At 43.6% G+C, this 562,626-nt stretch overlaps 1 protein-coding gene across 3 annotated transcripts; it reads right to left on the minus strand.

Annotated features, from left to right (window-relative positions):
- Window positions 1-18,952: 18,952 nt before the first annotated feature.
- Window positions 18,953-395,052, minus strand: LOC124802489 (carotenoid isomerooxygenase). 3 transcript variants are annotated; one of them, XM_047263302.1, is made up of 12 exons: window positions 263,951-264,060; window positions 230,725-230,898; window positions 164,466-164,592; window positions 106,914-107,025; window positions 87,474-87,620; window positions 80,746-80,890; window positions 80,139-80,295; window positions 55,453-55,664; window positions 48,380-48,556; window positions 39,007-39,327; window positions 26,428-26,526; window positions 18,953-19,194 (listed from the first exon to the last, which is right to left on the minus strand). In XM_047263302.1, the coding sequence occupies exons 1-12, from the start codon at window positions 263,996-263,998 to the stop codon at window positions 19,018-19,020; spliced, it is 1,896 nt and encodes a 631-aa protein (XP_047119258.1). In that variant the 5' UTR covers window positions 263,999-264,060; the 3' UTR covers window positions 18,953-19,017. The 3 variants fall into 3 exon arrangements, with proteins under 3 accessions (XP_047119258.1, XP_047119259.1, XP_047119260.1); XM_047263303.1 differs by lacking the exons at window positions 230,725-230,898; window positions 263,951-264,060 and adding an exon at window positions 394,896-395,052; XM_047263304.1 differs by lacking the exon at window positions 230,725-230,898 and having other exon boundaries at window positions 263,951-264,093.
- Between the last annotated feature and the right edge of the window lie 167,574 nt (window positions 395,053-562,626).

The following is a 562,626-nucleotide window of genomic DNA, read 5'->3' on the forward strand; positions in this document are numbered from 1 at the left end:
TAGGTTTTCCGTGATTTCCCTAAATCGCTCCAGGAAAATGCCGGGATGGTTCCTTTCAAAGGGCATGGCCAGCTTCCTTCCCCATCCTTCCCTAATCCGATGAGACTGATTACCTTGCTGTCTGGTCTCCTTCCCCAAATAACCCAACCCTGGATGCATCGTCCAGAACAGTGGCAACTTAATGTGGCTGAGGTTACTACCTTGTGATGTTCCTGGTAAGTTTCTCAGCAGTCAGTGGAATAGAAGAACTTGCTTCTGGATTCTATGTAGTTGTTGAGACTGCTGTGGCTCTTGTTACTTGATTGTGGAGATGAGGTTATTCATTGTAGCAGCTCAGATGGTGTCCACTGTTTGTGTGGTTACCACTATAGAATTTTATGGTAGCTAGGAATGTGAGAGGTATTCCTGAGTGAAATCCACACTGATCCAGGAACACATGTTTGTTTTCCATATAAAAACATCTTTTACAAAGAACAGATTGCACAGACAAAGCACGCAAAGAGAGAGAGAGAGAGAGAGAGAGAGAGAGAGAGAGAGAGAGAGAGAGAGAGAGAGAGAGAGAGAGAGAGACTTAAACACACGGATTAAGTTATCTTTTCCTTGAGTCACAGATCAGGTAACTAAGAGGATGACACACATAACTTTAATTAATGTACAGTATATTGATTATAAATAAAATGTGCATACGAAATTTGATGGAAACATTTAATAAAAGATTGTATTTTATTGTATTTATTGGTCCTGTTGTCTATAAAGCAGCTTATGCATGAGACACTGGAAAAGTCAAGTTATAAGTTTACAGCTGAAAGTCATTTTTAGGCAGACTTATTTAAGGTTACAGTAATAGACTTTATACACAAGTATTTATATAACACACTTCATAAATTCAAATATTCTCTCAATAGAGTAAAACCAGTGATGCTGTAGATCTGACTTTAGAGATTTTAAAAAGTAATAGCTTTTATGTTTTCAAGAAGTTTGAAAGCTTAACCCCCATGTGAAAAATACCTTTCTGGCACAGAGCTATACTGATTTGGATTATATGTAAGCTTCTGTTTTTGTCTGGTAAAGTGATCATGTACATCACAATTTTTTTTGCAGTCTGCAGTCCTTATCTATTACATTTATTTTAAGGAATAAAAGGGTTTCCATAATGTGTACACATGGTAATGGAGGAATACCAGATTTCTTAAACAGAGGTTTACAAGAGTCTCTAGGCTTGCACATGAACATGATTCTAACAGCCCTTTTTTTGTGGTTTAAATGTGATATTAGCTGTTTTAGAGTTTCCCCAGAAAGTGACCCCTTATCTAAGATGAGAATGAAAGTAGGCACGAGATGCATTCATTACTGTTTTCTCACTACAGCATGATTTTCGTGAGCAAAGAAGGTAACATGCATTGAGATATTCAATATGCTTATTCCATTTTATATTGCTCTGCAGCCAAAGTCCTAAGAATTTGGTTTCAGTACTGTTACCAACTAGTTCACCATTGACAGAGAGCAATGGGACAAACATGTCTTTATTAGGAGTGTTGTGGAATGTTAGTGCAAGATATTTCTGTGCCCAGCTAAGTTTGTGACCATGTTTACTGACCTTACTGACTGCTGTAGCTGTTCATTGCTGTCTCCTTTTAGTATAGTTGTAAAGTCATTTGCAAATATTGTTGTTTTATGTGCATCAACCTGTTCATTGATTCTGTTACATGTTCATCATGTCAAATAAAAATGAAGACCCTGTTCTAGGTGCCTGCCCCCAAACAGGAAGTACAGGAGTTTCACACGTAATTATAGCTGAGTTACAGTACAATGCTTTTGTGTACAGTAAAAAAATAAAATGCAAACAATAAGCAATACTTTTATACATCATGTACATTGTAGTCATGAAGTCAATCCACAATGTAGACCGACGTCTATGTGCTACAAACAGTCATAGTCAGGGTAAAAAAAACGAAAAAACACAGTGTGTAAGCAATACATTGTAAGTCTATTATTGCTATGTGAATAACATAATGTATATCTGTAATTCAGTGCAAAGTAGATGTCAATAAATCATGTATAACATACTCACAATATCAATGTAATGTGTAGACTGAGGTCTACGTATTAAGTATACAAAAGTAAAGTATAAAAAAAAAGATACCTATCACCATACAAAACATTATGTATGGCCCTCACTCAGTTAATCCTAAGCCATGAAATAAATAGAATTACAACATGTTCATTGTCATACCTAGATAGCCTACAATGAAATGCTTGTTGGGTAGGAAGGTTATATTCTGCATGACCAAGGTAGAAGTAGCCGGAAATTGAATTAAATATGGACTGACAGAAATGAAAGTTATCATAAACAATTGATAATGAGGTTGCATCAAAGATAGACAGGGTGTCTCAATTTTGTGTTGGGAATTGCCCAAATAATATAGCACGTAATGTATGACTGTAAAACAATATTAAATGGGATAAAATATTCAAAACTTATGGAAATAAGAAATGTTGCTGGAGGATTAAAGTGGACATTGTCGAATGTCTATAGAAAACGCTAATATAATTGTTGAACTCTTGTTGTTTGAATATTGATATCAAAATTACAGCACAGTGGTGAATGCCTTGCCATTAGCAATTATGTATCATGTTATTATTAGAGAAAATACTGTTGATTTCTGCCTGTATTCTTGTTGGATTATATATTTCCTAAACTAAAAACTAAACTCTGTCTGAACAAGTCTCGAAAGATGCTAATGGTACTGAGAAACCACTGCATCATCGTCAGCCTATAGGCTTCACTGGATGCAGATATGGAGGGGCACGAGGACAGCACATCGCTCTCCTAGCCATTGTCAGTTTTCGTCACCAGAGCCAATACTTGTCAGTCAAGTAGCTCATCAATTTGCCTCACAAGGGCTCACAAGCGCTTGCCAGCAGTGCTTGGTAGACTGGACGATCACCCATCCAAGTGCTGGCCAAGTCCAACAATACTTAACTTCGATGCTCTTGCAGGAGCCAGTGTTGCCACTGCATCAAGGCTGTTGGCATTATTTTTATATTTGCACAGTCAAATGATGTTGACAGAGAAATGCTTTTCAGGAACATATATTTTACTTTGTTTAGTGTGTTCCCATCACTGTAAAAAGGCATACTACACCAAGGTATATAGCACAGAACATCTAGCATAGAGTACAATAAGCAAAGAGATCTGTATACGTAAACTCACCTTCTACATAAATATTTTATTCACCAAGTCACAATACCACATCTTGAACAAATATTTTTATGTGCTCACAGTAGTCTTGAAGGCTACACCATCTCAAAACACTTTCCTTGGAACATTAAGTCATTAAACCAGACAGTTTTATTAATTTCTGTAATTTTTCTTCACTTAGAGGCTTGGTCAATAAGTCTGTAAGCGTTTCCTTTGTACACAAATAGTTTATAATAATACCCTTCTGTTTGAGGTGGTATCTAATAAAATAGTGCCTAATATCAATATGCTTGGATTGCAGACTTGTTATTTGATTCTGAGCTAACTTCATTGCTCCTTTGTTGTTGCAAAACATGTTGATCAGCTCAGTGATTGTATGTGGCTCAATTGCACCTATTAAGAGTCCTTAACCATAGCACATCTTGTGTGATAAAAGACAATGCACATACTCAGCCCCAACAGTACTCAAAGCCACTGTTCTCTGTTTCTTGCAAGACCAAGACATTAATCCTCCCATCAACCTTAAACAATTACCTGGAATAGAATGTCAGTTATACAGCTCATTTCCACAGTCTGCATCCCTATAACATTCCACATTGCAGTTTCTTGTCTTACAATAACTAAGTTGGAATAAACATTTCCTTTCAAATATCTGAATATTCTTTTAACTGTGACCCATTGCTTAATTCTAGGGTCTTTGCAACATTTTCACATAGTGTTAGTTGCAAGGCAATATTTGGCCTGGAAGTTTGAGCTAAATATAAAAAGACTTCCCACTGCCTCCAAATAAGGTACTTTCTTTTTACACTTTTCTTCCGCTAACAAAAATTTCGCTTCCTGCTCCATATGTGTGAAAACTGGCTTGCAATTATTCATGCCAAATTTTGCTAGTATTCTCATTGTGAACATTGATTGGTCAATTGACTAGAGATGGGCCAAATGGTTATTCTGGAGTAACTGTTATCATGGTTCCAGTTACTTTTTATAACCATCATTTTTAACAGTTATAAATAACTGTCAAGTTATTTTTCACTACCGAGTACTCTGACAGGGTTACAGTTAAATAACAATGTAGGTGGAATCTGTCAGTTTAGTTATCAGTATAACTGTGAGTAGTGCAAAATGGCAGGAATGTCATATGAATAATGTCATAACCTTAGATAATTAACTGTGAGTACATTTCAGTTGATGTCTGAATGATTATTAGTGTTTCATATTGTATGTATAAAGGTTATCAGTCGCTATTAGAAATATTATCCTCGCAGCTGCGGAACTTTGTCACAGCACTGTTTAAGTGAATTGTTAACAACATGCATTTTTAAGTATGAAGTAATATGTAAGCTGAATACTGTAGGTTAAATTCAAAGCTTAATTTCTTGTGCTGTTCACTTAATGGAATAAGTGTATGACCTTGTAATACAACACAAAAATATATATAATGTGACAGATTCATTTACTCCTGTACAAGATAGTCCTATTGGGGAAAGTGAGAGTATGCTAATCCAAGTTTTTTGCGAGGTTTGGAAAACTGCTCGATTTCTCCAGCTACAGCATGTGTATGACATATGAAGACATGCAGATCGAAAAGATTGAGAGTGCCAAATTTCTGAGATTACGACTCGATAATAAATTCAGTTGAGAAGGGCATATCGCAGAATTTCTGAAGTGCCTAAACAAGTCTGTATTTGCAGTGAGAATGATGTAAGATGTAGGAGACATAAATATAAAAAAGCTTACATACTTCCATTCTACACTCCTGGAAATTGAAATAAGAACACCGTGAATTCATTGTCCCAGGAAGGGGAAACTTTATTGACACATTCCTGGGGTCAGATTCATCACATGATCACACTGACAGAACCACAGGCACATAGACACAGGCAACAGAGCATGCACAATGTCGGCACTAGTACAGTGTATATCCACCTTTCGCAGCAATGCAGGCTGCTATTCTCCCATGGAGACGATCGTAGAGATGCTGGATGTAGTCCTGTGGAACGGCTTGCCATGCCATTTCCACCTGGCGCCTCAGTTGGACCAGCTTTCGTGCTGGACGTGCAGACCGCGTGAGACGACGCTTCATCCAGTCCCAAACATGCCCAATGGGGGACAGATCCGGAGATCTTGTTGGCCAGGGTAGTTGACTTACACCTTCTAGAGCACGTTGGGTGGCACGGGATACATGCAGACGTGCATTGTCCTGTTGGAACAGCAAGTTCCCTTGCCGGTCTAGGAATCGTAGAACGATGGGTTCGATGACGGTTTGGATGTACCGTGCACTATTCAGTGTCCCCTCGACGAACACCAGTGGTGTACGGCCAGTGTAGGAGATCGCTCCCCACACCATGATGCCGGGTGTTGGCCCTGTGTGCCTCGGTCGTATGCAGTCCTGATTGTGGCGCTCACCTGCACGGCGCCAAACACGCATACGACCATCATTGGCACCAAGGCAGAAGCGACTCTCATCGCTGAAGACGACACGTCTCCATTCGTCCCTCCATTCACGCCTGTCGCGACACCACTGGAGGCGGGCTGCACGATGTTGGGGCGTGAGCGGAAGACGGCCTAACGGTGTGCGGGACCATAGCCCAGCTTCATGGAGACGGTTGCGAATGGTCCTTGCCGATACCCCAGGAGCAACAGTGTCCCTAATTTGCTGGGAAGTGGCGGTGCGGTCCCCTACGGCACTGCGTAGGATCCTACGGTCTTGGAGTGCATCCGTGCGTCGCTGCGGTCCGGTCCCAGGTCGACGGGCACGTGCACCTTCCGCCGACCACTGGCGACAACATCGATGTACTGTGGAGACCTCACGCCCCATGTGTTGAGCAATTCGGCGGTACGTCCACCTGGCCTCCCGCATGCCCACTATACGCCCTCGCTCAAAGTCCGTCAACTGCACATACGGTTCACGTCCACGCTGTCGCGGCATGCTACCAGTGTTAAAGACTGCGATGGAGCTCCGTATGCCACGGCAAACTGGCTGACACTGACGGCGGCGGTGCACAAATGCTGCGCAGCTAGCGCCATTCGACGGCCAACACCGCGGTTTCTGGTGTGTCCGCTGTGCCGTGCGTGTGATCATTGCTTGTACAGCCCTCTCGCAGTGTCCGGAGCAAGTATGGTGGGTCAGACACACCGGTGTCAATGTGTTCTTTTTTCCATTTCCAGGAGTGTATTATGTCATAAGGGATCATATTGTGGGGTAACTCATCAAATCGAGCAAAAATCTTTAGCATGTAAAAGCGTGTAGTAAAAATCATTTCAGTATAAATTCAAGAACATCATGGAGAAACCTGTTCAAGGAACTTAGTATGCTAACGACTGCTTCCTAGTATATTTAGTCCTTAATGAAATTTGCTGCAAGTATTTACAACAAATAGCTCTATACATAATTTCAATACTAGGAGTAAGAACAACAATCTACATAAAGACTAAAATCACTTACCTTGGTCCAAAAAGGGGTCCAATATTCAGGAACACATATTTTCAATGAATTGCCAGTAGGTACTGAGGCGTTCAGACAGTTCTTTTTCCCTCATGCAATCCGCAAGTGGAACACAGGGGGGGAAATACAACTTTGGCTCGAACTGTGCCCTTGGCCTCACACTACTTCATGGCTAGTGGAGTATACAGTGTAGTCCGTTGATTGTGACTGGGCCAAATATCTCATGAAATAAGCATCAAACGAAAAAACTTCAAAGAACAAAACTTGTCCGTTGATTGTGACTGGGCCAAATATCTCATGAAATAAGCATCAAACGAAAAAACTACAAAGAACGAAACTTGTCCGTTGATTGTGACTGGGCCAAATATCTCATGAAATAAGCATCAAACGAAAAAACTACAAAGAACGAAACTTGTCCAGCTTGAAGGGGGATACCAGATGGTGCTATGGATGGCCCACTAGATGGTGCTGCCATAGGTCAAATGGATATCAACTGCATTTTTTAAAATAGGAACCCCCATTTTTTATTACATATTCATGTACAACAAAGTAATATGAATGTTTTAGTTGGACCACTTTTTTCGCTTTTTGATAGATAGCGCTGTAATAGTCACAGACATATGGTTCACAATTTTAGACATTCAGTTAAATTAAAATACATAATGTAGGTACTTTTGAACATTTTATTTTGGTTGTTCTAATGTGATACGTGTACCTTTGTGAACTCATCATTTCTGAGAATGCACGCTGTTACAGCGTGATTACCTGTAAATACAACATTAATGCAATAAATGCTCAAAATGATGTCCGTCAAATTCAATGCATTTGGCAATACGTGTAATGACATTCCTCTCAACAGTGAATAGTTCGCCTTCCATAATGTTTGCAATTGCATTGACCATGCACTGATGCATGTTGTCAGGCGTTGTCGGTGGACAACGATGGCAAATATCCTTCAACTTTCCGCACAGAAAGAAATCCAGGGATGTCAGATCCGGTGAACGTGCGGACCATGATATGGTGCTTCGATGAATAATCCACCTGTCATGAAATATGCTATTCAATACCGCTTCAACTGCACGCGAGCTATGTGCCGGACATCCATCATGTTGGAAGTACATCGCCATTCTGTCACCCAGTGAAACATCTTGTAGTAACACCGGTAGAACATTACGTAGAAAATCAGCATACATTGCACCATTTAGATTGCCATAGATAAAATGGGGGCCAATTATCCTCCCTCCCATAATGCCGCACCATACATTAACCTGCCAAGGTCGCTGATGTTCCACTTGTCACAGCCATCGTGGATTTTCTGTTGCCCAATAGTGTATATTATGCTGGTTTACTTTACCACTGTTGGTGAATGACAATTTGTTGCTAAATAGAACACATTCAAACAATCTGTCATCATCCCATGATTTCTCTTGTGCCCAGTGGCAGAACTGTACACGACGTTCAAAGTCATCCCCATGCAATTCCTGGTGCACATAAATATGGTCCGGGTGCAATCGATGTTGATGCAGCATTCTCAGCACCGATGTTTTTTGAGATTCCCAATTCTCATGCAATTTGTCTGCTACTGATGTGCGGATTAGCCATGAAAGCAGCTAAAATACCTACTTGGGCATCATCATTTGTTGCAGGTCATGGTTGATGTTTCACATGTGACTGAACACTTCCTGTTTTCTTAAATAACGTAACTATCAGTGAACAGTCTGGACACTTGGATGTTGTTGTCCAGGACACCAAGCAGCATACATAGCACATGCCCATTGGGCATTTTGATCACAATAGCCATACGTCAACACGATATTGACCTTTTCCGCAGTTGGTTAACGGTCCATTTTAACATGGGTAATGTATCACAAAGCAAATACCGTCCGCTCTGGTGGAATGTTACATGATACCATGTACTTATACGTTTGTGACTATTGCAGCACCATCTATCACGAAGTGAAAAATGTGGTCCAACTAAAACATTCATATTTCTTTATGTACTACATGAATATGTAACAAAAAATGGGGGTTCCTATTTTTAAAAAATGCAGTTGATATCTGTTTGACCTATGGCAGTGCCATCTAGCTGTCTAACCATAGTGCCACCTGGTTTCCCCCTTCAAGCTAGACGAGTTTCGTTCTTTGTAGTTTTTTCATTTCATGCTTATTTCGTGAGCTATTTGGCCCAGTCGCTATCAATGGACCACCCTGTATATGTAGATGTAGCTCAGCAACCATTAAAAACTTGGTTTCAGATAAAGCATGGTTGACAGAGAGCTTGAAAGACTTTTGATAGGCAACTCCTTCTACTCTATAGATGAATATCTTAATAGGGTCTCTTTCACCAGCTTAAGTAAAAATTCTGTTATATTTCAGTTTTGACAGCATTTGGTCACAACAGTCACGATCAGGTATTCTGTGTATCATAAATTTATTTAAAGTGCATAACTATGTTTTATTCTGGCAGTGTATTAATTCTGTAAATATTTGCAGCTCCAGTTTACTGTAATATATTCACATATTTTGACAATATCCTGACAAGTGATGAAGATAATAAGTATTATATTCAAATGATTTATGTTGTACTTTCTGACATATCATTTGTCATCCCTATACCTGATGGCCAGTAGCTATTTCCGTAGCAGTATGAAAATATTTGTTCACTCCAGTAACTATCCTCTCTGGAAGTATCACTGGGGTCTACGACCTATAATTGGAGTCAGGAACACAGTTACTCAGTAACCATCTTCCAGGTTACCTGTAGTGGTAGCCTGTTAACTGCCAGAGGACGAGAACTGTGAGCAAATAATGTTAACTGCCAGAGAAAAATACCGATCTCTGACAGCTATTTCCATAGTTGCTCAGATTCCTTATGGTAACTCTATTTGTACTACCTGTCCATATTAAAGTGACAAATAAGGTGGTGGCTCAAGGGAATAACTGTGCATGTGAATGCCTGTACTGCAGCTCTATCAGCCACCGCTCTGACATTAACTTTATTTAACTGTTTGTGCTGAAGGCAGCGAAGGCTCATGAAATAGTACACAGATCTATCAACAGATGGCACACAGTCTCACAGTTATTTCCATAACCTATAGAACACCCTCCAAATGGTCTAACCCTTTCCTTCATAGCCAGATTCCCGATGAGTTGACATGAAAGCATAGTACAATCTTCAGTCAACAAATGGTGCAAGGCACTGTTAGCAGTTATTGAAATAACTGACAGTATGAGATGAGCAGTTATCACAGTAACCGCTACTTCTCAGTAACCAGTTATTTCTATCAGTTACGTTATTTTCTGCCACCTCTACAATTGACAATTCTTCTCTGTTGTCACTCCTTATGATCTTCATACCAAGATAATGTTTCACTTCACCTGAATCATGCATGTCAAATTCAGATTTAAGTTGTTGCTTGAAATTATTCATTGAACTTTCACTTTTTGTCGGAATAAAAATATTGTCAACTTATATAGCCAAAATTATAGTTTCTTAATCAATTCTTCTGTTATATATATATAGGTACCAGGATCAGCTGTTGACTGACTCATGTTCATCCTTGTTAATGCTTTACGTAACCACTGATTCCAACAGTACCCACTCTTTTAAGCCCTTACATGCTCCTCCTCAGATGCCAAATTTTGCTCTTCTCTTGAGGAGTTCTCTTTTCTTCCTCTCATGAAATCACAAAAATTTCTTCCTCCAATTCTCCATTCAGATGTGCAGTCTTCATGTCCATATGGTGGTTTAATAAATTTTATTTCACAGCAAGGGAAGGAGATCTCTTAAAGAAGCATATTTCACTACAGGTGAGAATGTTTCTTCATAGTCTAGCTTTAAAGTTTGGTTTTGCATCTTCTGGGTTTTTAATACTAAAGACCCAACTCAATCATAAGGTCCATTTCACACTGGGACACTGGTGACAGTCACCAGCAATGGTCACTGACAGAGAGAGATTTGTTTGAACTGGAGCATTCACACTGGGACACTATGCTACCTCACCAAGCCACTGTGACCCAGCAGTGACTCATCCTCGCCACATGGGATGGACAAGGTTACTGTGTTTACAGCACTCACCACCAAACATGCATTAGTTTGAACGGGAGTGTTCACACTGGAACACAGGTCACAGACACAGAGCTGCTGATTTGCCACTCAACAGGCAGTCATTTCTGAGACAGGGATGTGAAACTTTCATTGTACATTATACTGTACACATTGTAGCCATGAGTTTATGTTTGATTAAAAAAAAGATTTTATAATTGAAGTAGAAAGTTGTCCTGCTATTTGGGATGTGAAAAGCAATTACTATAGCAATGCAGTGATGAAAATGAATGTGGGGCAAGAAATTATAACAAATTTTGCGCCTGATTTCAATGATACGAGCATATGAGAAAATCAAAATTGGTAAGTTGTATGTTCTTTTTTCAAATTAAATACCTTATTTTTTGTACCATAAAGGGCTAGTAAAATTTTGTTGTTAACCCTGTACGAGTCCATTTCAGTAACTAATCAGTTGGCAATATCTGCAGTGTTGGACGCCAGTGATACAAGAGTGTTTACCACAGTCACTGGTGACCATCACTGGCAACTGTCACCAGTGTCTCAGTGTGAAACAGGCCTAATGGTTCCTTTCCTTGTGGCAAATCAACCCAGTCATAAGTATCATTCTTGGAAAAAGACTAATTCCTTTTGTATAGCTTTCTTTCAATTATTTGCATTCAGGCTGGCCAAGGCTTCTCCAGCTGTGCGAGGTTTGTTGTTGAATGTTTGAGCAGCTGTATTTATCTCATAATCTGGATACAACTTAGATTTTATTGTATGTAATGAACACTGTGAATTTACATCTTGTACTGCTGGAGTTTCATTGATCTCATTATCCATTTTGTCTTCAATATACATATCTGACTGTTCATGAACAACTTCTTCTGGTTTTTTAGTTTCTAAATTTACTGATGCCTTTGCATGTTCCTGGATATCTTCTTCAGGATTAATATCTACACACACCTTTTCACCATTTGTTTTGTTTTCACCATATTCCAAAAATATTACATCTCTACTAGTTACTACACTTTCGTTTTTAGGAATTATGAATCTGTCCACTTTTAGCAGAACTACAGTGAATTGTATTTTGATGTTGAATTCCAAATTCACTAAGTTGTTGCCTTAACTGTTTATTGACATATTCAGTACTATTGTCTGATTTGACAACTGTCATCTTCTTACTCATCTGTCTTTCAATCATGGCATAAGAACTGACAAATACACTCACTTTGTCCTTTGTTCTAAGGAAATAAATGTGGTTATTTCTTGAAAACAACATCCAAGGTAAGGAAATAACAACTGCCTCCTATAGATTCTTCTTTCACAAGTCCGCAAAGATCTGTATGTATCATTTCTGTACCATTTAAACCATATATTAGCTTGTTACCCATATTCATTATGTCGCTCACTGAAAGCAAATTTGTAACAACATTCTTCATATAAAATACATTATGTGCTGTAACATCCTGTGATTCTCCTTTAACATTCAAATTGAAGTATTTATCTTTCTAACCAGTTCACATTGTAATTGAGAACTATCCACTGTTGAAACATCAATGTTTGTTTTTGGAGAAACACCAATGTTTGTTTTTGGAGAAACATCATATAAAACTGACTGGTCTTTGGTAATATGCATAGAAGCTCCAGAATCCAGGAACCAACCTGTACTCTTGCATTCAGCTTTTCCATAAGAGTATCATGAAGTAAGTGCCTTACCTTTACTGTTTGGATTGTGTGTCTTCCTCTCTGGACCTTCTGAAACTTGACTTTTTATCTTGTGTACTTGTTTTTTCTTTGCACTGTGATGCACAATGTCCCATGCCTTGGCATTTATAACATTGAACACATTTCTTCTTTTTGCAGAAAGGGTAGGATATTCTTGTACATTTTTAACATCTTGTAAGATCTTGACTTTAACACTGTCACCAGTAATTGGTATCCCTGAACTCTCTAAGCCCATTATCAAAGGGGAGTACCTATAATGTAATCCATCTAATAACCCATTCTTGAGCACTGTCGAATGTGATATTCCTTAGACAATTCAAAGTGGATATGATTTTGTTTACATAGTCTTCAACATTTTTGCATTCATCAAAATGGTGATAAGCTCTCTTAGCAAACCCAATTTCGTAGTTAAAGCTCCATCTTCAAAAACTCTTCCTAGAATGTCCCATACTTTCTTTCCCATGCTGGCCTTTTTATATCAACATGATTTACAGAATCAACTAGAAGAATTAATGTGCATTTTGCCTTATGATATTTCTGCTGGAAATCTGAATCCATGGGTTTCAAGCTTCCATCAATGACATCCCAAAGATCATCCAGCTGTAGATAAGCTTGTACTGCAAACTTCCATGTTGCATAATTCTCTCAACCCATGACCTTCTCAGTCTGTGGTGTGTGGACAGATGCCATTTGTGCAGTTACAGTATAATTACTGTAAATTATAAACTGCTCACAAACAATATTACGTTTTCCACCATTCACTAGTCAAACTTATTCTTTTCGATCTTTCTGGGCCAATAACCTGTTGGATTATACACTTGTACAATAAAATAATGTTGACAGAGGAACACTATTTAGGAACATATATTTTATTTTATTTAATGTGTTCTCGGTGCTATACAAAGACGTACTACTGCAAGGCATATAGTGCAGAACAGCTAGCTGAGATATCAAAGAATACATACGACAAGCAAAGCGATCTGAATATGTAAACTCACTGCCTACATAGATATTTTGTTCACCAAATCCCTTCAATTCTCCTACGCTTTCTTGTTTGTAGCATTAAGCATCTATGCCCAGATGACTTGTGTGGCATTGCATATTTAGTCTGTGGGTCATTGATAGTGTTATGAATAAATTTCAGGAACAGCATTAAGTACCAGTAACTGAATATAATTACTTCTGTATAACTTACAAGTAAGCAGCATGCAACAGGAAAGTTATCTGGAAGTATGTTTTGTGTTCCATAATGAACTGGCATTCGGAGTGACATCTCACGACAATGATGGGAACATGTTGTGATGTAAGTGATACGTTTACAAAAAACATAAATACTGTGTGAAAATCAAGGGGGTATGTGTGTGCATGAGCGATTTAAAATGTATCAGGGGCTGGCTGATGTGGCAAATATAAAAGAAAAAATAATAAAAAACTTTCTCTTGTTACAACACTCCTCTTGTGAAGTGCAGTATGCACTGTGCTGCATTGTTAAGACTCACTGCTGTAATTCTTTGTTGTGTGCTCTTTATATCAGACTTCTTTGACTTGCCATGCAAAGAATCATGTCCATATCTAGATGTGATTCAAGGATGGCAGAAAGCTGGAAGTTGAGTCATCTACTATGCTGCTGAAAGCACATACTGAATGTAAACTAATCAGAGTTGCTGAAGTAGTTTGTTGGAAAATGTTTTGCTTGTAGCATAAAAAATTAAACATACATTTTGGATTTGCATGTTTCTTCTTTACACAGTTGTTCCCAAACAATTACAGAGAAACTGTTCATTTTAAGTAGCTGATTATTTCAAATTTTAAGTCTCACATCACAGCCGAATGCTGAGGTGGTTCTCTTTTCATTATTGGTCATGTTTATTACAATACTTCAGATTTGAGTAACTTACATCCCATTGTTTGCAGAATTTGCAATTAATTAAGAGTGCAAATTGTAGTTGCTAATCCAAGGGAAGAAGAAATTGGCAGTCTGAAATTGTCATTTTTTGAAGTTTGTATCTCCACATCATTGAAGGTAAATGCTAAGTTAAAAGGCAGAGTGCAGAAAAGTGACCCATCCAGGATTCAATCCTACAACCTTTCAGTGCCACTCACTCACTCTACTGCTAGACCATAATGCCAAAGGCAAATTAGATCCTGCTTGCTGCTTTCTTGAATTATGACAGGTGTTCGCTATGTGGCAGTGGCACCGTTTTCACAACTTAACTTTAATTCATCATAATTCAAGCAGTTTTGTGTAAAATCTTCATAAATTACATAGAAAACCCATCATTGTGCATCAGTATACCTACTGGTCAAAACTCTATCAAAATCCATACAGCACTTCATATTGCATATACAGACACTTGTGAACAAGCTACTCCAATTGGCATACATAGAAACATGGAGATACAGCAAGACATGTATACAATATAATAGCATACAACAGACTGTCAACATCAAAGACATTTTCCTGGTGGGAGCTCAAGCACTGACCAAAGAGTCCCTATTATCTCATGCATCTGTTAAATATGGTGAGGTCCAACAAGTGTATTGTAAATGGGCTTCTGTTACAGATGTAGATAATTATTTTCTTTGAAAAATAATAATAATACTCAGCAAATTATATGCTACCAGTAGGAGAAAAACAGCAATTATTTATTATAGCCAAGAAAATGGCAGTTTTTCCCTTCTTCAGAATATTGGGTTTCCTTATAATTTACTTGGTTAAATATAACTGGTAATAAAACAAATAGCACAGTTTGTTGTAACACTGTGTATAGATTAAGGTCCTACAAGCACTTGTGCTTTATAATATACACCTTGACCTGGGAAGGTTAACTTCTTGTTAGGACCTACAGAACATGATGTATAATGAATGAATAACATAAAATCAAACCATGAAAAATCCAAGGTGGAATAATGACAGTATCAATCATGAAAAGGACATGTTTGGTCAGAGACAGGCACAACAGAAAGCCAGCTAAACAAGGTAGTTTTCATCCAAAAGACCTTCTTCTGAATTAAACAACATACACACACACACACACACATTCAGATAAACCCAACTCACATACACATGACCACTGTTTGTTTCTGGCTGCCAAGGCCAGACTTTCTGTGGTCATGTGTGCAAGAGTTGCAGTTGTGCGAATGTGTGTGTGCGAATGTGTGTGTGTGTGTGTGTGTGTGTGTGTGTGTGTGTGTGTGTGTGTAAGTTTCCTAATTCAGAAGAAGACCTTTTTACTGAAAGCTATCTAACTTACAGGTCTTTTTTCATTGTTGCCGGTTGCAACCCAACATCTCTGCTATATGGTGAGTAGCAATCTATCTTTTTCATAATATTGCCAATGAATGTGATAAGTTACAATGGTGTGTATTGTAGTAGTAGAAACAATTTGAATCAACTGTGCGTGAATTTTCTATATTAACATTGATGAGGAAACAAACGTATTAAAAATTTATGTACATTTATAAATGTTTTCAATAATGGAAAGGTAACGGGTCAGAATGAGCCAGTAAGGTGAAAAATGTTGGTAGGTGCAGCCACAACTAACTTCTGCCATCGAATATATGTAGTGCTACACAGGCATACTTTGCAGGCACAAAGATAAATACTGGTGCCAAAACCTCTGCGTCAGTAAGCAAATAAAAAAAAAAAAAAAAAGGTGGAAGACGAGCTTTTTTTCTCCGCCCCGAGTTTTGACCACTGCATTTTCATACATTATCCAATGAAGTAAATACAAATTAAGTATTGTTCATCTTCGAATTTAGCAGCATTTCGATGTACTACGAAAATCCGACTGGCAAGACTGTTTGGGATGTTTGTCAATATGGCCAACTCTATGTTCTGAATTTTTTCTTATCTATGAGAAGAGATGGTTGCTAATAGGAACTTTTATGAATTGTGAATCACATGCAATATTCTCTTCACCATAAGAATAATACAAATATAAACATTTTGCCATGTATTCTTCCATGTTTTCTGTTATCTCATTTAAAACCTGTCTGCCTAATAAACTACGAAACTAGAGTGAGACAACAGCAAACGCGGAAGGATATACATATCATGTCATGTTTATATTCATATTATTCTTGTGCCTAATAGTGATACAGCCAGAAATGAAGCACGGCAATTGACTAGATTTTTAAATCTAAGATGACTCTAATTTCTGTGCAGAATGTAATGTACTAAAGAGGCGTCTGCAAAGATTTTCAAACGGAGAAAAATTTTCGCTAAACTCTCGTTCAGAACATCTTCTATCATACGCATTCTATTATTTGGTTCTTGTTGATCATTATCAAAGAAAGCAGCAGTGTAAGTAACAACAAATAGCAGTCTCTTGCCATTGTTTCGCTAATGAGATGATTCCTCTCTCTCTCTCTCTCTCTCTCTCTCTCTTTTTTAATTTTTTTTTTTTTTTTTTTTTGTAAGCGGCGGTAGCATGCACAAAAGTAAGCCATGCCGTGAGCGGCGACAGGCCGCAAACACAGAATGCAGCAAACAATGCATGACACAGTATAGTAATACAATTTTAGCTTAGAGTGACGTAAACACCTATAACAAAGAGAACGGCACTTTATCATATCAAAGAAAAATAAGCAATCAATTCAAACCAGACGAAGCATGTGAAAAAGGAAGGGTACCCGAATAAATACGGACGGAGTGCCTGACGCATAGCAATGGCTTAACTGCCAAGCTTACGACTCGAACCAAACTACTGTAGCTGTATAGTCATTCATTCGACCTAAATTGTGTCTCATATTACAATAGACCAACATTGTTTCGATTTGGAGGTGCGGCCTAAAACTTTTCCCTCCCCTTGAATTTCGAGCCTCAAATTTCAGGTGCGGCTTAGATTCGGGAAATTTTTTTTCCTCGATTTCGAGTCTAATTTTTCAGGTGCGGCTTAGATTCGAGTAAATACGTATAGTAACAGCTCTCCACTACTGGCTGTTGGCGATTTCATGAAGGAGGTGGTGGGTGGAGCTTTCACTATGAAGCCATGAGTTAGTGAACTGCCATTTATTTTACTTCTGTGATTGTATTCATTCCTTGATAACCTACAATATGTAATACTCTTCATTTACAGAGTAAAAAATGGTCCATGAGGCTGAAACCAGTCACAGTGTCAAATGTGTACAACTCACATGTGATTGAGACTGTTTTATTGAAATAAATTTTACTAAAATCTATTTTTCACATTAAAAATTTCTCTTCTTCAGAAATGCTTTTCTTGCCATTGCCAGTATACATTTTATACCCTCTTTACTTTTAACTGCCCAAAGAGCAAAACTCATTTACTGCTTTTCATGTGTCATTTTCAAATCTTATTTGCTCAGCTTCACTTGCTTTAATTTGTCTAGGTACATTCCATTAACCCTGCTTTGCTTTTGTTGATCATCTTATACCCTCTTTTCAAGTGTGAACAGATTAGATGTAGTCATAATTTTTTGTACATACACAGTAGCTACATTTCTGATTGATGGTGTGTAAACTGACTTGTTCTACACCTCTGAAGCCTTTGCTTCATGAAGAGAGTTATGGAATGTGATGCATGTGTAAATAAATGAATGAACAAATGCTGTTTTTAGTAACTCCACCCAAAATGGAAACTGAAAACACAGATGTGTTGACAAGTGTAAGTTTCTAGCGAGAAAGCAGCTGATTTCACTGACCCATCATGTGAACCTCCTCAGCAGGCAAATATAAAGCTGCCAGTCAAATGGTTAACTCTTAATTCCTATTATCTGACTTTGCCTCTACAGACATCACTGTTGTTTACCTCGACCAGTTTATACTTGAGTTGTATGGTGCTTCAGCTGAATGTGTGGTTCCCACCACTACAAGACTTAGGTGGAACTTGACACAATATGAGGGTCGGTCAGAAAATAATGCCTCCCTTTTTTTCTCTTTTATTTAGTTGGTAATATATTAATAATTAATTTGGTGCACTTCTGTGAACCTTTTTCTGCAGCTCATTTCTTTGACAATAGAAAAGTAAAATACACCACAATGTTTTCATTTTTGTTTGGAATGTATAAGCAATGCAGAATATCATGACAATTTAGTGAAAGACTCAGCTGTCAATTGTAAATAAGAAGTTTTAAGATGTTTAGTAGCATATTACACGTTTGTCACATTAATGTCACCACCCTCCATATTTGATGTCAATGTTCGATAACCACTCACAGATGGCAGGTGGCTACACTAGCAGTAAAGAGCATATAAAGCATGTTTGGAGGACATAGGAAACAGTGCTGTCATTGTCATAATGTGGAAACAGAGTGATTTATCTGACATTCAAAAGAGCATCATTAAATTTCAGGCCAAGGGTGAAAGTATTTTTGAAACAGCTAACTTTGTCATCTGTTCACCTGCTGCCATGGTTGAGTATACTGTGCATGGAAAAATTGTGCTATCTAAAACTGGCACCGAGGCAACTGGACAATCTTGTCATTTTAAAAAACACAATGGATCAACACAAGTGGTCACACAATGAGACCGGACAATGCATTACACTGTTGGCTTTAAAGGGAAAAAAGCTCAAATATTATAACATTTATTTTTAATGTTTATTTGTAGAAAACAGAACAGGTACAAATAAGACTTCATGTCACTGTATCAGTAAACCAGCCATGCAGACTTTTGGGCACAGGTCCTGGTGTTTCAAAAACTGCTCGCCCAACTTCCTTCCAGGATTTGGCATCTAATACAAGTAAGCCAGCTTTATTCTCCTCTCCTTTTCCCCAAATGATAGCAGATAATACTACACCATCATCTTCCTCCTGGAAACAGTGACAGATAACATGGAATTAAACATTAAAACTCTCAAAGTGTGTTTTCATTGCAACTGAAGAAGTCTTTTTTTTCACTTTCCAAGTTTTACAAAAGAAAGAAATAATTTGCAACAAAGATGTTTGGTACTTCAGCCAGCATGTTTTATATACTGCTCATTACTTTGTATTTGAATCTATAATCATGTAACACTAACAATTTGGTTTCTGAGCTGGTGAAGTTTGACTCTTCCTAATTAGCATAACATTTGCTTCCTAAATGAAACCTATGTTAAGGTGGCTAAGACACAAAACTTCACACTGAGCTGTAATTTTGACAGATTAAACGTTAGTATTGGAGCAGAAGCTTGTTTTACAGTAGGAATAAACTAACTTTGTATTACTGTAATTTTGCTGCTGTAGTGTACTAAGATTTAAATGGCACATTTAGTCATGTTGAGCAGCTTGTGAGGTGCTAGAAATTGAGTGGCGTGACTTGCAGGGTGCCCATAATTGAAATTCCAATTTCAAAACGCTGTAGAATGAGAACCACTGGGTCAGAATAACATCAAATTTGAACAGCATGTATTGATGATAGGGGAAACATCATGGAACAAAAAAAAAAAATTTAACAAAAATTTTACCAACAGATCGGCACTGTAAGCATCAGGATATGCACACCAACAGACATGAGGCACAAGACTGTTCCTCAGTCTGTGTCTGAGACACCCAACATGATCTCTCCTTGAAGGAAGTGCTTTTCTGGTTAAACACTTTTACAAGAATGGTGACTGTACACCAGTAGCCCAGCAGAAATAGTGGATACTCAGGAGTATGAAAAATGGCATCAGTCCAATGTCTGGTAAGGGTCTCGAGAAAATGATTACAAATTTTGAAAGTAAGGTTCTTTAGAAGTGCAATGTGGCAGAGGGACTAAAGCAGTTGATCCAACATTTGTTGAGTATGTGGCCACAGCACTGCAGGTGAGGTCAAGTGGTGGTGTGCAAAAATATGGCACGTGGGAAATTGTCTGTACAATGGAGACAAGCTTGTGAGCACAGTGCATAAAATCTTTTGAAACATCCCACATTGCTATCCTTACAAAATCACCCATGTTCATGAGTTGCTTCCTGCTGACCTACCAGCAAGACAAACATTCAGTCTGGAATTTCTTGCTCACATGGAATTGGACATTGAATGGCCAAGGAGCATTCTGTGGACAGAAGAAACCCACTTCCATCTCCAAGGACATGTCAGTACACAGAATTGAAGAATAAGGGCAACAGAAAATCTGCACACACTTCTAGCGGTACCACTTCACTCTGCAAAGGTGACAGTGTGGTGCGAGTTGACAGCATTGCTTATCATTGGGCCATGTTTTTTTGAGGAGATGAGTCCTGTGGGTCCTGTTATCTGTACCATCATTGGTAACCACTATGGGAATCTTTTTTGCACCGTCATTCCAACCCTTCAGCAACATGGATGTGTGTGTAAGAGCATTTTTATGCAAGATGGCACTCCTCCACACAATGCACAGATAGTGAAGCAGCTGCTCCAGAGGCATTTTGGAAATCTCTAAAATTAACATCCAATATTCCCCTACAACCTGGCTGTCTAGGGCACCCAATTTTAATTCACATGACTTCTGTCTGTCAGGTTATCTGAAATATGTTGAGTTCAGTGCTTCAATTACATAAACAGCTGAACTGGAGACATGCATTGCACTATACACTCTGAACATGACCCCTGAGACACTGAAATCTGTTGTGGAACATGTTGTTTCCTGATTTCAACTTTTGACAGAAAACAGTAGACAGAATGTTGAATGTGTCTTGTACCAGTCTCACGACAATTAAAAACTGATGTTATTTTACCTATTATGCAGTTTTTCAACCTCTGAAAATTAAAAACCAATGTCATTTTACTTTTGATGCAGTTTTTGGGTCCAGGATAATTGAAAAACCAATGTCAATTTACTTCTTAAGCAATTTTTAGCCTTGGACAATTTTGCAGTCATGCACATTGAATAGTACAGATAGTGTAGTGTGCAACTCAAACCATAGTCATCATAGTTCAGTTCATTTGTAGCTGACCCTATTTATGTTAAAACACTTGTAGCACCATCAGTTGATAAAATTCTTGTTAAATTTCTGTTTTGTTTCATGACATTTTCCCCTGCATTAACAACATGCTGTTCAGATTTGACATCATTCTGAGTAGTGGGTCACTTTCTATAGCATTTTGAAACTGGGACTTTAATTATGGACATCCTACACAAGGCAAAGTGACATAGTAAGAAAAGTGTACTTGAGGATTTGGAGTTGATCATGCAGATATAGTCTGTTGCTAGATTTTGCTGAAAAACAGAGACACGGAAAGAGAATACCGAGGACTTACCATTTACCATAAATGACAATCAACAAGTTATCCTCAAAAATTGTGCTACCTTTGTATAGGACATGAGTACGTAAGTCAATGATAAAAAAGTCAACCATTAGGTCTACAATATTTTCAGTAATGCTTGCTTTTTCATTGTGAGAAGAGTGATGAAGTTTACAACATAATGCTACAAAGGAAACATCTGACAGTGTTTTATTGGACACAATCATTTTACACACTGAAATAGATCACACACAGGCCATAGTTTCAGCAGGATTACAAGTAAAGCAAACTTCATTAAAAGCCTTTAGTAATGTTTCCAAAACATAAGGAATTTTCTTTGTAGTCCAGAGAAAGATAGTCAAGAGTAGGTACTCAAAATAAGCACTGATGCTTGTCTTTCGTGGTGTGATGAAGGCCAACAATTGTGTCAGGGCTTACAGTTGCAACAAAAGTTACAATGTCTTGACAGGTGGTGTCTCAGGGTTGGACAGGATGACAGATGAATGGAAAAATGTAATTTTCACAAAAGAATGACGACTGTCTTTTTTTAGCCATCATCAAAGAAACTTCTACACCTCTGTGCAGTACTTCCTCAGATGTGGAGTGAACTCCCATTAGAGTACTAGAAGCATTTTGTAGAGAGCATGCCAACTTCTGCCGAACATATGTGACACTTAGTGGTAATCATATCCCATATTTGCTGTTTTGATATTGCAAAGAGATTTTTCTACCTTGCTATTTTGTAGTATATCCTTTAATTTCTGAACTTTCAAAACACATGTTTAGGGCATTGGTTTATGCCAGATGCCACTTTACCATGCTTAACCTCCTTTTGCAACGCTTTCAGTCCACTGTTCAAGAAATATTCTTCCATTTCTTGATTTGCCTCACTTCTGGGCACTTGTGCAGATGATATTATCATAATCAGAACAATGAGATCTGGGTCAGTAGCTTCATGGAAGTATGGTCAGTTTTCATCTCAGATCATTCCCCAAGTCAATGATTTCTCATCATCAGGTATTAAACTCTCACTTTTCTTGCTTCTTTACTTAAAATTACAATCATCATCTTGACAGGTGAATAGCTATCTACTCACCATCCCAACGATTTAATTTATATCAGATACCACATTTAGCATGCCAGACAAAATATTGGTCACTCACCTAAAACAGCACAATGATTACAGAATGAGATTTTCACTCTGCAGCGGAGTGTGCACTGATATGAAACTTCCTGGCAGATTAAAACTGTGTGCCCGACCAAGTTCGACTCTCTGTCGGGCACACAGTTTTAATCTGCCAAGAAGTTTCAGTACAATGATTGCTCTGGAGATCTCTAAATTGTGTAGAATTGGTACCAAGCAGTCATGTGGGCCTCCACAAGTTGCTTAAGTAATGGCAATGAATCAATGTGTAAATTTTAGTTAGTTGTGTGGAATCAGCATTGAAAGATTGGTTGATGTGGAGATGTGAAAAAATGACAAAAAGGAGCTATCACATCCGGATGTGCCCATAATTGCACCACAAATGATTTTGCCCTATTTGTTCTTGTGACAATGCAGACTGTCCAATTTGTCTACAAGGAATAGTGTATCACTTGCAGTCATCTAATAAAACAAAAGAACTGTGGTAGAAAAATATCCTACACGACAGGAACCAATCAAAGAGAATAAGTTTTGAATGTGACAGGAACTGGTGTTGTCTATAAATGCAGATCCACCTCAACCAGTCTCTAAGAAATTGTTATGAAAGGAACTGCATGCAATAGACATTTCAGGTTTACCTATCAAAAGGCCATTGCTCACTGTTGCACATTAACTTGCATATCTTCAGTGTGCCAAAGAACACAAAAACATGACACTAGCAGACTGGAAACATGTTGTGTAGTCGTGCAAGTCAAAATTTTGCCTCTTTTCAAATGATGCAGGGCTCCGAGTGCAGTGACAGACCAATGAGGAATTTAACCTGCAGTATGCCAAGGATGTAGCTGAGTTTTGGGATCTTTTTTTTTTTATATATATTCAGTTTGAGCCCTCTCTTTCAGCTTGCCATGAATATGAAGCAAGATGTATATCAACATCCTTGACCAAGTGTTGTCCTTTCTTCTATGTCATCATAATGAGTTTACTGTCATGCAGCCCTCCATGAGTGACTTAAGTAATTACTGTAAAGCGATTTGTATATGCTAGTCAGTTGTATGGAATCAGTGCAGAAAGACTGGTTTCAATTTCAGTTTCAATTTGTTGCTCATAACTCATAATTTCACATGCATGTGCATTTTCAAAAAGTATAAAGTTTTTAGAATTACAATTTTTTTAGTTTGCATTATTTCTTATTACATTTTAATTAATGACAAAGTTATAAGGGCATTTTTGGATAATCCACTGCTTGACCCCCTTTTTAAAAGTATTCCCTGTCAATTTCTTAATTTCATTTGGGAACAAGTTATTAAAAACAGCTCCTTTGACATAGGGGCTTTTTGCTGTTAAAGTTAATCTTCTGTTAACCATATGAAAATCTTTTCTATGCCTTGTTTCATAGTTGTTGATATCCATGTTTCTTTTTGTAATCTTAGTGTCTTCTTTCACTAGTATTGTAGTTTCTAGTATATACATGGCATAAACTGTGAGAATATTGTGTCTAATGAATATGGGTTTGCAAGAAGTCCTTGTTTTACTTTTCTGAGATCCTCAAGGCTCACTTCTGCAGTATGAAAACTCTTTTCAGATCAGTTTGGCATGTCCCACCCCACTGTACTATTCCATAAGAAAATAATGGATACACTAATCCATAGCATACAATCCTTAGGGTTTCAGAATTAAGATATGAAGATAATCTTCTTAATACATGTAGACTGGGTGTTATTTTTTCACAGACATAATCAGCTTGCTACTGCCATGAAAGTCAATCATCTATGCATAAATCGAAGAATTTACAATCTGTTCATGTTTTTGGTAGAATTTTGTCAATCATGGTATTTTGTCTGTTTGGACCACTTGGTTTAAAATGAATAATATTAATTTTTTCTATGTTTACTTTCAGGTTCCCCCTTTCAAAGTGAGCTCTTGACTTTTCAATAAAGTTATGTATCTCTTCAACTAGGCTGGGCTCATTGCATGCATAGCAGACACCAGATGTATCATCTGCATACATAGTGATGAATTGATTATTGTCAAGAGAACTCGGGAAATCATTTACATAGCATATAAATAGGACTGAACCTAAAATAGAGCCCTGAGGATCACCAAAATGTATATTTCTTATACTTGACTTTCTCCTCTCCAGTATTTCTTCATTAGAGTACATAATCTCCATGCACTGTTGTCTACCCTTTAAATATGTTTCTAGCATTGCATGAGTTTTCCAATGACACCACTCCTTGCAGTTTTTGAGGTCAATGGGTCTGTAGTTTTGTACAAGTTTTGTTTCCCCTTTTTTGTGCATTGGTTTCACTACAGATAGTTTCAACTTGTCAGGGAACACACTGCCTTCAAGAACACAGTTTATTAGATGAACTAGTGGTTTCATTAGTTCATGTTTACATTTCTTCAAATGATATGGAGAAATTACATCTAATCCTACTGATTTCTTGTTTCTGAGGTTATCAATAAGCTGCAGAATGTCATATGTGCTTACTGCAGGTAGTGTTGGTTGATATGGAGATGTGAAAGAATGACAAACATGTTGATCCTGAAAAGTTATTTTTTTTCTGGTGAAGCATGGCTGCATTTAATGGAATACATAAACTCAGAGTCAACAGTGAATTTCTGAACATCCTCATCAGCTAAATCAAGAGCTTCTGTGTGATGTGAAAACAGGAGTGTGGTGTGCAGTCAGTGAAACACAAATTATTGGAGCAATCTCGTTCCACCGAATTGTAACTTCTCATAGTTTTGGGCACAATATATTGCAGTCTTTTTTCACAGAATTAACAATTAATGAAAAGACATAGAATTATTTCATGCAGGAAAATGTAAGAGCACACACTGCCATTGTAGTATGATAGTATAACAAGGTGTTTTTGATGGGATAGTTGATAGGCCTCCTCATTTCCCAGGTCTAAATCCAAGTGATTATACAAACAGTTGATGATTAGAAGACAGTTTTTGGCTTGTGGTTTCAATAATTTCGACTGTTGACTTTTGATGACTGTAGGCAATGTGTACAGGTGTCAGTCTATTCTTGTCACAGAGAGACATAATTTTTATTACCTACTGTAAATGGTTCAAATGGCTCTGAGCACTATGGGACTCAACTTCTGAGGTCATTAGTCCCCTAGAACTTAGAACTAGTTAAACCTAACTAACCTAAGGACATCACAAACATCCATGCCCGAGGCAGGATTCGAACCTGCGACCGTAGCGGTCTTGTGGTTCCAGACTGCAGTGCCTTTAACCGCACGGCCACTTCGGCTGGCCCTACTGTAAATGAAGGTAAGCTTAGTTTAGTCACATTATATCTTAGTTTATCCTGAACTCAGGGAAGATGTGCAGAGCCAAAGGAATTAGTTGGTGAACAACCCATGCAAGCTGAGGGCATGTACTTTGGTTCTATTTGCAACACCCTGTATATGCATAATCCGTGATGAATTTCTTACTCAATGAAACTCCCAGCTGAAATGCCATTTACAGTCCATATATGTAGAGAATTTAGCACACAGCTACCAATAGTAAATTTAATCATCTCTGATATGTCAAAGTTGTATAAGCACTGCACATTTGTGCCAGTCTACAGCTCAGTTAATTTAAAATTTTTCAGTAAAAAAGGAGATTAATGTAAGAAAACTACTTTTAGATTTTCATTGACAGGGCACCTAATATTGATAAAATAATCATTTATTCTGTCATAATAGTCTTGTACTTACTGTCCCATTTGGATCCCGAACAAATATTGGTTCACTTGGAAAAACATTTTTCTCAAACCAGATTTGTGTCTGACGTGTCTCTGCATCAGTCTTAATTAGCTGTAAGTAATATAATAAAACATCTGTCAGTAAAATTCATGCAGCTGAAAGACAATGTCATATGTGATAATGAATTAAAATAGTTTTATATATAAAGGTAATGTGTAAAAAACTCAATATCTAATGTCATCTGCTGGACGAAATGTGTGTAGACCTGAAATCCAACTCTCCTGAATGATATTAAAAATGTGCATACATACTTGATACATTTCTGCCCACTGTTACAAAATAAGTAAGTTGTCACAAAGATATTTTGAACTGCAAAGATGACCTCTGGAGGCAGTACAGCTACACTGTATAGACAATATCCACATTAATACATAGCCTAGTGAATATGAAATGTTTGTGAAAACTAAAGACACTAACAAGTCATCAGGAACCATTTTAAAACTAACAAGAAAAGTTGGTGAAGGATATAAATCAATTAACAATAACTCCTCCCCCCTGCCCCACACCTCAAACTGTCAGGGGTTAACTGAATGGTGACATGGTAAAAAAATTCATATTAAAGCCACAAAAATTTTCCATATTTATCTCTACTTACAGTATCTGTAATTTATTTTTATTTGTTTGTAATTGCATAACAAGTGCCTGTGTAAGATTAAGCATCAAACTGTTTGCTGTGAATCATCTCTAAACCTATTCCATTATTATCCTGGCTGTATCTGGTATGAAGATGATTGGGTTTCTTATCAGCTTACTTAAATCATTAGCAAACATCACTGATATACCAGCCAAGTCAACTATAAAGGTCATGAATAGAAATAGATTAAGCTCCAAAATTTGCAAGACATCATATTCAAAGTTTCTTCGCTCATAATGTATTCTTATTCTTGTAATATTGTTGTTAAATTGGCACTCAGTTTTCTGTTAAGCAAGAGTAATGTTGTACTCTTTTAGCTTCCCCAGCAGAATTTGGCAAGATCATAAAAGTTGCCCATGATCTATTTGTCTTGTTTAGGTCTGCCAGTACTACATTTGTGATATCATATATTGATTTCTCCATACAAGTGCTCTGTGCTACTGTTACAATGTCATTCTCAGAAAAATAGTTTAGTATTCTGTTACAAACTACATTCTCAAATAGTTTTGATAACATGAGGAGGGAGATGGGCTTCCAATTAAATGAGACTTGTATTTCTCCACTTTTACTCAGTGACTGATTACAAAGGTAACTCAAGGATGGCACTACCAAGTCAACAAAAAAATTTATTACTTTTTTTGAAAACTCATCATAACCAGAAAAATTACTACTTTTTAGTGACCTAATGATTACTGCCAATCTTTTAGTGATTGTTTTCTAAATAAAAACTGCCTTTTTTTGCTTCAGTGTATTTTATTTCTTCCAGATGTGTTTCACCTTTTACTTTAACACCTCATAAGTGGAATCTAGAGTGATATAGTTTTCTATATTAGGAAATAGATTTTTATGTAAATAAAGGATTACTTACAATACTTCGAGTTTTTTGGTTAGCATATGTGTTTACTCTCATCTGATCAACCAAAAACACAAACTGTAAGTAATCACTTATTTACATAAAAAACAATATGTAAACTGTTTTATAATCTACATATATTGCAAATTAAAACAAAACTGTATCATTCTAATTTCCACTGATGATGGCTTAAAGTTAAAGGAGAAACACATCTGGAAGAAATAAAATTCTCTGCTGCAAGAAAAAGCATTTTTTTTTCACAAACTGAGTACTTCTGTGCTTGCTGCAAATAATGCTCACACAAACAAACTTGTTTCAGTAACTGGTTTAGCAAATGTGATATCTCCTGGTCGAGTATGAAAATATCTGTGTAAGTGAGTCTACAGGGTTTCCATAGTCTACAGGGTCTGCTTTCGATGGACAGTTTTTTGTCCCTGTTTTTTCAGCTACTGCAAGAACAAATTCATTGAGAATGTAGTTGCCACTGGTTTCAACTGAACATCATCTGTTTCTCAGCTGAGTCTGCTTAGGGAATAATGGCCAGGAAATGGGTTTTTCATATTCTGAATTCTTATTCACACAGGACTATAGAACACTGCTTACAGTGTTACTTGATGCTACTGAATTGCAACAAATGTAGTTGCACTAGCTGGTGGATGTAATATGCTACAGGCTGCATTGGTGGCATGCATTCTATTATGCTAACTTCCATATTCCTTATATTGCAATGGGCTCTTGAAAAATGTTGTTGGTGTGCCATTGACAAAATTAATATTTTTAGACCAACGATATTATAGATAGGCAGAATGGAAAGACCGTTACACACTAAGCCACACACCTGGTGTGTCTGTCTGTCCTTTTTTCCCCCTAAGGTAAGTCTTTCCGCTCCCGGGATTGGAATGACTCCTTACCCTCTCCCTTAAAACCCACATCCTTTTGTCTTTCCCTCTCCTTCCCTCTTTCCTGATGAGGCAACAGTTTGTTGCGAAAGCTTGAATTTTGTGTGTATGTTTGTGTGTCTGTCGACCTGCCAGCACTTTCATTTGGTAAGTCACATCATCTTTGTTTTTAGATATATTTTTCCTACGTGGAATGTTTCCCTCTTTTATAACCATATCATTAATTTGAACCCAACAATTACGTTTGTTATTGTCGCTGTTGCATTTCGAAATCTTTCCTGTCGTCTTATTTTCTCTTTCTGTTTTTACCAGTAGTCTCACTTTGTATTCACCTTCCCCTTTTTACCGTAATTCAATTTTATCCCGCTTATATATACTCAATAATACGTAACCCACTTCCAAACCATAACCAAAAAAATTTTTATTTTCCGCTTTCAACACTACCGCTGCTATAAAATCCACGGTTTCTAGTTCAATAACAGCTGCTTTCACGTATTAAACAACCATTTCGGCTAGTTCTAATAACTTTCACTTTATTTCCACTTCCGTTTTTTGCACATCACTGATCATTTTTAGCCGCTCCCCACAGGTTTTAACGTCATTATTTCTTCGTCAGACAATTGTTAGCCACATTTTCGAAATCTTTTACCATAACACCACTCCTTTTAATGCATTTACACGTTTTTTCGAAATTTTCCCGAAATTCTCCGTCCTTTAACGTGTTTCAGCGGCAACACAACCACCTAACCTTCATGCACATCGCTGTCTACCGACCCAAGTTCACCACAGGATCAACTTAACCAACACTTTTTCGCCTTTTTTCATACCAGATCTCCAGTTACTTTCTAGTTCACCCTTATCTCTACCCATATATTTTTATCTTTCATTTTCATTTCAACCTCATGTACAAAACGTCTTTCCCTCTCCTTCCCTCTTTCCTGATGAGGCAACAGTTTGTTGCAAAACCTTGAATTTTGTGTGTATGTTTGTGTGCCTGTCGACCTGCCAGCACTTTCATTTGGTAAGTCACATCATCTTTGTTTTTAGATATATTTTTCCTACGTGGAATATATATATATATATATATATATTCACACAAGAAAGCACACATGACTGCCATCTTCATTCGCTGCAGTCTGAAGACAGTTTTGGCTGAAAGCTCAGTGTGCAAGAGTCTTTTTGTTGTGCCTATCTGCAACTCAATGTGTCATCCTTATGGTGAGTAGCAATCTATCCTTTTCATAATATAGTTGATATTCCAACCTGTACTTTCCATTGTCTGATATTTTTAGACCAATCACACATCAGTGTGTTCTACGAGGGATATCCTGAAAGTAAGTCTCATTATCAGAAACTTTATTAACAAAAACGAAAACACCATGACATCACGACTACACACCTTGCACCATGGTTTGATATAGTTACTATCAACACTGATACATTTGTTGTAGCATACTATCAGTTTGAAGAAACCACTCTGCTGAAACTTGATGCCTTGCAATGCAAAGAAACGTTACACAGTTTGCTCCATGTCAGCATTGGTTTGGAAGTGACGTCCTGAGAGCATGGCTTTCAATGGAGCAGGTGAAAGGCTGATTGGGCAAGACTGAGATTGTAGGCCAGGTGATCCAGTCTTATTTGAAGCAACAAATTTGATCCTGTGCAAGCCTTGCTGTGTGTGCTTTGGCATTGTCATCCAAGAGCACAATACCTTCACTCGTGATTCCTGGTCTCTTTCACTGAAAGGCAGACCTAAGCTTAGTACAGGCATCACAGTTGCATGCAACATTGATGGTCCCTGGCTGGAGGAAATCGAGGAGAATCACACACTTTGGATCCCAGAACATTGCAGGCAAAACATTTCCTGTGGAGGGTGACAATCTGTAGTTTTTCCTCATTGGTGAATCAGGATGCTTCCTTGTCACTGAGGCTGAGGCAGCCTTGGATTCTGCTCCCATGTCTCATCACCTGTTATGATTCTGAACAGGAACTCATTTACCTATCCTGTGTACCACATCAAGTGATTGAGGCCGATTGCCATCCTTGCACTCTTGTGACCCGGGGTCAGATGTTTTGGCACCCATCAGGTTCCAGTAAACCAACATGTCATGGAGCATGTGATGGGCCTGAGGATGGCCATTGCACAGTTTTGATGTTTCTTCTGACACCATTATGCCCCTATCTGTGAACACCTAGTCCTGTGCTCTACCAATGTTGTTTTAAATCATGGATCTGGAGGGGTGCCCACTTCAACCTTCATCCTCCACACTCTGCCTTTCATCTCTAAACATGTGACACCAGTTAAACCTACCATTTGATGAGACATGACCTTATCTCTACATATAAAAGGTAGTCTGAACAGAAATAGCTGTGTTAGAAAGGTTTTAATGAAGGAAACTCCAGATACTATATTTAAGCAGGGCAATGCTCAGCTACATGTGGTGAGAAATGACCAAGCCTTTTTCAGTGAATGGCTGTTACCACTGCTTGTGGCACCAGCATTTTCACCTAATACAGGATGAAAATTAATAGAACTGACAAACAGCAGGACAGTTTCCAGACTGGAAATGGAGGAAAAAAGGTCCTATGAATATTTGTCTGGAGATTTATCATTGCCACAGTAGATGGCACCAACAAATAACAGTTCCTCTAACCATATGCTGTGTGTTCTTTGTGCTTTGTAGGCTTTGTGATTGAAGCAGTGTATTGTAAGTAGCAGAATGGTCCAGTATTCACTTCAGGAGCAAGCTGAGATGGTGTTTGTGCACACCCAAGCAGATGGAAACAGTCGAGAGGCAGCATGGCTATACCAAAATAAGTACTGTCACAGCCACCAGCCACTTTATACAACATTTATGCCCTTTTTGGGCATTTGTGTGATCATGGATCCTTCCAGGCAGATGAATGTGCAGGAAAGTGGCAAGCTGTGTGCACACCAGATATGTAGGACTGTGTTTGGAAAGATATTGAGAAGAACCCTAGTGCAAGCTCCAAATCTGGTGTACACGCAGTCTGCTGCCTCCCTGCATGTCTGTCTGTCTGAAAGGACCCATGACCACAAAAATGCCCAAAAAGGGCTTGAAATATTGTGTGATGTGGTTCTTGTCTGTGAGGGTACATTTTTGGTATAAGCATTTAGCTGTTCTGCCTCTTGAGCATTTCTGTCTGCTTGGCCGTACACAAACATCACCACAGCTTGTTCCCAACATGAATACTGGACCATTCAGCTGCTTACAGTATGCTGTGTCACTCATGCAGGCTGCAACACACAGGGAACACACTGCACATGGTCAGAGGAATGGTCATTCACCATGCCATCTACCATGGCAATGATGCATTTCGAGACACATCTTCGTATAAGTTCATAGGACCTTTTTGCATTTGTTTACATTCAGGAAACCATCCCTGCAGTTTGTGAAGTTTGTTAATGTTCACCCTGTATGTTTCTCATTAAACATGTTTAGCTAGCAACTTGCTACACACAGTCATTCAGAGAGATATTCCAAGAAAATACCGAGGGCATCTTTACTTCTAGTCATTATAGTCAAAGGCTCTAACTAAAGTGTGTGATGCCTTCACACCATACTGGATTTTCAAAGACAAAATTATTGTCTACATCTGCAATTATAATCCCTCCATTACCAGATTAATTATTCCTTGATGTCTCAGAATGTGTTCTAACAGATAATTGCTTTTTTTGTCAAATTTTGCCACATTTCTTTTTTCATCAGTTTGATTCAGTACCTCCTCATTAGTCACTCAATCTACTCATCTAATTTTCAGAATTCTTCTGTAGCACCACATTTCCAAAGCTTTCATTCTTTTGTTTTCTGAATTGCTTATTGTCCACATACAAGACTACATGCCAGACACGAATCTTCAAAAAAGACTTCCAAACACTTATGAGGGCATGCTGAAAAGTAATGCCTCTGAATTTTTCACACTGTTCTCAATATCAGTTGAGATGTTACATGTCATGTATATAATCCAGTCAACTTTCCCTCTTTGCAGATGAAAGACGCAAACATCTGCTACTAGAGGGCTCTGAACTGGAGCGTGTAACGTTACCGTGTTGATGCGTGAGAAACAGCATGCTGTAATCAGGTTTCCAACAACAGAATAAGTCATTCACACATGGAGAATCCTCTTATTCAGTGTAACAGTGCCAGACCACACAAGAGTGCTGCGACATCTACAACAACCCAATGCCTTGGGTTCACTGTCATTGAACATCCCCTATACAGTCCTAACTTGACCCACCCAATTTTCACATGTTTCCAAACACCCTTACCTTAAGGACTTCACTTTGGTAGTGATGAAGCAGTACAAGCAGAAATGAGGATGTGGCTCTGTCAACCAAGTGAAACATTCTACAATAATGGTATCAACAAACTAGTCTCTTGTTCGGAGAAACATATTTGTCACAAGGGTAACTATGTTGACAAATAAGTATCTGAACATGAAGAGCAAAGATGTAGAATATTAATAAAATTCGTATTATTTGAAAAACTTTAAGAATTTTCACATAAAATGTTTAAAGGTATTACTTTTCAGCATGCCCTTGTAAATTTATATTAGATGTTAACAATTTCCTGTTTTTGAAAAATGATTTTTTGCTTTACCCAGTCAGCATTTTATATCCTCTCTGCTTCAGCCCTCATCAGTTATTTTGCTACTCATGTAGCTAAACTCACCTACACTTTCAGTGTATCATTTCCCAATCTAATTCTATCAGCATCACCTGATTTAATTTGTTCTACATTCCATTACCCTCATTGTTGATTTTCATTTTATAATCACTTTTGAAGATACTGCGTTAGTGTAATGGTTAAAGTGAATGGCTGCTAAGTGAAAGGTTCTGAGTTCAATCCTCGTTCAGAGCTTAATATTTACCTGACACGTTCCACATCATTATGAAGTGTTGTATTCATGATCTATGGAACAAGTATTAATCTAATCTAATCTAATCTGTTCAACTACTCTTTGAAGTCCTTTGGTGAAGGGTAAATGGAATGTAGATTAAAAACTTTGATGGTATGCAGAGCCAAGGAATAACAACAAATAATTTTCCTCCTTATCTATGAATCGGAATGGAATTCTGTACTGTGGTGGGAAGGTCTGCAACAAGCTTCCATCTAACATAAGCAATTGGGAATCCCTGCCAATTCCAAAGAATATTAAAACCATGCCTCATTAGTCATTTCTAAATTGAGTAATTGAAAAATTTTGTTAGCTGCCAAGTAGTAATGCACAGTAAATAAGACTCAATATTTACAGATTTAAGAAAGTATTTCCTTTGAAAAATGATATTGTAATCCAGTAAATATTAAGCTCCTAATAATGATAAATAATGATTGTATAGTAGAACAGAGAAGGTGAATGCTTTCTTTAACATAACACCTTTTTTTTCTAATATACTTGTTTAAATTTAGGTAGCATAAATGTAAATAAGTACCCATGGTCTAGGGGTAGCGGCTTTGATTCATAATCAAAAATGTCTTCGGTCCTGGGTTCAATCTCCGCCACTGCCTAAATTTTGATAAATAATCAGCATTGGCGGCCGAAGACTTCCGGCATAAGAAGTCAGCCTCATTCTGCCAACGGCCTTGTCAAAGAGGGCAGAGGAGCAGATAGAGGTTCAGGGCACTCTCTTGTCCTAGGGGTGGGAAATTGCCCCTAAAGGCAGAAGAATCAGCAATGATCAACGACATGAGGATGCAGAAGGCAATGGAAACCACTGCATTAAAGACACGTAACGTGTATCCACAGGACATGTGGCCTGTAATTGAAGAAGTGTCATGATGATATCTCCATTGGCAAAAGATTACGGAATAGTCCCCCATTCGGATCTCCAGGAGGGGACTGCCAAGGGGGAGGTTACCATGAGAGAAAGATTGAATAATCAACGAAAGGATAACGTTCTACGAGTCGGGGCGTGGAATGTCAGAAGCTTGAACATGATAGGGAAACTAGAAAATCTGAAAAGGGAAATGCAAAGGCTCAATCTAGATATAGTAGGGGTCAGTGAAGTGGAAGGAAGACAAGGATTTCTGGTCAGATGAGTATCAGGTAATATCAACAGCAGCAGAAAATGGTATAACAGGTGTAGAATTCATTATGAATAGGAAGGTAGGGCAGAGGGTGTGTTACTGTGAACAGTTCAGTGACCGGGTTGTTCTGATCAGAATCGACAGCAGACCAACACCGACAACGATAGTTCAGGTATACATGCCGACGCCGCAAGCTGAAGATGAACAGATAGAGAAAGTGTATGAGGATATTGAAAGGGTAATGCAGTATGTAAAGGGGAACGAAAATCTAATAGTCATGGGCGACTGGAATGCAGTTGTAGGAGAAGGAGGAAAAGGTTAGAGGAGAATATGGGCTTGGGCCAAGGAATGAAAGAGGAGAAAGACTAATTGAGTTCTGTAACAAGTTTCAGCTAGTAATAGCGAATACCCTGTTTAAGAATCACAAGAGGAGGAGGTATACCTGGAAAAGGCCGGGAGATATGGGAAGATTTCAATTAGATTACATCATGGTCAGACAGAGATTCCGAAATCAGATACTGGATTGTAAGGCATACCCAGGAGCAGATATAGACTCACATCACAATATAGTAGTGATGAAGAGTAGGCTGAAGTTCAAGACATTAGTCAGGAAGAATCAATACGCAAAGAAGTGGGATACGGAAGTACTAAGGAATGACGAGATATGTTTGAAGTTCTCTAACACTATAGATACAGCAATAAGGAATAGCGCAGTAGGCAGTACAGTTGAAGAGGAATGGACATCTCTAAAAAGGGCCATCACAGAAATTGTGAAGGAAAACATAGATACAAAGAAGGTAGCTGCAAAGAAACCATGGGTAACAGAAGAAATACTTCAGTTGATTGATGAAAGGAGGAAGTACAAACATGTTCCAGGAAAATCAGGAATACAGAAATACAAGTCGCTGAGGAATGAAATAAATAGGAAGTGCAGGGAAGCTAAGACGAAATGGCTGCAGGAAAAATGTGAAGACATTGAAAAAGATATGATTGTCGGAAGGACAGACACAGCATACAGGAAAGTCAAAACAACCTTTGGTGACATTAAAAGCAATGGTGGTAACATTAAGAGTGCAATGGGAATTCCACTGTTAAATGCAGAGGAGAGAGCAGATTGGTGGAAAGAATACATTGAAAGCCTCTATGAGGGTGAAGATTTGTCTGATGTGATAGACGAAGAAACAGGAGTCGATTTAGAAGAGATAGCGGATCCAGTATTAGAATCGGAATTTAAAAGAGCTTTGGAGGACTTACGGTCAAATAAGGCAGAAGGGATAGATAACATTCCATCAGAATTTCTAAAATCATTGGGGGAAGTGGCAACAAAACTACTATTCATGTTGGTGTGTAGAATATATGAGTCTGGTGACATACCATCTGACTTTTGGAAAAGCATCATCCACAAAATTCCGAAGACGGCAAGAGCTGGTAAGTGCGAGAATTATCGCACAATCAGCTTAACAGCTCATGCATTGAAGCTGCTTACAAGAATAATATACAGAAGAATGGAAAAGAAAATTGAGAACTGCGCTAGGTAACGATCAGTTTGGCTTTAGGAAAAGTAAAGGGACGAAAGAGGCAATTCTGACGTTACGGCTAATAATGGAAGCAAGGCTAAAGAGAAATCAAGACACTTTCATAGGATTTGTCAACCTGGAAAAAGCATTCGACAATATAAAATGGTGCAAGCTGTTCGAGATTCTAAAAATAGTAGCGGTAAGCTATAGGGAGAGACGGATCATATACAATATGTACAACAACCAAGAGGGAATAATAAGAGTGGACGATCAAGAACGAAGTGCTCGTATTAAGAAGGGTGTAATACAAGGCTGTAGTCTTTCGCCCCTACTCTTCAATCTGTACATCGAGGAAGCAATGATGGAAATAAAAGAAAGGTTCAGGAGTGGAATTAAAATACAAGGTGGAAGGATATCAATGATACAATTCGCTGATGACATTGCTATCCTGAGTGAAAGTGAAGAAGAATTAAATGATCTGCTGAACAGAATGAACAGTCTAATGAGTACACAATATGGTCTGAGAGTAAATCGGAGAAAGACGAAGGTAATGAGAAGTAGTAGAAATGGGAACAGCGAGAAACTTAACATCAGGATTGATGGTCACGAAATCAATGAAGTTAAGGAATTCTGCTACCTAGGCAGTAAAATAACCAATGACGGACGGAGCAAGGAGGACATCAAAAGCAGACTCGCTATGGCAAAAAAGGCATTTCTGGCCAAGAGAAGTCTACTAATATCAAATACTGGCCTTAATTTGAGGAAGAAATTTCTGAGGACATATGTCTGGAGTACAGCATTGTATGGTAGTGAAACATGGACTATGGGAAAACCGGAACAGAAGAGAATCGAAGCATTTGAGATGTGGTGCTATAGACGAATGTTGAAAATTAGGTGGATTGATAAGGTAAGGAATGAGGAGGTTCTATGCAGAATCAGAGAGGAAAGGAATATGTGGAAAACACTGATAAGGATAAGGGACAGGATGATAGGACATCTGCTAAGACATGAGGGAATGACTTCCATGGTACAGAAGACAGAGGAAGGCAGAGATTGGAATAAGTCAAGCAAATAATTGAGGACGTAGGTTGCAAGTGCTTCTCTGAGATGAAGAGGTTAGCACAGGAAAGGAATTCGTGGCGGGTCTCATCAAATCAGTCAGTAGACTGATGGGGGAAAAAAAAAAAATGTAAATAGCACTAAGCAATATAGTGCCACCAATAGTGATGAAGCATACTACCCCAGCATGAGAGAAACAAGACTACTTAATGTGGAAGAAGACATATAAAATGGCTCAAACCATGCTCTCAGGGACCTACACAAACAAGATATCCCTGTTTTTGTCATGCTAAATAATTTGATATTGAATGTTACGTATGTCTAGTTCTGATCTTCACTATGCATGACAAAAATGTGAAGGTATATCTTACCACCATTAGAAAGACTGTCCTTTGAAGCAGTTATATGCACGGAAAATTTGGCTGCTAAGTAGTATTACATGATTTAGGAATATGGGTTCAGTCTTAGAGCAGTTACATAAATGTGTTCCTGTGAGGTTGCTATTACTGGTATTACGGTGTTTCTTCTTTCATTGATATGTCTCAAACTACTGCCTGGATCCCCTCCATTTGTTTTCTCACAAAAATTTTATTCAACAATAATCAGTCACTATAATACAACTGTGCCCTAATCATCACTTAAAAATTCTGCAAACCTGTCACCTTTTATTGTCATGGTTGCTACCAAGTGTGACTAGTACACATGAAGGGCCATGCTATGACTCACTAATACTATAATTTGATGCACTCACTGAATAATGCTGTCACAATCAGGAATAACTGTCATAGTGTTTGCTTGCCAGAGGAGTGCATATAATGGAAAGCAATGTGACCCACATAAATTATTACCATGATACACATACAGGTGCAAATGATGCCATGTCTACAAAATCAGCATATAGAAAACAATATTCATTCAGTAATTATCACGTTCTATAGACCATATGATGAAGGAGAACTGTCATGGATGGGGAACAAGTAAAGGTATAGATTAATAAAAGACAATATGGAGTTTAGAATGTAGACTTCAGTGTGAAGTATATTTCCTCGACATCTTTGCATTAACCCCCCCCCCATTATGCAATGCAATGTTGCTACCAAAGATATTTTCTTCATGTGGGAACACTTTTTCACACACAAATTAGTAAAGATAATCTTTGAAATGGTCCTGAACAGAATGGTTCAATTAATAGATAAACTTGATGGCACAAAACTAAAATTATCATAGTATGTAAAGAAAAGCACCCCCTTTATGGAAAGCAACATATTACTGCACTTGTTACTTATCCCAAATACCAAGATAATGTTCCAGTTTTTCTGCTGTTAACCATTGTTCCAGTGCAAAATGGCTGACAATAATGATACATGATCTATCACTAAACACTCTCTTATCAATAATTACAACTGTTGAGAAATTTACTTTTACTAGTACGTCTCCCTGTTTTGTTAAGAGATTATTTTATACCTCCATCAGAAAAAAGAAAGAACATTAATTTTATTTGCAATTTAAAATAACTTACACAGCCTGGGTTTTCTATGTCAACATCAGCTGATATTGCATAGAAATATCTGTAGGGCTTTCCCAAACAGTCAGCGATATTGATTTGAGGTGTCTCACATCCAAGATTGCACAGAAGTTCCGGTTTCACTAATATGTTTCCACATGGTAATTTGAAAGCAAATGCTCTGCTGCCTTTGAGTTTCACTAAGTTTTCTTCATTCTTGTTGTCATTTATGTCTTGAATTTCATTATCACATTTTTCTGTACTTCCCAAAGGAAGAACAAATCTTAGAGGACGGCTTCTGAACATTTGTGCATAATTTGGATTATCGTGACAGTTCTAGAAAAGAAGGAAACAATGCATTAGATATTGTTATTATCTATGACACTGTTAGTTTGAATTCAGATCTAGAAACATAAGGCTACTGCCAACAGTTTTTAGTGCCAAATTTAGACTAAAATAATAAATTTTCTACTAACAGATATTTGCATTTATTATGCTTATCTTATAATACTCAATAATATTATCCTACTGAATGTTTGTATTTAAGTTAACAAAAAAGTATGTCATTTAAAACTAATATTTTTAGATTTAATTTCTGTTCAGGAGCATCATAAAGACATTTTGTTAGTAGAAAAAATACCACTTGCTTTCATTCAGTATTATTGCAAAAAAAATAACATGTTGCTGTTATGGTTTGGGTGGCTGTTTGGGGTAGAAGACCAGACAGCGAGGTCATCAGTCTCATCGGATTAAGGAAGGACGGGCAAGGGAGTCAGCCATGCCCTTTCAAAGGAACCATCCTGGCATTTGCCTGGAACGATTTAGGGAAATCACGGAAAACCTAAATCAGGATGGCCGGACGTGGGATGTTGATGTTGTACTATTTGCAGTATGTTACTCTACAACTATATTTACGTCTACATACATATTCTGCAAACCACCATATGGTGCATGGAAGAGGCTACCTTGAACCACTACTAGTCATTCCCTTTCCTGTTCCACTTGCAAATGTAGTGAAGGGAAATCTACTATCTGTATGCCTCCAAACAAGCTCTGATTTCTTTTATCTTTTCTTCTCTGTCCTTATGCAAAATGTACATTGGTAGCAGTAGAATCATTCTATAGACAACCACAAATGTCAGTTATCTAAGTTTTCTCAATAATATTTCATGAAAAGAATGTCATATCGCCTTCCCTCCAGGGATTCCCAATTGAGTTCATGAAGCATATCCGTAATACTCATTTGCTGATCAAACCTGCCAGTAACAAATCTAGCAGCACTCTTCTGAATTGAATTGCATTAATGTCTTCCTTTAATCTGATCTGCTGGGAATCCCTAATGCTCAAGTAGCACTCAGTAATGGGCCACACTAGTGTTTTATATGCAATCTCCTTTATAGGTTGTTATAGGTAAGCTACATTTTCCCAAAATTCTCCCAATAAACCAAAATTAATCATTTGCCTTCCCTACCACCAACCTTAGGTGCTTGTTCAATTTCATATTGCTTTGCATTGCTAAGCATAGATATTTAATCACAATTGCTGTATTCAAACATTACAGGACTCTTTTTCATAGTCATCCACATCAACTTACATCTTTCTGCATTTAAAGCTGGCTGTCATTCATCAAACGAAATAGGCAAAATTTCTAAGACATCCTGTATTCTCCTACTATCACACAATACTGACACTTTCCCATACACTACAGCACTGTCAATGAACAGTTGCAGATTGCTGCTCACTCCTATTAGACATCCCTGGGGTATTCTTGACAGTATCCTTCTCTCATGATTTAGGACAACATATTGGGTTCTATTACTTAAGAAGTCTTTGAGCCATTCACATATCTAGGAACCTATTCTGTATGCTCAGACTTTTGTTAACAGTCTGTAATAGAGCACTGTGTCAAACACTTTCTGGAAATTTAGGAATATGGAATGTTAGGGATGTTTATTTCCATGTCCTGCATACAGGAGTCTGTGACAGTCACATGATAGTACATTTGTATTATCCACCTGCATGAATGAGTTTTTTAAATGTGGCCTTAGGTACCTTACTATGAATGCCAGACATAATGTTTTGTTATTTTTACAAGATTTAAATATTCTAAAAACTTGAATATGAGACCAATTGAGCTTTCTGTTTTAATATGAAACACTCACTGAAGTGAGAATTCATTGATAAATCAAACTGAAAGTACAACATATTCAGCAAAAACATTCACAGACAAATAAGGTGATTCCACATTCAAGTAGCCAGCATGTGTCCAATATCATAAGTGCTCCAATATGTGTGTGCACTAGGGCAAGAAATTTAATGAAAAGAAGCAAATATATTTCATGATTAGCACTGGGGAAACATTTTCATTACTAGTGCTGGCCCCAGTACTGCTAAGAATTTAGCAGCCCATGTGAATAAAGCAGATCCATTTGAGAGAAGGTTGCAAAAGGGAATATATCATTGCACAATAGTTCATATCCACTTTATGGAATGACAATTTGCTATTATTTTTGCTTATAAATATCATATCCCTAAGAAATAAAACTGATGAACTGAGTATCCTGTACAGAAAGAAGTAAAAGTTATGTTGTATATGAATGGAAATTCATTAAGTGAAGACCTCTTAGACTTTTCTGTACCATGGGGCTTCATACAACTGAAAGTTTCTATAAACAAAAAGCAAGGAGGTACATAAATTAATTTAGTGGGAGCTCAGAACTACAGTACGGTGTCTTTTGTGTTGCTGATTGCTCCATAGAAAATGTGTAAATCTTAAGTTTCTTGCAGTGTATTGAATGTACGAGTAATTTGTGGGAATGCAGCCTGGTTATGTTTTCGACACCTGAACATACTGTCATTTTCAATCACAAATTATCAGAGAGATACCTGTGTATCGCAACTTAAATCGTCAATATATGGGTTTACATCAACCAGGAACAAAAGATATTGTGTGCAGAAATACAGCCCATTGTAAAAGTTACTCCAAAACCAATGCATGTGTGGCCCCACCTGCTCTACAGAGGATTACAATCTTGTTTATATTTCTTTACAACAAATACAAAAGTTATGAAGCATGAAACTAGAAAGCAAATGCAGGTCAGAAATCAGATTAGTTAGATGTAAGGCAAAAATGATTATAATAGCAACTCCTGCAATAAATGCAAAATTGCATGAAGCCTAGTGAACACTGAATTGAATGGATTTAAGGACTCAAAAAAATGTTTCTTGGATGAAATGAATTCAGTATCCATTTTGATAATGCTTGAGACATGATCTACTATAGTTCATAATAATGTGGAACAAGTCATTTTACAAATTAATTTGTACACCCAGTTATAGTCTGAACATTTCTATTTTTTTTTACAAAAAGAAAAAAAATACACAAATGTGAGTTAGTAATTCCTACCCACCATCACTTTTTGTGCTAATGATAACCTTAATGTGGAGTAATGAATGTCATTTTTCCTCCTACTATTTTAATTATGTACCTTATCATTCCTTTTGAACGTTCATGAAGGATGAACTGAACATTTGAGCAGGATAAATTTACATATAGTCTTGTGTGTAAATGTAGCTGTCCTTCACAAAAGGGAGGAAAGAAAAATAAATGTCTATATTAATGTTAAAATTCTTTGTACCAATTAGGCCGAATTTGTGTTATCGATTTTTTTGACTTGTCTCCTGTACACTAATCATATGATTAGAAATTGTATGTTATGAGATGAATAAAACACTATTCACTATACTATTCACTGTAGTGGATTACTTACAACGAAGTTCATGAGAGAATAAATATACTGTGGAGCAGTAGTCAAAATGCCCAACTCCTTAAACAGCTGTCTACAAGATAAATGGTGGGTGAGGACCACATATTATTCTTACAGCAGGTTTTTGCACAGTGAAGACCTTATTTCTTAAAGATTAGTTACCCCAGTACATATTCCACATGAACTTATTGAATAAAAATGTGCAACATATGTCAGCTTACTTATTTGTTTCTCCCCAAGATTTGCAATGATTCTAAGTGTAAATGTGCCTGAACTGACTTGTTTCAGGAGTCCCAAAACACATTTTTTCCAATTTAAATTATCATCAATATGGATCTCCAAGAATTTTGAAGTTTCCACCCCCTTTATCATTTCCTCACCATGTGTTATTCTGATCATTGCTGTAGTACAATTAGATGTGTATCTCCAAATTTGTTGTGTCTTTTTAAAATTGATGGTGAGACCATTCACAGAAAAGAACTTTTAAGAACTTTATTTACTATTTCTTCTAGTTCTGTATGTATTTGTTGTGCAGAGTAGGTGGTCGAGTCTCAGACACCATAAAACAAAAACATTTACAAGTGGAACAGGAAAGGGAATGACTAGTAGTGGTTTTGCAGTATGTTACTCTGTAACTATATTTACGTCTACATACTTATTCTGCAAACCACCATATGGTGCATGGAAGAGGCTACCTTGAACCACTGTAGAGAAGGAAAAACTACTATCTGTATGCCTCCAAACAAGCTCCGATTTCTTTTACAATACTAGTGTCATCTGCAAAAATAACTAATTCTGCTTGTTGTATACTAGACAGAAGGTAGTTTTATATATGCGGAACAGTAGTAGACCTAAGATTGAACCATGGGTAATACTATACATCATTTCTTTCCAAACAGAATTATGTCTCTGGACTACATTGCTTGAATTACTAAATACAACTTTCTGCATTCTTTTGGTTAGATACAGCTTTATCCATTGGTTGGTTATACCATCAATCTTTTAAAACTTCAATTTATCTAGGAGAACATTGTGATTCACACAGTCAAATATCTTAGAGAGGTCACAGAAAATACCAACCGGTGATATTTTATTATTTAATGCTTGTAAAATTTGGTGAGTGAGTGTGTAAATGGCATTCTCAGTAGAGTAACACTTCTGAAACCCAAATTGTGATTTTCTAAGGATCCTATTGTTGCTACGGTGAGATACTATTGTACAACACATCACCTTCTCAAAAATTTTGGAAAATGATGTCAGTAGTGAAACAGGTTGGTATTTATTGACATATCTCTTGTCACTTTTCTTAAAGAGGGGTTTAACAATGGCATATTTCAGTCCCTCTGAAAAAAGCCTTGAGTTATGGTAGAGATGCAGTACATATTTCAGATAAGACCGTGCTTATTACGTGGGAACAAATTTTTAGCTCTCTACTGGAAACACCATCAAATTCAGATGAGCTTTTATTTTTGAGAGAATGTAGAATTTTCTTAATTTCAGAAGGAGAAGTTGGTGATGTGTTCATATGATTGAATTTGTGAAAGTTACATTGTCAACATACTGCTGTGATTTTGCTTTCGAACTGTTTGTTCCTATGCTTTCTAGTACATTTGAGAAATGATTATTAAGTGCATTTGCTACCTGTGACTCATCACTTCCATTCAGTTCAATAGTGACATTGTTGTGCTCTATGGCTGGTTGTCCTCTCTCTCATTTCACTACATTCTATACAGCCTTAAGTCTATTGACATCTTGGGTTGTCAGGTGTTCTGCCGGATATCAGCGTCGTACTTGCACGATATTTTGGTCACGTAGCTCGAGACCTTCATCAGGTGCGACCTGAGACTGCTCCTCGAGTGGACCTGGTCCAGTATTTATGCCTATGGCCTTCCCCCTCCACCAACGGCTGCAGGTGCTTCCTCTGTGGTCCGCGCCCATTCCCTGTGACCTGCTGGAGCGTTGCTGCTCCGTTTTCCGTCCGCTGCGGTTCTAGGTGTTCCCTCTGTGGTCCGCGCCCACCAAACCCGCTCCTGGGGGTTTCATCTACGGTCTGGGGTACCAGGCGTTCCCCCTGTGGTCCGCGCCCGCTCACCACGACCTGTTGGAGCGTTGCCGCTCCGTTTTTCGTCTGCTGCGGCTCTGGATGCTCCCTCTCCGATCCGCGCCCACCAGTCCCACTTCTGGGTGTTCGATCTTCGGTCTGGTGCTCCTGGCAGTCCGTCAGGGGCTCGTTTACCATCTCCATGTCTCTGGTTCTTCTGTTTGTGTAGTGTTGCAGCTGGCCCCGTTGCTCCTTTAACAATTCCAGAGCCAGATCCCAGGCTCTGCTTAGCTGGTACCCTGTGTCACGATTCATAAGATCGTCAGCCATTTTAATCTCAATCGATTCTCTTATAACACTGTCCCAAAATCTGGGTGTTTGTGCTAGAATCTTGGTATCCTCATACTTCATGGCATGATCTAGTTCTAGACAGTGTCAGCAATGGCTGACTTAGTCACCTGTCTTAATCTAGTGTGCCTCTGATGTTCTTTGCACCTGATCTCCACAGTTCTTGTCGTCTGGCCAATGTAGGAAATGCCACATTGACAAGGTATATTGTAAATCCCTGGTTTTCATAACTCCAGGTCATCTTTGACACTCCCCAGCAGTCCCCCGATCTTGTTGGATGGACAGAAAACACACTTTATATTGTGTTTACGCAGGATCCTACTGATTCTGGCAGAAATAGAGCCAGCATAGGGCAGATATGCCACCTTCCTTGCTTCATCTTGGTCTTCTTCAGGAACCTGTGGTATAGTGGCTGGTCGGAGTGCCCTCTCAATTTGTCTGTCCATGTATCCATTCTTGGAGAAAACTGTTTTGAGACGTTCTATCTCTATGGGTAGATTCTCTTAGTCTGATAGGGCACGTGCTCTGTGGACCAAAGTCTTCAGAACCCCATTCTTCTGTGCAGGGTGGTGACAACTGCTGGCCTGCAGATATAAATCAGTGTGTGTAGGTTTTCGGTACACACTGTGGCCAATAAATGTGATAAATAATAGGAAATTTAATAGCGCATCCACTGTGTGTAATGTATTTTTAATAGTGTCCCTTTTCTGTCATGTTTAAAAATAACAGTGGTTACATCTCTACCATAGGATGACAGATCATGCTCACTTATTTCCTTAATGTCTGTCTTATCAGAACAAATAGCATATACCCTGCAGCTTCCAATCCATAATCATTTATTTGTAAACAGTGGTCACAGAAACTCAATAAAGACTCATACTTGATTTAAAGCAGTTAAAAATATCTTTTCCTCCACATTATCTTCATCTGCCTTTGCATACCATTCTTCACACCTTCAGTGAAACCACTCACTTTGACAACCATAGAATTATATTACACAAAGTTTTACTGTTGAAGCTGCAAAGTGTCTGATTAAACCTAATCTGAGCAGCAGAAATCAAATAGTGCCTTTTAATACCAACACATCCATCATTCTGAGTGTCACAGGTGGTTGTATGCTATGACCTTTGCTTTTATGTAAATAGTCTGTCCAGTACTAAGTCATTTAAGCCCATTTGTTGTGCAGAGTAGGTGGTCAAGTCTCAGACACCAGAAAACAAAAACATTTAAGAATTCCTTAGCATCCAACACAGGTTGTCTCGATTTAAGAACACCTAAGTTCCTTGTACAGGTTTTCCCATACATTTGGGATCAAAATCATACTTGTGACACAGAATCCTAAACTTAATATTTTGAGATTAGAAATCAATGGTCAGAAACAAAAAATTCAGCTGTTAAGAGGCTTTGAAAGAGCAATGTGCATGAAGTTTGTACTTCGTAAACAACATATTTCATAAGAAACAACTGCCTGCTGCTTTAGTGTTAGTGACAATACTGAATAAATAATGTGTAGTCATCTTAAATGTGTCCATGGTAGAGTTTACCAATGTTTACAGCCAATAACTGGTTCTCAAAGATGGAGCATTACTTCCGTGATTGAGAATGCCACTGTGTACAGTTGCTGAATAGTTGTTAAAGATGGAGCAATATTCCTTAAAGGAACATGGAGATGTACATTTAATATATGGCGCAGCAGTATGAAGTACGAGAGAGAGAGAGAGAGAGAGAGAGAGAGAGAGAGAGAGAGAGAGAGAGAGAGAGAGTGTGTGTGTGTGTGTGTGTGTGTGTGTGTTTTGTACATTTTCAACTAAGGCCTTGGCAGCCAAAAGCTCACTTTCTGCCAGTCTTTTTTTAGTTGTTCCTATCCGCTACTCTGCATCTCTGCTAAATGGCGAGTAGCAACTACCCTTTTCATAAATATTGTATCAATGAGGATAAACAATTTTTGAAAATGTGATGTAACTGGGTAGATAAAAAAAAACTACTAGCCTTCCAGCAGCAGGAGAATACACACACAAAAGTTAAGGAAATTTGAAAGCTTTTGGAGTCAGTGCCTCCTTCATCTGGGATAAGAGTTGAAGGGGAAGGAAGAGGGGTGAAGAAAAAGGACTAGCAAAATTTATGAAATGGGGACAGTTTGGAAAAGTTGCCCAAAAGTGGGAGACTTACCAGCATGGTTTCTTCAGAAAGGTCACAGTCAACCACCTGCCCTGTCCTCATAAAATACACTTATAAATTCTATGTATGTTTATATTTTGAACTACCTTCTCATGCTGTCTGATAAGTCTCCCCTGACCTGGGGTTCTGGGTGATGTTTCCAAACTCTCCCAATTTCCTAAATCTCACCAGTCCCTTTCCTTCACCCTTATTCCTTCCCCTTCAACACTTCTGCCAAAAGGAGTCACTGGCTCCAAAAATTTGCAGATTTTCTTAACATTCACATGTGTGTGTTCCCCTGCTACTGCTTGGTGAGTAGATTTTTTATCTGTCCCATTAATATTACTGATACATTTCTTAATGGTTGTACTGTGCTGTGGTTTATATCATGTATTTACTTTAATGATTATCATATATATTTTGTGTAACCAATTTATATTAGTAAAATGTGGAATGTTCTTGTTGGAGTAGAGTGGAAGGAGCAAAGGTTATACTTTAACATATATTTAAAGCACTGAGCAGTTGACAGATACATAAATAAAATTATAATTGTCATTAAGCCTTCAGACAATGTCCTCCTTCACAACTAACAGAGTAACAAGATAGATAGAGCAATTTGATTAGAGGAGATTCAGAGTAGAGGAAATTATTGTACTTATCATCAGCTTTTATTATTATCAGTGTTCTGGAATTTTCATCTTGACCATTAGTACAATGTTCCATCCAATTTATTTCTTATGCCTTGTGTGTTCCCCAATTCAGAGTTGTTTACAAAAATGTTTCCTTCTTTTCAGCACTTTTCTTTCTCTTGTATCTTACATTTTTTTTTTCTGATGCGTAGTGTATTGTAATTAAGTTAGTTTTTTTTATTGGCATGCTGCAGTTGCACTTCCCTCATTTCCTCAGCAGCTGCCAAGTATATGATCCTTCAATGCTGCATATATTCTTATTATTCATATTTCACTTACATTTTAAATTTATTGCACAAGATTTCTGTTAAATCATGTGCTGCCAATAACATCAATTCAAAGAAATACAAGATCTGAAAATAATAATTTACAAAAACATTTCTTACCTCCATAGCTTCAACGTACATACAGTTCAACACTTCTGCATCTTTGTAACAACAAACATCCAGGACTAGATGGTCATCAGACTCATAAGCATTAATTGTATGGAGGTAGAAGAATGTTTCAGCCACAAACGTATGTGCCAGTGTACCGTCTTTTCTGTTCATAAGATATATGTTAGTCTGCAACAAAGAAATGTGAATGTTGAGATGCTGCATCATGAATTACAAAGAGAAAGTGTAAACACCATAAAATGCAACAAATTTTAGATATATAAGACTGTATGGATGCATTCCAGACATTATATTCTTACAATGCCCTCTCTAATGAGCCCACCATCAATGTTAAATCCTAATCATTTTCCTTCTGTTACAAACTTTTCACAACTTGCATATCAAAGTAACTAAAATGTCTTTTTTATGTTGGATATGAATATTCATTCATTTGTTGTGTTCTGTATCTCTAAGTAAGAAGAAGAACTTTCAGGGATGCAAGTATACATTTATACATTTAAGACAAACACATCATAGAAACTTAAGTGGTATGCTATATTAACAACAAATCATCACTATACTGCTTAATGCTGTCACACTTATGCAACGTGAATTTAACTCAGTAAGAAAACTGCTGCTACCTCAGTTTTACTATATAGCTGATGTCGTTTATATGTTACTAGCAGCTTAATATTTGCTTGGTTACAATGTTTTTTTCTTTTTCTTTTTTTTTTAAAAAAAAGAATATTTTTTTACATCCATAAATAGTGAGTCCTATTTATAGTATGTTACTACTTGTTATACAGTGCCATGACAAACATCGTTAATCACCATGTAGCTAAGAGAACTCTTCAGTCCCTGAATCCAGATATTCACATAATTTGTAGAAAGAGTGACTAATATGTTATATTTTTATGTTTATTTTGAACTGGTAGAAATTCCCATTTTCTTGCTTTATATCAAACAAAAGCCTAGTGAATATCTTATCACCATTCTGAACTGTAGGCAAGGAGGCAAAATCTACACGAAAATCATTCTTGTGTCTTGTATTGTGACTATAAATGCAGTTCAGCTGAAACTGATTTTTATTATCGGTAACAAAAATGATGTAGTAGTATATGTACTGGGAAGTGAGAGCAAGAATTCCAAGAGCCTTAAAACAGCTTCTGCAAGACATACTACACAATGTTCTTACTGATCACTTCTGGTGAACAAACACTTTATTTGCTTTAGGTGCACCACCCTAGAAGATAATTCCATAAGACAACAGAAAGTAAAAAATTACAAAATAAACCATAATTTTTTCCTTTAGGTCAGCATAAAGAGAGCTATTTCTAAAGACATAACTGAGTTGAGATGCTTGATTAGTTTATCCAGGTATTGATTTCATTTTCACGTGTTATCCAACTGTATCCAAAGAAATAATGTTTGTTGCACTTCATTGAGTGTACACCTCAGTGCGACACAAGTCATGGGACAGCAATCTGCATATATACGGATGGTGGTAGTACCATGTACACTAGGTATAAAAGGGCAATGTTGTGGAAAAGCTGTCATTTGTACTCAGATGAAATGATTTCCAAGGTGATTATGGCTGCACGACAGGAATTAACAGACTTTGAATGCACAGTGGGAGGTGGAGAAAGATGCATGGGACATTCCATTTCAGAAATCATTAGAGAATTCAATATTCTGAGATCCACAGTGTCAAGAGTGCTGAGAATACTGAATGTCTGGCATTACCTCTCACCAGAGACAACATAGCGGCCGACTTTCATCTTCACTTAATGACCAACAGCAGTGGCCTTTGCATAGAGTTGTCAGTGCTACCAATCAACACTGCACAAAATAACCACTGGAATCAATGTGGGATGTACAACATATGCCTCTAGTATGTCAGTGTGTCGAAATTTGGCATTAGTGGGCTATGTCAGCAGACAAATGACGTGAGTGCCTTTGATAACAGCACATCACCTGCAGTGCCCCTCCTGGGCTTGTCACCACAAAGGTTGGACTACAGACAACTGGAAATCATGGCCTGGTCAGATTAGTCCCGATTTCAATTGGTAAGATTTGGTGGTAGAGTTACAGCATAGTGCAGACCCCTTGAAGCCATAGACCCTAGTTGTCAACAATTCACTATGTAAGCTGGTGGTGGCTCCATGATGGTGTGGGCTGTGTTTACATGGAATGGACTAGGTTCTCTCATCCAACTGAAGTAATCATTGACTGGAAATGCTAATGTTTGGCCATTTGGAGGCTATTTATGGCCATTCACGGACTTCATATTCCCAAACAATGATAGAATTTTTAAGGACGATAGAGCAGCATGTCACTGGGCCACAACTGTTCCCAATTCATCTGAACATTCTGGGAAATTCAAGTGAATAATTTTGCTACGCTGATTGCCTGAAGTGTATCCCATCAAACATTTATGGGACATTATTGAGAGGTCAATTCAGGCTCAAAATCCTGCACTGGCAACGCCTTCACAATTATGGATGGCTATAGCTGCAATGTGGTCCAATATTCCTGCAGGGGACTTCCAATAACTTGTTGGGTCCATCCCATGTTGAGCTACTGTACTATGCCAGGCAAAAGGAGGCTGGACATGATATTAGGAAGAATCCCATGACTTGTCACTTCAGTGTATAACCATTAATGTCTATTCTTGGTGCTAAAAGGTCATTACTGCTTTTTTGAAATTACATAATACAAGTCTGTGAGGCTAAGACTTAATATGTTAGCCATGAACCACTTGTAGACCTGTTCAGCTATCATCAGAGCTGTGTCTGCTAGGGCTGAGTTTGGATCTTTGATTAGTATGCTTGTGTCACCAGCATATACTAAAGTTTTTGAATGAGAAACAGAACTTTATGTGCATTGGATGCTAAAGAGGCATGGGGATTAAAGTTAGAGAGTAGAATGATGGTTGCTTCCAACAGTGCCACAAGACTCCCTTTCTTGCAAGGTAGAAATTGACAGATGACACCTTCTGAGGCACGAAAAGAATGACTGACACACTTTATGTTATGTTAAATTAAACACAGGTAACTGATCATATGTATGCTGCAACTGATGAAAGTGTTCATCACATTTCTGGAAAATAACCGACATTGACTTATTTTCAGTGTGAAAGCTAAAAATCAGTGTAATGGAAAGCCCTGTACTTAAATACAGAAAGGCAAATGGAAGAAAATAATCACACCATTAGGGAAAATGAGAGAAAATGAATAATGCACTAGAAGCTGAAAATAGGTGACTGCAAGAGATATTTAAATGTCATTATGTTGAGACTCCAATACATTTATTCTCTCTGACAGACTGTCGAGCCATGTCCATGAACAGTGCAAGAAGTCTGGATTTCACATGTGAGAGAGCTTTAAGGGAACTGCTATGGGCTTTCCATCAAAACACTACGAATAATGCCTCTCTGTCTTGTGGATTCTTGTGCATACATCCATATAAGATGAATTTGTTATTTATATTGTCAAGAAAATGTCTAATGCATTAAACTTTATGTTCGTAAAAAGTAAGTTCATGCTTGCCAAAAAATGAGTAAAGTTAAATATCAATGCTGGTCTACCAGGAGGCTATAATTAAAGTGCAGGTACTCACAGAGGTCCAGCGTGAGCAGTAATTACCATATGGTAGCAAAACCTGGTAGGTATTCTAATGTATCAATGTGGAACCAATTTATGCTTGCAAAAAATTGGTTCCAATTTTGGCCACAAGGTGAAAATCTGGTTCTGTGAATGCGAAAAGGATGAATAGAAATGTTTCCATAGAAAATGGATTAGGAACTGCATGTGGGTAGGAAAGGTCAAACAAGTGAAAAAGGCAAAATGTTGATTTTATTATTAACTGCTGCTTACACAATTTGTTCAATATGAGCACTGCAGATGTTGATGAGAGACTGTACTGTGCCAGATTTGCACATAGTGGCCAAAATAGGAACTAATTTTTCCCAGTGTTTATTGTTGCTGCATTAACACATCAACATATCTACCAAGTTTCGCTGCCATACAATAATTACAGCCCACACTGGACCTCTGTGAGATGCTGCACTTTAATTACAACCATCTGGTCTATTATGGAGACCATAAATCTACTCAGTTAATATCTGCTTAGTTACACAAAATAAATTAAGAAACAGAAGTGTCATTTTACTAAAAACATATTGATATAACTCAAATATAATATTCACTTAAGTTATGGTGTTCACATGCTGATAAGCGAAAAGAATCAATCTCAAATATTCTTTTACAGAATCTTATTTGCTGTGAAATATTTATATTTTACACTAGCCATGAAAAATTACCTTTTAAGGATGTTGCTATTGTAAATTGCTATTCAGGCTACAATAATGAGAAAAAATGATTTAAAAATAAGCCTACTGTAACATAAGAAATAGACACAAATGAAAATAAATAAATGTAAAAATGTTAGCAGAAATGAATGAAGTTTTAGTTTGATTTCTCATTTGAATTAGATAATCAGATGAACAACATTATCTCAGTTGAAGGAGGATGGAGGAGGGAGCTGGCAGGATGTGACTTACGCTTTTTAAGGAACTATCTTATGAGACAGTCCCTTCACTTTCACTTTCACTAGTTGGGCAAGCATTTGAAATATGCTAGGGGCATAAATAAACTATAAAATAGGATGTTTCAACAAGAATTATCAGCTACACCTTGATACCATTCATGTGTTAAGAAGTAAGCATATACAGTGCCTCAGGGCAAATTCCAATCGCTAGAGTTCTGAAGGACTTTGAAAGGTGGCCAAAAACATCTGTATGCTGAAACAGCCACTGAAGTGATGGTATTTTAGTGAAAAGCACACTCTATGCTCTATGTTACCAGTACAGACCTTCAGTCAGTGTCTGATTATCCTCACTGACAGCCTGGTGCCTGTCGTATGGACACAAAAATCTGAACAGTGGTTAGACATCAGCTCATCTCACTGATGCTCTCCTGTTTATAGCACAGGGCTTAAAGTTATGGGGCTGAACTACATAGTGGTAGAATGTTTACAGTAAAGTCTGTTATATGAACCACAGGGCAAGAAAACAGACTGAAGAGATGTATAGTATTTGACGAGTATGACACAAAGTTCATGAGCATATCAAAAAGTTCGTTCAGATAAACCAGAGAGAGTAGTTAGTACAGAACTGACAAAATATTTCTTGATCAGTATGGGTCTGTCTATACAGGATGGTAAGAAACCATGTGAAAGGTTTGTAAGGGTGTCACAGGGTAGGTCCTGCTCAGAAATAATTGTTTAAAAACAGTTTGATACGTTGTGCTGTTTCTGAATTAATTTGCATTGAAGTTAGCTGATCAAGCTATTATGTATACAAATTTAAGTGACCCACCAGAGACAGAACATGAAAATCAATACAATTTTTCACTGGTATGGCTTACGTGTAATGAAATAAGGAAATGGCAATTATCAAGATAAAGATCACTATCAGGGAAACTAAAGGACAGAGGGCTGGTTAGTATTTACATTCAAGAGGTGCAGTTTCCCATGACAGAATGTAGTACTCCTAGCTACTGAACAACAATTTTCTACTTCAAGGAGAAAATATGACAGGGCTTGGGAGGGTTGGTAGGAGGAATGGGACAAAAAACTCAGATCCTTGGCTAATGGGAACACACATGATAGATGATGGGTTCTTTCTAATATTAGGAGTCCTGTGTCACATTTTAAGTGCTCCTAAATGTAATAATGGGCCAAACTTTCTAGCCGTTTATTATTTTAAAAATTTGATAAATTGAATGTTCCTTTGCACACAGTAGCAAAAGATACAAAAAAGTATCAATTGAATATTATTTTTAAAAATGTGTTCATAATGTTGTCAATTGTATTATATCAGGATGTTCTGGCAAGTATCCTGGTCCACTATGAAGAACTGTTCCAACAAAAGATGATTGTTATAAAGGAAGAAGATAGAATAGTGTGTAAGGTGGGATTAGAGATAATTCATACTACTTATTTTGGTGCAGACGCTATGGGAGGGCCGAGGTATGTTGGCAGAGAATGTGCAGCATCTACTAGTTGGGTGTGCGTGTTTACACTTTGGTGCATCCAACTGAAGGTGTCATGGGCTGCCCAGAATACACAGCCTAACAAAAATCCTGATATCATCGAGACAATTGAATTATCTTTCAATAGACCATTGACTGTCTGTATGACCTTTAAGTGAGACATGTTTTAATGACAGATGTGTATTATCATTGATAAAGCCTATTTCAGGTACTGTAATATATATTAATGGGAAGTAATGAACTTTAAAATATGGAAGAGTCAAAACAAGAGTTCATTCAAAGTCATTTCATAGCATGCAGTAGAAGTTGCAGTCTTTCATTTAGCTTTCCCTGCTAAATGGAAAGAAGTCCAGAAGAGTTGGATGTTCAAGCATAGTAGTGGGACAGCGGATCCAGATCACCTGAATGAAGTAGAAAGGCAATAATTAATCAAGAAGAGACATTTGAGGCAACAGATGGCAATCTAGAATGGTGTTCAAGGCATAGTCAAGCTATATAAACTACACCCACAGCTTTTACGAAAGACGTTCACAAATTTTACACTGAACAATGTTTTGGAAGCAGACAAAGTTTGATGGTTCCTGGACATCAAGAAAATCCTCTTTGAGTGACCTATGAAAAGAATGGTGTACAGGCAGATTAATCCAGTTCCTATTGCCATACTATTGATTTCTCTCAATGAAATTACAAATTATTTTTTTATAAAACAAGAAACAAAGTTAAAAAAAATTATGGTGAAAAGTTAAAGATCAAATGCCACACCACTCAACACTTTCATGGAAAATTTAGTGGAAGAAAAATGAGTGAGCTCCAAAGTTTTATGCTAAGCAGACTTTCTAGTTTCTATTGAGACTTACCAAAGCACTCATATATTTTGTACCTGTTTCTGATCTTGCTACAAAAATTTCAAATAACTTTATTGTTCTTCTGCCATCATATGTACTTCTTTTCATATTGGAACTATTGGGCACAATAGAAAGACACACTTGTTCTCACAAACATCTGTAGACTACACTTAAAAATGTACTGTACCTTTTCATCTGGATACCACTGAAGAGCTCCTATCATTGCTTCATTCTTGAAGTGGCACTTCAGAAATGAAGGCACTGAAAGTGATAATGGTTGTTCCAGGATGACAAAATAGTTATCAGTCACAGAAAATGAGTGCATATAGGACGGATGTAACCTCCATCTTGAAGGAATAGTTCCAACAATTGTAGCCTGTTCAAATGAGTTCACACATTCTGAAATATAATTTTTTTGTCATTATTTACATTTAGGTATTTTATTTCTAGAGAATTATCTACACAAATAGAAGATAAGCAAGACATTCGTTGAATGTAATGTATGTCAGTATATTCATTTTTTGCAAAATGTCTTATTAACAATAAAGATTAATTCAGGATGAACAGTGATTTGTACAACTATAGTTCACGACACAATAATAATTTCTGTGCCTAGGATTAGCATAAATTTTTGATCTAACACACTTTAACAAGCTTACAGCACTTATTGGTAATCCCTGCAATTTCAAGAGCTTGCTTACAATATTTGTTATTAACTGCTGTTGCAGATTATATGACTATATAGATACAAGGATTCCAACATCTATCCACATCCAAACTCCTGCTAGCAGCATCAAGAGAAATATGTTTATTATAACCTATGATATGTTCTTTTATAATGTACGAGGTATGTCCACGAAGTAAGTTCCTTTTGGTTACATAAAACAAAAGCATACAAATACAGAAAAAACATATATTGTACAAAAATCTACAACTGTTAAACTACTTTTCTACATTGTTGTTGTTGTTGTGGTCTTCAGTCCAGAGACTGGTTTGAAGCAGCTCTCCATGCTACTCTATCCTGTGCAAGTTTCTTCATCTCCCAGTATCTACTGCAACCTACATCCTTCTGAATCTGTTTAGTGTATTCATCTCCTGGTCTCCCTCTACGATTCTGAACCTCCACACTGCCCTCCAATACTAAATTGGTGATCCCTTGATGCCTCAGAATCATCATCATCATCATCAGTTATCTGCTATATTAGCAGGTCCTTTGCCTCTCCATTTTCTGCGATCCATTGCTTCCTTCTTAAGGCTGCTGTATGTTGTACCGTCCATCATGTCATCCAGTATCTGGAATTTCTTCCTTCCTCGCTTTCTTTTCCCTTCTACATAACCTTCTAAAACTGTTTTTATCAGTCCGTCATTCTTTCTTAATATATGCCCAATCCAATTTCTTTTTCTTCTCTTTATTACATCTAGTAACTGCCTTTTCTCTCCCACTCTTCTCAGTACCTCTTCATTTTTTACTCTGTCCATCCAACTTATTCCTTCCATCTTCCGCCATGTCCAGATCTCAAAAGCCTCCAGCCTTTCTCTGTCTTTTTTCCTCATAGTCCATGTTTCAGCGCCATATAGAAGAACACTCCATACAAGACATTTTATGAGTCTCTTTCTGAGTTCTCTGTCCATACCGCTGCAGAAGATTCTCCTTTTCTTATAAAACGCCTCTTTTGCCATTGCTATCCTTGTTTGAATTTCTGTGGTGCACTTCCAGTCGGTGTCTATCCTGCTTCCAAGATACTTAAAATTTTGCACCTGTTCTAGTTTTTCTCCATTCAGCACAATTTTTAGTTCCTTATTTCCTCCTATTGCCAATACTTTTGTTTTATTTGTGTTAATTTTCATTCCATATTTTTTTCTGTTAGTTGCAATGGTGTCCACCAAATCCTGTAATTCTTTTTCCCCTGTGGCTAGAAGGACCATGTCATCAGCAAATCTCAAGCACCCTACTCTTCTTCCTCCAATTTCTACTCTTTTGTCATCTAATGAGCATTGGTCAATCACATTTTCCAAGTACAGGTTGAAAACAGTAGGTGATAAACAGCATCCTTGTCTTACTCCTTTCCCTAGTCTGATCCAGTTCGTACTTTCTCCTCTCACTTTAACTGAAACTTTTTGATTAAGGTACAATGAGTTTATAAGTCTTCTGGTTTTCCAGTCCACTCTCTTTTCCCTCATAATAGTCGCCAGCTTGTCCCAAACCACATTGTCAAATGCCTTTTCTAAATCGATGAAGCACATATATAGGTCTCTTCCTTTTTCAATAAACCTTTCTCCTAAGATTCGTAGGAGCCCTATTGCATCTCTGGTGCCCGTATTCCGTCTAAAGCCAAACTGCTCCTCGCCGAGATTCTCCTCTATTACTTTTTCAAATCTTTTATTAATTATTCTTAACATCACTTTGGCTGCATGTGAAATGAGGCTGATTGTCCTGTGCTCGCTGCATTTCTTGGTTCCTTGTTTTTTCGGCAATGGAATCATTACTGTTGTCAAAAAGTCCTCAGGCCATTCACCACTGTCATATTTTATTACATAACCTCAATATTTCTCTTATTCCATTGTGGTTCAAGCATTTTAGTATTTCTCCCGGTATTGTATCTGTACCTACTGCTTTGCCATTTTTCATTGCAGCATAGCAGACTTTACTTCTTCCATTATGATGGTCGGTCCTTTCTCTTCATCACTTACACTGTTGTGTGATTCAAGTTCCAGAGTTTCTGGTTTGCTGTTTGTGTCATATAGCTCTTTTATATATTCTTCCCATCTCTGGAGGACATCGTCACGATCTTTATACACTACCTCTTCGTCTTTACTCAAAGTTTCCATAGTAGCACTTCCTGCTCTGTTTTCTTCCCATGTCATAGTCTTTACTCTGTTGTATAGTAAGTCGTATCTTCCTTTCCTGTCCAGTTCTTCAATTTCATCACATTCCTCTTTTAGCCATTTTTTCCTAGCCTCCTCTGTTTCTCTTCGCAGTTCGTTATTTAACCTTCAGTATATCTTTCTTGCATCTTCAGTGTTCTTGTTTTTCAATTTTCTTCTCTCCTCCATCTTGGAAATCATTTCTTGTGTGACCCATGGTTTTTTTGACCTTTTCCCTTTTACATATCCTATATTTTGCTGTCCTGCTTTAATGATTCCTTCTTTCAGCATATTCCAGTACTCGTTGGCATTATCAGGTGCTTCTTTGTCTCGTAATGTGTTTAGAAAGTCCCGAGACAGCATTTCTGTAATTTGTTCTTTGTTGGACCTTATCTTCTCAGAATATGCCCTACCAATACCTCCTCTTTGGTTATGTGATCTACCCATCTGATCTTCAGCATTCTTCTGTAGCACCACATTTTGAAAGCTTCTATTCTCTTCTTGTCCAAACTATTTATCATCCACATTTAACTTCCATACATGGCTACACTTCATATAAATACTTTCAGAAACGACTTCCTGACACTTAAATCTATACCCAATGTTAACAAATTTCTCTTCTTCAGAAACGCTTTCCTTGCCATTGCCAGTCTACATTTTATATCCTCTCTACTTCAACCATCATCAGTCATTTTGCTCCCCAAATAGAAAATCTCATTTACTACTTTAAGAATCTCATTTCCTAATCTAATTCCTGCAGCATCACCAGACTTAATTTGACTACATTCCAGTATCCTCGATTTGCTTTTGTTGATGTTCATCTTATATCATCCTTTCAAGACACTGTCCATTCCATTCAGTTGATCTTCCAGGTCCTTTGATGTCTCTGACAGAATTACAATGTTATCAGCAAACCTCAAAGTTTTTATTTCTTCTCCATGTATTTTCATTCCTACTCTGAATTTTTCTTTATAGCTTACAAAATTTTGTAGGTACTTTTCATATCGTGGCCCAAGTTTTTGTATGCCTTCTTCATAGAAGGTTGCTGCCTGTGTATTCAACCATGTGGTAACATGTTCTTTATGCTCATCATTATCATTGAAGTATTGACCACCAATGACAGATTAGGTGTAAGAAGTTGCTAGAAGCGAGGTCCGGGCAGTACAGAGGATGATCAAACGCGTTTCAGAGTTGTTTGGTCACATTTGCCATGTGAGGTTGGGCATTATCACGGAAAAAAACAACACCTTTTGACAGTAATCCTCAGTGCTTGTTCTGTATTGTGTGGAGCAATTTCTTAATTGTCTCGCAGTTACCATGTGCATTGATTGATTGGCCTCGTGGTAAGGAATCACTCAGCATATTGCCTTTTCTGTGCCAAAAAATGGTGCACATGATTTTTCAAGGTGTCAACATTTGCTTAGGCTTAACCTTCATTAGGGATAAAGTGTGCCTCCATTCCACTGATTGCTGTTTTGTTTCAGGGGTGTCATACAATATCCAAATTTCATCTCCCATGAGTATCTGAGAAAGAAAACCATTGCGTTGTTCATTGTAGCATGTCAAAAACTGAAGTGCATTGCCCATCTGTTGTTTTTTATGTTGTTCAGTAAGAATTTTGGGTACCCAACATGAGCAAGGTTTTGAAATTTCAGTTTTTCCGTAACAATTTCATGAATTAGTGATCATGGGATTTGCGGAACTTCCATAACAAGGGAACTTAGTGTTATTCTTAATCTTCTCTTCAACTGTGTGAACCAGTTCTTCAGTAACCACAGACAGGCATCCATTTAGTTCTTCATCATGCACATGATCACATCCTTCATTGAACAGTCTGACTCATCTTGTAACCATTGAAATCACTCATAGCATTTTGTCCGTAAACCTCACAGATTTGCCAATGAATTTCCTTTCGTTTAGCTTTCTTTGCATTTAGAAAATGAATCACAGATCTGATTACACAGGCAGTGGCATTTTCAATTATGGCTGACATTATAAAGAAGCACTACAAAGCACACATTGGCAGCAGCAATCTGAAAATGGTGTACATGTCTTCTCGTTGAGTCAGAGTAACTGCGGCGCATACTTGGAACTGCGATCATAGTGCTGCCATGGATATAAATAGAAAAGGAACTTACTTTGTGGATGACCCTCATGCCTTGATTTCTTGATAGTTATCAGAATTTACATGCAAATGTTAATCAGCGATAGTAGGTAAACACAGATAGATTAATGGACAAGTCTGGAACTTTTATTGTAGAGTGCATTTCATACTAACATTTGTATTTTCTTTTACAGTTAATGTGATCATGAATTTAATTATCTTCTTTTGTTTTTGTGTTTGTCCAGTCATGTAGAAAGGTCTGCCATGTGCTTTCAATTGTTCTCTTTTTGTATGGACACACACACACACACACACACACACACACACACACACACACACACACACACGCCTGAAGTCTCAGGCAACTGAAACCAAAATGTGAGCGGCAGCACCAGTGCATGATGGGAGTGGCGACTGGGTGGGAGTAAGGAGGGGGCTGGGGCAGGAAGGGGGAGGGATAGTATGGTGGGGGGGGGGGGCAGCAGACAGTAAAGTGCTGCAGGTTAGACGGAGGGCAGGGGAGAGGTGGGGAAGGGAGGGGGGAGGGGGGGGGAGGGGAGGGGGGGAAGTAGCAGAAAAGGAGAAAAATAAAAAGACTGGGTGTGATGGTGGAATGATGGCTGTGTAGTGCTGGAATGGGAACAGGGAAGGGGTGGATGGGTAAGGACAGTGATTAACTAAGATTGAGGCCAGGATGGTTACAGGATCATAGGATGTATTGCGGGGAAAGTTCCCAGCTGCACAATTCAGATGGTGTTGGTGGGAAGGATCCATATGGCACGGCTGTGAGGCAGTCATTGAAATGAAGGATATCATTTCCAGAATGTTCAAGAAGAATATCATGTTTGGCAGCATGTTCAGCAACAGGGTGGTACACTTGTTTCTTGGCCACTTTTGCCAGTAGCCATTCATGCAGACAGACAGCTTCTTGGTTGTCATGCCTACATAGAATGTAGCACAGTGGTTGCAGTTTAGCTTGTAAATTACCTGACTAGTTTCACAGGTAGTCCTTCCTTTGATGGGATAGGTGATGTTAATGACTCGACTGGAGTAGGTGGTGGTGGTAGGATGTATGGGACAGGTCTTGCATCTATTCCACCATCACACCCAGTCTTTTTATTTCTCTCCTTTTCCGTTACTTCCACCCCCTTCCTCTCTCCACCTCTCCCCTGCCCTCCGTCTAACCTGCAGCACTTCACTGTCCACCATCCCTACCATACTTGTTGATGAAGGCCTTAATGGCCGAAAGCTTTAATTGTGAGAGTCCTTTTGTTGTACCTATCTGCAACGCAGCAACTCTGCTATATGGTGAGTAGCAACTTTCTTTTTCATAATATTGTTACATTTCATCCTGGATTTTCCATTGTTTGATTTATTGTATAGCCATTAAATCATATTTTGCACATGGCACACGCTGAATATGGCAGTTTAATGGCACTTCCTGGCAGACTGAAAATGTGTTCCAAACCGAGACTCAAAATCAGAACCTTTGCCATTGTGGGCAAACATTCACCAGCCGAGCTATCTGGGCATGACTTCAGAATTTCCCTCACAGCTCCACTTCCAGCATTACCTCCCTCCTGCCTCCCAGACTTCACAGAAGCTCTCCTGCATACCTTGCAGGTGCAGTGCTCCTGGAAAAAAGAGCTCTCTCTCAACTGTAGAGTGTAAGATATACTCTGGAAACAATTGCCTAAGCTGTGGATAAGTTAATTCTCTGCAATATCCTTTCTTTCAGGAGCATTAGTCATGCAAGGTATCTAGGAGAACTGCTGAGAAATTTAGAAATTATGATAAGGGATATTAGTGGATGGGAGGAGGGGTGGTGTGTCATGCTTGCATGGCTCAGTCATTAGAGCACTTGACTGTTTGTTTGTTTGTTTGGTGGGGTTTAAGGGGGCTCAACTACTGAGGTCATTAGCGCCCAGTCACAGTTGTTAGAGCACATGGAATCTAGTAAAACTCAAGGGGAGGGGGGGGACACCAGAAAGTCCTGACAAAAATGCAGATGTTATATGTCTTTGGACAAGCCAGTCAAAGTTATAAAATGCAGAACATGAGCAGCTGCTCGAGCGTCATCAGCTAAAATATTCGGTAAAGTAGATGGCAGGGACAGTACAACACGAGATTGACTGAAGCGGGGACACAACAATAAAACATGACGCACTGTTAATGCTTGACCACAAGGGCACTGCGGGGCTGGGTCACCGGAGAGCAGGTAGCAGTGGCTAACCGGCTATGCCCAATCCGCAACCTGGTCAGAAGGACCTCTTCTCGCCGAGATGGTCGGGAGGAGGTTGTCCAAGCAGTTGGGAGTGGTTTTACTGCCCGGAGCTTGTTTCCTTGGAGGGATGACCAAGCATCCCACCACAACGACACAAGCCTCTTACAAACAACCCCACAAACGTCAGATGACAGGACACGATGGGAGGCTGGCCGAGGCAGGAGGACTGCAGCCTTGGCTGCAGCATCTGCAGCCTCATTCCCAGGCACTCCTACATGTCCGGGAACCCACAGAAAGCTGACAGGAGAACCATCATCAGCGAAAGAATGGAGGGACTGCTGGATCCGTTGAACCAAGGGATGGACCGGATAGGGAGCTCCAAGGCTCTGAAGAGCACTGAGTGAGTCAGAGCAGAGTACATACGATGAATGGCGGTGGCGGTGGGCATACTGAACAGCCTGATGGAGAGCAAAAAGCTCGGCCGTAAAGCTGGAACATTGGTCAAGGAGCCGGTATTTAAAGGTGGCGGCCCCGACGACAAAGGCACAGCCGACACCATCGTCAGTTTTGGAGCCATCGGTGTAAATAAAGGTGTGACCGGCAAGTCGAGCACGAAGTTCGACAAACCATGAGCAATACACTGCAGCCGGAGTACCCTCCTTCGGGAGTGAGCTGAGGTCGAGATAAATATGAACCGGAGCCTGGAGCCAAGGTGGTGTCGGGTTCTCACCCTCTCTGAAGGTGGTAGGGAGGGCAAAATCCAATTGTCGAAGCAGGCGACGGAAGCGGACTCCGGGGGGCAGCAGGGCAGACACTTACAACCCGTAATGACGGTCGAGAGAATCGGCGAAGAAGGACTGATAAGTACTTCGCGCCGGTAGGTCAATGGTAATTCGGCAGCTTCAGCATAAGGACTCTTGACAGGACTAGTGTAGAAGGCTCCGGTCGCAAGACGTAACCCCCGATGGTGGATGGAGTTGAGACGGCGTAAGAGGGATGGCCGAGCAGACGAGTAGACGAAGCTCCCATAATCCAGCTTCGATCGGACTGTGGACCGATACAAGCGAAGCAGGACAGTGCGATCTGCTCCCCAAGATGAACCACTAAGAACTCTGAGGACATTAAGGGAACGTGTACAATGGGCAGCCAAATAAGAGACATGCGGAGACCAACAAAGTTTCCTGTCCAATGTGAGCCCTAGAAACTTAGTTGTTTCCACGAATGGGAGAACAACGGGACCGAGATGTAAGGATGGCGGAAGGAACGCTTTATATCGCCAAAAGTTGATACAAACCGTCTTCTCTTCAGAGAACCGGAAGCCATTTGCCACGCTCCATGAGTAGAGGCTGTCTAGACAATGCTGAAGGCAGCGCTCCAGGAGGCATGTTCTCTGGGCACTGCAGTAGATCGCGAAGTCATCGACAAAGAGAGAGCGAGGCATTAGGTGGAATGCAATCCATAATTGGATTGATCGCGATGGCAAAAAGGGCTACACTCAAGACGGAGCCCTGAGGCACTCCGTTCTCCTGGAGGAAGACGTCGGACAATACGGAACCCACACATACCCTAAACTTTGGATCCATTAAAAAGGAATCAATAAAAAGGGGCAGGCGACCGCAGGTATCATAAGCCTTCTCCAAATAGAAGAACACGGCTACCGTTTGGCGCCTTCGCAAAAAGTTGTTCATGATGAATGACGACAAGGTCACAAGGTGGTCAACAGCAGAGCGGCGGCGACGAAAGCCGCATTGAACATTGGTAAGTAGCCGTCGAGATTCAAGAATCCAGACTAACCGAGCATTAACCATGCGCTCCATCACCTTACAGACACAGCTTGTAAGAGAAATGGGGTGGTAACTAGAAGGAAGGTGTCCATCCTTCCCGGGTTTGTGTATAGGAACAACGACGGCATCATGCCAACGCATGGGGACCTGACCTTCGGTCCAGACGCGATTGTAGGTACGAAGAAGGAAGCTTTTGCCCGCCGGAGAAAGGTGTGCCAGCATCTGAATGTGAATGGCATCTGGCCCCGGGGCAGAGGACCGGGACAGTGCAAGCGCACGTTCGAGTTCCCGCATAGTAAAGGGGGCATTGTAAGTTTCCAGATTCAGCGAGTGGAAGGAAGGTCGCCGAGCCTCTTTGCCTCTTTCCTGGGAAGGCAGGCAGGGTGGTAATGGGCGGAGCTTGAAACCTCCGTGAAAAACCGGCCGAAGGCGTTGGAGACAGCCACCGGATCAACGAGGACCTTATTACCTGAGGTCAGACCAGGTACAGAGGAGTGGGCCTTAATGCCCGACAGCCGGCGCAGGCTACCTCAAACGACAGAAGAGGGAGTAAAACTGTTAAAGGAGCTGGTGAAAGAGGCCCAACAAGCTTTTTTGCTGTCTTTGATGACTCTACGGCATTGCGCTCGGAGCCGTTTGCATCCAATACAATTCGCCAACATAGGATGGCGGCAAAAGGTGCGTAAAGCACGTCGTCGAGCATGGATTGCGTCTCTACAAGCCTCATGCCACCAGAGGACGGAAACGAGATGTGAAGAAGAGGTAGTACGAGGAATGGAACGTTCAGCAGCATTGATGATAACAGCCGTGAGGTATTCAACCTGACTGTCACAACTGAGAAAATCATGGTCCGGAAAGGTCGCCAGGGAGGAGTAAAGTCCCCAGTCAGCTTTCGGTATGTTCCAGCTCGAAGGACGTGGGGATGGGGTGTGGTGCAGGAGACAAACGACACAGGGGAAGTGGTCGCTCGAATAGGTGTCAGAAAGGACATACCACTCGAACCGACGGGCAAGAGTGGTAGAACAGATCGAGAGGTCCAAGTGGGAGTAGGTAGGAGTAGAGTCCGAGAGGAAAGTCGGGGCGCCAGTATTGAGACAGACAAGATTGAGATGGTTGAAGACATCCGCCAAGAGTGAGCCTCTTTGACAGGATGCAGGAGAGCCCCAAAGGGGATGATGGGCATTGAAGTCGTCAAACAATAAAAACGGCGGAGGAAGCTGAACAATCAGGTGCATCATGTCAGCCCGACTAACTGCGGATGACGATGGAGTGTAGATGGTACAAACTGAAAAAGTAAAAGCATAAAGAGTAATACAGACAGCTATTGCTTGGAGTGGGGTGGTCAATGGGATGGGATGGTAATAGACATCGTCCCGAATGAGCAACATGACCCCACCATGAGCTAGGATACCGTCCACAGGGGTGAGGTCATACCGCTCCGAGGTATAGTGGGTAAAGGCAATACGATCAGTCGGGCGCAACTTGGTTTCCTGGAGACCGAGGACGAGCGGACAGTGCAGGCGGAGGAGCAATTGTAATTCCTCCCGATTAGATCGAATACCTCTTATGTTCCAATGTAACAAGGCCATCGCCAGTCAAAAAAGAGGGGGAACGAGACGGGTGAAGAGCTGGTCACCTCGACGGCCGCAGAGGGCCAGGTTTCGAGGGAACAACGCTACAACTGGCGGGAGGCGGATCCTGTTCCATCGAGTCGTCGCCAGCTGCGGCCGCTGTCCCGGGTTGCGTAGGAGGGGCAGCATCATTTGCCGACGAGAGGCCAGCTGAGTGCCTGGCAGCAGAGCGTCCCGGCGAAAGTGAGGACGGCCGGGAGCAGCGACTCACAGATGGAGCGTCGGACGAAACGCGCCGAGGTGGAGAGGGGGATAAAGATTTCTTCTTGGAGGCCTTCTTGGAAGTCCAAGGAGGCACAGGGATGGTGGGCGGGACCCGAAGAAGGTCCTCATGCACGGGGTCCGTTTTGGAACGCCGGACCTCGGAAGCCGGGGTCCAGAATGTTTCCTCGATGGACACCTGAGAAGAGGATCGCTTCTCAGGCGGTGGAGGGGGAGGAGGAGGAGGAAGGGTGGCCCCTGGGGCAGAGGGGGTGGGGGCCACGGGGGAGGAGGATTTGGAAGGGAGGGATTTGGGAGGCGGAGGCAGAGCCCCCTGATGGGCAGAGGAGGCGGAGGGGGGACAGGATAGGGGTGAGGATACAGCGGAAGGAGTGGACACAACTGAGGCAAACGAAGTGGTCAGTGACACAGGACGAAGGCAGTCATACTTCTTCCTGGCCTCAGAATAAGAGAGCCGATCCAAAGTTTTGATTTCTTGTATCTTCTTCTCCTTCTGATAGGCGGGGCAGTCTGAGGATCTAGGCGAGTGGACGCCAGGACAATTAATGCACCGAGGTGGTGGGGTGCATGTATGTTCCTCACGAAGAGGACGTCCACAATTGCCACAAAGGGGCTCAGCCTCACACCGGGACGACATGTGCCCAAAGCGCAAACACCTAAAACAGCGCATAGGAGGCGGGACGTCGCACCGGTAGCACATCACCTTTACCTTCTCCGGGAGAACGTCCCCCTCGAAGGCGAGGATAAAGGCCCCGGTGTCGATGCGACGGTCTTTGGGGCCGCGCTGGACTCGCCGGACGAAATGCACGCCGCGACGCTCCAGGTTGGCCCTGAGCTCCTCATCAAATTGTAGCAGGAGGTCACGATGAAAAATAACCCCCTGCGTCCTATTTAGTGCCAGATGTGGGACAATGGATACTGGGATGTCCCCTAGGCGGTCGCACGCCTGGAGTGCCGCCGACTGTGTGGCAGAGGTGGTCTTCATAAGAACGGACCCTGATCGCATCTTGCTGAGAGCCTCGATTTCCCCGAAGACGTCCTCAATGTGAGGAACAAAGAACATGGGCTTGGAGGTGGCGAACGTCCCCCCCATCGGTTCGAGAACAGACCAAATAGCGGGGGAAGTACTTCGCCCCAAGCCGGCGGGCCTGTCCCTCCTCCCATGGAGTGGCCAAGGGGGAAAGGGCAGGAGAACCAGAACTAGAAACAGTACCTTTTCTTTTGAAAGACTCGGCCGCAGAGCGACCTGATACGTGTTGACGTTTCATCTGCGAAACGTCCGCCCCGATACCACCCACTCCGACCAGGGGCTCTCCCCACGGGCGCCACCCAGCCGCAGCAAGGGCCACCTGGCAGGATGACCATTGCCGGGAGTCCTGATGCCCCAAGGAGACGGGCATCTACTCCTTGGCCAACGTGGGGAGGGTGCAGCTCAGGTATCGGCAGTACGATCCCTGTGTTGTCAGGGGGCTACAACCTAGAGGGTACATGACGACCCCACCACAACGGGCTGGCTACCGTGCTGGATTTCTGGTGCCATGGAAAGTCCATCATGATCGCTGGTGCAGATGGAGATGCACTATGGGCGTAACTTGGACAACCCATCAGGCGTTTAGGCCCAATTTGAGGAATAGTGGGTATGGTTACAATGCCGGTGCAATGCTGAGTGCCAAGGTCTTAGTGCACTTAGGACCAGTGGTACACCATGTAAGGTGTCCTTCCCCAAAAGGCTCGTACTTCTGTAGAATTTTGAAATATGGAGGTCAAACCCCAAGGGGGACCATCACATAGAAGGCCGAAACGGTTGAAACTCCTTTTAGTCGCCTCTTACGACAGGCAGGAATACCTCGGGCCTATTCTTACCTCGGACCCGCAGGGGGGGTAATGTGCATGATGGAGGTAATGATCAGATAAATAATGACAAAGACAGTGATAGCACAGCTCAGCAACAGCTGGCTAATGGTATGCTGTAAAAAGCAATGGTATTATACCTCTTAACTGATGCCGATTGCTACCAATCAGAATTAGGGAGGCCATGCACCAAGTTATACACTAAAGCACCAAAGAAACTGGTATAGGCATGCATATTCAAATACAGAGATATGTAAACAGGCAGAATAGTGCACTATGGTTGGCAACCCTCATATAAGACAACAAGTGTCTGGTGCTGTTTTTGGATTGGTTACTGCTACTACAATGGCAGGTTATCAAGATGTAAATGAGTTTGAACATGGTGTTATCATCAGCATATGAGCAATGGGACATTTCTGACATTTTGATGAAGTGGGGATTTTCCCATATGACCATTTCACAAGTGTACTGTGAATATCAGGGATCTGGTAAAACATCATCAAATCTCTGATAATTCTGCAGCCAGAAAAGGATCCTGTAAGAATGGGACCGATGACAACTGAAGAGAATCATTCAACGTGATGGAAGTGCAACCCTTCCACAATTTGCTGCGGAGTTCAATGGGGGGGGGGGGGGGGGGCATCAACAAGTGCCAGTGTGCGAACCCATTCAACAAAATCTCATCGATATGGGCTTTCGGAGCCGAAGGCCCACTCGAGTACACTTGATGACCGCACAACAAAAAGCTTTACACCTTGTCTGGGCCCATCAACACTGACATTGAATTGTTGATGACTGGAAACATGTTGCCTGGTCAGACGAGTCTTGTTTCAGATTGTATCAAGCAGATAGATGTGTGTGGGTTTGGAGACATCCTCATGAATCCATGAACCCTGCATGTCAGCAGGGCACTTTTCAAGCTGGTGGAGATTCTGTAATGATGTAGGGTGTGTGCAGTTGGAGTGATATGGGACCCCTGGTATGTCTAGATATGACTGACATGTGACATGTACATAAGCATCCTGTCTGAATATCTGCATCTATTGATGTCAATTGTGCATTCCGATGGACTTGGGCAATTCCAGCAGGACAATGCAACACCTCATATGTCCAGAATTGCTACAGAGTGGCTCCAGAAACTCTCTTCCGAGTTTAAACATTTCCGCTGGCCACCAAACACCCCTGACATGAACATTATTGAGCATATCTGGGATGCCTTGCAACGTACTGTTCAGAAAAGATCTCCACCCCCTCCCACTAATGTGGATTTATGGACAGCCCTGCAGGATTCATGGTGTCATTTCCTTCCAGCACTACTTCAAACATTAGTCAAGTCCATGCCACATTGTGTTGTTGCACTTCTGCATGCTCAGGAGGGCCCTACACAATATTAGGCAGGTGTACCAGTTTCTTCAATTCATCAGTGTAGTTTCCACGTAGTACGTAAACATTATGATAGGAAATAATATACATGGATTTATTTATTAGGTATTTAATATTCACTTATGCACCCAAATACATCGTGAAAGTAGCACCTGTGCTCATTGTTTCAGAGACTGTTCATTTGGTTTGGAGCACATTATTTGGTGCATGTATAAAGGGGCATTGAAAAAGAAACGAGCCAGAGTCTGGAATGCACAAACCGGTGACAGAAGGGTAATACCGTGGCATGTGTAACTACGTGTGGTTCTGATTGGAGCTTGGAAGTTCACAGTCCGTCACTAGAGGGCACATCACATGACTATACAGCACGCATCAATCATCCAACGCTGCCAGTTGCATTGCAGACTGGCATGGAGGCATCAAAAGAAGGGCAAAGAGGTGTTGTTCGTTTTCTGACAGTGGAAGGAGTAGGAGGAATGGACAATCATCAACAAATGTCACAAGTGTACGGCAAACACTGCACATCCCTTGCAAGTGTCAAGGCATGGCACAAGTGCTTCAGGGAAGAATGGGTGTTGTTAGCCGATGATGCACAGTCTGGAGCACCACACTGCATTACTGATGACATCGTACAGCTGGTGGATTCACTCATTACGCAGGACTGCCAAGTGACAGTGAAAGCCACAGTCACCATGGTTGGATTGAGCATCAGAAGTGTTCACACCATCATGAAGGTATGACTGCACATGTGCATAGAGTGTGCCCAATGGGTGCCCCAAGGTCTTCAACCACACCAGGAAGCATGTTGAATGGCTCACTGTCTTGTTCATCTGCAGTGCTATGCTCAGGAAGGGAGTGTTCCTGGCATGAGTGGTGGCTAGAGATGAGTCATGGTGTCATCACTTCGAAACAGAATCAAAACGACAGTCTCCAGTGGAAGCATCCAGGTACCCACCACCAAAAAAAGCCAAGGCCATCCACAAGAGTGCAGGAAAGGTTATGCTGATGTTCTTCTTTGACCAAGATGGCCCCCTTCTGATTCACTTCCTGGAGCACAGGACAACAGTGAATGCCCAGCATTACTCTCAAACCTTGACCACCCTTCAAGTGATCAAATCAAAACAACCAGGTAATATCATCCATGGTTTCATTCTGCTCAATGACAATGCAAAGCCTCATATGGCCAACACAGTCATGGTACTCCTGAAGAAATTGAAATGGGAGATTATCGGCCACCTCCATACGGTCAGGACCTCTCTCCTTGTGATTACGCCATTTTTGGCCCCTTAAAAAGGCTCCAAGGGGCAAATGATTCACCTCGGATGATGACATCCAGTTGTACATGTGGAACTGGTTAACAGTGCAGCCCTGGGAATTTTATGAGACAGTCATTCACCTCCTTGTGTCACAGTTGGACAAGTGTCTCAACAGCCAGGGTCAATACTTCTAACATACAGGTACTGGTTTCTATAATTATGCCTCTAACTCATTTCTCTTTGAACACCCCTTATACACTCCTGGAAATGGAAAAAAGAACACATTGACACCGGTGTGTCAGACCCACCATACTTGCTCCGGACACTGCGAGAGGGCTGTACAAGCAATGATCACACGCACGGCACAGCGGACACACCAGGAACCGCGGTGTTGGCCGTCGAATGGCGCTAGCTGCGCAGCATTTGTGCACCGCCGCCGTCAGTGTCAGCCAGTTTGCCGTGGCATACGGAGCTCCATCGCAGTCTTTAACACTGGTAGCATGCCGCGACAGCGTGGACGTGAACCGTATGTGCAGTTGACGGACTTTGAGCGAGGGCGTATAGTGGGCATGCGGGAGGCCGGGTGGGCGTACCGCCAAATTGCTCAACACGTGGGGCGTGAGGTATCCACAGTACATCGATGTTGTCGCCAGTGGTCGGCGGAAGGTGCACGTTCCCGTCGACCTGGGACCGGACCGCAGCGACGCACGGATGCACGCCAAGACCGTAGGATCCTACGCAGTGCCGTAGGGGACCGCACCGCCACTTCCCAGCAAATTAGGGACACTGTTGCTCCTGGGGTATCGGCGAGGACCATTCGCAACCGTCTCCATGAAGCTGGGCTACGGTCCCGCACACCGTTAGACCGTCTTCCGCTCACGCCCCAACATCGTGCAGCCCGCCTCCAGTGGTGTCGCGACAGGCGTGAATGGAGGGACGAATGGAGACGTGTCGTCTTCAGCGATGAGAGTCGCTTCTGCCTTGGTGCCAATGATGGTCGTATGCGTGTTTGGCGCCGTGCAGGTGAGCGCCACAATCAGGACTGCATACGACCGAGGCACACAGGGCCAACACCCGGCATCATGGTGTGGGGAGCGATCTCCTACACTGGCCGTACACCACTGGTGATCGTCGAGGGGACTCTGAATAGTGTACGGTACATCCAAACCGTCATCGAATCCATCGTTCTACCATTCCTAGACCGGCAAGGGAACTTGCTGTTCCAACAGGACAATGCACGTCCACATGTATCCCGTGCCACCCAACGTGCTCTAGAAGGTGTAAGTCAACTACCCTGGCCAGCAAGATCTCCGGATCTGTCCCCCATTGAGCATGTTCGGGACTGGATGAAGCGTCGTCTCACGCGGTCTGCACGTCCAGCACGAACGCTGGTGCAACTGAGGCGCCAGGTGGAAATGGCATGGCAAGCCGTTCCACAGGACTACATCCAGCATCTCTACGATCGTCTCCATGGGAGAATAGCAGCCTGCATTGCTGCGAAAGGTGGATATACACTGTACTAGTGCCGACATTGTGCATGCTCTGTTGCCTGTGTCTATGTGCCTGTGGTTCTGTCATTGTGATCATGTGATGTATCTGACCACAGGAATGTGTCAATAAAGTTTCCCCTTCCTGGGACAATGAATTCACGGTGTTCTTATTTCAATTTCCAGGAGTGTATTTTTGCAGAACTCAAGGATCCAAAAGTATGTTTGTAGAATGGGAAAAGGAATTCAATGTGATGGGATTTAGTAGGCTTATGAGAATTGCAGCTTAAAAGTTCATACAAAACAGAATTGAATTCAGAGCATATGTTTTATCAGAAAGTAGAGAACACGGGGGATATTCAGGTACCGGTCTTATTGTAAATAAGAGAAATAAAAACATTGTTACAGGTATTGAAAGAATCTTGAAAAAAAGTACCAGGATTTGATTTCAAAATAAATGAAAAATATTTTATGTAAATCATTAAATTATGTACACTGACTTATTCACATTTTGACAAGGAGGTAAAAGAGCTCTACTAGTGCTCTATGAAAAAGACTGATAAATGACAGCAAATCCAACTAAAATATGAAAACTGAAATTCTGTATGTGAAAATAGGACTAAAACTTTACTGAGAAGCTTAGGGTATGAAACAAGAAGTGACAAAAATCCTATGTTACTAGAATTTGTTGAGAAGAACAGCGTGTTCATCCTTAAACCCATTCTTCCCAAGGAAAATAAACTGAAAATTGACTTGGGAAGTATCAGATTAAATTAAAAATGAAATACGTAACCCAAAATTTAACAACTGCTAAGCAAATTGTAAATGATATGAGAGACCTAAATCACTTTAAAATTTGGTAATAACATACATTGGAAACAATGAAAGTATGAAGTAGACAAACCAAGAACAGATTTTGTTTAGATGCTGCAGGTCATCAAAATAACAGATGACACAGGAGCCATCTGTGGTATCACGTATTGATACCACCCCACAGATGTCAATGTTGGTAACAGAATTGCAAGTTTCCATTACACACAGATAGTGGTCATGCAGGATCTAACAGATCCAATGGTATGTGTCCACTGAGCCATGCGTCTAGTGGCTCAGCACCACGCTCTCTGCCACTGCAATATAGGATGGCTGGTGGCAGCCACTCATCCCACTTGCAATTGGAGCCTCATCGCTATGACACAATCATTCGTGCTTAGTACAGTAAACCTCTTCCTGGTTGACACTGTGGTAGCTGGACTCTATTTCTAGCTGCATTATTTGTAATGAGTCTTCATAGGCTTGGAGAAATACAAGTTAAGTACATCTTGTGGTTAGAGTGTTAATGTGTTCACTAATCATTTCCGTATCTGTTCAGCTTTCCTGTGACAACAATTGCTGCACCACTCTGTAACCCACATCTCCTTAACATTATGTATGAAGTCATATGCAACAAACATGATGATGAGAAATACTACCTAGATGTGGCAGTCATCTTGTTTGATTCTTCCTGTAATCTTTTTTGTTGTTGCTGTTGTTGTTGTTGTTGTTGTTGTTGTTTGTCTTTTTTCCCAGTATTTGGCTTGCTTGTGCTGTTTATATTCTAGGTTCCTTAGTTGCTGCTTTTGCAGCCCCTTTAGCTTTCTCTGTTCATTGCTTCATAGATTATGGCTACTAAACCACAATCGTGTGCTGCAGCAGCTGCAGCTGACCTAACGCAGTTTATTCAGTTTCAGAGTCAACAACTGCCACAACTACTTGAAGTGATAAATCAATCCATCATGGTGCAGATGACTTCACACAAGACACCGGACCCAGATGCAATACCACCACCTGCACCTGTGCTGTAATTTCGTGAGTTTGACAAGGCAAAGGAAGACTGGACAGAGTACCTTACAAAGTTCAATGTGCATGTTGCAGCACTTCACATATAAGTACTGACGAACATTCTTATTTATTGGCCATGGCAGGAGTGACTATTTACAGGTTGTGCTCCACTAAATCCTGCCCTGAATTAGTACCATACAAGGACCTATTGCAGGTGCTTACAAAGTATTATGAGGGCAGAGTACAAGTGGCAGCTGCCCATTACAAATTCTTTAGATTGCACAAGCAACAAGAACAGACATACCGTCAGTGGGTGACTGAATTGCAAGGCCTTACTAGAGAGTATAGATTCAAATGTGACTGCAGCAAATATTACAGAGATACAATGATTTGTGATGTCATCATGCACAATGTAGCTAACTCTTGAATTCGAGAACAGGTTCTTAATACGCAGACACTTCCTTGCAAAAGGTACTGCAGGTTCTTGACTATCGAGATTCCAGTGAAAGCACAGCAAACACTTTTGAGGTAGCACCAGTTTGTTCTGCAGATAGCCACGGCAAACAGGCCTCACACCTGGCTTGCAAACAGTGTTGCCTGGTTGGCCACAGCAACAGCACTTGTGTAAACATGTGTCACACACAGCACAAGATATGAAGTCATGTCCTTGCTGTAATATGTTACATGACCAGCAATCGTGCCCTTCACATGAAGTAATTTGATTTTCTTGTGGCAAACAGGGACATCTACAGTCAGTGTGGGACATGTACAGTCAGACAGTCGGTGTGCTTACAAAAGCGTAAGGACCCCCCTAGAAAAGCTCGCAACTCGTCCACATGAGGACAACGAATTTTCTGTCTCTTACTACTGCTGGACAATCAGTCAATTTTCAGCTTGACACTGGAGCTCCACTGGGTTTACTCAGTTATAGCACTTGTGAACTGCTCGATGAGCCTAAATTGTGCAGTCATGCCATACGCTGACAATTTATAAAAGTCGTGACATTTCTGTCTTAAGGCACCGGTAGCCTTCCTCGAACTTCCTGAAATTTGACAAAGACAGTAATATTTACAGTGCTTCCCTCCCTTTTGATTTGTCTGAGTTAAGCATTCAGGATAATTTACTTTCTGTTTCTTTCTTTGATCCTCAGGAGAGTGGTGCTCAGTTATATGCTGAATTTCAGGATTTGTTTTCTGAGTTTTTAGGCAAAGCCAATAATTTTGTTTTTCATGTCACAATAAAGCACATTCCACAGTCAGGCTCGACGCTCCCTCAGTCCCTTTTCAGGAACAGGTGGCTCAGGAACTTGCTACTTTTCTAAACAGTGGGGTCACAGCACACATTATTGCCAGTCAGTGGGTGTCCCCTCCTGTTATAAAGCAGCTCTCCAGCAGACTCCAGTTGTGTGGCTGATGTTAAGAAAACTGTAAATCTTCAAAAAGTCCCTGATGTTTATCCCTTGCTGTGCCCAGAGGGACTGATAAATAAAGTAGGTGTCAGTTATTACTTTTACAAAACTGCTTTGCATGATGCTTACTTGCAGTTCTCTCTGGATGGGTGGTTGAAAGAGGTCTTTGTCATTAACACTCATCTGAGTCTCTTCAAATTTTTGATATTGCTGTTTGGCAGTGCTTCCACATCCACGACATTTCAGTGATTTCTGGAGCAGCTGACTACTAAAGTTTCTTTTTGCTTGAATTATTTAGATGACACTGTCACCTCACATTGCATTCCTGAAGAACACATTAGCAGCCTTTGTTGTCTGTTTCTAGTGTTGTCCACAGCTGGTCTCAAATGTAACAGAAATGAATGTGTTTTTTCCAGACTGAGCTTGAGTATTTAGGACATGTTACTAACAGCCAACATTTTCACCCAGTGCAGTCACTATTGCATGCTATCTGTGACCTTCCACATGCAATATGTGAAAATTACAGTTTGTTTTATGGGTGCTCACATATTTCATACAGTTTATTCCTAATGCTCCACAAACTGCGGCTCCCTTGCATTGCTTGCACAGGAAGAATGTTCATTTTGTTTGGTTGCAAGAGTGTCAATCTGCTTTCCAGACACTAAAAGATGCTTTGCTTAGTGATCGATGCCTTGTTCATTTTGATTCTCTTACAGCATTAGTGCAGTTTTGTCACATTAATTTGGTGCTGTTGGTAGGCTGATTACCTTCGCTTTGAAGTTGTTGAACAAAGCTTAATGTAATTATTGGCAAATTGAAAAAGAGGCTCTCATCATTTGTCCATGGTGTCACTAAGTTTCATCAATATCTTTTTGGCAGAAAATTTCACTTGGTTACTGACCATAAATCTCTACAATCTTTGTTTGACCATTCTCAGTCAGCCCCAACTCACACAGTGCAGAAGCTGTAATGGTGAGCTGTTCTTTTGTCATTACCAATATGAGATTGTGTATCAGCTCACTTCTAAGCATGCCAAGGCAGATGCTCTTTCTTGTGTCCCTGTTGGCCCGGACTCCACTCTTGATGAGTCCTCTGTTTCTTGTTGCAACACTGATGCATGACACACAATTGTTTTGCGTAGCTTTCTGCCCAATCACTGGAAAATTGCCCAGGCCACAGCAACAGATCCTGATTTGCAGATTCCATTGCACTATATCCATGCTTTTTGGCTATGTTCAGCCAGACAGATTCGTAGTTCTGTGGTTCACCAATATTTTGCCCCTTTATAAGCTTTACAGTTCAAGTTGTTAATTTGCTTTGCACTGATAATGGCTACTCACTTGTTCTGGTTCCCCAGGCTCTCCACCCTGATATGCTTCATTTGTTATACCAAGGTCACTGGGGCATAGTTCTCACCAAGCAGTTGGTGTGACATCATTGCACTTAGCACAGTCTTGATGCACAAATTGAACAGTTAACTTCTCAGTGCCAAGACAGTGATGACATCAGCCAGCTCTGTCTTAGCAGTTCTTTGCATGCCCAAAACATCAAGTGCCTTGGCAATGTTTGCACTTTGATTTCATGGGCCTATATTGGAATAAACATTGACTCACATCATTGCCACTTTTACTAAATTTCTCTTTGTGGTTCCTATGCACTCTGCTGTGACTTGTTCCACAATCCAGGCCTTGTCATCAATCTTTTTCTTAGAGGGATTGCCTGCAGTGATTGTGACTGACAACAGACCTCAATTTGTTGCCACCAAATTGGCTGCTTCTGGCATCAAGCATATCACAAATGTACAACTCCACCCACAATTCAACGATAAAGCTGGACACCTTTTATGAACATTTAAGCAACAGATGGACAGACTTTATGTTTCCACACATGGGGTCAAGCTCTGTTGCTCTTCTTGTTTTCCTACCACTCCCAGCCAAGAGATAGATCATCACCAGTGGAGTTGTTACATGGATGGCACCATTGCACCTTGCTTCAATTCCTGCACCCACCTTGGTGGGTGGAACCCAGAATATCAAACTAATGATTCAGTCTTTTACAGATTGTGTGGCAGAGTGAGGTGCTGGGGGCACGGCACCATTGTACGATGTATTGGATGTTCTATGTTTCTCCTGCAAGGACTGGCAGGATTAGTGACACAGCAACAGACTCAAATTCATCCATGTGAATTGTGCGATCCTGCCACAGGCCTTACGCTTTCAGATTCTGTGCCTGCCTCGACACAGCAGCCCTAGTTGCATCTGGTGCCCATGGTCCCCAAGCAGTTGGTGCCAGAATCAAAACCGATGGAAGTCAACAACCTTTCACAAGTACCGCCATAACCACAGCCACCATTGTCTGTGAATGGGCCACTCTTCATGATGCTGTCCCATGTGCTGACTTCAGTCCCTCTGCAGTCACCAAGATGCTTCTGTCTTTGTTTGCTGCATTATCTCTGGAAGTGGGATCATGTCTTCTGCCTTGTTTTTTGGCTGTTGTTGCCAGTCCTCAGTGTCAGTTTGCATCTCCACATTGTCACCTGTACCCAGCCCTCCCTCCCATCATCATTCACTCAACTGCACCACACAACAACATAACAGAATTGCAAGTTTCTGTTCCACGCCGATAGCAGTCATACAGGGCCTAGAGGACCCAGTGGTTTGCACCTGCTGGGCCACATTTCCAGCAGCTCAGCACCATGACTGCCCTCTGCCACTGTGATATAGGACAGATGGTGGTAGCCACTCATCCCACTTGCACTTGTTGCACTTGGAGCCTCATCACTACGACAATACTTTGTGGTTAATACAGCGAGCCTCTTCTCTGTTGACACTGTGATAGCTGGACTCTATTTCTTGGTGCATTATTTGTAATGAGTCTTTGTTAATTTGGAGAAACACAAGATAAGTAAATATTCTGTTGACTGTGTTAGCTTTTTCACTAATCATTTTGGCTCCTGTCCAGCTTTCCTAAGACAACAGTTGCTGCACTACTCTGTAGCCCATCTCCTTACCATTGTGTATAAATTTGTACACAACACTATCAACAGAGAGAAAACTGTAAAACCATTATTGTACTTATTTAAATGTTTTATAGTTCAAGGAATGAATTGGAAACATAGATAGTTAATCATGAAAATAGTGATATTCTGGAGGTAACGGCAGATGTGATGTATAAAGCCATTCTATGTATAAGTAAATGAAAGGCACTTGCAAAAGCACACCTCATATCTAAGCTTTGGGGGGCAATTGATATTGATTTTGCAGTGAATGGTGGAAAATGGTACTGGGTACAGTTGCTGCTAGTCAGAATCTGTACATGTTCCAGTTTTCTTCAAAATGATACTGAATTCAAAATGTTCAAATATGTATGAATTCCTAAGGGACTTAACTGCTGAGCTCGTCGGTCCCTAGATTTACACACTACTTAAACTAACTTATGCTAATAACAACACACACACCCATGCCTGAGGGGCACACACCCTGAGCCTGACCGACAACAATGGCCAAAAAACTGGGCAGAGGGTATGCACGCACATCCAGATACAATGTAGCACTGCCGGCGGGAGGGGCAGTGCAATTTGTGACATGATGCCTCAAACCACACAGCCACTCCACGTGGCTTGAATTCATATGTCTTGTCTGTGTGGTGTGACAGGATGCAAGTTCAAATTGTGGAAATCCTTAGTCTTGGTATTTCCGGGGTCGGTAGAAGGTGTTGAGAGTTCAGTAGAAATGATTAATGCTGGACACAAAGTAGTAAAAAAGAACCTTAAAAACTGTTGCAGAATGCCTAGGAAGGAGGCTAATTCTCCACAATTGGAACAATGCTGTAATTATTACACTGTAAATGAAAGGAGACAGTCAGGGTACAAACACTACAAACCTATTCCCCTCCTCTCCATAACACATAAGGTATTCATGAAAATTGCCAGCAACTGCATAAAAAATCAGTAAATTCTATCAGGCAAAGGAACATACTTTCTTTAGAAGTAGATATAGCACAATGGACTGTTTGAAAGTTGTAATAAAAGTATAGAATGGAACAATCAGAATGATTTTCCACTTTATTTGGAATTTGTATGTTTTGAGAATGCTTTTAACTCAGTCACAACAAAATCTACACTGACTGGCTTAAAAAAAGGGCATTGACATACATAAACTCAGGAAAATATGCCATTGCTTCCACTTTAAGACTTCATCAGAATGGTGAAAAATTTGGAATTGAGAGGTGGATCAGGCAAGACAGTCTTAAAAGAAGTTTTCTGATACTTAATCTGGAAGAACAGAGAAGAAATGTGTGTTAACTGAACAGGCCTGAATGACTTGTTTCATTTCTGTCATTGTATGGAAAAGACAGAGCTCAACAAGAAATGATGGTACTTTTTTATGTAGCCTACAGCTCAATTTTTGATCTGAAAAGTAACAGATAAAACAGGGACTTTGTGTAATTTAATGATGAAACAAATTCATGTACAATATGCTCAATTAACAGTGAGAAGAGATGTGAAATGAATGGAGGTGATTTAATGTTGAAAGAGCAGGTTGCCGCTCATTGTGTGATTCTGCAATCTACTAGAATGCTTTGATATCAAATCCATAATGTTTATAAAAAAGTATAGTGGTCTGTTGTAACAAGTTACAGTCGCTAAAAGTTTTCTCAAAGGCTTTATGAATATACAGTCTTCTAGTAATAGATTAAGAAAACATTTAATTTTTATGGTTATTTCTTGTTTCCAGGATACATAAATGAACTGAACACATATACTTACCACATATAAACACAGTAATGTTATCCACTAACAAGTTCTATATCACACTATGATTTCAAGATTTATGCTTACTTTTATCTTCAGTAGCACAAGGAGGTGGAAATTTCATTACACAGTAATGAGGACCCGATGCAGTAAGTGTCATTCCAATATTGTATACTGTGCCATCATTCATAACCAAAGGGTGAGATGTATGGTTCACAATGCTAAGATAATTTGCTACATTAACCTGTAGACAAATGTACACAGTCATTATAATTGTGAATATGTAGTTGAGTAATCACAAACATTTGAAAAATCTTCACCATAACTTCATTAATAACTAAGATTCAACAAGTGGAGAATTTGTCTTCAGGCTACAAGCACACAATGAGGATATACACTTGCAAGTGGTTTCATCTTATATAATTCAGAATTATTCCAGATGTGGTGCAGCCTTGCTTTTGGTACCTTGCACCATTTAATCTCCTTTCTTTCACTGGTTACCTTTTCTTAACAATTTTTAGTCTACATGAATGACCCACTAGTTCAAAAAAATTGATATTTAATAACCGACTTTTGCATTTGTGATTTAGTGGTTGCTACTCATATTTTTCCCCTTGTCCTTTCTCTCTCATTTAATGTTCACTGTTCAGAAAGCCAGATCCAACACTAAACTGGAAATGCACAAGTATGTTACCCTGTCCATGGTATCCAGTGTTGCAGGATCAATGCGATGTATGACAGGTGATTCCGTGAATGTGTAGAACTCATCTCCAAAAGGATAGACAGAGATCATGGCATTATCAGTCAGTGTTTCGCCAGGATTGAATACTGCTGCTACTCTGAAAATAGATAATAAAACATATGTACTAGTTAGTTCCTTATTTACATTATATATTAAAACCCTACCTACATTATATACAGACTAAAAGCAGTTCTTGAACTGATGCCTTCAATGAAAGCAAGAAAATCTCTTTGGTCTGATCCATGATAAAGTAATTTTGCACTTCCATACTGTTCACTACTCAAGTTTTGTTTAACGAGTCATTCAGTTTTTTCAGTGAGAAACGATTTCTCTGAGAGGATATAGCCTTCCTTTAATACGGTCTTGGAAAGGGTGGAGGGGAGCTTAGTTGAGTGATGTGAATGTTAATTACAATGTCGCCTTCAGTCTGTACTCTAACGCAATTTATGCCTTTATTGAAGAGGAAATACTGGATGTTATGCACCTAATTAAATTGACAAAAGTACATTTATTTCAATATTTTTGTATAATTAAACTTCCTGATGACTCATGTGAAGACTTCACATGGTAATGCCACTAAAAGTTATACAGTACTGTGCCAGCTATGCTAACAGTAAAAGACAGTTTTAAAAAACTGATGTACATGAACATCACACAGGAAATTTAGAAGTAAATGAAACCACTCACAAAAAGGTAGAAGCAATGAGCTGTTGACAGGCACACAAAAGTAAATGAAAACTTGCTAGCTTTTTGATGAATCCTTTAACCAGATAGAAAGTACACACACACACACACCTCTTTATACATTGTGTGACAGCTGAACCCACAATGCCAGGATTGCGGTTCGGAGGTTGAGTGGGGGTGAGGGATGGTATCAGGAGGAGAGGGAGTCGGGGAGAAATGGAAGGAGGAGTTTGGGAGGGGTAGCTGGTGGCTCAGAGGGAGGCAGCAGATGTAGGGAATAGGGATGTGGAGGGAAAGGCAGCAGGAGCATGTGATGGGAATGTGACACACAGACACCAGAACCAGTGAGTTCATTCAGTGAACAGTCACAAAGATGTGAAGGTGTACATTGGAAGGGGGTGACAGGAAAGAGGAAGTGGAGACTCGTGTAGAGGTGTGGGTGCACTGAGAGATTGAGCCAGGATCGCAGGAGGAAAGGTTGGGCTGTGAGGATACCTCCCATCTGCAGGATTAAGAAAATCTGGTGCTACAGGGAAGGATGCAGGGGGCATGGGTTCTGAAGCAGCAGCTGTTGTGCTCAGCTGAGAGCCCTACCACTGGTCCTTCACTCTTGTTATCCTCCTGGACTCAATCCCACAGTAGGCACACTTCTACCCAACAGTCTCCCATTCATCTTTCTTGATACCTCCTTCCAATCCATGTTTCCATATCATCATTATAGTATGCTCCATGAACTAACCAGCTCTGGTGTTGTGTGTCACATCCCTATCCCGTGGACCTGCTGCCTCTCCCACTGGCATTCGTATCTCAGACACCTTTTGGCTCCCTCTAAGCTGCCAGATACACCTACCCAACCCCACAGAGGGGGGAGAGGGAGAGGGAGAGAGGGAGAGAGAGGGAGAGAGAGAGAGAGAGAGAGAGAGAGAGGGAGGGAGAGAGAGAGAGAGAGAGGGAGAGAGAGAGGGAGAGAGAGGGAGGGAGAGGGAGAGAGAGGGAGGGAGAGAGGGGGAGAGAGGGGGAGAGAGAGGGGGAGAGAGAGGGAGAGAGAGAGAGGAGAGGGGGAGGGGGAGAGAGGGGGGGAGAGAGGGGGGGAGAGAGAGAGGGGGGAGAGAGAGGGGGGAGAGAGAGGGGGGGGAGAGGGGGAGAGAGAGGGGGGGAGAGGGGGGAGAGGGGGGAGAGGGGGGAGAGGGGGGAGAGGGGGGAGAGGGGGGAGAGGGGGGAGAGGGGGGAGAGGGGGGAGAGGGGGGAGAGGGGGGAGAGGGGGGAGAGGGGGGGAGAGGGGGGGAGAGGGGGGGAGAGGGGGGGAGAGGGGGGGAGAGGGGGGGGAGATTGGGGAGATTGGGGGAGATTGGGGGAGAGGGGGGGAGAGGAGGGGGAGAGGAGGGGGAGAGGAGGGGGAGAGGAGGGGGAGAGGAGGGGGAGAGGAGGGGGGGAGAGGAGGGGGGGAGAGGAGGGGGGGAGAGGAGGGGAGAGAGGGGGAGAGGGGGGAGAGGGGGGAGGGGGGGAGGGGGGGGAGAGGAGGGGGAGAGGAGAGGGGAGAGGAGGGGGGGAGAGGAGGGGGAGAGGGGAGAGGGGGGAGAGGGGGGAGAGGGGGGAGAGGGGGAGAGGGGGAGAGGGGGGAGAGGGGGGAGAGGGAGAGGGAGAGGGAGAGGGAGAGGGAGAAAAGAGTGCATGCTTTTGTGTGTGTGTGTGTGTGTGTGTGTGTGTGTGTGTGTGTGTGTGTGTGTGTGTGTGTGTGAGGTCATTAAAGAAAAGCTAGCAAGTTTTCATTCTTTTTGGTTGTGTGCCTGTCAACAACTCTACATTTCTACTATTTGCTGAGTAGTCTCCTTGACTCCTGAGTTATTTACATTCTAACAGAACTTTCCTCGCCATATTTGAGCAAACAAAAGATTTTTACAAAAATAGTGGATGCTGAAGTATTATTGCCCAACATTCAGAGCAATATTCTGCATTCTAAAGCCAATGTTTTGGCCTTCTTCATCAGGCAGAAGACATACAGTTGATAATTTACATAAATTAATGACTATTTTAGAACTAATTGAATGTGGTGGCACAGTAGTTGAGAATTATATTCAGACGGAGAAAGAATCAGATCCCTGTCAAGCCACTCACTTTTTGTGGAGAATATAAAATAACAATTAGGAGCCTGCTAACATGTTCTGTTCAGAAAAAATCTGTCACAGGTCACTTTTTCAAAAGCTTTTGAGAAGAATGAAAGAACAAAATGAGTCTGTAATTAGAGATGGTTTGCTTTCCTTCAGTTTTATTAATGAATGTTACCACAGAAAATAAATTCTGTCAGGAAATATGCTCCGAGTCACTGATTGATTACAATGGTTGTTAAAGTATAGTCCTATCAAATCAGCACAATATTTTAATATTCTGCTAGAAAAATCGTCATAGCCAACAGTTACTACTCTTTAGTGGCCTGATGTACACTGCTGGCCACCGTAAATGCAACACCAAGAAAGACAAGAGGTAGCACAACAAAATTTATTTTGTAGATAACATGTTGACCAAGTATCAAATGATTACGTTTACAGACGTCTGTGACATGTGGTTCCTGCCAGAATCAGTAGCCAGAGTAGCCGCCATTGTTGGAGATCACCACTGCCACACGTCTTGGCATTGAGTCAAAGAGACGTTGGATGTGTTCCTGGGGTACAGCAGCCCAAGCAGCTTCCACACGTTGCCAAAGATCATCTGGTGTGGCAGCTAGGGATGTAATCTGGGTCACTCGTTGAGCAACCATGGACCACATGTTTTCTATCGGCGAAAGATCCGGAGAGCGAGCCGGCCAGGGAAGCACTTCAATCTGGTTATTGACGAAGAACCTTTGGACAATGCGTGCCACGTGTGGTCGCGCATTATCCTGTTGAAATACGGCTGTGGCCGAGCCCTGAAGGTAAGGAAGGACAACTGGCTCCAGCACCTCGGATATGTAGCGCCGACTATTTAAAGTACCGGCAATGCGTACTAGAGGCGTGCGAGAGTAATATCCAATACCGCCCCATACCATAATACCCGGTGCAAGACCAGTGTGGCGGTGCATAATGCAGCTTCCAGCATCCTCTCTCCACGGTGTCTCCACACTGGAATTCGACCATCGTGGTGCTGCAGACAGAAGCGTGCCTCGTCAGTAAAGACAACGTCATTCCATTCTGCCGTCCACATCCGTCTGTCATCACACCATTGGCGACGGAGATGTCTGTGGTTCTGCGTCAATGGTAGACGAAGCAATGGACGTCTTGCGGACAGACCACTCTGCTGTAAATGGCGTCGAATGGTACACGAAGACACTGGATGATGCATTACAGACGCAATGTGCTGTACTATGGTTCGGGATGCCTCTGAGCGATCCGTCACTGCCATGCGCACACTTTGCCTATCAGCTCGTGCAGTGGTGCACCGAGGTGAATGCGATCGACCACGTCGGTCCGTCGTACCCTCCTGCACCCAACGGTCACATATCCGCATTACAGTTGTTTGGTTTCGTCCAACATGACTAGCGATTTCTCTGTATGATAATCCACAATCTCGGTAAGCCACTATCCTTCATCTGTCGAACTCGGATACTTGATCAAACGATGTTCGCTGTTGTCTACGAGGCATAACTGATCGTCTTGTGAAACAACCACAAGGTAAACACACGTGCCGAACGTACACTCGTCGAAATCGCCAAGCCTTAAATGGCGCTATGAGGTGGCGCCACAGGCGCGCGTGATGTGCGTCTGCGCTGAAATTCTAATCAGTTGCATATCTCATCACTGCAAACCCACGGTGTAAATTTCACGTGATTTGGATGCTTCCTTCAGGGTGTTGCATTTACGGTGGCCAGCAGTGTATTTTGTAAGCTCTTTAGGGGTTGTATTACTGAAACTGTGCTGTATAAACACACTCGGCACTCTTGACATGTCAAACTACAATAGAATACAATAATCTCCTTTATATTTATCAGGAGGTCAATAGAAATTATCATCAAAACTCAAATTTTTATACTAATTTCATGCAGCAATAATACATATTTTGTGCAACAATGTTAATGCCAGAAATGCCTTTCTCAAGAAATTAATGCATGTGTATTCTGTTTTTTTATGAGCCAGTGCAATTTTTCTGCCTCAGTTTTGGTCACATACTGTATATGACACAAACTCCTGTACCAGATGGAAGTTGTGTATGGTTGTGGAATGCACTACTCCTTTAAATTTTTCCATCAGTAGAAATCTAAAGAATTCAGGTCAGGTGAGCAGAGAGGCCATAACAGTGGACCTCTTTGATCAATCCGTTACTCATCAATCAACTGTACTAGCTGTTGTTCTACAAGGCATAGATAATGGGGTGGTGCTCCATCATGCATAAATGACTATCCATTGTCTTTTCAAAAGGTTTACATCACCCAACAATATGGGTAAATTTTTGGTGCCTGTTAATAATCATGGTCAAGTATATGGCCTTGAAATAAAATATGAATTGTGAACTGCAGATCTTTAGCGCTCCGTTCTAAAATCCATTAGCAGAACTATAATCTCACAATGTAGTCTCATAACCTGATATGGGTAAAGTCACCAGTCCTGCAGAATTGACCATGCAAGAGCATAGCTTATGGCTTTATGCCTTCAGCAACTGCATTGTTTCAATATCATCTTCCATTAATCATGACACTCGCTCCTTCAAATCTAGCATGCAAATGGTGCAAGGTCTACCATGATCCTTTCTTTTTGCTATGAATGCCTCATGTCTGAAAGTCATTGAAACAACATGCTGCACATTTTGGAACGCTGTCTTCAGGACATGATTTGGTGTACATGATACATATCTACTGATTCACACTGTTTGCTGAACCATAGCACAAGACCATGTCTGCTGAAATTTCACACATACTCAGAACACTACATGTAGAAGAGCTGATGTAGGAAACAGTTGTATGGAGCACATCTGACAACAGCACACAGTCAGAGGAGTAAGAACAAAGACAGACACAACCAATAAGAAATTAGCAGTGAATGTCAGGTGGAAGACAGCAAACACTGTTCTTGAAACAAATGAAATGGCCCATATCTCAACAAGGATTTGTTTATAGGACTTTTCTTCTAAGTTTGACAGAATAATTGGGGATACTTTTTTAAATCATATTGCATGGGGATTTTATGAAATCAGAATATTTTCAACTAGTTTCTTTCTCTATTGACACCATAGCTATATATAGGTCATCAGAGAACAAATTATCTTCTGTCTCCTTTGTAGAATCATACTGTAATCTGCCCAGAAGATCTACAGTACCCTGTAAAACATAATGGTGGTGCAGAAACTTTGAACACTGTCCTAGTTGTATTCCCTGTGTTAAATTATTACTCAGTCTTCTTCAAACAGCCAACACAGAACAAAATCAAGGATTGTCTTATCGTTTAGCTGTGGATATCTAATTTTTATGTGGCACAAATAAAATGTACAATTAATGTCTAATTTGAGAATTAATTATGTAATACGTACAACAGCTGTAAATCAACAGACAGTATGTTTCTACAGACTTGCAAGCATTCCTGAAGGATATTGTAATGTAATATATAGACACTATGTAAACACAGACATTATGTAAATTATTAGTACTCTAAAAGACAGTATATTAGCAATAGTATGCTTTTATACTCCATTTAGTTAGTTACTGTATTAGGAATGGACTGTGAGGTATGAACTGTAGATAGTTCTACAGCTATTTGTGACATTTTACCCAATATTTGCTTATGGTAAAGCTTTGTGAAATATTTTTAGTTCGCCATGCTTTGGATGATGTGTTATAATGAACATTTCACAACTAATTAGAAGAGCACCTGCCTCGCAAATCCGAGGAGAGTAAGGGTATACCACAAGACATGGTAAGGTACAGAGACGGTGTTTGTACCAACCCTCATGCTGGCAATATCTATATTTTTTTCTAATAATAAATAGAATTTTCCCATATTATTTAGTCCTGAGGTACTATGGCTTTAACATACCTTTGGAAGATGGTCTGGCATGGGTCAGGTACAGCAGGAGTTCCAAACTCACTGACAACAATCCTCTGTGCTGCCAAGTTGCGTTTGTAAGTTTTTGACTTGAGGAACCGACACTGGTATGTCACCTGTCCATTGCTGATGGCATACCTGAAAACCAATTTCTAAGTGACAGTCAAGTCTGCAGTGGTGAGAAATGTCAGTCACCGGTCTCAAAGATACGTTGATATGAGTGATAAAAATTTGAGTATTTTTTATTTCAAAATTTTTGAGTTCTACTTGTAGCATGGCCTTTTGTGCCAGTAGTAAATTGGGTAATGCCACAGAGAGTTGTAATTTATGACTTCAATAAATTTCATAAGTTTCTGAGTGGAATAAAGTAAAATTCATTTGATTTTGGCTGAGTGTACACTGCATAGTACATCAGTGATAGTTGTTTCAAATGAGCACAACCTAATTATTAGGAGTAAGAATTAGCTAGTTGGTGGTATCAGTAAGTAAAATGTTGGCCACTTTTCTGCCAGTATTATTAAATTGCAGTGATAAACTCAATGATAAATTCTCAGGCTGGAACTGACCCAGTATTCATGTCACATCTGCTAGATTCTATTTCCTCGTGCAGTTTGCTAGAAAATAGCAAACATTGTGTACCACCCACTCAACGAGTCTGCATTGAAGCTGATAACTGCTGTAGTTGTACTTCTAGCCCAATTCAGATAGAACAAGTGATTATTAAATAACATCCAGTGGTGCACCAGTTCCAGTGGCATCAGCGATATTTACCAAGAGTCTCATCTGTATATACCATAGCACAAAATTTGTGTATGACACTTTTTTAGCTTTTTAGCTTCTGTGTGTAAGTAACTGGGACACATTTAGTGCTCTACACTTATTTTGCTTTGCAAGAGCTAGGTTCACATAGATTTCATGAAGAGGGAGTGTTGCCCTTGTGGGATCTCGATAGGGTACTAGTTGACTGGTTTCCATAAACAGCTAGAAGCTGTGATAACAACTGTTGACTGCCTTCATAAGGCCACTGCATATTGTATCACTGGTGGACTGGCAGGATGGAAGTTTGTCCTCACAAACATTTCATGTAACTTTAGTTTTTATTGCCAGTGTGGACTCTGTGAAATTCCAGTTTAAAGCCAAGCAGTCGCCTGATGTTGGGTGATGGCTCACATCTAGGTCTTGAGCTGTTTCACATGGAAAGTTGATGTAATAATGGCTGAAAGGCTTTCCCCAGTATAATGATGAATAATTCTGAGCCCTTGCCCTCCGCTGATAATGAGACAGAGCCAGTGAGCCTTACCTCTCCTGATTGAGCTGCAATCTCTCTCTTGTTGAGATGCAGCAGCCACATAAGGAAAGGATGGCCTCTTTAGGGAAACAGCATCATGGGAGCTGAATAAGTCAAACATGCACTCAGTTTGTATCATGAGATGATTCATCTGCCAATGTGAAAACCGCTAAGAAAATGACTGCAATGAGCTGGAGATCAACACTCATAGGAAACAATGACATCAATCACCTGGGCTATGTGATCATTTTTGATTTCAATTGGGAGAGTGACGAAAGTAAGAAAGTCAGATTTTCAGATTCCAGTGTCAAATGTTCTCTGAGTTTTTGTACTCTGATAAATGCTGCCATGTTTCATCAGAAAAAAGAGCATTTGAAGATCAACCTTGCAACACCAAGTCTTTGTGTTATTCCTAATCTTCAATTGTTTACTGTTTCACATGTGTTTTATGTACATTATGTCATTATTTATGTTTATTTATGATGCTGTACTGAACGTGGACCATTTCTGTACATAAAATGTAATCTTGAAAATTCTATATGATTATTGGTCCACGTATACATTCAATAGAACTGCAACAACAAGGTAGGTAAAACTGGAGGGTATTTCCTCTGTGTTGAGCAATGGAAAATGTGGAAAGAAAGTGTGCAGTAATCATGACAACTAAGGACAAAGCTACCATTCAGAAGTCACTTGGATTGTATATGAGGCTAAAATCTATACCGTGACACTGCATTGAAAAATTACCTTAGATGATTATTGTCTATGCTTACAATGCTCCACAGGAGCTGTTCTTTAGAAGAAGAGTCAAGTGTGACCTTTATAAGTGTTGAGGCTGAAACTACACAGTATTTAATGACATTGATAAAGAGCTTCACATCGCTGCCTCCAAGCAATTGCAATGCTTTCCTTGGGACTGTAATTCACATGGGCCAATATTTGTTGTGTGTTCTTTTAATTTATTTAACTGCAGAACAATATAAAGTGTATGGATGTTTTAAAATGTTTGTATAATATTTTTTGTTAAAATAAACATTCCTATTACAGTATTTATGGCTCCTTTCCTAATCATGTCATAAATTGTTACACAGTACAATGTTCATGAATATTAAGTTACTATCTATAGTTTCAGTATTCATTTACAGTGTAATAGCTATTATTTAGTGAATATTTTTTAGCCTTTGGTGTAAGGTGTGGTATTCATTTACATCTTTTATTTCTTGGACAGTCTATTGTACAATTTTATTCCGTGGTATAATGCAATATTTTGACTCTTTTGGCTTGTTTCTTCTGTTTTGATTCAAATGGTGCTTGGATTTGGTTCCATCGCCACATATTGTGCTGTTTGTGGTGTACAGATTCACGTGGAATTGTCAAAATTTCTAGCTTTTTGAGTAATTTTTTTCAGTGTGGCCTGTTACTACTATTTGTTACTATTCATGTATTCATACAGCTCTTTTCTGTATCTTGAAAACCGTTTGTTGTTCCCAGCACTTATTCCCCAAAACATTATCCCATCAGTGAAGATTCAATGCGTATATCCAAAGTAGGTTACTTTGAGGCATGAAATATTGCACACTGGTGCGAGGATTCACAGAGCGTAACATGCTGAGGTTAACCTTTTTGCCAAAATTCTCACATGTTCTCTCCTTTTCAATTGCCAATCTACATTCATCCCCAAGAATTTGGTATCAGTTACACAATATAGTACATCATTGTTTACTTTCAGTTTAGGATCATTGCGTTTTTTAATTAGTTGGAAGTTAGTACAATTTGTCTTTCAGATTTAAAGTTACTCTATTGCTTAATGACTAGTTGATGACAGTATGATGTAATTGGATAGATAAAAAAATCTACTCACCAAGCAATGGCAGGAGAACACACATACAAAACTCTTTCGGAGCCAGTGGCTCCTTCTTCCAGCATGGTTGAAGGGAAAGGAAGAGGGGTGACAGAAAACGACTGGAAAGTTTAGGAAAAGGGTCAGAGTTCAGAAAAGTCATGCAGAAGCCTGGGTCAGGGGAGACTTAATGGACGGGATGAGAAGGAAAGACTCCAGTTCTTTTCCTTCAACCCTCTTCATTCCCCTTCAACCCTTCTCCTGGAAGAAGGAGGCACTGGCTCCGAAAACTTCCATGTGTAAAATCTTTTTATATGTGTGTTTTCCTGCCGCTGCTTGGTGAGTAGAATTTTTATCAGACCAATTACATTAATGAATAGTTGGGAACATTTCTGAGAGCTTCATTGGACTTTTGTGATAGCTTTGTTGATTTTTTGCTGTAATAGCTACTGTGCTGTCATCAGCAAATAGTATTTCTCTCCATACTAGACACTCTTTGGGAAATTATTTGTACATGTAAGAGGATTGGGCCCAATACACTCCCCTGAGGAATGACAATATTAATATATTTTTGATCTGGTGTTTTACTACTAGTCTTTTAGAAATATGTGAGATTTCAACTCTTTGCATCCAGTTTTCTGACTATGACTTGAACCAGTTCTTTGAAATACCCCTGATTCACAATAGTTGTAATTTGTGTAATAAAACTCTGTGGTCAACTGTTCAAATGCCTTTGATAGATCCAAAAAAAAATGACTGTTGCATTCTCGCCCTTGTCCAGTGCTTCGAGTACTACTTTAGTAAACTGTACGTACTATCTGACTGTGTACCTCTTGTGGGTCTGAAATTGAATTGTTCATCACAGAGAATGTTGTGTTTATTCAGGTATTCCGTTAGTGGGTAAGTATTTTTTCATTGCGATTTATATTGTTCTGGAAATGCAATATAATAAATAAATTGTTCTGTAGTTTTCTACATTTTCTGCATCACCCTTATTTTCAGTATTGGTAGGCGTATTACTTTTGCTTGTTTCACATATCCAGGAAATCAGCCAGGTCTGAAGATCCATTATTATTGTTAATGGAGTATTTATGTTGGTTGCACATTTCTTAAGGACCCTGACTGGGATCTCAATCCTGTGAATTTTTTATTATTTATTGGTGTATTGCCTGTTCACCTCTTTCTCTGTTGTTGGAGAGATCACCACTCAGTGTGGTGGCTCTTCGTGGTCGTGTAAAACATATGTCTGGAAATTTCTCTTGCAATTTCTTGGCACTGCCACCTCTTTGTCAACAGCGTTTAATTTATGCATGCAGACTGTTATTGCAACAACTCATGATGCCTCTACGGGAGGTTTCTGGCCCAAATCCTAAACTTTACCTCGATGTCACAATTTCTGTAACGAGAAAACCGTCTTGTTTTCCGGACAAAAACTCTCTCAATTTTGTGTTATCTTGAAAAACTACTGACCAGTACCTTGACGACACCGTTTGGTGAAAACAAGCATTGTTCTGACAGTATTATTCAATATAAATTAATTTTTAGTAATATTTGACTGCTTGCAAAGTGTGGCAGTCGTGTGTTTTACAAAAACTTTGGACTCCAGCTACCAGAGTCGTTTTGGTGAGAAATACATTCGGAAAAGACCATCCTTATATGGTCCTAATTAGCGTGAAAAGCTTAGAAGGTGTTGCAATTTGCGAACAACACAAAGTTTCGTTAAAACAAAACAAAACAAAAAATATTTGCAGGCCATACAGTGTATGCGAGCGACGCAATGGGTGCTAAGCTAGTGAGGTTATACGAAGAAAGTAGGGCTGCAGATTTGACATACTTGGTCAGTATGTTACATGGCGCTTCCCTCACAACCATATGGAATATTTTCATAAATAAATAAATAAAAAGTGAGGGAGTTAACTGGTGTCTCACAGTAAATACATACCAGTAATCAAAATCAAAGTTGGTTCAATAGGTTTCTCAAAAAGTATCTAACACATACATTTAATTAATAATTGAAATTTTGAGTTTAATTGTTGCAGTTTCTTTTCTCATTAAGAAGTATGTACGAATGGGACCGGGGACCATAATTTTACCATAGTTACAGATTTGTATGACCTGGCAGAAACAACTTATAACAATCCCCATTGTTTTGTACGGTACACTGATTATGTTTTGTTTTGGATAAGAGTAATAAAACTTCGGTCCGATTGCCTAACTTAATCATTTGTAACACGATCACCCTCAAACTTTTGTAAAATATCAGCTCGCGCGACTCTTAAAATACAGAGTGTAAATAAGAAGGTGTGTTATAATTTCTCCGTCATGCACAATCTACTACAGCCAGTTGCGGTATTGATGCTGAGCAACAGTAACTGAACTGATTGGTGGGTACACTACCTACACGCGCAAACAATGTTGACACTCGGCGCGGTGGATGACGGGAGCGACAGTAAACGCATAACCCATTTATAGTCGCTCCCATCAGCCACCGCGCTGTGTCAACTTTGTTAGCGCGAAAAACACATTGCACTCGTAATTTGAGTTTATGCACAGCTCTGTGAGGTACCAATATATTCTTGAGCAACGCTTGCGTTTTTCCTACAGGTACATGTGTTGTTCGTTGCTACAAACATTAAAAGATTCAATTGTTGTGTCATAAATTGACGTTGAACACAAACCTATAAATATGAAGTGAAAATTTAAAAAAAATGACATACCGGTAACCCTTGAAAAATTAAGTAAAGTGCGGTACCTGTATACAAAATTAAATTTATATTTCTGTTACCAGATTATTCAGGATTTTAATACTTGTTTGTATAAGGCGGCAGTGCTGGCACTACAATCTGCGCGTCATGCTTACACGAAAGCAGACAAAAGGCTTCTTCTAACCGTAGGCCTACCGGTAGGGGTTGTTGGTGACTCCCGAGATGGGCCAGCAACTGCCTCTTCACTCATTTTGATAATGTTTAGCAGAACTGCACAATAAAATCACGCAGAACAGTACAGCGCAAAACAATAACGAAGCAGACGACAATGGCTACCTTGTGCAACACAGTCAGCTATGTAATGTTGGCAGCAGTCTAAACTACGTCCCTACCGAAGCCTCCCGACGTTTACCGACTTCTACCGATTCAGGACTAGGGAGAGGTCTGCCATCTAAAAGTTTACACAGACACACTGTACCACACTGCCTCTGTGCTTGGAGATGAGTGCTACAATGCGGCTTTTGCTGTTAAAAAGATGCCAGATACATGCGGATGAGCTATATTTGTCTCGAAAAGAACGTGGCAAGTACTGCACACTCTGTCCTCAGTTATTGGAATTACCGGTAAAGTTTTACACATGAATGAGATGAAGAGAGAAACGTTATGCTACATACTCGAGATGATTCGTAGCGACCTTGAAAACCAAAATTACACAAATTGTTTTGCTGAATTTATTTGAAGTTGTGCACACAAGGGTCAGTTAACCTTCTGTTTCTGTCATTCAGCGAACTTGTGAAAGACAAACATGAGGAGGTGAGGGTATCATCTGGAGTGCCCCAGGGAAGTGTGGTAGGCCCGCTGTTCTTTTCTATCTACATAAATGATCTTTTGGGTAGGGTGGATAGCAATGTACGGCTGTTTGCTGATGATGCTGTGGTGTACGGGAAGGTGTCGTCGTTGAGTGACTGTAGGAGGATACAAGATGACTTGGACAGGATTTGTGATTGGTGTAAAGAATGGCAGCTAACTCTAAATATAGATAAATGTAAATTAATGCAGATGAATAGGATGAAAAATCCCGTAATGTTTGAATACTCCATTAGTAGTGTAGCGCTTGACACAGTCACGTCGATTAAATATTTGGGCGTAACATTGCAGAGCGATAAGAAGTGGGACAAGCATGTAATGGCAGTTGTGGGGAAGGCAGATAGTCGTCTTCGGTTCATTGGTAGAGTTTTGGGAAGATGTGGTTCATCTGTAAAGGAGACCGCTTATAAAACACTAATACGACCTATTCTTGAGTACTGTTCGAGCGTTTGGGATCCCTATCAGGTCGAATTGAGGGAGGACATAGAAGCAATTCAGAGGCGGGCTGCTAGATTTGTTACTGGTAGGTTTGATCATCACGCGAGTGTTACGGAAATGCTTCAGGAACTCGGGTGGGAGTCTCTGGAGGAAAGGAGGCGTTCTTTTCGTGAATCGCTACTGAGGAAATTTAGAGAACCAGCATTTGAGGCTGACTGCAGTACAATTTTACTGCCGCCAACTTACATTTCACGGACAGACCACAAAGATAAGAGAGATTAGGGTTCGTACAGAGGCATATAGGCAGTCATTTTTCCCTCGTTCTGTTTGGGAGTGGAACAGGGAGAGAAGATGCTAGTTGTGGTACGAGATACCCTCCGCCATGCACCGTATGGTGGACTGCGGAGTATGGAGATGTAGATGTAGATGTAGATGTAGACTGTGACCGCAGCCTAAGAAGGATATACACGCTGAGCGTCCTCTCGGAAATGTTCACCTTTCTAGAGAATGAAAAAAATAACCCTCAGTTCCCATGTTATTATGTGGGAGCATCTTCCTGAACTTTAGTGTTTGGCGCAACGAAACAGTTGCACGGTATAAATGCTCAAGAAAGGCTTACACCTTCAAAACTCAGATCATCGTTAGAAAATGTCAGGCATTAATTTAAAGCTTTTTATTGTTTATATTTCTTTTCCTTTGCTGAAGGGATGTTCATTTATACTGTGTGGATGTTAACTGTGCTTGTTCGTAGTTGTAGGTTGGTGTCATTGGAACTGTTGCCAGCCTTTGCATGGGTGGTGCTAATTGAATAATTGTTGTAAGACAGCCATCATTAATTACAGCATCGTTACAGTATCATTAATTGATTTCATGATCACTACTACAAACAAGCACCACGTTTGAGAATGAGAATCTTTATAATGCGCTTTCACGATCAGCTGGTCTGTAGGGCGTAAAAGAGTTGTCGGCTGCATCTCTCATGTCGGCAGTATCTCTCAATTTTTCCATAGTCAAAAATGAGTTGTAAGTGAGCAGTGAGGCATGAAAGCGGTTTACTTAGTTTTTTGTGCATTGTGAAATATGAAAGCATAGTGGGTAGAGGGGAAAAATGACCATTAATCGTGTTTTTTGGACCTTATAAACGACTGAAAGCGAGAGAATTGAAAAATATACCACCTACGATCAAATACCACAAGTAAACGGCGAGTCAAACTCAAATATCTCCATTACAGATCCCAGCAGTTGTACTGATGGAGAAAATGCCGGAAAATTACGTCGAAAAAGGGAGAAATTGACAATTCCCTAAAGTATAAGATTTTATTGGATCCATGTCAAACTGACAAAAATTATAATTCCAAGAATGATGTGGATGACATAAAGAGAACATTTCGATTTATCTTGCTGTCGTTATAAACATAATTGGTTTATTCTAAAGTTTTGTAAGTTTTGTATGCTTCTTCAGTTACATACAACACACGGCAGATACCAGGGCGCATTAACAAGCCGACCATTCACCGGTTTCAAAAAGTCACACGCATTTGAAAAATGCATATGAATTCCGAATGTCCGAAATATGTAGTTGAAAAGTGAAGTAATTTTGTTATTATTATGACAAACAAAACCAAGAGTGTAGAAGAAATCGCCAATGACAATCTTGCGAAATTAGTATAAAGTAATCGCACTAAGTTAAAATTAGCTGTTTCTCGAGTGTTGTTTTGCGCATTGCATGACTTCACTTTAAGGGGAAAAACGGATTCAAATACTGTTTTTGATGAGTTAGTGCAGTTTGTAGTACAGTCTAAGTTGAAGAAACGTTGTGGAAACATTTTTGAAGTGCCCTTAATAATGCCTCCTATAGTTCTCAGAGAACCAAAATGACTTACAGTATAAAACATACTGTACAGTTTTATGTTTTATCCTACAGGTTGTGCGTGAGCGGGAACACGATATCAGTTTCCACATTAATCGATTTGAAAATCGACGTTGCAGCATGTGGTAGTGGTTCAAAAGAGTAAAAATAGGAAATGCCTATTGTAACCTATTTAATGGAAGGAAAACAATTAATTGAGAGAATAAGGTTTCAGATAGATTATGTAATGGTAAGACAGAGATTTAGGAACCAGATTTCAAATTGTAAGACATTTCGAGGGGCAGATGTGGACTCTGACCACAATCTATTGGTTATGAACTGTAGATTAAAACTGAAGAAACTGCAAAAAGGTGGAAATTTAAGGAGATGGGACCTGGAAGGACAGGAAGCACAAAATGGCTAAGCAGGGATGGCTAGAGGACAAATGTAAGGATGTAGAGGCTTATCTCATGAGGGGTAAGATAGATACTGCCTACAGGAAAATTAAAGGGACCTTTGGAGAAAAGAGAACCACTTGCATGACTGTCAAGAGCTCAGATGGAAACCCAGTTCTAAGCAAAGCAGGGAAGCAGAAAGGTGGAAGGTGTATATAGAGGGTGTATACAAGGGCAATGTTCTTGAGGACAATATCATGGAAATGGAAGAGGAGGTAGATGAAATGGGAGATATGATACTGCGTGAAGAGTTTGACAGAGCACTGAAAGACCTAAGTCGAAACAAGGCCCCGAGAGTAGACAACATTCCGTTAGAACTACTGACAGCCTTGGGAGAGCCAGGCCTGACAAAACTCTACCATCTGGTGAGCAAGATGTATGAGACAGGCGAAATTCCCCTCAGACTTCAAGAAGAATATAGTAATTCCAATCCCAAAGAAAGCAGGTGTTGACACATGCGAAAATTATCGAACTATCAGTTTAATAAGTCACAGCTGCAAAATACTAACGCGAATTCTTTACAGACGAATGGAAAAACTGGTAGAAGGCTTTTAATGATTTCCATTCCAAATCCTGTATCATTTCTGTGACACTCTGTCCCATATTTCGCGATAATACAAAACGTGCTGTTGAACTTTTTCGATGTATTCCTTCAGTCCTATCTGGTACGGATCACACACTGCGCAGCAGTGTTCTGAAAGAAGACGGACAAGGGTAGTGTAGGCAGTCTCCTCAGCAGGACTGTTACATTTTCTGTGTCCTGCCAATAACACGCAGTCAAAGTGGAATAGAGTAATATACGCATCTGAGTAAAGCCACTTCTTCATTTCCACATTCAAGCCGTCCTATATTAATCGCCCACTAATTACATTATTGAACAACGATGATGGTATGTCAATGTCACAACCTGCTTTTAGCAATCGTACTATGATACAGGCTTGTACTTCGGAGCAGAAAGTTGATTATGTAGCACAGAATGAAGTCTGGTGATGAAATGACGATCGTGTTGTGGTATTTCACATTGCAGTCTTGCAAAATCAACAGCGCTTCTCATTTTGTAGTTATGTTGCCTAAAAAAATACATGTCAAGGCGTTGGCGATATTTTTGCTGTCCTCCCTGTGTTTTTGACCTATTATGTCGATATTCTGTATCTTCACTTTACTAATAGTCTTACCGAATGTCCTCTCTTAGACCTTGAATAGGTAATCATTCAAATACTCCTCGAGGTTAAGACGCGCAGTTTTGCGTGCGCTTATCTCATGCCATTCTTTCCGGGGTTAACCATTTGTATTCATGCGATTTTCGACTTTCGGGGTCGCGCACTTGGCCTGTTACGAGGGGTAATCAATAAGTAATTCAACACATTTCTTTTCTCGGCCAATTTCGATTGAAAAAAATGCGGAATTTGTCGTGGTACATCTTGGAATGTTCTCGCTTCGGACCCTACAGTTTCATGAAGTTCCGACAGGTGACAGCGCTATAGATAGCCTTCAAAATGGCGTCTGTGACTAGGTGCGTTCCAAACACATAGCTACCATTTTCTTTTGGCGGAACATCAGAGCATCGCAGATATTCATAGGCGCTTGCAGAATGTATACGGAGACCTGACAGTGGACAAATGCGGAGTGAGTCTTTGGGCGAGGCGTGTGCCATCATCGCGACAATGTCGCGCAAACCTGACCACTCTCCCATATGCTGGCCAGCCACACACAGATGTGACTCCTGCAATGTTAAAACTTTTGACGCTCTCATTCGAGGTGATCAACGGATCACAGTCAAAAACCACGCTGAACAACTGGACGTCTGTCTTGATAGTGCTTCGACACACTCGTCCACGAGGTGGGGCACTCTAAGGCTGCGTTCACACTGCCGGCCGGGCCGGGCCGGGCTGACGCGTACTGGCTCGGCTCGTGCCTAGCCAGCTCAGGCCGACGTGTGGTGCATTCACACTGCGCGCCGCGCCGAGCCGGGACGGCGAAATGGGGGAAAATCCACTTCTCCGATTTTCATGTTCTAAAAATTCTTAGCGGTATATAAGACTGCGCCACATCGTTTTATGAACTCGTTTTTTCCTTAAAAGCGTTACTTACGTCGTGAAAAAAGAAAAAGTCTACTTTTCGTTTCGCGTGATTTCTTAGTTTCGTAACGATTCCCAACCGATTTTGAAGAAAGTATGCGGCTAAAAAATCTGATTTTTGTACACGTGCTAGTGTAACATCTTAGCTTCGTATTGAATGATTTATCTTTTCATATTTCTTAACAGTCATTGTGAAATGATGCTATTTGTCAACGTTGTGCACTTGATTTACAAATCTTGTAGTGAAAAAGTTATGTAGCGGGTAGCTTACTGTTAGATCCGTTTTAGACCATACATTGTTGCGAATGAAATGTAGCTAAAAGTACCAAAAAGTTTTTGAAATGATAATGACACTGATATCTGTCTCTGGTCAGAAGTAATGAGAGATATTCAGTGGCGTCAGTGCCGCGTTCGCAAGCCACGGAGTTCGAGCGGTTACAGCTTGGTTTAATGTAGTCATATAATGCAGGACAGAAAAAAACTAATTACCAGTGATCAGTGGTGTAAAACTAATCACAAAAACAAACTGGAGATTTGTGATATGTTTACTGCAGAAACTGAAGCGCAATTCTGTAGTCTCGTTGTCTACTTTGACAGAAAAAATAATGGAGAGTTAATGAAACTACTGTACATCGACATAGATGTGCGTTTATTGTTCTTCATTGTTTTTTTTTCTTCCTTGGCGGGCTGCGCTGCACTGTCAAGGTAATCCCCACTCTTTGGCTAAATGGATGTCAGCTGCCGGAGACCTAATAAATAAATTTTAAAAAATCCCCACCCTTCGACAGTTGACAAGCAAGTCAGTAGAAAACGCAGCTGCAGCCAACAGCTGCTCGCCTTTAGCTAGTCTGTGCTGTCGTGTAGAACAATGTCTTCACTCTTTTATTTGTATTGTTTTGAATCTGCTGTAACTCGTCGAGTTTTGAAGTACAGAAGAACTAGGAGGTTATGGATTCATCCCATAAATAGCGACAGACATTTAGGAGAGTTTTTTTCTTTACATGAAGAACTTAAGAACTATCCTGAAAAATTGTATTCATATTACAGAATGAATCATAATACATTTTAGTATGTGCTGCAGAACATTCAAGACAAAATTTCGAAACAGAACACAAATTTGAATGTAAATACGGTAGATTAAATAAATGAAATAAAAGTAATTTCTCATGTATCATTATAACAAACGTAATTTCTCCTCACTGATTGTGAAATGTGAGGTAACATCTTAAAATAAAGGACGTGTGCAGTCACACTTGTGATGAAAGCAGAAGGGAGACGTGTGATGCGTATACTGCAGGAGCAGTAGTGCTGCGCCACAGGCTCGCGCCTGCGGTCGGCTCGCGCCGGCAATATTAAACACTCGAGATGTCGCCGGCTCGGCTCCGGGAGGCGTACGCCGTGTCGGCGCGGCCCGGCCGCCAGTGTGAACATCGCAATTCAAAACCATGTGTTTGATATCAAAGCGGGCGGCGGCCCGGCCAGGCTCGGCTCGGCCCGGCCGGCAGTGTAAACGCAGCCTAAGATGTGTGCTGGCTGGCTTCCTCGGCACATGGCTGCGTTCACACTGCCGCCGCCCGCTTTGTTATCAAACACATGGTTTTGAATCGCGGTGTTCACACTGGCGGCCGGGCCGCGCCGACACGGCGTGAGCCTCCCGGAGCCGAGCCGGCGACATCCCGAGTGTTTAATATTGCCGGCGCGAGCCTGTGGAGCAGCACTACAGCTTCTACAGTACACGCATCACTCGTCTCCCTTCTGCTTTCATCACAAGTGTGACTGCACAAGTCTTTTATATTAAGATGTTACCTCACATTTCACAATCAGTGAGGAAAAATTACGTTTATTATGATGATACATGCGAAATTACTTTTATTTCATTTATTTAAGCTACCGTATTTACATGCATTTACAACAATAGCTTGCCGCCACTGAATAGTTCGCATTTACTTGTAAACGGAGGCAGATATGAGTGTCACTGAGGGACGGAAATGTGTCCCTACCAGATGACAATGAATTTTACAACAATAAATAATTAAAGAGACATGGCCATACTATATTCCTTCAATTAAAATAATGATATCGAAATGCGAAGACCTGACAGACAGTTACAGAGAATGACTTTTATAACTTGGCAAAATGTCATGTGATCCAGGGAATACAATTCCACTCGAGCTTTGTTCTGTCATATGATTTTCCTAAGTTCCAAGAGCTATGCACAGTTCCTTATCAGTGGAAATAGAACCACTGAGTCAAAGGGCATCATGTCAAAACTCTTCGCCTATCAATCTGCCTATCTTACAAGGTAATGAAAAGAATTCTGTGAGGTCATCAGTGGCTCCACATGATGAACCATCACCACGCCAAGCGCTGCATCATGAAGAAAAAAGAATAAAAGTTGGAAAATTCTGAAGGAGTATTTCTGCGATACTTCGTTGAAGGCACAGCAAGACATTACCCAAAATGACGAAGCTAATTACCCACTAATGATTCTCAGGAGTCCTATAAACTCTCTTCCCCTCAGAGGTAAGCGTTAGTGAAATTTAAAATACAATAGCATGACTACAATTAATTAAGTTGTACTGCAAACCAAAAAGTGTGTACTAACGTATCTTACCTTATCGTTATACACAAGTTTTCTTCTGCTGTTATACTTCTGCGAAAATTTGTTTTCTGTTTCGAAATTTTGTCTTGAATGTTCTGCAGCACATACTGCAATGTATTATGATTCATTCTGTAATATGAATAAAATTTTTCAGGATAGTTTTTAAGTTCTTCATGTAAAGAAAAAACTCTCCTAAATGTCTGTCGCTATTTATGGGATGAATCCATAACCTACTAGTTCTTCTGTACTTCAAAACTCGAAGAGTTACTGCAGAGTCAAAACAATACCAATAAAAGAGTGATGACATTGTTCTACCGACGGCACAGACTAGCTAAAGGCGAGCAACTGTTGACTGGAGATGCGTTTTCCACTGACTTGCTTGTCAGCTTTCGAAGGGTGGGGATTTTTTTTTAATTTATTTATTTGGCCTCCGGACAACTAAGAGCCATTTAGCCAAAGAGTGGGGATTACCTTGACAGCGCAGCGCAGCCCGCCAAGGAAGGAAAAAAAAAAAAAAACAATGAACAATGAAACGCACATCTGCGTCGATCTACAGTAATTTCATTAACTCTCCATTATTTTTTCTGTAAAAGTAGACAACGAGACTACAGAATTGCGCTTCAGTTTCTGCAGTAAACGTATCACAAACCTCCAGTTTGTTTTTGTGATTAGTTTTACACCAAATTTTATCAGACCTATGTCATTGACACTTCTACCTGTACATGTACTAAGCCAAGCTGTAACCGCGCGAACTCCGTGGCTTGCGGGCGCGGCACTGACCCCACTGAATAGCTCTCATTACTTGTGACCAGAGACAGATATCAGTATCATTATCACTTCAAAAACTTTTTGGTACTTTTAGCTACATTTCATTCGCAACAATGTATGGTCTAAAACGGATCTAACAGCAAGCTACCCGCTACATAACTTTTTCACTACAAGATTTGTAAATCAAGTGCACAACGTTGACAAATAGCATCATTTCACAATGACTGTTAAGAAATATGGAAAGATAAATGATTCAATACGAAGCTAAGGTGTTACACTACCACGTATACAAAAATCAGATTTTTTAGCCGCATACTTTCTTCAAAATCGGTTGGGAAGCGTCACGAAACTAAGAAATCACGCGAAACGAAAAGTAGACTCTTTTTTCACGACGTAAGTAATGCTTTTAAGGAAAAAATAAGTTCATAAAACGTTGTGGCGAAGTCTCACATACCGCTAAGAATTTTTAAAACATGAAAATCGGAGAAGTGGATTTTCCCCCATTTCGCCGTCCCGGCTCGGCGCGGCGCGCAATGTGAATGCACCACACGTCGGCCTGAGCTGGCCAGGCACGAGCCGAGACAGTACGCGTCATCCCGGCCCGGCCCGGCCGGCAGTGTGAACGCAGCCTGGGTAAACCATAAAGAGCTGTGAAGAACCATTTGTGCAGGTTTGCTTGTGCGTTACCAAGCTGATCGTGACAACTTTTTTATCGAATATAGTAACAGGCGATGAAACATGAATTCATCACTTCGAACCCGAAACAAGACAGCAGTCCATGGAGTGGCGCCACACCAAATCTCCTCAGAAGAAAAAGTTCAAAGCCGCACCCTGACCCGGTGAAGTCATGGCTTCCGTCTTCTGGTTCTCTGAAGGGGCTGTTCTGTTTGATGCCCTCTCTCGTAGTGCAACGATCCACTCTGACGTGTATTGTGCTACCCTCAGGAAACTGTACAGGGTGAAAAGTACTTAAACCGACAAACTCTGGGAGGTTGTAGGGGACATCAAAACAAATAGTTTTACCTAATGTCATTTTTTCCTATGAGGAGTATTTAAACCGGTAGATGAAGATTTCTCTGGCGGCAAATTAATTAAACCAGCAAACACTTTCTCATTTTCTTATGACCAAGAGAGAACACATTAACACAACCCAATTTCAATTACAGTAGATTTTCAAAAATTCCTCCTTTGACACGTAAACAAAGGTTACACCGTCGGATCATGTTCTGTCTGACACGGGCAAAAACTCCAGGAGTATCCTGAATTGTTCCCGCTGCTGCTACTATCCGGGCTATCACATCCTCTTGTGATGCAACAGGAGTTGCGTAAACAAGGTTGCGCATCTCTCCCCACACAAAAAAAATTCGTGAGGGGACATATCTGAGGATCGAGCAGGCCATGGTACAGGACCATCTCTGCCAATCCACGTTTCTGGGAACCGTCGGTCCAGGAATCGACGCACACGACAACTGAAATGTGCCGACGCCTCGTCATGTTGGAACCACAAGCGTTGTCGTATAGGGAGCGGGACGTCTTTCAGCAATCCTGGCAATGCTCTGGCGAGAAAATTGTATTAGTGCCTGCCATTTAATGGCCTAGGTAGCAGATACGGCCCAATTGAACAGTCCCCAATAACACCGACCCACACATTAACGAAGAACCGCACTTGATGAGCGCTAGTAACTGTGGCATGTGAGTTATCGTCGTTCCAAACATGCGAATAGTGCATGTTGAAGACTCCATCACGCCCGAACGTTGCTTCATCGGTAAACAACACAGAGGATGGAAATGTAGAATGCATTTAACACTCTTCCAGGTACCTCTGCGAAAACTGTGCTCTGGGTGGATAATCAACTGGTTCCAGGTTGTGGACACGCTGTAAGTGAAATCGACGTAACAACTGCTCTCGAAGGACTGTTCTTACATTCGTCTGATTCGTCCCCATGTTACGTGCAATTGCACGAGTGCTGATTGAAGGATCCCGCTCCACATGCTGCAAGACAGCTTCTTCAAATTGCAGCGTTCTTACGGTGCGACGGCGCCCCTGTCCAGGTAATCTGCTAAATGACCCGGTCTCACGGAGACGTTGGTACACAGCAGCAAAGGTCGTATGATGCGGGATACGGCAATTAGGATATTGTTGTTGATAAACCCACTGTGCAGCTCCGTCCGTTGTGGTGTGCTACGTAGTAGGCACCAACCATATTAGTGTACTGACTCTGGTGTATCGTTCCATCAGTAAACTACTACATTGGTGGACAGCAGTTGCCTACAACTGAATACGCCCTCTAACGACTGAAGAGCGTAATACGGCCTCCACCGGTTTAAATAATCCTCATAGGAAAGAATGACATTAGGGAAAAATATTTGCTTTAATGCCCCTACAACCTCCCAGCGTTTGTCGGTTTAAATACTTCTCACCCTGTATAAACGACTTCAGTGTGTTCTTCGTCAGAAGAATGTAGAGGAACTTCTCCTTCTCCATGACAATGGAAGGCCTCACACAGCGCTGCGTATCCGAGAGCATCTCAGAAAACTTAATTGGACGGTTTTTCTTCATCTACCCAACAGCTCAGATATCGAACCTTCCAACTTCCATCTGTCCCGCCCAGTGAAGAATGCGTTCCGCGGGCAGCAGTACTCGGATGACGGGGAGGTAACTGATGCAGCAAAATGTTTGCTCCGACGTCAAGCAGTAGAGTGGTACCATGCGGGCATACAGGCCTACCAGTAAGGCAGCGAAAGGCCATCGCGTTGAATGGAGATTATGTAGAAAAATTTGGTTTTGTAGCCAAAAGAGTGGGGAATCCCCGGGAGTCCCGAATAAAACTAACCTGCTCTCAGAAAAAAAAATGTGTTGCGTTAGCAATGGATAGTTGATAGAGTGTGTAGTGTTGAAAGTGCCGTGTGTACCTGAATGCATGCCTCTTCCTGCTTGTGAGGCAGGGAGGTACATTCATGCTCATCAATTAAGGATAATGCTGATACATGGTGAAACAACGCTCTCGTGGGCGGTTTGCGGATTTAAATCACCTCGGTCGTCGCACGGTGGCGCTGGCAGCAGTCCGCATAGGCGGAGGTGCGTTGGTGCATGTCAGAGTACGGCGCTGCGAATAAGTGTGCAGACGTTTTCAGTCGCGCTAATGGAGACTGTGTGTTGAAAATGGCTAAAAGAACACACAGTGATGACGTTATTAGGGGTGGAATACTATGGTGACTTTATCGGCTGAGGGTGCAGCTTTGAACTTTTTCTTCTGAGGAGATTTGGTGTGGCGCCACTCCATGGACTGCTGTCTTGTTTCCGGTTCGAAGTGATGAATTTATGTTTCTGGAGGCTGGTCAAACACAGCAGGTCGCAGCATGGGCCCTCCGTGTGCCACAAAGTGTGATCTCAAGATCATGGCTACTATTCCAGCAGACAGGAAACGTGTCCAGGCGCTACAGTACGGGATGTCCACATTGTAGAACACCACAAGAAGACCGATATCTCACCATCAGTGCCCGCAGACGAATACGGAGTACTGCAGGTAGCCTCGCTCGGGACCTTACCGCAGCCACTGGAATAGTTGTCTCCAGACACAAAGTCTACAGACGACTGAACAGACATGGTCTATTCGCCCGGAGACCTGCAAGGTGGATTCCACTGAATCCTGGTCACAGGAGAGCCCGTAAAGCCTAGTGTCAAGAACACAGTACATTGTCTTTGGAACAGTGGTCCCAGGTTATGTTCATGGACGAGTGATTCTCGCCGGGTTTTCATCTCGTGTGAACCAGGAACCAGATACCAACCCCTTAATGGGCTTGAAAGGGACCTGTATGGAAGTCATAGTTTTATGGTGTGGGGTGGGATTATGATTAGTGCACGCACACCCCTGCCTGTCTTTGACAGAGGAACTGTAACAGGTCAGGTGTATCAGGACGTCATTTTGCTCCAGTATGTCCGCCTTTTCAGAGGTACAGTGGTCCCACCTTCCTCCTGGTGGATGATAACGCCCCACCGAGCTGCCATCGTGGAGGAGTACCTTGAAACAGAAGATATCAGGCGAATGGAGTGACCTGCCTGTTCTCTAGATCTAAACCCCATCGAGCACGTCTGGGATGCTCTCGGTCGACTTATTGCTGCACGTCTTCAAACTCCTAGGACACTTTAGGAGCTCCGACAGGCACTGGTGCAAGAATGGGAGGCTATACCCCAGCAGCCGCTCCACCACCTGATCCAGAGTATGCCAACCCGTTGTGCGGCCTGTGTACGTGTGCATGGTGATCATATCCCATATTGATGTCGTGATACATGCGCAGGAAACAGTAGCGTTTTGTATCACATGTGTTTTGGGACGGTTTTCTCAACTTATCACCAATACCGTGGACTTACAGGTCTGTGTCGTGTGTGTTCCCTATGTGCCTACGCTATTAGCGCCAGTTTTGTGTAGTGCCACGTTGTGTGGCACAACATTCTGCAATTATCCTTCATTTATGAGCATGAATGTAGTAGATGTGGTGATAACTTGCAGCGAGACGCAGACGTTACGCTAGCGACGCACCTGTGCAGGAGCGCTGCGGAGTCGAACAGGTGTTTGTAGCGCATCTCGCCCACGTGTAGCTTGCCGGGACCATTGCGAAGCAGCGTGCCCTTCACCCAGTGCGGGATGGTTCCTGTAACAAGCGAGCGCACGTCAGCAAAACGTCACACACAGCGCCAATTGCCGGCTCCTGTCTACATCATCTCCCGCTGGTGATCCTGTACAAGGCAACTCAGAGACAGCATGCTAGTCAGACCAAGTTTCAGAGATAAAATTCACTGACCGTAGGCGAAAATGTTCAGTTCAAAAATGTTCAAATGTGTGTGAAATCTTATGGGAGTTAACTGCTAAGGCCAGCAGCCCTAAGCTTACACACTACTTAACCTAAATTATCCTAAGGACAAACACACACAGCCATGCCCGAGGGAGGACTCTTAACCTTCGCCGGGACCAGGCGCACAGTTCATGACTGCAGCGCCCCAGACCGCTCGGCTAATCCCACGCGGCAAATCTTCAGTATATTCAGTTGTATAATTTGTAGGGTTGTGTGCGCGACATCATCCAGCGCCTGTCGACAGCCACACCAGACCGATCCGAAGAGAGGATCGCCGCGTTGGGACATGACTGAAAACACATTTACACGCGATGTGACAAGAATCGCTCGCAGGTCAAGGTTTTGAACCAGATGCGGTGCGGATACAAGGTTCGGTTCTTGAGGGGGTGGGGGGGATCACGGAGAGGGGGGCGGGGCAGGCAGGGCACAGTTTCCCAGTTTGTTATTGTCTTTCCCCCTAACCCCTTCCAAATATAACCTGCGTCACACTCACTTTTAATACGCCAGAAGTGTTCTCGATTTAAATAATAATAAAAGTGAAAAATTTTGTGTCTAAAATGTACAATGGAAAGTCCAGAACGTAATAACGAAAATATTATGAAAATGATAGATTACTACTCACCATATAGAGGATACATTGAGTCACAGACAGGTACCGTCACACAAACACACACAAACAAACACACACAAACAAACACACAAAAAAACACACAAAAAAACACACAAAAAAACACACAAAAAAACACACAAAAAACACACAAAAAACACACAAAAAAACACACAAAAAACACACAAAAAAACACACAAAAAAACACACAAAAAAACACACAAAAAAACACACAAAAAAACACACAAAAAACACACAAAAACACACAAAAACACACAAAAAAACACACAAAAAAACACACAAAAAACACACAAAAAAACACACACACACACACAAAAAAACACACACACACACACAAAAAAAACACACACACACACACACACACACACACACACACACACACACAAAAACACACACACACGACGACTCACTGACCGCTGAGGCCAGACGGCGTAAAAAAAACTTAGTGATTATGTCTGTGAGCGATCTCAAAAAAAGGTTCAAATGGCTCTGAGCACTATGGGACTTAACTTCTGAGGTCATCAGTCCCCTAGAACTTAGAACTACTTAAACCTAACTAACCTAAGGACATCACACACATCCATGCCCGTGGCAGGATTCGAACCTGCGACCATAACGGTCGCGCAGTTCCAGACTGTAGCGCCTAGAAGCACTCCGGCCGGCGAACGTTCTCTTTTTCTTTTTTTTAAATTTAAATTTCAGTTTCGAGTCGTGCCATTCAGCCATCTCCAGTAATAATGGAAATATTGCGTATTGAAGACGACTTTATTATCAGTTACAACGATACGAACGTAAGAGCAACACTACACCCACTCCGTGATCAGGAAAAATCTCGGAGTCGGCTACCGAGGCGGATGTGTGTATGTGTATGTGTATGTGTGTGTGTGTGTGTGTGTATGAAAAGCCCTTTTGGCCAAAAGCTCAAACGTATAGCAGTCTTTATGTTGTGCCTGTCTGCGACTCAGCGTCTCCACTATATGGTGAGTAGCAATCTATGCTTTTCATAACACTGTCTATAAAACGTTGTTTACATCAGCGTTTAGAACATCGTTTTAGCATAGCTTCTCAAAAACTGCGATGTGGAGAGATATTGCAGTTGAAAAGCTTTCGTTGCAAAATTTGAGAAGAAGGTGCAGCTGATCTAAGGAAATTTCATTTCGCTACTAAAAGTGGCTGAAGGTCATGGAACACTTCTAGTACAGCTGTCATACAAATTCATTTCGGATGTTTCCAAATGTTGTGTTATAAGAACACGAATTTGCGGTAGGTCAAGTAATTTTTACTGAGTGCTGTGCTATGCTTCACAGTGACAGAATTACATGACAGTATTTTCAACATTTTCTGCAAGTCCCTGTACACAATTCCTCCACGGTAGAAATCCACTCTTTGGCCACGCAGCCACTCAAAAACCGCTATGTGAACGTCCTCATGGTTGAAATATCTCTTCCTCCCTCCCCACCCTCAGAAGTTCTTTCAATTTGTCAACAAGACAGAAATCGCATGGTGCATGATGTTTCTTCCTTCCCGATCTGCTTCATCCACGTCTGTGTAGCCTTGGTCAAATTGTTGGCACCATTTCACTACAGTTGAACGCGGCATGCCATTTGGTTCATATACCGCCAAAATTTCTCGGCAATTAATTTGGAAATTTGTGGTAAGGTCTTATGGGACCAAACTGCTGAGTTCATCGGTCCCTAAGCTTACACACTACTTAATCTAACTTAAAGTAACTTACGCTAAGGACAACACACACACACACACCCATGCCCGAGGGAGGACTCGAACCCCCGACGGGGAGAACCGCGCGGACCGCGTGACAAGACGCCCCAGACCGCGCGGCTACCCCGCACGGCTCACAGTAAGTCTGTGTACAATTTAGACGTTATGTGCGCAACAATCGCACTACCCGCGTACTTCGACTTCGTTTCCCATTGCCACGCCACTTCAGTTACACGCTGTGATGCATCGTGTGCCCTTCTGAAGAGGACGTGATTCAGATTTATTATTTAAAGTTGAAAAAAATTGAAAATGGAAAGGAAGTTCCGGGTGCACCTAACAATGCTATAAATACCAAACGTGGTTCAGCTGTGGTTTCTCGTGAGCTCTGCCAATACTATCATAAATTCCATTAATTCTATAGAATATGTTCAGACACTTTCCACGTTTTGGAGCAACTGACAAAGCAGGACAAACATTTACGACTTGCTACTTGTACTGTTGAGAAAGTAATAATTACAATAAGGTAAACTGGTGAAAGTGTTTGGCTGACGTTAAAAATGCTGCAAGGAAAGTTTGGTTTTAGACTCCCAGCGTCTTTTCATTTCATTAAGTGTTTTCATTCCGAGCTTCGGCGTGGGTCCGCGGCACAAAAAAAAGAGAAACACGAGAGGGCTCTGCATTCCGCGCAGCAGGCTGAACTAGCCTCGCGCGTGGCGCCTAGCTTCCAACATCGTCGTGGACAACTTCCAACATATCTCACGTATTTTCTCGAGAATTGAAAGAGTCTCTCTCCTTCCATCGTTAAAAACAATTTCAATTGCCAACTATATTACGTATGCAGTAATGTAGGACCTAAAACGCACGAAACGTAAATTGGCTAGCAACTGCGAACGTTACAAAACAAACGCAGTGTTTTGCTTTATAATAGTGTCACAATAACTATGGGAAATAACGAGAAGAAAACTAGTTTATTATTAAGCTGTGATGTCAGGCTATAAGACGCAAAAAATTGTAATTAGTATTATGTTTTAGCCGAAAAGTTCGCTCAAAATCGAATAAGAAAGAATGCATAGTGGAGCATACATGCGAGTCCACAAAGCAGCGGTTTTTAATTTTTTGCGCGGAAAGTTTTACTGAGAAACTAATTACCGATACGGTTATGTTACCTCTCACACGACAGTGTAATGGCGCCATTTTTGAACATGACAATCCCCTCCACACATAGTATGTGTCTCTATGAACTGTGTGGCCAGCAAGATTCCCAGATCTACACTACTGGCCATTAAAATTGCTACACCAAGGAGATGACGTGCTACAGACGCGAAATTTAACCGAATAGGAAGAAGATGCTGTGATGTGCAAATTATTAGCTTTTCAGAGCATTCACACAAGGTTGGGCGCCGGTGGCTACACCTACAACATGCTGACATGAGGAAATTTTGCAACCGATTTCTCATACACAAACAGCAGTTGACCGGCGTTGCCTGGTGAAACGTTGTTGTAATGCCTCGTGCAAGGAGGAGAAACGCGTACCATCACATTTCCGACTTTGATAAAGGTCCGATTGTAGCCTATCGCGATTGCGGTTTATCGTACCGCGACACTGGTGCTCGCGTTGGTCGAGATCCAATGACTGTTAGCAGAATATGGAATCGGCGGGTTCAGGAGGTTAATACGGAACGCCGTGCTGGATCCCAACGGCCTCGTATCACTAGCAGTCGAGATGACAGGCATCTTATCCGCATGGCTCTAACGGATCGTGCAGCCACGTCTCGATCCCTGAGTCAACACATGGGGACGTTTGCAAGACAACAACTATCTGCACGAACAGTTCGACGACGTTTGCAGCAGCATGGACTATCAGCTCGGAGACCGTGGCTGCGGTTACCCTTGACGCTGCATCACAGACAGGAGCGACTGCGATGGTGTACTCAACGACGAACCTGGGTGCACGAATGGCAAAACTTAATTTTTTCGGATTAATCCAGGTTCTGTTTACAGCATCATGATGGTCGCATCCGTGTTTGGCGACATTGCGGTGAACGCACATTGGAAGCGTGTATTCGTCATAGCCATACTGGCGTATCACCTGGCATGATGGTATGGGGTGCCATTGGTTAGACGTCTCGGTCACCTCTTGTTCGCATTGACGGCACTTTGAACAGTGGACGTTACATTTCAGATGTGTTACGACCCATGGCTCTACCCTTCATTCGATCCCTGCGAGACCCTACATTTCAGCAGGATAATGCAGAACCGCATGTTGCAGGTCCTGTACGGGTCTTTCCCGATACAGAAAATGTTCGACTGCTGCCCTGGCCAGCACATTCTCCAGATATGTCACCAATTGAAAAGTCTGGTTAATGGTGGCGGAGCAACTGGCTCTTCAGAATACGCTAGTCACTACTATTGATAAACCGTGGTATCGTGTTGTAGCTGCATGCGCAGCTGTACCTGTACACGTCATCCAAGCTCTGTTCGACTCAATGCCGAGACATATGAAGGCCGTTATTACGGCCGGAGGTGGTGGTTCTGGGTACTGATTTCTCAGGATCTATGCACCCAAATTGCGTGAAAATGTAATCACATGTCAGTTCTAGTATAATATATTTGTCCAATGAATACCCGTTAATCATCTGCATTTCTTGTTGGTGTAGCAATTTTAATGGCCAGTAGAGTATGACTTGTAATACTCTCCGCAATAGATATCTGAAAGTGTGGGTGGCGGCACGGAGAGAACTGCCGCTGAGTTCCGTCATTACCAGGCAACTCAGTTACCCGTTCCAGCTCTCCATCTTTAAATTTATAATCACCAAATCACTTTCGCTACCTCTATTTACGCCACCTGAGCATATGATTGTTTTATCTGTTTCGTCGTCGAAGGGGATTTGCTGCATGTTTTCTCATTCAATTTTTTAAACGTGTTTGCACAACGGAATCCAATCTTCTTCAGTCATTAAGTTTATCCTCGCACAAATGCAAGTTTGATCAGCGTAAACAACGTCTCTGTTTTCCTACCTATTTTTTTTTAAAATTGCTTCAAATACGCAATTCTTTTTTCACTGACGTCGCTTCTCCATAACAATATGAGCCTGATTGATTTTTTTGCCGCAGCGAAAGCCTAATTTCTTTAATAAGCACCTTACACCAGTGTCGCTGGCGTGGAGCGCACCTGAACAGATATTGAAGACAGAATAAAAAACGTTGAGAGGCATTATTTTTCAGCACACCCTCATACGTCTTCCGTTTAACACCTAGTCTCCATTCTAGAAGAGTTGTTACTACTATGAGAGCTTCTCTAGTTCCCTTCCCTGACTTGAAACCAAACTAATCCTGAGAGAGATGTTATTAAAGTTTTTTAATCCTGTTCTTGGTTACACTGAGCATTATTTTCGACGCACGCGACAGCAGTGTTAGTTTTAAATAGTTTAGACATTCAGTGACATTTCCTTTCTTCGGTGTCTATGTGTGACAAAGTTTCTACTATTTACTGTACCATAAAATACAGGGTGACACACGGGAGGCGGACGGTTTTTAATGAAATAATACTCAGCCAACTTTAAAATTAACGCATGTTTATTTACACAAAATCAAAGCTCATTATTTGCCATTTTAGTTAACAAAGTTGTTTGTGAAAAATAATGTCGTCAAGGCGAAGTCCATTATTTCGAATGCGCGACTCAAGTCTCTTCGCAAAATCCTCCATCACACGGACTAAAATCTCTGCAGGGATGGCAGCAATTTCTTGAATGATTGCATTCTTCAACTCATCCAAATTTCGTGGTTTGTGGTTATAGACACAGTTCTTAAGGTACCCCCACAGAAAAAAGTCACATACTGACAAGTCGGGAGACCTGGGAGGCCAAGGAACATTGGCAAAGCGTGAGATTATCCGGCCAGGAAACATGCGTCTAAGAACTGTCATTGAAGTGTTTGCGGTGTGCGATGTTGCCCTATCCTGCTGGAACCAAACGCGTTTTAAAGGGATTCGTAGTTTTCTTAATTCTGATTTCAAGAATGTTTCAAGCATACGAAGCACAGTAACTGTGGCCCCGTTCTCTTCAAAAAAATAACGTCTAATAATGCCAACAGAGCCAAGAGCATACAAGACTGTTACTTTTTCTGAGGGTAGAGGACGCTGGTGGATAAGGTGTGGATGCTCTGGAGCCCAGTAACGTAGGTTTTGCTTGTTCACGGTCCCATTTAAATGAAAATGAGCTTCATCGCTCATCAATAAAATTTCATTTTCATTCGACCCCAAAATCACTTGCATTCTGTAAGCGAAGTCTTCTCGTACAGCAATATCAGTTTCCTTAAGTTGTTGGGCAATGAACATTTCGTAGGTATGGAATTTTTAATTCTTTATGCAAAATTTGTCTAACCAATTCACGATTGATTCGTAACTCACTAGCATGACGTCTAGCTGACCGTCCTGGGCTTCTGACTGCCGCTTTCCTTACCCTTTCAACGTTTTCTGGTGTCGTTACTCTGCGTTGCGGGCCAAGATGCTTCTTACCCAGTATGTTTCCAGTTGATCTGAAGTTTTCCACCCATCTGAGGATTGTGTTACGGCTCGGAACAGCTCCATGTCGACTGACATTAAACCGCGCACGAAACAATCGCTGCGTAGCAATTATAGACTCACCACTTTTCACGAAACTGTCAGACAAACACTCGGCGTTGCAAGTCCCACTGCTCCATAGTGACTGAGTAAATGAAATGGCGTCTAGTGTGGATCAGAATTATCCCCACCATGACCACCTCCCACCACCGTGCCCTCAGTACTACGCAGTTCAAAACCGTCCGTCTCCCGTGTGTCACCCTGCACTCGCCGCTTTGCGTGATACCATTTGCCAAAAATCTCTTTTCGACTTCGAACGTCGTGTCTTCTCACTCCATATTGTGCATGGTGCGACAGTCTTTTCGCTGCTGATGACTGAACTTCCGACGTCACACTGGGTAAAGCGGGGCCCCTGCAGTGGGCTTGTGACGTCACACTAGTAGGCTTGTCCACCACACGTCGGGAAGGCTCGACTCCGTGCACGGCCCACGAGAAATCACTATTAATTGAAAAGGTAGAGATTTAAGGTCTTCATTTTGTCCTGTGCTGTCGAGAGCTTGCATGCATGTAAATCCGCAGCCAAGAATTATTAAACCCTCCTGAAATTGTTTATCGCTCCCCGGCAGAGACGGCTGCTGACACCTACAGTGTCACGTGCCGTGACGTAAGCGCCACGGCCGGTGTACACAGGCGGGACTTGGCTTTGGGTTTGTCTCGAAATAAAACTTGCCACGCCCGCTGCTACAGCAAGCAGATAGCCGCGTCGAAGGCGCCAGTTGTCTAGCAGACACAACGCAGCTACTAATACGTGTGTCTTGAAACTTGCTGCCTGGTTGCCGTGGGCTGAGAAGACGTTTCAAAACACCTTCGAAAGAGGACGCTGTGCGATAAGCAGTTGTTTTTTAATCATCTGTTCGTGAATGCAAATATCGTAGATTCCAGCGATCACATTGCAATGCCCTCAGATGTGTCTGAAATTACCATAGAGTAAATATCTCTGGAGTGAGCATTCACATGCGCAGAACAGATTTTGTGTTGTCAACATGCGTTGCCGGCCAGGTCACGTGTTCTCGGGACGTCGTGTGTTTGTCCGTACAACGCCCTGTGTATTTAGAATGTCACTACATCCCTAGTACAGACGGATTCTTTTCGTACGTATCGTGGATTATTTATATATGTTGCGCAGACATTTTAACAGTATCCATTTGATACCGGGAAAACCAGCTACGTAACTTTTAAGGGCAAGTGATATTACATCCAGCTTCTTTGCGATAGGTGTCACAGTTCAGATGCACTCTATTTTTGGTAGTTTTCTGTATAATACGGCACTTTATAGTATTACAGAGCCTGATGTACATTTTTGCAGTGATAGTCTTACAAAACGACTTGACAGTACGCTAGTACTTTTGCAAGTGTCCGAAAAACACCATTAGCGGTTACATCCCTGCTAATTCGTCCTTTTTTCTGCTATTTCTGCGTATTTATTTCCTCGTTTTTGCGACCTGAAGCACAATTTTTCTTACTGATGACACTGAGTATTTATTTAATACATTTTACGTTCTCTCTCCCAGTTTATTAAATTAGACTGAGTAATCTATATACACAATCGACAAGTCACTGATAAATTCATGGAGGATTGTATTTGCTGAAACAACTAACCATCCCCTTTCCTGTTCCACTAGCAAATTTACGAGAGGAAGCGATTGTTTGTAAGCTTTTGTACGAGCCGTAACATCTATTATATAGTCATAAAATCGTAGAAAAATAGGTCTACAGACTCAAGCCTTAATTATAATGCGTCTCGAAATTTTTAAACATATACAGTGTCTCTTACAAATATGATAACTATAATTAGAGCTACATGGTATGTACCCATGAAAAGTTACTATCCATCCTTTCACATATTTTTCTTTGCATTCGTAGAAACAACAGGAATTCACCATCGCTATTACACTATCAACAAAAGGTGAAACACAACAAAAACTCTTGATATTATAAACTTCAAACGCTGCGGAAAGCACACACGCACAGCGAAGTCCCGAAAACACGTGACAATCCTAATTAAATGTTGACAACATGCGCAGAACGCAATGATCACTCCAGAGATATTTACTCTATGGAAATTACGCGCAGTCTTGTTGTGTAACATCACGTCTTTCAGTGCCAGTGTTGTGCCACAGGAGTGACGTATGCGCGTGTTGAGGTTTCGCGTCGGCCCTGGGCGCGGTCTTTCAACCGCCTCGCTGACTCACCGCGGTCTTGTCAGAGCGGGTCCTTGGACGCAGCAGACCTCCGGATAACTGGTAAAGAACCAGAAAAAAAGCACAAGATACGGAAATACGCACCAGAGATGCGGCAGTGCAGTCTCGGTGAACAACGCACGAAAGCAAGTAGACACACAAATTCGGTGAGCTCCGTTTGGAGCAGGTCGGTATTATCTTCTGTAAACCACTGTGAAGTGCGTGTCAGAGGGTACTTTTAGTGGCCCATACATCAGGATTTCTTCTCCTTCGGTTCGCGGCTAGAGCATGGGAAGCATGGCTGCTGTGACCTGTTACTTGCCTAATTTTATCAACACGATGTACATGTAGAGAGCTGTAAAATGTTCGTAGTTTCTGCCCTGAAACATGGTTCTTTAAGAGCTAGCGCAGAAGTCGAACACACTCAGGATAGAGGTACATCAGGCAGCTCCGATACTGATGGAGACAATCGATTCAGTCGGTAGTATGGAAATAATTTACTGATTTGGTTGAAGCTTCACGCATCGGTTGAATAAATTCGTTCATTCTTCTGAGTGAAACCAAGAGAACAACCTAATGAAAAAAAATATATATTTCAGTCAGCAATTGTTGTTGTTGTGGTCTTCAGTCCTCAGACTGATTTGATGCAGCTCTCCATGCTACTCTATCCTGTGCAAGCTGCTTCATCTCCCAGTACCTACTGCAACCTACATCCCTCTGAATCTGCTTAGTGTATTCATCTCTTGGTCGCCCTCTACGATTTTTACCCTCCACGCTGCCCTCCAATACTGAATTGGTGATCCATTGATGCCTCAGAACATGTCCTACCAACCGATCCCTTCTTCTAGTTAAGTTGTGCCACAAATTCCTCTTCTCGCCAATTCTGTTCAATAACTCCTCATTAGTTATGTGATCTACCCATCTAATCTTCAGCATTCTTCTGTAGCACCACATTTCGAAAGCTTCTATTCTCTTCTTGTCCAAACTATTTATTGTCCATGTTTCACTTCCATACATGGCTACACTCCATACAAATACTTTCAGAGAAGGCTTCCTGAGACTTAAATCTATACTCGACGTTAACAAATTTCTCTTCTACAGAAACGCTGTTCTTGCCATTGCCAGTCTACATTTTATATCCTCCCTACTTCGACCATCATCAGTTATTTTGCTCCCCAAATAGCAAAACTCCTTTACTACTTTAAGTGTCTCGTTTCCTAATCTAATTCCTTCAGCATCACCCGACATAATTCGACTACATTCCATTATCCACATTTTGCTTTTGTTGATGTTCATCTTATATCCTCCTTTCAAGACACTGTCCATTCCGTTCAACGGCTCTTCCAAGTCCTTTGCTGTCTCTGACAGAATTACAATGTCATCGGCGAACCTCAAAGTTTTTATTTCTTCTCCATGCATTTTGATACCTACTCCGCATTTTTCTTTTGTTTCCCTCACTGCTTGCTCAATATACAGATTGAATAACATCGGGGACAGGCTACAACCCTGTCTCACTCCCTTCCCAACCGTTGCTTCCCTTTCATGCCCCTCGACTCTTATAACTGCCCTCTGGTTTCTCTACAATTTATAAATAGCCTTTCGCTCCCTGTATTTTACCCCTGCCACCTTCAGAATTTGAAAGAGTTTTCCAGTCAACATTGTCAAAAGCTTTCTCCAAGTCTACAAATGCTAGAAACGTAGGTTTGCCTTTCCTTAATCTATCTTCTAAGATAAGTCGTAGGGTCAGTGTTTCCTGTCTGTATGTGTGCATGTGTGCATGTAGAGAGATCTAAAATGTTCGTGGTTTCTGCCCTGAAACATGGTTCTTTAAGCGCTAGCGCAAAAGTCGAACACACACAGGATAGAGGTACATCACGCAGCTCCGATACTGATGGAGACAATCGATTCAGTCGGTAGTATGGAAATAATTTACTGATTTGGTTGAAGCTTCACGCATCGGTTGAATAAATTCGTTCATTCTTCTGAGTGAAACCAATGTTATGAGAACAAACGAATGAAAAAAAATCGATTGAGTCAGCAGTAGTTTCATGTATTCGTTGCGTTGTTATGCAGTCATTTCTTTCGGCTGAAACCAGTGTGCAGGAACAATCGAATGACAAGAATCGATATAGGCCGTTGTATTTTTGCGTACAGACTAAACCATTCATTCTTTCTTTTTAAATGAAGCCACTCTGTAGTTTTTCTGTCTGTTGGAGCATGCATTTGTTCTTTCAACTGAAACTGCTCTTCAGCGTTTGATGACTGAGGGATCCATTCGTCGTTCAGAGTGAAACCAGTCTGCAGTGCTGCCACTGGTTGAACTAAAGCAATAGTTTACACTGGCAAGTTGCGCATAAAAGTTCCTTTAGCGTTACTTCAAGAAGAAAGGAATGCTGCCAACGTTTGGCAACAGTTTGTGTTATGTTTTGCCGAAAAGGTAATTAAAAATCGTTAGAATGTAGCCCTGAAACACTTATTCAGTCGTTTATCTGTGTGAAAGGAAAATATTTTGTGCAGAAAATTACGCCACTGGCTACGTACGTGCAAATCACATCCATACAAACAAAGCTGTCTACATTTCACAACCTGCGAGGAGTAGCCGACATAATGTAAGAATAAGTAGTGTTCACGTTCATACCTTCGTACTTCACTTTCACAATTAAATCTCTCTGCAGCCAATACTGTATACAGTCTGTAATAAGTTCGTACCCCTGTGGAACGCTAGGAGCGGCAAATGGACTCAACTGACAGTTGATCGTCTTCGTGTTGTCAAGTCATTAGTGACTGAACTCTGTTATCAAATGGTTCAAATGGCTCTGAGCACTATGGGACTCAACATCTGAGGTCATCAGTCCCCTAGAACTTAGAACTACTTAAACCTAACTAACCTAAGGACATCATACACATCCATGCCCGAGGCAGGATTCGAACCTGCGACCGTAGGTCCCGGACTGAAGTGCCTAGAACCGCACGGCCACCACGGCCAGCGAACTCTGTTATCGCTCGTTATCATTGTTATTGTCATTCTGGTATTTGCTGTTTATAAATAGCTTTTAGTTCAGTTTTTCTTCCGTGTTTAGGAATAGTGCGTCTGGACAATAGTGAACTTCGTGTCTGGATCAAGATGCTTGCTTGGGATTAGGAAAAATCGTACGACTGTATAAAAAAATGTTTCTCCAGATAAATTCAATGCGATATATGGTATATACTAGGATGATTCATATTCTGTAAGAATATTAATTGCCGGCCGCGGTGGCCGTGCGGTTCTAGGCGCTGCAGTCCGGAACCGCGGGACTGCTACGGTCGCAGGTTCGAATCCTGCCTCGGGCATGGATATGTGTGATGTCCTTAAGTTAGTTAGGTTTAAGTAGTTCTAAGTTCTAGGGGACTGATGACCTAAGCTGTTAAGTCCCATAGTGCTCAGAGCTATTTTAAGAATATTAAAGTAATTCAATGAAAATCAACAAATGAAAGCAATATATTTCGCGAAAGTGTATTTTCAACTTTTGGCAGTATATGTTTTTAGCTCAAGTGATTAAGTCACCAAACAAAAAACAATGTCTCCTATATGCTTTCTGATCGCACACCTGACATTTACCGAAAGAGAACTATCGGCGGTTTATGCAACCTACAGCAAGAGAGAGAGAGAGAGAGAGAGAGAGAGAGAGAGAGAGAGAGAGAGAGAGAGAGAGAGAGAGAGAGTCAATAAATCCAAATCACAGACTTAAAATTTCGTGCATTTAAACGTAAATTTATAATGTGGCATCAGTTGTTAGAATTTTAAAACCAACCAAATATCGAAACACGTGTAAGCAGATATAAATCCTCGAGCAATCATGGAAGCAACGCATTAGGTTCGCTTCAGTATCAGCATGTGGACAATATTTGAAGCTTTTTAAATCCTATACAGACACACCACTATTGTCTTTGGCAATTCTCAACGACGAGAACATAACGCCTTTAATAATTAATCGAGGCTTTAGATTATGTTTCTGCCTTCCCCCATTATTATTCATCCTATATAGCCAACATGGTCAAACAATGGAAACTATATCTGCAACAGTTATTTACATTCAGTAACATGAAGCTATAGATGTATCGCTCTTTCCTGATGGTCAGATTGTTATTCCCTCCTCCGAAGATAATTTACGGAAAGTAGAGCATCTACTGCATACCATAGCTAAAACGTACACTGCGAATTTTCAGATTATAAATCAAAGTTACGGCCTTTAAAGAAAAACAAATTGCAAGATCAAAAATATACCTAAGGTTTACCTAACTCTCGCCGGCCGGGGTGGCCGAGCGGTTCTAGGCGCTACAGTTTGGAACCGCGCGACCGCTTCGGTCGCAGGTTCGAATCCTACCTCGGGCGTGAATGTGTGTGACGTCCTTATGTTAGTGAGGTTTAAGTAGTTCTAAGTTCTAGAGGATTGATGGCCTCAGAAGTAAAGTCCCATAGTGCTCAGAGCCATTTGAATCATTTGAACCTAACTCTAAAAAATATCAAACTTTAGGTACGTTGGTTTCAATATCGCGACCGAAAGATCTAGAGGAAGTTAGCTTACTTCTCTTGGATGTGGGACACCGTCGGATGAACCTGACGAAAACCTGTCGCATTAGAAACGCAGCTTATACTCTACAAGACATTGCCACTCCCAACTCTTCCGTACGCCAGTAAAACAGGGATCCCTAACGTCAACAACAGTAGCTGAAGCAAACCCAGAGAGATTAAGTTTATGAGAGGACCAAAAAGTTGCAGCAGACTGAATTACATGCGCAATGAAGACACAAGAAATGGTGTTAAAGAGTTTTTCAATAACCGAAAAAATCGAGAAGTACATACAACATGGGCTTAACCGTGTGCTTCGAATTGGCAATGGACGGTTACAAGAACAAGCTGTTGAACGTCGATCCATAGGCAAAAGAAACTTACGTAAATGAAGAGCAACGATTAGATGGGCTGGCCGGCTAATTTGTGAATTTTAGATGAAACCAATATTTTTTTTTAAAAAAGAAAGAGGAAGTATTTGGAGATGAGGTGAGTGATATGATACTACGAGATTAATTTGACAGAGCACTGAAAGACTAAAATCGAAACAAGTCACCCAGAGTAGACCATTTTCCCTAAGAATTTATTAGATGCTTGGATGAACCAGTCATCTCAAAAGTACATGATACGTGACAAAGGCAAAATACGTTGTTACTTGAACAAGATTGTAACAGTACCATTTCCAAACAAGGCAGCCGCTGCCAGGGCTGACTATTACCGAACCATTAGTTTAATTAGCCATGGTTGCAAAATATTGACACAAATATTTAAATAAAAGCGTCATAGAATCGACCTTCTGGAGATCAGTTTAGGTTCCGGAAAGTTAAATCGTATGGCATTGTTGACTGCGCGACCATAAGGGATAGTTTCAGCCATCTAGTCGGCAGAGACAGCAAAGGACTCGGAAGAGCCGTTGAACGGAATGGACAGTTTCTTGAAAGGATGGTATGAGATGAACATAAACAAAAGCAAAACGAAGATAATGGAATGTAGTCGAATTAAGTCGGGTGAAGCTGAGGGAATTAGATTAGGAAATGAGACACTTAAAGTAGTAAATGAGTTTTTCTATTTGGGAAGCAAAATAACTGATGATGGTCGAAGTAGAGAGGATATAAAATGTAGACTGGCAACGGCAAGGAAAGCGTTTCTGATGAAGAGAAATTTGTTAATTTCGAATATTGATTTAAGTGTCAGGAAGCAGTTTCTGAAAGTATTTGTATGTAGTGTAGCCATGTATGGAAGTGAAACATGGACGATAAATACACTCCTGGAAATGGAAAAAAGAACACATTGACACCGGTGTGTCAGACCCACCATACTTGCTCCGGACACTGCGAGAGGGCTGTACAAGCAATGATCACACGCACGGCACAGCGGACACACCAGGAACCGCGGTGTTGGCCGTCGAATGGCGCTAGCTGCGCAGCATTTGTGCACCGCCGCCGTCAGTGTCAGCCAGTTTGCCGTGGCATACGGAGCTCCATCGCAGTCTTTAACACTGGTAGCATGCCGCGACAGCGTGGACGTGAACCGTATGTGCAGTTGACGGACTTTGAGCGAGGGCGTATAGTGGGCATGCGGGAGGCCGGGTGGACGTACCGCCGAATTGCTCAACACGTGGGGCGTGAGGTCTCCACAGTACATCGATGTTGTCGCCAGTGGTCGGCGGAAGGTGCACGTGCCCGTCGACCTGGGACCGGACCGCAGCGACACAAGGATGCACGCCAAGACCGTAGGATCCTACGCAGTGCCGTAGGGGACCGCACCGCCACTTCCCAGCAAATTAGGGACACTGTTGCGCCTGGGGTATCGGCGAAGACCATTCGCAACCGTCTCCATGAAGTTGGGCTACGGTCCCGCACACCGTTAGGCCGTCTTCCGCTCACGCCCCAACATCGTGCAGCCCGCCTCCAGTGGTGTCGCGACAGGCGTGAATGGACGGACGAATGGAGACGTGTCGTCTTCAGCGATGAGAGTCGCTTCTGCCTTGGTGCCAATGATGGTCGTATGCGTGTTTGGCGCCGTGCAGGTGAGCGCCACGATCAGGACTGCATACGACCGAGGCACACAGGGCCAACACCCGGCATCATGGTGTGGGGAGCGATCTCCTACACTGGCCGTACACCACTGGTCATCGTCAAGGGGGCACTGAATAGTGCACGGTACATCCAAACCGTCATCGAACCCATCGTTCTACCATTCCTAGACCGGCAAGGGAACTTGCTGTTCCAACAGGACAATGCACGTCCGCATGTATCCCGTGCCACCCAACGTGCTCTAGAAGGTGTAAGTCAACTGCCCTGGCCAGCAAGATCTCCGGATCTGTCCCCCATTGAGCATGTTTGGGACTGGATGAAGCGTCGTCTCACGCGGTCTGCACGTCCAGCACGAACGCTGGTCCAGCTGAGGCGCCAGGTGGAAATGGCATGGCAAGCCGTTCCACAGGACTACATCCAGCATCTCTACGATCGTCTCCATGGGAGAATAGCAGCCTGCATTGCTGCGAAAGGTGGATATACACTGTAGTAGTGACGACATTGTGCATGCTCTGTTGCCTGTGTCTATGTGCCTGTGGTTCTGTCAGTGTGATCATGTGATGTATCTGACCCCAGGAATGTGTCAATAAAGTTTCCCCTTCCTGGGACAATGAATTCACGGTGTTCTTATTTCAATTTCCAGGAGTGTAGATTAGACAAGAAGAGACTAGAAGCTTTCGAAATGTGGTGCTACAGAAGAATGCTGAAGATTAGATGGGTAGATCACATAACTAATTAGGAGGTATTGAATAGAATTGGGGAGAAGAGAAGTTTGTGGCACAACTTGACTAGAAGAAGGGATCGGTTGGCAGAACATGTTTTGAGGCATCAAGGGATCACAAATTTAGCACTGGAGGGCAGCTTGGCGGGTAAAAACCGTAGAGGGAAACCAAGAGATGAATACACTAAGCAGATTCAGAAGGATGTAGGCTGCAGTAGATACTGGGAGATGAAGAAGCTTGCACAGGATAGAGTAGCATGGAGAGCTGCATCAAACCAGTCTCAGGACTGAAGACCACAACAACAATAACAACAACAGTCGGCTCCACACTCTATGACCTCCTTTCCTTGTTGATATGCGTTGTATGTGTTGAGTGTAGGTGGTTGTAATTTGTGTATTGATTGTAAGAAGTTGTAATGAATGTGTGTGTAGTTCGTTGTTATCTTTGTGCTGTTCACATAGTGGGCACGACGATGAATTGTCGCATCTCCCCTGACCGTCAGAGTCCACAAATCAGAATATACGTAACTGAGCCTTTGTGGTCGGCTTTGGAGAGATCGGTGGGTGATTGCTATCCACCTCCATCAACGTTGCTCGAACGTGTCACTATTTTGCAGGAAAAATGGTACAAGATTTCTTTGAAAACAGGCAGGACTTGTATTTATCCGTTCCGAGACGACTGGTAGCTTTTTTGAATGTCATCAGCTTTCATACGCCGTATTAGGCACGGTAATGTGTCTTTGGTGTTTCCATATTTTTGTGCAACTCCTGTACCTGCTGTAGTACGTCGTGTGGGCACAATGCGAGACTGTTTGTGAGAACGGCAGCACAGTTATTGAGGCTCCAGACGGGTTTGGCTGACATCTGGCGTAGGCGACCTTGGCATATTACGCCGTCTTTCGTCAGCCTTGGAAGACGGCAAAAAAAAAAGCGGAATGCAGGGCGTTAACCCTGGAAGGCCGAAGTCTCTTAGTAAAAACTGGAAGAGTACTGGTTCGGAGGGTGATTTGAACTTTCGTCGTCAATCATAGTGGGACCCCTGTTTAATGTGAGATCGGTAATGCAATGTAACGTCAAGAACAGTGCTGACATTGATAAACTACTTGATGTAACATAATTCAGTTACAGATATTGTTTTCAATGTTTCTTTTCCTACAGGTTGTTGCCTTTATCGACAAATATTTGCATAGTTAGCTGGGAATTCCCTGTAATCTCTACATATAAAACGCAATGTCCTGACTGATTGATTGGCTGACTGTAACATCATCGCCCAGCCAAAACTGCTATGGGTAGAAACTTGAAATTTGGAGAAGGCTTGGAACTTATACTGCAGGCGTCGTTAGGGAAGGGATTTTTCGAAATTCCAACCTTAAGGAGGTGAAATAGGCCATAAACGGTTTTTTGAAGCTAGACCTACAAAAATTAGTAATTCGTTTCTCGGTCAGAAATAAAGAGATACGTGTTTCAGCATTTTTGGAAATCTAACCCTATGGTTGTGAAATAGTGGGTGAAAGATTTTTTGAGAATATACCATTATTAAAGATCTACTAAAATATCTTGAAAGCTACATCTATGAACATTGGTATTTGAGTTCTCGGTTACAAATAAAAAACATACACGTTTCGGTGTTGTTAGTAACTGATCCCCTAAGCAGGTGAAATAGAGGATGAGAGTTTTTGTGAAAATATTTCATTATGAAAGCATTTTTAAAGTTAAATCTGTGAAAATTTAAATTTGGCTTCTCAGTTACAAATAAAAAAGAGACGTTGCGCTGTTTTTGGAAATTCCATCCCTATGGAGGTGAAACGAGGATGAAAATTTTTATGGGAATATTTCACTCCGCAAGCATTTTTGTAGCTAAATTTATCAAAATTTGTATTTGAATTTTCTGTTAGAAGTAAAACAGACGTATATCACTGTTTTGGAAATTTAACCCCTAAGGTGTTGAAACAGAGGTTGAGATTTTTTGTGACAATATTTTTGTTATGAAAGCATTCCTTAAGATAAATCTACGAAAATTTAAATTTGGCTTCTCAGTTGGAAATTAAAAAAAGGTGCTTCACTGTTTTTGGAAATTCAGCTCCTAAGGGGGTGAAATAGGATTGAACTGGTTCATCGCCGCCCAGCCCCAACCGCTAAGGATGGAAACTTGAAGTTTGGAGAGGGTGTCGATCTCATATTGTAGGCGTCGTTTAAGTATGGATTATCCGAAATTCCACTCCTAAGGGGGTGAAATAGGGGGTTAATTGTTTTTTTTTTTTAAATATGGCGCTATTAAGGTAATTTTGACGCTAGAACTACGAAAACTGGTATTTGGTTTCTCAATCAGAAAATAAATATGTTTCACTACTTTTGGAAATTCACCTACTATTTTACCACCTTAGTGGTTGAAAGTTCTTATTTAAAATAAATAATTACTAAAGGACTACTAGAGGATTTTTAAGGCTACACATATGACAACTGGTGTTTGACTCCTCTGTTAGAAATTTAAAAAAAGGTATTTCAGTGTTTCTGGAAATTAGACAGCAAAGGGAGTGCAATAGGGGATGAAAATTTTTGAGAAAATGTTTTGTTACATTAAAAAAAATTTTAGAGGTAAATTTATGAAAATTGGTGTTTTACTCCTCGGTTAGATACAAAGAAATATTTGTTAGGGGATAAAAGTTGCTATGAAGATATCTCCACAAGAACACGAAAGGCACAATTAACAATAACTTTGAACCCCAGCAACCAGAATCGCCTTTTGATCATACGTACTTTCGGAAAAGACCATGCCTAAATGGCTGTAATTAGTTGAAAATCTTATAAGATGTTGCAGCTGTAATTAGCTGAATTTGTGCACAACAGAAAAATTGGATTAAATAAAAACAAAAAACAGAAATCCCTGCAAGCCATACGTACAGTCTACGCGAGTGGTCGCTAAGCTAGTCTTGTTGAACTAGCCAGTTGCGAGATGGACTCGCACAGTGAGAGTTCCATACAAACTTAATTATGCGTGTAGACAGTTAAAAATTTCGTGAATCGAGTATCTGGACGATTTTTGCATGTTATAGACACTAATACTGGCAAGTTATCGGTCCAGGGATTCCAACATTTACGAGACTGTTTTAATTTCAAGTCCGAAGTCCGATGGCAAATGACAAAAGAAATATTTTTCCGGGTGATATAATTACAAATTAACAATTTTCTAGTTATTTTCTTTAACTGTAGTTCTAAACCTTTCTTCTTGCCAAATTCCATGATTCTGCTTCAAGGGGAACTATCCTTTAGGTTTTAATGAGTGAGATGGCGAATATCAAACTACGTGACATAAATGGCCGCATCTTTTGACTCTGTTGACTTAGACGCTAGCGTTTGTTATACCTCCAAGGAACCATATACCTTAATGTGTGACATAAATCTCTAATGTTTCAAATGGCTCTGAGCACTATGGGAATCGACATCTGAGGTCATCAGTCCCCTAGAACTTAGAACTACTTAAACATAACTAACCTAAGGACATCACACACATCCATGCCCGAGGCACAATTCGAACCTGCGACCGTAGTGGTCGCGCGGTTCCAGACTGAAGCGCCTACCACCGCTCGGCCACCACGGCCGGCTCATAAATTTCAATTTGGTACGTCAACCTATTGCTGAGAAAAAGGGTTTTGGACAGACAACAGACAGACAACAACGTGGTTCTATAGGGGTTCCGTTTGTACCCACTGAGGCATGGAACCCTAAAAAGACAACTGCGATGAATAGGTCATTGGAGATGAAACATACGCTCGGATCGGGAAAGCATGAGGAACGGAGACAGTCATTTTCAGAGAAAGCATCCTAACATCTCCCATACGCGATTTAGGAAAACCACGGCTGATGAACAACTGAACAGTGGTCATACCGAACTCAGTTCCAAAGTCTTAATCGCTGCACGTTCTTCCCAGGTAAAGACTGGTTAAGGGGCAGATGATAGGCGGTGAAGGGGGGAAGAGAAACCACTTCACAGCCGCTGGAGAATTCTGCTGGAAAGGTCTACAGGTTTTGTCCGCTAGCCACAGATACCTCACATTAAGGATCCTCTTAAAAGGGCGCAGTGGTTGCTCTGGAGCGCTGTAGATGGTGTAGGACTGGTACTTAGCGATCACGTTACTGTCCGCCGTTTATGTAAGACATGGCAGTGTAGTTGTGTGTATGTGCCTCTATGGAATCAGCGCAGTGGATCGACGTGGAGACGTGACAAATGGCAGAAGGGAGCTATTGTATTTGGACGTGCCCCAGGACCGCACCGTGAATGATGTCTGATTAGTTGGTGTGACAACGCAGGTTGTCGAACGTGTCTCAAGAAATGGTGTACCACTTGCAGTCATGTAGTCCGGCTTAAGGACAGTGGAAATTTGAGGGGCAATCAAGTGAAAACCGAGCACCCAGCCGGCCGGAGTGGCCGAGCGGTTCTATGCGCTACAGTCTGGAACCGCGCGACCGCTACGGTCGCAGGTTCGAACCTGCCTCGGGCATGGATGTGTGTGATGTCCTTAGGTTAGTTAGGTTTAAGTAGTTCTAAGTTCTAGGGGACTAATGACCTCAGCAGTTAAGTCCCATAGTGTTCAGAGCCATTTTGAACGGAGCACCTGCCACAATCGGGAAAATGGAGTGGTTCCGTTCAAAAGTAATCACCACACGCGTTAAGACATTTATCCCACTGCGAGACGAGGCGATCAATTCCTGTGTCGCAGAACGCGACTGGCCTCTGACAGATGCACAGCTGCATCCATTCTTGCACTACTTCGTCCACGTCTTTGTCTTTCTCCAGGTCGCCAGAGGTGTGAAAACCACACTGTGTACAGAGGATGTTGCAGTGTTTCCGAACCAAATTTCTGAAGCGTAGCCTTCGTCCAATTGGCAGTGTGGGGCGGATGTTATTGTGCAACAGGATGCTTCCACCCAGGCAACAGTGGAAACATCCCAAATAGTTCAAATCGCTCTGAGCACTATGGGACTTAACATCTGAGGTCATCAGTCCCCTAGAACTTAGAACTACTTAAACCTAACTAACTTAAGAACATCACACACATCCATGCCCGAGGAAGGATTCGAACCTGCGACCGTAGTGGTCTTGCAGTTCCAGACTGAAGCGCCTAGAACCGCTCGGCCACACCGGCCGGCGGAAACATCCCACATCTCACCCCCACCCCTCACCCCCTGCGAAATCCTCAGCTCTTCACACAAGTTCCGGTATCAGTATGATGACCTCCTTCGACTGTTGAGACCCTCTGCTTGTCGAATACCTCGACATTCTTTGAGAATGGCATCCCAAAATTTACCGGTGTTAGACAGGACTTGTGCTAATTCATATTATGTCCATTTTCAGTGCACAATTATGCTACTGCAGAGATGCTGGACTGCGTATTCTGTACATCGATTTTCGATCGTGCGGCTCGTCTGTTCAATCTAAATTTTTCCGCGTTCACACCTCCGCTCGGGGGATACACACCCCGCTTTTTTGAGACCTAGGACGTTTATGGTGTTTTCGCTGAAGTGTGCCAGTTTTTGACGATGCATTATGGAGCAGTCTTTTTATTGTCTTCTTACGAGTTTCCGGCCTCCGTCTCGTTCTTGCGGCTCTTGTGTAGCAAGGGCGTCAGAATATGTCGGTTGTTGTATCCAGTCTAGTGAAAGACGGATTCCAGATGCTGCAGCTCTGCTGTCAGACTTTGTTCGAAAGAATAAGCGCCACCTTACTAAACAGAAGAGGCGTACATCACGTACCCTACATGCAGACGTTAAAGTACACACTTGTGCCAGTGTGGTTGCCTAGTTCCTTGGGGCGCCTGATCCGACTTTCTTGCTGCCACTAGGCTGTATGCGGAACCCGTTCATGGCGGGCGTTATCTCGTTGCCTGGACGTGCTCTAATAGTACTGACGTGAGCGTCTGCTATAGGCCCAGAGGATAAAAAAAATAGTCATTTCCAGGAGGCATCACGTTAATACCTCTACATCTACTTAAATACTCAGCGAGCCATCATACGGTGCGTGGCGGAGGGTACCCTGCACAACTACTAGCCATTTCCTTTCTGTTCCACTCGCAAATAGAATGAGGAAAAAATCACTGTCTATATGAGCCAGAATTTCTCGTATCTTATCTCCGTGGTCTTTACATGAAGCCTGTGTTGGTGGCAGCAGAAACGTTCTACAGGCAGCTTCAAATGCCGGTTCTCTAAATTTCCTCAACAGTGTTTCTCGGAAAGAATGTCACCTTCCCTCCAGGGATTCCCATTTGAGTTCCCCAAGCATCTCCTTAATACATGCGTGTTGAGTCATCAATTTTGCCAGCCGGAGTGGCCGTGCGGTTCTAGGCGCTACAGCCTGGAACCGCGCGACCGCTACGGTCGCAGGTTCGAATCCTGCCTCGGGCATGGATGTGTGGGGTGTCCTTAGGTTACTTAGGTTTAAGTAGTTCTAGGGGACTGATGACCACAGCAGTTAAGTCCCATAGTGCTCAGAGCCATTTGAACCATCATCATTTTTCTGACTGGTTTCATATGGCCCGCCACGAATCCTCTCCTGTGCTAATCTCTTCATCTCAGAATTGCACTTGCAACATATGTCCTCAATTATTTGCTGGATGTATTCTAATCTCTGTCTTCCTCCACAGTTTTTGCCCTCTACAGCTCCCTCTAGTACCATGGAAGTCATTCTCTGATAACAGATGTCCTGTCATGAAACTTCCTGGCAGATTAGAACTGTGTGCCGGACCGAGACGCGAACTCGGGACCTTTGCCTTTCGCGGGCAAGTGCTCTACCATCTGAGCAACGCAAGCACAACTCACGACCCGTCCTCACAGATCTACTTCCGCCAGTATCTCGTCTCCTATCTTCCAAATTTCACAGAAGCACTCCTACGAACCATGCAGAACTAGAACTCCTGGAAGAAAGGATACTGCGGAGACCTGGCTTAGCCACAGCCTGGGGGATGTTTCCAGAATGAAATTTTCACTCTGCAGTGGTGTTTCTTCCAGGAAGTTTGACACCAGCGCACACTCCGTTGCAGAGTGAAAATTTCTCTCAAGATGTCCTATCAACCTGTCACTTCTGCTTGAGGTGTTTCCCACATATTGATTTCCTCTCAGATTCTTCGCAGAGCCTTCTCATTCCTTACCTTACCAGTCCACCCAATTTTCAACATTCGTCTGTAGCACCACATCTCAAAAGCTTTGATTCTCTGCTGTCCCGGCTTTCCCACAGTCTATGTTTCACTACCATACAATTCTGCGCTCGAAACGTACATTGTCAAAAATTTCTTCCTCAAATTAAAGCCTATGTTTGATACTAGCAAACTTCTCTTGGCCAGGAATGCCCTTTTTGCCTGTGTTAGTCTGATTTTGATGTCCTCCTTGCTCCGTCCGTCATGGTTTACTTTGCTGCCTAGGTAGCAAAATTCCTTAACTTCATCTACATTGTGACCATCAATCCTGTTGTTAAGCTTCTCGTTGTTCTCATTTCTGCTATTTCTCATTACTTTCGTCTTTCTTCGATTTACTCTCTATCCATGGTCTGTACTCATTAGACTGTTCGTTCTATTCATCTCCTGTAATTCTTCTTCACTTTCATGCAGGATAGCAATGTCATCGACGAATCATATCACTGATATCCTTTCATCCTGAATTTTAATTCCATTCCTGAACATTTCTTTACTTCCATTACTGCTTCATTGATGTATAGATTGAACAGTGGGGGCGAAATTCTATATCTCTGTCTTACACCCTTTTTAATCCGAGTATTTCGTTCTTGGTCGTCCACTTTTATTATTCCTCTTGGCTGTTGTGCATTTTGTGTGTTAGTTGTCTCTCCCTATAGCTTATTCCTATTTTTCTCCGAAATTCTAAAATTTTGCACCATTTTCATCGCTTTTTCCAGGTCGACAAATCCTATGAACGTGTCTTGATTTTTCTTTTGTTTGGCCTCCATTATCAATCGCAACGTCAGAACTGCCTCTATGGTGCCTTTACCTTTCCTAAAGCCAAACTGATCGTCATCTAACACATACTCAGTTTTCTTTTCCATTCTTCAGTATACTATTCTTGTCAGTTATTTCGATGCATGATCCGTTAAGCTGATAGTACGATAATTCTCGCACCTGTCAGTCCTTGCAGCCTTCGGAATTTTATGGATGATATTTTTCCGAAAGTCAGATGGTATGTCGTCAGACTCATACATTCTACACACCAACGTGAATAGTAGTTTTGTTACCATTTCCTCCAATGATTTTAGAAATTCTGGTGAAATGTTCTCTATTCCGTCTGCTTATTTGATTATAAGTCTTCCACAGCTCTTATAAATTCTGATTCTAATATTGGATCCCCTATCTCTTCTATATTGACACCGGTTTCCTCTTCTATCACATCAGACACATCTTCTTCCACATAGACGCCTCCACTGTAGCCCTTCCACCTATCAGCTGTCTCCTTTACCTTTCACAGTGGCATTTCCGTTGCGTTCTTAATATTACCACCCTTGCTTTTAATTTCACCGGACGTTATTATGACTCTCGTATATGCTGAGTCAGTCATTCCGACAATCATTTCTTTTTCGATGTCTTCACATTTTTCATGCAGCCATTTCGTTTTAGCTTCGCTGCACTTCCTATTTATTTCATTACTCAGCGACTTACATTTCTGTATTGTTGAATTTCGTTGAAAATTTTTGTACTTCCTTCTTTCATCCAGTCCGTAGCTCGTGATCTTGCGGTAGCGTTCTCGCTTCCTGCGCACGGGGTCCCGGGTTCGGTTCCCGACGGGGTCAGGGATTTTCCCTGCCTCGAGATGACTGGGTGTTGTGTTGTATTCATCATAATCATTCATCCCCACTACGGTCGGAGGAAGGTAATGGCAAACCACCTCCGCTACGACCTTGCCTAGTCGGCTGTGCGGGTCCCCCGCATCGTTCCCTAAGCTCCTCGGAATATGGGACCTCATCATACTCTTTCATCCATGAACTGAAGTATTTCTTCTGTTATCCATGGCTTACAGTTACTTTCTTTGTACCCATGTTTTTCTTCTCGACTTCTGTGATTGCTCTTTTTAGCGATGTCCATTCCTCTTCAACTCTAGGGTCTACTGAGATATTTCTTACTGCTGCATCTACAGACTTAGAGGACTTGAAGAGCATGTCGTCATTCCTCAGTACTTCCGTATCCCACTTTTTTGCAAATTGATTCTTCCCGATTAATCTCTTGAACTTCAGCCTACTCTTCATTACTTCTACATTGTGATCTGAGTCTGTACCTGCTCCTGGGTACGCCTTACAATCCAGTATATGATTTCGGAATCTCGGTCTGAGCATGACGTAATCTAACGGAAACTGTATCACCCGGCCTTTTCCAAGTATACCTCCTCCTCTTGTGATTCTTGAACAGAGTATTCGCTATCACTAGCTGAAATTTATAACAGACCTCAATTAGTCTTTCTCCTTTCTCATTCATTGTCCCAAGCCCATATTGTCTTGTAAGCTTTCCTTCTACTCCTTCCCCTACAATAGCATTCCAATCTCCCTTGACTATTAGATTTTCATCTCCCTTTACATACTATATTACACTCTCAATATCCTCATATATTTTCCGTATCTCTTCATCTTGAGCTTGCGACGTCGGGATGTATACCTGAACTATGTTGTTGTTTTGCTGTCGATTGTGATAAGAGCAACGTTTTCGACTGAACTGTTCACAGACACACATTCTCTGCCCTCCCTTCCTATTCATAACAAATCCTACTCCCGGCTTACCTTTTTATGCTGCTGTTAATATTACCCTAGACTCATCCGACCAGAATTCCTTGTCTTCTTTCCATTTCACTTCACTGACCCTTACCATATCTAGTTAGAGCCTTTGCATTTCCATTTTCAGATTTTCTAGCTTCCCTACCGCGTTCAGGGTTCTGGCATTCCACCCCCATCTCGTAGAACATTATCCTTTCGTTGGTTATTCAGTCTGGTTCTCCTGGTCAACTCCCCCTTGGCAGTCCTCTCCCGGAGATCCGAATGGGGAACCATTCCGGAATCTTTTGCCGATGGAGAGATCATCATGACACTTTTTCAGCTACGGGCCACATATCCTGTGGATACAAGTTATGTGTCTTTGATGTAGTGTTTTCCATTGGCTTCTGCATCCTGATACCGTTGATAAATGCTGATTCTTCCGCCTTTAGTGGCAGTTTCTCACCCCAAGGACAAGAGAGTGCCCTGAACCACTGTCCGCTCCTTCGCACTCTTTGACAAGGCCGTTGGTAGAATCAGGGTGACTTATTATACCGGAAGTATTCGGCCGCCAATGCTGCTTACTAAACAAAATTTACGCGGTGGCGGTTTTCGAGTCCGGGACCGAGGAAGTTTTGATTACTAATCAAAGACACTACCTCTAGGCCATGAACCTACTAGTAACGAATCTAGCCCGCCCCGCCCGCCCGCCCCCCCTCTGAACTGCTTTAATGTCTTCCTTTAATCCGGCCTGGTGCTGATCCCTGCTCCCAAACACTCTAGCACTGCTGTAGAGTAGGTCGTACTAGCTTCTTACATGCAGTCTCCTTTACAGATGAACTGTGCTTTCCTAAAATTCTCTCAATAAACTGACGTCTTTGTAATATAACACCCAGATATTTAAACGACGTGACTGTGTTAAAGGACACTGTGGGTTTCTTTCTTCTATTCATCCGCATTAACTTTCATTTTTCCACATTTAGAGCTAACTGCCATTCATCACACCGGCTAGAAATTAGTCAAGCCAGTCTTGTATCCTCCTATAGTCACTCTGTCACGACTCCTTCCCGTACACCACAGCATCATCGTCAGCAAACAACCACCACCCTGTCTACAGAAAATAACAGTGGTTGTATTACACCTCCCCGGAGCACTCCAGACTATACCCTTGTCACTGATGAACACTCACCATCTAGGATAATATCCACTCACATATCTGGAATCTAATCCATATTCTCGGACCTTCGTTAACAGCCTGCAGAGGGGCACCGCGTCAAATGCTTTTCGGATACCTAGAAATGTGGAATCTGGCTGTTTACCTCTAGCCTAGATAATGACTTCCGTTCAGCGGGGAAGAGAGTCGACATATTTCCTTAGGGACACCATGTCCGGCAAAAGCCACTCGTTGATGATTACATCCCGTAGACCGGTGTGGGAAAACAGTGGTCTGCGGGCCGCTAATGGTATTGTGCGACCGCCAAGACAGTCAGAATTTTTATTTAATAATTTATACCTTTTCTGAGGTGCGAAGTTAACTAACGCTTGCAATCATTTTAAAAAGTGCGGCCCTCCGCTAACCTCTGCTTCCACAAAGTTGTCCCCGAGCCAAAACTATTGCTGATCCCTGACGTAGAACCAATGAAGCGCAGGGATGTTGACTGAAACCTCTCACCCACTGATCCAAACACTCCTAGACATTTTTCCGTGGGATTAAAACGATGATTTGGTGGATGAGTCGAGGTGTGACTTGTGTCTGAATGTTCATCAAAACAAGAACGTCTGCGTGCAGTCAAGTGAAGGTGGCACCCTGAAAATATAGAAGATTGGTTGTTTGGTTGGTTGGTTGGTGAAAGAGACCAGACAGCGTGGTCATCGGTCTCATCGAATTAGGGGAGGATGGGGAAGGAAGTCGGCCGTGCCCTTTCAGAGGAACCATCCCGGCATTTGCCTGGAGCGATTTAGGGAAATCACGGAAAACCTAAATCAGGATGGCCGGACGCGGGATTGAACCGTCGTCCTCCCGAATGCGAGTCCAGTGTCTAACCACTGCGCCACCTCGCTCGGTGAAAATATAGAAGAGATGGCAATATTTGGTCACCGATAACGTTGAAACAAACATCCCATTTCATGTTTATGGTAACCTGAATGAATGAGATCAAGACATTGTATGAGGTGGGGTGGTTGTGGTTATAGTAGTGCTTACCACTGAGATGAAAAATTAAGGTCCCTGTGATCGGAAAACGAAGTGAAGCTCTCTACGCAATCATGCGAATTTAGTTTTGAAAGATAATGAAACAAATCGCGCAAAGGATAAAGTCTTATTATGTCCGAATTTAACATAAGTAGGTCCACCTTTTAAAGTTAATTGTCATGCATGAAATAGACAGATGAACCACCACACCACACCATCTTTTAGTTAAGGAAGGCATCCAGGTATCGAATGAAAATACACGGTTAAAAAACGTGCTATTTATTTCCCTTAACATGCATTCAGATGGAGGATAACAATGAATGCAAAGAGACATGTTTAATTGCGATCTTACTGCCAATTTTAGTATTGCGTAATAAATATTGCCAATGGTCAAGCGAAGAGCACATCAGAAAGTGCTAATGAAAACTGAACTCGAAAGAACAAACACCGCTCACAGATGAAAAGTGCATCCTGCAAATCAAACAGCTAAGTGTGCTCAATAGTTACCGAAACTACTAACTCCGCAACGTTTACTAAACATCACGCCCCCTGAACTATTCAATTGAAAAGCAAAACAACAAATAAGCACCCATTACTCGGCTGCGTGCACGCTAACTGTGAGCGGCAGTTAGTAACGTACTGGTCCCATCTTCGCGTGTGTGGCCTGCGAAGATTCCAGCAAGATCGTCGTTCGTGGAAATTCAAAATTCTCTCTCGAGTTTTGGAAAGACTCCATGTCATCCACCAACAACGGTAATGATTCCGAGCGGCGTCTAGTCTCTAGCCATGTTTTGCTGCGATTGCGATCACCGGCCTAATGAAATTTCGAAATTTCGACAAATTTCCAACAAGAGTGAGACTTTTGTCTATTTTGTGGGTGGGCGCTCGGGCAAAAACTAACCCGCTTTCTAGAAAACTAACCGGCTTTCTAGCCACATTCCAGAGCAGCCTTCGAGATGCTGTGTGTCATGCGGTTCCTATGGAAAACTTCTAATCGCCGTTTTCTTTAAGTAAAGGAGACATTCCTCCGTGTAGGTATCGCACCCTTGCATCACTGCTTTCTTGCCTAACGGCGCGTTAACTCCCTTCATGATAACATGGCCAGCCTCGAGTCGAGAAACCAACGAGAGTGGCGTCTGTAACATCTACATCTATACTCCGCAAGCCACCCGACGGTGTGAGGCGGAGGGGTCCTTGAGTACCTCTATCGGTTTTCCCTTCTATTCCAGTCTCGTATTGTTCGTGGGAAGAAAGATTGTCGGTATGCCTCTGTGTGGGCTCTAACCTCTCTGATTTTATCCTCATGGTCTCTTCGCGAGATATACGTAGGAGGTAGCAATATACTGTTTGACTCCTCGGTGAAGGTATATGCTCGAAACTTCAACAAAAGCCCTTACCGAGCTACTGAGCCTCTCTCCTGCAGAGTCTTCCACTGGAGTTTATCATCTCCGTAACGCTTTCGCGATTACTAAATGATCCTGTAACGAAGCGCGCTACTCTCCGTTGGATCTTCTCTATCTCTTGTATCAACCCTATCTGGTACGGATCCCACACCGGTGAGCACTATTCTGTGGGCAAACAAGTGTACTGTAATCTACTTCCTTTGTTTTCGGACTGCATTTCCTTAGGATTCTTCCAATGAATCTCAGTCTGGCATCTGCTTTACCAGCAATTAATTTTATATGGTCATTCCATTTTAGATCACTCCTAATGCCTACTCCCAGATAATTTATGGAACTAACTGCTTCCAGTTGCTGACCTGCTATATTGTAGCTAATGATAAACGATCTTTCTTTCTATGTATTCGCAGCACATTACGCTTGTCTACACTGAGATTCAATTGCCATTCCCTGCACAATGCGTCAATTCGTTGCAGATCCTCCTGCATTTCGGTACAATTTTCCATTGTTACAGCCTCTCGATATACTACAGCATCATCCACAAAAAGCCTCAGTGACCATCTGATGTCATCCACAAGGTCATTTACGTATATTGTGAATAGCATCGGTCCTATGACACTCCCCTGCGGCACACCTGAAATCACTCTTACTTCGGAAGACTTCTCTCCATTGAGAATGACATGCTGCGTTCTGTTATCTAGGAACTCTTCAATCCAATCACACAATTGGTCTGACAGTCCATATGCTCTTACTTTGTTCATTAAACGACTGTGGGGAACTGTATCTAACGCCTTGCGGAAATCAAGAAACACGGCATCTACCTGGGGAACCGTGTCTATGGCCCTCTGAGTCTCATGGATGATTAGCGCAAGCTGGGTTTTATCGTCTTTTTCGAAACCCATGCTGATTCCCACAGAGTAGAAGACTACTTAAATCTATACGTTTATGATTGCATCTTTCCGCCGTCTCTTTCTGTTAGGCTACTGCGCCGAATAAACGAAAAAATACGGCTTTTCACAGGCTGAACTGAACAGCCAACGCAGCCCCTAACTTGACTGTATGCAATATGTGGAATTACATATACATTTTGCAAACAGTAATAAGAGTGATGAAAACAACACGCCAGTTACCCATTCAGCACGTTAAGGGAGTTTTCTGGTCTAGAAGTTTCAAAAGTGGCTTTTTATTGCATATTTCTAATCCATATATTATGGAGAACATGTGGGCAAAACTGTCTTGCCCATAATTTACATATAGTCGAAATACACGATCATAGGACCGGCAGTCCCGCGTCATCGAGCGCGTGCGGCCTGTGCTCTGAAGGAATCAGACCTGTATTCGAAGACCTATCGAATGACATTTATTGCAAAGATGTGTTGGCGCAAACAGTAAAAACTATAACGAGCCGATAAATTCCCTGATTTGGAGGCTTTCCCCAGAACCCAGATATTCCGGAAAAGAAGTAGTCGAAATTGCAAACAGTTTGACCACAGTTACCTTCAACGACGGCTTCGCTGGGCTCGCACAGAGAATGAATGTCAACTTGGCTGCACGAGTTCGAATTTTGCAGAAGGCGCAACGCGGACAGCCTTGCTCGCTCAGAGCATCGCGCATCTACGGCCGGTAAAGAAGATCTGCAGCCCGGGAGGAAGCGGTGCACACGAACGAGATTTACGCGGTCGAGAAGCGACGAAAACGCTTTCTAAAACTTCAAACGCGATTTCCTAAAAGTCACATTTTTTGGCTGTGTGTTTGAATTGCCGAAAAACTACTCGGCCGATTTTGATGCCGCTTAGCTATTTTGGTAGAGTACTGAACTGGCTCTCGTCGGAACCTCTAAAAATTAACCAATTTTCAAAGTATCGATTTTTTGTTACATTTGAATGCCCAAACAAAATCGATTTACCTTAGTTTTTTTTTTCAAACAGTAGCCATTTTGTAAAAAAGTCTTCACTTTTCAGAGGTTCTGATCATAGCTACAATCATATATTTTAATAATTTTTTGATCATGTCTGTTTCAGACCTCCCAGTTACCTGAACCATATCCGCCCACCTACCGGTTCAAAAATGGCTCTAAGCACTATGGGACTTAACATCTTAGGTCGTCAGTCCCCTAGAACTTAGAACTACTTAAACCTAACTAACCTAAGGACATCACACACATCCATGCCCGAGGCAGGATTCGAACCTGCGACCGTAGCAGTCCCGCGGTTCCGAACTGCAGCGCCTAGAACCGCTCGGCCACCGCGGCCGGCCCACCTACCGGTGCACGACGTGCATTACCATCTTCGGCGCCTATAATTTTTGGCCAAAACGTTTTTAATACAGGTGAAAGATGGACGAATAAAGGATATAAGCATTGTTTGACGTATCTTTTGATTTCACCTCAAAAAAAGTTGAAACCCTTAATAGACCCGGGGAGTACTATTAGAACATAAAAATATGAATAAAATACGTAGGATGGCGTGACATGAATAACTAAGCCACTTTACAATGGTACGAGAAACACACCTAAATCATCCTAGTTCCACTTCCGTTTTGAGCACACCCTCCACATACAGCGGGTTGAAAGACATATTGAGCCATCGGAGCATTCGACACTTTGCATAATTTGAAAGAAGACAGGCCGACCGGTGTGGCCGAGTGCTTCTTGGCGCTTCAGTCTGGAACCGCGCGACCGCAACGGTCGCAGATTCGAATCCTGGCTCGGGCATGGATGTGTGTGATGTCTTTATGTTAGTTAGGTTTAAGTAGTTCTAAGTTCTAGGGGACCGATTACCTCAGAAGCCAAGCTCCATAGTGCTCAGAGCAATTTGAACCATTTTTTTTAATTGAAAGCTATCAAAATCGCCATTCGTTGGGCCACGCTTAACGCCTCTAGTAAGATCCTGCCCAATTTCTGTGTTCTCTGGCCCACTGAAGAAGTGCTGATTCAAACACCGCTGTGAGCAGTGCCCTTGTTTGAGGTACCTGACCCCATATGTCCATTGCGTGCGGTTCCCTTCGCAGTGTTTGCTCGGAAAGTGGGATGGATCTGCATTAAGCGGCAACAGCAACTCCTGTCATGTTTGGAATTAGTCATCAGTAGGATGGCTGTTTATAAATTAGCTGTACAAAAGTAACCTTTAATTGCGCAAAAGGTAAATAACTAAAAGAAATGTTTGGTACAACTCTGAGAGCGGTATATCTTCAAGTTTTATTTACAAACGTGCAGTGTGGCTATCTTTTGCAACATGACAAATGTCTCGTCTCTAATCAGTTTCCTGCCACATCCTATGAAACAAACCTTGATGTATCGTGGATACTGCTTGTGTTGTCCACTGTTGCAGCTCGCCGACCTTTCCCGGAAGCAGAGGAACAAGCACTCTCTCTTTAATGTAACCCCAGATACAGAAGTCCATTGCGGTTAAATCAGGCGGTAGTGGTGGCAGGGATATTGTCCCACCACGTCCAATCCAAGTTGGCACATTCCTACAGAACTAAGCGACAACCTCACGATGGTAATGTGGTGGTGCGCCATATTGTTGGAAAGCAAATTCTGTAGCCATATGCTATTGTAACTGAGGCATTATATGATGTTCAAGCACATCCAGGTACAATGTGGCAGTTACAGCGGGCTTCGCAAAAAAGAAAGGACTGTAAATCTTATAGTGCAAAAATCATTTACCTTAGGTCAGTCCCATACATATTCGATTAAGTGACGTGACTTCTGGTTCAAAATGTTTCAGTTTTCTCTAAGAACTATGGGACTTAACATACGAGGTCATCAGTCCCCTGGACTTAGAAACTACTTAGACCTAACTAACCTAAGGACATCACACACATACATGCCCGAGGCTGGATTCGAACCTGCGACTGTAGCAGGCGCGCGGCTCCGGACAGAAGCGCCTAGAACCGCTCGGCCACAGCGGCCGGCCGTGACTTCTGCTCACCTCATATCCGCACATTATTCCGATTCACTTTGTGTATGGAGAGTGGCTTCATCTCTGAACACAATTTTATTAAGAAAATCCTCTTCAGTCTGCATTTTGTCAGACATTTCTGTACAAATCTCAGCTCGCTTTTCTTTGTGACTTTCTCTTTCCAATTTGTAGGACTTGAATGGCAGGTGTTTCTGTAGCACTAGGCACATTCAATTCTAAGCTGGAATGTCTTGATTTACTCGGACAAGTAAGACTTCCGAACCCGTTCAATTGCTGCGAGAAAGACTGCTAACCGACACTGCTCTAATGCGGCGTCCTATGTGATACACAGCCAGTTGCGGTGAAGGGATTCTACCAATTAATAATAGTTTATCTTTCAGGTTGTGGCCAGCGATATTTATTCCTGAATTGTAACAGCAGATTAGGATTCATGAACCATAAACAACAATGCGCAGACTCTGCACCGTTGTACGGCTTCATGATGGAATAACTCATTCGCGCATGCCACCTAGGGGGAACGTTGAGAACTAACAGTGTTACGCCGGATTAAAACATGAAGATCTACTGCAGTCAGTGCCGTACAAAACATTTCTACAAGTTATTTACCCTTTTCACAATTAAAGGATACTTTTGTACAACAAATCTACACTACTGGCCATTAAAATTGCTACACCACGAAGATGACGTGCTACAGACGCGAAAGTTAACCGACAGGAAGGCGATGTTGTGATATGCAAATGATTAGCTTTTCAGAGCATTCACACAAGGTTGGCGCCGGTGGCGACACCTACAACGTGCTGACATGAGGAAAGTTTCCAACCGATTTCTCATACACAAACAGCAGTTGACCGCGGTTGCCTGGTGAAACGTTGTTGTGATGCCTCGTGTAAGAAGGAGAAATGCGTACCATCACGTTTCCGACTTTGATAATGGTCGGATTGTAGCCTATCGCGATTGCGGTTTATCGTATCGCGACGTTGCTGCTCGCGTTGGTCGAGATCCAGTGACTATTAGCAGAATATGGAATCGATGGGTTCAGGAGGGTAATACGGAACGCCGTGCTGGATCCCAACGGCATCGTATCACTAGCAGTCGAGATGACAGGCATCTTATCTGCATGGCTGTACCGGATCGTGCAGCCACGTCTCGATCGATACCTGAATCAACAGATGGTGACGTTTGCAAGACAACAACCATCTGCACGAACAGTTCGACGACGTTTGCAGCAGCATGGACTATCAGCTCGGAGACCACGGCTGCGGTTACCCTTGACGCTGCATCACAGACAGGAGCGCCTGCGATGGTGTACTCAACGACGAACCTGGGTGCACGAATGGCAAAACATTTTTTCAGATGAATCCGGGTTCTGTTTACAGCATCATGATGGTCGCCTCCGTGCTTGGCGACATCGCGGTGAAAGCACATTGGGAGCGTGTATTCGTTATAACCATACTGGCGTATCACCCGGCGTGATGGTTGGCATGCCATTGGTCACACGTCTCGGTCACCTCTTGTTCGCATTGACGGCACTTTGAAAAGTGGACTTACATTTCAGATGTGTTACGACCCGTGGCTCTACCCTTCATTCTATCCCTGCGAAACCCTACATTTCAGCAGGATAATGCACGGCCGCATGTTGCAGGTCCTGTACGTGCCTTTCTGGATACAGAAAATGTTCGACTGCTGCCATAGCCATCACATTCTCCAGATCTCTCACCAATTGAAAACGTCTGGTCAATGGTGGCCGAGCAACTGGCTCGTCACAATACGCCAGTCACTACTCTTAATGAACTGTGGTACCGTGTTGAAGCTGCGTGGGCAGCTGTACCTGTACACGCCATCCAAGCTCTGTTTGACTCAATGCCCAGGCGTATCAAGGCCGTTATTACGGCCAGAGGTGGTTGATCTGGGTACTGATTTCTCAGGATCTATGCACCCAAATTGCGTGAAAATGTAATCACATGTCAGTTCTAGTATAATATATCTGTCGAATGAATACCCGTTTATTATCTGCATTACTTCTTGGTGTAGCAATTTTAATGGCCAGTGGTGTATAAAGACTCCTAATATAAGGCGTGTTACATGGATGCATGTGATACGCCATTCCCTGTGTGTACACATTGGACATCCGCGTTCATGCACCAGATAATCTGGCAACTTCATTCACACTATGGTCATGGGTACATCCAAACCCACGTAGCTTCTTTCTGCCATTCTGTCGCGTCTCTCGGCCCATCCTACTGCGTTTATTCCTTTGTAAACCCACGTCGCCAGTTTTTGTAAAGGCCTCGTCGCTATTGCTGTGGAGGCAGAGTTTCCACTGTTGTCACGGTAGACCGAGTTTGTGAGTTCGTGGAACAGCTTCTTGTGCAGTACACCGCTAAGACAATTTCTCACTGCCACTATTACACAGCTATGCCCCAAGATCAGGTAACAGGCTAGGAGCATGAAGGTTCTACAACACTCCAACAAATCAGTAACAAATTAGTTAAAAAGGTTTTCTTATCTTTGTGACTTGTTGAATAATGAAGTCTGCAACACTGCATGTAATAAACACAAAAAGGCCCTCATTGGCTAATAAGGGGAGGCTGCCAATTGTGAAATTCAGATTCGATTCATACTGCGCATAATAAAAGCTCATGGCCAGAGGTGTAATGTGGCAAAGCTCCAAGATGCACTTCTCAGCCGTTGTCGAGAAAATCGACAGTTAAAAGAAACCGTTGCGGTGAAATACTCTCTACGATTAATGATAAATGAATTGTTTATGCATGTTGGTGAAGGCGGATCGCTCTCCAATTGTACCGCCTCCATTTTTCCGTTTGTTTAACAGGGTGTACCAAAGCTGTCCCGTCCGCACTGATTTTCGACGATGTTATAAGTTGCGCTAGGGACCGCATCTACCTTCTTTCGAAGTTAGCAGGCAACTACGCTGTTATGCGGCGGCTCGTTTCGGCCCATTCAACATCTGTCCTTCAAGTGTAACGAGCGAGTAACGGAGTTTATATTTCATACCTGCCACAGCAAGTTTGTGTTCGTGGGGTCTCTATTCTAATTCGAACGTTTGACTTACGCTATACGTATTCGTTTCTACGTCTTCCGTTAACTATACGTGGTTAACATTATGAAGACAATTAATAACATTTGTGAAATACAACTTTGTTTGCGGAAAACATAATGATGTTCGAAGTCGCCAGTTTTTCCACGACAAACGACTTTCAACAACTTATTATATGCATAATTGTTGCAACTGATTGCCGGGAATTATATATATATATATATATATATATATATATATATATATATATATATATATATATATATGAATCACAAAAAACAAATACTAAAAAAAGTTGCATGGAGCGAGATTCGATCCGGCGACCTTCGGATTACGAACCCGAGCGCTTACCGCTGCACAAAATTACTAATCGTAGAGAGTATTTCACCTCAACGGTTTCTTTTAACTGTCTATTTTCTCGACAACGGCTGAGAAGTGCATCTTGGTGCTTTGCCACATTACATCTCTGGCCATGAGCTTTTATTATGCGCAGTATGAATCTAATCTGAATTTCACAATTGGCGGCCTCCCCTTGTAAGTGAAAATAATCGTTTGTAAACTTCACAGTACATAGCAACTGCAATTTACAACAACTGTCTGTTCACTTCTAAGAGTTCACTATACGACGTTTCCTGTCTAAGTCAGCCCTGGACGATAATCTATAACCAAGTGGGCGAGAGTTGCTCTTCTTTCTTACGAGCCGGCTGCTGTCCATTGTCGTCCGGTCGCTGGCGGTTGTACACGGCCGGCAATTGGCCGAAGTGAAGTCGATATCTTCATCCTTAGCGCCTGGTGGAAATCGCGCAAGTGGCGAGTCTCTATGGCATTGGCGCCAGCTCGCATCTTTGCACCAGTGGTGTTTTTGCTCTGGCTGTGTCTTGTTCGGATGAGACAGCAGATTCCATAAAACTGACTTCCACATAGACACCAGTTCACTACCACAACTTGCGTCAGCAGTCGAGTGTGACCTGCCCGATTAGTACCAGTCGTACACCACCTACAGCGCTCCAGATCGGTGTTCTCTTCTAAGTAATTACCAGAAATTTCTTCGGTTTGTGAGCTTATTAAGATTAGGACTACCGCTGATATCGACCGTCAAGCGCAGTAGACAGTTGCATTTCAAGCAAACAGAAGTAGCACACGTTGAGTATGATGTACGTCGGCGCTAGACGAAGCAGTGTTGCGATGTATGTAATAGGTTTTCAGAAACGCATAACAGTGCTGTATTGCAGTTCTTATTTGATACAATAGGTTCAGGTCCTCGCCCGTAATCAACGTAACTATATCAACGTAAAGCAAATAAAACGTAATGCAGAAATAACGAACAGCAAGACCACATACAACCAGCTAATCATGCTCTATCACTTACGAAAGAAAACACTGAAGACTTCACGTGTTATATATAAGTCCACTATTAATTGGAATAATAGTATTCTGTCATACATAATCCCATATTTATCCAGGTAACTGTATCAACGTAAAGCAAACACAATGTAGAAATACTGAATAGCAATACTACATACAACCAGCTAATCATGTTGTGCTGCTAACGAAAGGAAACAACAAAGAGTTCACACGTTATATGTAATTCCGAATTTAATCGGAATAATGTTATTGTGTCATACGTAATGCCAAATTTATGTGGCATTATATATGACGTGTGGAGTCTATTGTTTTCTTTTGTAAGTAACACGAAATGATTATCTAGTTGTTTGTGGTCTTGCTATTCGTTATTTATATGTTCTGTGTGATGGCCGAGGATCATAACCTGTTGTAATAAATAAGAAGTACGACAAAACTGTTTTATGTTTTTCAATATGTACGCCTGCCGTTGATTGCCGCCTAAAAACAAAGTAGATAATAGGGGTTCTCAACTGTGTGTAAGCAGTTGCACAGGTAGTGGGTCTCTCAATAATATGTAGGAAAGGATTCATCCATTTTACAGACATCACTTCACAATACGTATACAAATAATTTTGCTCACTGGCTGATGTTCGCTAGGTAATTGTTGCCACAGTCTGTGGAAAGTCCTCAATTTTCCCCATGCATCCCTTTTACGGATGAAACGTTTCTTACACGTGAAAGAATGTACAACAGTCCCACTTGGACACATGGAAACCCCCACGTCACCCATGTCTAAGATCACCAATTATGATTCCAGGTAAATGTTCGCTTAGATGTTGTCGATCACTGATTGAGCCGTACGTGGTAACAGTACACCCGAGTTGGTACATCTACCAAAAGACCCTGGTACATTTTTGTTAATTCTTTGAGGCCATATTGTTGAACGTTTAACAAATCTCCAGAGCCTTATAGAATCCCTGACAGATTCTGTGCCGAATTTTCATTTGAATTAATTCCTGTTTTAACCACGATATGCTATAGGTCCCCCGAAGAGAAAAAACTGTAGCCAGTATTTGGAACAAACCATAGGTCACAGCCATTTACAAAAGGGATCTATGAAACTAACGTCTAGTTTCAGTGAAGTCCATCTGTTGCAGAATCTTAAAACACAACAACAACCTCCGCTCCAACCACTCATTCTTTAAATAATCTACCTGTTTTAAGAAAAGCTCCTGAACTATGCGTCGTACAGTAACATATTATTGCAGGTACGTTGAGCGGTATATTTGCATACTAAACGGAAAATGTGTTGCAAATTGAGTTAGTAGTAAAGGGTAATAAATTAAAACATGATGTCTGATGCTGAAGTTTTAATGCGGGAACAGCGAAAATGTGATTGCGACAAAAATTTTTGCCCATTTATTATTTTTGTTGTGGCTGTCAGCGATAAAAAGTTTCATAAAATTTTGAAATTATGTGCAAAGTTTGTTGGAAGTTGCAAAGTGCTCTCATTTTCAAGTACTGGATGAATATAGTCTGGGTTGTTTCCGCGCTGTGAGTTATTGCTACCTCAAGACGTACACAGCTCCCAATTTTCATACTTGCCTTAGCATGTTAAATGTTTATCGTAAGATTATACTTCATAATTAGTGGATTATGACAGAATTTTAAATTTTTAAATTCGGTCCATAATTAAATAAAATGCTGGCAGTCTAATTTTTGTTACTCCTGGAAGCCATTAGATAGACAACCCGCAACTGGGATCACGTGACCTGATCGTTTTATCCATATGGTAAGATGAACGAATCTGCATAATTTAAGGAAGAAAGTAACTTCTGCATGATGTGTCACTGCCGAATAAGATAATGTAGATTCCGAGCAAAAATTTCGAACAGACTGACCTCATCCGTGGCAACTTGAGTGGATTCCGAAAATATTGGTCGTTGTTGTTGTTGTTGTTGTGGTCTTCAGTCCTCAGACTGGTTTGATGCAGCTCTCCATGCCACTCTATCCTGTGCAAGCTTCTTCATCTCCCAGTACTTACTGCAGCCTACATCCTTCTGAACCTGCTTAATGTATTCATCTCTTGGTCTCCCTCTACGATTTTTACCCTCCACGCTGCACTCCAATGCTAAATTTGTGATCCTCTGATGCCTCAGAACATGTCCTACCAACCTGTCCCTTCTTCTTGTCAAGTTGTGCCACAAACTCCTCTTATCCCCTATTCTATTCAATACCTCCTCATTAGTTATGTGATCTACCCACCTAATCTTCAGCATTCTTCTGTAGCATCACATTTCAAAAGCTTCTATTCTCTTTTTGTCCAAACTATTTATCGTCCATGTTTCACTTCCATACATGGCTACACTCCATACAAATAGTTTCAGAAACGACTTCCTGACACTTAAATCTATACTCGATGTTAACAAATTTCTCTTCTTCAGAAACGCTTTCCTTGCCGTTGCCAGTCTACATTTTATATCCTCTCTGCTTCGACCATCATCAGTTATTTTGCTCCCCAAATAGCAAAACCCCTTTACTACTTTAAGTGTCTCATTTCCTAATCTAATTCCCTCAGCATCGCCCGATTTAATTCAACTACATTCCATTATCCTCGTTTTGCTTTTGTTGATGTTCATCTTATATCCTACTTTCAAGACACTATCCATTCCGTTCAACTGCTCTACTATGTCCTTTGGTGTCTCTGACAGAATTACGATGTCATCGGCGAACCTCAAAGTTTTTATTTCTTCTCCATGGATTTTAATACCTACTCCGAATTTTTCTTTTGTTTCCTTTACTGCTTGCTCAATATACAGATTGAATAACATCGGGGAGAGGCTACAACCCTGTCTCACTCCCTTCCCAACCACTGCTTCTCGACTCTCATAACTGCCATCTGGTTTCTGTACAAATTGTAAATAGCCTTTCGCTCCCTGTATGCGAAACTCAATTCGAGTTCGTCAGCACGACCACCTGAAAGAAATGGATCAAGACAGTCACATGGACGCTGTATTTCCTAATCTTCAAGAAAGTATTTGACTCAGTACCGCGCCAAAGCTTTTTAATGTAAGTACGATTATGTGGTATCAAACAAAACATGTGACTGAATTGAGGATTTCTCGGCAAGGAGGACGCGGAGCACGTCCGAGGTCGATAGCTAATAGTGCGCTGCGCCAGTTGTTGACCAATTGTTTACTAGTTTTTATGTTGAAAATGCTTCCTCTCGCAGTCAGTTATATACGTAGAATATTTTAAATCTTATATTTCTGTGTAACATATGCGCAGTAGGTTATAATTGTTTTCTGGGACAAAGACTAGTCTTTTACATAATTATACTTAAGCAGATTCCTTTTCTAAATTCTGGGCAAGGCTTTGTGGAGGCCAGTGTATGATATCTGGCAAATGCGGAGAGTGCACAACCGGGAGTCACCCTGCTTCACTGCCAGCCTGCTGGGACATTTAGCTGAAATGGACCACGACTCCACAGTGAGCCCGGATGCTAGAGAGTCCGCTCCGATCCTTGGGTGTACAGAACGAAAAGCAGAAAAAAATTGAGTGTTACCATCCTCATACTATTACACAGTTAACTGTAGCTTTTTACACTGCAAGCCCCTTCCCGAGAATGTTCACTTCTTGTATTACTGTGTGACTTATTCTGTTATGTATAGTCCTTTATAGAAATTTATTTGATTTTGTAATTTAGATTCCTAGTATTTTACTATCCCCCGTTTTCTTTGTTGTTACGCGGATCGTCTGGTGATGACTCGGTAATATGTTGGAACCGGTAATGTGTGTAACCTGCAGCTGAAATATATAATAAAAATAATTATTATTACGCATATTGTAATGTTATCTAACTGATGATGTTTGGTTAGATGTAAGAGAGGTTCTGAAGCCCCTCATCATGCCAGGTGAAATAAATGCATAAATCTGACTGACATCTGAGGCGCAAATCTTGGTAGATGGAGCATTAGGATCCATACTTAGTTATGGTCAATATAATTTTAACGGTATTGGCTCAGAACAATGTAAAATTAATTTTCGTTCGCAGAACATCCCGTGACAGATCACAATAGACCTAATAAGATTCTCTGGCATCAAAAAAATTGTTTAATTTTCGACGCACGTCATTGCCTTGTACGGGGGACGATACTTTGCACAAGCTTTCATCATCGACAACTGAATGAATGTAACAGCTTTCTTCGGACTGGGTGACTGAGGTTTAGCATTACACCATCCTTCTTCCTCTTCCTAAGACATCACGGAACAACTGTACTTAGGAAGTAAGCATGTAAGGCGGCAGAATAAATGGGCAGATTCGCACCTTACACGGGACCTTTACACATCGCAACGAGAAGGTGAAGATGACACCTAACGTAATTCGGCGGTTATGAGAACATTTGTCTATCAGTATGTAATGCAAAAAGGGATGACAGGCAATCGACGGTAATTAACACTCCATTCCTATACAATGCATGCCTTTGAGTGGAAGGAAGGAAGAGTAAATGCAAGTCACTTTTAGTTTTGAAAAGCCAGCCCCACAATGGCGTAGCGAAGCCGCGCTGCGGGAGTTACGACGGAAACCACTTAAAGGGGTGGCAGGAGGATGGTGAGCGACCCCAGGGCAGGTGATTCAGGCTGGAGGACCGCGTGTAGTGGCACCACAACGAACACAGAAAAAGCTTTAGAAAGCTGCGTTTCAGAATTCCAACGGGATACGAACAAAAGCAAGTGACGATTTTCGTCCAGCAAGTGCGACACACGAAAGATCAAAGTGCTTCAGGCGTATAGAACAGGCACAAAACGTAAGACTGGCGGAAACGCACTGGGAAGGAGAAAAATACTGAATTTTCGACGCAGTTTGATAGAAGGGACATTGCGATAGGTAGAGAGAGTTTCTACAAAATATGAGGAATGCTCCTATCGGTCGAAAAAAGCCGTGATGTGAAAAAGGAACCCAAGTGGAGGGAGGCAGTTCTGCCGTAAGTAGGACAAGAGAGAAATTTTTCGGGGGACTCTTCTCTGACCTGGCGTCAAGTGCAGAATGGAGTGCTTAACGCTTCGTATGACGCAGAGAAGAAATTTGTGTGGACACTGCATTCACAGTGGCTGCACTCCAGCCAGAAATTAGCTGTAGCAACGTTTAGCTCCAACTGTGGAGAAACGAACCAGCCAAATTAGTTAATTGTTCTTGCAAGAACTGAGAGGGCACTATAATATGCACGCTGCTCCAACCATGTGCGTGTATATCGCCACATAATAAGACTAGGGCTGAGTACATGTTTTGTCGCATATCGAGAAACATAGGGAAAGTTTCTGCTGGGAAGTTCAGCAAAGTCCAGATTAGTCTTATAGGAATTTCAGTAGGAGAGAGCGGACTTTTAGACAGCAGCACGTCGCAGCTTAAGGTAAATACCGCGCGTGCAGAGGTGTAAGCTTTGCTGGTTCACCAGCTTGCATCCACTGTAAACTCGAGTGGCCTTCGGCAATCTTGCGCTTAAATTTGTCACTTGACTAACCATCCACCGTAGACTTGATTGTCATCCTAAATAGTACTGAACTTTGAACCAGAATCGGACGTTTTTCCTAGTACTGACCAACATCATAACGTATGTGTAGGAGCAATTTTGTAAAGAAACTTCCAATTAAACTTTCATAATATTGTGCTTAGGATTAATGTGCTTTCAGAGAGTTAATATTTAACATTGTTGTGTGTAAACTTATTTCACTTTTTGATGTTGGCAAGATGCATTATCCATTGCGCTGTTTTTATGTTGGCGAGTTGAAAACTGTAACAGCTGTAATTTTGTGAGAAATATTGCGACATTAAACTTGTCATTTCACCTTACACAGTTGTTCTCGATTCTAGAAAACCTTACAAGCATAAGACTTTCCTTTGTGTTAACACCCGTCTTCCAAAGGGGAGTCCCATCCTCACCTTCCATTAGCTCCTCACGTGTCTTGACGAGGTTCGATGAACCCGTTCAATTCCTCCAAACAAGGAAAACTCTTAGGAAGGTCAAGAGTATCGAAGCCGGGTCCTTCGTGTCCTGACCAAACACGTTAAATGCTCAGCGATGGATTCTTGGTGAACTGTGCATTAACACTACCGTCACATAAGGAAGCCAAATTCTGCTGAATATGACTCATTACAACCACTACGGACGTCAGTAACGCGTTTAGCCTCATTGCTCGTAACAAACTGATTTCTTAGGTTTCTCTTAAACCTTACATATTGCTTCTTACTTATTAATCTCTTTTACTTAAATTGCATTATAGTATGTAACTAGTACTGTGACTGTGGCCTGCAAGCACGTGACTGATCGATAACCAGTGGCTCCGAAGACCTGAGAAATTCACCTGCGCTTCTGTAATTTGAAAGTTTACTTTCCTGCGACCTACAATGTACCTGCAGTTAGCCTTTACATCCAAACCATGGCGCAGCTTGGCATTTTTTCATACATAAAGTAATGCCAGAAGTTAACTTACCACGATAAGCATTACGACCAACGGCAGATAGAAACTTACACCATCTGACATGTTGTTTGACACAGCACAACCCTAACTAAATCATAAAATCGGCAGAATTCCGCCGAATGTTTAGTAAATGGAGCAGAGGAAGAAACGAAAGCCATCTGATGGCAAGGTGGAAATAGTCATCTGCTGAAAGCCGTACAAACAGTTACGGTTTATGAATTGGACTCTTGGGTGTACCTTCTTATATGATCCAACTTGGCAAAAGCACCCAGACACCTATTACTGGTCATTAAGATGGAGTGTATCCACACTTCGCCTTTTTGACGACCTGAACTCTGCTCATGACACTTTCAGTCAGGTTTCTATATGTCCGTGGAGTGATCAGGTCGGGCTCTGGGTATGCCAGTCAATTTCAAGAACTTTACTGGCCACAGACCACAGTCTCGCAGATACTGGTTTATGACAGGGTGCTTGTCACGCTGATTCAGTCTACGTCGCCGACCTATTTCTCTACTGTAAGCAGTAAACATTGCATTAAAATGTGTTCACATCCTTCCGGACCATTCCATGACTAAGGAAAACACCAGGATACCGGAACACCACCTCCTCTGTACTTTTTTGTTCTCCACATAACAGCAGGTAACATTCTCTAGGCATTCGCCAAACCGAAATCCTTCCAACGGACTGCCACAGGGTATAGTGTGACTCATCCCTCGAAAAACCTTTTTTTCTGTCATTCACTGTCCAGTTGAGTCACTCTTTACATCACCTCAAGCGTCACGCATCACTGACTACAGAAATATGTGGTTTGTGAGGAGGTCCTCCAGCTCTGTAGCCCATTCTCTTTCATTTCCTACACACAGGCTTTGTGCTAAGTGGACTGCTGGTAGCACTTTGAAACTCACCGGTGATTCCTTGGGCTGATTTCATGCAGTTTTTTTTTTTTTTCAGTCACCTTCTGCAATACTCGTCTGCCCCTGCCTGCCTGGTCTTGCTTTATCTGTGGTTGTTCCTTTGCGTTTTCACTTCGCAGTTACATCACCAACAGTCGACTTGAGCTGGTTGAAATGTCACTGAGGGAATCGCTATTCAGGTGACATGGAATGACTACTCCACATTCGAAGTCACTGATCTCTCCTGCTGTTACTTCTTCTACTGACAAGACAATTATTCTCGCCTTCTTTTATACTGGTGGGTCCACTTCACTTGGCTTCTGGAGGTCAGTTCCACTTTCCATAGAGGTGTCGGCATACTTTTAATCACATTGTGCAATTACTGCAACACGATAATTATTTATGCAATCCAAATGGAGAATTATAGTTGAAGGAACATGTAAGAGATGTTAGACTCAGAAATCTGTTGCAAACTGCAGCATTCCATTGCTCTGAGATTCGTTTAGTTAATAAAATATGAGCCTACACAATAGAGTAAATTTGTGACTGGGTTCAGAATTTCCTTACAGGTAGAACTCAACACATCGTTTATTTACACATTCTAGGTAGCCATGGCTTATCCTTTCTTCTGAATCTTCATGAAGAATATTTTGCGGAAACTCCCGTCTTCCAAGATGACAGCCGGCCGGGGTGGCCGAGCGGTTCTAGGCGCTATAGTCTGGAACCGCGCGACTGCTACGGTCGCAGGTTCGAATCCTGCTTCGGGGATGGATGTGTGTGATGTCCTTAGGTTAGTTAGGTTTAATTAGTTTTAAGTTCTAGGGGACTGATGACCTCAGATGTTGAGTCCCATAGTGCTCAGAGCCATTTGAACCATTTTTTTCTAAGATGACAACAGCCGTGTTCACAGGTGTTACGAAAACTCAGACACTTTTTCGCATCTTGATTGGCTAGCTAAATCAGCTGATGCTAATCCCACAAAAAATTTATGGAAGTATTTGGAACAGACGGTGAAGCCTAGTAACCGAAATTGGCACAATTTGGTAACTTTACGAGATCTAATCATCAGTGTGGAGTCTCAGCCGGATATTACATACCTGAAAAAAAATTGTGGACTCTCTTCTTCCGCTAACTGAGTCTATTAACACTGCCAGCGGCGGTGTTACGTAAAACGTAGAGTCGTCAAAATGGTTCAAATGGCTCTAAGTACTATGGGACTTAACATCTGAGGTCATCAGTCCGCTAGACTTGCTGCACCACGTTTCGAAAGCTTCTATTCTCTTCTTATCTAAACTATTTATCGTCCATGTTTCACTTCCATACATAGCTACACTCCATACATATACTTTCAGAAACGATTTGCTGACACTTAAATCTATACTCGATGTTAACAAATTTTTTCTTCTTCAGAAACGCTTTCCTTGATATTGCCATTCTACATTTTATATCCTCTCTGCTTCGACCATCATCAGTTATTTTGCTCCCCAAATAGCAAAATTTGTTTACTACTTTAAGTGTCTCATTTCCTAATCTAATTCCCTCAGCATCACCCGATTTAATTCGACTACATTCCATTATCCTCGTTTTGCTTTTGTTGATGTTCATCTTATACCCTCCTTTCAAGACAATGTCCATTCCGTTCAGCTGCTCTTCGAAGTCCTTTGCTGTCTCTGACAGAATTACAATGTCATCGGCGAACCTCAAAGTTTTTATTTCTTCTCCATGGATTTTAATACCTACTCCGCACTTTTCTTTTGTTTCCTTTATTGCTTGCTCAATATACAGATTGAATAACATCGGGGATAGACTACAATCCTGTCTCACTCCCTTCCCAACCACTCTCATAACTGCCATCTGGTTTCTGTACAAATTGTAAATAGCCTTTCGCTCCCTGTATTTTACCCCTCTCACCTTCAGCATTTGAAAGAGAGTATTCCAGTCAACATTGTCAAAAGCATTCTCTAAGTCTACAAATGCTAGAAACGTAGGTTTGGCCTTTCCTTATTCTTTCTTCTAAGATAAGTCGTAGGGTCAGTATTACCTCATTTGTTCCAACATTTCTACGGAATCCAAACTGATCTTCCCCGAGGTCGGCTTCTACTAGTTTTTCCATTCGTCTGTAAAGACGCTAGACTTAGAACTATTTAAACCCAACTGACCTAAGGACATCACACACATCCATGCCCGAGGCAGGATTCGAACCTGCGGCCGTAGCACCAGCGCGGTTCCGGACTGAAGCGCCTAGAACCGGTCGGCCACAACGTAGAGTCGTCCAAAATCCGCTTCAGTATTCTGTCAGCGGACTTCGTTTGAGCTTCTCGAAATTACAACATTGCTATTCCCAAGTATACATTCTCTCAGGGTATATGTCATTAATAAAATGGATTCATTCAGGATGCAGCATTCAGTAAGAAGACTTCACTTAGATAAGATGTGATCTATAAAATGGTTCAAATGGCTCTGAGCACTATGGGATTTAACTTCTGAGGTCATCAGTCCCCTAGAACATAGAACTACTTAAACCTAACTAACCTAAGGACATCACACACGCCCATGCCCGAGGCAGGATTCGAACCTGTGACCTCAGCGGTCGCGCGGTCCAGACTAAAGCGCCTAGAACCGCTCGGCCACTCCGGCCGGCTGTGGTCTATAGAAAGGTGCGAAATATTATGCTGGTGGGTAAACAGGCATGGAAAGACGCGAAAGTAATCGCCATAACTGGTAAGACATTTATTCCACTGCGAGACAAGACAAGCAGCGCCCTCATTGAAAAAAATTGTTCGCGGTTGCCCACGGAACCATAATTCGTCTGACGCAAATCGACGGCAACGAATGTCTTTCTTTAGGGCTCAAGAAATATGGAAACTGCAAGGGGAGAGCTCGAGACTGTACGGAGGATGTATAAGTGGTTCCCGGAGAAACTTCTGCAGCGTACTCGAAACAGCCTTTGCAGCACGTTGATCCGATGTCTCCCCACACGATTTCCCTATTTCTGGAGCCCTGAAGAGACATTGGTGGCCGTCAATTTGCTTTGGTCGAAGAAGTGCACGCCCGGGTAAAATCATGCAAATCCACTTAGAGTTACGACGACTACTTTGGGAATAATAGTTTACTTACTTTTTTCCATCGGTTTTCAGTGCACTGTCCCTTGGATTAAAACAAGCCTCTATCGCATGTTAAAAGTGAGTGTAACCGCAAGTTCAATGAGAGGGAGAGGAAAGGGGCAAAACGAACTGAGATTTCCCTCAGAACTCGACCCTGGATATGCGCCCATTACTGGTAGGCTGCGAAAAAAATAAATACATGCATATAACGTAAGGCAAACATGTAATAACTAATAAAGGCTGACACTAGAACTTCTACGCCTCGTCCTGGTTGTATTTCTACTAAGCTGTGGACGGAAAAACCAAACTATGCTACGAGGACAGCCGGTCGGCTGCCATAATTAATAATGGCATGCAGGCAGAGGCAGTTCCGTGTACGTGTTACTGGGCGATCTGCAACATCATATGGAAATTGCCGAGCTCTATACTACCTAGCAATAGTACCTCAAACTGTCAGTGGAGGCTGCAAAGGATGATAAATTATACTCTAAACCGGTATGGCTTGGAAAATAGTTGTCGAACAGATTACCTAGCAAATGGCGCACCAGCATTCCACACAGCAGCGCATTTGCATGTGTGTAAGACACGCGAGAAGCTGCAACACAGCACAGCACTTGAAAACATCTTAACAGAAAATTAACGTCGCAATGAAATTACCTCGAGTAGAAGCAGATATTTTCAGCATTACGAAAATTCTGTTGTTATCACATTCTCTCGTTTGACTCACCCACTTCATAGCCATGATAGCATAGAAGGCAGCAGTAGGTTTAACAAGTTCGTGGTCACCACAATAACTGAGAGAAAAAGTGTAATCCATGCCGTAGAACAGACCAGTGGGCCCTGAACTGTATGGTTTAAAAAGGGTCATTTTTCCTCCTGGGTCAGTGGCGTGACAAGGGTACTGCAGCTGGATCGCGTGCCGTGTGGGCACCATTTCTATAGGGGTCCAATTTTGTGACATTCGGAAAAAAGTGAAGAAGAGCAAAAGAAAAGTGCAAAATTGAAGGCGAAGAAGGATAGGGGAAAAGTAGTAGTAGTGGTAGTAGTAGTTCAAGAAGGGAAAGATTCGGAAGGACTAATAGGGGGAATGTCTGGAAAAGAATGAAAGGAAATCATGAGATTTCGATTAGTCTGTATTGAGTAACAGCTGCATAAGACTACATCTCTCCCTCCAAACAAAGAAGAAGCCGTTTTCCAAGCTTATACATACCAAATGCCGATATTTTAGTACTCAACGAAAAAGGTTCACTCCGTCCGAACAGGTTTCGGAAGGCCCAATGAAACCGACCGACCGGCCGCCGTGTCATCCTCAGCCCACAGACGTCACTGGATGCGAATATGGAGGGGTCATGTGGTTAGCACACCGCTCTCCCGACCGTATGTCAGTTTACGAGACGGGAGTCGCTCTCTCTCTCTCTCAATTAAGTAACTCCTCACTTTGGCTCAGAAGGGCTGACAGCACCCCTCTTGTCAACAGCGCTCGGCAGACAGGACGGTTACCAATGCAAGTGCTAGCCCAGCCCGATAGCACTTTGCCGTTGGGGGGAAAAAATAGTTCACAGCTCTGCAGAAACTAAGGGCGAGATAGATTAAGTAATGTACCACATTAACGATTTGGTGGATACCGATGAAAATGAGGGTGTATGATGCAAGAGGTCTCCAAGTTGTGCACAGAAAACTGGACGTCACACGATGTGAGGAGAGCGTGGCTATAACGTCAGATGGGGCTAGCGCCGCAACACGACGAAGTTGAAGAAAAGGGAAAACACTGTGTGCCAATCAGCGAGTAGGTTTGCTGCGCTGTGGTGGTGTTCATTACAACGTGGGCCGGAAACAACATTGTATGATTCAACACGGGAAAGAATCGTCGGGAAACTGGAAGAACAGTTAAGTGTAACGAGCATGTCCCAAGAGTTTGATATTGCTCACAGCATTGTTTCAAATGCATGGGAGCGTTCCGAACCACAGGCGCTGCTACACGAAGGAGAGGAGGTTGTCCACCACGGTTAACTACATCAGCAAATGCCGCTACATTGTGCAAAAGGCCACAAGAACTCGCGTCAAACAGCAGGTGCAATTGTAACCACATTTAACAGGACCGCAAAGCACGCAAACTCACGTGCCACAGTGGGACGGCGACTTCACGAGTGTTCGCTTTGCCTGACGACCTGTACATTGTGTCCAGTTCACACCGGCACATCGGCCGTACCGTCTGTAACGGTACTGTGAGAATAGGGGCTGGAGCAAGGAGGAGTGGGGTTGCGTTCTCTTCTCGGATGAGAGCAGATTGTCTCTGAATACTCTCATATGGCGAGAGCTGGGAAGACGTTATGCAACCTGGATCATTGTCGAACATGATCGTTTTAGTGGTCCAGGTGTTATGGTGTCGGTCGACAACGAAACAAACATGCGAAAATTCCCCAAGATTGGCGATATTTTACAGAAGCTTGAAATTTAGCACGGACTTCAATGCTAGATGCTTATAACAGTTTCCACAACGAAACTTGGTCTCGAAACCTGGCAGTAAATCCAAAGAGATTCTGGTCGTATGTGAAGTATGTTAGCGGCAAGAAACAATCAATGCCTTCTCTGCGCGATAGCAATGGAGATACTATCAAAGACAGTGCTGCCAAAGCAGAGTTACTAAACAGAGCCTTCCGAAATACCTTCACAGAAGAAGACGAAGTAAATATTCCAGAATTGGAATCGAGAACAGCTGCCAACATGAGTAACGTAGAAGTAAATATCCTCTGAGTAGTGAAGCAACTTAAATCACTTAATAAAAGCAAGTCTTCTGCTCCAGACTGTATACCAATTAGGTTCCTTTCCGAGTACGCTGATGCATTAGCTCCATACTTAACAATCATATACAAACGTTCACTCGACGAAAGATCAGTACCCAAAGACTGGAAAGTTGCACCGGTCACACCAATATTTAAAAAAAAATGCTCAAATGTGTGTGAAATCTTATGGGACTTAACTGCTAAGGTCGTCAGTCCCTAAGCTTACACACCACTTAACCTAAATCATCCTAAGGACAAAAACACACACCCATGCCCGAGGGAGGACTCGAACCTCCGCGGGGACCAGCCGCACAGTCCATGACTGCAGAGCCTTAGACCGCTCGACTAATCCCGCGCGGCATACACAAATATTCAAGAACGGTAGTAGGAGTAATCCACTAAATAATAGGCCCATATCTTTAACGTCGATATGCAGCAGGATTTTGGAACATATATTGTGTTCGAACATTATGAATTACCTCAAAGAAAACGGTCTATTGACACAGTCAACATGGGTTTAGAAAACATCGTTCCTGTGAAACACAACTAGTTCTTTATTTACATGAAGTGTTGAGTGCTACTGACAAGTGATTTCAGATCTATTCCGTATTTCTGGATTTCCGGAAGGCTTTTCACACGGTACCACACAAGCGGCTCGTAGCGAAATTGCGTGCTTGTGGAATATCGTCTCAGTTATGTGACTGGATTTGTGATTTCCTGTCAGAGAGATCACAGTTCGTAGTAATTGACGGAAAGTCATAGAGTAAAACAGAAGTGATTCTGGCGTTCCCAAAGGTAGTGTTATAGGCCATTTGCTGTTCCTTATCTATATAAATGATCTGGGAGACAATCTGAGCAGCCGTCTTCGGTTGTTTGCAGATGACGCTGTCGTTTATCGACTAACAAAGTCATCAGAAGATCAAATCAAACTGCAAAACGATTTAGAAAAGATATCTGAATGGTGCGAAAAGTGGCAGTTGACCTTAAATAACGAGAAGTGTAAGGTCATTCATATGAGTGATATTGGAAACGAGGATTGGTTTGGTCCGGCCGTTGCCCCTACTTAAATCACATCGAGCATGTGTTTGATGCGTTTGGGAGACATTTTGCATCACGTCCAGACGACCTTGTTTCCAGCATGGAAACCTGATGCAAAGCATGCACTGCCGCCCATGGTAATCACATGTTTAAGAACGACGTCCCGCTTTTTGCGATAGCCAGGGCCATCATAAATCGCGATGACTTCAGTGTAATTATTGTCTTTGAATAAGTCATATCTGTTCGTTTCATTGCGTAGTTCTTCTGGTACTATACTGCAGCAGGTTTTTCTATGTATGGTCCAAGTTTCATCGAGCTATCTTACTTGGAAGTGACATTTCATACGAAAGTTACTTCGGTCCTTAAGTTTTGAACGCCACTTTTTTTAGTGAGTTTAACAGTTTTCGAGACATGACTACTTTTGAAGTTGTTTCGCGGATGAGAAAATTTCTGACGGTTGAAATAAATGAACATAATTCCGGTCCTAATTAAAATTAAGAACGGATTTTGAACATAGAGACCTGCACTACATACGAGTTTCAGACTTTCTATGTAACTTTTTTGTAGGAGAGAGAGACTTCAAAGCGACCTCTTCTACCACATTGGGGAACAGAACGCTGTGATGGCTGCAGACAATAGACTACTTGTCGCGAGAACATCGCAAGTTCGGACCTTAAAGGGAGTTTTACTATCTTTTGGTTCAAAAAATCGTTTTTCTTAAATTGCATTTTTGGATCCATAAAAGTGTTTAGAATCCACACCTGAAACAGTTTTTCCGAATACGGAACGGAAATGTTTGTTATTCGCGTTTGAACAAAAAAAAGCACGTGGCTGAAATCGGCCTTTTTCACGCACCAGTTTTTTTCTTTCGGAGGACGAGTTATTGTACCGGTGCTTGGGAGGAAACACAAAATTCAAATGAAAGTTTGAACGCGTGTGTTTGGAAGTTAGCCCCCCAAGCATTTGCACTCTGGTGCGAAGACTGTGGAGTTTGCGACTTTCCTGGCAGTGAGCAGCTTCAATGAAAGGTATTCAGCAACTCTGAAGACCATGACAACGATGGACGTCACCCTGGGACTATTCGACGCAGTTCGCCAAGCATTCGGACGACCACCGGATTCAAGCGTCCGAAAACCGCTTGTCACCGGTTGTACGAGCGGCTCTGGAGCAGTGCAGATCGAACAGAATGGCCTCTATGAGGAAGAGGGCGGACTAGTTTATGGACCTGGAATAGCAGACTGAACGTACTTTGCATAATATTGCATTTATATGTAGTCAAAACCTCAAACGCGTATTTCTCGAAATGACTTTTTTATCGCGCAATATGGTAACTTCAAATCAACTGAACCGATTGGCATGATTATTTCCGACGAAGATTACTAAATCGTCTAGGAGTTTTACCACTTTTATTCCGATCCATCAACTACAAATATTTTTACTTGACCAACGAAGTCGAAAAATCGATGAAAACAAAACCTGTTCAAATGGCCGCCATTTTGTTTCCTATGGTCCAAACAACTTAAGCGAGGTACAACTCCTAAAGAATCTTATATACTTCGCTAACGTCAACTATATTTTGATTTTAGACCAGCCGGTTTACCTGTGACATACCGTGCGTGGAGGTCTACATCGAAATTTTATTTCGTTTCGACGGTACTTCCGCCTTTGCTCTTCGACATTTCAAATCGAAAAAAATCCAATATGTAGAGGAAATATCAATAAACATTTTGACTAAATTTGACATTGATATCCATAACACATCCCGTGAAAAAAATTCTCAAAGAACATGCTTTTTTCGGGCCAAAGATAGTAAACCTCCCCTTAGACATCAGATGCTAACTGATGTAAATCAGACTATAGTTTGAATGGGACGGTAGACTGCGACGCACTTTACGCGGCAAAATTGGTTACATCGCTTCAATGAGAGACGTGAAGCACAAAGTGAAATACGAACACAACAGAGGAACAGTTTGTATTTACAGAAGAGGTCTGAAGAGAAAAGCAGAAAGAAGTAGGGCATGGTGAGCAACGCTGTGGACACATTCCTTCGGGCAGAACGCGTAATACTAGGGCTGTTTACAAAGAAACTTACGTTTGTATGCAGCATGCGTAATAGTAGATAGTGGCGCCGCTCTCGCGGTGGAATGCATCTTGAACTAGTACGCCGTGAACAGTGGAGAATCAGGACGTGTTTGTTCCTCTCCGAGCCACGTGTTTTCAGAATGTTTGCTGCAGTCACAAGTCCTGTCAGTTGTCAGGTAAGTTCTATAGAAAAATTTCTCACAGCAAAAAAACTGTAAAGCCAGTGAAATCTTTTGCGAATTTTGTGAAAGTTATGGACCGAAGCGAACCACCACAGCATGAATAGACGTGGCTTGGGTAGTTGAAACCACTACTCAATTTTGACGTCCTGGGTTGGTGAACCTCTAAGCTCGTAGCGATCGGACAGCTCCACACACGCTCCGACACTGAGCAGGGGCTGCCAGCGGCCCCAGCCGACTGCATCGCGCGGAGATAACTTCCCTCGTCCGCAACAACCGACCGACTCCAGCAGAATGCCGACAACATCTAAAATCGTCGTCATTGGAAATAACGCCAACTGCACACAACCTGCCGAACACTTGCACTAAGACTTGAATGATACACAACAATGACTAAGCACGCACTAAGACAAATCGGGAGTCGATGCGCGCGCGCACACACACACACACACACACACACACACACACACACACACACACACGACTCAAACGATCGGAGAGCCAAAACACGTCGCCCGGTAGGACGACCGACCGACGATCCACCAAGACTGTGGCCCGGCTCAAGTACTGCGTGGAGGCAATGGTCGGGCGAGCCATGTCGACGCAGACCTCACTGCTGCTCCAACCCGACTGAACGAGTGCCGCATTGCAACTCCCCGACTGGCAGGTCCGGACTGCGATCCAGACGCGTTCCAACTGCCTGGCAGCCTGAACTCGCAACCCGAACTGCGACCAACTCACAATGAGCGGGAAGGAATAGCAGTCCAGCAAAGATACTACGAGAGGGGATATATCGATATGCGCTGCTAGCGCCGCTTACGATTAAGCGCAGCAGCAATTCAGTGACAGTAGTAATTTAAATTAACGTAGTGAGGTGGAAGTACGTTAAAAACAGGATGTAAAATACATGGTGGCGGGCACATGAGCCACGCACGGCAGAAACCACCACTTGCGTGCAGGTAGAAACTGCTGCATCAGTGAAGACCAAGGCGCGCCATTCCGTCTTCCAAGTGATGCTCTGACGGGACCAGTCGAGTCGTGCTCATCGATGCTGTGTAGTGAGTAAAAGACAGACTAGATGTGTGTGCGCGTCTTGGCTCCTAAGCTCTATTATCTGTCCTGTGGTAGCCATATGTCACTACTGGCTGTACAATGCGACGATCCTGGTGGGCGTCTGTGCTGTTTGGGCGTCCAGAACCTCGTCTACAGGAGTGAGAATGTTCACGTGACCGCTGGTACCAGCACCATTGCACAACTGACGCAGCCCGTCCAAATTGTGTGGCAGTTTCCGAAAAGGACCATCCCGCCACTCGGAAGGCTACAATTTGCCCCCTTTCAAACTCGCTCAGTTGGCTGTAGGAAGCATAAATACCTCTCTGTGGCATGGTTGCCTACTTGCTTCTCATGTTTCCTCAACGTTGAGCTTTCTGCCTGTGATCGTTCCCTATTAGAGGATAGACATGGATGGCGCACTGGTAGCTACGCCACCACATTATCTGTTGGTGGACGACATTGAAACCATTACCATTGCTGTGGCCTTCTCTACTAGACATCATGGCGCCTAGAGTATCAGCAACCAAATTGACAGCCTGCAGCCGCTGGTTGCCCGCTTCGCAGGCACACCGAAGCACTACACAACCGACAGGCAATATTGATGAACGGCCACAACAACAACAACAACAGAGCAAAGACACCAGCGGCCACCAGGGGCCACTACCAGCCCACATAAACGTAAGGAAGAGGTCGCTGCAGATCCCGGAACTATTTTCACACGTCAAACATCGTGATGGAAAATGGTTCCGAGGTACTCATCCGCTGAAGTGCTTTAAAGGCCGGCGCTCGGCCGCACATCGGCATTCCTCGCCCTCGCTCCTACCCTCCAACGGTCCCAACGCCTTCTCCAGAATCACTTTGACCTTTTTGCTGAATGGTGCAACCAATGGCTCCTGAAAATCAATCCTTCCAAGACCCAGGCAATCATCGTAGGTCGTACCACTCGCTCCTTCCGGCTCCTGGATTTCTCCTTTACTGTCTGCGCCCGTCCTGTCCGCTTCACCCCCACCTCACCTACCTTGGTCTCACCATTGACCGTCACCTCACCTGGATCCCTCATCTCCGCTCCATCGAATCCAAAGCCCACAACCGCCTCCGACTCCTCAAACTCCTCTCTGGCCGGACATGGGGGTTGCACCCCTCTACCATCCTCCACACATACAAATCCTTAATCCGTCCCATCCTCTGGGACTTGAGGTCATCAGTCCCCTAAGAACTATTTAAACCTAACTAACAAAAGGACATCACAAACACCCATTCCCGAGGCAGGATTCGAACCTGCGACCGTAACAGCAGCGCGGTTCCGGACTGAAGCGCCTGCAACCGCTCAGTCACAGCGGCCGGCGCAAATTGCGTCATCGCATCAAAATCAACGTCGTCTTTCCAGGTGTACTAATTTTTTCCGGTTGTGTATGTACTTTCAGAGTATTGTAAAACAAATTCTGCAACTTCATTCTGAATTTTTTTTAGTAAACGGAAGTTACTTCAGTGAATGGGTAAGGACAGTAGCGTGGTGCGTCCGCTCACCTGTGACGGTGCCCTCCAGGGGCTGCTCGACCTCGTGCGTGCAGGACCTCAGCCACACTGACGTGTCGCAGTTGGGGTACAGCCGTTCCCCAGGCTTGGTCTTCTCCGCAGGATCGGGCTCGCCCACCTGAAAAAGCACGCAAAGCCTCGGCTAATCATTCTTAGATCAGGAGAAGCAAAGCAGCATAGTATCACCAGGCACCCACTCTCTACGCTTACAGTTCAGATACGATCTCAATCACGGCAGTAGAGCCCTCTCGGCGCCGAAGTAAGTCATCGAGCCTCTGTATTCAGACAAGTGTTTATGGGGCCCGTGAAATCAAGTCAGCTCTCTCCGGAAAACACAAATACAAACACGAAGCAATAAGATCACCGTATGGCGCTTCGTTATGCGGGGGACGAAATCAAGTATGGACCAATCTCAGACGGACGATGTTTGGTACTGAAAGTTGACCTTATATGTAAATTAAAGTGACAAAATGTGTGTGAATTCCTAAGGGACCAAACTGCTGAGGTCATAAAAAATGGCTCAAATGGCTCCAAGCACTATGGGACAACATTTCGGGTCATCAGTCCCCTGGACTTAGAACTACCGGGTGAACAAAAGGTCGGTATAAATTTGAAAACTGAATAAATCACGGAATAATGTAGATACAGAGGTACAAATTGACACACATGCTTGGAATGACATGGGGTTTTATTAGAACAAAAAAAAAGTACAAACGTTAAAAAAATGTCCGACAGATGGCGCTTCATCTGATCAGAATAGCAATAATTTGCATAACAAAGACAAAGCAACGATGATGTTCTTTACAGGAAATGCTCAACATGTGCACCTACATTCGTCAACAATAGCTGTAGTCGAGGAATAATATTGTGAACAGCACTGTAAAGCATGTCCAGAGTTATGGTGAGGCATTGGCGTCGGACGTTATCTTTCAGCATCCGTAGAGATGTCGGTCGATCACGATACACTTGCGACTTCAGGTAAACCCAAAGCCAATAATCGCACGAACTGAGGTCTGGGGACCTCGGAGGCCAAGCATGACGAAAGTGGCGGCTGAGCACACGATCATCACCAAACAACGCGCGCAAGAGATCTTTCACGCGTCTAGCAATATGGGGTGGAGCCAGCAGGTGTTTATTAGACAGGCTGGGGATGATGCGATTCTGTAACATATCGGCGTACCTCCCACCCGTCACGGTAGCAGTTTTGCTGTCCAGCGCCATCTGTCGGACATCTTGTGAACTTTTTTGTTCTAATAAAATCCCATGTCATTCCAAGCATGTGTGTCAATTTTTACCTCTCTATCTACATTATTCCGTGGTTTATTAAGTTTTCAAATTTATACTGACTTTTTGATCACTCTGTACTTAAACCTAACCTAAGGATGTCACACACATCCATGCCCGAGGCACGATTCAAGCCTGCGACCGTAGCAGCAGGCCAATACCAATGGTCACAGGTTTGTCTGACTTGCCGAAATGGGTCACGGAAATGTTGAAAACCCTAAATTGGCAGTGTCTTGAAGGTAGACGTTAACTATCCCCAGAAAGCCTGCTCACAAAGATCAAGAGCTAGTATTAACCACCGAGACGACAGCAATTAATGCAGTAGGAAGAAGTTCATTCAGACTTTACGTTCAGTACGCGCTTGTACTGCACTTGCCAGACGGCCGGTGACTTCATCCTTTTCTTTCCCGAATGTAAACACACTGACCGGTTCGTCAGCTGGCACTGCCTTTTAATACTCGACAAACAAACTGTATTCCTGCCCGTAACACGAGCGAGGTGTGGCCACTTGACAACGTGTAGTCTCGTCCTTATAAAAAGTGGTACCTCGCCGTATGTCGTAGCATTTCACGGTACAGGTGTAGAACGCTACCACTAATCCTGATCCGTTTGCACGGAACACTGGATGAATTCTTTAGATAGAAGCAGCCAAATCCTCTTCACTTCTTTTACTGGTTTCAGGTAAAGCCCATTTAACCAAACGCGATATTAAATTATGTGTTGAGCCTGAACTGGTCTGCAGTGAATATTTACATGAGTTTATGAGGACCTTTGTCTAATTGCACCATTACCATTATGATTATTAGTATCATTATTTGACCAATTCGCGGGTATGTGAAACAACTTCTTCGTGATACCATATTCTTTTCCTTTTTTTTTTTGGCTTCCCAATACTTGTTAATTCTTGCTCTCTGATGTTATCTTCTTTCTTCTGTCCATGTTCCTCCTCTCTTCTGTTGTGTTTTCTTCTTAAAACCCTTCACTTTTTGTACGTCTTCTCTGAATTCCTGACTGTTTTCTACCTGCTATTTCCAACTATTCAAGATTTTTGTTAACTTCTATAAATCATGAAATTTGCGATTTTGAATTACTGTCCAAAAAGATGAACATTATAGCCGAAACATTCGTCCCTAGAGAATCGATAACTGTACTGATATTTAACACAATTATCATTTATTCTTCAGTCTGAGTTGCACATTTTTCAGTATTACGTCATATGTTTCGAGCTCTGTGGATCATCTTCAGACCTCAGTAATCGCGTTAGCAACCCGTCTTGTCTGTGTCAGAATCTCGCACCAGAGTATTGTGTCAGTCCCAAACAACTGAAAATTATTCAAGCATGACCCAAGCACTCTCTTCTGAAGACAAACTTGAGTTCCCCAGTACTGTGCTAATGATTAGTGGTCTATCATTTGCTTTCATCCACAACTGTACCTATGACGCTACTTTTCATAATTCAACACGTTGTTACCGCCAAATACTTGTATGACGTGACAGTTTATTGTTGTGATTTAGCCAGCCGGAGTGGCCGTGCGGTTCTAGGCGCTACAGCCTGGAACCGCGTGACCGCTACGGTGGCAGGTTCGAAATCTGCCTCGCGCATGGATGTGTGTGATGTACTTAGGTTAGTTAGGTTTAAGTAGTTCTAAGTTCTAGTGGACTGATGACCACAGCAGTTAAGTCCCATAGTGCTCAGAGCCATTTGAACCATTTTGTTGTGATTTATTAATCCTTTGATTACCACCGGGAGGTATGTGGCCCGTGATAGCTTCTCTGATAATCAGTTGCAATTTGCTGCCTGTTATTGCTATCTATCGATGTCCCACAGGTAAAGCCTATTGATGGTTAGCAGAGCTTTTATAATTACAGATTGCACCTGTAGTTGTGCTGTCCTCAAGTTTCATTGTTAACCCTCGTCTGCGTGTTGCCACATCGAATTAGTTCGCACCAGCAGATAGGCAACCCAATTAGCAGAGCCGCAATGCGAGATGCCTTCGCGCCTTCTGCCTGTTATTGCTATCTATCGATGTCCCACAGGTAAAGCCTATTGATGGTTAGCAGAGCTTTTATAATTACAGATTGCACCTGTAGTTGTGCTGTCCTCAAGTTTCATTGTTAACCCTCGTCTGCGTGTTGCCACATCGAATTAGTTCGCACCAGCAGATAGGCAACCCAATTAGCAGAGCCGCAATGCGAGATGCCTTCGCGCCTTCACGGACACATTGTGGCAGCGACTTGCAACTACGAATTGACCACATCACAAACTAAGCCCATGCCAATCCACTGTAGATTAAGTTACACACTTGGTGAGATGCTCTGTCCTGTGATATGTTTCTGTTTTGAGTATGTTTTTGCTTAGTCATCTTGTGGAAATGGTTCAAATGGGTCTAGGCACTATGCGTCTTAACATCTGAAGTCCTCAGTTCCCTAGACTTAGAACTACTTAAACCTAACTAACCTAAGGACATCACACACATCCATGCCCGAGGCAGGATTTGAACCTGCGACCGTAGCAGCCGCGTGCTTCCGGACTGAGGCAAAATGTGTTCAAATTTGTACGAAATCTTATGGGACTTTACTGCTAAGGTCATCAGTCCCTACGCTTAACGCTACTTAACGTAAATTATCCTAAAGACAAACACACACACCCCTGCCCGAGGGAGGACTCGAACCTCCGCCGGGACCAGCCGCACAGTGACTAAAGCACATAGAACCGCTCAACCACAACGGCCTGCTTCGTATTCTCCAACAATGCAAGTATTTATGAATAATCCTGTATGTCCTATCCCAAACACAACACCCCCCCCCCCCCTCCCCCAACCACCAACCACCTCAGTAAACTAAAGGGCTGGAAATACACTACTGGCGATTAAAGACGTGCTACAGACGCGAAATTTAACCGACAGGAAAAAGATGCTGTGATATGTAAATGATTAGCTTTTCAGAGCATTCACATAAGGTTGGCGCCGGTGGCGACACCTAGAACGTGCTGACATGAGGAAAGTTTCCAACCAATTTCTCATACACAAACAGCAGTTGACCGCGGTTGCCTGGTGAAACGGTTTTGTGATGCCTCGTGTAAGGAGGAGAAATACGTACCATCACGTTTCCGACATTGATAAAGGTCGGACTGGAGCCTATCGCGATTGCGGTTTAACGTATCGCGACGTTGCTGCTCGCGTTGTTCGAGATCCAATGACTGTCAGCAGAATATGGAATCGGTGGATTCAGGAGGGTAATACGTAACGACGTGCTGGATCCCAACGGCCTCGCATCACTAGCAGTCGAGATGACAGGCATCTTATCCAAATGGCTGTAACGGATCGTGCAGCCACGTCTGATCTCTGAGTTAACAGATGGGGACGCTTGCAAGACGACAACCATCTGCACGAACAGTTCGACGACGTTTGCAGCAGCATGGACTATCAGCTCGGAGACCATGGCCGCGGTTACCCTTGACGCTGCATCACAGACAGGAGCGCCTGCGATGGTGTACTCAACGACGAACCTGTTGCACGAATGGCAAAACGTCATGTTTTCGGATGAATCCAGGTTCTGTTTACAGCACCATGATGAACGCATCCGTGTTTGGCGACATCGCGGTGAACGCTCATTGGAAGCGTGTATTCGTCGTCGCCATACTGGCGTATCACCCGGCGTGATGGTATGGGGTGCCATTGGTTACACGTCTCTGTCACCTCTTGTTCGCATTGACGGCACTTTGAACAGTGGACGTTACATTTCAGATGTGTTACGACCCGTTGCTCTACCCTTCATTCGATCCGTGCGAAACCCTACATTTCAGCAGGATAATGCACGACCGCATGCTGCATGTCCTGTACGGGCCTGTCTGGATACAGAAAATGTTTGACTGCTGCCCTGGCCAGCACATTCTCCAGATCTCTCACCAATTGAAAACGTCTGCTCAATGGTGGCCGAGCAACTGACTCGTCACAATACGCCAGTCACTACTCTTGATGAACTGTGGTATCGTATTGAAGCTGCATGAGTAGCTGTACCTGTACACGCCATCCAAGCTCTGTTTGATTCAATGCCCAGGCGTATCAAGACCGTTATTATGGCCAGAGGTGGTTGTTCTGGGTACTGATTTCTCAGGATCTATGCACCCAAATTGCGTGAAAATATAATCTTGTATCAGTTCTAGTATAATATATTTGTTCAATGAATACCCGTTTAACATCTGCATTTCTTCTTGGTGTAGCAATTTTAATGCCCAGTAGTGTATTTTTTCGTATTGTTACTTCTGCCTTAAACAACAATTAAATAACTGTAATTAACTTTTTTGAATTAAAATTGGTGGACAGGGGGTTATTTCAATAGTCAATGGAAACAAAGCTTTCACGTTTCGTGAGGTGTACTATATGTATTTCCCTACATTAGGAGCTAATTTGCAATCTCAGCACTAGGCTGATAGTTTATCAGATGACGCGCCGTTTGACATTACTTAACGGTAACCGGGAAACACGAAAGTAATGGAACAGTCCTGCGAAAGACCCATTGTGATTCGACCGTCTGTGTGTAACAGACGATATTCAAAGCTGGGGTGGAAGTTCAGGTTCGCACAGCTGGAGCGCAGTCTGCCTTCGCCGCAGACGCGCTGCACTGCGAGTCCAGTCCAGAAGTCCCGCAGCCTGTGATGCAATATCAGTCATTGGCTCGCAGCCACGTGCCGGACGTTGCAGATCTCAAGGCTGTGAGCGCGCAACGACGCTACGTCGACTCCAGGTACCCTGGACTGTGGCCAAATCTTTGCGCTCAGTGCTTACAGACCTGTCCTCAGGCGAACTCTAAGAACAAGAGAAACATTCAAAACACAACTGACGGTTTAATAGGGCTGATATGCTAGCAGATGGTGAATTTGTTGTCGTGGCCTTAAGTCCGGAGATGATGGGATGCAACTCAGCAAGCTAGTCTGTCGTCTTCAGCCTCTTCATAGCTACACTGTACTGAAACCCACAACCAACATAGTTACCAACCGTGCACAGGTAGGGTAACGACTCCAGCGAGCGATCAAGTTGTGTAAATTGCCCTGAAGATGACCCCATCGCGGGTTGAAACCGGTTAGCGGCAAAATAATGCCATTGTGACTGTCATTTTGAATAACTGATTATAAGTAAACTAAGCGCTGTTATATCCAGACAACTACGCTGTCTAAAAATTTATCAAACCCACAAGCCTAAAAAAGGCTGCTTACTATATTGAAATTTTTATCTCCTTCTACAACTTTTATCTCCACCTTCCCTCCATTACGAAATTCACGACTCCTTGACATCACAGGACGTGATCTATCAATTGATCACTTCGTTTAGTCAAGTTGTGTTCTAAAGTTATTTTCTCTCCAGTTCCTTCAGTACCTCTTCATCAATTATTCTAAATACCCATTTAATCTTCAGTATTCTACTGTAGCACCATAAGTCAAAATCTTCTGATCTCTTCTTGTCTGAACAGTTTATTGTCACTTCCATAAAAGGCTACACTACAGACATAAGCAGTAAATGAAGCAGGCAAAAAGGAATACAAATGTCACAAAAATGAGATCTACAGGAAGTGCGAAATGGCTAAGCAGGCATGGCTAGAGGACAAATGTAAGGATGTAGAGGCTTATCTCACTAGGGGTAAGATAGATACCGCCTACAGGAAAATTAAAGAGACCTTTGGAGAAAAGAGAACCACTTGCATGAATATCAAGAGCTCAGATGGAAACCCAGTACTAAGCAAAGCAGGGAAAGCAGAAAGGTGGAAGGAGTATGTAGAGGGTCTATACAAGGGCGATGTACTTGAGGGCAATGTTATAGAAATGGAAGAGGATGTAGATGAAGATGAAATGGGAAATATGATACTGCGTGAAGAGTTTGACAGAGCACTGAAAGACCTAAGTCGAAAAAAGGCCCCGGGAGTACACAAAATTCCATTGGAACTACTGATGGCCTTGGGAGAGCCAGTCCTGACAAAACTCTATCATCTGGTGAGCAAAGTGTATGAGGCAGGCAAAATACCCTCAGACTTCAAGAAGAATATAATAATTCCAATCCCAAAGAAAGCAGGTGTTGACAGATGTGAAAATTACCGAACTATCAGTTTTAATAAGTCACAGCTGCAAAATACTAACGCGAATTCTTTACAGACGAATGGAAAAACTGGTAGAAGCCGACCTCGAGGAAGATCAGTTTAGATTCCGTAGAAATGTTGGAACACGTGAGGCAATACTGACCATACGACTTATCTTAGAAGAGAGATTAAGGAAAGGCAAACCTACGTTTCTAGCATCTGTAGACTTAGAGAAAGCTTTTGACAATGTTGACTGGAATACTCTCTTTCAAACTCTAAAGGTAGCAGGGGTAAAATACAGGGAGCGAAAGGCTATTTACAATTTGTACAGAAACCAGATGGCAGTTATAAAGAGGCCAGGGGCATGAAAGGGAAGCAGTGGTTGGAAAGGAAGTGAGACACAGTTGTAGCCTATCTCCGAAGTTATTCAATCTGTATATTGAGCAAGCAGTAAAGGAAACAAAAGAAAAATTCAGAGTAGGAATTAAAATCCATGTAAAAGAAATAAAAACTTTGAGGTTCGCCGATGATATCTTAATTCTGTCAGAGACAGCAAAGGACCTGGAAGAGCAGCTGAACGGAATTAACAGTGTCTTGCAAGGAGGATATAATATGAACACCATCAACAAAAGCAAAACGAGGATAATGGAATGTAGTCGAATTAAATCGGGTGATGCTGCGGGAATTAGATTAGGAAATGAGACGCTTGAAGTAGTAAATGAGACGCTTGAAGTAGTAAATGAATTTTGCTATTTGGGGAGCAAAATAACTGATGATGGTCGAAGCAGAGAGGATATAAAATGTAGACTGGCAATGGCAAGGAAAGCGTTTCTGAAGAAGAGAAATTTGTTAACATCGAGTATAGATTTAAGTGTCAGAAAGTCGTTTCTGAAAGTTTTTTTATGGAATGTAGCCATGTATGGAAGAGAAACATGGACGATGAATTGTTTGGACAAGAAGAGAATAGATACGTTCAAAATATGGTGGTACAGAAGAATGCTGAAGATTATAGGGTAGATCACATAACTAATGGGGATGTATTTAATAGAATTGAAGAGAAGAGAAATTTGTGGCACAACTTGACTAGAAGAATGGATCGGTTGGTAAGGCATATTCTGAGGCATCAAGGGATCACCAATTTAGTATTGGAGGTCAGCGTGGACGGTAAAAATTGTAAAGGGAGACCAAGAGAATAATACACTAAACGGATTCAGAAAGATATACGTTGCAGTAGGTACTTGGAGATGAAGAAGTTGCACAGGATAGAGTAGCATGGAGAGCTGCATCAAACCAGTCTCTTGACTGAAGACCACAACAGCAACAATCGCTCCATTGCGAAATTCTTGATTCTCTGACACCACAGGACGTGATGTATCTACTGATCCCTCCGATTAGTCAAGCTGCGCTCTAAAGTTCTTTTCTATCCAGTTCCATACAGTACCTCTTCGTCATTTATTCTACACACCCATTTAATTTTCGGTATTATTCTGTGTGTCAAAATCTACTGATCTCTTCTTGTCTGAACAGTTTATTGTCACTTCCATAAAAGGTTACACTATAGACATATCCTTTCAGAAAAGACTTTCTATAACTTAAAATTATATAAGATGTTCAAATGTTTCTCCTTTTCGGAAACATTTTTCTTGCTACTCCAAGTCTACAGAATCTGATAGCATCTACACTTCGGTCATCGTCAGTTGTTTTGCCACCCAGAAAGCAAATCTCATCTGCTATTTTTTATGTCTCATTTTGTAATCTCATTCCCTCAACACCACCCGACTCAATTTACTACACTATTTTCCTTGTTTAACTTTTATTCGAGTTGTTCATTTAATCTGGTTTCAAGACATTATGTATTCTGTTCGACTGATCTTCCAAATCCTCTGTCGTCTCTGAATATATTGTCATCAGAAAACCTCCAAGTTTTTATTTCTTCTGCCTGCACTTTAATTCTATCCCAAAATTTCTCTATGGTTTCTTTCATAACCCGCCCAATGTACAGACTGAATAACATCACGGGCAGGCTACGACCCTTCAAAAGTGCCGCTTCCTTTTCGCATACTTCGACTCTCAGAAATGCAGTCTGGATTTTGTGTAAGTTCTAAATAATCTTTCGCTCCTGTCTTTACCATGTTATCTTCAGAACTTCAAAAAGCGTATTCCAGTCTACCACTGTCAAAAGCTTTCTGCAAATCAACTACTTCTATAAACTTAGATTTAACTTTCTTCAGTCTACCTGCAAAGAACAGATTTTTCCGGAATCCAAACTAATCTTCACTGAGTTCGGCTTCTACTAGAATTTTCATCCTTCCGTAAATAATTCGTGTTAGTATTTTGCAATCGTTTCTTATTATGCTGATGGATCTTTAATATACACATCTGTCACCAAAAGTCTTCTTTGGGATTAGGATTATTACGTTCATTCTCAGTTCCAAGGTATTTTCGTGGATCCCAAATATATCGTGGAACACGTTTTTCATGTCTGGTTCTTCGAAGGATCTCAATATTTCTGAGTCGTCTACTTCAGAGGCCTTCTGCCAACATAGGTCTTTCAGTGCTTTGCCGAGTTCTTGTTGGGGTATCACATCTCCCATTACATCTTTCTCTACTACCTCTTCCCTTCCCATAACATTGTTTTCAATCTTTTTTCTCTTGTGTTCCATCTTTCGGCCTTCCGTTACATGGATGGTAGGCTACTGGTTTACCATCCGCTCTCTTGATATTTGTACAGCTGTTTCTCTCTTCTCTAAAGGTGTCCTTAATTTTCCTTCATGTAACATAAATCTTTCCCCTAGCCATATTTGCGTCTACAATTTTCCATTTCTCCTATACCAATTACTGCTTTACAAACTTTCACTTCTTGCCAGCCTCATGTCTGCTTTATTCGCTGCATTTTTATGTTTTCTCCATGAATTTACCCGGCATAAAACTGCCCGCTAGTTAGAATGCGTCCTACTGGCCGTGCGACGAGTAGTGCATAACTCTCGTTATTTTTGTCGCGCCGGTCAGATGGTCAGTTTGTAGCTTGTTGCTGCATGATTGCAAGTGCAAACCTGCAGTCAGGAAGAGCTGCAGTTGCACGTTGCGCTCGGTGTTACCTCGTAATAACAGTATGAAAAGGAGGGGAGGAGGAGATTAGTGTTTAACGTCCTGTCGACAACGAGGTCATTAGAGACGGAGCGCAAGCTCGGATGAGGGAAGGATGGGGAAGGAAATCGGCCGTGCCCTTTCAAAGGAACCATCCCGGCATTTGCCTGAAGCGATTTAGGGAGATCACGGAAAACCTAAATCAGGATGGCCGGAGACGGGATTGAACCATCGTCCTCCCGAATGCGAGTCCAGTGTGCTAACCACTGCGCCACCTCGCTCGGTGTCAGTATGAAAAAAATCGAGCGGAAAACAGCAGACCATGTGAAGGAGAAATGAATGACACTGACGACAGAGGAAGTGGGAGAGGACGCTAAAGGATGAATAAGTCACTGAGGTGGAATCCATGTTGAGGAAAGTGGTTTTATTTATTTGCGAGGGTCGCTCGGTAAGTAATATAACATTTTTTCTGAAAGCAGGTAGGTTTTTTATCAGGATTCCGACACTGTAGTATTTTCCACTCCTTTGGCTACAAAATACTATTTTTCAACATAATCGGCCATCAATGCGACGACATTACGCCACCTTACTAGGGAGACCTGTCTGCCTGCATGGTATCACTCTCATGGTCGACGTCGGGGCCAAAGTCGTGTTACATCAATAACTTCCATATCATCCATGGCCTGGATCCTTCATTGGGCCAAAAAGATGGAAGTCGGGCTGTAGGTTGGATGAGGAAGAACAGTCCAATGAAATTTTGTGAGCTGGTCTCGTGTGCGTAAACCTGTATGCGGGCTTGCTTTGCAATGTGGAAGGAGAAGTTCGTTTGCGTTTATGTGGCGACGACATGCGGAAATCGTTTCTTCAGTTTCCTGAGGGGAACACAGTACACTTCGGAGTTGATCGTTCCATCATGAGGGAGGCCATCAAACTGAAAACCCCATTCACAGTTCCATGACTTTACCGTCTTGGGGTGCGCTTTGAGCTTTTTCTTCGGATGAGAGTTGATGTGGCGCCACTCCATAGATTGCTGTTTTGTTTCCGTTTCGAAGAGATGAACCCATGCTCGACAAAAAATTGTCACGATCGGCCTCGTAACGCGCAAGCAATTCCTCACAAACTGTCCTTCGTTGCTCTATATGTTAAGTGACGAGGAACCTAGCGGGGGGGGGGGGGGGACACCTTTGAATATCCTGACTGGTGGACAAGTGTGTCAGCACTACCAACAGAAACGTCCAGTTGAGCAGAGAGGCGTTTGACTGTGATCGATCGATCATATCGAATGAGAGTGTCCACACGCTCCAACATCGCAGGAGTCACAGTTGTGTGCGGTCGACCAGCACACGAGAGGTCCGGGAGGTTTGCGTGTCCTGGTTGCGATGATGACAGACGCCTCGTCCGACGACTCACCGCTCTTTTGCTCACTGCCACGTCTCCATAGACGTTCTGCAAGCGCCTTTCAATATCTGCGATGCTCTGTTTTGCTGCCAAAAGAAACTCAATGACAGCTCTCTGGTTTGAACGCACCTCCGTTACAGACGCCATTTTGTAAGCTACGTATAGCGCTGCCACCTATCGGAACTTCATGAAACTATAGGGTTGAATGTTCCACGACGTCCCACAACAAATTCCACATTTTTTTTCCAACCGCAATAGGCAGGTGATGCCACGCCATTACATTTCGTGAAGCGCATAATTTTGGATTTCAATACATAGTAATTGCAAGTGTTTGCACGATGCTGATATTTTGTCAAGACCTACGCTGATGCCACTGCAGTTGTTACCAGATAGAATTCCTCTCTTTCTCGGGCATAAACACCGTAACCGGTTCCTCATGTGACCTCGCCTGTAAGGAGTGGACCCACGGCCTTTGCAGCAGCAAAGCTTGGTCACGTGACGACGTACAGCCGAGATCATAAACTATGTGATACCCGACATTATTTGACAACACAAGTACAGCAAGCTCTACGGCACACAAAATGTCACCACAGAGATGTGCTTTGGCTTACTGTTAAAACTAATTTATGATAAGAAAAACAATTAGGTAGTCTATTGCTGATAAACATTCATATTTCTTTACATACTACACGCATATGTAATAAAAAATGTGGGTTTCTATTTTAAAAAAACGCAGTTGATATCCGTTTGACCTATGGCAGCGCCATCTAGCGGGTCAACCACAGCGCCATCTGGTTTCCCCCTTCAAGCTAGACAAGTTTCGTTCTTTGTAGTTTTTTCGTTTGACGCTTATTCCTGAGATACTTGGCCCGGTCACGATCAATGTATATATATAATTTCTCGCAAGTAATAAGTTTGTAAATAAATCTTTTCCGTACGTTTTCTAATAAGATTCAAAACAATTATTTTTCACAATACATAAATACATTCCACATTTTACGCACATATGTCTTATCTTGGAATTGCAGCCATGTTTACTGCACTCCGAGGCATTCCTTGCGACAAGAAATTTTGGTAGTTGGTCGACATTTTGAAATCTGATTTCTGAAATTGGTTACGATGCTACACAGCTCTGCTTGACTTTTCATTTACATTTTCTACATCGTCTACATCTTTGCCGTAAGAGAAATTCACTGTAGAATGACGTACGCTGCGCCCAGCTAACAGCACGCCATGTTATCGTTCTTATTGTTTAACAGTCAGTTTCATCAACCTCAGCAGGACAGTCTTCAGAGAAAAAACGAGAATTCCTCATCTTCCCAATCAGATAACTGACGTATTACTGCCCTTAAAAAGAGCTTAATTGCTTCATTAGTTAATGTTTCACGCATTGCTATAGAGTGTAGAAATATTTCAGTATTCCATTGTCGATGACCAAACTGAGATTAGCAGATATGAATTATGACCTGGTGTCCACATACACGGCCTTTCAGAAAATGGATTATTTCATAATAACGCACAAAATTTATACAAATCTGAACTAATTATCATCATCTAGAACAGTTATCGAACGTTAGTAAAAAACACAGATCCTCAGTCTAACATTTAGACAAAATAATTATTTACACACCTTTTGGATTTTTAGAAGTAATCATTATCTGCACACGATGAGTTGTAAAGTAGCAGACGAATCGTGAAATTTTAACTCGTTGATCGTACCTTTCAAGGTGCTGCGCCCTGGTGTTAAAACTAAGAACTAGTAGGTTCACGCTTGCGGGGGAAAAATACGTCTGTTTACTGACAAGGGGAGGCCGCCAATTGTGAAATTCAGATTCGATTCATACTGCGCATAATAAAAGCTCATGACCAGAGGTGTAATGTGGCAAAGCACCAAGATGCACTTCTCAGCCTTTTAGGAACCGTTCCGGTGAAATACTCTTGATGATTAGTAATTTTCTACAGCGTCGTGGGGCAGCGGTAAGCGCTCGGGTTCGTAATCCGAAGGTCGCCGGATCGAATCTCGCGCCATGCAAATTTTTTTTATTATTAGTTTTTTGTAATTCAAATATATATATATATATATATATATATATATATATATATATATATATATATATATATATATATATATATACTATTAATGAATTGCTTATGCATGTTGGTGAAGGCGGATCGCTCTCCAATTGTACCGCCTCAATTTTTCAGTTTTTTTGAACAGGGTGTACCAAAGCTCTCCCGTCCGCACTGATTTTCGACAATGTTATAAGTTGCGCTAGGGACCGCATCTACCTTCTTTCGAAGTTAGCAGGCAACTACACTGTTATGCGGCGGCTCGTTTCGGCCCATTCAACATCTGTCATTCAAGTGTAACGAGCGAGTAACGGAGTTTATATTTCATACCTGCCACAGCAAATTTGTGTTCGTGGGGTCTCTATTCTAATTCGAACGTTTGACTTACGCTCTACGTATTCGTTTCGGAATATCGTTTCTACGTCTTCCGTTAACTATGCGTGGTTAACATTATGAAGACAATTAATAACATTTGTGAAATACAACTTTGTTTGCGGAAAACATAATGATGTTCTAAGTCGCCAGTTTTTCCACGACAAACGACTTTCAACAACTTATTATATGCATAATTGTTGCAACTGATTGCCGGGAAATATATATATATATTTGAATTATAAAAAACAAATACTAAAAAAAAGGTTGCATAGCGCGAGATTCGATCCGGCGACCTTCGGATTACGAACTAGAGCGCTTACCGCTGCGCCACGACGCTGTAGAGAATTATTAATCGTAGAGTGTATTCCACTGCAACGGTTTCTTTTAACTGTCGATTTTCTCGACAACGGCTGAGAAGTGCATCTTAGTGCTTTGCCACATTACACCTCTGGCCATGAGCTTTTATTATGCGCAGTATGAATCAAATCTGAATTTCGTAATTGGCGGCCTCCCCTTGTGAGTACAAAAATGGCGAACGGAGTTCTACATTTGCGACCCGAGGGAACGAAGAGGTTAATGAGTAGATTAGGACAGTATTTTGAACTTTTACATTAGATCAATAAGTATACGAAAAAATACTGAATATCAAATTTTTGTTGCCTCTGGAAGACATTAGACACGCAACCTGTAACTGTGAACCGGTGACCGTTTTAGCCGTTAATAATGTAGATTCGTACATTGGAAATGGAAACGGGGTTATCTATCGGATACCGGCTGTTTTTGATGTATTTTCCCGGACACAATATACACCGAGATAAGGCTTAAATTCACAAGAAAACTATTATATTTATTATTATTAGTTGTAGTAATAGGAGAAGTAGTAGTAAGTATATCGGTAAAACATATGATAATGACAGTGAATGCGCCTCAAAGAACATTTGTTCGGAGGTTTCCAGTGAATCTCATTAGCGTCGAAGGGAAAAATTTATATAAGACGTTTTCTATTCTTATAGCAACTTGACGGCCACTTCTAACGTCATTTGTCCGACCAATGCGTCACGGCACTGCACTCGTAACTGTACCGGGGAGTAACTGGTTTGCATCTCACTTTCTCTGTTTTTCACTTGCGCAGACACGACTAAGCTGTGACCCTGGCTGGAAGAACAGTTCGTTTCATCCGCTTACCCAGCTGCGAACCAGCGCCATGCCACACACGGGGACTTCGACGCAAATCGTGTATTGAATTGACGTACCTGAGCGCAAGAGTGCATTATTTTTGCGACAATAACGCAGGCAGCAAATCACAACAGATGAGGTCGTACACACAGCCGTTTTCTTTGTTCAAATGGCTCTGAGCACTATGGGACTTAACATCTTTGGTCATCAGTCCCCTAGAACTTAGAACTACTTAAACCTAACTAACCTAAGGACATCACCCACATCCATGCCCGAGGCAGGACTCGAACCTGCGACCGTAGCAGTCCGGCGGTTCCGGACTGAGCGCCTAGAACCGCCAGACCACCGCGGCCGGCGGTTTCTTTGTATAAAATGAGTTACTAAAAGGGGAGAGTGTTGCATTAAGAGGATAGAGTAGCTAGGAACACGCGATGTTCTCTGGTCGGTATTTCAGATTGATCAAATGAATCAAATGAAGAAATGCTCACTAGAGACCGCGATAAGCCGTTTCTGCCATTGTCTACAGTTTTTGTTGTCGTTAGACATGAGGTCGTGTTTTAAACATTTAAGTTCTGCACAATATAGGGCTACAATGAACGACTCATTCGTTTTCAAAGCTGTATTTTTTCCTGAAGTATTACGTATACAAATATGACTGATGCCTGAATAGAAACGCAAACGCACGAACTTTGCATTTTGCACTCTACCACCGTTCTATGAGCGCCCCTCTGGTCACACGACAGACGTCCAAACAGTAGTCGAGTTCGTCCAACATCCTGTAAATGTGAATGAATTTTCTCAAGCTGTGAGGCGAGAAGGAGCCATATGTTTTACTTGGTAAGAACTTTCTACAGCAAAGGTAGCATAAATATTTATTTATTTATTTATATTACATTTTATCTACAAGACACCTTGGCGTTAGGTTCTACCTGAGTATGAACTCATTTTACACTGAAGAGCCGAAGAAACTGGTACAGACGCTAAATACCGTGCAGGACCCCGGCGAGATCGCAGCAGTGCTGCAACACCAAGTGACATGGAGTCCAATGTCTGAAGCAGTGCTGCAGGGAGCTGACCTTCAGGGCTGTCCTGCTGGAATTGCCCAAGTCCGTCGGAACGCACAATGGACATGAATGGATGCACACGCCCCACACCAGTGCAGAGTCCCCACCAGCTTGAATAGTCCCCTGCTGACATGCAGGGTCCATGTGTTCATGAGGTTGTCGCCATACCCGTACACGTCCATCCACTCGATACAATTTGAAACGCAACTCGTCCGTACAGGCAATATGTTTCAAGTCATGAACAGTCCAACGTCGGTGTTGACGGGATGAAATGATGATGATGATGATGATTATGACAACACAACACCCAGTCCCTGAGCGGAGAAAATCTCCGACCCAGCCGGGAATCGAACCCGGGACTTTAGGATTGACATTCCGTCACGCTGACCACTCAGCTACCGGGGCCGGACATTGTAGCAGTGTTGATGCGTTCTATGAGTAAATCGTATGGCAGTGAGGAACTCAAAGACGGTCCTTAATATATCACGAGTGAAAACAATCACAAGGAGTTAAGTTAGGTCAGGCGACCTGTAACCCCATCCAGCGATGCAGAAGTTCTTGGCTTAGGTAGTGACTAAAATCGATGCTCCAATAAAGGGACAGCCGCGTTTATGGAAGATGAAATTCTCGGAATCAGCAGTCAGTTGTGCAAAACAACCGCAGCTGCAACGTTCGTGTAAGAGGCCCCGTCACAGTTTTCTCACAGAAGGAAAACGGCCCATATAGCTTCGCCTGTGACGCTGCACAGAAAACATTAACCTTCGGCGAATCTCGTTCACGCGCCACAATTTCACGGGGATTTTCAGTGCCCCACGTTCTCATATTTTGGGGATCATTGGAAGATCGCTTCGTCGCATGAACCAACACATAAAAACTTTTTCCTAGTTTTGCAGCCATTTTGTCAAGGCACTGCAAACCGTAACGCCAACCGGTGGGCGTAATGCAAACTTGGTGAGTTTACGGTTCTGTTTCTGCATTTATCATACTTGTATCTGTAACATCAAGGAATATATAAAACTTTGACACAAAATCTTTTATACCAGGCCTGTATATTAAATCTATTTGGAATATATTGTTAATTCTTCAGTTACAGAATTTTATGCCGACGAGGTAAATACGAAAAGTGCCATCATCCGATTTGCCATTAATATCGCTAAGTGGACGAGGGGCTGAAATAAGTGAACACGTGTCCTAGGCTTATTCGAAGATACTCTGTTTCTTAGAAAACGACGGTCAAGGTTTCCGCGGCACTTTGTATGTCTTTTAGCTGAGGAGGGGGGGGAGGGGGGGCTGGATTTGAACCGGACCGGTGGCACAGAAGCTAACGTCACAGTTTCGTACTTTTGTGCCCCGTATGGCAAACCTGATCTTTTTTAAAATTTTGTGTTATTTCATTTATGTACCTACGTTCGTAGAGGTTAACCACACAAACGTTTCATATGAAATTGGGAGACAAAAGAGCGTTATATTAACTGTGAAATTACAACTAGGTTTCACAATAAGTGTCATACGTTTATTATATAAGTGTGTATGGTATTTTCAGGTGAAACAATCTTTTTTAAATTCCCACACTCTTATTTCGTACTTATATCAATTCTTATATTAATTCTTACATTTTATACGTCTGTTTATTCTTCAGGAAAATTTAGTGCATACCCTTGGATGAAATTGGTCGTAGGAACATTCTAAACAGAAATTGCGAACTCTATGAAGCATCGCGGGAAGGTAGGTTTACCACAATGACATATCTTCGTATGAATCTCACTTGGGAAATACATTTCGTTAACACTGGTGAAGAATTGACGTATTGGCAATAACTTCGCAGCAAACCACGCATAAAGAATCGTTTTTCCGAAAATTAGCGCTTGCAATTATAAATCGAAACACATTACAGGAAAAGAATGGAAATGAGCGTTTGGCGTCATTGGCCGGGAGGCCCCTTGCGGGGCAGGTCCGGCCACCTTTGTGCAGGTCTTATTACGTTCGACGCCACATTGGGCGACCTGCGCGCCAGATGAGGATGAAATGGCGATGAAGACAACACAAGTCCCTGAACGGAGAAAATCTCCGACCCAGCCGGGAATCCAACCCGGGCCCGCAGCACGGCAATCCGTCACGCTGACCACTCAGCTATTGGGGCGGACACATTACAGGAATTTCACCGAAAATAGTTTCAAATAATTTTTCTCGTTCTTTTACCGTTTTCTTAAATTCTTTCGCCAGGCAGACAATTAGTAGAAGAATAAGGACAACGTTATTTCAACATCCGTTGGAAATCATTCGTTTAATAATCTTCTATGGACGTACAAAACAAAAATAAAACCAATAGTCGGGTTTCGAACGTGGGGTGCAAATCTGCTACGTTAACCATTGTGCCAAGGCATCGGCCGAACTTATAATGCGCTATAAGGTACATATTGTACCTCGGAAACTTGGACTGACGTTATCTCAGAAACGGTCGAGTGTCTATGGATAAACCGAGAAGTGTGTTCGCTTGTTTTGACCCTTCATTCACTGAACGAAGATTATGGTTCATAATATGGTTCAAATGGCTCTGAACACTATAGGACTTAACATCTGAGTTCATCAGTCCCCTAGAACTTAGAACTACTCAAATCCAACTAACCTAAGGACATCACACATATCCATGCCCGAGGCAGGATTCGAACCTGTTACCGTAGCAGTCACGCGGTTCCAGACTGAAGCGCCTAGAACCGCTCGGCCACAGCGGCCTGCGAAGATTCTGGGAAACTGTCTTGTGGCACTTGATGTGTTCTCCTCATGAGTAAAACGCTATATAACTTTAAAAACTGTTTATATAACGTGTGGAAGATTAAGGTATATTTCATCGGCCGTGCACCATCTTTTACCTTGAAACAAAAGAAGTTCTCTTACCATGGAACACGTAATACTAGCAAATGAACTGAGTTCCTTTAACTTCTTAACAATTTTACCTGTCTTGAAAAAAGTTTGCGTTGGTTTCCAATAGGTTCTATTTCAAAATGTATTTAACTTGTAACTGGTTTTTGATAATACTTCTGCTTAATTTAATTTGATTTACTGATTATTCCCGTGTAGCAGAGTAATAATGTACTTACACTATTAATACAGTACTCACAAGATCTTCTCGACAGCAACGCTTTTAGGTTTCAATCGGATATTCCTTCCTAGGTACATGACCATATTGTACCTCGGAACACGTTTTGACATGTGGGAAAAAACTTAATTTTCCAGAGTCATTTTTGTAATTTCGGAAAAAGACTGCATTATATAAAAAGCGAATGCCATCATTTAAAAATAGTTTAAGAAAACACATGAAACTTCCATTATAGGGCTGACTACAGGGTAAATTCTGAAAAGTGCATCAAGCTACAACACTGTCCCCTACGGTCAACGCCGACCATTTCTCAGTCGAATAAAAGTAGGCGATAACAATGGACGTGACACTGAACTTATGCCAAAGAGATGCCACATACATCCGTAGATTAGTCAAATTTCACCCGTATACTGCGCGACATAAGAGTCGACAGCGTGGGAAGAATTTCTTCAAATGGCTCTGAGCACTATGGGACTTAACATCTGAGGTCATCAGTCCCCTAGAACTTATAGAACTACTTAAACCTAACTAACCTAAGGACATAACACACGTCCATGCCCGAGGCAGGATTCAAACCTGCGACCTGCCTAGAACCGCTCGACTACTCCAGCCGGCTAGAATTTCTTCGCCTTAACGTTTCGGGAAACAAATCGTAAAGTAGAATTTCAGTGGTATTGGAAAATCAGTGCGCAGTTGTCTGGGCCGGTAAGAGAAACGAGAATTTTAACCTCGCCACAAGGTGAACAACTATCCACTCGACTGCGCGATGTCAGTCGCAAATCCAGTTACAAAAGCAATGACAACAGGTTAAGCACGTACTTCTATTATTGGATACGTTACTGGCAACCCAGTTAACATAAGAAGTACGTAAAATTACGTCAGTGATTGATAATTAGTAGTTTCAAGAGTACGTTCACAAACGCGAGCCCAGCAACACCGAACTAAAGACAACCCGCAATGAAGATACCTGGAACGTCGATTGGAATATTACTGCAGACGACACGGTAATTCCGGCTACAGAACTTTATTTTAGAATGTTCCACACTTCCCAGACGAAATTATTAGATTTGTGTGTGAAACAGAGACTAGATAAATTCATGTCCTTCCCCGACGCTCTTTTCGTTTGAGAGATCGTGAATTTATCAATACATTGTACATATCAGATGCTTCACCTAACGCAAAGCAGTGGGAATCTGTGACTGAATACCTCCAGTTAATGAAACATGCAGACGCCTAGAAAAGGACCAATTACGCACGTACACCAGGCAAAGGTCATTTTTAGGGTTCCGTAGGTCAATCGGTAAAAACGGAAACCTTGTAGGATCACTTCGTATTCCGTGCATCCGTCTGTCTGCCTGTCCAACTGTTAAAAACCCATTTTCTCAGGAACGGTTAGCCGTATAGAGTTGAAATTTATGTCACATACTAAGATCTATGGTTCCTTTGCGGTGTAAAAAAATTGATGCTTCTAAATCAACGCAATCGAAAGATACAATCACTTATGTCAGATATTTCGATACTCAGAAGAAAGTCACTCATCAGAAACTAGAGGGTACTTCCCGTTGATCCACAAAATCATAAAATTTGGCAAGAAGCAAGGTTTCACCGTACAGGTAAAGGAAAAAATCTGAGAAGTGTAACTTCGTAATTATAACATAAGAATTTCTTTTGCCTAATGTTGTCCGACTGTCTTTTGCCCCTCTTTGTCAAAAAACGGGTGGATGTAGCAAGTTCCACTATATGTCACATACTAAGGTCTATTGTCCTTTAGCGTTGTTTGAAAGTTAAGCTGTTAAGCTTCCTCGTCAATGCAGTCAAAAGATACTGCTGTTTATGTAAGATATTTCGATACTCGCAAACTCACTCATTAAAACTCTTACGGTACTTCCCGTTGACCTATGATTACGAAATTTGGGAAGAAGCAAGTTTTCGTAATACAAGCAAAGAAAAAAATGCAAACATTGTTAACTTGTATTTATATCACATAATTTATTTTCATTCTCGAAAGTTTTGGAATTCCTGGCACCAATATCTCACCAGTATCGATATGAATAACAAACAAAAATCGTCGAGACTCTCGATTCCCGGGATGAATGGACTGTTTGCATACAAAACTTTGTACGAAATCCTCGGTGCGCGAATCCTAGTCGCACTTGTCTGTATTATTTTTTTTTTTTTTACTGTGAACCTTCGCCCCTTCTAATTAATTGTTAGCGGTGTGCGAGTAGTGGACGTTATTTAGGCTACAACAGGAATAGAATCGATTCCGCAAATGATATTCACACTGTGGTCGATGTTTTTTTATGGGCTGAACATAACAGCAGATAATTATTGTCAGCTTTTCTTAATTATGCATTTCAGTCTCAAGTAATATGAGTGGTATCATTATAGTTTTCGATCAGATTATCTGTCAAGAAAAGGATACATAAATTAATAACATTCGGTCTTCAGCTACAAATGTTTACTTTCTGATTACTGCACAACGTGCATCGGAGCCACAACTCCGTTTTCAAGGAGTGCGTAGGCCTAATAGGCGTTACATCTGCTTCAGTTTTTCACACAAAATAACAGAACGACGTAGATGTTAGATTTAACGGGAATACCGTACCTTAAGCGCTGTTAACGAGAGAGTGCTAGAGAAATGAGAGAAACAAAGTTACGTAACTTTATTTCTCTCATTTAACTGTGTCGTGCTGTTTCTGTTACGTGACAAACTGAAGCAGATGTAACGCCCATTACGTCTACACAGTCCTTGAAAATGGAGTTGTAGCTCCGCAACGCTTGGGACAGTAATCAGAAAATAAAAATTCTGACTGAAGACAGAATATATTTGCAAGCTACTCCAGACACATCAACCCCAACATGTATAACAATGTCTTGATCACTTACCTCTTTATTTTGATCAACTTATATGGCCACAAGACGGATTAAGATCTAACGTATTTATTGAATCAGGACGGGAATGCAGACAGCTCTTTGCGTTACACTATATGTTATGGCTGTACTTGACAATATCCAACCTGCGCCATCCCGAAATCTAATATTTCCATCTGGACCAATTATTAATTCCGTAGGAGCTGTGAAAAGTTAGCACAATAACAATGATTCTCATTCTACATGTAAGCAGGTAACGGCTTAGCACTTCATTACTGCAAAATGGTTTTTGCTCTTACCGAGGCACTACACTGATGTACAGTAGCTAAGACCGGAAAACGAGAAAAAATTGACAGAGGAAGGTGACCAGTCGTGAGACATACGTCACTATTTACCCTCAAAAATCGACTTGTATTTGTATACAAAATTCGCAATGAATCACATACTTACTTTCTCAGGTATGTTTGCACCTTCATAGTGACCTGCATGTACTCTCGTTACTGATGTTTTCAACTAAGTTTACAAACCCGTTCATGGAGCCAGTTTCGCAGGATGGAATTCACGGACAGTTTGAAGCAGGTCAGAATCAGGCAACGACCTCGGCAGCATTTAATGTGCCTCAAAAAGCCGTTTCACGAGTTTTGAGGTATTTCCGAGCAGCAAGAAAAGTTTGTGTGTTTCACCCGTGGATGAACATTAAGTAACCATTTCCAAACACGTCTGATGTCTAGCCTTAAATACACAGTAAAATATGTAAGACTATTTATTGTATATAGAACATGCAGCTGCCTCAGCAGTTACAGTGTGTAGGCTGCTTCAAACCCACCTCTAATTACAATGTCCAGCAAGAGATCAGTCTAGACTCAGTATGAGATTGCTAGCAATAGGTCAGATAGCCTCAACCTCATTATAAGATTAGCTGTGATAGTGAGAGGTTATGCAGAATAGACCCAGGAAGAAGCTAAATATGGAGGCAAGTTGGACATCAGGTAGCCTACACTGTTGGTGTATGGTAGGTCATACAGGCCAGACCTAGGATGAATTTAAAGATAATAGCTACCGAGAGGTTAGGCAGCCTCAAACTCAGGACGGAGGTAAGTAAAGAGGCAACTGAAAGATCAGATAGTCTAGTACGATGATGGCACTAAATATGTGGCTAGCGAGAGATCAGGTAATTCCACGGTAGACCATACGTAACAGCTGGCGACCTCCGATGCCATTAAGTGCCATTAACAGCGAAAATACTTTCGGAACTTTCTGTGCTTTTACGCTGCTATTTAAAACTAAGCCCTTGGATCCAGCTTAGGCAGGGCCAATAATGACGACACAACTCACAAAATTTAAATCGCTACATGATTATTGAGATGCTGCAGCAGGAGGAGGAGTAAATGCACTGCAGTGTTAAATCCTCCTGCTCCCATCTTACGCCAATCCGGAACAGTTTTTAAAAGCAGGTGGCCTTCTTTGAACTGAGAAATGTTCCACGGCACAATTGTTGTTCAAACAGCGTTAGGAAGTTTTCCTATCCGAAACGACCAACTTCCGCAGGGGCGTCGTTAATAAATCGATTGTACGATACAGCAACGCGTCGCAACTATATTCCGGTGAGAACCTTTACTTTCTCAGTTCTGTTCTAGAAAGTCATAGTAAATTCTTCGCTGTTTGAAGAAAAATGAATGACACTGGGACGTAGCTTTCTTGTAGAGGTGGTACGTACTTTTTGAAGTAAAACGCGAACCATCCGTATACTCGTATTACCAAGATAATCATCTTGGGCTAAGCTCTCGTTGCTGTTACGATAGCCTCGCGTAGTTTTCAAGGGCGACACGTGATCAGCGCCTCGTTTCTTACAACCGGAGTGTGAGTCATGTTTCGTGGTATGTACTTACTGAACTACGAGAGGAGAACCAGGAGAGAAGCATGTCGTGCTACCGTGCAGGTACTCAGCGTCGGGTGCTCGTCAGCGGATTGCAATACAAGTAAGCACCCTGCACTGAAATCTGATAGTGCCTCATGCTCACGTTACATCTGGTGCTCCAGCAGAGAAAGACAAACAAAGCGATACAAAAATACCCTGTGACGATATGACCTCGTCATCTGACTCGACAACGGATGCAAAATTTCCGACCGAGAGACAAATATTAATTACAAGTAGCACGGAGGCTTTTAAACATTCTTCCCGCTCTGCATTCGTAAATGGATCGAGAAAAAATCCCTCTGCCATACTGATCACAGTGGTTTGCAGAGTACACATGTGGATGTACTCCAGTGCGGCTCAGTTAGTGCTGACGTCGCAAGAGTTATACAGAAATTCTGAGGACTTTCAAACGGGGTGATACCTCTGGACTATTCCATTGTTAATTTTCCTCTGTGTAAGCTTCCAGAGTCACAAATCAAAGTAGCATGTACATTTTTTTTTTTTAATTCACATTTCCTCTGCTTTAGATTACACCAGTAACGCCCATCCCCAATTTTTTAAAAGAATCGATCTCCCAAATAGAACACCGCTACAAACGTGTGCTTACCTAGCAAATGAGTCAATGTTTTAAATATTTGACGTTAGGTATGTAAAATCTTGGTGCTTATGGCGTCATATCTCCTGACGTGTTGTACGATGCTACACTTTTGCAGGTACGTTCAGTCGTGTGTGTGAATACCTCCTGCAAAATGTATTGCAAACAGAGTTGGTAGTGAAGAAGTAATAAATTAGAATGTCATACCTTACGCTGAAGATTTAGTGCATGAACAGCGAAAAGCGATCAGCTTTTCCCTCTTCATTATTTTGTAGGACAGAGGATTGGGTGTCAATGAGAAAAAGTTTCGAGAGGTTTAAAATTATGTCTTAAGTTTGTTGGATGTTACTAAAAGTTCCCATTCTCAAATAATGGATAAATACAGTCTGTAATTTGCGTGCCTTGAATTATGCTGTGTGAAGACACAAACTATGATAATTGACTTTTCTGTTAAACCTTTTGTAAGGTGTATGCTTCGCCGGCGATGGGCGAGGCATGACAGAATCTCTGACCAGAGATTAGTTTATTGTTAGTTGTTGCTTGTCGCGAGTCGACAGTTGTAGTCAGTCGGATACAGTAGTAGTCGGTCGGCTTTAGTAGCGAGTGGACAGTAGTAGTCTGCGGGAGTCGGCATGCGTCGGCTGTGTGCTCTGCTCGCGACTCTGGTCAGGATTCTGGAGGATGAGTATTGTTGTAGAAGGTAAAGAAGCAACATTGCGCATATTTAATAATGTATGTTAATTGTAATTAATTTGTCCAACAAAATTGCCCCAATAATAATTTTTTTTTAAAGTAGCTCTTTTAAAGAAAAACATTCATTTCAATTTAAAGAACATTTCCAATGGATCGTCACTCCTTTCAAGAATCCATATATATATATTATATATTATATATATATATATACCAGCTCTTTTAAAGAAAAGTGTTCATTTCAATTTAAAGAATTTTTCCAATGCATTATCATTGCTTCCAAGAATCCAAAAAAAATATATAGGCCAGCACTGCACGAAGCTGTGACGAAGAATGTATAATTAAGAGCAGACATAATTGCAGTTGTTATTGAGGTAACAATTTCTGCTTTTTTTATTCAGAATACAGCGCCGAAGGCCAGCGCTACTGTCCTTATTAAATTTACCAGATATTATTATTTCTGTTGGGAGGTTACATTTAGTTCATGGTTCATTATTTTATTAATATTATTGTGTGGTTCATGGTCAATTATCATTCATTAATTTTTGTGTGGGGAGGTTACGCTTGGCTCCATTTCCATTATTATTTAACGTATTTGCGGGGAGGTTACACTTTCACGTAAGATAATACGTCCGCGCGGCTACCCCCGTCGGAAGTTCGAGTCCTCCATCGGGCATGGGTGTGTGTGTTGTCCTTAGCTAAGTAGTGCTAAGCTTAGGAACCGATGACCTCAGCAGTTTCGTCCCATAAGACCTTACCACAAATTTCCAAATTAAGATAATACGTCTCAATGAACAGATAGTGAAAGCAATTCAGATTTTTTAATTTGGCCAAAAATGAGACGGCTTGCAAAAAAACTGAAGCTTCTAGAAGACTTGTCAGATGTCAATGTAACTTCGTACATGTACACACTATCGTCAGATATGTAAATGATTATACACGTGCTATTCTGTGACAGAACGGCCACCAGAGTGCATTAGTGGTGTTCAGTGTTGCTTCGAGGCCTGTTAGGATACATAAGGGGCGCGAAAAGCGTCACAAGTTAAGTGATCATTGAGAAGGGGCCTCTTTGTGGGTTTCCATTTGGCCGGTTGGTTGGATCTTGCAGTATCCAGATATGTGGGACATTCGAAAGTGAAAGTGGCCCCATGTTGGACTGCAGCTACTCTGGTCGTCAAAGTTCCACTCGACAACGTCTATCCACCACAAGGAAGGAGTGCCGTATTCCGCAAAACGCGCATCTTAAACCCTTCACAGCTGCTCCTGCGATCCGAGAACAGGTAATGGACTCCTGGAATCATTCGTGTCATCCCACACCATCAGCAGTAACCGTACTTGGGAATTACAGTCCCATGTGAAGGCTGCTGTTAACACCACAACACAAAAGGTTGCGTTTGGGCTGGTGCCGTGACTGGGGAGCGAGGACTGCAAATGAACCCCGTCGTATTGCATTCAGGGATGAAATACGGTTCTGCACTAACCCGGATGTATATCGTCGGCGAATACAGCGGCGATCTCTGGAGGTATTCCATTCTTCCAATGTTTTGGAGTAGCACATTGGTAAGGTGAGCTATCGGTTGTGATTTCAGCTCACCGGTGGTACTTATTGAGGGAACTCTAGCGGCGGAACCATACGTCCCGAATGCCCTGCGTCGTCATGTGTTATCCCTCGCCGGCCGCAGTGGCCGATCGGTTCTAAGCGCTTTAGTCTGGACCCGCGCGACTGCTACGGTCGCAGGTTCGAATCCTGCCTCGGGCAGGGTTAGTTAGGTTTAAGTAGTTCCAAGTTCTAGGGGACTGATGACCTCAGATGTTAAGTCCCATAGTGCTCAGAGCCATTTTGAACCATTTTCCAACAGAACAATGCTCGTTACCACATTAGACCTGTCTCTATGAACTGCCTGTGTCATATTGAGGTATTCTCATGGGCAGTAAGATCCCCCCGATCTGTCGCCGACAAAACACGTGTGAGACGAGCTCGGACATTAACTCCTTCCTAGTGCCTACGCCCCGGTTATCAAGGACCATTTACAACTGCTGTGGGCCATGTTGCCTCAGGAGAAGATACAACGGCTGTATGATACTCTTGCCAACCGATCACTGCATGCGTCCAAGTGAGAGCTGGTGCAACGCCATACAGTAAGTCCTTAGTAAATTTGCCTCAATTTTGTGATCTCATTAATAACATCAACCGTGACGTTTAATTTCCTTTCCTCTTTCCCTTATGGGTGCTTCGTTTTCTTGGCCAGGTAGTGTATCTATTTCTAACTGGCTGGAAAAGCGGATTTAACAAACTCGAAGATGCAAAAGTATAACACATTCATTAGCAGGATGTTTTTTGTTGCTGTCGTGCACAGATCGACACTCCACCTCCTAACTTTTATTTCTACTCCTCTTCGTCTGTGTCACGAAAGCTGATGTATGACAAGTATCTATCGACAAATATTCCTGTGAAATTTAAATACTGCTGTTAACATGTGTCTGATTGAAGCGGGCCTCCATATCTCGTATGCTCCTTGCTACCAGGCAACTGATCGTCCTGGAATGGTCTCCAGATCTGAACTTGAGCGTGAGAAGAATATCCAGTTTGTTTATACAGATGCCACTCGCTTTTTATTAGCAGATACGAGAAACTGTACAATTTTCTTTACTTTTTTTTTGGTCATCAGTCTACTGACTGGTTTGATGCGGCCCGCCACGAATTCCTTTCCTGTGCTAACCTCTTCATCTCAGAGTAGCACTTGCAACCTACGTCCTCAATTATTTGCTTGACGTATTCCAATCTCTGTCTTCCTCTACAGTTTTTGCCCTCTACAGCTCCCTCTAGTACCAAGGAAGTCATTCCCTCATGTCTTAGCAGATGTCCTATCATCCTGTCCCTTCTCCTTATCAGTGTTTTCCACATATTCCTTTCCTCTCTGATTCTGCGTAGAACCTCCTCATTCCTTACCTTATCAGTCTACCTAATTTTCAACATTCGTCTGTAGCACCACATCTCAAATTCTTCGATTCTCTTCTGTTCCGGTTTTCCCACAGTCCATGTTTCACTACCATACAATGCTGTACTCCAGACGTACACCCTCAGAAATTTCTTCCTCAAATTAAGGCCGGTATTTCATATTAGTAGACTTCTCTTGGCCAGAAATGCCTTTTTTGCCACAGCGAGTCTCCTTTTGATGTCCTCCTTGCTCCGTCCGTCATTGGTTATTTTACTGCCTAGGTAGCAGAATTCCTTAACTTCATTGACTTCGTGACCATCAATCCTGATGTTAAGTTTCCCGCTGTTCTCATTTCTACTACTTCTCATTACCTTCGTCTTTCTCCGATTCACTCTCAAACCATACTGTGTACTCATTAGACTGTTCATTCCGTTCAGCAGATCATTTAATTCTTCCTCACTTTCACTCAGTATAGCAATGTCATCAGCGAATCGTCTCATTGATATCCTTTCACCTTGTATTTTTATTCCACTCCTGAACCTTTCTTTTATTTCCATCATTGCTTCCTCGATGTACAGATTGAAGAGTAGAGGCGAAAGGCTACAGCCTTGTCTTACACCCTTCTTAAAACGAGCACTTCGTTCTTGATCGTCCACTCTTATTATTCCCTCTTGGTTGTTGTACATATTGTATATGGCCCGTCTCTCCCTATAGCTTACCCCTACTTTATGAATCACGAATAATCTCCAATCTGCACACTTTCATAAAAACAAAACAATGAACTGCGTATTTGCGTAATTACTATCAAATTGTTCTCAGTTACATGTCCACATAGCCAAAAATTGCTAAAATCTTAACTGACACCGAGCGCAGTCTGTTGACTTAAGAGACTGCCAAACTACCTCTGATCTTACAGCCAAACCACTTCGCCCGCCCGCGATGCGAACATCATCGAAATGCTTCGTCTGCCTTTTTGTTTAGCATCTGTTTATTATTCGACTGGTTATTAATACTTGTGAAATATTGGAATGGTAGCACGGTACTGAGAGATGCTGTTTAGTTGTTCTCATATTAATAACAGAAGATTATCATTTTGGCGCTCTATTTCGGAACGCAGCAGCCAATCGCGGAGAAATACCACAATCTAGGCGGTCTTTTCGCGACACCTGTACCGAGCAAACCATCCGTTATCGGTACCTCACACCACATTACGTCATCTTCCCACTGATGGCTTCTCAACTGTTCTAAGAAGAGCTTCTTATAGCCGAATATGATGGCTGTAAAACCACAAATATTACACAGTATCCAAGATATTGAGGACCAGCTACAACAATTCTGGGCCAGTTTCCCTCAGGAGAGGAGGCAACGGCTTTGTCATACTCTTCCCAACCGAATCAGTACATGCATCTAGGTGAGAGGTGGTGCAACGTCATACAACAAGTCTTTTATAAATTTGACTCGATTTTTTATTTTCAGTAATAACATCGAAAATCATATCCTCTCAAACCTTGAAGTTTAATTACGTTTTCTCTTCCCCTTGCAGGTGCCTCATTTTGCTGGTCAGGTGGTGTAGTATCTTCCTTGAGTATTTTATAAAACGAGGGCTATATCGGTTTTGTGAAGACGGCTCTCCGCTTCTCCCAACATCTGGTAGTGTCTCTCTCTGCAGTATGTTTAACTTTTATGTCATTCTCTCGCGCTGACTAAACAAACCCTTGATGAATCACGAAACTCATCTCTGAACATGTTTTAAAATTTTTTTCTGTTAATTCAAGCATAGAGACGAATAATGCTCAAGCGTTTTTGTAAGCCACTTGTATGTGTATAGTTTAGGCTTCCTAGGGTTCATTCTATGTATCTGAGTACCGCATCTGCCTTCTTCAAGGCTATACTTACGTCGTCATTCCACCTAAATCGCTATGGGGAGAAACTCATAGGTATTTGAAGGACGTGACTGATTTTAGTGGATAATCGCCAGTCGAGTAGAGAAACGATATTGGATCTTTTCGACTATCCATACATATTACACTAAATTTACTTGTGCCAGCTACTAGGTCCATACTTCCCACCAGGCTCTGACAAGAAAAAGTCTTTCGACATTAATTCATAACGAGTTTCTAACAGTGTCACCTACATGTACAGAAACGTTTCTTACATACTTCCTTCACTGTGTTGTGATTTTAATGGACAGTAGTGTTCATGAAACGGTTCTCCTAGCTCCTTTCACAAGTGACAATTTTTCTGGGAAGAAATCTTCAACTCATTCACAACGATGTTCCTATTTTCTTCAAATGGCTCTGAGCGCTATGGGACTCGACTTCTGAGGTCATCAGTCCCCTAGAACTTAGAACTAATTAAACCTAATTAACCTAAGGACATCACACACATCCATGCCCGAAGCAGGATTCGAACCTGCGACCGCAGTGGGTCGCGCGGTTCCAGACTGTAGCGCCTAGAACCGCTCGGCCATCTCGGCCGGCTCCGATTTTCTGAAGCTTGGAACCATATGGAATGACTTCCGAAAATCAAGTATCACGGAATCGTCTTAGTGGAACATTCTCTTAGTTTCTAGATCAAGACCGAAGAAATTGAATTGAGTATTGAGTATTGAGTTTCAGACGACTTCTGCTTTCGGAATGCACATTGATTGTCATAGAGGAGATTTACGGTTTCGAAACCAGTAATAATAATACTGCATTCTGTGATTCAAAATATTCGATGCTAGATGGGAAAGCCTTTTCGACGACTTTTGCACCTCGATTGCACATTTTCCCGGTCGCTCGGAAAAGAATTAAGCTGCTAGGAGAGCAAGTTCTATCGTAGGATCTGTATTACACTCCTGGAAATGGAAAAAAGAACACATTGACACCGGTGTGTCAGACCCACCATACTTGCTCCGGACACTGCGAGAGGGCTGTACAAGCAATGATCACACGCACGGCACAGCGGACACACCAGGAACCGCGGTGTTGGCCGTCGAATGGCGCTAGCTGCGCAGCATTTGTGCACCGCCGCCGTCAGTGTCAGCCAGTTTGCCGTGGCATACGGACCTCCATCGCAGTCTTTAACACTGGTAGCATGCCGCGACAGCGTGGACGTGAACCGTATGTGCAGTTGACGGACTCTGAGCGAGGGCGTATAGTGGGCATGCGGGAGGCTGGGTGGACGTACCGCCGAATTGCTCAACACGTGGGGCGTGAGGTCTCCACAGTACATCGATGTTGTCGCCAGTGGTCGGCGGAAGGTGCACGTGCCCGTCGACCTGGTACCGGACCGCAGCGACGCACGGATGCACGCCAAGACCGTAGGATCCTACGCAGTGCCGTAGGGGAGCGCACCGCCACTTCCCAGCAAATTAGGGACACTGTTGCTCCTGGGGTATCGGCGAGGACCATTCGCAACCGTCTCCATGAAGCTGGGCTACGGTCCCGCACACCGTTAGGCCGTCTTCCGCTCACGCCCCAACATCGTGCAGCCCGCCTCCAGTGGTGTCGCGACAGGCGTGAATGGAGGGACGAATGGAGACGTGTCGTCTTCAGCGATGAGAGTCGCTTCTGCCTTGGTGACAATGATGGTCGTATGCGTGTTTGGCGCCGTGCAGGTGAGCGCCACAATCAGGACTGCATACGACCGAGGCACACAGGGCAAACACCCGGCATCATGGTGTGGGGAGCGATCTCCTACACTGGCCGTACACCACTGGTGATCGTCGAGGGGACACTGAATAGTGCACGGTACATCCAAACCGTCATCGAACCCATCGTTCTACCATTCCTAGACCGGCAAGGGAACTTGCTGTTCCAACAGGCAATGCACGTCCGCATGTATCCCGTGCCACCCAACGTGCTCTAGAAGGTGTAAGTCAACTACCCTGGCCAGCAAGATCTCCGGATCTGTCCCCCATTGAGCATGTTTGGGACTGGATGAAGCGTCGTCTCACGCGGTCTGCACGTCCAGCACGAACGCTGGTCCAACTGAGGCGCCAGGTGGAAATGGCATGGCAAGCCGTTCCACAGGACTACATCCAGCATCTCTACGATCGGCTCCATGGGAGAATAGCAGCCTGCATTGCTGCGAAAGGTGGATATACACTGTACTAGTGCCGACATTGTGCATGCTCTGTTGCCTGTGTCTATGTGCCTGTGGTTCTGTCAGTGTGATCATGTGATGTATCTGACCCCAGGAAAGTGTCAATAAAGTTTCCCCTTCCTGGGACAATGAATTCACGGTGTTCTTATTTCAATTTCCAGGAGTGTATATGGTCCCAGTTGAAGATTGCCTATCTAATAGCTCGAGGAGCAACAAAAATTTAATTTTCAGTATTTCACACAATTATAGACCGATGTAAAAATTTAAAATGCTTTCATAATTCACTTATTAAGAAGAATAAACTTATGCAAGCTACGAAATAATCGCGAATAAAAAAGTGATTCAGAAAGTGTAGAAACAATTTTTCGTTTCCGTCTATGATCGCAAAACGTTTTGATCCTCAGACTACCTGTTTTGGTCAGCGATGTTCACCTTCAGCTCTGCAGCAAAACATGGGAAAAACTAAAACAACTAGTGGACAGTTCACATCTTAAAGCAATAAAATATGCCAGGTCAAATTTAATACTTATATACAAGTGGAAAAAACGCTCTTAAAATATGGCGAGGCATACCAGTTTTAAAACAAGTCCTAACGCAAGAAGCCAAATTGGCACCGTCAAAAAATATACACAAATTCAGCTTAGCGTCGTCTCACTTACGTAAACTATAAAATCGCTTACTACATTTTCGCTGTTCCAACAGTAAAACTTCAGCATCAGGAATGACGTTTCAATTTATTATTTCTTCATTACCAACTTTATTCGCAACGCATTTTGCAGACAGTATCCACTTATACCCGTGAATGCACTTGCAAAATTATATCACTGCACGGCACGTAGTTCTAGGGATATAGTGTTGCAATTTTTATGGCCAGCAGCGCGTGAGTGTAGGACACAGATCTGGTTTGAGCAGACACGACTTGATACGTTGCGGATGACAGACAGTGTGCAACAAGAAGAAAATAAACGGCCCGGCGTCTGGATAGGCATTTCGCGTGTTGTTGTTGAAACTTCGGTATGCTGACCCTCAAACTACAAGACGCAGAAAGGACAAATCTAACAAAAGAGAAAATTTTCAGTAGACACAAAAAACTTCACAGACTGTTAGAAAAACCAAGTTTGCACTTGAAACTTTTCAACAGATTTGCAATCACGTTTTGTCACAACAGTGGAAGCGAAACTACAACATGTGGCATAATTGGCAATTATTCTGCATTATGTACATATTGAACATACGCTCTTTTGAGAAGTAGAGTTTTACAATCACTGGAATTCTAAAAATTATAATGAAATAAACAATAAATTACCAGAAAAAACTTAATATTATGTCCCATTTTAGAATTAGGAAATGAACAAAACTAATAAGAGTCTTCAGAAAAACATACGAGTAGAGAAATAATAGGCGGCTTTTATTTTCATTCATTGTCTCCTTCTCCTGTGTAAGTTGCGGGGCATATGAAAAGTGTCCTATGAAACTCACTGTATTGTTCAGGAATATGTTTTTCAAGTTTCCGCTGATCCTTCACTTTCTATGTAATAACTGGAACACTACCAGAGGAGTATGCTGTCGCATCAGATAGAGTGGGAGGTGTACTGTGGCATTTTGAAGACAATTTATGCTTGGTCTGTCCATCAACATACTAAAAAGCAACAAAATTCCATTTCATATCTAAGTTAGGGTATATTCACTATGCTTCAACTTGTACAACTGAAAAGTAAATACATTTTCCTTAGTAATACCTCTTCCTGCTGTCTCATCTGACAGGCACATTTTTATAGTGCCTTGGCCGTTGTTTGTTCAGAGCCAGAATATGATCCCAATTCATCACTTTTATAGAGAAAAATTCACACACACTGCTCTTTTTTTTGTAATCTCACAGTACTTTTCCACTGTATATGTCCTGTCACTACCTTATGAGTTGTTTATTCGCCCTGAAGTCGCTGTCCCAGGGTAGAATGGAATGTTCTCGAACAGGGCAATAGAGGGCTACAATTTTTAACAAATAATTATCAACCATATTGTAAAGGAATTATATAAATTTTTTTATGAATATATAGACACTAGTTCAACTACCAGAGATCAATGCGTAAAGCATTTGCTGAACAAAAGAAGCTTTACGCTCTTCGCTTATTAGTTTTAGAATAAGCTACCTTTCGCTGTTATCCCGTCCAAGTGTTAAGACGTGTTGTGCCATTTTTTACTGATAAAAACTGGGTTAAATAATGAGTTATTATGAAGCTGAGCGATTTCGTCTTTTGTGATACCATGAGTCCCAACTCCTGAAATTTTGGAAAATTATTATTATTTTAATTTTATGCAGAGAATTTAGATGGAGGCGAAGATCTTCACGTCAACGCTGTTCTACAATAGAGGTACGTGAATGTGTTCATCTTTTTCCTTTCGTGGCCGCTACCGTCAATTTCAGTATATTTGCCGCGACATTCAGAACCTACAGTCTTTCTTTTCATTTAATTTCGAAGGCCACGCATTTTCGTTCTAAGATGAAAAAATGCATTTCACTGTAATTCTTTTTATTCGGGCCACAGGGGATGATTGTACTCAAAATGTACGTGCCTCTATCCCGTTTGTATGTTCGCATACATTTGAGTGTGTACAAGCGTAACTGTATTTAAGACTTATTTCCTACACAGTATTAACGCTTATTTATTTTTTGACCACTCATTCTCGAATGTACGTGCCCTCTTATTTGATGTAGTCAGTCGGCCGTATACTTTAATAACATTATTTGTAATATTCAGTGGCTTAGTTTCCACAATTGATCTTTGCCTGTGTTGCAACAGCGCTTCACGCGAAATATTTATTACGCGACGTCCACAATAACTTTTACTTCAAAATTTCGACGACCGACGGAATAAAGATTTTTCTAACAATAACAATAGCGAAACAGAACAATAGCAAAACATAATAATATAAGAGAACGCATTACAATATTAAGCAGATAACGAATTAGAGTATAATTTCTATTTTTGGCCAGTACACACGTCGCGGAACAATATTAGATGCTGCACTCTTTATTGTTTAATTGAACGTAGTCCAACAAAAATCTACAAACCACATCAGGATTCACTTGGCAATTACTTCATGGTAAACATACAGCAAGGACAGTGGGGAAAAACAGACATACATACTTTCGAGCCTACGACAACAAAACACCGACATTGAAGCTTTGCAGAAAGGCAACAGGTGTGTTAGATGTGTCCATCCTACATTTTTCAAGACAGTCAACAGCCGGGGAAGTCATGTTCCAGTGAGTTTGTATGTGATTCTTCCGCACGGTGCATAGAGTAACACTTCGGCTATCGCCTGATCCAAAGAAACGATAATTTCTAGTTTTGTTAGATATGCTGTTTCTGCTTCTTGCAGTTCCCAGTTTATTTGCTTCATGAATCGAACTCTGAATACATATGTTGTGTTTACGACGATTTTAGCTTGGCTCTTTGCTACATGATTGAGCTCAAATCACTAGCACTCGTAAAGTTCGCTCCCTATTTTCGGTGATCGATTTTTTCGAGGATTTTGTTTTCTGCACGGTACATGACGTGCGCAATTTGTGTCACACTACAGCACAAAACAAAGTGTTCAATCCAGTCGCACTTTCTTTCCGATATTCTGTATGAAAGTTTTTTTTATTATTAGATGACGGCTCTCAAATGAATCGAAATCAACGGAAACAGCCTCGTCGTTAAGTGTAAGATCGCTCATGTCAGTTGCTTATGACATTTTAGGCAGACGGAGTTGACCAAATAACTTCAGTGCACGCGTGATGTATCATGTATTGCGAGTTAGCGTGACCTCTACGTGATATGGGGGCGATCAGTCTGAATCTATACTCCGCAAGCCGCCTTCCGGTGTGTGGCGGAGGGAATTTCGTGCACCTCTGTCCCTTTCCCCGTTTCCTGTACCAGACGTGAATGGTCCGCTCGAAGAACGATTACTGTAAATCTGTCTGTCGGCTCGAATCTCTCCAGTTTTATCTTCACGGTTTTTTCGCCAGATATACGTAGGAGGAAGAAAAAAAAAGTTCAAATGTGTGTGAAATCTTATGGGACTTAACTGCTAAGGTCATCAGTCCCTAAGCTTACATTCTACTTAACCTAAATTATCCCGCGCGACCGCTACGGTCGCAGGTTCCAATCCTGCTTCGGGCATGGACGTGTGTGATGTCCTTAGGTTAGTTAGGTTTAAGTAGTTCTAAGTTCTAGGGGACTGATGACCTCAGATGTTAAGTCCCATAGTGCTCAGAGCGATTTGAACCTAAATTATCCTAAGGACAAACACACACACCCATGCCCCAGGGAGGACTCTAACCTCCCGCCGGGATCAGCCGCACAGTCCATGACTGCAGCGCCCCAGACCGCTCGGCTGATCCCGCGCGGCGAGGAAGCAATATATTTGTTGATACTTCTAGGGAAGTACGCTCTCAGAACTTCAAGCCACTCCGTGATGCAGAATGCCATTCTTGAGCGTCTCCCACTGGAGTTTCTTACTAAACGAACCTGAACGAAACCGTGCAGCTCTTCTGTGACCAATACCTGACCGCTACATTGATTTCGAAGAGGGAACAAGCTACTACAGCAGGGAGCGCATGTGTGGAAGTCTTTTGATGGAGCTACCGGAGTAATGTACCTCCGTATTACGAAAACTGCCGCAGTCAAGTGCAGCTGAAGCATCGCTAGGCGCTCGTTAAGTGGAGTGAATCAGCGCCCTGAGCTCGTCCAAGTCGTCAAGTGACGTCCGACGAGTGCGAGTTGAAGATTGGAGACCAAGCACGCAGAGAAAAAGAGAGAAAGAAAAAAAAAAAGCACTGCACAGATGGCAAACCCGGCAGCCTGCCAAGTGGACAGCAGCTGGTTCCGGGAACTGACGGACTTGCCCGCACCACTTCAGCACAGCTCTAAACACCTGCCGATTGCCTGGCAGTTTCCAGTTTCTGAAGCCAGCAATACGTTTCCAAGTGACAACATTTTATCTTCAAGTACAGGCTCGGATTCTTTGTTGGTCCTGCTGTTTTTCTGCATATCTGGCAGTGATTGGTGCATTTCAAAAATGCCAAGTTTTGCCGTGGTTCAGAGCCGACTTTATTCTGTAAGTCCCTCTAGCTGACTGGATGAGTCGGTTCAAGAGTTACACTACTGGCCATTAAAATTGCAACACCAGGAAGAAATGCAGATGATAAACGTGTATTCATTGGACCAATATACTATACTAGAACTGACATGTGATTACATTTTCACGTAATTTGGGTGCATGGATCATGGGAAATCAGTACCGAGAACAACCACATCGCCGGCCGAGATGGCCTAGCGGTTCTAGGCGCTTCAGTCCGGAACCACGCAACTGCTACGGTCGCAGGTTCGAATCCTGCCTCAGGAATGGATGTCTGATGTCCTTAGGTTAGTTAGGTTTAAGTAGTTCTAAGTTCTAGGAGACTGATGACCCCAGATGTTAAGTCCCATAGTGCTCAGAGCCATTTGAACAATTTGAAAAACCACATGTGGCCGTAATAACGGCCTTGATACGCCTGGGCATTGAGTCAAACAGAGCTTGGATGGCGTGTACAGGTACAGCTGCCAATGCAACTTCAACACGATACCACAGTTCATAAAAAGTGGTGACTGGCGTATTGTGACGAGCCAGTTGTTCGCCCACCATTGACCAGACGTTTTCAGTTGGTGAGAGATCTGGAGAATGTGCTGGCCAGGGCAGCAGTCGAACATTTTCTGTATCCAGAAAGGCCCGTACAGGACCTGCAACATGCAGTCGTGCATTATCCTGCTGAAATGTAGGGTTTCGCAGGGGTGGACTGAAGAGTAGAGCCACGGGTCGTAACACATCTGAAATGTAACGTCCACTGTTCAAAGTGCCGTCAATGCGAACAAGAGATGACCGAGACGTGTACCCAATCAAACCGGGTGATACTCCAGTATGGCGATGGCTATTACACGCTTCCGATTTCCGTTCACCGCAATGTCGCCAAACACGGATGCGACCATCATGATGCTGTAAACAGAACCTGGATTCACTGGAAAAAGTGACGATTTGCCATTCGTGCACCCAGGTTCGTCGTTGAGTACACCATCGCAGGCACTCCTGTCTGTGATGCAGCGTCAAGGGTAACCGCAGCCGTGGACTCCGAGCTGATAATCCATGCTGCTGCAAACGTCGTCGAACTGTTCGTGCAAATGGTTGTTGTCTTGCAAACGTCGCCATCTGTTGACTCAGGGAACGAGACGTGGCTGCACGATCCGTTACGCCCATGTGGATAAGATGCCTGTCATCTCGACTGCTAGTGATACGAGGCCGTTGGGATCCAGCACGGCATTCCGTATTACCCTCCTGAAACCACCGATTCCTTATTCTGCTAGCAGTCATTGGATCTCGACCAACGCGAGCAACAATCTCGCGATACGATAAACCGCAATCGCGATAGGCTACAATCCGACTTTTATCAAAGTCGGAAACGTGATGGTACGCATTTCTCCGCCTTACACGAGGCATTACAACAACGTTTGAGCAGGCAATGCCGGTCAACTAATGCTCTGAAAAGCTAATCATGTGCATATTACAGCGGCATCATCTTCCTTGTCGGTTTAATTTCGCGTCTGTAGCACGTCATCTTCGTGGTGTAGCAATTTTAATGGCCAGTAGTGTAGATGGAGGCAAGGAAGTACCGCCTCTAACTGGTCACACCAAATAAAGCACTGTGAGGTTCAAAAAAACCTTTCGGGTTAACAACAGCTCGACATTTAGCCTTAATTAATGTCATGTGTTGCTATATCATCGTCTTTACTGGAATGTCTTAATTATCAGTCATTGTAAATCCACTGCTGGTAGGACGGATCTGTATTGTCCTCAAGCTGGGATGACGTTCCACCACGGCGGCAGCAAAAGCGCGATACCCGGACTGAGTGATACAGCAGGGAGTCAGGGCTTAACTGCCCGGCGGCGTTGATGTCAGCAGAGACTGAACGCAAGCCTTGACTGGGCGAGGATGTGGAAGGAAGCCAAGTACGGCCTTGTTCAAGGAGCCTTCTTGATATTCCTCTGACGCAAAAGTCCAAATGTGGAGACCCTTCCAGGACGATCATTTGACCGGTAGCAAGGAGCATACGAGATATGGAGACCCAGTTCAATCAGACAAAACAAAAAAAGAAATCGTCGGCTCCCAGTTTCTCCCATACATTCATTCATGTTTCTCTCCCTGCCAGTGCTACCATTACTACTGATAATCCTACCATTTACTACGTCATTTATGTACTGCACCAAACCTACCCTAGTTTGGGTAGAGAGCAACACTGACTACTCCGCAACTATCAGTTGACGATCTCGGCCGCATTTCAAGTTCCATGTTTATCTCAGCCCTGTGCATGTGTACGCTGGAGTCTTCGGCGGCTTCACAACGTGCTTTCTCCATGCTGTATCGCTCGAAACAGATGGAGCCCTCGTTTTGTAAAGTACTCAAGAAACATAATACACCGCCTGGCCAACAAAATGAGGCCCCTGTACGGGAAAGAGGAAACGAAATTAAACTTCACGGTTTGAGAGGGAATGTTGGTTTGAGAGGGGATGTTATTACTGAAAATAAAAAATTGAGTCAAATTTACAAAAGAATTATTGTATGACTATGCACCACCACTCACCTGGATGCATGTACTGAATCGGATGGGAAGAGTATTATAAAGCCGTTGCATCCTCTCGTGAGGGAAACTGGCCCAGAACTGTTGTAGCTGGTCCTCAATATCTTGGATACTGTGTAATATTTCTGGTTTTACAGCCGTCATATTCGGCTATAAGAATCTCTTCTTAGAACTGTTCAGAGTCCAGCAGTGGGAAGATGACGTAGTGTGGTGTGAGGTACCGATAACGGATGGTTTGCTCGGTACAGGTGTCGCGAAAAGACCTCCTAAATTGTGGTCCTTCTCCGCGATTGGCTGCTGCGTTCCGAAATAGAGCGCCAAAATGATAATTTTCTGTTATTAATATGCGAACAACTAAACAGCATCTCTACAATTCCAAAATTTCACAAGTATTAATAACCAGCAGAATAATAAACAGGTGCTAAACAAAAAGGCAGACGAAGCACTTGCTCGCATCGCGGACGGTCGAAGTTGTTGTTGGTGGGGTTTAAGAGCGCTCAACTACTGAGGTCATTAGCGCCCAGTCACCGTTGTTAGAGCACATGGAATCTAGTAAAACTCAAGGGGAGGGGGGAACACCAGAAAGACCTGACAGAGATGCAGATAAAAGAAGTAAAAAGTTAGATGTCTTTGGACAAGCCAGTTAAAGTTATAAAACGCAGAACACGAGCAGCTGCTCGAGCGTCATCAGCTAAAATATCCGGTAAAGTAGATGGCAGGGACAGGACAACACGAGATTGACTAAAGCGGGGACACGACAATAAAACATGGCGCACTGTTAATGCCTGACCACAAGGGCACTGCGGGGCTGGGTCACCGGAGAGCAGGTAGCGGTGGCTAAACCGGCAATGCCCAATCCGCAACCTGGTCAGAAGGACCTCCTCGCGCCGAGATTGTCGGGAGGAGGTTGCCCGGAGCTTGTTTCCTTTGAGGGATGACCAAGCATCCCACCACAACGACACAAGCCTCTTACAAACAACCCCACGAACGTCAGATGACGGGACACAATGGGAGGCTGGCCGAGGCAGGAGGACTGCAGCCTTGGCTGCAGCATCCGCAGCCTCATTCCCAGGCACTCCTACATGTCCGGGAACCCACAGAAAGCTGACAGGAGAACCATTATCAGCGAAAGAATGGAGCGACTGCTGTATCCGTTGAATCAAGGGATGGACCGGATAGTGAGCTCCAAGGCTCTGAAGAGCACTGTGTGAGTCAGAGTACATACGATGAATGGCGGTGGCGGCGGGCATACTGAACGGCCTGACGGTCGAAGTGGTTTGGCTTTAAGATTAGAGGTAGATCGGCAGTCTCTGAAGTCAACAGACTGCGCACGGTTTCAGTTAAGATTTTAGCAATTTCTGGTTATGTGGACATGTAACTGAAACAATTTGATAGTAATTACGCAAATGCGCAGTTCATTGTTTTCTTTTTATGAAAGTGTATAGATCGGAGATTATTTGTGATTCATAAAGTAGAGAAAATTGTACAGTTTCTCGTATCTGCTAACAAAAAGCGAGTGGCATCCGTATAAACAAAGTAACTGGATATTCTTCTCACGCTCAAGTTCAGATCTGGAGACCCTTCCAGGACGATCAGTTGCCTGGCAGCAAGGAGCATACGAGATATGGAGGCCCGGTTCAATCAGACACATGTTAACAGCAGTATTTAAATTTCACAGGAATATTTGTCGATAGATACATGTCAAACATCAGCTTTCGTGACACAGACGAAGAGGAGTAGAAATAAAAGTTAGGAGGTGGAGTGTCGATCTGTGCACGACAGCAACAAAAAACATCCTGCTAATGAATGTGTTATACTTTTGCATGTTTCGAGTTTGTTAAATCCGCTTTTCCAGCCAGTTAGAAAGAGATTTGTAAACGAGGGCTTGTTAGGGATGGCCAGATTTGAAGCCATAAACAGCAATCCTGGCCCCGCGCAACTCGTTATTTTTTAAGTAGGCGCAATTCCGTTAACCGTGAAAGCCTTTCTAACGGCCAGCAGAGATCCTTGGCCGAACGTGCGTCGAGCTTCAACCGCGAGGTTACTGATTTGAAGTCTTAACGAACTCGGTAGCCAAGACGAATAAAACCACCGCCATAAACTTACTGGTGCCTTTGCGGCACGGTTAACGGTGTGAAACTCGTGCCACACGGTCATGTGATTCCTCACCGCTGACGTAAGCCATGGCAGTGAAGTGATGTTTATATGTCAGTCGGTTCTATGTACTCAGCGCAGTAAGATCGGTCGATATGAATACGTGACGCAATGACAGAAAGCAGCTGTTCTGTTTGTACGTGCCTACGTGCACAATGTGAATAAATTTGTACTACATATTGGCCTGTTAACGCTGACCGTCCAACTTGTAGACAAGAAGTGCTGTACCACTGGCAACCACAAACACGGCGTGAAAACAGTGGTTATAAAAATAACCTAACAGGGATTGAAGGCGAGTGCAAAGCCTTATCAATGACATCCAATTTTAAACTCGACAGGAAGTGCTGTTGTCAGTGAATGTACACTACGTACTCAGAAGTATTTGGACACCCCCAAAAACATACGTTTTTCAAATTAGGTGCATTGTGCTGCCACCTACTGCCAGGTACTCCATATCAGCGACCGCAGTAGTCACTAGAAATCGTGAGATAGCTGAATGAGGCGCTCCGCGGAACTCAATGACTTCGAACGTGATCAGTCGATTGGGTGTCATTTGTGTCATACGTCTGTACGTGAGATTTCCACACTCCTAAACATCCCTAGGTCCACTGTTTCCGGTGTGATAATGAAGTGGAAACGTGAAGGGACACGTACAGCACAAAAGTGTACAGGCCGACCTCGTCTGTTGACTGACAGAGAACGCCGACAGCTGAAGAGGGTCGTAATGTGTAAGAGGCAGACATCTATTCAGACCATCACACTGGAATCCAAACTGCGTCAGGATCCACTGCGAGTACTATGACAGTTAGGCGGGAGGCGAGAAAACTTGGATTTCATGGTAGAGCTGCTGCTCATAAGCCACACATCACCCCGGTAAACGCCAAACGACGCCTCGCTTGGTGTAGGGAGCGTAAACATTGGACGATTGAACAGTGGAAAAACCTTGTTTGGAGTAGGTATGGCGAATGCCCGGTGAACGTCATCTGCCAACGTGTGTAGTGGCAACAGTAAAATTCGGTGGCGGTGGTATTATCGCGTGGTCGTGTTTTTCGTGGAGGGGGTTTGCACCCCTTGTTGTTTTGCCTGGCACTATCACAGCACAGGCCTACATTACTGTTTAAAGCACCTTCTTGCTTCCCACTGTTGAAGAGCAATTCGGGGATGGCGATTGCGTCTTTCAACACGATCGAGCACCTGTTCATAATGCACGGCTTGTGGCGGAGTTGTTACACGACAATAACATCCCTGTAATGGACTGGCCTGCACAGAGTCCTGATCTGAATCCTATAGAACACCTCTGGGATGTTTTGGAACGCCGACTTCGTGCCAAGCCTCACCGGCCTTCATCGATACCTCTCCTCAGTGCAGTACCCCGTGAAGAAAGGGCTGCCATTCCCCAAGAAACCTTCCAGCACCTGATTGAACATATGCCTGTGAGAGTGGAAGCTGTCATCAAGGCTTATGGTGGGCCAACAGCATATTGAATTCCAGCATTATCGATGGAGGGCGCCACGAACTTGTAAGTCATTTTCAGCGAGGTGTGCGGATACTTTTGATCACATAGTGTAGGTCCGTCTTAACCAGCTTCTGAGCGAACGGTGCGAAGGAAACTGCACGCAATAGAGATTCTGACAAGGATATCGCATGGCAATCAGATTTTTGTAATTTTTTGTGCTTATGATACGTGAAATTTGAAACTCAAATACCAATATTCCAAAGCAGTTCGATGCAACTCTCAAATATTCTCGAGGAAATCAACATTGGAGTTTTCCCCGTGTCTGTAATACCCCAAAATATTTTTCGTTGGGCAGCATGGCACGGTGGTAGAATGTTTGCCTGCTATGGCGGGGGCCTGTGTTCAATTCCCAGCTGACAGACATTTTTAAACAAAGGTGTATGTTCTACGTTTATTTCTCTGAAGCGTGAAGTACATAAAAATGGGAAAAATTAAGTAGCTCTCGGGACTGGCAATCGCTGATTAAAGTCTCATTTCAGTCATTTTTTTCGTTCTTTTATCTTTCATTTCGAATACCTACTACATTTAAATATAATACTCATGACTTAAATGCTAATTAACACATACATAATTTCCATTTTAATGAAAAGTGCAATTTCTCTTATTTCTAATTACATATCACACATAGTTTTCATTGCAAATATAAATTCATAGTTACCGATCTCTCATAAAAGAGTTTTAATATAGTTTAAATTTTAAAAAAATGTTTTTTGATCTTTATGTACTTCACGCTTCACAGAAATGATCGTGGAAGATAAACGTTTATTTAAAAAGTTAGCACGATCTGGAATCGAACCCAAAAAATGGTTCAAATGGCTCTGAGCACTATGGGACTTAACTTCTAAGGTCATCAGTCCCCTAGAACTTAGAACTACTTAAACCTAACCAACCTAAGGACATCACAAACATCCATGCCCGAGGCAGGATTCGAACCTGCGATCGTAGCGGTCGCGCGGTTCCAGACTGTAGCGCCTTTAACCGCTTGGCCACGACGGACGGCGAATCGAACCCAGGATCTCGACGTGCTAGGTCCGCAGTCTACCACAGTGCCATGCATCCCGTTGAGAAATTATCTAGATGTAGGATAATAAAGATGCTCCGAAGACTTCAAACTCGAATTTTTTAGAGAATTCTTTAGAGTTCATGGAACTGCTTTGGTAAACTAATACTTAAGTTCTGAACTTCAAGTTCCACACAAACATTTACAGAAATCCGATTGCTGCGTAGTCTCCTTGTTAGTTAGATTCCTCGCAAAATGCCTTTGCTCTCAATGGTGCATAAAGCTTCAAATCGTCAGTGGGCCAAGTACACAGAATGTAGGCGGTAGCTGACCGAAGGCGTATAGTGTGGTCCGACGAGTGACAATTTTACCTCTCTTAAAATTATAGAAGGCATCTGTAAGACCGACGACCAATGGAGCCTTTAACCCCAATATAGGAAGGATTCTGCGTTATTTTAGAGCAGGACATTTATTTCAACGTTTTCCTTCTAGATCTTCATGATGAGTATCCTGTGGATATTCCTGTCTTCTGTGATTACAATAGCTGTGTTCCCAAGGTTGCACGCCTAGTGTTCCTGGTTTGGTGATCTCTCAGGAGCCCCACGGCACCTAGACTGACCCACTAAATCACTCGATCTTCTTCCTGTAGAAACAAAGTAAAATGTAGCAATCATCCCCGCTAGTTTCTAACTCTTCAGTTTCTAACGAGAGGCGTCAACGGGACACGGCGTACCTGAAGAAACTTGTAGACTCTCTTCTTCGCCGAATTAAGTGTATCATGAAGGCTAAAAGTAGAACGTATTGGCATGATGACTCCTGGATTATCAGTTTTTTGTCTGCTATACTCATAAGGTATGCGCAATTGAATGGGAGACAGTCACTGTAGCGTCGTTGTATGCAATTCCAGTGGGTGAATGTTTTCGCCGAGAGATGGCGTGGTGATACTCCCAGTTGCGCAAGCGGAATTAACGGATTCGCAGCAATTTCCTCATATTTGGAGAGTTGTTCCTCAGTTTGTTGCATGATGGCTTCCTCCCGATCAGCGTAGAGAGCTGTTCTCCAATTCCTTAAAAAAATGGTTCAAATGGCTCTGAGCACTATGGGACTTAACTTCTGAGGTAATCAGTCCCCTAGAACTTAGACCGTAGCGGTCGCGCGGTTCCAGACTGCAGCGCCTAGAACCGCTTAGCCTCTCCGGCCGGCCCTCCAATTTCTTCGCGCAGTACGGGACCATGCTTCACAAATTTATCGCAGGATGAAAAAGGTGTACGGAGAGCAGAGTCTCATACGATGCACACTATTCTGGTGGTATTAGCGTTATGAGGCGTGACATGTAAACATCACCGTCATGCCACGACCTGGACAGGTACACGTTGTCATCACCAATGCAACGATTTCGGCTGTGGAGGAGCTCTTGCTGACGAATCGTGGATGAGCACACACGAAATTGCTATTGATAAGCAAAGGAACTGTAAATCACATAACCCTTGTGAAGCTTCGTTATCACAAAGTTTTGGCCAGCCCACGCATGTTTCAGAGAGTCAGAAAATGGCGAGAATGGGGGCGTGCCTGGCCCACGTGTTAGACACGTGGAGCGAAGAACGGATTTGATTGCTCAGATTATGGCATCTGATGAAACGTGGTGTCATCGCTTCCACCCTGCCTCCAAACGGAATAACATGGCGTGGCGGCATACTTACACCCCTTAGCCAAAAACAGGCTGCACTGCCCCGAAGGCTGAAAAAGTGATGCTTGTTTCTTTTTCGAGGAAGATGGACCTCTACTTATCGACTGGCTACCGCAGGATCCAAAAGTTAACGCTAAGCAGGATTGCAATACGTTGCTGAGGCCCAAATAGGTCATCAAGAGCAACCGCAGAGGCAAGCTCTCGAAAGGGATACTGCCTTTCCAGAACAATGGTAGGCCGTATATGGGCAAGAATACCTTCTAGTTCCTTCAAAACTTTCGATGGGAGGTCTTGGGACATTCTTTCTAGACCCTCGATATGTCCCCATATCAATCGCACATCACTGGCCCTTCAAATAATCTCTAAAATATCAGAGATTCACCTGTGACAAGAAAGTGCAGACATCGTGGTAAACTCGATCCGTCAGTAACCCAGGAATTTCTACCCGTCCCCAAGCGCTGGGATCGATGTACACTACTGGCCATTAAAATTGCAACACCACGAAGATGACGTGCTACAGACGCGAAATTTAACCGACAGGAAGATGATGCTGCTGTGATATGCACATGATTAGCTTTTCAGAGCATTCACACGAGGTTGGCGCCAGTGGCGATACCTACAACGTGCTGACATGAGGAAAGTTTCCAACCGATTTCTCATACCAAAACAGCAGTTGACCGGCATTGCCTGGTCAAACGTTGTTGTAATGCCTCGTGTAACGAGGACAAATGCGTACCATCACGTTTCCGACTTTCATAAAGGTCGGATTGTAGCCTATCGCGATTGCGGTTTATCATATCGCTACGTTGCTGCTCGCGTTGGTCGAGATCCAATGACAGTTAGCAGAATATGGAATCGGTGGTTTCAGGTGGGTAATACGGAACGCCGTGCTGGATCCCAACGGCCTCGCATCACTAGCAGTCGAGATGACAGGCATCTTATCCGCATGGCTGTAACGGGTGTTTGCGGTTACCCTTGACGCTGCATCACAGACAGGAGCGTCTGCGGTGGTGTACTCAACGACGAACCTGGGTGCACGAATGGCAAAACGTCATTTTTTCGGATGAATCCAGGTTCTGTTTACAGCATCATGTTGGTAGCATCCGTGTTTGGCGACATCGCGGTGAACGCAGATTGCAAACGTGTATTCGTCATCGCCGTACTGGCGTATCACCCGGCGTGACCGTACGGGGTGCCATTGGTTACACGTCACTGTCACCTCTTGTTCGCATTGACGGCACTTTGAACAGTGGACGTTACATTTCAGATGTGTTACGACCCGTGGCTCTACCCTTCATTCGATCCCTGCGAAACCTTACATTTCAGCAGGATAATGCACGACAGCGTGTTGCAGGTCCTGTACGGGCCTTTCTGGATACAGAATATGATCGACTGCTGCCCTGGCCAGCACATTCTTCAGATTTCTCAGGATCTATGCACCCAAATTGTGTGAAAATGTAATGACATGTAAGTTCTAGTATAATATATTTGCCCAATGAATACGCGTTTATGATCTGCGTTTCTTCTTGGTGTAGCAATTTCAGTGGCCAGTAGTGTATCAACTTCAACGGCAATTGAAATTAAGTGACAAATCACAATCGACATTTGTAAATAGAATAAATAGTAAGAGAGCCTAAATATGCTGGTAGGAAACACATTTTATTAAAATCGTGCAGTTAAAACATTATCTCTTTTCTTAAACGCGTTTGATGATGTGTAATGCGAATAGATGCAGCATGTTTGATGAAAGACGTACAATATTACTCGTATCTATATGATAAACGTAATTAAAGTCTCAACTACTCAAGAATGACTGCAGATATTAACCATCTACTGTCCATGCAGCTGATGTATCTCTATCTTAGATTCTTACCCTCCTCTATTGCAGATTAACTTATCTGAATGTGTTTTCAGCTACAAACTGTGTATTGTTTACCATATGGAGGTTAAAAATAACCCAGTAAACTGAAAAGTTGCTCCGCGCATCTTCCGTTTAAACCTAACAATTTCTTCCCAGTATGACTGGCATAGAATTGATCGCTATTAAAAAATTCAAGTCAATGCCAGGTTTTACTTACGTCTTACAACTTATTTATCTGTACCTTTTAAACCGTTCTTTTTTCCTTTCCAAAAGTGCTTCAACAAAAACCAGAAAAATCGCAAGACATTAATATTATATGCTCGCAAGATTTATGTAATTTGTGAGCCGCCAGTCTCCCCTCCATACATCAGGCTGACGTGCAGTATTTATCACTGCGTTTGTAAACTCTCATCTCATGACTGGAACCGCTTCCTTGCCAGACCAGTTTTTGTCTGAAAGTGTAGCTTGCAGTCAAAACCAGGTCACTCACGCAACTGCATCCGGTCGTTTTACTCACGCGTCTGCGTATCGCAATAACGCTTCCGGCCAAGAGAGACAAACTGTGGGAACGCACCAGCACGATCCGCCACAACTAATCGCTACCGTGTGTCCTCCTTCGGGAGTCTTACAGCATGCATTCGATATATTTCTTTTCATATGGATGAGATCTACACCTATATTATTTCCAGATACACATTTGTACCTTTACATTTTGATACACCCACGGAACGAACCCAAAAACCAAAAGTTAGTTAATGCAGAGTAATGAAATTTCAGGAATACATGTCTAAATACTAACGCGAATTCTTTACAGACGAATGGGAAAACTGGTAGAAGCCGACCTCGGGACAGATCAGTTTGGATTCCGTAGAAATACTGGAACACGTGAGGCAATACTGACCCTACGACTTATCTTAGAAGTTAGATTAAGAAAAGACAAACCTACGTTTCTAGCATTTGTAGACTTAGAGAAAGCTTTTGACAATGCTGACTGGAATACTCTCTTTCAAATTCTGAAGGTGGCAGGGGTAAAATACAGGGAGCGAAAGGCTATTTACAATTTGTAGAGAAAACAGATGGCAGTTATAAGAGTCGAGGGGCATGAAAGGGAAGCAGCGGTTGGGAAGGGAGTGAGACAGGGTTGTAGCCTCTCCCCGATGCTATTCAATCTGTATATTGAGCAAGCAGTAAAGGAAACAGAAGAAAAATTCGGAGTAGGTATTAAAATCCATGGAGAAGAAATAAAAACTTTGAGGTTCGCCGACGACATTGTAATTCTGTCAGAGAGAGCAAAGGAATTGCAAGAGCAGTTGAACGGAATGGACAGTGTCTTAAAAAGGAGGGTACAAGATGAACATCAACAAAAGTAGAACGAGGATAATGGAATGCAGTCGAATTAAGTCGGCTGATGCTGAGGGAATTAGATTACGAAATGAGACCCTCAAAGCAGTAAAGGAGTTTTGCTATTTGGGGAGCAAAATAACTGATGACGGTCGAAGTAGAGAGGATATAAAATGTAGACTGGCAATGGCAAGGAAAGCGTTTCTGAAGAAGAGAAATTTGTTAACATCGCGTATATATTTGAGTGTCAGGAAGTCGTTTCTGATAGTATTTGTATGGAGTGTAGTCCTGTATGGAGGTGAAACATGGACGATAAATAGTTTGGACAAGAAGAGAATAGAAGCTTTCGAAAAGTGGTGCTACAGAAGAATGCTGAAGATTAGATGGGTAGATCACATAACTAATGAGGAGGTATTGAATAGAATTGGGAAGAAGATGAGTTTGTGGCACAACTTGACTAGAAGAAGGGATCGGTTCGTAGGACATGTTCTGAGGCATCAAGGGATCACCAATTTAGCATTGGAGGGCAGCGTGGAGGGTAAAAATCGTAGAGGGAGACCAAGAGATGAATACACTAAGCAGATTCAGAAGGATGTAGGCTGCAGTACGTACTGGGAGATGAAGCAGCTTGCAGAGGATATAGTAGTACGGAAAGCTGCATCAAACCAGTCTCAGGACTGAAGACCAGAACAACAACAACATTTGTCTAAGTAGCATATTCAAGTGATTTACCTTGGAAGATCAAAGGTTAATGTAAGCGCGATATAAGCCACTGCAAATGTTAAATGTTGGTATATTAATAACCGCTGTAACCGCCAGATTGTTGAATACAAGGATGCATTGTGTGGTACAGGTGCCAGATGTCGGTCTGTGGGATGGAGTTCCATGCCCGTTGCACTTGGTTGGGCAGTACAGGGAAGGTTAATGCCAGTTGATGCTTGATTTGTCGTCCGATGATGTCTCGTACGTGGTCGATTAGAGACAGATCTGGTGATCGAACAGGCCAATGCAACATGTCGACATTCTGTAGAGCCTGTTGGGTTACATGGGCGAACGTTATCTACATCTACACCTACATTTATGCTCCGCAAGCCACCCAACGGTGTGTGACGGAGGGCACTTTACGTGCCACTGTCATTACCTCCCTTTCCTGATCCAATCACATACGGTTCGCGGGAAGAACGACTGTCTGAAAGCCTCCGTGCGCGCTCTAATCTCTCTAATCTCTCTAATTTTACATTCGTGATCTCCTCGGGAGGTATAAGTAGGGGGAAGAAATATATTCGATACCTCATCCAGAAACGCACCCTCTCGAAACCTGGCGAGCAAGCTACACCGCGATGCAGAGCGCCTCTCTTGCAGAGTCTGCCACTTGAGTTTATTAAACATCTCCGTAACGCTATCACGGTTACCAAATAACCCTGTGACGAAACGCGCCGCTCTTCCTCGGATCTTCTCTATCTCCTCCGTCAGACCGATCTGGTACGGACCCCACACTGATGAGCAATACTCAAGTATAGGTCGAACGAGTGTTTTGTAAGCCACCTCCTTTGTTGATGGACTACATTTTCTAAGCAGTCCCCCAATGAATCTCAACCTGGTACCCGCCTTACCAACAATTAATTTTATATGATCATTCCACTTCAAATCGTTCCGCACGCATACTCCCAGATATTTTACAGAAGTAACTGCTACCAGTGTTTGTTCCGCTATCCTATAGTCATACAATAAAGGATCATTCTTTCCATGTATTCGCAATACATTACATTCGTCTATGTTAAGGGCCAGTTGCCACTCCCTGCACCAAGTGCCTATGCGCTGCAGATCTTCCTGCATTTCGCTGCAATTTTCTAATGCTGCAACTTCTCTCTATACTACAGCATCATCCGCGAAAAGCCGCATGGAACTTCCGACACTATCCACTAGGTCATTTATATATATTGTGAAAATCAACGGTCCTATAACACTCCCCTGTGGCACGCCAGAGGTTACTTTAACGTCTGTAGACGTCTCTCCATTGAGAACAACATGCTGTGTTCTGTTTGCTTAAAAAACTCTTCAATCCAGCCACACAGCTGACCTGATATTACGTAGCCTCTTACTTTATCAGACGAAAGTGCGGAACTGTACCGGACGCATTCCGGAAGTCAAGGAAAATGACATCTACCTGGGAGCCTGTATCTAATATTTTCTGGGTCTCATGAACAAATAAAGCGAGTTGGATCTCACACGATCGCTGTTTCCGGAATCCATGTCGATTCATACAGAGCAGATTCTGGGTTTCCAGAAATGACATGATACTCGAGCAAAAAACACGTTCTAAAATTCTAAAACAGGTCGATGTCAGAGGGCAGCATAATATCAGACTGACGTACAGTTTTGCAGTCAGAGTGCGTGGGATAACCACGAGAGTGCTCCTACTGTCATAAGAAATCGCACCCCAGACCATAACTATATGTGTAGGTCTTGCTTGTCAAGGCCGTAGACGGGCTGGTTGCAGACACTCCTAACCAACGCACGGCAATCACTGGTACCGAGGCAGAACCGGCTTTCATCAGAAAACACAACCGACCTCCGCTCTGCCCTCCAATCGGTTCTCGCTTGACGGCGCTGAAGACGTAAACGGCGGTAGTTTGAGGTCAATGGAATGCACGCTACAGGGCGCCTGGCTTGCAGCTGTCCTCAAAGTAACAGATTTGTAACAGTTCGTCGTTTATTTGTGGTGCCAACTGCTGCTCAAATTGTTGCTGTAGATGCAGTACGATGCACCATAGCCACACGCCGAACACGATTATCTTACCTCTCAGTAGTGACACGTGGCCGTCCGGTGCCCGGTCACCTTGTGGCCATACCTTCCCGTGACCACTGCTACCAGGAATCACGTAAAGTGGCTGCATTCCTGCAAAGTTTTTCTGCAGTATCGCGGAAGAAACATCCAGCTTCTCGTAGCCCTATTACACCACCTTGTTCAAACTCAGCGAGTCTACATCTACATCCATACTCCGCAAGCCACCTGACGGTGTATGGCGAAGGGTACTTTGAGTACCTCTGTGGGATCTCCCTTCTTTTCCAGTTTCCTATTGTTCGTGGAAAGAAAGATTGTCGGTATGCCTCTGTGTGGGCTCTAATCTCTCTGATTTTATCCTCATGGTCTCTTCGCGAGATATACGTAGGAGGAAGCAATATACTGCTTGACTCCTCGGTGAAGGTATGTTCTCGAAACTTGAACAAAAGTCCGTACCGAGCTACTGAGCCTCTCTCTTGCAGAGTCTTCCACTGGAGTTTATCATCTCAGTAACGCCTTCACGATTGCTAAATGATCCTGTAACGAAGAGCGCTGCTATCCGTTGGATCTTCTCAATCTCTTCTGTCAACCCTATCTGGTACGGATCCCACACCAGTGAGCAGTATTCAAGCAGTGGGAGAACAAGTGTACTGTAACCTACTTCGTTTGATTTCGGATTGCATGTCCTTAGGATTCTTCCACTGAAACTCAGTCTGGCATCTGCTTTACCGACGATCAATTTTATGTGGTCATTCCATTTTAAATCACTCCGAATGCCTACTCACAGATAATTTATGGAAATAACTGCTTCAGTTGCTGACCTGTTATATTGTAGCTAAATGATAAAGGATCTTTCTATGTATTCGCAGCACATTAAACGTGTCTACATTGAGATTCAATTGCCATTCCCTGCACCATGCGTCATTTCGTTCCACATCATCCTGCATTTCAGTACAATTTTCCATTGTTACGACCTCTCGATATGCCACAGCATCATCCGCAAATAGCCTCAGTGAACTTTGGACGTTATCCACAAGGTCATTTATATATTTTGTGAATAGAAACGGTCCTACGACACTCCCCTGCGGCATACGTGAAATCACTCTTACTTCGGAAGACTTCTCTCCATTGAGAATGGCATGCTGCGTTCTGTTATCTAGGAACTCTTCAATCCAATCACACAATTGGTCTGATAGTCCATATGCTCTTACTTTGTTCATTAAACGACTGTGGGGAACTGTATCAAACGCCTTGCGGAAGTCAAGAAACACGGCATCTACCTGGGAACCCGTGTCTATGGCCCTCTGAGTCTCGTCGACGAATAGCACGAGCTGGGTTTCACACGATCGGCTTTTTCGAAACCCATGCTGATTCCTACAGAGTAGATTTCTAGTCTCCAGAAAAGTCATTATACTCTAACATAATAGGTGTTCCAAAATTCTACAACTGATCGACGTAAGACATATAGGTCTATAGTTCTGCACATATGTTCGACATCCCTTCTTAAAAACGAGGATGACCTGAGCCCTTTTCCAATCCTTTGGAACGCTACGCTCTTCTAGAGACCTACGGTACACCGCTGCAAGAAGGGGGTCAAGTTCTTCGCGTACGCTGTGTAAAATCTAACTGGTATCCCATCAGGTCCAGGGGCCTTTCCTCTGTTGAGCGATTTTAATTGTTTTTCTGTCACTCTGTCATCTATTTCGATATCTACCATAATGGCGTCTTTGGAGTCTTTGGAGTCTTAAGGGATTCTTGACTAACCTCAACTCACTACGTCCGGTCTCAAAGGTAACTAACGTGCACGGCCGTTACAGCGCCTTCTTTAGCAAACCTGATTTACATCCCCATAATGGTGCTATTAGCGCCACTCTTAAGCGACTGGCACGAAATCTCCTTCTTGGTGTTGGGATTTTTTCCCATCAGTGTATTTGCAATACGACAACACATTTAAATTCTCTCTTGCGTCTCTGAAGTAAAGATCAGACCTTGAACGTCACAGAATTCGGTGAACTTCGGCGTAGTGGTTCTGGGCCCATTCGAAGAATACGAATGCTTCTGTGACTCCGTTTGAGAAATAATCCCGGTCAAAAGTCTTCCCGCAGGATTCTTTTCGAACCTGGCAGTGACGTTAGAACACTAGGAAACAAGGAACTTTTATCTGTACATTTCAAGCCAGAATTCTAATAGTTTGGGAGAAATCGAAAAATTTGTGATTAGATCAGTTGCAAATATACTTGAGGAGGAAAGTTTTTCGCAACATGGGCAGTTTCACATAACACAACGCTTCCTCGCGGGTTCCAACCGCAATTCTTCAAAAACATATGTTTTTATTCTAAGTACAATAGATTCACTGAGCGAACAAAAGTGCTAGTCATTTGTTGCTGGAACCTCAATCTCAATATCTCTCTCTCTCTCTCTCTCTCTCTCTCTCTCTCTCTCTCTCTCTCTATTCTCGAAGACTGACTTATTTTCTTCCTGTCGAAGAAAAATTGCGCAAGTACATTGGATGGCTCAGGAATGGCAGACATTTGGTGACAGTAGGATGTCTGTGACAGTTGTTTTGTTATAGATAGGAGTAAGATGACGACAAGTGTATCTGGATGGTTCATTTCGAAAAGTGCTACCCACTACAGCAAGGTGTGCCGTTTCGAACCCAGATCTAGGTCATAGTTTTCTATATATGTGGTGCCTGTTCTTTCGGACATGTGCGAAAGAACAGACACCATTTTGATCCAGCAGCCACCATGAAGTAACACACAAAGAAATAAGACATTGTTTGTGAGTCGGCATTGATATAAATCAATGGGGAAAGGTGAAAATTCGTGCTGGACTGGGATTCGCACCCAGCTCTCCTGTATACGAGGCATGTGTTCTGACCACAAAACCAGCCGAACACAATGGTCAGCGCGTCTGCACGGACTACCTTAAAATGCCTCCCGCCAGAACAAAATTCTCAACTCATCCACATACTATTAACGTACTGCCGCAGCCCGTTATTCTCATCACTCACGGCATTTCTCAGATTCCTGTAAGAATTCGGGCCTGTTGTGCATCCGCACTGAAGAGATCGTTGGCCGTCCTCGCCTTAATTACATATACGTGGTGCCTGATCTTTCAGTTGGGAATATGGGTCTGACAGGAGGTGTGCCAGGGGAATCAGTGCAGTGGCGATGGCCACGGCGTCTGGATGGCTTACTAGTCAGAACATCCGCCTAGTAAGCAGGTGACCCGGGTTCGAATCCCGGTCCGACACAAATTTTGGACTTTCCCCTGTTGATTTAACCCACTGCCCACTCGCAGCCAATGTCTGTAATTCTTTGTTGTGTTACACAGTTTTCTCTTACATGAATATACTATGTCAGAAATAGTTTTCCGTAGACACAGACAATAATGATTTCTGTTTAATCACTCGACGCTAAAACTGTTACGTTCATTTATTTTAATACTGTAGTTATATCTCGACGATGGTATATATCTAGGCATTCCTTACACCACCGTAGCCCATAGTTCTTGGAGTTTTATTCAGCGAGGTTCTGTGTACCGCCCTCTGGCAGTAGAAGATCAGATGTAATATCCATCTTGGTCGAAGACTGTTTTGGAATCGTCTATGGCTGGCCGCTGTGGCCGAGCGGTTCTAGGCGCTTAAGTCCGGAACCGCGCTGCTGCTACGGTCGCAGGTTCGAATCCTGTATCGGGCATGGATGTGTGTGATGTCCTTAGGTTAGTTAGGTATAAGTAGTTCTAAGTTCTAGGGGACTGATGACCTCAGATGTAAAGTCCCGTAGTGCTTAGAGCCATTTGAACCATTTGATCGTCTATGCTACTCGATTCAGGCAACCTTGGTCCATTGCATTCACCATACACAACAAATAACTGACAACTAGTTTCTTGTCCTCCAACCTCTTAACTGGTTCAATTGGCTCTGAGCACTATGCGACTTAACTTCTGATGTCATCAGTCGCCTAGAACTTAGAGCTAATTAAACCTAACTAACCTAAGGACAGTACACACATCCATGCTCGAGGCAGGATTCGAACCTGCGACCGTAGCGGTCGCTCGGCTCCAGACTGTAGCGCCTAGAACCTCACGGCCACTCCGTCCGGCTCTTAACTAGTCAAAAGGTGAGACACACTTATGGTGAGCTTCATTCGGTTGAATTTACGAAACTTGATAAATGCAGTTGACATTTGACATCATTATTCTATATAGCCAACTGTAGACTCACCCTGATTACAAGCGATCTTCATAACGAGATGAACTATACAGAAACCCCACAAAGGTTACTGTGAATTGACATTTCTTGGTTTACGCATAGAAGACAGCAACAGAAAGTGTGTTTAACCGCACACGTAAATGTCCCATGGAAATTCTGTAGCAGTTTTTGTGCAGTTTTTTGTCAGCGCGATAAGCTTTTAAAAGTTGTCAGAAGAAAAGAGGGAAAATGAACATAGAGCGACAGAATGCAGTTATCAGACTGGACTCTAACGATAAATGGCAGCTTTTCGTTATCAGTGATGTTACCACATTTGGTTTCATTGGATGAAATGTGTAGTTACACATTACACAGTGAAGCAGTGCACATAAGTAGACAGTGGACAATGCTGTTTCCAGTCAACTTTACTTTGAAATGTTTTGTCTGGTGTTTTCAGTGCTCTACATTCTGCAAAGAAAAGCATTTTTACCCTATGCGATAGCTGCTTTATCATGCAGACTAGAATACAGAGGAATTTACTTCGCCGGCCTCTGTGACCGACCGGTTCTAGGCTCTTTAGTCCGGAACCGCGCTGCTGCTGCGCTCGCAGGTTCGAATCCTGCCTCGCTCATCAATGTATGCGATGTCCTTAGGTTTGTTAGGTTTAAGTAGTTCTAAGTCTAGGGGACTGATGACCTCAGATGTTAAGTCCCATATTGCTAAGAGCCATTTGAACCATTTGAATTTACATCGAAGGGTTCAAAAATGGTTCAAATGGCTCTGAGCACTATGGGACTCAACTGCTGAGGTCACCAGTCCCCTAGAACTTAGAACTAGTTAAACCTAACTAACCTAAAGACAGCACACACATCCATGCCCAAGGCAGGATTCGAACCTGCGACCGTAGCGGTCCCGCGGTTCCAGACTGCAGCGCCAGAACCGCGCGGCCACTTCGGCCGGCACATCGAAGGGAGATTAGTGTTTATCGTCAGGTCGACGATACAATCATTACAGATGGAACACAAACAATATTTCGGCAAAGCACAAAAAACGTAAATCTGGATATGCTGAACGGATATAAACTTGAATACAAGTACAGTGATTTAACCGAAGCCCCGCATCGCTCGATAACTTCCTTTGAATCTTTCTTGTCCTCATAATACAAGCCACACTTTCCTTTGAGACTAACAAAACCTTTAGAAATGTCTTTCGTTTCCAGTACACTTAAGTTAAATGAAAAACGGCACATTATTTTGCAAAAGTGTAGAGTGATTAATGATCGGAACAGTCACTGACAGATGCTGAACTTACAATGCATTAACATCAGACGGTTCGAAATCATCTTCATTAGTACCTGAATCACAGAGAGAAACCCAAGCTCGCAGATAATTGTGGTATGATGACGTGCCAAAGAATGATCGAGATCCTCTACCGCTTTTTCTGTTGAAAAGATAGGCCTACGGAATTTGTTGTGGGACACCGTGGAATATTGCCGCTTCAGTCCCTACAGTTTCATGAAGTTCCGATAGGTGGCGGTGCTACACGTAGCCTTTAAAATGACGTCTGTAATGGAGATGCGTTGCAAGCAGAGAGGTGTCATTGTGTTCCTTTTGTCGTAAAACCAGAGCATCGCAGATATTCATAGGCGCTTGCAGAATGTCTACGGATATCTGGCAGCGAACAAACGCATGATGAGTCGCTGGGCGAGGCATTTTCATCATTGCACCAAGGTCGCGCAAACATGTGGTCTCCCACGTGGAGGCCGGCCGCATGCAGCTGTGAAATCTGCCATATTGGAACGTGCGGACACTCTCATTCGAGGTGATCGAGGGATCACAATCAAACACCTCGCTGTGCAATTGGACGTTTCGGTTGAAAGTGCTGACACACTCACGAGCTGCGGTACTCAGTGGTGTGTGTCCGTTGGGTTACCTCGTCGATTAACAGAAGAACATAAGTAGCTTCCAGGTGTTTGACACAATGAAGAATGCACTCCGCGGAAGGCAGTACGTGGCTGATGAGGTGATTATTGATGCAGCAAGAAGTTGGTTCCGATGTCGGCCAGTAGAGTGGTACCATGCAGGAACATAGGCCCTCCCAGTAAGGTGGCGAAAGAACAGAGATTATGACGAAAAATAGGGTTTTTTAGCCAAAAGAGTGGGGAATAACGGAATCCTGGATGCTATCAGGAAAAAAATGAATTGCATTACTCACTGAAGGCCCTCGTGAACACCCAGTGGCCTCTGTCGAGTAGTGGCTAAGCTTGCCTACTCTCCCACGAAACATCCAGCAGCATATTTACATACGTAGTAGCAGATTTTCATTTGAGTACAGACGTTCGCAAGGCCCAGCTTTGAGAGACAGGAAAGCGAACTTGCCTGCGCCCTTTGCGTGACGTACCATCCTGCAAACACAGGAAGGCTGGTCACGGAACACGAGCACGTGCTGGAGCGTGGTCGCCACATCCGGTCTGGCTGTACTGACCGAAAGTATTTGGATGGACTGTAGCTACCAGTCGCAACTGCTCCACACACGTTACAATCATCAGTAACTAACAGGATGAGGCAGCTTCGGCTCCAGCTTTCTGGTACGAATCTTACACTGGCTTGGATCATGCTTTCCGTCCGATAACCGGTTTTCGTACCGACTGCCATCACTTATTGGCAACAGATAAGAAGTATTCGGAAGATCTTAAATATACTGAAGAATGATGCTTCGTTTTGAAATGTAAGTTGCACAGTATACCTTCTTAGATGTCCACGGAAGAACGGAAGGATGGGTAGAAGTGGACCTTGGGCAAGATCAATTTGGGTTTTGGGGAATGTAGGAACGCGTGAGACAATACTAATAGCATCTTAGAAGATATACTGAAGAATGGAAAACCTGAAACTTCCTGGCAGATTAAAACTGTGTGCCAGACCGAGACTGGAACTCGGGACCTTTGCCTAGGTCCCGAGGTCCCGAGGTCGAGTCTCGGTCCGGCACACTCTTTTAATCTGCCAGGAAGTTTCATATCAGCGCACACTCCATTGCAGAGTGAAAATCTCATTCTGGTAACATCCCCCAGGCTGTGTCTAAGCCACGTCTCCGCAATATCCTTTCTTTCAGGAGTGCTAGTTCTGCAATGTTCGCAGGAGAGCTTCTGTTAAGTTTGGAAGGTAGGAGACGAGATACTGGCAGAAGTAAAGCTGTGAGTACCGGGCGTGAGTCGTGCTTCGGTAGCTCAGATGGTAGAGCACTAGTCCGCGAAAGGCAAAGGTCCCGAGTTCGAGTCTCGGTCCGGCACACCGTTTCAATCTGCCAGGAAGTTTCATATCAGCGCACACTCCGCTGCAGAGTGAAAATCTCATCTTGGAAATGGAAAACCTGTATGTATAGCATTTGGAAATTTAGAGAAATCTTTTGAGGATGTTGACTGGAAAACACTCTTTGAAATTCTGAAGGTAGCAGGGATAAAATACAGGAAACAAAAGGTCGTCTACAGCTTGTACAGTAATCAGGGTGCCAACAGAGTCGAGGGACATTGAAAGGGGAGGCAGTAGCTGCAAGGGAAGTGAGGCAAGGTTGTAACTTATCCCCCCCCCCCCCCCATGTTATTCAATCTACGTAATGAGCAATCAGTAAAGAAAACCAAGGAGAAATTTTGAAAGGAGAGATAAAATTAACGAAGAAGAAATGAAAACTTTGCAGTTTGCCTATGACAATGTAATTCTGTCAGAGAAGGCAAAGGATTTGGAAGATCAGTCGAATGGAGTGGACAGCGTCTTGAAAAAGAGGATAGACGATAAACCTTAACAACAGAAAAACGCAGGTAACGCTGTGAATTACAGTTATGCCTGATGCTGAGGGACGTAGATTAGGAAATGAGGCACTAAATGTAGTTGATTATTTTCGCTGTCGGGACAGAAAAATAACTGACAATGGCCGGTGTAGTGAAGATATATGGCGTGGACAGGCAAAACCAGAGAAGCATTCCTCAAAAAAGAAACGGCAACGACATATTTTTAGTTCTTTGGGCGTTCACTTGTCTTCCTCTCTACCGAGAAATTGGTTGACAAACATAAATTTAAATGTTATCAAGTCTTTCCTGGAGGTACTTGTCTTGTACAAAAAGAAAACAGTTTAAATAGGAAGAGTTACTGGAACGTGGCGCTATAGAAGAATGCTGCAGAAGATCAGAGGGGGGGGGGGGGGGCAGATCGGATGAGTAATGAAGACAGATCCGTTTGTGTTCACCGGCTAATTGAATTACACGCTTCTCTGTCGAGCTAAGCCATTCGCAATAAGCTGTCGTTCCATGAGGCGTAATTATCCGAATAATACTGTGGGAAAAGATTCCAGAGTCATACTTAGTACTGTATACGAGTGTATGTCTAGGACTCCTATAATTTACGTGCTCAAAATGAAACAAAATGTAAAGGAAATTATTCTTTCATTGTTACTTCTCTGTGTGAACCTATCAACCCAGAGTTTTATGTTCCAAGATTAATTTGCTGCATATCCGCGGAAGCAAGGAAATGCTGTTTCATATTTCAAAGTTCTTTCCATGCAGGTAGCGAATAAGTAAATACCAAGAGAGATCATAAGAAATCGGCGAAAACAAAACACGGTGGCCTTCACGTCACATACGGTAGAAAAACCGGACAAGTGCGTGTAGGACTCGCATTCTGAGGCTTCCGTACAGACTTAATTATGTATATAGATGCTAATAGTAACAATTTCGTGTGGCCCAATAGCCTGGTACAAGTCTTTCTGCTGGACGCCACTTCGGTGACTTGCGTGACCATGACCTGCCCCAGTTATCCAACTGGAGAAAGGGGTCTCACAGTTTAAGACTGAATTCGAACGCCGGCCGTTGTGGCCGAGCGGTTCTAGGCGCTTCAGTCTGGAACCGCCCGGCCGCTACGGTCGCAGGTTCGAATCCTGCATCGGGCATGGCTGTGTGATGTCCTTAGGTTAGTTAGGTTTAAGTAGTTCTAAGTTGTAGGGGACTGATGACTTCAGATGTTAAGTCCCATAGTGCTCAGAGCCATTTGAACCATTTTTGATTTGGAATTCGAACCATGTGTTGGTTTTGGCGGCTTCACATTGTTGACAGTTAAAATGAAGACTGAAAAACCAGTGGTCCGACAGTGATTCAATCAGGCGACCTCTTGGTTTCAAAGCGCGCTCTTCACCGCTGGACCACCAATCTCGACATGTACATACATAGTTCATCTACAGCTTTTAATTAGTGAATTTGCGAGCGTCAAAGTATATGACACGTTTGGCCGTATCTTTGGAGCGCATTCACATAGAAGCCTAAATTATTTCTACCGCCAAAGGACAGTAGATCTTTGTATTTGACGAAAACTTTAGCATTATCGGTTCCTGAGAAAAAGGGGTATTAAAAGCCGGACGACGGACAACAAAATGATCCTATAAGATTTTTTTTTTACCGGTTTAGGTTCAGAACCCTAAAATTGGGCGTAACTGAGGCAGTCACGATCAGGGAGACGGGATGGAATAAATTACTTACTGGCATTGTAATGCAAGGAGCTGTCGAATCGAAATAAATGAGTTCGATTTATCACTGGGACGGATTTTCCCCCCCCCCCCCCCCCCATTCCCCAGGTACAAATAACTGCACAGATATTCGGGTTCACCATGGGACTCACGAAAGAACTTTAAATATGTAAACTGCTCTTCAGTCATACATCCATTCATGTATCGTTTTCTACAAATCCCGTCGAGAATAAGAAAAATGGTTCAAATGGCTCTGAGCACTATGGGACTTTACATCTGAGTTCATCAGTTCCCTAAAACTTAAAACTACTTTAACCTAACTAACCTAAGGACATCACACACATCCATGCCCGAGGGAGGATTCGAGACTGAAGCGCCTAGAACCGCTCGGCCACACCGGCCGAGCGAGAATAAGAGTCTTAAGGGATATGGAAAACGAAGTTATAAATTAACAGCAGAAGCAGCCTCTGCAAAGTATGCTAACAACAAATTATGACTAGCTCCGATTTATTCTAACTGATAACTTAAGGAATTACCAAAAGCAATTGCTTTAAAAAATCCACTGCTCCTACACAACTGCTGTTTATAACTACCGCTTTGTACTAGGCAGTCATACAGCTTGATACGCTACAGAGAACGCTATAACTTGTCATTTTACTGGAAACCTGGGGATCTGCGTGCAGTAGGTATGGGGGGGAGGAGGGGGGGGGGTGTGGATACGTGAAGCAAATAAGAAAAATGGAAATGCCGTGTTGCAAGGCCTCCCGTCGGGTAAACCGTTCGCCTCGTGCAAGTCTTTCAAGTTGACGCCACTTCGGCGACTTGCGTGTCGATGGGGATGAAATGGCGATGATAAGGACAACACAACACCCAGTCCCTGAACGGAGAAAATCTCCGACCCAGCCGGGAATCGAACCCGGGCCGTTAGGTATGACATTCCGTCGCGCTGACCACCCAGCCACCAGATACGTGAAGCAAATCATATTGTAGTTTCGGGGAAGGGGGAGAAATGGAAGAAACGAAGTAGAATTTCTTAGAAAATAGAATCCGAAACTATTAAACCCTATGTTTATTAATCACCAAACATTACTAACGCTTGCACTTCATAACAGGTACCGTGCCTAATACTTATAACGTACTTAATTTCGCTGTCAGGTACGTAATGTTCAGACACATGTGACTGCTTTGTATACTTACGTTTGTAGTTTTTTTTTACATTGGCTGGTAACATGAGAATAAAAATCATGTACTGAAGGTACTGGAGGCTTTCAGATCCAATACCGTCTGGCATTTTTGATTGCAAGTAGAATCGCGGCGAAGGCGAAGTAGCTTCGAGATTTCACGAGGAATGACTGACTACAGCTGCTACTACCCTTGTTTTGTGTTCTTCAAAACTGACTCTTAATGTACTCTGTGTGGCGGGCCAGAAGTGGGTTTGCTTTACGGGGCTCGTATTTTTTTTCTGGTGAGTAGGGGTGGGGTGAGGACAGCTGCTCTTCCCCATCCCCCGCTAGGTATGCCCGTGGTTTTGGACATGCCCGTGACGTAAAAAAGCGAACACGTGTCTCGTCTTATCCGTAGACACTCAGCCGTTTCTCAGAAATAGACGGCCGAAGTGTTCGATGTATTTCACATGCGTTTTAGCGCTCGTTAATCTTAGCCTCTCACATTTACGCCCCCTGTTTGAAACTCAATTTATTTTTATTTATTTGTTTCATTTATATAACAATGTCCGTAGAAGGTTACTACACGAATGTTCCTTACCAAGCAAGAGGATACAAGGGCATTAAATTAACTGTAAAATTATAAATGGCTTTCACAATCATGTCATATATTTACTATATAATATATGCGTCTATGGTATTTTCAGGGGTTACAACCATTTTAAATTCTCATATTCTTATGTTTCAATGTAACATCAATTCTTGTATTTTATCCTTATGTTTATTCTTCGGAAAGATTTGACGCATTCCTAATAATATCAGTCGTAGAAACATTCGATACAGACACCACGAGCATCGCGCGAATGCAGTTTTGCCACAATGACATTTCTTGGTGTGAATCTCACTCGGGAAAGAAACATCATTTACATCAGTGAAGATTTCATGCGTTGGCAATAATTTCACGGCAAACGATGCATAACGGATCACTTTTCCGAAAACTGGTGCTTACAGTTGATTACGAATCAAGCTACACTACAGGAATTTCACCCAACACATTTTATTAAGTTTTTTATTATTTTTAATTGATTCATCTGAAAAACAATTAACAGACGAATAAGGAAACGTCATATCAATCTACTGTGGAAAAAATTTGTATAGTCATCTTCTACAGACATCGGTATTTAAATGAAAAACAAAAATAAAAATAATAGCTTTCGAACACAGGGCCCAAAATTAACTGCTAACCACCGTGCCACCATTTCGTCTGATAATGCCGCGCGGTAAAAGACATTAAGTACCTGGAAAGCACCTCGTAAACTTCGATCATCGTTTTTTTTCGGAAATGGTCGAGTGTCTACGGATAAACCGAGACACTTGTTCGCTTATTCTGACCCCTCTTCCACCATGTGAAGTTTCTGGGAAATCAGATTATGGCAGTAGTTGTGTTCTCCTCGTGAGTGGTGTGGAGGCAAGGAAAAAATGGGTAATTCGTGTCTAAGCAGGTGAATTGACCATGACAAACAGTAGAGTATGTGCCGACCTTAACAGTAATCGAATGAAGCACTGTCCTCAAAGAAACACAGCTCCGAAGCAAAAGAACAGAGATTTAAATAACCAGTGACGGTAACGCACTAATAGATGTAAACCAGTAGAGTTGTGGCGATTCGCGAATGAGTCGTTCATTTGAACGACTCTAAATAAAGAATCGTAAGAATCGAATCGTGATACGGACGAATCGTAGTTCAAAAGAATCGTAAGAACGATTGCGTGTTTCCAAGTAGTGACGATTCCAAGTTCCAACGATTCATCGATTCTTAGTACGCTATGCTTCGAACGCAACTTCCCAATCATGCCGAGTCGTACCGAATGATTACGACCGCCAGATGGCAGTCAAGTGGAGGATGCGTGTGAACAAAGGAATCAATTTTGCACCACTTTTCGGACAGATCGACTCCTCTTTCCTGGCATACTGAAATAAAACAATAGATACAATCAAATCAAACGGTACCTCTCATCAATTAAGGCATTACACTTGTAAATCGAGAATCACACTTGTAACGTAATATGCATGTTTACTCATAAATAAACTACTTCTGGCATATCTTATCATGACACAGTTCGATTCTAACCCCATTGAAAATTTCAGACATGTCCTGCCATCTGTGAGTAGATTTAGAACTTTTTGCATTCCGTAAGAATCGTGCCATCGCAGACTATATTTAGAATGAATTGTGAAAGAATCGTAGGAATCGATTCGCAATGTGAGATTGAATCGTAGGAATCGAATCGGGAAAAAGAATCGTGTTGCCCAACTCTATGAACCAGAGGACAGAAAAGGTGAACTGCAGACTCTGGCGCGTGGCATCCTACTGCGCATGCGCGTCACGTGGTGACGCTAAACACGGGCTCAGAGCCCGCCAAGGCTGATGACCGTGTTACTACATAGCCGAGTCGTAACCGCCAACCTACCAGAACACAAGCTGCTTATCTGGCGGACTTCAGTGTCTCTGCAGCTGTTAATGCAGTGTCAGGTGCACTACGCAGCTAAGACGCTGAGCGGGGCTTGACAATCAACAGTAGCACTTGCTCTAGCTGACGAAACTCGTCTACCAAACTCGCTTCAGCTTCATAAGGGAAGTCAGGCGCTTCTGGGTATGTACCTGTATTAAACTGTGGATCGTAGATGAAGCACGTAGCGGGCCTCTTGGGAAACCCCCAGCATCGCCGCCGACACTGCCGAACAGTCGCGCCAGAAAGGTTGCTGCTGTGCTAACAAAACGGAGCGGCGTATTCCGCCGTTGCAGTGACTGCGAAAACCAACGCGCAATTGAGCCCTGCGAACAAGACCAGAATGTCTCTGCCTTTACAAACGGAATGCCGTTTACGTCACATACTTTGATTCTGAAATTTGAAATTTAAAATTTATAATTAAAGGACAAAAATATTACTACAATCCTCTCATTTGAAAATTCAACACAAATTACACGAAGTGAAGAGCCACCCACAGTGACAACTTAAGGCACCTGGCACATCTGTTTTCTGAAAGTTTCTTTGTTGCTTCCATTTACGACAACTTATTTCGGAACCTATAAGCTTTGATAGCCGAATTATCAGTCCACATAATGAAGATGTAACTACGACAGTAAAAATAATTTCGACTCATATTGGTCTTACCAATACGCCATGCACCATTCATTCATGAATGGGCCAGGAAAAAGGGTAAGTCATTGTGATGCGAGATGTATCTCCGTTCTTCACCGAAAAGTGTTTAGCAAAGTACTAATGTAGATTAAAAATAATAGGCACAGTCTGGCAAATCCTCCATGTTTTATCATTCCTTTAGGCTTCCACGGCAGTGAGTATTAAGAAATTAAAAAAAAATTAATTTAGAAACTTTAGAGATGTGGACACAGAGAGGAACAACAAATTTTTATTTATAGGGAAAAGTCAGTTAGCAATAACTTAAAGCGATAAGGACTTCGCCTAATCCCATAGCAAAGACAAACACCAAATCAAGCGTTTCTCCATAACAACCTCCAGAAAAACATAGTCGAAGGACTGATTGCAGACTATAAAATCAAAATAAAAACATCAATTTACAAATGTGTCGGCAGTAGTATTAACTGCAGCAGCTACATTCGACAGAAATAAGAAAAACCACAGGAGAATCGTGATCTGTGACTAACATTTCCTCAGCGACGTGGAAAATCAACCTGCTAAAGTGCGCGTCATATATCTTGGCGGCCGAGTTTAGGTTCGTTCTGCGCATCTGACGTCACAAAACACAGTCAGCCAATGAACAGAGAACGACGTTGCCACATCTCGACTGCAGTGCAGAGCACGGACGAATGTCTTCAGTTTTTGAAACGTTCAGTCATAAATAAAGTAATAGAACAAAAGCAATGTCTTGATAGCAGACTTTCTTTTATAGAAAGTTTGGAAAAAGCATTCTTTATACCAATTGCTTCATATTCTATTAATTAAACCAAACAAGCAATAAGACTCCTAATTCAGGCGATAGCAAGGAAAGGTGTTTGTTTCAATCTCACGAACTGCTTTTTCGCAATAAACAACAGCGGTAATTGTTTATTTCCTATCGTACTTCGACGAAGCATGAGTAATTCATAGTCATACCAACAATGTTTATAAGTAGTTGTGTGAGGTGTTAGAGTCCTTATGGAGTTACACTGTCTGACGGTTAAGTGTTAGGCTGCCAAGTGAAAGGTTGTGAGTTCAAACCTTGTGTGGCGCTTAAAATTTTCTTAATTTTAAAACAATATTGGAGTGCCTTACTTCACGAATTTTATTCGTTTGAATGAAATTTCTAGTGCTTTGCCTCTTCATTAACTTTTTCGCTGCTGCAGACACGTGCTCCTCGCATTCCGCGCTGTGCGCGATTTTGTCATCACTGCACTTCTCGCCTGTGCAGACACATGGTGTTCCCACTGCTTTGACACACTTATCATTCGATTTCCAAAAACTATTTGGCCAAAAAATTTGATTTTTACACGTCTTCTTGACTGATACCTTCCCCCCATAAATGACTTAATTTTGTTTTGATGTGCAGCATTAAATGTAGTAAACCATTGCACGAAATTTTGAAGAGTTTGCAGAGGTAAAAGTCCATAGCGTATACTTTCCGTATGGTCGATTTTAGTTGCCACAATGTTGAGAATGAAATGTGGACAAGATACCTAAATTTCATATAATATTTACTGTATAACAATATCTCATTTAATTTAAGTACCACATAGGTGTCGTATGTAATATTGAGAAATATTCCGTCTTTCGCGACTGTAATAGAAGTTTTATTTACACACGGCGCGTTTGGCTTTATTTTAAAGCACTTCCATCGGTGAAAGGTATGGCACATACACAATGGTATTCATGTTCTATTTCTTGTATTTGTTCCACAGTCGCAGTTTTACCAATGGTATTGAAATACATCCCTCTTCTGCAACTGTAATAAGCGACTTATTTAGACCAGACGCGTTTCTCTCTTTTGAAGCATCATGTATTTTGTGTCCTCCATTGCCAAGTCACCTTTCGTAGTTTTGTGCTGCGGTAGCACAATATTCAACGTTTGTGTTGGCTCATCAGTGTTTTAGCAAATAAATGCTGTTTGTATGTGCCACACACAAAATTGTATTTGTCATAGCTCTGAGCACTTCACTGACAGACGGTATATTCAAGTCCTAATGTTTTTGTAAGTCCACAGTTTTGTTTAATGTATTTTGTCTACTTCCTTTTGATTGATTGAAGTGCTTTAAAATAAAGCCAAACGTGCCCAGTGTAAGTAAAACTTTTGTTACAGTCGCGAAAGGTAGAATATTTCTCAATATTACATACGACACTTATGTGGTACTTAAATTAAATGAAATATATAGGTATCTTGTCCACATTTCATTCTCAACATTGTGGCAACTAAAATCGACCATCCGGAAAGTATACTCTATGGATTTTTACCTCTGCAAACTCTTCAAAATTTCGTGCAATGGTTTACTATATTTAATGCTGCATAATAACTGCGTTGAACATCGAAACAAAATAAATTCATTTATGGGGGGAAGGTATCAGTCAAGAAGATAGGTAAAAATCTAATTTTTGAGCCAAATAGTTTTTGTGGAATCGAATGATAAAGAGTGTCAAAGCAGTCGGAACACAATGTGTCTGCACAGGCGAGCAGTGCAGTGACAAAATCGCTCACAGCGCGGAATGCAGGGAGCACGTCTTTGTAGCAGCGAAAGGGTTAATGCGGCCGTGGTGGCTTTACTTCACGAACTGCGCGCTCCCCCCTAAACGTAAGCTTGCGAACTATGCTATACTATGGCGCTGCTTCTATTGGCGCGTGCGTCGTGTGCAACTGGCAACGCAGCAATCTCCCGCGTCTAGGCGGGCATGCGCGAGCCGCCAAGATAAATGAATTGAACTATAGTAGTATTACGTCCTCAGCTTTTTCTAAAATTATCAGCCAATCTCAGAAGTGGACAAAGCAGAAGACTTTACACATTGAGGAAAGGGTGCGAATATGAACCCTCTTTATTTGTTTTAACTTTAAGGTTCAAATGGCTCTGAGCACTATGGGACTCAACTGCTGTGGTCATCAGTCCCATAGAACTTAGAACTACTTAAACCTAACTAACCTAAGGACATCACACACATCCATGCCCGAGGCAGGATTCGAACCTGCGACCGTAGCAGTCGCACGGTTCCGGACTGCGCGCCTAGAACCGCGAGACCACCGCGGCCGGCTAACTTTAAGGGTACAGTCTTTTGAAAAAATGCTAAAGATTTGACCTTCATTAACAACAGCAGCAAAGTAATGATCAGTATCAATCACTTCTATTCTATACCAAGATCGACAAGAAACTCGTAAAAAAGCAATGAAAAGAATGGGCTTTAAATATGGGTCCTCTCTAAAAAGTTTAAAAGTCTTTTAAAATGACGTAATAAAACTGGATAAAAAAATTCAAAACGGTAAACTAATCAACAAAAAACACCTTTTGTATTGAAGCATATTAAATTAAAGTGAAATAAAATTATATTTACAGAAATCGCAAAATTAAATGCTCTTTCAGTCCTTGACATACAACGCATTAAACCCACACTTCCCCGCAAGTACTGGGAAAGAACATTTCAGCACAAAAGAGAGTGTGTGTGTGTGTGTGTGTGTGTGTGTGTGTGTGTGTGTGTGTGTGTGTGAACACATGCAGTGAAGGGACGAAGACGGACAGCGAACAAGGAGAACGGCCAAAAGACACAGACCTGACGCAGCTACAAATCCTCACATACAGACCTCAGCACAAAACAGGCAGATTGTTATGTTCAAGTCTTTTGTATCCTCATCGTTGATATCCGATTCATTATCGGTGTCCACGAGGAGAGAGGCGCAAGAGGCTGATGAATCAGATCATTTCGTGGCTTTAATTTTCTTTTTCTGAAGGCCTTAAGTCTTCTTTCACCTGCCTCTCAACTGGCCTGCAAGCCCAGACTCAAAGACTTCTTCTTGACAGCATTTGTCCAACTGATACTTGTCCCAGCACTTCCGATTTCGCGTCGCCGAGTCATGGCTCTCTTCTTTAATTTGGGACCAGGGGATAATAGACTGAAGCGCCAAATAAACTGATACAGGCATGCGTATTCAAATATAGAGATAGGTAAACAGGCAGAATACGGCGCTGGGGTCGGTAACACCTACACAAGACAACAAGTGTCTGGCGCAGTTGTTAGATCGGTTACTGCTGCTACAATGGCAGGTTATGAAGATTTAAGTGAGTTTGAACATGGTGTTATAGCCGGCGCACGAGCGATGCGACACAGCATCGCCGAGGCAGCGATGAAGTGGGGATTTCTCTTACGACCATTTCACGAGTGAATCGTGAATATCAACAATCCAGTAAAACATCAAATCTCCGACATTGCTGCTGCCGGAAAAAGATCCAGCAAGAACGGGACCGACGACGACTGAAGAGAATCATTCAACGTGAGAGAAGTTCATACCTCCCGCAAACTGGTACAGATTTCATTGCTGAGCAATCAGGTCAGCGTGCGAAACATTTAACGAAACATGATCGATATGGGCTTTCTGAGCCAAAGGCCCACTCTTGTACTCTTGATGACTGCACGACACGAAGCTTTACGCCTCGCCTGGGCCCGTCAACACCGACGTTGGACTGTCGACGACTGGAAACAAGTTGCCTGGTCGGACGAGTCTCGTTCAAATTGTATCGAGCGGATGGACGTTTACGGGTGTAGAGACAACCTCATGAATCTATGGACCCTGCATGTCTGCAGGGGCCTGTTCAAGCTGGTGGAGGCGCTGTAATGGTATAGGGCATGTGCAGCTGGAGTGATATGGGATCCGTGATACGCCTAGATACGACTCACAGGTGATACGTACGTAAGCATCCTGTCTGATCGCCTGCATCCATTCATGTCCATTCCGCTATCTGGCGAACTTGGGCAATTACAGCAGCACCCAACACGTCCAGAAATTCTACATATTGGCCCTGGGAACTGCCTTCTGTGTTTAAACACTTCCGCTGGCCACCGAGCTCCGCAGACATGAATAGTATTGAACATATCTGGGATGCCTTGCAAAGTGTTATTCAGAAGAGATCTCAACTCCCTCGTACTCTTACGGATTCATGGTGTCAGTTCCCGCCGCACTACTTCACACATTAGTCGAGTTCTTGCGTCGTCGTGTTGCGGCACTTCTGTATGCTCTAAACGATATTAGGATGGTGCACCAGTTTCTTTGGCTCTTCAGTGTAAGTCAAACGGAGAAACTACATTTGAAACAGACGGGAATATTGCGGTGTTTAAATGGGCGCTAATATTTGCACCAAGCCCACCTAAGCAGGATGGATGCTATCATATGGAACCTAAGGGACTGAGTGACTAAAGACATGTTTCTAAAAGTAGGTTAGGATCCTATTTTTAGAAAAACACCATGAAATTACTTTAAGTTCCCATATTTAAGGACCCTACAGAAGCATCGGCAGACCGACCAACGAAATAGACGTGTATAGGCGTTTTGACCGACCAACGAACTTTCCTTGTCGAAAATCGAGCCTGTAGGACGACCCGATAGCCGAATCCCGCACCACTTCACTCAACAAATTGTGCCGTGTGTAGCGTTGACATGCCAACTGGCTGACAAGAATTCGTTTTTTGTCACTGCGCGCGGGATTATGGCTGTTCTAAAGTATGTGACAGTGTGCGAGGCAGACATAACTTGGAGGACAAATTTAAAGACTGCAGATGTTTGTTGGACACGTCGTACAGGGAGAATAGCAATACAGATGGAAGAAATGAAGCATTTTTTTCATTATTTGTAACGAATGCATAATGGCTTCGTGAGAGACGTAAAAGTTTTTAGGTTTTATTTCCGATACTTTCCGGAAATGAAACTAACAACCAAAATATCGACACACGATGGACGTTAATTCGTAAAACATACTTGCTTCATTTTTAGAAGTGTTAAAAAAGTCCAGCCTATATCCAAGTCCTCTGCTGTGAAAAGCAAGGTGTGGGATTCTTTTTGTAGTTCTTACAGTTGTTAACTGCTTCATTTCTTATGTATCTGTTGTATTTATTAGATGATGTGCGCTATCAACCTGTATAGTCTTTCTCCTTCGAATTAAATGAGATTCGCGAACTTACAGGTCATATTTTATGCTACATATGTAAACAGATTAATAACGTTTACATGAACGTCCTTTGTTTTATTTACTTCTTTACTATGATGCATTTCTTCAGTCAACTATAAATCACTTTGCAAGTTTCGGGAATCATTTTAGGTTCTAATTGTGGGGACACAACACCACTGAATTTGAGGCCACTGGCTGGAAATCACAATGTAACTTATTGTCCCAGCTCACAGCCTCTCTCATAACTGTATTATTTTCTTTAAGAATATTTTTGACGATGTTCAGCAGCTCCTAAATGCACGATTCATCCATTCTTAGAAAATTACGAAAATCATCGGCTCTCAGCTCCTTAAGTAACAGAACGTGGGTAAAGTTCTTTCCGTGCATTAGCCACTTCTTGGCCCACAGCTTTCTTTCGTTTTTTTTTTTGGCCTTGTTACCTCTAAAATAGCCAAGGCAAACACCCATTTTTGTTTCTGTATGAAAGCAAGCGAGAGGTAGTACACTTATGCCCATAAATTAAGGATAATTGCAGAATGAGGTGCTACACAAGATGGCACTATACAAAACTGGCGCTAATAGCATAGGCACATAGGGAACACACACGACACAGATTTGTAAGTCCACGGTATTGGTGATAAGTTGAGAAAACCGTCCCGAAACACATGTGCTACAAAACGCCAGTTTCCTACGCATGTACCCCGACATCAATAAGGGATATGATCACCATGCACATGTACACTGGCCGCACAACTGGTTGGCATACTCTGGATCAGGTGGTCGAGCAGCTGCTGGGGTATAGCCTCCCATTCTTGCTCCAGTGCCTGTCGGAGCTCCTGAAGTGTCCTAGGGGTTTGAAGACGTGCAGCGATACGTCGACCGAGAGCATCTCAGATGTGGTCGATGGGGTTTAGGTCTGGAGAACAGGCAGGCCACGCCATTCGCCTGATATCTTCTGTTTCAATGTACTCCTCCACGATGGAAGCTCGGTGGAGCCGTGCGTTATCATCCTCAGGAGGAAGGTGGGACCCATTGCACCCCTGAAAAGGCGGGCATACTGCTGCAAAATGACGTCCCGATACACCTGACCTGTTACAGTTCCTCTGTCAAAGACATGCAGGGGTGTACGTGCAACAATCATAATCCCACCCCACACCATCAAACCACGACCTCCATACAGGTCCCCTTTCAAGAACATTAGGGGGTTGGTATCTGGTATCTGGTTCCTGGTCCACGCCAGATGAAAACCCGGCGAGAATCACTGTTCAGACTACACCTGGATTCGTCCGTGAACATAACCTGGGACCACTGGTCCAATGACCATGTACTGTGTTCTTGACACCTGGCTTTACGGGCTCTCCTGTGACCAGAGGTCAGTGGAATGCACCTTGCACGTCTCTGGGAGAATAAACCATGTCTGTTCAGTCGTCTGTAGACTGTGCGTCTGGAGACAACTGTTCCACTGTCTGCGGTAAGGCCCGAGCAAGGCTACCTGCAGTACTACGTGGCCATCTGAGGGCACTAATTGTGAGAAGTCGGACTTCTTGTGGTGTTGTACACTGTGGACGTCCCGTACTGTAGCGCTTGGACACGTTTCCTGTTGGAATCGTTGCTATAATCGTGAGATCACACTTTGTGGCACACGGAGGACCCGTGCTACGAACTGCTGTGTTTGACCAGCCTCCAGCTGCCCTAGTATTCCATCCCTCATAACGTCATCAATATGTGTACTTTGAGCCATTTTCAACACACAGTCACCATTAGCACGTCTAAAAACGTCTGCACACTTACTCGCTGCACCGTACTCTGACATGCACGAACACACCTCTGCGTATGTGGACTGATCCCAGCGCCACCGTGCGACGATCTCAGGTCAAATGCACCGCATGGTCATACCCCGAGATGATTTATACCCGCAAACCGCCCACCAGAGCGTTGTTTCACCATGTATGAGCATTACCCTTAATTTATGAGCATGAGTGTAGAACGTAAACTCAATGAACTTAAGTGAAACAAATCGCTGAGAGTAGTCGGTCGAGACGTGTGTAGGTTCCCACGAAATTGGTCGGTTGGTCGGTCGGCCGATAAATTGGTGGGTGCGTAGGGACCTTTTTACAACTGCGTCCGTTTTTACACCTTCTCTTCTAAACGGTGGTTACTTTGTACAAGGTTACAAATAGTTTATTCGTGTTAAGGCTGCCAGTAAAAGCTGAAATAACGCATGTGCGTGTGCCTCTGCAGTTCCACTGCGGACTGAGAATTTAAGACACTAATGTGTGGTAGCCTCACACTAACCAGACTCATTGCTACAAACGATGAAGCGCGGGCAAACCAAGATCGACGCAAAACTGATATTCGAAAACTTAGTAGAACGCGAGTCAAAAAAGTTTCAAATCGAAGTCCAGGACAAGCAAGCGATTTTCGTCTTAGCTGTGGTTACCGTGACGAAGTACAGCCTGCTCGATCCGCTTGCCTGTCCGGCTCTTTGTCTGCGGTTGAAGGCTAATGTTCTCCGCGCCTCCTAGGCTTGCAACCGCAGGGGGCGGAACTGTAAGCCGCATTACGCGTGCCGAGCGCTGGACCGAGACGGTGCGTTCGGGCGAGTGGTCGGCTTTCACAGGCTGCGGTCGCAGTACTACCGCCATCGGAGCACTCCGTCAACGGTCGACATCGGCCGATCTTTTCAAGTCACTAAGCCAGTACGCGCACAGTCTCGGTGCAACTGATCTCAGCGGCCGAACGAACATACTTCTGTCTTCGGTCGGCGGAACCCAATCAGTTTATTTACTTCAATCGAACTGGGCGTTGTTCCCACACGCAAAACATGGACTGTGCGAAAATTTTAAGTTTAGTACAAGAAAGAAGAAGGTTGTCGTTTTTTAATTAACTAAGAAATATATGTGCACCGTAATTAAATTAAAATTATTCGGGGGCCGTTGTGGCCGAGCGGTTCTAGGCGCTACAGTCAGGAACCGCGCGACCGCTACGGTCGCAGGTTCGAATCCAGCCTCGGGCATGGATGTGTGTGAAGTCCTTAGGTTAGTTAGGTTTAAGTAGTTCTAAGTCTAGCATATCTGAGATTACACAAGAATAGTGGTTAGAAACACAACAATGTCGAGGAAGTGTATTTAGTATTACGGTGACAATGTTTTCACAGTTATTTAGTTACATGTTCCATCGATCGTCTGAACGATTCTTTTATCGAAATGATGTGGAACGATCCAGTTTACTGGACATGAATACACTACTGGCCATTAAAATTGCTACACCACGAAGACGCGACATTTAACCGACAGGAAGAAGATGCTGTGATATGCAAAAGATCAGCTTTTCTTAGCATTCACACAAGGTTGGCGCCGTTGGCGACACCTATAACGTGCTGACACGAAGAAAGTTTCCAACCGATATGTCATATACAAACAGCAGTTGACCGGCGTTTCCCGGTGAAACATTGTTGTGATGCCTTGTGTAAGGAGTAGAAATGCTTACCATCACGTTTCCGACTTTGATAAAGGTCGGATTGTAGCCTATCGCGATTGAGGTTTATCGTATCGCGACATTGCTGCTCGCGTTGGTCGAGATCCAATGACTGTTAGCAGAATATGTAATCGGTGGTTTCAGGAGGGTAATACGGAACGCCATGCTGGATCCCAACAGCATCGTATCATCTACATCTACATCTACATCTATACTCCGCGAGCCACCTTACGGTGTGTGGCGGAGGGTACTTATTGTACCACTATCTGATCCCCCCTTCCCTGTTCCATTCACGAATTGTGCGTGGGAAGAACGACTGCTTGTAAGTCTCCGTATTTGCTCTAATTTCTCGGATCTTTTCGTTGTGATCATTACGCGAGATATATGTGGGCGGTAGTAATATGTTGCCCATCTCTTCCCGGAATGTGCTCTCTCGTAATTTCGATAATAAACCTCTCCGTATTGCGTAACGCCTTTCTTGAAGTGTCCGCCACTGGAGCTTGTTCAGCATCTCCGTAACGCTCTCGCGCTGACTAAATGTCCCCATGACGAATCGCGCTGCTTTTCGCTGGATCATGTCTATCTCTTCTATTAATCCAACCTGGTAAGGGTCCCATACTGATGAGCAATACTCAAGAATCGGACGAACAAGCGTTTTGTAAGCTACTTCTTTCGTCGATGAGTCACATTTTCTTAGAATTCTTCCTATGAATCTCAACCTGGCGCCTGCTTTTCCCACTATTTGTTTTATGTGATCATTCCACTTCAGATCGCTCCGGATAGTAACTCCTAAGTATTTTACGGTCGTTACCGCTTCCAATGATTTACCACCTATGGCATAATCGTACTGGAATGGATTTCTGCCCCTATGTATGTGCATTATATTACATTTATCTACGTTTAGGGAAAGCTGCCAGCTGTCGCACCATGCATTAATCCTCTGCAGGTCCTCCTGGAGTACGTACGAGTCTTCTGATGTTGCTACTTTCTTGTAGACAACCGTGTCATCTGCAAATAGCCTCACGGAGCTACCGATGTTGTCAACTAAGTCATTTATGTATATTGTAAACAATAATGGTCCTATCACGCTTCCCTGCGGTACTCCCGAAATTACCTCTACATCTGCAGATTTTGAACCGTTAAGAATGACATGTTGTGTTCTTTCTTCTAGGAAATCCTGAATCCAATCACAAACCTGGTCCGATATTCCGTAAGCTCGTATTTTTTTCACTAAACGTAAGTGCGGAACCGTATCAAATGCCTTCCTGAAGTCCAGGAATACGGCATCAATCTGCTCGCCAGTGTCTACGGCACTGTGAATTTCTTGGGCAAATAGGGCGAGCTGAGTTTCACATGATCTCTGTTTGCGGAATCCATGTTGGTTATGATGAAGGAGATTTGTATTATCTAAGAACGTCATAATACGAGAACACAAAACATGTTCCATTATTCTACAACAGATTGACGTAAGCGAAATAGGCCTATAATTATTCGCATCTGATTTATGACCCTTCTTGAAAGTGGGAACGACCTGCGCTTTCTTCCAGTCGCTAGGTACTTTACGTTCTTCCAGCGATCTACGATAAATTGCTGATAGAAAGGGGGCAAGTTCTTTAGCATAATCACTGTAGAATCTTAAGGGTATCTCGTCTGGTCCGGATGCTTTTCCGCTACTAAGTGATAGCAGTTGTTTTTCAATTCCGATATCGTTTATTTCAATATTTTCCATTTTGGCGTCCGTGCGACGGCTGAAGTCAGGGACCGTGTTACGATTTTCCGCAGTGAAACAGTTTCGGAACACTGAATTCAGTATTTCTGCCTTTCTTCGGTCGTCCTCTGTTTCGGTGCCATCGTGGTCAACGAGTGACTGAATAGGGGATTTAGATCCGCTTACCGATTTTACATATGACCAAAACTTTTTAGGGTTCTTGTTTAGATTGTTTGCCAATGTTTTATGTTCGAATTCGTTGAATGCTTCTCTCATTGCTCTCTTTACGCTCTTTTTCGCTTCGTTCAGCTTTTCCTTATCAGCTATGATTCGACTACTCTTAAACCTATGATGAAGCTTTCTTTGTTTCCGTAGTACCTTTCGTACATGATTGTTATACCACGGTGGATCTTTCCCGTCGCTTTGGACCTTAGTCGGTACGAACTTATCTAAGGCGTACTGGACGATGTTTCTGAATTTTTTCCATTTTTGTTCCACATCCTCTTCCTCAGAAATGAACGTTTGATGGTGGTCACTCAGATATTCTGCGATTTGTGCCCTATCACTCTTGTTAAGCAAATATATTTTCTTTCCTTTCTTGGCATTTCTTATTACACTTGTAGTCATTGATGCAACCACTGACTTATGATCACTGATACCCTCTTCTACATTCACGGAGTCGAAAAGTTCCGGTCTATTTGTTGCTATGAGGTCTAAAACGTTAGCTTCACGAGTTGGTTCTCTAACTATCTGCTCGAAGTAATTCTCGGACAAGGCAGTCAGGATAATGTCACAAGAGTCTCTGTCCCTGGCTCCAGTTCTGATTGTGTGACTATCCCATTCTATACCTGGTAGATTGAAGTCTCTCCCTATTACAATAGTATGATCACGAAACTTCTTCACGACGTTCTGCAGGTTCTCTCTGAGGCGCTCAACTACTACGGTTGCTGATGCAGGTGGTCTATAGAAGCATCCGACTATCATATCTGACCCACCTTTGATACTTAACTTAACCCAGATTATTTCACATTCGCATTCGCTAATAACTTCACTGGATATTATTGAATTCTTTACTGCTATAAATACTCCTCCACCATTGGCGTTTATCCTATCCTTGCGGTATATATTCCATTCTGTGTCTAGGATTTCGTTACTGTTCACTTCCGGTTTTAACCAACTTCCGTTCCTAATACTATATGCGCACTATTTCCTTCAATAAGAGATACTAATTCAGGAACCTTGCCCTGGATACTCCTGCAGTTTACCAATATTACGTTAACTTTTCCTGTTTTTGGTCTCTGAGGACGGACGTTCTTTATCAACGATGATAATGTCCTCTCTGGTAAGCCGTCAGGTATTTTATCGTTTCGCCCAAGGGGGGGTCCCTCTAACCTAAAAAACCCCCGTGTGCACGCCACACGTACTCTGCTACCCTAGTAGCTGCTTCCGGTGTGTAGTGCACGCCTGACCTGTCTAGGGGGGCCCTACAGTTCTCCACCCAATAACGGAGGTCGATGAATTTGCAACCATTATAGTCGCAGAGTCGTCTGAGCCTCTGGTTTAGACCCTCCACACGGCTCCAAACCAGAGGACCGCGATCGACTCTGGGCACTATGCTGCAGATATTAAGCTCAGCTTGCACTCCGCGTGCGATGCTGGTTGTCTTCACCAAATCAGCCAGCCGCCGGAAGGAACCAAGGATGGCCTCAGAACCCAAGCGGCAGGCGTCATTCGTTCCGACATGTGCTACTATCTGCAGCCGGTCACACCCAGTGCGTTCAATAGCTGCCGGAAGGGCCTCCTCCACATTACGGACGAGACCCCCCGGCAAGCACACCGAGTGCACACTGGCATTCTTCCCCGACCTACCCGCTATTTTCCTGAGGGGCTCCATAACCCGCCTAACGTTGGAGCTCCCTATAACTAATAGGCCCGCCCTCTGTGACTGTCGGGACCTTGCCGGAGAATCGGCCACTGGCCCAACAGGCGAGGCATCCTGTGGTGGCTCGGAAACGATGTCATCACCACTAGGAAGCACCCCGTACCTGTTGGAAAGGGGTAAGGCAGCTGCCACGCGGCCAGATCCCACCTTCGCCTTTCGGCCAGGCACGCGCGAGCCCACCACTGTCCGCCATTCACCCTGGAGTGATGGCTGACCGGTAAGATGCTCACTGCCGGAAGACGCAGCGACATCAGGGGTTCCATTTGATTCCAAGGCCACCGAAGTACGCATAGGTCTCACCACAGTTGCCCCAACGCCACTACGAGCCGACGCCTGCGCCTCGAGCTCGATGAGCCTAACAGACAAAGCCTCCACCTGCCCCCGAAGAGTGGCCAATTCTCCTTGCGTCCGCCCACAACAACCACAGTCCCTACACATGACTATGTTTACCCTACAAGCGAACGGTGTACTCGCCTTATTAGCAGCAGGAAATCGAAGTGCTCTCTCACTGACGGTCTAACCGACACTGAGCTGTTCTAACCAAACAAACAAAAGCCTGTACGATACAAGGGTCGATAGCAACGGCGATACTGTACACTACACTGTTATTAAAATAAACGGTTGTGTCTAGTAGGCACTCAAACACGCAAGAAATTACAAAAATAAAATAGTAACTACCCAGATAACTGAAAATAAGTTGTACCTGTTTGAAGCTCGCAAAAATGTGTAACAAGCGAACGGTGTACTCGCCTTATTAGCAGCAGGAAACCGAAGTGCTCTCTCACTGACGGTCTAACCGACAGCAGTCGATGTGACAGGCATCTTATCCGCATGGCTATAACAGATCGTACAACCACGTCTAGATCCCTGAGTCAACAGATGGGGACGTTTGCAAGACAACAACCATCTGCACGAACAGTTCGACGTCGTTTGCAGCAGCATGGACTATCAGCTCTCTGAGACCGTGGCTGCGGTTACCCTTGACGCTGCATCAGAAACAGGAGCGCCTGCGGTGGTTTACTCAACGACGAACCTAGGTGCACGAATGGCAAAACGTCATTTTTTCGGATGAATCCAGGTTCTGTTTACAGCATCATGATGGTCGCATCCGTGTTTGGCAACATCGCGGTGAACGCACATTGGAAGCGTGTACTCGTCATCCCCATACTCGCATATCACCTGGCGTGATGGTATGGGCTGCCATTGGTTACACATCTCGGTCACCTCTTGTTCGCATTGACGGCACTTTCAACAGTGGACAGTACATTGCAGATGTGTTACGACCCGTGGCTCTACCCTTCATTCGATCCCGGCGAAACCCTACATTTCAGCAGGATAATGCACGACCGCATGTTGAAGGTCCTGTACGAGCCTATCTGGATACAGATGATGTTCGACTGCTGCCCTGGCCAGCACAGTCTCTAGATCTCTCACCAATTGATAACGTCTGGTCAATAGTGGCTGAGCAACTGGCTCGTCACAATACGCCAGTCACTGCTCTTGATGAACTATGGTATCGTGTAGAAGCTGCATGGGCAGCTGTACCTGTACACGCCATCCAAGCTCTGTTTGACTCAATACCCAGGCGTATCAAGGCAGTTATTACGGCCAGAAGTGGTTGTTGTGGGTACTGATTTCTCAGTATCTATGCACCCAAATTGCGTGAAAATGTAATCGTATGTCAGTTCTAGTATTATACACTCCTGGAAATTGAAATAAGAACACCGTTAATTCATTGACCCAGGAAGGGGAAACTTTATTGACACATTCCTGGGGTCAGATACATCACATGATCACACTGACAGAACCACGGGCACATAGACACAGGCAACAGAGCATGCACAATGTCGGCACTAGTACAGTGTATATCCACCTTTCGCAGCAATGCAGGCTGCTATTCTCCCATGGAGACGATCGTAGAGATGCTGGATGTAGTCCTGTGGAACGGCTTGCCATGCCATTTCCACCTGGCGCCTCAGTTGGACCAGTGTTCGTGCTGGACGTGCAGACCGCGTGAGACGACGCTTCATCCAGTCCCAAACATGCTCAATGGGGGACAGATCCGGAGATCTTGCTGGCCAGGGTAGTTGACTTACACCTTCTAGAGCACGTTGGGTGGCACGGGATACATGCGGACGTGCATTGTCCTGTTGGAACAGCAAGTTCCCTTGCCGGTCTAGGAATGGTAAAACGATGGGTTCGATGACGGTTTGGATGTACCGTGCACTATTCAGTGTCCCCTCGACGATCACCAGTGGTGTACGGCCAGTGTAGGAGATCGCTCCCCACACCATGATGCCGGGTGTTGGCCCTGTGTGCCTCGGTCGTATGCAGTCCTGATTGTGGCGCTCACCTGCACGGCGCCAAACACGCATACGACCATCATTGGCACCAAGGCAGAAGCGACTCTCATCGCTGAAGACGACACGTCTCCATTCGTCCCTCCATTCACGCCTGTCGCGACACCACTGGAGGCGGGCTGCACGATGTTGGGGCGTGAGCGGAAGACGGCCTAACGGTGTGCGGGACCGTAGCCCAGCTTCATGAAGACGGTTGCGAATGGTCCTCGCCGATACCCCAGGAGCAACAGTGTCCCTAATTTGCCGGGAAGTGGCGGTGCGGTCCCCTACGGCACTGCGTAGGATCCTACGGTCTTGGCGTGCATCCTTGCGTCGCTGGGGTCCGGTCCCAGGTCGACGGGCACGTGCACCTTCCGCCGACCACGGGCGACAACATCGATGTACTGTGGAGACCTCACGCCCCACGTGTTGAGCAATTCGGCGGTACGTCCACCCGGCCTCCCGCATGCCCACTATACGCCCTCGCTCAAAGTCCGTCAACTGCACATACGGTTCACGTCCACGCTGTCGCGGCATGCTACCAGTGTTAAAGACTGCGATGGAGCTCCGTATGCCACGGCAAACTGGCTGACACTGACGGCGGCGGTGCACAAATGCTGCGCAGCTAGCGCCATTCGACGGCCAACACCGCAGTTCCTGGTGTGTCCGCTGTGCCGTGCGTGTGATCATTGCTTGTACAGCCCTCTCGCAGTGTCCGGAGCAAGTATGGTGGGTCTGACACACCGGTGTCAATGTGTTCTTTTTTCCATTTCCAGGAGTGTATGTTTGTCCAATGAATATCCGTTTATCATCTACATCTCTTCATTAACGAACACGTTATTTTTTCGTCCAACTGATGCCGCTGCACTTAAAGACATAGGGTATTTTTTTATTTTTTTTTTACAGCGTACTAGTATTTAAATAGGAGTTATCCAGGAGAAATTTTAGGTTAGATTCCAACTTCGCTTTGCCACCTGTCAGACATTTTATGTTATTGGGCAAAAGACCGAAAATTTTTGTTGCTGCATATTGAACTTCTCTCTGAGTCACCGACAGCTTCAGTAATAGGTAATAAATCTCATTTTTTCCTCCGGTGTTGTTACTACTGTTCTTAAATTGTGATGAATTATTTATGATTAATTTCATTAGCGAATTCTGACGGTGCAGTTAAAATACCTAGCCCCTGGAAGGAGTACCTACACGAATACCACGTACTACTCTTACTGCTTGCTTCTGGGCAATCTTTCTAAATAGTGGGTTACCCCATGAAATTATCCCAAAAGACATTAATGAGTGGAAATGTGCAAGGTATTTCAATAGGTTAATTCGTTTGTTTCTAGCATTTTTCACGAAGAGAAAAAGTAACTACACTTAATTGTTTCAGAAACTCCGTAAAATGCTTCCTCTAGTTCATCTTTTCATCAACTTGTAAACCCAAAAATTTGGAGCATTCTACCCTATTTACTGGCTCTGTTCATGTCCTGCTTCAGTTATCGGTATGACTATTTGTTGTACGTAACTGAATATAGTGTTTTTTATCAAAATTAAGGGAGTGCCCAGATTCAGAAAACCACTTAATAGTTCTTCGAAAAACATAATTAAACATCTCTTCCTTTTTTCTCCTCTGATGTGATTTATAATAAAACTAATATCGTCTGCGAAACGTACCAATTCTACTTGTTGAATGTTAAGTGGAAAGTCATTCACATGTATATGGAATAGAAGTGGACCCAAAATTAAACCATTTGGGTCTCCCTTTGGGATTTCTCATCAGTCGCCAAAATTTTCTACACACTTGCGCAAAGAGACCGCACGTTTTTAACATCACTTCACGCGTGCACAGCCAAACGGGCTGGTAGACAGTGTAGTGTAAGTCAGAGCGCCGCCGATTCGAACGTGAGGCCTCAGAAACACTTTTCTGTCGTGAGTATACGGAGACGAATGCGCCTAGCACGCCCGCTCGGTGTGCAATATAGATGTTGCGGCAGTTTCCGAGTCTTCCAGCCAGATTCCCTTCATCGAACCCTATTAAATCTCAGCACACTGCAGCTCTGACAAACAAGTGAAACAAAAAGACCATAGAGAGCAGAAAAGGCAAAAACAACATCAGCTTCAAGGCAGCGCAGTACACTTGTTTAGCAGCTCGCTGTCACTGGTGAAAACAGTTGTTGAGATATTGCTGCGGGCTTTAACGAGCTCGGAAGACAAAAAAGACCACGTGCGGCAGTTGAAACTAGGCATAGAGCCTGTGTAGAGAACAAAACAACGAAGTAAATTCTCGTATTTCAGGCAAGGGTTAAAGTGTACACAAGACTACCAGCACGACGTACTAACATCAACAACGAAAGTAAAAATCCACTTACGGGATGTACTGTATAAACGGAGAGTATATAAGGTAATTAATTCTGGAAGCAAGATTAAGCAGAGACATTTATCGTCACAGATTACCATTTAAAAACGGTTTGAAAGTGGAGAAATAAATTATGCACGAATCGCTTATCCGTTTAACGGCAGTTGCAGGATTTATAAACATATTTATATCTGACGACGAACAGCAGTTTCAGATATTGAAATTTATTCCTGAAATTTAACGTAACTGTTATAGATATAGATTCAGTATCTAAAACGCCATATGAAAATTTATGCCGGATCGGGTCTCGAGCGGGGATTTCCGCTTGTCACGAAAGGTCGGCTTACCACTTAGGTTACCAAAGCGCGCTCCCTGGACCAACTCAAACTGATATGCGTCTCACACCATTTGGGTTCGAGTCCTTCTGCGGCGCAAATTTTCATACGTCGCTTTAGGTAGCACACCTCTACCTATTACAGTTAAGCTGAATTTCAGGCTGTATGAAAGTCAGTAAAGTTGAGGATATAGAGCAGAAATAAAGAAATGTTTGATGTCTATAATGGATCAGTTTGATGCAGCGCAGAAAAGTCAGTGCAAGAGAGAAATTTAAATTGGACACTAATCAGTCAGGAGTAAGCATCGGTGCAAAATAAGTCTACACAAAGTAACTACCGTCGTGTAACTCGCTATGAGGCTGTGATGGAGATAGATGGAATAAGCGTTTTAGAAATCCTCAAGCAGACTTAAGTTAACTGGAAAGACAATAGAGGAGTCTACGTATGAAACATCACAAAAATAAAAGGACAGAAAACGAGATGATAGAACAAATTAAAATTGGCTGAGGGGGTTAGACAAGGCTGTTGTATTTCACCTACTCTGTTTAATATCTATTTAGACAATTTAATGACAAACCGCTTCTAAGAAAAGGCAGGTGACAGTAGGGAGGGGGATAATCAAATGTGCAAGATTCGCTGAGGACATGATAATACTTAGTGGAAATGAAAGACGTTTAACGTAAGTTAAAGTACAGAACACCTACTGACTCCCTCTGTCGTGTGGCGGCTCGCCATCTGCTGAAAATCTTTTTGTGTGATGCCATTGAGGCGACTTTTGCGCGTCAGTGATGATGACAGCACAACGCCCAGTATGTCCGAGCAAATAAAATCTCCGATCTGGTTAGGACTCGAACCCTGGCCCCTTCGATTGGCATTCAAACACGCTGCCACCACAGTTACCGAGGCGTACTACACAAAGCGTGAGGACGGTGGAATGAAGATACAAGCGGAAATGACCAAGACTACCAAGAAACAAAATAGTGAAAATTTGTGATATATTATCGAAACAAGTAATTAACTTCAGGTACCTAGAAAAGAAATGACCGGAAACGTGAAATGTAATCGATAATTAAAAACAACAGTTTTTCGGGTTCGAGGCAGGTGCAGCACAAATGTTCACAGTCGCCGTTATATTTACTGCAGTGCCTATATGCAGCTGAGATCTGAAAATTTCTCTTTCGTTCTACGAGGGTAATTTGTAAACTAATAACCAATTTGTAACGGAAACTTTATTTATAAACATAAATTGTATCACAAACTACAATACGCATATTTTTTTCATTTTTGAACATAGTAACCATGAACATCTAAACATTTGTCAAGTCGAGGCACCAGCTTTCGGATCGCAGTATCAAAGAACTCTGTCGCCTGACCGTTAAACCAGTTAGTAACAGTTTCTTTCAACGTGTCATCATTTTCCAAGCGCTTTCCACCATAAATTCATTCAGTTTTGGAAACGGATGAATGTGTCATGGTGCTTAAATCAGGGCTGTATGGTGGGTGATCGATGATCCAGTAATTGCCAATGAGACTTGTCCAGTTGCATCTTCGTTGTTGCCGTAACGTGAGGCCGGGCTAGAGAGCTGTCCCCGCCGGCGATTTGGAAAAGAGCGCCTAAGGTTTAATAATATCTCACAGTACTTCTCAGCATTAACTGTCATTCCTCTAGGCAAAAAGTCTAACAGGAAAGTATCTTTCTGGTCCCAAAACCCCGTGGCCATGATTTTCTGTGATGCACGTTTTTATTTGAATTTTCGTGGTTTCGTCGGGGAGATTGAATCATACCACCCCCTGGATTGACGTTTATTCTTTGGAGAGTATTGCGCAATCCATGTTTCGTCATTTGTCACAATGTGATTCGAGAACTCGTCACCATACTTGTGATAACGACAAATTCACATTTTTTGGTGATTTTTTAAATATATTCGCAAATGTATTGGGATACTGGCATATTATGTATATCTCTCTTTGAAATTGACAATAATTTTCATTTTGGTTTGCTCTTCGAGGTTTTATTTTATAAGAAACTAAACTGATATATTGCATTCCTGAAATTTTTCCAACTTTCAAGATCGGCTTATTCATTGTGCGTTTAAAGCAAGACGAGAACTTTCCTTTATCTTGCTGTTCTGTGAACACATTGCAAATTTGGTGTCGAATTGAATTTGCTTCGGTATGTCAGAAAATTTGTACTCATCTGGGCTGCAGGAGTAGGACTGGCTATTGTACATAATACTAAAATGTAGATTTTCACGGCCGGAAATATGATGTCCATTATAATTATCCGGGCTGTTATGCCGTGGTCGGTTGATGAATTCTCTGTCAATTCCCAACGTTTCGTCTCAGACTGCGGGAGACATCTTCAAGGGGGTCCGTAGCTCGATGGAAGGTGCAACACACCCACTGGCTAACTACTGACTGCCGCTAAATTCCGTGTCCGCGCGTTCCCGCGCCACGCCTGTTGACTCAGGGATCGAGACGTGGCTGCACGATCCGTTACAGCCATGCGAATAAGATGCCTGTCATCTCGACTGCTAGTAATACGAGGCCGTTGGGATCCAGCACGGCGTTCCGTATTAACCTCCTGAGCCCACCGATTCCATATTCTGCTAACACTCATTGGATCTCGACCAATGCGAGCAGCAATGTCGCGATACGATAAACCGCAATCGGATAGGCTACAATCCGACCTTTATCAAAGTCGGAAACGTGATGGTAGGCATTTCTCCTCCTTACACGAGGCATCACAACAACGTTTCACCAGGCAACGCCGGTCAACTGCTGTTTGTGTATGAGAAATCGGTTGGAAACTTTGCTCATGTCAGCACTTTGTAGGTGTCGCCACCGGCGCCAACCTTGTGTGAATGCTCTGAAAAGCTAATCATTTCCGTATCACAGCATCTTCTTCCTGTCGGTTAAATTTTGCTTCTGTAGCACGTCATCTTAGTGGTGTAGCAATTTTAATGGTCAGTAGAGTAAAATATCCTCCCCTGTACGGGAATTACGTGATGCGTGGAGCAGTACAGGTGTTGTGATGTTTGGATCTGGCCCGGAGTCGCGCACAAACAGTCAACTCGGTTAACGCGAGCGCTCACGTAAAGCGGGAAATCCGGGTTCGTATACCGGTCCGGCACAGGTTTTCCTTGTCGTCATTCCCTTATGCACCTGATGGTTATTCGTATTCCTAACTGCATACATGTCCGAAGCAACACTGCATCGTTGTTCTTACCAACACAGTCCATATCGTATCATGTAGTTTTGTAGACATAGGCGTCACTACCATTAAGTTCTCAACCAAATACCCACCAACCATATCAGAATCCAGCGTTGGCAAACGGAATATGAGAGACAGAAACTTGCCGGTTTCATTTCTGGAATAATAGTCATGTCCAAGTCCGAATGTTTGTATCTATCGCTGCCAGCTGTGTGTTGTTGCATAAAATTTACATCCTTGGATTGTTACATTAGTCCAAATTTCACTTCGTGATTTGTTAATGCTTTTTTCTAAGTCTGAAAACATAGTTGACCTAGGTTATCGCATTTATCAACAACTGTTTATTACATGTCTGCTAAGATGAAGTTTTCTTATCGTTCAAAAAATAAAGAAACCATTGGAACGTATTGTCCACTAACAATACATTGGATTGTAAACTGCTGACGAAATACCTTTGCGCAATACCTGAAAGTCCAATCAAGATATATTGTGTGATAGTGACAAACTATTTTCAGGTTTCGAGGTTTGTAAAATGTTAAAATAATTTTGTCCGCATCATTATGTAACAACATATCCACATACACTCTAGTTTTCACGCGTAATCCATTCAGAACAACAAGAACCTCTGGAATAGTAGTAGATTATTTGGGCAGAATTTTCCGTCTAGCTTTGTAAACGGATTTACGTAAGCTGTCTATCATGTTTAATGGTTATGTGTGTTCTCTTTTCAGTTGACTATAGGTTAGTTTTGATGGTCTCTCACGTTTATCTTCTGTAGCATTCCTCTTCAGATCACGAACTATTTTGTACCCCTAAATTTTTTCACCACGTATTTCTGCGTGGTTGTGGACGTCTTGGCTCTTAATGTTACATTTTCCTTCAGATACTATTCGCTTTAATGGCTATTGTGTCGGACAACTCGTTATGTATGAAATTATCTGCCGTAAACAGTCACTCCGAAGGGGCTCTGAGAGCGCGGGGTTACTATAGGTTCGTTCGAGTAACGGCTGCAACCATTGGAATCACGCGGATGCGTTCAACGGAAACATTCTCCCATTTCCAGTAGTTTGCGACTGCATCTACCTTTTATAATGTGGGATATTCTATCATCGCACCAAAGTTGATATTGCTGTGTCGTCCGAACAAGGCACATCCATTTCAAAAGCAAAGATGCGAGCCATAGACACTCGCCGCATGCTCGAGTTCCACCAGCGCCACGGGCGGCGCTGAGGATGAAGATATCGACTTCGCTTTGGTCAATTGTTGGCCCAGTAAAAACCGCCAATGACCGGACCACAACGGACAGAAGCATACTCGCAAGATAGAAGAGCAGCTCTCGCCCACTTGTTTATAGATCACCATCCAGGGGTGACTTACACAGGGAACATCATTTAGTGAACTCTCAGAAGTGAACAGACAGTTGTAAATTGCACTTCCTATGCACTGTGAAGTTTACCTAAGATTATTTGCACTTAGCAATTGAGGGCCTTTTTGTGTTGTTTTACATGCAATGTTGCGGACTTCATTATTCGACAAGTCACAAAGATAAGAAAACGTTTTGAACTCTATTGTGTAACCTCGTTACTAATTTGTTGGAGTGTTGTAGAACCTTCGTGCTCGTATCCTGTTACCTAATCCTGGGGCACAGATGTGTAATAGTGGCAGGGAGAAATTGTCTTAGAGGTGTACTGCACCAGAAGCCGTTTCACCAACTCACAAACTATGCCTACCGTAACAACAGTGGCAACTCGGCCTCCACAGCAGTAGCGACGAGGCCTTTACACAACTGGCGACGACTGTTTACAAAATATATCGTCCTTCAAGATGTTCTAATCTTTTTTTTCTGGCAGTGTAAATGCTTCGTACGCAGCCAGGGAATGTATGGTGGAAAACTGGAAGGACTGGAAAATCTAACTTGGAGTGATGAACCATCCTAATGGACGTACGACATTGGTGTCATCGTTATATATCTGAAGCGTTTGAGAAGGCTTGTACAAAGGTGAAATATTATGAATGCAATCGGAAGAGGTGTCGCAGTAATTACATCTGAAAATACTGCAATTTTGATGGCTCTTCGAATAGCCGTAGGTGAAAGACAACAGACGTGAAACATATAACATATAGAAACCAAAACGTATCTCTGTACTCACGCAAACTTCGTTAAACCGGGTGTTCCTAGGAGCATGAATTTTACGGCGCGAGAACAGGACAGGGCGTTTTGCGTCGGAAAGGACGCAAGACTTAAATACGTTGCGCATTTGAAATCCACACGTGCTACCAGCTGCAGAAGTATGGAACCGGAATTTGACTGCAATAATTACACGTATGTGGTTTGAAACTGATAAACAATATTATTCAAAATAATCTCCGTCGCTATTTATACATTTCTCGCACCTCTTCGGCGGTCTATGAATGACACGCAAAAAAAAAAAAAAAAATAAATAAATAAATAAATAAAAATAAAAGAAATTCATTCAGCAAAATGGAAAGGATATTCTTAATGAAGCGATCACCAGCAACAGCAGCAAGCAGTGACATTGAAACGCGAGATGTAACGTGGTTGCACCATCTTGTTTAAAATAACCGTTCGGTATTTCACTTAACACAAGTTCTCCTATGAATGGGTACAGAATATCACTGCAGTATCGTTTTGCGTTTATTGTTTCGTTGAAAAATATGGGGCCCACAATCCGACGTCTAGAAATTGCAATCCAAACTCCTATTTTCACAGAATGAAGTGGTTCCTCATGAATACACAATGGATTTGCAGTACTCCACATACGAGAATTTTGCGAGTTCATGTACCTGGATAAATGAAACCACGCCTCGTCAGTTAATAATTTCACAGGGACTGGCCTGCTCGATCGCCTGACCTAACACCACCTGAATTTTTTTTCTGGGGTGCAGCGAAAGCAACTGTCTATGAAAACCGTCCAAAATCCATTGATAAATTGAGAACTGCAATATCCACTTCCACTGCTTCTGTTACGGAAGAAATGTTACAGTTTGTGTTTGGAAACGTGATTAGGAGAATTGAATTGTGTATTCAATAACAGAGGGGACACTTTCAAAATTTAATGTGAAAATTTGCAAGTAAAAATGAATATTCAATAAATTAATAACTTGTATTTCACTGAGTTTCATTTCGGTATATTCACTACGGCATACGCCACGCGCGGCTAACAATCATACGGCACTGTAGAGAGACTTTTTGAACACGCCGTATAATGGTTGATTAAGAAGCGGATTATATGCTCCAGAACTCTGCGAAACGCAGAAAAACAACCAGCAAAATGTTTTTCACATTGTTTCACTTAACAGTTCATCTCCCTCGGCATTGGAACGCACTTGTAGCTTTCTAGCGTACTTTGTAACAGCCTTAGCTGACTTGACAGCAATTGAGTTACTAGCATGCTGCGTACAACGCATTAGACTGGCCCAGTATCAGCTAGCCTGTCACGTGGGACCTAAAGCAACGGCGCACTACGTACTGCGCTCTGTCGGGAAACACCTTCCCTGTGTTGTCACTGCCGAGGGGTCGACGCACTATGCCGGGAGTATTACGTACTTCTGGAGTCAGTGTAGACGGAAAACTGTTTACCATATTGGTACCCAATTTTATAGCTATGATCTTCAGACTGCGTTCTCATGATTTACGCTGTGCTAGTGTCATGGATTGCGTTACGCGCCGGTACTGGTAGAGCTGAAACACAAACATCAGTGTGCATTACCGTTGCAGTCAGTCAAAATGGGCCCGCACAAGGTGAGCAGGGCTTTACTCGGAAGGGTGTTTAAACAGTTCTGCTGCAACTGCAACGCATTAAAAGAACAGGGAGAGATCCTCTTTCCGCTCCGGTGTTGAGGACCGTGATTCGAAAGTTCGAATTAACTGGCGATCTGGGAATTGCTCATGGAAAAGGCTGACGACCAATTGCGTCACTAATTGTTGAAATTACTGTAGCCGTGATTGAGAGTGCTGGACACGGTGTGTGATCTTAAGGCAGTGCACGAGCTGTGTCACAACAGCTAAACATTCCGTGGTTCACCGTTCGCAAAGTACATCTACATCTACATTTATACTCCGCAAGCCACCCAACGGTGTGTGGCGGAGGGCATTTTACGTGCCACTGTCATTACCCCCCTTTCCTGTTCCAGTCGCGTATGGTTCGCGAGAAGAACGACTGTCTGAAAGCGTCCCTGCGCGCTCTAATCTCTCTAATTTTACATTCGTGATCTCCTCGGGAGGTATAAGTAGGGGGAAGCAATATATTCGATACCTCATCCAGAAACGCACCCTCTCGAAACCTGGCGAGCAAGCTACACCGCGATGCAGAGCGCCTCTCTTGCAGAGTCTGCCACTTGAGTTTGTTAAACATCTCCGTAACGCTATCACGGTTACCAAATAACCCTGTGACGAAACGCGCCGCTCTTCTTTGGATCTTCTCCATCTCCTCCGTCAACCCGATCTGGTACGGATCCCACACTGATGAGCAATACTCAAGTATAGGTCGAACGAGTGTTTTGTAAGCCACCTCTTTTGTTGATGGACTACATTTTCTAAGGACTCTCCCAATGAATCTCAACCTGGTACTCGCCTTACCAACAATTAATTTTATATGATCATTGCACTTCAAATCATTCCGCACGGATATTCCCAGATATTTTACAGAAGTAACTGCTACCAGTATTTGGTCCGCTATCATATAATCATACAATAAAGGATCCTTCTTTCTATGTATTCGCAATACATTACATTTGTCTATGTTAAGGGTCAGTTGCCACTCCCTGCACCAAGTGCCTATCCGCTGCAGATCTTCCTGCATTTCGCTACAATTTTCTAATGCAACTTCTCTGCATACTACAGCATCATCCGCGAAAAGCCGCATCGGACTTCCGACACTATCTACTAGGTCATTTATATATATTGTGAAAGGCAATGGTCCCATAACACTCCCCTGTGGCACGCCAGAGGTTACTTTAACGTCTGTAGACATCTCTCCATTGATAACAACATGCTGTGATCTGGTTGCTAAAAACTCTTCAATCCAGCCACACAGCTGGTCTGATATTCCGTAGGCTCTTACTTTGTTTATCAGGCGACAGTGCGGAACTGTATCGAACGCCTGGGAGCCTGTATCTAATATTTTCTGGGTCTCATGAACAAATAAAGCCAGTTGGGTCTCACAGGATCGCTGTTTCCGGAATCCATGTTGATTCCTACATAGTAGATTCTGGGTTTCCAAAAACGACATGATACTCGAGCAAAAACATGTTCTAAAATTCTACAACAGATCGACGTCAGAGACATAGGTCTATAGTTTTGCGCATCTGCTCGACGACCCTTCTTGAACACTGGGACTACCTGTGCTCTTTTCCAATCATTTGGAAGTACTGCGAACAATTGTGAAATTGCACCCTTACGGATGGAACGCAGATGGTCGTGACCCTGGACACCGTTTGTAACCAGAAACGTAACGCAATTAAAAAATGTCACCCTCACATGTGGAAATGAAAATGTGTTTCTCTCAACGATTCATTCGTTATTTCTCTTCCGATCACTAATTTTTTGTGTGGGTCCTCTCAAGCAGCGAAAGTTTAATTATAACCTGAAGGACAATCAAACAAAAATAAGAGATGGTAAAATAGTCTATACTACTGAGTGAAAGTGAAAATCTGCAATAGCTGTTTATTGTGTTTTCACACTAAGATGACCGGTTTCATACCCTGGATCTGTATCTTCGAGTCACATAAAACTAATACTTCATATGTCACGATTTCCAAGGTGCATTTGCGCATAGAAACATGTCACTCTCGGTAAAATCTTGGGTGCAGCCTGCACTTCTGTTTGACGCCTGCCAATATATTTCAGGGCCGGCCGGTGTGGCCGAGCTGTTCTAGGTGCTCCAGTCTGGAACCACGCGACCGCTACGGTCGCAGGTTCGAATCCTGTCTCGGGCATGGATGTGTGTGATGTCCTTAGGTTAGCTAGGTTTAAGTAGTTCTAAGTTCTAGGGGACTGATGACCTCAGATGTTGAGTCCCATAGTGCTCAGAGCCAGCCAATATATTTCAGTATGTAGACGACTCCCAAGGATTGTGTGTCTTTTCGTTCTTTGTTTCCCCGCGGATTTTGACAATTGTTTCACTCTATCATACGTGAAATGTCATGTGTTGTCCGGGATCATCTTTTGACTGTATTTTGGGAAATGTGTTACTGACCATGCATGGTTCGGATCGGATGCCTATCTGCCGTTTCATGCTTGGGTAGCTCAGTCTGTAGAGCACTTGCCGGCGAAAGGCAAACGTCCGGAGTTCGAGTCGCGGTCCGGCATACAGTTTTAATGTGTCAGGAACTTTTATATCAGCACATACTCCGCTGTTAAGTGAAAATGCAGTTCTGCAAGCTACGAAGAGTCACTAACAATTGGCACAGGTCGCTTGTTGTGTACCAAATGATTAGACCAGCGGGAGACCAGGACGAAAATATCTTGTTGTGGGGTCAGAAATCAGATTTTAGATTTAGTTCTGTTTTGTGTCGACGTGCCTTGACCAGTGTTACAATGGCCACTCACTGCGAAGTAATTCCGGGAGCAGTTCAAATATGCCCATCTACTACTGCCTTGAAGTCGCTTAATTGTACTCAAAATGCTTTACGCTTATAAATTTCATTAGATGCGCAAATAGATAAAAAATTCAGTGAGTGATAAATCTGTTAAATGTGGTGTACGTTCGACAATTCGTACATCAAATCCTTCAGTTTTCAGATTGGCAAATCGGTTATATTGTCTTTTGGCGCGACGTGTCTCACGTACTGTTCCATTCATTTCGTCCAGAAAACTTTTATTGTATTCTCTAGTTATTCACTTACCCTTTGACAGGTAACCAAGAAAAAGAATTCGTTTTACAGTCGTAGAAAAAAATTGAGAACAGCGTTTCCTGCAGGACTACTACTTGCTTTGCTTTGATTGTTGTTTCTTTCCAGGTTGAAGTTGTAGACTCCCTGTTGAAAATCGGCGGAAATACACTGCCGGAAAAAATAGTATATCCTTTTAGAGGTTTTCCAATACACTGAAGATTTATTGTAGCGGCGGCCCATGTGAATTACATGAAATGATTTGAAATGCCGCGCCAACAAAACTGTTTTGTAGATAAAGTAGACGCCTGATTTCTGTCGTCGTGTGACGTGAAACTACATATCGAAAACAAAATGTCAGTGAGATAAACGCCATCTCTGTACAAAACAGAGACCATTTCAACCTTATTCATAATTACTACTTAATATCTCGCGAACAGAGAAGCGTCAGTGGTGACCACGAGGTGTCTGCTTGAAATACTGGACTGAAAACACCTCGACAGCCATACAAAAGCAGACACTGTCACTCTCTGTGGTAGTCGACCTATACTGCTCTAATAAATGCAACCCAAAGAAAGAAACACTCCATTATGGCACTCATCGTCACACACTAGCTCCTAGTTATGATTATAAAGACTAAATTCTTACAGTTGGCAATAAAGGAACAAAGAAAGTATGCTCTGTTAATGCCTAGGGTTTTTATTAATTGTGCTGTATTTGGTATATGAAAAATTATGACGTTCATAATCGCCACGAATGTAATACCACCTAGAGGCTTACTTCACTTCACACCACCACTATGTAAAATTAGTTTGCACCTGCTTGCCATCACTGAATGTTGACTTGATACTTCGTATCCACATTGGACAGATCTGTCTGGGTTAAGAAATTCTGCTACTTGGGCAGCAAAATAACCAATGATGGACGGAGCAAGGACGACATCAAAAGCAGGTTAGCGCAGACAAAAAGGGCATTTCTCGCCAAGAGAAGTCTACTACTATCAAATACCGGCCTTAATTTGAGAAAGAAATTTTTGAGAATGTACGTCTGGAGCACAGCGTTGTATGGTAGTGAAACATGGACAGTGGGAAAACCGGGACAGAAGAAAATCGAAGCGTTTGAGCTGTGGTGCTACAGGCGCATGTTGAAAATTAGATGGACTGACAAAGTAAGTAATGAGGAGGTTCTGCGCAGAATCGGGGAGGAAAGGAATATGTGGAAAACACTGACAAGGAGAAGGGACAGGATGATAGGACATCTGTTAAGACATCAGGGTATGACTTCCATGGTACTAGAGGGAACTGTAGAGGGCAGAAACTGTAGAGGAAGACAGAAAATGGAATACGTGCAGCAAATAACTGAGGACGTAGGTTGCAAGCGCTACACTTGAGATGAAGAGGTTGTTACAGGAGAGAAATTCGTGGCGGGCCGCATCAAACAAGTCAGAAGACTGATGACCCAAAAAAGAAAAACACTCTTGGTATGACTGGGGACAATTTGGCCCTATAAGCAGTTCGGAAATATGAATCACTTGTTTTCAAAAACATTATTTTTAAAATATATGAGTTTCTCCCTCTGAGTCAATTGCATCCAATAATGTTTTGTTCATTTTTATATTTGCGACACATTAAAGTTTATTCATGGTTTTTGTGCTGAGTACCATTGAGATTAATAAATCGTCCGCGTACTTCTTGAATGCAACATTTACGAAAATAAAATGATAAATGTTATGTTGAACAGCTCTTTATGAAACACTTACAACAATGAAAATATTATTTCCCGTTTATTTTTGTACCTATTATTATGGTTTCTTCTCTCAGCTGTTGTTGTATCCTTCCTAGAACAAGTGGGGTCAATACGGCGCCATAATACATTGAAAGATATTATATCCCTTGTTTTGAAAGCTATTTTTTCAAAATATGTGAATTTCTCTGTCTGAGTCAATTGTACCCAATGACATTTTCTTCAGTTTTATATTCACAGCACATTAAAATTCATTCATGGTTTTTCGCACTGAGTACCACTAAGGTCTACATGACCTCAATCTAAATTTATTTTTATTTGTTGAATGTAATATTTATGAAAATAGAATCATTACTGTAACACTGAACCACTGTAACGTTAGTTCATTAAAATACTGCCAATATATCCGCTGTTAATTACTTGGAGTCTATATGACTTCAACAGTACTCAGTGAGAGAAAAAAAAGACCTGAGGTAGGAGGGTTAAATAACCAAACATTTTGCAGTGAATTCGGAGAAGTGTTCACTGCAGTAGTGTTACACGCCAGGTTTCACTCGTTAACAAAACGGTTAAAAAGGTTGCAGAATGAATATCTTTTCGTATTTGAGACGAGAGAGGTGCGGCACGTGGGGCTTGGATCACAACGGCTTTTACATAGCCCGTAGTTACCTGCCTCTTGACTTGAAGGTGGAGATTGTGGACTGCCGGTTCGTTTTTCGATCGCGTACATCACGAAGCCAATTTACACCCTAGCCAACTGTAAACGTCACGGTCGTTGTTAGAGGCTCTTATTGGACGTATGAGAAACCTTTCCAACATCGCGCCTATCACGGGATCCAGAGTCGTGAAAGCTGACTACACGATGGGGACATTACGTGTTCGCTGAGACAGAAAAGCGACAAAAATGAGTCCGAGCTATCCTGATGACTAGTATTGGAAGACGCATCTAGCAGAACGGGGGATTAGGACCACTGTACTTCGCAATACTAGTCCAGTGTCTTGATGGCTGCATCCAGCGCACCTTTTGAAACATTAATAAAGGTAGATCTAAGAACTACTGATACCCTTAGGAGAGCTAGACATGACAAAACTGTTCCATGTGGTGAGCAAGAAATATGAGACAGGCGAAATAACCTCAGACTTCAAGGAGAATATAATAGTTCCAATTCCAAAGGAAGCATGTACTGGCAGGTGAGAGAATTACCAAGCCATCAGTTTAATAAGTAACAATTTGCAAAATACTACCACTAATACTATACAGACGAATGGGAGAGCTAGTAGAAGTCGACCTCTGGGAAGATCAGTTTGGATTCTGTAGGAACACGCGAGGCAATACTGACCATACGACTTGTCTTAGCAGACAGGTTAAGGAAAGGAAAATGTACTCATAGCATTTGTATACTTGGGGAAAGTTTTTGACAATGTTGACTGGAATACTCTCTTGAAATTCTGAAGGTGGCAGGGGTAAAGCGTAGGGAGCGAAAGAGTATTTACAATTTGTATAGGAACCAGATGGCAGATATTAGAGTCAAGGGATACGACAGGGAAGTAGTGGTTGAGGAGGGAGTGAGATAGGATTGTAGGCTATCCCCGATGTTAACAATCTGTACATTGAGCAAGCAGTGAAGGAAACAAAAGAAAAATTCGGAGTAGGTATTAAAATCCACGGAGAAGAAATAAAAATTTGAGGTTTGCCGTTGACATTGTAATTCTGTCAGAGGCAGCAAAGGACTTGGAAGAGCAGCTGAATGGAATGGATAGTGTCTTGAAAGAAGGATATAAGATGAATATCAACGAAAGCAAAACGAGGTAGTCGAATTACATCAGGTGATGCTGAGGGAATTACATTAGGAAATGAGACACTTGAAGTAGTAGGTGAGTTTCGCTACTTGGGCAGCAAAATGTAATGGATAATGGTAGAAGTAGAGAGGATATAAAATGTAGACTGGCGATGGCAAGGAAAGCGTTTCTGTAGGAGAAATTTGTTAACATCGAGTATAGATTTAAGTGTCCGACAGTCTTTTCTGAAAGTAGTAGTTTGGGCTCAAATGGTTCAAATGGCTCTGAGCACTGTGGGACTTAACTTCTGAGGTCATCAGTCCCCTAGAACTTAGAACTACTTAAACCTAACTAACCTAAGGACATCACACACATCCAAGCCCGAGGCAGGATTCGAACCTGCGACCGTAGCTGTGGCGCGTTTCCAGACTGAAGCGCCTAGAACCGCTCGACCACACCGGCCGGCAGTTGTTTGGGGCCTAGCCATTTATGGAAGTGAAATGTGGTGCTACAGAAGAAAGCTGAGGACTAGATGGGCATATCATGTAACTATTAAGGAGATACAGAACAGAATTGGGGAGAAGAGGAATTTGTAGCCCAACTTGACTAGAAGAAGGGATTGGCTGGTAGCACACGTTCTGAGGAATGAAGGGATCACCAATTTAGTACTGGAGGGAAGCGTGGAGGTTAAAAATCATAGAGGGAGACAAAGAGGTGGATACACTAAGATGTTTTAGAAGGGTGTAGGTTGCGCTAGTTATTTGGAGATGAAGAGGCTTTCATAGGATAGAGTAGCACGGAGGGCTGCATCAAACCAGTCTGTGGACTGAAAACGACAACGGCAGCAATAAATTATATGTTAAAGAAAATATCACTCTTCGGTACCATTAAGACTTGTATCAGATAATTCTATTGAAATATCCAGCCCCGTGGCTGTCGCATCACAGCCCCGGCGTTGTAGCATTCTGCTGTTAGCGGTAGCAGGTGGTACTCACGTTAGCAGGTGGGCGCGCCCACCCCAAAGCTAGCAGCCAGTCCCCCATGGCGGTCACAAGCTGACAACTGCGCGGTGCTGGTCTGACGGAGGCGAAGACCACACTGAGAGGCGCTGTGCCGCGCGTAGAAAGAGCAGCGAATAGGTCGTGCGAAACCGGGGGGCCTTGAGACTGCCGCGGCCGCTCCCGTAGTCTGCTCGTGGTCCGACCGCAGGCGGTAGATAGAGACAGATGCCAGCGCCGTCTCCTATGCGCGCTGGCTCGAGAGCTCTGTACCGGGTAACACAGTCCCGCTAGTCCTACAGCAGAGTGCTCGCTGCAAGTATTTGGAACCGCTGTGGGAACTTGCTTTTCAGCACTTCTCCTCTAGCTCTCTAACGGAGCAGGTGTTACGCGGGAAACGGTGGGAGTGGAGTGGAAACTGGCTGGGGTTCGGTGAGCGTAAATCTATAGCAGTGTTTAAGTATACACTACTGACCATTAAAATTGCTACACTACGAAGATGACGTGTTACAGACGCGAAATTTAACCGACAGGAAGAAGATGCTGTGATACGCAAATGATAAGCTTCTCACAGCATTCACACAAGGTTGGCGCCGGCGGAGACACCTACAACGTGCTGACATGAGGAAAGTTTCCAACCGATCTCTCATACACAAACAGCAGTTGACCGGCGTTGCCTGGTGAAACGTTGTTGTGATGCCTCGTGTAAGGAGGAGAAATGCGTACCACCACGTTTCCGACTTTGATAAAGGTCGGATTGTAGCCTATCGCGATTTCGGTTTATCGTATCGCGACATTGCTGCTCGCGTTGCTCGAAATCCAAAGACTGTTAGCAAAATATGGAATCGGTGGGTTCAGGAGGGTAATGCGTAACGCTGTGCTGGATCCCGACGGCCTCGTATCACTAGCAGTCGAGATGACAGGCATCTTATCCGCATGGCTGTAACGGATCGTGCAGCCACGTCTCGATCCCTGAGTCAACAGATGGGGACTTTTGCAAGACAACAACCATTTTCACGAACAGTTCGACGACGTTTGCTGCAGCATGGACTATCAGCTCGGAGACCGTGGGTGCGGTTAACCTTGACGCTCCATCACAGACAGGAGCGCCTGCGATGGTGTACTCAACGACGAACCCGGGTGCACGAATGGCAAAACGTCATTTCTTCGGATGAATATAGGTTCTGTTTACAGCATCTTGTTGGTCGCATCGGTGTTTGGAGACAGCCCGGTGAACGCACATTGGAAGCGTTTATTCGTCATCGCCATACTGGCGTATCACCCCGCATGATGGTATGGGGTGCCATTGGTTACACGTCTCTGTCACCTCTTGTTCGCATTGATGGCACTTTGAACAGTGGACGTTACATTTCAGATGTGTTACGACACGTGGCTCAACCCTTCATTCGAACCCTGCGAAACCCTACATTTCTGCAGGATAATGCACTACCGCATGTTGTACCTCCTTTATGGGCCTTTCTGGATACAGAAAATGTTCGACTGCTGCCCTGTCCAGCACATTCTCCATATCTCTCACCAATTGAAAAGGTCTGGTCAATGGTGGCCGAGCAACTGGCTCGTCACATTGCGCCAGTCACTACTCTTGATGCATTGTGGTATCGTGTTGAAGCTGCATGGTCAGCTATACCTGTACACGCCATCCAAGCTCTGTTTCACTCAATGCCCAGCCTTATCAAGGCCTTTATTACGGCCAGGGGTGGTGGTTCTGGGTACTGATTTCTCAGGATCTACGCACCCAAATTGCGTGAAAATGTAATCACATGTCGGTTCTAGTATAATATATTTCTTCAATGAATACCCGTTTATCATCTTCATTTCTTCTTTGTGTAGCAATTTTAATGGCCCGTAGTGTATTTATTAACCAGTTTCAGTAACGCCTAGTGCATTCACGAGATGACACAAGTAAGGCATTCAGCGCTCATCTACATCTACATCGATATCGATATTCTGCCTGGCAGAGGGTTCATTGAACCACCTTTACAATAATTTTCTTTTGTTACACTGTCGAACTGCAGACGGAGAAAACTAAGAACTATATTTTTACGTCCGAGCAATGATTTCCCTTATTTTATTATGACGATTGCTACTTGCCAGTAATACCGGGATGAGAGACCTGTGGGACCAGAGCTGTTAATTTATTGAAAATCCTGAAGAACATCAGTATAACTGCGATACTGGGTCCGTTCGGTTGTTTCAGGGAGGCGACCAAACAGCTAGGTCATCCGTCTCATCGGATTAGGGAAGGAAGTCGACCGTGCCCTTTCAAAGGAACCATCCCGACGTTTGCCTTGAGCGATTTTGGTGAACTCAAAGAAAACCTAAATCAGGATGGCTGGGCGCGGGATTGAACCGTCGTCCTCCGCGAGTCCAGTGTGCTAGCCACTGCGCCACCTCGCTCGGTAACTGTGATACTGCTGGCACAGAACTCGGCAGGAAACTGTGGTTCAAATTGAACAGAGCTCGCACTGGGCATGGACGATGCGCAGACTATCTTTACAAATGGGCTGCTAAAGCGTCTCCAGTTTTTGACTGTGCGGCTCCGAACCAGACAATCGCACACATAGGAGATGAATATCGCTTGCGTTCCTACCTGGGGACTTGGAGCGGCCTCATCAAAGCTGGATATACGGCTCTTATATGGATCTGGATCCAAGATATTGTCATTTAATTAATTTTATATGTAGTTTTCTATTTTCGTGTTCCTTTTATATATAGTATTACTAATGTTATATGCTTGCAATATTAAGCTGCATGTGAGCCATACGAATAAATAAATAACAAAAATAAAAATAAAATAAATAATTATGGTGATCGTTTCTTCCTAATTTTTTTTTTTTTTTTTTTTTTTTTTTTGTGGTTTTAGGGCGCACAACTTCAATGGTCATTAGCGCCCTGACTACTCTAAGAATGCACCGCGAGGCACAAGTTGACCACAACAACTAAAAGGGAAAACACGATAAAAGACAGACTGACAGGCATAGGATTAAAAAACAGCATCATCAAATGTCCTTAGCGAGGTGTGTCAAATTGATAAAACGAAGAACACGAGCAGCTGCTCGTGGGTCATCCGCTAAAATGGCATCTGAAGTATTTGGCAGGTTAAGATCGAGGCGCAGTGTGTTAAGATCTGGACAGGACATTAAAATGTGTCTAACCGTCAGCAAGTGCCCACATGGGCAGAACGGCGCCGGCGCAGCCGTCAGCAGATGGCGATGGCTGAACCGGCAGTGTCCAATTCTTAACCGGGCTAAAACGACCTCCTCCCGCCGAGAAGGGCGTGAGGACGTCGTCCAAGCCACGGGAAGAGGTTTTAAGGCCCGAAGCTTGTTGTCGGTAAGTGCAGCCCAATCGGCATGCCACAGAGATAAGATGCGCCGACAAATCACCCTGCTAAAATCGGACGAAGGGACGCAACAAGAAGCTGTCCGAGGCTGGAGGACCGCAGCCTTGGCCGCGGCATCTGCAGCTTCGTTCCCAGGGATACCGACATGGCCAGGAACCCACATAAAGCTAACTGGAGAACCGACGTCCACCAGCTGCTGAAGAGAGCGTTGGATCCGGTGTACGAAAGGGTGAACCGGGTACGGATCACTGAGGCTCTGGATGGCGCTCAGGGAATCTGAGCAGATGACATAAGCAGAATGTCGGTGGCGGCAGATGTAAAGAACAGCCTGGTAGAGGGCAAAGAGCTCAGCTGTGAAGACAGAACAATGGCCATGGAGCCGGTATTTGAAACTTTGTGCCTCGACAATAAAGGAACACCCGACCCCGTCATTGGTCTTAGAGCCATCTGTATAAATGAAAGTCATGTCGATGAACTTCGAACGAAGTTCCAAAAAACGGGAGTGGTAGACCGAACCGGGGGTTGACCTCTTTTGGGAGCGAGCTGAGGTCAAGGTGAACGCGGACCTGAGCCTGGAGCCAAGGTGGCGTGCGGCTCTCGCCCACTCGAAAGGTTGCAGGGAGTGAAAAATGAGGGTGTTGAAGGAGGCGACGAAAGCGAACTCCAGGGGGTAGCAGGGCAGAGACATACAACCCGTATTGACGGTCAAGAGAGTCGTCAAAAAAGGAACGATAAGACGGATGGTCGGGCATTGACAGTAGCCGACAGGCATACCGACAAAGCAGTATATCGCGCCGGTAGGTGAGTGGCAATTCGCCAGCGTCAGCATGAAGACTCTCTACGGGACTGGTATAAAATGCTCCGATCGCAAGTCGTAAACCCCGATGTTGTATGGAGTTGAGGCGGCGTAAGATGGATGGCCGTGCAGAGGAGTATACGAAGCTCCCATAATCCAGCTTGGAGCGGACGATCGACCGATATAGACGAAGTAGGACGGTTCGATCCGCTCCCCACGACATACCACTGAGAACACGGAGGACATTTAAAGAACGGGTACAACGGGCGGCCAAATATGACACATGTGGAGACCAGCTAAGTTTCCTGTCAAATGTAAGGCCTAAAAATTTGGTTGTCTCCACGATTGGGAGAGCAACGGGACCGAGTCGTAAGGACGGTGGGAGAAACTCTTTGTAGCGCCAGAAGTTAATACAGACCGTCTTCTCGGCAGAAAAACGGAAGCCATTGGCGACACTCCAGGAGTAAAGACGGTCAAGAGAACGCTGAAGACAGTGCTCCAGGACACGTGTACACTGCGCGCTGCAATAGATGGTAAAATCGTCCACGAAAAGGGAGCCTGATACATCAGCTGGGAGGCAATCCATTATTGGATTGATCGCGATGGCGAAGAGAGCGACGCTCAAAACTGAGCCCTGTGGCACCCCATTCTCCTGGCGAAAGGTGTCGGACAGGACAGAACCCACACGTACCCTGAACTGTCGATCCATTAAAAAGGAACGAATAAAAAGAGGGAGGCGACCGCGAAGGCCCCATGTATGCATGGTGCGGAGAATACCCGCCTTCCAACAGATGTCGTAAGCCTTCTCCAAATCAAAGAACACAGCCGCGGTCGGGCGCTTCCGCAAGAAGTTATTCATAATGAAGGTCGACAAGGTAACCAGATGGTCAACAGCAGAGCGGCGCCTACGAAATCCACATTGTACATTGGTAAGTAGGCGTCGAGACTCGAGCAGCCAAACCAATCGAGAGTTAACCATTCGCTCCATCACTTTACAGACACAGCTGGTAAGCGAGATAGGTCGATAACTGGAAGGCAAGTGCTTGTCCTTCCCCGGCTTAGGAATCGGGACAACAATAGACTCGCGCCAGCATGCGGGAACATGTCCCTCAATCCAGATGCGATTGTATGTACGAAGAAGAAAACCTTTACCCGCAGGAGAAAGGTTCTTCAGCATCTGAATATGAATAGAATCTGGCCCTGGAGCAGAGGACCGTGATCGGCCAAGTGCGTTTTCGAGTTCCCGCATGGTGAATGGGGCATTATAACTTTCACAATTCGAGGAGCGGAAGTTAGGTGGCCTAGCCTCCTCTGCCTGTTTGCGGGGGAGGAAGGCAGGGTGGTAATGAGCGGAGCTCGAAACCTCTGCGAAAAAGCGGCCGAAGGCATCGGAGACAGCCTCAGGGGCCACAAGGACGTCATTCGCGACCTTCAAGCCAGAAACTGGTGAGTGGACCTTAGTGCCAGATAGCCGGCGCAGGCTACCCCAGACAACAGAAGAAGGAGTAAAACTGTTGAAGGTGCTTGTGAAAGCAGCCCAGCTGGCTTTCTTGCTTTCTTTGATAATACGACGACACTGAGCACGTAATCGTTTATAATTGATACACTCCTGGAAATTGAAATAAGAACACCGTGAATTCATTGTCCCAGGAAGGGGAAACTTTATTGACACATTTCTGGGGTGAGATACATCACATGATCACACTGACAGAACCACAGGCACATAGACACAGGCAACAGAGCATGCACAATTCGGCACTAGTACAGTGTATATCCACCTTTCGCAGCAATGCAGGCTGCTATTCTCCCATGGAGACGATCGTAGAGATGCTGGATGTAGTCCTGTGGAACGGCTTGCCATGCCATTTCCACCTGGCGCCTCAGTTGGACCAGCGTTCGTGCTGGACGTGCAGACCGCGTGAGACGACGCTTCATCCAGTCCCAAACATGCTCAATGGGGGACAGATCCGGAGATCTTGCTGGCCAGGGTAGTTGACTTACACCTTCTAGAGCACGTTGGGTGGCACGGGATACATGCGGACGTGCATTGTCCTGTTGGAACAGCAAGTTCCCTTGCCGGTCTAGGAATGGTAGAACGATGGGTTCGATGACGGTGTGGATGTACCGTGCACTATTCAGTGTCCCCTCGACGATCACCAGTGGTGTACGGCCAGTGTAGGAGATCGCTCCCCACACCATGATGCCGGGTGTTGGCCCTGTGTGCCTCGGTCGTATGCATTCCTGATTGTGGCGCTCACCTTCACGGCGCCAAACACGCATACGACCATCATTGGCACCAAGGCAGAAGCGACTCTCATCGCTGAAGACGACACGTCTCCATTCGTCCCTCCATTCACGCCTGTCGCGACACCACTGGAGGCGGGCTGCACGATGTTGGGGCGTGAGCGGAAGACGGCCTAACGGTGTGCGGGACCGTAGCCCAGCTTCATGGAGACGGTTGCGAATGGTCCTCGCCGATACCCCAGGAGCAACAGTGTCCCTAATTTGCTGGGAAGTGGCGGTGCGGTCCCCTACGGCACTGCGTAGGATCCTACGGTCTTGGCGTGCATCCGTGCGTCGCTGCGGTCCGGTCCCAGGTCGACGGGCACGTGCACCTTCCGCCGACCACTGGCGACAACATCGATGTACTGTGGAGACCTCACGCCCCACGTGTTGAGCAATTCGGCGGTACGTCCACCCGGCCTCCCGCATGCCCACTATACGCCCTCGCTCAAAGTCCGTCAGCTGCACATACGGTTCACGTCCACGCTGTCGCGGCATGCTACCAGTGTTAAAGACTGCGATGGAGCTCCGTATGCCACGGCAAACTGGCTGACACTGACGGCGGCGGTGCACAAATGCTGCGCAGCTAGCGCCATTCGACGGCCAACACCGCGGTTCCTGGTGTGCCCGCTGTGCCATGCGTGTGATCATTGCTTGTACAGCCCTCTCGCAGTGTCCGGAGCAAGTATGGTGGGTCTGACACACCGGTGTCAATGTGTTCTTTTTTCCATTTCCAGGAGTGTACAATTCGCCACTGTAGGGTGGCGTTTAAATGTGCGTAAAGCACGTCGGCGAGCACGTAAAGCGTCTCTACATGCTGCGGTCCACCAGGGGACCGGTACGCGACGTGGAGAAGAAGGAGGGTGAGGGATGGAATATTCGGCAGCAGCGAGAATGACTTCCGTGAGGTGTGCGACCTGACGATCGCAGCTTGTAAAGGTTTGATCCTGAAAGGTCGCCCTGGAAGAGAAGAGCCCCCAGTCTGCCTTGGAGATGGTCCAATTAAAGAAGCACGGAGAGGGGGTATGCTGCAGGAGATGGATAACACACGGGAAGTGGTCGCTCGAATATTTATCAGAAAGTGCATACCACTCAAACCGGCGTGCAAGTTGGGGAGTACATATAGAGAGGTCTAAATGGGAATAGGTGTGAGATGTGTCCGAAAGAAAAGTAGGGGCGCCAGTATTGAGGCAGACAAGATCGAGCTGGTTGAAAAGGTCGGCTAACAAGGAGCCCCTCGGGCAGGATGCTGGAGAGCCCCAAAGGGGATGGTGGGCATTGAAGTCTCCAGTTAACAAAAATGGTGCAGGTAGCTGAGCAATAAGGTGCATCACGTCTGCCCTGGTAACGGCAGATGACGATGGAGTGTAAACGGTACAAAAGGAAAACGTAAAAGTGGGGAGAGTAATGCGGATGGCAACTGCCTGCAGGCCGGTGTGCAACGTGATGGGATCGTAGTAAATATCATCCCGGACCAGCAACATAACCCCTCCATGAGCTGGGATACCTACCACAGGGGGTAGGTCAAAACGCACAGAGGTGTAGTGTGCCAAGGCAATTTGATCGCATGGGCGTAGCTTCGTTTCCTGGAGGGCTACGACGAGCGGACGGTGCAAGCGGAGCAGCAACTTCAAGTCCTCTCGGTTGGAGCGAATGCTGCGAATATTCCAGTGAATAAGTGCAATCGTAAGAAAAGAAAGATGAGAGAAGTGGTCACCTCGAAGGCCGCTTAGGGCCTGGCTTCGAGCGAGCACTGCCGCCGCTATCAGTAGGCGGACAGTCATCGTCCATTTGGTCTATAGGATCATCGGCCATCTCGGGAGGATGGCCGGGAGGGGGAGCTTCCTCCGCCAGTGAACGGCCAGATGTTCGGCTACCAGCCGTGCGGCCAGGCGAAACGGATGACGGCCTGGGGCGGCAACCGCTGGGTGGCGCAGGAGAAGAAATGCGCCGTGGCGGAGAAGGAGAACTGTGCTTCCTATGCGCCTTTTTGGAAGGACGTGTAGTGGAAGGACCGGTCGAAGGCTGGGAGGTCGAGGTACGGAGGAAGTCTGCACGGGATGGTTCCTTCTTGAAGGCCCGTGCATCTGACTTCGATGTCTTCGTCTTAGCAGAAGCTGAGGAAGGTGCTCGTGTCTGTGGGGTGATGGGGGGAAGAGGAGACGTCGACCGCGCGATCTTAGCACTGGCCGAACGGACGACCGTGGTGCTGAAGGTCAGATCGCATGTCTGGGTTGCTACCTCCCGGGTAGTCCGAGGAGAGGCGAGGACAGTACTGTATTTCCCCGCTGGGAGCAGCGTGGGCTTCCTACTAGCCAATAGCTTGCGAGCAGCCGAGGTGGACACTTTCTCTTTGACCCGAATTTCTTGGATACAGCGTTCTTCCTTATAGACAGGACAGTCGCGGGAGGATGCGGCATGGTCACCCTGACAGTTCACACAACGAGGAGACGGAGGTGGACAGTCACCCCCATGGGCATCCCTGCCACAAGTGACACATTTAGCCGCATTGGAACAAGACTGTCGAGTGTGATTGAAACGCTGACACTGGTAGCAGCGCGTAGGTGTCGGGACATAGGGGGGAACAGAAATAACCTCGTAGCCCGCCTTGATGCGCGATGGCAGCTTAACACTATCGAAGGTCAAGAAAATTGTCCGGGTCGGTACAAGGTCATTGTTGACCTTTTTCATGACCCTATGGACAGCCGTCACGCCCTGCTCAGCGAGGAATGATTGAAGCTCCTCGTCAGTCAATCCGTCGAGGGAGCTAGTATAGACTACACCACGAGACGAATTCAAAGTTCGGTGGGCCTCCACCCGGACAGGGAACGTGTACAGGAGGGTGGCCCGAAGCAGTTTTTGTGCCTGAAAGGCACTCTCAGTTTCTAGTAATAAGGTGCCGTTACGCAACCTGGTACAAGATTTGACAGATCCGGCTATGGCATCTACGCCCTTCTGAATAACGAAAGGGTTGACAGAGGAAAAATCCTTTCCGTCCTCAGATCGAGAAACTACGAGGAACTGTGGGGCAGGCGGTAGTACTTTTGTCACTGTTGGCTGGTCACGTTTCCGTTTTTGGGTCGAAGTCGAAAGAGATAGAGTAGAATCCATTGCGGAGGAATCCCCCATGATTGCCAGCGTCTCCGATGGCGCGCTCCTTCCTTGTGGGGACCCTCTCAGAGGGCACTCCCGCCTTAGGTGAATGTTTACACCTCAGGTCACACCTCCCGAGAAACAGACGGAGGGACCAATCGGCATGGTCAGAAGGTATCAGCTCAGGCAATCACCCCTCCCCGGGCCTGGCCTTTACCAGGGGGTACGCGCGTGCCTTACATGTCTACCCAGGGCGGGGACTTACGCGTTACCCCGTCACCGGCTACGCGTGCGAGCGCGTGGGTCGGCCTTCAGGCACGCACAGGGAGGAAGGAAGAAGAGGAAAAAGAAGAGAGAGAGGGAGAAAGAGGACAGACTGTCTCAAACGCCGAGGCGGAGACCAGAGAAGGCAAGGAGAAGAAGGCAACGAGAAAGCAAGGAGAAGAAGGCAATGAGAAGAAGGCAATGAGAAGGCAAGGAGAAAAAGGCAATGACAAGGCAAGGAGAAAAAGGCAATGAGAAGGCTAGGAGAAAAAGGCAATGAGAAGGCTAGGAGAAAAAGGCAATGAGAAGGCAAGGAGAAGTCAAGGGAAAGAGTAAGGAAGACAGTGAGGTAGAGAAGAGCAAAGAAAGGAACCAACAAAAGGAAGGAAGAAACGAGAAGTGAAAAACCAAAAAGACCACGATGATAGGTCGTGGAACCGTCCGTCTCCGGACGCAGGCGCTAACTACCCCCGTGAGGGGGATGGACTCCTTTTAGTCGCCTCTTACGACAGGCAGGAATACCGCGGGCCTATTCTAATCCCCGGACCCGCAGGGGGAGTTTCTTCCTATGTTGGTCGGCGCCAATAAAATATTCCGCATTGCGAGTAGAAGTTGTGATTGAAACATCTTAAGAAGATTCCACCGCAACGAAGAACGTCTGTTTTAATGGTGTCCATCCCACGTCCCGTATCATGTCTGTAACACTCTCTCCCCTATTTCGCGATACTACGAAACGTGCTGGTTTTCTTTGAACTTCCTAGATGTACTCCGTTAATCCTGTCTGGTAAGGATCCCACACCGTGCAGCAGTACTCCAAAAGAGGACGGACATACGTAGTGTATGCAGTCTCTTTTGTAGATCTGTTGCATTTTCTAAGTGTCCTCCCAATGAAACGCAGTCTTTGGTTTGCCTTCCCCACAACATTTTCTTCGTGTTCTTTCCAATTCAAATTTTTCTTAATTGTAATTCCTATATATTTAGTTAAATTTATGGGCTTTACATTTGACTGCTTTATCGTGTAACCGAAGTTTAACGGATTCCTTTTAATACTCATGTGGATGACCTCACACTTTTCATTATTTAGGGTCAGTTGCCAATTTTCGCACCATTCAGACATCCTTTCTAAATCGTTTTACAATTTGTTTTGATCTTCTGATGATTTTACTAGACGACAAACGAGAGCATTATCTGCAAACAATCAAAGACGACTGCTCAGATTGTCTCCTAAATCGTTTATATACATAAGGAACGGCAGTGGGCCTATAATACTACTTTGGCGAATGCCGGAAATCACTTCTGTTTTACTCGATGACTTTCCGTCAATTACTACGAATTATGACCTCTCTGACGGGAAATCACGAATCCAGTCACATAACTGAGACGATATTCCATAAGCACGCAAGTTCACTACAAGCCGCTTGTGTGGTACAGTGTCAAAAGCCTTTTGGAAATATAGAAATGCGGAATCAATTTGAAATCCCTTATCAACAGCCCTCAACACTTACTGCGTGTAAAGAGCTAGTTATGTTTCACAAAAACTATGTTTTCTAAATCTGTGCTGACTTTGTGCCAGTAGACCGTTCACTTCGAGGAAATTCATAATGTTCGAACACAACATATGTTCCAAAATCCTGCTGCATATCGACGTTAATGATATGGCCCTTCAATGTAGTGGATTACTCCTAGTACCTTTCTCGAATACTGAATGTACCAAAAGACAAGACTTAATGTCTAGTACAGAGAACACATGATAAAATAATGTGCCCCCTGAATTCCACCAACTTTACAATACAGTCAAGCATTTACGAGCTAACTACGTTTCCAAGAAACTCAGACACCACAATTCAGTAGTAAGGCCCTCCACGTTACACACCTCTGAATGTCTCTTAATCAATAGGAAGAATCCAATCAGGAAACTAGAGCTCAAGGAATGTCCTGAGGAGGATGGCGCCTACAGGATCGTACACAAAAGTGAACTGACCGTTTCTGAGAAGCCATAATCATCGAGGAAAAGGCGAGTGGCCCTCTATGGACTTGACCCGCATGAACCCCTACAGAATCACGAACAGCACATAACACCATGTTACAAAACCTTCAAAGAACAGCGTGTACTGTGACGAGCACTTGGGTGGTCGCGCAATACCAGACGCAAAGAGTGAATAGAGAAGCGACTAATGAAAATGAACTCAGGTGACATATTCGAGACGCTACAGTGTGGAACCGCGCGACCGCTACGGTCGCAGGTTCGAATCCGGCCCCGGGCATGGATGTGTGTGATGTCCTTAGGTTAGTTAGGTTTAAGTAGTTTTAAGTTCTAGGGGCATGATGACCACAGCAGTTAAGTCCAATCACCAAACTCACTATTCCTTCATGCCTCAGGAAGTTTCCTTCCACCATTCGTAAGATGTGCCACAACTTGTACCATAAATTTGCTTGCTCCTCAGTTATCTATTTAGTTATCCAGTCTTACCATCTAACCCGTCCGCCCCTGGTAGCTGAGTGGTCAGCGCGACGGAATGTCATACCTAACGGCCCGGGTTCGATTCCTGGCTGGGTCGGAGATTTCCTCCGCTCAGGGACTGGGTGTTTTGTTGTCCTTATCAACAACAAGTTGCCGACGTGGCGTCAACTTGAAAGACTTGCACCAGGCGAACGGTCTGCCCGACGGGAGGCCCTAGCCACACGGTATCATCATCACTACCTCACCTTTAGCATATTTCAGTAGCACCACATTTCAATAGACTATCTTTTTCTGGTCTGTATCGCATTTTGTCCAAGTCCTTTACAGTTACATGACCAACGTAGAGAAGATGTGACATATGTCGAGTCAGTCCTCAGCAAACTGGCGATAGATGTCAATTCTATGGCCGTCAATAAATAAATCAAGCTCACCGACCTCTCTCTACAATCGGTTGTTTACTGTGTAATGATCTACGTAACTTTAGCACCGAGTATTCAGATAAAAATTGGCTATTATTACTGACATGAATAACAGCCCAACCAGGCATTCATTATCATGAACAGTTTCCAAGAAGCTATGTTCATTACATTCTTACGAACACATTTGCGAGGATTTCATATTGGGTGAGATGCTGTGTTTGATTGAGAGAGAGGAATCCCAAAACATTTCAGCGTGCCAGACCGAAGTGGTAAGCCCGTAAACATGGCAGGCAAGCACAAGTATCTTGTTACAAGTTGTTATCTTTTACATACATAGCATTCAACCACTAAAGATGTTCATTGTGAACTGCCAGCAAACATCGGACATGTGAAGTAGATTCGTATTATTTGTCCTGTATATACTGTGCGTATACACAGGGTGATTCAGCTGTTTCTACCTATGGGTTTTATGCAATGCGCAACACCATCAAATACCACACACATGATTTTCATATTTTCTCACTCGCTACGTGCAAACTATTAGTCCCACAGTCTCCCGCGGGAGCTTAGAGTCCTTCCTCGGGCAAAGCTGTGTGTGTTGTTCTTAGTGTAAGTTAGTTTAAAGTAGTGTGTAAGTCTAGAGACCAATGACCTCAGCAGTTTGGTCCCTTAAGCATTCCACCAGTCACCGCATCGCTAAGTGCCCAGTTATACAGTACTTTTTCTACCTACACCGAGTAGCTTAACGAGGTGACGACGAGGCCATTACTGCTACTAAGGCAGCCGTTATCAGGAACTTCAGCAGCAACTGGAGAATCATCATACGGGTGTTTTTAGACATTATGAACAGTCCCATGGTAAAAAATAATAGGACCTTGCCGTAGGAAATTTAATGTAGTTAAATTTTGTACTGGTGCGTTTTCGCTAGAGGCCACAGTTATCGAATTATTCAAGAAAAATGTACAAAAGTGACCTTCAAACGCTTTTGGTTGAATAACTCAGATACCATAGTCCCCCTACGGAAAAGTAGCCCAGTACATCCTACAAAAAAGTCTTGTTTATTTTTTCTGTATGACTAACAGTTTGAGCATAGCGAGAGAGAGGATATTGAAATCTTAAACGTGGTTTTTGAAAGCGTTGAGGGTTGCATAAATTCCCTTGGTAGTGGCAGCTGAATCACCAAATATCTCACGAAATAATCATGCGAAAAAACTACAAAGAACGAAACTCGTCTAACTTGAGGGGGGAAACCAGATGGCGCTATGGTTGGCCCGCTAGATGACACTGCCATAGGTAAAACGGATATCAACTGCGTTTCTTAAATAGGAACCCCCATTTTTATTACATATCCGTGTAGTGCGTAAAGAAATGTGAATGTTTTAGTTGGACCACTTTTTTCGCTTTGTGACAGATGGCACTGTAATAGTCACAAACGTATAAGTACGTGGTACACTCCGCCAGTGCGGACGGTATTTGCTTCGTGATACATTACCCGTGTTAAAATGGACCGTTTACCAATTGCGGAAAAGGTCGATATCGTGTTGATGTATAGCTATTGTGATCAAAATACCCAATGGGCGTGTGCTATGTATGCTGCTCGGTATCCTGGACGACATCATCCAAGTGTCCGGACCGTTCGCCGGATAGTTACGTTATTTAAGGAAACAGGAAGCGTTCAGCCACATGTGAAACGTCAACCACGACCTGCAACAAATGATGATGCCCAAGTAGGTGCTTTAGCTGCTGTCGCGGCTAATCCGCACATCAGTAGCAGACAAATTACGCGAGAATGGGGAATCTCAGAAACGTGGGTGTTGAGAATGCTACAACAACATCGATTGCACCCGTACGATATTTTTATGCACCAAGAATTGCATGGCGACGACTTTGAACGTCGTGTACTGTTCTGCCACTGGACACAAGAGAAATTGCGGGACGATGACAGATTTTTTGCACGCGTTCTGTTTAGCGACGAAGCGTCATTCACCATCAGCGGTAACATAAACCGGCATAATATGCACTATTGGGCAACGGAAAATCCACGATGGATGCGAGAAGTGAAACATCAGCGACCTTAGCGGGTTAATGTATGGTGCGGCATTATGGGAAGAAGGATAATCGCCCCCATTTTATCAATGGCAATCTAAATGGTGCAATGTATGCTGATTTCCTACGTAATGTTCTACCGATGTTACTACAAGATGTTTCACTGCATGACGGAATGGCGATGTACTTCCAACATGATGGATGTCCGGCACATAGCTCGCGTGCGGCTGAAGCGGTACTGAATAGCATATTTCATGACACGTGGATTGGCCCGCACGTTCACCGGATCTGACGTCCCCGGACTTCTTTCTGTGGGGAATGTTGAAAGACATTTGCTATCGTGATTCACCGACAACGCCTGACAAAATGCGTTAGCGCATTGTCAATGCATGTGCGAACATTACGGAAGGCGAACTACTCGCTGTTGAGAGAAATTCCAAATGCATTGAGGTTGACGGACATCATTTTGTGCATTTATTGCATTAATGTGGTATTTACAGGTAATCACGGTGTAACAGCATGCGTTCTCAGAAATGATAAGTTCACAAAGGTACATGTATCACATTGGAACAACCGAAATAAAACGCTCAAACGTACCTACCTTCTGTATTTTAATTACAAAATCTACCTGTTACCAAGTCTTCGTCTAAAATTGTGAGCCATGTGTGTGACTATTACAGCGCCATCTATCACAAAGCGAAAAAAGTGGTCCAACAAAAACATTCATATTTATTTACGTACTACAAGAATATCTAATAAAAAATGAGGGTTCCTATTTTAAAAAAACGCAGTTGATATCCGTTTTACCTATGGCAGTGTCATCTAGCGGGCCAACCATAGCGCCATCTGGTTTCCCCTTCGCGCTAGACAAGTTTCGTTTTTTGTAGTTTTTTCGTTTGACACTTATTTCGTGAGATATTTGGCCCGGTCACTATCAATGGACCACCTCGTATAGGCGTTGCCGACCGCAGCGCCGTATTCTGCCTGTTTACATATTCTGTATTTCAATACGCATACCTACACCAGCTTCTTTGGCGCAGTAGTGTATGAAGGCGTTACGATGTGCACTGTGCGCAATAAGGCGATCCTGCCTTGTGGTGGTCAGAAGTGATAAACTGGAACGTTGGCAACACATTGCCGAAACTAATGCGCTCTGGGACCGTTATAGCTGTTGTAGAAAATTGCACCTTTCACAGCGTCTAAATATTTTATAAAAGAAAACATGGTCCGTTATAGTCTGTAAAGGAAACATTCTTTATTTAAATCCTGCAAATAGCTAATAAAGACCGTAAGTCATTTACAAGCACATTTGTGACGTCACGTATAACGTATTGTAACCATCAGATACTTTTACTTTACACATACAAAGACAGACATATTCCATAATAACATTAGGACTGCACACAAATAAACGTTACAACTTCACACGTTATATGTTCGTACCTCTGCTCTAAGTACAGTTACGAAGAATGATGTAATAATTCCAATTCCACAGAAAGCAGGTACTTACATGTGAGAATATGACCAGAGTGTCAGTTTAACAAGTCATGGTTACAAAATACTAGCACGAATTATTTAGAGAAGAATGGATAAATTGGTAAAAGCCGACCTCGGGGGTGATCGGTTTGGGTTGCGGAGAAATGTCGGGACACGCAAGTCAATACTGATAGTATGAATTACCTTACAATATTGGCTAAGGAAAGGCAAATATACATTTATAGCATTTTTAGACGTAGAGAAAGCGTTTAACAATGCTGACTAGAATACAGACTTTGAAATATTGAAAGTAGCGCGGTTTAATATACGGGAGTAAAAGGCTGTTTACAACTCGTACACAAACCAGACGGCAGTTATAAGAGTAGTGGGTCATAAAAAGGAAGCGATGGTTGACAAAGGAGTGGGACAGGGCTGTAGCATATCCCAATGTTATTCAATCCGTACATTGAGCAAGCAGTGAAGGAAACAAGGGAAAATTTAGAGTAGGAATAAAAGTTCAGGGAGAAGAACCAGAAAATTTGAGATATGCCGATTACATTGTAATTTTGTCAGAGATAGCAAAGAACTTGGAAGAGCAGTTGAACGTACGGACAACGTCTCGAAAAGAGGACAGAATAAGAACATCAATAAAAACAAAACAAGTATAATGGAATGCAGTCGATGCTGAGGGAATTGGGATAGGTGACGATACAGTAAAAGTAATAGATGAGTTTTGCTATTTGGGCTGAAAAATAAATTATGACGGCCGGAGAGAATGTAAAATGCAGACTGTCAACGGCAAGAAAAGCGTTTCAGAAGAAGAGAAATTTGTTAATATCTAATATAGATTTACATGGTAGGAAGTATTTTCTGAACATATTTGTCCGGAGTGCAGCCTTGTATGGAATTGGAAAGTAGACGATAAAGAGTTACGACAAGAAGAGAATAGAAGCTTTTGAAATGTGGTGCTACAAAAGAATGCTGATGATTAGGTGAATAGAACATATAACCAATGAGGAGGTACTGAATATGATTGGGGAGGAAACAAATTTACGTTATAAAAGAAGGGACTGGACACCCTAGACATCAAGGGATCATCAGTTTATTGTTGGCGGAAGTGTGGGGGTAAAAACTGCAGAGAGAGACCAAGAGACGAATACAGTCTTCTGACTGAAGACCGCAACAACAACAACTACTACTACTACTTTACGTGACGGGTCTTCAATGACTGAGCTTGTGGTATCAATGACCTTTCCTGTCACATAGCAGAGAGGGCTGATGGGCTCTGAAATACCAGTCGCTTACTACTGCTACAGTCGTCTACCCATATTCTAAGTTTGGATTTATTTTTGCCATTCTTTCGGAGAGTTGCTATCTGACTCAGCCACCACTGATTGTAACGGGACACAGCCTGCTGTAAGTAGGCGAGCAAATAGTTAACAGAGGTTTTAGAAGACTTCCGACAAACTGGAGAAAGTGACGGTGGTCCGTTATAAGTTGGAAGCATGAAAAGCAGGTGGTGTTTGTGAGGCTTGATTTGGAACATACCTACGTTCCCTCACTTGATGTACAGCGTGAGTGGTATCGTGTAGCCCCTGGGTGGGTTCCACTCAGATCTTCCGAGACGCGCACACAAACGTAGAAGGATAAATCAAAAAATCTTTTCCTTCAGGCTGTTCGTAAACAGTTTCAGCTGTCTCTGAACTTACAAGTAGATGTGTGCGAAGGGAACAGCAAGAACGTTGTTTTAATGAGTTTACATTCGTCTCTTAAACTATGCCTGTAGAGTTCTGAATCCAAATCACTTCGACACTAACTACTGTAAGACATCAACATGGCATCCATGACACCCAGCTGTGACGGTGTCTTTACGCTCCATGATACATACAACATTTAAAGTTGGTTGGTTGGTTTGGGGAAGGAGACCAGACAGCGTGGTCATCGGTCTCATCGGATTAGGGAAGGATGGGGAAGGAAGTCGGCCGTGCCCTTTCAGAGGAACCATCCCGGAATTTGCCTGGAGTGATTTAGGGACATCACGGAAAACCTAAATCAGGATGGCCGGACGCGGGATTGAACCGTCGTCCTCCCGAATGCGAGTCCAGTGTCTAACCACTGCGCCACCCCGCTCGGTAACATTTAAAGTTCCGTAAAAACAAGTAGGAGGGGACTTCAAAGAGTAAATTACACATTATTATGGCAGGCCAAGTAACTTCTGTTTAATGCTGCACTACTTTTCAAAGTGACACAGATATATAAAACGCTGTTTTTCAACATCATTATCAAGTCACTGTAAATAATGGTCGGAACACTGTACAAGTGATTCAGTTCCTCGATGGTAGAAATCCTCTCATTGGTTACGGAGCCACTGGATAATCGCTGTGTGGGCGTTCTGACATTGCTGCGAGCCAGTTCCTCGATTGCCTGAACAGTGTCGTCGGGACGCATGTCGACGGCCTAGCTTCGTGATCGTCATCACTCACCTCTGTGTGGCCTTGGTCAAATGGTTGGCGGTGAATCTGAGGCAAATTTAGAAATTTTGTCCACAAGACTTGTACTGTCCCTCGTACTTTAACTTTGGAGGACGTTTCCACTAGGGCTGCCGATAAAATATTGATATATCGAATTTTCCAGAAAATATCGATATATATATATATCAGTCACAAATACTTCCAAGATAATTCGATATAAAAACGGTCACATCGAGTGCTGATATTTTTATTTTATATTATATACTTTTTTTTTACAGTTTTCGGGAAATATTTGAAGCTATTCTTTTGAAATTGTAATAGGACATAATTTTACTTTCTCTGTGTGAAGGAGTCTTACTACGTTTAGAGATTTCATTATGTCCAATCCTCCTCTTTGACAGTGTGAAGCAATTATAGGTGGCACACAGAACAAGTCCGATTGCACTGGGAGGCGAAGGTGTGAATGTAATAAGATTTCCGATGTGAAGACACAGCACACCAATTGCTTTAAAAAATTATTTGTAACGCAACTTGTGTGCGTTTTCTTCACATCGAAATTCTTCAAAAGCAGTTGCTGAAAATGAAGAACAAAAATGTAAATGAAAGATTGGTCGTTGCTGTGGGCGGAGACGCGAGAGAGGAAATGCTGACGTAATCGGCGCTCGCCACTGCCAACAGGAACTGCAACATTTAGCTCCATCACGCAATTTTGACCCTACAACTGCTAGGTCGTCGGCGTAGGCAGAAATGAAAAAACAAGGAAGTCTACATGAAGTGTCCCGAGCAAATCCGATATGCGAGGAAACCGAACGATGGACCCATCGGACACCTTTTATTGTGCCACTTACATATACACTCCTGGAAATTGAAATAAGAACACCGTCAATTCATTGTCCCAGGAAGGGGAAACTTTATTGACACATTCCTGGGGTCAGATACATCACATGATCACACTGACAGAACCACAGGCACATAGACACAGGCAACAGAGCATGCACAATGTCGGCACTAGTACAGTGTATATCCATCTTTCGCAGCAATGCAGGCTGCTATTCTTCCATGGAGACGATCGTAGAGATGCTGGATGTAGACCTGTGGAACGGCTTGCCATGCCATTTCCACCTGGCGCCTCAGTTGGACCAGCGTTCGTGCTGGACGTGCAGACCGCGTGAGACGACGCTTCATCCAGTCCCAAACATGCTCAATGGGGGACAGATCCGGAGACCTTGCTGGCCAGAGTAGTTGACTTACACCTTCTACAGCACATTGGGTGGCACGGGATACATGCGGACGTGCATTGTCCTGTTGAAACAGCAAGTTCCCTTGCCGGTCTAGGAATGGTAGAACGATGGGTTCGATGACGGTTTGGATGTACCGTGCACTATTCAGTGTCCCCTCGACGATCACCAGTGGTGTACGGCCAGTGTAGGAGATCGCTCCCCACACCATGATGCCGGGTGTTGGCCCTGTGTGCCTCGGTCGTATGCAGTCCTGATTGTGGCGCTCACCTTCACGGCGCCAAACACGCATACGACCGTCATTGGCACCAAGGCAGAAGCGACTCTCATCGCTGAAGACGACACGTCTCCATTCGTCCCTCCATTCACGCCTGTCGCGACACCACTGGAGGCGGGCTGCACGATGTTGGGGCGTGAGCGGAAGACGGCCTAACGGTGTGCGGGACCGTAGCCCAGCTTCATGGAGATGGTTGCGAATGGTCCTCGCCGATACCCCAGGAGCAACAGTGTCCCTAATTTGCTGGGAAGTGGCGGTGCCGTCCCCTACGGCACTGCGTAGGATCCTACGGTCTTGGCGTGCATCCGTGCGTCGCTGCGGTCCGGTCCCAGGTCGACGGGCACGTGCACCTTCCGCCGACCACTGGCGACAACATCGATGTACTGTGGAGACCTCACGCCCCACGTGTTGAGCAATTCGGCGGTACGTCCACCCGGCCTCCCGCATGCCCACTATACGCCCTCGCTCAAAGTCCGTCAACTGCACATACGGTTCACGTCCACGCTGTCGCGGCATGCTACCAGTGTTAAAGACTGCGATGGAGCTCCGTATGCCACGGCAAACTGGCTGACACTGACGGCGGCGGTGCACAAATGCTGCGCAGCTAGCGCCATTCGACGGTCAACACCGCGGTTCCTGGTGTGTCCGCTGTGCCGTGCGTGTGATCATTGCTTGTACAGCCCTCTCGCAGTGTCCGGAGCAAGTATGGTGGGTCTGACACACCGGTGTCAATGTGTTCTTTTTTCCATTTCCAGGAGTGTAGTTACCATTCTTAGCAAACTGATTATCGCGAAGCTTGAACGTGCATCGTTTTCCTTTCAATTCTTGCTCGAAGTGGTATAGGTAGCCTGCTACCTTGTTGATATACAGAATATCTACAAATAAATCAAAACTTATCTATACAGCTCTAAAACTGGCAGTGTCTTTACAACGTACAGCTGATATTTTTATAGGCAGATGCGTCGATATTTTTTCCGCCAATACATCTATATATCGACATATCGAGAGCCAATAAAGACATTTTTTAAACATCGATATATCGGATTCACGATATTTTTAAAAATATCGACAGTCTTAGTTTTACAGTTTCCGCGCCATTTTATCCGCAAGCTGTTATCCGTAACGCAGCAGAACTGTATCTGGGGGAAACCCAGAACGTGTATTCTTTTCTGACAATCTGCAGTGGTCACAGTGTCGGACGACACGAAAAAATTATATCTCTCTGTAGTCCCCTTGTAGAGAGAGAGAGAGAGAGAGAGAGAGAGAGAGAGAGAGAGAGAGAGAGAGAGAGAGAGAGAGAGGGGGGGGGGGGGGGGAGGGGGAGGAAGATAGAAAATCACTCATATGATGCAGAATGCGAATTCTTATATTCTGTAAAGAAAAGCAGAAAGATGACCCTACTGAATATACTGGAATTCAACAAACAGGTGACACAGATTGCCAGCTTAGTATTACATGACCAAACTTAATTTTCTTTTTTCCCTCTGTTAAATTAAGTTTAATGATCATGGAATGAAGGCTTTCGAAACCGGAAACCTTTCGGGATGTGAGGTCGTGGTCCAATAAACTCTTATGTTCCTGACGTTTCGTCCAGGACTGCGGTGGATATCCTCAGAGGCGCTCCGCCGTTGAGTCTTGCCGACCGGTCGGACGTCCGAGAGCGACAAATACTGTAGAAAACAGGGCGTGGTCAAAGTAACACGTGATGAGCGGAGTTAATCCTTGTCAGAGATAAAACTTAAGTATCGATTGTCGTCTTGTCAAAAATAAAACTGTCTAGCGATTCCACAGAGCTACTGTCCATATATCGCTAAGTTTCAATGCTTCCTCTTTCCTATTAAAATTATCGTGATGCTTATAAATTCCAATGGCTTCTCTGCAGTGGCCGAGCGGTGCTAGGCGCTACAGTCTGGAACCGCGCGACCGTTACGGTCGCAAGTTCGAACCCTGCCTCGGGCATGGATGTGTGTGATGTCCTTAGGTTAGTTAGGTTTAAGTAGTTATAAACTCTAGGGGACTGATGACCTCAAAAGTTAAGTCCCATAGTGCTCAGAGCCATTCGAACCAGCTTCTCTACATAGTCGTGGATAATAATGCGACGTTGTAGATAAAATTTCTGCTCCAGAAAACTTGACTTCGTGTTTACCTGACAGAAGAGCACGCTCTCGTACAGTGAGGAAACCAGGAAGAGAAGTTCACCAGCAGCTAAATTAAGTTTTAGTTGCAAATACTAGATAGTAATTGTAACATCAACTTCTGTTTTTCACCACTTACTAAATGTTACTCCACATAAAAACTTTTTTCTTTTTTTAGTTAATGTAACCAATTCTGTGGGACAAAAAAAACTTTTAGTACTTTCCTACGTAAACATGCTGCCTGTCATAATTACTGTATGCTCTGTGTAAAGAATATCTGTGTAAGTCTCAAGTAACTTTATCTGTATGTTCGACATTTAACTGTCACCTGAAGACAGGTTTCACCCACTATTTTACCTCCATAGGGTTAAATTCCCAAAAAATGCTCAAACATGTAGATCTTTATTTCTGACCGAGAAGCCAAATGCCAACTTTCGCAGATTTAGCTTCAAAATTGCCTTGATAGCGATCTTTTTCCCAGAGGACACGTCTCGCTTAACGAATGTCACGGATGTGAACTGAAGAAATCGTAATGTCCGATCCAGATGTCTTACACCAATACTTCCATAAATGGAGGTTACAACCCATCTCCATGAAACCAAAGTTGCATGTTTTCATCTGTTCAATAGATTGAGCACAGAGCCCTTGATGTCTGTTTTGAGAAAGACAAACATCGTCGTAACATACGAGGGTTGTTTTTTAAGTAAGGGCTGTTCGCGCGTATAGTCCCGTAGTTCGCGCGGACGCCGCAACAAACCACCGCGCCACTCTCCGGCATCCTTCCCGTTCACACTGATGCAAGTTGAAGCTCTGTAGCTGACGTGTATGCATCGCTGTGCTACTTTATAATGTTTACGATTATTGAATCGCCCGCCGCGTGTGAGATACGGTCAGTGATACGTTTTTTGACCGCGAGAAGCCTATCAGCTGCAGAAATTGATCGTCAGTTAACAGAAGTTAATGGCTTGAATGCAATGAGTGAAGGTAAAGTGCGTCAATGGGTTAGAGAGTTTAAAAATGGCCGTCAAAACGTCCATGACGAAGAACGCTCAGGCCGGCCCTCTGTGATCACTGATGATTTGGTGGCTGCAGTCGAAACAAAGATTCGTGAGGACAGAAGATTCACAATTTCCACTCTTTCTTTGGAATTTCCACAAGTTTCAAGATCGGTTTTGTACAAAATTATGTCTGAAAACCTAAACTTTAAGAAACTGTGTTCTCGGTTGGTACCCAGACTCCTCACAGAGGACCACAAAGGGAAGAGATTTGCCATTTCATTGGACTTTTTGATTTGTTACGAGGAAGAAAGGTATGACATGTTCAGTCAAATTGTCACTGGAGATGAAACATGGGTATCCCATATCACTCCCGAAAGCAAGTGACAATCGATGGAATGGCGACACACAACCTCACCTGTCAAGGTCAAAGCCAAACAGACGCTGTCAAAGCGCAAGATTATGGCAACTGTGTTCTGGGACCGCCGCGGTGTTTTGCTAGTGGACTTTATGCCACGAGGAACGACAATCAACTCAGATGCCTACTGTGCAACTCTAAAGAAGCTCCGCAGAGCAATTCAAAACAAAAGGCGCGGCATGCTGACAAAAGGAGTTTTGCTCCTGCACGGTAACGCTAGGCCTCACACCTCTCAAAAAACTCGGGATTTGATTGATTCTTTTGGCTGGGAAGTTTTGGACCATGCACCATACAGCCCCGACCTTGCTCCCAGCGATTTTCACCTTTTCCAGTACCTGAAACACCATCTTGGCGGGCAGCGCTTCAATGACGACAATGAAGTGAAAGCGGCCGTGAACTCTTGGCTGTCGGAGCAGGCGGCCGAATTCTTTGAAGAGGGAATTAAAAACTTCGTTCTACGGTATGACAAGTGCTTAAATAAACAAGGCAACTATGCAGAAAAATAGGTAAAAGTGTGTAGAACCAGAAAATAAAAGTTTTTTACGAAAGTATTTGTAAATTTTTTTATAAATAAAACGGCCCATACTTAAAAAAACAACCCTCGTACATACAAACTGCCTTTGGATCACCTTAGAGAGGTCACTTTCTTTTAAAGAGTGCTTGAGGCGAACATCTGCTAAGCTCTAGACCATAGATAACACTGTCATAAGAACTCTGGAGCAGTAGTTACGGATCATCAGCAGACCGGCACCTGCATTGGTGTACTCAACATCAGAGTACTGTGCGTCTGTCTGGCTTACTAGTCCACGTGTGCACGTTGTTCGTGAGTCACTTCGATCAATTCCCACACTGGTTATCTGTCTTGAGTCTCATTCCACCTCCTGACATCGGCCGGAATATCAGAAGACTGTTTATAGCTCCGAAGTTCCAATACTAAATGATACATTCTCCATGGAGCGAGAAAGATTGAGATCAAGACGTCCAGCCAAACTGTAGCTGAAGATGAATTCCATGGCGTCGATGAATGTAAACGCTGCTAGCAACAAAATACCCTCGCAAATGCCTGAAACTATCCTACATCCGGGAGAAACCCCTTGATTCGACAAGCCGCAGGCAATTTGGAATACTCCGAATCTCATCAGAACGAGCCATTGAAGATGTGTAGACACCCTCCATAAGTGAGGAGATCTGAATCACCATTTAGTGACTGTGGTGCTCAACGACAGACAGTTGCTCACGTTGTATTAACACATACAGCACGTGCCTGCAACCGTCCTTTCGAAGAATTACCGACAGTTACGAGTAGAATAATGAACTATATAAAAGATCTTGATATTCGCCCACAACTATTATATCACACTACTGGCCATTAAAATTGCTACACCACGAAGATGATGTGCTACAGACGCGAAATTTAACCGACAGGAAGAAGATGCTGTGATATGCAAATTGATTAGCTTTTCAGAGCATTCACACAAGGTTGGCGCCGGTGGCGACACCAACAACGTGCTGACATGAGGAAAGTTTCCAACCGATTTCTCATACAGAAACAGCAGTTGACCGCCGTTGCCTGGTGAAACGTTGTTGTGATGCCTCGTGTAACGAGGAGAAATGCGTACCACCACGTTTCCGACTTTGATAAAGGTCGGATTGCAGCCTATCATGATTTCGGTTTATCGTATCGCGACACTGCTGCTCGGGTTGGTCGAGATCCAATGACTGTTAGCAGAACATGGAATCGGTGGGTTCAGGAGGGTAACACGGAACGCCGTGCTGGATCCCAACGGCCTCGTATGATTAGCAGTCGAGATGACAGGAATCTTATCCGCATGGCTGTAAAGGATCGTGCAGCCACATCTCGATCCCTGAATCAACAAATGGGGACGTCTGCAATGCGACAACCATCTGCAAGAACAGTTCGACGTTTGCAGCAGCATGGACTATCAGCTCGGAGACCATGGCTGCGGTTACCCTTGACGCTGCATCACAGACAGGAGCGCCTGCGATCGTGTACTCCACGACGAACCCGGGTGCACGAATGGCAAAACGTCATCTTTTCGGATGAATCCAGGTTCTGTTTACAGCATCATGATGGTCGCATCCTTGTTTAGCGACATCGCGGTGAACGCACATTGAAAGCGTGTATTCGTCATCGCCATACTGGCGTATCACCCGGCGTGATGGTATGGGGTGCCATTGGTTACACGTCTCGGTCACCTCTTGTTCGTATTGACGGCACTTTCAACAGTGGACGTTACATTTCAGATGTGTTACGACCCGTGGCGCTACCCTTCATTCGATTCCTGCGAAACCCTACATTTGAGCAGGATAATGCACCACCGCACGTTACAGGTCCCGTACGGGCCTTTCTGGATACAGAAAATGTTCGACTGCTGCCGTGGCCAGCACATTCTCCAGATCTCTCACTAATTGCAAAAGTCTGGTCAGTGGTGGCCGAGCAACTGGCTCGTCACAATACGCCAGTCACTACTCTTGATGAACTGTGGTACCGTGTTGAATCTGCATGGGCAGCTGTACCTGTACACGCCATCCAAGCTATGCTTGACTCAATACCCAGGCGTACCAAGGCCGTTATTACGGCCAGAGGTGGTTGTTCTGGGTACTGATTCCTCAGGATCTATGCACCCAAATTGCGTGAAAATGTAATCACGTATCAGTTCTAGTATAATATATTTGTCCAATGAATACCAGTTAATCATCTGCATTTCTTCTTGGTGTAGCAATTTTAATGGCCAGTAGTGTATGTTGGATAGCTATGTCGATGTTTTGTACGTAGTAGTTCAGCAATCTTTGTCCTAGGAGTAATGGTCGTAATATTCAGTGATATGACAGCAACAATCATTTGACGCAAAAAATTTAATCTGGACATATGAATTATGCCGAGTGTTTTTCGAGACAGAACACATTTTATGTATGCTGTTATTTATTTTCTGTATTATCCAATATCTTGTCAGATTTACACATGTACAACAGTTAGTAAACATTATAACATGCGTTTTACAAAGTATCAATCGAAGAGACACATTTTTAACACATTCTCCTCTATGGATTATCGTCCACGTCAGATTGCAGCTGTGTTCACAGTAAATGTTTGAATATCGCACAGTCAAATTCAGTTCATCTGTACACTGTAGGGAGAACGCGTTGTGTTGCTTGCCCTTTGAGTTTCTCTGCACGTTCCTTAATGAGGGCAGCAGTGTCCATGATGTGACCATGCAGTTCACCTTGCATATTCTCCTTTCGTTTGTACACCGCAGACTTCATCCAGCTAAATAAACAAAAATCAAACGGAGTAAGATTTTGCGGCGTTGGTGCCCAGTTGATTGCACTACCACGGCCAGTCTAGCGATTAGGGTAAGTGCGGTTGAGATGTTCCCCCACACGTCTGGTAAAATGTGGATGGGCTCAGCCACGCTGGAAGTACATTGCAGTCCGCCGTGACCAAAGGAACGAGCTCAAGGTGTTCAACTGACGGATTTTCCAAAAAAGTGGAAGTGATCATGTCCCATCACTGGCTCTTCAAAAAAGACTGGACCTATCAACAAGTTACCGATCATGCTGTACCAACATTGATCGAAAAACGAAACTTGAAATAGGGTTTCACAGTAACGTGCGGAGTTTCCTGCGGCCGTCGATGATTTTTATCTGTTTTGTTGTTTCCATTGCCTGTTACCGTGGCTTCATCAGTAAATAGTATTAATGGAAGCAAATGAAAACTCTCATTTGAGCAGTGACAAAATTCAAGTCCTGTGGCGTTGTCACCAATGTGAACACGGTGTATGTGGAGGGACATAAATTTTCCTCGTGTGATGTTCGCCATAGACGCGTTGCTCGGACACACACGAGCAGCAACTCGCCGTGTGCTGGAAGTAGGACTGCGCTGTACCATTTCAACAATAAGTTGCTGTTCCCGTACAGGCTGTTGAACTACGCCTTCAGAAGAAAAATGGGAACTGTTAAGAATAGCTGTTGAACAAAATGTGCTGAAAACGCTGATAAACACTTTACGATCAGGAATTAGACGTGTCGGAAAGTGTCGGCGGTATTCTTTGACAGCAGCAGGAGCACTACCGTCGCAGAAGCCGTAAACAAACTATATGTGCAAATCCTTCATTAGTGTAGATGTGTGGCATTTTAGACAGCGCGTGTACAAACACAATTAACCTATGCTTCTGTCGGATACAGTCTCAGTCACTCACAACACACCACCGACAACTGTGCTTTCACCGGACAAGTTTAATGGCAGAAAGACATTCCTAGCAAAGAGGCTAAAAGCAACGAGGTAGTCTGGGCTGTAATAAAACGTCAAATAGGTATGGTGAGTAAGACATGCACGCCACTAGCCCAAAAACAAATGTACAATAAAAGTGTTCTATCTCGGAAACCACTCGGGGTAGGGTATACGTTCATATAAAGTTTTCTGCTTTAAATGAGCGTTCCCAAGACATCCCTGAATATCTACCATTCCTCCCTGGGACAACCTACATGTGTAGCTAGGCTTGTGACACACTCTGAATATATGCCATACGATAAATAAATAATCAATAAATATACCTATCAGACGAGTTCCACATTCTCGACGATCTCGCCAGTACAGTTTCCATCCCGTGAGGACGTACAGCTGTTGACATTTTTTCGTATCACATGGAACGCGAGTACCGCCACTGGGAAACACTACAAGGTTTCTATCCCTTCAGTAATAGGCTACCTCACCCAGTCCAAAGGTCCTCGCTTTGCTCGTTTTCCTAACCATGCGCTCATTCATTGGCTCTCCTCAATTAAGCCTACACCTACATTAAGATATGCAAACATCTGCATACATACTCCGCAAACCACTGAAGTGAATGGCAGACGGCATCGTGAAATGGCGTGAATAGAAGCAGCAATTGACTTAAAAATTTAAAAAAATTGATTATTTTAAAACGGAAAATCAAACCAACATCATATGGAGTTGTGGGTCTTGTTCCAAAAACTAAACGTGTAATTAGTTTGGGACTTGCTCATGACTTTATAACATAATAAGATAAAAACTTGGTGTTTCTATTCACCCTGCAGGGAGGGATGAATAGAAATAGTAGTACTGTCCACAATATTTTTCTCCATTTATTGCCCTTTGGAGTGAATTGGGACATGACAAAATGTGTTTCGATTATAAGAGAGTAAGAAACGAAATTTAACTGGTTGAAAAAGTTTTATTCGGTACAAAATTAAAAATATTGCATGAATTGCGATATTTTCCTCTGTTTTCAAAATAAACGGTGTTATATCTCTAATTACGTTATTGTAACATTAAGTTGATGAACTCAGGTTATTCCTATTTAAGTCGCTGACATCATCTTTAAAAATGATCATGTCGTTGAATCTAAAACTCGTAGGTACCACCACAGCAACGGAGAGCATTCCAACAACAACTTATTGACGAAAAAAATGACTCCTAATCTGTTAAAATAATAGTGTTTAACCGGCCTCGATTTTTTGGAAAAAAGTAAAAACTTTTCATTCTAAATACAAAAAGTTATATGCGTACAATCTCGATGACTGCTTACTTTTTTCATAAACTTTACTTACAGCATAATCTTCTGGGTTAAGAACAATGCCAGGTGATTTTTGTTTTTAGTCAAATTCTTGGTCTTCTTCTGAAGAAACATTGACGATTACGCTTTTTACTCACCCCAAAAATTCCGTAAATCTAACCCTCCATTTCCACATAGCCGGAACACTAGCCAGATTAACCTTTACACCTACATTAAAACTGAACTGTTAATTAATGAAATGGAAATGTTTCCATGCCCTTAAATTGAAACACCATCATTTAGTATGGCACCCTACTCACAGATGAAGTTCGAAGTAAGTAAACTAAGCACCACATCCAATATTTGTCATAGGGTATACAAAACATCAACTGGCATTGTCGGCAACATTAAAATTCATAATTTCTCTGTCAGACCGGTTCAGTACCAACCCACACAAACAAATCTTCGAATTTTATTCCCATTTGTCGTCCAACGCGACTGCATAGAACTTCTTTGGAAGTTCCGTTTCTATTCACCCCATTGTTTCTATTCACCCTATCTTGTGGTACATATAAGGGCTTCTTTTCGTTCCAATCGCGTGTGGAGCACGAGCAAAATGACTGCTCAAATGTCTATTTGTGCCCTGTAATTAGTCTAATTTTGTTGTCGTGGGAGCGATACTCAAGGGAGTGAAGAATATGGCCGGCCGGTGTGGCCGAGCGGTTCTAGGCGCTTCAGTCTGGAACCGCGCGACCGCTACGATCGCACGTTTGAATCCTGCCTCGGGCATGGATGTGTGTAATGTCCTCAGGTTAGTTAGGTTTAAGTAGTTCTAAGTTCTAGGGGACTGATGACCTCAGATGTTAAGTCCCATAGTGCTCAGAGCCATTTGAACCATTTGAAGAATATGTCTAGACCATAACATTGTTTCTTAAAATTCTGAAGGCGACTTTTGCGAGATAAGTAGCGTTTATCTTGAAGCGAGAGCCAATCCATGTTTAACAGCCTTCCTGCAACGCTCACTAGTGAGACAAGAAAGCTGTGACCACTGGCGCCCCATTCTTTGTATGCATTCTATATCCCGTGTTAGCCCTATTTGATGCGGGTCCTACAAGCTTTGAGTAATATACTAAGATAGGACCCGAAAGCACTTTTCGAGCAGTCTCCTTTGTAGAGCGACTACATTTTGGCAGTAAAATACCAATGAACCGAAGTCTGCCACCTGTATTTATCTGCGATGGAGCCTATACGATCATTGCATTTCATATCCCTATAAGTTCTTAGATCAAGTTATTTGTATGATTTGGTTGCTTCCAACTGTAGGGCATTGATGTTTTAGTCAGATGATGCTAGATTTTCTGAAGTTTTACATTTTTATATAAAAGTAGTTGCCATCTTTACAGTACCTTCAACCACTTTAAAATCTTATCCTGATCTGAATGGATATTTTTGCAACGCTTGTTCATATATTTCTACATTATACATCACTATATCATCTGTGGTTGCTGTCACCATTGACTGCCAGGCCATTAATACAAATATGAACAACAGGGGTCCCAACTCACTTCCCTGGAGCACGTCTGAAGTTACTTCTATTTCTGTTGATGAATCTCCACCCAAGATAATAGGCTGCGTTCTCCCTGCCAACAAACACGCAGTATTGTTGATGCCTTACATAAGCGTAATTTTGTTATTAAACATCATGTGGTATCGTTTCCGAAGTCAAGAAATACTGTACCTACCTGGTTGCACTGGTCAATGGCTTTCATGATGTTATATCAGAAAAGCACATTTTAAAAGTAAATACCAGCTGCTTTCATGTTCCGAAATTGAAAAAGCGAACCGCTGCGTCAGCTGACAGCGATGCACGAGTCCAAAGTTATGCAATTTATTACGCGACCGTGCTGTCGTCGGCAGGCGCAGCTAACGCACTCTTAACTGAGCCGAAACCGGTCGCGTGAGTAAAACTGCAGCATAACTGTTCGATTCCAATAAAAATGCTGACTTGATTGTTTCGCGGTTTCACTAAACTGCGAAGGCAATGGCTGGGATGGGTTGTTTGAAGGAGACTCGGCCATATTCCGTGCCCGTCCTTGTCCATTCATAACCCAGTGATCTGTCTCCAATGAACTTTTCGTCGAAAAGTTGTTAAATCATTATCTTCTTCAGCAACTTCTGAATTAGTATGCAGGAAATAAAGAGCAGCTTTTGCTTTTGTGGACAGTAAAGTATCACGAGTAAAGTGGCCCTCTTAAATCATTCTAGACAAAAAGCATGATGCATCCCAAACAAGTTGATATCTTTTCTAACGTTCATTCTTTTGAAAATTTCTCTTGCTCATTTTAAAGAACCTCTGAATATGAAGCTTAAAGACCAACGTATTTTTTTATGTTGTAAAAATGGTATTTGAGTATTTCGCTTTTGTCACAGTGTACTCTTCGAACAAACAAGAAAAATGGGTGATGGGTTGTAGAGGTTATGTTTAACAAACAAAAACACGATAGCATGCCGATTCGTACATTATTGGTTCAAAAGGCTCTGAGCACTATGGGACTTAACATCTGAGGTCATCAGTCCCCTAGAACTTAGAACTACTTAAACCTAACTAACCTAAGGACATCACACACATCCATGCCCTAGGCAGGATTCGAACCTGCGACCGTAGCGGTCGCGCGGTTCCAAACTGTAGCGCCTAGAACCGCTCGGCCACCACGGCCGGCAATCCGTACCAGATACGGTTGATAGAAGAGATAAAGAAGATCCAACGGAGAGCAGCGCGTTTCGTTACAGGATCATTTAGTAATCGCGAAAGTATTACGGAGATGATAGACAAACTCCAGTGGAAGACTCTGCAAGAGAGACGCTGAGTAGCTCGGTACGGGCTTTAGTTGAAGTTTCGAGAAGATGTCTTCAGCGAGGAGTCAAGCAGTATATTGCCCCCTCCTACGTATATCTCGCGGAGAGACCATGAGGGTAAAATCGGAGAGATTAGAGCCCACACAGAGGAATACCGACAATCTTTCTATCCACGAACAATACGAGACTGTAATACAAGGGAGAACCGATAGATGTACTCAAAGTACACACACCGTCAGGTAGCTTGCGGAGTATGGATGTAAATGTAGATTTAGATAAGAAGAGTAGTCGTAAAAATACGCTAACTGTCATGGACCAAAGACGAGACTCACGCCTTGTCAATGACAATCGGTTTCCAATCCGACAGGAATGGCGACTGTCAGTGAATTCAGGTCGATCTCAGCCACTGTGGTGGGAACTGCATACAGTGGACTTTTGTAGTCCAATACGTCACGGAAGGGGCGTTCACAATGGTACATATAGCTACATGTTTTCAGTGGACCGGACGACACAACAGCTGGAAAGTACCTGACGAGAGTCGTGTAGTTTGGCGCGGCGAGCGCGAGTCACGGTTTTAACTATTTCCGAATGATGCAATGCTTCTAGTGTACCGGCGATCCAATTAAGTGTTTAAGAGGAGCGTGTTGAGAGTGTAATTAAGTATGGAAGTAGTTCCACGATGTTATGGTAGTGGTTTTCATAACATTACTTGGTTCCACTCATTGATGTTACTGTGAACATGATTCAACATGTTTATTTCAGCGTTTTCTTTTACCAGATGTACCCTACCTTTTACATCTTCAAGGTGAGTATCAGTGGACACTCGTGTCTTCCAAGATGACAGCAACCGTGTTCACAGAGCTGCGCACATACGAGCACGTTCCTCGTTTGACGAACACACACAGTTGTCATACGACAAGTAGTCTGACCCCCTTTACCATGCGATGTTAATCCCGTAGCACCTATCTGAGACTATATGGAACAGGGTGTCAAACGTACTAATCAACATCCTCGAAATTTGCCAGTTATACGGGATATAGTCTGTACTAATAATAAATCTGTAAACCTATCTTGTCTGTCTTTGAATACGCTAATCTCCAAAACTAGTAAACTACTAGACTAATTTTCATGGAGTTTTCGCAGGTAACTTGAGAATTGTTTGGCGCAACATACTGGTTCTAGTTGACTGAAATCGGATCATGTACAAAAAAGATATCGTGTTTTAGAGTTTTACTGAAACTTTGTTCTGTCTGTCTGAACTCGCTGACCTCCAAAATTACTAGACGGATTTTTTTAGGGGTTTCCACTGGTAACTTCAACGTAGCTAGGGGCACCATATAGACTATATTTCACGAAAAAAAGATATTCATAGATATTATAAAAATGAACGTGTGTATGTTTGACACCTCCTCCGAAACCATTGCACCGATTTCAATCAAACTTGGTGCACATATTAGTCCCTGTTTGAAAATAATCGCTGTATGGGTAAAACCACGTACCTTACAAAGGGGTGAGGTACGGGATGATAAATATGTGTAGGACATGGCGCGCGAATTCTTAGAATTTATCCAGTATTTGAGAACGAGAGCACTTAGTGCCTTGCAACAAACTTTACACGTAGTTTCAAACCTCAAAGACAATTTTTCTTGAATGAAATTATCAGTCTGCAGTGCAGTGTGCGCTGATATGAAACTTCCTGGCAGATTAAAACTGTATGGCGGGCCGAGACTCGAACTCGGCAACTTTGCCTTTCGCGGGTAAGTGTTCTACCAACTGAGCAACCCAAGCACGACTCACGACCCGTCCCCACAGCTTCACTTCCGCAGTACCTCGTCTTCTACCTCTAAAACTACACAGAAGCTCTCCTGCGAACCTTGCAAGACTAACACTTCTGCAAGACAGGATATTACGGAGACATGGCCTTGTCACATCCTGGAGGATGTTTCCAGAATGAGATTTTCACTCTGCAGCGGAATGTGCACTGATATGGAACTTCCTGGCTGATTAAAACTGTGTGCCGGACCGAGACTCGAACTCTGGACCTTCGTCTTTCGAGGGCAAGTGCCCTAGAGCAGGAACTCTCTTGCCCGAGGCAGAACCCGCGACCGTAGCAGGAGCGCGGTTCCGGATTGAGGCGCCTAGAACCGCTCGGCCATAGGCCAGCTTGAATTTTGTCCCACTAGAATTCGTTAAAATGCAGAGACAAGAGAACAGGGGGCTAAATTTTACTATTTATCGGAGCTGATTAAACAAACATCTATCGTTTCTGTAGCCTTTTGTGTATGCTCCGTTTTCTAACATGTCTGCAAGGGATTCAAAAAAAAAAATGACCGATATAGTCAAATGGGATGAGGAAGGAACATGAAGTGAATCAGCGACCTCAGAATCTGACCAGGATGTTGTGAAGTAATGGCCTCGACGGGTTCTGAAACCTGCTCCTCTCCTTGCTTACAGCTGCCGTACGGCAGTTGTAAGCAGTCTGGCCACGACGACGGCAACGGCCCAAGCAAGCAAGATGTTAAGAGCCGGCTTCTGGCATATATACGTACCAACGTGGTGAAAGAGCGACAGGCAATCAAGGTTCCTCCCACTCTCATCGCAAACAACGCTGCCTGATTTTCTCCACAAACGCAATGTTTTATTTCTAAAATTTGAAAACACAAACATAACAGAAAAAAGTGATGTATTTATTTCATGGAGTGTCTCACGTGATGTACACCTGCTATAGTACAGTTAGCCATAGAGGTTCTCTGACAGCTGGCAGGGCTGTTATGAGAATTCAATTGCAAATTCAGACGGCTTCAGGCGAAACGATAGCCTTCTACAGAGCTGTGACAATACTGCCATGTTGCCAAAGGGAATAATACAAAATCGAGCTATTTGATTGGTTCTGGAAGGTGCTCGAAGCAGTCGTGTCATGCCCACTCACTGCAACTGTTAAGGGTCTTCTTTCGCTGTCACTTATCGCCTAGTAAAGTCACCAGACGATCAAAACCCACTGAAAAACGTTATACATAAAATACCTGTATGGTGCGAAAATTGGCAGTTGAGTCTAAGTAATGGAAGGTGTGACGTCATCCACGTCTAAAAGGAGTCCGTTAAACTTCGGTTTCACGATAAATCAATCAAATCTAAAGGTCGTAAATTCAATTAGATACCTAGAAATTACAATTACGAACAATTTAAATTGCAAAGAATACCTAGAAAATGTTGTGGGTAGGAGAGCCAAAGGCTGCGTTTTATTGGCAGAACACTTAGAATATGCAACAGATCTACTAAAGAGACTGCCTACACTAGGCTTGTCCGTCCCGTTTTGGAGTACTGCTGCGCAGTGTGGGATCCTTACCAAATAGGATTAACGGAGTACATCGAGGAAGATCAAAGAAGGGTAACACGATTTGTATCATAGAAAAATAGGGGACAGAGTCTCACAGAAATGATACAGAATTTGGGGTGGACATCATTTCTCAGGAAATTTCAATCACCAACTTTGTCCTTCGAATGCAAAAATATATTTCTGATGCCGACCTACATAGGGAGAAACTATCATCATTATAAAATAAGGGAAATCAGAGCTCTCTGGGAAACATATAGATGTTCGTTTTTCTGCACGCTGTTTGAGAGTGGAATAATAGACAATTATTGTGAAGGTGGTTCGATGGACCCTCTGCCAATCACTTAAGTGTGATTTCAAATTCAAATGGTTCTGAGCACTATGCGACTTAACTTCTGTGGTCATCAGTCGCCTAGAACTGAGAACTAATTAAACCTAACTAACCTAAGGACATCACACACATCCATGCCCGAGGCAGGATTCGAACCTGCGACCGTAGCGGTCGCTCGGTTCCAGACTGTAGCGCCTAGAACCGCACGGCCACTCCGGCCGGCCAAGTGTGATTTCCTTAGTAGCCATGTAGATATAGACGTAGACTGCATTATATCTCCCTCGGCAGCTGCTGCAAGACGATTCGGCGTGTGTTCCCCGAGTTGTGATATAAAGTAAGGCGCAAACCAACTGAATTAAGATTGAAACTTCCTGGCAGATTAAAACTGTGTGCCCGACCGAGACTCGAACTCGGGACCTTTGCCTTTCGCGGGCAAGTGAAAGGCAAAGGTCCCGAGTTCGAGTCTCTGTCGATCACACAGTTTTAATCTGCCAGGAAGTTTCATATCAGCGCACACTCTGCTGCAGAGTGAAAACCTCATTCTGAATTAAGATTATCTTTATTTACAGCAAGGGCACAAAATTATGTCTCTCTTCGGCACATTGTGGAGACATTGTCAAACATTCTTAGAATGACTGTTGGTGAACTCGATACCACGAGCTGTATACTATCTTCCAACTCTTCGAGTGTACGGGGATTTTTTGTGTACCCCTTATCTATTGAAATCCTCCAAAGATAAAAATCACATGAATTAAGACTTGGGAAACGAAGAGGACAATCACATGTCCTAAATATACCTGAATTTCGTTCTTGGGATACTGTTTGTTATATCCGCGGACGGGTCGCACGCCGGCCGAGTGGCCGAGCGGTTCTAGGCGCTACAGTCTGGAACCGAGCGTCCGCTACGGTCGCAGGTTCGAATCCTGCCTCGGGCATGGATGTGTGTGATGCCCTTAGGTTAGTTAGGTTTAATTAGTTCTAAGTTCTAGGCGACTGATGACCTCAGAAGTTAAGTCGCATAGTGCTCAGAGCCATTTGAACCATTTTGAACGGGTCGCACGCGGCGCGTCCGAAAGAATCAAGTGGTCGTAGAAATCGTTTATCTCATAAACGGCTCAAGATATCGAAACGACATTTTTTTCGAAATGACAGCAGGCAGAAAGGACTATTTTATCTTAAGATTAACATCCGATACGTTTTTGTCAAACGCAAGAGCAGAGCGAAAACAAGAATCCCTACAAATTACACAATGAAGGTTTGTCCGAGTTTCCATAGCCAAATAAAGAGAGAGAGAAACAGGCAAACAGGGTATCTAAGTGACCAGCGTGGGGTATAGTTTTGCATGAAAATATTTAATTGCTTGAAAGCAGTCAGAGTAATAAAGGAAAACTTAATTACTGAGTTGACGAAAAATTCAAATATTTCACGAAAAGCTGCTGCAAGCTATTTAAACAGTCAAAAAGTTCATCTATTCAAGGCCTACCTGTTTTGCACATAAAAAGATACATTGGCGCGATATTTACGATTAATGTTAAAAAGGATTCCTTCGAATCAATTAAACTTAGGATTTTGGAAAACAGAAGACGTTAGGAAGGCAATGAGATGTCAATAAAATCATGCTTTCTGAATAAAACTTGAAAATAAAAAAATGAAAGAAATCTGTCAAGTATTTTGTGAAATGATTTGTGTAAAAGAAATAAATAGAACAGAGAAACATTCGACGTTGGTTTGAATGATGCTCGAAATCGTGAACAGAAAATGAGGTGCATCAAATCTTTCTCTAATATTTTTTATGTCATACTTGTAGGCAAATCATTTCACAAAACGTTTGACTTTCTTTTCAAAGATTTTGTATGCTTTACTTGTATAGACTGTTTAGATTAACTCAAATATTAGTATAATTTCATGGTTCTTCATTGAATTTCATTGGAAATTTAATATGTGTAATACATTGGGACAAGTGTGTATACCCTTAAAGATCAAGTATTTTGGCACGATCTTAAAAATATACTTAGCGATGTAGTAAAAACAGTATACATAAAACTTAGTATACACAATTGTAGCTGAGTAAATTAAATAAGAAGTAGCCGGGACCGACCGCAAGCCTTTTTGTCGACCACAATTTCTAGCCGCGTACGCTAGTTATACCACACTTAACTCTAGGGTGCTGATGTCATTCTTTAGTATCTAAGGTAGTCATTCTTCCGCATTTATTGGCTGTTAAAAGTTCTTGATCATGTAAAATACAATCGTCTTTAATTTATTGATGAGATAGTCGAATGCATCTCTGCACATTCTCGTGTATTCGTAGAATTTATCTGGTGATCTTCGTAGTTGATGACACAAATTATGAAATTCTCCATGTAGATTCCTCCCTTTGTAAATTTCATGCCCAGTATTCCTTATCGCTTTATTTTTTTAAGTAAAGCTAATTTTGTAGCCTTACTCTGAGCTACAGCAGTCTACAGTTTAGGGGCGCCGTTTTTTATAGCAACAGCTGGTCGGCTTTAAGGGGGGTAGGACGCCAAACGGGCCGACTTGGAGCAGGAGAGGCACCACAGGACATTTTAATTTCCACTGTCTATAATTTTACAAATAAATTCATTAAATTTTGTCAGCAACACCAGGAAGGATTCAGGATTCACACTCATTGCAGTGGAAGTTCTAAAACATAACAAAATAATTTTTTATGTGCTAAATTTCATCATTTTTTTCACTTACTAATGGCTGCATTTGTTGCTATAGGTACACTTTTCTTGATAAGTTAGAGAGATTCTTTGATGAATTTTGTACAGCATACACACCATACTCACAGGTGTATGAAACTCTAGAATTTAATTTATGAAAAAACGAATGCACTGCTATATTTTAAACTTAATGTTTAGAAAAAACACAAAATTTATAGTTAATTGCCTCAATTTTTACCACAGTTTTCAATAAATTTGGAAAATTCTAGAGTTTCATAAACCTTTAGGTATGGTTTGTATGTTGTACAAAATTCATCGAAGAATCTCTCTTCCTTATCAAGAAAAGTGTACCTATAGCAACAAATACTGCCATTAGTAAGTGAAAAAAATGATGAAATTTCACATGCAAAAAAAAATCATTTCGTTATGTTTTCGAACTTCCACTCCTATGAGTGTGAATTCTGAATCCTTCCTGGTCATGCTGACAAAGTTTTATGAATTTATTTGTAAAAGTATAGACAGCTGAAATTAAAATGTCCTGTGGTGCCTCTCCTGCTCCAAGTCGGCCCGTTTGAAGTCCTACCCCCCTTAAGCAGCCATCTTGTAGCGGGAGGTGGTCGCTCGCACGTAGGACAGCCGAGCTTTTCGCACGATGCTGTCTTGTTGCTGGAGTTTCGCGTATGCAGACGTCGGTCGCTTCTGACGCTGACGTAGGACACGGCCTAAGTTTCTGCCAATAAATCGCAGTCCATGGTTTGCTTTTCTCACAACACTATTTACGTGATCATTTCAGATTAAGTTATTCGTAATTGTAATCCCGATATATTTAGCTGAATTTACAGCCTTTAGATTTGTGTGATTTATTATGTAACCAAAATTTAAGTGAGTTCTTGTAGTACTCATGTGGATAACTTCACACTTATTATTTAGATTCAGTTTCCATTTTCTGCACGATACAGGTATCTTGTCTAAACCGTTTTGCAATTGGTTTTGATCATCTCATGACATTACAAAATGGCGAAGGATTGCATCATCTGCAAACAATCTAAGAGGGTTGGTCATACTGCCTGTTGTGTCGTTTACACTATGTGATCAACAGTATATGGACACCCCCAAAAACATAGTTTTTCACATTAGGTGCATTGTGCTGCCAGGTACTCCATATTAGCGACCTCAGTAGTCATTAGACATCATGAGGGAACAGAACTCACGGATTTCGAACACGGTCAGGTGACTGGGTGTTACTCGTCTCATACGTCTGTATGCGAGATTTGCACACTCGCAAACATCCCTAGGTCCACTGTTTCCGATGTGGTAGTGAAGTGGAAACGTGAAGGGACACGTACAGCACAAAAGCGTACAGGCGGCCTCGTCTGTTGACTGTCAGAGGCCGCCGACAGTTTAAGAGGGTCGTAATGTGTAATAGGCAGACATCTACCCAGACCATCACACAGGAATTCCAAACTGCAACAGGATCCATGGTCGAGCGGCTGCTCACAAGCCACACATCACGCCGGTAAATGCCAAAAGATACCTCTCTTGGTGTACGGAGCGTAAATATTGGACGATTGAACAGTGGAAAAACGTTGTTTGGAGTGACGAATCCGAAGGCAGGGTGTGGGTATGGCGAATCCTCGGTGAATGTCATCTGCCAGCGTGAGTAGCGCCAACAGTGAATTTCGGAGGCGGTGGTGTTATGGTGTGGTCGTATTTTTCATGGAGGGGCCTTGTATCCCTTGTTGTTTTGCGTGGCACTATCACAGCACAGGCCTACATTGATGTTTTAATCAACTTTTTGCTTCCCACTGTTGAAGAGCAATTCGGGAATGGGGAGTGCATCTTTCAACACGACCGAGCACCTGTTCATAATGCACGGCCTGTTGCGGAGTGGTTACAGCCAATACCATGCCTGTAATTGACTGGTATGTACGTAGTCCTGACCTGAATCCTACAGAACACCTTTGGGATGTTTTGGAACGCCGACTTTGCGCCAGGTCTCACCGACTGACATCGATACTTCTCAGTGCAGCATTCCGTGAAGACTGGGCTGCCATTCCCCAAGAAACCATCGAACACCTGGCTGAACGTATGCCTGCGAGAGTGGAAGCTGTCACCAAGGCTACGAGTGGACCAACACCATACTGAATTCCAGCATTACCGATGGAGGGCGCCGCGAACTTTTAAGTCATATTAAGCCAGGTGACCGGGTACTTTTGATCACATAGTGTATGTAGATCACTTCCTTGGGGAACACCAGATAATACTTCTGTTTTACTCGATGACTTTTCGTCAGTTTCAGAATGAGATTTTCACTCTGCAGCGGAGTGTGCGCTGATATGAAACTTCCAGGCAGATTAAAACTTTGTGCCGGACCGAGACTCGAACTCGGGACCTTTACCTTTCGCGGACAAGTGATCTACCAGCTGAACTACCCAAGCTCGACTCATGCCCCCTCCACACAGCTTTTGGAAGTTAGGAGACGAGGTACTGGGAGAAGTAAAGCTGTGAGGTGGGGGCGTGAGTCGTGCTTGGGTAGCTCAGCTGGTTCTGGCATAGTAGCTCAGCGTGTTCGGTCAGATGGTTTCGCTACCCTCTGTAATAAAAAAAACTGAGTGAAAGGATAATCAAACAACCTGAACGGCTGTCATCGGACGTCCGCCACGAACAAATTCAACTAATGTAGGACAAAATGAGATAAAAAAAGCTGGTAGAGCACTTGCCCGCGAAAGGCAAAAGTCTCGAGTTCGAGTCTCGGTCCGACACACAGTTTTAATCTGCCTGGAAGTTTCCGTCAGTTACTACTAACTGTGTCCTTTCTGACAGGGACTCACAAATATAGTCGCATAACTGAGGCGATACTCCACCGGCAAGCAGTTTAATTAGAAATCGCTTGTGAGGAACGATGTCAAACACCTTCAAAAACTATAGAATCAATTTGGAAATTTGTGGTAGGGTCTTATTGGACCAAACCGCTGAGGTCATCGGTCTCTAACCTTACACACTACTTAAACTAACTTACGCTAAGGAGCACACACACACACACACACACACACACACACACACACACATACCCGAGGGACGACTCCGACGCCCCAGACCTCGCGGCTGCCATGCGCGCCGAATCAATATGACGTCCCCTGTTCATAGCACCCATTACTTCGTGAGAATAAAGAGCTAGTTGTGTTTCACAAGAACGATATTTTCAGAATACGTGCTGACTATTTGTCAATAAAACCGTTTTCTTCGTTGTAATTGATAATGTTCCAACACAGTAAATTTTGCAAAATTCTACTGCAAATCGACATGGGTATATGATTCAGCGGATTACTCCTATTTCCTTTCTTGGGTATTGGTGTGCCTTGTGCAACGTTCCAGTCTTTACGTATGGACCTTAGACGAGTGTTTGGTTGTATATGATTGCTAAGTGCGAGGCTATTGTATCAGCATACACTAAAGGGAACCTGACTGGTATACAATCTGGACCGAAGCCCTCGCGTTTATTAATGATGTTAGGTGCTTCGCTACATCGAGGATATCTACTAAGTTAATCACGTTGGCAGTTGTTCTAGATTCGAATTCTCGAATATTTACACCGTCTTCTTTGGAGAAGGTGTTTCGGAAAACCTTGTTTAGTAACTCTGCTTTAGTGGCACTGTCATCACTAACTTCGCCATTGTTATCGTGCAGTGAAGTTGTTGACTGCATCTTCCCGTTGGTGTACTTTACATACGAGCAGTATTTGTTTAGGTTTTCTGCCTGATTTCGAGACAGAGTTACGTTGGGGAAATTACACTACTGGTCATTGAAATTGCTACACCAAGAAGAAATGCAGATGACAAACGGGTATTCACTGGACATATATATTATACTAGAACTGACATGTGATTACATTTTCACTCAATTTGGGTGCATAGATTCTGAGAAATCAGTACCCAGAACAACCACCGCTGGCCGTAATAACGGCCTTGATACGCCTGGGCATGGAGTCGAACAGAGCTTGGATGGCGTGTACAAGTACAGCTGCCCATGCAGCCTCAACAAGATACCACAGTTCATCAAGAGTAGTGACAGGCGTATTGTGACGAGCCAGTTGCTCGGCCACCATTAACCAGGCGTTTTCAGGTGGTGAGTCAGTTGGTGAGAGATCTGGAGAATGTGCTGGCCAGGGCAGCAGCCGAACATTTTCTGTATCCAGAAAGGCCCGTACATGACCTGCAACGTGCGGTCGTGCATTATCCTGCTGAAATGTAGGGTTTCGCAGGGATCGAATGAAGGGTAGACCCACGGGTCGTAACACATCTGAAATGTAACATCCACTATTCAAAGTGCCGTCAGTGCGAACAAGAGGTGACCGAGACGTGTAACCAGTGGCACCCCATACCATCACGCCGGGTGATACGCCAGTATGGCGATGACGAACACACGCTTCCAATGTGCGTTCACCGCGACGTCGCGAAAAACGGGTGCGACCATCATGATGCCGTAAACAGAAACTGGATCACATCCGAAAAAATGACGTTTTGCCATTCGTGCACCCAGGTTCGTCATTGAGTACACCATCGGAGGCGCTCCTGTCTGTGATGCAGTGTCAAGGGTAACCGCAACCGCGGTATCCGAGAGCTGATAATCCATGCTGCTGCAAACGTCGTCGAACTATTCGTGCAGATGTTTGTCGTCTTGCAAACGTCCCCATCTGTTGACTCAGGGATCGTGACGTGGCTACACGATCCGTTACAGCCATGCGGATAAGATGCCTGTCATCTCGAGTGCTAGTGATACGAGGCCGTTGGGATCCAGCGCGGCGTTCCGTATTACCCTCCTGAACCTACCGATTCCATATTCTGCTAACAGTCATTGGATCTCGACCAACGCGAGCAGCAATGTCACGATACGATAACCCGCTACCGCGAGAGGCTACAATCCGACCTTTATCAAAGTCGGAAACGTGATGGTACGCATTTCTCTTCGTTACACAAGGCATCACAACAACGTTTGACCAGGCAACGCCGGTCAACTGCTGTTTGTGTAAGAGAAATCGGTTGGAAACTTTCCTCATGTCAGCACGTTGTAGGTGTCGCCACCGGCGCGAACCTTGTGTGAATGCTCTGAAAAGCTAATCATTTGCATATCACAGCATCTTCTTCCTGTCGGTTAAATTTCGCGTCTGTAGCACGTCATTTTCGTGGTGTAGCAATTTTAATGGCCAGTAGTGTATTAAAAGCATCTGGCAGGGAAGTTCGCCCTAAATTTCGAGGTTCTGTAAGACTTTGCTAATCTTGAGACTTGAGTACTTTCCAGCGCTGCGTGGCTGAAGAAGGCTAGAGCAGTGTGCACGGCACGTCAGCGTACGACTCAGAGCAGGTTGAGAGAGAACACGACCTAAGGCAAGCGGCGCCGCGCTGGCCGTGTAGCCGGCGGGAACACAGCGCAGGGTCGCTCCCGCAGCCTGGGCCAAGGCCAGCCTGCTGAGCGGGTAGCACCGGGCACGGCCAGGACCGCCCAGCGGACGACGAACCGGCGCCGCCCAAAACACCTGCCAGCGCCATTCAGCCAAACGCTTGGAAACCTGGTTCGCCAGGAGGAATAATTTTCCAAATCAAACTATGCTTTGCTACCTCTCCTCGCTTTCCTTCTTTTTTTCCCCCCCTTCATCTACATCTACATACATATTCCGCAATCCACCATACTGTGCGTGGCGGAGGGCACTTCGCACCACAACTAGCATTTTCTCTCCCTGTTCCCCTCCAAACAGAACGAGGGAAAAACGACTGCCTATATGCCTCTCTACGAGCCCTAATCTCTCTTATCTTTGTGGTCTTTCCGCGAAATGTAAGTTGGCGGCAGTAAAATTGTACTGCCGTCAGCCTCAAATGCTGGTTCTCTAAAATTCCTCACAAGGGAACCTCCCCATCGCACCCCCCTCAGATTTAGTTATAATTTGGCACAGTGGATAAGCCTTGAAAAACTGAACACAGATCAATCGAGAAAACAGGAAGAAGTTGTGTGAAAAAATAAGCAAAATATACAAACTGAGTAGTTTATGGGCAACGTAGGCAACATCACGGATGATGTGAGCACAAGAGCGCCGTGGTCCCGTGGTTAGCGTGAGCAGCTGCGGAGCGTCAGGTCCTTGGTTCAAGTCTTCCCTCAAGCGAAAAGTTTACTTACTTTATTTTGCAAAGTTATGATCTGTCCGTTCGTTCATTGACGTCTCTGTTCACTATAATAAGTTTAGTGTCTGTGTTTTGCGACCGCACCGCAAAACCGTGCGATTAGTAGACGAAAGGACGTGCCTCTCCAATGGGGACCGAAAACATTTGATCCAGGAAAACAGGTCTGATACATTCTATAAGACACTGGTGAAGGCGCCGGATTTAGGTTTTCTTGTGGATGTGATAACTCCCAAAAAAGTGATGAAAACGTAACAGTATGTCACATAAACTGCAACAAATGAATGCAGCAGTTTCACTGTCACACAGTTTTCTCTGTGCTCTGTGAAAACATATGTTTTTAACGTTTTCAAATTTTTCCGTGTGTAGACCGCCCAAGCAAGCCTGTCTGAACACGCCCAAGCAAGCCTGTCTGAACACGCCCAAGCAAGCCTGTCTGAACACGCCCAAGCAAGCCTGTCTGAACACGCCCAAGCAAGCCTGTCTGAACACGCCCAAGCAAGTCTGAACACGTCCAAGCAGGTCTGAATTGCTTCTATGTCCTCCCTCAATACGACCCGATAGGGATCCCAAACGCTCGAGCAGTACTCAAGAATAGGTCGTATTAGTGTTTTATAAGCGGCCTCCTTTACAGTTGAACCACATCTTCCCAAAATTCTAGCAATGAACCGAAGCCGACGATCCGCCTTCCCCACAAGTGAAATTACATGCTTGTCCCACTTCATATCGCTCTGCAGTGTTACGCCCAAATATTTAATCGACGTGACTGTGTCAAGCGCTACACTACTAATGGAGCATTCAAACATTACAGGATTCTTTTCCCTATTCATCTTCATTAATTTCCATTTACCTATATTTAGAATTAGCTGCCATTCTTTACACCAATCACAAATCCTGTCCAAGTCATCTTGTATCCTCCTACAGTCACTCAACGACGACACCTTTCCGTACACAACAGCATCATCAGCAAACAGCCGCACATTGCTATCCACCCTATCCAGAAGATCATTTATGTAGATAGGAAACAACAGCGGACCTACCACACTTCCCTGTGGCACTGCAGATGATGCCCTCACCTCCGATGAACACTCACCATCGAGGATAACGTACTGGGTTCTATTACTTAAGAAATCTTCAAAGCCACTCACATACTTGGGAACCAATCCCATATGCTCGTACCTTAGGAGTCTGCGGTGGGGTACCGAGTCAAACGCTTTCCGGAAGTCAAGGAATATGGCATCCGTCTGATACCCTTCATCTATGGTTCGCAAGATATCATGTGAAAAAAGGGCGAGTTGCGTTTCGCAGGAGCAATGCTTTCTAAAGCCGTGCTGATGCATGGACAGCAACTACTTCTGGTAAAACCTGTCACATCGATGCATTCATTGTGACCACAACGGTGATGGAATAGAGGATGACACAGGAAAGGCCGACATACTAGCCGTCTTCTTCGGAAACTGTTCCACAGAAGAATCACACAAACGACCAAACGGCTGATTTGAAAATAAGTGACCATGGGATAGTATAACAACTGGAAACACTCAGCACAGGTAAGGCTACTGGACCTGGTGGGATAGCAATAATGGTTCAAATGGCTCTGAGCACTATGGGAATCGACATCTGAGGTCATAAGTCCCCTGGAACTTAGAACTACTTAAACCTAACTAACCTAAGGACATCACACACATCCATGTCCGAGGCAGGATTCGAACCTGCGACCGTAGCGGTCGCACGGTTCCAGACTGTAGCGCCTAGAACAGTTCGGCCACACCGGCCGGCGTGGGATAGCAATACGATTCTGTATAGAGTACGAGATCTGTTCAAAACATTCCCGAACATTCGCAGTTTCGCGCCAATGGTTTGTTGGAGCGAAATGCGATTGGCAAGCCCGCAAACACCTGTGTCTAATGCATAACTGACGGAAGTTTCATTGTTGTATTTCTATTAGTTATTGTTCAGTGCTGTGATGAGTAGAAGTTATGTCGCACAGTTTGCCAATTTCGAGATGGCCGAGTTAGAGGAGCAATGCGTCTGCGTTAAATTTTGTGTGGAACCCAAGAAAACCTTTACAGAGACACAGCAAAGGATGCAGGAAGGCTATGGCGACGAGTGCTTAAGCATTAGTCGGTGTTACGAATGGTACATACGGTTAAAAATGGTGGGACGGAAATTATAGATGACCCTCATTCAGGGCAGGCAACGACCTTGCCGCAGTGAATCCACCGGTTCTCGTGAGCGCACCGAAGTTAAGCGCTGTCGGTCGTGGCCGGCACTTGGATGGGTGACCATACAGACCGTCATGCGCTGTTGCCATTTTTCGGGGTGCACTCAGCCTCGTGATGCCAATTGAGGAGCTACTTGACCGAACAGTAATGGCTCCGGTCACAGAAAGCCATCATAACGACCGGGAGAGTGGTGTGCTGACCCCATGCCCCTCCTATCGGCATCCTCAACTGAGGATGACACGGCGGTCGGATGCTCCCGATGGGCCACTTGTGGCCTGACGACGGAGTGCTCATTCAGGGCGCCCATCGACGCCTACCGACGACGCTCATGTCAGGAGCGTCAGCGAAACTGTGCGTGCCAATCGAAGACTGTCCGAGATATTGCAGAACATGTAACATTTCAGTTGGATCTTGTCATGAAATCCTGACACGGCATCTTGAAATGCGTCGTGTTGCCTCCAAGTTCGTCCCACGGCTTGTTAGCCAAGATCAGAAAGTTCTTCGCCTTGCAACCTATCAAGAATTTTTGATCGCGCAGATGAGAACGAGATTTTCCTTAAGAAAATCATAACTGGTGATGGGACATGGGTCTACAGTTATGGTGTTTAGACCAAGGTTCAATCTTCACAGTGTGTCGGGAAAGGTTCTCCAATATCAAAAAAAGCTCGCCAGATCAGGTCAAATGTCAAAGCCATGCTGGTAATTTTCTTTGACTCTGAAGGATTAGTTCATCATGAATTCGAGCCACAGTGACAAACTGTTAATCGATTGTACTGTCGGGTCGTGCTGTGACGCCTGCGAGATAATGTGAGAAGGAAATGGCCTAAAATGTGGCGAGACAATTCTTGGCATTTGCTTCGTGATAACGCAGCCGCACATTCATCCATGTTGGTGCGTGACTACTGTACAAAAAACGAAATCACTGTGCTGCCTCATCCTCTGTACTCACCAAACCTGGCCTCTGCAGATTGTTTTTGTTTCCAAAGTTGAAAAACCCATTGAAAGGGCGAAGATTTGCAACGATAGACGAGATAAAAGAAAATGTGCAGTCGGCGCTTCACACGATCCAGCAGGAGGTATACCAAGACTGCTTCCAGAAGTGGAAAGGCGTTGGGAGCAGTGTATCAGTTTTTGAGCAGAGTACTTCGAAGGAGACCATGCACTATAAGTAAAACGTACGCGTAGAAAATTTGGTAGGGAAAGTTCTGGAATTTTTTCAACAGACCTCATTTGCGAGAAACCTGCCCCCCTTTTGGCAGCATTACAAAGTAGGTCTCTGGAGGAGCGAAATGTTTATGATGATTGAAAAGGACGAGTCATTCCCGATATCAAGAACGCTTCTCGAAGAGAGGCAAAGAACTATAGGCCTTTATCTCCGATGTCGGTCTATGGTAGAATTTTGGAACATGTTTTATGTTCGCATATTATGTGACATCTCTGGAGACTGAAAATCTCCTCTGTAGGAATAAGTGCAGATTCCCGGAAACAACGATCGTGTGAAACTAAGCTCGGTCTGTTCGTCCACGAAACATAGAAAGCAGTAGAGACAGGGTTCCTTGACTTCCGGAAGACATTCGATACAGCTTCTCACGGTCGCCTAATGAACCACATACGAGTGTACGTAGTAGCAGATCAACTACGCAATTGAAGACTTCCTAGCAAACATCACACAGCATGTCATTGTGTACGGAAAGAAGTCTTCAGTCGTAAAAGAAACTTCGGGCGTGCCCACAAGACTGTTAGCGCCATTACTTTTCACGATATATAGGGTGATTCACGAAGATTTGGGAATATTATGTTATTCGACAAGCAAAACTAAAGGAAAAAGTTCAGATAAATGCAGGTTCGCAAATGTTTAGTTAAGGAGATACGCCTAATAAAAGATTTTGCCTGAAATTCGGCAACTTCGCTAATATGAAGCCATTGCAAAACAGTACGAGCTTAAATTAAAACACAATTTCCATTTATTTTGTTGTTATTGGTCTGGTGAATCTAATAAAACGTGTCCCAGACGTGTATATGCAGTAGTTTTCCAGAACATCCAGAGAACCAAAGATTATTATACAACTAAGCACCATACCATGGCCCGCACGTTCACCGGATCTGACGTCCCCGGATTTCTTTCTGTGGGGAAAGCTGAAGGATATTTGCTATCATGATCCACCGACAACACCTGACAAAATGAGTCAGCGCATTGTCAATGCATGTGCGAACATTACCGAAGGCGAACTACTCGCTGTTGAGAGGAATGTCGCTACAGATACTGCCAAATGCATTGAGGTTGACGGACATAATTTGGAGCATTTATTGCATTAATGTGGTATTTACAGGTAATCACGCTGTAACAGCATGCGTTCTCAAAATGATAAGTTCACAAAGGTACATGTATCACATTGGAACAACCGAAATAAAGTTTTCAAACGTACCTACGTTCTGTATTTTAATTTAAAAAACCTATCTGTTACCAACTGTTCGTCTAAAATTGTGAGCCATATGTTTGTGACTATTACAGCGCCATCTATCACAAAGCGAAAAAAGTGGTCCAACTAAAATATTCATATTTCTTTACTTACTACACGAATATATAATAAAAGATTGGGGTTTCTATTTAAAAATACGCAGCTGATATCCGTTTGACCTATGGCAGCGCCATCTAGCGGGCCAGCCACACCGCCATCTGGTTTCCCCTTCAAGCTAGACAAGTTTCGTTCTTTGTAGTTTTTTTTGTTTGATGCTTATTTCGTGAGATATTTGGCCCTGTCACGATCAATGGACCACCCTGTATATTAATAATTTCTTGGTATTGCGATTACTTTCCGTCAGTGTACCTCGCGGGATTAATATTTGAGTTCTCAACTGCAAGTTCCATAAATATAAAAAAATTCAAAAATCCTATTGCCGTGCGGTCCCCTTGTTAGACATAATCTAGGGAATTGTTTCAACAATTAATCTTACATTCTGCAGCAGTATGTGCGCTGGTTTTGAAGGGGTAAGAAGAAGGGTCGGGTGGAGAGGGGGTTGAATATTACGGCGAGGGGTTGGTTCTGTGAACAGTACTCGTATAGATCAGTCGGCATGAGCATTGAATTCAAAGCTCCGAGTTCGTGATTCGGTCTTACACACGCTTTTAATTTGCGAGGAAGTATCAATAAAAATTTAGTCTGTCACCAGAACAAATCACAGAAACTCAACAATTGACTATAGCCCATCCCGTTTTGATGACGTGGGACTCCAGACCTGTTCCAACACTGGAACATTAGCCCGGAATTGTACGCAGTAACTTCCAGCGCTTGTCAGCCTCTACTTGTGATAATTGTGGTAATCGCTGCGTCCTTGGGAAGCAGTGTGGGCCGTAGCTCTGCGGTTATTTGGCACCACGCACTGACGAACCAGCTGGCGGACAGCTGCATGTCTGCCAATTATAGACCTCGGCCGCTGTGGCTGCTGGCGAGGACTGTTACGTTCTGCCGCTCAAAAACACCTCCTTCAGCTCTGCAATCCATTTTCCGCGGGAAAAAAGGCTATTCATTAGTCATGTTTCATAGACGCTACTTGGAAATTTTGCAAATTATAGTGTACCAATCCTTTTTATCGAATGTAGTGCACCTTGGGTCTTTTTTATCTGGAGGGACAACCTCTTTTCCTGGAGGGACCCTGAAAAAGTCTTATTTCAGAAACACCAGGGGTCCGTATTAAAATAAGTCATATCAGAAGCAGCGGGGGTCGTTAGTAAAATAAGTGTTTATTAACTACTAGTTTCTGTCAACCTATATGGCAACCTTCTTATTATGGCGTGAAAAGTAAAATGAAAAGCTATCCTCCCTAACAACAAAATCAATTATTCCAGACAAAAGTAAACTAAATTAATATACTTAAACAGTGAGACCTTAATAAACTTCCTGGCAGATTAAAACTGCGTGCCCGACCGTGACTCGAACTCGGGACCTTTGCCTTTCGCGGGCAAGTGCTCTACCATCTGAGCTACCGAAGCACGACTCACGGCCGGTACTCCCAGCTTTACTTCTGCCAGTATTTCGTCTCCTACCTTCCAAACTTTACAGAATCTCTCCTGCGAACCTTGCAGAACTAGCACTCCTGAAAGAAAGGATACTGCGGAGACATGGCTTAGCCACAGCCTGGGAGACGTTTCCAAAATGAGATTTTCACTCTGCAGCGGAGTGTGCGCTGGTAGGAGACGAGATACTGGCAGAAGTAAAGCTGTGAGTACCGGCCGTGAGTCGTGCTTCGGTAGCTCAGATGGTAGAGCACTTGCACGCGAAAGGCAAAGGTCCCGAGTTCGAGTCTCGGTCGGGCACGCAGTTTTAATCTGCCAGGAAGTTTCATATCAACGCATACTCCGCTGCAGAGTGAAAATCTCATTCTAGTGGGGCCTTAACTTTCCCGGCGAACTGAATGTTCAAATAACTTAAGGCCCTGTTGGTGTCCGTAAAAGAGGATCTTGGTTTACGTAAGGCTGGGGTCTATCGTATTCCTTGCAATTGTGGCATGTCATATATTGGTCAGACAATCAGGACTGTGGAAGACCGGTGTATTGAACATTAGCGTCACACACGCTTACAACAGCAGAGGAAATCCGCTATTGCAGAACATTGCCTTGACACCGGTCATCCTATGGAATACAACAACACGGATATTCTGGCTTGCATGTCCAGCTATTGGGATAGTGTAATTAAGGAAGCTGTTGAAATCAGAGTATCAAGCAACCTTATTAACAGAGATGGTGGATTTTGTTTAAATGCTGCTTGGAATCCGGCTTTGTCTCTCATCAAAAAACAGAGGGACAGAATTAGTGCTACCTCACCTGTTGATTAATAGGAACTATCGATATTTCTGATGTTGGTTATCTTTGTTTTTGTCGACACTTATTCTGTGTGTGGTGTCTTCCTTGTTTCTCCTCTGTGAACCGAGGTATTAAATTTGCTTGCACATTTCTTCTTCCTTGCATTTCTGCCTTGAGAATGGCAGGATGTGCTCCTGTCGAAATATCGGCGGTGTTCGACGATGTCACCCGGCACCAAACCCGTAAGTTATTAGAATACTTAAACAGTCTTCGACACTGTCATATTTAGGTTGGATCCTCAAAGTGACAGTTGATTACTGAGTGTAAATTTTGCATCAAGTTCTTTTGCTATCGAGTTTAAATTTTTTTCTGCGTATTTGTAGACCTAGAGAAAGCTTTTGACAATGTTAACTGGAATACTCTCTTTCAAATTCTGAAGGTGGCAGGGGTAAAATACAGGGAGCGAAAAACTATTTACAATTTGTACAGAAATCAGATGGCAGTTATAAGAGTCGAGGGACATCAAAGGGAAGCACTGGTTCGGAAGGGAGTGAGACAGGGTTGTAGTCTCTCCCCGATGTTATTCAATCTGTATATTGAGCAAGCAGTAAAGGAAACAAAAGAAAAATTCGGAGTAGGAATTAAAATCCATGGAGAAGAAATAAAAACTTTGAGGTTCTTCGATGACATTGTAATTCTGTCAGACACAGCAAAGGACCTGGAAGAGCAGTTGAACGGAATGGACAGTGTCTCGAAAGGAGGATATAAGATGAACATCAACAAAAGCAAAATGAGGATAATGGAATGTAGTCGAATTAAATCGAGTGATGCTGCGAGAATTAGATTAGGAAATAAGATACTTAAAGTAGTAAATGAGTTTTGCTATTTGGGGAGCAAAATAACTTATGATAGTCGAAGTAGAGAGGATATAAAATGTAAACTGGCAATGGCAAGGAAAGCGTTTCTGAAGAAGAGAAATTTGTTAACATCGGGTATAGATTTAAGTGTCAGGAAGTCGTTTCTGAAAGTATTTGTATGGAGTGTAGCCATGTATGGAAGTGAAACGTGGACGATGAATAGTTTAGATAAGAAGAGAACAGAAGCTTTCGAAATGTAGTGCTACAGAAGAATGCTGAAGATTAGATGGGTAGATCACATAACTAATAAGGAGGTACTGAATAGAATTGGGGAGAAGAGAAATTTGTGGCACAACTTGACAAGAAGAAGGGATCGGTTGGTAGGACATGTTCTGAGGCATCAAGGGATCACCAATTTAGTATTTGAGCGCAGTGTGGAGGGTAAAAATCGTAGAGGGAGACCAAGAGATGAATACACTAAGCAGATTCAGAAGGATGTAGGTTGCAGTAGGTACTGGGAGATGAAGACACTTGCACAGGATAAAGTAGCATGGAGAGCTGCATCAAACCGGTCTCTGGACTGAAGACCACAACAACAACAACGTATTTTGAAGTCATCCAAATCTTGTCCTAAAGGGTTTTCATTGTGAACTGGTTTTGACATAGTGTGTGAGATCAGTGTGCCTTAATTTGACCACGAATCGGAATGGAAGTGAGGTTCTGCCCTGGGAGTACAGTGTTGGTGGACCGAACTGAGAATGAAGATAATATTGAGAATCGCTATAACGCTTAAGCAATAAAGAATACGTGTTTGTTGCATAACGTGTTACAAATACTTACAGAAGGCAAATCTGTTTAGCACTTTTATCGTTCAGCAGCATTTTTAATCGTCTGAGGACGGACATTGATGACGAAAGTTAGGTGAACTCTCGTGGAGAAGAATTTGCGCAGCGGATGAACTATCGAAGACGCGGCTTAAAGGGAAGAGCACGCATATGTGGACGCAGTGAGAGAAACAAGTCCAATCATGGTACAGAGATTAGATTTTTAGAGATTAGGTTAGTACTTGTTCCATAGATCATGAATAAGACACTTTGTAATCATGTGGATCGTGTCAGGTTAATGAAAGGTGTCTGTACAAGATATTACATTAGACAAAATATTACATGGCACTTAATATCTTTAATTTTTTGTGGGGGTTGGGGAAATTATCCCCTTACTATATCCAAAAATTCATCTAATGAGTAGAAGGAGTTGTCATTAAGGAATTCTTTTAATTTCCTTTTAAATGATATATGGCTATTGTCAGACTTTTGATGCTATTAGGCAAGTGACCAAAGACTTTGTGGCAACATAATTTACCCCCTTCTGAGCCAAAGTTACATATAACCTTGAGTAGTTAAGATCACCCTTTCTCCTAGTGTTGTAGCCATGACACTGCTATTACTTTTGAATGCGTTCGGATTGTTAATAACAAATTTCATAAGTTAATATATATATATATTGTGAGGCTACAGCGAATATCTCTAGCTCTTTAAATAAGTGTCTGCAGGATGATCTTGGATGAGCTCCAGTAATTATTCTGATTACACGCTTTTGTGCAATGAACACACTTTTACGCAATGATGAGTAATCCCAGAATATGATGCCATACGAAAGCAGAGAAGAAAATAGGCGTGGTAAGCTAATTTACTGAGATGTATATCGCCAAAATTTGCAATGACCTAATGGCATAAGCAGCTGAACTCAAATGTTTCAGCAGATCTTCAGTGTGTTTTTTCCAGTTCAACCTCTCATCAATGCATACACCTAGAAATTTTGAATATTCTACCTCAGCTACAGATTTATGATCGAAGTCTATATTTATTAATGGTGTCATTCCATTTACTGCGTGGAACTGTATGTACTGTGTTTTGTCAAAGTTTAATGAGAGCCCATTTGCAGAGAACCACTTAATGATTTTCTGAAAAACATCGTTTGCAATTTCACCAGTTAATTCTTGTCTGTTGAGTGTGATAGCTACACTTGGATCATCGGCAGAAAGTACCAGCTTTGCATCTTCGTGAATATAGAATGGCAAGTCATTAATACATATTAAGAACAGCAGAGGATCCAATACCGAACCTTGCTGCACCCCATTCTTGATTGTTCCCCAGTTTGAGAAATCACCAGTTTATCGCATACTATGTGAACTGCTTACTTCAACTTTCTGCACTCTTCCAGTTATGTATGATTTAAACCATTTGAACGCTGTCCCATTCATACCACAGTACTTGTGCTTATCTAGAAGTATTCCATGATTTACACAATCTAAAGCCATTGAGAGGTCACAAAAAATCCTAACGGGTGACTTCTGGTTACTCAGAGCATTTAATATTTCATTAGTGAAAGTATACATAGCATTTTCCGTTGAAAAACCTTTCTGTAAACCAAACTGACATTTTGTTAAAACTTTACTTTTACAAAGGTGTGAAGCTACTCTACAATACATTACTTTTTCAAGAACTTTGGATAAGGCAGTCAGAAGAGAGACGTCAGACGTATCCTCTTTTTTATGCAGTGGTTTAACAATGGCATACTTCAGTCTATCTGGGAGTGTCTATCAGAGAGCTATTACATATGTGGCTTGGGAACAAGCTTTTATTATCCTGCTGGAAATGCCACCAATTCCATGTGAGCTTTTATTCTTGAGAGAGTTTATTATCTTCCTAATTTCAGAAGGAGAGGTGGGTGGAATTTCAGTTATATCAAATGGTGTGGGCAAGGCACAAGTTGACATAACAGAAGAAGCACGACCAGACGGCATTACCAGCGTTATACAGGCTCTTCTGTGCCAGGAGATTAAACAGCTGCACAGAGTACATTACAGAATTTCTTTCTGTTAACGTTGAACAGTATTAATGTAAAATAGTGAAGAGATCGCCGACGCGATAGAAATAGCATCATCAAGGAGTTTGGGTCTAACTATTTCACCAAAATGTTTCATTGCTGTGAGTGCAGCAGCGATTCCCAGTCAATCTCGCGAGGGCAAATTGGAAGTGAACTGTATGAGGGGTAGAAGCTTCGGTTCCAAATCAGACCTTTTGTTTCTTGCTACCCGCCATTTCATGCTGGCACAATCTTTTCATCTCTCAGTAGCACCTACAAGCAGTGTGCCAGTTATTTGTCGAATATGTTCTTGTGTGATCAATAAAGTTGCTCTCTGTATCGAATGTTAAGAAAGTATACGGAAGTGAGTTTCCGTGTTTGAGAGCTGTATCTGGTCATGGCCTGTTTACAAAGCGGGTGTTGCTGCCGTTCACAAATGACCTACCATCTAGTGCATAAGCCACCTTTCCTACGGCAAACGGTTACAGTATAGAAGCAAGTGCTCTAGGGGTCCTTTTCTGAACAGGAGATTGATTGTTCCGATGGAGGACACGTATACGGTCTCTATGGAAAGGGGCAGCTTAGTGGGTGGAACAGCTAGCTAACTGTAGAGCTGTTTATTAAACGAAGTGGACTTTGTGAGGACTATTGGAAGATAATAAAGTCCAATCAATTCCAGTGGAAATTTGAAGTGTGGAATTCTTGTGTACGTCCTTATAGTTTCTGACAGACTGTGAACCTGTGATTTGTCTAGAGTGCAGTGACTGACTGCAGCGTCGTTTGCAATCCAGCGGTCGATTCTGGTCTTCTCCCCAAAGTAATTTGTTTGCTACAGGGCACTGATTAGCAGTGTAGAAAAACTGAGTATTTTAACCCTGTCTCACAGGTCGACGTTAGGACGGCGACCCTTTTTCAACTTGATAGTGCATTATATAGCAGTGCACAGAAATAATCCGGGACCATCAACAAACGTTTCGGAGATACTCTACGGAGCAATAGGTTGAGGGATTCGCCTCGCGCAGTTCACTGTGCGAGTGCGGCTTTCCAGACGCTACCAAAGCTCTGTGGGCTGCACCGGTAGGAACGTTTCAATGTTCTTTCAAGACAAATACGGCTGATTATCAGCCAGGTCTCTCTACTGGAACAAAGAATAGGAATAGCTTTGAATATTACATTGTACCTCTCCTCTACCACCGAAAAGGACATGACCAGTGAAGAAACAGCTGATTATTTATTTACATTGTCCTTGGATCATATCTGCGTTACTCCACCAGGGAGCAGAACACGTCAACTGACTTTTTGTTGTTGTGGTCTTCAGTCCAGGGACTGGTTTGATGCAGCTCTCCACGTTACTCTACCCTGTGCAAGCTTCTTCATCTCCCAGTACCTACTGCAACCTACATTTTCTGAATATGCTTACTGTATTCATCTTTTGGTCTCCCTCTACGATTTTTACCCTCCATGGTGCACTCCCATACTAAATTGGTGATCCCTTGATGCCTCAGAACATGTACTACCAACCGATCCCTTCTTCTAGTCAAGTTGTGCCACAAAATTCTCTTCTCTCCAATTCTATTGAGTACCTCCTTATTAGTTATGTGATCTACCCATCTAATCTTCAGAATGCTTCTGTGGCACCACATTTCGAAAGCTTCTATTCTCTTCTTGTCCAAACTAACTATCGTCCACGTTTCACTACCATACATGGCTACACTCTATACAAATACTTTCAGAAACGACTTCCTGACACTTAAATCTATACTCTATGTTAAATTTCTCTTCTTCAGAAACGCTTTCCTTGCCATTACCAGTCTATATTTTATATCCTCTCTCTACTTCGGCCATCATGAGTTATTTTGCTCCCCAAATAGCATAACTCATTTACTACTTAAAGCGTCTCATTTCCTAATCTAATTCCCTCAGCATCGCCCGATTTAATTCGACTACATTCCATTATCCTCATTTTGCTTCTGTTGATGTTCATCTTATATCCTCAAGACACTGCCCATTCCGTTCAACTGCTCTTCCACGTCCTTTGCTGTCTCTGACCGAACTGCCATGCCATCGGCGAACCTCAAAGTTTCTATTTCCATGGATCTTAATTCCTACTCCAAATTTTTCTTTTGTTTCCTTTACTGCTTGCTCAATGTACAGATTGAATAACATCGGGAATAGACTGCAACCCTGTCTCACTACCTTCCCAACCACTGCTTCCTTCCATGCCCCTCGACTCTTAATTGCCTTCTGGTTTCTGTACAAATTGTAAATGGCCTTTGGCTCCCTGTATTTTACCCCTGCCACCCTCAGAATTTGAAAGAGTATTCCAGCCAACATTGTCAGAAACTTTCTGTAAGTCTACAAATGGCAGAAGCGTAGATTTGTCTTTCCTTAATCTATCATCTGAGATAAGTCGTGTGGTCAGTATTGCCTCACACACACACACACACACACACACACACACACACACACACACACACACACAACCGATCACTTACGCACTCCGTCGTAGATTCCAACAAGGACTAATTACCAGGATTGGTTTTTTAGGCAGTAACAGCATAAGTAACGCTACCATGGGTAAAGTGTGCAAAGCTATCCAATTTAGTATGGTATTGTAGTCCACAAGAGTAGAGGCTTATTGTTTCTGTGTATGCTTAAAAGACGAGTGTCCTGCTTGGCTTAATTGCCGGGTATCTGGTGGTCGGCCCAGACAAAGTACCGGAGGATGATGGGGTGCCCGTGGGTGCTTTCGTTACACACAGCATGTATCTACTTCGCCTCCCACACATCGGTCCACGAGACGTCTGAGCGCTCGGCCTTTTCGCTGCATCATTGTCAGACATCGTGCGTGGTGGCGGGACCTTCACTCTCTGAAAGGCCAGGTTGTGGAACTGCGAAGGTGAACGGGTCTCAATAGTCTTCTCCCACCACAAAGGCTGCCCAGATACGGTGGTCGTGGCTAAATCCGCAAACCGCACTGGACACTGTATACAAAACGCAACGACGTGATCTGCAATACCTTACGAAATGTTAGAGAGCACATTCTCAGTACGGAAACTATATGAAAAATAATCATATAAATCTTCATCCAAAATAAAATGTAATTAAAAAGCAGCAGTGGGTCTTCAGTATAGTCTGCATTCTTCAGGCAACCAAGGATACAGGTATTACGTGGATGAATTCTCTCTCGCCTGGCTACCACATAGGCTGGCCTATGCAGTGTTCGCGTTGCTTAAGCGCGCCTTATACGGTCAATAATATTACACAAAAATATCGCTCCCTAGACTGCTCGACAGTATTGTGCAACGCTACTGTGGTTGAGAATGTTGGATGGTTACATACAGACATCACTCCTTTGATAACTGCTCTACCTTTTTGGAAGCAGAAAAAAAGGTAGATGCGTGAAAGATCACTCACAAAAATTTGCATTTTAATCATTACTGCAAATGGTTGTTCCCATACAGAGGCGCAAGCCTCCCTCACCCCCTCACTCTTCCCCCTTCTGTGGAATCTAGATTTATTCATCAAAAATTTCTCATAGACTTCTACAATTGATTTCCCGCGCTTCCGCTAAACCTCCGCAACGCGGCTGATCGCATTGAGACAAAATGGCTCTGAGCAGTATGGGACTTAACATCTGAGGTCATTAGTCCCCTAGAACTTAGAACTAGTTAAACCTAACTAACCTAAGGACACCACACACATCCATGCCGGAGGCAGGGTTCGAAACTGCGACCGTAGCAGTCGCGCGGCTCCGGACTGAAGCGCCTAGAACCGCTCGGCCACCGCGTCGGCAAATTGAGTCAGTACTACGGCTTTAACAATTAGTTTGTTATTCTAAATATGGAAGTAATATATCCAGCAGTAACAAATATTGAGTGGATAACCATCAGTTCTCTGGGTCATAATAAGGTTTTTTTTGTATCACCATAAGATTTAGTTATTCTCGCATGACATGTCTCTGCACTGACCAGCTCATATCGAGAATGGTAATTTTAGTCAGATACATTTCTGGGGCGCTCCTGTGTCCTAATGATCAAACTAATTACTACCAAATTAGCGCCTGTATATTACAACGATACCATGCTACTGGCAGTTCTTTCGAATACTAGAAATACAGAATTCTGTAGAACCACGTCTCAACCACTTCGATTCTTTACGGTATCCCCCATTGTGCTTAATTCACTACCATACAATACTTTGCTCCAAATGTTATTTCTCAGAAGTTCCTTCCCAAAATTACGGCCTATTTTTTGTATTAGTAGCCAACTTTTGGCCAGGAATGTCCTCTTTGCCTGTGCTAGTCCACTTCTTGTGTCCTTGTTTCGTCCGTCATGGGCCATTTTGCTTCCGAGGTAGCAGAATTCCTTAACTTTGTCTACTTCAAGATCACTAATTATGTTAAGTTTCTCGCTGTTCTCATTTCTGCTACTTATAATCACTTTCGTCATTCTTCGGTTTATTCTCAATCCATATTCTGTAGAACTTAGATTGTTCGTTCCACTCCACAGATCTAGTTATTCTTCTTCACTTTCATTACTATGTTATCAGCCGGCCGAAGTGGCCGCGCGGTTCTGGCGCTGCAGTCTGGAACCGCGAGACCGCTACGGTCGCAGGTTCGAATCCTGCCTCGGGCATGGATGTGTGTGATGTCCTTAGGTTAGTTAGGTTTAACTAGTTCTAAGTTATAGGGGACTAATGACCTCAGCAGTTGAGTCCCATAGTGCTCAGAGCCATTTGAACCATTACTATGTTATCACCGAATCTTCTCACTGGTGTCCTTTCATCCCCACTGTTGAACCTTTATTTTATTTCCGTCATTGCCTCCTGAATGTATAGATTGAATAGCAGGCACGAAAGACGGTAGGCGTGTCTTACATCCGAATACTTCGTTCTTGGTCTTCCAATCTTATTATTCCCCTTGGTTCTTGCACACATTGAGTATTACTTGTCTCTCCCTATAACGTATTCAGAATTTCGAATATCTTTAACCATTTTGCGTTGAGCGTTTTTTCCAGGTCTACAAATCCTGAGAGTTTTGATTTTTCTTCAGTCTTTCTTGCATTACTAAACGCAATGTCAGAACTGCCTGACTGCTGCCTTTACCTTTCCTAAATCCAAACTGATCGGCATCTAACAATTCTTTAATTTTTTCGATTCTTCTGTACATTATTCTTTTCAGAAACTTGGATGCATGAGCTGTTAAGCTGATTGTGCAATAGTTCTAGCACTTCTCTGCCGTTGCTGTTTTCGGTAGTCAATGGATGATATTTTTCCTAAAGCCTGATGGTATGTCGCCAGTCTCATAGATTCTACACACTAACTTGAACAGTCGTTTGGTTGCCGCTTTCGCCAACGATTTTAGAAATTCCGATTGAATAATATTTACCAATGGCAGTATTTAAATATGGGTATGCAGAGGGTAGGAAAAATACAAGGGTGATCAAGAAGTTTCCGTCTGAGGGCGTCGCAACAGCGTGTATGCACGCGATGCGACTCCGATGGGGAAATATGGGTATAAGCAGCAACATGCAGGCAGGAAATCAGTGTGGCATTCGTGTCTTTACGCCGTGCCTCCGGTAAATGCCAAAACATGAACTACGGTGAAGTTACACTACTGGGCATTAAAACTGCTACACCAAAAAGAAATGCAGATGATAAACGGGTATTCATTGGACAAATATATTATACTAGAACTGACATGTGATTACATTTTCACGCAAAATGGTTCAAATGGCTCTGAGCACATTGGGACTTAACATATGAGGTCATCAGTCCCCTAGAACTTAGAACTACTTAAACCTAACTAACTTAAGGACAACACGCACATCCATGCCTTTTAGTTCTAATTCCAGAAATTTCTGATCCCGCTTCATTCCGACGAGTATTCTATATTTATGTAACAACTTACGAACTGGGTGTCTTATTTTTTTCAAACTTACAATATTTGAGGATCGTTTCCCTGAAATCAGTTACCCACAGCAATACGAGGTAAATCTAAGAAAAAAGAAAAAATAAAAGAGCGAATAATCTAATCACCAGCAGATGAGTATGAGGTTTTACAACTATAAGTCACTGGTTCCAATCTCACAAAACCAATCCTAAAGTGTGTGCCGTAGAGGTTTTACAACTGTAAAGTCGCTGGTTCCAATCTCACAAAACCAATCAATTTTACTTTTCAGAATGAGATTTTCACTCTGCAGCGGAGTGTGCACTGATACGAGACTTCCTGGCAGATTAAAACTGTGTGCCGGACCGAGACTCGAACTCGGGATCTCTGCCTTTCGTGGGCAAGTGCTCTACCATCTGAGCTACCCAAGCACGACTCACGCCCCGTCCTCACAGCTTTACTTCTGCCAGTACTTCGTCTCCTATCTTCCAAACTTCACAGAAGCTCTCCTGCGAACCTTCAGGAGAGCTTCTGTGAAGTTTGGAAGGTAGGAGACGAGGTACTGGCAGAAGTAAAGCTGTGAGGACTGGGCGTGAGTCGTGCTTGGGTAGCTCAGATGGTAGAGCACTTGCCCGCGAATTTATTTACAGTTCGTATGTATTAATATGTGAGAATCTTAACTAAAAAGTTTTGAATTGCAGTCTTTAATAAATATAACTTTTTATTTTTAATTATTGGTCATAAGTAAATAAATTTAAATTACGTACAAACATGACAAACGGTGATGAGTAAAAATGAACGGGTCCGGAAAAGGAACAGTCATTAGTGAATTAGTTCCCAAAGACGAATTAGTTTGCTCATCTCTAAGCAGTACAGATAAACGAATATAAGCGAAGACCCAGGCTTGCGCTTCACCTTCTGTACCTCTTCCTTAGATCATGTGAGCCGATCATTAAATGTGCACTCATTCTTACAGTGCATTCTGTGTTCAGTATGAAGACAAAGTACCCATACACAGAGAATCAATTGTAAAGGATTTCATGCTTCGCGCCCGTTCGTTTCCGATGTAGGAGGGACCTTCGGAAAGTAACTTAGAGGGCAGGCCAAGTAACTTTCACCGAACACTACACTACACTTCAGAGTAACACAGATACATGACACTTATGCCGTGTACGGCATTATGGGTTTAGGTTGGCCCTAGTCGCCTAGGTTGGTCATGTTTCCTCTCATCGGTGAGGCGAACTGTCATGGGGTTCCGGAGCATTGGGGGGGGGGGGGGGGGGGTGAGAAAGAAAGAGTCCTGGAGGCGGCGCACGAGGAGGAAGTGAGCGGCGGACGCAGTTGAGTGCTGGAGCTGTGTTGTGGACGAGCGAGTGGGATATCGGACTGCTGGACAAGAGTATAACCCGCCGGCTGGACGTGAACATGGCTTCTGGATGGTGCAGTGTCACTGAGCTGCTGTGTTCGGCCAGCGTTGCCGCCCAGCCTGTTATATGTCCATTCGTCTGTAGCACGCCGCTTATGGATGACTGATTTGCTTCTTGTGGAACTTAAATTATACACCCCACAGAGGGCGCTTATTAAAGAACAATAAAGTTCTGTTTGCCTTGTTGCGTAGGCAGGTCGCGTGTGCGTATTGATACTAACTAATATTCACAAACTAGCTTCGTGCCCTGTCATTGCTTATAGAAGCGACTGTGTTTATGCGGTCTCCGTCGCTGGTGTCTAATACTGCCCTGTTGCAGGTCCGACTTGGGATGTTGTTATTGTCTGTTTTGTTTTTTTTTATTGAAGGGGCTGGTACGATCCGTATCCGAGGACTGGATGAAAAGGGAGCGCCTCCAGGGATCCAAACCTACATATATTTTGAAACGCCCCCTTAGAAAAATTATACTTTACTGTGTGCTGGTAAACTTCAACGTTATTTGATACTGAGACAGCTGAGTAAAACTGAACGTACTCAGACATTTCTCTCTGTACTTATTCTGATCATCAATAAAGTGACACACAATATTTTTATCGCAACGCAATCTGACTTTCAATAATCCCTACAAAAGAATGGTCCTGACTAACAATGACCTATACCTTTCATGAATCACTCACCTCACAAAAATCTTCGTTACTCGAACTACTGCAGTACAGCGAGCGCCCATACTGCCAGCTAAATGAAAGACTAACTACTGATAGGCATAGGTAGCAAATGACGGATACACGTCCATATCGTCCGCTCTCAAAACTCTGCCATCTTTCTCCCCACTTCCACCACTGCTGGCGGCTCACCTCCAACTGCGCAACGCCACGCGCTATTCACATCCAACTGCCCAACACTACACTACCGAATATTCCAACAATGCCAAGCAGCCACAGACTGCATACAGCACAGTCAGTGATTTTCATACAGAGCTCTACGTGGCATTACCAACATAAAAAGCTAAACAGCCTACTTTATATATATATGGGTTGTTACATCTCTGTGTAATCCGTAATCAAATGGTTCAAATGGCTCTGAGCACAATGGGAGTTAACTGCTGTGGCCATCAGTCCCCTAGAACTTAGAACTACTTAAACCTAACTAACCTAAGGACATCACACACATCCATGCCCGACGCAGGATTCGAACCTGCGACCGTAGCGGTCACGCGGTTCCAGACTGAAGCGCCTTTAACCGCACGGCCACACCGGCCGGCAATCCGTAATCCTGTTCCTGATTGGAGTATGTTAATTTAATGTGCCTGGAACGTATGTCATGTCTTATCTGTTATGATAAACCCCTGTACTGGAGAGGACGAAGCGTAGTGGCTAATTATCTTTTTATGTGTTATCATTGTTCAAAGGCGTGTAGCCTTATATTCTTACTTTGCACTTTTTTCGGGGATATTTAATGATAAAACGGCCGATGGAGCTCCTATCAATATTTTGCGGAAACTAAAGTAAATGTTACTAAGATTATTAAGGGAATTCCTCCTGATTTCATGTATGAGATGAGTCATACTTTGTCTTTAGTGGCTTGTGTACATGGTAGCTTACTTGTGTAATAAAATTGATTTTGACGTATCACTGCACTCAGTGGAATGCTCCGTTCGGATTCCTGTCCGATATTTCCATTAACGCGCTTGATACTCTTTAACAACATAGTCACCAAACCTCGGTAAACAGTGGTCGGAACTTTCTACCAAATATTCATTTGTTGGACGACAAAAACCTACTCCAGAATCAGGGAGCCATACGAGAACCGCTGTGTGTATGCCCTCACCGTTGGAAAATCTCTTCCCCCCTCCCCCTGACGTCCTCAGCTTGCCGAAAAAACTGCCAGGCCATTGTCTGCTGTGGTCATGTCGACTGTCTTCGCTTCCGATCAGCAACAGCCACGTCTTTCACGTCTTTGCAGAGCTGTTTAGAGCGTTGGCACCATTTCACCAAGGCTGGACGCGACATTTCATTTGGTCCACATACTATCAGAACTTTACGGATAATGTGTGTGCAGTTTAGATGTGTCGCCCAAAAGAGTTACTTTTGCGCGTATTTCAACACTGGAGTACGTTTCCTGTTGCTATGCCATTTCACTCCACAATGTGATGCACTTGTTATCCGTAACACAACAGAACTGTGTCTGCAGGAAACTGGGGACACGAAGTCTCTTCTGACAACGCGCCACTCTTGTTGGGTAGTGGTCCTACAAGGAGAGGTCCCCAACGCTGCGATCGATTTTTTGAAACTATCTGTACCGTGACGTAGATTACGATCCTTGATCCTTGGTACTACACGTTGCAGTTATTCATCCTAAAGGGGTCTCTTTTGCGAGTAATAGATGAAAAAAATTCAGATATTTGTATGACACTCAATAGCGATAAAAATGGGGTGCTGTGCAGTGTGGTTGCGTTGTATAATTGTAGGATAACTGCTACACAGAGGAGGTTGTGCCTTCGAATCTCGTCGCATGCCGTAATAATTCTCTACTTTTAAATCTTTATCGAAATAACTGCGATCATCATTTTTATTCAGTTAATTTGATTTAAATGTAATTTTTTAATTCTATATCTTCGTCGCATTATTTTAGTACCTGTATGAACTTTTTCATTTGTTTCATTTTTTCTTTTATCATTCTTTTTCCAATCGGAATTTTTGTGAATATGAATTTAATTACATATCTAATCTTCAATTATTTGAAAATTCCGATCTATCAGTTAAAAAACAAAAACGAAATTATCTATTTATATTTTGGCAGTGGTGTGAAAAACGTATTTTTGTTACCAGAAGTGCAATTTTTTGCGCGATAATCGTCATACAAACATTTAAAAAACAACCTCAATACATACTGCACTATGGACAAAAGAAAGATTTAAATGGAAGACGAGTTCATAGGTAAAACGAAATTCAAGCAAAATGAGAAACAGATATAATGAACGCAATAACGTGGACGAAAAAACAGGGTAATAAAACAGAAATTAAATCTAAATTAATACATAAAAATAATTAAAAACACATGAACAAAGATTTCAAGTGGAGAAAGAATGATAGGAAGAAAAACGAGGCCGAATGGAGAAATTGGTATTATGATTAAAATAATGTGACAAAGGAGTATAATTAAAATTACATTTTAATCAATTAATTGAATTAAATTGATGATGAAAGTCATATCGATAAATATTTAAAAATAAAAACTTACTGCATCTGACAGGATTCGATCTCAAGACTAATTACATGTGACGCTGTTATCCTACCACACAATTGACTAATACACACAACATTTTTACAGCTAGCGAGTGTCAGACGAACTTCCGAATCTTTTTTCTTCAGTTACTCGCAAATGAGGGCCCACCAGCGTGAACGGCTGCAGTGTGTGATACCTGGGATCTTAACCTACATCACCGTATAAACAGTTCCGAAGAGTCGACCACACCGCTGGGGACGTCTCCTTGTTAGTCTGGCATGATATTCGTAACTTACTTTCTAAAATCCCCACATTCGTTGTGCCTCATGGATTCTATTTAACAGAGGCGACTGACAAGTCATTTACACAAATTTCTCCCTAGACAGCCTTGTAGCATTGGAAATGGGAATGCCATAACCCCGATCGCAAATTCGCAAACGACATTTGAGTATACGATTGCGTCACAGGGAAGCAGACAATGACTAAGTAGAACTCGTCTTTGTCCTAGTCTTTCGCTCTTACACAATATCGTGTCGGACTCTGTACCGTTTCGCCGAAATTGCGTTATCAAAGCATTTCGCGACATTCGATACAGCAGCAAGAGGTCACGGCCAGACGTCGTTATAGGGCGAGACGTCAAGCGGGTGCGCTCTGGTGATAGCCACGTATGACATCAGTAAGGCGTATGCCGCGCAAGACGCACTGGCCCACAGCACGAATCAACTCCGGACCTAGGCGCAGCTTCTGCTGGCGAGCCAAGTGCAAAAGCCGTCACGTCCGAACTGTGCACACACACCCGTTTCTTTTGAATTTTTAGGCTCATACAGTTTTCTTTTTTCTTAAGTATTCTGACAGGTCTGATGCAGCCCGCCACGACTTCATCTCGTGAGCCAACCCCATCATCTCAGAGTAACTTTCACAACGGCCATATCGATAATTTATTGGATACACTGAGGTGACCAGTCATGGAATCCCTTCTAATATCGTGTCGGACCTCCTTTTGCATGCCATAGTGCAGCAACCCGACGTGGTATGAACTGAACGAATCGTTGGATGTCCATATTGAAGAATGGTACCTCTATCATCATCATCATCATCATCTTCTTCTTTATCGTCGCCTTGTCCCACGTCGCGTAGAGTCGGCGTTGCTCTTCTAGATCCTTCTCCTCCATAGTACGCTATCCATTGCCCCTTCCATCTTCCATCCTGTCTCCCTTAGGTCCCCGGATATCTTATCCTTCCACCTCATCTTCGGTCTTCTCCTTCTCGCTCCTTCAATCTTTATATCTTCAACACTGTTTCCGATATACTCTTCCCCTTTTCTCTGTAGGTGTCCGTACCACCTTAGTCTGCTCTCCTTTATCTTTTTCCCCATGGGTCCCACTTTCACAGCTCCTCTAACAAATTCATTTCTAATCCTGTCCTTCCTTGTTACCCCACACATCCACCTCAGCACCCTCATTTCCGCCACTTCCATCTTCCTTTCCTGGGTTGCTGTGATTGGCCATGTCTCTGCCCCGTATATCATAGCATGCATTACCAGCGACTTGTACACTTTCCCTTTCAACCCGATTCTCATCTTCTTGTCACACAACACTCCACTCATTTTCCTCCAGTTATTCCAACCGCAATTTATTCGGTGTTGTATCTCGCTTTCCAGTCCTCCGTCCCTATGAATGTACGACGCCAGTTATTTAAATTTGAAGACCGATTTCAGCTACCTCTATAGCCGTCCATAATTGCGAAAGTGTTGCCGGTCCAGGATTTTATGCACGAACTGACTTCTCGATTATGTCCCACCGATGCGATTCATGTCGGTGGATCTGGATGGCCAGGTCATTCGCTCGAATTGTCCAGAATGGTCCTCAAGCCAATCGCGAACAATCGTGGCCTGGTGGTCTGGCGCATTCTCATCCATAAAAATTGCATCGTTCTTTGGGAACATGAAGTCCATGAATGGCTGCAAATGAACATAACCATTTCCAGTCAATGGTCAGTTCATTTGGACCACAGGACCCAGTCCATTCCACTTACACACAGCCCACACCATTATGAAGTCACCACTAGCTTGCACAGTGCCTTGTTGACAACTGAGTCCATGGCTTCGTGAAAAAAATGGTTCAAATGGCTCTGAGCGCTATGAGACTTAACATCTGAGGTCAGCAGTCCCCTAGACTTGGAACTACTTAAATCTAACTGACCTAAGGACATCACACACATCCATGCCCGAGGCAGGCTTCGAACCTGCGACTGTAGCAGCAGCAGTGCGGTTCCAGACTGAAACGCCTAAAACCGCTCGGTCACATCGTGGTTTCGTGAAGTCTGCGCCACACTCAGACCCAGCCATCAGATCTTATCAACTGAAATCGTCACTCATCTGATCCACGGTTCTCCAGTCTTCTTGGGCCCAACCGATATGGTCACGAAGTCAGGAGAGGCGCCTGCAGACAGTGTAGTACGGGCACTCGCGTCGGTCGTCTGCACCCATAGCCTATTAACGACACATTTTGCCGTACTGTCCTAATGGATACGTCTGTCGTACGTCCCACATTGACTTCTACGTTCGTTTCACGCAGTACTGCTCGTCTGTTAGCACTGACAACGCTACGCAAACGCCCTGCTCTCGATCGTTAAGTGTTAGGCGTCGGCCTGTGTGTTGTCCGTTGTGAGACGTAATACTTGAAATATGGTAATCTTGGCACATCCTTGACGCTGTGGATTTCGGATTGTTGAATTCCCTAACGATTTCGGAAATGTATTTTCCCATGCATCTAGCTCCAACTACCATTCTGTGTTGAAAGTCTGTTAATTCCCGTGGTACGCAGACAATCAGGTTGGAAAATTTTTCACGTGAATCACTTGAGCACAGATCACAGCTCCACTATTGTACCGTCCTTATGTGCCATGTGTACGCGATACTATCGCCATCTGTATACAGGGTGTTCAACTGATCATGACCGGGCCAAATATCTCACGAAATAAGCGTCAAACGAAAAAACTACAAAGGACGAAACTCGTCTAGCTTGAAGAGGGAAACCAGATGGCGCTATGGTTGGTCCGCTAGATGGCGCTGCCATAGGTAAAATGGATATCAACTGCGTTTTTTTAAATAGGAACCCCCATTTTTATTACATATTCTTGTAGTACGTAAAGAAATATGAATGTTTTAGTTGGACCACTTTTTTCGCTTTGTGATAGATGGCGCTGTAAGTCGCAAACGTGTAAGTACGTGCTATCACGTAACATTCCGCCAGTGCGGACGGTATTTGCTTCGCGATATATTACCGGTGTTAAAATGGAGCGTTTACCAGTTGCGGGAAAGATCGATATCGTGTTGATGTATGGCTATTGTGATCAAAATGCCCAACGGGCGTGTGCTATGTATGCTGATTGGTATCCTGGACGATATCATCCGAGTGTCCGGACCGTTCGCTGGATAGTTACGTTATTTAAGGAAACAGGAAGTGTTCAGCCACATGTGAAACGTCAACCACGACCTGCTACAAATGATGATGCCCAAGTAGGTGTTTTAGCTGCTGTCGCGGCTAATCCGCACATCAGTAGCAGAAGAATTGCACGAGAATCGGGGATCTCAAAATCGTCGGTGTTGAAAATGCTGCATCAACATCGATGGCACCCGTACGGTATTTCTATGCACCACGAATTGCATGGCGACGACTTTGAACGTCGTGTACAGTTCTGCCACTGGGCACTAGATAAATTACGGGACGATGACAGATTTTTTGCACGCGTTGTATTAAGCGACGAAGCGGAATTCACCAACAGCGGTAACGTAAACCAGCATAATGGCTGCGACAAGTGGAACATCAGCGACATTGGCGGGTTACTGTATGGTGCGGCATTATGGGAGGAAGGATAACTGGCCCCCATTTCATCGATGGCAATCTAAATGGTTCAGTGTATGCTGATTTCCTACGTAAGGTTCTACCGATGTTACTACAAGATGTTTCACTGCATGGCAGAATGGCGATGTACTGCCAACGTGATGGATGTCCGGCACATAGGTCGCGTGCGTTTGAAGCGGTATTGAATAGCATATTTCCTGACAGGTGGATTGATCGTCGAAGCACCATACCGTGGCCCACACATTCACAGGATCCGACGTCTCCGGATCTCTTTCTGAGGGGAAAGTTGAAGGATATTTGCTATCGTGATCCCCCGACAACGCCTGACAACATGCGTCAGCGCATTGTCAATGCATGTGCGAACATTACCGAAGGCGAACTACTCGCTGTTGAGAGAAATGTCGTTATATGTTTTGCCAAATGCATTGAGGTTGACGGACATCATTTTGAGCATTTATTGCATTAATGTGGTACTTACAGCTAATCACGCTGTAACAGCATGCGTTCTCAGAAATGATAAGTTCACAAAGATACATGTATTACATTGGAACAACCGAAATAAAATGTTCAAACGTACCTACGTTCTGTATTTTAATTTAACCAACTGTTCGTCCAAAATTGTGAGCCATATGTTTGTGACTATTACAACGCCATCTATCACAAAGCGAAAAAAGTGGTCCAACTAAAACATTCATATTTCTTTACGTACTACACGAATATGTAATAAAAATGGGGGTTCCTATTTAAAAAACGCAGTTGATATCCGTTTTACCTATGGCAGCGCCATCTAGCGGGCCAACCATAGCGCCATCTGGTCCCCCTTCAAGCTAGACGAGTTTCGTCTTTGTAGTTTTCTCGTTTGCCGCTTATTTCGTGAGATATTTGGCCCGGTCACGATCAATGGAGCAGCCTGTAAATGCTAATCTATGTCCCGTGGCTTTTGTCATATCAGTGCATATTCCAGTCCCGGTCTTATTCTACATATACTGCCCTCTGCTACTCCCTTAACTACCGTTGGGGTTACTCCCTAATGTCTTAACACATGTCCTACTATCTTGTGCCTTCTTTTTTTCCGCGTATTCCCTTCCTCTCCGATTCTGTGGAGATCATCATTTCTTATCATTCCAACTAATTTTCAACACCCTTCTATAGTACTGCATCTCAAATGGTTCTATTGTCTTCTTTGCCTGTTTTCCCAAGGTCCGTGAATCACTTTCATTTAGTGATGTGCCCTAGACGCACACTCTAGGAATTGTCTTCGTCAAACTAAAGCAGTTTTTTTTTACAAGGTATGGCCGCCTTTGCCTGTGCTAATCTGCTCCTCATTCCCTCCTTACTTCGTAGGTCATGTGGCATTTTGCAGAATTCCTTCGCTTCGTCTACTTCGTGGTTCGCAATTTTAATGCAAATGCTATCACAAATCTCGTTTAATCTACACGTCATTACTTCTGTCTTCCTACGGTGTACTCGCAGTCCACATCAGACTGTTCGTACCATTCAACAAATCCTGTAATTTTTCCTCACTTTTACTAAGGATAGCAATGTTTTCAGTTAATCATGTCATTGACATCTTTTCACACCTTATTTTAAATCTACACCTCAAACTTGGTTTTGTTTCCGTCACTACTACTTCGCGGAAATGGCACAGTGATCGCCAAATGTTAGTCAGAGGGGAAATGGGTAGCTACAGAAAGAATAATTCATGCACCTACTATCTTGACAGAGTACATGTTGAGTTCAACATTGTTAATGAACGTACTTGAATCAGGGAAAACGTAAAAACCCTAAAATCATTTAGTTTGCGAATGCTATAGTAGCTCGCCACACTTAGCGTTTGGTGCCTCCGAGTAGCGGCTGTCGTGGCTAAAAATTCTACATCGTCTGGCCTGCACTAAAGCCCGCTCTCGCTCACAGTCTGGAATCGAAGTCCACCTCAGGGCAGAAACGTCCCGTCGGGGGGCTTGGATGGAAGTAAATTCACCAGACTACTCGCAGCATGAAGCAGATTTTTTATTCTACCTTTTAGCGTGAGCCTTGTGCAAGGTTTTGAGCAATAATGGCAGTGATTATTCCGAGTGCCGACCAATCAAATCCGTTTTAATATTGCAACCTTCATTTGATGCTCAATTTAAAAGTACACTACTGGCCATTAAAATTGCTACATCACGAAGATGATGTGCTACAGACGCGAAATTTAACCGATAGGAAGAAGGTTCTGTGATATGCAAATGATAAGCTTTTCTAAGCATTCACACAAGGTTGGCGCCGGTGGCGACAGCTACAACGTGCTGACATGAGGAAAGTTTCCAACAGATTTCTCAAACACAAACAGCAGTTGACCGGCGTTGCCTGGTGAGGAACTGTTGTGATGCCTCGTGTAAGGAGGAGAAATGCGTACCATCACGTTTCCGACTTTCATAAAGGTCGGATTTTAGTCTATCGCGATTGCGGTTTATCGTATCGCGACATTGCTGCTCTCGTTGGTCGAGATCGAATGGCTGTTGGCAGAATATGGAATCGGTGGGTTCAGGAGGGTAATACGGAACGCCGTGGTGGATCCCAACGGCCTCGTATCACTAGCAGTCGAGATGACCGGCATCTTATCCGCATGGCTGTAACGGATCGTGCAGCCACGTCTCGATCCCTGAGTCAACAGATGGGGAAGTTTGCAAGACGACAACCATCTGCACGAACAGTTCGACGACGTTTGCAGCAGCATGGACTATCAGCTCGGAGACTTTGGCTGCGGTTACCCTTGACGCTGCATCACAGACAGGAGCGCCTGCGATGGTGTACTCAACGACAAACGTCATTTTTTCGGATGAATCCAGGTTCTGTTTACACCATCATGATGGTCGCATCCGTGTTTGGCGACATCGCGGTAAACGCACATTGGAAGCGTGTATTCGTCATCGCCATACTGGCGTATCACCCGGCGTGATGGTATGGGGTGCCATTGGTTACACGTCTCTGTCACCTCTTGTTCGCATTGACGGCACTTTGAATAGTAGACGTTACATTTCAGATGTGTTCGACCCGTGGCTCTACCCTTCATTCGATCCCTGATAAACCCCACATTTCAGCAGGATAATGCACGATCGCATGTTGCAGGTCCTGTACAGGCCTTTCTGGATACAGAAAATGTTTGACTGTTGCCCTGGCCAGCACATTCTGCAAATCTCTCACCAACTGAAAACGTCTGGTCAATGGTGGCCGAGCAACTGGCTCGTCACAATACGCCAGTCACTACTCTTGATGAACTGTGGTATCGTATTGAAACTGCATGGGCAGCTGCACCTGTACACGCCATCCAAGCTCTGTTTTGACTCAATGCCCAGCCGTATAACGGCCGTTATTACGGCCATAGGTGGTTGTTCTGGGTACTGATTTCTCAGGATCTATGCACCCTAATTGCGTGAAAATTTAATCACTTGTCACATCTAGTATAATATATTTGCCCAATGTATACCCGCTTATCATCTGCATTTCTTCTTGGTGTAGCAGTTTTAATGGCCAGTAGTGTAGTTAACGAGTCGTGTGGCTATTTAGTGCTGAAGTTCAGAAACAAGCAGTTCTTACCCCAGCTATCTGTCCTGTTTCGCGTTATAGCTATCCAGGCCTTCTTCCACTCTGGTCTTCATTTATATTATTCAATAGTAGCTGCTTTTAACACTCTCTCTCTCTCTCTCTCTCTCTCTCTCTCTTTCTTTCTTTCTTACTTGATACTAGTCTGACGACTGTGGGCGCTGTGTTCTTAAACACAAAAGACACGGCTGGTGTCAGTCCACTTCAGAGACCTTATCTATGCACTGCCCTGGGCCTAGCATTTCCCAGATTACTGGCTTCCTGTCACTGCATGCTCACGACGTGTCTCCTTAGCGCCAGTAGACTCTCCAAGTTACCCGTCGTTTAGGACTCAAAACATACGGCGCCTCTTTGGCAGAGTTTGGCCACACGCAATGTACTAGTTCCAGCTTTCTACCTGCCTTCCTTCTTCCCCTGGCGGTGTCTATACTTCGAAAAGCCATTTGGCGCCTCCTAATGAGCAGATGCTCACTCTCTCCTCTTCAGCTAGCCTCTGTTTAACATGTAGAGTCGTAAAACTACCGTAGGCTACTATACACTACCATAAGTAAGCGCAGACGTAGTTTTCTTAGTAACTTTGGTCAGTTAAGATCGTATCCACATTACTTGTATATTAGGTGTGTTGCATACCTATCAAGCGTTGTCCGCCGACGGTAGCTGAACGGTCAGTGTGACGGATAGTCAGTTCTCTGGGCCCGGGTTCGATTCCCGGCTGGGCCGGGGAATTTTCTCCGCCCAGGGACTGGGTGTTGTGCTGTAATCATCACCACCACCACAATCGACTGCAGGTCGCCGAAGTGGTGTCAAATTGAAAGACCGGCACCCGGCGGAATGTCTGCCCGCCGAGGCGGCCTAGCCATACGATTTAAAAAAAAAAAAAAAATCAAGCCTTACCTCATTACGATCGCTTTCTTTACGTGTCTTACTAGGTTCCCCCAAAAACTTGAAATAGTGAACCGTCTAAAAAGTGAGTGAGAATATATAAAGGGCTGGGTAACCTGTGGAACATTTATCTTCCTTCTGTTACTTATGAAGAAACAGTATTTATAGCAAAATTGAAATTGTCAATGTCTAATATACACTCCTGGAAATTGAAATAAGAACACCGTGAATTCATTGTCCCAGGAAGGGGATACTTTATTGACACATTCCTGGGGTCAGATACATCACATGATCACACTGACAGAACCACAGGCACATAGACACAGGCAACAGAGCATGCACAATGTCGGCACTAGTACAGTGTATATCCACCTTTCGCAGCAATGCAGGCTGCTATTCTCCCATGGAGACGATCGTAGAGATGCTGGATGTAGTCCTGTGGAACGGCTTGCCATGCCATTTCCACCTGGCGCCTCAGTTGGACCAGCGTTCGTGCTGGACGTGCAGACCGCGTGAGATGACGCTTCATCCAGTCCCAAACATGCTCAATGGGGGACAGATCCGGAGATCTTGCTGGCCAGGGTAGTTGACTTACACCTTCTAGAGCACGTTGGGTGGCACGGGATATATGCGGACGTGCATTGTCCTGTTGAAACAGCAAGTTCCCTTGCCGGTCTAGGAATGGTAGAACGATGGGTTCGATGACGGTTTGGATGTACCGTGCACTATTCAGTGTCCCCTCGACGATCACCAGTGGTGTACGGCCAGTGTAGGAGATCGCTCCCCACACCATGATGCCGGGTGTTGGCCCTGTGTGCCTCGGTCGTATGCAGTCCTGATTGTGGCGCTCACCTGCACGGCGCCAAACACGCATACGACCATCATTGGCACCAAGGCAGAAGCGACTCTCATCGCTGAAGACGATACGTCTCCATTCATCCCTCCATTCACGCCTGTCGCGACACCACTGGAGGCGGGCTGCACGATGTTGGGGCGTGAGCGGAAGACGGCCTAACGGTGTGCGGGACCGTAGCCCAGCTTCATGGAGACGGTTGCGAATGGTCCTCGCCGATACCCCAGGAGCAACAGTGTCCCTAATTTGCTGGGAAGTGGCGGTGCGGTCCCCTACGGCACTGCGTAGGATCCTACGGTCTTGGCGCGCATCCGTGCGTCGCTGCGGTCCGGTCCCAGGTCGACGGGCACGTGCACCTTCCGCCGACCACTGGCGACAACATCGATGTACTGTGGAGACCTCACGCCCCACGTGTTGAGCAATTCGGCGGTACGTCCACCCGGCCTCCCGCATGCCCACTATACGCCCTCGCTCAAAGTCCGTCAACTGCACATACGGTTCACGTCCACGCTGTCGCGGCATGCTACCAGTGTTAAAGACTGCGATGGAGCTCCGTATGCCACGGCAAACTGGCTGACACTGACGGCGGCGGTGCACAAATGCTGCGCAGCTAGCGCCATTCGACGGCCAACACCGCGGTTCCTGGTGTGTCCGCTGTGCTGTGCGTGTGAACATTGCTTGTACAGCCCTCTCGCAGTGTCCGGAGCAAGTATGGTGGGTCTGACACACCGGTGTCAATGTGTTCTTTTTTCCATTTCCAGGAGTGTAGGTTTCATTCGAAAATTATTGATTTGTAATATGAAATAGGGGGTTGTAGTAAAAATAAAGGAAACAATACCAATTTATCGAATAACACTAGAAAACGCAATTTCCTCAACAAAAAGGTGAAAAAAACGTGAAACAAAAATACGGCAAACCCCGCTTCAATACTTCGTCGCACTTATATAAAACACCTCCCTGTTATTCATAAACAACTTTCGCCTTTTGTCCACAATAACAGGAAACTCTTGCTTTTGATCATGATGATGAACGTCCTATTGAGTACAAAATAACTACAAATACATAATTTTTTATGTTTGTGGATGTAAATTGTAATTGAATCAAAAATAATTTCTTTGGTTACATAAAAGTGCAAAAGTTAAGCGATCAACTAATTTTTGTTACTGATAAAAAGCAATTTATATTCTGTAAGGATATGAAACGAAATGATCATATGGTATTGTTGGACAGGAGGCCCCATTCGGGGGAGTTTGGCCGCCGTATTGCAAGTCCTTTTTAAGTGACGCCACGTCGGCGACTTGCGATTCAATGATGATGAAAATGATGATGGACACAAAACATTCAGTCCGCTGCCGGGAATTGATCCCGGACCCCCTGCGTGGTAGGCGGAAACGGTACCGCTACGCTGTAAAATACGCGATGGAACAACACTGAATGATGTGCGGCTCTAATTACGTGCAAAGCAAGCAAACAACCAAACAACGAAAAGCAAAGAGAAGTCTTCAGTTCCCTTTTTCTCTCGTACATATTCATTTGTGCTCCTTTCCCCAACCAGTACTGCCGGTGATCTTACTCTTTACTACGTCGTTTACGTATCGTACCAAAACTACCGAGCTGTATTTTCGGTAGAGCGCTACTCTACCAGCATGTCCTCAAAAAGGTTCCCAAATACATTTAAACAACTTTCATACGATGGAATTGATACGGAAATGTAGTAGTTAGATACGGTACTCACTGACATTAAATTTAACCATTCTCGTATTCTTATTTGTAGTTAGAGCTTTGTTTAGATTGACTGGATTTATTCGAGTTTGATCATGGTAGGTGGAAGTTTTGATAATAAAGTTCGTGTAACACAGCTAATCTCGACCACAATCTATAAATATTGTAAGTTAGACACCCAGAGAATTTTTCTGCCAGTATCTTACGGTTAGCCTCAAGAACCACTGTAGGGGCGTTGACAGAGTTTTCAGCAATGGATGGACTAATTCACTATGAATACATATTCACTATCAATACATATTATAAATTGAAGATCTCGTCCTGGTGGTGTTTCAACCGCACTATCCAATTTCGGTCACCCTTTCTTTCAACTTTAGTACGTTTCTCGGTTACTTTCGGGAAAAGTTTCAACGACAACATTCACAAGCATTAGGAGAACTTACGTCATACACTTGTCGCATCAAGAGTTTTCGAGTGCCTTTAGGAAGTAGATCAATCTGGAAAGAGAGAGAGAGAGAGAGAGAGAGAGAGAGAGAGAGAGAGAGAATGAAGATCCTTGCTTCAATATCTCGGTTGGTACACGAGCACAATCCAAGTAACAAAATTAAATGCTCATTCTCCCACTATAACACGATGAAAAATCTCGTTTCATTAATTTTAACCGTTCACAAAACAAGTAAGGATCTAAGTTTAAGGCTATTATTACTTGCCCCCATATTATTAAACCTGGCAGTGAGGACGCTTCGTTCGTTATATCATGAGGTTTTATCGTGGTATGTGATGAGGACACGCTGACCTAATTTATGATATATGCGCAACTGTCCTGAAAGCATTTACAGTGCAATGCATTTTCCTTAGCCACCAGTGTACTTTTCTATGGCAATGTTCCCACGTGTTTCCGCTAACGGCTGCGGTAGGGCAAGGGCAATTATGTCGCGGTCTGGTAGTATACCTGTGTTTTACCCGGCTTTCCCTATAGCTTATACATATTTTAAAATTGAATTAAAACAGCCTTCAGTTTATTAGCAATGGTAACCGATTTCGGTCAAAACGTGATCATCTTCAGACACACCGTGATGGCAGGTGGCGGCTGTGGACACATCAGGTATCGTGGTTCCTCGAACGTCAACTGCTGATATACATTTTTCTGAGAATTATTGCTTTGTCGAAGGCTTTCTAGGACTGATATTTAAGGCAGTTAAATCCTCGCCTCCCCAACCCTCCCCTCACATGCAGAAGGAAAAATATTTAAAGTGAGACTTGAAAAGGCCTGCTTTTCTCTTTTATATGCCAATCGCTAGGCACCGGCCGCTGTGGCCGAGCGGTTGTAGTCGCTTCAGTCTGGAACTGCGCGACCATGCCTCGGGCATGGATGTGTGTGATGTCCTTAGGTTGGTTAGGTTTAAGTAGTTCTAAGTTCTAGGGGACTAATGACCTCAGACCATGCAGCAATGTCTTTTTTTTTCGTTATTTACGTAGAAACAAGAGTACAATACTTTTGAAGGCTTCACTTACGCACCGCAACTAGAATCAGTTGTTGTATATGGTTTTAAAGCTGAAGCTTATCACAAAGAACGTATCTGTCGTCTGTTCTGTGGAAATGTATCACACAGTCGAATAATGAGTGAATCACTTTCTCGAGTAAATTTCGTTATAGCTTGATACTAATTTCTAACTGGTTATACACCACTGGCTATTAAAATTGCTACACCACGAAGACGACGCAAAATTTAACCGACAGGAAGAAGATACTGTGATATGCAAATGATTAGCTTTTCAGAGCATTCACACAAGGTTGGCGTCGGTGGTGACACCTACAACGTGCTGACATGAGGAAAGTTACCAACAGATTTCTCATCCACAAACAGCAATTGACCGGCGTTGCCTGGTGAAACGTTGTTGTGATGTCTCGTGTAAGGAGGAGAAATGTGTACCATCAAGATTCCAACTTTGATAAATGTCGGATTGTAGCCTATCGCGATTGCAGAGTATCGTATCGCGACATTGCAGCTCGCGTCGGTCGAGTTCCAATGACTTTTAGCAGAATATGGAATCGGTGGGTTCACGAGGGTAATACGGAACGCCGTGCTGGATCCCGAAGGCCTCGTATCACTAGCAGTCGAGATGGCAGGCATCTTATCCGCATGGCTGTAACGGATCGTGCAGCCACATCTCGATACCTGAGTCAACAGATGGGGACGTTTACAAGACAACAACCATCTGCACGAACAGTTCGACGACGTTTGCAGCAGCATGGACTATCAGCTCGGAGATCATGGCTGCGGTTAGCCTTGACGCTGCATCACGGATAGGAGCGCTTGCGATGGCGTACTCAACGACGAACCTGAGTGCACGAATGGCAAAACGTCATTTTTTCGGATGAATCCAGGTGCTGTTCACAGCATCATGATGGTCGCATCCGTGTTCGGCGACGTCGCGGTAAACGAACATGGGGAAGTGTGTATTCGTCATCGCCATACTGGCGTATCACTCGGCGTGATGGTATGGGGGTGCCATAGGTTACACGTCTGTCACCTCTTGCTCTCATTGACGGCACTTTGAACGGTGGACGTTACATTTCAGATGTGTTACGACCCGTGGCTCTACCCTTCATTCGATCCCTGCGAAACCCTGCATTTCAGCAGGAGAATGCACGACCGGACGTTGGAGGTCCTGTACGGTCCTTTCTGAATACAGAAAATGTTTGACTGCCGCCCTGGGCAGCACATTCTCCAGATCTCTCACCAATTGAAAACGTCTCGTCAATAGTGGCCGAGCAACCAGCACGTCACAATACGCCAGTCACTACCCTTGATGAACTGTGGTATCGTGTTGAAGCTGCATGAGTAGTACACGCCATACGCCCAGGCGTATCAAGACCGTTATTATGGCCAGAGGTTGTTTTTCTGGGTACTGATATCTCAGGATCTATGCATCCAAATTGCGTGAAAATGTAATCTCATGTCAGTTCTAGTATAATATATTTGTCCAACAAATACCCGTTTATCATCTGTATTTCTTCTTGGTGTAGCAATTTTAATGGCCAGTAGTATAATTACACGTATTCCTTCAATATTTCGCTTGTGTGAAATAAAATCGAGATAGGACCAGAATTTCTCTGTTCTTCACTACCAAGACATTGGTCAACGCCACCACGATGATAGTCATTCGCCGCCCTATCTACAGGGAGGCCGGAAACAGTCTGAATGGCTTGTAAGTGTCTTGCAGGATAAGCTGTGCTGAGAAACAGTTGTTAAGAAAAAAATTCTATACGTTCTGCCGTTCCCGAGTTAATTAGCATTAAGTTAGCCAATTAGGTCGGAAAGCACGAACATTCAAGCGGCACGCCACAGACGGGGTCGCCAGGTGGGTTCTTCGTTTGGTTTCCGAAAAACGAACAAGAGAGCGATACGAAAACTGGATATGGAACGGTAGCAAGGATCGAATCCATGCCAGAGGCTGAGCAATCTCTTGCGCTATCGTCTGCGTTATGAGATCAACTGATAGTAACTGTATCTGGTGGGAGGGGCCTTGAATTGCGCGCGACGGCCTGAATAACTTCAAAGCTAATTAGCTTTTAAACGGCGCAACATATCGAACTTTTTCTTAACTATTTCCCAGCGCAATATGCCTTGCAACACCCTTACAAGCTTATCAAACCGTTTCTGGCCACTCTGTATAGACAATTCAGATTAAAGAAGAAAAATAAATTTTTCTTTATTATCCATGGCACCTAACTTCTCCTACGCTACGCGTCAACAACTAGACGCGGGGAAAGTGATTTACAATGTTACACATGTCGTAACCCTTAGAAAAGAAAAAAAAGTTAATAACATCGACTATACCTTAGTTTCTCTCATCACAATAGGTGATTTCGTTATTCGAATGCCACGTTACAGCAGTGGAGTTACTAAATAACAAGCAATATTGTAACGTCCCCTTAGAAAATTATGAACTCCTGAAAGTGCTAGTTCTGCAAGGTTCGCAGGAGAGCTTCTGTAAAGTTTGGAAGGTAGGAGACGAGGTACTGGCAGAAGTAAAGCTGTGAGTACCGGCCGTGAGTCGTGCTTCGGTAGCTCAGTTGGTAGAGCACTTGCCCGCGAAAGGCAAAGGTCCCGAGTTCGAGTCTCGGTCGGGCACACAGTTTTAATCTGCCAGGAAGTTTCATATCAGCGCACACTCCGCTGCAGAGTGAAAATCTCATTCTGGAATTTCTCCCTTTACTTATTCTGTTCGTGACTAAACTGACACACAATATTTTTTAGCGCAACGCAATCTGACTTTCAATAATCCCTACAAAAGAGTGGCCCTGACTAACAATAACCTATACCTTTCATGAATCACTTACCTCACAAAAATCTTCGTTACTCGGACTACTGCAGTACAGCGAGCAAATGAAAGATTCTAAGTACTGAAGACAATAAACTACTGATAGGCATGGTTAGCAAATGAAAAATTTTGATAGGTAACAAACAATGTTCAAAAGTCATATATATATCTATCAATTCATGACATCCATCTTTACAAATTTCCTATAGCAACCTCTCAAAACTCTGGCGTCTCTCTCCCCACATCCACCACTGCTGCTGTTCACATCCAGCTGCACAACCGAATGTTCCAACACTGCCAACCAGCCACAGACTGCACACAGCACAGTCAGTGATTTTCATACAGAGCGCTACGTGGCGTTACCAACATAAAAACCTAAACACCCTATTTACAATATGAATTCTTGTTACTTCCATTTGCTGAATATCCCCCCCCCCCCCTAGGCCTTACATGTGCGCTTGATTGCAGAACTTTTAGCATTTGTGGAAGAAATACATTATGTGTGTCGCTACAAGCTGTAAACGTCCCTATTGTTTCTGGTGTTAAAGAAAATGTTATTCTTTCAAATGAAAGCGCATTTAGAAACTTTGCATGCCATTCGTTAAGAAACGAAACAACATCCTGTTACTATGTGAATTCCAAAAGGACCAAACTGTTGAGGTAATCGGTTCCTAGACTTACATACTACTGAAACTTAAACTAACTTATGCTAAGAACAACACACACACAGCCTTGCGCGAGGGAGGACTCGAACCTCCGGCGGAAGGGTCCGCGCAATCCTTAACATGGCTCCTCAAACGCGCGGCTGTTACTATACAACTTCGGATCCATGCATTTCTAATTAGTTCGCTGTGGTCAAGATATTCAGAGAAAACTAATAAATTATCTGCGTCTGTTGTGCAATCCGCCTTACAGAACGTATTTATCAGCCACATGCGGGGCCTTCGTATTACGCTCTTCAAAAACTTCAACCAAATGATCCTAATTGGAGGTCAGAAACCCCGAGCGCGAAATGTTTACATACATTTCCTCCAGATCAGCGCTTTCGTAGTACAAGGGCGCGATATCATATACATACTCTCTATATCTCCGCTACTTCAAGGCAGTGGCTCTTGAAACTCAGCCAGCCGTGAAGTCTGCGTTGCTCAGTAATTAATTAATGCAATATGAGATAGTGCATCTTAACACAAACAAATAAATTAGTTACACAATAGTTTATCAATACAGCTGCTACTGCAGGGTCTGTAACTGGATTTTAAAAACACGAATAACTCATTTCATACTATTGTCATTGCCTATTACAACAAAATAAAATACTTTACAGTACGCTGTCTTTTTTGGGGGGGAGGAGGGGGAGGTTTAAATACAGTTTCACTGGTAGCTCAGGGTCATACTGTGTTGGTGGACAGTAAAACTGTTCCATTTTCCATTTGACAGTGATACCATTCCGAAGACATCACTGGAGTGCTCTTTGAAGGTGTGGTGGTGGGACTTCAAGTCCCATACCACCCTCCGACGGTGGAAGTTCAGGTTGCACGCAAGAGGTAACATAGCTACGAACAACATTAGGTAGCGACATTGGTGGTTTACGATGGTCAAGTCGATACTGACGCTTTATGAGTGGCCGTAAGAAAGCTATCGTTAACCATGGTTGGAACCGAAGTCCTCTAGGATGGTGAGAACAGGGTGTCGGTGCCAATGCCGGGGTGCCGTGGTGCCAATGTTTTGTAAACCAGCGACCGTGTCCGGTAGGGCTTCTACTTTGGCATAGAGACGCCTTGCCTTTTCTCGCATGGACGTCTTGAGAATGGCCATGTCCGTTTCCTCATGGGGGGTAACTACCCTCGTGAGGGGAGGGTCATGCAGGCTCCACCGAAGCACCTTATTCTGCAGGCGATGGAAAGTCTACATGACGGAGGCACTAATCGTAGCCCACACAATGGAGCCATACGTGAGGGAAGGGTGGACAACCATCCAGTACAGCCGGAGCTTGGTGTCGAGGTTCAGTTCCCTGCTCTTGAATATTGGGTACAACGCTTTTATCACCTTGAGTCCTTTTTGGGTTACATATTTTGCATGGCAATGAAGAGCAGTTTTTTATTCATCCGGACACCTAGGTATTTGGTATCGGGGGACCATGAGACCTCGACGCCTGCAGTAATGTTGCGGTGGAGGATGGTGCGCCGACTAGTGAAGTAGACTGCCGTAGCTTTGGCGGAATTAAGGGCAGTCTTGTTGGAACGACACCAGGTCATTGTCGCTTACACCTGCCTCTGGAGGTGAGCAACGAGCTGGTCTGTGTTGCGGCCAGTGGTGTAGAGCGCCGTTGCATCGGCGTATTGCGCCAGGTGGTAGTGTCAATATAAATGAGATATGCAGGTGCAGCATCTCTTCAGAGCGCGGTTAGCTGGAGTAAGCGTATCGATGATGAAAAACTGTGTTATGCATCTAACACAGCACAAAGTGCTTGCGGTGAGATAGTGTCATACAGGGATTTCCAAATAAAGAAGGTCGTCACAAAGAATCTCAACAGTGTGGCGATACCTCCAACGTTCTGAATGTCCGGACACTTCCACGCAATCTAGAATTGACCATCAGATGTGACGAGAGACGCACTCACCAATATAAAAGAAAGCGGGGAGTATTGTGTTGTCAGTAGAGCTGCTATAACAGCAGGCTGGCTCCGTCAGTAGAGTTCAGTGACTTCGAAAGTGGGCTAGTCATTGGATGTCACTTGAGTTATAAATCCGTCACGGACATTTCAGCTCTACCAAAGATGATAAATGGAGACAAGGCAGATCACATGTACGGACCAGCAGGGCCCGTTGAGCTTTGCGTACAGTGGTTGTAAGACATCGCACTAAATCACAGGGAGGATTAACTCGTGGGTTCCAAAGTGTTACCAACAGTTCTGCTAGCACAACGGCTGTGCATAGGGAGGATCGCAGCCTTGGCCGCGGCATCTGCAGATTCGTTCCCAGGGATACCGACATGGCCAGGAACCCACATACAGCTGCTGAAGAGAGCGTTGGATCCGGTGCACGAAAGGGTGAACCGGATACGGATCACTGAGGCTCTGGATGGCGCTCAGGGAATCGGAGCAGATAACATAAGCAGAATGTCGGTGGCGGCAGATGTAGAGAACAGCTGGGTAGAGGGCAAAGAGCTCAGCTGTGAAGACCGAACAATGGCCATGGAGCCGGTATTTGAAACTTTGTGCCCCGAGAATAAAAGAACACCCGACCTCGTCATTGGTCTTAGAGCCATCTGTATAAATGAAGGTCATATTAATGAACTTCGAACGAAGTTCGACAAAACGGGAGTGGTAGACCGAATCGGGGGTAACCCCATATAACAGAAGTAGGAGTAAAACTGTTGAAGGTGCTTGTGAAAGCAGCCCAGCTGGCTTTCTTGAATAATACGACGACACTGCGCACGTAATCGTTTATAATTGATACAATTCGCCACTGTAGGGTGGCGTTTAAGGTGCGTAAAGCACGTCGACGAGCACGTAAAGCGTCTCTACATGCTGCGGTCCACCAGGGGACCGGTACGCGACGTGGAGAAGAAGTAGTGTGAGGGATGGAATATTCAGCAGCAGTGAGAATGACTTCCGTGAGGTGTGCGACCTGACTATCGCAGCTTGTGAAGGTTTGATCCTGAAAGGTCGCCCTGGAAGAGAAGAGCCCCCAGTCTGCTTTGGAGATGTTTCAACTAGTTGAGCACGGAGAGGGGGTATGATGCAGGAGATGGATAACACACGGGAAGTGTCACTCGAATATGTATCAGGAAGTGCAAACCATTCAAACCGGCGTGCAAGTTGGGTAGTACATATAGAGAGGTCTAAATGGGAATAGGTGTGAGATGTGTCCGAAAGAAAAGTAGGGGCGCCAGTATTGAGGCAGACAAGATTGAGCTGGTTGAAAAGGTCTGCTAACAGGGAGCCCCTCGGGCAGGATGCTGGAGAGCCCCAAAGGGGATGGTGGGCATTGAAGTCTCCAGTTAACAAAAATGGTGCAGGTAGCTGAGCAAGAATTTGCATCATGTCTGCCCTGGTAACGGCAGACGACGATGGAGTGTAAACGGTACAAATGGAAAATGGAAAAGTGGGGAGAGTAATTCGGATGCAGCTGCCTGCAGGCCGGTGTGCAATGTGATCGGATCGTAGTAAATATCATCCCGGACCAGCAACATAACCCCTCCATGAGCCGGAATACCTACCACAGGGGGTAGGTCAAAACGCACAGAGGTGTAGTGTGCCAAGGCAATTTGATCGCATGGGCGTAGCTTCGTTTCCTGGAGGGCTACGACGAGCGGACGGTGCAAGCGGAGCAGCAACTTCAAGTCCTCTCGGTTGGAGCGAATGCTGCGAATATTCCAGTGAATAAGTGCCATCGTGAGAAGAAAGGGAAGATGAAAGAAGGGGTCACCTTGAAGGCCACTGAGGGCCTGGCTTCGAGCGAGCACTACCGCCGTCATCAGTAGGCGGACAGTCATCCATTGGTTCTATAGGTTCATCGGCCATCTTGTTAAGATGGCTGGGAGGGGGAGCTTCATCTGCAGGTGAACGGCCAGATGTTCGGCTACCAGCGGTGCGACCAGGCGAAACGGATGACGGCCTGGGACTGCAACCGCTGGGTGGCGCAGGAGAAGAAATGCGCCGTGGCGGAGAAGGAGAACTGTGCTTCCGATGAGACTTCTTGGAAGGTCGTTTTGTGGATGTACTGGTAGATGGCTGGGAGTTCGAGGTACGTAGGAAGTCTGCACGGGACGGGTCCTTCTTGAAGGCCCGTGCATCTGACTTCTGGGTCTTCGTGTTGGCAGAAGCTGATGGGAGTGCTTGTGCCTGAGGGGTGGCGGGAGGAAGAGGAGACGTCGACCGCGCGATCTTAGCACTGGCCGAACGGACGACCGTGGTGCTGAAGGTCAGATCGCATGTCTGGGTTGCCACCTCCCTGGTAGTCCGAGGCGAGGCGAGGACAGTACTGTATTTCCCCGCTGGGAGCAGCGTGGGCTTCCTACTAGCAAATAGCTTGCGAGCAGCCGAGGTGGACACTTTCTCTTTGACACGAATTTCTTGGATACAGCGTTCTTCCTTATTGATGGGACAGTCACGGGAGGACGCTGCATGGTCACCCTGACAGTTCACACAACGAGGAGACGGAGGTGGACAGTCACCCTCATGGGCATCCCTGCCACAAGTGACATTTAGCCGCATTGGAACAAGACTGGCGAGTATGATTAAAACGCTGACACTGGTAGCAGCGCGTAGGTGTCGGGACATAGGGGCGAACAGAAATAACCTCGTAGCCCGCTTTGATGCGCGACGGCAGCTTAACACTATCATGGGTCAATAAAAGTGTCCGGGTCAGTACAAGGTCATTGTTGACCTTTTTCATGACCCTATGGACAGCCGTCACGCCCTGCTCAGCGAGGAAAGACAATCTCCTCGTCAGTCAATCCGTCGACTGGTCTAGTATATACCACACCACGAGACGAATTCAAAGTTCGGTGAGCCTCCACCCGGACAGGGAACGTGTACAGGAGTGTGGCCCAAAGCAGTTTTTGTGCCTGAACGGCACTCTCAGTTTCTAGTAACAAGGTACCATTACGCAACCTGGTACAAGACTTAACAGTTCCGGCTATGGCATCTACGCCCTTCTGGATAACAAAAGGGTTGACAGAGGAAAAAATTCTTTCCGTCCTCAGATCGAGAAACGACGAGGAACTGTGGGGCAGGCGGTAGTACTTTTGTCACTGGTGGCTGGTCAAGTTTCCGTTTGTGGGCAGAAGTCGAGAGAGAAGCAAAGAAATCCATTGCGGAGGAATCCCCTCATGATTGCCAGCGTCTCCGATGGCGCGCTCCTTCCTTGTGGGGACCCTCTCAGAGGGCACTCCCGCCTTAGGTGAATGTTTACACCTCAGGTCACACCTCCCGAGAAACAGACAGAGGGAACAATCGGCATGGTCAGAAGGTATCAGCTCAGGCAATCACCCCTCCCTGGGCCTGGCCTTTACCAGTGGGTACGTGCGTGCCTTACTTGTCTACCGAGGCCGGGGAATTACGCGTTACCCCGTCACCGGCTACGCGTGCGAACGCGTGGGTCGGCCTTCAGGCGCGTGCAGGGAGGAAGGAAGAAGAGGAAAAAGGAGAGAGGGAGAGAGAGGACAGACTGTCTCAAACGCCGAGGCGGAGACCAGAGAAGGCAAGCAGAAGAAGGCAAGCAGAAGAAGGCAAGGAGAATAAGGCAAGGAGAATAAGGCAAGGAGAATAAGGCAAGGAGAATAAGGCAAGGAGAATAAGGCAAGGAGAATAAGGCAAGGAGAATAAGGCAAGGAGAATAAGGCAAGGAGAATAAGGCAAGGAGAATAAGGCAAGGAGAATAAGGCAAGGAGAATAAGGCAAGGAGAATAAGGCAAGGAGAATAAGGCAAGGAGAATAAGGCAAGGAGAATAAGGCAAGGAGAATAAGGCAAGGAGAATAAGGCAAGGAGAATAAGGCAAGGAGAATAAGGCAAGGAGAATAAGGCAAGGAGAATAAGGCAAGGAGAATAAGGCAAGGAGAAGAAGGCAAGGAGAAGAAGGCAAGGAGAAGAAGGCAAGGAGAAGAAGGCAAGGAGAAGAAGGCAAGGAGAAGAAGGCAAGGAGAAGAAGGCAAGGAGAAGAAGGCAAGGAGAAGAAGGCAAGGAGAAGAAGGCAAGGAGAAGAAGGCAAGGAGAAGAAGGCAAGGAGAAGAAGGCAAGGAGAAGAAGGCAAGGAGAAGAAGGCAAGGAGAAGAAGGCAAGGAGAAGAAGGCAAGGAGAAGAAGGCAAGGAGAAGAAGGCAAGGAGAAGAAGGCAAGGAGAAGAAGGCAAGGAGAAGAAGGCAAGGAGAAGAAGGCAAGGAGAAGAAGGCAAGGAGAAGAAGGCAAGGAGAAGAAGGCAAGGAGAAGAAGGCAAGGAGAAGAAGGCAAGGAGAAGAAGGCAAGGAGAAGAAGGCAAGGAGAAGAAGGCAAGGAGAAGAAGGCAAGGAGAAGAAGGCAAGGAGAAGAAGGCAAGGAGAAGAAGGCAAGGAGAAGAAGGCAAGGAGAAGAAGGCAAGGAGAAGAAGGCAAGGAGAAGAAGGCAAGGAGAAGAAGGCAAGGAGAAGAAGGCAAGGAGAAGAAGGCAAGGAGAAGAAGGCAAGGAGAAGAAGGCAAGGAGAAGAAGGCAAGGAGAAGAAGGCAAGGAGAAGAAGGCAAGGAGAAGAAGGCAAGGAGAAGAAGGCAAGGAGAAGAAGGCAAGGAGAAGAAGGCAAGGAGAAGAAGGCAAGGAGAAGAAGGCAAGGAGAAGAAGGCAAGGAGAAGAAGGCAAGGAGAAGAAGGCAAGGAGAAGAAGGCAAGGAGAAGAAGGCAAGGAGAAGAAGGCAAGGAGAAGAAGGCAAGGAGAAGAAGGCAAGGAGAAGAAGGCAAGGAGAAGAAGGCAAGGAGAAGAAGGCAAGGAGAAGGAGGCAAGGAGAAGGAGGCAAGGAGAAGGAGGCAAGGAGAAGGAGGCAAGGAGAAGGAGGCAAGGAGAAGGAGGCAAGGAGAAGGAGGCAAGGAGAAGGAGGCAAGGAGAAGGAGGCAAGGAGAAGGAGGCAAGGAGAAGGAGGCAAGGAGAAGGAGGCAAGGAGAAGGAGGCAAGGAGAAGGAGGCAAGGAGAAGGAGGCAAGGAGAAGGAGGCAAGGAGAAGGAGGCAAGGAGAAGGAGGCAAGGAGAAGGAGGCAAGGAGAAGGAGGCAAGGAGAAGGAGGCAAGGAGAAGGAGGCAAGGAGAAGGAGGCAAGGAGAAGGAGGCAAGGAGAAGGAGGCAAGGAGAAGGAGGCAAGGAGAAGAAGGCAAGGAGAAGAAGGCAAGGAGAAGAAGGCAAGGAGAAGAAGGCAAGGAGAAGAAGGCAAGGAGAAGAAGGCAAGGAGAAGAAGGCAAGGAGAAGAAGGCAAGGAGAAGAAGGCAAGGAGAAGAAGGCAAGGAGAAGAAGGCAAGGAGAAGAAGGCAAGGAGAAGAAGGCAAGGAGAAGAAGGCAAGGAGAAGAAGGCAAGGAGAAGAAGGCAAGGAGAAGAAGGCAAGGAGAAGAAGGCAAGGAGAAGAAGGCAAGGAGAAGAAGGCAAGGAGAAGAAGGCAAGGAGAAGAAGGCAAGGAGAAGAAGGCAAGGAGAAGAAGGCAAGGAGAAGAAGGCAGGGGAAAGAGTAAGGAAGACAGTGAGATGGAGAAGAACAAAGAAAGGAACCAACCAAAGAAGGAAGAAACGAGAAGAAGTGAAAAACCAAAATGACCACAAATATAGTTGGTTGGTTGGTTGGTTGTTTGAGGTTAAAGGGACCAAACAGCAAGGTCATCAGTCCCTTGTTTCAAATAGACTCCATTCTGCTAACGGGACATCGCAATATAGTCAGAAAAATAAAACGGATAAAGGGGAAACGTAAAAGGGCAGTCACGTTGTCATTAGTAAAAACAAATGAGGGAAGTTGGCAAGAGAACGAACCCAACACTATGCTGAAACAGCATAGGCAAGACCACCTGTGACTTAAAAGGTACAACTGCTATAATGCAGAAAGTACGTATGGGAATAGAAAAACTAACCAAGCCTTAAAAAGAAGGGGTAAAAACAGAGTAAAAGGGAAAGAAAAGAGGATTCCGGTCAGGGAGGTGAATCGGGAATCTCTGAACACTGCCTACAGTGGGAGACACCCAAACACTCACCGCCCTGCCCCAACACCAGAGGGAGATTAAAAACTTTAAAACTGAGAATAAAAACCACTCTCCCGGAGGAAACCTAGAACCAGAGAGACCATCCGGGAATCGTCAGCCAACATCAAAGGTAAAGTGTGGGGGAGTCTGTACTTAGCACGCAGAGCCAAAAGAAGGGGGCATTCAACCAAAATGTGGGCCACTGACTGGAAGGCTCCACAACCACATAGCGGGGGTGGCTCATCACGCAAAAGGAAACCATGGGTCAGCCTGGTATGGCCAATGCGGAGACGACACAGTGTGGTCGAGTCCTTGCGGGAGAGGCTAAAGGAAGAACGCCATGGGCCTGTATTCACCTTAATGGCACGAAGTTTATTAGACAGTGGAGTAGCCTCCCAAGAATTGGCCCATGACTGTGCAAAGTGGGATTTGATGTGAAGCCGTAAATCCGCTGCAGGAGGGGTTACGGAAAACGGGGGGTAAGTAACTGCTCCCCCAGCCAAACGATCAGCGAGCTCATTACCCGGGATACCCACATGGCCCGGGACCCATAAGAAGTCAATGGAACAAGCAGCACGGTGAAGATCAGCGAGATGGTCATGGATGGCAGAGACCAAGGGATGGCGCGAAAAACACCGGTCAATAGCAAGAAGGCCACTCATCGAGTCCGTACGTAACAAAACGCGGTTGTGTTGGGATTGTTTAATAAAGGTAAGGGCCCGGGAAATTGCCATCAATTCCGCAGTAAACACCCCACATGTAGGTGGCAGCAGATGATTTTCCGTTCCAACAGAGGACGTGAAGGCATACCCAACATGATCAGCAGATTTAGAGCCATCAGTGTAAAAAATAACAGCATCCCGAAACTCCCATAAAATTTGGCGGAAAAAGGTACGGAACACCACCGGGGGGATGGAATCTTTCGGTCCGCGGCGGAGATCCATCCGAAGTCGAGGCCGAGGAACTAACCAAGGAGGGGTGGAGGGGAGGGAGCGAGGAAGACAGGACAAAGAAGGAAGCCGAAAATCACGCGTAAGAGACGCAAGGCGCAGCCCAACCGGTAAACCCGCCCGAGGGCGGGAGTCAGGCGGGCGACGTCCATGGTCTGGGAATAGGATAGAATAGGAAGGATGAGCGGGAGAAGAACGGATAGTAAGGGCATAAGACACCAGAAGCTGGGACCGCCGAACAGAAAGGGGGGGGATCCCAGCTTCAACCAGGAGACTATCAACAGGGCTAGTAGGGAAGGCACCGGTGGCCAAACGGATACCACGATGGTGGACTGGATCCAGCACGTGCAGCGTGGAAGGAGCAGCTGAACCATAAACTTGACAACCATAGTCCAAATGTGACAGAACTAGAGCACGATAAAGACGGAGGAGGAGGGAACGGTCCGCACCCCAGGAGGAGTGGGCAAGGAAGCGAAGGACATTGAGTTTACGGAAACATCCTACCTTCAGGAGTCTGATATGGGGCAGCCAAGTGAGCTTGTTGTCGAAAAGAAGACCTAGGAAACGAAACTGTGGAACCACAGGCAATCTTTGTGCAGCGAGATAGAGCTCTGGATCAGGGTGGACCGTAGTACGGCGACAGAAGTGGACCACCCGCGATTTTAAAGGAGAGAATTGAAACCCGTGGGAGAGGGTCCATGCAGAGGCACGCCGTATAGCCACCTGGAGCTGCCGTTCTGCAGATGGCATCGAGGAGAAACTAACCCAAATGCAGAAATCATCCACATACAGGGCAGGGGCGACCAAGGGACCGACAGAGGCCACAAGTCCATCGATAGCAATGAGGAAAAGAAGGACACTCAAGACAGAACCCTGTGGGATGCCCGTCTCCTGGGTCCGTGGAGAACTAAAAGCAGTACCAACTCGAACTCTGAATGACCGATGGATCAGGAACTGGCGGATAAAAATCGGGAGTGGGCCCCGAAGACCCCACTGATGAAGGGTTAGTAAGATGTGATGGCGCCAGGCCGTGTCATAGGCCTTGCGAAGGTCAAAAAACACTGCAACCAAATGGCGGCGCTGGGAAAAAGCCTGCCGAACTGCGGATTCCAAGCGAAGCAAATGATCGATTGGAGATCGTCCCTCTCGAAAGCCACACTGGTAAGGGGACAATAGATCCCGAGATTCGAGGACCCAAGTGAGCCGACGGGCTACCAGCCGTTCAAGTAACTTACAACCAACATTGGTCAAACTAATTGGCCGATAGCTGTCAACAGATAGGGGGTTCTGACCAGGCTTAAGGACAGGAACCACAATGCTATCCCTCCACTGAGAAGGGAAGTCACCCTGGAGCCAGATACGGTTAAACACCCGAAGAAGATGGTGCCGTTGTGGAGCACTGAGATGTTGAAGCAGCTGGTTATGAATGGAATCTGGGCCAGGAGCCGTATCATGAGAAGCAGATAGAGCAGAAAGAAATTCCCATTCAGTGAAAGGTTCGTTGTAAGATTCTGACTCACAAGTGGTGAAACATAAGGTGACAGCTTCAGCCTGCTGTTTTTGATGAAGGAAAGCAGCTGGATAGGAGGCCGACGCTGATGCCACTGCAAAATGGGTCGCAAGATGTTCTGCAAGAACTAATGGGTCCGTACAAATGCCATCTGGGAGGTGAAGGCCTGGGAGGGTGGACTGCCGATGGCAACCTTGGAGAGAGCGAAGTGTAGCCCATACCCGTGACAGAGGGACAGTGGAACCAAGGGAAGAAACGAATCGTTCCCAACATATCCGCTTGCTCTGTTTGATTAAATAACGGGCTTTAGCGCGAAGGCGCTTAAAGGTAGAAAGGCTGGCTACAGATGGGTGCCTCTTAAAGTGTTGCAAAGCTCGACGGCGATCACGGATGGCAATGGCAATGGCCGTACTCCACCACGGGACTTGCCGACGACGAAATTGTCCAGATGAGCGCGGGACAGCAAGGTTAGCAGCGCGAACAATCGCGTCAGACACGTCACGTAGGACGTCATCAATACAACCCGACAAAGAGGGAGAAAACTCGACCTGTGCAGTATATAGAGGCCAATCGGCGCGGTGGAAAGACCAACGAGGTAACCTCTCCATCGGGGAGCGGGAAGGGAGCGTGATAATCAACGGGAAATGGTCACTATCACAAAGGTCGTCGTGTGGCGACCAGTGTAATGAAGGGAGGAGAGAGGGAGAAGAAAGAGAAAGATCAATGGCAGAAAAGGTACCATGACCAGCACTGAAATGAGTAGGGGAGCCATCATTAAGAAGGCACAGGTCGTGGTCTGCAATAAATTGGTCGATAAGAAGACCTCGTCTAGATGGAAAGGCACTGCCCCACAAAGGATGATGAGCATTAAAATCCCCAAGAAGGAGGAAGGGAGGAGGAAGTTGCTGAAGAAGGGTGGTTAAGGCAGCAGGTGTAAGAGTCCTGTCAGGAGGGAGATAAAGATTGCATACTGTGACTGCAGAGTCTAAGTGGACCCTAACAGCAACTGCTTCCAATGTAGTTTGGAGAGGAATCCACGTGCTAGCAATGTCTGTACGGACCAACGTACAAACGCCACCAGAAGCCCGCAAGGGTCCGACCCGATTTCGACAGAAAACACGGAACCCACGGAGGGTCGGTGAGTGAGCATCAGTAAAATGAGATTCCTGGAGAACCACACAAGCTGCTGAGTAGGACGAAAGAAGGGATTTCAATTCCGGAAGGTGACGATAGTAGCCATTACAATTCCATTGGAGAACCACAGAACGATGGTTTAAATGAGGGCTGAACACGCTAAATCCAGTCATACCGCCGGGTCCCCACCCGTCACCGACAAGGAGGGGGCGACATCCATAAACGACAGGTCAGAATCCGGTTGTGAAGCCGGGGAAGGGACCTCCGGTGACACCAGAGGCTCTTTGTCCCGGGACTTATGTTTCTTCTTCTTTTCAGGCTGAGATCGAGGAGGGCTGTGTGGCATAATGGAGCCAGCTGCAGCAAGATCAGGAACAGAAAGAGACCGGGCGACCTGGGCGCCGATAGACCGCGGCTCTCGCGGTCGCCGCGCTGCAGCAGACTTTTGACCTGGAAGGTGCCGGGAAGGGGCATCCCGGGAGAGGCGCCCTTGACCGGCAGACGCCGAAGGAGTGGGACACTTCTCCGGCTGGGGAGGGGGAGCGGCGCCCAGAGGAGAAGGTGTGGGAGCCGCAGGGGAGGGGGGAAGGAGAGGGGTCCGGGACGGGGGTAAGGAAGGGGGAGGAAGGGATGAAGATGTAACCAAGGCGTAACTAGATGTCATGGACACAGGGTGCAATCGTGCATATTTCTTACGGGCCTCTGTGTAGCTTAAACGATCAAGAGACTTATACTCCTGTATCTTTTTTTCTTTCTTATAGACTGGGCAATCTGCTGAACGTGGAGAATGACTACCATGACAATTTACACATACAGAAGGGGGAACACAGGGACTCCCCTCATGGAGTGGACGTCCACAGTCACCACAGAGAGGGTCCTGGGTACAGCGAGAAGACATGTGGCCAAAACGCAAGCACTTAAAACACCGCATAGGAGGTGGGATGTACGGCTTCACATCACAGCGATAGACCATAATCTTAACTTTCTCAGGAAGGGTATCCCCTTCAAAGGCCAGGATAAAGGCACCAGTATCAATACGATTATCTTTAGGACCCTTCTGAACACGCCGAACAAAGTGAACACCCCGCCGTCCGAGTTTGTCCCGAAGTTCTTCATCAGTTTGAAGGATGAGGTCTCTGTGAAAAATCACACCTTGTACCATATTTAGAGACTGGTGAGGGGTAATGGACACGGGAATTGTGCCAAGATGGGTACAGGCACGAAGGGCCGCAGATTGGGCAGCCGAAGCAGTTTTTATCAGTAACGAACCCGACCGCATCTTGCTCAGGGAGTCCACTTCGCCGAACTTGTCTTCAATGTGTTCCACAAAGAATAAAGGTTTGACACTGGTGAAAGTATCTCCATCAGTCCTGGTGCAAACTAGATAACGGGGGAAAGGTTTTGCCCCTAGACGACGGGCCTGACCCTCCTCCCAGGGGGTAGCCACGGAAGGGAAGGCCGAAGGGGCAAGAGAAGCAGCACTTGAGGAATCAGTACCACGCAGAGAGACGGCCGCAGAAGAGCGGCCAGAGGTTTGGACCCTTATGCGTTTCATCTGCATAGCGTCCGCCCTGATACCACCCACTCCGATCAGGGGCGCTCCTCACGGGCGCCACCCAGCCACAGCAAGGGCCGTCTGGCACGGCGGCCATTGCCGGGAGTTCCGATGCTCCAGGATGACGAGCAACCACTCCAAGGCATGCATGAGGAGGTCACAGCTCAGGTATCAGAAGTGTGATCCCTGTGTGTTCAGGGGGCTCAACCAAAAGGGTACATAGCGACCCCACCACACGGGCTGGCTACCGTGCTGGCTATGCACCCTAGCATCAGACAACGACGTAGAAGAAAAGGTGGAATATACTAGGAGGGCACACGTCGGAGACACTAGGTAAGGTGCTCTTCCCCAAATGGCTCACACTACGGAAGAGAAATTTTGGAATGGAGGTCAAACCCCAGAGGGGACCAAGGAATGCCAAAAGGAGGAGATGATTACGCAACAAAGCCAGAGTGTAAAACCAACAGAACCAGGAGGATAGCGGGCGCCAACATAAGCAAGGACACCAATAGAGGGAGAGGAGAGGGCGAGGGGAAAGGGGTATGGAGGGGAAAGGAGGGGAAGGGAAAGGAAATGCAGCCCGGGAGAGAAAGAAGGCTGCAATGACTCGGGGCCCCGTGCTCGCCACGCACGTATCCACGAAAGAGTTGTGGACCCCCTGGGGGGGACCACAAATATAGGTCGTGGAACCATCCCGTCTTTAGACGCAAGGCGCTAACTACCCCATTGAGGGGGAGGGACTCCTTTTAGTCGCCTCTTACGACAGGCAGGAATACCTTGGGCCTCAGGGGGTTATGATGGGGTGGAGACCTCTTCTGAACAGCACGTTGCACGGCATCCCAGATATGCTCAATAATGTTCATGTCTGGGGAGATTGATGTCCAGCGGAAGTGTTTAAACTCAGAAGAGTGTTACTGGAGCCACACTGTAGCGATTCTGGACGTGTGGGCTGTCACATTGTAGTGCTGGAATTGACCAGTCGTATCTAGACGTATCAGGAGTCCCATATCAATCCAACTTCACAAGCCCCACACGATTTTTAACAGTCCCCTGCTGACATGTAGGACCCTTGGATTCATGAGAGTGTCTCCATACCTGTACACTTCCACCCACTCGATACAATTTGAAACGAGACTCGTCCGACCAGGCAACATGTTTCCAGTCATCAACAGACCAATGTCAGTGCTGATGGGCCCAGGCGAGGCGTAAACCTTTGCGTCGTGCAGTCATCAAGGTTACGCGAGTGGGCCTTCGGATGCGAAAGTCCATATCGATGATATTTCGTTGAATGGTTCGCACGCTGACACTTGTTGATGGCCCAGGATTGAAATATACAGTAGTTTGTGTAAGTGCCGGCTGGAGTGGCCGAGCGGTTCTAGGCGCTAGAGTCTGGAGACGTTCGACCGCTACGGTCGCAGGTTCGAATCCTGCCTCGGGCATGGATGTGGGTGATGTCCTTAGGTTAGTTAGGTTTAAGTAGTTCTAAGTTCTAGGGGACTGATGACCTCAGAAGTTAAGTGCCATAGTGCTAAGAGCCTTTGAACCATTTGAATTTTTTTGCGGAAGTGTTGCACTTCTGTCACGTTGAACGATTGTCTTCAGTCGTCGATGGTCCCTTTCTTTGAGGAACTTTTTCCGGCCGCAGCGATGTCGGAGATTTGATGTTTTACCGGATTCATGGTATACACGGTACACTCGTGAAGCGACTGTACGGGAAAATCCGCACTTCATCGCTACCTCTGAGATGATGTGTCCCATCGCTCTTGTGCCGACTACAACACCACGTTTAAACTCATTTAAATCTTGATAATCTGTCATTGTAGCAGCAGCAACCGATCTAATAACTGCGCCAGGCACTTCTTGTCTTATGTACGCGTTGCCAACCGCAACGCCGTATTCTGCCTATTTACATATCTATGTATTTGAATACGCATACCAGTTTCTTTGGCGCTTCAGTATAAACGCCAAATGCAGGATGATATGAACACATTTTACAGCAGAGGAACAGTAGGAGACAATTTTTCCCAGCATCACAATCCACCCTGTCATAAACCAGCATCTCTGAGGCATTGTTTGCGGATAACAACGTTAGTGAAATGGACTGGCCTGCCCAGAATCTAGACCTGAACCCAATGGAACATCTTTGGGATGAGTTTAACGTCGATTTCAAACCCAAGCGTCCCCTGCTGACTTCGGCTGTTGAGGAAGAATGGGCTGCCACTTCTCCACAGATATTCAGACACCTCACAAAAGGTTTCCGGAGAACAAACCATTACACTGGCGAAGGGTGGACACCCTATAGTAATATGTACGGATACTTTTCATTACTTACTCTATCAGATAACTTGCTACTACAATCATAGTGAAAAGAGGGCTCTGATGTACTCTTAAGTAAAGCCATGGGATACCTCACAAAATCGTATCGGATTTTCTTTTGCACGGCCTAGTTACCGTCCGATGTGGCCGAGCGGTTCTAGGCGCTTCAGTACGGAACCGCGCTGCTGCTACGGTCCCAAGTTCGAATCCTGGCTCGGACATGGATGTGTATGATGTCCTTAGATTAGTTAGGTTTAAGTAGTTATAAGTTTAGGAGACTGATTATCTCCGATGTTAAGTCCCATAGTGCTCAGAGCCATTTGAAACATTTTGAACGGCGTAGTTCAGCAACTCGACGTGGCATGGACTCAAGTCGTTGTAAAATATTGAGCCATACTGACTCCATAGCCCTCCATAAGTGCGAAATTGTTGCCATTGGAGGATATTGTGCACGGAATGGTCTCTCGATTATGACCTGCATATAGTCGATGGGATGCATGTTGGGCGGTCTGGGTGGCTAAATCATTCACAAAAAAATGTGGCCTGATGATACAACATCGTTGTTTGGGCACATGAAGTCGATGAATGGGTGCAAACGATGTCCAAGTAGCCGAACATAACCATTTACAGTCAATGACCGGTTCTGCTGGACCAGAGGGCCCAGTAAATTCCATGTAAACACGGCGCACATCATTATGGAGAACCAACAGCTTGCACAATGCCTTGTTAGCAACTTGGATCCATGGCTCTGTGAGGTATGCGTCACACTATCATCAGCTCATGCCAACTGAAATCGGGACTCATGTGACCAGGCTACGGTTTTGCAGTTATCTACGGTCCGGCCGATGCGGTCACGAGCCCTCGAGACTGCTGCAGGGGATGTCGTGCTGCTACCAGAGGCATTCACGTCGGTCGTCTTTGTCCTAACCGCTCGGCCAATCCCGCGCGGCCTAAAAAGCGTATTATTTGCCTCACATAAAAGGGTTTTCTTACCCAGGAAGTGTAGAAGTGGCTTACCCTCTACCCTAGCTCACTACACTTCAAAGGAAAGAAGACTACGGTTTAACGACCCGCCGACGACAATATTATTAGAGACGCAGAACAAGCTTAGAGTGGAGAAAGATAGGGAAGAAATCAGACCGTGCCCTTTGAAAGAAACCATTCTTGTATTTACATTAAGTGATTGAAGGACATCTCGGAAAGCGTACGTGTCTGGATGGGCGGATGGGAGTTTGATTAGCTGCCCTCAAAAATATGAGTATAGAGTCTTACCAACGCAACAAAGTGTCTTATCAACGCAACTGACGGTGAAGGCCAATTGCCCTTGAAGGACTCAGCGCGTTGGCAGACGCAATCTGGTCTCGAACCGGGGGCTGCCGCTGGCCCTGTTCACTCGTCTCGAGATCCAGTGGTGCTCCGGCGTCGTGGTAGGGCTGTGCAGCGATGACCAAGTGCCCAAAGTGAATGACGTCCTGTACTGAAAGTCAATCTCGTTTACATTCCGTTACTGCCTATTTGTTTCTCTAAAACTTGGTGTCTAATCACGAAGTCTTATGAACACAACAAAATAATAAGATTTCATAGAGGTGACAAAAGTCATGGGATAGCGATATGCACATATACAGATGGCGGTAATATTGCTTATACAAGGAACAAAAGGGCAGTGCAAGACGGAGCTCCCGTTTGTAGTCAGGAGATTCCTGTGGAAAGATTTACGACGTGTTACGGCCCCAATACGAGACAGACTTGGCATGCGGAATTGTAGGTGGAGCTAGATGCACAGGACATTCCATTACGGAAATCGTTAGGGAATTTAGTATTATGGGACGCACAGTGTCATGAGAGTGCCGAGAATACCAAATTTCAGGCATTACCTCTGACCACGGACAACGCAGTGGCCGACGGCCTTCACTTAACGACCGAGAGCAGCAGTGTTCGCATAGTGTTGTCAGTACTAGCAGACAAGCAATATTGTATAAAATAACGGCAGAAATCAATGTGGCATGTACTAGGAACGTATCCGTTAGGACATTGCGGCGTAATTTGGCGTTAATTAGTGCCTTTGCTAACACCACAACATAGCCTGCAGCCCCTATCGTGGGCTCACAGGCATATCGTTTAGACCCTAGACGACCGGAAAACCATGAACTGGTTAGATGAGCACTGAATTCATTTGGTAAGAGCTGATGGCAGGGCTCGAGTGTGTGGCGCAGACGCCACGAAGTCATGGACCCAAGTTGTCAACAAGGCACTGTCCAAACTGGTGGAGCTGCGTTTATATGGATGGCCTGGGTCATCTGGTCCAACCGAGACGATCATTCACTAGGAATGGCTATGTTCGGCTACTTGGCGACCATTTGCAGCCATTCATCGACTTCATGTTCCGAAATACGTTATCGAGCCGCAATTGTTCGCGACTGGTTTGAAGAACTTTCTGGACCATTACAGCGAATGATTTGGTCACCAGCTTCGCCCGACATGCATCTCATCACTGATGGGGCGTAATCGAGAGATCAGTTCGTGCACAAAATCCTGCACCGGTAACACTTTCGAAATTATGGACGGCTTTAGAGTCAGCATGGCTCAATGTATCTGCAGGGAACTTCCAACGACTTGTTGAGTCCATGCCACGTTGAGTTGGTGCACTACGACGGTCATAACGTGTCTTGCCCCACAAGTATCTCAGTGTGCTATCCCCTTGCACGCACTCACCTCGCTGTTGAGCTTCGGGTCATGCGTCGGTGGGAGGATGAGTGGCTGGAAGTGACTGACAATAAGCTCCGTATAGTCAAGCCCACAACGCGTGTGTGGTGTACTTCCTTTCAGCCCCATCGACGGGACGAGGTTCTCCTCACTCGGCTTCGAACAGGCCACAGCCCTATGACGCATGGCTTCCTGCTCCGGCGAGAGGACCCTCCAATGTGTGGTGCTTGCGGCGTCCAGGTCACTGTGCGCCACGTTTTATTGGATTGCGTTTTATTTTCTGACCAGCGGGTCGCGGCTGACTTGCCAGCGGACCTGCCACCTCTTTTAGGCAACACTCGGACGAATGTGGTTAAAGTTTTAAAGTTCTGTGCCCTGTCAAATGCTTTTACAAAGATTTTAGGGAGAGGATTTTAATTTGCTCACTGTGTGACAAGCTCGCCCATATTTTATGTACGTGGCCAGCCAATAGCAATTTCCTGTGACATTCTTGTTGCTATGTTTCCCCTTTCCTTAGGTTTTACTTTCTTATGTAGCATTTTCCTTCTTTTCCTGCTTTCTTTGAGTGTGTGCTTTAGTTTTCTTAGGTCTGTCCACATTCGTTCCTTTTAATATGTGTCAGGGCGCTGATGACCTCGATGTTGAGCGCCCATAAGCCCCAACACACCACCACCACACGAAGTCCGATAAATCGTTAGGAGGAATCCCATGACTTCCGTCTGCTCAGTATATTGATTAAAGTTCCGTCGACAGCACGGGCGTTAGAATCGGAGCACAAGCTCGGATTACGAAAGGATGCGGAAGGAAATCGGCCATGCATTTCTCAAGGGGCATGTACTACGCCGCTGCCATTTACCTGGAGCGATTTACGGAGAACACGAAAAACGTAAATCTGCACGGACTGCGTCGCGTCGCTCGGTTTGTCACTGTACCACATCTCTCGGTTATTTCGCTTCGTGCCATAAACTTCACTGTGACTTGACAGCGTCACATGTGGGAAGTTTTAAGCTGACAACTGCAAACGGATTAACTGATTATCTTCTTTTCAGGTACGACTACCGACGTAAGTTTGTTCTGCTATTACTGACATTTTTGTACCGGCGTACAGGTAAGGCTGACAATCTGCAAGCCGTAGCAATGGCACCACATCACTCAAAAACTGAAAGTCAAGTCTGCTTCCCATTTTTCATTTCGATTGCTCAGTCGTAACGTGTAACACGTAGCTTATGGATATGACCTACACACAAAAAAGATCAGTTCTTTGGGAGAATGTAACAGAATATTTCGTTGTTGATGAGTCAGTCCAGCTGTAATGTTCACACATTAAAAATGCAACCTAAATACAGATCTTTTTAGAAGGGCCATGCTGAAAGACGTGAGGAACCGAGTCTTCAATTCCAGTCCCAACAACGTAACAGAAACGACTGTAGGATCGTAATCTATAGACTTTTGACATATTGTCACGTCATTAGCGCTTATCAAGTGGCCACCGACTGCTTCAAACAGGGTCGACATTAGTGTTTCGTTTCGACAGAGTGCTCTTACTGAATTCCTTGTTAGAGGGGCGAAATGTGCTACCGAAATTCAAATCAGGCTTCAATGTGCCTGCATGGGCGCCAACAGTGTTAGATGGGTGAAACATTTCAAAGATGGAAAGACGACTATCCAAGATGAGCGGTCGGTAGCGGCCACCCTCTAACTAGGGTGCACACGGTTGCATTCTGATTGATTTTCTTGAACCCAGACAAACCGTGAATGCTCTAAATGGTTCAAATGGCTCTACGCACTATGGGACTTAACATATGAGGTCATCAGTCCCTAGACTTAAAAATACATACGAGTACTGAGCCGTGCTGTGGCTCGCGTTGGTGCTGTTTGTAGGTTTCCGCCCTCTGTTGGAGGCCACACCGTATCGTTTAGTTGACATGGTTGCGATTGTTTGTCTTCTTATCATGTTGACTGGCGCCACTTGGTTTCGCAAGCGTTGCCTGTCCGCTAGTGGCAGCAGCGGCGGTTATCGATGTTTAAGAACTGTGGCCCCATCTTTGGGGCGACGTCGAGGTTCTTGTGGGTGATGACAGTGTGCAGTTCGGTTGGGGACTCAGGAGGAGCCAGGTCCGCACAGTGCGCGAACATGCCGCGACTGCTGGTGGCACGCATGGACTGCCTGATCGAAGGCCTGTGGTCACGAGGGTGCATGACCTAGTCGTAAACCGGATTCTGCAAGTTTTAAGTTTGGATTCAAGTAGAGAAACCTCCACCATTGTAAGGTCTTGCGATTCTCCAGTGACTTGGGTTCGTGTTGCTTCTCGTAGTGTTGCTGAGGCGAAGGATAGCGAGTGGAGAGCTTGGGGAAGGCGGATCTGATTAGCTTTCCTGCACTTCTAATTACTATTTATTGCGTTCAGTTTGTTAAGTTCAACCAGCGGTATTTTTCCTGCCTCGTTGCCTCTAACGCCCCAGTTACCTGCCCTGGGGGTTAGTGTATGTAACGGCAGTGTACGTTTCCTCACCTTACCGCTGCTGTCCAGTAAGGCGTGTAGTTTTGACAGCTTTCTTGATTGTAGGTTGGTTGGCGATTCTTCTACTCTGGTGGTAGTGATTCCTTTCTCGTTCCAGGTGCTCTGGGCACAGTATTCTGCAGGCGGATTCCAGATCGCCGGTTCCGGCTTTGGCGTATTTTTACATATTTGCATTTAGTTTATCGGACGTCAGGTAGCCTCAGCAAGATTATCATTAGTCATTCGTTGGACTGCCACTAGTCTGGGTTACCATCTTGTGAAGTGAATGCAACTCTTCGCTTCCTATCTCATCGCTCACGGAAGTGTTTTTTTGCCGGACCTACTCAGAGCTCGATTCCTGGTGCACCGTCTGTGACTGGCCCTTGTGTTTTATTATTGTACTTGCTGTTTTATTGTACGTTTCTAAATTTTTTATATTATTGCCATTCTTGGAGTTACAGCAGGTTTAAATGATTGTGCTACCAAATTTACCATCATTTTGTCTCACCCGTTTGGTGATCAGTTGCCTGCCTTTTTAAACTAAGCTTGCTATTGCGTTGCTGTTTTACAGTATGTTTGTTAAATTTTTTACTAATTGTCGTTCTTGGCATTAAAGGCCTTCAGGTGTGACTGTGGCTACTTGCCTTAAAATTCTAATTGGGATCATATTGGCTTGTTTTTTAAAATATTATTTGCTCCATTAATTACACAGTTGTTCATTCCTTCATTAACAACGTGTGATATCTTTACTGCTGAGTCTGGAATTACCGTTTTAAAATGTGTGTAATTGCAAAAGTGAACCAACAGTACCTGATTACGGCCCCGTCCCCAATCGTTACCAAATCCTGCCTTCTTTGACTACCAGGTTTCACATTCTCCCTACAGTCCCAACTTCGCACCCTCCGATAACAACATTTTTGATTCTGTTAACGAACAGATGCAGGACCAACGCTACGAGACGGTGGAGGATGTTCGGCGAACAGTGCTTAATTGCTTTTGGTAAGCTGAGACGGACTTTCAGACTTGCAGAACCATGGGGGAAAAAATGTGGAAAGGAATAGAATGTGCTGGAAAGTGTCAGAAAGTATTTAGAACAAGATTATATAATTTATTTGTCTAAAAAATATAGTTTAAAAACTGTTCTGCTGTTCATTACTTTTAGTATGGCCCTCGTCCTTTAGACAATACGCATTTACACTTTTGTCAATAAATCAGTGCTCAGCCACCTCAACAATCACTCCCCAAAGATGTATCTGCGATCTCTCGACTGGCTGGGGCTTAGAAATATATACAGTGCTTATAATGTGATCTCAGCAACGTCATTCGACTGTGTGGGAGCTGTGCCAGCATTGTATTCCAAGGCGTAAATCACTGCGTATTGTAAGTCCAGTGAAGATTCTTGTTAGAATCTAGAAGAACCATGGCTCACGATTTGATTGAATCGAAGTGATGACAGAATACTAGCTCCGTAAGTTACTCTCCCACAGACAAATTGAAACAGTGTGCACTGAAAGCTGTTCTCGTAGCAGCGATTTGCGACGATTTTATGACTTACTAGCAGACACGGCGAACTCTGTTAAGTTCAATTTTTATTAGGAAATACAAATAAAAAATTAAGTATTTTAATGATTCTTTATGTTTATTGGTGCATAGCTTCCACTCTTCAGTTAAGTACCTTGTGATACACGACATTTTTTGTTTTATTATCAGGCGCAAGAACAAACAACGCAGATGGCCTTCCGACCCGTGAACATGCCACATATAATTGACCATGTCAAAAACATGGATATTCCAGATTTAAACCACAAACTTTCAAGGATTGGCCTTGTGATTTGTTAATGGTCATGGCGAATGCAAGACGGATCGGAAATTGAAATCTTTTAAACTCAAACGGCATATCGGTTGGGATCATCGGGATCCTCGGAATGAGAACTGCCTCATCTTCGAATTTTCCTTTGAGTATAGGGAAGTGGTCCTATAGTATACAGCCAATAAATTGTGGTCATCAAATCTGTCCCTGGAAATGTCTTACAATTTAAAATCTGGTTCCAAAATCTCTGTCTTACCATTATATAATCAATCTGAAACCTTCGGGTGTCTGTCTCTTTCACATACACAACCTTCTTTCATGATTCTTTAACCATATGTTAGTGACGATTAAATTATGCTCCATGTGGAATTCAACCATGAGGCTTCCTCTTTCATTCCTTTCCTCCAGTCCATATTCAACTACAATTTTTCCTTCTCTTCCTTTTCCTACTGTCAAATTCCAGTCCCTCACCACAATTAAATTTTCATCTTCTTTAACTATCTGAATAATTTCTTTTATCTCGTTTTAGATTTCTTCAATCTCTTCATCACCTTCGAAGCTAGTTCTTCGATACTGTCTGCCCCAAATGAGGTCATTTGGAAACAACTATTGTATTTTTGGGTGTTTGCAAGAAAATGACGTGATTCGGGTGTTTCGCCACAAAGCAATTAATGCAATGGCTCAGGTGGCGGAGCCAATGATGGCAATTTCACTTTCCCACTAAGGCAGCACAATCCGTGCGTTTCTCCGGAAAACTTCAATGTGCCACAATACTCGCAAACAACGTCCATCGGCCCAATGCAAACGCAAGGACGCAAGCAGTAATCAGTGCTGCAATCGTATCTGAACGCTGCTCGATTCAAATCATCACGTGATAAATCTCTTCTTGTGCGTCGAAAATTATCTACATGTTGATCTCTGTTCGTTCGACGATTTCACATTGCCAACCGAGCCGTTTCACGGGCTGCCTCACTTTGCTCTTGTGATTGAGAAGCACAAAGTCGAGCCATACTAACGCGGCTCTCTTCACGGGCAATTTGTTGTTCTTCTTCAGTCCTTTCATTCGCAATGTTTTGTATCCTTCTTGCATTACGGCTTTGTCGAGAAATATTCGATCGTCTTTGTCGCGGCACTGTTAATGATGATTCAAAGAAAATACAAATTATTTCTTCAAATATTTAATTAAAGACATATACCGATACTTAACATTAGACGTTTAGCTGTCATTTGAGTTTTGTTATTCCATGTCAGATGCGTTTTTGTTATACCACGTTTTATAGCGGTCGAACGGGATAAAAAGTATCGTATGTCCGTCTCCTGGTTCTAAGCTACGTCTCCACAAATTTTCAGCCAAATCGGTCCAGTCTTTCTTGAGTTATAAATAGTGTAACTTACACGACTTTCTTTTATATATATAGATTTTTTATGCATCAGGAAGACCAAGAAATTACATTCAGTGCATCATAGATGCTGCCTACAACTTCTTAGTAGGAACGATATTAACACTCATTTGAGTTAAGGCATGCTACCTCCATATCGAGAAACGCTATTACGGAATCAAAGAGCCATGAGAGATAAATACTATCCACGGGTGAGCGCTTATTACCGAAAACAGGTTTTCCAATACGGGCATTGCCCTCACATGTTGTATGGCTTGTCTGCCTTGAAGGTGCTACTGCTTTCATCAAGTAACTGCAAGCGTTCATTTTTGAGGAGTTAAATTGTGAGGTGAGTAACTTGAAATTGTTTCTGTGATTGTCATAAATGGCGGCATGTGCTTCCATTTCCTGTCCACTACAAGCATTAAGAAATTAATTTTAATGCAATACTGTTTTAATCAAACTTAAGCCAATGCAGTCGCTGAATCATATTTGGACCTGCTGGGGATCTCACAGTAGTTAGTGGCATTTAAGTATCTGTCCGCTGTCAGTTGTTTGTTGTACATGTGTCATTTAAGAATTAAGCATCTGAATAATAAAGTAACAGAAGCATTTAAAAATATGCTAAGTAAATCTGTTCTCTACGTTGGTTCATCATAAACTGATGAGGGAAACCATGCACTGTGTGGCGCGACATACGGGAAACGCTAGGATGATTAAGCTAAAGGCAACAGTAACTCACTAGCGTCACACAAAGCCAACTCGAAGAAACAGCAAAACGTCAAGTAATGGAAATCGCACGCGTCTGCTTCGAAAATTTACCTGAAAACTTGAAAAATTTATGCAGTCGAAAATGTTGACTGTAATGCTGTAAACATGTTATCGGATATATTGAGGGGCCTAAACAGGGCGTTACGATGATTCCACTCCTTGAATATGCCCTGAACGTTGCCACTTACCAAGGAATTTACAGTCAGTAATGAGAGCGTAGAATCTTGTTGGCAACGGACTATATGAACATCAGAATTACAGAAATACCTCCTCTGCTCTGTTTTCTTGAGTGCCTATTAGGCGGATCAGCACACGTACAGAGCAATAAATCCAGTATACCAGCGGGCTGTGTTAATGGGATACGAATGCCTGTGCACAACTTGGCGGCACAATGCTGAGTCTCTTGCTGAAGATAGCGCAGTCCGAGGCTTGAACGTTTCCCGCATATCACTCCCGAATAACACCCAATGGTAGCGAGAAGCTGAGCATAATGGAGAGCAGCGAGTTTATTGTCCGCAGTTAGTAAATGCCGCAGTTTCGTCGCTTTCCGTCAGATACGCCGCGCCTGCTGCTGTTATCACACAAGTAAAGGATGCCCTTGCCGTATCTGCTGGCGAAGGATTTCCGTCTCGGTCGCAGAAAATAGCAAGTAACAGCTGCGGGAAATGGAAATAACAGGCCACAGACGTGAAATATTCACTTAGTCTGGGATTACTCGCGGCAGAAATATCAAGGGATATTGGAGGATACTGCAGCGCATCTTGATCGTCATTAAATAGGAGAAGGTGCAGTAGGATTGGTGAAACAACTGTGATACCGAGAAATTGAATTTATATAAGATGGCAGAAGCAAGGTAGGTATCGTAATGAAGTGGTCGTTCGTCAAGAAAGTTCCCTTCAACAGGTTAACTACATCGGTCAAATATCGACACAGAATTGACGAAGTAGTTTTCAAAACTATGCCGTGAGAAATGGAAGTGAAGTGTTGACCTTGAGGCAAAAGGATAAGACAAAATTGGAAGCACTGGGAAATTGGCGTAAAGAAGTGTGATACATGTTACATGGGCCAATGAAACAAAAATTACGCTACAAATTATGGACGAGGAAAGAAATGTGTTTAAAAACTTGACAATGCGAAGGATAGTCTATACGACATGTATTTAGGCACTCAGAAATTGTTCTTGGGACCTGGAACAAGCAATATGTTCGCACGGAAAGATTTAAGTGCTCGTTTTTCCCGCGCGCTGTTCAGGTGTGGAATGGTAGAGAAATAGCCTGAAGATGGCTCAAAGAATCCTTTTCTAGGCACTTAACTGTCAATAACAGGGTAGTCATGTAAATGTAGTTGTAGATGAATATGCTAGAAATGTCTGAAGGATGATAAGTTAGAATAGGTAAAAGTCTTGGAAACATATTGGAATGTATTCCTGACATAATTTATTTAGATGACCAGTTTCTGTAAGACTATGTTACCATCTTCGAATCTTCAACTTTACAATTTGTATAACCTCCGCCATCTGCGCTTTGTATCCGCGCTTTGTGATAAGACGCGATACAAAGTGCAGATGGCAGAAATTATATGAACTGTAACGTTGAAGATCCGAAGATGGCAACACCTGGTTTGATACTGGTATATCTCTGATAAAAAAAACGAGGAATTGCTTTCAATATGAATTTTATTTTTTAGTATAGCATCTTTGGATAACTATTCATTTGACTCAGACATTTGATCACCCTAACGGAAACGTAGACTTTCTCTAACTTCTAAACGTGTGGAGACAACTGTGTTTGCGTTAGATGAAGTTTTCCGCCACCAATGCGAAATTTTAAGGTACGTTTGGTGAAAGCAAAAAATAATTTAAGGGCAAATCAGGAGAACTCTGTTGTTGATGGAGCCTCTTCCCAACTGCAACTGCTGCTGTTTAGAATGGAGCGAGGTACACGTGGAGGATCGGTTTCTTGTGTGCCAATTCGGGTCCCTTTTTGGTCGCTTTTCGAGTGGCGGGAGAACAATACTCTCAAGAAATTACACAATGGATATTTGTCCGAATTTTCATATCCAAACGAAGAGTAGGAAATAGACAAACGACAAGCGTGATGCCTGTATTTGAAAAAAAAGATTTCCTTGCTACGAAGTTATCAGGGAAATTAGAAAAATTTCGTTAGTGATCTGACGTAAAATTGAAATATTTCACGAACAGCTGTTGCTAGCTATGTAACTGATGTGTTAAAAAGGTCTTCTCTTCAAGGCCTAGGTCTTTTAGAGAAAATATTTTTATTGGTGTAGAAATAGTGGAATTCTTTCTTTCATCTTGAAAAAATAAAATAAACATGAAATTATGGCACAAATTGAAAATTCTCTACTTTCTCTTGATTTATGCATTCTTAATACCAATAGAACACCGATTGATATTTAAATGCATTATACTATATCACTAGCTCAGTACCCGGCATTGTCCATGTACGTATTTATTTCGACCTTCTGTTAGTCCATCTGCTCCTTTCCCTCTCTGTCCCTCCCCCCACTCTCTGTCCACCTGCACTTGCCCTTCTCTCTGTCCATCTGCGCCTTCCCCACCTCCCTCCCCCGCTATCTCCTCTTCCCCCTCTAAGTCAATCTTCTCTTATCCCCTATCTCCGTCACTCTCCTCGTCCAGTCTGTCTGTCAGTCGCCTCATACCCCTCTCCCTGACCATCTTCTCCTCCCCTCTTTCCGTCTATCTCATCCTATTCGCTTTCTCTGCCCAGTTTCTTCTCCTCCTCTCACTATTCTCCTCTTCTTTCTCCTATCTCTGTCCACCTCATCCTTCTCCGTCATCATCTCCTTCCAGCCTTCTCTCTCCACCACCAAGTTATCACCCTCACCCGAACAGGAGACTGGTGGATCTTACCCTCACAGTATTTCTTTCCAGGTAGTGAGTAATATGTCTACCAAGTCTGGCTGAGATCGATCCAGGTGTTTAGGAGTAGCTTTTTACCCACGACTTTGCTAGAGTACTCACATGCCACATATATTTAATATATTTCAAACATATCAGTACACATACTTCACCTCTATCTGTAGCGAATTATGCTCGGCAGTTTTGTTTTCGTGCAGCTCAGTCTTATTACGTCATATCTCCTGAACAATGTGCCGTACAGTGACATGATTTTGTCTGTACATTCAGTGGTACTCGTAAATACTGTCTGAAAAATGTGTAGTGAATGCAGTTAGTTTTACAGTAGTAATAAATTAAAACGTCGAGCCCGACGCGGCAATATTGTAGCATGAACAGCGAAAATCTAGTAAGGAGTAATCATTTTTCCTTTAATCATTTTGTGGGGACTGTCAGCGAGAAAAGGTTTCGTGAAGGTTTGTAGTGATATGTAAAGTTTGTTGCGTGTCACTAAGTCCTCTCATTCTCGTATACTGGATGAATACAGTCTGAGTATTGGCGCATCGTGGGCTACACTCAATTCCCACCCCCATCCCTTTGATAGGTAGGTGGCTTTTACCGCGCAGCGTTTTTTCCAGCCATTAAACGATATATGTACCACGTTTCGCTGAAATCGGTCCAGTGGTTTGGGAGGAGATTTATAACATATATACATCCATAAACGCATAATATACATACATAAATTTTTATAATATCTACGGATATATGTTTTCTGAGCAATATTTCGAACTTAAAAGAAATTTAAAAAACGGTCAAATGTTTTTTGAAATATTTCATCTAATACTAAGAAATAAAATAGATTAGAGAAACATTTGACGCGCCTAATGTGCTGTTCATGATTTCGAGCATCATTCCACACTTCTGCAATTTTTTATAAACGACGACATTTTCTGCCTGAGCAGAATTTATTTAATCACGAACACAATTTGTGCCTATTGTGGCAGTTTCAAGTTACGGATGTAACAACTTGAATTGCCTGAAGACGTGTTGAACTTAAAGAATAAATGCCCTCAAAATGTTTTTAATAATCTATACATCTTCTTTCTACACTATAAAATACGTCAATGGATATTGGTTACTTTTAGTAGGTCATTATTCTCGTGTGAGCCATGTTTAGATATTACATATGCATAAATAGACAGCAGTCTCCGTTATTGATATAAAAGAACGTAGCACTTCATTAAAACAACAATATTTAGTCTGATAAGGTGTCTAAACATGAATTCACGCAAAGTATTAAAATCACATTATTAACGGTAATGATTACTACCAAATTAATCTCATCTCGGAACTTAATTTTCGCTTTACATCCACCAGGTCTGGCACAGTCAGTGAGCCCTGATGGAGTCTAACAGTGCTGTCACAGTTTACACAGAGTCAGGATCCACAAGTACTGTCACCTAACAACCCATTATCAGTAACGTCACAGTTACTTTGCTAAGGTTTCATTAGTAATTCAAGGCCGGCACTGCTGCAGTAGAAATAAGACAACTTAGAAGTGGCTGGTAACAAGTAATTTAGCACAGTGAATTTCGTAGCAAATGTTACCGTGTTATAGCGTCAGAGAAAATACGTTTATCTAGTATGATTGAATATGACATGCAATTCGTAAATCACATGCTTTCATATAAGGAAGAAAGTATGTTCCAAGCTGAACTGCAGCTTCCATAATTTTTTTATTAACCGTTAATGAGAATTTGAATCTGGGAAGTTAGATTTTTATTTTGAAGTTTAAAAGGCATTTACGCTTGCTGTTGTACAGAGTACACGATGTAGGGAATACGAAACGTCGACGAACCTGTAGAGAGTAAAAACTATAACACCATGACCGCGTCTTGTTTATGTGTTTGTGTGTTTATTACACCTGGCAAAATTACAATTAATAAGACGTTTTACGCAATTATGACATACATGAAATATCATAATCAGTTTACTTTTGCAAATAAATCATAAACATTGCTGTTATATTTTATAAAAACCTTAGACCGACGGTAACGACTATAATAATAGTAATACCGTAATAGAAAATGTAAAAGAACGAAAACAAAGACTAAAACAGAAAATTCAGGACTGCAGAGGTGGCCAGATATACGGAACTGATTGAGGATGGGAAAAAAGTCTATTCTAAGATAACTGAAGTAATATGGCCAAAAAGGAAAGCTAAAAGAAAATTACAAAATTCTCATTGTTGTACGTCGCGCGGTGAAATGTCGACCAAACGTGGATGATAATAATGATAACATAATAACAATAATAACTGAGATCCTGACAGAGGAGTATGGGAAGGTCTGACAATAGAACTCCTTCAAGACAATGGAATACATGACAAGCTAAAAAGCTACACCAGAAAAGATGACGAGAAAATACGATGAGATCAATAGAAATCACAAATTCCAGTATCTTGCGGTCATGATACAGGTAAATAGGATAGAAAAAGAAACTCATGATCAGAAAAATCAAAAGATGACTAGCGCTTTCTGGTAGACTGGAGACATCTGCAATAAATCACGCCCACCACGTAATTTAAAGTGAGACACTACAGGGCAATACTTAAACCAGAAACCTTATACGCATCAAAAGCATTTGTCATGGATCGGGTAGGTGCGCTAGGAAATGTCAAGAGAGAAATATCACGAAAATCCTGTGACTCAATAAGACAGACGAAGCTACAGATTGAGGAGTAGAGACAATAGGGTACAGATATCTAACATAATACCTGACATGAAGAAACGTCGACTGATATTTTACGGGTATGTCAAAAGAACGCCGAACACCCGACAAACTAAACGGATCTCTGAGTACAGAGAAAGTACTGAGAACATGAATTGCATCACCGAACTCAGAAAAGACCTGCAGGATGGTGGCACAACAGATTCATATATCGTCGGTAGGCAATAAAAACCTCGTAACTCCAATTTGTTAAATTTTGCAGATAAAACAAACAGTTTCTTAAAAAATAATACAAAGTGATACAGGAAGTTGTTACTCGTGTAACTGTATAGTAGGAGCTTTCAATTCTCTCTTTGATTATGGAGTTACTAGTTACTGGAATTACGAGTTTTCACAGACAGATGGAGTTACGAGGTTTTCATTGCCTACCATCAATATATGAGACAGAAAAAACATTCACCACAAAGTATACAGTTGGAAAGTTAGCAAAGAGGTCAATAAATTAAAGATGCGAACAACTTGGTCGATATGAAGGAAGAACATCCATAGTGAGTAGATTAAAGAAATGAGGCGTCTGAGAAAATCTCATATCAAATATACACTTCGATTGGTCCCCTAGCGGCATATGAGGGTCTAATAATAATAATAATAATAATAATAATAATAATAATAATAATAATAATAGAAATAAAGATTATATCATAAGGTAACAGCTACATGTAGGCTGACGAAAATAATAATGAAAATAACATGGTTATTAACGTATATATGCGGCTGAACGTTGATAGTCGAAGTGGAAAAAGTTGGGCTCTAGGAAGATCGAATCATATAGTGTTACTGCTGGATATCAAATTAGTTCACGTTACACGAGAAGGTGGGTGGATTAAGGTTTAACGTCGCAATAAAGACATGGGTATTTGAGACCGCAAGTTCGAACTGAAGAAAGATGAGAAAGGAAGACGGTCTCGTTCTTCTCAGAGGGACCATCCTGGCTTCTACATCTACCTACACTTACACGGTTACTCTGCAATTCACACTTAAGTGCCTGGCAGAGGGTTCGTCGAACCATTTTCATACTACTTCTCTACCATTCCACTCTCGAATGGTACGTGGGAAAAAGGAACACCTAAATCTTTCCGTTCGAGCTCTGATTTCTCTTATTTCATTATGGTGATCATTTCTCCCTACGTAGGTAGGTGTCAACAAAATATTTTCGCATCCGGAAGAGAAAGTTGGTGATTGAAATTTCTTAAATAGACCTCGCCGGAAAGAAAACCGCCTTTGTTTCAGTGACTGCCACCCAAATCGCGTATCGTATCAGTGACACTCTCACCCCCATTGCGCGATAACACGAAACGAGCTGCCCTTGTTTGCACTTTTTCGATGTCCTCCGTCAGTCCTACCTGGTAAGGATCCCACACCATGCAGCAATATTTCAGCAGAGGACGGACAAGTTTAATGTAGGCTGTCTCTTTAGTGGGTTTGTCGCACCTTCTAAGTGTTCTGCGAACAAAGCGCTGTCTTTGTTTCGCCTTCCTCACAATACTATCTATGTGGTCTTTCCAATTTAGGTTGCTCGTAATTGTAATTCCTAGGTATTTAGTCGAATTGGCAGCCCTTAGATTTGTGCGATTTATCGTATACCAAAAATTTATCGGTTTTCTTTTAGTACCTATGTGGATAACCTCGCACTTTTGTTTGTTTAGTGCCAACTGCCACTTTTCGCACCATGCAGAAAATCTCTCTAGATCGTTTTGAAGTTGGAATTGATCGTCTGATGATTTTATTAGACGGTAAATTACAGCGTCATCTGCAAACAATCTAAGGGCCCTGCTCAGATTATCACCTAGATCATTCAAGCAAATCAGGAACAGCAGATGGCTTACGACACTACCTTGCGGAACGCCAGATATTACTTCTGCTCTACTCGATGATTTACCGTCTATCACCACGAACTGTGGTCTCTCCGAGAGGAAATCACGAATCCAGTCACACAACTGAGACGATACTCCATATGCACCCAATTTGATTAATAGTCTCTTGTGAGGAATGGTATCAAAAGCCTTCTGGAAATCTAGGAATATGGAATCGATCTGAGATCCCTTGTCGACAGCACAAGCTGTGTTGCACAAGAACGATATTTTTCTGAATCCATGTTGGTTGCGTTTCAATAAATCATTTTCTTCCAGGTGATTCATAATGTTCGAGTACAGAATATGCTCCAAAATCCCACTGCAAATTGGGGTCAGTGATATGGGTCTGTAATTCAGTGGGTTACTCCTATTTTCTTTCTTGAATATTGGTGTGATCTGTGCTACTTTTCAGTCTTTAGGACCGGAAGACTTGCCTTTCTTAAGTGATTTGAGTTGTTTCGCAACACCTAAGATATCTACTTTCATGTCACTCATGCTAACAGCTGTTCTGGTTTCGTCTTCTTTCATGAAGGAATTACGAAAAACTGTATTTAGTAACTCCACTTTAGTGGCACCATCACCGGTAACATTTCCATCGCTATCGCGATTAGAGCGATTTATGCAAACTACGGAAAAACTAAATGTGGATGGCCTGACAGGGATTTGAAACGCCGTGCGGCAGAAATCTTCCCACTGCGCACCTAGATCGCGCAAGATCGTGGACCTGCAGCACAGCTAGTCGGATCCTGTAGCCGCCTGCTGTCACTGCAACTCGCTGCACAGGAGAGTTGCGGGTCTGTATCACGTTAGGCCGTCAGCTGGCGTGCAATGGCCCCAAGTCACGGTTCGGTTGCCTCCCTACGCTCTTCTCTGCCTGAGGCACACGCAAGGGGCAGACTCGGCATTCGTCGTCATCGTAGAAAGCGCTAGTCATATTTGGTTTTTCTGATCGTGAGTTTCTTTTTCCATCCATGTTCACAAGATACTGGAATATGTTGCCTCTACTGATCATCATATTTTGTCGTAATCTTTTCTGGCGTAGTTTTTTAGCTTGACATGTATTCCATTCTCTCGAAGGATTTCTATTGTCAGCCCTTCCCAGACTTCTCTTTCAGGATCTCAGTTATTACTGTTATTAACTTGTTATTATCATCCACGTTTGGTCGACATTTCACCACGCGATGTACAACAATGGGAATTTTATAATTTGCTTTTAGCTTTCCTTTCTGGTCATATTACTTCAGTTCTCTTAGAATGGACTATTTTCGCATCCTCAAATCAATCAGTCCCGTATATCTGGCCAACAGTCCTGAAATTTCTGTTTTCTTCTTTCTCTTTTTTTTGTATTTTCTGTTACGTTATTAGTATTATTGTTATAGTTGCTACCGTTGGTCTAAGGTTTGTATAAAATATAACAGCAATGTCTATGAGTTATGTGCAACAGTAAATTGCTCATGGTAATTCATGTAGCGTAGTAAATGCACAAACACCCAAACAAAAAGCGGTCATAGCCTTGAAACGTCCCCTTAGAAAAATTATACATGACTGTGCTTAAACTGACACACAATATTTTTAGCGCAACGGAATTTGACTTTCAATAATCCCTACAAAAGAGTGGCCCTGACTAACATTAACCTATACGTTTCACAAATCACTTACTTCACAAAAATCTTGGTTACTCGAACTACTGCAATACAGCGAGCGCCACTACTGCCAGCTAAATAAAAGATTCAAACTACTGAAGGCACTAACTACTGATAGGCATAGTTAGCAAATGAAAGATTTTGATAGAGAACAAACAATGTATTTACCTTAATAGGGTTGAAAAATCATAATATACATAGCAGTTCATGACATCCAGTCTTACAAATTTCAAAACTCCGCCATTTCTCTCCTCACATCCACCACTGCTGGCGGCTCGCCTCCAACTGCTCAACGCTACGCGCTGTTCACATCCATCTGCCCAACACTACAATGGCAGACAACAGTGCAAACTAGCCACAGACTGCACACAGCACAGCCAGTGATTTTTCATACAGAGCGCTACGTGGCGTTACCAATAAGAAAACCTAAACAGCCTACTTACAGCCTTACTCTTTACAGGCGCCTCACCGTTTCGTATTCCCTACAGCGTGTACTCTGTACAACAGCAAGCATAAATGCTTTTGAAACTTAAAAAGAAAAATCTAAGTTCCCAGATCCAACTTCTTACTGATCGTTGGTAAAAAAATCATGAAACTATAGTTTAGCTTGAAACACAAACCCTTTGCAGTATACAAACGCACGTGATTTACGAATTATCACATGTCAGATTTAATCATACTAGATAAACGTAATGCCGGCCACGGTGGCCAAGCGATTCTAGGCGCTTCAGTCCGGAACCGCGCGACCGCTACTGTCGCAGGTTCGCATCCTGCCTCGGGCGTGCATGTCTGTGATGTCCTTAGGTTAGTTAGGTTTAAGTAGTTCTAAGTTCTAGGGGACTGATGACTGCAGATGTTAAGTCCCATAGTGCTCAGAGCCATTTGAACCATTTTTTATTTTTTTTTATAAACGTTTCTCTGACGCTATAACCCGATAACATTTGCTGCGAAATTCACTGTGCTAAATTACTTGTTACCAGTCACTTCTAAGTAGTCTTATTTCTACTGCAGCAGTGCCGGCCTTGAATTACGAATGAAACCTTAGTAAAGTTACTACGACATTATCAATAATGGGTTGTTAGGCGACAGGACTTGTGGATCCTGACAACGTGTAAACTGAGACGGCACTGTTTGGTTCTAGCAGGAGTCACAGATTGTGCAAGACATTTTTTGTCATCAGTCTACTGACTGGTTTGATGCTGCCCGCCACGAATTCCTTTCCTGTACTAACCTCTTCATCTCAGAGTAGCACTTGCAACCTACGTCCTCAATTATTTGCTTGACGTATTCCAATCTCTGTCTTCCTCTACACTTTTTGCCCTCTACAGCTCCCTCTAGTACCATGGAAGTCATTCACTCATGTCTTAGCAGATGTCCTATCATCCTGTCCCTTCTCCTTATCAGTGTTTTCCACATATTCCTTTCCTCTCCGATTCTGCGTAGAACCTCCTCATTCCTTACCTTATCAGTCCACCTAATTTTCAACATTCGTCTATAGCACCACATCTCAAATGCTTCGATTCTCTTCTGTTCCGGTTTTCCCACAGTCCATGTTTCACTACCATACAATGCTGTACTCCAGACGTACATCCTCAGAAATTTCTTCCTCAAATTAAGGCCGGTATTTGATATTAGTAGACTTCTCTTGGCCAGAAATGCCTTTTTTGCCATAGCGAGTCTGTTTTTGACGTCCTCCTTGCTCCGTCCGTCATTGGTTATTTTACTGCCTAGGTAGCAGAATTCCTTAACTTCATTGACTTCGTGACCATCAATCCTGGTAAGTTTCTCGCTGTTCTCATTTCTACTTTTTCTCATTACCTTCGTCTTTCTCCGATTTACTCTCAAACCATACTGTATACTCATTAGACTGTTTATTCCGTTCAGCAGATCATTTAATTCTTCTTCACTTTCACTCAGGATAGCAATGTCATCAGCGAATCGTATCATTGATATCCTTTCACCTTGTATTTTAATTCCACTCCTGAACCTTTCTTTTATTTCCATCATTGCTTCCTCGATGTACAGATTGAAGAGTAGGGGCGAAAGGCTACAGCCTTGTCTTACACCCTTCTTAATACGAGCACTTCGTTCTTGATCGTCCACTCTTATTATTCCCTCTTGGTTGTTGTACATATTGTATATGACCCGTCTCTCCCTATAGCTTACCCCTACTTTTTTCAGAATCTCTAACAGCTTGCACCATTTTATATTGTCGAACGCTTTTTCCAGGTAGACAAATCCTATGAAAGTGTCTTGATTTTTCTTTAGCCTTGCTTCCATTACTAGCCGTAACGTCAGAATTGCCTCTCTCATCCCTTTACTTTTCCTAAAGCCAAACTGATCGTCACCTAGCGCATTCTCAATTTTCTCTTCTATTCTTCTGTATATTATTCTTGTAAGCAGCTTCGATGCATGAGCTGTTAAGCTGATTGTGTGATAATTCTCGCACTTGTCAGCTCTTGCCGTCTTCGGAATTGTGTGAATGATGCTTTTCCGAAAGTCAGATGGTATATCGCCAGACTCATATTCTACACACCAACGTGAATAGTCGTTTTGTTGCCACTTCCCCCAATGATTTTAGAAATTCTGATGGAATGTTATCTATCCCTTCTGCCTTATTTGAACGTAAGTCCTCCAAAGCTCTTTTAAATTCCGATTCTAATACTGGATCCCCTATCTCTTCTAAATCGACTCCTGTTTCTTCTTCTATCACATCAGACAAATCTTCACCCTCATAGAGGCTTTCAATGTATTCTTTCCACCTATCTGCTCTCTCCTCTGCATTTAACAGTGGAATTCCCGTTGCACTCTTAATGTTACCACCGTTGCTTTTAATGTCACCAAAGGTTGTTTTGACTTTCCTGTATGCAGAGTCTGTCCTTCCGACAATCATATCTTTTTCGATGTCTTCACATCTTTCCTGTAGCCATTTCGTCTTAGCTTCCCTGCACTTCCTATTTATTTCATTCCTCAGCGACTTGTATTTCTGTATTCCTGATTTTCCCGGAACATGTTTGTACTTCCTCCTTTCATCAGTCAACTGAAGTATTTCTTCTGTTACCCATGGTTTCTTCGCAGTTACCTTCTTTGTGCCTATGTTTTCCTTCCCTTTGGATGGCCCTTTTTAGAGATGTCCATTCCTCTTCAACTCTACTGCCTACTGCGCGATTCCTTATTGCTGTATCTATAGCGTTAGAGAACTTCAAACGTATCTCGTCATTCCTTAGTACTTCGGTATCCCACTTCTTTGCGTATTGATTCTTCCTGACTAATGTCTAACTTCAGCCTACTCTTCATCACTACTATATTGTGATCTGAGTCTATATCTGCTCCTGGGTACGCCTTACAATCCAGTATCTGATTTCGGAATCTCTGTCTGACCATGATGTAATCTAATTGAAATCTTCCCGTATCTCCCGGCCTTTTCCAAGTATACGTCCTCCTCTCGTGATTCTTGAACAGGGTATTCGCTATTACTAACTGAAACTTGTTACAGATATCAATTAGTCTTTCTCCTCTTTCATTCCTAGTCGCAAGTCCATATTCTCCTGTAACCTTCTACTCCTTCCCCTACAACTGCATTCCAGTCGCCCATGACTATTAGATTTTCGTCCCCCTTTACATACTGCATTACCCTTTCAATATCCTCATACACTTTATCTGTTCATCTTCAGCTTGCGACGTCGGCATGTATACCTGAACTGTCGTTGTCGGTGTTGGTCTGCTGTCGATTCTGATTAGAATAACCCGGTCACTGAACTGTTCACAGTAACACACCCTCTGCCCTACCTTCCTATTCATAACGAATCCTACACCTGTTATACCATTTTCTGCTGCTGTTGATATTACCCGATACTCTTCTGACCAAAAATCCTTGTCTTCCTTCCACTTCACTTCACCGACCCCTACTATTTCTAGATTGAGCCTTTGCATGTCCCTTTTCAGATTTTCTAGTTTCCCTACCACGTTGAAGCTTCTGACATTCCACGCCTCGACTCGTAGAACGTTATCCTTTCGTAGATTATTCAATCTTTTTCTCATGGCAACCTCCCCCTTGGCAGTCCCCTCCCGGAGATCCGAATGGGGGATTATTCCGGAATCATTTACCAATGGAGAGATCATCATGACACTTCTTCAATTACAGGCCACATGTCCTGTGGATACACGTTAGTTTTCTTTAATGCAGTGGTTTCCATTGCCTTCTGCATCCTCATGTCGTTGATCATTGCTGATTCTTCCGCCTTTAGGGGAAATTTCCCACCCCTAGGACAAGAGAGTGCCCTGAACCTCTATCCGCTCCTCCGCCCTCTTTGACTAGGCCGTTGGCAGAATGAGGCTGACTTCTTATGCCGGAAGTCTTCGGCCGCCAATGCTGATTATTTATCAAAATTTAGGCAGTGGCGGGGATCGAACCCGGGACCGAAGACGTTTTGATTATGAATCAAAGACGCTACCCCTAGACCACGGGTACCAGACATGGTGAATGTAATGAAGAAAAGAAGGTAAGTCGATGTATCAGTAATTTTGCCAAGATATGTCGAATTAATTTATCGATACGTTTTTCATTGATATATCGATATATCGACATCGATGCGTCATTAGCTAGTGTCTTTTTTTATTTTATATTATATTTTTATCGCTTTGTAGCTCCTCAACTCACAGTAACACGATCGTGTCTTGTGACCTGACAATTACCCTGCTGGAAGATGACAATGCCGTCGTGGAAGACATCAAGCATGAAGGGATGAAGGGGATCCGCAACACTGACGGACTACAGTGCACAGTAGTGATGGTGCCTTCAGTTCTACCACAGATCAATGGAAGCCAAGGTCATTGTTCCCCATGGCATAATATTCCCCTCCTTCCCCTTCGAGCGTGACACGGTGCGTGCTTCGAGCAGCCGTTCACCTGTATTACAGAACATTCGGCCACAACTATCGACCTGGTGTAACAAACCGACCAGGCGCTGCATTTCCATTGACCAACGGTCCAATCTCGATAATCCCGCGCTTACTACGATCGCCACTGGCGATGTCGTTGGGTCAACTTCAGAACACGTAGGGGTCGCCAGCTGCAAAGCGCTGAACGGTGTGGTCCGAAATATTTTCGCAAGCACCGCCACTGTACTGGTTCATCAAATCGCCTATCCTACTCTACAGAGCGGGCAAGCTTCAGACCTCCATGTTCTGTGACGTAGCGAGGACGTCCACTACCTTATCGCCCAGTTATTATACGGTCGTACAACAACGTTCCATAGATACTACAGTAACATGCGAAGTGCCAGCCGACCAGCTTCGCTAAGATGATCGTTCAGTCGCGTAGCCGTATGAATCTGCCTTTTAACAAAATCGTTTACGTCCGTGGATTTCCCTACTTCCGGCCCGTAGTCACTAGAATGAAAACCCAATCGTCTCTGCTCCACTTATACACAGAGTTTATGAACATCGTGGGATACCGATATGCACATATACACATGGCGGTAGTATGAAAGGGCATTCTATTGGCGACGATGTCATGTGAAAGGTTTCCGACGTAATTACGGCCGCACGACACGAATTAAGACACTTTGAAAGCGGAATGGTACTTGGAGCAAGATGCAAGAGAAATTCCGTTTTGGAAATCGATAGGGAACTCTGTGCCAACGGCCTGCCGCAGTGGTAACACCGGTTCCCGTCAGAATTAAGCGCTGTCGGGCTGGGCTAGCACTTAGATGGGTGACCATCCGGTCTGCCGAGCGCTGTTGGCAAGCGGGGTGCACTCAGCCCTTGTAAGGCAAACTGAGGAGCTACTTGATTGAGAAGTATCAGTTCCGGTCTCAGAAGCTGACATGTAGCCGGGGAGCGGCTGACCACATGCCCCTCCTAATCCGTATTTAGTGACGCCTGTGGGCTGAGGATCACACGGCGGCCGGTCGGTACCTTTGAGCCTTCATGGCCTGTTCGGGAAGAGTTTCGTTTAGTTTTAGTTTAGGGAATTCTGCACTCCGAGATACAGTGTGTCAAGAGCGGGTAGAGAATACCAGATTTCAGGCATTGCCTCTCGCCATGGACAACGCAATGGCCAATGGCCTCCACTTAACGACCGAGAGCAACAGCATTTGTGTAGGTCGTCAGTGCTGACACACAAGCAACACTGCGTTAGAGAGCCAGAGAAATCAATGTGGGACGTACGATGAACGTATTCGTTAGGCCAGTGCGGCGAAATCTGGCGTTAATGATCTGTGACAGACGACCGACGCGAGTGCCGTTGCTAACAGCACGACATCGCCTGTAGTGTGTCTCCTGCGCTCGTCACAATATCGGTTGGACCCTATATGATCATAAAACAGTGGCTGGTCAGATGTATCCAGATGTCAACTGGTAAGAGCTGACGGTAGGTTTAGAGTGGGACGCAGACTCCATGAAGCCATGGACCCAAGTTGTTCAAATGGCTCTAAGCTCTACGGGACTTAACATGTGACGTCATCAGTCCCCTAGACTTAGAACTACTTAAACCTAAGGACATCACTCACATCCATGCCCGAGGCAGGATTCGAACCTAAGCGGTAGCAGCAGCGCGGTTCCGGACTGAAGCGCCTAGAACCGCTCGGCCACAGCGGCCGGATGGAACCAAGTTGTCAACAAGACACACTACAAGATTGGTTGCTCCATAATGTTGTGGGCAGTGTTCACATGGAATAGATTGGGTCTTCTGGTCCAACTGAACCGATCATTGGCAGGAAATTGTTATGTTCGGGTACTGGGAGCCCATTTGTGGCCATTCATAGAGTTCATTTTTATGGATGACAATGCGCCATGTCACCAGGCCTCAATCGTTCACTATGGGTTTGTAGAACATTCTGGACAGTTCGAGCAGTTTATTTGGCCAGTTCGTGCACAAAATCCTGTACCGGCAGTTATGGGCAGCTATAGAAGCAGCATGGCTCAGTATTTCGACAGGGGACTGCCATAGGCTTGCCGGCCGTGGTGGCCAAGCGGTTCTAGGCGCTTCAGTCTGGAACTGCGCGACCGCTAGGGTCTGAGGTTCGAATCCTGCCTCGGGCATGGATGTGTGTGATGGCCTTAGGTTAGTTACGTTTAAGTAGTTCTAAGTTCTAGGGGACTGATAACCTCATATGTTAAGTCCCATAGTGCTCAGAGCCATTTTTGAACCAACGGCTTGTTGAGTCCATGCCACGTTCAGTTGCTGCTTTATGACGAGCACAAGGAGGTCCGACACTATATTAAGAGGTATGCCATGACTTCTCACTTCAGTGTATATCTTCCTGATCGTGTCATTCAACGTGATAGCGGGCAGTGGTCATAATTAATTGATTTATCAGATTATGAAGATTTCTTCCTGTCCCACACACACGATTGGGGAGTGTAAAGACAGACTGTTTTTACCTCTGAAGGTGTTATTGGGCCCGTTCGAGTTGGAACAGTTTTGTTGTAATCTATAGCCAGTCAAGCAAACCTATTACCATTCGTCTCATGCATTTTTGAATTATCTAGATATCTCCTGTTGATCTAACCTCATAGGGATACCATGCACGTGAGTAATACCCAAGTACAGGCCACAGAAGTGGTTTGTACCCAAACAGACTGCAGTTTCTTACTATCCTATCAGTGAATCCTCATTAATGCTCTCTAAACCGCTGTGTAGTTTGTGACAGAGGGTACTCTCCATTCCAGTGTCTCATGAGGGATCTTCCCATTCCATTTATAACTTCAATTCCTAAATAATGAATGCCTCTCTTCTAGCTATAATTACTCTAATATTGTCTTCCAGATGTCTACAGGAGTCAGAGTTACTTTTTAAGTTTTCAGTGAAAAACGATTCTTGAAATTGCTAATTTTTTACGATGAAATTACAAAGAAATCACTACGCTTAGCTGCATACAGGCGTTGATATACGTTAACGAGGACAGTTGAAAAATGTGTGCCCCGACCGGGACTCGAACCTGGGATCTCCTGCTTACATGGCAGACGCTCTATACATCTGAGCCACCGAGGGGACAGAGGACAGTGCGACTGCAGGGGCATATTTCAGCACGCCTCCCGTGAGACCCACATTTCCGACTTACGCACTATATTCACACTGCCCCTGCCCATTATACTCATTACTCGCGGCTTCTTGCCGATTCCCGTAAGAGTTCAGGCACTGTTTGTGCATCCGAACAGAAGAAGATGGTCAAATGGCCGGTGAGCCTTAACGTTACATATATATGAAGATGGTATCTGTTCTTTCGCACATGTCCGAAAGAACAGATACCATCGGTGACCATGCAGCTCATTTTTAGAATGAAATTACAGTGAAATCACTACGCTTAGCTGCATATAGACGATATACGTAAATGGGGACAGTCTAAAATGTGTGCTCCGGCCGGCCGGAGTGGGCGAGCGGTTATAGGCGCTACAGTCTGGAACCGCGCGACCGCTACGGTCGCAGGTTCGAATCCTGCCTCGGGCATGGATGTGTGTGATGTGCTTAGAATATTTAGGCGTAAGTAGTTCTAAGTTCTAGGGGACTGATGACCTCAGAAATTAAGTCCTATAGTGCTCAGAGCCATTTGAACCATTTTCGCGTGCGTGCGTGCGTGCCCCGACTGTGACTCTAACCCGGGATCTTCAGCTTAAATGGCAGACGCTCTATCGATCTGAGCCACCGAGGACAGAGAAGATAATGCGACTGCAGGGACTTATCTCAGGCACACCTCCCGTAAGACCCATATTTCCAACTTATTGTCCCATACTATATTCATATTGCCCCTGCCCATTATACTCATTACTCGCGGCTTTCTGGCGATTCCCGTAAGAGTTCGGGCACTGTTTGAGCATCCACACAGAAGAAGATGGTCAAACGGCCGGTGAGCCCTTATATATATTTGTTCTTTCGGACATGTCCGAAAGTACAGATACCATCTGCATATATATTATTTTTCAAGGTTTATTCTATGACTTCCTATCAGCATATAACATTTATCGTCTTTTTCTCGACATTTTGCGCCAGCTCGCACCTCTATGCCACTTTTAGATAGTGTTCTGGCGTAACCACATGCGCCGGAACGAAGATGCGGAACGCAAGAGCAGAGAAGGCGGTGAGGAAACGGCGGCCAATGGTGCGCGGAACTGGATTGCGCCATGCCAAAAGCGATACCCGGAAGAAGGGAATATAAGCGATTCTCCTGCTAGCCTGGGCCGCTAAGGTCGGCACCGGATCACGGACGTTCGTTATCAGTGAAGGGTATCAACTTTCCTGAAGAGTTCACATACCATACCATTGCTTGTCGCCCCTCGTTTTCGACTACTACTTGTAAATCTCCAGAGTTCAGTACTGTCAATTGCTTTATAGAAATAAAACTACTAAAGTTATTTGTTCGAATTACTGCACAGCATTCCGAGAACGCTGCTTACTGTAGGCACCTTATTAGTGAGGAGTGGGCAAGATCCACACATGGTATGACTGGTCGTTTCTCGATAATCCTTCAAGCAAATGTTAATATTTGTGTGTGTGTGTGTGTGTGTGTGTGTGTGTGTGTGTGTGTGTGTGTGTGTGTGCGCGCATGCGTGACGGAAACCAACGATCCTTTCTTTCAGTGCGTTTGCAAACTATGCTCGATCTCTTACGGGACTGAGAGACTGCAAGTAACGGGTTTATGGGTAGGCATGGCTACGTCGGTAATGAGTAATGTGCTGGACGTTGCTATCGGAGGAGAAGCGTGCTCGGATGGCCGATGCGGTTAAGATGACCGCTCGCCTGAAGTGGGAAGTCTGGGTTCGACTCTCCATTTGGCACAAATTTTGACACGGCTAATGTCACTAAAACTTTTGAACGAACAATCTGTTTTAATTTCATTGTTTCATAGAATGACACTTAATCGAGGAGAATTTCATAAGCATTACGTCTGATGTTATTACTAACACTGTTCGACAAATCATTAATAAAATGGCTCTGAGAACTATGCGACTTAACTTCTGAGGTCATCAGTCCCTAGAACTTAGAACTAATTAAACCTAACTAACCTAAGGACATCACACACATCCATGCCCGTGGCAGGATTCGAACCTGCGACCGTAGCGGTCGCTCGGTTCCAGACTGTAGCGCCTAGAACCGCACAGCCACTCCGGCCGGCCAAATCAATAATATGCAACTCAGGTAATATCTGGAATAACGCCTCATTGTGATGCTCTTTCGTTGCCCTTGTCATTGAAAAACTCAATATACACGTAAAGGCATGTAATAAATTAGGGTACGATTCGTTACTACTGAGTCTAAAAAAGTTTCTGCGTTGTGTTACAAGAAATATACAGGTTAATATCGGAACCCCTTAATTTCCTACTATACGTGGAGTCTACCGCTTAGAGACAAACGACGCACAACAGGAAACTATTATCCAGCTCAGTCCTGCAACGTTAGAATACACACGGCATGTGTTCGATGCTTGCATTCCTAGAGCCGCAATAAAATAATTCTGATTTCCACACAACGTTCCCGGAATCGGGCGGGAAAAGAACCATTTTCATGACTACGGAAATTTTTCTTCGGAGCGTACCAGTAGATATTGCTGCCGTAGTGAATCACAAGTATGATCCGGCAGTCCTGCTGACAGACAACACTGTATGTCTGCTCCTGTGTACTGAATACACAGTTCTTTGCAAGAACAATGATTTTACCCTCTTCTGCCTGAAATTACGACCCAAGTACGCCGGATTTTTAAAATGATATTGGTATCGTTTTCATAGTGTTTTGTGCTTTTGCTGTCTTAAATTGGGATAAAAAGAAATTTAGGAAGCTGTGACAGTTATTGGGTGATAAGAGCTGTACCGGGCGGGCGATGTACTATTAGTCATTAAATCTTCAAATGATGAGGTTTAATTAGCATTCGCGGCCGATTTCTCGATTACGACTGTCGCGACTTTTGAATGGCAGTTTTTTTTTCATTAAAAGGCTAATAAAAATAAAGAGGTATTAATATCGCTGATGTGGTCAGTGAAACGTCGGAGCAGCAAGTTCTTGCAGCACCTCGGCAGTCACTTGAGTGATTGTTATGTTGGGAAGGTCGTGACAGCGCTCCACTATTAATAACACCTGATATTTCGATATCTCCGTCTGTCTCTTGTCAGACTTAAACACGATGGCGTTGTCAGGACCACGGTTTGCGATGGCAGGTGCAACTCTCCACTGTATTAAGCATTAACCATGAATTATCATAATTTCACACATGGTACGGAAACTGGAGCTTAGTACAATTAAAGCCTGTCAAGTATAGCGTGTACTAGAAGTTTGATGATTAGGAAAGACTGAAAATTGACCCAGATGTAAAGATTGTTCCCGCTACACTAGGTGCGACAGTGTGTTGAAAAGCAGAGAGACATCTCGCGCTCTCAGTGTCGCGGGAAAATGGTACTCCTCTTTATTATGCTGAAACTGTGATCTATGATGACAAACAATAGAAGCAATGCAAATTTTGTTATCCGCAGCGGGGTTACGAGATGCTTTAAGAGCGAGAAAGGAACAGTCATCGGCCTCGAAAAGTCGAAAGTAGCTATTTCAAATCCTTATTTGGTGACAGGCGGCAGTTGCCTCTGCAACACATAATGAACAATACGATTGATATTACTCTGCAATAATCCCCGATGCACATTAAAGAACATTTGTTTCTCATTGTTCTCCGAACCACAGCGATTATTTTCGAAATGGTTCAAATTGCTCTGAGCACGATGGGACTTAACATCTGAGGTCATCAGTCCTTTGGAACTTAGAACTACTTAAACCTAAGGACATCACACACATCCATGCCCGAGGCAGGATTCGAACCCGCGACCGTAGCGGTCACGCGGTGCCAGACTGAAGCGCCTAGAACCGCAAGGCCACAACGGCCGGCGATTATTTTCAACTATCATCAGTCTTGTTAAATAAATCTCCAAGTTTCTTCCTATTGTTGTAGACATGATGAAAAGAAAGCTCTGGATAGCACAGAAGAATGAATAAAATTGCAAAGGTAGGAATGACAGAACAGGTAAAAATCATTGAGCAAGCGGTGAGCACGTTTAAGGATTAGCAAAGAATTGCTGAAATGGCCCCTGGATTTGGAGAATGAGGTGTCTACAAACGACTGTTAAACAATCGAAAATCTAGAATTGAGACCTAGATTCCAACGTGTTCTCGACATTGTCTAGGAAACACTGAGTATTCAAGTACCATATCTGAAAACAAGAGTTTCCATTTCATACTGCGAATCGACTCATGTCGGTAGCACCCAGCCAAGAAAGCGAACAGTTGTTGATAGCTCACATAAAATCTCTCATGCAATTGCAACTAAATCAATACCATTAGCTGCTGACGGCCGTTGATATACATCAACGGGGACAGTTGAAAATGTGTGCCCCGACCGGGACTAACATGGTATCTCCTGCTTACATGGCAAATTCTCTATCCGTCTGAGCCACCTAGGGCACAGAGGATATTCGACTGCAAGGACTTATTGCCGGCACACTTCCCGTGAGACCCACAACTTATAGTCCACACACTACATTCGTAGTGCCACTGCCATTATACCGATTACTCGCGGCAGGCAATCCACCGAGTCCCGTAGGAGTTCAGGCATGTCGTGTGCATCGGCACGGTCACCAATGGCATCTGTTCTTTTGAACATGTCCGAAAGAACAGATGCCATCTTTATAAAAGCTCTCGGATCTGAATGCGTTTGCATTTGTTTGGAGCTGTCTCTTACTACGGGAATTCGGTCAACGGCTCTTAATGTTCACTTGTTATACGAAAAAGCACGTCTTATTGTAAAGGTATTCAAACAAATAATATTGGAACACGAATATTTTGTATTTGCATATACATAACCCTAAAACATTTGGTTTACAGTTGTTGCATAAATAGTTCAAAAATGGCAATTAAAACACAAGAGAGTAAAAAATTTTGAAAATAAGTACTGAAGTAAATACTGAAGTTTTTAATTTTTAGTATAATTTTAAAGCTAATACTTTTTAACCTCGGATGTGTCGGGGAAAAATATCACAGTGATTATAGCTAAAAATAAAGGTGAGAAAATTGTAAATTTTAAATTAATATTAACTGTAAATTCTGTTTTAAATACGACGTAATACTGAAACAGTTTCGTGCAAAAGATGACATGAAGGACGAAAGAACACTAGATACATACTGAGCCTTCGGTACTCCTAGCAGCTAGATTGTACTTAGAGTTGTGTGTGTGGTTGAATATTCGATTTGTTCCGGTTGTCAAGAACAAGGTTCTCGATTGCGTGATGTTCCCCATTCTACCCGCCGCTACCACAGACGGTATGACAAAAACTGAGTGACATTCCGCTTGAAAAGATGGGTGTCATAATACACGTCTCCGCGCATAACGACGGATCGCCGTCCTTTAGTTTCGTGGACTCAAGTAGCGCTATACTTGTCATCTCATCAGAGTCGAAACATCATCAGGTTTCAAGTATCTGGTACCCCAGCTGTGCCCATCCCTAAAACAAAGTAATTTGCAAACGCCTTCTCTGCTACTGCCGTTCGTCTCTGCAACAAGCTGCACTGCAAGTACTTCTGTTTTGTGGTGACATGAAACATGCATAGCCTTTTTTGTTTTCTACTAGATTATAACATGCATATATGAAATTTTTGCTCTATTTGTGATTGCTTAGGTACTCTTATCCTTAAGTGTAAACTTCACAATTTTTGTTGAAATATTTTTATTGTAAATTTTGCCTCTAATTAATAAGTGGCACTTCCTTAGGTATGCGATACCTAACGTACACCTATGAGAACATATTAGCACAATTTTAAGTTATTCCTCGAATTTTTATGATGTGATTTTTCTGCACATATGTTTCATGTTTGTACCAAACTGTTGGCAACATGATTAAATAATTTGTGGCACAACTTGACTAGAAGAAGGGATCGACTGGTAGGACATATTCTGAGGCATCAAAGGATCACCAATTTAGTATTGGAGGGCCGCGCGGAGGGTAAAAATCGTAGAGGGAGACCAAGAGATGAATACACTAAACAGATTCAGAAGGGTGTAGGTTGCAGTAGGTACTGGGAGATGGAGAAGCTTGCACAGTATAGAGTAGCATGGAGAGCTGCATCAAACTGGTCTCTGGACTGAAGACAACAACAAAAACAACAACAACAATTAAAAATTAATAATTTTTGGAATTTTCTCCTTTGGTTACAGTGTAAAACCTTGCTTCTTGCCAAATTTCACGGTTCTAGGTCAACGGGGCGTACCCTTCAGGTTTTGATGAATGAGTTTGCGAGAATCAAAATACGTGACAGACATAGCCGTATTTTTTATTGCATTGACTTAGAAGCTGAACGTTATTATATCGCCGAGAGACCGTAGATCTAAATATATGACAAATTTCAAAGTGATACGTCTACCCGTTCGTGAAAAAAAGGGTTTCGAACAGTCAGACAGACAAACAACAAAGCGATTTTTGAAGTTTATTAAAAAACTAAAAACCCGCCTCGATTGCGAAAAAAGCACCTAGTGTTAACCTAGGTTTCGGCGTAGATAACTACACCTTCTTCAGACCAACAATAAAACCTACAAGTGCCTAAGAGGACCTTTGTCAATGATTAAATGAACACCATAGCTATACATTCATAAACGAAAAAGAAAAGGAAAACACAAACAGTACATATGTACATAGTCAAAACCACTACTTAATGGTGTACGCTCCACCTCACACCGGCTATGTTCGATGGACCATGACCCGCCATAAACTGCAGCTACAAATGGTGGCTTACACCATTAAGTTAAGTAGTGGTTTTGACTATGTACATATGTACTGTTTGTGTTTTCCTTTTCTTTTTCGTTTATAAATGTATAGCTATGGTGTTCACTTAACCATTGACAAAGGCCTTCTTAGACACTTGTGGGTTTTATTGTTGTTCTGAAGAAGGTGTAGTTATCTACGCCGAAACCTAGGTTAACACTAGGTGCTTTTTTCGCAATCGAGGCGGGTTTTTAGTTTTTTTAATATATTAACTAACGATTGCTGACGCGCTGCGATGTTTAAGGTTCTTGATTCTAGAAGTGTCCCGTTTTTATCGTATGAAGTACAGAACCCTAAAATAACTACATTATTAAAACAAGGATGATTTAGTTCTGCATCTTTCGAAGCAATAAAAGGAGCCGCAGCTCAGCAGCCGAAAGCGGTCCTCAACAAAGGCGCCGCGCTGTAGAGGCCCGGCTCTGGTCCAGGGAGTGGACGCTGCGTCTTATTCTCGTGCTCGCCCCCTTTGTGGGCGAGGAGCCCGGCGACGTGTGCGCAGCACTCACCTTGTCGGGGTCGGTGGCGCTGAGCAGCTGGGCGATTGAAGGCCCCAGCGAGTTCATGGCGCGTCGTGTTGTGTGGAGAATCCGGCCGGCGGGCAAGCGCGGTCGATAGCGACTGCAAGTGCGGCGTCAGCAGCGCGCGCGGCGGACTGACGCAGTCTGGCGACGCCGGGCGGCTCAGCGCACAACACGGAACAGCTGGCGGCGTCCGGCTCATGCGCGCCGCGCGCCACACTGCCCCCTTTCCTCGCAGCGGCGCCCTCGCCGACTTCGCCAACCGCACAATGCCTCACCGGAACTTCCTCGTCTACACTTCGTTCACCATAAGAATAAACCTGATGGAAATAAACACTAGCGCGATGATCGGTCAGCAGCCGCAACTCCCGTACACTGATGTGACTTCGCTCTTGGAAGTAGGTCACGCTTACGTATCAGATATCTTATTACTATGTCATTGTAAATGAACCTTAAGACAGTCTGATGTACTGGCAGCCGTCCATGTTTTTCTTAGTTATCTTTACCTAGAGGATGTAGATGAATATGAAATGGGAGATATGATACTGCGTGATGAGTTTGACAGAGCACTGAAAGTCCTGAGTCGAAACAAGGCCCCCGGAGTAGACAACATTCCATTAGAACTACTGACAGCCTTAGGAGAGCCAGTCCTGACAAAACTCTATCATCTGGTGAGCAAGATGTATGAGACAGGCGAAATACCCTCAGACTTCAACAAAAATATAATAATTCCAATCCCAAAGAAAGCAGGTGTTGACAGATGTGAAAATTACCGAACTATCAGTTTAACAAGTCACAGCTGCAAAATACTAACGCGAATTCTGTACAGACGAATGGGAAAACTGGTAGAAGCCGACCTTGGGGAAGATCGGTTGGGATTCCGTAGAAATATTGGAACACGTGAGGCTATACTGACCCTATGACTTATCTTAGAAGAAAGATTAAGGAAAGGCCAACCTACGTTTCTAGCATTTGTAGACGTAGAGAAAGCTTTTGACAATGTTAACTGGACGGCTCTCTTTCAAATTCTGAAGGTGGCAGGGGTAAAATACAGGGAGCGAAAGGCTATTTATAATTTGTACAGAAACCAGATTGCAGTTATAAGAGTCGAGGGGCATGAAAGGGAAGCAGTAGTTGGGAAGGGAGTGAGACATGGTCGTAGCCTCTCCCCGATGTTGTTCAATCTGTATATTGAGCAAGCAGTAAAGGAAACAAAACAAAAGTTCGGAGTAGGTATTAAAATCCATGGAGAAGAATTAAAAACTTTGAGGTTCGCCGATGACATTGTAATTCTGTCAGTGACAGCAAACAACTTGGAAGAGCAGTTGAACGGAATGGACAGTGTCTTGAAAGGAGGGTATAAGATGAACAACAACAAAAGCAAAACGAGGATAATGGAATGTAGTCAAATTAAGTCCGGTGATACTGAGGGAATTAGATTAGGAAATGAGACACTTAAAGTAATAAACAAATTTTGTTATTTGGGGACCAAAATAACTGATGATGGTCAAAGTAGAGAGGATGTAAAATGTAGACTGGCAATGGCAAGCAAAGCGTTTCTGAAGAAGAAAAATTTGTTAACATTGAGTATAGATTTAAGTGCCAGGAAGTCGATTCTGTAAGCATTTGTACGGAGTGTAGCCATGTATCGAAGTGAAACGTGGACGATAAATAGTTTAGACAAGAAGAGAATAGAAGCCTTCGAAATGTGGTGCTACAGAAGGATGCTGAAGATTAGATGGGTAGGTCACATAACTAATGAGGAGGTATTGAACGGAATTAGGGAGAAGAGGAGTTTGTGCCGCAGCTTGACAAGAAGAAGGAACCGGTTGGTAGGACATGTTCTGAGGCATCAAGGGATCACAAATTTAGCATTGGAGGGCAGCGTGGAGGGTAAAAATCGTAGAGGGAGACCAAGAGATGAATACACTAAGCAGATTCAGAAGGATGCAGGTTGCAGTAAGTACTGGAAGATGAAGAAGCTTGCACAGGATAGAGTAGCATGGAGAGCTGCATCAAACCAGTATCAGGACTGAAGACCACAACAACAACTGCAACAACAGCAACAACAAGTCGCTACGCTTTTTTACATCTTTTACAGTAACTAGATTCAACAAAGAAGTCATAGCCTATATTGGTTCCACACTCAGGCTGTATTTTTTTTTTTTTTTTTTTTAGAGTACAATGGTTGAAAAAATACTGCAGATGTATCTAACAGAAGCAGACGAATTATGCAGTATGACTGAGGAGATGTTTTCTCACGACTTTCACTCTGAAGTTGCCTCCGTTGGTTGATATCCCCTCCCACCCCCCCCCCCCCCCCCCAATGGTAGGACACGACACAGGCTCAGAAATGTACAATTAGTACAAAAGTCGATCAACAACAACCAACTGAAAAAATTTGCAATCTCAATTCTGAGGATAAAGTGCCAGATGGGATACACACGGAATGTGACTGTCCAGATTTACTAGGTGTTCTAAATTCCTCTGTTAGTTTAACCTACGACTACGGAAGCGGCGCTGTCCGTATAGCTACAATATTCTGCGACTAATAAAACTTTGTTTGAACCTGATGAACTTTCTTTCGGAAATTGAATTTAAAAAATCTTTGAATTTCAACAGTTAATTCATTTTAAATTTTCACACAAACCACAATATTCAACAGTAGCTTAAAATATGTTAGACAAAAAAGATATTCACACCATAGGCGGACATTCCAACACCCTATCCGCCTCCCAGACAGATAGTGCCAGAACACACTGTAAGACGATGTTGTTATCTGAGTGTTAAGACGAGGAAGACAGAATTATCAACACCACGCTGAGTTTCAATGAGGTCTTGTAGTAGGGCTACGAGAAGCTGGATGTTCCTGCTGCCATACTGCAGAAACATTTTGCAGGAATGTAGCCACTGCACTTCATTGCTGGAAGCGGTAGTCATGGGAATGTACGGTCCCAAGAAGACCGCACTCCGGAGGGTCACGTGGCACTACCGAGAGGAAAGACCATCGTCTTTGGTCTATGGCTTTGGTGCATCGTACTGTATCTGCACCAGCAAGTTGAGCAGCAGATGGCACCACAGTAAAACAACGAACTACCACAAATCGATTACTTCAAGGACAGATCCGAGACAGACGCCTTGTGATGTGCATACCGTTGACCTCAAACCACCGTCATTTGCGAATTCAGTGGTGTCAAGCGAGAGCTCACTGAAGGGCAGGATGGAGGTTTGTGCTGTTTTCCGATGAAAGTTGGTTCTGCCTCGATGCCAGCGATGGTCCTGTGTGGGTTAGAAGGAATCCAGGGCCTGTATGCTAGACATATGGGGCCTACACACCAGGAGTTATGGCCTGGGATGTGATTTCGTATGACAGCAGGAGCACTCTCATGGCTATCCCACAAACCCCAACCACAAATTTGTACGTTAGTCTGATGATTCGACCTCTTGTGTTGCCATTCATCAACAGCATCTCAGAATATGATTTCCAACAGGATAACGCTCGCCCACATATCGCCGTTGTCCCCCTACTCCCTTTACACAGTGTCGACATGTTGCCTTGGTCTGTTCGATCACCAGATCTGCCGCTAATCGAGTAAATGTGGGACATCATCGGAGGACAACTCTAGCGTCATCTACAAAAAGCATTCGCGGCCCTGTATTGACCGACCAAATGCAACAGGATGGAGCTCCATCCCACAAACTGACATTCGGCACCTGTACAGCATAATGCATGCACGTTTGATGCTTGCATTGAACATTCTGGGGGCTGCACCGGTTGTTTATGTACCAGCATTTCACATTTGGAGTGGCTTATCTATCACTTGCGTTAACTTGTAATCTTGCAATATTAATCACTTAAATACATTGCCTAAGCAAATTTCTTCCAGAAATTTCATCACTCTACGTTAATTTCTTTTTAGTGTTGCGATTTTTTTGCCATCAGTGTATTATTATGCAGTGGCTCTTAACACAAATGCGCTGATTCGAGCCTTGATAGCAGAAAATCATCTTATCGCACGAATTTCGCTGACTCGATTTTATCTCTGCTTGAAGTCTGCTTGTGGAGGGGCGGGGGTAGGGGAGGGGGGGGAGGGGGTGAGCTTTTCACGGAAGCAACATTCTCCAGGAATTCGCTAGACCCAAATCCTTCCATCGGATTGCTACAGGGCACAAACTGATTCATCGTTCCCAATCACTCGGTCATATATCGAAGAGAAAGATTTTTTAAAAAATACTAAGTCCATAAGTGGAAAATTCGAAGTAATTTTCTTTTTTACACGACGTACGAAATAGGTAAAGGCGCCAAATTTCGTCCCCCAGTGTGTTTTGGCCTCTGAATACCATATCTTTGATTCAATTGTTCCCAAAAGATTTATGTAACACCACCAACTAAGCCTACACATGGTATTTCGCTCAAAATATATCAGAAACGATTTGTTATCTTTACAGAAAAAACTTTAAAAAACGTACTTTTACCAAACTTGAAAAGGTAGTCCTATTTTCGTCCCCTACTAATGCGTCTTGTAAAAGAGGTATTAACAGTTTAAAAACAAGGTAATAATAATAAAGTTGTTATAATATTTATCTATAGTAGATAAAATATTGATTAGCAACTGTACAATTATTTTTTACGTTTCCAAACAGGAGTCACAAAGAAATTGTTTATCTTTGCTCCTGAGCACATTTCGTGTTGCCACACGGAACATTGAGTGCAACGCACCCATTTTTCCCCATGATTGTCTTGAGAAAAACGTTTTAGACAAATGGGGCACTGCGCATCATCTTTATTAACCTAGCTTCCACTTGAATATTGGTACGGGACATCACAGTTGTCATCAGAGTCACTGGATATTTCCAGTTTTGTTTTATTTTTTAACTGTTTCCTTACCTTTCTGGCAATGTATTTGGAATTAGACCTAACCGTTTTCTCACATTACGATTTGTTTTCTCTTGAGATTGTTGTACTTTCATCTTGTAAGTTGAGCCTGTAACAAGAGAATCACTGCCTCATCACTTAGATGAAAATGAATGGGTAACAGGCACCCCTACGATATCTCTTGGGCTATCTGCTGTTAACGGTGGCATCTGTGTCCTGCTGGAAGGTTGAGCGATTGGAAAGGCCGGCTGTATAGCTGTGCATGTTGAGGGTTGATTTTTTGTATGTTGGTCAGGAGCTGAGGAGGTGTCATGAATCGCCGAAAAGTCTTCTGGGCCAACACATTCGGGTTGTAAGATAGTATCCCAGTTTTCTTAAAACCATTCACGGCAGTTTTTACACCGCTGCCTTTTCATAGGCTTCATTGAATAGCTGTGCAATCTGCGGGTTACCAACAATCCTGCCAGGATGGTTAGACAGCCAACTTTCTACTGCGTGTGCATAAAATGTTTTAAAAGGAAACATGAACGACACATCGACAGTTTTGAAGTGGAGTGAGGAGGCAAGCAGACTATGGGAACACCATTATCACGAGCAATGTTAATAACATTCACATTGCGAGAATGTGAATAGCGCCCGTCCAATAACTACACAACAGGATCTTCCTTTGATGGTTTAACAATTGAAATGAAATGTCGGAACCATTTTTCAAAAAGATCACCAGTGATCCACCCAGTCTAATTCGCTGCTGCTATTGACCCAGGTGGAGCTCCATTCATGAGTTCGTTCTTCATCAGCTTTCTGGGAAAAATCATAAGAGGAGGCACAAATGTACCTGATGCCGACAAGCACAAAACAACCGTCACTAGTGCACCTCTCTCTGCAGGCGACAGTTTGTGCACAGACCACAGACTTCTTCCCTTTCATAACAACAATCTCTTTTACTTCGTGTTGTGCCACTGTGATACCGGTTTCATCCACGCTGAACACTTAATGTGGGTTAAGTTGTATTTTCTCCAACTTGGGCTTGAAAATAGAGAAAAATAGCTTAACACTTTCCTCGTTGTAACCTTGTACCCCAGGTAGCGACAAAGATTGCGGTGTTCGCGTAGAAAGTGTCGGATGTCTCCGAACTTCCGTCCAGCTGTTTTTTGCCCGACTGAAAATGGGTGAGCAACATTATTGGGTACCGCAAGCTGAAAGGCCATTCGCCTAAGATCATTCAGAGTAAGGACATAGAAATTTTTCTCCATATGCTTACAAAAAGACACTAACTCAGCCTCTAACTCAAGTGAAAAACTGGTCTTCTACCAATAGCTTTTCCAATTAACTCTTCAGTACTTTTACCTTCTCCCTTCTTTATATAATCCTTGAGAGTTGCCCTAGGCACACTAAATGTCTTACTCGCAGCTTTATATACCATTTCCTTGTTTCTCACTGCAGTTATTGCCGATTTCATCGCCTCTCTGTCCCACTTCTTCCTAGGCGGTATCTGAAACAAAATGAAAAAGTATGTTCTAAATTTCGTCCTCAGGACGAATTTAGGAACAGATGGGGGAACGAAAATAGGAACATCCTACTTTCCAATTAGGCGGTTTCGTAGACTACGTGAAGTAAACCAAACACAGCAAAACGCTCAGGTCATTCCCTTTATAGGTTACCCTAAACAGATATGTCAAATACAACTAAATAAACACATTATAATAATTCGAAATGAGCATTTACAAATAGTATTTTGACAAACCACCTTTTGACAAATTAGAATACGTTTTCTCAAACGGCCACGCAGAGGACTGGACGCATGAAACTTTCGCAGCTAACTGGTGGCCACGAGCACAACCAATGAAAAATATCACCGATGGCGCCCCTACCCGGCAGAACAGAGAACCTTAAGGGGACGAAATTAGGCACGGAGACGAAATTAGACGTCTTTACCTTACGAAAACAAGTATTTTTACTTCTGATCTTCCGTCACAGTTTGGCAGTTAGGTCTGCGAACATGAAATTCTAAAGGATTAGTAGCTATTGTTAAATGACTAAACGGAGACTATATTTTTTAGCGTTGCAGATATGAACTTCCAATGTGTACTCAGTACATTCTAATGTGATTGTGGCTAATACTTCATATGTCGCAGTAATATTTCATTAAAATGTACTTTCATAAAATGGCGGCTGATGCAAATATCGCAACTTTCGGAAAAGGCTTCTAGCTTGGTTCAAATGGCTCTGAGCACTATGGGACTTAACTTCTGAGGTCATCAGTTCCCTAGAACTTAGAACTACTTAAACCTAACTAACCTAAGGACATCACACACATCCATGCCCGAGGCAGGATTCGAACCTGCGACCGTAGCGCTCGCGCGGTTTCAGACTGTAGCGCCTAGAACCGCTCGGCCACCCTGGCCGGCGCTTCTAGCTTATTCGACTGCTGAACTAGAACTAGTATCTGACGTCGTCTGCGTCTCCGCAGAGAGGAAAACAGTTCAAAGTCCAGAGAGTAGAAAATGCAAATCCTAGCGTTGCTAAATATCACAGAGCACAACGTACTTAAAAAAACACTGACGGAAAAAGATCGTTTGAACGAGGTTGTGTAATAGTGCTGCGATACTGCCGAGAGACTTGGCAGAAATGTAGTCACTGTACATGATTGCCGGCAGCGGTGATCAGGGGAATGTACAGACGCAAAAAGATCGAGCTCCGGATGGCCACTTGGCATTACCGAGAGGGAACGCCATCGTGTTTTGAAAACTAGTGTATGCCGACATTAGCGACATCTGGTGAACTTACAACACAAACATCTTGTGGCTACTGTACGGCAGCTTGTTTATACAGTAGTACTACTGACAGCATGACTCGTGCATATGATGTTATTTACAGGGTGATCAAAAAGTCAGTATAAATTTGAAAACTTAATAAACCACGGAATAATGTAGATAGAGAGGTAAAAATTGACACACATGCTTGGAATGACATGGGGTTTTATTAGAACCAAAAAAAAAAAATTAAAAACAAAAACAAAGTTCACAAAATGTCCGACAGATGGCGCTGGACAGCAAAACGTCAGTAACTGCTACCTTGACGGGTGAGAGGTACACCGATATGTTACAGACTCGCATCATCCCCAGCCTGGCTGATAAACACCTGCTGGAACGTACGATGTTTATGAAGGATGGCGCTCCACCCCATATTGCTAGACACGTGAAAGATCCCTTGCGCGCGTCGTTTGGTGATGATCATGTGCTCAGCCGCCACTTTCGTCATGCTTGGCCTCCCAGGTCCCCAGACCACAGTCCGTGCGATTATTGGCTTTGATGTTACCTGAAGTCGCAAGTGTATCGTGGTCGACCGATATCTCTAGGGATGCTGAAAGACAACATCCGACGCCAATGGCTCATCATAACTCCGGACATGCTTTACAGTGCTGTTCACAACATTATTCCTCGACTACAGCTATTGTTGAGGAATGATGGTGGACATATTGAGCATTTCCTGTAAAGAACATCATCTTTGCTTTGTCTTACTTTGTTATGCTAATTATTGCTATTCTGATCAGATGAAGCGCCATCTGTCGGACATTTTTGAACTTTTTTTTGTTCTAATAAAACCCCATGTCATTCCAAGCATGTGTGTCATTTTGTACCTCTCTATCTACATTATACCGTGATTTATTCAGTTTTCAAATTTATACTTACTTTTTGATCACCCGGTATATATATTTGACGATGCTTGTGCAGATTCTGCAGTTAACATTTGACGATACCCCTATGGATGCAGTACATTAGGACTTTGTGTTTATGAAACAGGTATGCCTCTTCATACTTAAAGCGTACAGATGCATATATTGTCAGTAGTACTTTTCATTATGGTCTATGTATTGTTTTTAAGCTGTAGACAATCTGCGAGTGTATTTATGTTTTTCCCATTTTTTTGCTGCAGATCTGATGATGGTCATTATAGACCGAAACCGGTAATTTGTTAACAAAAAGTTTGTGACCATAGACGTAAAGTAAAGGAGAATTATTGCAATAGAGGGACGATAATGGTGTTTGTAGATAAAGCTGGAATTGTCATCCGATGATGTCCCACACGTACTCGATTATCGGCAGATCTGGTGATCTAGCAGACCAAGGCAACATGTAGACACTGTGTAGAGCACGTTGGGTTGCAACAGCGGTGTTATGTGCAGCAGCAATCTGAGCTGCAGTTGGCACCGCAATGACACAAAGAACTATTACAAATCGGTTACTTCAACGACAGGTAAGAACCAGATGGCCTGTAACCTACTGACCGCAAACCACGGCCGTCAGTGATGTTAAGCGAGAGCTCATTGTAGGGCAGAATGGAGTTCTGTTACGTTTTCTGATGAAAGCTGGTTCTGCCTCGATGCCGGCGATGGTCGTGTGTTGGTTAGAACGAATATAGTTGAGAGCCTGCAACCAACCTGTCTATATACACTACTGGCCATTAAAATTACTACACCAAGAAGAAATGCAGATGATAAACGGTTATTCATTCGACAAATATATTATACTAGAACTGACATGTGATTACGTTTTCATGCAGTTTGCCTGCATAGATTCTGAGAAATCAGTACCCAGAACAACCACCACTGGCCGTAATAACGGCCTTGATACGCCTGGTCATTGAGTCAAACAAGACTTGGATGGCGTGTACAGGTACAGCTGTCCATGCAGTTTCAACACGATACCACAGTTCATCAAGAGTAGTGACTGGCGTATTGTGACGAGCCAGTTGCTCAGCCACCATTGACCAGACGTTTTCAGTTGGTGAGAGATCTGGAGAATGTGCTGGCCAGGGCAGCAGTCGAACGTTTTCTGTATCCAGAAAGGCCCGTACAGGACCTGCAACATGAGGTCGTGCATTATCCTGCTGAAATGTAGGGTTTCGCAGGGATCGAATGAAGGGCAGAGCCACGGGTCGCAACACATCTGAATGTAACGTCCACTGTTCAAAATGCCGTCAATGGGAACAAGACCTGACCGAGACGTGTAACCAATGGCACTACATACCATCACGTCGGGTGATACGCCAGTATGGGGATGACAAACACACGCTTCCAATGTACGTTCACCGGCATGTCGCCAAACACGGATGCGACCATCATTATGCTATAAACAGAACCTGGATTCATCCGAAAAAACGACGTTTTGACATTCGTGCACCCAGGTTCGTCGTTGAGTACACCATCGCAGGCGCTCCTGTCTGTGATGCAGCGTCAAGGATAACCGCAGCCATGGTCTCCGAGCTGATAGTCCATGCTGCTGCAAACGTCGTCGAACTGTTCGTGCAGATGGTTGTCGTCTTGCAAACTTCCCCGTCTGTTGACTCAGGGATCGAGACGTGGCTGCACGATCCGCTACAGCCATGCAGATAAGATGCATGTCATCTCGACTGGTAGTGATACGAGGCCGTTGAGATCCAGCACGGCGTTCCGTATTACCCTCCTGAACCCACCGATTCCATATTCTGCTAACAGTCATTGGATATCGACCAACGCGAGCAGCAATGTCGCGATACGATTAACCGCAATCGCGATAGGCTACAATACGCCCTTTATCAAATTCGGAAACATGATGGTACGTATTTCTCCTCCTTAAATAACAACGTTTCACCAGGCAACGCAGGTCAACTGCTGTTTGTGTATGAGAAATCGGTTGGAAACTTACCTCATGTCAGCACGTTGTAGGTGTCGCCACCGGCGCCAGCCTTGTGTGAATGCTCTGAAAAGCTAATCATTTGCATACCACAGCATCTTCTTCCTGTCGGTTAAATTTCGCGTCTGTAGCACGTCATCTTCGTGGTGTAACAATTTCAATGGCCAGTAGTGTACTAAACACGCTGGACGTACACCTGGAGTTACGATCAGGGGTGCGATTTCGTATTATAGCAGGAACACATTCGTGCTTATCCCACGCACCCTGACTGCAAATTTGTCTCTCAGTCTAGTGACTCGACCTGTTGTGCTGCCATTCGCGAAACAGATGCTGATTTCCAACAGGATAACTCTCGCGCACATACTGCTGTTGTAACCCAACGTACCTACGGAGTGTCGACATTTTGCGTAGGTCCACTCGAACAATAGATCTGTCTCTAATCGAGTACATGTGGGACATAACCGGACAACTCCAGCGTCACCAACGAACATCATTAACGTCCCTGTATTGACCGACCCAGTGCAATATGCATGGAACTCCATCCCACAAATTGACATTCGGCGGCACCTGTACAATGCAGTGCATGCACCTTTGCGTCCTTGCATTGAGGATTCTGGCGGTTGCATCGATTGTTTATGTACCAGCATTTCAGATTTGCAACGGCTTATCTTACATAAACCTGTGATCTTGCAATGATAATCAATTAAATATGTTACCTAGAGAAATGTATTCCCAAAATTTTTTTGCTCTATATTAAATATGTTTTGGAGTTGCGAATTTTTTTCCGTCAGTGCACTATTATGCAGTAGTTCTCAGCATAGAGTTGCCCCATTCGAGCCACGACATGAAAAATTTGCTCACCGCTCGTAATCTGCCGTAAGGTGGGTAGGCGCAGCACGAACCGTTTCGTCAACGTCTATTACTGGACATTAACATGGGGTGAGTCCACTCGTAGAGTTTATCACGACCTGAACTCGCTTGGCGACACTTTCAGTGAGGTGTCCGAATGTCAGTGAAAGAATCGCAGTCCATTCTTCCTCAAGGCCCAAATCCAGAGAAGGTACTCACGTTGGATGCTGCAGACGGAAGCGAAATTGACTTTGTATTTCAGCCCAAAGGTGTCCTATTACGTTCACGTCGGTACTCCGGGCATGCCAGCCCACATTCAAGAGTTTTACTGCCCACAAACTATTGCCTCACGGATGCTGGTTTATGACATAGCATGTCATGCTGTTACAATCATTGTCTTCGAACTGTTCCTCCACTACACGCAGTACACATTGCTGTAAAATTTGTTCAGATCCTTTCTCGTGTTTTCTTAAGAGCAGTAAGGGGATCACACACACCCATACCCAGATACCACCTCTTCCATACTTCACTGTTGGCACTACCAATGATGGCAGGTAACATTCTCCAGGCGTTCGTTAAGCCCATCGGATTGCCACAGGGTACAGCGTGTTTCATCATTCTTAAGCACTCTCTCAAATCTCGATGAAAAAGATTATTCTTTTAAACAAAGTTCACGGGTAGTAAGTGAGTAGTAAATAATATTTTGTCATACGAGATATGAAAACAATTATTTTACCTCTGATCATCTGCAGTTAGCTCTGTGAACGTAAAATTCTACAGGATTAGCAACAGTCGTTGACTGACGAAAGGGAGAACGTAGAACCTTCTTCTTTTATTATGTTTGAGCACTGTAGATATTAACTTCCAACATGCACTCAGGATATTCTAATACGATTATGACTAATACTTCACATCCCGCAGTAATATTACATTAAACTATTTTTTCATAAAATGGCGGCTGACTGCACAAATTTGAGCTTCCCAAAAAAGTTTCTACCTTATTTGAGTGCTGAATCAGAACTATAATCATATTCAGAAAAAAACAGAACACCTTGAACGACTAGAGACAGAACGTTCATATCCACGGGACTTGTACATTAGTATGTTCTGCAGAAATGAGTAGCATTTGAACCATGTCAGCCCGCGGGTTTAAAGTTGAGATCGATATCGCTAAGCAACACCACCTACCAGTAAAATATGTCTGCGGCTCTCGTTGTCGGTATAAATCGAAGGTAATGGATCAGTGTGACTTGAGCAGAAGTGCAGGACGCCACGCAGACGTATGCGCGAACCGTACCGTCAAATCAGTGAGTTTGAAAGAGGTACGAGAGAATGTGATGCATCCATCCGGGCAATCGCTGCCCGTGTGGGACGAACTGTTTCGGCAGCGCAACGGGCATATGCAGAATGGTTCACTGAAGACAGTAGAATACGACGAGATGAGTCAGGTCGCACCACCCAGACTACCCCCCCCCCCCTCCCCCCCGATGAGACAGACATCTCTGCAGGACAGATCTGCGTCCTCCTCGGCTCTGGAGCAACAGTGGAACTGTGTGACACATCTTACACTATCGACACTCCGTCACCATTTATTACGGCGTGGGTTACGTGCGCGTCGTCCACTTCTCCGCCTGCCTTTAAGAATTGTGCAGAAACAAGCTAGACTGGCGTGTGTGCATTGGACGACGTCAGTGGGGACAGGAATGGCGTCAGACAGTGTTTTTGGACGAATCCAGATTCTGTTTGTTTGAAAATGATGGCCGCATTTTGGTTCGCCACAGACGGGGGGAGCGGCATCGCAGTGACCGCATTCGCACGAGACATGCAGCGCCAACTCAAGGCCTTATGGTGTGGGTTGCTATTGGATACAACTACAAATCACAGTTGCATGTCCAGGCACTGCGACCAATGTGACCCACTTGAATCACATCCTGCGACCTGTAGCCGTACCCTTTCTGTACAACACCCTAGACGCCACTTTTCAACAAGACAATGCACGACCACATGCTGCCCGAACGCAGTCCCTTGTTGGTGTGGCAGGATGTCAGCCTTTTGCCCTGGCCCGACAGATCACCACACTCGGCGCCAGTCGAAAATGAGTGGGATACGGTGAAATGACTTGTGCACCGCTGTGACCCAGAGCCAACCATCACAGATGAACTTTGGATCCGGATGAATGCAGCTTGGATGGCTGTACCGTAGGACGCCATTCGCGTCGCTGCCATCACGCATGGAACAAGTTGTCAGGGCCTATGGCGGACGATGTCTACTAGGCAACAGGACGCATCCTGAACCGAACCGAGGTGACTGAAATGCTGATCATTTCTGGAATCATACTGATGTACATGTTCTATGAATATGAACGTCGTGTATCTAATCGTTCAAAGTGTTCTGATTTTTCTGTGCATGTGTAGTATCTGGCATTGGCTGAGTAGAAAATCACTGCCTTGCTAAAAATCACAGAGAACAACGTACTTAAAATATGACGTAGGAAAATGCCTTTTTACTACGATGCAGACGTTAAAATGAAACTGAGATGTTAAAATTCATTTCCAGTATCCACTATTCAGTTGCGTCGCTTTTCACACCACTTAAAGCGTCGCTTAAACCATAGACAAAACAGAAATGTGTGGCTTATGAGGAGCTGATGGATCATTGTACTGCATTCTTTTTACTTTCCTATACAGTCGTTGTGGTAGCTGGACAGCTGGTAGCACTTTACAACTCTTAAGTGATTCCTTCCGCCAATTTCATGCCATTGTTTACAAGCACTCTCCGCTATGCACTGCGGCCTTTGTCCTCAGTACGTAAGGTCTGCCTTGTTATGCTGTACACTACCGGTATGTGATGAAAAGTATCCGGACACCCCCAAAAACATACTTATTCATTTTTGATGCATTGTGCTACCACCTGCTGCCACGTACTCCATATTAGTGACCTCTAGCAATTAGACATCGTGAGAGAGCAGGATGGTGCGTTCCGCGGAACTCACGTGGTCAGGTGATTCGGTGTCACTTGTGTCAATACGTCTGTACACGAGATTACCACACACCTAAACATTCCTTGGTTCATTGTTTCTGATGTGATAGTGAAGTGGAAACTTGAAGGTACACTACAGCACAAAGGCGTACAGGCCGACCTCGTCTGTTGACTGACAGAGAACGCCGACATTTGAAGAGGATCGTAATGTGTAATAGGCATACATCTATTCAGAGCATCACACACGAATTCCAATCTGTATCAGGATCCACTGCAAGTACTATGACAGGCGGAAGGTGAGAAAAGTCGCATTTAATGGTCGAGCCAAATGCCAGTAAATGCCAGAAGACGCCTCGCTTGGTGTAAGGTGCGTAAACATTGGATGATTGAACAGTGGGAAACATAGTAAGGAGTGACGAACCACGGTACACAATGTGGCGATCCGATGGCAGGGTGTGGGTATGGCAGATGCCCGGTGAACGTCATCTGCAAGCGTGTGTAGTGCTAACAGCAAAATTCGAAGGCGGTGGTGTTATGGTGTGGTCGTGTTTTTCGTGGAGGGGGCTTGCTCTCCTTGTTGTTTCGCGTGGCACTATCACAACACAGGCCTACAATGATGATTTAAGCACCTTCTTGCTTCCCACTGTTGAAGAGCAATTCGGAGATGACGATTGCATCATTCAACACGATCGAGCACCTGTTCATGGTTCAAATGGTTCGAATGGCTCTGAGCACTATGGGACTTAATATCTGAGGTCCCTAGTCCCCTAGAACTTAGAACTACGTAACCCTATCCAGCCTAAGGACATCACACACATCCATGCCCGAGGCAGGATTCGAACCTGCGACCGTAGCAGCAGCTCGGTTCCAGACTAAAGCGCCTGGAACCGCTCGGCCACACCGGCCGGCTACCTTCATAATGAACGGCCTGTGACGGAGTGGTTACAGCCAAAAACAACCCTGTAATGGACTGGCCTGCACAGAGTCCTGACGTGAATCCTATAGAACACCTGCTGGATGTTTTGGAACGACCGACATCGATGCCTCTCCTCAGTGCAGCACTCCGTAAAGAACGGGCTGCCATTCCCCAAGAAACCTTCCAGCACCTGATTGAATGTATGCCTGGGAGAGTGGAAGCTGTCATTCAGGCTAAGGGTGGGCCAACACCATATTGAATTCCAGCATTGCCGATGGAGGGCGCCACGAACTTGTAAGTCATTTTCAGCCAGGTGTGGTTCAAAATGGTTCAAATGGCTCTGAGCACTATGGGACTTAACATTTGTGGTCATCAGTCCCCTAGAACTTAGAACTACTTAAACCTAACTAACCTAAGGACATCACACACATCCATGCCCGAGGCAGGATTCGATCCTGCGACCGTAGCATTCCCGCGGTTCCGGACTGAGCGCCTAGAACCGCTAGACCACCGCGGCCGACTCAGCCAGGTGTCCGGAGATTTTTGATCACATAATGTAACTATGATTGTTCCTTCGCGTTTACACTGCACAAACACTTCACCAACAGTTGACTTTGAAAGCTAAAGAAGGGTTGAAATGTCCCTGCTGGATTTTTTACTCAACTGACATCTAGTAAGTAGTCCCCTGAGTTATCCTAACCGACGCGTTGTGCTGGTCCTGCTTCTCTACTGACAACAAAATACTCCCCGCCTACTTTTATACTGGTAGGTCCGCCTCTCCTGACATATACTGGTGAATTCTGTTTTGCATAGGGGTTTCCAGATACTTGTGATCACATAGTCTACACGTAGAAATGCCCACAGAGAGCTATCTTAGAAAATTTTAGGTTTACAGCTCTCTACCGATACAAAGTTGAAGTACTGACGAAAATTCTCACGTTACACCTGCATCCCGACCTCGTTGGTGTTAGCCAGAGGATCTCAACAACTATTTACTCTCCTTATTGAAACTGAATACTAGAGGGCTAGGTAGGTACACAGCGTAAAGTGCCCTATACACTCTGTGGTTATTATTGGAATTACACTTCACACGAAACCAGATAACCTTTTGCGCTCTATTATCTTTAACGTATGTCACAGATTTTTACCCTGCTAGCATTTTAAAGGAGAATGATGACGCGTACTTTGTACGACCAAGCGCGATTCTTTATCTCGGACTTTGGCATTGTTCTCGCTAATAAATTTACGTTGCCCAAAAAGTGCAATTAGTCGACGCTAGCCACATAATCACGAAATATACATCAGTCTTTTGTGAAGCGTTAATAATAAGTTCGCCACTCGGAAATAGTTTGAAAGGGAACAACTCCACGAGAATTACAATTGTAACTCACTTAGCCGGCCGAAGTGGCCGTGCAGTTAAAGGCGCTGCAGTCTGGAACCGCAAGATCGCTACGGTCGCAGGTTCGAATCCTGCCTCGGGCATGGATGTTTGTGATGTCCTTAGGTTAGTTAGGTTTAACTAGTTCTAAGTTCTAGGGGACTAATGACCTCAGCAGTTGAGTCCCATAGTGCCCAGAGCCATTTGAACCATTTTTTGTAACTCACTTTTCTGCAACGCCATTTTCAAATAAAACCACAAGTTCATTTCTGTGTATAGCTCATATGTTCATACGAACTACGCTACCATTCAGCCATTTGCTGTCATGCGTAAAAACACAACAACAGCTTCTTTCCAACTGTGAACCTTCTCTCAAATAAGACTTCTGTCCTTCCTACACCGTTGCACATAAGCGTCTGAAACATTACAGTCCAGACATTATTTGTATGGGGTGACTGGGTGTTGTGTGCTGTCCTTCGGTTAGTTAGGTTTAAGTAGTTCTAAGTTCTAGGGGACTGATGACCATAGATGTTAAGTCCCATAGTGCTCAGAGCCATTTGAACCATTTTGTATGGGGTATTTGTGTGTTTGTTCATAATTTAAGATTTGCTGCCGTCATAAAACTCTTTACTTCGAAAAATCACAATGGTGGTCAAAATTACGCAGTTGTAAACCAGCTAAGGCCTTCTTCCTTTTGCTTCTGCTTTGCTTCATACAGCAGCGTCGCCTTCCACCATCGACATGCGTATTGGACTGTACTTCAAGTATCACTGTGGGCCTTTACTAATATTTCTCTCCAGCTTAGCCTTCTAATGACTACCTATTAAAACACCACACGAGTTGGCGTTGTTGTTAAGGCAATAAATCGCAGTCGGCAGGAGGTGGCTTTAAATTCCTATCCGGTCGTTTCCGAATTTAGGTTTTCTGTAGTTTGCCTAAATGTACTACTGTGGTGGTTCTGTGTACAGGGTGTTAAAAAGTCTGGATTATTTTGAAAGGTGGTAGTACTCTCCGAAACAAAAGAATGAAGTCAAACATCGTTGTGGGAAAAAAAAATCTGTGTCGGAATTAACTGTGAGACAGATCCAACCTTAAGAATCGGTGCTAGATTAAATGTGCACAACGAATTAAATTAACGCTTTAGAATACTGTGGCCCTAGCAGTGAAACTTATATGGGTCATTCACACTTTGTTATTCAAAAAAATGTTGATCATTATAGAGGATTTGCTAGCTCCGTTAACCAAATGCGTGATATGCGTGAACACAGAATTTATTACAAAAGTGTAAATGCATAAAAAATTAAAGAAATTGTCCAGATCGAGTAGGATTCGCGGTCTGAGTGTTCCGTACATACTTAATTATGTATGTAGACAGTTCATCCATCTCGAGATTTGAGAATTTCGACAATTTCAGGCTGCTATCATCATTAATACTGGCAGGACATAGGTCCCGGGAATGATTTAGTTTTAAGTTTGAAGTCGGGTAACAAATGACAAAAGATTTTTTTTCGTCTGATATAATCCAAAACCAACAATATTCTGATTTTTCTTTTACTTCCACTGTGGAACCTTACTTCTTGCCAAATTTCGTGATTCTAGGTCAACAGGAACTACCCTACAGATGTTAATGAGTGAGTTTGCGAATATCAAAATATATGACACAAATAGCCGTATCTTTTGATTGCATTGACCTAGAAGCTTCAATCTGTAATACCGCCAAGGGACTGTAGGCCTCAGTATGTGACATAAATTTCAACTTGATAGATTCACATGTTCCTGAGAAAAACGTTTTTTAGCAATCGGACAGACAGACAGACAAACAACGAAGCGATTCTGTAACGGTTCCGTTTTCACCGACTAGGGCATGGGATCCTAAAAAGGGATAACATGAAGTTAATTGATGCATATTTAAACACTCATTATGATGGAATTCAAATCATTTAAATAACATTGGAAAAGTTACTTAGTGCGGAATTGGAATTTGCTAAGCGTCATTTCCCTTTCGTAATGAATTTACTGCAGTCTGCCTACGCATAAATAACAGCGATTGTGTGGCTTGAAAGAAAGACTGAAGTTATCCATGCAACAGTGGCTGTGTCGTCGAACATGGCAAGGCTAAACCGAAAATGATGTTGAACACCAACAGTCTCCGAGGAGAGCTGGTTCCAATATGCCGATAGGAAGAGAATCCAAGTTTCTGCCATCTCATGCTACCTCAGAAGCCCGAGTCCCTGTCTTTTGGAGGTTCTAAAAAAGTTTCCCTGCATTTTACAACCAGAAAATTTCAGTTAACGATGCTCAACAGGTTTCATTTTCTCCACCAATGGCGTTATTGATTTGTAGTTAAAAATCTCCAGCCACAAGGCGGCAAGGATGCCAAATCCACAAAAACTCGCTTTCCGCCACTCTATTCCGGAAAAATAAAAGCAATCTCTACATCATATTGACGTCACACTACAGTCATCAATCGGTAGTATTTTTTAGCTGCTAGCACAGTTACCTCTAGCCATGTGAAAAGAATTACGAGGAGAAAAGTAACGTGGTTCCCTGGCAACAGCCTGCCAGCCACATGCAAAGCTACAATTTCTTTAGACTCCTGTTTCTACGTATATTAGGATGTCTAAGAGGTTAATTACTATCGGTTTTTTGTCTTGAGCTTATTGCAATTTAATTAAAGAGAATTACACCATGCGCGTTTCGCTTTTATTTATAAAACATCTTCTGTGGTTATTCTGCAAATTGGCTACGTACGTTTGTACACTTTTGGTTGCTTTAGGTTAAAAACTGACTCTTGTTTATGAATTTGGTGTGCAAGTTACTTACGGTGTTTCTTTACATATTCTGCTTCTTCCCTCCTTGCTAGCAGTTGTTGACGTCGAAGGACTTCGATTCACACATGCACTTGGCAGTTTTTTTCCATTCTGTAGTATTTCTTGCGCTGCATTATTTACACTTCACTTTTATAAACTGAACTAAAGCTATGTGTGTTTCTCACTCTGCACACTAACAATGTTTATGTCTGTTCGTTTGTTTTCGTTCACGTTGTGAGTGTTGCCAACCTGTGAAACTACATTTTGTGTGTGTGTTTTTCTTTGGGGGAGGAGGGAGGCGGGAATGAGCCTGGATGATGATTATAGAATAGAATCTGGGAGGATATGGTAGCGGTAAATGGAGCCTGTGGTTCTATGTGAATATTTAATATTATATTAAGTGATCAGTCAGTTTAAAGAGAGTGTAGTTTGCCGAGTTGGTCTGATCATTCATGAGCTGTTTCTTTTCTGTTATGGTTTTTAGAATGTGGTAGTTTTCTTGTGAGATAAGGAGGTGTTTTTTGTTGTTTTTTATTCTTATGATTTCCGTGTCTGTTGGCGATTTTATGTTCGTGTTGATGTAAGCGTTCTGCAAAAGTTGAATGATTTGTCCTATACTTCCATGCTCTTGCATGTCATTTGTCTGGTGTCATATGTCCTCCTGGTTGGGCCTATGTATCTTCCATCACATGTATTGCATTTCAGTTGGTATTTCCTGATTTCTGATATAGATCAGTTTTTCCTAATGTTTGTGGGAAGTATTTCTGAATTGAGTTATTGGTTTGGTGGGCTATTTTTATGTCTTCTTTCATGAAAGTACTGGATATTCTGTTTGCGTATTTGTAGTTTTATGTCGTTGTAAACTATCTTTTATTTTCTGTTTCTTTCACACTTTGTGTTTCTCCTATTCATGTGTTTTGTGTGTTTGTTTGTTTTGGACTTTGTTCTTGTGTTGGTGACAGCTGGGTGTTTGTTCTTTTCTGTTTCTTGATTTTCTTGTTCAGCTTTGTTATTAAGTTCTCTTTGCATCCATTCTTTGTGACTATTTGTATTACGTTATACATTTCAAAAATGGTTCAAATGGCTCTGAGCACTATGGGACATAACTTCTCAGGTCATCAGTCCGCTAGAACTTAGAACAACTTAAACCTAACTAACCTAAGGATAGCACACACATCCATGCCCGAGGCAGGATTCGAACCTGCGACCGTAGCGGTCGCGCAGTTCCAGACTGAAGCGCTTAGAGCCGGCCGCGGTGGTCTCGCGGTTCTAGGCGCGCAGTCCGGAACCGCGCGACTGCTACGGTCGCGGGTTCGAATCCTGCCTCGGGCATGGATGTGTGTGATGTCTTTAGGTTAGTTAGGTTAAGTAGTTCTAAGTTCTAGGGGACTGATGACCACAGCTGTTAAGTCCCATAGTGCTCAGAGCCATTTGAACCATTTTTGAAGCGCTTAGAACCACTCGGCCACACCGGCCGGGCTTATGCATTTCCTTTTTGGATTTCTCTGTATCTAATGGTACTGTGTTTAATCTGTGGAGCTTGTATCTAAGTGCTGCCTCCTTTGGAGAATTGGGGTGTTGTGATGCCTCGTGTATAACTGCGTCTGTTGTTGCCGGTTTTCAGTATACGTAAAATGTTTGTTGGTTGTTTTGAAGCTTTATGGTGATGTCCAAAAAATTTAACTGTCTATTTATCTCTTTCTCTACTGTAAAATGTATCTTATCATAAACAGAATATATGTCTGTGTGTAACTAGTCAATTTTATTGCTTCGTTCATCTAACAGGCACGGGATGTCAGCCATATGTCTAATCCAGTATAGGACGTTGTATCTATTTGGCACTATTTTGTTAAATATAATCTGTTCTACATGGTTCATAAATATGTTTCCAATGGTTCCCCACACAGTGGATGACATTGGTAATCTTTCACTTTGTAAATAGAATTCATTATTGAAATGAAAACAGTTCTGTTCTGTTATTAGCTCGCCGGCCGAAGTGGCCGTGCGGTTAAAGGCGCTTCAGTCTGGAACCGCAAGACCGCTACGGTCCCAGGTTCGAATCCTGCCTCGGGCATGGATGTTTGTGATGTCCTTAGCTTAGTTAGGTTTAACTGGTTCTAAGTTCTAGGGGACTAATGACCTCAGCAGTTGAGTCCCATAGTGCTCAGAGCCATTTTTTTGTTATTAGCTCTAGAAGCGCGACTGTTTCTTTGATGTATTCATTTAGTTCTATAATGTTTATTGCTTCAGTTATTGGTACATTGGAATACATATTCTCTACATAAAATGATAGGAGGGAGGCTGCGTCTGTAAACTGTATGTCTTTTATGTAATGAATCAATTGTGTGGTGTTTCTTATAGTTCTGTCATCTTGAAATTTGCAATTTTCTGATAAGAGTTGCAACACGTACACTAATGGCCATTAAAATTACTACGCCACGAAGATGACGTGCCACAGACCCGAAATTTAACCGACAGGAAGAAAATGCTGTGGTATGCAAGTGATTAGCTTTTCAGAGCATTCACACAAGGTTGGCGCCGGTGGCGACACCTACAACGAGCTGACATGAGGTACGTTTCCAACCGATTTCTCATACACCAACAGCAGTTGACCGGCGTTGCCTGGTGAAACGTTGATATGCCTCGTGTAAGGAGGAGAAATGCGTACCATCACGTTTCCGACTTTGATAAAGGTCGGATTGTAGCCTATCGCGATTGCGGTTTATCGTATCGCGACATTGCTGCTCGCGTTGGTCGAGATCCAATGACTCTTAGCAGAATATGGAATCGGTGGGTTCAGGAGGGTAATAAGGAACGCCGTGCTGGATCCCAACGGCCTCGTGTCACTAGCAGTCGAGATGACAGGCATCTTATCCGCATGGCTGTAACAGATCGTGCAGCCACGTCTCGATCCCTCAGTCAATAGATGGGGACGTTCGCAAGACAATAACCATCTGCACGAACAGTTCGACGACGTTTGCAACAGCATGGACTATCACCTCGGAGACCATGGCTGCGGTTACCCTTGACGCTGCATCACACACAGGAGCGCCTACGATGGTGTACACAACGACGAACCTGGGTGCGCGAATGGCAAAACGTCATCTTTTCGGATGAATCCAGGTTCTGTTATAGCATCATGATGGTCGCATCCGTGTTTGGCGACATAGCGGTGAACGCACATTGGAAGCGTGTATTCGTCATCGCCATACTGGCGTATCTCCCAGCGTGATGGTATGGGGGTGCCATTTGGTTACAAGTCTCGATGACCTCTTGTTCGCATTGACGGCACTTTGAACACTGGACGTTACATTACAAAAAAAATGGCTCTGAGCACTATGGGACTTAACTTCTGTGGTCATCAGTCCCCTACAACTTAGAACTACTTAAACCTAACTAACCTAAGGACATCACACGCATCCATGCACGAGGCAGGATTAGAACCTGCGACCGTAGCGGTCACGCGGTTCCAGACTGTACCGCCTTTAACCGCACGGCCACACCGGCCGGCTACGTTACGTTACAGATGTGTTACGACCCGTGGCTCTACCCTTCATTCGATCCCTGCGAAACCCTACATTTCAGCAGGATAATGCACGAGCGCATGTTGCAGGTCCTGTACGGGTCTTTCTGGATACAGAAAATGTTCTACTGCTGCCTTGGTCTGCACATTCTCCAGGTCTCTCACCAATTGAAAACGTCTGATCAATGGTGGTCGAGCAACTGGCTCGTCACAATGCGCCAGTCACTACTCTCTATGAACTGTGGTATAGTGTTGAAGCTGCATGGACAGCTGTACCTGTACACGCCATCCAAGCTCTGTTTGACTCAATGCCCAGGCGTATCAAGGCCGTTATTACGACCAGAGGTGGTTGCTCTGGGTTCTGATTTCTCAGGATCTATGCACCCAAATTGCGTGAAAATGTAATCACATGCCAGTTCTAGTATAATATATTTGTCCAATGAATACCCGATTATCATCCGCATTTCTTCTTAGTGTAGCAATTTTAATGGCCAGTAGTGTATCTTGCAAGATTTTTTCCGCTCTGAGGCTCAAACTAAATGAAATCTTTCCTTGCCATGGCGCACCAAGCCTTCGGTACCGCTAGACGTGAGTTGCACAGAGCGACCCCTGCTTCTCTCATATTTGCCCATCCCATTAATTGCCCTTTATCAGATATCTGGTCCATACATCATTTGTTGCCTAATGATATTAGTCCAGAGTTAATCATGGATAATTGGCGTAGAGCGGGGTCAAATATTCAGAGTGCTCATAAAAGGAAAGCGACGCAGTACAACCAAGGCCAATGTCCAGGAAACATTGAAGTCAGAGATTTAGTACATATGAGAAATTTTTGAGGTGGAGGCTCTGCGAATACGCGGTCCGGAAAACTATCCCACTTTGTGGTATCGTGTAAGGTGTTTGATGTAACCACTCCGCTCACGCTTAGGTTCCGTAACGAAGAGAGCGGAAATGAGTTGTGGGTGCATCTTATCCAAGTTAAGAGAGGCAGTGTTAAGTTTCATTTGTGAGCCCTGCCCCCCCTCCCCCCCTTCCCACCTCCCGAGGTTTTTCTCTGGTGTGGGGGGAGAGTTGAAATGTTGAGCGATCGATAGCTCGCACCACGTCTGCCATTGATATCGTTCTCCGGGTAGAGTGAAGCCTTCAGGGAAATGGGCTGGCTGTTCTGTTGTCCATCCGTTTGACTTCCAATTTGGTCTGGGTGAGAATTTTCCGGACACGAGGGACCTGCACTGGAAACGGGAGAGAACTCATTATTTCTTTGGCCGACCAGGTCTGGAGCGGGCGGTGGGTCGTCGCCATCCATACATCTCCTGGCGGCGCCAAGTGTTCCCAAGGTTTGTCACCGCACAGCGGCTTTGGATGTTCGGTGAGCTACATTTAGGTCGTTGCTGCGGAGCCGAGACCGAGCGGCATTCGTAAAGAATGGCTTTCCTATCCGCTGTGAGAGTGATAATTGTGACTGGTTCGTTTGATGCGCGTGTTTGCACCCTATTTTTTCACCACACATAAAAAAAGTTTTGCATCACCTCGGTTCCGAGAGTTCCGGAACCTGTACAGAAAATTGGAATAGAGATCAACATAAACATGATTTCTGCCCTTTTCATTGCTCATGAAAACTACACACTGCATCTTGTACCACCATACAGCGAGACCTTCAGAGATGGTGGTCCAGACTGCTGTACACGCCGGTACCTCTAATACCCAGTAGCATGTCCTCTTGCATTCATGCATGCCTGTATTCGCCATGGCGTACTATCCACAAGTTCATCAAGGCACTGTTGGTCCAGGTTATCCCACTCCTCAACAGCGATTCGGCGTAGATCCCTCACAGTGGTTGGTGGGTAACGTCGTCCATAAACAGCCCTTTCCAATCTATCTCAGGCATGTTCGATAGGGTTCAAGTCTGAAAAACATGCTGGCCACTGTAGACGAGTGATGTCGTTATCCTGAAGGAAGTTATTCACAAGATGTGCACGATGGGGGCCCGAATTGTCGTCCATGAAGACGGATGCCTCGCCAATATGCTGCTGGTATGGTTGCACTATCGATCGGAGGGTGGCATTCTCCTATCGTCCAGCCGTTACGGCGCCTTCCATGACCACCAGCGGCGTACATCGGACCCACATAACACCACCCCAAAACAACAGGGAAACTCCACCATGCTGCACTCGCTGGACAGTGTGTCTAAGGCGTTCAGCCTGACCAGGTTGTCTCCAAACACGTCTTCGACGATCGTCTGGTTGAAGGCATGTGCGACACTCATCAGTGGAGAGAACGTAATGCCGATTCTGAGCGGTCCATTCGGCCTGTTGTTGGGCCCATATGTACCGCGCTGCATGATGTCGTGGTTGCAAAGATGGACCTTCACATGAACGTTAGGAGTGAAGTTCCGCATCATGCAGCCTAATGCACAATTTTTGAGTCGTGACACGACGTCCTGTGGCTGCACGAAAAGCTTCATTCAACATAGTGGTGTTGCTGCCAGGGTTCCTCCTAGCCAGCGGTCATCCACTGCAGTAGTAGCCCTGGCTCGGCCTGAACGAGGCATGTCATGGACAGTTCTTGCATCTCTGTATCTCCTCCATGTCCGAACAACATCGCTTTGGTTCACTAGGAGACCCCTGGACACTTCCCTTGTTGAGAGCCCTTCCTGGCACAAAGTAACAATGCTGACGCGATCGACCCGCGGTGTTGACCGTCTAGGCATGGTTGAACTACAGACAACACGAGCCGTGAACCTCCTTCCTAGCCGGCCGCGGGGGCCGAGCGGATCTAGGCGCTTCAGTCCGGAACCGCGCACTGCTACGGCCGCAGGTTCGAATCCTGCCTGGGGCATGGACGTGTGTAATGTCCTTCTAGGCACTGATGGCCTCAGATGTTAAGTCCCATAGTGCTCAGAGCCATTTGAACCTCCTCCCTGGTGGCATGACTGGAACTGATAGGCTGTCGGACCCCCCTCCGTCTAACAGGCGCTGCTCATGCATGGTTGTTTACATCTTTGGGCGGGTTTAGTGACTTATCTGAACAGTGAAAGGAACCGTGTCTGTGGTACAATATCCACAGTAAACGTCTCTCTTCAGGAGTTTGGGAACCGGGACGATGTAAAACTTTTTTTGATGTGAGTATATCGGGTTCGGTTCAGTCTTCTGTTGTCATCCTCTGTTCCTGTGTCAGGCAAGGCGATTTGAGGAGCGTGTAGCTCGTACCAAAACATATTAGCTTCCATTTGGTAACTGTCATATAGTTGTTATTTAATGGTGTGTTTTTAATTATTGGGGTCTTGTACATTGCTTTAATGTTTACTGCATCATTGTTTAGGACGTTCAAACTATTTTTTGTCTGTTACGTTGTGTACTAAATCGCCAGGTCGCCTTATTTAGTTATTTGTAGTGCGCTAGCTTATGCGCTTCACTGGGGCAAATCTCGTTGCACGTATTTTGGTGGTTACACTTCCAAGCCAAGCTTGTGTTTACGTAGGTGAGGTTCATTATCCAACCATTCGCGTCTTCCTTTCACCTATGTTTTCCGTCTCTTGTGACGATTAAGTAATTGCTGTTTCCACCTGGTGGCGTCAATTGAAGCTGAATGTCGGTAAGCCTCTGGACTTCTTCAGTATCAGGCGTAAGTGGGATGGCTGCCTTGGCCAGTATCTTATTATCTTTTAGCGACTTTCCACAACTGTTTTGTCTGCAATGCCAGCGTGTGATCTGATAACTAACGTTTGCACTTGCTTTACTTAAAAGTTGTTTCTCTGTTCATCAGGATCTCAGTGTATGTTTGTGCCTTGGGGCGTGTTCGTACTGGTTGCTTAGGAATGGAAGAGAGTGGTGAGCTGTGTATCGGACCTGCCTCAAGCAATTTCGGGTCCGCTCTTCCAGACCACATTTCCCGACGGTTTCATATCGAGCAGCTTTAATTGTTCCTTTTTTTTTTGAAGACTCTTTTCTCAGAATCTTTGAAGAGATTATAATGCAACGCAGATTAGTTAAATATTATGTTGTTTCTCTTACCAAAATTCGCTGTAAATATTTCAACAATAGTAACCAATGGCACACAAGATTGCTATATTTCGGAAACAGAATATCGTTTATGGTAAATTTAAATTTTCAACTTTATGTTCCAATGAATGACTTTTGGAGAATTGAGAGCAAGCATTTGGATTAACACTATAAGCTTTCGTTATTTAATCTTACGAGATATTCGATAAATTTTGATGGATTATCAGTGTGTGTGTGTGTGTGTGTGTGTGTGTGTGTGTGTGTGTGTATTGAACCGAGGACCTAGAAACGACGGAGAGGCTTCGCCCCGTCATAGCCCTCAGTGATTCACAACCGCACAACAGGCCATAGCAGTCCAACCACCTCACCGCCGCCCCATACCGAACCCAGTGTTATTGTGCGGTTCAGCCCCCAGTGGACCCCTCCCCCCCCCCCCCTCCCCGCCCCGATAATGTCTCATACCAGACGAGTGTAAATCCAAATGTTTGTATGGTAGAGTAATGAGGTATACGCGTACGTGGAGACAGTGTTTGCGCAGCAATCGCCGACATAGTGTAACTGAGGTGGGGTAAGGGGAACCAGCCCGCATTCGCCGAGGTAGATGGAAAACCGCCTTAAAAACCACACACGGGCTGTCTGGCACGTCGAAATCAAGATTAATAGTGTAGTATGGAAAATGCCTCACATCAGTGTTGCTGACGACGAATGCATGAAATTTTTAAAATTTATGAATGCCGGCACTTATCTGCCTCTAACTTTCCGGTCATGGGAGCTTTTTGAATACCCTGTCTTACCTACAGGATCAACACACAGGAGGGCTATTAAACCATCAGTTTAATTGGAAGTACCTCGCATTTCAAACTCAAAGGTGAGGGAATTTATCAATAGACCCAAGTGAATTTGACCACTGCAACTTAACTAACACCAGAGTCCTCTCGAAAAAAATGGTTCAAATGGCTCTGAGCACTATGGGACCTAACATCTGAGGTATCAGTCCCCTAGACTTAGAACCACTTAAACCTAACTAACCTAAGGACATCACACACATCCATGCCCGAGGCAGGATTCGAACCTGCCCTCGGGCGGATTCGTGCCGGAGATCAGCACGTCTTCCCACTCAGAAAGCAGCGCGTTAGACCGAGCGGCTAGCTGGGCGGGCATCGATTATCAGTACTTCCTTAAGTAATTTTATTTAATTTAGCAGTTTGGTCTTAAAATGTCAAGGTCTTGTTGGCCTAGTTAATAAAGTTATTTTGATGGAAAGTGTTAATAAAAATCTTATGCGAATGATGTTCAATCCTTATTTGACCCTGTCCTTCCTATCCCAGGCAACCTTACGCCAGTAGTGTGTATCATTGTGTTAACAATTATGACAGCAAAATCTTAGCAGCTGATGACTTACCGTGTGCATCAGGACGGCGACAGAAAATGAAGCCGGCCGCTGTGACCGAGCGGTGCTAGGCTCTTCAGTCCGGAACCGCATTGCTGCTAGGGTCGCAGGTTCGAATCCTGCCTCGGGCATGGATGTGTGTGATGTCCTTAGGTTAGTTAGGTTTAAGTAGTTCTAAGTCTAGGGGACTGATGACCTCAGATGTTAGGTCCCATAGTGCTCAGAGCCATTTGAACCATTTTTTTCGAGAGGACTCTGGTATTAGTTAAGTTGCAGTGGTCAAATTCACTTGGGTCTATTGATAAATTCCCTCACCTTTGAGTTTGAAATGCGAGGTACCTCCAATTAAAATGATGTTTTAATAGCCCTCCTGTGTATTGATCCTGTAGGTAAGACAGGGTATTCAAAAAGCTCCCATGACCGGAAAGTTAGAGGCAGATAAGTGCCGGCATTCTTAAATTTTAAAAATTTCATGCATTCCTCGTCAGCAACACTGATGTGAGGCATTTTCCATACTACACTATTAATCTTGATTTCAACGTCCTCTGCCTCTGTTTGAGTGTATGAATTGGCACCCCCATGCACTATGTACCAAAATAAGTACCCGTTCGGCATTCATAATAATTCGCTGCATGTCCTCAAAGTAACCCACAAGCATTTTTAGAGGCACGCAAGCAGTAAATCGACTGTATCCGACATCTGGTGCGTCTATGAATCAGCCCGCATTTTCCAAGCCCTTTAAATCGGAGGTTGAGGCTGACACGTACGTCTTAAGGGTTGATGCTAGCCCGACATTGCGTGTGCGGTCGAATTTTATTCCATTAAGTACACATCGGATCTCTTGAAACAGGAATGTTGGAGCATTACGTGTCAGTTACGAGAGTGTTACCGCAGCGCCACCAGTTTTCTTAAATGTGCAGTCCAGGTGTAAGAAGCTCTTGCAAGATAGTGTTAACCCTTTCACGTATATGGGACACATTTGTCCCACACATAAAGCACTACTTAAACCAGATGGCAGTTATAAGAGTCGAGGGACACGAAAGGGAAGCAGTGGTTGGGAAGGGAGTAAGACAGGGTTGTAGCCTCTCCCCGATGTTGTGCAATCTGTATATTGAGCAAGCAGTAAAGGAAACAAAAGAAAAATTCGGAGTAGGTATTAAAATTCATGGAGAAGAAATAAAAACTTTGAGGTTCGCCGATGACATTGTAATTCTGTCAGAGACAGCAAAGGACTTGGAAGAGCAGTTGAATGGAATGGACAGTGTCTTGAAAGGAGGATATAAGATGAACATCAACAAAAGCAAAACAAGGATAATGGAATGTAGTCTAATTAATTCGGGTGATGCTGAGGGAATTAGATTAGGAAATGAGGCACTTAAAGTAGTAAAGGAGTTTTGCTATTTGGGGAGCAAAATAACTGATGATGGTCGAAGTAGAGAGGATATAAAATGTAGGCTGGCAATGGCAAGGAAAGCGTTTCTGAAGAAGAGAAATTTGTTAACATCCAGTATAGATTTAAGTGTCAGGAAGTCATTTCTGAAAGTATTCGTATGGAGTGTAGCCATGTATGGAACTGAAACATGGACGATAAATAGTTTGGACAAGAAGAGAATAGAAGCTTTCGAACTGTGGTGCTACAGAAGAATGCTGAAGATTAGATGGGTAGATCACATAGCTAATGAGGAAGTATTGAATAAGATTTGGGAGAAGAGAAGTTTTTGGCACAACTTGACCAGAAGAAGGGATCGGTTGGTAGGACATGTTCTGAGGCATCAAGGGATCACCAATTTAGTATTGGAGGGCAGCGTGGAGGGTAAAAATCGTAGAGGGAGACCAAGAGATGAATACACTAAGCAGATTCAGAAGGATGTAGGTTGCAGTAGGTACTGGGAGATGAAAAAGCTTGCACAGGATAGAGTAGCATGGAGAGCTGCATCAAACCAGTCTCAGGACTGAAGACCACAACAACAACATAAAGCACCTTACTAATTGGACTGCAATCACAGTTGATGTGCTGCAGATGCTCTACTTGAAGCAGAGATATTTGTTTTCTTTAATATCGTACATCTTTCGTGGCAACAATTACTATAACTACCATTAGTCGTCGGTTATTGTTGGTGGTTCTCACTTCGAGCAGACACACAAATTTATTCACTTATTGTGTGCGTATTGTGTTCTCTGCCTTACTGTCAAAGCTTGCAAGTATATTCAAGTAAGTTTCTCTTTTACTTTAGACCATTCATTTAGAAAATAACTGTATTTCATCAGTGGAAATCTTTATTTTCATTCTTTCGGACATAGTTGTCCCAATGTACCACAATGGTAATTTGTATATTTGTTTTTGAATGTCATGAAATCGTTACTATTACGTAAAAAAACGAGCAGAATGATATTTAAAATTCAGTTGAAAATCTATTATCTTTCATTTTATTAAAAAAACGGAAAAAATTTGTACTGGTATAATTTCAAATCTGCTTTTAGGTCATGTGCTCCAGAAAAAGAGAATTTTTCATCACTGATGAAAGTATTATGCAGATTTTGGAGGCTTGCAGTAGTGATGACGAAGATAATCTGTTACTGGATGAAGAAGATAAAATTTTTCTTGAAGGAGATATGGAAGATGAAAGAGAACATGTTATTATATAAGATCCTGAAAACGAAATACATAGACCACCTAGCAAAAGAAGGCATCCAGACGAAATATCAGAACCAAATGCTGAGGCACCTGATTCCCTTCCAGATTTACCAGAATTTAAATGGTCCAGAACTTACCAATCAAGACAGTTCAGTGATAACACGAATCATGAATTTGGGAAAGTGCTTTTGTATAGTGGCATTGAAAATCGTGAATTCCCACAGCCATTTGAAATTTTTTCTTCCACTATTGGCCTAAAAGATTTGGTGCATGATATATTAACTCCCCCCCCCCCTGAACCACGGACCTTCCCGTTGGTGGGGAGGCTTGCGTGCCTCAGCGATACAGATGGCCGTACCGTAGGTGCAACCACAACGGAGGGGTATCTGTTGAGAGGCCAGACAAACATGTGGTTCCTGAAGAGGGGCAGCAGCCTTTTCAGTAGTTGCAGGGGCAACAGTCTGGATGATTGACTGATCTGGCCTTGTAACATTAACCAAAACGGCCTTGCTGTGCTGGTACTGCGAACGGCTGAAAGCAAGGGGAAACTACAGCTGTAATTTTTCCCGAGGACATGCAGCTTTACTGTATGATTAAATGATGATGGCGTCCTCTTGGGTAAAATATTCCGGAGGTAAAATAGTCCCCCATTCGGATCTCCGGGCGGGGACTACTCAAGAGGACGTCGTTATCAGGAGAAAGAAAACTGGCATTCTACGGATCGGAGCGTGGAATGTCAGATCGCTTAATCGGGCAGGTAGGTTAGAAAATTTAAAAAGGGAAATGGATAGGTTAAAGTTAGATATAGTGGGAATTAGTGAAGTTCGGTGGCAGGAGGAACAAGACTTTTGGTCAGGTGATTACAGGGTTATAAACACAAAATCAAATAGGGGTAATGCAGGAGTAGGTTTAATAATGAATAAAAAGATAGGAGTGCGGGTTAGCCACTACAAACAGCATAGCGAACGCATTATTGTGGCCAAGATAGACTCAAAGCCCATGCCTACTACAGTAGTACAAGTTTATATGCCAACTAGCTCTGCAGATGATGAAGAAATTGATGAAATGTATGACGAGATAAAAGAAATTATTCAGGTAATGAAGGGAGACGAAAATTTAATAGTCACGGGTGACTGGAATTCGTCAGTAGGAAAAGGGAGAGAAGAAAACATAGTAGGTGAATATGGATTGGGGGGAAGAAATGAAAGAGGAAGCCGCCTTGTAGAATTTTGCACAGAGCATAACTTAATCATAGCTAACACTTGGTTCAAGAATCATAAAAGAAGGTTGTATACCTGGACGAATCCTGGAGATACTAAAAGGTATCAGATAGATTATATAATGGTAAGACAGAGATTTAGGAACCAGGTTTTAAATTGTAAGACGTTTCCAGGGGCAGATGTGGATTCTGAGCACAATCTATTGGTTATGAACTGCAGATTGGAACTGAAGAAACTGCAAAAAGGTGGGAATTTAAGGAGATGGGACCTGGATAAACTGAAAGAACGAGAGGTTGTAGAGAGTTTCAGGGAGAGCATAAGGGAACAATTGACAGGAATGGGGGAAAGAAATACAGTAGAAGAAGAATGGGTAGCTCTGAAGGATGAAGTAGTGAAGGCAGCAGAGGATCAAGTAGGTAAAAAGACGAGGGCTAGTAGGAATCCTTGGGTAACAGAAGAGATACTGAATTTAATTGATAAAAGGAGAAAATACAAAAATGTAGTAAGTGAAGCAGTCAAAAAGGAATACAAACGTCTCAAAAATGAAATCGACAGGAAGTGCAAAATGGCTAAGCAGACATGGCTAGAGGAAAAATGTAAGGATGTAGAGGCTTGTCTCACTAGGGGTAAGATAGATACTGCCTACAGGAAAATTAAAGAGACCTTTGGAGAGAAGAGAACCACTTGTATGAATATCAAGAGCTCAGATGGCAACACAGTTCTAAGCAAAGAAGGGAAGGCAGAAAGGTGGAAGGAGTATATAGAGGGTTTATACAAGGGCGATGTACTTGAGGACAATATTATGGAAATGGAAGAGGATGTAGATGAAGATGAAATGGGAGATAAGATACTGCGTGAAGAGTTTGACAGAGCACTGTAAGACCTGAGTCGAAACAAGGCCCCGGGAGTAGACAACATTCCATTAGAACTACTGATGGCCTTGGGAGAGCCAGTCATGACAAAACTCTACCATCTGGTGAGCAAGATGTATGAGACAGGCGAAATACCCACAGACTTCAAGAAGAATAAAATAATTCCAATCCCAAAGAAAGCAGGTGTTGACAGATGTGAAAATTACCGAACTATCAGTTTAATAAGTCACAGCTGCAAAATACTAACGCGAATTCTTTACAGACGAATGGAAAAACTGGTAGAAGCGGACCTCGGGGAAGATCAGTTTGGATTCCGTAGAAATGTTGGAACACGTGAGGCAATACTAACCTTACGACTTACCTCAGAAGAAAGATTAAGAAAAGGCAAACCTACGTTTCTAGCATTTGTAGAATTAGAGAAAGCTTTTGACGCCGTTAACTGGAATACTCTCTTTCAAATTCTGAAGGTGGCAGGGGTAAAATACAGGGAGCGAAAGGCTATTTACAATTTGTACAGAAACCAGATGGCAGTTATAAGAGTCGAGGGGCATGAAAGGGAAGCAGTGGTTGGGAAAGGAGTGAAGACAGGGTTGTAGCCTCTCCCCGACGTTATTCAATCTGTATATTGAGCAAGCAGTAAAGGAAACAAAAGAAAAATTCGGAGTAGGTATTAAAATTCATGGAGAAGAAATAAAAACTTTGAGGTTCGCCGATGACATTGTAATTCTGTCAGAGACAGCAAAGGACTTGGAAGAGCAGTTGAACGGAATGGACAGTGTCTTGAAAGGAGGATATAAGATGAACATCAACAAAAGCAAAACGAGGATAATGGAATGTAGTCAAATTAAATGGGTGATGCTGAGGGGATTAGATTAGGAAATGAGACACTTAAAGTAGTAAAGGAGTTTTGCTATTTAGGGAGCAAAATAAATGATGATGGTCGAAGTAGAGAAAATATAAAATGTAGACTGGCAATGGCAAGGAAATCTTTTCTGAAGAAGAGTAATTTGTTAACATCGAGTATAGATTTAAGTGTCAGGAAGTCGTTTCTGAAAATACGAGTATTTGTATGGAGTGTAGCCATGTATGGAAGTGAAACATGGACGATAACTAGTTTGGACAAGAAGAGAATAGAAGCTTTCGAAATGTGGTGCTACAGAAGAATGCTGAAGATAAGGTGGGTAGATCACGTAACTAATGAGGAGGTATTGAATAGGATTGGGGAGAAGAGAAGTTTGTGGCACAACTTGACTAGAAGAAGGGATCGGTTGCTAGGACATGTTTTAAGGCATCAAGGGATCACAAATTCAGCATTGGAGGGCAGCGTGGAGGGTAAAAATCGTAGAGGGAGACCAAGAGATCAATACACTAAGCAGGTTCAGAAGGAAGTAGGTTGCAGTAGGTACTGGGAGATGAAGAAGCTTGCACAGGATAGAGTAACATGGAGAGCTGCATCAAACCAGTCTGAGGACTGAAGACCACAACAACAACAACATATATTAACTCCTGAAAGTATTCGGTATGTAGAACAACCAGGCAACGCATTAAGCACAAATGAAGATGAGTTCAAGGCATTTCTTGGTATGAAGCTGGTAATGGGGTACCATATTTTGCCTACATTTAGAAGCTACTGGGCAACTGAACCCAATTTAGGTGTTCCTTATATAGCTCAGATTATTTCACTACATCGGTTTGAAGGGATTCGAAAGTACTTACATTTTTCCAAAATGCAGATCAGTCAATAAAGGAAGACCGCACATACAAATTGAGACCTGTAATTACTCATTTGAACAAAACCTTCCAGGAACCTCTTAGTGCAACTAGGGCTCAATCTGTAGATGAGCATATGATCAGATTCAAAGGACATAATATTATGCGTCAGTATGTCAAAAATAAGCCAGTCAAATGGGGTTTCAAAATGTGGTGCAGATGCGAATCGGAAACTGGCTACCTATTTGAGTGTGATTTATACACTGGCAAAAAAAAAACTCAGGTCCTGAAGTAGGGCTTGGTGAGTCAGTAGTTCTGCAACTGACAAAATCACTATCCGGACTGGGATGTGAAATTTACATAGATAACTTTTTTTAACTCTCCAGCTTTGCAGTATTACCTTGGTTTACAAAATATTAGATCATGTGTGGGACAGTACACACCAATCGTAAAAACACCCCAAAGACATTCCCTCCAGACAAGGAAATGAAAAGAGGTGATTCATACAGTCTCAGTAGCAATGGTGTGACAATCCTCAAATGGATGGATAACAAGCCAGTTTTTCTACTGACTAATTTTATTTCCCAATACCATGTATGACAGTGAAGAGGCGTCAGTCTGGTTCTTCTGAAAAGATCAATGTTCAGTGTCCTCATATGATAAGAAAGTACAACAAGTGGATGAGAGGAGTGGACCTTATGGACCAGAAGAAAGTGAGTTATGACATCGACAGGAAGGCAAAGATTAAGTATTACCTGAGAATTTTCTTTGATCTTCTTGACATTGGTGTAAACAATGCGTATGTAATATATTGAAAATTGGCAGAAGAATCAGGATTTAAATCAACGCTATCATCCCTAGAGTTCAGATAATGCATTGCGAGAAATCTAATTGGAAATTATTCAAGTCGACAAAGGAATTTATCAACAGTAGTGAAAACATCAAGAAGGTTGCAGACCAGTTGCAATCCAAAGAGTCCAGAGCACCGAATGATAAAATCAGACATAAGGAAGAGATGTGTTCATTGTGCTTCAAAGTGTGTTGCAAATCGCACTTACAATATTTGTGAACAGTGTGGTGTTAATTTAGGCTTTACTTCAAGCAGAAACTGTTTTGCAGAATTTCACATCAAATAGACAACATATACACAGCCTCTGTAATTTTTCGATGTATTAAGTGTAATGTGTTCTGTAACTGTCCTTTAAGGAGCACAGGGACAAATACGTCCCACCTTTTTTTTTTAGCAGTACATATAAAATGTTTGAAATAATAACATATTTTGTTTATAAAACCTCCAGTTACCACAGAGATACAAAAATTTTAATCACTAGCACTTTGGTTTTCTTATGTACCTGAAGGGGTTAAAGCGTCCTGGTGTTGAATAACAATCCTAATTTGATCATTTTTGTTAAATGTGGTTGAAGCGTATGGCTTATGTGAATGGAATTCATGACGTATAATTCGATCATCATACTCGACTGACTGTGTTATGTTGAGTGACATCATCTCACGGTTTGAGAACGACTGAAATAAGGAACTCGTAATTAAGGCGTGTTATCACCTTGCGCTTCTGTGGTACACTGACTGCCTGTGATCTCTGCGTGTTAGCTTTATTCTTTACCCCCATGTTGTCTTAGATGCAGACGTACAATGATTTCTTCACCCTGAAAGTCGACAAGTCGATTATTCTGATCCACAATACGTAGCTCCAGGTAGTCCAATGTCTGAACTGTCACCGAGAGGTACATCGCGTTTGTGGGGTCTGAACTATTTTGTACCAAGTTCCAACTGTAGGGAAGACTCCGTAAATAGAATTAATCAACTTATCGTTGAGATATGAGTTTGTAGCTATATTACACTCAACGTCGTGAGTGGTAGTATGTCCACAGCCTGATCTGATGCGTAAAATTTACTGGAATCTTTCACCAAAACACAGTCTTTGGAAAAACCTAGCAGTGAACCTACTGAATTGTTCTGTCTAAAGTCGATCGTCGCATTCTCTGTTCGTATTTCAGATCTAAGCGTATTCATGTTTGCGCTTAGTTCAATTCCTTTTCCAGAGTGTTTTAAGACTTCGTTTAAATCGTCATTGTCGTAGGCACCAGGCTGTATTTCTAGAATCTCCTTCTGACGGTCAATTTCCAAATGCAGTTTATTGTTGGCCTTTGTGATATTTGGGATGCTATTATACGTCTCCAGAGCAAACAGCGCAGTACTCCAATCACCAGAACTTCGATCAATCGGCGGAAAGTAATTTGCACGTAATACAGACGGGCCTTCTTTTAACGTCAGAGTGTACGACATCGCATCTAAACCTCAATTGATGGGGGGGGGGGGGGGGGGGGGGGACGTTGAATGATGGCTTTTATGTACATCAACCGTCCTGGATGTTGAGCATGTACTTGTCTTTGGTGTAGTTTTACAGGGTGTTTCATCAAGGATGTGAGGAGGACCATGATGCAGAGATGTCGACACAAGTATGTGTTAAAGCCCTGGTATCGCTGGAAGTTGTAGAAGACTCGTCTTTTGCTGGTGAAGTATCGTTGCAATTCTTCAGGTGACTGTAAATCTCCAAATGAATCAAAATAATAAACTGTATTTGCACTTTTCTTGACATATGAGACCTAATGGGTTGCTGGACCGCCTGCAACATCTAAATTCACAACTCCGCATTCACTAGTTCGCCATATTGTCTTCGGTAATGCATCCCGCATAAAGGCACCACGGAATCCTGGAATGTGGAGTTTTTCTGTACCAACATTAAGGAGATCTTTATTCGTGAGCGCTCGATCAGGTAGAATAGCTAACGGGCTTTTTTAATTTATGAAGAGGCCCAGTCCTTTCTTGTACGGTTTCAAGTATGGACCCTTTCCAATGGCTGCAGCTCCCATGACGCGATTATGCCTTCTCATCTCCTCTAGCTGTGCTTGAGGGTTTTGAGCATTCTTGACTGTTTTCGCTACAGCCGCAGCCCCTCCTGTGAGTGAGCCTACTGCTGATATAGCCGCAAGGGCTGAAATGAGGAACGGAATAATTCCGCCTGATGTCTTGGGCAAAGGTAGAACGCGAGATGGTTTAATTGTTCCCTTCTGCTTGTTGTTGTTCTTCTTCTTCTTACTCATCATTGCATGCTTAGCTGTACACAGCTTTTCAGGCAGCCTGATTTCTCCTTCTTCCCCAAAGCATACCGCGCTGCTTTCACAATTAGTTTGAAATTCATTACTCCTAAATCTAAATTAATTTTACCACGCATGGTTTTATAAACAACAAATGCAGCCACACGTTGACCTATACCAATATCTTTACTTCGTCTTATTTCCTTGGCTCTATCAGCTAAACTTCTGTCTGCGACGTGACGTGCTGGGAGATCTTTATTTCCGGCGTAGGTTAGGTTGTGCTGCAGGCAGGCTTCGTCGAGTGGGTTAATACCTCTATCGCCACGTGCCAAGCGTTTCTGAAGCTTTTTTCCTGGTCCACAGAAGTTATATCCCGGAATGTGTAATTCAACTGGTAATTTGTCGACAATTCCACCTCCACCTCTTTTTATAGTGTGTCTCCTATGATGCATTGTATGCTATTAAGGTGATTGAGGTCTACGCATCCTATTATATACTAATCGTCAGCATCAATCCATCTGTTTTCTGTTGAAGGAAATCCCAACCACTTAACTAGTACTCCATTCACACGAGGTTTTATTACACGTTAGATGAGGAAAAAATGGAAATGATCGTATGGCATTGTTGGCCGGGAGGCCCCATTCGGGGGAGTTCGGCCGCCGTATTGCAAGTTCTTTTTAGATCACGCCACATCGGCGACTTGCGAGTCAATGATGATGAAGGACACACAACACCCAGTCCCCTGCCGGAAATCGAACCCCGGCCACTTGCGTGGTGGGCGGTAAAGCTACCGTTACGCTACGGAGACTGACGTTCGATGAGGAATACGTCTGGTACAGAGCTCTTTTGCAATTCCTCTGTGTAAAAGCGTCCTGCAATTTATTCACCCTTGCTGTCCTTTAAGATATATGTTCGGGGTTTCGTTCTATGCACTTTGGATACTGTGAATATTTCAGCTGACCAGTCTGGTATGTACGATTTCTCAAATGCAGTCCTGTGCTTTGACATACGTACTAAGTCACCTACATTAAACCTTTGTTTGCGTGGATTCAGCATTTTAATGCGGAAATATACCGAGTCCATGAGTGAATTGTCACTAACGTTAATCGGTCGCATTTTTATTATATTATGTTTGGTTCGATTATAAGGTGCTATTATCTGCGGCAGGATATCCGTCCACTTGCACGAGCTACGAAGATTAAATCACTTCCACATTTGAACTTTCACTGTCCTGTTCAGACGCTCAACAATATTCGCTTTCAGGTGGTTGAACGTTGAGTAGTGGTGTATTCCATACCGCTCCATCACAGTCTTGAAATGTTCATTGTAAAACTCTCCACCATGATCGATTTGAAGGTTGTCCAGACATCGATTCGTTCCTGTTTGCAACAAACGCTCGAACACCGCAGCAACATCTCTCCCTGTCTTTGTTCCCACAGGTAATGCCCATGCGAATTTTGAGTATGTATCAATGACCATTAAAATATACTTGAAACCTTTATTCTCACGGTTGTACAGACCCATATCCACAAGACAGCCTGCCATAAGTCATCCAGTCCTTTAATCATCACATGTCTGCGAGTGTATGTTCTGCGTGCTGGATTGTGCAGCTCCTGACTACTGTTTCCATAATTGCTATTATTGTTAAGTTCTGAAATTATTGGGACATCCTCATTCGAATGTGCTGTATTACCCGCTGCAGCTGAAGCCATCAACAGCCGAAGTCTATCTATTAGTTCACCTGCCTCATCGTAATATATATACTGGGGGGGGGGGGGGGGGGGGGGTTGACTGCTCGCTCGTTTATGTTGACTGTCAAGACCTTCACCAATGGTTTGAGGTTGCTCATTCAGAAAAGTTTGTATAAAGCTAGTGTATTTATCGTTTTGCGGGCTATTCAGTGTTCCGTCTGCATTCTTATATACTTCAGTCAACTGTAGTATTTCTCCATACGCCCTGCGATCACTGGCAGAGTATTATAAGTTTCTTGACGCTCTTAGGATGATGAGTTTTAATAAGCCAGTGTTCTTTTAAATTCTTTATCCCCGACCCGTATTGTGCTGGCGGTTAAACTTATAGACTGAGAACCGAGCATATGCGGTCTCTCCATGCTGACACCGAATGTTCTATCTATCCTAGTCGTGTACTGGTTAGTGAAGTCATCATTTGGATCGTTCTCAACATTGCCATCATCTCGTGATGCTAGCTTTCTGATAGATTCGGGAACGGGTTTAAATGTCTCTCTTAGTGTTTGCTCCCGCTCCATATGCCCCATCCTCAACAAACATAATTTCTCTCGAACAGCTTTACGCGCCTGAATGACTTTATGCTTAGTCGACATCTTGACGCATACTAATCTGAGCTCAGTATATCACGAGGCTTTATCTATCCTTTGTTCTTCTTCTTCTTCTTTCCCGGATCCTCTTCCCCCTCCTCCTCAATAATAAGAACCTCAGCTTTTATTTTCTCCTCAATTGCTCTAATTATTTTCTCTAGCCGGTGTTGGTCATGTGCAAAAACTTTCTGATCGTCCTTTAATTCTCTTACACCCTTGCCAAGTATGTTGAGTCTCCCCTCAAGAGTTTGAAATTTCATATCAGTATACATGCGAGCATTTTGTCTATGTAAACCTAACCTCTCAGACTGAGCGCCCGACATGCGTGCGAGCTTGTCCATGGTGTAGAGTATACTGATGAATTCACCTATTTTGTACGATTATATAAGGAGACACTCCTGGAAGTTCCGACTGTACCTACCATCATTCAGTTTTCGAGTTTTATCAATAACGAGAAACCCGTACTGTGAGTGATTCCAGGAATCTCCACATATCTTTACACATTCATTGTACGATATCTCAGCCCCCACATGAGCCTGGTAAATGTCTTTTAAATTGAGACTGCCTTGTTTGAATGTTATAATGAGGTTGGCGTTATCCTGACCAACTGTTTTGGGTTCCTGGAGTATGTTTGACTCAGATAATATACGTTAACACCCATATGACGACCAAAGCAGAAATATCTACGGACCTGGACCTGCTTTTCAACAGCTACATTGTCAAACATGGAGACCGTGTTTGGCTTTACTTCTTCAGGTCGAGGGATGTCTTCACTTTCATTGAATGCCCTGTACGTTACACCATCTACGTCATCTAATATTCTCTGCGGTAACTGATACTTGGGTTGAAATAGTGTTTTGGAGAATATGTAGACATGCTCGAAGCGAACTCCATCAATGTCTGTTAGCAGAGTCATGAGAACACTTGTCTTGCCACAGTTGGAGGGACCTACAATTATATGGCGTATGCTGTCGGGAAGGAGCACTCCACTCTTCTTAATCTTCTTCTCCGGATCTTCATCGTCACAAGACCAGTCATCTACAACAAAGTCCTTGTGGCGAGGTTGCTTCACCCAGCCTGCCTTGATACCTACTGTGTTAGGTCCTGGCGTGCAATAGGCTTTTATATAAAAAAGAAAACGTGCGTAATAACATGTGACATTATGTGCAGGGTCATTTTGTCTAGAGAAATAACACAAACACAAATCTGAGGTAATAAATATATTTCTTTATTCACCATTGACAATTATACATGGCATTATCACCATAAAGAAAATCACTTGCTTCTTTTTTTTATAGGTGCAGCAGCAGTGCAGTATTTGGAAACGAGCTGCTTCTTATATCCCTCAAATTCTGCATGTATATCCTGCAATGTTATCTGTGCATTGCAATAGTCTGGTGTTCCATTAGTAAATTTAATTTCAACATTTTCCACACCTATTCGACCAATAGCGAGAAATTTAAGCACTGCACTTATACAGATGATAAAAACAGTGATCTATATCTTCTATGTGAATGCTTTATGTGCCAAGTCACTTCATGATATCAATGTATACAGCTTGAACGTAAGGGAGACATCTATTTAGTGTTTCCATCGTATGTGATGATGATGATGTTTGGTTTTTGGGGCGCTCAACTGCGCGGTTATCAGCGCCCGTACAAATTCCCAACCTTTTCTCAGCCCAGTCTCGCCACTTTCATGAATGATGATGAAATGATGAGGACAACACACAAACACCCAGTCATCTCGAGGCTTTCCATAATAGTAGTTATCGCTGAGTGCAGATTGAACAAGTTATCAACTGTTGAGTGCTGCATGTAGATATTCTGCCCGTCGGCACTTTTAACTTTTAGTGCAGCATCATCATGCATTCATAATATACTCAGGCCTCCACAGTAGATGTCCTGGTAGCATCGGGCCAGAACATATTCTGTAGTCATACGCCTCTTGATGTAAGCTTTCGTGCGACACAGTTCATCCCACTCATAGTCTGAAAAACGATCTTTAATATTTTTGGCACATTTTCGAGCACTAACACAGCTAACACTTCACTGTCTTGTGAAACTTCAGTTCCTAGATTAACCGCTTGGTGTTAAAGTGTAGCATGAGGCGAATAGTGAAGGTGATGGTGCACTGGGGGTGGGTAGCTTCTCATCCACAACATCCACACCACCGCAGTTAGCCATCTGTTCTTGTGCTGATGCTGGAATGTCTCTTTCGCTTGGCCCAATGGACAGTGCGTATGATGGAGCCCAGTACGATGTTGCACCCTTCACAGTATCGAGTGGCACAGACAACAGAGTCTCATTCTCGTGATTCAGCATGCTGAGAAGCTGTCTTAGAGGATCCGCCGATGCCCTGGATGCGGATCCCTGTGGGTTGGAACCTGCCGACCCCGACAGGCTGAAGCTTGCCACCACAGTGTGTGCGGGACCGATGGGATGGAACTTGCTGGTCCCGGCAGGTTGGATCTTGCCAGGGTGTAACTTGCCAGTGGCGAAATGTTGGATCTTGCTGACACATGTGCTGATCCCGACAGGCTAGATGGGGGCTCTATGGATACATATGGTGGAGAAAGAAGAATAATCATCAGCATCATGTGTTGCTGCTACAGAAATAATAATAAAAATAGAGTGAAGTAGATACTTACTTTTATGCTGCTTCTTCCTCTTGTTCTGCTGGGCTGACTGGCACTTCATCATCCTGGCTGACTGACTGACGGACGGCGATAGATTTTGAGCAGCTGCTGGGCTCTCCTTGTATACACCATGCCTACTTCATCATGATGCTTTGCTCCTATTGGTTGAACTGCATGATCACATGACCTATCACAGTGGCTTGTGAACTAGGTCAGTTCTTTGGTCTGCTGGATCTGAGGCAGTTGTCTCATATGGGTGGGACCTTATACGTATGTTTTAGAAATGACGGACAGTTCCATCAGCGACAGATGTTTCCATGCATTGTGTAATGCATCTTTAATGCATTTCGATGCAAACCATTCATTTGCAGGACCATATTCTTCCTCTTCATATGTTCAAACATTAATGCTCGCTTCCATTCTACATGTAGGGGGCTATGGGGTCAGACCTCGGCTGTATGCTTACAGACAACATGGCTGTTAAACTCCTCCTGGTCATACACCAATAGCTCTTCGATAGAACACATTTCGCACAGCCACGAGGATGGGTATGAGCAGCTGCTCCTCATTGGTATATATCGCGTATACAAATTTGCTTCCACTGAAGCAAATTGACATCAACTGTCCGCCTCTTCCATTTTGGGAGGGTGAATGTTTCATGTTGAATATCTTTGCAGTTCGCATGAACCTGTGTTGGTTACGACATGCATCTTGGCTCCATCTCTCTGCATTGTCGCAATCTGCTGAACTGAATTCTTCTGCTTCTTTCTCCTACACTCTTCCATTATCACACTCTTCCACACCTCATGTAGTGAACTGTGGCTACAATCCTTCTTCGAATCTGTACATGTAATGCAGCTATTGAAAGCTGCTCTATCCTTCACATTCATCGCGATGGTCAAACACATCACTATGGTTCCACAATGAGAGCTCAGCAAAGACTGAATGTCTGCCACCAATTCTGGTCACGTGAGTGGAGAACAAAAAATCCCTCCAAAATTCCAAATTCCCACCCACTTTCCAAGAGGATGACGCACCATCAGGCAAAAAGTCGGGAAGTGGAGACCCATAGAAGCACGTAATTCAATTATCCGCCAAAATTCAAATCTCCCACCACGGGTACAAGGCACTTTCCCACCAAAAGCCGCCATCTTGGATAACGGAACTCGCGTCATCAGCTGACGTCACCACCGCCATCTTGGATGACGTTACGGAACGTCACGTACTCACCTCATCAGCTGACATCATGGCAGCCATCTTAGATGACGTCAGTTGGGCGACACCGGCCTAGTCCCCCTACTTACGCGGTGTCCCCAGAGGGATGTTCGACATTCATAGATATGACAGGAACGATATTTAAAATAAAAAAAATCCAGTAAACGTGGGCTCTAAAATGCACTCGAGAAGAGCTACGAACACTTCTTCATCTTCGATACTGTGAAACAAGTCTCTCCCACTGCGAGCTATTTTTTTTCCATATTTTGAGAGGTTGTAATATGCACCAAAACAAAAAATTCCACTAATCATGGGTCTAATGTGAAACATACGTCTTCTACCGAACAAGTGTTCATAGCTCTTAAAGTATGCATTTTAGGGCCCATCTTTACCAGACGATTTTTTGTTGGTTAGGTCCATACTATCCCCGCCAAAAATGTTGAGAGCAAAGAGCTTTTAGTAGAAGAGATTTATTTCAAGCTATCGAAGGTGAAGTCCTCATAGTCTTAAGGTACGCATATTAGAGCCCAGGTTTTTGGCTCTGAGCACTATGGGACTTAACTTCTAAGGTCATCAGTCCCCTAGAACTTAGAACTACTTAAACCTAACTAACCTACGGACATCACACACATCCATGCCCGAGGCAGGATTCGACCTGCGACTGTAGCAGCAGCGCGGTTCCGGACTGAAGCGACTAGAACCGCTCGGCCACAGCGGCTGGCGAATGATCGTTCCTTTCGTATCCTTGAATATTGACTATTCCTCCTGGGATATCCATATAAACGATTTAGAGCAGTCTCAGCAGGTCTCTTACATTGTTCGCAGATGACACTGTCATTTACTTTCTAGTAAATTCATCTGGATATACAAACTAATTGCAAAATAATGATTTAGATAAGGTGGCGCAAAAAGTGGCAATTCATTCTAAACAATAAAAAGTATGATGTGATGCATATGTGCACTAAAACGAATCTGTGAAATTTCCATTGCGCGACAAATCACAGCCGGCCGGAGTGGCCGAGCGGATCTAGGCACTTCAGTCTGGAACCGAGCGACCGCTACGGTCGCAAGCTCTAATCCTGCCTCGGGCATGGATGTGTGTGATGTCCTTAGGTTAGTTAGGTTTTAGTAGTTCTAAGTTATAGGGGACTGATGACCTCAGACCATGCAGCAATAGTGCTCAGAGCCATTTGAGCCATTTTGATAAATCACACAAATTTTAAGGATGTCAATTCCACTGAATACCATGGGGTTACACTCACTAACAACTTAAATTCGAACGATCACAGAGATAATGTTGTGAGAAAGGCAAACTAAAGACTGCGTTTTATAGGGATAACAGAAGATGCAACAGGTCTACCAAAGACACCAACTACTGTACGCTTATCCGTTTTCTTCTGGAGTATAGCTTTGTGGTATGGGATCTTCACCACACAGGATTGACGGAGAACATTGACAATGTTCAAAGAAGGGTTCCTCGTTTTGTATTACTGGTGAAATAGGGGAGAGAGTGTCAAAGATTAAACACAAGATCGGGTAGAATTCATTAAAACAAAGGCGTTTCTCGTTGTGCTGAAATCTTTTCATGTCATTTCAATCCCCAACTTTCTCGTCAGAATGCGAAAATATTTTGTAGACTGTCTTGTACGTAGAGAACAGATTTAAGTGTTCGTTTTACCCACGAGCTACTAGAGAATAGAAGGTAGAGAAATGCACTGTCTAGACACAATAATGTGACCACCTGTGAAAAGCCTGATTAAGCGGACCGCGTGCAGGAAGAGTGTCAGTAACTTTCTGGAAAGCGCCGACAAGGATGCGGTGCCATACCGCCTCCAGTGCCGCGGCCAGCTGCACTATGTTCCTCGGTTGAGGATCCACGGCGCTAACAGCCCGATCGAGATGGTCCCACAGATTCTCGACTGGATTTAAATCCTGGGAGTTTTGTTACCTGGGGAGTACGGTAAAATCACCCCGGTGCTCTTCGAAACACGCATGTACTCTGCGAGCTGTGTGACACTTTGAATTGACCTTCTGGTGCCGGCCGGAGTGGCCGGGCGGTTCTAGGCGCTTCACTCTGGAACCGCGTGACAGCTATGGTGGTAGGTTCGAATCCAGCCTCGGGCATGGATGTGTGTGTCGTCCTTAGGATAGTTAGGTTTAAGTACACTACAGGCCATTAAAATTGCTACACCAAGAAGAAATGCAGATGATAAACGGGTATTCATTGGTACTAGAACTGACATGTGATTACATTTTCATGCAATTTTGGTGCATACATCCTGAGAAATCAGTACCCAGAAAAACCACCTCTGGCCGTAATAACGGCCTTGATACGCCTGGGCATTGAGTCAAACAGAGCTTGGATGGCAAGAGTAGCGACTGGCGTATTGTGACGAGCCAATTGCTCGGCCACCATTGACCAGAAGTTTTCAATTGGTGAGAGATCTGGAGAATGTGCTGACCAGGGCAGCATTTGAACATTTTCTGTATCCAAAAAGGCCCGTACAGGACCTGCAACATGCGGTCGTGCATTATCCTGCTGAAATGTAGGGTTTCGCAGGGATAGAATGAAGGCTAGAGCCACGGGTCGTAACACACCCGAAATGTAACGTCCATGCCGTCAATGCGAACAAGAGGTGATCGTGACGTTTAACCAATGGCACCCCATACCATCACTTCTGGTGATATGCCAGTATGGCGATGACGAATACACGCTTCCAGTGTGCGTTCACCGCGATGTCGCCAAACACGGATGCTACCATCATGATGCTGTAAACAGACCTGGATTCATCCGAAAAAAATACATTTTGCCATTCGGGCACCCAGGTTCGTCGTTGAGTACACAATCGCTGGCGCTCCTGTCTGTGATGCAGCGTCAAGGGTAACCGCAGCCATGGTCTCCGAGCTGATAGTCCACGCTGCTACAAACGTCGTCGAACTGTTCGTGCAGATGGTTGTTGTCTTGGAAACGTCCCCATCAGTTGACTCAGAGATCGAGACGTGGCTGCACGATTCGTTACGGCCATGCGAATAAGATGCCTGTCATCTCTACTGCTAGTGATACGAGGGCGTTGGGATCAAGCACGGCGTTCCGTATTACCCTCCTGATTCCATATTCTGCTAACAGTCATTGGATCTCGACCAACGCGAGCAGCAATGTCGCGATACGATAAACCGAAATCGCGATAGGCTACAATCCGACCTTTATGTCGAAACGTGATGGTACGCATTTCTCCTGCTTACACGAGGCATCACAACACGTTTCACCAGGCAACGCCGGTCAACTGCTGTTTGTGCATGAGAAATCGGTTGGAAACTTTCCTCATGTCAGCACGTTGTAGGTGTCGCACAGCATCGTCTTCCTGTTGGGTAAATTTCGCGTCTGTAGCACGTCATCTTCGTGGTGTTGCAATTTTAATGGCCAGTAGTATAGTTCTAGTATAGTGCTCAGAGCCATTTTCTGAACCTTCTGGTAGATGTTGTTGTGCTGACGAAAAAACAAACCACATGTAGTGGCGAACATGGTCCCCAAGGATAGTCGCATACCTGTGTTGACCTGTTGTGCCTTCCAGAAAGACGACATCACAAAGGGATTGGCACGAAAGCATTCTCCAGACCAGAACGCTCCCTTCTCCGGCCTGGACCCTTCCGACGGTTATTTCAGGGTGTTTGCATTCAGACGTTTTACGCCGTACGCCCCAATTGCCATCTGTCCGATGGGGCATAAAACGTGATTCGTCTGAAAAGGCCAACTTTCGCCACTCTGTGGACCTCCAGTTGCAGTTTTCGTGTGCAAATTTCCACCTTCGTCGCTGGTGAACAGCAATCAGCATGGGTGCTCGAACAAGGTGCCTGCTGCAGAGTCTCATACGTAGCAACGTTCACAGAACGAATGATGAGTAGACACTGTCGGTAGCCCCTATGGTTCATTTGGGTAGTTGAACTTCTATCCGCCGTATACACGTCCGCAGCCGTCGTTCACCCTGTCATCTATGGCCCGTGGTACACCACAATGCCTCGGCGCCAGTTGTAGATAGCGCCATTTTACCATGCAGGGTATACTTTACCTACGGCGGCACACGAATAGTTTACAAACATAGCCGTTTCGGAAATGCTTCCGGCCGTGACCCGAAAGCCAATTATCATTCCCTTTTGGACGGCAGATAAATCAATCCTTTACAGGAGCTCGAAACTTAGCGCAGAGTTCAATGCGAGACGCCTATAACAGTTTCCACAACGAAATTTCGTCTCGAAACCTGGCAGAAAATCCAAAGAGATTCTGGTCGTATGTGAAGTATGTTAGCGGCAAGAAACAATCAATGCCTTCTCTTCGCGATAACAATGGGAATACTGTCGAGGACAGTGCTGCCAAAGCAGATTTACTGAACACAGCCTTCCGAAATGCCTTCACAAAAGAAGACGTAGTAAATATTCCAGAATTAGAATCGAGAGCAGCTCCCAACATGAGTAACGCAGAAGTAAATATCCTCGGTATAGTGAAGCAACTCAAATCACTCAATAAAAGCAAGTCTTCTGGTCCAGACTGTATAGCAATTAGGTTCCTTACGGAGTGTGCTGATGCATTAGCTCCATACTTAACAATCATATACAACCGTTCCCTCGACGAAAGATCCGTACCCAAAGACTGGAAAGTCGCACAGGTCACACCAATATTCAAGAAAGGTAGTAGGAGTAATCCACTAAATTACAGGCCCATATCGTTAACGTCGATATGCAGCAGGATTTTAGGGCATATATTGTGTTCGAACATTATGAATTACCTCGAAGGAAACTGTCTATTGACACACAGTCAAGATGGGTGTAGAAAACATCGTTCCTGTGAAACACAACTAGCTCTTTATTCACATGAAATGCTGAGTGCTATTGACAAGGGATTTCAGGTCGATTCCGTATTTCTGGATTTCCGGAAGACTTTTGACACTGTACCACACAAGCAGCTCGTAGTGAAATTGCGTGCTTATGTAATATCGTCCCAGTTATGTGACTGGATTTGTGATTTCCTGTCAGAGAGGTCACAGTTCGTAGTAACTGACGGAAAGTCATCGAGTAAAGCAGAAGTGATTTCAGGCGTTCCGCAAGGTTGTGTTATAGGCCCTCTCCTGTTCCATATCTATATAAAAGATTTGGGAGACAATCTGAGCAGCCGTTTTCAGTTGTTTTCAGAAGACGCTGTAGTTTATCGACTAATAAAGTCATCACAAGATCAAAACAAACTGCAAAACGATTTATAAAAAATATCTGAATGGTGAGAAAAGTGGCAGTTTACCCTAAATAACGAAAAGTGTCAGGTCATACACAGGAGTGCTAAAAGGAACTCGTTAAACTTCGGTTACACGATAAGTCAGTCTAATCTAAAAGCCTTAAACTCAGCTAAATACCTAGGTATTACAATTACGAACAACTTAAATTGGAAAGAACACATAGAAAATGTTGTGGGGAAAGCTAACCAAAGGCTGCGTTTTGTTGGCAGGACACTTAGAAAATGTAACAGACGTATTAAGGAGACTGCCTACACTACGCTTGTCCATCCTCTTTTAGAATACTGCTGCGCAGTTTGGGATCCTTACCAGGTAGGTCTGACGGAGTACATCGAAAAAGTTCAAAGAAAGTCAGCACGTTTTGTATTATCGCGAAATATGGGAGAGAGTGTCACAGAAATGATACGGGATTTGGGCTGGAAATTATTAAAAGGAAGGCGGTTTTCGTTGCGACAGTCTTCTCACGAAATTCAAATCACCGACTTTCTCCTCCGAATGTGAAATATTTTGTTGACACCGGCCTACATAGAGAGGAATGATCACCACGATAAAATAAGGGAAATCAGAGCTCGTACGGAAAGATATAGTTGTTCATTCTTCCCGCGCGCTATGCGAGATTGGAATAATAGAGAATTGGGATCTGCCAGGCATTTAAATGTGATTAGCAGAATATCCATGTAGATGAAGATATAGATAGATGATCCGTGTCCACATTACGACGGCTGTACCATTTTCTGCTTCCCCCTCGACACGCTTTGACGTCCTTCACCGCTTGTTCTGCCACCTTCCGTCTGTGAGTGGTTACTGCACATATTGACCTCGAGCATAAGCGGTGGTCACATTAATGTGACTGAACCGTGCAGTGGGCACGTGGTTCGATCAACCGTCTGCCAAGAACGTAACTGTGAATCGCAGAGTAATCTTGTAGGTAGAAAGAGAGATGTGTATCTTGGTGCAGAAGATTGTTCTTCTGGTCAGCATGTTCTCCAAATCTAATACCCACTGAAAAAAAATCTGACATTGACTTGCCGAGAGACCGGTAATACATCAGTCGCCAACCACTATCGTTGATGACCTCTGCCATAGTGTTGAAGCAGCATGCAACGACATACCCGTATCTCTAATCCTGGGTCAGTTAATCTCGATGACCAGCAAGATTAGAACCGTTCTTATTCTCAGAGGTGGCAGTTCTTTGTATCAGAACTGTGCATCATGTATACCCCTAAATCACTTAAAATTTAATCGTGTTCTTCCTGCCATAGATTTATGCGTAGTAAGTAAAATTTCATTATCTGCTATACGATCAGGTGTTTTAATTTGAATTTCAAGCAGTGTAATACGTTTCTGTACTCGTGCAACTTCATAAGAAATGCCCGCCGTAGTTCAAAACACTATTGTTATACCAACTTTCAGCGCAGTTTTTTGAGCGCTGTTTTCATGCATTTAATTAAGCAGGGCAGAATTATCTAGGACCCCCTTCTCTTGCCGATGGGATTGTGGTTTGCAGCGATGGTATCTTATTAATACTTCATCAAGTTCCACACGTGTTACGTCATATATACAGCGCGTAATGAGTATAAGTGCATATATTTATATTGGTGACTGAGGATGGTGTACTGGACGACATTACGTCATTTGCAGACGAGTAATTATAAACTACTGGCCATTAAAATTGCTACACCAAGAAGAAATACAGATGATAAACGGGTATTCATTGGACAAATATATTATACTAGAACTGAATGTGATTAGATTTTCACGCAATCTGGGTGCACAGATCCTGAGAAATCAGTACAACCACCTCTGGCCGTAATAACGGCCTTGATACGCCTGGGCATTGAGTCAAACAGAGCTTGGATGGCGTGTACATGTACAGCTGCCCATGCAGCTTCAACACGATACCAAAGTTCATCAAGAGTAGTGGCTGGCGTATTGTGACGAGCCAGTTGCTCGGCCACCATTGACGAGACATTTTCTATTGGTGAGAGACCTGGAGAATGTGCTGGACAGGGCAGCAGTCGAACATTTTCTGTATCCAGGAAGGCCCGTACAGGACCTGCAACATGCGGTCGTGCATTATCCTGCTGAAATGTAGGGTTTCGCAGGGATCGAATGAAGGGTAAAGCGACGGGTCGTAACACATTTGAAATGTAACGTCCACTGTTCAAAGTGCCGTAAATGCGAACAAGAGGTGACAGAGACGTGTAACCAATGGCACCCCATACCATCACGCCAGGTGATACGCCAGTATGGCGATGAATATACGCTTCCAATGTGCGTTCACCGCGATGTCGCCAGACACGGAGGCGACCATCATGACGCTGTAAACAGAACCTGGATTCATCCGAAAAAATGACGTTTTGCCATTCATATATCCAGGTTCGTCGTTGAGTACACCATCGCAGGCGCTCCTGTCTCTGATGCAAGGCCTAGGGTAATCGCAGTCATGGTCTCCGAGCTGATAGTCCATGCTGCTGCAAACGTCGTCGAACTGTTCGTGCAGATGGTTGTTGTCTTGCAAACGTCCCCATTTGTTGACTCAGGGATCGAGACGTGGCTGCACGATTCGTTACAGCCATGCGGATAAGATGCCTGTCATCTCAACTGCTAGTGATACGAAGCCGTTTGGATCCAGCACGGCGTTCCGAATTACCCTCCTGAACCCACCGATTCCGTATTCTGCTAATAGTCATTGGATCTCGACCAACGCGAGCAGCAATGTCGCGATACGATAAACCGCAATCGCGATAGGCTACAATCCGACCTTTATGAAAGTCGGAAACGTGATGGTACGCATTTCTCCTCCTTACACGAGGCATCACAACAACTTTTCACCAGGCAACGCCGGTCAACTGCTGTTTGTGTATGAGAAATCGGTTGGAAACTTTCCTCATGTCAGCACGTTGTAGGTGTCGCCACCGGCGCCAGCCTTTTGTGAATGCTCTGGAAAGCTAATCATTTGCATATCACAGCATCTTCTTCCTGTCGGTTAAATTTCGCGTCATCTTCGTGGTGTAGCAATTTTAATGGCCAGTAGTGTAGCTATGACTAGCCGTATGTTTTCAGGTTGGGTAGTACTTCCACATACGTGTTGCTCAAACAAATCATTAGTCTCTTTTTCTCTGGGTCGCAAGTTAGCCCTTGAGACAAAAGGATAGCCTATACAGACAGGTGTAATCCACTTTGCAATGCAGTTACGCCCCTGCAGAAAACAGGTCATTGAGTTAGTGGTATGCTTGTGGGAAGACTGTTTGACGCAGAGAAAAAAACAACCAACACATTTATGTGCACATATTAAGGCACCATATATAAAAATGTCTGCACTTATTAGCCGTTACACCCTGGATAATCCCGTCTGTCAAAACATTAGTCGCCTTAACGAAAGAGCGCATAGATCGCTGGGAATCACTGCAGGTGGCACAGAACTGATAATGTCCACACATTTTCTGTTGGATTAACAATTGATTGAGCGGGCCAGTCAAGGAGTGATAGGTGCCAGAGTGGTCTTCAAACCAGGAACGTATGCGTGCAACCCTGTAAGTACAGCTGTTGTCATCTTGGAAGCCGGGAGTATCCATAGCATCCTCGCCATGGCGATGCAGATGTAAGGACAAGATTTGCTTACCGAGAGTGATGAAATAAACGTCGTCATTGATGATCACCGTAAGGTGAATGAGTGGGCCCCAGTCATGGTACGATAAAATCTCCCATGACACCACAGAACCATGACTGTCGTAAACCACCCTCCAAAAGCTGCGCGTTGACCACCTCATTGGGCTGTCGGTGCACTTGATTCCTTGCAGGATTTTAAAAGAGACAAATTGGCGACTAGCACACCACATTCCACATTCCCCCCAGCAACTGTACAGCTTCCGTGTTGTTTGACTCGCTGAAGAGGCCGACCTATATGTCGTTGTTGAGAAGTACCTACCTCCATGTATCCATTCCACGTAGTTGCCTTCACAGTGTGTCCACAAGGAAACTGGTTGAGAAGAAGCTGTAATTTCTATAGCTATTTGAAATGATAGCCATTGGCAACATGGGACACGTGTCCCTGGTCCCTGTAGATTAGAACCACAGTTCTTACGCTATGTTACGTTGCTCTGTGATTAGTACACAAATACAAATAGACTCATTGCAAGTACGCGTTGATAAGTCAATAATTCTGACCATTCAACTCACGTTACGGTTTGGGCACATCGAACACACGAACTCCTTCCTGCCATTCTCTCATATTTCCACGTTGATCCATATTACTAAGCTAATCGACTAACACAAACACGCCACTTGCCCGCCATGAGACGCGCGGAATAACCGCGCGGTCTCAGGCACCTTTCCACGGTTCGCGCGGCTCCCATCGTCGGAGGTTCGAGTCCTCCCTCGGGCATGGCTGTGTTTGTTGTCCTTAGCATAAGCCTAGGGACCGATGATCTTAGCAGTTAGGTCCCGTAGGAACATATCACAAATTTCCAGATTTCCCTGTCATGATATATCGGTGGGGGAGAGCCCACGATCGTATGACCGTGGAAAGGTGCCTGAGACGGCACGGTTATTCCGCGCGTCTCATAGCGGGGAAGTGGCGTGTTTGTGTTAGTCGATTAGCTTAGTAATATGGATCAACGTGGAAATATGAGAGAATGGCAGGAAGGAGTTCGTGTGTTCGATGTGCTCAAACTGTAACGTGAGTTGAATGGTCAGAATTATTGACTTATCAACGGGTACTTGCAATGAGTCTATATGTATTTGTGTACTAATCACAGAGCAACGTAACATAGCGTAAGAACTGTGGGTGTAGAAAGGTTCTAATCTACAGGGACCAGGGACACGTGTCCCATGTTGCCAATGGCTATCATTTCAAATAGTTATAGAAATCACAGCTTCTTCTCAACCAGTTTCCTTATGAACACACTGTGAAGGCAACTACGTGGAATGGATATATGGAGGTGGGTACTTCTCAACAACGACATAAAGGTCGGCCTCTTCAGCGAGTCAAACAACACAGAAGCTGTACAGTTGCTGGCGGGAATGTGGAATGTGGTCTGCTAGTCGCCAATTTGTCTTTTTTAAAATCCTGCAAGGAATCAAGTGCACCGACAGCCCAATGAGGCGGTCAACCCGCAGCTTTTGGAGGGTGGTTTACGACAGTCATGGTTCTGTGGTGTCTTGGGAGATTTTATCGTACCATGACTGGGGGCCACTCATTCACCTTACGGTGAACGTCAATAACAACGTTTATTTCATCACTCTCGGTGAGCAAATCTTGTCCTTAATTCTGCATCGCCATGGCGAGGATGCTATGGATACTCCCGGCTTCCAAGATGACAACAGCTGTACTTACAGGGTTGCACGCATACGTTCCTGGTTTGAAGACCACTCTGGCACCTATCACTCCTTGACTGGCCCGCTCAATCAATTGTTAATCCAACAGAAAATGCCGGGGACTATTTGGGATAGTGGGTGAAATGTAGCAATCACCACCCCCGCAATTTGGCAGCTCCACGTGATCGAATTATCAGTGATTGGCGTTTTTGGGATATGGCACACCTGAATAAACTTCTGAACACCCACTATCGTGATAATGAGGCATTATCAAGGATAGAAGCCCTGTCACACTTATGGAAGGCTCTAAGCATTATGGGACTTAACATCTGAGGTCATCAGTCCCCTATAACTTAGAACTACTTAAACCTAACTAACCTAAGGACATCACACACATCCATGCCTGAGGCAGGATTCGAACCTGCGACCGTAGAAGCAGCGCGGTTCCAGACTGAAGCGCCTACAACCGCTCGGCCACAGCGGCCGTCCCATGTCACACGGAATGAGCGTCATGCCTCCTGGGAGAAGACTATTTGTCCATTGTGCTTCCACTGTTGGATACATCACATGGGAAGCTAAATTTGGTAATATGTATTAATAGAGAAACAAATATTGTAAATTAAGATTAGTTTTAATGTTTCAATGAAAACACAGTCAAAGACGATTTTCACTCCGTGCCATTCGCAACACTCTTTTCGTACGTAATGCATTTCCCATCCTTGTTAACTACCTAACATCTTTCACGGCTGTAGTTACGTTTTGTCTAAACATGGCCTTGTATTTAGAAAACCAGTTCACGAAATGAATAAAAACAAAACAACATACACAATATTTGTATTGTTGAACAAGTTTTTTGGAAATGAAATTTCTCGCGCTGAAATTCTCTTACTTTTTTTCTTTTACGTGGGTATGGTTTGCTTCAACTCCCACTAATCGCCGGCCGGGGTGGCCGAGCGGTTCTAGGCGCTACAGTCTGGAACTGCGCGACCGCTACGGTCGCAGGTTCGAATACTGCCTCGGGCATGGATGTGTGTGATGTCCTTAGGTTAGTTAGGTTTAAGTAGTTCTAAGTTCTATGGGACTGATGACCTTAGAAGTTAAGTCCCATAGTGCTCAGAGCCATTTGAATCATTTTTAAACCCACTAATCGTCGTAATTACGTGTATTAAGCTGTAAATGCATCAGGCCAGTCTTCGGGCTGAAGAACACCACACTACTGAAACCGGTCAATAAAAGATTTTGCAACTTTGGAAACGTTAATAATGCATTCGACCTTCATGAGGTTCTAATTAGAAACCTTCGATGTTTAAGAAACCTTCACCCACTTGTAGGTACGCAAGTGAGGGAAAAAAAACAGCGGACAAATGCGAGTTAGAACACCCGATGTGAGGGCTCTCAACAAATTATGAGTATGTATAGTTCGTCTATATGTTTCCATCAGTGAGTTTGCGAGAATTAAAATATGTGACATAAATGGCCGTATCTTTTGACTGCATTGACTTAAAAGCTTAATTTTTTTACATTACCAGGGGACAGTAGACCTTAGTATTTGACATAAAACTCAACTTCATACCTCTACCCACTGCTGAGACCAAGGGGTCTTAATAGACGGAAGAATAGACAACGAAATGGTCCTATAAGAGGTCCGTTTTTATCGACTAAGGCATGGAACTCTAAAAGCACAAAAAAAGAATTTTTTGTTCTCTGTTTTTGCCATTTAACTGAAATTCCGGTATTGCATGCTATATTACTTCATTTATCATTTCGAAATCACGGCATCAAGTCTCTATTTTTAACAGCCCACTAATTACTAGCTTCATCACAGTCAGGCAGAAACACGATAAACAGCACCCTAAGTTGTGTAAGAGTAAGCCGAACGCTCGGTGCAAGAAGTGAAGTGTGTAACACGTGTTGTGGAGACGCATTAATCATACGGTCGACTCTGTATACAGGGAATGAGAAAAGCTGATGATATAATCGCCTTGGACGAAGGCCAATTTGGCTGCTAGCCTGTGGCAACGAGTGTCAGTGAATTGAAGGGCCTTGTTCGTGTGCTGCTGTCATTAGAAAACTGCAGCAACTACTCGAAAGACGGTCGCTGCGTGTATGCATAAAGTGCCAGATATCCGAGGTTCGTCCAAGATCGGGGGTATCACCGGCTTATCTTGTTATGTACCGAAGGATATGTAACCCAACAGAGAATAGAGCCAAATACTGGAATAGGCCCAAGGCCTGTTGATGAGGCCGTTGTAAGAGGAACATTGTAGCAAATGTGCGCTGCTGCTACGAAAGAATGTTGTTCTTTATTTTTTGATAATTATAATCTACTTGACATGTGAAATAAATAACTCTTTTTACTATGTTGTATCTGTAGGGTTGACCATTAAAATTTCAACCATGCGACGACAGCACGCAACATTGGTATGGAGTGTACTAGACGCTTGGGTTATTTATGTATTTATTTACTAAATTATTTCCCGTTACCTATAATTTAAATAGTAAGTATATTCATTGTTTCAGAAATTATGACTATCAACAATAATATTATTTCTGTACATCGGCAACTAACTGTACAATATACCAGCTGATCAAAAAGTCAGTATAAATTTGACAATTGAATAAATCACAGAATAATGTAGATAGAGAGGTACAAATTGACACACATGCTTGGAATGACATGGGGTTTTATTAGAACCAAAAAAATACAAAAGTTCAAAAAATGTCCGACAGATGGTGCTTCATCTGATCAGAATAGCAATAATTAGCATAACAAAGTAAGACAAAGCAAAGACGATGTTCTTTACAGGAAATGCTCAATATGTCCACCATCAGTCCTCAACGATAGCTGTAGTCGAGGAATAATGTGAACAGCACTGTAAAGCATGTCCGGAGTTATGGTGAGGCATTGCCGTCGGATGTTGTCTTTCAGCATCCCTAGAGATGTCGGTCGGTCACGATACACTTGCGACTTCTGGTAACTCCAAAGCCAATAATCGCACGGACTGAGGTCTGGGGACCTGGGAGGCCAAGCATGACGAAAGTGGCGGCTGAGCACACGATCATCACCAAACGACACGCGGAATAATACAGCTTCACTAAAAGCGGCTTTTCAGGTAACGTCAACATACTGCGACTGCTGGCGCATCTGATTCTCTCTCTCATTACAGCTCCTTTTATACACGATTGTCATGCACATAGTCACTGACGTTTTGCTGTCCAGCGCCATCTGTCGGACATTTTGTGATTTTTTTTGTTCTAATAAAACCCCATCTCATTCCAAGCATGTGTGTCAATTTTTACCTCTCTATCTACATTATTTCGTGGTTTATTAAGTTTTCAAATTTATACTGAATGTTTGATCACCCGGTATATCATTATATCCAACACAATTCTAACGCTCATCACGATAATTAGTTCTCTCATTAATAAAAACTATACCTCCTACAAAATCATTCCACATGTACCTCTATTGCACTGAGATGACGGAAGAGACAGGATAGCGATAAGCACATGTACAGATGGCGGTAGCCTAGCGTACACAAGGTACAAACAGGCAGTGCATAGGCGGAGCTTTCATTTGTACTCAGATGATTCATGTTAGAAGGTTTCCTCTTCGAACGCGGAACAGGAGTTGGATCTAGACGCATAGAACATTCCATTTCGGAGATACTTACGGTTTTCAATATTCCGAGTTACACAACCTTTGGTTTGGGAAATTTGTGGTAAGTTCCTATGGGACGAAACTGCTAATGTCTTCGGACCCTAGGCTTACACACTATTTAATAACTAACTTACGCTAAGGACAACACACACACCCATGCCGGGGGGGGGGCACGCACCGTGGCAAGGCGCCCCAGACCGGGCGCCTATCCCGCACGATCAGAGTGTGTCAAGAACACCACTTTCAGGCATTACCTCTCACCATGGACAATGCAGTGGCCGATGGTCTTCTCTTAACGCCGACAGCAGCGGCGTTTGCGTACAGTTGTCAGTACTGCGTGAAATAACGCAGAAATGGATGTGGGACGTATGACGAATGTATTCGTTAGGACAGTGCGGCGAAGTTTGGCGTTGATAGGCTATGTCAGCAGACGATCGACGCGACTGCCATTGAAAGAGCACGACATCTCCTATAGCGCCTCTCCTGGGCTCTTGACTATATCGGTTGCACCCTAGACGACTGGATCACCGTGACCTGGTTAGATGAGTCCCGATTTCAGCTTGTAAGCGCTGACGGTAGGGTTCGAGTGTGGCGCAGACAACCGGCGAGTAACTGCCACCGCGCGGCCGACGTCCAGCAATTGGTAAACAGTAGCCAACTTCTCAATCGACGGTGACCACCAGTCATGGCACATAACACAAGAGCCAATAGGTAACAGAGGTTACGTTCTCCCTCCACCGCAATACCCTATTAAAATAAAATTCCCTCTCCTTCTTCCTTAAGTGGCCAATGAAACTAACTACCTTTTTAAAATTATGACGTAATGGCATGCGCAGTGAACAGTAACAACAAAATATAAAGGACACTGCATAGCTAGAACGTAACCATTAGACCCAGAAGAAGGCCCCTGCAGCCGTGGTCGAAACGTTGGTTTTTCTCCAGCAGCAGTAGTTTTATTACATTATGACGCGGTACCAAACCCGGAAAACTTTTATGTCGACTGACTCTGGCAACGGAAGCCTACGCAATTATACCTACTTAATTGTCGGCTTTTACCTGCCATTTTTACTACTGGTTACAGTTGTTACTAGTCATTAACATACCAGGGTGCGTAAAAAAATGTATACACACTTTGAAGCGTCTTAGAAAATTTATTTCCCGTTCGACAATGTTAAATTTCTGGAAATGGAAAGCTTAAAGTCCAATTGGAAAAATAATTGTACTTTGCAAATGTGATTGATGTTCAAACTGGTGGCCTTCAGCATCAATACATTTCTGAGTACGAGTCACCACTGATTCTGCACATTGTACCAAAGTGTCCAATGTGATTTCTGCGCACACGGCCTGAATCTCATTCCAAAGTGTGTCCAGGTTACGTGGTGTACGTTTGTACACCTTATCTTTTACTGTGCCCCATAAGAAGAAATACAGCGGCGTGAGGTCTGGAGAGCATGCAGGGAACTCGGTTGGTCCCCTGTGTCCTATCCACTGGCCTGGTACATTGTGATCCAGGTATGCTCGTACGTCCTTATGATAGGGAAGCGGGGCGCCATCTTGTTGGAAATAAAACTCATCATTACCGTATAATGCACGGAGTCAGCAAGCATTGTTAGGTACGTTTCTCCAGTAACAGCACCTTCAAAGTGGAAAGGACCCAATGAGCCCCTTGCAGACAAACCACATCACACGTTTACACCAAGCAAATTCACAGCCTTTTCAACTGTAATGTGAGGATTACCTTCAGCCCAGTACACACAATTGTGCCTATTGACACTTCCATTGAGTTTGAATTGGACTTCATCCGACCAAATTATGCTACCCATAAATCCAGATTCACGTCTCACCATCTCCTGAACCCATTCACAAAATTCTAACCTTCGATCTGGATCGTTGTCACTTACCTGTTGCACCAGCCTTGGGATGTACACACGAAACTTGCCTTTCTTCAGAATTCGTAGCACACTACTAGCACTTACTTTACTCTCAGGTGCCGCTTGCCTTGAAGATTTTTGAGGCGAACGCTGAAACAGTTCCAAGACCGCAGTTGTGGAATCATCACTTGTAGCTGTACGAGGTCGCCCTGATCGACCTTTATGCACATCACACACTGTTCCATGAATTTCGAATTTGTCTCGTAGACGTGTAATTGTTAATCTTGAAGGTGGTTCTGTACCATACTCACTTCTCCACTGTCTTCGAAACGCAGCTACATTCTCAAACTTCCAGTACCACTTAATTATCTGCTTCCGCGCTTCAAAGCTCAAACGCACGTCCGCCATGTTGCAGTTACTTCCTTGCCACTGCTGCCACCTGTTGAAGAAACATAACATTACGTTCTCACAGATACTTAACCTTGTAGAATGGGAAATAAATTGTCTATGACAGTTCAAACTGTTTTTACATTTTTTTTGACGCACCCTGTATACACTGACGGAAAAAAAACCGCAACACCAGGAAGGAGTTGCGCGGCATAAACAAAAATTGGTAGGCGTGTTTATATACCGGAAAGATGATGTCTGTTCACATTTCGCGCCAGTCGCATAACAGTGCCTCTATGAGGGTTGCAAATCAGGTTCGCTTTAAGCACACTCTGTAAAGATCTTGAGCGTTAACTACGTTTGAGATTGGACGTGGTGAATTGAAGCCAATCAAGAATCCATTTAACTCTACATATAAGCCATTATCGCCACCTCACTGAGTATGAACGAGGTGCTGTAATAGGGCTACGAGAAACTGTATGTTCCTTCTGCGCTACTGCAGAAAGGCTTGGCACCAATACAGCTGCTGTACATGACTGCTGGCAGCAGTGGTCACGAGAATAAACGATCGCCAGAAGATCTGGTTCCGGACGAACACGTGACGCTACCGAGAGGAAGACCATCGTGTTCGGCATGGGGCTCTGGCGCAGCGTACTGCATGCGCAGCAGCAATTTAAGCAACTGTTGGCACCACGGAGACACAAAGAACTGTTACAAATCGGTTACTTCAAGAACAGGTCTGAGCCGATGCCTCGCAGTGTGCATTTCACTGACTCCAAATCAACGCCATTTACAACTTCAGCGGTGTCAGGCGTAAGCTCATTGGAGGAAAGAGTGGAGGTCTCTTGCGTTTTCTGATGAAAGCTGGTTCTGCCTCGGTGCCAGTGATGGCCGTTTGTTGGTTAGGTAGAGGTCAGTTGAGGACCTGCAGCCATCGTGTCTGCGTTCTAGACCAAAGCCTTCTAGATACAAGGCCTACGCACAGCGGCCATATTGGCACGTGACGTCACAAACTGTTGGCCATCTTATCTGTAGTCGGCAGTCCTGTTGGCGTGTATGTTGTGTTGAAAGTGTGTGCCACGTGGAATTGATATATATTTCATAAAGTATTCGCCTACAGTTCTTCGAACTATGGGATACAAGTGTTCCGTTCCCTTTTGCCAGGGAAATTATAAATCCCAAAATGGTATGAAAGTGTGGATGTTTCGATTTACCAAACGTGTGAAGTTGAGAAATCGCTGGATTGCAGCTATTCCCAGACAGGAATTTGTGTCTACGCATCATTTAAGGGTAAGTAAATGACGAAAAATTTGTAGCGTGTTATTTGTTTCCATTGCACCACATTTGCCAATTGTTTTAAAAGCAGTTATGTATCATGTACCAGTATAATTTGTCTCTTAATTCTGGACCATTGCTGCGAGGTTAATACGAAGCAACTATTGTCACACAGAACAGTTATATTAATTAGTGTGACACGAAAATGTTTAGTATTCCTTATCATTCCTACCAGATTATTGAGTTTCCAGTACTTTTATACGGAAGAGCTACAGAATGATTTTGTTCAGTTTTACATATACAGCTATTCTGAAATAATTTCAATTTGGGTAAACTACGTCAGAAAATTGCATTAATGAATTCACTGTTCGACAGATTAAGCAGTATAGAAAGCAGAATTTCGATGTAAGTGCAGTGATTAAATTAATAGCACTCTGTGACACGAATTTCAGTCAAGGATACAGGAGAAACAATGTTTTCATGGTTAAGGTTCTAAAGTTCTGGAGAAACAGGGAAATAAAACATTTTTTCGGTTGTTTTTTTATTTACTAAACATTACGTCAGGAGGTGCTCCATTTCGTCGAATGATTTGAGTTCCGTGTGAGGTCAGCAAATTTTGAAGTTGAGAAGAAAATTTACGAAAATAACCAGGGAAACAAATTCTTAAATTCTGTAGGAGCTCCAGCTGCTTTATCTAAAACCGAAAACGTCTGCTTGTTATTGCATATTGCTGATTTTTTACTGCAAGAAAACATAGCTCCTGAGGTAAAAGACAGAATTTAAAATTACAGTTTGTATTCAAGCCTAGAAACTCGTATTTAAGGCAAATCGTCAAAATAATTTTACATCTTGAAATACCATAGGGCAGTTGTGTTCAGTTACTTTAAGCAATGATACAAATTTCCATACTTCCATTACACGGCCATGTAGAAGAGGAAAGCACGAGAATCCCTATGAAGTCTCAGTTCTAAAACTCGTAAAGTTCGTATAGCAGCAGAGTGCTTAACAGGAGCGTTCAGATAGAGACCCGGCCATCAGTATGTGACGTCACAAGTGGGCGCGCAGGCCTGTAGTCCAGGTGGTGTTGGCTAGACACGCTCGACCTACACCTCGACTTCTAGTCAGGGATGCTATTCCTTAAGACAGCAGGAGCGCTCTCAACTTTATCCCACGCACCCTGACTGTACGTCAGTCTGGTGATTCGACTGTTGTGCTGCCATCCATGAACACCACTCCAGGGGATGCTTTCCAACAAGATAACGCCTGCCCGCATACAGCTGTTGTAAACCAACATGCTCTATAGAGTGTCGACGGTTTGCCCTGGTCTGCTCTATCACCAGATCTGCCTCCAAACGAGCACATATGGTACGTCATCAGGCGCCAACTCCATCGTAATCCACAAATAGTATTAACCGTCCCTGTGTTGACCGAGCAAGTGCTACAGGTATGGAAGTCCATCTCACAAATTCACATCCGGTATCTGTACAGCACAATGAATGCACGTTTTCATCCTTGCACTCAACATTCTGGCAATTCAACCGGTTATTAATGTACCCGTATGTCATATTTGCAATTGGTAATCTCGCGCTTACATTAACCTGTGATCTTGCAATGTTAATCGCTTAAATACGTTACCTAGACAAATATCTTCCCCAAATTTCGTTACTCTACATTAATTATATTTTGGTGTTGCGATTTTTTTCCGTCAGTGTATGTTTCAAAATTACAGGTAAATAAATAAATGTCGCGTGACTAGGGCCTCCTGTTGGGTAGACCGTTCGCCGGGTGTAAGTCTTTCGATTTGACGCCTCTTCGGCGACTTTCGTGTCGATGGGGGTGAAATTATGATGATTAGGACAACACAACATCCAGTCCCTGAGCGGAGAAAATCTCCGACCCAGCCGGGAATCGAACCCGGACCCTTAGGATTGACATTCTGTTGCCTTCACCACTCAAATTATAGGTAATGGCCCAAGATATATTATGGTAATTAAAATAACTACTATGGCATGAATTACATCAGTGTCAGGACCAAAGTTTCTTTTACTGATAAACATTTATTTGGGTCTGTGTTTATTCCCGTTATGCCTTCTTTTATGTTGCCAAATAAGTGATGCTTTCGACTTTCGAAGGTAGCTGAAAAAGTTACTGTCATATGCAGTAGACTGATAATCAGTGTACATTAAACGTTTACTCAGTCGAGTAACAAATGCAGACGTTTTCATATTTTCCTAATCCTTCGATTTACTTTCTTTTTAATAAAAATGCAAGGAGAAAAAGATCTTCATAGAACGCCGTTCCGTCAACTGACTACTCCGCGATCAGAAAGTGAACAATTGTTCAGAAGTTGCCCCACCAATTGTCCACACGAGCACTCCGCGCTTCAAACTTAAGTGTTTGGCAGAGAGTTCACAGAACCACCTTAAGGCTCTATCTCGATCTTCCCACTGCCAAATAGCACGTGGGAAAACTGAACACCTAAATCACTCCGTGCGAGCTCTGTTTCCTCTTATTTTATAACGATGGACATTTCGCCGCCGGCCGGGGTGGCCCAGCGGTTCTAGGCGCTACAGTCTGGAACCGCGCGACCGCTACGGTCGCAGGTTCGAATCCTGCCTTGGGCATGGATGTGTGTGATGTCCTTAGGTTAGTTAGGTTTAAGTAGTTCTAAGTTCTAGGGTACTGATGACCTCAGAAGTTAAGTCCCATAGTGCTCAGAGCCATTTGAACCAAGCCATTTCGCCGAAAGTAGGTGGGAGACAGCAAAATGTATCGAAATCCGAAGGGGAAGGTTGATGATTGCGATTTCCTGAAAAGGTCTAGTTGCAATGAAAGACGCCTTTGTTTTAATTATTGCCACCTTAACTCGCTTATTATATCCGTGACACTCTCTCCCCCGTTTCGTAATGAGACGTTTTCGATGTCCTCCCTAAATCCGATTTGGTAAGGATCCCGTACCGCACAGCAGTACTCCACAAGAGGACGAAGCGTAGCGTAGGTCGTCTCTTTAGTGGGTTTGAGGCATCTTTAAAGTGTTCTGCTAATAAAATATTATCTTTGGTTCGCCTTCACCATTACGTTTTCAATGTGATGGGGCGCCAGTTAGTATCAAAATTAGTGATGTCACAAGTGCCCTCGGCAATTGGTGGAATGCATGTTTGGATGCAAGAAGGTGATTGTAACTACCGGCAGAAGACATGTGAGCAAATGGTTTCGTAGGAGCTACGAATGCTTAACACACTGAGCACCATGTGAATGGCTTTAAACAGGTAAAATAAATGAGACTGTCTTTTGTAACTCATCTGGTACGGTTTACGGTTGTCTTGGAATCGTATATACGAACTTTTTCTTCATAAAACATTCTTTAACATGCTGTCCTCCTATTAGATTTCCCTTTCTTTTCCTTGGTCCGTTCACATGCTGATGGGTAATGTGATTCGTCACGTTTGATGCGTCATAGAAAAGATTGACTCAAGCTGGGACTTACTATCTCAAAGCGGGAGAAAAGGAAGACTCCCTATAAGGAAACGCAGCAAAAACGATAGCTACGAGCAACAGATGATAAAACACGACCGGCGTACAAAGTTCTTTTCGCCCTGTTTTTTCATTTGCAGTAGTTCATCCAGACGATAACAATGTTCGCGTTAGCGAATTTTTTAGACGTGTCGTGGACATTGTGACTCACAGGACCTGAGTTGTTCTAAGCGGTACTGTGGGCAATAGTGCAAAGTAGATTCGGAAAAACCTTGTTCTGAGTACAGGTGCAACTAATGCGTCACAGAAAGCTGTATCCTACACACACACACACAAACACACACACACACACACACACACACACACACACACACACAATGTGTCCCAAATTTCTATGGGAAAAATTATAGGACACTACATCCTAAACTGAGTAGTTTAATGCAGAGAACAAAAATATGTGTATTTCAGGCTGCACGGAGTTCCAAATGAGGCACATGCTTACAGAATGCTTACACACCGAAGAAAATCCTCAAACCAAGAAAATGTTCAAATGTGTGTGAATTCCTAAGGGACAAAACTGCTGAGATCATCGCTCCCTAAACACCACTTAAACTAACTGAAACTAAATTCCGCTAAAAACAACGCACACACACCCCCATGCCCGAGGGAGGACTCGAACCTCCGGCGGGAGGGGCCGCGCAAACTGTGACATGGTGCCTGAAACCGCGCAGCCACTCCGCGGGTCCCTAACGCCAATGAATGATTAATGTAGAGTAATACAACTTCGGAAATACATTTGTCTAGGTAACATATACAGGGTGGTCCACTGATCGTGACCGGGCCAAATATCTCACGAAATAAGCGTCAAACGAAGAAACTACAAAGAACGAAACTTGTCTAGCTTGAAAGGGGAAACCAGATGGAGCTATGGTTGGCCCGCTAGATCGCGCTGCCATAGGTCAAACGGATATCAACTGTGTTTTTTTAAAAATAGGAACCCCCATTTTTTATTACATATTCGTGTAGTACGTAAATAAATATGAATGTTTTAGTTGGACCACTTTTTTCGCTTTGTGATAGATGGCGCTGTAATAGTCAAAAACATATGGCTCACAATTTTAGACGAACAGATGGCAACAGGTATGTTTTTTAAATTAAAATACTCGCTCTCTGGTACTATTGCGATAGTAGCATGCATGTAAGGGCTACTAGACTGTTTTAAGCTAATCGGAAGTTTGAAAGTTTTGCTATATAGACTGAAGTATTATTCAGAAGTCATACAAAAGCAAAGTCATCTTTACCGTTAGCGAGATAAGGGGATACGGAGATTCGTGAAGAATATAAACCGTGTGAGATTTGTGATGGGACTTAGCCTTCATGATACTGAATAAGCACGAACATTCAAGGACGTTGAAAAAGAAAGATCGCAAACAGAAAAACAATTATTAGTCTCGAGTAGGCAACAGACAAACGCAAACACAAAAACGTATAATTGCGCCGAGTTGTCAGAAGTTGTCGTTAACGACAGGATTACTGATGCAAACGGAAGCAATTACCTAAGTGAGAAATCGGTGTGCGTGCTTAGCGTAGGGACAATTACTTACAAGGAACAATAAAATTGGATTCAGACTTTAATTCTTCGTGTCGCCTACATAACTGAATATGCAGGGTGATTCAAAAAGAATACCCCAACTTTAGGAATTTAAAACTCTGCAACGACAAAAGGCAGAGCTAAGCACTATCTGTCAGCGAATTAAGGGAGCTATAAAGTTTCATTTAGTTGTACATTTGATCGCTTGAGGCGCTGTTGACTAGGCGTCAGCGTCAGTTGATGCTAAGATGGCGACCGCTCAACAGAAAGCTTTTTGTGTTATTGAGTACGGCAGAAGTGAATCGACGACAGTTGTTCAGCGTGCATTTCGAACGAAGTATGGTGTTAAACCTCCTGACAGGTGGTGTATTAAACGTTGGTATAAACAGTTTACAGAGAATGGGTGTTTGTGCAAAGGGAAAAGTTCTGGACGGCCGAGAACGAGTGATGAAAATGTAGCACGCATCCAGCAAGCATTTGTTCGCAGCCCAGGAAAATCGACTCGCAGAGCTAGCAGAGAGCTGCAAATTCCACAATCAATTGTATGGAGAGTCCTACGAAAAAGGTTAGTTATGAAACCTGAACGTCAACTACCCGAGGCGATGGATCGGCCGCCAGGCAGCCCGTGAAGGAGCACTTCATCACTGGCCTCCAAGAAGCCCTGATCTTACCCCCTGCAATTTTTTCTTATGGGGGTATGTTAAGGATATGGTGTTTCGGCCACCTCTCCCAGCCACCATTGATGATTTGAAACGAGAAATAACAGCAGCTATCCCAACTGTTACGCCTGATATGCTACAGAGAGTGTGGAACGAGTTGGAGTATCGGGTTGATATTGCTCGTGTGTCTGGAGGGGGCCATATTGAACATCTCTGAACTTGTTTTTGAGTGAAAAAAAACCTTTTTAAATACTCTTTGTAATGATGTATAACAGAAGGTTATATTGTTTCTTTCATTAAATACACATTTTTAAAGTTGTGGTATTCTTTTTGAATCACCCTGTACATTATCATGTGTATTAGTGAAAATTAATTAACTATTAGAATATTATGAAGTGAAAAGTGAATTCGTGGTTATTTAACAGGCCGGCCGTGTGGCCGAGCGGTTCCAGGCGCTTCAGCCCGGAACCGCGCGACTGCTACGGTCGCAGGTTCGAATCCTGTCTCGGGCATGGATGTGTGTGATGTCCTTAGGTTAGTTAGGTTTAAGTAGTTCTAAGATCTAGGGGACTGATGACCTCAAATGTTAAGTCCCACAGTGCTCAGAGCCATTTTAACCATTTTGTTATTTAACAGTGAACAGTCATCGATTTGTCCCAAGATTACGGCGCATTCTAAACATTGCTTAAGTATATGTTATCTCTGAAATTACGTCGTGTAGTTATTGAACACGCGACGTAGCGTCGTCTTGACGACGGAATAACAATTTATCAACTTAACATCCTCGCAATTCCATAATATGGCCACGACTTGGGTGAGGGATTGAAGATTCAAGACTTTATATTATTAATATTCAACAGCCATTATCTAACCCGGCACAATGAAAAGAAGAACTGCAGTTAACCAGTTCGCGCAAGCTGAAAAGTCTGTCGCGGACTCACAACAAAAGAAAACTGGTGGTCATCATTTCAGGTCAAGGGAGTCATCGCGTCATCGAGTGGTGCAATTGCCGTGTTTATCAGTGAAGAAGCAGGAGCGGCTTACACATTCTGACGCGCTGCTCTATCGAAATATTGACATTAATCACGAAAGACTGTATCTGAAATATGATCAAACTACGTGAGGAGTTTGTGTTTTTCTACTAGTTACAGGATGGCGTTGTCATGAGCGACGGACGCCGTTCCATGTCTTACCGACTGGGACAACCATCACCACCGAGTGGTGTGAACTCTAAGGAGACGCAGACGCCACAGCAGCCCACCATTATGGAGCCACCACCACCTTACACAGTACCTTGTTGACAACTCGGTTCCATGGCCTCGTGATGTCTGCGCCACACTTGAACCCTACCATCAGCTCTTACCAAAAGTCTGTTCATTCCTCTCGTCGTGCGGCCGTAATCATATCGGAAATCACTTGGATGGGTGACCATCCCGGCCGCCATGCGCTTTTGCCATTTTTCGGGGTGCACTGAGCCTCGTGATGACAATTGAGGAGCTACTCGACCGAATAGTAGCGGCTTCGCACAAGAATACCACCATAACGACCGGGAGAGCGGTGTGCTTGACCCCACGCCCCTCCTATCCGCATCCTCCACTGAGGATGACACGGCGGTCGGATGGTCCCGTTAGGCCACTCGTGGCCTGAAGACGGAGTGCGGAATGTGTGTGTGTGTGTGTGTGTGTGTGTGTGTGTGTGTGTGTGTGTGTGTGTGTGTGAACCTGATCATCTTTTGTGATTTCTACTTTTTTTTATGCGGCCCACCACTAATTCCTTTCCTGCGCTAACTTCTCCATCTCAGAGTAACACTTGTAATCGATGTCCTCAATTATTTGCTGGATGTATTCCAATCTCTGTCTTCCTTACAGTTTTTGCCCTGTACAGCTCCCTCTAGTACCATGGAAGACATTCCCTGATGTCTTAATGGATGTCCTATCCTCCTGTCCTCCTTTTCAGTATTTTCCACATATTCCTTTCCTCTCCGATTCTGCGCAGAATCTCCTCGTTTCTTATCTAATCAGTCTACCTAATTTTTAACATTCGTCTGTAGCACCACATCTCAAATGTTTTGATTCTCTTCTGTTCTGGTTTTCCCAAACTCCATGTTTCATTACTGTAGTGTCGGTAGCTGGACCGACACCGTGATGTTGATAGCTGAAAAGGAATGCTAAACTAAAGCTGTAGCCGATAGTGCACGCACGGTAATAAGCATACGGGCGTGAAGTCTGGAACATAAAAACTTATGAATGAATAAGAAGAAAAGTATGTAGATGCTTTTTACTTAACTTTTAATAATTCCTTGGAATACATCTCTCTTGATTACTCGTAAGCTATAGGCACTGATACAAATGGCTCCTTGCTAGTTCGTAGCCATTAACTTAGCTGATGGCTATTATGTCTCTCGGCTAATGAGAGAGAAGGCTTCGTACAACTGGGCGATAGCTAGGTTCGCGTACAACTGGGCGATAGCTAGGTTCGCGTACAACTGGGCGGTAGCTTGGTTCTCGTACAACTGGGGCTCGAGTCCACTCTCGTATCACGAGACCTGCCTTGGTGGTGGCGCTAGGTCTGCGATCACAGTGGCGACACGCGGGTCCGACATGTACTACATGGACCGCGGCCGATTTAAACTACCACCTAGCAAGTGTGGTGTCTGGCGGTGACACCACATTCCTCCCCCGCAAATCGGCGAACGGTCGTGAGATAAGGCTTCCGCCCGCCGTGGGGAGGACCACATGTTGACGTATGCGATGAGGTGGGGAGCCTAACAACAGGCGAGGCTGTGCCACCCGCACCCGGCCATCCGGTCCGAGGGGAGCTAGGAAACGCCTGCAAAACTAGTCCAGGGTGCACGTCAACATGCGGTGTATGCGCCCGTAAAGAAACAGGAGGGGCCAAAGTGTCGACCTCCATTGCGTCGGGGTAGCCGACGCGCGATGACGTCATGTGGTCCGGAGCGGTCGGGAGTTCCATGGCGGAGGACAGCTGGTCACGGGAAGCGATCGGCGGCGCGTGACCCTGGGAGGCGCTTGGCGGCTGCAACGAAGCGTCGAATGCGGTCGGCGGCGGCGGCGGCGGCTGCTGCTGCTGCTGCTGCGGCGGCGGCGGCGCGTCGCCATGGGGCAAAATGGAAGGCATCGTCGGTAACACCTGGGGATGAGGCGAGCCAGTAGATGGGTCCCCAGGGCGCTGACCGGACGGCACCGTCGCTGAAAGCAGACGGGGAGCGGCAGAACCCGAGCGACGACAGAGGCGCAGCTGATTGAGATGCCGACGCACCTCACCAGAGGCCCCCAAAACCAAATACATCGCGCGGCCGAGGCAGCGAAGAATGCGCCCTGCGAGCCAACGCCGTGAACCGCGATAGTTGCGATAAAATACAACGTCGCCTGGAGCAAAAGCAGGAGTCTGCCGCTGCACAGGAACCGGATGCGGCGGATGCAGCAAAGACATCAAGGTGCGATGAGGACGACCGTGGAGCAACTCAGCCGGCGAGCGACCATTTCGGGGCTGAGAGCGATACGAGGACAAAAAGAGCAACAATGCGTCCTCCCGAGAATGCGACTCTTTCAATTTCAACATCTGTGACTTGAAAGTCCGGACCAATCGTTCAGCGGCACCGTTGGACTGAGGCGAAAACGGCGCGGATGTCAGATGTTGAATACCATTGGCCTGGCAGAATGACTGAAATTCTGCGGACATGAATTGTGGGCCATTGTCGGAAACAATAGTCTGCGGAAGACCTTCAATGCAAAAGATAGCAGACAACGCTTGGATGGTGGCGGAGGACGTCGTGGAAGACATCCGGACAACAAAAGGAAAATTACTGAAGGCGTCGACCAGAACCAACCATCGAGCATTCCAGAATGGACCAGCAAAATCAATGTGCAAGCGTTGCCAAGGGGAAGTGGCTTTTGGCCACGCAAAGACTTTCCGCGGCGGTGCGGACTGTTGTTCGGCACACGCCGGGCACGAAGAACACATATTCGTAATCGCAGCATCGATTCCGAACCAAGTACAGTGCTGACGAGCAAGTTGTTTCGTTCGCACTATACCCCAATGTCCTTGGTGAAGAAGCCGTAAAACAGAGGACTGTAACGAACGTGGGACCACGACTCTGGACTGATCATTATCAGAACGCAACAACAAAACACCACGTCGAACAAAAAGTCTCTCCTTGTGAGCAAAAAATCGGCGAACCAACGGATCCTCGATCCGAGACTTTGACAAAGGCCATTGCGTAGCAACAAAACGTAAAACAGTAGCAAGGACAGGGTCAGCAGCTGTGGCTGTAGCGACACGACGAAAATCAATCGGAAACGATTCGACCACTTCATCGGTGTCCGAATCAATGAACATGCAAGCAAGTTCGGAAGAATCGAATGCTTTATCCTCAGCAACAGGCAAACGGGACAACGCATCGGCGTTTCCGTGCTTAGCAGTGGACCGATACAAGATATCGTAGCGGTACTGCGAGAGGAAAATAGACCAGCGAATTAATTTCTGCGCTGTACGTGGAGGTACAGGCTTGTTCGGATGAAAAAGCGATGTCAAAGGTTTGTGGTCTGTGAGGATGGTAAAGTGACGACCATACAAGAAATCATGGAACTTAGTAACACCAAACACGAGAGCCAAAGCTTCTTTCTCTATCTGTGAATAATTTCTTTGCGCAGACGAGAGCAATTTGGACGCAAAGGCAATAGGGCGATCATGGGAGCCAACTTTGTGCGCAAGTACAGCACCGATCCCGAAATCCGATGCATCTACCATCAACAAAAGGGGTTTCTGGGGATCGAATGGCGTAAGGCAAGTAGTAGAAAGCAACGCCGATTTCAACTGGCGAAAGGCGCGTTCACATTCCGGCGTCCAGACGAACGGAACACCTTTACGGCGTAAGCGATGAAGCGGAGCTGAAATGGAAGAGGCATTGCGCACATATTTATGGTAATAATTAATTTTACCCAACACACTCTGTAGCTGTTTCAGATTTTTAGGGGACGGCAAGTCGTGTATGGCACGGAGGTGCGCTGGACTTGGATGGATGCCTTGGGCATTAATGACATGTCCCAGGTATGGTAAGTCACGAGCAAAAAAACACACATTTGTCCTTCCTCAAGCGAAGACCATTTTGCCGCAAGACCTGAAATAATGTTCGTAAATTCGCAAGATGATCTTCTTCTGTCTGTCCGGAGATCACTATATCGTCCAGATAGTTTGCTGCAGTAGGGACCGACGCACAAATAGTTTGTAAATATTGCTGAAACAAGGCAGGGGCGGATGCACACCCGAATGGCAGTCGTTTGAAGCGGTACAATCCAAGATGCGTGTTAACCACCAATACGCGCTGGGATTCGTCGTCCACCGGTATTTGCAAGTACGCATCGGCTAGGTCCAACTTTGAAAAATATTTTCCCGGGCACAGTTTAGCAAAAAGATCTTCCGGGCGGGGCAAAGGAAAAGTAGCAGTCACTAGCTGTGGATTCACTGTGGCCTTGAAGTCCACGCAAAGTCTCAATTTTCCGGAAGGTTTTGGCAAAATTACTAAGGGTGAGGCCCAGAGAGAAGCTTGCACACGTTCAATTACACCCTGTGATTCGAGATCGTGTAACGTTCTTGCGACCTCATCACGCAATGCGTGGGGAACATTGCGCGCCCAGAAAAATTTCGGTTGCGCGTTTACCTTCAGTTCTAAATGTGCTTCATAGTTTTTAGCGCAACCTAAGCCCGGTGCAAAAACGTCTGCAAATTCGTCACACAGCCGAGAAACACTGTCTGTAGGCACAGTCTGATTCACTGATAGGACCTGATTTACAATAGACATGTTAAACAACTTAAATAAATCTAGACCAAACAAGTTCACTGCAGAAGAAGAACGAAGAACGTAAAATGACACAAGTTTTGTTTGTCCCTTGAATGTTGCAAGAAGGCTGCACTGTCCTAACACAGGAATTTTCTGTCCGGAATACGTAGTTAGCTTAACATTTGCGGCACGCAACGGAGGTGCGCCCAGTTGTTTGTATGTGTCGTGATTGAGCAATGAAACTGCAGCTCCGGTATCGAGCTGGAATGGGATCACTTTGCCTTCAAAGTCTAAGTCCACAAAAAGTTTATTGTCCTGCTGACGACAAGAGCGACTGTTTTGTGCAATTGGAACAGACACTGGTACAGAATCACTTGCTAATTGACGTGATTTCCGGCGACGTCGACGCACAGTTTTTGTGGGACGATCACAGTCACTGTTAGAGAAAGTGTCACTGGACGAAGTGGAATTAACGACATGAATGTCCATAGGCGAAGGTCCACGAGCCTGAGTGTCCTTGGTTCGATTCCGGCGCGAAGCAAAGGGCCTGGAATGATCGTGATTGTCTGATCTGAGCTTTTTCTGGCAAACACTTTGAACATGTCCTATCTTATTGCAGAAAAAGCAAATAGCTTGGCGTGACGGGCAATGTTCACGCGAATGTCTAGTAGCACACCGCGGGCATGATTTCACTGCATTTGTGGGCTGGCGCGGCACACCTGGCTTAGCGCGCGGCGTCAGCTGTGCGGACGGCCGCGAGGGCAGTTGACCGGGCCGCGTTGCGCGAGCGCGCCCGGCGGGCCGGTTAATGTTACACACAGCTGGCGAAGTTTCAAAAGATTCCTGAGCACAGTCAAGTGTGTCCTGTCTATCCAATATGTCTATCACTTGTTGAAGGGAGGGATTAACTAGTTTCAAAATGTGCTCCCGTATGCGAACATCAGAAACGTTCTGTGCAATTGTATCACGCACCATTGTATCTGAATAAGAAAGACCACAGTCACATTCAAAGGCACAGTCCCTAGTAAGTCCTTGCAATGTTGCTACCCACTCCCTATTAGTTTGACCGGCCGTACGTTTTGTACGAAAGAACGTATACCGTTTTGCAACCACATTAACTGTTTCTTTGAAATAGGCATCTAATGCAGACAAAATTTCCTCGTAGGACAGAGTTGCTACGTCGCGTCGGGGAAACAATTTCACTATCACACGGTATGTGGACACACCGACACAAGAAAGCAAAAACGGCTGCCGCTCATTACCTTGAATTCTGTAGGCAGCCATGTGAAAGGCGAACTGACGAGACCACTCTTGCCAGGTCTCATCGGCTGCCACGTATGGTCGAAAGGGAGGTGCAACAGCGTTCAGTGGCAGCGGTAGCGAAGAAGCGGCGGCGGCCGCATCGGTGTGCAGCGCACGTTGACCCTGGACGAGCTGTCCAAGGGCATCCAGTAACGCCTGCGTCTGCTGATTCTGCAAGCGATAAAATTCGGACAGTACATCTGGAGATTGTGGCGAAGCCATGACACAAATAAATGTAAGCAATCAGAAATAAATGTAAGCAATCAGAAAAAGGTCCTTATCCCATCCTCGTCGCCAATAATTGTAGTGTCGGTAGCTGGACCGACACCGTGATGTTGATAGCTGAAAAGGAATGCTAAACTAAAGCTGTAGCCGATAGTGCACGCACGGTAATAAGCATACGGGCGTGAAGTCTGGAACATAAAAACTTATGAATGAATAAGAAGAAAAGTATGTAGATGCTTTTTACTTAACTTTTAATAATTCCTTGGAATACATCTCTCTTGATTACTCGTAAGCTATAGGCACTGATACAAATGGCTCCTTGCTAGTTCGTAGCCATTAACTTAGCTGATGGCTATTATGTCTCTCGGCTAATGAGAGAGAAGGCTTCGTACAACTGGGCGATAGCTAGGTTCGCGTACAACTGGGCGATAGCTAGGTTCGCGTACAACTGGGCGGTAGCTTGGTTCTCGTACAACTGGGGCTCGAGTCCACTCTCGTATCACGAGACCTGCCTTGGTGGTGGCGCTAGGTCTGCGATCACAGTGGCGACACGCGGGTCCGACATGTACTACATGGACCGCGGCCGATTTAAACTACCACCTAGCAAGTGTGGTGTCTGGCGGTGACACCACAATTACCGTACGATGCTATGCTCCAAACGTACATTCTCAGAAATTTCCTCAAATTAAGCGCTACATTTGATACTAGTGGACTTTCTTCGCCAGGAATGCCCTCTTTGCCATTGCTAGTCTGCTTTTGATGTTCTACTTGCTCCGTCCATCATTGGCTATTTTACTGCCTAGGTAGCAGAATCCCTTAGCTTCACCTGCTTCGTGACCATTAGTCCTGATGTTAAGTTTCTCGCTGTTCTCATTTCTGCTACTTCTCATTACTTTCGTCTTTCCTCTATTTAGTCTCAATCCATATTCTGTACTCATTAGACTGTTCATTCCATTCAGTAGATCATATAATTTTCCTGCTTAGTAAGGCAGATGCACTGATTACTGCGCCATCCGGACACAGTGGTCAGCACAATTTCGTGGACTACCGTAGCACGCCTCCCGCCAGACCCGAATTCTCAACTTATCCACACTGTTTCGGGCTGACACCAGATATGACGTGTTAATGGTCTAAGAACATTCAGCATTGTACTCGATAATGGCATAAAAATCGAAATCTAGACAGTACAGAAGAAAAATACAATAATATACAGTCGAATGGCAGTTTCTTCTTTACAAAAAAAACTATTAATGTAGGGTTCGAGCCTGGTGTGCATCTGCAGTGATGGGATCATTGGCCATCCTCACCTGTATTATATATGTGGTGTCTGTTCTTTCGCACTGTCCGATGGATTTTAAGTCGGGTGAACGTGCAGGCCATTACATCCGCTGAATATTCTCTCATTCCAAGGGCTCCTCCACCCGTGCGGTTCGATGCGAAGTCATCCATAAAGGTGAAGTCGAGGCCGAATGGAACCCTGAAAAGATGTACATTCGTAAGGAGTACACTATCACAATAACGTTTGACCTGTTAGTGTTCTGTGCTCGGTCTCGGAAGTTATGCCTCCGCGCACCGTAATACCTGAACCACCAAAACGATCATGTGTTCCTGGGTGCATTACCTACCCTCATATGGCGAGAGATGGTGAAACGTTCCCTTTGAAAAATTAGGAATTACAGTTCTGGAAAAACTCTTACGTTATTTGATTTTCAAATAGCTGAGCAATACTGAACGTACTCAGACAGTTCTCTCTTTACTTATTCTGATCATCACTAAACTGACGCACAATATTTTTGAGCCGCAACGCAACCTGACTTTCAATAATCCCTACAGAAGAATGGCCCTGACTAACAATAACCTATACCTTTCATGAATCACTTACATCATAAAAATCTTCGTTACTCGAACTACTGCAATACAGCGAGCGCCAGTACTGCCAGCTAAATAAAAGATGCTAACTACTGAAGGCACTAACTATTGATAGGCGTAGTTAGCAAATGAAAGATTTTGATAGAGAATAAACAATGTATTTACCTTAATAACGTTCAAGTCATTATATAGATATAATGACTTTTGAACGGGACTTAATAACGTTCAAAAGTCATTATATATATATATATATATATATATATATATATATATATATATAATGACTTTTGAACGTTATATATATATATATTGTGACATCCAATTAAACTAATTTCCTTTTTCTGACAGGCACACGTCCAGATCGTCCGCTCAAAACTCTGGCATCTCTCTCCCCACATCCACCACTGCTGGCGGCTCACCTCCAACTGCACAACGCTACGCTGTTCACACCCAACTACACAAGCGAATATTCCAACCATGCCAACCAGCCACAGATTGCACACAGCACGGTCAGTGATTTTCATACAGAGCGGTACGTGACGTTACCAACATAAAAACCTAAACAGCCTACTTAAGTCATCGTCAAGTCAATGACACCGTCGAAGACCGTATAAAGCGTTTGGAGGCCTACTTACAGCGCGAACACGTGATGTCATTTTTGTCCGTATAATTGCGTATTTCTTTCAGTTACTTTCTGTACTACACTCGAGTAGTTCTTTGTGTGTATAGCTCTAGTTCCACACAGCTATGTTACTTGACAGTGACACGTCATGCTAAAGTTAACTTTTGACCTTAAGTTTTGCACACCACTTTATTCGTGTTTATTTGGCACAGCATTGGTTGTAACATTTTACATACTACACATTATTCTCTAAATCTTAACTAATTACAAGTAAACTATGACCAGACACTAATATTTAGTTTATCACTAGTGGGAGCACTTAGTTGTAATATCGCACTGAATAACGCCAAGCACACAAAACTTGAATCGGTTCAAATGGCTCTGAGCATTATGGGACTTAACTTTAAGTCATCAGTCCCCTAGAACTTAGAACTGCTTAAACCTAACTAACCTAAGGACATCACACACATCCATGCCCGAGGCAGGATTCAAACCTGCGACTGTAGCGGTCGCGCGGTTCCAGACTGTAGCGCCTCGAACCGCTCGGCCACCCCGGCCGGCACTTGAATCGGAACGGACGTGTTAGCGGAATCGTGTGTGAACGACTGTGGCTGTTTGTGTCCTCTTCTGCGTACTTCAGACTTTGAGGCAACCGGTTCTAACCTCGGTGTTATGAGAAATTCATATCGTATGCATTTGGTCAGCGGCAAAGGTGTGAGACGTTCACGATCCCCAGTGTGTGCGCAATATCCTGGGCTAAAAATCTAAACTGTCTCCCCTGGAACGTGAGCTTGCAAGGACGTTGTTGGTGGACTTTTCGTCTGATTGGGACATTAAATCCAACAGCTCCCCTGCTCCTATTTAAGAGGAATAAGCAGTATGTCGACACCTGTGTTTCGCTCTCTACTTGCATCAACAACGCGCTACGTAAGAGACAGCCTTGAAATACTCGTCACAAATGTCTCCACTATGTATTAGGTTGGTGTATAAGTTCGTAGCATTTTTCCGGAAGTTTAACAAACACAAATGATGGACGTAATAGAGACTTTAGTCGTCAACAATATATTCTCCTTCACTATTTACAACAGTCTGCCAACGCTGGAGTAACTTTTCAATTCCGCGACTGTAGAAATTACTTGGTTTTGATGTGAAGAACTGTTCGGACATTTTCATATGGGAAGGAAGTTCCTTGAAAGTTGTGCGATAGACAGCGGACAAGGCGAAAATCCAAGGGCACAAGGTCAGATACATATCATGGGAGAGGAATGACTTCTTAACCCAGCTCCTGTATAGTGATTTTTTTCCATCACAATGCGTGTGGGCGTTATTGTGGAGTAGCGTCACTTTACTCAGTCTTCCTGGTCGTTTTTCTTGAACTGCGTCTACAAGACGTCTCAGCCGTTTACAATAAATGTCAGCAGTGATGGCTGCACCTCGGGAAAACAATTCGTAGTAGACCACACCGCCGCTGTTCCACCAGATGCATAATACACACATCAAAAAGAGTTTTGCGTCATACCGGTTCCCAGACTCCTGAAGACAGAAGTTGACTATGGATATTGTATCACAAACACAGTCCCTCTGACTATTCCAAGATGTCACTAAAGCCGCCCAAAGATGTAAACAACCATGTATGAGCAGCCCTATTAGACGGAGGGGGTCCGACAGCCGATCAGTTCCAGTCATTCCACCAGGAAGGAGGTACACGGCTCGTGTTGTCTGTAGTTCAACCATGCCTCGACGGTCAATACCACGCTTCGATAGCGTCCGCATTGTTACTTTGCGCCAGGAAGGGCTCTCGACAAGGGAAGTGTCCAGGCGTCTTAGAGTGGACCAAAGTGATGTTGTTCGGACATGCAGGAGATATAGAGAGACAGGAGCCGGCCGCGGAGGCCGAGCGGTTCTAGGCGCTTCAGTATGGATCCGCGCTGCTGCTACGGTCGCAGGTTCGAATCCTGCCTCGGGCATAGATGTGTGTGATGTCCTTAGGTTAGATAGGTTTAAGTAGTTCTAAGTTCTAGGGGACTGATGACCTCAGAAGTTAAGTCCCTTAGTGCTCAGAGCCATTTGAACCATCTGAGAGACAGCAACTGTCGATGGCATGCCTCGCTCAGGCCGCTCAAGGGCTACTATTGCAGTGGATGACCGCTACCTACGGATTGTGGCTCGGAGGAACCCTGGCAGCGACGCCACCATGATGAATAATGCTTTTCGTGCAGACACAGGACGTCGTGTGACGACTCAAAGTGAGCGTAATAGGCTGCATGATGCGCAATTTCACTCCCAACGTCCATGGTGACGTTTATCTTTGCAACCACGATACCATGCAGCGCGGTAAAGATGGGCCCAAAAACATGCCGAAGGGACTGTTCAGGATTGGCATCTCGTTATCTTCACCGATGAATGTCGCATGTGCCATCAACCAATCGTCGGAGGCGTGTTTGGAGACAACCCGGTCAGGCTGAATGCCTTAGACACACTGTCCAAGCGAGTGCACAAAGGTGGAAGTTCCCTGATGTTTTAGGGTGGCATTATGTGGGGCCGCCGTATGCCGCTGGTGGTCATGGAAGGCACTGTAACGGCTGTACGATAGGTGAATGTCATCCTCCGACCGACAGTGTAACCACTTCGGCAGCAGATTGGCAAGGCTTCCGTCTTCATGGACGACAATTCGCGCCCCCATCGTGCACATCTTGTGAATGACTTCCTTCAGGATAACGACATCAAAAAATGGTTCAAATGGCTCTGAGCACTATGGGACTTAACATCTGAGGTCATCAATCCCCTAGAACTTAGAACTACTTAAATCTAACTAACCTAGGAACATCCCACACAGCCATGCCCGAGGCAGGATTCGAACCTTCGACCGTAGCGGTCACGCGGTTCCAGACTGAAGTGCCAAGAACCGCTCGGCCACACCGGCCGGTGATAACGACGTCGCTCGACTAGAGTGGCCAGCATGTTCTCCGGACATGAATCCTAACGACCATGCTTGGGATAGATTGAAAAGGGCTGTTTATGGACGCGTGACCCACCAACCACTCTGAGGAATCTACGCCGAATCGCCGTTGAGGAGTGAGACAATCTGGACCAACAGTGCCTTGATGAACTGGATAGCATGCCACGACGAATACAGGCATACGTCAATGCAAGAGGACGTGCTACTAGGTATTAGAGGTACCGATGTGTACAGCAATCTGGACCACCATCTCTGAAGGTCTCCCTGTATGGTGGTACAACATGCAATGTGTAGTTTTCATGAGCAATAAAAAGGGCGGAAATTATTTTCATGTTGATCTCTATTCCAATTTTCTATACGGGCTCTGGAACTCTTGGAACCGAGGTGATGCAAAACTTTTTTTGATGTGTGTATTATCCTTTATGGATGCACGCAGGTCTTTATACTGGGAGTTGCTGCTTTGTTTGGACTCAACCATTTCTTTCTTTTCTTTATGTTAGCATAGAGACGCCATTTCTCGTCGCAAGTAACAAACAGGACAGAATGGCCGGTGGCGTTCACGAGCCAATTGAAGAAGAGCAAGGAGAAATACACGTTTAGCCACCCGCTGATTTTTGTGACATTGGCTTAGAGCATGCCGTACCCATAAACCCGATTTTTAAACTTTCCCGATTAAATGCAGTATCGCGCGATAATGGAATTATCACAGTTTGTCGCATTTGGCAGTTCTCGCGTTCACTGACGTGGATCATTGTGGATTAATGCATTCAAACGATCTTCACAACCCCAGTAAGTCTTTCTGAACATGGAAGTCGCTAAATTGAAATCACTCTCCTCAATACGAGAAAAACTTTTCTTGCCGTGCTCTGTCCAATGCCATTACCCCCATACACGGCGGAAATGTTCCACACTTCCCCCCTGCTGTCACCTCTATTAAAGTCAGACAGTAGAATACCTCCAATATGTTCAGATTCCTCCACTTACATTCGATTTTGTAACTCTACAGGTCCGCTCCCTATCTCCAAGCAGCAACATTGATTTACAAACAAAAAATGACAATCGATAAATAAACCCATAGCAACCGGAATACCATCACCGAAAACTTTTTTTCTTTGTTGTTACACTACTGGCCATTAAAATTCCTACACCAAGAAGAAATGCAGATGATAAACGGGTATTCATTGGACAAATATATTATATTAGAACTGACATGTGATTACATTTTCACGCAATTCGGGTGCATAGATCCTGAGAAATCAGTACCCAGAGCAACCACCTCTGGTCGAAATAACGGCCTTGATACGCCTGGGCATTGAGTCAAACATAGTTTGGATGGCGTGTACAGGTACAACTGCCCATGAAGCTTCAACACGATACCACAGTTCATCAAGAGTTGTGACTGGCGTTGCTTGGCCACCATTGACCAGACGTTTTCAATTGGTGTGAGATCTGGAGAATGTGCTGGCCAGGGCAGCAGTCGAACATTTTCTGTATCCAGAAAGGCCCGTACAACCCGCAACATGCGGTCGTGCATTATCCTGCTGAAATGTAGGGTTTCGCATGGATCGAATGAAGGGTAGAGCCACGGGTCGTAACACATCTGAAATGTAACGTCCACTGTTCAAAGTTCCGTCAATGCGAACAAAAGGTGACCGAGACGTGTAACCAATGGTACCCCATACCATCACGCCGGGCGATACGCTAGTATGGCGACGACGAATACACGCTTCCAATGTGCGTTTACCGCGATGTCGCCAAACACGGATGCCACCAACATGATGCTGTAAACAGAGCCTGGATTCATCCGAAAAAATGACGTTTCGCCATTCGTGCACCCAGGTTCGTCGTTGAGTACACCATCGCAGGCGCTCCTGTCTGTGATGCAGTGTCAAGGGTAACCGCAGCCATGGTCTCCGAGCTGATAGTCCATGCTGCTGCAAACGTCGTCGAACTGTTCGTGCAGATTGTTGTTGTCTTGCGAATGTCCCCATGTGTTGACTCAGGGATCGAGACGTGGTTGCACGATCCGTTACAACCATGCGGATAAGATGCCTGTAATCTCGACTGCTAATCATACAAGGCGGTTGGGATCCAGCACGGAGTTCCGTATTACCCTCCTGAACCCACCGATTCCATATTCTGCTAACAGTCACTGGATCTCGACCAACGCGAGCAGCAATGTCGCGATACGATAAATCGAATTCGCGATAGGCTACAATCCGACCTTTATCAAAGTCGGAAACGTGATCGTACGAATTTCTCCTCCTTACACGAGGCATCACAACAACGTTTCACCAGGCAATGACGGTCAACTGCTGTTTGTGTATGAGAAATCGGTTGGAAACTTTCCTCATGTCAGCACGTTGTAGGTGTCGCCACCGGCGCCAACCTTGTGTGAATGCTCTGAGAAGCTAATCATTTGCATATAACGGCATCTTATTCCTGTCCGTTAAATTTCGCGTCTGTAGCACGTCATCTTCGTGCTGTAGCAATTTTAATGGCCAGTAGTGTACTTCAATTCCCCACATTGGGGGGCGGGCTGGCAGCGGACAAAAACCGCTCTTCAGCCAAAGGTTGCAAAAACTGTATCAAAAAATGGTCATGTCGGGAACAAGGCGAGATGTGTACGGCCAAGCAGACGGAAACGGTTGAGAGGGAGCAAAGCTATACCAAAACAAGCTCCCACACAGACACCAACCACGACACACAACATTTCAAATCCTTTTTGCCTGTTTGTGTGATCAGGGGTTCTTTCAGGCAGACGAATGGGCAGGGAGGTGGTGGACTGCGTATAGCAAATTTGGAGAACCGGGATCCACAATTCATTGAGACGAAGCACAGTACAAGCTCTAGGCAAGTAGACCTCCAACAATGTATAAGCCAAAATGCGATTGTGTGTACACTGCACGACAACCGCTACTATCCCTATCGCATGCAATCCCTTCGTGGGGTTGCAGGTGATAGGGTTAGTAGCACTTTGAACATCTGGTGTGAAGTGGATGCGATTCAGTTCTGTACTGTGTTGTGCGTTCCGGGACAATTTATTTTCGCTGCACGCACACCGTTCATTTCCGAACACATGTTCATAGGACTTTTTTCCCCACTTTTTCAGTCAGAAATGCGGTTCTGCTGTTTGTCGATTCTGTTAATGTTCAGCCCGTATAGCTTTAAGTAAGTACCATATTATGCGTTATTAGTTAAAAATGTTGTATCACTTCCTCCCTTCTGACCCCATTCCTTTCCCCCCACCTTAGGTGCCACCTACTTGCAGATAAGTGCTTCATTTAATGTCGCCTCAATTGTAAGATAAATTATGTTGCTCGCGTCTATGGAGACGAAATTACGTCTTTCGCCTTGGCGTAATCTGTCAGACAGATACTTTATCAAACAATTTTCAAACACAGTCGACCTTACATTATTCATGCTGAATGGAACTGATAACTTCGAAAAGAACCCTGATCTGTCGTTCTAGATCCGGTATTAATCGGGCGTTGCTCTCAAATGGAACGAACTTTCAACCATCTGACTGATTTATTAGAGACCAGCAACCGAAAAATAATCAGTGGTAGAAATGTTCTGTTAAAGATATGCCACCTCAATAGTAAGTATGTTACGATGGTTATCCCAATACTAAACTATAACTTAGTCACACTGTCGCTCATAGAAGTGTGTAACCCTTTGACGGAACCTTAGTGGTACCAACCCCAGTTCGAAAATGTTCTACTCCGTTACAATGTTTTTAACCCGATTGTATTAGCAAATAAGATTCCTCTTACATCGAACAGGTTTTACACGCATAAGTGTTTCTTTTTTTTACGGTTTACCATGAACATTGTAAACAAAGGTAATATTGGGAATGATACAAGTGAAAGCTTGATTTACTTTTTTCCAAGAAGCAAAAACGTGAAGTCTTTGTGACACACGTGGTAGATATTGTGAACCTAATTCCCAGCAATGCTGTCATAACGTGACTTTCACATATTTGGTGAAACACTCGTCACTACTAGTTTACTATGGGATTTCGAACCGCTGTGCCCCCTTTAAATACCCAAATATATCTTTACAGGCGCCCACAAATCAAGCAATGTGACGCACTGACACAGCACTAGATTCGCATTCAAGCGTACCAAGTTCAACATCGCATCTGGCCATCCAGATTTAACTTTTCGCTGACTTCCCTAAGTGCCTCATGTGAATTTTGGGATTTTTCGTTTAAAGGGACACGCCCATTACTTGTCCCCACTCTTTTTCAGTCCAAATACGTGTTAAGTCTCGAACAATCCAAATCTCAAGGAGACGCATTACGCTAATTTTCGTTTCTTCCATACGAAAAAGGCGTAGTAACAAGGCATTTGTCATACAGCAAAGTCCAAAACACAGTCACAAAAATTCTGGAACTTAAAACACATATTTCTATAGAAGTAACAAGGCAGAAAAACATTTTCCATAGCAACACAACATATCGCCGATATGATTTCCCCAAGGTTTCATCATTAGCCCACTTCTGTTTTTACTCTACGTACAGGATACAGACGACATCTTTTCACCGTGAGTTAAAACTCCACAGTATCTAGGTTCTCTATGCCGATTCTCTGCACATTGGGGTGCTGAATTTTTTTCCCTGATTTTAGACATGGTTATTTGTGTGCTTAGACGGCGGTTTGGTGATAACGCCTATCAATATCGAGTTTTTTCATTAATGCAGTGTCTATACAGTTCGGTGCATTGTTCCTTCACACATGCATGCATGTCCGAAGGAACAACAGACACTGCTTACGATTTATAGCCGTATTAACTCTCAAATGTATTTGCAAACTGCGATTACGGTAACGTTCCGCGCAATGGACCTTGCGGACACGCATGCATCTCCGAAGGAACATTGCATTGAACGTTACAGAAACTGTCAAATAAAGACACTGCACTAACGTATTTCATACCAAATCAAAGCAGTCTGACTAGGAAATTAAATAGTCTCTCCGTGTGGGGGAATCACGTAATTGTGCGAGCACTATGGGTGGCAGACATTGGGACATATGGAAGTTTGAGTCTGTCCGTGAAGCATGCTCAGACAGCCGAAGCGATAAACGTGACCGCTCGCGTAAAGCGGAAAATCCTGGTTCCAGTTCTGGTACAGCGCAAATTTTCATTTTCTCAAGTAAATTTTACAGCTGTGGTGCTACGGTATTCACAATTTGCGAAAACATTTCTGGAATGAGTATTTTTCATTAGTTAACTCCAGCTATAAAATTATATGAACGACCAGTTCACGCATTTCATTACGAGATGTCACTTTACCTGTCCTGAATAAAACGAAATTTTACGGGTCATACTTGACATGGGATTAATATAGCCTGATTCTATCATATCATAAAGTAAACGGAAAACAATATTACCACAGTGACATTTATACCTGGAACATTGTGCATACCACTTCCTTCATACATTCGTTTGACGGTAAATCATCGAGTAGAAGTGATATCTGGCGTTCCGCAAGGTAGTGTCATGGGCCTTCTGCTGTTCCTGATTTATATAAATGATCTAGGTGATAACTGAGCAGCCCCCTTAGGTTGTTTGCAGATGACGCTGTAATTTACCGTCCAGTAAAATCATCAGACGATCAATTCCAGTTACAAAATGATCTAGGGAGAATTTCTGTACGGTGCGAAAAGTGACAATTGGCGCTAAACAAAGACTAGTGCGAGGCATCCACATGGATACTAAAAGAAATCCAATAAATTTTGGGTATACGATAAATCGCACAAATCTAAGGACTGTCAATTCGACTAAATATCTAGGAATTACAATTACGAGCAACTTAAATTGGAAAGATCACAAGGTAATATTGTGGGGAAGGCGAAACACAGACTGCGCTTTGTTGGCAGACAAACCCACTAAAGAGACAGCCTACATTACACTTGTCCGTCCTCTACTGGAATATTGCTACGCGGTATGGGATCCTTACCACGTAAGATTGACGGAGGACATCGAAAACGTGCAAAGAAGGGCAGCTCGTTTCATGTCATCGCGCAATAGGGGTGAGAGTGTCACTGATATGATACGCGAGTTGGGGTGGCACTCACTGAAACAAAGGCGGTTTTTTTTGCGGCGAGATCTATTTACGAAATTTCAATCACCAACTTTCTCTTCCGAATGCGAAAATATTTTGTTGACTCCTACCTACGTAGGGAGAAATGATCATCATAATAAAATAAGAGAAATCAGAGCTCGAACGGAAAGATTTAGGTGTTCCTTTTTCCCACGCGCCATTCGGGAATGGAATGGTAGAGAAGTAGTATGAAAATGGTTCGATGAACCCTCTGCCAGGCACTTAAGTGTGACCTGCAGAGTAACCATGTAGATGTAGATGTTGATCATGTTCAAGGGCTAGTACAATCATGGGTAACGGACATTTACTACAACACGCTTCCAAATCCGCCACTCACAAACTTAAGTCGGTATAGCTATGTTCCTGGGAAAATGCCTTGAGACCGATTCATTCTGACGAACGTCTTATTAGGACAAGCTGCCGAAACGACGCTGAATATTCGACAGTTTATTTGTCACACGATTCAGCAGACTGATAGATGATTGATGTCCCGCTTATGGGAAACGAGAGACACCCTCCCGCTCATAATGTTTACTCCAGAAATATGAATTCTACTGGCAGCCTTGGACTCTGTGGCAGAATCGACATAGCTGGTTCTTCAGGCACCCACGTTTTCTTATACAGCTGGTAACCAATTCACAAAGGCGCATTGTCCGAGTGTAGAGATCTGAATGCCGTGCGACGCGTTTCATTGACTGCAGTCATACCATGCCAGACTGCAGCACCATATTTGATCAATGGATCAGAGTGATATATGAATCCCAGTTGTCTTAGAGACACATTGCTGCTATAATAGGTTAATGTTTTTATCGTGATGGATCCATTTCGGTTAGATTGCCCTCTGCCGATCATCTCCAAAAGTTACATTCTTTTAATTTAATTATAATGTTGGTTAATCTTATTTTCGAATATATAAATTTGGTACTTACGTCCATGTATCATCAGTGGTCGCCGTCACTCTGTATTGTACTGTAACGTGGTGTAGATATAGGACTTTTATGCTATATGCTGGTTTTTGGCTTGCTGCTGTTTTTAATTGTTCAAAATGGTTCAAATGGCTCTGAACATTATGGGACTTAACATCTGAGATCATCAGTCCCCTAGAACTTAGAACTACTTAAACCCTACTAACCTAAGGACATCACACACATCCTTGCCTGAGGCAGGATTCGAACCTGCGACCGTAGCGGTAGCTTGGTTCCAGACTGAAGCGCCTAGAACTGGCTTTTAATTGTTCTTTACTGTAATTTTTATAATTTGACGTTTTAACGTCAGACTTGACAGACTGATAGTTGGACAGATTCTCGAAAGACAACACCATCAAGCAGGAAATACGCAGGACACAGAAAGCATCGAACTTTCACAGTCAAATAAGCAATCTTCTCTGGGGAAATAAAATGCCACGAAAATAAAGCGACCTTGTATATTTCCTACCAATCCTAACGTATGGTTTAGAAAAGTGCACCCTACTAAACAAAGTCCTCAGCAGAATTCAGGCAACAGAAATGAGATTCATTAGAACAGTGAACCAAACAACTAGTAAGGACAAAATCAGGAATGAGGTGAATAGAAAAGTAGTTGCTACTGAGTTTCCTGTTGCCACTGTCATAAAGAAACGCAGGCTTCAGTGGTATGGGCACATAATGAGAGAATGAACGGCCAAAGACCTGCCAAAATGTATTTCAACCTGAGCCTCTTAGGGAGAAAACCACGAGAAAGACAAAGAAAACGCTGGATAGAGACTATAAGATCAGATGTGGAGGAGAAAGGACACAAATGGCAAGCTGTCCTGGAACAGAATATGTATGAAGACAGAAGGAGATGCCGAGCGTTTGTACAACACACCAGGGAAACTGGACTTCGTAAACGATTATGATAGTTGGGCAGTTTGCCAAAGATGCTATATGGTTGCAGTTGCTAGGGTCTGTTGATGTTATCGTTTTGGGCTGTATGTATCATCTTTGTAATCGATTTGTCTGTGGGTAGTTCATTCTGTCTATCCGTTGCATTTGGTTAGGAATTTAATAAAATTTTGTATGCAATGCACATGTTTTAAATCTGTTTGTTCATTTAAAATGTTACCAGTGCGTTGTATTTTGTGTTGGTAGTTCGCTATCTCTTCAAGTACGTTCGTTGTTAAATCTTAGGTAATATGCGTAAAATTTTCATTGCTAACTACAATCGTTGTGCTTTGTGGTTAGCCGGCCGGAGTGGCCTTGCGGTTCTAGGCGCTACAGTCTGGAGCCGGGCGACCGCTACGGTCACAGGTTCGAATCCTGCCCCGGGCATGGATGTGTGTGATGTCTTTAGGTTAGTTAGGTTTAACTAGTTCTAAGTTCTAGGCGACTGATGACCTCAGAAGTTAAGTCGCATAATGCTCAGAGCCATTTTTTCGTTGTGGATATCGTTCTTTAAGTAGCTGAAGATTGTAGATGAATTATTTTCATAAATTCTCGCGTGTTCTCGATATATCTTATTTCGGAATTGCGCTCTGTGTGTCCTTCGTAAAATTTATTGCAATCCTCACATTCGATTTTGTGTATGCCGGGGTTTGTGTGTATTGTTAATTTTGTTTTTCCTTACTGAAGTCTATGTTAGATATTGTTATTGGTTCTGTGCACGAATTGGATACTTGTCTTCTTCATTAGTGCATTTCATTTGTTGATATTGTACCTAAACATGTTATAGGTATGGATGTTGGTTTAGCCATTTTTGTTGCTTCTCTGTACAGTTTTATATCCTTGTGAATTTTTGGTTACGTAGGTGTAGTTTCTCTTGTGTATGAAAGACAACGTTCAAGTCGCCATTGTCAATACAATAGTTTGAAATGTCTTGTGAGTGAGATATACACTACTGGCCATTAAAATTGCTACACCAAGAAGAAAAGCAGATGATAAACTGGTATTCGTTGGACAAATATACTAGAACTGACATGTGATTACATTTTCACGGAATTTGGGTGCATAGATCCTGAATCAGTACCCAGAAATCAGTACCTATAACAGCCACCTCTGGCCATAATAACGGCCTTGATACGCCTGGGCAGTGAGTCAAACATAGCTTGGATGGCGTGTACAGGTACAGCCGCCCATGCAGCTTCAACACGATACCACAGTTCATCAAGAGTAGCGACTGGCGTTTTGTAACGAGCCAGTTGATCGGGCACCATTGACCAGACGTTTTCAATTGGTGAGAGATATGGAGAATGTGCTGGTCAGGCCAGCAGTCGAACATTTTCTGCATCCAGAAACGCCCGTACAGGACCTGCAACACGCGGTCGTGCATTATCCTGCTGAAATGTAGGGTTTCGCAGGGACCGAATGAAGGGTAGAGCCACGGGTCGAAACACATTTGAAATGTAACGTCCACTGTTCAAAGTGCCGACAATGCGAACAAGAGGTGACCGAGACGCGTAACCAATGGCACCCCATACCATCCCGCCGGGTGATACGCCAGTATGGCGATGACGAATACACGCTTCCAATGTGCGTTCACCGTGATGTCGCGAAACACGGATGCGATCATCATGATACTGTAAAAAGAACCTGTCTTCATCCGAAAAATGACATTTTGCCATTCGTGCATCCAGGTTCGTCGTTGAGTACACCATCGCAGGCGCTCCTGTTGTGATGCAGCGTCAAGGGTAACCGCAGCCACGGTCTCCGACCTGATAGTCCATGCTGCTGCAAACGTCGACGAACTGTTCGTGCAGATGGTTGTTATCTTGCAAACGTCCCCATCTGTTGACTCAGGGATCGAGATGTGGCTGCACGATCCATTACAGCCATTCGGATAAGATGCCTGTCATCTCGACTGCTAGTGATACGAGGCCGTTGGGATCCAGCACGGCGTTCCGTATTACCCTCCTGAACCCACCGATTCGATATTCTGTTAACAGTCATTGGATCTTGACCAACGCGAGCAGCAATGTTGCGATGCGATAAACCGCAGTCGCGATAGGCTACAATCCGACCTTTATCAAAGTCGGAAACGTGATGGTACGCATTTCCCCTCCTTACACGAGGCATCACAACAATGTTTCACCAGGCAACTGCTGTTTGTGTATGAGAAATCGGTTGGAAACTTTCCTCACGTCAGCACGTTGTAGGTGTCGCCACCGGCGCCAACCTTGTGCATTTAATTTCGCGTCTGTAGCACGCCATCTTCGTGGTGTAGCAATTTCAATGGCCTGTAGTGCAATTAGATCTTGTACTGGCTACCGCTGTGACAGTCAGGTATAGGATAAGAGACGTCAGTGCATTCGATGGTGATCGGAGTGTGGTACGAAGGAAGAGGAAGACGTTTCGCGTTTCCATTAGGTAAGAAAACCAGTACGGAAGACAAGCAACGAACGGTTGACCGCTGACGCTGCAGGTTTTGTCAGCTACATCTGAAGCCCTGACTCGACGCCAGGTAAGAATGTTACGCTGTCTAAAGAAACCGTACAAGATCCTGGAGCGGCGCGTTGACCGGCAAACAGCTGCACACTGTGAATGGCTGCTCACCGCTCGGTATTGTACCCCTACTACCTGTTGCCGTGGCTGCAGGTTCTGACTGTGGCCCTGCCTCTGTTAATGGTACACCGAGACAGCTAGGGCACTTGGTAACATTATTTTATAAGACGTTTCGATCGGTTGGAGAGAAAAGATATGAAGTGAAACACTGATATCTTGAAGTGTTATTGCTCTGGTGTTCCGTTTGGAGACGGGTTTGATGCTGCTCTCCACGTCATCCTATCTTGTGAGTCTCTTTGCCTCTGCATAACCACAGCATCAAGCGCCCATTTCAACATCCTTACCGTGTTCAAGGTTTTATGACCAGAAGAAAATACAACCGTCTAGCCATAATTGCGAGTTCTTTAATTGCTCTGGGAGATGTCTCGTTGGAACTACAACATTTGAAATATTAGTTCACTATATTACACAAATAAATAAAAAGATTTACCTTGCCACAGGAGTTCTTGATAATTTACAACTGTCATTGCCTAATAAAGCAGCACTTGATCTAATAATTAACAAACTGTTCTCTTGAAGTACAATGTTCAACATGTACTAAAGTACTGGGTGATCAAAAAGCCAGTATAAATTTCAAAACTTAATAAACCACGGAATAATGTAGATAGAGAGGTAAAAATTGACACACATGCTTGGAATGACATGGGGTTTTATTAGAACAAAACAAAAACAAAGTTCACAAAATGTCCGACAGTAAAACGTCAGTGACTGCGCATGACAATCGTGTATAAAACGAGCTGTAATGAGAGAGAGAATCAGATGACCTGGAACGCGCCTACCAGCAACTGGCTCGTCACAATACGCCAGTCTCTACTCTGGATGAACTGTGGTATCGTGTTGAAGCTGCGTAGGCAGCTGTACCTGTACACGCCATCCAAGCTCTGTTTGACTCAATGTCCAGGCGTATCAAGACCGTTATTACGGCCAGAAGTAGTTGCTCTGGGTACTGATTTCTCAGGATCTATGCACCCAAATTGCGTGAAAATGTAATCACATGTCAGTTTTAGTATAATATATTCGTCCAATGAATACCCGTTTATCATCTGTATTTCTTCTTGGTGTAGCAATTTTAATGGCTAGTAGTGTATAACTGCAGTCTGGTTTCTGTATAAGCTGAACATAACTTTTCACACCCTGTATGTGCTATCTTCAGAATTTCAAAGAGTATATTCCAGTCAACGCCATCAAAACTTCTAAAAGTTTACAAATGTTATAAACGTAGGTTCGCCTTTCTTCATTCTATCTTCTAATATAAGTCGCGGGGTCAGTATTGCCTCCGTGTTTCTATATTTCTCCAGTACCCAAACTGATCTTTCCCAATATCTACTAGTTTTTCCATACTTTATTATAGGATTGTAAATCACAGAATGGATTTGTAATCAGTAGACTGCGAGACAGGGTGGGCTTCCTACATAGCGGGTACCGTAAGCTGTCTTTCCTCGTCGCGACCGTTGGGAGCGGAAGCACGTGATTCCTGCCTCGCGTAGACGATCGTGAGCAGATACAAGTGTCCACCGCAGTACACCTGGTCGAGGAATGAACTCACCCACGATGGTTGGTACACTGCCGCGTCCCACAGTATTGTTTGGTAGCTAGGGTTCCCAATTACCAGAAACAACTCAGTCGGTGACACATCATGCGAAAGTTACATCCCGTCCTTAATTTTTGCTTATCGGTTTAGATATAACGCAGATTTAGCCTGGAAAGGTATGTGGATGATGACAGATATGATGTTAAACGGTTTAGAAACTGAAAAAAGAGTGCTCGCAAAGCGTAAGATTACGGTATATTAACTTCTGTTTGTGATTTCCGGGAATCTTTATTTTGTGATCTATTTTTAACGCCATTTGCGTTGTGGTACACAATTTGTTACATCACTTCTCGAAATTAATTAATGTGTTGATGGATTTGTTACGTTAATGACAGCATTTGAGAGCGAAATTTGCAACCTGTAACAAAAAAATTACGCGTGCCAGCTGTAGAAATGTGATTAAAGTGCATTACAGTTGCTTTTATTTGCACAAAATATATCTGTTTTACGTTAGGCCAAAAACTGATTGTTGTTACCCATTAGAAGAGTTTATAAAATGACTTTTATCTTAATAATATGAATATTTATATATGTGTTAGGAGAGAGAGAGAGAGAGAGATTGATTTTTGATTCAGATTTTTTCTTTAAGTCGTAACTGGTACCTGAATTTTAGGTTGCTGCCTCCTTGAATGATCAGCTTCTGCACCAGTTGTTGACGTATTACAATTTGTAGGAAGTTATTGCTCTTTAAGGTTTAAAATACGACATACGACTCTGTTAGTTACTTGACCGTATTGCGGATAGCTTTGAGCCCAAGTTTTAGTGGCTTTTCATACCTAAGGGACCACTGTTGTAAGTAAATAAGATCAAACAGCAATCTCCTTTTCGTGAGAAAAGGAGATTGCTTGGCACACAAACTTCCTTCAAACTACACGTCCTGCTACATCAAAATTGGTCAGTGGAGTGCAGCACCATACTATTGTACAAGAACATAATCCAATTACTGTAATTAAGAAATTATGAGAGGTTGTTACTTATAGAATGAAAACTATAGAGAATGCATTTCTTTTCCTGTATTTTAGTGAACTTCGTACACTTACAATTCTATCGATTGATAGACGGCGACGACAATGAAGTTCACCCCGTTTTCCAAAACAAGATATTTCTATTCTTCACTTCCAGGCCGGCCTGTGTGGCCGAGCGGTTCTAGGCGCTTCAGTCTGGAACCGCTCGACCGCTACGGTCGCAGGTTCGAATTCTGCCTCGGACATGGATTTGTGTAATGTCTTTAGGTTAGTTAGGTTCAAGTAGTTCTAAGTTCTAGGGGACTGATGACTTCAGATCTTATGTCCCATAGTGCGCAGAGCCATTTTTTCACTTCCAGAAAATTTGTATACATAAATGTTTGGCAACTCTTACACATACTTTACTCGGTTTTGTTACTAAAATATCAATTTTCATTAAATGTAACAATACGTTCTGAGCGACGGCCTAGCAACACGTCCTCTTTCCACAAGATACAGATTAACAGTTATCCTTTTTTTAATAAATCAATTGTCGTTTTTTCTAGAGTCTATACTCAAAGATCCACAACTACTATCGTTGCTGGGATTGCGCGCTAAAGAGTCTGTTGCCGTCCAGCTGCGCTTCACTTCACTTCAAATACTTTTTGAATCAAATTTACATTTACGGTATTTACATACATTACTGAGCTTCTAAGAATGAAATCAGGCACAAACTAGTTTAAAAAAAGAGGCAGTGAGGCTCACATAACATTACAAGTTATTCTGAAACAACTCCTTTCCATCATACTCTAAGATCAAAAAGAAAACAATAATATGCTGACTGTATTAATTATGTCAGGTTCATTTTACTTGGTGTTTACTTCGAGAGAAACGGTACACTTGCAGTGGTGCGTTTGCCGGAGTTCTTCAGTGCTTGTCGTTAGCAGGCAGTAGTGGAGAGTCAATTAGTAATAATGAATTCGTGTGGCTCATTGGTCTGGTACAGGTGTTTCAGCTGAACGTCATTTCGGCGATTTGAGCGTTCCTAACCAATTCAACCGGTGAAAGGAAACCGCGGTTTAACGTGAAGTCCGAAACACGCGTTGTTTCTGATGACTTCTCACATCGTTGAGAAGTAAAGGCTAGGTTAAAATGGCTCTGAGCATTATGGGACTTATCTTCTGAGGTCATCAGTCCCCTAGAACTTAGAACTACTTAAACCTAACTATTCTAAGGACATCACACACATCCATGCCCGAGGCAGGATTCGAACCTGCTACCGTAGCGGTCGCGTAGTTCCAGACTGTAGCGCCTAGAACCGCTCGGCCACTCAGGCCGGCGCTAGGTTAAAACGCAGACTGAAAAATCTGTGGCCAGACTAGGATTCGACCCCACGACCTCTCGGTTTACAGACATGCGCTTGCCGTTAAGGGGCCCTCACATGATCAATAGCATTTTCAAACCATCAATATATTGACCGTCTGAGGGTGCATACTGACCGTTTGTCAATCCAAGAAATACTGATTAGAAATATTGACAGTCAACAAAATATTTCAAGTATTGTCAAAACATACTGAGCGTGTGAGGTCGAATATTGACGGTTTGACAGTACTCGCCTTTCGGATGTTGACACAGCTTCATTAACCAGCCACATGGCGCTAGTGTGCAGTCACTAGTCACTGTAGTATTTGCGTTTTCAGTTCATCCACGTTGGTCTTTGTTTGTGAGTTCCGCCGAAATCTGCGTTTCACAAAATGAGCCAGCCTATGATGGTGAAATTTATAGAGTGATACCAACGAAATTAATTTATGTGGAATCACTCCGCAAAAGAATACATGGGCAGGAATAATAAAAATGCCGCTTACGAGGAACTACTGAAAATTTATTGAACTTGTTTTGCTGATGCAAAACTAGAAAACGCAAAAAAAATTCCTTAAGAACAAACTTCAGAAAAGAATTTAAAAAATAAAAGACAAAAAGCGCTCCGAAGCTGGAGTTTCAGATGTTTACATACCGAAGTGCTGGACGTTCACGGCGCTTCATTTTCTGATTGACACCGAGAGCTACGTGGCTCCATCAGTTTCGTCGGAAGTGGTAAGCTACATTAAAACAAAGTTGTTCTTTATGGTATTTGTTTATTTTATTGCAAATAATTACAATATTTTGACTAAGCTTTAGATTACTTAATTATTACAAGAGGACATTATTTTGCTAGAAGTTTTCTGCTTATTATCTGCTGCAGTACTCGCATTCAGAAATCGCCCCCTTTGCCATTGCAAAAGATCTCTGCCCACTCGATCAGTACCTCTTGTGATACTGGCTGTTGTAAAGTTTTCAATGACTACCAGTTCTTGTACAGAACTTGCTGGAGTTTCTGGATAATGTAGATGTGCAGGAGACAACATGACATTGTAATGATACTTACTTTTTCAGTCTCCATGTTAATGTATTTGCGAATATCACAAATTTAGATACTAATACTCGGTATAGCAAGCTCTTTTAGTGGAATTCATTGTTTCTTTCTGCAGGTCTTTGAATTAGGCGATGACGAGTGTTGCAGAAATTTTGTCATCTGCCTCATCAGCACCTTCTGCCTCATCACCAGCTTCTGACTCATCACCAGTCTCTTCATCAAGAGCTGCAGGCAAACCACAACTTGGGAAATCAACAAAGAGATCAAGAAGTGAGCACGATGTTCGTGGGAAAGCATATGAATTCCTAAACCACCAGGCCCGACGACAGGAAAATCGATAGTGTGAGACTCGTGGTACTGCAAAAATGGGCTGGCAGGATATCCATTGTACCGGCAATGTTTGTTAATGCGAAAAATGTCCGGTTACTGTGTGGTTCAGAGTACACATTAAGGGGAGGTTTACTATCCTTGGCCCTAAAAAGCATGTTCTTTGAGCATTTTTTTCTCGGGATGTGTTACAGATATCAATGTCAATTTTTTTCAATTTGTTTATTGATATTTCCTCTACAAACTGGAATTTTTTCGACCGGAAATGTCGAAGAGTAAAGGCGGAGTGCCGTCGGAACGAAACAAAATTTCGGTGTAGACCTCCACGCGCCGTATGTCACAAGTTAGCCGGCTCGTCTGAAATCAAAATTGCTTTGACGTTAGCGAAGTATATAAGATTCCTTAGGAGCTATGCCTCGCTTAAGTTATTTGGACCATAGCAAACAAAATGGCGGTCATTTGAAAAAAAAATAGATCTTTTTCATCGATTTTTCGACTTCGTCGGGCAAGTAAAAATATCTATAGTTGATGGATCAGAATAAAAGTGGTACAACTTCTAGACAATTCAGTCAGCTTCGTCGGAAACAAAGAATCACGCCAATCGGTTCAGTAGATTTGAAGCCACCATACCGCGCGATAAAAAAAAACGTCATTTCGAGAAAAACGCGTTTGAAGTTTTGACCACATATAAATTCAATATTATGCAACGTACGTTCAATCTGCTATTCCGGGTCCATAAACTAGTCCTTCCTCTTCCTCATAGAGGGCGTTCTGCTCGATCTGGAACATCTTGCTCTGCTCCAGACCCGCTCGTACGGCCGGTGACAAGCGGTTTTCGGCCGCTTGAATCCGGTGGTCGTCCGAATGTTTGGCGAACTGCGTCGAATAGAGTCCCACGGTGACGTCCACCGTTGTCGTGGTCATCGGAATTGCTGAATACCCTTCGTTGAAGCTGCTCACTGCCAGGAAAGTCGCCATCACCACAGTCTTCGCACCAGAATGCAAATGCTTGGGGGCTAACTTTCAAACACATGCGTTCAAACTTTCATTCGAATTTTGCGTGTGTCCTCCCAAGCACCAGAAAAAAAACTCGTGCGTGAAAACGGCCGATTTCAGGCAGATGCATTTTTTTTGTTCAACAGCGAATAACAAACATTTCCGTTCCGTATTCGGAAAAACCGTTTCAGGGGTGGATTCTAAACACTTTTATGGATCCAAAAATGTAATTTTAAAAAATCGATTTTTTGAACCAAAAGATAGTAAACCTACCCCTAAACTGTATGTCGCCCCATAACGGCAATGGTAAGCCAGTTCAAAGACCGAAGAAAGGCAACAGCATACCATCTCTACTGGTACTGGGTAGGGTAAGTAGTGTATAAGCTTAGGGAACGATGACCTTAGCAGTTTGGTCTCATAGGATCTTACCACAAACTACCAAATTTTTTCTCGGTGGGACAGCGATATTGGGTGGTAGGCATTTCACACCAGCATTAAAAGTGCTACGGGTGCTGGCTCTGCGGCCTGTGTTGCAAACAAGGCAGGTAGAAGGCACGCCGAGTCTTGGCAGTGCAAGCATAGACGTCAGGGATGCAAACCCCGGTCTGGACGTCTGGCTGGCAGCGCCTGACGATGGTGGACGCCCACAGATCAATGGCTGGCAGGGTCTCACGGCGACCGTCGATTCATTGGTGCGGAGGCAGGCGGGCATGTAGAACAGCGAATATACAGGGTGACTCACCTAACATTACCGCTGGATATATTTCGTAAACCACATCAAATACTGACGAATCGATTCCACAGACCGAACGTGAGGAGAGGGGCTAGTGTAATTGGTTAATACAAACCATTAAAAAATGCACGGAAGTATGTTTTTTAACACAAACCTACGTTTTTTTTATGGAACCACGTTAGTTTTGTTAGCACATCTGAACATATAAACAAATACGTAATCAGTGCCGTTTGTTGCATTGTAAAATGTTAATTACATCCGGAGATATTGTAACATACAGTTGACGCTTGAGTACCACTCCTCCGCTGTTCGATCGTGTGTATCGGAGAGCACCGAATTACGTAGGGATCTAAAGGGAACGGTGATGGACCTTAGGTACAGAAGAGACTGTAACAGCACATTACGTCCACATGTTAACACCTTTTTGTTGGTCTTTTTCACTGACGCACATGTACATTACCATGAGGGGTGAGGTACACGTACACACGTGGTTTCCGTTTTCAATTACGGAGTGGAATAGAGTGTGTCCCGACATGTTAGGCCAATAGATGTTCAATGTTGTGGCCATCATTTGCTGCACACAATTGTAATCTCTGGCATAATGAATGTCGTACACGCCGCAGTACATCTGGTGTAATGTCGCCGCAGGCTGCCACAACACGTTGTTTCATATCCTCTGGGGTTGTAGGCACATCACGGTACACATTCTCCTTTAACGTACCCCACAGTAAGAAGTCCAGAGGTGTAATATCAGGAGAACGGGCTGGCCAATTTATGCGTCCTCCACGTCCTATGAAACGTCCGTCGAACATCCTGTCAAGGGTCAGCCTAGTGTTAATTGCGGAAAGTGCAGGTGCATCATCATGCTGATACCACATACGTCGACGCGTTTCCAGTGGGACACACTCTACTCCACTTCGTAATTGAAAACGGAAACCACGTGTGTACGTTTACCTCACCCCTCATGGTAATGTACACGTGCGTCAGTGAAAAAGACCAATAAAAAGGTGTTAACATGTGGACGTAATGTGCTGTTACAGTCTCTTCTGTACCTAAGGTCCATCACCGTTGCCTTTGGATCCTACGTAATTCGGTGCTCTCCGATACACACGATCGAACAGCGGAGGAGTGGTACTCAAGCGTCAACTTTAGGTTACAATTTCTCCGGATGTAATTAACATTTTACAATGCAACAAACGGCACTGATTACGTATTTGTTTATATGTTCAGATGTGCTAACAAAACTAACGTGGTTCCATTTTTAAAAAACGTAGGTTTGTGTTAAAAAACATACTTCCGTGCATTTTTTATGGTTTGTATTAACCAATTGCACTAGCCCCTCTCCTCACGTTCGGTCTGTGGAATCGATTCGTCAGTATTTGATGTGGTTTACGAAATATATCCAGCGGTAACGTTAGGTGACTCACCCTGTAGATGACCGCTCCAGAGAATGACAGGTGAGCAACGATTCTCCCTCAGCATCATAGCTGTAGCCTGCTCCACAGTGGTCACCAATTCAGTTTCACTAGCAGATTGAACTGACGGTATTTAAACGTACCATGGTCAGGTATGTTAGTATGCAGACTCCCCAGCAGTTGATCATCGGCCGAGCTGCCGTGCCGGTGTACCGAGGTATGCTATGGCGAATTTGGCGAAATAGTGCATTAGCTAATTACTGTGCGACATTATGGTCACATACAACTACGTGACATCAGTTCATTTTTAGGTCACTATTATGCAATCACATTTGTGGGCCCTGGAAAAGTGTATGTGGAGAGAAAGCTTTGCACCTCCCAGTGGTGCAGGTAGGCCCTAGTATGACCTCGGGCTTTCTTTGTCGACAGAGGGAAGTCTGTGGTAACTGGCTCCCAGGGCAGATAACTGTTCAAATGGTTCAAATGGCTCTGAGCACTATGGGACTTAACTTCTGAGGTCATCAGTCCCCTAGAACTTAAAACTACTTAAACTTAACTAACCTAAGGACATCACACACATCCAGGCCCGAGGTAGGATTCGAACCTGCGACCGTAGCGGTCGCGCGGTTCCAGACTGTAGTGCCTAGAATCGCTCAGCCACCCCGGCCGGCTGATAACTGTGTTAACAAGTTCCCAGGGCAGACTAGTAACTGTGCAAATGGCCTCAATAGAGCAAGCACGCCTCCCTGGTGTGTTGAGCAACTTTCGCGGAATCCAGACTGCGGGCCACTTTGCTGCCACAATGTGAACAGAGCAGACGCTGGTTCGCTTGCTGGATAGTGTACACTGTGCCCACATTGTCACCCCCACCCCACCCCACCCACCGGAGATAATACGAGCACGTCATTTATTTATTTTCTGCACTAACTTCAAAATCCCAGACACCATGGTGCCACTCAGATGGCATGATAGCATCAGCTTCTTTTCGTTCCAAAAACTTTGTTTATGCAATGAGATTTTGTCGTGAAACTGACTGTATAGTGTGCTTGTGCTGACCAACGAAAGTAACACTGCTCCACTCCAGTGCCAAACTCCGCATGGTAAAATGAGGATCTTTTACACAAAAAAGTGGGAAGTTTGCTGTCCTTTCTCCGATTTTTCGTACATCCCATTACATTTCCGGTCCATTACGTTGGCAGTAGCTAGTAGTCGTCACCTCCACGACGAATACTTGAAGCAGTCCGTTTTCAGGCCACAAGTGGCCCATCGGGACCTTCCGACCACCGTGTCATCCTCAGCTGAGGATGTGGATAGAAGGGGCGTGTGGTCAGCACTCCGCTCTCCCGGCCGTTATAATGGTTTTCTTTGACCAGAGCCTCTACTGTTCGGTCGAGTAGCTTCTCAATTGGCATCGCGAGGCTGAGTGCACCCCCAAAAATGGCAACAGCGCATGGCGGCCAGTATGGCCACCCATCCAAGTGCCGGCCACGCCCGACAGCGCTTAACTTCGGTGATCTCACGGGAACCGGTGTAGCCAATACGGCAAGGCCGTTGCCTTTGACGAATATTTGAAAAATTGGAAAACAGGCCGGCTTCGGCGGCCGAGCAGTTCTAGGCGGTTCAGTGCAGATTCGAATCCTGCCTCGGGCATGGATGTGTGTGATGTCCTTAGGTTAGTTAGGTTTAAGTAGTTGTAAGTCTAGGGAACTGATGACCTCAGATGTCAAGTCCCATAGTGCACAGAACCTTTTTTCTTTTAAAACAAATAGGCAGGAGGACGGAACTTTTTAGCATTTCAAGACGAACGGTGGAGTAGTCGGGAGAAATATGAGGACGGAAAGTCCGAGAAGACAGAAGCTGACAGTTCGTTAGGGCTGTTAGGCACACTTTGCTGGTCTTGACGAGACCTAAGTTTTCACTATGCCTGGTAACGCTATCTTAATCATTTGACTGTAAGTAGACACAGACCTTGTTGTTGTTGTTGTTGTGGTCTTCAGTCCTGAGACTGGTTTGATGCAGCTCTCCATGCTACTCTATCCTGTGCAAGCTTTTTCATCTCCCAGTACCCACTGCAACCTACATCCTTCTGAATCTGCTTAGTGTATTCATCTCTTGGTCTCCCTCTACGATTTTTACCCTCCACGCTGCCCTCCAATACTAAATTGGTGATCCCTTGATGCCTCAGAACATGTCCTACCAACCGATCCCTTCTTCTGGTCAAGTTGTGCCACAAACTTCTCTTCTCCCCAATCCTATTCAATACTTTCTCATTAGTTATGTGATCTACCCATCTAATCTTCAGCATTCTTCTGTAGCACCACATTTCGAAAGCTTCTATTCTCTTCTTGTCCAAACTATTTATCGTCCATGTTTCACTTCCATACATGGCTACACTCCATACGAATACTTTCAGAAATGACTTCCTGACACTTAAATCAATACTGGATGTTAACAAATTTCTCTTCTTCAGAAACGCTTTCCTTGCCATTGCCAGCCTACATTTTATATCCTCTCTACTTCGACCATCATCAGTTATTTTGCTCCCCAAATAGCAAAACTCCTTTACTACTTTAAGTGCCTCATTTCCTAATCTAATTCCCTCAGCATCACCCGACTTAATTAGACTACATTCCATTATCCTTGTTTTGCTTTTGTTGATGTTCATCTTATATCCTCCTTTCAAGACACTGTCCATTCCATTCAACTGCTCTTCCAAGTCCTTTGCTGTCTCTGACAGAATTACAATGTCATCGGCGAACCTCAAAGTTTTTATTTCTTCTCCATGAATTTTAATACCCACTCCGAATTTTTCTTTTGTTTCCTTTACTGCTTGCTCAATATACACATTGAACAACATCGGGGAGAGGCTACAACCCTGTCTTACTCCCTTCCCAACCACTGCTTCCCTTTCATGTCCCTCGACTCTTATAACTGCCATCTGGTTTCTGTACAAATTGTAAATAGCCTTTCGCTCCCTGTATTTTACCCCTGCCACCTTTAGAATTTGAAAGAGAGTATTCCAGTCAACATTGTCAAAAGCTTTCTCTAAGTCTACAAATGCTAGAAACGTAGGTTTGCCTTTCCTTAATCTTTCTTCTAAGATAAGTCGTAAGGTCAGTATTGCCTCACGTGTTCCTGTGTTTCTACGGAATCCAAACTGATCTTCCCCGAGGTTGGCATCTACTAGTTTTTCCATTCGTCTGTAAAGAATTCGTGTTAGTATTTTGCAGCTGTGACTTATTAAGCTGATAGTTCGATAATTTTCACATCTGTCAACACCTGCTTTCTTTGGGATTGGAATTATTATATTCTTCTTGAAGTCTGAGGGTATTTCGCCTGTTTCATACATCTTGCTCACCAGATGGTAGAGTTTTGTCAGGACTGGCTCTCCCACGGCCGTCAGTAGTTCCAATGGAACATTGTCTACTCCGGGGGCCTTGTTTCGACTCAGGTCTTTCAGTGCTCTGTCAAACTCTTCACGCAGTATCAAATCTCCCATTTCATCTTCATCTACATCCTCTTCCATTTCCATAATATTGTCCTCAAGTACACTGCCCTTGTATAGACCCTCTATATACTCCTTCCACCTTTCTGCTTTCTCTTCTTTGCTTAGAACTGGGTTTCCATCTAAGCTCTTGATATTCATACAAGTCGTTCTCTTATCTCCAAAGGTCTCTTTAATTTTCCTGTAGGCGGTATCTATCTTACCCCTAGTGAGATAGGCCTCTACATCCTTACATTTGTCCTCTAGCCATCCCTGCTTAGCCATTTTGCACTTCCTGTCGATCTCATTTTTGAGACGTTTGTATTCCTTTTTGCCTGTTTCACTTACTGCATTTTTATATTTTCTCCTTTCGTCAATTAAATTCAATATTTCTTCTGTTACCCAAGGATTTCTACTAGCCCTCGTCGCTTTTATTTGTCTGTTTCTTGGCATGGATAAATTTCTGTAAGTTCTTTTATTCCTTTGTATAAGTGAGGCACCTGAAGATGCACATTTAATTTGTGAAACTGATCGTGTTCTCTAATAAAGAATTTTAACAGCCGCAGCGGACATGTTTATTCAAATCACAATTTGTTTTGCTGATTTAATTCGCATGTATATTTTGTATCGATAATCTCGTATCTGTCAACTGCACAGATAAGAATATCTTGCTGCTCCATTCTCCATGCAGTCTTCTTCCTTTCGTTTGGAACGTCCCACATTGTTAGCGTCACTTTTTTGCCAACCCATTTCGTAAATCAGTCAATCTTGTTTCTTTGATAACTTCGAATTAACTTTTGTGAAGTATGTAAAATTCTGTTAATAGCAGACGACTTCGATTTCATGATCCCAAAACTGTCCTACAACTTTTCTGTTTAGGAGACCCATTAAGAAATACGCTGACGGAAAAAAAATAGTAACATCAAGAAAGAGTTGTGCGACATAACGAAAGTTGGCAGGCGCGTTTCTACATCTGAACACAACGAACTGCTACAGATCGGTTACTTCAAAATTGAAGATCACAAAAAAGGAAAAGGGAGGGCGAAAGAGGAGGAAAGAGAAGAAGTAGCACAGAAAGATGGAACAGGAAACGTAGGAGATCACTAAATTGGAAAGGAGGCAATGACATCTGAGGAAATTCCGATTGGACTGTGTTGAAAAGTAGTTCCGCAATATTTAAAGTCCCCTCCGTACAGAGACGCTTGTGCTTTGTTTTCGGCAAGTAGATGGAACCATTCTTATTATGTCAAGTGAGCCAACGGAATGAGAGTGTGAAGACTATGTTTGTTGCTACGTCTTCGCATTTATCGGCAATGTTATACTGAGAAAGCTACAGTATTATTGTTGCAAGCAATGTGTCTTTTGATGGTGTGTTTTCCATGCTTTGACTGGCGGTTTATAATAAAGAATTATTGAAATGTGTACGGTTTACTTCATTGACAAGTAGTGTCGACCTCAATAACGAAATAACAAGATATGTGGCGATGTCTATTAAATGAAAAATAGGGAAATGTTGTTGGGAGGTGACGTAAATCCCAGTTTGTCCTGGGAGCCATTTACCACGGTTACTAGTCTCCCCTGGGAAGCGGTTACCACAATTTCTAGTTTGCCCAGGGAGCCAGTTAACAATAGTCACCCAATTGTTTCTTCTCTAGATGTGTCCTTACATCTGACGCCAGCTGGGATTCGTTATCTTACCAATCTAAATGATTTGTTAGCAACCTCCATTTATGTTGCGTAATGCCCTCTTATACTACGTTAACGAAACACACATTCGCCAAGAACGCTTGTGTATAATAGATGCAGTAAACCCCACATTTCTGATTCTTAAGGAATCTAACTCCCTTCTATAAAACATCATCTCTCCTGACTTGTGTATGTACAATGATTTAATTTTGCAGGCACATTTATTAATATATTTGAAATCTCTCTCCAAAAGTGCTGCGTATTGAGTTAGTAGTTAAGAAGTAATAAATTAAAACGTCAGCCTGATGCAAAAGTTTTACTGCATGAACAGCAAAAATGTGGTAAATGTTCAGCTTTTCTTCCTTTCAGTATTTTGCGGGGCTTGTCAGCGAGAAAAAGTTTTGATAACATTTGAAGAAGAAGAAGAGAAATTTGTTAACATCGAGTATAGGTTAAAGCGTCAGGAAGTCGTTTCTGAAAGTATTTGTATGGAGTGTAGCCATGTATGGAAGTGAAACATGGACGATAACTAGTTTGGACAAGAAGAGAATAGAAGCTTTCGAAATGTGGTGCTACAGAAGAATGCTGAAGATAAGGTGGGTAGATCACGTAACTAATGAGGAGGTATTGAATAGAATTGGGGAGAAGAGAAGTTTGTGGCACAACTTGACTAGAAGAAGGGATCGGTTGGTAGGACATGTTTTGATTCACAACTTGACTAGAAGAAGGGATCGGTTGGTAGGACATGTTTTGATTCACAACTTGACTAGAAGAAGGGATCGGTTGGTAGGACATGTTTTGAGGCATCAAGGGATCACAAATTTAGCATTGGCGGGCACCGTGGAGGGTAAAAATCGTAGAGGGAGACCAAGAGATGAATACACTAAGCAGATTCGGAAGGATGTAGGTTGCAGTAGGTAGTGGGAGATGAAGGAGCTTGCACAGGATAGAGTAGCATGGAGAGCTGCATCAAACCAGTCTCAGGACTGAAGACCACAACAACAACAACAACATTTGAAACTATGTACGTTGCCTGATGTTGCCCATCATTGTTACCAGATGTTGATAATACCGCTACTGTTGTAAGGTTCATTTTATTTAACATGCGACCGGTTTCGGACTGTTATACGCCCATCTTCAGATGTCACACTGAAAACAGCAAAAGAGGGGAGATAATTTTTGCACGCAGCAATATACACAAAAAACAAAAAATCCATAACAAATTTAAAAACATTTTAAAAAACCGCCCATCGGGCATTTTTATGGATTTTTTCTGTGTTTTATGTGTATTGCTGCGTGTAAAAATTATCTGCCATCTCTTGCTATTTTCAGTACGACACCTGAAGATGGGCGTATAAGAGCCCGAAACCCGACGTGTGTTAAATAAAAAGAACCTTACAACTGTAGCGGTATTTTCAACCTCTGGTATGTGCTCATTTGCGGTTGTTCTTCCGACAGGATTGTTTGTCATCACTGAGTTTTCCTAACGGCCTCCGTGACAGCCGCACGATACAAGGATGAGGTCCTGTAGACGGTGGCTCTGCCGTTCGTGAACACCCACGCCCCCGCCCTCTTTCAACAGGACAACGCTCCTGCTCTTACCACTGCCACTCCCCGCGCGCTCCTTGCAGCTGAGCACACACTGTCATGACCAGCGCACTGCACGATCTCTTTCATCGAGCGAGAACGTATTGGTCCAGTGGAGCGTCAAACAGGACTCCACCTCGGCTCACCAGGGTGCGGAAACTGCCCGCTCAGGTGGGAACGGCATGCGACGGAATATCACAGGACTACATCTCAGACCTGCCAAACTACAGGGTTATTACAAATGATTGAAGCGATTTCACAGCTCTACAATAACTTTATTATTTGAGATATTTTCACAATGCTTTGCACACACATACAAAAACTCAAAAAGTTTTTTTAGGCATTTACAAATGTTCGATATGTGCCCCTTTAGTGATTCGGCAGACATCAAGCCGATAATCAAGTTCCTCCCACACTCGGCGCAGCATGTCCCCGTCAATGAGTTCGAAAGCATCGTTGATGCGAGCTTGCCGTTCTGGCACGTTTCTTGGTAGAGGAGGTTTAAACACTGAATCTTTCACATAACCCCGCAGAAAGAAATCGCATGGGGTTAAGTCGGGAGAGCGTGGAGGCCATGACATGAATTGCTGATCATGATCTCCACCACGACCGATCCATCGGCTTTCCAATCTCCTGTTTAAGAAATGCCGAACATCATGATGGAAGTGCGGTGGAGCACCATCCTGTTGAAAGATGAAGTCGGCGCTGTCGGTCTCCAGTTGTGGCATGAGCCAATTTTCCAGCATGTCCAGATACAAGTGTCCTGTAACGTTTTTTTCGCAGAAGAAAAAGGGGCCGTAAACTTTAAACCGTGAGATTGCACAAAACACGTTAACTTTTGGTGAATTGCGAATTTGCTGCACGAATGCGTGAGGATTCCCTACCGCCCAGATTGGCACATTGTGTCTGTTCACTTCACCATTAAGAAAAAATGTTGCTTCATCACTGAAAACAAGTTTCGCCCTGAACGCATCCTCTTCCATGAGCTGTTGCAACCGCGCCGAAAATATAAAGCGTTTGTCATCGGGTGTCAGGGCTTGCAGCAATTGTAAACGGTAAGGCTTCTGCTTTAGCCTTTTCCGTAAGATTTTCCAAACCGTCGGCTGTGGTACGTTTAGCTCCCTGCTTGCTTTATTCGTCGACTTCCGCGGGCTACGCGTGAAACTTGCCCGCACGCGTTCAACCGTTTCTTCGCTCACTGCAGGCCGACCCGTTGATTTCCCCTTACAGAGGCATCCAGAAGCTTTAAACTGCGCATACCATCGCCGAATGGAGTTAGCAGTCGGTGGATCTTTGTTGAACTTCGCCCTGAAGTGTCGTTGCACTGTTATGACTGACTGATGTGAGTGCATTTCAAGCAGGACATACGCTTTCTCGGCTCCTGTCGCCATTTTGTCTCACTGTGCTCTCGAGCGCTCTGGCGGCAGAAACCTGAAGTGCGGCTTCAGCTGAACAAAACTTTATGAGTTTTTTCTACGTATCTCTAGTGTGTCGTGACCATATGTCAATGAATGGAGCTACAATGAATTTATGAAATCGCTTCAATCATTTGTAATAGCCCTGTACATATTGCGACGTCTGGACGCTCGTATTCACAACGATGAGGCCCCAACGCCATACTGACATGTACGTTTTATAGCCATGTAGTCCAATAAATGTTGGTCTTCTAAAACTGAAAGTGTAATAAATTCGAGTGTATGGTAATACCCACCTGCATGCCAACGGTGGTCGCAATCCGCCTTGCCCTTGTGGATGCAGCTCTTTTAATGACGATCACAATATGTACGTGACCACCGTCAGTCAATGAAATATGAAATAAATTTAACCGATTACTTTATTTTACCAGAAGAGTAAGCAAGGGGCAGAACTTGATTTCTTAATATTAGCGTAAACATAAACTTTACATTTATAATAGAAGTCAAAATACTGTTTGCAAAATCGAAGGGTAATTAAAAGGCGATCATATGGTAGTATAGCTTGTCGCCTTTTTGTATACTGTTCATGAATATTTGACTATACAACAGACCAGAGATATTCGGAACTTGCACACGACATTCTCAGAAATTTTTAAATTTGAGCGAAGTCCTCTGATTTTAGCTTATTCAATAGTGTCTCTTGATGACTTAAATATGCACCCCTCTGTGTTCACTTCTTCACCCAAATATTTCTTTCTTTCTTAATTTTTTGTTTTTCAACACGACTCTTCTTCAGTAACAATATGCAGCAACAGAGGCGGCTTCTCTTGTTATTAAGCACGACACCATAAACTTCCACTTGCCTATCTAATGGTCTAACACTTATGGAACGCTTCTGTAAGTACTTGCAGCAAGTTTCTGAAATTAACTTGCCCAAGCGACTTGGACAAGTAAACTTGTGCAAGAATTTGTTCCAATGTAAACACCTCATCAAGTAGGGCTACCATAAATTCATCACAAAAAAGAGGACAGTGCGTATAATGGAAAAGGACTACTTCATCAGTAAAATCATGCGGTAAACAGCTTAAAAATAAAATATGTAAAACTACCCTAAACAAAAACAGTGACCTTGTGCAGTTATTTTAAGACTACATATGACTAGTAGGGTGTGAAGGCGGGGGAGGGGGGGGTGTTGTGTGTGAGCAAAGAGTGCATTGTTGCCAGATGTATCCAAGATGGCGGTGATGATGTCATCAAAGATGTGCGACCAGTAGACTTGGCAGCAGCACATGACGTCATCCGTGATGGCAATCGTGACGTCAGCCGATAACACAAGTACCATTATCCAAGATGGCGGTTTTTGGCGGGAAAGTGCCATGCCACGCTGGTGGGAAGTTTGAATTTTGGAGGGAAATTGAATTATGTGCTTCTCTGGGTCACCCAGCAGTACCCCCCCCCCCCCCCCCCACTCCTTCCCACTTTTCACGTGATGGTGCGTCATCCACTTGGAAAATAGGCGGGAATTTCGAATTTTGGAGGGAATTGTGCTCTAAGAGCTTACTCCTGAAGCTGAGGGGAGTTAGTATGGTGTTGCCCCCACAACAGACTCCTCATGATGTCATTAATTCAAATGTAATTTGTTAAATTTGATTAAATTTGCTTAAATTTGTTTAAATATGTTAAAATTTATTATGTACCTACAGCAGTAGCGGCTTAGTGTGGTGTTACCACCACAAGAGGCTGAGATATCAGTGCTTGTTGAGCTGTCAGTGTGGAAGGAGGATGTGTTCAATTAGCAAGATGTTGGTGCCAAGACAGTGGAAGTTCTAATAGCTGTATTTCACACACTCATTCAGCCGAGGACTGCACTCATAGCCTACTACAGTAAGAATGGAAGCAAGCATTAATGCTTGAACATATGAAGAGGAAGAATATCGTCCTGCAAATAAATGCTTTGCATCAAGATGCATTATAGTTGTATTACACAACGTTTGGAAACATATGTCTCTGCTGGAACTGTCCGTCATTTCTAAAACCTACGTATAAGCTCCCACCACACAAGAGATACTGCCCTCGATCCAGCAGACCATAGAACTGAGCAAGTTCACGAGTTCACCGCTAGAGGGCGACTCAATAGGTCACGTGCTCATGCAGTTCAGTAAATAGGAGCACATCATCATGATGATGTCACATGTTTTTCTAAGCTACACGTGTGCCCCAGCCTCCTCATCCCCCAGCGGTCTGGAGGGGAAAATTGGCGGAAAAAGGAATCAGCCTATTCTGGGCTGCTGGAGAGAGGAAGGAGTGTACTTTATTTATTTTTGTAACAATTTATTTAACTACGAATTTCACATAGTTGATTTATCGCGCAGTCACAAAACACTCAATCTGATGTGCTTGGGGTCACAATACACAGTTTACAGACCTGGAAACTACTCATAAATAATGCAGTACACTGATGTACAGGGACGCAGACAACTCATAAATTACCGAAATAATCCAATACACAGCATAGAGGCGTCTGAACCGTCATCGGATGTGAATAGTGGGGGCTATACACCTCTGGAAAGCTATATAGTACGTGTACCACAAGGAATCGATGTTTTAAGGAAGTAGTTTTTCATTTTACAGTTTATCACCATAATTTATCGTAGAGAACCCTGCAAGGAGAATGTATGTCATGTGCTGGAAATATATTTCTTACATTTGGATAGTAACAGTGTTGCATTCCATACGACTAATAGGTCGGAAACTGCAACGATCTAACATTATAGTGTGTTTTAACAGCAGAACATTGTAGCCTTAAGAGTGCCTGTATTTATGTTCTCTCTTACCAATACCTTCTTGGTAATGATCCCAGACACTAGAAAAATACCTTAGAACAGCTAGCACAGTTGATTTACGTAAAACGCAACAAACTCCGTCTGTGTGGAGCTCCATCATGCATAAAAACCGCCCCTTTCTTGTTCTTAACCGTCTGTTATATCATCACAACGGTTTCATATCTACTGTACTCCGATAAGGGGTGCTAACCTCCTCGACATTCGCGGATCTGGAGAAATCTTGTGCTCTTGGATGGGCGTGGACAGTAATTACAGTCTCGATTCGCTCTGTTCCTACACGAAACGTGGAATGTAGCGGTCTACTTCTGGTCACCTGCAGGGAACGTTGGTCAAAGACAATGCGAGGAGATCTTTCAGTCTCTATCCTAAGAATGCGAGAATGCCCTATGACTCCCATCCACATAGAGAAACATTATGAATTACGAACTCTGATCGAAATGCTAGAGACATGTAGGTCGCTGTCTGGTATTCTTTGGTGTATATGTTCGAGAATTAACAATGAATGAACATATTGCACAGTCACCTACTTACATTCGCGATGGTACTTGCAAAGTAGTGGAGGGGCTGATTAGCGATGACACAGAAATTGGTAAGCATGCTGCCGCGTCACTGGTCGGTGTTGAAGTTATGATAAAATTGCTAAAATTGGTCATCCATGATGCTTATTATTACAGTACATCGATGGTGTCTTTTCCATGACAACAGTCCAGGTACGCTTTTGATTACCACATAATGTGATTTACACCATGCGATGTTTAGTTTCCCGGGGGAGTCAATGGACCAAACGTGTTAATGTCAGTTTAGAATCTGGCACAGACGTCAAAGTCGCGGCGGAAAGAAAAAGGAAGGTAGTGCACAAAGCAGGTTACAGCAGAAAAAGCAGTGTATTAAACAACGAAACAGGCTCCCTCTCCTGTGACTGATAACATGATGGAGAAGGTTCTCGTACAGTACAGGCGATGAAACTTTACACCTGTCTGTGGAAGCGACGTCGATCACTGGCCATCTGCTCCGATGGATAAATATCTGTATATTTAACAGGATCGCCACATATGTTCGATGCCGTCACGTACACGGTATTCGTTTTCGATACATCAGAAGAGAGAGATGCGATAAAAATCTATCAGATGAAATTATCGGAGCTTTTGTAGTCCGTAATTTTACCCTGCCAGGATGGTACAGAATAACGATGATAGAATGTTTGGGTGACAGTCGTGAATGGATCCAGAGGGACGACGATAACATGTTCCCACTTCCACAGAGTGGTCAAAACACGCTCCTATAGCATTAACTCAGTCCACTCTGTTTCTACACAGGTTCCGACTTCTGTGTAAAATTGCTAAAATTGATCGTGCTATCAACTGTGGTGTGTATTACAGTACATCATTCCATATCAATGGCGTCTTTCCAAACCCGACCGTCCACTCGGTATGCTGTTGATTACCGCATAATGGTTGACTGACACCACTCCATTGAGATGGAGGGCACCATGACGGGCACTGGATATCTGTCACTTGTCGTTGTGAAACATGGAACTAACTTAATACAGTTGTTTGGAAGCGTTCCTCATTGCTACAGACTCATCCTATTTCCATATGCTGCGATACCCTATGCATGTCTTTTTTTTATTTTTTTCACCAATAAGACAACAGTACCTCTTTTTATTTGTGCCACCTCATGCGTGTTGTGAACAGCACCTTCCAGTGACGGTCTAGACCGGGACAGTAATCATGTACATGTCTGCAAAATGAAGGACCAATGCTTTCCGAAATGGAGCACCAAGATATCTGCTACCCTTTCGATGGGAAGGTGAGATAAACTGTATAGGTCATAGCTGTTGGAACCACTGCAATGTCTTCCACATTTTTGTCAATGAGAAACATCGCATCTGTGTTTTATTTCCACCAGCCTGTGGTGTGGTAGCTGTATAGTTTATGCCATGCAAAGTTCAGTTTTCTATGAGAGCCAGAGGATCGAGACGTGTTAATGTCAGTTTAGCAGTAGCTGACACAGGTCTTTAAGTCTTGGTAGAAAAAATCAAAGTGTATTTAGGTGTAAACGATTGGGTGTATTACAACCGCAAAAACAATGTATTAAACTGCTTATGAAGGAGCAATACAGGAACCCTCTCGTGTGATTGATAGTCTGTTGGATATGGTCATCCTACAGCACAGGTGTTGAAACTTTACATCGGTCTGTGGAAGCGACTTCGATCACGAACCACCTGCTCCAATGAATCAGTACCACATATGTTTGGGTGGTAGACATGAATGCACACTGAGAGACACAGATCTCCTTCGGACCAGCTGTATGTAGTTTGGAGATGTGTCGCAAAATCTTTGTCTTACCTCCGTTCCACGTATGATGTGTGGGCTTCCTAATTTTCCCAACAAGAAACACCATTGTAGCTGCTCGTACTATCTCTCCTAATACATCGTGTTGCAGGGAAAAGCTTCGTTTGGAGTTGATCTTACACACTGTACATGGCTGGCTGAGATATGACACCATGTTCCTATTTCCACCAAGTGGTCAAAACGCGCTCCTGTCGCATTAACTCAGGTCGTCCTGTTTTCCTACAGGATGCAGAAGGTCTTAGATACAGCACTCTCTGAATTTCGTACATTTCAGACTTAAATTGGCACGATCACATGGACTAAGCTGCAGGGAGGGCAGGGCACAGACTTAGGAGCAGTTACAAGATGCAGAGGGACTGTCTAAAAACCAGCGCTGGAGTTTCTGTCGTACGGGATCCTTAGCAGATAGGTTCGAAAAATGTGACTCTTTTCGAGATATGAGAGTGCCACGAATATGATTCACCAGTAGCTGTAAACATTAAAAGATGTCTCTGCAGGATGCAGCGCAAGTAAGTGGTTGAATGTCTGGACTTGATTCCAAATCGCGGACAGCATTTATACCAGAAAGCATAACACTATCAGTGGCTCGTGTGTGTGTACCTGTAGACTCAAGACCGCTTTTTATGCATGGTGATGGTAACGTAGTCACGACGATTGTGTTTTTAATAGCACGGTCATTATGCTAAATGTGTGTTGTGGGCTGTAGAATCTCTCTGTGGTCATCTCCAGATGTCATTTCTCAATAGTGTTCCTCGAAAAGAACATCGTGTTTCCTCCATGGATTCCCATTTGACCTGCCTTGTGAGTGTAATCCGGCTAAAGAAAAAAACAAAAACAAAAATTACTAGCCATGCAAAGTGACTCTCATGATCAATTTAATTTCGAGATAACGAGGACATTCTGCTGTGATCGGTAGTTTTCGCATCAAAATAGTCGAAGTTTCATTTTCCTGATTTTATGCAGGGTGGGTATGACTCTGTTGATCATTTGTGATTGGTGGCAGTAAACTTCGCTGGACGTCGCAAAATAATGAGATGCAAGTGCAGTCGAACGTAAAAAACTATACCGATTTTGCTCATAAAACTATATGAAAATGGACTTTGTTTATTTTCATGGAAAGCGTGTGGTGTCACCGCCAGACACCACACTTGCTAGGTGGTAGCCTTTAAATCGGCCGCGGTCCGTTAGTATACGTCGGACCCGCGTGTCGCCACTATCAGTGATTGCAGACCGAGCGCCGCCACACGGCAGGTTTAGAGAGACGTCCTAGCACTCGCCCCAGTTGTACAGCCGACTTTGCTAGTGATGGTTCACTGACAATTACGCTCTCATTAGCCGAGACGATAGTTAGCATAGCCTTCAGCTACGTCATTTGCTACGACCTAGCAAGGCGCCACTGTCAATTCCTATTTATCTTGTGATGCATGTACAGTCAGACCGATGTTCACCAATTATGGATTAAAGTTAAGTATTCCTGAAGCTACGTACTTTTCTTGATAGTATAATTACTTTACCTGTTCCAGACCTCACGCCAGCCTGCGTGAGCTTAAACGCGTGCCTTTCGGCTTCCTCCAAACCCCGTGAATTGGCTCCTGCCAATTCACAACAAAGAGGACATTTACTATCGTCACGAATGTTTTTTAGTTTTTTAATAGTTGCTTTATTATAGGAGTCGAGTTGATGTTAAATAGTCCTGCGCAGAACGGCGGGCGACTTCTCTACGAGACCGCGGCTCGCCATCGGTCCCAGCTGGAGCGTCCTACATGATGTTCAACAAAAGTGTTTTCCATCCCAGAACGAGAGGCCTATTGGAGGCGTTGGGGCCTGTTTAGTCTGTGACAGCTCGTGGCTGCAGCTGCCCTCCCCTAACCATTAGGGGTGGCTGTGTCACTATACTTTAGACAACCAAGATCCATTTGGGAAAGCCTTCATTTTATCTCCTATTGTTTAGTTTACGATACCTGCTTTTGTGTTGGCGAAGGACCATCGTATCAAGGGGACAGTGGCCAGCATGTGTCGCGAGGCTGCTGGTCGAGTAGCTCCCTCCCTCAGTCCATCCACCATGTAGGTGGAGAGAGGGCCTCAATTTTCGGCAGTTTGTGACAGTACGTCGAGGAGAACACACGTTCAACTACTGCCTCCTCTATAGTCTTTTAGGACGACGATTTTCTCCAGTACATGTGCTGCATTATGACCCGTTCAATACGAGTGCTGGTTTTTCACGACAATTTCGAAGTGCAATTAGAACTGTGACGTATTTCTTCCATCAGCTGTGATAGTGTGTATCGGCTTCGATTACCTGGGTTGTAGGGTCATTTTTAGTGGTGTCTGTAGCGAACTCCAACGTCAAACAATGATAGATGCTGTATGCTTGGAGGTAATACACATTTTTTTTAAACTCCCCTCTTTCCAATACCAGCACCTAGTCAGTTGAATGTATTTCCCACCAGCATTACACCCCAGCATTTTCCCCCTTAGCTTGTAGGTGTAGGGTAGAGTTGAAGTGTTTCTGTCGCTGGTTTCGAGTGGTATTGCAAAATTTTTTCCCAGCCAGATAACACCAGTTGTATAGTATCGTCATTTTTGCAGCGTATTGCGCTTTTTTGCCATCCTTGGTGTAGTGCTATGCATATAGTTGTGTAATGAGGCTCAATCTTTGAGATTAATTATGTAATTAGGATCGATATTTGGTCAGTTTCGAGTGGTATTGCGAAATTTTTTCCCAGCAGGATAAGACCAGTGGTACGGTATCGTTAGTTTTTGTGCTGTATTGCGATTTTAAGCAGTCCTTGTTCAGCGCTATGCTTATAGTTGTGTAATTAGGACCGATGTTTGTGATTAACTACGTAATTAGGATCGATATTTACGTCGGTTTCCTTACCAAAATAAATACAGTACACTAACATGCCCTTCCGCTCCCGCATCTGGACAGTTTCCATGTGTTATGGGGTGCACTTCGGCTTTCCATCCAGTAGAATCAGGGTTCGAGTCGCTGATACGTTGCGTTTTTTACATGCACTGAGTGTTTGGGCAGTGCATTATTTTTGGGTGTTTAAGCATTGTGAGAGTGTTTGCGTAGCTTTACACATGCATTATTTCGGTGATCTACGAGTAGTTGGCACGTCTGTATGCTGTATACTGGATTATTTAGGTAATTTATTAGTTGTTTGCGTCTCTGTACATCAGTGTACTGCATTATTTACGAGTTGTTTCCAGGTCTGTAAACTGTATTTTGTGACCCCAAGCACATCATGTTGAGTGTTTTGTATCAGTGTAATAAATAAACTACGTGAAATCTGTCCCTAAATAAATTGTTGCAAAAATAAATAAAGTACACTCTTTCCTCTCTCCAGCAGCCCAGAATAGGCTGATTCCTTTTCCCACCAATTTTCCCCTCCAGACCGCTGGGGGATGAGGAGGCTGCGGCACACATGAAGCTGAGAAAAACGTGTGCCCTCATCTTGATGCTGTGCTCCTATTGACTGAACTGCACGATCACGTGACCTATTGGGGCGCCCTCTAGTGGTGAACTCGCGAACTAGCTCAGTTCTTTGGTCTGCTGGATCGGAGGCAGTATCTCTTGTGTGGTGGGAGCTTATACGTAGGTTTTAGAAATGACAGACAATTCCAGAAGAGAGATATGTTTACATGCATTGTGTAACACAACTTTAATGCATCTTGATGCAAAGCATTTATTTGCAGGATCGTATTCTTCCTCTTCATATGTTCAAGCACTAATGCTCGCTTCCATTCTTCATGTAGGAGGCTATGGGTTCAGTCCTCGGGTGAATGAGTGCATGTAATACAGCTATTAAAACTCCCCTTGTCTGGCACCAACATCTCGCTAATTGGACACATGCTCCTTCCACACTGACAGCTCAACAAGCATTGATGTAGCAGCCTCTTGTGGTGGTAACACCACACTAAGCTACTACTGCAGTAGTTACATAATAAATTTAAACAAATTTATACAAATTTAAACAAATTACATTCGAACTGAATGACATCATGAGCAGCCTCTAGTGGGGGCAACGTTCCCCTCAGCTGCAGGAGTAAGCTCTTAGAGCAAAATTCCCTCCAAATTCGAAATTCCCGCCCATATTTCAAGAGAATGACACACCATCAGGCGAAAAGTCGGAAAGTGTGGGCAGGGGACTGCTGGGTGACCCTTAGAAGCACATAATTCAATTTCCCTCCAAAATTCAAACTTTCTGCCAAGGAGGTGTGGCACTTTCCCGCCAGAAACCGCCATCTTAGATAACAGTACTCGTGTCATCAGCTGATGTCACGATCATCGTCTTGGATGACATCATGCACTGTTGCCAAGTCTGCAGGCCGCCATCTTGGATGACGTCATTGCTGCCATCTTGGATACATCTGGCAACAATGCACTCTGTACTCACATCCCCCCCTCCCCCCCTACTACTCATATGCAATACCTTGGCAGTCTATTCGTCATCTGTACACTCAGTTATCTCATTACTGCCCTCTTCACTTTAAACCACGAAGATTTATAGGATGAGAAATCTCTCTTAACAATTTTTTGTTTCTAACATGTATTCATAAAAGGTGAGATGGTTCAAGTGTTTGAAACTGTACTGGACACACACAACACCTTGTATGTTTTCTGTTTTAAATCTATTCCTATCTTTGATCCATTGTGTGTTTACAAGAGAAAAACACATTCCATTAGCATTATGACTAGGTATAGAAAAAAAAAGAATTGTACCGTTTTCAGCAATTCGGAATAACAAACAATACTTGTTGACTGACTGAAATATGTTATGATGGCGACTAACTGCATGAAAAGCCAGAGTACTGTTTACCTACAGCAAATCACTCTCTTTACTTTGATTCGGAACAAAAAATTTATAAGTTTGGAAGATGAGTTTACACCATAAGATGTGTCTCTTGTTTATAGCTGCTTTCGTGTGCTTCTAGATCCAATGCACCTGAAAATAACGCGAAGGTATTAAACACTATGTTTATAAATACCCATTTAGATTACGGAGATCCAATTCAATTCTTACGATAGTTATACAACTTACCTTTATTAACAACTAATATGTATGTTTAGAGAGGGCAGACCAAACATTCTGCTCGTGTACCTTTCTTCCTATTTGAAAGATTTGCATTTCCCCAAGAGCTCATCGTGAAACACTGATTTTCTTTTCGGCATTTTGTATTGACATTTGTAACTTAATTTGGTGGAAAAGACGCACGACTATCTCAAATAAACAACAAAACTTTAACCTCAACCTCAAAGGCTTGTAGAAGCAACACCGAGGAACATAATGTGGAAGACAGAACATACAGGTCGAATACAGGATAGGCAACTTCCTAAGATTACGCCAGCTACACAAAAATAAACTTACCAAATCTAAGATAGATTTTTTGTCAAAAGTATAGCAGTTACATTTATTTACGATTAATTACAGCGACGACTGATTTCCTGTTTTCAAAACTCGCGTTTTTTTTTCCTTCTTGTAGCCCAAAATAGAGAGCTTTTGTAGGTTTTTATGAAATCCGTCCAGACACATTTCCTTGATTCAAAAAGAGGACGTTTGAGGGAAAATTAGAACGTCTGGTAACACTATCAACAAGTTGTTGAAGAAGTTACGTACAATTGTTACTTGCTAGAGGACACATGCCTTTACAGTTGTTCAGTTGCTGCCAGGCCTCGACCTTGAGGCACACGTGAGGTACGCAGCCGCCAGCCGTTAGAGGGGTGCAGTAGCGGCTCTGACGTCACTCGTCACTGTAAGCGGCGCTTGCGCAACGCCTGGTGCGAAGATTAGAAGCCCTCGGGGTGCCTGTTGCCTGTTGGCTGTGCCTCGCTTCCTGGTAGTCGGCTGCACGTGATACACGACAGGCGGGCTGGAAGTTGCGTCACCGGGCGCTGCAAGCCGAGAAGCGCGCACGTGTGCGCCCTTTGAGCCGCGTATCAGTTGCAGCTTGTGCGTGTCACACCAGCTCTGTGTTGCTCACCACTGTATGCTGTTCTCGAACGTCAGCTGGGAGCACTTATTTGTTTACTCGCGTCAAACGCTGTACGACAGGAATGACATGGTACACATCAGAAATCGGAATTCAGCTCCGGATACTCCCTTTAAACTCGCCAGCGAGTCGTGTGACGTCATCGACGAACTTGCCGTCTCCGTGTGTTCGTAATCTATCGAGAGGTTGTAACAATGGAAAATTGTACTGAAATGCAGAAGGATCTGCAACGAATTGACGCATGGTGCAGCGAATGGCTATTGAATCTCAATGTAGACAAGTGTAATGTGCTGCTAATACATGGAAAGAAAGATCCTTTCCCATTTAGCCACAGCATAGCAGGTCAGCAACTGGAAGCAGTTAACTCCATAAATTATCTGTGAGTAGGCATTAGGAGTGACTTAAAATGGAATGATCATATAAAGTTGATCGTCGGTAAAGCAGATGCCAGACTGAGATTCATTGGAAGAATCCTAAGGAAATGCAATCCGAAAACAAAGGAAGTAGGTTACAGTACGCTTGTTCGCCCGCTGCTTGAGTACTGCTCACAAGGGAACCTCCCCATCGCACCCCACTCAGATTTAGTTATAAGTTGGCTCAGTGGATAGGCCTTGATAAACTGAACACAGATCAATTGAGAAAACAGGAAGAAGTTGTGTGGAACTGTGAAAAAATAAGCGAAATATACAAACTGAGTAGTCCATGGGCGACATAGGCAATGTCATGGAGACACAGAGCTCCCGTGCGCCGTGGTCCCGTGGTAGCGTGAGCAGCTGCAGAAGGAGAAGTCCTTGGTTCAAATCTTCCCAACGAGTGAAAATTTTACTTTCTTTATTTTTGCATAGTTATTATCTGTCCGTTCGTTCATTGACGTCTCTGTTCACTGTAATAAGTTTAGTGTCTGTGTTTTACGACCGTATCGCAAAACCGTGCGATTAGTAGACGAAAGGACGTGCCTCTCCAATGGGAACCGAAAACATTTGATCGCAAGGTCATAGGTCAACCGATTCCTCCACAGGAAAACACATCTGATATATTCTATATGACACTGATGACGGCATGTGCGTCACATGACAGGAATATGTTGTCGACCCACCTAACTTGTACACTTGGCGAATGGGTAAAAAGATTCTTCTACCTTGCCCGATTTAGGTTTTCTTGCGAATGTGATAATCACTCCCAAAAAAGTGATGAAAACATTAGAGTTTGTCACATAAACTGAAAATAAAAAATTAAACTTTTAACTCTATTGAAGATTTGAACCAAGGACCTTTCATTCCGCAGCTGCTCACGTTACCACGAGACCACGGCGCTCCTGCGTTTCCAGTGTCCTTGATGTTGCATATCTTCCCATAAACTACTCAGTTTGTATTTTTGGTTATTTTTTCATAGTTCAATACAACTTCTTCCTGTTTTCTCAATTGATCTGTGTTCAGTTTTTCAAGGCCTATCCACTGTGCCAACGTATAACTAAATCTGAGGGGGGTGCGATGGGGAGGTTCCCTTGTCAGCAGTGTGGGATCCGTACCAGATAGGGTTGATAGAAGAGATAGAGAAGATCCAACAGAGAGCAGCGCGCTTCGTTACATGATCATTTAGTAATCGCGAAAGCGTTATGGAGATGATAGATAAACTCCAGTGGAAGACTCTGCAGGAGAGATGCTCAGTAGCTCGGTACGGGCTTTTGTTGAAGTTTCGAGAACATACCTTCACCGAGGGGTCAAGCAGTACATTGCTCCCTGCTACGTACATCTCGCGAAGAGAATATCGGGATAAAATCGGAGAGATTAGAGCCCACACAGAGGCATACCGACAATCTTTCTTTCCACGAACAATGCGAGACTGGAATAGAAGGGAGAACCGACAGAGGTACTCAAAGTACCCTCCGCCACACACCGTCAGGTGGCTTGCGGAGTATGGATGTAGATGTAGATCCAGACTCTTGAGTCTCCGCCGCAACCCGCTCGTCCCTCGCGTGTGCTGTGGGGTACAAGTGGATTCGTCTCGCCCAGAAAGGAGAACGAGTACACGAGTTCGCAAGCACAGCCACGGAAGTTTCCGCCATGAAACTTAAACTACTGTTTATCCATTCGCGTGATTTCGGGTTCATAGCCATTCTCAAGTGCAAGTCACAAAATGTCCTACCAGGTAAATGACAGAAGCAAGTTGTATACCAACATAACGACTGATCGGTTAGCAATAAATATTGTTCTGTTTACGCTAGCATTTATGTAGATAAAATTTTTTCGAAGATTACTGTAAATTTAGCTTAATATTTAACATCTATTCAGAGAATGTGTAACAATTACGTGACATTATGTGAACATTAAACACTTTCGAGGTGTTACCGAGTGTGTAATTGCAACACCAGAAAACATGAAATGAGGATAAAATGCAATCTCGAAATGATGATTAATTGTTAAAATAAATTACAGAAATGAATAATAATCTGCAAGACTCCCTGTTAGCTCATAAACGCAAGTCGCCATCGTCAAATGAATACATAGCGACCCTTTTTTTTTTGGCGAAGCGATAGAACAGTGACGTTGCTCTGTGCGCGGTTTTCGTTTGATGCAGCACATATGTTTGCTCGTGGCGGAGGTGGAAAACAAGAATAGAACCATTTTGTTTGAAAAATGGTTCAAATGGCTCTGAGCACTAAACATCTGTCGTCATCAGTCCCCTAGAATTTACAACTACTTAAACCTAACTAACCTAAGGACATCACACACATCCATGCCCGAGGCAGGATTCGAACCTGTGACCGTAGCGGCCACGCGCTTCCAGACTGAAGCGCCTAGTACCGCACGGCCACACCGGCCGGCCTTTTGTTTGACTCGACGAAATATGTGTGTTCTTTGTCCGAAGCGTGGACTTTAGCGCGAAACTTTTCCAGATATCACTCCTCCTCTAAACTTATTCCAGATATCACTCCTCCTCCAATGGAACACATTTGCAATTGCTTAATTTGCATTAATTAATTTTCGTCTTACTCCCTCTGCAATCTCACAAAACACACTTCCATTAAAGGGCCGTCTGGTGCCGATAGTCGGTAATTTCGCCATGTCATTGTTACTTTACAGCAGTAACATGTGTACGCATCTTCCGTACTAACAATAAGTAGCGACTATCCTTACGTTCCTGTGTGCTTCAGTAAAGCCTAGTTTACACGACGACACTAGGTTGCAGAGGTTATGTGTGTTTGCAGAGTGTAGACAAATTGAAATATGAAGTGGGGAACGGAGATTTCTAAGCTGTGCATAGATGTTTGTGGGATTTCAGTGATGCTGGTTACAAAGATAAGCAACATCTTGCTGCTTCTGAGACCTTAATGAGCGATCACCACATAGTTTGACAATATCTGAACTGCAGGGCAAAATTTATTGAATTAGGAGCACATATACAACTGAATTAAGAAAAATACAAGCAAATGTAATTCTAGTTGTAGGAATGCTCTTGTCTACAAGACTAAAATCTCAGGAATACTGTTGACAGGAGGGAAGGCTACAGAAATATTTATGCAATATTCATGTATTTAAAACATCGCAGCAGTGATCCCCATTCACAAATATTTGAATTTTGAAATATTGCCACTGTACATATATCTCTTCAAGAGAGTAGTTTGCAAACCATTATCTTCTTAATGCGGCCTGCTTCGAATAATTACTGCTGTTAATGTTAATGATTATTACTGTTAATAGTTATTGGTGTTAATGAAAAAGCGTCATCACCAACAAAACAGCATCTTACAGCATGCTGAGAGCATGCAGTGTGATATGTAACTTCAGTTCTGGCGACCGTGCTTCATGCATTACATCTTTGTTACTTATCACACAATTAACTCTATTTAGAAGAAACCTGAACAGTTCTGGTGACATTCTAAAATAATTAAAAGAACTTCTTGGGTCTTCCATTACAAATTCTTTCAGCAAGGATGCTGAGCAACCGAGATGACGTCTCTTCTTCATCCAGTCACGAATCAAAACACGTTTCTTATTTTTTTTTTCTTATGCGGCGATTCCACGCAACAAACTTTAACTCCATCACAACTCGTGAGACATGCAGCTGTCAAAACTTTCATTTCAGACACGACTCGGGAATCTACAAAACGACGAAACTGAAGAATGTACTGGTTTCGCCGTGTCTACAGTCAAATATGAAACCATTTGCGTGCAACTCAATCCACGCAACGAGTGGCGCAACACAATGTCGTAGTGTAAACTAGGCTTAAGAGAGAATCAGTCGCCGAGTGTCAAGCGACCGCAGCGCCACAGTTCTGACAGAACTACAGAGGGAACAAAGGAGGCCTATTAGCATTGATGTAGCAGCGGCGCCTTGATTTGTGAAGTACGCAACCCGAACATTAGACTAGTACTCTGATCTGTAGTACACAGGCTAACCAAAAATACTTTTTGATTGCCTTCAGTGGGACAACTTTGACACTTGGTACAACTCTGGCAGTTACTGAAAAATATTATACACTACTGACCATTAAAATTGCTACACCAAGAAGAAATGCAGATGATAAACGGGTATTCATTCGACAAATATATTACACTAGAACTGACATGTGATTACATTTTCACGCAATTTGGTTGCATACATACTGAGAAATCAGTACCCAGAACAACTACCTCTGGCCGTAATAACGACCTTGATACGCCTGGGCATTGAGTCAAACAGAGCTTGGATGGCGTGTATAGGTACAGCTGCCCATTTAGCTTCAACACGATACCACAGTTCATCAAGAGTAGTGACTGGCGTGTTGCGACGAGCCAGTTTCTCGGCCACCATTGACCAGACCTTTTCAATTGGTGAGAGTTCTGGAGAATGTGCTGCCCAGGGCAGCAGTCGAACATTTTCTGTATCCAGAACGGCCCGTACAGCCCCTGCAACATGCGGTCGTGCATTATCCTGCAGGGATCGAATGAAGGGTAGAGCCACGGGTCTTAACACATCTGAAATGTAATATCCACTGTTCAAAGTGCCGTCAATGCGAACAAGAGGTGACCGAGACGTGTAACCAATGGCACCCCATACCATCACGCCGGGTGATACGCCAGTATGGCGATGACGAGTACACGCTTCCAATGTGCGTTCACCGCGATGTTGGCAAACACGGATACGACCATCATGATGCTGTAAACAGAACCCGGATTCATCCGAAAAAATGACGTTTTGCCATTCATGCACCCAGGTTCGTCGTTGAGTACACCATCGCAGACGCTCCTGTCTGTGATGCAGCGTCGAGGGTAACCGCAGCCATGGTCTCGGAACTGATAGTCCATGCTACTGCAAACGTCGTCGAACTGTTCATGCAGAATGATTGTTGTCTTGCAAAGGTCCCCATCTGTTGACTAAGGGATCGAGACGTGGCTGCACGATCCGTTACAGCCATGCGGATAAGATGCCTGTCATCTCGACTGCTAGTGATACGAGGCCGTTGGGATCCAGCACGGCGTTCCGTGTTACCCTCCTGAACCCACCGCTTCCATATTCTGCTAACAGTCATTGGATCTCGACCAACGCGAGCAGCAATGTCGGGATACGATAAACCGCAATCGCTATAGACTACAATCCGACCTTTATCAAAGTCGGAAACGTGATGGTACGCATTTCTCCTCCTTAGACGAGGCATCACAACAACATTTCACCAGGCAACGCCGGCCAACTGTTGTTTGTGTATGAAAAATCGGTTGGAAACTTTGCTCATGTCAGCACGTTGTAGGTGTCGTCACCTTGTGTGCTTGCTCTGAAAAGCTAATCACTTGGATATCACAGCATCTTCTTTCTGTCGGTTAAATTTCGCGTCTGTAGCACGTCATCTTCGTGGTGTAGCAGTTTTAATGGCCAGTAGTGTATTTGGGACTCTGCCAAGTTCCTGAACTAACCAACGGTGATGCTGTTTGCAGTGCATGCTGAAGACGCTTAAGAATGGCAGTTTTGCGCGTTTCCAGCAAGGTCACGATTTTGCTTCCGGTTTGGAGCAGATGATTTTTTTAGTGGTGTACAAAGCTGTCTTGTTCTACTCAATCATTCACATCATATTTGACTGAAAACTGTTCGTTTTGCTTAATGAAGTATACAGAGTGTGCCAGGAGGAATGCTTAATGTTCAGATCTATGACATGAACGATCACTCGAAACAAAAACGTCCAGAAAACATGGGCTCTCTACTTCATATCTTAAGGGCTCTGAGCACTTGTTCAGTATAATAGATGTGTTTCACAGTAGCGAAGATGAACTAGTGCTCGTAACCCTTAAGGTATGCACTTTAGAGCCCATGCTTAAGGGCACTTCTTTCTTGTTTGATTCATACTACTACCTCTCAAAATATGGAAAGGAAATAGCTTGCAACAGAAGAAATTAGTTTCATAGTATCGAAGATGAAGAAGTGATAATGCCTCTTACTGAGTGCATTTTAGATCCCATGTTTACTACACGTTCATGTCAATATTGACCATTCCTCCTGGGACTCCCTGAATAATAGTCTTCCAGAAACACTTCTAAATGTAAATATGTCGTTCCATTTTGATTTAATAATATAACATGGTAGTAGCATAGCAGTAAACTTTGTGGAAACAACACAACTTTGACAATCTTTTTTCATACCTATTTTCAGATTATTAATGCCAGGACACCTTAGGACCAACCATATCTCACAATTATGACGACATTACACTGCAACCGGCTTTGTCTACAATAGTTAGTTAAGAAATGACCGGTGGAACGACTGAAAATAAAGTATCTCCAGTCAGAGACAACAGGGCGTCTGGCTGTGTTGAGGGATGATGAGGGAGAAGAGAGTTTGAAACAAGTCCTTCTCGGTTCTATGGAGATGGAGAGTTCGAGGTAATATATCTTCAAACAGCTGACAGGTATCCTAATCAAGATTTACTTAATGTGCAGGACATCAAGTATTCAGGTGTGCAAAAAGAACACCGACAAGCTTACGGCAAAACAAAAAAAACTCCAGTAAACTTCGGCTCTAAAATGCATACCTTAAGAGCTGTGAGCATTTTCTTCGATACTATGAAATACATCTCTTTTACTGAAGGCTCTTTGCCTTCCATGTTTTGGGAGGAGTTAGTATGGATCGGAATAAGAAAAAAAATGTGTAGTAAACATGGGCTCTAAAATACATACTTTAAGAGCTATGAGCACTTGCTTAGTGGAAGAGACATGTTTCACACTTGCGGAGATGAACAAGTGCTAATAACTCTTAAAGTATGCATTTTAGACCCCATGTTTAGTGAACTTTTTTTGGTTTGGTCCGTAGCACCTCCTCTCAAAATATGAAAAGCAAATACTTTCCGGTAGAAGAGATCAGTTTCATAGTATGAAGATGAACAGGCAGTCATGGCTCTTAAGATATACATTTTACAGTCCATGTTTACTGTAGATTTTTTCCTTGATATGGTGTAAGGAACCTATCTCTAAAGCTTGCCACTGTTTTTAGCGACACCCTGTATAATTAATCTTCCTCACAGTGACATCTGGAGAAAAGTAATAAATTTCTGACAAAAAATTAATTTCAAGTCCGAAGTGTCTGAATTTAAAACTTCCTGTTTTAATATTTTAAACAGCAAAATTGGAAGTGGTGCATAGGAAAAAAGCTACATCACTCCCAGGAAACGTTCAATAAGTCAAACTTAGGCTTAAAGTCGCTCGGGGAAAAGTGGGCATGGGTCCTTGAGTATTGAATAGCGACGCAATTTGTGTGTTAAATCGTCAATGTGAGGGTGTGAGGGTTACAGTAAACTGGCAGTGGTGCATCGGAAAAAACCTACATGACTCCCAGGAAGTGTTCCATACGTCGAACTTATATATTTTAAATATTTATATGTCCCTAACTCTCCAATAACGATTTTTCATGGTACTGCATAAAAAATCTTCTCTCTTGCACTGGTGAATTTCGCTGAACACAGTTCTCATCTTTGCCCTGTTCCCATGGTAACTTTAATACAACAGTTAAAACAAATAGAAAAGTGGCGTAGTTGTGCGTTCAAATAGCTCTAGGCACTATGGGACTTCACATCTGAGGTCATCAGTCCCCGAGACTTAGAACTACTTAAACCTAACTAACCTAAGGATATCACACACATCCATGCCCAAGGCAGGATTAGAACTTGCGACCGTAGCAGCCGCGGGGTTCCGGACTGAAGCGCCTAGACCGCTCGGCCACAGCAGCCGGCATAGTTGTATGTGTTGGCGGTATTTTTTGTTAAGTAACAGCTCAGTTTCGTGGAATTTTGGCCAGAAATTCCAATCTGACCTCATTTTTTATATTACGGTAGTTTTTTCACATGTGACTTCATAACAACTCAAAAAATAAGCAAATGAAATATAAAAGGAGAAGAATTTTAATTTTCCAATCTCGACAATAGTTTTATTGAATTATAAACTTTAAAAAACCTCTTCATTGCATTGTAATTATATATCCATTGGCTTATATTTGCTTTCCCTCTTTTCCTTAAATCGTCTGATGTAAACTGAGAATAAGAACGAATTTGCTTCAGATCTTCAATTAAATGACCTTCAATTTTATTTTGACATGATTGGTTTCGAGGCTTCTAGCCATGCCTTCAGATGTATGTGTGAACATTGAACAGTTCCCATGCCATCACACACACACACACACACACACACACACACACGGGAGACGTACGGGGAGGGCGGCAGTGAGGCTCTGGAAGGTACCGACAGGGATCCGGAGCCATGCCGTGGCCAGCTGCAATTGACTTCTCAATCGGTCGTGCGAACAACCCGATCGAAGTGGTCCGGGGTTTGGTGACAATGGGAGTACGGTAAATTCGTCCTGATGGTCTCTGAAGCATGCACGTACTTCGCGATCTGTGTCACATGTTGCATGGTCCTACCTGTGGTATCGATAGCTACGATGCCAAGGCGTAGGTGCAAGTTCTTAAGCTGGCACTACGAGACACCGACGACAGCGCCCTCTAGCCGGCGGTGTGGAGCTCTGCGAGCGTCGCTCCGGATTCAGCCAATTTGATCAAGAGCAGACGGCCTGGAAACATCGCTTCAACTTCAGAGGGTGTTGGCTGGCTATTGAGACTTTGTACTACTTACGACGGGTCTAAGGCTTCGCACCTCAGTGCAAAGTTACGTATTCATCTTCTTGCTAGAGTAAAGGTGATTTTAATTCACACTGCAGTACCGAGAGATTTTCACCTTTTCCTGCTCCTACTCACTTCCTGCATTCGGCCAACATTTCAGTTTTCAGGAGCAGACCTACGAGCCGCCTTCCAGGCGGGGTACAAAACTACCAGAAGATGCAATCGTGCCGAGGAAAAACAACCTGTTGCGTTGACCCATTGTGCCCTCCAGAATGACGAAATAACACAGAGAACGCCCTCCGACCTGGACCCTTCCGCTAATTGTTGCAGGATGTTTGCTTGCAGACGTTTCCCGTCTTACACGTCAGCGGCCATCATTCCGATGGAGCGTGAAACGTGATTCATCTAAAAAAAACACCTATCGCCGCTCTATGGACTTCAATTGCGGTACTGGCGTGCAAATTCCAGCCTGCGTCACCGATGAAGGGCAATCAGCTTGGCTGCGTGAACCAGCTGCGGAGACCCATAGACGACAGGTTTCGTGATATGAAATTACTTCCTCCGGTGTGAACAAGATTCAAAACACAAAGTCGACGTTATAATCCAAAAACAAACTCCTATCCTAACACTCTAAGCCATATGACAACCAATGTTAAATACTCATATGTCAATAAAACATTGACTTTTATTGCCTTTCAATGACAAAATGTCATATTTTTTGACTGTTTCGTTATTTATTCTGGACTTGTTATATCCTCTTGAGTCTGGTCTATTTTGTGTTACCTACTTTTTTATGGTGAAATACACTCATGCTCATAAATTAAGGATAATGCTGATACATGGTGAAAAAACTCACTGGTGGGCGGTTTGCGGGTTTAAATCACCTCGGGGTATGACCAACGGTGCATCTGACCTGCGGTCGTCGCACTGTCGCGCTGGCAGCAGTCCACATGCGCAGAGGTGCATGTCAGAGTACGGTGCAGCGAGTAAGTGGGCAGACGTTTTCAGACATTCTAATGGTGACTGTGTGTTGAAAATGGCTCAAAGAACACATATTGATGACGTTATGGGGGGTAGAATACTAGGGCGACTGGAGGCTGGCCAAACACAGCAGGTCGTAGCACGGGCCCTCCGTCTGCCACAAAGTGTGATCTCAACATTATGGCAACGATTTCAGCAGACAGTGAATCTGTCCAGGCGCTGCAGTATGGGACGTCCACAGCGTACAACACCACAAGAAGACCGATATCTCACCATCAGTGCCCCCTGACGGCCACGGAGTACTGCAGGTAGCCTTGCTCGGGACCTTACCACAGCCACTGGAACAGTTGTCTCCAGACTCCCAGTCTACAGACGACTGAACAGACATGGTTTATTCGCCCAGAGACCTGCAAGGTGCATCCCACTGACTCCTGGTCACAGGAGAGCCCGTGAAGCCTGGTGTCAAGAACACAGTACATGGTCATTGGAAGAGTGATCCCAGGTTATGTTCACGAACGAGTCCAGGTATAGTGTGGACAGTGATTCTCGTCGGGTTTTCATCTGGCGTGAACCAGGAACCAGATACCAACCCCTTAATGTCCTTGAAAGGTACCTGTATGGAGGTCGTGGTTTGATGGTGTAGGGTGGGATTATCATTGGTGCACGTACACACCTGAATGTCTTTGACAGAGGAACTGCAACACGTCAGGTGTATCGGGACGTCATTTTGCACCAGTATGTCCGCCTTTTCAGGGGTGCGGTGGGTCCCACCTTCCTCATGATGGATGATAACGCACAGCCCCACCGAGCTGCTATCGTAGAGGAGTACCTTGAAACAGAAGATATCACGCAAATGGAGTAGCCTGCCTGTTCTCCAGAGCTAAACCCCATCGAGCATGTCTTGGATGCTCTCGGTCGACGTATCGCTGCACGTGTTCAAATCCCTAGGACGCTTCAGGAGCTCCGACAGGCACTGGTGCAAGAATGGGAGGCTATACCCCAGCAGCTGCTCAATCACGTGATCCAGAGTATGTCAACTCGTTTTGCGGTCTGTATACGTGTGCATGGTGATCATATCCCACATTGATGTCGGGGTACATGCGCAGTAAACAGTGGCGTTTTGTAGCACCTATGTTTCGGGCCTGTTTTCTCAACTTATCACCAGTACCGTGGAGTTACAGATCTGTGTCGTTTGTGTTCCCTATGTGCCTATGCTATTACCGCCAGTTTTGTGTAGTGTCACTTTGTGTGGCGCCACATTCTGCAATTATCCTTAATTTATGAGCATGAGTGTATTTTATAGTTTTTACAGTAATTCTGTGGAACGGGCCGTCAGTCATTCCCATATGTTTGGATATGCGCGGAAATTTTTGTAATTTTCTCCGCTTAATTGTGTGATGGTGCTAGTGTCTTCTGTCAGGAGACACGTAACTACGTTGACTAACAGTGTGGTCCTGCCCGGCGAGACGGTTGGGCAGATACTATCCCCCGCTCCCTGGTACGAAGTGAGTTTTCGTAACCGTCGGGCTTTCGATGTTACTGGCTACGACTTTCTTTTATTTTGTTCTTTTCATTGTAGATCGATGTGGTTACAACATGTCAGTGGTTCAACTGGTGAACAACCCGTTAGAGGTAATTACGTTTTAATTTGTCTGTTGGCGTTCCAATCTTCACGTCTATGATCGAGGCACAAACACTTTTTCTTTTGTGCGTTGCACAAAAACAACGCAGTATACGCCATGTTGCTGATTGATATCTTTGTTCAAATCAGAACATTATGTCTATGGTCACAGTTATAATTTGCTTCCAGGTTCTGAAAGTACTCATGAGGTGATTCGGGTATATGCATCAGCTATTTCCAATCTAAGTTTCTGTACGACTAAAAAATTGAAACTGCTTAGAATGAATGTACTGAGTGCTATGTACGCTTACTAAATAAGTAAAGTGATAACTGATTAAACAAACTATATAGAATATTACGAAAATTATAGAGACATATTATTCAGGGTGTATCAAAAAAGAATCATCCGAAAAAAAACATAACTTGTGTTATTTGAGATATGTGCGTGAATAACGTTCTGTTGGAAAGAGCAAACTCTCGAGTTTTACATGGTTCGTGATATGGAACAAAGTTCATCATTAATACCTGATACGCCGGCATCAGTATGCTTGGATGCAATTCGATGGCATCAGCATATAAGCGATAGCTATAAGAACTTAACTTTATGAAATATCACTGATATACTACAAGAAAAACAGTGAACCAAGGATGAATCTTAGAGAACACTTGAGAGCACAAGTTTCCATGACTTCTTTCACTCATCTATATCAGTTTTTAGGTAGCTGCTGACCTTCGGTATTGCACTGTTTAAAAAATTCAACAGTGTAATTTTTATATGTAATATATTAACATCAACATTATGAGAAGCCTTTCTGAAACCAAGCACTGTTACAGTGGTAATTTGGCGCCTTTCCCTGGCGTTTTTGATGCTATCAGTTGCTTTGATTAATGCAGATGTGGCACCGTAGTTTTTGGCGGTTTTATGTGAAATTTTTCGCTGGCGGTCTGCATGGAATACATCACTGCAATTATAAGTTAACGTCCCCCAATACGTTTTTTCTGTCTGTATGTGAAGGCTAATATTAGGAACTGCGGTAAGGATTTTGATACGGTTTCCAATAATAGATAGACTGATTTACGAGAAAGGTTTGTGCATATAATTTATTACCTGTACACCAGACAAAGGCGGGTTGCTAGTTGAGAATATCACATCATGGGCAGAAATACCAAACACAAAACTCTGTCACACATCTTTTGTATTCTTGGTTGCTATTATGTCTATAAAGGTGTGGCTGTGTGGCATCTGATGGGATGGATCCAATAGTATAACATTTATATCGTCAGAGTGGAACAGTGCCTCTAAATTAGCTGCAAAAGAGGTTTTAGTTATATGTTCGTATCTCCTTTAACGATTACATGATCATACTGTTGTTTGAGTGTGATCAATGGAAAGGTGATATTGCGCCGATTTTGGGTGGGTTAGATATTGTTAACCTGATTAAAAATTTCTGATTAGACAGATTTATTTCGAGAAACAATAACTCTGCTTATTGGTAACACGAATATCTTGTCCAGCATTCACTCAGGTAAACAAACAAAAGTTCCCGACACTTTAGTACAATGAATTGCGAGAAAATGAAGCATTTTGGAGAGAACTTTAATGTAGAGTAGCACTGAAATTACATATTTTTGTAATACGCAGGCAAAAATACGAAAACGACTTTGCAGTCACTGAAACCAACATGGCGGCTACTCGATTTGCTTTCTGTCAGCCAGTCACAGTACAGGACATGTAACTCCGTTAGCCAGTAATAGCAAGGAACATGAGTCTCAGGCCGTGGTAAGTTTGGGACCCAACGTCACAGCTTAGATTATTAATTTAATCTCGATTGTCACAAATATTGGACTGGTTTTTTTTAGAATATATTGAGTTACGATGTTCTAGTTGGTTGGAACAGACTAAACTGGTGCAAGTGTTATCTTACTTGTCACAAATATTTGATTGCTTTTTCTTGCAGCAATTTCAGCTGTGCTGTTGGGTCCCAACATGACCACAACCTCAATCAGGTGTCGTGTGTTGTGATTGGCTGATGAGGCCATGTGTCCTGTGGTGTTATTGGCTGACAGAGGCAAACCGATCAGCTGCCATTTAGATTTCAGTGTTTGCGAATCTAACATAGCATATTTGATGGTTTCGTATTTACACTTGCGTATTAGGAAAATTGCAGTTTCAGTGCTACACTCTATTAAAGGTCTCTACAAAACGCTTCATTTTTTGTATGGTTTGTTACGCTAAATTATCGGGAAACGTGACGTCAGCAGATAAAACCGGTACTGACAAAAGTACATGTACATTGCCCATTGTGGAGCAGTGTTAGTTTTCAGCTATATGTGCCCACTTCACGGCGTCGGCAAGGCGAAACTGAGGTTCTGTTTAAGGCAAGCAAACATATTTGAAAACACACTGCACAGTACTTTCCTCAAACCACTATTTACTTTGTGGTACAGGGCCGCTATCTAGGCTGCAGCCTAGGGGCCAACATAATAGAGGGACCGTTACAGCAAAAACTCGAAATAAAAACGCCATTGTTTAGCATTTAGCAATACGGTACATTTTTAAAATCGTAAAAGAAATAGAACAAAATTTCTGCCTGGGCTTTTTCGGCTGCATTTCACAGTGGACAGCCCTTTCTCACTCTCAAATTCGAAGTGGCCAAGAATCAGACACATCCATCGGCAAAATCGTTAAGATTTTTACAATTGTTAACGTAATTTTGCCAGTTCTAAATGAGTTCGATGTTTTGGGAAGTCTGTTTCTTCCATACCTAATTTCAACCAACACACGAAGGCTAAGATGTTAAAGATTGTCTTGCTAATATTGAGGTCACTATAAGATTGTACATGTCATTTTTGTACATGAACGGCAGGAGGAAGCTGTCATTTTCAAAACCGGCTGATCAAAAACAGGCTTTACACATCAGTGTTATCTACGAAGCTAGTGTGTGTGTAATTTCATTAGTATGAAGTACACTCGTGGACTAGCGATATGCAAATACACAGATGGCGATATTACCACGTATACAAAGTATAAAAAGGCAATGCATTGGTGAAGCTGTCATTTATACTCAGGTAATTCATGTGAAAAAGTTTCCGGCGTGATTATGGGCGCACGACGAAAATTAACAAACTTTGAACGCGGCTTGGTAGATGGACTTAGATGCGTGGCACATTCCCTTCCGGAAATCGTTAGGGAATTCAGTATCCCGAGATGCACGGTGCCAAGAGTGTGCCGAGAATTATTTCAGGTATTACCTCTTACAGTGGACAACGCAGTGGCCAATGACCTTCACTTGACAGAGAGCACCGGCGTTTCCATAGAGTTGTCAGTTCTAACAGAGAAGCAACACTACGTGTAATAACCGCAGAAATCAATATGGGACATACGATGAACGTATCCCTTAGAACAATGCGGCGAAAATTGGCATTAGTGGGCTATGGCAGCAGATGGCTGACGCAAATGCCTTTGCTAGCGCTTCTCCTGCGTTCGTGGCCGTATCGATTGGTCTTCCTGTCAGATTAAAACTGTGTACCAGACCGGGACTCGAACTCGGGACCTTTGCCTTTCGTGGGCAAGTGCTCTACCATCTGAGCTACCCAAGCACAACTCACGCCCCATCCTCACAGCTCTACTTCTGCCAGTACCTCGTCTCCTACCTTTACAGAAGCCCTCCTGCGAAACTTGCAGAACTAGCACTCCTGAAAGAAAGGATATTGCGGAGACATGGCTTAGCCACAGCCTGTGGGATGTTTACAGATTGAGATTTTCACTCTGCAGCGGAGTGTGGGCTAATACGAAACTTTCCTGAGTCTCGGTCCGGCACACAGTTTTAATCTGCCAGGAAAGTTTCATATCAGCGCACACTCCGCTGCAGAGTGAAAATCTCATTCTGGGTATCGATTGGTCGTGAGTCGTGCTTGGGTAGCTCAGAAGGTAGAACACTTGCCCGCGAAAGGCAAAGGTCCCGACTTCGAGTCTCGGTCTGGCACACAGTTTTAATCTGCCAGGAAGTTTCTTATCAGCGCACACTCCACTGCAGAGTGAAAATCTCATTCTGGGTATCGATTGCTCGCTAGACGACTGGAAAATCGTGACCTAGTCAGATCAGCCCGGATTTCGGTTGGTAAGAGCTAACGATAGTGTTCGAATGTGGTGCAGTACCAACGAACCCATGGGTCTAAGCTGTCAACGAGGCGCTGTGCAAACTGTTGGTGGCTCCATAATAGTGTGGACTGTGTATACGTGGAATGGACTGGGTCCTCTGGTCCAACTGAACCGATCGTTGACTGGATTTGGCTATATTCGGTACTTGGAGACAATTTTTGCCATTCATTTACTTCATGGTTCCAAACAATGACAGCATTTTTATGGATGGCAATGCGCCATGCGACAGTCGTTCGCGATTGGTTTCTTAGCTTCAGTCCAGCAGAGGCCGGGATTATACTGCGAGGTTAGGTCAAAAATTATCCGCAATGTTGACATAATTCTTGTTGCGTTGTTCATACTGATCTCTGTCCTCGTTTATTTTATTGTTATGTTGTTGTGGTCCCGCTAAGAAAGTTTGATGGTATCTCCTCCATTTGTCTTCCTTTTGCTGTAGACAGATCATGGCCGCTCCATTAGAGGTTTGCACCAAAGATGATGATCCACATCTACATCTACATCTATATTTATACTCCGCAAGCCACCCAACGGTGTGTGGCGGAGGGCACTTAACGTGCCACTATCATTACCTCCCTTTCCTGTTCCAGTCGCGTATGGTTCGCGGGAAGAACGACTGCCGAAAACCCTCCGTGCGCGCTCGATTCTCTCTAATTCTACATTCGTGATCTCCTCGGGAGGTGTAAGTTGGGGGAAGCAATATATTCGATACCTCATCCAGAAACGCACCCTCTCGAAACCAGGACAGCCAGCTACACCGCGATGCAGAGCGCCTCTCTTGCAGAGTCTGCCACTTGAGTTTGCTAAACATCTCCGTAACGCTATCACGCTTACCAAATAACCCTATTCCGTAGGCTCTTACTTTGTTTATCAGGTGACAGTGCGGAACTGTATCTAACGCCTTCCGGAAGTCAAGGAAAATGGCATCTACCTCGGAGCTTGTATCTAATATTTTCTGGGTCTCATGAGTTGGGTCTCACACGATCGCTGTTTCCGGAATCCATGTTGATTCCTACAGAGTAGACTCTCGATTTCCAGAAATGACATGATACGCGAGCAGAAAATATTTTCCAAAATTCTACAACAGATCGATGTCAGAGATATAGGTCTATAGTTTTGCGCATCCGCTCGACGATTCTTCTTGAAGACTGGGACTACCTGTGCTCTTTTCCAATCATTTGGAACCTTCCGTTCCTCTAGAGACTTGCGGTACACGGCTGTTAGAAAGGGCGCAAGCTCTTTCGCATACTCTGAGTAGAATCGAATTGGTATCTCGCCAGGTCCAGTGGACTTTTCTCTGTTGAGTGATTTCAGTTGCTTTTCTACTCCTGATGATAATGATGTTTGGTTTGTGGGGCGCTCAACTGCCTGGTTACCAGCGCCCGTACAAATTCCCAACCTTTGCTCAGTCCAATCTCGCCACTTTCATGAATGATGATGAAATGATGAGGACAACACAAACGCCCGTCAGCTCGAGGCAGGTGTTTGCACCAAAGAGGAACAATGAACAGTGATACGATGTTCCTAGTCGGAAGCTGGTTCGGGGACCGCAGTCCATCAAAGACTTTCGGCACAATACCGGAATAGTGTCTTGTTGCAACGGAGTGTCTACGAAGGGACTGCAAAATGCAAAAATGGTGGCGCATGTGTTACACACGAGGAGAGAGCCGGGGCGACCATCCACAGCAACAAATGATGACATCATTGAACGTGCACTACATGCTTCTTGTATAACGCATAAAATATCGACGCACTTTATTACAACTTTAACAAAATTAAGTACTTAACTGTTACAGTTCACGTCCATCGGAATGTCATGAGTATTTATTACTGTCGCGAACGTTAGTGTGTCACTTGATACAGTACACGATACTCCTCACACAGTACAACTGACTACAGACTTTTATGTAGTACAATAGTCGCACTGCTGGCTCGCTAGAGAGACGCGTGCTGCCGTCCCCGGCGATGATTGCAGACGGGGGCTGAGCAGCACAGCGCTCGGACGTAAGTAAGCGAGTCGACGCGCTGACATGTAGAAACCCTCTCTTCTGGGCACGTCGACGCTACCGTCTTTAATTCGTCGTTGCCTCTGACAGCAACTACGTTTACTTGTGGTTCCGTTGCGAGATACAGACTTTGCCTTGGCACCTCGCTTTTCAGACTACATCACAGGGTAAGTGCCAATAGTATCGTTCATTTTGATTTAAGGCACAGTTTTTACGAAAGGAAGCGTATGGAGTTTTGATATCAGGTTATTCTTTTTGAAACATCCTGTGTTTCTTCATCAACGAGTTGTAGCTTTTGTCACTGAATCAGTCAGCTTCGGCTCTTTTTACATTTATTTGGCGACCATTTGTGTCTCCAGATAATTTACTGATGCTTGGAACGCAAAAATATAATAACTATTTCTTACCTTAAGTAGAGGTATGATTAAAACAAACATTAATCCTACGGCTGGCCTCATCGCGGCTAACAGCGCTAATGGTGTTCCAGCTGTCAGACGATAACAACTTTCAGAACAGTGAGTGTCTTGACAGTTTATGATAGACTGTGGCAGGAAGGAGTCTGGTGTGAGACAGCAGAGTATAGGGCTGTTGATAAAATATCAATATATGGATATTTTTTCCAAAAAATGCCGATACGAATCAGCATTTTCTCTTCAGCGATATATCGATATCGAAATTGCTATATCGAGTACCGATATTTTTATCTTATATTACATTTTTTCGCAATTTTCGGTAAATATTTGAAACTGTTCTGTTGAAGTTGTAGTAGGACATAATTTTACTTTCAGTGTGAGCTTTCATCACGTCCAGTCTTTCTCTTTGACTGTGTGAAGCAAGTATAGGCGACATAAAGAAGAAGTCCAATTGCACTGGGACTCAGGGAGGTGGCAGTGTGAATGGAGTAGCAAGACTTCCGATGTGAACACATAGCGCACCAGTTCCGTTAAAAAACAATCTTTAACGCAACAAGTTGAGTTATTTCTTCACATCGCCGTTCCTGAAAAAAAATAGTTGCTGAAAACAATGAGCCGGCCGAGCGGTTCTTGGCGCTACAGTCTGGAACCGCGCGACCGCTACGGTCCCAGGTTCGAATCCTGCCTTGGGCATGGATGTGTGTGATGTCCTTAGGTTAGTTAGGTTTAAGTAGTTCTAAAATCTAGGGGACTTATGACCTCAGAAGTTAAGTCCTATAGTGCTCAGAGCCATTTGAACCATTTTTGAAAACGATGAATAAAATTCTAAATGACAAGACTGCATTGTGGAGTGACGTGTGAGGGGCAATGCTGACGTAATCGGCGCTCGGTGCTACCAACAGAAACTGCAACGTTTAGCTTCACCAATCAATTTTGACACTACAACTGCAAGTTCGCTGGCGTTCACAGAAAAGAAAAAACAGGGAAGTCCACATGAAGCGATCCGGTCAAATCTGGATGAAACCGAACGACGCAGTCATCGGACACTTTTGATTGGGCGCTTAAATGCAGTTACCACAATTAGCAAAGTGGTTTGCCGCAAGCGTGAATGTGCATCGTTTTCCTTTCAATTCTTGCTCTAAGCGGGATAGGCAGGCTGCTAGCTTCTGGATGTACATAATGTCTAATAATAAGTCAATACTTCAATATACAGCTAGTATATTCGCAATTTGCAGCCGATATTTTCATATGACGGTAGGTCGATATTTTTTCCGTCGCTATATCTATACGTTTTTTTTTTCAATTTATCGAGGGCTGATACTGATATTTTTTTAAACATCTATGTACCGGATTCTCGATATTTTTAAAAATCTCAACAGTCCTAGCAGAGCAGCCACAACTTGGAAGACAGCGCTTGGGCCGTGGGCAGCAGCTGCTGTACCACACTTCGTTGCGGCGTAGGACGCTTGGTGGGCGCGCCATCCTGTGTTGCATTCGTCCAGAAATGGCTGCTTCCCGAGTTTGTCGGCGATCAGCAGACCCGCTTGGTCTTGGAACGTGTCTATGGGGAGACGAGTCGCTGTCGGAGGCTAGCACAACACGAGCGATTGGCCCTGTATGCAACGAGCATGGACGTGAATATCAACGTCGTGTCCCTTTCATTATCACCATATCCAGTTTCGGTTTAACCATCCTTGTCGTTCCAATTTCAAGTAGATTGCATATGATCTTTCCACATCTTTTTTGGACGCCCAACATTCCTTTTCCCTTGAGAAGTATGTTTGTACATTATTTTAGATATTCGTTCTTCTGGGTTCCTTTGAATGTTTTCATGCCATTTCTTTCGGTACTACTCCATTTTCTGAAATGTGCTTTTGGCAGCCAGTTCATTCCTTATTTCACATTTTTATCCGATCTGTGAGTTTTTAACTAGCAAGATGTCTTAGGAGTCTCATCTCTGCTGCTTCAATCCTCCTTCTTTGGTCGTAGTTAGAGTCCAAGTCTCTGGCCCATACAGTGCAACTTGTACTGCCATCACAGTATGAAATTTTAGTACTGCCTCTTTTCCAACTTTCCTGAGGAGAGTGCGATTTATAGTACTTACCAACTGCTGGAATTTTTGCAGTTTGTACTTTTGGTCATTGTATGTGATAAATGACACGTCACATTCCAAGTAATTGTGCTTGTTATATGACGCGTAACGTCCCAAGTATTTAAAAGTATTTATTTGTTCTAGCGACTCATCATAAATTGTTATTCTTATCCTTAAATGCTCCTTATCATTGAATGCTACGATATTGGTTTTGCTTTTAGATACTGTCATATTATAATTATTTTCCATTTTCTGCAAGGACCAAATTGCACTCTGTAATTTGTCTTCCGAGTCCGCTAAGATTATTTCATCTTCTACACACAGTAGCGTATTTATAACTTTACAACTAAGCTTATAATGGCGCATTACTTTACTCTGATATATCTTTACGACGTCGTCTATGTATATATTAAATAATGTGGGTGATAAAGGACACTCTTGTCTCACTCCTTGACAGATGTTTCTCGCAAACGGACTTCCTTTCTGCAGTTTGATTTTATTCTGTACATACGTACTTTGAACCACATTTATTAGATGGTGGGATATACCATTCTTTTCTAAAATTTCCCATACTTCAACTCTGTTAACTTTATCAAAAGCTTTCTCCTAGTCAATAAAGGCTATGTATATGGGATGATTGAATTCTCTATGTTTTTCAATAATTTAGCACATTGGAAAAACACTATCTAAGACCATCCGAGACCCCCTTTCTGTTCTTCATTGAGAAACGTTTTCGAAAGTACCTTTAGTCTATTTCTTATTAGTTTCGCATATATCACGCACCCAGGCCTCAGAAAACTAATAGGATGGCTTTCTCATTTGAAATAACAGTCTATTATCGATCTAGTATCACTAGCACTCCACGTAAATTTATGAATACCTTTAAGGGGGAAAAAACTAGTTGTTATCCCTACGTGATTGAAGGCAGAAAAATCTCCTAACTGCTCTCTCTTATAGTTTTTCGTATGTTCTCCATGTGGCCCCACTATTCTTTAATGGTAGATTTACCTATCTTCGCTTTGAAATCCCCAGCTATTATTAAATATTTAGCTTTAGGTGTTCCATTAACCGTCGCATGCACTCATAATTTGCATGGGTTTCTTCTCTTTTCCCCTCCTCGTGGACTTACCGTGGAGAGGAGGTTGTGACCCAGAGAGCTATTCTGGAGGTAGCGCAAGCTCCTGACAGGACCACCCTAGCCAAACTGGCCTTTTGAACAGGAATCAGACGAAAAGCAGTCCACGGCACAGGGGAGTGGGGAGGGGGGGGGGGCTCTTAGGCGTAGGGAAGCCGACTGTCCTAGAGAGGACAATCCTGATTAAAAACAGGGAAGGACATACTACAAAACCTGGAGAGATGGATACATAGGGGTAGTGAAAACAACCATCTGAGGGAAGACAACCCCTAAAGGAAAACAGATGTGCTGGGACACCTAAAGGTGACAGCCTCACCACCTAACTACCCTGGCTACAAACGGTATCTTGTAAAGTGGTAATGATGACAATATTACTCACAAAAATCAAGTAGAAAAACGGTCTATCCCTTTTTTAAAAAAAAATTATAGCCTGTCATAGCGCTGTACATAAATCGTTTGAATACTTTATCAATTCACTTACTTTAGCCGCACGGGATTAGCCGAGCGGTCGAAGGCGCTGCAGACATGGATTGTGCGGCTGGTCCCGGCGGAGGTTCGAGTCCTCCCTCGGGCATGGGTGTGTGTGTTTGTCCTTAGGATAATTTAGGTTAAGTAGTGTGTAAGCTTAGGAACTGATGACCTTAGCAGTTAAGTCCCAAGATTTCACACACACACGCTCACTTACTCTTGTTTTTCAATTTACCCAGTTCAGTACATCATAAACTATATAGTAAAATTTTCTGTAATTAATTTTAATTCGAGAATTGCTATTAAGTGGCATTTTATGGGGTTAGTTTTCAGAAAATTTACTATCCTAGGAATAGTGTCACACGTTCAGCCTAGCACTGCCTGTACGCTAAATACAGGCCTATGTGGTAATGTGGCTTTTGATGCACTGGAGTACTGGCTTTTACTATGTCACGGTTGCTACCTCACAGCTACGCAGTTCTCTCGAACGAAGCAGCCATTTCGAATTCTTGGGGAACAAGGAATTTTCTTGAGGCAGTGTCTGAAGAATACAATGCCGGGCAAAACAAGGTCGAGGTTGCTCGCATTACTAAAGATCTATTTGTCGTGGCGCATTAATGTGTAACTGCAGTTTTGTCCTTCCAACTGCGTTCTTCGGATGTAATATGTTTCATCAAAATCAATAAACTCCGTGACAATTGATGTGCAGTTTGTACAGACGAGTTTTTGCACTCTGCCGGAAGAAGGGTTCATTAATGTAAAAACATTTCCATTTCTTCCTTTCATTGCATTAAATATTTCGTTTCCAGTGAGACTTCTTAGTAGCTCCGCTGTTTTTACCTTCTTCTCTTGCAATACTTTCAGCCAAGTGTTAACTACAAAAGTAAAGGCTTATACAAATTTCAAATTAATATTGAAAATGTGCTTGAAAGACTGTATGCCGCCATTTGAGTTTCTCGCATAATTAATTTCGTGCTTTAGTTTCATCTGCAGAGACATGCCTGTGCCCGTTTTCGAAGTTAGTATTGGTTCGTTGTTTTGTTAATGGCTTCCATAGTTTAATATTTACGTTACTGCTTCTACTACAAAAATGCAGATTGGAAAATGCCGCACATCTTGATGAGACAGAGTATCTGAAATAAAGAAATACGGCAAAGTATTTACATTGATCAGCCAGGACATTATGACCACGTGCCTAATAGCCGGTATATCCACCTTGAGAGGTAGCATGAGCCCCCTCTCATATTTATATCTTACGATTCTCCTCTCTAATTGCATGCGGTGGAAAGTTGCTATTCCTTCACACGCGGACTACCCACGCAGCGTCTCTCGTCACCCGGGTGGTCCGGTGACAGGCGGGCTCTGCTGATTTTGAAAGGGTGTGAGGGAGTCGAGTGAATGCTTTCCAGTCGCTGACATCGTCAAAAGACACACCAGGAGGGGCCTGAAGTAGCGGCTGGGCTAGAGGTTCCGTTACTTCGCAGAAACTTAGCGAAAACACTTTCTGGCGGGCTACCAGCGAGGCGTGGGAATGACTTGTGTACCCAGGCAGTTGTGGCGGGAAAATTCCCGCGCTTTCTGCAAAATAGTAACTGTGATTGGCTTGCTCAGGGCATAGCTCCGTGACGTAGCAAAATCAGCGCAGAAATTGGCGCCAAGAATCTCCATTGGTGGAATGATAGTGCTCCGGCAATGGAGTGGAATTTTCCGCCGGTTTTCGAGTTGCTGATTGGAACGTTTAACCACGGCCACTGTCGTGGGGGCGGGAATGTTCTGTGTTCGGCCTGTACGGGTGCTCAGGGGAGTCGGCTCTCGCCTTTTTCGGTCGAGGACGTCGAAGCAACCAGCCATCGCCTCCGGTACGCCAGATTGTGTTCTGGCAGTTAAGAAGACAGTTTGGTAATGTATGTCCGCAGCACCGGCAGATAGGGATTTTCCTAGGTGATAATCAGAGCTCAGCAGAGCGCGCCAGTTCGTCTTTTTCTAACTTTGTTCTGTCTTGAGTAGCAACAATTAATGTTGGGTTAGCTGTGTGTCTCTCTTAAGATTTGAGTGGCAAGGAATTGGCTCCACACACCACTTCGTCTTAAACCTCACAATCTAGTTTAGGGACAACTTCACCTTCACAGCGTTTGTTTGAGTATCCAATTTGAGCCAATTTGATGTATTATAAATGTTTCATGTGTTTTTGTTTATTATTTTTTGTTTAGTATTAATAAATCATATTGTTATTTTGGACAGAACTTTCATTCTGTTAATCGGTAGAGCAACCCATCATTTCTCACTACATTAATGAAACCTTCCTTTATTTAACTTATTTATCAAATTAAATTATTGCAGGTGCCAAACTCTTTTCTACTCCACTTGCAGGGTTGATTACAGTCAGTTCGCGAATATTTTTTAATCCATGTGCAACAGCAAAAGTCGGAGTTAGAATAGGGGGGGGCTTAGAGCATCATTTACATATGTAGATTCTAGAAGAATTTAGTGTAAAATACGCTGCTTGCCCTGGCACCTCGCATAAAATGGCGACCCTTAGACCCGGATCTTTCCTGTGAATCGCTGATAAGCAAGTATTATTAGTAGTAGGGACACTCAGAATTTTTTTGCTTAATTTTTTATTGATTAATACCCAAGTTTTTTTCTGGTAGTTCCGCGTTTACTTTTAAGTAGCCGCGCATGATTACAGTTTTTGTTTTCAGTGTATATATTCTTTTGTTCATTGTTTTTGTGTTCCTTTGATGGTGTGTCCGTATCACATCACACTTTGTCGGGTTTGTGTGCGGTTTCTGTACCACAACAAATCGTGCGTATAATTACAGCGTTGGAGAGGCGTTGTTGAAATTTTATGTCTATGTGTAAAAATATATGGAGTAGATTAATTTTATTGTGCATTCTAGATAAATTTGTTTTTCGTGAATGATAACGAGAAGTAAGGCACGACTATTATAGAGCGAAGCTAAAACAAAAGAGGATAGCATAATGGATAAGGGGCAGTTTACTGACGGGAATAGGTTCGGAGATGAGATGGGCACATTTTTAGCAGGACAGGACGCCAGGGTCTTTGATGAGGAAGGTGATTTGGACGCGATCTCAGAGCAGCGTTGCGGCCGTGATTATGATAGTGAAGTAGAGGATGAAACAGAGACAGGCACACAGGTCGAGACGGTAGCAGAAGTTTATAATCAAACGAACGAGAGCAGACAGGGGCTAGCTCGGCCACGTCAGAGCTCTAGCGCCCAGGTGTCCAGAGTTACATCTCCCACGTTTGAAGAGGATCAAAAAGATGACGTAAACCCAATACTGAGCTTCCTACGATCAATGAAAGAAGAAGCTGACGAACAACGTAAGAAAGAGAAGGAAGAAGCTGACGAACAGCGTAAGAAGGAGAAGGAAGAAGATGACAAACAACGTAAGAGGGAGAAGGAAGAAGAGGAGAAACAACGTAAGAAAGAGAAGGAAGAAGCTGACGAACAGCGTAAGAAGGAGAAGGAAGAAGATGAGAAACAACATAAGAGGGAGAAGGTAGAAGCTGACGAACAGCGTAAGAAGGACACTGAGGAAATAATTTCGCATATAGGGGAAATTCGTGGGAAATTACTAACAATGAAGAAAGAATGTGGAGAAGCAAAACAAATGTCAATGGTAGCACAAAAAGTAGCAGGCCTAGCCAAAACGGCAGCAACAGGGGCAATGAAAATCGCAAAAGTAACTTCTCAACTCACAGGGCGCTTGCGACGTGCGACACAAGCACACTCAAAATCCCTAGCGATCTTAAAGGCTCAAGGTAATATTGTGGTTACAACATCACGAAACGAATGAAAGAAGTGGAGAGTCGGATTTCAAAACTAGAGCGAAACGGGCACACGAGCACTGCGCGTTCGGATGCCAATGATGGAGTACACAGAATTGTGTCTCTGAGGAAAAGCCCGCCGTGCTCTAGCCCAGTGACAGAGTGCGGAACTAACAATGCACACGCAGAAACAGAGAGTAATAGCTCCAATAATTGCAGCCCACTTAGAAGAGTGAATGCTGAATGCCACGTCCACTGTGATGCAGAGGTAGCAAATCACTGTTATCAGCAAGATAGATCAGGACACTCAGCAGACGTGTAAGTATCGGAAACGAGTGACAACAGAAGTGCGAGGATCGGACAGGATTTTGATCACAATCACTTCCTGTCGATACTAAAATTCCAGAAGTTCAAAGATAATGGAGGGGCAATGCATCCGAAGAGCTGGGTGACGCAGTTTACTAATTCATTACCGTCATCATGGCCAACCCACGCAAAATTAGAATTCATGTGTGGACACATCGAAGGCCAAGCCGCGGAAAAGATGCGGGGTGTGGCAGCGACGTGTCGGACTTATCAGGAATTTGTTGATGCATTCCTGCGGACCTACTGGTCAAAGGAAACACAAGACAGGATTAAAGAGGAAATAATATTTTGTCCTGAACTGGAAGTGTCCGGGCATAGGAATGCAAGCAAATTTTTTGATGATTTACTCAAGAAGAATCAGTTTTTAGATAGTCCATATAGCAACGGAGAAATCATTAAATTTTGCTTTTCCAAATTGCCTGTTAGGTATCAACAGACACTTGTTGGGAAGTGTGGATCTGACATAGAAGCATTCAAGAGTCTATTGCGCGAACTCGAAGTAGTCTTCGATAAACAAGACGCAAAGGACAGGAAGAAGGCGCAAAATAACAAATACCACGGGCCAGCAAGGGAAGACGACAACAGATCGCAAAATCGCACTCGTCAGTTAGGAAACCAGGGTTACGGAAATCAAGGTTACGCTATTCAAGTTTATGGAAACCAGAGACACGGAAACCAGAACGTCAGGGAACAGGGTCAATCTAGACAAGGAATCTGGGACAGGAGGAATAACGAACGGCAAAGCGACCGTAATTGGAGAGAGCGAAATCAAGGACAACAGGAGAACCAGGAGATTGAAATTAGACCTGCAAATCCTAATGCACGTCAGAGGAGGGGGAGTCTAACAAGGGATTGGCGCTAGTCCATAGGATTCCACCATATCTCTCACACAAAGAAGTTCGTGGAATAATAGTAGTTTAAGTGGTGTACATAGTAGAATAGGCAAATATATGAACCTTTCTTCGGGGAACAATAATTGTTGCATTAATAGATTAATATTGTTAAATTATTAACACCCTGCATTCTCTCACATAAGAATTTACTGCTGCTATCCTTTTTTTGTTTCTGTTCGCGACTTCCAATGTCGATGGAGTTGCAGACACTACCTTTCCATGAGCAATGTTTTAGTCCTTTCCTGTCTGGTGTCCATGTTGAGGGATAATGATGAGTGAGGAGATGTCGCACAAACGGGCGCATACAAGAACGTGCTCTTAGAAGCGTTCTGAGAAGTCGTGATACGCTCCATAGCGGCCACAACCAGTTCGTGAGACGTTCATACCAATGCTTGCAGGCACGCGTCAGTGCACTGCAAGATTGTGGTATACTGCGTGATTTCGAGGATGAATATGGGCAGTATAGTTTTTACAGTGATGCGCTAGCATCGTTGTCTTGCAAGTCGGGGTGAACCTGTGAGCGTTTGACTCCAATAGTGCCCTAGACGGTAGAAAGGCGGGCATGAAGCCTACCATGCCAATGTGCTGGTTGGGGATTTAGCGTGCTGCTCGTGACTGTCACAGATGAATAACCAAGATATTATACTTTGAGATTCGTGACATACTCTGTAGCTGGCGTGTGTTGGGCGACTGAATCCGCAACAGGAACCAGTCCTGGCTTGGTCATATTACATTGCCCCTGGAAAGGTGTGCTTTGATCGCGAAAAGCGCATCACATAGAGAAGGAAGTTGCAACTACAAATTTATTGTCTTGTATAGCCATGGGTAACCCAGTCTCTGGAGTTTCAGTGAGGCGTAGTGAGAACTCGGAGGCCATGTCGTACGGCGCGCACATCACTGTCGTCAATAGCGGCGAGCAGCGAGACATCTCAGCGTAACAGGAATTATGTAAGAGTGTTGTATAAGGTAAAAAAAATAATAATAATAATAATAGAGAGAGTACCATATACTAAAATAAATTAAACTTTAGGATTTTACAATAACTAGATCCTTAATATTGTGGCGGTTTTCTACCACAAGTGTTTGGCGCGCGCCTGTTGAGATGCTATTTTTCAGGTCACCAAACCACAGACCCGAGATGGAGGGACGATGGGCGAGCAAAAGTAGCAAAGTTGCATGTTCTTTATAGCACAATAAAACTTAGTCCTGCATAACAACATAATTTAATTAAAAGACATAGAATGTAGATGGTTGGCAAATGGTAGTTAATTCTTGAGCATGTCTACTGTCGATCTATATAATTAATAGTAATATTAGTGCGGACCCGCACATTTAGCTGTTCATCCAGTGTAGCGTCACACACCATGTACAGTAGTGAGACCGGTCTCTACACAAATATCAAGATAAATTATTTCCATGTCTAGATTACATATACCACGATTTTGTTATAATGATAGCCATAGATTAATAACTATGAAAGTAAAATAAGAGTGTCTGAAATGACAGACCATCAATGTGTCATTATGTAAATTTATTATAACATAGAAGGTCATGGGGAAAAGTTAGGCATAAGATTTTTGTAAGAATTGTGCAGATGACGGGGATCGTGGCAATGCAGAGGCCAGCCGGAGCAAAAACAAGAGGTCATCGGCTACCTGCAAGAAGAGAGCGTCAGCGCGCCACCTGACGTGAAGGGCGCGAGAGCATCCGGTCCTACAAGCTGACAGTCACTGGGCCGTATACTGAGGGATTAAGCGGCAGACAGCCCTCGCCGGGCCACAAGCGAAAGTGAGGCTGGCCGTTGACACTGACACGCGACCCACACGCGACAGCCTGCTAGCTCTCTGGACGCGGCAGTCGTTTGGAGGGATTCCCTGCGGCAGACCACGTTGTCGTGAGTACACGAAGAAGATCACATATCGTGTCAGAACCTGCGCCTCATGTACCTCAGGACAGAAAGGGACGCTGTATACTCACCTGTTTGGGTTTTTACAACTCACTAGCATTGGCCGATGTGCATAAACAAAGCAGTATTGTGCCACACTAACAAATGAATGGTCTCATTTCTAACTTCTCCCTTCTATTAGAGAGCAGTTTTAGCAATCGTCGCTCCTAGTTCGATCCTGTATGGATGACCTCACACACTTGTGGAGTCACTCCACGTGCCATCATCCCTCGTCGAACTGCAATATTGGGAAACGTAAAGTACTGTCCAGCGAGAGAAGAGACCTAGACTAGTGATGTATCCCAACAAGTAGCCCTCAGAGACAATTAATCGACGTGAGGAGAGCCTATCACTGTGTCTGTTATGTCCTAGCCAGTAATACCACCCGAGCCCGCTGCCAAAAGGTTGGCAGCATCAAAGTCTGGACGCCGTCCGCATAAGCAGCGCCAGCGAGACAGCAAATCGCCGCAAGTCTGCGCGCGCCACCGCTGGCTTCTGGCTTCTTAAGCGCTGGAGTCGCGAGCGCTAGGAGTTCTGCATTCGCCGCTCAGTTGTGTACTCGCCACCGAATTGTGTACTTGCTAGTCAGTTGTGTGTTCATCGCAGCAGAGTTGTTGTTTGTCGTCAGCCGACGCTGACCTAGCCGCTCCGACTTGAACTAGACAGATTTCCGTAGACACGGAGTTCACGATCTTGTTTCTGTATCTTAGTGAATAAAGATAAGTACCGACTTTTATTTAATCTGAGTGTTTGGGCTTTCATCTTTCTGTTCACTGTTCCAGCGGACCGGTCGGCCCGCTATTCAAAGTGTGGCGGTGACTTCGTAAGCCATTTCTACAGCCAAGTGTTTGTCGCTACGAACACCGCCACAAAACTGGCGACGAGGACTTCCGAACTCGTGTGCAGGGCTGTTTCAACTTGTTCTTGTTATACTAATTGTCGAGATAAAATTTTGGGGGCTGGTTTAATTTGTGTTCACTATGTCTGCCGAATTACAACAGTTGATCTTGTTACAGAGTCAGCAAATACAAAGTCTGGTGGAAGCAATCGCCAAACAAGCGGCTAATCCTCCAACACAAAAGGAACAAGCACAGGCAGCACCACAGTTCCGAGCTTTTGATGAATCCAGAGAAGAATGGCGAGAATATTTCGCGCAGTTGCAGGCGCACATGACAGTCTACAAAATCACAGGTACTGAGCGGCAGCTTTATTTAATTTCCACTGCAGGCGTGGAAGTCTATCGACTACTTTGTAAGTTGTTCCCGGAATACCAGCCAGAAGCTTTAGACTATGACGTTGTTGTTAACAAGCTTGCTGAGTATTTCGAGTCGCGAGTTCATGTGGCAGCAGCCAGATTCAAGTTCTTCAGATTAAAGAAACTGCCACATTAATCTAATAAACAGTGGTTAACAGATTTACGGGGCCTCACCCGTCAGTGCCGATTTAATTGTGTGTGTGGAGCTTCCTACAGTGATGTCATGTTACGAGACGCTATTACTCAAAACATTGCAGATTCTCGTATTCGTGCTGCTATCTTAAAGTTGCCTGATCCGTCATTAGAGACTGTGATGAACATCATTGAAGCCCAAGATACTTTTGACTATGCTGAGTGTGAGTTAGATCAGCCATGTATTTCTCAAATTGCCTGTGCTAAGCAAGTTATGTCACGCCCGCGGCCCCACCGGCAGAGTCAGACTGTAAACACTAGCCGGCCGCGTCATGTTAAACACATTCGTCAGCCGCGTGTGCAAAATGATAGAGTTAAGTCTTGCCCTAAGTGTGTTCTTGCTCATCCTCGTGAACGTTGCGCGTTAAGAAACGCGGTTTGTCACTTTTGTCAACGGAAAGGACACATCCAGACCGTTTGTTTGCGTAAACGCAAGAACAATTCTAGTGCTGCCCAGCCCATGGATATTCATGTTCTTCAAAGCCAGCCCGCCCAGAAGGTCGCGTTTAAAGACTCTTCAACGGTTCGTGTGGGTAATAAACTTGTTCGCAATAAGCCACCCACCCAGCCCTCTGCTATGCGACCCAAGCGTAATTCAAACGCTGTAAACAGTAATGTACAGACTGCAAGTGAAACGGGAGTTGTTGTTCCACCCGCCCAACCCACGAGTTGTCGTAAGCAGCGAACACGCGCTAAAAGCGCTGATTTTGTGTCTTCTGCCTCCACTGCACCGATCCAGAGACAGTGTAATAAACTATTTGTGAAGCTACGCATCCAGGATAAGACCTTCAATTTTCAATTAGACACTGGTGCGTCTGTGACTCTCATAAATAGTGCTACGTATGCGGCTATCGGCCGCCCTAAACTTTCAGCGGCAAAACATTCTTTGGCTACTTATAGTGGAGAACGAATTCCAGTGTTAGGTGTATGTAGCGTGCCAGCCACATTCCGTGGCAATACAAAAACAGTCTCATAGTGCTCTGCGCTACAGACAGTGTAAACATTTTCGGATTGGACTGTTTTGACTTGTTTGGCCTGTCTATCCAAGACAATGTGTTGCAACTTAATTCTGTTGTTGTTCCTCAAGACAGCACAACCGATTTGTGTAAACGATACAGTGACATATTTAAAGACGAACTAGGTTGTGCTGCGAACTTTGCCGCTCATATTACGTTAAAAGATAATGCTCAGCCTCGATTTTGTCGTGCTCGCCCAGTGCCTCACGCCCTCCGGGCACCTGTAGAAGATGAACTTCGTCGTTGGCAAAACAACGGTGTTATTCAACCCGTTTCAGCGAGCCAGTGGGCTTCTCCCTTAGTTATTATAAAGAAACCGTCTGGCAAGTTACGTTTGTGTACTGATTTTAAGTCGACAGTTAATCCTCAGACTGTCATTGATTCTTTTCCTTTGCCTAGACCGGACGAGCTGATGGATAAGTTAGGGGAAGCTCGTTTCTTTTCCAAAATTGATCTCCGTGAAGCATATTTGCAATTGCCCCTCGACGAGCAATCACAACAGTATTTTGTCATAAACACGTCGTTGGGGTTGTTCCGTTTTCTGCGTTTGCCTTTTGGTTGTGCGTCAGCTCCAGCTGTTTTTCAGCGTTTTTTGTCACAACTTCTGGCTAATGTGCCATCGTGTTGCAACTATTTAGACGATATTGTTGTGTCCGGTCGGACGCCTGCTGAACATTTCCGTAATTTGGAGTGTTTGTTTAAAGTGTTGTCTCAGGCAGGCCTACGTTGCAACATCGATAAATGTTCATTTTTCCTTACGGAGCTGGAGTATCTGGGACATGTTATTAATGCTCAAGGCATTCATCCCTCCCAGTCACATTTAGCAGCTATTAGTGATTTGCCCGCCCCTCGCAATCTGCATGAATTGCAAGCAGTTCTTGGCAAATTGACATATTATATTAGGTTTATACCTAATGCATCACAGATTGCTGCACCGTTGCATCGTCTCCGCCGTAAGAATGTTCCGTTTGTGTGGTCAGCTAATTGCCAATCAGCCTTTCAGCAGCTTAAAGAGGCTTTATTGAATGATCGTTGTCTGGTCCATTACGACCCTAACAAGCCTCTGGTGTTAGCTTGTGATGCCTCTTCTTTCGGCCTCGGTGCTGTGTTGTCTCACCGAGTCGGTAACTCCGAACGTCCTATTGCGTTCGCATCTAAGTTGCTAAACAAAGCTCAGTGTAATTATAGCCAATTGGACAAGGAAGCGTTGGCTATTGTGTTCGGTGTCACAAAATTCCATCACTACCTCTATGGTAGACCATTCTATTTAGTAACAGATCACAAGCCCCTGACGTCACTGTTTCATCCGTCTAAACCAGTTCCTCAGCGGACAGCTCAGAGACTACAACGTTGGGCTCTTTTGTTATCACAATACCAGTATGAGATACTGTATCGCCCTACAGCTCAGCATGCAAACGCTGACGCGCTTTCTAGATTGCCGATTGCTGCGGATGATGTCTTCGATTCCTCCGAAGACTCTTGCCATCAGATTGACGCCGATGAGCATCAATCCCTCCGGGATTTTCCGATTGATTATCGTCAGGTGGCACGTGAGACAGCTACGGATCCTCATCTGAGTTTACTATTACGTTTTTTTCAACGTGGTTGGCCGTCCAAGGCAAAGGACATATCGGATCCTGTGGTTCGTCGCTATTATCCGCAACGTCATCTGTTGTCTGTTTCGCACGGAGTTTTGCTGTTACGCTTCGTGTAGTGGTTCCCCGAGTGCTCCAATCCAAGGTCCTCGACTTGTTGCATCAAGGTCATTGGGGAGTGGTCCGCACCAAGCAGCTTGCCCGCCGTCATTGTACATGGATCGGCATTGATAAGCAGATTACGCAGATGTCTACAGATTGTTCGACGTGTGCCGAACACCAAGCTGCTCCGCCTCAACGCTATTTTGAGTGGGCACGCCCTGCCGGTCCCTGGCAGCGAGTACATATTGATTTCGCTGGTCCATATTGGAATTCTCGTTGGCTCATCGTGATAGATGCATTTAGTAATTTTCCGTTTGTTGTGCCCATGCAGTCTACAACATCTGCACAAACTATACAGGCGTTGACTTCAATTTTTTGTATTGAGGGTCTTCCAGAAGTTTTAGTGTCTGACAATGGTCCACAATTTACCTCTGCTGAATTTGAAAGTTTTTGTTCTGCCAATGGCATTCGCCATGTTCTTACTCCGCCGTTCCACCCTCAATCGAATGGTGCAGCGGAACGTTTTTTACGCACATTCAAGGATCATCTGGACCGCCTTCGTGCTACGCACTCTCGTCAGCAGGCCCTCATCACGTTCCTGTCGTCGTACCGGACCACGCCACGCGACGGCCCTCCGCCTGCGGAGCTTCTCCACGGCCGTCGTCATCGCACCCTACTACGATTGTTGCACCCCCCGGATCGACCCGCCGCTTCTGAGCATCGCACGCGTTTTCAGCGCAACGACGCCGTTTTTTTCAGAGTTTATCACGGTCGCCGTCGTTGGGAACGTGGTACCGTGATAAGTGTCCAGGGTCGAGGTTTTTATACTGTTCAAGGTGCTACTGGGGTGCACAGGAGGCATCAGAACCAGTTGCGCCGCGCTGGCCGCCCGGATTCTGCCGCTCGTTCTTTGTCCACAGATTTGGTCCGCGGCGGGTTCCACCCGCACCTTCCGACTTCGCTGCCGCCCCCAGGGCAGCAGCAGCAGCAGCAGCAGCCGTCGCCGCTACCACGCCGACAGCCCGTCCCGTTGATGCCTCCCGCGCAGCTTCATTCGGGAGCGCCCCAGGTGGTCGCTCCGGCGCCTGCGGTCCCTCTTCAGTCGCCACCGCCTTCGGAGCTGATGGACGTCGACCCCTCAGCCGGGCCGCCTTCCCAAGCGGTGGCTGTGCAGCCTGTCCTGCAGCAGCTTTCCTTGGGCACCCCCAAGGAGTCTGACACCGCAGCGCCTTGTCCGGCGCCCACTCAGCAGCCGTCGACGCAGCGTCAGGAGACGCTGCCTCTCTTCGTGGGTCCCGACGCCCCGTCGCGTCCAGTACCAGAAGCTGCGCCCGTGGTCACAGGCGTGCACCCTGACCTCGGTTTCCAGTCGGTGTTTCCCGAGGCCCCCCGCAGCCAATGCTGGGGTGCGGACCGGGGACTGCCACCGACAACAGTCTCCGCCCCGGTCTCTTCTGCTACGCCTGCGACCAGACCCCTCCCCCGCCGTCGACGCTCGCCACGTCATTATTCAACGACGGTGCGGCGATTTGGGGGGGAGGAGTGTTATGTCCTAGCCAGTAATGCCACCCGAGCCCGCTGCCAAAAGGTTGGCAGCATCAAAGTCTGGACGCCGTCCGCATAAGCAGCGCCAGCGAGACAGCAAATCGCCGCAAGTCTGCGCGCGCCACCGCTGGCTTCTGGCTTCTTAAGCGCTGGAGTCGCGAGCGCTAGGAGTTCTGCATTCGCCGCTCAGTTGTGTACTCGCCACCGAATTGTGTACTTGCTAGTCAGTTGTGTGTTCATCGCAGCAGAGTTGTTGTTTGTCGTCAGCCGACGCTGACCTAGCCGCTCCGACTTGAACTAGACAGATTTCCGTAGACACGGAGTTCACGACCTTGTTTCTGTATCTTAGTGAATAAAGATAAGTACCGACTTTTATTTAATCTGAGTGTTTGGGCTTTCATCTTTCTGTTCACTGTTCCAGCGGACCGGTCGGCCCGCTATTAAAAGTGTGGCGGTGACTTCGTAAGCCATTTCTACAGCCAAGTGTTTGTCGCTACGAACACCGCCACAAAACTGGCGACGAGGACTTCCGAACTCGTGTGCAGGGCTGTTTCAACTTGTTCTTGTTATACTAATTGTCGAGATAAAATTTTGGGGGCTGGTTTAATTTGTGTTCACTATGTCTGCCGAATTACAACAGTTGATCTTGTTACAGAGTCAGCAAATACAAAGTCTGGTGGAAGCAATCGCCAAACAAGCGGCTAATCCTCCAACACAAAAGGAACAAGCACAGGCAGCACCACAGTTCCGAGCTTTTGATGAATCCAGAGAAGAATGGCGAGAATATTTCGCGCAGTTGCAGGCGCACATGACAGTCTACAAAATCACAGGTACTGAGCGGCAGCTTTATTTAATTTCCACTGCAGGCGTGGAAGTCTATCGACTACTTTGTAAGTTGTTCCCGGAATACCAGCCAGAAGCTTTAGACTATGACGTTGTTGTTAACAAGCTTGCTGAGTATTTCGAGTCGCGAGTTCATGTGGCAGCAGCCAGATTCAAGTTCTTCAGATTAAAGAAACTGCCACATTAATCTAATAAACAGTGGTTAACAGATTTACGGGGCCTCACCCGTCAGTGCCGATTTAATTGTGTGTGTGGAGCTTCCTACAGTGATGTCATGTTACGAGACGCTATTACTCAAAACATTGCAGATTCTCGTATTCGTGCTGCTATCTTAAAGTTGCCTGATCCGTCATTAGAGACTGTGATGAACATCATTGAAGCCCAAGATACTTTTGACTATGCTGAGTGTGAGTTAGATCAGCCATGTATTTCTCAAATTGCCTGTGCTAAGCAAGTTATGTCACGCCCGCGGCCCCACCGGCAGAGTCAGACTGTAAACACTAGCCGGCCGCGTCATGTTAAACACATTCGTCAGCCGCGTGTGCAAAATGATAGAGTTAAGTCTTGCCCTAAGTGTGTTCTTGCTCATCCTCGTGAACGTTGCGCGTTAAGAAACGCGGTTTGTCACTTTTGTCAACGGAAAGGACACATCCAGACCGTTTGTTTGCGTAAACGCAAGAACAGTTCTAGTGCTGCCCAGCCCATGGATATTCATGTTCTTCAAAGCCAGCCCGCCCAGAAGGTCGCGTTTAAAGACTCTTCAACGGTTCGTGTGGGTAATAAACTTGTTCGCAATAAGCCACCCACCCAGCCCTCTGCTATGCGACCCAAGCGTAATTCAAACGCTGTAAACAGTAATGTACAGACTGCAAGTGAAACGGGAGTTGTTGTTCCACCCGCCCAACCCACGAGTTGTCGTAAGCAGCGAACACGCGCTAAAAGCGCTGATTTTGTGTCTTCTGCCTCCACTGCACCGATCCAGAGACAGTGTAATAAACTATTTGTGAAGCTACGCATCCAGGATAAGACCTTCAATTTTCAATTAGACACTGGTGCGTCTGTGACTCTCATAAATAGTGCTACGTATGCGGCTATCGGCCGCCCTAAACTTTCAGCGGCAAAACATTCTTTGGCTACTTATAGTGGAGAACGAATTCCAGTGTTAGGTGTATGTAGCGTGCCAGCCACATTCCGTGGCAATACAAAAACAGTCTCATAGTGCTCTGCGCTACAGACAGTGTAAACATTTTCGGATTGGACTGTTTTGACTTGTTTGGCCTGTCTATCCAAGACAATGTGTTGCAACTTAATTCTGTTGTTGTTCCTCAAGACAGCATAACCGATTTGTGTAAACGATACAGTGACATATTTAAAGACGAACTAGGTTGTGCTGCGAACTTTGCCGCTCATATTACGTTAAAAGATAATGCTCAGCCTCGATTTTGTCGTGCTCGCCCAGTGCCTCACGCCCTCCGGTCACCTGTAGAAGATGAACTTCGTCGTTGGCAAAACAACGGTGTTATTCAACCCGTTTCAGCGAGCCAGTGGGCTTCTCCCTTAGTTATTATAAAGAAACCGTCTGGCAAGTTACGTTTGTGTACTGATTTTAAGTCGACAGTTAATCCTCAGACTGTCATTGATTCTTTTCCTTTGCCTAGACCGGACGAGCTGATGGATAAGTTAGGGGAAGCTCGTTTCTTTTCCAAAATTGATCTCCGTGAAGCATATTTGCAATTGCCCCTCGACGAGCAATCACAACAGTATTTTGTCATAAACACGTCGTTGGGGTTGTTCCGTTTTCTGCGTTTGCCTTTTGGTTGTGCGTCAGCTCCAGCTGTTTTTCAGCGTTTTTTGTCACAACTTCTGGCTAATGTGCCATCGTGTTGCAACTATTTAGACGATATTGTTGTGTCCGGTCGGACGCCTGCTGAACATTTCCGTAATTTGGAGTGTTTGTTTAAAGTGTTGTCTCAGGCAGGCCTACGTTGCAACATCGATAAATGTTCATTTTTCCTTACGGAGCTGGAGTATCTGGGACATGTTATTAATGCTCAAGGCATTCATCCCTCCCAGTCACATTTAGCAGCTATTAGTGATTTGCCCGCCCCTCGCAATCTGCATGAATTGCAAGCAGTTCTTGGCAAATTGACATATTATATTAGGTTTATACCTAATGCATCACAGATTGCTGCACCGTTGCATCGTCTCCGCCGTAAGAATGTTCCGTTTGTGTGGTCAGCTAATTGCCAATCAGCCTTTCAGCAGCTTAAAGAGGCTTTATTGAATGATCGTTGTCTGGTCCATTACGACCCTAACAAGCCTCTGGTGTTAGCTTGTGATGCCTCTTCTTTCGGCCTCGGTGCTGTGTTGTCTCACCGAGTCGGTAACTCCGAACGTCCTATTGCGTTCGCATCTAAGTTGCTAAACAAAGCTCAGTGTAATTATAGCCAATTGGACAAGGAAGCGTTGGCTATTGTGTTCGGTGTCACAAAATTCCATCACTACCTCTATGGTAGACCATTCTATTTAGTAACAGATCACAAGCCCCTGACGTCACTGTTTCATCCGTCTAAACCAGTTCCTCAGCGGACAGCTCAGAGACTACAACGTTGGGCTCTTTTGTTATCACAATACCAGTATGAGATACTGTATCGCCCTACAGCTCAGCATGCAAACGCTGACGCGCTTTCTAGATTGCCGATTGCTGCGGATGATGTCTTCGATTCCTCCGAAGACTCTTGCCATCAGATTGACGCCGATGAGCATCAATCCCTCCGGGATTTTCCGATTGATTATCGTCAGGTGGCACGTGAGACAGCTACGGATCCTCATCTGAGTTTACTATTACGTTTTTTTCAACGTGGTTGGCCGTCCAAGGCAAAGGACATATCAGATCCTGTGGTTCGTCGCTATTATCCGCAACGTCATCTGTTGTCTGTTTCGCACGGAGTTTTGCTGTTACGCACCGAGAATGACCAGCTTCGTGTAGTGGTTCCCCGAGTGCTCCAATCCAAGGTCCTCGACTTGTTGCATCAAGGTCATTGGGGAGTGGTCCGCACCAAGCAGCTTGCCCGCCGTCATTGTACATGGATCGGCATTGATAAGCAGATTATGCAGATGTCTACAGATTGTTCGACGTGTGCCGAACACCAAGCTGCTCCGCCTCAACGCTATTTTGAGTGGGCACGCCCTGCCGGTCCCTGGCAGCGAGTACATATTGATTTCGCTGGTCCATATTGGAATTCTCGTTGGCTCATCGTGATAGATGCATTTAGTAATTTTCCGTTTGTTGTGCCCATGCAGTCTACAACATCTGCACAAACTATACAGGCGTTGACTTCAATTTTTTGTATTGAGGGTCTTCCAGAAGTTTTAGTGTCTGACAATGGTCCACAATTTACCTCTGCTGAATTTGAAAGTTTTTGTTCTGCCAATGGCATTCGCCATGTTCTTACTCCGCCGGTCCACCCTCAATCGAATGGTGCAGCGGAACGTTTTTTACGCACATTCAAGGATCATCTGGACCGCCTTCGTGCTACGCACTCTCGTCAGCAGGCCCTCATCACGTTCCTGTCGTCGTACCGGACCACGCCACGCGACGGCCCTCCGCCTGCGGAGCTTCTCTACGGCCGTCGTCATCGCACCCTACTACGGTTGTTGCACCCCCCGGATCGACCCGCCACTTCTGAGCATCGCACGCGTTTTCAGCGCAACGACGCCGTTTTTTTCAGAGTTTATCACGGTCGCCGTCGTTGGGAACGTGGTACCGTGATAAGTGTCCAGGGTCGAGGTTTTTATACTGTTCAAGGTGCTACTGGGGTGCACAGGAGGCAAAGTGTCTTCCTACTGTACTGCCGTGATCATATGCGTGGGTCTTGGTGCAATCTCAACAGAGTACTGCAGATGTTCCAGCACACCCTATTGCCGTTGCAACAACGTAGCAACAACACCCGACGTTTAGCCCTATGTAATGTCAGTACTGTGGAATTTGTGAAGTGCTTCGAATATTTCTAACAATGTGATTTAGTGCCTCATTCTCAGCACAGTCGTGAACATTGTGCAATGTGCACACACAACTTGATGCCCCATGAACCTTGTTTTTTTTCTTAAATTTCTTTCTCTTGTGTTGTTTTTGTAATGTATGTTATACCTTGTATGTGTTTGTGTTTTACACTGCAATTCTTATTACAAATTACTGTATTGTTCTCCACACCATGTTTTTTTTGTATTTTGTATTTATTGTTGTGTGTATGCAAACAGTGTGCCTGAAGTCCCCATAAACTGAAGCAGATACCACCACTGTCATTGTGAATGGACCATCAGTTCAGGGAACATTTTGTACAGGTTATTCTTGCTGCAGGGAGACTATCTTACGATTCTCCTCTCTAATTGCATGCGGTGGAAAGTTGCTATTCCTTCACACGCGGAGTTCCCACGCAGCGTCTCTCGTCACCCGGGTGGTCCGATGACAGGCGGGCTCTGCTGATTTTGAAAGGGTGTGAGGGAGTGGAGTGAATGCTTTCCAGTCGCCGACATTGTCAAAAAACACGCCCGGAGGGGCCTGAAGTAGCGGCTGGGCTAGAGGTTCCGTTACTTCGCAGAAACTTAGCGAAAACACTTTCTGGCGGGCTACCAGCAAGGCGTGGGAATGACTTGTGTACCCAGGCAGTTGTGGCGGGAAAATTCCCGCGCTTTCTGCAAAATAGTAACTGTGATTGGCTTGCTCAGGGCATAGCTCCGTGACGTAGCAAAATCAGCGCAGAAATTGGCGCCAAGAATCTCCATTGGTGGAATGGTAGTGCTCTGGCAAAGGAGTGGAATTTTCCGCCGGTTTTCGAGTTGCTGATTGGAACGTTTAACCACAGCCACTGTCGTGGGGGCGGGAATGTTCTGTGTTCGGCCTGTACGGGTGCTCAGGGGAGTCGGCTCTCGCCTTTTTCGGTCGAGGACGTCGAAGCAACCAGCCATCGCCTCCGGTACGCCAGATTGTGTTCTGGCAGTTAAGAAGACAGTTTGGTAATGTATGTCCGCAGCACCGGCAGATAGGGATTTTCCTAGGTGATAATCAGAGCTCAGCAGAGCGCGCCTGTTCGTCTTTTTCTAACTTTGTTCTGTCTTGAGTAGCAGCAATTAATGTTGGGTTAGCTGTGTGTCTCTCTCAAGATTTGAGTGGCAAGGAATTGGCTCCACACACCACTTCGTCTTAAACCTCACAATCTAGTTTAGGGACAACTTCACCTTCACAGCGTTTGTTTGAGTATCCAATTTGAGCCAATTTGATGTATTATAAATGTTTCATGTGTTTTTGTTTATTATTTTTTGTTTAGTATTAATAAATCATATTGTTATTTTGGACAGAACTTTCATTCTGTTAATCGGTAGAGCAACCCATCATTTCTCACTACGTTAATGAAACCTTCCTTTATTTAACTTATTTATCAAATTAAATTATTGCAGGTGCCAAACTCTTTTCTACTCCACTTGCAGGGTTGATTACAGTCAGTTCGCGTATATTTTTTAATCCATGTGCAACAGCAAAAGTCGGAGTTAGAATAGGGGGAGGGGGCTAAGAGCGTCATTTACATATGTAGATTCTAGAAGAATTTAGTGTTAAATACACTGCTTGCCCCAGCACCTCGCAACCTTTGGCACGGGTAACAGGGGCGATGTGCTGTGGCGTGGAAGTAATGAGGCCTTACTAGGTCGCTGAAAGGAAGTGGCACCACATCTCCACACACAAGTCACCAAATTCCCGTAAATTCCAGGGAGGGGAGGGGACATGAGCTCTGATGCCACTTTCAATCACATTCCAGATGCGTCCAATAGGGTTCAGAAGTGGCATGTTGGGGGGCCAGCACATCAATTGAAACTCACCACTGCGTTCCTCGAACCACTCCATCACACTCCTTGTCTTGCCACATGGCGCGTTATCTTGCTGAAAAACGTCACTGCTGTCAGGAAACATGATCGACATTAAGGGGTGTACGTGGTCTGCAACCAGGGTACGATACTCCCTGGCCGTCATGGTACCTTGCTCGAGCTCCACTGGACCCTGGAAGCCCACGCGAATGCTCTCCAGAGCATAATGGAGCTACCGCCAGCTCGTCTCTGTTCGGCAGTACAGGTGTCAAGGAGCTGTTCTCCTGGAAGACGACGGATTCGCGCTCTCCCATTGGCATGATGAAGAAACTATCGGGATTCATCAGACCAAGCAATGCTCTGCCGCTGCGCCAGCGTCCAGTGCTGATGGTTACATGCCCATTTCAGTCATAGTCGCCGATGTCGTGGTGTTATCATTGGCACACGCATGGGTCATCTGCTGCGGAGGCCAATCATTAAGAGTGTTCAGTGCACTATGTGTTCAGACACACTTGTATTCGGCCCAACATTGAAGTCTGATGTTAGTTCCACCACTGCTCGCCGCCTGTCCTAACAGTCTGCTCAGCCTACGACGTCCGAGATCTGTAATGAGAGGTGGCTGCCCAACGCCAAGACGTCTGGACGTCTAGGCCACCACAATCTGCCCTCGCTGAGCGAAGTAGCCGCGTGGTCTTAGGCGTCTTGTCACGGACATGAGTGTGTGTGTGTGTGTTGTCTTTAGTGTAAGCCAGTTTAAGTTAGATTAAGTAGTGCGTAAGCTTAGGGACCGATGACGTCAGCCATTTGGTCCCATAAGACGTTACCACAAATTTTCCAGTCTGCCCTCGGTCAGACTCTGATAGATCACAAGCCTTCTCCATTATACACACGGACAGCATGCTTACTACATGCACAGTGCGTGCAGTCATTCGTTGGCAGGTGTCGCTGCTATCACCTGGTCTGCAGCTCGTGGTCGTGCGGTAGCGTTCTCGCTTCCCGCGCCCGGGTTCCCGGGTTCGATTCCCGGTGGAGTCAGGGATTTTCTCTGCCTCGTGATGACTGGGTGTTGTGTGATGTCCTTAGGTTAGTTAGGTTTAAGTAGTTCTGAGTTCTAGGGGACTGATTACCGTAGATGTTAAGTCCCATAGTGGTCAGAGCCTTTTGAACCATTTTTAATTAAAAGCCGGCCGCGGTGGCCAAGCGGTTCTAGGCACTTCGGTCCGGAACCGCGCGACTGCTACGGTCGCAGGTTCGAATCCTGCCTCGGGCGTGGATGTGTGTGATGTCCTTAGATTAGTTAGGTTTAAGTAGTTCTAGGGGACTGATGACCTCAGATGTTAAGTCCCATAGTGCTCAGAGCCATTTGAACCATTTTTTGCTATCGCCTGGACGGGCTTATATCGGTAGGAGGTCGGTGGTCACGGTGTTCTGAGTGATGAGTGTATGTTCCTTATAAACATAAACTCTGCCTACAGTTCTCAGAGACTTCAGTTTAGCGTTTTTTCTGTGTCTGATCATGTTCGTCCGTGATGGGGAACAGAAGAGTTTTTCAAAATCAGAAGAAGAATTCCCAGTGGCACTTACAAGGGAACCGCCCCTACTCGTCATAATTGATTTCGGCTATTTTTATTGTTGACTGGCGAAACCGGTAGTGTTTCGCAATTGCCCCCTCTCTCTGTCCCTCTCCCCGTCCCGTCGTCCTCCTTCTCCTCGTTCCCCCTATCTCTGCCTACCACCTCCCCCCCCCCAATCCTTACCAAGCTCCTCCACATCTCTTATCCCACACTCTCTCTTCCTTCGTCGTCTGACTGTCCATGTCCTCCTTCCCCTTTTTTATATTCATTTCCTCCCCCTTCTCTGTCCATCTCCTCCTTCCCCCCTCTTTCTTTCTTTCTTTCGCTTGCGCCATAGTCCCGCAGCGATCGCAGGGTCGGCGTGGTTACAACGGATTTGGCAAGGTTAGTTTTAGGGGTGGCCGGATGCCCTTCCTGACGCCACCCCGTACCCCCAGGGATGGAATCAGTGTACCCCAGCTGTCTGCATCTAGTGTAAATCGTGAAATAGTGTGAACTTGTTTCAAGTGTCTGCGACGCGTGTAACTCAGGCGGAACGTGGGGACCAGCCCAGAATTCACCTTGCGGTATGTGGATAACCGCCTAAAAACCACATCCAGGCTGGCCGGCACACCGGCCCTCGTCGTTAATCCGCCGGGCGGATTCGATTTGTGGCCAGCGCTCCTACCCGAGTCCAGGAAGTAGCACGTTAGCGCTCTCGGCTACCCTGGCGGGTATCTCCTCCTTCCCCCCTCTGTCTGCCCTTATTTGTCGTTATTGCAGACGGAACCTTGATTGGGGATAGAAGTCAGCCAGCTGCTGCATCGGTGAGGATACTAGTTTTAATGACAGCATTTCGCATGGTTTTCATCTACGAACAGGTAGGATTACAAAGTTAGCCATAAACACAACTTCCCTGTTAAAAATGGTTGCGAAAAGGAAAACAAAACCGTACATCTTCACAGCACGCCTTTACTTGTTCTTTCTCACAAGTAAGATTAACAGAAAGTGTTTATTGCATAATTCTTATTCGACTTGCCTCCAAACGCTGTATACGGTCTTCTTCAGTCTCACTGACTTGACGATCACGTAGCTGACTTGCATTGCGCATACACCGGTCGATATTTCGACGCCTCACTGGTGGCATTTTTTTCCAAAGAAATAAACGACGATTTAAAACCAACAGAATGTGTGCATTATACCAAATTACCACAAACTGACATCAATTGAGTCTTTTCAACATGCAGAAGATATAATCGTCATCAATAATACACTGAAATAACGCTTTCAATTGCAATTTTTTCGCAAAACATCGCTATTCATTCGAAATTTGTTGTTATGAAAACATGCGACAGCAGAATTGTCAAACTGAACGTCACTCACAGACCCGTGGCCGTTAAGAGTTCCAACCTACACGTATCTGTCATGCATATACCAGTACCAGATGAGGACTGTTGCCAACAACCTGCGAACAATATATATATATATATATATATATATATATATATACGAAAAAAAAATCAGCCAAATCGGTCGAGTCTTTCTCAAGTGATGATCATTCAAACATGCAGCAACTGATTTTTATTTATATCAGTTTCATTGTTTTAAAGTTTCTATACAAAAACGAGCTTAGTTTACATTCATGAACGGTTCTTTCTCATCTCACAATTTGGCAGCAAACCACGGGTGACTCATCGTTACACCAAATATTGGCGAGAAAAGATGGTGAAGTACACCGGAATATATTTTGATGCAGTCTTCTCTGTATTTGACTTCTATTCTCTCTTCGCATTAAGAGCAGTTTTACAGCTTTTCCGCCAAATTCTTTACCTGACGATAAAAAATAGACAGCTTAGGTTTGCACTGCCGAAGCTGTTTTCTTTGGGAACGGGGGGGGGGGGGGGGGGGAATTACCTCTAAAATGCGCGATGCGAATCCTTCTTCATCTCGAAAAATCTCATCGTTTAGATGTGGATTTGTTTGTTCTCATCACAAGTCAGTTAACGGAATAAATTTGTTCTCCCGTATGTAGGGGTTTTTGCCGTGTACTTATCCACCTTTGAATCCACTGTCCACAATTTTTCACCCCTTTTATGAAAATATTAATAAATACAAAATATGGAGAATTATTTCGGTTCTTTTACAGTATAAGTAACGTAAAAATTGAAAATAAGAAGGTTGTCCGAATACGGACTCGACTCCACAACCTTGTGTACAGCCTGTAATACTTCCGCTACGCCAACTGCTGTCTGGAAGTTACCCCAACATAAACGCCTCATGCCTCGCTCGACCCGCGCCAAAACTGCTCTTTTTCTAATCGCTTGGCCATCTGGAGCTCCCACTTTCGTCACTTCCGTTTATACCCAAGTTCTGCAGGTACCATAAATTTGGACGAAATCGGTAGTGGCGAGCAGGCGCGGTAAAGCTTGTTGCTGCTCACAGTCAGTCCTGTGTCCTCTCGCGACAACACAGTGCATTTGTTTTCGCGCTGCTGCACCCAGCCGTCTACGCACTCACAGACTCGTGGCCGTTAAGATAACTGGTATCACATAACAGAGCTCCACGTATCTGTTATGCATATACCGGCCCCAGATGAGGACTGTCGCCGACGTCCTGCGAACAGTCATAGCGAGCCGTCCTAAAAGTGAACCTTGGATTGGTCTTCATAACCACCCAGTCCAAAATTCAGAACTGATAAACCTGTCTTACAGCGACTGAAATCTTCAAGTTACAGAGCATACGTTCTGAATTTTAGACGTAAATTTTGTGTGTTTTGATCGCAAGATAGTATTCTTGAGACGCCCTGCTAAACCTGCAGAACAGGACAGGTAGTTTAAACTGTAAAAGGGGCCAAAATAAGCGGCTGTCAGTTACACTCGAACATACAACTTAATTTATTTGACCAAACATTACAAGAGCCAAGAAATTTAAAAAGAAAAAAACAGCATTAATTTTTGGAATTTAATAACCGGCTGAATACGCGATACAATCTGATGCCTTAAGGGCAAGACCACTTTAATTTAAGATCGACTGAAAGCCAATAACTTAAAACTCAAACCAAAATCAGAAATTTAAAAAGCAGAAGGCCTTATCTTAAATCAGTTCTTTCAATTATGCTGATGGCACAAATGATCTGACACCTTAAGAGCAAAACAACTTCAGTTCAAAATGGCTGAAGCCTCATCACTGAAGACTCAACAAAATTAAATTTTTATAAAGGCCAAAGGCCTTACTTAAAACAGTTCCTTACATTAGGCTGAAGGCCCAAACAATCTTACGCCTTAAGGGCAAAACAACCTTAATTAAAGTCGGCTAGAAGACATACAAATACAAACAACAAGAACAAATAAGAAAAGGCAGTAAACCCAACGGCGCTGAGAAGTGTCCGAGAGTCGGTCTGGAATTCAAACACTAAGGCTCGCTTAGGTGAGACAGGCAGTCGGCCCAACCATTCTCGATCTGACGACAACCCAACCGACAAGATAACTTCCTCTCCACCCGACCTGCGCACAACAGGGAGTTTAATGGAACAACGTAGAAAGTATGGCGCCCACAGCCAATTATACACTGAGCTGTCAAACCACACACCGTGCTGGACAGCGACAACTCGATGAGGAAAATACACTGCTTGAATTTTCTTCAACGGCCAGGGCAGATAACCGGAACGTTAAAGGCCTCAAGGCAGAAGAATCCGCTGGTGCACTTCAATTCAAAATAACCAAGTACAGTTATACTCCACTGGAGGGTGGTTAAAATTTGCCAACTAGAAAACACACGTTGTTGCTCGCAGGAATGTCCCAACAGCCGACAACGAAATCCAAACGCCACAATGTGAACAGTTGTGACATGCTGGTAGATTAAGTCAAAACTCAACTTTCGTGTCCAGGATCGGTGAGCCACGGACCCCGTAGCAATGGGAACAGCACCACACACTCCAACCACGCGTGGACGCCGCCAGCGGCCTCGGTCAAACTGCGCGCCGGGGAGATTTCCTCGCTGCTCCACGCCAACCGACCAACTGGTCGCACACAGCACAGCCGGAAACTGTAAGCGCCAGGCCAAAGATAGTACAGGGTGCGAATATCGATACATACCGCTGCTGCCACTCGCGGAGAGAGAGGATAACAGCATAATCGCAATAACCGTGGGAGACTAAACACAGAATAGCAACCAAGGTTTAATCCAACGCAAAAGGATGAGCCAGCCACGGCTCAATTCTGATGATTGGCTTCCCTTGTAAAACTAACGTCTCCATATCATAATATTCATAGGAACGATTAGCGAAAGTAAGCACGAACGACAAAAAAGTTACTCCCTCTCACCCAGGAAACATCAAGCCAATAGTGCATAACACCATCTCCATCCTTGATAATGGGCTCATTTCGGTCAGAAAGTGAGTCCACAAGTTTCTTCAGACATCCCATATCCAGCTGAAGCCACTCATTGATTATTACATCTTGCAGAACAACCAAACCGAGAATCACAGCAATCAATGTATAGTGGATAAGTTGACTGCTGTGATTCACCTGCTGTTCCAAATGATACCGGACGTTTTCTGTAGGTTTAAGGTCGGGTGATCAAGGGGGGTGGTTGATGAGCGATAGGCTGCCTGAGTGTGGTGTCGTCGAGTATCGAGAGCGGTGCAAGAAGTATCGACCACCTCTGAGATAGTGCACAGCAAAGCGGTATGACGTGGCGCCAGTGAGATGCTAGGAAGAAGCCATGCCTCCCGTGGTGGCTAGGCGCCATAGCCGCGACTCTGCCTTGAAATGGCACAGGCCAGGAGGGCACTTCTGTTCGAGCTCCGATCCTGCTCACTTCCAGGAAGTTCCCGTCGGAGTAACGTCGTTGCACTGCGTACTCACCGTGACACAGCCCTTGTCAACCGTCTCGTCTCCAATGAACTGTGCCTACGCGCTAACACTATCAGAACTGTGTCAAAAGATGTCTATGAACTTGTGTTTTCTAGTGGCTGTAGTGAAGCCACATTGCGGCCATTCTGTTCTTGTATCAGTTCGCCACTCAGTAACCGTGGCTCATTTAGTGTATTCTGAACCGTGCTGTTGCTTATCTATATTAATGTTCCACCGAAGCACCACGGGGCTTTACCCGTCTGACTTCTAATATGGCTGTATGATATTTAGAGGAATAGCTTTTGTAGTTTGTCAAAATCATGTTTGCATGTCTGCTTGTTTTGTCTGTAACTGTTATGCCCTGAATTCTCTGGTTAATGTTGATATTGGACGGTTGTCTGTAGCATCAGGATAATGGGATCCTAACTGATTTATGGTTGGTGGTTCGAGGTAGGTGCCTTTTCATAGAGTTTTTCTGATTTTCTTTTAATATAGGTATAGATGGATGGTTCCTCTAAGAGGTCCTTAATGTGTGTGTTTTGTGTGTAGCGGTCTGCGTCGGCGATGACGCGGAGAGTTCTGTTTTGGAGTCTCTCAATTTTTTGCAGATGTCCGTCTGCTGCCATGGACTAAGCTTCCGATCCACATAAAATACTTGGCAGGATAACTGCCCTGTATAATCTAAGTTTCATTTCTATGCTGAGTCCTCCACCTTTTAAGAGTGGGTACAGTTGGATGAAAGTAGTGTAGTCTCTACCTCTGGATCTGTTTATCTGCTTTGCGAAGGTTAAGCGTTCGTTTCGTTCAAGGCCTAGGTATGTAGCTGAGCCAATCCATTCTATTTCCTTTCCAGCTACAAAAATACGTCTGTTTGGGGGGGGGGGGGGGGTCAGTTTCCTCGTAAACATGACTGCTACGGACTTTTCACGATTTATCTTTATTTTCCAAATATTGCACCATTTTACAATTTCGTCCAAGTGCTCCTGCAGCTTTTTTGTTATGAAATTGAGGTTGCTCTACTCCTGTAACCCGCCGTGTCATCGGAATACTGCGCTGTCTCACCTCCTGCCGACTTTGGCACGTCGTTTGTGTATAGCGAGTATAATATGTGGCCAAGAACTG

This window comes from Schistocerca piceifrons, chromosome 6 (genome assembly GCF_021461385.2).
Source record: "Schistocerca piceifrons isolate TAMUIC-IGC-003096 chromosome 6, iqSchPice1.1, whole genome shotgun sequence".
NCBI lineage: Eukaryota > Metazoa > Arthropoda > Insecta > Orthoptera > Acrididae > Schistocerca > Schistocerca piceifrons.

Excerpts from the sequence above, each read along its gene's own strand:
- LOC124802489 (XM_047263302.1), bottom strand. The coding sequence starts at position 263,998 with ATGGGGGACTGGCTGCTAGCTTTGGGGTGGGCGCGCCCACCTGCTAAC. Across the intron at positions 230,899-263,950 it reads GGGCGCGCCCACCTGCTAAC|GGCTCAATTGCGCGTTGGTT; the intron begins GTGAGTACCACC and ends TCTTGTTCGCAG. Across the intron at positions 80,891-87,473 it reads TGCCAGACCATCTTCCAAAG|AGTAGCAGCAGTATTCAATC; the intron begins GTATGTTAAAGC and ends ATCTATTTTCAG.